This window comes from Puma concolor, chromosome A1, assembly GCF_028749965.1.
Source record: "Puma concolor isolate L17-30 chromosome A1, mPumCon1.1.hap2, whole genome shotgun sequence".
NCBI lineage: Eukaryota > Metazoa > Chordata > Mammalia > Carnivora > Felidae > Puma > Puma concolor.
In genome coordinates, this window is record NC_141667.1 from 61,754,144 (window position 1) to 62,330,859 (window position 576,716).

A 576,716-nucleotide genomic window follows, 5' to 3' on the forward strand; every position below is an offset into this window, starting at 1 on the left:
ACACATTCAAAAGGAAAGCCAAATTATAAACAGAACATCACTTCTTGGCGAAAAGCCACGAGAAATGAGGCGGTGGTGTGGGGGGCACCAGGGGCACCCAGCGCTGTGCTGAGGCCTCATGAACTATCCTTTATCCAGCAAGAGACAAATCTTTCCAGTGACCTGAAAACACTTCTGGCAGATTCCAGCCTCTTTCCCTTGGCAGGTCCTGGATGAACACTGCCAGGCTCTTTGTCTGTGAGCTCCCTTTTTCAAGGCTCCAGGCTGACCCTCCCCTCTGGGTAACTCTCATATTCTTCAGAGACTCGTGATCCTACTGCTGCCCTATCAGCTTCCTCAGTTACAACTCCACTGTGGGACCTGTTCCAGGAGACATTGCCCAGGTCCCTTCTATTGGAGTGCGAGGTTTCAAAAAACACTCTGTCAACCTCTTGGATAAGTCTATAGATGATTTCCTTCATTCATTTTCTGTGAAATGTGCTCTGTAACTCTCAAGGGGCTACTTTATTTCTAAATTACTGGGGGAGGGGGGGAGGGGCAGGGGAGCATCCCCTCTGTCAGGTACGGAGAGTTTATCTGCTCAATCAATAAAGATAGCGTTTACAGAGTGAGACCTGTTTTGGCCTCAAGTAGGTATTTTCCATGGCTTACTTACATATAACCACAATAGTTCCAAACACCAGAACCACCCATTGAAAAGCGCAGATGCTACCTGGGCTCGGGTAGATGCGAGTGGCTGGCTTTTCCCCACTAATCTGATCTAGCAGTTCAGTCGAAAGAGGGAGCTGGCATCAGGCACAAACGCCATTAATGATTAATCATCAGAAATAGCAATATTTGGATTCGATTTCCCACCCTCTTCTGGAAATGCAGACATCTGAACTCCCTAGGCACACATCCATTTTGACCAATTATTTTAACAAGTTCAAAACAGATCATCATGGCAAAAACAAGTGTAAGCAATTGCTCTCTGGTCAGAGAAAATGACCATGGGGCCATTTTCCTTATGGTGGGAGTAGAGTTGCCGCATAAAATACAGGACACCAGGTTAGATTTAAATTTTGAAAAAGCATCAACGGATGCAATATTGGGGGCATGCTTATGCCAAAAAAGTATTCATTGCTTAGCTGAAATTCACATTTAATGGATGTCCCATATTTTCATTTGCCAAAGCTGGGAATGCTATATAGGAGCAAAAGAGAAAAGTTTTCATTCGTCCTTCTTAGTGAATTACATATTAAACACAGCTGCAGAGATGCCCCCACAATAGTAGCGAATGCTCCGCACTGAGGCAACAGAGTAGGGAATCCCAGCTATGGGGGGCAAGAATGGTTGCCTCCCTGTTTTGCAAACGTCTCTGACATGAAAGGACAGCAGAGAGAGGGGCAGTGTTATTTGTTATGTTGCCCTCCACTGAAACCCCTGCTAAGATGCTCCATGAAGAAGCCTGCCTTTGGGGTCCCGCCTGGGAACCTTGGGTGGTGAGGGCAACAATACAAGAAGGAAGATACTTTCTTCCCTCCTCCCACCGTCCTGCTGTTCCTTCCTGGGTTCTTGAAGGCTGATCTTGAAGAAGCTGGGAAAACATGGGTGACAAATAGTAGCCTCTGGCCCTGGGAATCAGGTAAGTCAAGTAGAAGATAGTGTTACTTGGCGTGGGAGGTGGGGGGAGGGGTTGCTTGTTTCAGAAAAGAAAATTCCCTAAGCAATTGCATCAGCGCATCCTCATCTATAGGAATCCCAGCCTCCTCCCCTACCCCTGTCCTCAAGAGTTCCCACACTCACTCTGCCATTGACCACAAATGGGATCTGGGGCAATTCACTTACATTTTCAGGGTCTCAGTTTTCCCACCTTTAAAACAAAGGATGATCTTTGATCATTAGAAAACTAGGAGGAAAGGAGGGGATCTTTAGTCTTGAAACCCACAAGAAAAATAAAATTTAATGAAAACGTGTATTAGGACCCTCCTGCTCCAAACTTCTATGGATATATGTCTGCATTTTTGTATTGGCTAGAAAATGTAGGCTCTGTTCTTGTTGGTTATTACATGCTGTCCTTCGCGAGACAAGATGTACGTTCAGTGCTGCCTTATATTTCAGTTATAGGGATGGAAGCTGGTTGAGTCATTTATACTTTCTTACCAGATCTGCAGAGTTGATGAGTGTGGTGGGCAACCACGATTAGTCTGCAGCCCCAGCAATGAGAGTTTCCTCACCTAAACCTTACTGCTGCTTGGAACCAACCATGAGACCCCAGACCTGGAGCTCTTCTCTAATGCATGGACCACATTCCCATGCTATATACACCAAGTGGATGGCTCTCTGATGAATCCTTTGTTGGCTCCCAGTTGTCCATCTGATAAAGTCCAAACTTCTTAGCTTCTCTAAATAAGTACCAGGCCCACCATGTGACATTCCTCTTGTCCCCCACCTGGGTGTTTTCCTGGGACACACTCTCCCCTTCACAACCTCTGGCCTCTTGTACCCACTGTTCCCTCCATCCAGAAGGGCCTTTGCTAGCCATCCTTCAAGAACCAGTTCAGCTGTTACCTCCATGGTGAAGTCTTCCTAGAGTTCCCAGATAGTTCCACCCATTCTCTTCCCTTCTTCCAGCACATTGGGCATCTTTCTCTATGATGATACTTCCCGCCCTGCACAGAGGTTGCTTATAACTTTCTTTCCTCCAGCTGAGTATGAATCCTTGAAGGGACAGACCATGTCATATACATCTTTATCTTCTCAGCACTTAACAGGGGGTTTGGCCCAGAGTAGGTGTTAATAATTATTGGCTGAATCAGAGAATGAAGAAACCAGATATAACTCAAATAGCATCTTTCCTAGCCTATCAGTTAACTGCTGGATAAGGCAATTCATAATCTATGAAGAGCCCTACACACACTATTATCTTAGTAGCTAGAAGAGACAAGAGAGTCATGGCAGAGTTCAAGTGTAGGATGATGTCAACACTACCTCTGTGGGGGCAGGGAACCTGCTTCAATTCTGGGCTCATTCCCAGAGCCCCGGCCTCAGAGTCTTGGTTACAGAATCCATGGTGTTGGAGTCAATCCTAGTGGAAGCACAGGAAAGGGGACTAGACCAGGAGGTTATTTGATTGCCTTAAGCTCTGCCTGAGCCTCAACCTGGCTTCTGAGCAGAGAAGGTAAGGGAGGGTGCCAGCATTGTGTGCGTTCAGGTGGCTGTCCCTACCACATGGCCTTTGGCCAGTCCTTAGTTCAGTCACTTTCCCAAAACCCAGAGATGCCTCTCCAGGCAACATGACTTTTGAGTAAATGGAAAATGGAGTTAATTGCCTTTCCCAAGAGCTGGTCAAACAAGGGCCCCTGAGGGGTAGGCAGATGTGGCCCAAATGGTCACATGGAGCCAGCTGAGGTGGACGAAGATTTACTGCAGCTGACATAGTTAGTGATGGCAGGAATGACAGCCCAGAGAACCACACTGAACAAGACTCAGACTATGCTCCTGAGAAAATACACACACACACACACACACACACACACACACACACACACACCAGCACAGCAGCCCTCTCCTTCACAGAAGCTCTGGGGCTTTCACTTCAGGGTCCTTCCAGATGATTGCCACCAGCTCCCATCTGCCCCTCTGTGGTGGTCCCTTTAGGATAAGTGACCCTAACTGTCCCTACCTCCTGGCTACTTTCGTGAGCTCAGTAACTATTTACAGGTAAAATAATACCAGATAGACACTGAGCAGAGTTCACCTATGGATACATCAGCCCTTTCCCAGAGTCAACATAACCTTCTCCAAACCTTTCCCATTCCCAACTGACATGTCTATTTTTTTTTAATGCTTTATTTATTTTGAGAGAGCACTAGCAGAGGAGGAGCAGAGAGAGGGGGACAGAGGATCTGGGGCAGGCTCTGCAATGTGGGGCTTGAACTCACAAACTGTGGGATCATGACCTGAGCCCAAATTGGACACTCAACCGGCTGAGCCACCCCGGTGCCGTGACTTGTCTATTTTCTATCCAAGACCCATCTGCCTGGTACCCGATGGAGCCTGGAGCCATTTACAGGGTTCTTGGCTATATTTACAACCTTCAGCTACCTCACTCCACCACCTGACAGGACCATTTCCCTCTGGATCTTTCTCCAAGTTCTCTCAGCATGGGGTAGGGAAAAGCCCGGGCTTCGAGGAGGGCTGGGGCATTCTCATGTCAAATCTCACCTTGGCCTGGGAACTGCTGTGTCGGCTTGGGTAAGTTCCTTGAACACTGGGACTGTGAACTCACCTATGAAGTGGGGACAATATCACTTAGTAATGAGGAAGCCTGGCACTTGGGAGACCTTCAGCGCAAATCCCCTTCCATCTTCTGTAAGCAAACAACCTAGCTGCTTTTTGTCTTTCTAATTTCCTGACCCAGGATCCGTGGGAGGAAAGAGTATAGGAGCAGATGGGGAAGGGCACACATGCCTTTAATGACTTGTCTGTCAACGAGAGGTGTCTTGTATTAAAACAATCTACCCCCGGGAAGCAGGGAGGTGCTCGGCCCAGGCCCAGTATCCCGCTTCAGTCTTTAATAGCACTCTCCACCTCTGCTTCTTAACCCCTTCCTCACTCAACTACACCCAGAGGGTGTGAGATACCAACATTCCTCTGGGAGGGGAATGACTCAGAAATACTGCATCCACTCAACAAACTGTGCCAGACGTTGGGCTTGACTCTGGAGATTTAGAGATGACAAGAGGGTCCCCTGACCTCCCAAATTTCCCAATGAGTGGCTTTGTGCATGGGTGGGGATGTATGTGGAGGGGATGGAGGTGCAGGAAAGACGTGTCCGAGTGTCCGACTGTATGTAAATTGTTACAATGCAACGTGATGAATGTGGTCATGGGGATGCATGCAAAGTACCACAAAGAGGGGTGCTTGGGTGGCTCCCTCAATTAAGCTTTGGACTTCAGCTCGGATCATGATCTCACAGTTCATGAGTTCAAGCCCTGCATCAGGCTCTATGTTGATACTTGGAGCCTGGAGTCTGCTTCAGATTCTGTCTCACTCTTCTCTCTGCCTCTCCCTGACTTGCTCTCTCTCTCTGTCTCAAAGTAAATAAACATTAACAAAAAAAAACCCCACAAAGTACCATAAAGGTAGAGTAGGGGGAGCTTCCACAGAAGGGCAGCCGGAGTGTAGAGGGTAACAATTCATCAGGTGGGTTAGGGTGGAGCAGACAAACCCAAGGGGGATGCCTGGGTGGACACACTGTCTTAGAAGTGATTGTCAGTGAGGGCCTCAGTGCCAGAAATGGGGTAGGGCCAGGGGCCGACCCCAAGAGAGGGATGTGGGCCCAGGAAAGGGATGTGGGGAGATACAGGGCACACTGGACCCAGCACAGGATGGCCTGGAATGCTGTCTCAGAGACTCTACTTAGAGCATTGACACCTCAGCCACACACACCAGTCCTTGGGGCCACTTGCACAAAATGTGCTCCCTCAATGTTCATCGAATGAATGAGCAAACGAATGAGTGAACATGCCATCTATAAAATGGGATTGATAATATTTAGTCCAGCTATCCCAGAAGGTTATTGGGAGGGAGAACTGAGGTGACAGAGATGGAAAAGCTTCACAGACTGTAAAATGCTGTCCTGACTTAAGGGTTGCTATGCGGACTGATACAGTTGGCTGCCATTTGAGGACGCAACTGGTGAAGTGTGGTGACTTCTCCCAACTGCAGAAGGCAGCTCTAATTGGAGCTCTTAAGAAAATCACTTCTCTCCATCATCATGTCACCAGGACTATTCTGACAACTATTAGAGAAATCTTCCACGTCGGTGGAACATGGGAACAAGGCAGACTCTAAGTGATAGAAACAGCAGCAGGATCGGGCATATAAATAGTCAGGGTTGCAGGGGAGACCTAAGACCTATCGCGTCTTAGCATTCCACCTGAGAGTTACCGATGACCAAGTCTCAGCCCCTATTATAGAAAAAGGGAATCTGGGGTGCAGAGAGGGTACAGGGTCACAGGGCTCACCTGCACCAAATAATAATAACCGCTCACATTGTTGAATGCAGCCCTATAATTGAGCACCTACGTATATTAGGTCATTTAATCCATACAACAATCCTATGACGTAGATACTATAATTATCTCCATTTTACAGATAACAGACTCAAAATGAGCCAAGCAACTTGTCCAGGTTCACACGGTCACTAAGCAAGGGTTATGACTTGTGTTTCCCTGTTGCCAGGACAACCCGAAGTCCACAGGTAAAGGTATCTTTGTGGGAAGAAATACACTGTTTAATTAATTTGCTGTTTGCTTGTTTGGGGGTGGGGAGATTTGACGGAAATGGAGAACATCGATTTTGGACACAAGAGCGTGGGCAAACCTATAATGATCTCTGTTACTTGGGAGTGAAAACATGTGCCACTTAGCCGTGGCTCAGCTCAAGCCAGGCCCTAGAGAAAGGAGTTCGGTTACAGGCACCCTAATGCCTGAGCCCTCCTGCCCCCTCTCTCTCATTAGCTGACACCATCAATTCAAGGTTAATGCATGCCAGGATTGGGAGCTAATTATTCCACCATTACAGATACAAATTTCCCCTGGAGAACAGCCAGAGAGGGAAGCCAGACAGAAGAGGAAGAGGCTTAGGAAGGAAAGAGGCTGCCTGGATCTCACAAAGGGGAAAATAAAATGGTCTCAGCTGGAATGGGCTTCCCCAGCCATTGGAAGCTGCTCTCCAAAAACCTCAGTGTCGTCCCTGGGTCTTCTCCCTGCTGACCACTCTGCCATGCCCCATGCGTGTGGCTGCAGAGGATTTCCAGCCATCACAGAGCCCCTGCTTTCGTCTGTCAGCATCAGTAGTTCCTAAAAGAGCTTATAGAAAACAGAGCCACAACAACTAATAACACACAGTTCCTTACTTCAAAGAGCTTTCAATAGATAAACATGCATCCAATCAACTCTTGCACTTTGCTACCTTATAGGGGCCAAGTGCTAGGGGACAGAGAGATTCACTCCAACTTGGAGGTTCTTGGAAAGAAGAGGCATTTGAGGTCTTAAAGGATAAGTTAGCTTTCAAGAGGGGGAGACGGGCAAGGAAGGGTATCCCAGGTGAAGGTGGCAGCAAAAGCAGAACGTGGTATGCAGAAAAGGCAGAACATGTTTGGTGTGGCTGGGACACAGGGTACAGCATGTTGAAAGTGAGCTTGTAGTGGGAGTAAGGCTAGGGAAGTCATGTGGGAGAGACCATGGAGGGCCTGAAATGGATTAATACGAAATTTAGAAACTTACTAGAGGTAATAGGGAGCCATTGATAGTTTTTGAGGCAGAGAGTGACATGACCAGAATTGCATTTTAGAAAGAGGGCTGTGGCAGTGTGTAGTAGATGGGAGAAAACGGAGGCAAGAGAATTGGGGGAAGCTCTTGAAAGACTCCAACAGGAAGAGAAGAAGGGATTTGAATTAGTGAGCATGTTGGCAACCTTGTAAAGATGACCGTTCAGGATAAGAGATGTTTTCACCCATTGATCCCAATTCATTTAGTGTTCCTTTTGCCTAAGGAAAGGCTGAGCCAGAATATTTCTGGTAAATCATTTTGCCTGAGCACTTCTGTTTTTGCCTTAAAGTATCTTCTGAAGTGACCTTCCCACTGGCCAGACAGGGCTCTTGGTTGAGAAGTGAGGAACAGGAAATGAACAGCCACAGCTCAGGACAGGCCCTGCTAACAGAGCCATGCCCAGCATGCTACAGAGCATGGAGAAAGAGTGGCTGGCTGCTGTGTGTGTCGGGATGGCACAGAGGGCACTGTGAGTGTGTGAATGTGTGTGGGGAAGGTGGCGTACGTTTGTGTACGTGAGTGGGGGTATTTGGAAGACAATATGGGTGTGTATGTACATAGGGGAAGGAGATTATGGATATCTATGTATCTATTAAGGGTATAGATGTGTGTGTCTATGTGTGAATAGGGTGTGTGGTGTGTATGCATGTGTATCTTTGTGTGTGCATGTGTGTGTATACAGAAGGTGTGTATGTATGCATCTGTGTAGAGAGAGAGAGAGAGAGAGAGAGAGAGAGATTGAGAGAGTGTGTGTGTGTGTATGTGTGTGTGTGTGTGTGTGTGTATGTGTGTGTGTGTGTAGAGGGTCAGCGAGCAGGAAGACCTCCCGGAGAGGCCAGCACTGACTCTGGAAGAATGAGGAGCAGTTCAGTGGGTGGGAGAGCAGGGCAGGTGATCCAGGAAGAGGGAATGGGATGTGTGACGACAGTGAGGCGTGAATGAACGTGGTATGTTTGGGGCATGGTGACAGCAGAACAGAGAAGGGAAGAAGGGGAAAAGATGGAGTCAGTTTGGTACCACAGTAGAGGGTCCTTCCTGGACACCTTGGCACCTCGTTAGCATTCTAGGTTGGTGCCCAGTCTTTTGGTGGAATGGCAGTAGCAAGAGGGTAGTATTTCTTGGGTGGCCCAGGAAGAGGTCTGACAAGGCCACACCTGAACTGGCTGCATGAGTGTTTACAAAACAAACACATGTTGGAGGGGTTAAAAAAACACATTGTGTTCTCAGGCTGAGCTTGGAGTGACACATATATAATATTCAAGGAAAGAGGGTGGGAGCAAGCCGGAGCCTGTGGCAAAAATGGGCTGGATTGATTCCTCTAACCTCAGAGGACTGGTCTCTGAGGCACCTCCAGAATTAGCCGCTCCTTGTAAGCCTCTCCGCTAAATTGCACCCCCTGCCTTCCACCTGCCTCTACTCTCCCCACGACCCTAAGGCAAGTGTCTCTAACATCTACATCCTTGAGCATGAGAAAATTCAGCACAACCCACTACCACGGCCCCAAAGCATCTACTTGTTCCAGGCTTTAACTAGAGCCGATCTCCTTAGCAAAAGGGTATCTTTCTTCAGTCAGGAGGAGGGGGATGTTGAACGGGACCCTGAGAGTTGTCCATGGGGCTGAGGAAGCCCAGTTGAGGAAGGGGCAGTGTGAGCCCGGAGGTGAGACCATCTCACACAGCCCACTTCAGTTTGGGGCTCAGCCAGGCCTGGTGGAGGGGACACAGACTCGGCAGTCAGCCACTCGCTGGCCATGTCCTTGAGCAAGGCATTCCAACTCTTTGGCTCTGAGTTTCCTAAGACAGGAATCCTAAAGGGACAACAGTATTGAGTTACTGGGGCTCATTCAGCAAATCTTTCTTTCTGCTATGTGCCAGGCACTGGACTCCATCAGGGAACAAAACAGATGAAGGCCCCTGCCTAGGGGAGCTTTCTTTCTGTAGTGAAGAGACCAATAGAAAATAAGCAATAAGCATAGTAAACGACTGGGTAATGGAGGGTGGTAGAGGAGATAATATATAGAGAAGAGAGAGGAGCAGGGCAGGGGGAATGGAGAGGCTGGGGAGGTGAACACCATGATATGAAATACAGCTGCCAGGGGGAAGAAGTTAGGCAGAACTTGGCATGCACCAAGCAGGAGACGGTGTGGCTGAGAGCTGGAGTGGGGGTCTGATGACGCCAGGAGATGGCTGTGCCTGCCACTCAGAGGCTTCTCAACCCTTCAGAATGGTGACCAGGCTCCCAGCCTGTCTCAGTGTCTCAGCGATGGGAGGTGGGTCTCACGGGCCTCATTCTACCCTCTGGAAAGTGTTCAGTGTCTTCCAGCCACCCTGTAACCCTCCAGGAGACTGACTGTTGTCCCAGGCATTTTTATTTCTCTGTACTACCCACCAGAATCATGGTGCTCCTCTAACCTGGCTGGCCTGCACTTTTGTCCTCCCTAGTGTCTTGAGCCCCCCGTCCCCATCCCAGGGAAGAAGAATCCTCCCCGGGACCCTGGGCAAAGCAAACAAGCCTTAGAGATCATTTAATTTAACCCCTGTCCTTTTACATCTGAAGGGAAGAGACAGGCCCAGGCCAAACTCTTTAGTTGAGGCCTGCATCAGTGCTCGCCTGCACCACTGCTCTGGTTCCTGAGCTGAGCCCGTTGCCTTTCGTTTCTCCAACCGCAACCTTTCCACCAAACAGCTGCCAGAGTGATTTTTCTACAATACAGATTTGCTCATGTCGCTTCACCGTTCCCATAAAATGAAGCCCAAACTCCGGAGTATGGCATGCCAGGATGGCCACAAGGTGCCCTGCCTACTTCCCCCCCCTGCCCGTGCCACACTGAGCCCTTGTGTCAGCCCCCCTGCTTGCACTCACACTGTTCCCTCCACTTGGAATGTCCTTCCTGCCACTGATACCCACTCACCTTCAAGATTCAGCTGGGGTATCACCTCTTCTATAACCTTCGCTGAAGCCCACTCCTCCTATCTCGGAATCTAGCAGCACTTTTCCCATGTCCCATTACCTTCATTTCTACCACTCAAACTCCAATCTCCATTTTGGCTGGACTGGGTACCATTTTTGTTTTTGTTCATCAAATATACTTTCCTAAGGTTTCAAGTTACTTTGTGGGGTTTTGGGGTTTTTTGTTTGTTTGTTTGTTTTTGAGAGACAGAGCAAGAGCAGGGGGAAGGGCAGAGAGAGGGAGGCACAGAATCCAAAGCAGCTGGGCTGTCAGCACAGAGCCCAATGCGGGGCTCGAACCCACAGACCACAAGATCATGACCTGAGCCAAAGTCAGAAGCTTAACCGACTGAGCCACCCAGGTGCTCCTCGTGTTACTGTTTTGTTAAGGATTTAGGTACTTCTCAGTTCTCATGCGCTGGTGTTTGACAGAATCACAGTTTTTAGACAGCACAGCAATAAAGCAGTGCTAAAATGTAGAACAATCACAGCTGGCAAACCATGTCTTATGGGCCTAATCCTGCCCGCTGCCTCCTTTTTATAAATAGTTTTATTGGAGCATGTGTTTATGTATTGTCCGAGACTTCTTTGAATTACAATAGCAGAGTTGAGTAGTTGTGAGAGACCATGAGGCCCGCACAGGTAGAAATGTTTACTACGTGTCCCTTTTCAGAAGGCATTCACTGGCCTGGAAACTCGTAAGGGCAAGGACTGAGTCTCCCTGGAACATGAGAGGCGCCTGGTAAATACTTTCGAATCGGTGGTGAGTGATGAGTGCTGACAGATGAACAGTGCACATGTCCCATAACACAAGTGGAGCAAGGGAGCCACAGGGTGTGGGTTTTCAGGAAGGAGGATTTGGAGGCACCTACTGTGGGAGGCGGGGGCCGTGGATTAACCCAGGGCTATCTCCTGCCTCTCTCTTGAGCGAAGAGTGGTTGCCTGGCCTCAGAAAGGCACTGGAATCTGAGGCCTGTGAAGAATGGGAACTCCCTCCCACCCAAACCGGTTTGGGTTTGCAGTGGACCTTGGGCAGGCCAGCTTTGAGAGAACCCAGAGATGAGCTCCAGCTGCCCCCGGTTAGGACCCCACTACTGCAGTAACTCCGGCAGGAAGTCCTGAGGGCCCTTGCAAGGAGTTGTCCGCGGAATAGGGCAGTGACAACCTGACATTCTGCCTCCTCAAGGAGGCAGGCAGATGGTAAAGGAAAGAAATAAGGAAGGTTGATTGGAAGATCTCAGGGAATAGGTCTAATGGAAATTTTCATTTTTTATTAAAAAAAAATTTTTTTAGGGCGCCTGGGTGGCTCAGTTGGTTAAGGGTCCGACTTCAGCTCAGGACATGATCTCAGGGTTAATGAGTTTGAGGCCCACATCGGGCTCTGCACTGTCAGTGCAGAGCCTGCTTGGGATTCTCTCTCTCTCCCTCTTTCTCTGCCCCTCCCCCACTTGTTCTCGCTCTCTCGCAAAAATAAATAAACTTAAATTTTTTTTTGAGAGAGAGACAGCAAGAGAGACAGAGTGCAAGTAGGGGAGGGCCAGAGAGAGAGGGAGACACAGAATCCGAAGAAGGCTCCAGGCTCTGAGCTGTCAGCACAGAGCGCGACCCGGGTCTCAAACTCAAGAACCACGAGACCATGACCTGAGCTGAAGTCGGTCACTTAACTGACTGAGCCACCCAGGAACCCTGGAAATTTATATTAAAGAAAAAGTTAGAATGAGGGAACAGGTGCTGATTTGGTGGGGGAAGTTACAGAAATGAGTTCAGTTTTCCAAACGTTTCATTCCAAAGGGGCCCAATCTCCACACAAGGGCAGTGCTCTTGACACATGCTCTAGTTCATGAGTCATCAACAGTATAAAGCAGAGGTCAGCAAACTCCAGGCCGTGGGCCAATCCTGACCAATGCCTGTCTTTGTAAATAAGGTTTCATTAAGACATCGCCTCATCCATTCAGGTACATATTCCCTATGGCTGCCTCTGCTCTACACCATCAGGACCGAGTAGTTGCAGTGTGGCCAGAGAGCCTTAAACACACACCATCTGGCCCTTTACCAACACATTTGCCGACTCTGATTTGGGCCTAGCAAAGGGCCCAACCCAATAAATATGTGTCAAATGGCTGAAAGTGTGCATGAATACATGGTCTCTCATTGAGAGAATAACCAGGCAGTCTGATCACCATGTTCAAGGCAAAGTAGTGACTTAAGCAAACATCAGGTCAGAGTATTTAAGTTCCTAAAGTTCAAGCTAGTAGAAGGTAAAACAGGGCCATGTTTTTAAGATGGTGGCCAAGGAATCCCCAAAGCCACGTATGGTCTTTAGTCAGTGTGGTCAATGCAGATGACTTTTGGGGATCTGGGGTCATAGTGATATGGACAGTTCCACTGCCTGCCTCTGTCTTCAGGCCTGGGGTGGCCTCTAGGCCAGCTCCACCTGGTTCAGCAAATGCCTCCTAGTTTAAAATGGCCTTGGTTCTAGACAACCAGGATCCACAACCCATCTCAAATTGGGGATCCCAGAGGAGATCTGGGTCATCAGGAAAAAGGTCTGGGTCAGCTGGGAGGAGGTGGAGCATGGCTACAGATGTGCAGGTCTGGGCCCCAGACCCACAACTGGAGACACCGGCCTGCAGAGGTGAGTCAAGAAAGGAGACAGCATGAAACAGGAAAACACGGGGACAACAGTGGAAAGGACTCCTGAGCAGATAGTGGGGAGAAAAAGGACATTTCTTGGGATAAAGAGACTGGATGTAGTTTTCATGCTACATGAAACATGCCATGCTGGAAAGGGCTCACTGAAATGGTGGAGAATGAATAGAATGGATTCTTTTCCTTATTCATTAATTCATTCAGTGCCTACAAAGTGTCCAGTTCTATTCTGGGTGTTAAAAATGGATGCAAATAATTTATCTAGGAGCTTATCACATGGTGTAGGGGCAGGGAGGATACAGACCACGTCCTCTGTGGTCTCTGGTGGACTGGACCCTGGGACTGGAGGTGCTATGGTGTAGCGGTCAGCATAGAGGAAGTGGGGAAACCTGGTGGGGACAAGATGGACTCCAAGGGACCTGTTGAGATTGGCCCAATGGATACTAAGAAGAGGACAAAGGATGTTCCTGGCATGGAACAGCATGTGCAAAGCTGGGTGAGAGAGGAGGAGGAGGTAGAGAAGAGAGAAAGGGAGAGACAGAGAGAGACTTGGAGAACTGTAAGTGGTTCTGTGTGGATTGATAATTGCAGAGTGAAGCAGAGGTGGAAGGTGAGTATCTTTGTGGCCAGACCCTGAAGGTTTTGAATGCCATGTCCAAAGGGCTTTACTTAGGAAAAAGGCCACTGAAGGATCATTAAGCAGGGAAGTCACCTGATGGGAGGAGAATTTCAGAAAGACTATTGACAGGGAATAGGGCTAGAGGAGAGAAGCCAGGATGGGACAGCATATCCCTTCCTTTGGCCCTCCCTCTAATGTCACCTCCTCAGACAGGCCTCCCATGACCACCCCATCTGAAATAGAACCCCTACCATTCCCCATGGCTTTAGCTTTATAGTTCTTCATAATGCTTATCTCTACCTGACTCAGCACCTATGTGATATGCATTTATTTATTTTGTTTGTCTCTCCTTACTAGAATGTATATTTCTGGAAAGCAGAAACTCTGCCTGTTTTGTTCACAGCTGTGTCCCCAACACCTAGAAAAGCATCTGACACATGGTAGGCTCTCAAATTCTATCCTAACTTTTTTTTACGTTTACTTATTTTTGAGAGACAGAGAGAGCAGGGGAGGGGCAGAGAGAGACGGAGAGAGAGAGAATCCCAAGCAGGCCCTGCACCAGCCGTGCAGGGCTCGATGCAGGGTTCGAACCCCCAAACCGTGAAATCATGACCTGAGCCGAAACCAAGAGTCAGACGCTTAACCACCCAGGTGCCCCTATGTGAACTTTCTAAGAAATAGAAAACTTAGCTGTGACAGTAGGCAGCTCACACTTGGGTTCGCCCTGAAGTGACGATGAGCCACTTTGAAGGTCAGTGAAGTGAACCCACACCTGTGCTAGTCTGTATTCCAGGGCTCTGGAGCTCCCCTGGCAGGCTAATGGCTCTGCAGACCCTGACAGCCAGGTACTGCAAAGATCCCTTTGTGTCAGCTGTCCCTGAGGCCTAGGGGCTGGCAGCTTTCTGGTGCCAGGGTGTCATGTCAGCAGCTTATAACACAAAACAATGCCAGGGAGCATGCAACTAGCCACTGAAGGCCCTGGGTGTGAAATCACAGATAGAAAATATTTATTGAGCACCACTTGTGTGTCAGGCATAATGCAAGGTATACTCCCTATGCTGGTGCCACAGAGTAGGTATTATTATCCCCATTATACAGATGAAAAGCTGAAGTTTAAGATGATTAGGTGATTTACCAAGATCACAGAGTAGGAATTATCAGAGCCAAGGTATCAGATCCCAGTTTTGACTCCAATGCTTCTGCTGTGTTCTGCTCAGGCATGTAAACTGAAATTGCTGATCCCAAACCAGCCCCAGCACCCCGGGCTCCGATGGCCTCACCAGCGTCTTCTCGTGTCTCCCTGTGCTAAACAGACCCTCAGCGCCTCTCATCCAGAGAGACTCCTCTTGACTTCTGAGGAAGATGCCAGGAATCCCAGGTGGGCAGGGACAACTTGGTAAATGAAAAGGAGCTGCTGGGGAGAAAGAACTTTTCCTGTATCCTCTTCTGAAGGTGTTTGGGGCCAGGGAATTAAACAGACAAAAGACAGATTAGCAAGAGAAAAGACAGGCTTTTATTTACATATATATGGGGGTTCACAAAGAAATGTGACTAAAAGAGGCAGTTAGAATTGGGGCTTATATGCCATCTTAATAAGGGAAGGAGTGAGGAGAAGGACACTTACAGAAAAAAAAGTGGCCCCTTAGAAGTGGGGGGAGGGGAGAGAGAACATTTACCAGAAAAACAAATGACTTTTAGGAAACATAAATGAGGCCTGAGGAGAATAGATGGGAGATATGACAGTTTTGTGACCATGCTTGTTTAGGTATGAAGTGCTTATCTGGGGTGGTAAGAATCAATATTTCCTAGCTGTTCTGGGGGAAGGGCTTCGTGACAATTTTGAATTCCTTATGAAGCAATGCTTTCAGGCAGATAAGAGGTTTCAGGAGCTCAGTTGCCTTCCCTTCACAATAATTTTTATTCCGCTGGACCTCTTTGAAGCAGTGAGAGGTCACGCTGGGCTCAGAAACATAGGCCACCTTCAAGGACCCCTGGAAACTAACCAGTGAAACATTTTGGCAAATTAAGGTAATGTCTATAGCCTTACTCTGTGGCAGTGACATAAGGGTTTGTTTTAGGTTGGGTTCTGTGTTTTGAGCACAGGGAATATGGTAAGGCTGGATGTGCCCAGCACGATCTTTTATAGGAAAGTGATGGCAGAGGTTTGGTGAGACGCTTGCCCTCTCCTGGCTTTGCTGAAGCTCTGTCGCTGGCATAGGACATGGCAACAAATCTTTCCTCCAGCCACCTTCCTGAGAACGGGTGCACAGGGTACACAGAAGGGGTGTGAATGGTCTGCCCTCATAAAACATTGCTTCCCTGTAGTCCAGCCCACCTTTCTCCACCTGCCCGATGACCAACAGTGCCAGTGATTGTGTTTATGGCTTGGGAGTGAGTTCTGAGGTCTTGAATGCTTCAATACAGCTCTGGCAGTCTTCTAAAGGTACCAGTGACAGCAGCTCAAAAGAAGAGGTTGAGAGAAAAAGAACAAAGCAGCCAGGGTTGGAGAGAATGAGTGAAACCTCCCTGGCTTTTGGATCGCAGACTGTGGGAGTCTGGCTGAACCCCAGGAGACGTGAAGGGTCAAAGTCTAAGCCAGGGTTTATGTTACTGGCTTACTAACCCTAAGCCAGGGTTTATGTTACTGTAGACATTACAGTTTCTCCGTGTTTGAGAGGGGAAAGCTCCTGGAGAGGCACAAGTCCAGCCCTCAGCTTCTTCTCCCCATCAGGACTCCTTTTCCTACGTTTATTTCTTTTTTTTTGGGACAGAGAGAGACAGAGCATGAACGGGGGAGGGGCAGAGAGAGAGGGAGACACAGAATTGGAAACAGGCTCCAGGCTCTGAGCCGTCAGCCCAGAGCCCGACGCGGGGCTCGAACTCACGGACCGCGAGATCGTGACCTGGCTGAAGTCGGATGCTCAACCGACTGCGCCACCCAGGCGCCCCCAGGACTCCTTTTCCTAAACCAGGTGGCTCACCCACAGGTGTCCCCCAGCCCCCTCCTACCTCCCTTGCCTTCCTGACACATGGCCAACTCCTTCTCATCCTCTGGGGATAGGCTTCAATTTCCCGTTTCAAAGGGACATTCTACGGTCACTCTAAGTTGCCCAGCCCTCTCCATAATCCCTGTTGTGATAGTCTGTTCGTTTCCTTAAGAGCTCTTTTTAAAATGTTTATTTCTTTTTGAGGGGGGTGGGGGGGAGGCAGAGAGAGGGACAGTTTTGAGGGACAGAGAGAGGTGGGGACAGAGGATCTGAAGCAGGCTCCAAGCTGACAGCAGAGAGCCCCAGCTCTAACTCATGAACCATGCATGAGATCATGACCCGAACCGAAGTCAGACCCTTAACCGACTGAGCTACCCAGCTGCCCCAAGAGCTCTTATCACAAGTTGTACTTAAATATGTTTCTTATTTATTGTCTGTCTGCACTTCTAAACTAAGAGCTTCAAAAAAAAGGAAGGACCAGGTGTGAACCAGCCGTGTTCCTCCAGCACTTAGCACTGTGCCCGGCATGGAAGGGGTAGGTATTCAGTACTGCGGATTCACTGCATCACTGAGTGAATGAAATGCGAGCTCTGCCTTACAGCAGCAGTCCTCACATTTTAGAACCAGGAAGAATTACCTGGGGATCTTATTAAAATTCAGATTCCCAGGCCATACTTCTTGAGATTCCAATTCAGTAGGTCAGGAGAGGGGCCCAGGAATGTGCATTTTTTAAAATTTTTCTTCTAGAGAGAGATAGAGAGCACAAATTGGGGGAGGAGCAGAGGGAGAGGGAGAGAGAGAGAATCCCAAGCAGGCTCCACATGCAGCGCAGAGCCCAACACAGGGCTTGATCCCACAACCCTGGGATCATGACCTGAACCGAAATCAAGAGTTGGACACTCAAACAACTGAGCCACCCAGGCGCCCCAGGAATGTGCATCTTTAATAGGTACTCCTGGTGAAGCTGACACGGGCACATCTAGGCAGACCCGCTGCATGGTTTTGTCTCCACTGCAGAGACATGGCTGAGAAAGAAACTTTCACCACTTGCCATTTCTTTTACTTCCTGTCTGTTAAGCACATAAAGTCCAAAAGTGCATGCACTGGAGCTGAGGGAGCTGCAGAGAGAGGGCGGAGAGGTGAAATGAGAAGGCATGTGCTTATTATTATTATTAGAAATTAGAAGCAAACACTAGAGTTAATAATGTACTGCTGTTACCCAGCATACAGGTAGCCATTGTTTACATGCTTTCATTAGCTCAGCAGACTCACCCACCAGTGACCTAGGCGCTGACCTTGGTATTGGGGATGCACTGATTAATAAGACAAAGGACCTGACCTCAGGGAGCATCCAGCTTGGTAGTGGAGGCAGGCAGATCAGTGATGTGTTGAGAACAGTAAAACCCACTAAGAGTAAGAGCAACATGTTCGGGCAGCTCTGGGAAGGGCAAGTCAAGTTGCTCCACAGAGGAGGATGCATTAGAACCAGACTTGTTCAGCTGGGGCTTACTTGGCCAGGAAGACGGACTAGTATAGGGCCAAGATCAGCACCAATTAGCAATGACCACAGTGTAGACTCCATTTGGGAGCAAGCAGAGAGAGATCTGTCTGAAGAGATGGAGAGCATTTTCCAAGGTCAGCCTTGACCTCCTTAGGGGTTTTCAGAAGCCAGCCCACAACTTCCATCCAGGCCAGGGCAGGGTTTTCTCGTGTCTGTCCAAGGTTTAGAATTTTTAAATTGGAATATTTTAAGGCAAAGAATGCTCCTGCTTGCTGCTGCTTTCACCATGCCTTACATTCAGCCCTCTTCTTACATCAAGTCAGCGGCCCTTAGGAGGCACTTAGGGCTGCCACTCTTTCTAGGAGAGGGGGTTCAACAGAAAGCAGAAATCAGAGTAGGAATGTGGTCCCCTGTGCGGTTTTATGAAAATCAGTCTGGTGATATGTGGTAGACAAAATATAATTGGAAGATGAAAGAACAGCCAGGAACTTCCTCAATGGCCTGGCCCAACTTTCCCCATATTTTCTTGACTCTGTACCCTCAATATACATAGAAATCACATACGTGTCTCATGTCCTAATACAGTATGGGTGCAAGTAATGATTCTGTACCCACCTCCAACGTGTGGGATTTTTCCCCACACCAACAAGCAATTCTCCAACATCAGCTGGATATCCTCTAATCCAACTCAATTCTGAGACTATCTACACAGAGAAAGCATTAGATCCAACAGGTTAAGGGCTCAGTCCCACCAGACTGCTCCACCCTCAACTTCAGATGCCAATCACAAGTGCAGGTGGCCCGTCACCTGTGCTTCTGACCAACCAGCATGTAGATCAGAGGCTCTAGTGACCTTGGTTCTAACGACCTTGGGTTCGATTAATTTGCTCACAAAACTCAGAAATATTTTACTTACTAGATTACCGGTTTATTATGAGGGATATAGCTCAGGAACAGCCGGATACAAGTGATGCACAAGGCAAGATACAGGGAAGGGCACAGAGCTCCCATGCCCTCTCCGTGCCCACCACTTTCCTGGTACCTCCATGTGTTCACCAAGGCAGAAACTTTCTGAACCCTGTCTTGTTGAGATTTTATGGAGGCTTCATTACTTAAACATAATTGATCGAGTCATTAGCCTATGGTGGTTGATTCAACCTCCAGCCCCTCTGCCCTCCCTGGAAATAGCGGGTGGGACTATAAGTTCCAATCCTCGAATCACCTGGTGGCCTCCTCTGGCAACCAGCCCCCACCCTTAGGTGACCCAGGGGCATTCCAAAAGTGACCGCATTAACATAACAAAAGACATAGTTATTACTCTCATCACCGGGAAAAATCACAAGAATTTTACCTCCGGGCCAGTAAGCAGGACAAAGACGAAATATGTATTTCATATTATAAATCACAATACCATAGTTAAGTCATAGAAAGAAGAATTTAAATGAATGAGCTAAGGATAAAATAACACTTCTTTTAAGGCTTTTATTTTGTTAATAATACAAAAAAACCTTTTCACTGAAAGGAATTATTACGAATGCTGATGTTTTTAGTGAGTGCTATGTGGTTGATATGTTTTATTATGTTTGTGCTATCTTCATATTAACATTTTGCAGTTCAGTATTTAGAAGATCCGGTTTTAAGTGCAAATTACTTTGATGCTTGATTCTTATAGCTTTCAGAATTGAAAAAAGATACCACAGTAAGGTACAGACATCCAAATGAAAAAAGTGCTTCACTGGCTGTGCTTACTAAAATATTAATGTTTCAGTCTTCCTCACCAATTATACAAAGGCTTTTGTTTAAATCCAGCTGGCAAATTTCCATTTTTTCTTGATGTCCATCAGTTGTTCTTGTGTATTTTATATTTTTAACCAGAAGGTTTGAAAACCACCCGAACTCTTCATATGGAAGATGTTTAATTAAGCTGGGCATTAGGTAGGCCAAACATCAACACTACCAATTTCTTGCTGTTTGCCTCTGTTTGCATTATTAATGCTATCTTCTCAAAGTAGTTTCCTCTGGCGGGACTCATTTTTAAGCATGTATCTATTTCTTCAGGGTTTATTTAGTGAAAACAAATCATAAATTCATTTAACTTGGCCCACCTGCCCTGCAGAAGGTCAAGTTACACAGAAAGCAAAGGAGTGGGTGCCAAGCCCTCCAAGTTTAGAGCCCCTGCTCTATCCCAGGCCAGTGTTTCCAGGCTGATTGGTATGTGATTTTGGCATGTGACCTCGGATGGCCTGACTGACAGAGCAGTGAGTGGCCAGTACCCATCACATAGTAAATACTAGAAAATGCAAGGTCCTTCCCATTGTTTGAAGTTCTAGAAATTCTAATATTTTCTGCCCACACTTCAGAGGCTCATCTTGCACAGGGCCTGGTGCCTGCAGGTCTCTTTTAGGAGACCTCAGTCTCCAAGGTGAGGAGATACAGATGAGATAAACGAGACAGTATCTGGAGTGGGGATCAGTTGATGGGGGGGCAGGGAATAAGGAGATCCAGGATGTCTAGAGTTTCCAGCGGGGTTGGCAGGGTTGTGGGGTGTTCATTCTGACAGACAGCATTTCCTGGGATCACAGGTGCTTGGTGGCCTTGTTCCAGCATGGCCTCCCAGGCCAGAGGAAGATCCAAAGGCTGGCTCTGTCCTCTGCTTCACTTGAACTCTATTCCTCTGTTCTCCCCAGCCCCCACCCCAAATCACTGAATGGACATGTGAGGCAAGCAGCGGACCCAAAATCCTAAGACCTGGGTTCCAGTCCATACTTAGTAGCTGTGTGACTCTGGGCACAGCTTTGTCATCCACAAAATGAAAATGAAGGAACGAACCCTGCTTGCTTCACAGGATTTTAATGCGGCTCAAGTAAGACAAGGCACAGGCACGTGTGAAGGCTCTGAAAACTACAAAGCACCATATAAACGGATGGCATTATTATGATTTAATAGTATCTTGTGTGCATGGTGATTGATGCACCAGGCAAGGCATACTCCCTCGCTCCGGCTTTTGTTTTTCTGGGACACATTCTAGGAGGGTGTGCAGCTATGTGGTGTAGGAGGCAGCCACCGGCATGAGTAACCCATGGGCAGTGTGTCTGCATAGCTGAACATCCTAAAATACCACTGACCTCAGGCATCCTGAGACTAGAGGTCACACTTGGAAGCTAGGTGGCTTGGATGGTATAGAGGCTGCTGGGGGTTCTGGAGCCAAGGAGCAAGGCCAAGACCACTGGAAGCAGGACTTGGCTTCCATGGAAACTCCCTACTCTGGGCATTTATTCCTTCAGTTGTTGTGAAAGAAATCTAAGAAGCTGGCACGAGATTCAAGCATTGTTTGAAACTGGGAGATAAAACCCCCTATCGTACCTACTTTGGTAATTTGAGTTTTGCCTTGCCCTGACCCCAAGTATAGTCAGTCTATTAACATATTTACCGGATGCCCACACAGAAGGATAGTACAGACCCACACAATGAGAGCACTACAATCTGATTGGGAAGATTGAATACGGGATAAATGGATAATAGATAGATAATAGATGACAAATTAATGATAGTGATGAGAAATATGATAAATTCATGATAGATATAGACAGATACTGGATGGAGGATTGGACAGAGAAGTATAAACATGAAACGATACTAACATCAGAATAAAAAGAACAATTTAGGGAGTACCTACAATGTGCCAGGTGTGACATGCCAGGTAGCTTCAGATATGCCCTACAGCTGTCCTTGAATTCTTTTTTTTTTTAATTTTTTTAACATTTATTTATTTTTGAGAGACAGAGTGTGAGTGCAGGAGGGGCAGAGAGAGAGAGAGGGAGACACAGAATCCAAAGCAGACTCCAGGCTCTGAGCTGTCAGCACAGAGCCCAACGTGGGGCTTAAACCTGCAAACCGTGAGATCATGACCTGAGCCGAAGTCAGACACTCAACTGACTGAGCCACCCAGGAGCCCCTGTCATTGCTGAATTCTTCAGCAACACTGCAAGAAACCATCATCTCTGTTTGTCAGAAAAGGAAACCGAGGTCCAAAGAGGCTTAAGTAACCTGCCAAAAGCCACCCAGCCGGCCCGTGTTCTTTCATCTAAGTCTCACTGTTTCTGAGTCATAGGACACCCCACTCCCACCCCAGCCCCAGCTCTGAATTGTCTTTGTTACTTGTGAGCCTTTGTTTTATGTGAGAACATCTTGGAAACTCTGAGAAAAGCCACAAACCACTTTCCATTCAAGGAGAACCTGAAAACCAGCTCCTCAACCAGGCCTGTTTCAGCCACCTTCAAGGTTCCCAGGTGAAAGCAAGGCCTCTCCGGAGAAACCAAAGAGCTTTCTCTTCGGGCGCACAGAAATGTTCACAAGGCAGGCCAGGCTCTGGGGCGCACTAAGGAAACTGACTTGGAGCCAGAGGCTTCTATGGGGCACCGCACGCCGATGCCCACCCGTTCAGTCCTACCTCCTTTTACTCCTAGCAGCTTCATTTGCTCCCTCTCCTACCTCTCTCCTGTCTCACCCCCTTCTCACCTCCAAGACCAGCTGGGGCAGGGCAGGAGCTTGGCCACCATGTCAGGAGGGCAGGAGGGCCTCAGGGCTTCCTGCCACAGCCTATGCTCTCTCCATCAGACAGACTCCTGGCTCCTGGCTCTCTCAGGGTGCAAAGCCAAGCCTCCGGGAAATCACTTGTGCCTTCCTATGGGGCTGGAGCCAGGAGTGAGTTTCAGGGCCACTGGTTATGGTGACAGGGAGAATTCAGGAGTGCATGCACACTGTTGAAGAAATTCTGTTAGGAGGTTCGATGGAGTATGGAGGACGGATGCTCCTAGAGGGACTTCACAGCGAGTTGAAGAATCCTCTGTGTGAGGGACAGAGATGGTGAAAGAGGAGACAGGGACAAATCTAGCCAGTCCCTCCCACCTCTTTCTGCGTTGGCTAGCTCAGCCTCTGTCCTCCATTCCCTTGGCCCCGATATCTCTTTTTGAAACTTTCCAGCCTGGAAAGCAGGATGTTCTCAGATCTGCAAGTGTCCTTTTACATAGACTAGGCTTTCTGATGGTTTCAAAGGTGCTCTTAAAATGCACAACAAGGAATCAGAATTTTAGAAATGATTAAGTTCTATCTTCAGAATGGGAGGCTGAGAACTAAGGAGGTAAAGTGGCTTGTCCAAGGTCATACGTGCTGCTAACTCCTGCTCCATGATACCAGGATAGAGGTGTCGTCAAAATTTAGAACCTCCCTCTGAAAGGGACTCCTCTTCCAGGCGTGGTGGGTGCGGTCACCCACTGTATTTGACTTCCATGGGTCTTTGATCTTTGCTGGCTGTGGTCCAGGAGCTCAGCTGAGACACCAACTCAGAATCAAACTCCTGGCAGCCAATAGCCATAGCAGGAGCTGAGTGATTCCCACAGACACCCAGGACCAGGTCAGAGCTCCACCCAGGGGAGGAGCTGCGGGAAGCCCCGCCCACTAGCCTGCCTAGCCGGTCCTGCAGCTCTGTCTACCCCATGGAGAGAGCCACTCCATCAGAGAGTGGCCTGTGCCTGCATCCAAGGAGTCAGGGCTGAGGATGAGGAGACTCTTGGGGACCCAGAAGATCATGTCCTGCCTGAATGCCCAGCCTGAAAGCCTGAAGGGCCTGCCCTAACAGGGCCTCAGCAGCTGCCTGGTAAGAGAATCCCTGGCCCCTCTGGTACTTGGAGGGAGGAGAGGGAAGGAGATTCAGATACAAGCTGTGCTGGGAGTGAGGGGAGGGGCCCTCGCCTAGAATTTGCTAAGCACCTATCCACTGCTGTCTGAAGAACTATTGATTACTCTCCCATTTCATAGTGGAGGAAACTAAACCTCAGGGAGAAGTAATATAGTCTCCGAGTCAGTGGCAGAGCCGAGATGACAGCTCCTCTTGCCTGACCTTCCTTTCTGTGCTGCAGACCAGGCCCCCACCACACAACTTCACCTGCTGTGATTTTCTTAGGGAGGGCCCAAGGCAATAATCCCTTTCCTCACCTCAACCTAATTTGGGCTCCACTCCTGCTTCCCAACAAATGATTCTGTCTGTGCTGAAGTGACAGAAGTCAGGGGAGCTGTGCCTGTGTGAGAAGGAGGCTGGGCATGACGCTTTTGGGGCTCACTGTCTATGTGATGGGGATTCTGGGAATGCGGCAGAAACCTGCATGTACTGCAATTACCTCTGCTTCTCAGAGCCAATCCAGAGAAAGCTGCCATCTGCCACATAGGTGACCCTGAAGTCCTGTGTGTGACCCCGTCCTTCTGGAGGTAATGCCAAAATGAGTGCCCTCAAGAGGATGCGGTAGTCAGCTCATACCGTGGGTGGTAGCATGGGGTATAGAAAGAGATTGAGCTTTGGTTCTCATGGTCATGGTGGGATCAATGAAGTCCCCACAGAGGCAGAAAGGAGAGGAGAATGAAAATTAATATTTATTGAGTGTTTTCTCCTCCCGTTTTTCGGATAGGAAAGCCCAGACTCTGAAAGGTTAAATGACTCAGGTGTATCAACCCAAAGCTCAAGCTCTCTTCTAGAAGTAGAGGAGAGATCCTGGCAGAAAGCTCCTCAGAGCAGGGGAAGAGTTCATAGGCCGCCCCTACTCAGGAGCCTCCAGGAACATCGTGAGTCCCATGTTCCCCGCAGGTGCGCAGGGTAGATGCAGCTGGACTCTCCAGGTCCCCTGTAGCTGTGGCGACAACCCTCAGGGCACTGCCCTCTGGTGGCTCAGTGGGTGACTCTGCTAAATGCCATTCCCATCATCTGTATCAGCACTGGTGGCTGGAGCCTTCATTCAGGAGGGTGGATACACAAATCGTCACTTGATGGTTGGCTCTATCGCCACATGAGAGGAAAACACACCAGTGCAGTTGCCATTTGGGACATACTGGAGATACAGCACTCTACCCCAGAGATGGATTTGGTGAAAGAAGGACCAGAGTCAAGTGTAATCTAGTTCACTTTGGGAGCTGGGGTCGTCTTCCCAAATGCAGCACAAAGAACAGGGTTTTGGAAGAAGACCTAGATTCAAATCATGGCACTTAACTTCTACGTGGCCTTGGCCAAATCCCTTCACCAATCTGAGATCCAACTCCAGAAATTAACACCTACTAGGCCAGATGTTCATGAGAATTAAATGCGATTAAGCACCAAACACAGCACCTATAGCACCTGCGAGCATCTAGAGGGCTTTCTCTCCCTCTCTTTTCCTCCTTAATAAAATGAGACATGCTCAGCAACCTGACAAGATAAGCAGGGACAAATGGGATCACATTTCCAGGTCTCGTGTGGGCAAAGCTTTTTAGGACAAGAGATTCCTTGGGGCAGATTCAGAGGCCCAAGGCCCAAACATTCTCACTTCCTAACATAGGGCTGGGCATGGGGAAAACACGATTCAATAGGGGTCTTAGAGCTGAAGCTAGATTGTTCCCCAACTTGCCTGATAAAGTTCAATTTCACATAGGAAGAGAAAGAATTTAGGAATATCCCAAAATGAGAAAGAAGCTAATTCAGACCAGACTAGGGAGAAGTTACAGATGGCCATGGGCTAGAAGGCAGAGACTGAGCATAAGTGGGTAGGAGAGTGTTGGTGGGCAAGCCTCCATATCTTTGCCCAGCATCTGGAGGGCTCCACCTTTCTTTGTTCACCTGGAAAAAATGCAAACACATTCTTCAAGAATCTAATGACCTTCTCTATGACTTCCATTCTGGCACTGTCCCACCCTCCACCAATGGAACTGATCACTCACTTCCTTTGCACACCATGAATCCTTTGCCTCAGCCCCTGTTACAGGACAGCCACAGGAACACTGTGTCACTTCACTGTTTACACTCCCTCTCTCTCACTAGATGGGAGCTCTGGTGGATACCTCATACATGTCTGATTCCCAGAAGGAGCTTGTAAAGCCTTTGGAAAATTGAATGAAGGAATGGAGGAAATGATGCTGGGGACGGGTGAATGGACAGAGACTGGGAAGATGAACTAAAGGAAGAAAGTTTGAATATGATCATTGGTGGACTGATAATGTTGATTTATCAAAAGATGAGTGAGAAGGAAAGGGCTGAGGTAGAGGAATATGAAGAAGTGCAGAGTTCTAGAACCTTACACACATGCAAAGATGTTCATTACTGATTTTGTAACAGTAAAACATGTGGAAATAACTTAGTACCATAAGCAGGACATGTGTTATATAAATGTTGCTTTGCTGATCTTACGACATACTTTGAACCATTAGGAGGAATGAAGCAGATCTGTAGGAACTGACATGGAGAGGTCTCTGACATTGGAAAAGAGCATTGTGTCATGGTGTAGTGGTTAAAAGTGATTGGGTCAGCTTGCCTGGATTCAGTCTGCCCCTCACTTGCCATAGAACCTTGGGACTGCTTCTTATTCTCTCTAAGCCTCAGCTGTTTCATTTGGGAAAATGAGGAGAATGGTAGTCATGACTTTAATGAGTCACAAGGATTTCCAAGATTCTTAGCAGAGTGCAAACATGCATTAAATATATAATAAATGTTTGCTATCATTATTAAGCAAAACAAGTAAGTAGCAAAAAAATGCATGCTATAACACCAATTTTACTTTTTAATTGTTTTCTTCATATTTATATACATGTATATATGCGTAGATAAAACAACTGTTGACAGTTGATTGTCTCTGAGGTACAAGACTAGAGGGAAGTGAGGAAGAGCCTTTATTTTTTAGAGAAATTTTGGGTTCATAATAAAATTGTGCCCCCCACCCACCCCACACACAACCTTCCCCACTATCACATCCCCCACCAGAGTGGTACATTTGTTAAGCTGATGAACCTACAGGACACATCATTGGGACTTCTACTTTCAATTTTCTACATTTCTGTCTTCTTTTTCACTTCCACAATGAGCATGTATCCATTTTGTAGGTAAAATTATATTAGTTAATTAATTGTTGAATCATATCCTAAGCCCCAGAATGGTTAGCCTCTTGAAAGTAGCCTGGTTGACACAGGTTGCCACAGAGGAAGGGGACGAGCCACTCTGGGACTGCCTGCCTAGGTACAAGGCCAGAGCCACACCCGAGAACCCCCACTCTGCTGTCACCATCATGACAGGTCACAGGCTCACCTGCCTGGCTGCTGGCTACTCTCTCAGAGGAACATCTGACAGTAGCTCCCAAGCCTGAGGAGGCCAGGCCCCGGGGCCATGCCTTCCCTGACTGTCCTCATGCTCACCTAACCAGCTGAACGGCTTTAGAGTGCCCAGGGAGCAGATTTGGGAGGTTGGGAGAGCAGCCGATATCACTGGTGTGAGGCTGCCAGCCCTGGACTCAAAGTCTCCTCTGACATTCACTAGCACAGTGACCTTTCTGTGAGCCTCTGTTTGCTCATCCCAGTTAGGGATTAACCTACCCCACCTCACAACGGCACTGGGACATGGAGTGAGAAGATCCGTGGGAAAGTATCTAATGTATTCCTTGCACATGGATGGTTCTTGGAAAGTCTACTTGTGTGTTTGTTTATTATTGGGAAGTTTTCATTTCCTGTCTACATGACCTGCTTAATAGACTTAGACCCTTGGATAAATGGCATGGTCAGGGTGAGTGCCTAGTTGGGGATGTCCTTCCTGGCAAAGTCAAGGTAAGGAGAGGGTAAGGACAGTCCTGGGGTTTCCAAAATACACAGTCCAGGATGGACTGGCTGCATTTCTGGGGCTGGTGAACTACTCTCTAAACAAGGTGTCAGCCTTTATTTGGGTTGGATTTAACATGATGATCCTCCAAAATGGAGTCATTCCTGGATGGCATGCAGGGAATGGGAGGGATAACCAAATGGTATAGAAAGAGGCTGCTCTCCACACATGTTGAAAAACTGCTGCGGCTGATGACCCACAGGACGGAGCTGGGCTTGGCAGAGGTGAGCCCTTTGGGTCACCTCTCCTGCCTTGCCCATCTGTTTTCCCAGGTGATTGCTACTTTGGCCCCTCTCTGCGTGAGCGCCTTGTCAACATGAAATACATTCTCCATTTGACCTTTGTGTGTCTGAGTCTCTTGACTCCAAGGTGAGTTTGCTGCCCTATAATGACCTTGGTCTGAATTGCTTTGAGTATGTGGTTGAAGTAGGAAGGGTGGCAGGTCTTTAGTAAGAAACTAATGGCAAGACAAAGCCTAGTCTGTCCACCTCCTTGAAACACCCAGACAACACAACTCCCTGCCATTTATTCAAGCTTCCAAAATGGTCATACATGGGTGAACCATTGCGGGTTTTTTTAAATGTTTATTTACTTTGAGAGAGAGAGAGAGAGAGAGCAAGCATGTGCTCATGAGAGATGGAGGAGGAAGAGAGAGAGAGAATCCAAAGCAGGTGCTGCGATGTTAGTGCAGAGCCCACTGTGGGGGCTTGATTCCATGAACTGTGAGATCATGACCTAAGCCAACATCAAGAGTTGGGCACTTAACCAACTAACCCACCCAGGCGCCCCCACTTGTGTTTTTTCTAAAGACACTTGGAGGGGTTCCCAAATTACCTCAGCATTCTGAGGTATGGCAAATGGGTAATAAAATGGAATGGGATAATGACATATTAATTCAGCAGCTTAAAATTAGAGATTTCTCTCTGGGAAAGTCACCACTGGTACATGGGCACAACACACAGACATACATGCAAACATAAGCTCAAGTTTGTGTGTGTACATGCTTATTCACAGATAAGCAACACTCATCTTCTTTTCCAGGATGTGCATCCAGGGGAATCACTTCAACATTGAGGTCAGCAGAAGTGACAAGCTCTCCCTGCCTGGCTTTGAGAATCTCACAGCAGGATATAATAAATTTCTCAGGCCCAATTTTGGTGGTAGGTCATCCTTTCTGTCCAGTACGACAATTCAAAAGAAGGAGAACAGAGACAATATGCAGAGGAGGGTTTCAGGAGATTTCAGTTGACTCCTTTTTCTGATCTACAACCTGTTAAGGATTAGCAATAATGGATGAGGACAGCAAGTGATTTTCACACTATTTTGAAGAACGTGCTTTGCTTCTCAACCTGCAGGATGAAGAAATCCTCTTCCCAGCTGAGGAGGTGACTAGAGCCTCTAACAACCTCCTACACACTGTCTTCCTTCTACCCCCACTTCCAGTGTCATTATTTAAGGACCATGCCACCTAGTCTTCCTGCCTCCAGCCTGGTCACTCAAGGCTAACCCCCAACAGTGCCACCTAGATGACCTGCCTGGGTCCTTTTCCTGCTCAAAATACCTGCCTATGTCCCAGCATCCTCAGCATAGAGTCCAGAGCCCTTTGCATGGCACACCAGGGCCTTCCTAGGCCAGCCTCTATCTCTGCCAGTCTCATCTGCCCCAACTCCTCCCGCTATGCCCGGCCAGGAGTGTGCCCCAAACACTCCCTGACCTCCTTGGCTTCCCTGGTCTCCTGCCTTTGCTGAGACTGTTTATCTGCTGAGAACAGCTTCTTTCAAATTCCCTCCCTGGCAAAATGCCAATTTTTCTTCACGGCTCTAATCGAAGGCTTCCTCCTGTGAGAAGCCAGCCCTGATTCCTCTAGGCCCTATCCCCATTCTTCACACTTTACTTTGAACATACTTCCAAATCCTAGCCACTACCTGGCAATACCATCGTTGCCACTGGTTTTACATCTGTCTCAGCTTTAGGCTACAGTCTCTTGGGGGAGTCTTGCTTTATTTACCTCAGTAAAGTTACCTCACTAACCCTAGCAGCAGCTCAGTGCTTGGCATACAGCAAGTGGTCAATTAGTATTTATTGATGGCATGAGGGAAAGAGGGAGGGATGAAACCAATAATATACCTCCTCACAGAGTCTCAGTCTCTCTGTGTCTCTAATGTCTCCTTACGCAGAGCATAAAGTGGTTGAAAGAGGTTTGGAGTTGAACAAACCTCCATTTGGCTCCTGGCTCTACTGCTTGCCCAGCACCTTAGCTTTCTAAGTCACCTCTCTATAAAGTGGGGATATATCTTCTGCCTCACAGAGAGGACTGATTGAAATGAAGTGTGTGAATAAGAACCATGGCACCTGCCATATCATCAGGATGCAGTCTATTCTAATCCCTTTTCCTTCCTGCTCCTCCCCTCACATGACAAAATTCTCTGGTAAAATCTAGGATTAGTGGGTTAGTCCACTGGAGAGCCAACACAAAAGGGAATTATCCATGCAAGATATTCACTGGGGCAATATCTATGACAGAATGTGGGGTGGGAAGAGAGGGAAGCTGACCCCGGGGGAAGCAGAGAGGGAGGGAAGGAAGGTTGGGCAGAGGTGTCATAGACTACACTACGGTTCTATGTGTGTGTGGAAGGGCCCCAGAGAATCCTGGAGCCAAATTTGCCATCAGAGGAATCTCCTATCTCTGCCTCCCAGGAACAGTGTGCCTTCATATCCTCGCCACACTCAGTCACTGGTGGGGTGCAGCCTTCGGGAAGCATGGCCTCAGAGCAAGTGCACAAATAGATTTCAGAGCACAGACCATTTTCATGGCCACACAATTAAGATTTGAGCTCCTTACGTTAACAAACCTAGGAAGGCTTCAACCTCCCCTAGTCTTCCCAGGCCCAGCAGGACACTAATGACAAGCATGTGAGTCTGTACACCCTGGTTAGATCCAATTCCTCTGCCTCCCAAACCCCAAACAATAGGCCAGGATACTGCCCTTCTTGTTGCCTGTTCATAGGTTGACAAGAGGCAAGATTCTTGGGCAATGAACCTGGGGTGGACCCAAGGAGGGTGAGGCGCAGATCCACCTGAGGTGAGAAGGGGGTAAGCGGTCCTTAGTCAAAAAGAAGGTGAGCCCCAACACCTTGGCAATCTGTCTCCTAAAGGAACTACATTTACTTGGTGGCCGGGAGTTCCGTGGAGCAGCCATGTTTTCTGTACTGCCTGTCCACCCAGGTTTTAGGTCCCTGGGGTCCTTAAGAGAAAAGACCTCCATAGGGTTTTTCAGGGAACAAGGTACACAGAGCACAGATTTATAAACAAGCCCTAAGAACACTGTCCAGGAACTGGCTTTGACCTCTTTCCTAGGAGGAAGCTGCCCTCTGGTGGCACAGCTTACTTTGATAACTCAAGGGGAAGAAAGCAAGTTCTGGTCCCTAAAGAAGCCAACTGAAGCAAGGCCCAGACTGGACTAATTAGATACAAAGTAAACAGAAAGCACAGTGGGATGGAACTTTTGTGTGTTTTCTGTTCTCCATGTTCCTCAGGGAGAGCAAATAACACTCAGCCACTGCCCACTGTGCTCCAGGCACTTAAAATAGATCTTGTAACTTTCCCAACCCAACCCATAATACCAGGCACTAGTAGCTCTATTTTATAGGTGAGAAATTGTAGTTTAGCAATTTGCTCAAGGTCACACAGCTATGAAGTGGTGGGCATAGGATTCAAACACTCTGGCTCCAAGCTCCTTTTCTCAATTTCTGCCTTGGGGGGCAGAAAGCCACCTAGCACCATACTCCTTCAGCACCTTCCACAGTCTGTCCTCAAAGATCTCCCACTTTTCCACCAAGTATTAACACAAAGCATTTACTTCGTTACTTTTAATTGCATTGGTTCTAAAACTTCACTTCCAAATTCCCACCTATATTCTATGGCTTAGTTTCCTTCTGTGAATAAGTAGGTCGCTTTGTCTGATTCCTACCAATTAGATGGTTTTAAGCTTCCTTTGAATTTCACCTCCCCTCTTCCTGGTTAATGCAGTGTCACAGTCCCCTGACACACCCCTAGTTCTTTATTACAAGAGAATGTTGTTGCAGCTATTAACCTGGTGAGTAAAGTTGTTCTTTTTCCAGAATGAGCTAGGATTGAGGAGGAGAAGAGGGGTAAGCAAATGCCACTTACTGAGCCTCTGTTATTATGTGACAGACACAATCCTGGGAGCTTTGTACAGATAACTATTCGTGAGCACCTCCTACACGTCTGGCTGGGCAGGCACTTCACACGTATCCCTCTTGCCACCATCCTGCAGAGAAGCTGCCACATGCGAATCTCCTTTAGCCCTCTCCATGACCCTATGGTGTCATTAGCATTATCCCCACTTGTAGGTGAGAAGTCTGCAGTTCCGAAAGACTTGGTAACTCTTCCCAGTTGTAAGCCAACATCTTTCTCACTCCTGGGCTTTTCTTCTGCATCTCCAGTCTGAGGAGGAATACACTGCCCTGGCCTGGCTTTTGAGAATGGTGGCCCGAAGGCCTCTGTCTCCAGAGCTGAGGCGGGCGCTCTCAGAAGTTCAGCTTGAGGCCCAGTATCTATATACCAGATCTCATGGGGAAGGTTCTGGAATTCTAAATAGTTTAGGCTTTTGGGAGAGTAAAGGAAGAGTAGCAAAGCATCAGGAGGTGAGCAGCTCAACCAGGAGCAGTCTTGAATGCCATCTTGTGGTAAATTTACTTAGTTGAGGGGAAAAAAAAATGAAGATCTCTGTGCAAAATCCCAAATCCCCTACTATGTTTCTAAATAATCTGTCCGTTGCAAAGCACCACAGGAAAAATCCTCCAAGTAAGAAATAGCAAATACAACTACATCCTTTAAAATCTGCACTAATGAATGTAGTGTGGTCTCTCTTACACATTAAGCTTTTTACATATTTGTGCATTTTTTATACAAACATTTTTCATACATTTTTTCCCATTCTACACAATGGTTCCTCCTGACAGGGGTGGGTAGAAATCCACCTTTTGCTTTATATACTTCTAGAGTGGTTAAAATTTTCCAATAGGTGAATGTTGCTTTCGTAATTTTATAATTTTTAAAACATTGTGCTAATGTAGTGTGTTTGTGTTTCTATATAAGTCCTTCCGTTTTTTTCTTCATTCTTAGGAGAACCAGTTCAGATAGCACTGACTCTGGACATTGCAAGTATTTCTAGTATTTCAGAGAGTAACATGGTAAGTGTGGCCCCTTCATCTTCCACCTGAGGAGACCTTCTCCTTGTGTTTTATGGGGATACACCTTCTAGCTACTCAAAAAACAGAACAGAGACTCACAGCCCCCATGCTCTTGGAATGGCAGAGGCTGGAAACCTATCCCAAAACTCAAGAGAGTGGAAGATTCTTATAAAACAGATCTTCTGAAAAGGAAGGAAAGTGGATTCAAAGTCCAGGAGGGAAGAAATGAGGGAGGGGAGCGGGTGCAATTGGTAAGGGATGAAAACCGGGGAGAGACTCAAAGGGCAGTGGGGAAGACTGAATATCACATGGATCCTCCCAGGGCGGAAGCTAAGCTAAGCTAATGAAAACCAACACTCGCATGACTTCTTTCCACCATCCTCTCACTTAAGAACACCCAGTACAGGGGCGCCTGGGTGGATCAGTCGGTTAAGCGGCCAACTTCGGCTCAGGTCATGATCTCGCGGTCAGTGAGTTCAAGCCCCGCATCGGGCTCTGTGCTGACAGCTCAGAGCCTGGAGCCTGTTTCAGATTCTGTGTCTCCCTCTCTCTGACCCTCCCCTGTTCATGCTCTGTCTCTCTCTGTCTCGAAAATAAATAAACCTTAAAAAAATTAAAAAAAAAAAAAAAGAACACCCAGTACAGATAAGCTGACACAAAAAGCAGGTTGCCAAGGGGCCCACTGTGCAGTCTGGGTACAATCCTGGACAACCTAAGAACTTAGCTCACCAAAACCTTCAACGGTTTGGAGGGGCTTTTGTGATAGAAGGTAAGTAAGTTAAGGCGCTAAACATGCTCCTACAGGGCTCCCTTTTGGCAGTGAGAGTTACTCTCTAGAACAGATAAGGTGCTTTCTTCTCTTATTGCTAACAGGCTGCTCCCCCAAGAATAAGACTTTGTTCACCAGTGTCTATTATAGTACGTACTCTTGACCTAAGTGGAGGTGGGGAAGGGAATAAGACTTGACCCCTTCCCTTCCGTTTTCAAAGTCTTTCTCCCCCCAATCCATTTCCACTACTTGGCTTCCCCCTCAGGACTATACAGCCACCATATACCTCAGACAGCGCTGGACGGACCAGCGGCTGGTATTTGAAGGCAACAAGAGCTTCACTCTGGATGCGCGCCTTGTGGAGTTCCTCTGGGTGCCAGACACTTACATTGTGGAGTCCAAGAAGTCCTTCCTCCATGAAGTCACTGTGGGCAACAGGCTCATCCGCCTCTTCTCCAACGGCACAGTCCTGTATGCTCTCAGGTGACTGGGTGGCTGCAACCGCAGGGCTGGAGTGGAGATGGCTGGAGAAAAGGCATAAATAAATCCTGGATAGTTCTGACCAGCTGTCAGATAAGCACCCCAACGTCCCACCCTTGTCATGCCCCTGCCTTCTTAGATTCCTGTCCCTACAATTGAAGGGCCCTTCCTCAGTTCAGTTTGGCTCAATAAGCAGCTACTAAATGCCTGCTCTGGGCCAGGCCCCACTCTGGACACCGAGAATACAGAGCTGAATGAGACATTGTCCTGACACAGATGAATAACAAAAGGAAGTTCAGAATCCTAGGGAGTTGGGGAGTACGTTAGAGACAGAACTCTGAGCTGAGTCTTAAAGAGTAAAAGGAAGTTAGCAAGAGAAGACGGGGAACAGCAGGAGGAAATGTAAAAATTTTTCCTTTCATGGGACTTAGTGGAGCTAGAGTTGCTGCAGAATGCATCTCTACTCGTCTGAGCCATTTTTGTACAGAGAATCAAAGCGCAGTGCCCCAAGGCCTCTGTCATCTGCAACCACGGCCTCCCTTTGTCTCTTCTCCAAATCCCTGAGGCCAAAAGTTCCTTCCACCCAGTGGAAGTTTATCAAGAGGCTGGTTGGCTAGAATAGGGAAGGTGTTCCCTAGGTGCTGCAAGAGGCAACCCACAGGCAGAGGTTCAGGGCTGTTTGCACAAGGGATGTGCAAGGACCGGGCAAACCATATGCTCCAACAGTCCTTAGGTAGAAAGCTGAGAACCTAATACTCTTAAATCCCAAGTACGAGGCTGCTGTTAGGAAACAAAGACTGAGCTAACCAATAAACTGAATTTTTGGATTGCTCATCTGACATTCCTCAGCCACACTGAATTATGCAAAAACCAGCCCAAACCCCAACCCTTCTTTCAAGAAGCTAAACGAGACCTCTCCCATGACACCCAGCTCCAATCAACACTAACTCTTCCCATGTGTGTACGTGTGTGTGCATGGATGTGTCTGTCTGTATTTTGCACATAACATAATCTCTTTTGTACAAGGATTACAAATTATAGATGACATTTAACAGCCTCACTCTAGAATTAGACATATTTGGGGGTGAGTCCCTGTTCTGTCCCTACTCTGTGACCTTAGGCAAGTTGCTAGACTCTCTGAACCTCGGTTTCCTCAGCAGCAAAAGCAGAATGATTTTTCCTACCTCGTAAAGCTGTTGTATAAATTCAAAGGGATAATGCATGTGAAGCACTTTCCCTGGGGATTGGCTCAGAGTAAGCGCTCAGTAAATAGTAGCTGTTGTTACTCTGTCTCCCTTAAGGGAGCTTCCTCAAGGTGGGCACCATGAACACAACATTTCACTTTCCCCAAGAACCCAGCACAGTGCTTAATGACGGCACTTAATAAAAATGTATGACACTGAAGGAAAAGGGAGATAAAGGTGGGCCAGTTGAAATCTCCACTGTGAGGGCTTTATTGAGGTTTAATTGAATGTCCCTGAATGTTGGTCCCTAAGAGCCACAGTGCCTGGGACCCTCCAACATCCTCCACTTCCTCTGCGAATGCTGATCCCCTCCAGGAGGCAGGGTCCTGGAGAACTGCACAGCCAGCAGACCTGGGATCCAGCCCCAGCTCTGCCACTAAGAGCTGTGTGAGCCAAGGCAAGCCGGAATCTGTTGTCAAATGGTGACAGCAGTGTTGGGATCTCTGTTCTAGCTCCTCGTGCATTTGTCATGAAGATTAAATTTTAAAACTGGATGCAAACGCATCTCAAGCCAATGAGTGATTCTGTTCTGCAATATGTTGCACATTTGCCTCTTCATTGCCAACATTCTTGCTTCCTCCATCCTGGGCCCCAGCTTTTACCACATCTCAAAGATGTCACTTAGCACAGAAAAGCTCAGGAATGTTTTGCGTGTAGGCTCCAAGTCACACGTTCACTGTAAGGGCCAAGGTGAAAGTCTTCTTGGAGTTGCCCTTAACAGGGAATGTGTACTTTCCTTTTGAACCCATTTGTACACTCCTTTTGAACCCATTTTTCCTTTCTTAGAATCACAACGACTGTTGCATGTAACATGGACCTGTCTAAATACCCCATGGACACACAGACATGCAAGTTGCAACTGGAAAGCTGTGAGTATATATCCTGCAGCCCCTGAGATGATTTTCCCGGGTGACTTAGATCAGTGTATTCATGGAGAGAGACCTATACACAATGGCCTTTCTTTTCTCGGTGTTGATTCCAATTGATTCAGCCCTTCTGAGTGTTTAGGCAGAGAGATTTAGAGACCTCTCAGCAACAAACCTTCCAATATGACATCTTTTGGGGAAGGCCGCTGTGCACCAACACTAAATATTTCCACCTAAGAGTAGACAGGACAGTGAAGGAAATGGGGGTCAATTGGATGAGGAGTGGGACTCAGAATCTGAGAAGGCACCAGAAGCCAGAAAGAACACAGCAGGGGTTAAAAATGGTAACGTGCAAAGCAATCATTGGCATTCATTGCATCTGCTTCTAACTTTGAAGAGAAGTTGTTTGGAGTGTGTGTGTGTGTGTACTTTAATACAGTGATGCCAGTAATGGGAATTCAAACTACAGTCTGGGGATTTATGATGAAGAATGAGCATTTATTCTAAGTTGATGTGTGTCAAATGGCATTGTTGAGTAATATCCATTGTTCTGAAATGCCCACCAAACTTGGGAAAGTGTACCTGTGACCGGTGTCCTAGGAAAACAATGGCTCAGAGAGGAGTTATCAAGGCATCAAGGGATGGCTTGTGTCAGGAGGAAAAACCATAGTCAAGCACTGGACATCAGTAGGCACGTCTTACATGAGGACACACATGGTCAACATCCAAGAAGCACAACCATTATGAGGCAGTAGTCATTTTTCAGAAGTAGACATTTAATTAAAGACTCAGACAGGCAGATTAATTACCTTATTGATTAAATACATGAAAAACCTACTTAAAGCAATACAGCTATTTGGGGGCAGAATAAAACTTGAGGGTATCAAAAAGAGAACTCATTTTCAACCCCACATGGAAAAAGTAATTGCCCTCCATGTATGGCTGTGCTCATCTCAAATCCCAGGAGTGAGATTCTCCTGGAAACTCCAGCACTCTGCTTGCACAAATACCATCCCCAGTGAACAGGGGAAGCATTCACTGAGTGTTTCTTAGCAGTTATTTGGGTACAGAAACCTCACTGAGGGTGTTTTTTCCTGAACACCATCCCTAGAAAAGAATTGCTACCATCCCACCAGAGCAATGATAATGCCATGATTGTGAGCATTTTAATACTTGTAAAAGTACGGTGTCTAGGTAGAAGCTTATATGACTCACATTTTTTAGCTATTTTTGTATTTCTCTGGGCTTCTAGGCATATTTGCACAGCTAACATCAGTACATTTGGGGGTGGTTCTGAGAGAAAACCCACAGACAATTTTTACCTGGAAATCCTCTAAGAACCCATGACCACTTCTCTGCCCTATGGAGGGAAGATAACCACTGTTCAACAGTGGATACTACAAGCTAAGACTTAACAAAATGTTAGTCCCAACACTGGCATCCCTCTTCCCAGTAACCTGGGAAAATGAAGGCAATACACTTCCATGGTTAAGATCGCAGGTACCAAAATCACTGGGTTTTTCCTGTCACTAGCTATGACTCTGGGTGAGTAGAACTAACCTCTCCTGACCCCAGTTTCCTCACTTGTGAAGAAGGAAAAATAATACTGTCTGACTTAGAGAGTTATTTTTTAACAGCTTTATTGAGGTAAAATGTACATACCACAAAATTCAGCCCTTTTAAGTGTGAAGTTCAAAGATTTTGGGCAAATCTGCCCAGTTATGCAACCACTGCCACATTTCATTGTTAGAACATTTCCATCAACCAAAAAGATCCCTTGTGCACATTTGCAGTCTCTTCCATTGCCGCCACCCCACCCCCACGCCCAGTTAACCACTAATCTACTTTCTGTCTCTATGGATTTGCTTTTTCTGGATATTTCATATAAATGGAATCAATGCACCATGTGGTCTTTTGCATCTGGCTTCCTTCACTTAGCGTGTTTTTGAGGCTCATACATGTTGGAGCGTGGATCAGTACGTCGTTCCTTTCTATTGCTTTATTTCTCGTTATTCCATATGAAAGAGCACAAGTAATACAAGTCCTTTTGGCTTGGTTCCACCCTGCAGTTATTAAGAATAATGCCACTGAGAACATTTGTGTACAAGCCTTTTGTGGACATGATTTGATTTCTCTTGGGCAGATGCTTAGGAGTGGAATGCTGGATCAAATAGTAAATTTATGTTCAACCTTTCAAGAAGCTGCCAAACTGTTTTCCAAAATGGTTGCACCATTTTACGGTCCCACCAGGGATGTTCCAGTTTCTCCGCATTCTCATCATTGGTTATTGTCTGTCTTTTTCATGACAGCCATTCTTACGGGTGTGAAGTGGTATCTTCCTGTGATTTTGATTTGCTTTCCCCTAATGGTTAATGATGTCGAACATCTTTTCATGTGCTTATTAACCACTCATCTGTCTTCTCAAAGAGCTATTCTGAGGATTAAATGAGATGATAATATTGTAAAGCACTTAGAAATGCCATCGCTTACTAAATGATAGATATTATCATCACCATCATTGTCCATGGGTTTTGGGTTTAGACTTTCCTGAGGTACAATCCTGGCTTTGTTATTAACTTGCCCTGCTATCCTGAGAAAGTTGAGCAATCTCTCTGAATCTGAGAATTTTCATGTATAAAATGGGCAAGACATTACAATTCCTTGATTCTAAGGTACAGCATTTATTGAATAACATTTTAGGAAAAAATGTAAGCTCTACTTTATATATATGTATGTATGTATCAACTCTAAGATCCATCCCAATTTCAAAAAATGTAAAAAAATTTTTTTACTGAAGAAATATATAAATGTCTACCTTGCAAGTCTGTGAGCATATTAGAGATATAAGGTGTAAAAGACTCACCATAAATGTTTCATAAAAGGTAGCTATTATTACTATTATGGACTATATTAGTAAAACTGCTTTGAGATTTACCAAATGCCTATGTTAACAGACATCAATAAAGTGGCTAGTGGTAGGTTTCTTGTCTTCTGTTTTTGCATTTTAGCCAATATGGAAATAAGAACAGACCGATTGTGAAGTCTCTGAGAACATATTCAGAGCTGCTAGATTGTCCTGAAGGGCACCATGTAACATAGAGCTGTGTGTGTGCACAGACAGGAGCTCAATAAATATCATTTCAATAATGAGGATGGCCACTTCCAGAGGCCTATCATCCACCAAGTGTAAATAATGCTTAGCATAGAACCGGTTTTCAATTGATGGCAAATAGCCTAGCAGCTCATCCTATTCTAAGCAGATGCAGCAACTGCACGTGAGAAATCATGCCAAGTTTTGCATGGGATCATCCTTGGACTTAGCACCATCGAGGCAGATCTCCTGTTGCCCCCATATTGTAGCATTTTCCAGACGAGTTCAATCTGCTGCCTCCCTGCATTGACTTGCACTGTTTGACTTACCAGGGGGTTACGATGGGAACGATGTGGAGTTCAGCTGGCTGAGAGGGAACGACTCGGTGCGTGGGCTGGAAAACCTGCGTCTTGCTCAGTACACCATACAACGGTATTTCACCTTAGTCACCAGATCACAGCAGGAAACAGGTAACTTGGGAGACACTTTGTACAAAAGCAAAATAACTGCGTTGCATTTTGAGTCAAAAATACGATTTCTTCTCTAGTTTATCTCTTTTTTTTTTTAACGTTTATTTATTATTTTTGAGACAAAGAGAGACAGAGCATGAACGGGGGAGCGGCAGAGAGAGAGAGAGACACAGAATCGGAAGCAGGCTCCAGGCTCTGAGCCATCAGCCCAGAGCCCGATGCGGGGCTCGAACTCACGGACCGTGAGATCGTGTGACCTGAGCTGAAGTCGGACGCTTAACCGACTGAGCCACCCAGGCGCCCCTAGTTTATCTCTTTGTGGACAGGAACACCTCCGCAGTGTGGTAGGGCCATAGGGTTTGGGCTGAGCACTAATACCTGCTTCATGCCCAGTATTGACATGGCCCCCAAAGGGCTCCCAGTCTAGTGAGGTAGATGTCAAGGAAGCCAGCAGGTATAATGCTACAGGAATACTATGATGGAGAAAGGCACAAGAAAAGGATCACGGGTGGGAGTACCAGTACCCCTATAAATCCCATTCTATACAACAGCAATTTCTTTCATTGAAACTGTAATGACAGTTCATGCTTAATTAGGTTTTGGTGTATAACAGATAGCTTAATGTGAATATAGCTAAGTTAAACATCCTGAAGGGAAACCACTCTGCTATGTGAGCAGACATTATTTCCTATCTCTTATTTACCCTATCAGGAAATTATACACGACTGGTCTTGCAATTTGAGCTTCGGAGGAATGTCCTGTATTTTATTTTGGAAACCTATGTTCCTTCCACTTTCCTGGTGGTGTTATCCTGGGTTTCATTTTGGATTTCCCTTGATTCAGTTCCTGCAAGAACCTGTATCGGTAAGCAGCTCCAACAGGAGATTTCTAAGAACTGGCCTAACAGGTCCTTTTTGGTTTCTTTTCACCTTCTACCAGGTTTGGTTTTTTTTTTTTTTTTCACTGATATTCACAGGGCAGTTCCAGGAGTTGGTTTCTTGAAAGATTCTTTCACAGAGAGAAAGAGAGAGACAGAGAGACAGAGACAGAAACAGAGACAGAGACAGAGAGTGAGGTACTACATTTTTAAACATGTTTTACAGTGATAAGGGAGAATTGTGATTGGATGTCTATTGCCAGTTATCGTACATACTGAACACCCCCCTCTAATGGGAAGACAGAAGATGCAACACTTAGAAAACAATATCACTCATATCCATTCAAAATGGACAAATCAACCCTGCTCTAGAAGACTGCAGATTTTTCAAAATGAGCTGTTCCATTTCTGAGTCCTGTCCCCCTTGCCAAGTTCTGAATGGTGATGGTCTGCCGGGTAAAGGTGAAAGGTTCACTGGCCACTGATGTGGGAACATTGCCTACCTGTTTTCCCAGGAGTGACCACCGTACTGTCAATGACAACACTGATGATCGGGTCCCGCACTTCTCTTCCTAACACCAACTGTTTCATAAAGGCCATCGATGTGTACCTGGGAATCTGCTTTAGCTTCGTGTTTGGGGCCCTATTGGAATACGCAGTTGCCCACTACAGCTCTTTACAGCAGATGGCAGCCAAAGACAGGGTAAGAATTTTGAGGGCCCTGTATATATGATTCATCACTTGCCATGTGCTGGTCTGTAGAGAGGACCCCGACTGGTTCCTATCCCCAGTGATTCTCATCCCTGTTCAGGGGGAGGCATCTGGAAGTCATGACACCTTTTGAAAAAGACTGCTCTTTTTGTCAAGTACAATGGGATATTAACATGTTTAATTTTCTAGCAGCAAATCACTGTTATCTGTATGCAACATGAAATCACAAGCATCCATGAAAAACCCAATATCAAACCAAACGTGATCAGCTGCTTACAAGTTTCATATTAATATGCAATTACTATTTAATTATTTTGTTACATTTTTGTTTTCTTAAATTATACAAGTAATGGTTTACTGAAAATGTATGAAAAAAATTAAATTGTGGCAAATTTCTCAATTAGCCTATATTTCTGCTAACAGGGAAAGACTGCCATTATCTGAATTAGCAGTGAAACACTGTGGTCCAGCTCTCAGAATAATAACAATCATTATTATCAATTGAACATTTACATGTGCCAGACGGTCATAAGCCCTTTGCAAATATTAGATCATTTAAAATACTCCTAACAACCCAGGAAGGGTATCGGAAAGGGATCCGAACAGCCCAAAGACCCAGTTGCCTGCTCCCTTATGTTTGACTCGTGAGCAACGTTTCACACAGTCGTATTACCCTAGTACCAAAGGCAAATGATTCTATGTGCCAGCCAAAGAAGAATATGGATTTCACTCATTTTGCTCTCTATAGGCTTCCTTAAGGGAACAATGGTTAATAACAACAACAACAACAAAAATCTGAATTTGGTAGATTGGCAAAAAGGGGTATGGAGAATTACTAACATCCTTCATGGAAGACACCAGAAAGCCCTTATTTGGCTGTGTGTATAAGAATAGCTTCACTACAAAGTAGTGGCTATGTGCTGAACATCTCATTTAGTCCACCCAACAGCCTATCAGATGGCCACCACTGTTATTCCAAATTTACTGTTGAGTAATCTGCTGCTCAGAGAAGTGAGATCTAAGACCTCACAGCTAGTCAGTAGCCTGGCCAAGGATCCAAACTCCACTCTCTCTGACTTCACTACACTCCCCACATGCTATGCCATTCCAGGCATGTTGGAGAATGACAATTCCCTGGAATTGTAGGCAGCATCACTATTTCTGTTTGTGTGGCAGAGACTTTTAGACACTGCTGATTTCTGTCATCTCTCATAATTAATCCCTCCTCACTGAGACAGAATGGGACTCATCAAACACCTACTAAATGCTTTACATAATTTATACCATCTTCCCATCCGTCTCATGAGGTAAATATTAATATTAATATCATCACCATTTTGTAGGCAAGGAAACTGAGTTTTAAAGGGATTAAGGTGACTGAAATTTCATAGTAGCAAGAGGCAGAATGGAATTTGAACCCAGATCAGCTAACTTCAAAGGCTGAGCATTCAGCACACAGCTCTGCATATCAATAGAAGGCAATGGTTATTCTTCCCCTTATACAAGCTGAGGACCTAGGGAGAGGTGCCTATAAGCAGGATAACAGGACTGCCAAGTCTGGCTCACTAGCCAATTACTGAGGCACTCAATGCCACTTTCTATTAAACCTAATTATTCAATACTTAGGCTTCTAATTATATAAATACCTGCTTATTTATTTTGCTAAGTCGAATCTTTCAAGCTGACCGCGTTGTCTATGATCTAGGGGACGGCGAAGGAAGTGGAAGAAGTCAATATTACTAACATTATCAACAGCTCCATCTCCAGCTTTAAACGGAAGATCAGCTTTGCCAGCATTGAAATTTCCGGTGATAATGTTGACTATAGTGACCTGACCATGAAAACCAGTGACAAGTTCAAGTTTGTCTTCCGAGATAAGATGGGCAGGATTGTTGATTATTTCACAATTCAAAACCCCAGTAATGTTGATCGCTATTCCAAATTACTATTTCCTTTGATTTTTATGCTAGCCAATGTATTTTACTGGGCATACTACATGTATTTTTGAGAGTATGCTGAATTGTTTGCATGCCATGGTTCTTCAAAAGAACAAAGTAATGATGCAAGCAGTTTTCGAAGCCAAGTGTGCGTGCTAAACAAGTGAGTAGATAGCATCTGAGCATTTCTCCTCAAAGAATATTCCCCTACCCGTTATTTAAGCTGTGTAGAAGTCCTAGCATTACAGAGTCTTATAATAGAAATAACAAGTCATTCCTTTTTTATCTTTACCAAAGACATCCCCATGGAGCCTAAGATTACAAACCTACTCAGGGTTGACTATTTGCTCAGTGACTCCCTGGTCTGCATTTACCTCATATAAAAAAATGAGAAGGAAACTATTATATGTATTGAGTAACCCTCAAGTGCCAGGGGTTGTTTCTAAATTAATCATATGTGCTATTTACTAAATCTCTGCAGTGCTTATAAAATGTATTGTTACCTATTTAGGGAGTAACACTTTCTAGTTTTTGTTTTTGATTAAAATGAAATGTGGGCCTAAGTCAATTCACTGAAAGTCACTGCACTAACTCAATACCAAGATGAGTCTTTAATACAGGATTTCATACTACAGCAGAACAGTCCCCAAACTCCAATAAGTTCTATGACTAAAAAATCACATGTAAATGAAGAAAACATTAATAGATCAACAATCTCAAATGCAAATTTGTTTCTAAGATATAATGGATTCCCCTGAATCCAAACTGAAAGGGCTCTGGGGCTTTATTCTCCCATTTGATATGTCTTATCATTTTACTATTATACATACACCAGTCCTCAACAATGCTGAAGCCCTTTCCCCACATCAGGGATAGAAATGGAAGATTGTTTAAAAAACTTATTCTAAGGAGTCTTACTAAGAGCTGCGGCCAACAATACATGCAGAATTGAGTCCATTTCTATCTGCTACTCTGACACTGAGCACCACGTTCCAAGCAGCAGATCTCCTGCATCCTTCCAAGAGGAGCTCTTAACCCTATACTCTAATGACTAGGAGGGATGCTTATCAGATAATGAGCTGCATTACCAAGAAACAAGTGGCTTACAACAAGCTTGGTCTTGCTCAGAACCCCAGTCCTTCTAGCTGGACTACTCTGAGTAGCTTTTCCTGCATGAGTAGGAGAATGTTGGCCTAGAGTCCTGAACTTTCTGAGTAACAATGGGACTTGTTCCAGAATATACGTGCAGGCTGCAGATGAGCTATCTTTTCCCAGTCCAGCCACTCTCACTCTGACACAAGAAGCACATTATGTGCATCCTTGCTCCTTGGTCAAGCTCAGCCAACAGCATTATAAGTGGAGACTTGTCAGCGTGCCATGAGGGAGGCGCCAAGATGGTGGAACAGCATGGAAAGTTTTTTTTGCATTGCTCACCCCTGAGATGTCAGTTCAGCCTCAAGCTGCATAAAAAGAATCCTGCCATCTTTAATTCTCTAACTTCTTTTGTTGTGCCTTTACCTTTTCTTTCAGAAAATGTATGCCTTTACCTTTTCTTTCAGAAAGAAACCATGGCTTCTCTCTTCTATAACCTCCTGTACCATAGGCTCTCATTCTTTTTCTCCTTTTGATAATTCTCACAATTCAGTGTCTAGTGAGCTTTTAACATAATGTTCTAATGCAAAGGAATTAAACGAGGTGGAACGTGGTTGCATGGCCCAATCATATTTGTGATTTAAAAAAAAAAAAAGTTTAAAAGGAAATATCTGCTCTGAAACCCTGTTCAGGCATTATATGTATTTTTAAAAAGCTGTATAGTGTGCAACTGTGAAATAAACATACCATATTAGCTACCCACCAAATCAAGTGGTCATCTGTAGAATAAGTATTGTAAAATCCCCTTTGGAAAAGGTATACATCATAGTGCAAATTCAGTGGGGTCGCACTCTTAACATCTTCATGTTCCTCTCACTGCAGACAGCACACAGATACATTCACACATGCATATACACACATACATACATATACCCCTACTACTTCCTACCAAGGAAGATAAACAGTGGGGGCACAGTGGACATTTCTTTGAGATCGCTCCACCACAACACTTGCCTTATAGTTAAATAGCTGAGCCTGGTGATACTGAAAGATTCAATTCTCAGAAAATGCCAGATTCCCTTCCAAGCCTTCTTCATGGCTTTGGAATTCACTTTTCCTTTTCTGTTGAATAGTATCTTTAAAGTTTGAGAATATATTTGGGGGAAAATTCTTGAATTGTGTACCACTCTGAAACTTAGGTAGGCTACAGCATCAGAGTTCTCATAAAAAAAAAACTCCTAAAATTTTAGATCTGCTCCATGTATCCTACCTACCCAGATCACTCCCAAGACCCACTTTATTCAAAATATTTCTTGGGTGAAAATACCAAGACTAACCATATCAAATTTTCAAATACATGAAACTATGTAAGGATGAGAAAATTCTAAGTCATGGAAATAAGGTTTTTAATTACCTTGATGTGGGGAATATCAATATTCTCAATATATAAAATATATATATGTTAGTATATGGTATTCAATAGCAAATGACAGGTTAATTTCCAATGAAAGACAAGGAGAGATGGAGAAATGAGCATAGCACAAAAGAGCTGGAGATTACAACAGAGTACAAGCTGACAACGATTAGACAATACAGGGGGGGTACCATTAGGAGAAAAAGTATAGTAGGGCTTTTGGTGCCAGGAATGTTTAGGGACAACCTATAGTTAGGGACAGTTAGACAACCAGGATTGAGATGTGTTCCTTCCTCCATGCTTTACATTATATTAATGCTCTTATAGAGCATTCTTCTCAGCTGCTGGCCCACAACTAATTTTGATCAGTCCATAATTCATTACTGCCAACGATCCTTGCTTCTTAGTATACATTTTTTAAGTTGAGTCATACAGGGAATTATATGCCATTATATGGTCACTGTACTTTATGTGTTGTACCAATGACTTTAAAGAAGGACAGAACATTTGAAAACATGTTTCATGTTTTTTTGAATAATTTAGAAATATATAGTATAATTTCCAATAACTTTTGTAGAAAATTTATGTGTATGTGTATATATATGTATATGTACATATATGTACATGTACATGTGTATGTATATGATGGCCAAAATTTGGCCATCATACCTTTACAAAGGTTGTAGAGAAATGGAAAAAGTCAAAGAAAAATGGCAGAAGTGATTAAAATCACAAAAAAACAGGTCCAAGAAGAAAGAGCTTTTGCATCTTGAAAAGCAATGCTGGGGGCACCTGGATGGCTCAGTTGGTTAAGCGTCCGACTTTGGCTCAAGTCATGATCTCACAGCTCGTGGGTTCAAGCTTTGGGCTCTGTGCTGACAACTTGCTAAGAGCCTGAAGTCTGCTTTGGATTCTGTGTCTCCTTCTCTCTCTACCCCTCCCCCACTCACTCTCTATCTCTCTCTGTCTCTCAAAAATAAATAAATTTAAAAAAATTTTTTTTTTAAAGAAAAGCAATGCTGAATAATGATTGTCATTATTAGGTTCAAAAGGGGCTTTGTACAAGGTACATGCTGTTCTACTATTCACCTTAATAAGAGAACTGAATAAAAAGTAAATAGAAATGAACTTAAAAGAAAGTCTAATTGTGTAGAAGGAAGAAAGTGTGCAAGTTAAATAATGAAATGCTCAGGTAAACTTCTAGTCTCCATCTGGAAGTTTCCCATGAGAATAAACAATCATCTCCTTTCTTTGAATTTTGCCATCAATGGGTCTGAAAGCAGACGGCTCTATTCTGCCAGGTAATCTTAGGAGGTTGTAGATGCAGGGAGATGCCTCTGGCCACAGAAAATTAAAATGTCATATCACGTATTACTAACAAAGAACGTATGCCTAAGAATATTCCTGGGTGACCCACAAATATTCCTGGTGGCCCACGGGGCTGAGTTCCAAAATTACCGTTTCTTTTTGGAGATCTGCGGGGGGCAGGGGGGGAGCATATGACTCACAGCTTTCGGTGACTTGGATGTGAAAACGGCTTTTTGATTATCCAGTCTCATTATTTATATTGTATCTTTCCAAAAATTAAAGAAACAGTCCCATTTGGAAAAGTGGAAAGGGGGGAAGAACAGAAAAGGTGAGTGAGCGCCTAGGTGCATGTTGACCCATTGTCTCTGTGTTCTATCTCTTCTTCTCTAAGCCAGACTAGAGCCAAGAGCCAAGTGGACTTGGAGAGTCCCAGTGGTTCATATCCTGCATGTATGGCCTGCTTCCCATGGCATGAATTTTATTAAAATCCTTAAGGAATAGGATTTCATACGTCATCACCTGGATCTCCATTTTCTTCTGGATGTTACTCCTCCTACTCAATACAGAAACTTGGCTAACAGGGGCACCTGGGTGGCACAGTTTGTTAAGCATCTGACTCTTGATCTCAGCTCAGGTCACGGTCTCACAGTTTGTGAGTTCGAGCCCTACATCTAGCATCTGCACTGATGGCACTGAGCTTGCTTGGGATTCTGTCTCTCCTTCTCTCTGCCCCTCCCCCCACTTGTGCTCTCTCTCAAAATAAATAAACGAACTTAAAAAAAGAAAGAAAGAAAGAAACTTGGCTAACATATTGTATAGGAAAGGTTAACATACCAGAGCTGAGACTGTTATCTTTAAAAAGGTCTTTTTGCAAGGTTGGTCCTTAGCTGGCATATGGGAATTTGGATTTGGGGAGAGTTCCCATTTTTCTCTGATTGGTAATGGTGGCTCACTGTGCCTAAACTGTACAAACCATGTGGTTTATGCTGAACCCCTGCTTCCCTTCTGGAAGTTTGGAATTTTGTATCATGCTAAGCAGAGGTTGCCAATGTCCCCAATAAAAATCTTGGACACTGAGTCTCTAATGAGCTTTTTGGTAGAGAACATTCCATACATTTGCCACAATTCCATGCCAGAGGAATTGGGTACATCCTGGGTGACTACATAGGGAGAAGTCTCTTAGAAGCTCATGCCTGATTTTTCTCAGATTTTGCCCCATGCACATTTTCCCTTTGCTGATTATAATAAATCCCAGCTATGAGTAGTCCCATAAGTCCTAGAGAATCAGTGAATCTGTGTTTGGTCTTGGGGGGACTCCTGACACACATGCTTTGGAACCTGGCTGAGTATAAGATTCACCAGTGGAACTTTATAGACGACAGATTTCAGAATCGCCCCAGACCTATTGACTCAAGATCTGTATTTTTCAAAGCTCTCCAGATGTTTTTGATATGAAATCAGAAGCGAAGACAGATGCCAAATGCCTTGGTGGAAAATACAACAGCTGCATGAAAGCTATATTTTCTAGGAAAAAAAGAAGTAATACAGTGTGCCTGCCACATGGAAGGAGAGTCCAACTCACTATGATGACTGTAAATGAATATTCTACACAGCAGATAGAGAGCAAAATTTTTCCATGACACTTCTATGTTAGAGCCAAGAAGGAACAGGACAGCTTCCATTTTTGACATGGCCACAACACGGCAAAGAGGCACCCAATGATAAGTATGTGGTTGAAGGTGGGTGGGGATACAGCATTTCTTCACTGCAACTCGCACTTTTCAAGACAGTAAACCTTAACACTCATGCAAATGAACTAAAACTCTTCATAGGAAAGTAAAAACTTAGACTACATGCAACCAAACACCCTGGCTTCTGCAATAAGCAGGCAGGGGCAGCTGGCTTGAATGACACCCTGTAGGTAGCTATCAGGGAGGTTAGGGGTGTTACCCCAAATTTTCACTAAGAACTCTCAGAGTGACAAAGGGAGAGGACTTGACTAAGAAGCAGGAGATCATCAAAGCTGTGACATAAAACAGCATCTGCAAACTCAATTTCCTTTCTCATTCTTGGGCTCTTTCAGTCTGGCCCGCCATCTTATTCTTCATCTACACCAAAGGCCTTCCGAGTGTAGCCAGAATCTGAATTACATTGTGATTATCTCATGGATGAAGATACTTGTTTAATTTCCAAATTTTAGAAGCAGTCTTGAAGCTGGATCTTCAGGTTGAATACTTTTATGGGCATATTTAGCAAATGAAAAAAATGGGGATATTTCCTCATAATATACAGAAGTGGGGCATGACTGATGAATAAATGGTTGATCTCAACAAGAGATTTCTTTTTAGGGGGAGTAGGCAAATACATCCCTGATGGATTTGCTTTTCAATAACAAGTTATTGAACCAATTCACCAAGATATATCTTGAAGAATCAAAATGCTTTCATTCATAAATCAAACTGTATCTATGGAACCAAAGGAAATGGGAGAGGATGACAGTGGAAAGTGATAACTACAAATATCACTAATAAAAGTTAGACTAAGATGCCGTGGCATTTAAAGCCACAAACCTTAGAATGTAATAATAAAGTGAATTTTCAGAATGTAAAGTAATCTCAGGAGAAATTATCCATTTAAAAGAATATGAGATGTACCTTTTCTGGGTCTGTGTATTTCTTAAATCATAACAAAACATTCTAATCTGTTTCACAGAGGGAATCAAAAGCAAATTCTCAACAAGGGAAATAGAACTGTGCCTTATCTACTCTGTTAGTACTTTAAATAACTTATTCAGTTATCTTTTTCCACAAAGAATCCAACTGCATACCCTTTCACACATATCCCAAAAGACTAATCCAGTTTAATTTAGCGTAGGAGCCCAGGAATGAGAGTCAAGAGATCTGGGCTCTGTCATTATTAACTTAATCTCTATTTGCCTAACTTACCAATATGTTAAATGAAACAAAAATATTTGTCCTTCCTACTTCACAGGTTTGTGATAGGGTTAAACATGAGATTATAAATGTAAAAGTATTTTGGAAATGTGTAATAGAAGCAGGTCCTAATTAATTTGATACATGATTGCACACATACTATCTATCCCTAGAAAATTAGAACTGGGATGTAGCTGGAACATCATGATGTCCAAACAGCTTACATGACATATTAGTGGATAAGGGTCAGGGGCATGACAGGGTGCATCTGAGATCAAGCATGGGACATGGCCAGAACTAGAAGCCGTGTCTTGTAAGTGCAGCCTGCTTTTTGCTGATTCCATTATCTTCTCGAGGTACCTGGGTGGCTCAGTCAGTTGAGTGTCTGACTTTGACTCTTCATGATTTCATGCTCGTGAGTTGGAGCCCCACGTCGGCCTCTGTGCTGAGATTTCAGAGCCTGGAGCCAGCTTTGGATTCTGTGTGTGTCTCTCTCTCTCTGCCTCTCTCCTGCTCATGCTCTCTCTCTCTCCCTCAAAAATAAATAAACACTAAAACAATTTTTAAAAATTTTTAAATAAAAAAAATCTTCTCAAATGATTCTGTGCACACAGTTTCATGCTCTGTCTGTGCAGAAGCAGCACTGAAAGATTACAACATCTCTAACAAAAAGTTACAAAACCTCATCAAGATTTAATGGCATTATCTGTGGCCGAAGTCTTGAAGATCTCCTTCAACTTCCCAGGACTGTTCCACCCCCAGAAATTTGAGGCAGAGGTATCTCTAGAATCTTTGCTACCCAGTCAGATCATTTTTTCCCCAAGAAGGACTTTGGAAATAATGTTTTTAGCCTACAGCACCCAGCTTTCACCCCTTCCTTCTAAAAGCCCCTGCAGAAGAGATCACAAAAACTGACATCCTGCCCACAAGATGCACTGCTGACCTGGCTAGCTGCTCCTGGAAAGCAGTTAGCAAGAAAATCCTATTTCATTTCTGTAAAGGTGAAAGATCTCGGATCATGAATCCTCTCTGCACTGTGAATTGTTTTACAAATGCATTTGTATGTATAAGCAATGCCTTCCATTACAATGAATCTTTTGCATTTTTAAAGGTAAGGTGTATGTTCTGACACTATAAATGGTAGTAAAGGTATTTCAAATTATCTACCATTTGCTTACTGTATTAACCAAGAGAGTACATAAAGGGCAATAAAGTTATATCTTTATCAGAAAAGCATACAGTGCTTTGGTAAGCACTGTGCTATCGCAGCCCTGTTGTCTGTTCAAAGTTTTATAATGTTTTCCAAATAGAACATAGGCATAAAATAACTTTTATTCAGTCTTCTGGGGGGGAATATTAAGAATAATCATCACAATGTAATCCATCAGGGGTTTTCTCATTTTGCTTCCTCCCAGGTATTTTAGATAGACTTGCCATTACGAGTCCCATAAAAGGATAGGAGTCCATGGTGTGTAAATGCAAGTCAATAGGTATAATTTATTGTGCCAATCATTTACTAAGCATTTAACCCTACTCTGGCTCTCATCCTGCCAATAATCCTGTAAGATAAATCCTATTAACCCATTTTGCAGGTAAGAAAAACAATGATTAATGAAATTGACTGGCTGGCTCAAGGTTCTACAGTTGGTCAGTGGCAGACCTAAGGTTTGAACCCAGGTCTATTTGGTCTCAAGACCCATGCTTCATCCACTAAACTATATTTCCTTCCTCTTATAGCAAGTTGTTAGAAGTCTCTAGGATCTGGATATGAGTTAGACTATAATAGGGATGAAACAAATGAAAATGATAATGAGAACATTTCTCCTTCACCTTCCTACTTTAGAAATATCCACGGAACTTTCCATCTCCAAAGGCAGTAACTCACAAGAGTGATGGGAAGAAGCAAACAGACTCTGTGGAAAATCCAAGCAGTACCCAGGAGAGGTTAGCAGCTGTGGCCTTGACCTGAGTCAGCTTGGGTTTGAGCCCTGGCTCTGCCTGTTCCTAGTTAGTTGTTTGACCCCGTTTAACCTCCTTGAGTCTTATTTCCCTCTCTGTAAAACAGGAAAAACATCCTCTTAGGCTTGAATAATATGAAATGTATGATATACTTAACACAGCACCTAGCAGATTGTTGCATGCTCCATAAATGCTATCTATTTTTTATTGGAACTTTTGCTGTTAGGTTGCTGTATAAAATATAAAGGCACATTATTAGTTTAAAAAAACAACAACTCACAGTTTCTGGTTTAACTGGTTTCTGTTGGCACCTAATAGCTTTACACATCTTGATTTAAGAGAGGCTAAAAAACAAAGAATGGATGTCAATGGATGTTTCTACTGTCAAGAACAGATGCTCTTGTTTGGGCTCAGCTAACACTGAAGTCTAGTCGGCAGCCCCAAATACACCCATTTGATTTCCCCTGCCGGTGTAAGTAGGAAATTGATGCTGCTGAGAGTGTGAAATTTGAGTCTTTAGAATTTGTAATTAATATGTCAGTCCCTGACATGCACATCCTATCCTTTCTTATTTCTTATGTAAGTTTTGGTTCTCATTCCCACCATTCCCAAACTCTTACTTAAAAAAATAATAAAGTTATACATAGGGATTCCTGAAAATAAAGTAGCAGCCTGGTTACATGCAGAGCTGAAATGAGGACCATCTCTTGATAGGTCTCTTGTCCAAGGAAATCTTTTCTATTAGATCTTAGTCTTTTCGCTTATGGCTTTAATCTAACCAAAAATGTAGATGTCCCTCTGGAAAGGTAACACCTTGAAACATTTACCCAGAATCCTTTTTGTGAGTAAAATATATTAGAGTATCTCATGGATACTCTGTGGAACACACTTTGGGAAATGCTGAATTAGACTCCTTAGTAGCAAAATAGCAAGAAACAAAATTGGGACTGGATATTTTTCAATATTATAGGTATTGAATAAATACTGATGATAACAATAAAGTAACTCTTTATTAAAATGTGGTTAGTGAGACATACATGGAAAAAAGATGTAGCCTTAAACTTTTAGATCCCAACATTGTACCTGGACCAGGAAAAGAGATACCGGGAGCATCTGAGAACGGAGTCTGCAGCTGTTGCCAGATGCAGCTTGAAGAAGAGTTCAGTTACAGGAAAAGGTAGACCTTCCCACTTAAAGTTTTGTGCTTTGAAAAGAAGAACAGTGTGCATGGTGATATGCAGTTAGGAACCAGACTCTACCCCTTTTCTCCTCTACCCCTCCTCTACCCGCCCCACCCCCACCCCCACCCAGAGACTTCAGCAGATGTATTCCTTTGCTTAGGGCTGCCATAACAAAGTGCCACAGACTGGGTAGCTTACACAACAACATTTCTTTTCTCACAGTTCTGGAGGTTAGAAGCCCAAGATCGAGGTGATCTCAGGGTTGGCTTCTTCTGAGGCCTGTCTTCTCAGCTTTTAGGTGGTGTCTTCTCCCTGAGTCCCCATGTGGTCTTCCCTCTGTATGTGTCTGTGTTCATCTCCTCTTCTTGTAAGGACACCAGCCATATTGGATTGGGAGCCACCCAGATGCCCTCATTTTAACTTCATCATCTCTTTAAAGTAACTGTATCCACTCTGAGGTACTGGGGATTAGGACCTCAACATATGAATTTAGGGCAGAGACACAATTCATCCCATAACACAGGCATAACTCCTCTCACTGGCCCCTTAAAGACACTTTAAAGATGGATGCCGGGTTACTATGTGCCCTGCTCAATTTCCTGCAGTACAAATACAAAAAAGAAAACTGTTTAAGCTCTCTGCTAAATTATCTATCACTCCTGTTTCTTACTCAATTTTTCTCCAACTATTTTAGCTCTTACTCTGTCTCCCTCGAGCCAAGAGAGCCTCTGTGACTCGGGCCCTTTTGTACCCTCCAGTGTCCCTTTGAATAGAGCTGTAAAGACATGCTGTTAACTGGCTGATCCCCAGAGCCCACCCTTAAAGAGTTTTTGTACCACCCTACCCACTCATCTTTGCCAGACCTGATAGCTTCCTCAGCTGCCAAGGATCTCCAATCACATCACAAAAATTTAAAACCCACAGACTCTGGAAGAGATGCCTCGGTGGTGTTAAAATGAAGGTAGCATTCTTTCCCACCAGGGAAAACACTCATGATTTGTTGATTTGTTGACAGTTTGCAGGTCTGGGAAGAGTACTAAGTCAGCAGAGGGCTCAATACCTAACACAGGAAAGACCATTGTCCTGCAATAGTGAAGAATGGACTTCACCAGTTCACCTCAGAGCTGGGACCTGGCTGGAGGGGATGGCAAAGTGTTGGGTTTCTGTAATGGAAGGCAGACTTTTTTTTTTTTTTCTTTTTAATTACCCTGTTATGTGATAGAAGTCATAAGGTAAAAGAAAAGTATGGAAAGCTGATTTCTTTAATATATGACCTTCTGATAGCCTATATGTTTTAGGGACAAACTTCCTAATGAGACTTTTTATAATAAAGCTTTCATTGCTTTGAAAAATATTAACTTTTCCAGTTCTTCCGGGTAGATCAAACAGAGCCTGCAGTTATAGTTACAATATCCTAAAGATTTAGCTTCTCAGTAATAATGGGTAAGAGCCTTAGCATTGCCACAGGCCAAAACTATATTATTTGAAATGAAACCTCTCATAAATATCCAACTATGAAGTCACTATCTATCAACTGCTGTTATATAAACAGGACAGAGCTAAATCTCCCATCTGCCAATATCAGAGCTGCCACAAAGAATGATTTTGTGTCCAGATATCACAAATTAAACAGGCTCTTGCTCTGTCAGCCAATTCTAGGAAGCCAAGTGTGGTTTGGGTAGTCACCATGTAGTCCAAGAAAGGAGGTCTGGAAGGTCTGAATTCTTCTTTCTCTTTTGCCAAGAGCTTGGACCACCCTCAGGCTTAGGAGCTGTCTGCTGGGTAGTAGAAAAGATGTGACTGATTTTTTAGAAAGAACACTGTAGCTACCAGTGTCCCACTTCTTAACTCTTCTTTTCTACAACTTTCTCCATACCTTTGTGACAGTTAACTTTAGACTTCTGCCCTCACTCTGCTTTGAGCACCTATTTATCTAGTTTACTGCAGTCTTGACCAGCACCAGAAATGCTAATGGAAGGTCTGTGGACCAAGCTTTGAGAAACACTGCACAAAACAATAAGAAGCCATCAATAGAATGTACTTCTGCATTAACCTTTTCACATCTTCTGTTCCAGGGCCTAGAACATGGCAGTCACATAATATGCATGTGGTAATCTAAACTGAAGCCAAGATTCTTTTTTTCTAGCCTAAGATTTCTTTGAGTCTAAGATTTTTAAGTAGGGAAGTAACATGATTTAGGTTTTAGAGAGTAAATAGGAGGAGCTTAGAAGCTGGAGAAAAGAAAACAGAGATCAGAGTTAAGGGGACCAATTGTGCCTCCTCTCATTAAAATTAAAGAACACATTATAATAATGGTATAATAATAATAACCAACATTGACATAATTCTTACGATATACCAGGCCCTATCATAAAAGCTTTTCTTAAATTAACTCGTTAAATTCTCATAACAACCTAATAGGTAGGGACTATCATTATCCTCATTTGAAGACCCAGAAATGGAGATCCACAGAGAGTAAGGTGCTTACCCAGAGTGACATAGTCAATTAGTGGCATAGGTATGATTTCAACAGGCCATCTAGCTTCCAAGTTCAGCATGCAAATCACTTCTATATGAATTGTCTCAAGTAGTCCTTACTTCCCATCCACCCAGCTTCCCAGTAAGGCAGTGGCCAGTGTGCTGGCTTCTCCTGCTGGCCTGTCTTACCTAACTTCACTAGGTATGGCCTACTTCCTTGCTTACCATGATCAAAAGTTAATTGACCTTCTCTTATTCCCCAGGGCCCTGGGTCAATTTACTGATTGTAGTAGCTTACTATGTCATAAGTCATGCCAAGATGACTCATTATTCTTTCAACAAATATATATTGAGCACTCACTATGTGCTAGGCACTGCACTAGGTGCATACAAAGGATTTACAGTGAATGTACCATCAAAGAAATAGACATGTAAACAAATACAATAATTATAAATCCTGATTAGTGCCCTTAAGAAAATAAAAATGATTGCATCTAATGGGATAATGACCCAAAGAAATGCTTCTTTGGTGATGAGAATTTCAGATGCTATGACAAATCACATAGGAAATCACATATTTTGGGATACTGGTGGCCTTTCTATTGGGCCCTTAAATATACCAACTTCTTAGTAAAAAAAAAAAAAAAAAAAAAAAAAATGAAACTATCTCCACCATCCTCCAGCCTAGAATCTTTTAGTGGTTCTTCTCAGCCTTCAGGATATAAAATTCAAACCCCTCGATATGATTCACATGCCCTCCCAGGTTAGCCTTCTGCCCACCTTCCAGACTCAACATCATGTTAGTCCCTTCCCCACCCCTTTCACATTTAACTTCTACCATACTCAAGACTAATAATCACATAACGCCCTATATACCTAGGTTGCCTATCCCCCTTCCCCACACTTCACCTGAAGAGCCCCTATTTATCTTTCAACACTCAGACTAGAGTTACCTTTCAATAAGCCCTCTCTACCCAAAGCTGGGCTTAGTACTGCCCCTTGGGGATCCTTTAGTGTTCCAGGTTGAATTGTGTCCTCCACCCCCAATTTATATGTTGAAACTCCTAGTACTTCAAAATGGGATGGTGTTTGGGTATGGGAGTCTTTAAAGAGGTAATTAAGTTAAAATGAGGTCTTTTGCATGGGCCCTAGTCCAATAGAGCTGGTGTCCTTATAAGCAGAGGAGATTGGGACATAGATATACACACAGAGAAGACTATGTGAAGACGCAGGGAGAAGGTGGCCATCTGCAAGCCAAGGAGACAGGTCTCTCTCTCCTCGAGGTAACCAAGCCTGTGGTCACCTCCATCTTGGACGGCTAGTCTCCAGAACCACAAGAAAATAAGTTTCTCTTGTTTAAGCCATCCAGTCTATGGAAATTTGTTATGGCAGCTCTAGCAAACCAACAAACTTAGCATCCTGTCTAAACCATAGTGATACATCTGCTTCCTGGACCTAAGTAAAAAAAAACCTCATCTTTTTAAACTTTCACCCCCCCCCCCCCCAGTGTTGACCTCAGGGCTGGACATGTGGTAACCTCTCAGTTAGTGTTTGCTGAGTGAGTGAAGGAATGAATGAACCGCTTATTTCACTTATGTGGAGGGCATATCAATGCAGCATTACTTCTGAACACTGGAGAGCAGTCTGGAATAGTGTAATCATCTGAGAGAAAGGTTGGCTCCCTCTCAGAATAAAGGGAACCAGCACTACAGTTCCCACTGCAGCAATCAGGATTTGGAAAAACAGAAGGTTACAGAGGCAACCCCTGAGGCACAGATCCGTGGTATTTCCCAGGTCTTTCAAACACATTTAATTGTGCACATGGAAAAGAATGGCATCATTATTTAATCCAAAATACAATAACAACAATAGATTGCTCATGTAGGCGCACAAGTCCCCTGCAGAGAATTTAATGTGTGTGTTGCCTTTACCCACATATACAGCCAAGGCAGTGGGAATGGGGGCCAGCCCATTCTTGTGGCCTGGGAAGAGAGAACATGGATGCCTATGGTTGTTATAACAGCAAAAGGGGGGAAAACAAAAGAAAGCCCAAGGGTAGAGCTACGACTTCACTTAAGACGAATGTATATCTTTATTTTTGTCCTCAGCAATAACCCAAAGAAATATCTGATGCTACTGAAAGACTGCTGTCATCCCTGGTAGATACTCATCAATTATTATTAAGTATTGCACAGTTCAGGTCAAGATATAATATGTCTGAGAAAAACCGTGGCACCTCCTTTTAATCTTGCGTAGAAAACAATTAAAGTATATAAAGCACATTATTAAAATATGTAAAATTTATAATTTAATTATAAGATTGCATAGCTTTATGATCTAATAGTTCTGCTGTATTTTGCATATTAGTGAACAATTGCTTTCTTAAAGCACACAGTAGAATCATTTACTTGATGCTGGAGAATAAGTTAATTATGGATTCCCTGTATATGACTAATGGATTTAATAATCACTTTACTGTAGAATTAACTTATACTTCCCTGTGCTTATAGCACTAATGATGATATTCATAAAAGTTATATTTTTTTAAAAATGTAAGATTGGCACAAAAAGAGAAACCCATGTACAACTTGGTTTTAGAGCCAGCAGTTCTAAATAGATAGTTCAGAGCCATCAAGGCCCTCTCCTTACTCCATAATAAATCATACACACCCTCCTCCCCACCCCCACCCCCGCTACCAACCCTGCCTCCATTGGCTTTATTAAGGGAATTTATTTTATTTAAGGGAAGACGAAATGCTTGCCAGATACATTTAGTGAAGCTTCTGATTTTTTTTAACCTCAGTTGTAGGTCACAATGAGGATTATTCGCTTACACCTATTCCGTGGCACTCTGGGAAGCCCCATATGTACTAAGAGCACACTGGGTTGCCCAAGTCCCTCTTTTTGTCCTCAGCTACATTCTCTTGAAGCCACTCATTTTTCTCCTTCATCCAGAGCAAATAACATTGGTGGAAGAAGTAGCAGGAATGTAATTTGCTTAAGGAGGGAGTCCGCGGTGCTGCCTTTCTGAACTTACATCCATTCTTACCACCAGCACCACCACCATGATGACCATTATCATCATAACCACCATCATCATCACCACCATCACCTGGATTCTTCTTCCTCATGGAATTAAGCAATGGAAGATCTGGATTTTTATTTTCAGCTCTGCCAGTTTACCAGTGGGGATGACCTTGAGGGGGTCATGAGACCTCTTCAAACCTGTTTGCATAGTTCTAAGATGTGAAAACTGACTCTGAATGCGCTTTGTCACTGTCAAGTCCTAAATACAATCAGTGTATTATTTTAATGACCCCTCCAACCCAGATGTGCATCATCCCCTCCTCCGTGAATTATTCTGCCAATTCTGGCATGGAGATTAAATATTCTGGAAAAGAAAGAACTACAGCTTACACTTTGTATTACTGCACGGAGTTGTTCACAAAGTATGTGCTCACTAAATATCTATTGATGAATTGATCTGAAAGAGTATAAATCTTAAGGACTGGAGGGATTATAATTTCCTTTACATCAGAGACCCACAGCTTTAGTTGTGAATCCATGAATCTCTGTATCCCTGCCTCACGCTTTCACCAATCTCTTCCAGTATAATGCTCTACTGAGAGTTCAGTCATAAATGGTAATGACAAGCTGACAGGAGATTTGACCTAGCCCCTAGCAGGGACTCAGGAGACCTAAAGGTACCATTCCCTGCTCCACTGCTGGTTCTTCATAAGGTGCCAGATACCCCAGATATCCTTTCCCTCCACCTCAGCACACTACAGGAGTAAACTCAACTTCTTTATAAAATATTGAATTGCTCTGACAAGTGAGAAATCCACCAAGTTTTGCCTTTGTTTCATGCAACATATAATGTTATTCGAGGAAAGATCTTAAACTAAATTTTCAAGATTTCACTTATGTCCTCCTTGGCTAATTAAAATGTAATTGATTAAGGTAGGCTGAATTAAATTTTCCTACCCCTTTTAATCCCTAAACCTTTTGTTTGTTTATTGACCCTTATTTACGACATAACTTCCCTCCACACCCCACTCCCCAGCCACAGTCAAATCACTTCTGTGGCCACTGGAGTGATTTGTTCATACTGATTGGTCATACAAAATACTCAGGATACTCTCTGAAATTCATTTTTCTCATTAGAAGATATAATGCATAAACTCCTTGCCCAAATTTATGCCCTTTCTCTTCATTCACAGTCTTTAGCTTTTGGCCGAAAGCAATGCTTCTGAGACTGCAATGTGCAGACCCATGACCTGGGGTCATGGTGAAATGGAGCCCAGGACTCAGTGAGGCTCAGATTCTGCATTTCCTACAAATTCCCAGGGGAAGCAGGTTAGCTGTTGGTCCCAACCAACACTTTGAGTAGCGAAGACCGAAACTTTTTGTGGATCAGCCTTGTAATAATACCTCTTTAATTTTATACCCAGAACATTCATATTATGTATTTTTTTCATGTAAGAGACAAATGTTTAAACATCAAAATTTCTTCTACTCAGAAATAAGTTTATTCTTATTTTTCTTTGAAACACTAAAACTCACTACCTTTCATCTCTGTCTCCACTTCATCTCCATTTCAGTCTCATATTCCTTTCTCTTTTTTCAACTGGCTCCACAAACTAAAATATGTTGAGCATTACATGAGCATAACTACCTCTCTGGTTTTCAGATGCCTTTTGCCTTTCAGATGTTAAATAACATCTAAAATGTCTTGGATTTATATAATACTTTATGCCTTACAAAGGGCTTGCGTGCACTTATTTCATAAAAATAAGTTCACGTCTGGGGAGAGAGAGAATGATAAAGTGAAAAAAGTAGATGGACTTTGGAGATTCACCTGGGTACAAATCCTGGTTCTGTAAATATTCAATCTTGGGCAAAATTTTTAACCTCTTTGCTTAAATTTTCTCATTTGTCAAAGGGGAGGGTGTAAATAGCTGTATCGTGAACTAGTTATTTGGGTTAAGGTTGGGGTGGTGTGGTTTCAAAGGAACCTGACTAGCCAAGACTTGGAACACAGGGGATACTTCATGTGCATCCCTTTCAAATTCATATCCAGCTGCCCCTCTAATCCTACTTCCTGTTTAGGCAGCTCTCAACGTCCTCTGTCCTGCATGGCTGTCCTCCAGGATGGCAACTGGCATGAGACAGTATCTGCTCCTTTTCTCTCCAAACCTTTCACGCTTCCTCCATAAAACCTGCTGCTGCTTTTGTGAGGCATGTAGCTCGTATTTGACACCTAGATTTCAAGTGATCAAACAAGACATGATGACAAATCTAAGAAAAATGACACCAGCCTTTTGAAAGAAACCAAAATCAATTCCCTCCCTTCCTTTCCTTGAGGTTCCCTCCTTTCCAGCTGTTATCTTACCTCATCTATCATACTTAGAAATCCATACGTCTAGTTTAAATCACTGTTTCTCAGGCAACAGCCAGGCCATTTAGCAAGAGTCTAAAGAGAGCCAATATAATATTCTGCCTAGAGTGATATTCGGTCAAAGGTTACTGTGCCAGAGTAGGTTAATTATTCTAAAAGGACCTACTTTTACTATAATTATTGATTGCCATGAACTAATGAAAAAAAAAAGCTGCTATTTATTAAGTGCCTCTGTATTCCCTAGAAACACGTACATGTGTATCTCATTTTGTCCTCATCACGACTCTGCAAAAGGTTTTCCAATTTTAGGAAAAGTTTAAGATCAAGTTGGTCCAACTCACAAGCTGGACCAGCTTGGTAGGCAGAGCCAAGATTCAACCAACTCATAAGTGATTAACTGATTGTGTTATGTTTTAATTTAAAATTTATGTTTAGCCCCAGGGAATATGTGTATATAACAATAGAGTTCCACCAGACTTAGAGCAAATAACAGCAGTCCCTCCCCACCTGTAATTCCCATTCCATTCCCCAGAGGAAACCTCTTTTGACAACTTTTTCTGCTATTTACTTTTATTCTTTTTTTTAATGTTTATTTATTTATTTTGAGAGAGAGAGGAGGGGAAAGTGAAGAGGGGAGAGGCAGAAGAGAGGGAGAGAGAATCCCAAGCAGGCTCTGCACTGTCAGTGCAGTGAGACCTACAAACCGAACCATGAAATCATGACCTGAGCTGAAATCAATAGTCGGATGGTTAACTGACTGAGCCACCCATGCACCCCTACTTTTATATTTCTTTTAAAGTATGATTAGTTGCTATTTCTTAATTTTTCAACTTCTGAGTTATAATTGACTTACTACTATGAATGATGAAAATTTAACTCTCAACCACCATGTCCCCCAACAATTCCCCTTTTCTCTCCTCCTAATAGAGTAAGAATTGTTTTTAACTCAATAGTCAACGCCTATATTGATTTGGACATAGAAATGTTATTCACGGCTGAACAACAGTAGTAGTACTGTTTGATAACTTTTCTTATGTGACGGTTTTTCTTGGAATTAATAATTGTGTCACCACTCCACTTCTTTAGTATTTTCTGTTTCTGTTACTAATTCATCCCCCGCTCTTTGCCAGAACCAGAACCATAAAACTCTCAGTATGGTCAAATGCACCAAGTGATTTATGGTTTTCCAGTGTGTGCATGTTTTGTTTTGTTTTTCCCGAACACTCATCCTACAGCCCTAAACTACCAGTCCACACTGAATGCTCAAAGTTTGCTTTATTCATTGTGTTGGGCTCTTATTTGGCTCTTTCCACCTATAGATACACATCATTCATGTTTCCTGTGTGGTTTCTTTGATAATTCCCCTCCTTTTGATAGTATCTCTGTTCTCTGTATCTGAAGTCCTACTAGTTAGATGTTTGACTTCTAAAAAAGATCCTCTGTTTCTTCTTTTCTTGCCTATCTTTTTTGCCTATTTAGTGTAGATTTCAGGTGATTTCTTCAACTTTTCCTTCCAACTAATGGTTTATTTATTCAGTATTTTATTTTTCACTTCCAAGGTCATTTCCTCTTCTCTGAATGTTTCTTTATTATGGTATCCTGTGCTTGTTCCAGGAATGCAATATTTTCTTTTCTCTAAGGATATGGATATTAATTATAGGTTTTTTAAAGTTATAATTTTGGTTGTATGTTTGTTTCCTTCAAAATTTGTTTTTAAATTCTAGTTAGTTAACATACAGTGTAATATTGTTTTCAGAAGTAGAATTTAGTGATTCATCCCTTACATATAACACCTGGTGCTCAACAGGACAAGTGCCCTCCTTAATACCCATCACCTATTTAGCCCATCCTCCACCCACCTCCCTCCATCAACCCTCAGTTTATTCTCTGTAGTTAAGAGTCTCTTATGGTTTGTTTCCCTCTCTTTTTTTTCCATTTCCCATATGTTCATGTTTTGTTTCTTAAACTCCACATACGAGTGAAATCATATGGCATTTGCCTTTCTCTGACTTATTTTGCTTAGCATAATACACTCTTGCTCCATCCATGTCATTGCAAATGGCAAGATTTCATTCCTTTTGATGGCTGAGCAATATTCCATCATATATATACATATATATATATATATATATATATATATATATATATATATATATCCATCCATCACACATACACACACACACACACACACACACACACACACACATCACATCACATCTTCTTTATCCATTCATCAGTTGATGGAAATTTGGGCTCTTTCCATACTTTGGCTATTGTTGACAATGCTGCTATAAATATCGGGGTACATGTACCCCTTCAAACCTGTATTTTTGTATCCTTTGGATAAATACCTGGTAGTGCATTGCTGGATCATAGGGTAGTTCTTTTTTTTTTTTCTTTTTTTGAATGCTTATTTATTTATTTTAAGAGACAGAGAGACTGACCAAGTGGGGGAGGGAGGGAGGGAGGGAGGGAGAGAGAGAGAGAGAGAGAGAGAGAGAATCCCAATCCCTCCATGCTGTCAGTGCAGAGCTCGACATAGAGCTTGATCTCATGAACCACGAGATCATGACCTGAGCTGAAATCAAGAGTCCCACACTTTGCTGACTGAGCCACCCAGGCACCCCCAGGCAGTTCTATTTTTAACTTTTTGAAGAACCTCCATACTGTTTTCCAGAGTGGAATGCACCAGTTTGCATTCCCACCAACAGTGTGCAAGAAGGTTCCCCTTCCTCCCCATCCTCATTGATACTTGTTTTTTCTTGTGTTGTTTTTAGCCATTCTGACAGGTGTGAGGTGGTATCTCATTGTGGTTTTGATTTGTCAAATTATAGTTATTTTTTTTAAGTTTTCTTCTCCCTGATCCTCCTATTTCTTCAAGTAGATTTCTTCTACGTGCTTATTTGTCTCTCATCTTTCATATTAGAGGCTCTCCTCTTGCCTGTATCACTCTGAGGTACTCTTAAATATAACACAGGAAGCTCTTCATGGACACAGCATCCAACTAGTGAACTTTTAAGAGAGTGATAAAAGGGTGATGAGGTGGTGGGTCAGCTTGTTCACTGTTATCCAAAGTGACTATATTTCCCAAGGACATCAATTTCTTTCTTGGAAGATATAAACCTGGCTGCCAGCATCCCTGGGGCCCAGAGAGAAAATGGGCATGTAGTCTAGCAGGTCAGTAAGCTGACTTCACTAAATCTCCTAGTCCAGCCCTTTACCCTTGGCCACAGCTGAGCAAACCTTGCAAGAAATTGAACTCCAAGTTGTTGCTGTTTTTCAACCAGCTACCAGAGAATGGATCTTACTGTTCTATACGCTAACTTTCAAAACCTGTTTTCAGCCCCACTCCACAACTTTGTCTCCAGAGGTTCCTGTTGCTGTCATATCTTGACATTGTGGGGTTCTGCAGTGTGATGTGGCTGGCTTCCTGTCAGCTTCTCCTGCTCCTACTGCAGGTGTCTAGGTTGCTACTCTCTCTGCCGTGCTAAATCAGTAACTGCCTACTTATTTGCTTCCAGTTTCCAACATTGTGTTGATTTCCCCATTTGCTATGATACTCTCTCCTGTTCTTTGTCTTCATTAATGTGTGTTGTTCAAACTCCTCACTACCGGGGCGCCTGGGTGGCGCAGTCGGTTAGGCGTCCGACTTCAGCCAGGTCACGATCTCGCGGTCCGTGAGTTTGAGCCCCACGTCAGGCTCTGGGCTGATGGCTCGGAGCCTGGAGCCTGTTTCCGATTCTGTGTCTCCCTCTCTCTCTGCCCCTCCCCCGTTCATGCTCTGTCTCTCTCTGTCCCAAAAAATAAATAAAAAACGTTGAAAAAAAAAAAAATTAAAAAAAAAAATAAAAATAAAAATAAAAATAAATAAAAGCATTAAAAAAAAAAAAAACCTTTAAAAAAAAAAAAACAAACTCCTCACTACCATTTTAGCGAGATGTGAGGAGGGGACAGAAATATACATAAGAACTCATTTACCATGTTTAACCAGAAGTCCAATGCTTTATTCTTGTTTAGCAGTGATTTTAGAATCACAGCGTATTAAATAATGGCCTAAAACCTCACTTGACTCTCAAATAAACAGAGGACAATTAGGTTGCACCATAGATATGTTCTATTATTTCATAAAATAGTAACCTAGGTGTACTGAACATGTTAGTATAACTTTTTTTTATTTTATTTAAGTTTTTTATTTTGAGAGAGAGAGAGAGAGAGAGAGAGAGCAGAGTTGGAGCAGAGAGAGAAGGAGAGAGAGAATCCCAAGCAGGATCCATGCTGCCAGTGCAGAGCCCAACACAGGGCTCGAGCTCATGAAATGTGAGATCCTGACCTGAGCTGAAACCAAGAGTCGGACCCTTAACAGACTGAGCCGCCCAGGCGCCTCCTTGTTAGTCTAACTTTTATGACTAGAACAGAAGGAAGAAAAAGAGGGAGAGAGGAAGGAAGAAGAGGAAAAAAAAGAAATAATGGAGAGTCGCTAAATGTTTAAAAATCATACATGATAGTAAATAAACTTTACACTTTACATAAGTTTTCTTCATTAATATTTCTTGGGCTTCACTATTAGGTGATATAAAACAATTTTATTCTCATACAATAATTGCCTTGAGATTTGGCTTCCTGAACTAACAGGAGGCAAAAAGTATACTTTTATTGCCAAGAGCATAGTTTGTTTTAAACTCAAAAGCTGTCCCTATAAAATTGCAGCCCAGAAGAGGATTTGTGGATTTTAAAATATCCTGTATATCTTCTGTAGACTTGGAATGTGATGTCAATATTGGCTTGAAATCATTTGTGGCAGATTTGTGATTTGTTTTTGTTGCTATTTTGGAGGAAAAGAGTAAAAGAATAAAAGGAAGAAATGAGTAACTTTGGTTTTATTCTTGGCTCAAAACCAGATATTCAAGGCTCATGTTCACTGCCTTTGAATGAATGAAGCCTCTGGTAAGTGTAGTGATCTTTGCAGCCCTGCAACATGGTTTGTAGTCCCCCAGTTTGCATCATGGGGGCTGGCTGAGATTATTCAGGGGAAGAGATGACAAAGGAAAATGTGATTTAAAACTCTGCTTCCAGCCTGCAAACTGCCTGTCTGGGACTGTGTCGGATCAATATGGCCACTGCTTAGGATGTGGGAATGTGGAAGGTAAGCTCTGTGACGTGGACAGAAAAGTCACTTCTGTGGTCAGTGTGGGCACCACCTGATATGTGTCCTGGATGCAGAGGAGCTGATGGATGGTAAACCCCCTGAGCCATGAGGCATCTATGTGAACCAAGAAAGTGTCTATGGGCCTGAAGGAAAGACCTATAAAAATGTCTGCCAGTTCAGGTCGCTAACCTCTCAGAAGAGCACCAATATTAGCAGGAAGCACAAAAGATCTCATGAATCAGGTAATACAGAATCCCTATACCATTCACTTGATTTTTAAGTTTATTTATTTATTTTGAGAGAGAGAGAGTGTGTGCACATGCGAGTGAGGGTGGGACAGAGAGAGAGAGAGAGAGAGAAAGAGAGAATCCCAAGTAGGCTCCTAGCTGTCAGCATGGAGTCTGATGCAAGGCTGGATCCCACAAACCACGAGATCATGACCTGAGAGGAAATCAAGAGTCAGACACTTAACCGACTGAGCCACCCAGGCACCCCCCCCCATTCCCTTGAAATTTTAAAGAATAAAAATATAGGGGAGCACCTGGGTGGCTCAGTCATTTAAACATCCAACTTTGGCTCAGGTCATTATTTCATGGTTCATGAGTTGGCTTTCTGCTGTCAGCATAGAGTCCCCTTTGGATCTTCTGTCTCCTCACTCTCTCTGCCCTCCCCCACTTGTGCTCTCTGTCTCTCAACAATAAACTTTTTTTTAAAAAAAGAATAAAGAATATATGTCTCTCTGTATGTTATCTATTTCTAACATTGACTGTGTGTGCTGAAATGATGAAAGAGCCTGATATTTTTTTGTGGTTACAATCTGACTTAATTTCCAGGTTATCTGATCTCCAGCAGTCCTAAAATATTCAGGTATAAGGAATTTGTTGTCTAGCACTTGATTTAGTGCTCCATAGATAAAATTATACAAGAAAAAAAAATTAACTGTACTAGGGCTCAACTCTGATTTTATTGAATAATAGGAAACGTTATTGAGTAAATGTTTTTTACATTTCATAACATTAACAGAATTCTCTTTATCTCTTCTACAGTTATCATGTAAAATCAACTACATTTTAATTTAGTGATATCTAGATGGAATTAAAAATAATAAGAAGCAATACATTGATAAATATGAATTATATCTGTATGGGAACTAATACCTTTTTAAAAGTGTGGATATGGCACATAACCAATTGGATGAAATTTCATTTTGGTGTGAGAGTCAAAACTTAAATCATTTGAAAGAACCACATGAAATAGATTGTAAATCTACATTACTTAATAAGTAAGTAGAAAAGACTTCCTATGTCATTTGCATTTATTTGGGGGCACTTAAGAGCTATAACAAGATAAAATAAAGTTCTTATAAGGCTGCATTTTTCTTGACAGGATAAAGAAGCCAATGTAAACATAAAACTACTATACTCATTGGCGAAGATGAAGAAAAATAAAGCAACTTTCACAGAGATAGTTTTACAGCCCCATATTAATGTAATTCATTCTTCAAAAATGAGTCATTCTAATTTCTTATAGATTTTCAAATGCCTTAATGCATGCTCTCTAGAGTTCTATATTGCTCTTTAAACACTTCAAAATATAGTATCTGGAGATAGCCATTAATAGAACAGGGCAAGTTCAACAGTTATATCCGTATCTAGAACCTACTGTGTGTTATCACATGCTCACATTCTAAACACATGTGTTTCAGAATATGATCATTCCACTTAGTTTTCAAATGTCCATAGGTGCAATTTACCCTACTACATTTGTTTCTAACAAGTAAAAATATAAGATCTCAAGAAGCAGATTCCCAGAATGAAATAAGGCTTCACCAGCAATGTCCCCACTCTAATAATGTCAACCCATTCTAATACACTATTAGAATTGCAAATACAGATACACAGTTCGCAGAGCATTGCAGTACTGGATGTTCTGAAAGTCAAAACCCTGGAGAATTACATAGTTTAGCAAAGACATTTTTGCCTAAGATCCCGTGTGTTCAAAATAATCTCTCCAATCAGTAATAACCTATTATTGTGAATATATTCTGTTGTAGATGAGGGACAACAGTCATTTTCTCCAGAATGATAGAAAGATGGTGACAGGTGAAGTCTAGTGATCCTGATATCATTATATTTATCACTAATGAGTATTCTAAGACTAAGCTTTCCATTGTCCATCTTCTGGGGTTTTTTTTGCTTTTATTTTTGTTTTTAATTTTTAAATGAGAGTAGCTTTTCTAGAATCACTTTTAGGGCCACCAAAACTAGTGTCAGAAATCTTCAAAATCATTTGTATCATTGAGTCACAACTTCTCAGTGAAATTTGTGAGTTCCTAGAGCTGAGAAGGTAAGTATAAAAGAGCTGGTGATGTCAACAATTTGGGAATACAAAATCCTACCATTTTTTATTTGGCTACCCCCTCCATACTCTAATTTCTAATTTCTACATGGATAATAATGCTACTTGAAGTTAAAGTATAAGGTGGGGCACCTGGGTGGTTTAGTCGGTTAAACGTCTGACTTTGGCTTAGGTCCTGATCTCATGGTTTGTGAGTTTGAGCCCCACATCATGCTCTCTGCTGTCATCACAGAGCCTACTTTGGATATTCTGTCTCCCTCTCTCTCTGCCCCTCCCCTGCTCACACTCTCCCTCTCTCTCTCAAAAATAACTAAACATTTAAGTTAAAGTGTAAGAAAATGAATTCAGAGAGGAGAATTCTTTCAGAATCTTGTAACAAGCCTCTAAAAATTCACTGCATTTACAAAAACATATTTAACCATTTTTCTGTTAATTTATGTTAATACATTCCTATGATGGTTTGAATTCATGTGCTTTGCAAAATGACCAATTTGCCAACATAATTATGATTTTTCTACATTCATAAGAAACAATTTGCAGTTATTTTAACATAGTGATGTATACACATCAGCAACAGGCTAAAATCCTTTAAAATGTTTTCAAGGCTGCATTTCACATAACTCTGACACAATGTTCTTATGCTAAATAATACAAACCTAATGTGGTTTAACAGTCCATTGGGTATGATTTTCTTTGGGGTTTTGGCAGGTAATATGATAGATTGAGTTTGAACGTTGATCATGCTAGGGCTACAGAAGTCTGTGAGACCTTTTGCAGAGAAGACAGGTAGATTTATCATCAGTTATATTAGCACAGGTTATTGTGAGTATATTAAGTTTGTAAAACACAAGAAAATTAAAGTGCCAGCTTTGCCGATTAATATGTGACATTAGGTGAACAATGAAGTCATACCAGAGTTTTCTGTAGTCAAGCATAAAGTAATTGATTTGTGGGCAATTCAGAGTTAAAACTAAATGGGTTTGATTCATTTAAGTCCAAGAGAAGGTTACTGTTGTCAGCAATCAAAAAGTACTCCCCAAAGAGGAAAAACAAAAAAGAAAAGTATTGCCAAATATTAGGAGCTTTTAACACAAGATAGGACAAAAAAATTTGGTGGTTAGGAGACCTAAGCTAAACCATCCATTCTTTATGAGTTTCTTGATATAAAACGTACTCCCTAATGTTGAGAAGCAACAATTTAACACCAGTCCACTTTTTGTTTTATTTCTTATCCCATTTATTTTTGATTGGATGTTCACAACTTAATACTTCCAAGGGCCACACAGAGTAGCTTTGCCCTAGAAAAGGGGGATTTATGTGATTGCTAGCTTTTTTATTTGGTGCCCTTGGCATTGGCATTCCTGCTTTCTTGGGACAAAAAAGAAAAATTACTTTAATGTTAAGTTGACTGATGGCCCACTCTGATTTCCTGAGATTACTACTAATGAAAAAATACTTAATATTAAGAAATAGAAGCTATGGAATATAAACTTTATAAATGCTATCTGCCTTTATAGGGCCATATCAACAATTAAATAATTGTACAATATCAGCTGATACCAATTGCTATGTAGGCCGCAACAAAGAGTTAAATAAATGGGGAAGAAAATTCTTATAGCTAGATTTAAAGGTGGCTTTATTTATTTATTTATTTTTTACTCTGGGCCATAACAAAGTCAATTTCTGAGATGTTGTATCACTTAAGATAAAACTGAGCTATGCAACAATGATACTGCTGTTGTTTCTCAGAAAGAACTTTTAGTAAACATAATTAAATATTAATTAAATATGTGTATATGCATATAGTTTGAATTTTATCCTCTAACAGGTAAAAGTGTCCTCTGTAGCAACTTGTAGGAGTTTAGGATATTTTTTATTAATTTTTTTTTTTAAACAAAAATAACACTGAAATAGAATTTACCATATTCTTAGTTGCTATTTCATTTCTAGGAAAAGGGTCTGTTTTAGATTTAGCTCCATTATTGAAATAAAATTATAAAGCTAGTTATGGTGTATTGGGAAAAATGAGATGTATGGGAAAACATTATCAGAAATGTAATGGGGAAAATATTCACTTCATAGACAGACACACCTTATTTAAATCTTGGCTCTGCCACTTAATGATGTGACTGACCTTGGGTAAGGTGCTTAACTTCATTAAAGTTACCTGTGAAATAAGAAAATGCCTACCTTGCCACTTGGTAGTATTAAATAAGAATTGAACATAGCTTGGTACACATACGTTCAAAGATGTTTCCTTTTCTCCCATCCGCAAGAGAAAATCAGATCCTAGAGTAAGGACTATTATTATTATCCCTTATTTTATGTCACAAGGAACAGCTTTTATATTTTTTGATCCGGTCCATTTTTTGGTTAACAGTTTTGTTGAGATCTATTTCACATACCATACAATTCACCCACTTAAAGTATACAATGTAATGGTTTTTAATATATTCACAGAACTGTGCAACAATTCATGGCCACAATCAATTTTATTCACCACAATCAATTTTATATTTTCATTAGTCTAAACAAGAAACCTCACTCTCCTTAGTCATCACCCTCCAATCCTCCCATGTTGTCCAGCCCTAGACAATCACTAATCTACTTTCTGTCTCTATAGACTTTCCTATACTGAATGTTTCATATAAGTGGAATCATACATTATGTGGTCAATTGTGACTGACTTCTTCCGTTAACATGAGGTTTTCAAAGTTCATGCGTGCTGTAAAATGTGCCAGTATGTTCCTTATTATTCTTTTTTATTGGAATAATATTCCATTGTGTGTGTATGCCATGTTTTATTTATCATTCTTCAGTTGATGGATATTTGGGTTGTTTCCACTTTTTGGTTTTTAGGAATGATGTTACCATGAACATGTATGTACAAGTTTTTGTGCAGACAGGTTTTCATTTCTCTTGGGTATATGCCAACAGGTAGAACTGCTGTATTATGTAGTAACTCTCTGTTTAACCATTTGCTAAACTTTCCAACACATCTGCGCCATTTTACATCTCCACCAGCAGTGTATTATGGTTCCAGTTCTCTACACTATTGCCAACGTCTGTTATTATATCTTTTGCTCTGTTTCTTTTTTTTAAATTATAGTTTTCCTAGCGTGTGTGACATGGTGTCTCAGTATGCTTTTCATTTGCCTTTCCTAATGGTTCATGATGTTGAGTCTCTTTTCATGTGCTTACTGGCCATCTGTATATCTTCTTCCTGGGAATGTCAACTCAGATCTTTTGTCCATTGTTAGCTGAGTCATTTGTCTTTTTCTTACTGAATCATAATAGTTCTTTATATATTCTAGATGCAAGCCCCTTATCACATACGTGGTTCCTTTTTTTTTCACCTCAGCATTCTCCCCCAACTTAGTACAGCATCTTCACAGCTTTATTCTTACTAAGTCTCTTAGAATTTCTAACAAAATGTTTTCCCATCCTAAATAATCCATATATTCAATTAGGTGACAGACACCTCTGAATAAGTTTATAATGCAAGGTTTCTTTGTCACTAGGATTCCCCTTTCATGCTGCTTAAATACTATGCATATTTTGTGGCAATTTTGGGTAAAAGTCTCCTGACTATTTGAGTAGGAAAAAAAAGCCCTCAATTATTAGTGCCAATTGAATTTATACATGCACAAATTATTTACAAAAAAAAAAATTTCTTTACACACCGGAGCCATTTTTTGACACAAATTTCTCACTTAATTTTTTTCTTATGGCTTCTGTTTTTGCTTCGCCTCCTCAAAATACAGAGAACTTCACTCAAAATAATGACACTTTTGGTTGAAAAGTTTCAGCCTATCCAATACCATATTGATAGTGGAAGAAAAAGGGAGACAACTGTTCCTTCCTGATGGTGATAGGCATATTTCAGTGCAGGTATGGGAGTTATTTGCACAGTCCACACAGTCAATATATTTGTTGACAGTGCTAATGAATTCTTTCTTCCAGATCACATTTTATAATTTAAGTTTGAAATATTAAAATGTTTCCACTGTTATGTTAGGTAACATAAAAATTTGCGTATTCAAGGTATTAGATTTACAAAATCATTTCATATGTATAATCTCATCAATATGACTTAGAAGTCTGCACATGGTGTTAGAGAAAAACGATGCAAGGGGTAATGTAGTGTTTCTCAAAGTGTGGCTCAGAGATCACAGTCACAGGATCATCTTGACACCCTGGTGAAATGACCAACTGGAGGACCCAACTGTAACCAAAAAGGATCCAGGATATAAGCAGTGTGCCTCACAAATCTGCCTTTTAAAACAATTGTTCAAGATGACCCCAATTTACCCTAAAGTTTGACAGCCACTGATATAGTTAAACAAGCAAATAAATAAATAAATAGCATAATACATTTCAGAATGAAAAAGACTGTGAGCAAATTACTTCACCTCTTTGACCCTGTTGTCTCACCTTCTCAGGAACATCTCAGGACTGTTTAATAATGAATGCATGTCAATCACCTAGTGCATTGCCATGCCCAGAGTAGGCAGTCAATAAATAGTAGTTATCAGTTTTTTAAACCATACCTCTAGGGCATTCTTCTCAGAATAATGGGTGGAGAGAGCATTTAAGTGGAAGAAACACTGTATGCAAAGCAGGGGGGACAATCATGTTATGCAAATCACTCACTATAACAGTGCAGAGGGAGTGAGCGGGAGTAGTAATAGGTAAATCTGGAAGAGAAGGATTGGGCTAGATAAAAGGACCCTAAATTCAGAGTACAGTGTTGAGGTTTCTCACAATAAGCCATGAAGTCATTGAAGGGTTATTGATTTTTATTGTAAGAATTTTCTAGCATCATCAAAAGTAGGGAGAATAGTATAATAAAGCTGTATATACACATTACCCAGATTCAATAATTACCAACATTTCACCACATTGACTTGTCCATCTCTTTTTTATTTTTCTTTTTTCTTTGCTGAAATATCTAAAAGCTATCCCAGCTTTCGTGTCATTTCACCCCAGTATGAATCTATAGAATATATGACACTTTCATACATAATCACAGTGCCTTTATCATACCTAAAAAAGTTAATGATATTTCTTTGGTATCATCTACCATCCAGTCCATAGCCACATTTCCCCAAATGTCTTCAAAAATGTCCTTTTATAATTAGTTGCTAAAAATTAGGTTCCAAAAAATTAAATAAATAAAAATAAAAATGAGGCTCCAAACACAGTCTACACATTACAGTTGGTTATTTGGTCTCTCAAATCTCTCTAATCTAGAAAAGTACTCTCACCCATCCTTATTTTTTATGTCATTGGCTTATTGCAGAAACCAGGTGATTTGTTTATATAAAATACTACGTGTATGGATTTGTCTATGGGCTTCCCTGGGAGTGGGGGTGGACACTTAACTTTTTTCTGTTCTTCTGTATTTCATATAAGAGGATGTTTTCTCTGGAGACTTATTTAGATTCAGGTTCGGCATTTTGGGCAAGAGCCCTCCAGAGGGGTGCTGTGGACAGCCTCTCACATCACAGTAGAAGGCACACCAGGTCTGGTCACCCTATAGTCAATAAGGCTAATACTGGTCAATTGTTTCAGGAGGCAAAAGCCTGATCCCACTGTGATAAAGCTCTCCATCATCTTTCAACTAATAATCTCAACCAACTGAAGATTAGTGCCTGAATCAATTCTTTGTTAGGGGTTACACAATGGTGATGTTCTAATTCTAGCATTCATTCTATGTTTGTAGACTGGAATTTGTAAAGAATTATTCTGGAAGAAAAAGGCAGCAATACAATAATAGTAGGGGACTTGGATACCCCACTTTCAATAATGAATAGATCATCCAGACAGAAAATCAACAAGGAAATATTGGACTTAAACTACACGTTAGACTGGATGGACCTAACCAACACATACAGAACATTCCATCCAACAGCAGCAGAATACACATTCTTCTTAAGCAAGTATGGAACATTCTCCAGGATATACTATACATTAGGTCACAAAACACATCTTAATAAATTTGAGAAGACTGAAATCATATCAGGCATCTTTTCTGACCACAATGCTATGAAAGTGGAAATTAATTATAAGAAGAAAACTGGAAATTTCACAAATACATGGAGATTAAATAACACACTCCTGAACAACCAATGGGTCAAAGAGGAAATGAAAAAATAATTTAAAAACATCTTGAGACAAATGAAAATGGAAACACAACATACCCAAATTTACAGGTAGCAAAAGGAGTTCTAAGATGGAAGTTTATAGCAATAAATGCCTACATTATGGAAAAAAGAAATATCTCAATAAACAAACTAATTTTACACTTCAAGGAACTAAAAAAAAGAACAAACTATGCCCAAAGTTAGTATAAAGAAGGAAATAATAAAGACAAGAAATAGAGACTAAAAAAACAATAGAAAATATCAATGAAACTGAGAGGTAGTTTTTTTGAAAAGATAAGCAAAATTAACAAATCTTTAGCTAGACTAGCTAAGAAAGAAAGAGAGAGAGAGAGAGAGAGAAGACCAAATAATTAAAATCAGAAATAAAAGAGAAGACCTTTCAACTGATAGCATAGAAATAAAAAGGATCATAAGAAACTACTGTGAATAACTGTATGTCAATAAGTTAGATAATCTTTAAAGATTAAAGGCTAAATTCCTAGAAACATACAACCTTCCAAGAATGAATCATGAAGACATAGAAAATCTGAACAGACTATTCACTAGTAAGGAGATTGAATCAGTAACCAAAAATGCCCCAACAAAGAAAAGCCCAGGACCAGATCACTTCACTGGTGAAATATAATAAACATTTAAAGAAGAATTAATGCCAATCCATCTCAGACTCTTCCAAAAACTAAAAGAGGAAGGAACACTTTCAAAGTCCTTTTATGAGATCAGCATTACCCTGATGCTATAGCCAGACAAACATGCCACAAGAAAGGAAAATTACAGGCCAGTATCTCTAATGAACATAGATGCAAAACTCCTTAACAAAATATCAGCAATCTGAATTCAACAACACATTACAAGAATCAAACATGAGCAAGTGGGATTTATTCCAGGAATGCAAGGATGGTTCAATATATGCAAATCCATAAATAGAATATACCATATTAACAAAATGAATGATAGAAATTACATGATCACCTCAGTAGATGCAGGTAAAGCATTTGACAAAATTTAGCATCCTTTCATTATAGAAAATCCCATAAACTAGGGATAGAGAGAATGTACCTCAACATAACAAAGGCCATATATGACAAGCCTACAGCTAACATCATACTCAATGGTGAAAAGCTGAAAGCTTCAGGAATAAGGATGGCCATTTTCATCACTTTTCTTCCACATGGTACAGGAAGTCCTAGCCAGAGCAATTAGGCAAGAAAGAGAAATAAAAGGCATCCAAATCAGAAAGGAAGAAGTAATACTCTCTATTTGCAGATGACATGATATTATATATAGAAAACCCTAAACACTCCACCAAAAAACTATTCGAACTAATAAATGAATTCAGTAAAGTTTCAGGATTCAAAATTAATATACAAAGATCAGTTCTATTCCTATACACTAACAACAGATTATCAGAAAAAAAGTTAAGAAAATAATCCCCTTTATAGTAGCATCAGACACAATAAATTAGTAATAAATTTAACCAGGGAGTTGAAAGATCTGACTTTCATCACAGTGGCACTTGTGGCGATTACAGGCCACTTATTTTAGAGAATGGCTCTAAATTTGAGTTTGTCTAATGTTTCCTCACAATTAGACTCAGGGTATGCACCGTCTGCAAAACTATTACAAAGATGGTATTGTGTTCGTCCTATTACATTCTGTCAAATGGCACATGATTTAGATTTATCTCATTACTAGTGATATCCACATTAATCACTCAATTAAAGGTGGTGGATGAAAGACTTCTGGGCTGAAAAGTTACTCTTTTTTACTTTGTAATTAATTAGTGTTTTGTGAGGAAATACCATGAGATTATGTAAACTTTCAATTTATTCATTTATTTGCTTATATTAATATGGACTAATATTAGTATATTATTAAAGTTTTCTTATTTTATTCAATGAGCTATAATCTATTACTATTATCATTTATTTCTGATGCCTGAATTGTTCTATATTTGGCAAATGGAAGCCCCTTTAAGTTGGCTCTGTGTCCTTTTGACGTGCCCCCTTCATTCTTTGAGGATTTCCTTACTTTCTGGCACCACAAAATGTTCCAGATTTATCTTGTACTTACATGCCTTAATATGGAATCAGCCATTTCTCCAAGGAGCCCTGGTTCCTGTAAGTGGAAAATAGTACTTAGAAGCCAAATACTGTTGGATGTTATTGTGTGCCCATTGCTATTCGAGTGTTACTGATCTCAGGTATTCTCAGTAGGGATATATGTGGGACACACACACACACACACACATCTAAATTTATTTCTAGATTTATCTCTATATATTGAAAACCATGGATTGTCACTGATAGTTCCAATCCAACACCACAGGGCTCAATCTAGTTATCCCCCTTTCCGTATTTGCAACTCTCTTTTCCACAGCGAGAAATTTGGCTTCCACTATTCTTTTTTGTTTTATTTTTATTTATTTATTTGAGAGAGAGAGCATGTTCATGCGCACATGAGGATTGGGGTTAAGGGGCAGAGGGAGAGAAAGAGAGAGACAGAGACAGAGAGAGAAAATGCCAGGCTCCAATGCAGGGCTTGATATCAGGACTCTGAGGTCAGGACTTGAGCCTAAATCAAGAGTCAGATGCTTAACAGACTGAGGCACCCTGGTGCCCCCACTATTCTTAATATATTTATTTATCAATTCCCTAATGTAACCAGTTTCCCAACTCCATTGCCCACTCCTCCCCTGGGTAGATATCTTTTTCCCCTATTTGGGCTCTGACACATGCTATCAGGGCACCACTCTACAAGAAAACCCTCCTCACCTGCTTAGGCTCTGACTCCCCACACCTAGCTAGCCTCTCCCCGACCCCTGCATGGATGCTTGTCTTAGATCTGTTAAACTCTAAAGTTCTCCAACCCTGCAATGTATGGATACCCTCTTCATACCAGTTGGGCTCCAAAACTCTACAACTCTACAATAAAACTCCGCATGGACACCTTCCTCCCCTGCTCAGTCTCTGACACCCTAACAAGGACCAGAGTACCCTCATGCATAGTCACTCTCTTCACACCATTCAGGGTCTGATACCCTTATCAACCAGCCCTCCTACACAAAAGTCCCTTTCACCTTGCTTGTCCCATAGTGGCTCCCCCAACCTTCTTTTGTAATAGCAGGTGTGGACCTTGCTCCACACTATTAGCTGGTGTTAAGACTAGCCCAGAGTATGCATTAATACTCTCAAAAGTGTTCTGGGTGGGGGCGCTTGGGTGGCTCAGTCAGTTAAGCACCTGATTCTTGGTTTCAGCCCAGGCCATGATCTCATGGTTTGTGAGTTCTGTTTGTGAGTTTGAGCCCTGCATCAGGCTCTGCATTGACAGTGCAGAATCTGCTTGGGATTCTCTCTCTCTCTCTTTCTCTCTGCCCCTTCCCTGCTTGTGCACACTCTCTCTCCCTCAAAATAAATAAATCAACTCTATAAAAAAATATGTTCTGGATGAACAGTAAACTATGTGGTCAACTTCTGTATATAAGCCAACCTGGGAAAGCTTTTTTAGGAATGGTATTTTATATGCCCCAAGAACAAACTTTTATCTTTTCTACCTCTCCTAGTTATAGAGAATACTGATAATTCATTTCACATTGCTACTATATGCTTTGTTTTTAATAGTGAAAAAGAGTAGACAAACCTAAATTTCTCTCAGTAGAGGAATGATTAAATAAATGATGACATTTACATACATTGAAATATTAAGGAGTTCTTAAAAAGAAATGAGGTAGATCTATAATACTGACATGAAAGATGTCTAAAATACATCATTAAGCAGAAAAATCAAGGTACAAACTGGCATTATACATAGCATGATCTCATTTGTATGAAAGAAAAAAATTTTTGCCCATATATGTATGTGCAGAGACAGAGGCATGGAAGGACATGTTACATTAAGATAGTTTATTTTTCAGCAGTTGCCATTCTTGGCAACTTCCCTTGTGATTGTATGCAATTATGTACCACTAAATATTATACAAAAATCCTGGATTTCTTTTATAATCAGGAAAAAAATGATAGAGATACCCCTTTAAAATAAGTTGTTACAATTGGAAAGGACTAAATGTGGGAGTCAGTATTGACTGATCTTCCCTAAACCCCTCAGCATGGCATAACCTAATCTTGGGAATGGCATGAATGTGTGTTGGGGCCGGGGAGATGTGAGGCAGAAGAGAGGAGAAAGAAAAGTTGACCACTTGGTTTTCCTTGAGCTATTCTTAGGCTCTTTCATTTTTCCGTATAGTAAGAGATTTGCCTCGTCAGCTGGGTATCCTCATGGTAAATTTAAAACATAACTCTTGGCAAAAGGAAAATGTTGACCCTTAATGAAAGGACTTAGGGTTTCAAGAGATGGTATAGCTTTTGCCCACTCAAAGTAATATTAGTATGTGAGGGATCTAATTTTATATTTTAGTCCAAATTAATTTCACTCTAAAAACAATTAAACAGGATTGCTTTCACTGATAAGGACAAAATGTATTTTATAGAAACCTTTTAGAAGAAAGCACTGGAAATGGGGAAATGTCTATTTTTGAGAAGTAGCCATGTGCATAAAATGGGCTACGGCCAGTGATAGCTCTTTTTTTCCTATTCTTCTAGAGTCTACACATCTTATATTCTCCATTTCAATTTAAGACTGCATTATTTTTAAAAATTGCACTCCCCCCCCCCCCCCCATTTTCCCTTAATACTGAAAAGGCAATAGAGCCTGTCTGGTCAAACTCACCTTTTCGAAATGGCCTTTTACCCACATATACAGCTCCCACAAACACTTCTTTAATAAGTGCTTCTTTAGTGAGCATTAACAGTAATCTGTTTAGGTCTGATTTTTCCTTACGTCATAAGTTTTTCTCTGGTTATAAAAGTGAATAATGTGCATTTTAGAAAATCTTGAAAATACAGAAACATGAAAAAAAATCACCTGTTAATTCCACCATTCATAAGACAGCACTGTTCACATTTGTTTGTGCTGTGTTCCATTACTTTTTTCTATGCCTTTTTTCATTTGATTGAAATGACGTACCATTCCATTTTGCCTTTCACACTTAACCTCTTAACATAGCATTTTCCATGTTTTTACAAAACTCTCCATAAACATAATCTTCAATGACTGTATAGGATTCTGCCACATGCTATACCATAATTTACTTAATGTTTTCAGCTTTTCCCTATTATAAATCATGCTTTAATAAGTACCTTCACTTATAAAACTTTTGTGTGTGCATGCACAGTTTAGGTTATTTTCTTAGAATCCCTTTCTACAAGTTGGGGGAAGATGACAAACATTTTCAAGATTCTTGATATATGTTGCAAATTGCTTTCCAGAATGGGCATACTACTTTATTTATCCAATAGCACTACATGTCAGGTGACATTTTACTGTGATCCTGCTGGGGGGTAACTTTAGGGATACAGAGTTAACATAATATTGCTATCTTCTTGATGTAATCAATGCTTTAAAGTATTTATTTTTATGTGGAAGAACTAATATGCAACATAAGGCAATATACAAAATGAGAAATATTAGTTTTTATTTGTCAAAATAACAGCATTATTAATACATAGCAGTGTACTTTTATTATTGCCAGTATGTTAAAAGTGTAAAACAATTTGAGAAAAAATGTGTATAGTTTTTAGTATATATATAATAATAAATATTGTACAATAACTCACTTATTTCACCAGAGGAGAAGAAACGTTTTTTGTTTCTCTGGTTTCATACTGAATATTTAAATAAATGGGAGTTTAAGGTTAAATGAGTTGAGAAAATAAAAATATAGTTTAAATCAACCAATATGAAAAATATATATACAATATACATATTTTATACAGCTGTTGTGTTTTGGAGGGGTTTTAGATAAATTTGAATTTTTTAGATGCATTCTCCTGTTTCTCTCATCTGTCTACCTTTTGCTGGATTCCCAAAACTTACTGAGGTATTAAATATCTTATTAAGTGTGTTTAATAAAATTACATTTGTAGAATAAGTTAAGGGAAGTGTGTACTATTGTTTCTTATTTTTTGTTTATATGTGCTACTAAAGCAAATAATTGATCATAGGTTTTACATTTTAAGTATAGATAAAGTAAGAATTTTAGTTAGATATTTTGAAGTTTCAGTCTCATAGTTTAGTCCCACATAAGTCCTGTTATGGAAACAGGAAATAGAAATGCTGTTTTTATTTTATTTATATTTTATTTTATTTTATTTTACTTTACTTTATTTTATTTTATTTCATTTTATTTTATTTTATTTTATTTTTAATGTTCATTTATTTTTGAGAGAGTGAAAGTGGGGGAGGAGCAGAGGATCCTAAGCAGGCTCTGTGCAGACAGCAGTGAGCCAGGCGTGGGGCTGGGACTCATGAATGGTGAGGTCATGACCTGAGCCAAAGTTGGAAGCTCAACCAACAGAGCTACCAAGGTGCCCCAAAATGCTGTTAATGGAGGTAATGTCACAGCCTTTCAATATCCTCCAGGATAGAAAAGCTTGGTAGAGCAGGGGAGACAATGAGGACGTATTTAGCTTAATTGTAAATTAATAAACTAAAATATTTTGGAATAACTTAATCTGTTTGATTAAAATTATAATCCATTTCATTAAGAATATCATTTTAAATATGACATTCAGAGAAAGATATGGATTTATTTGATAATAATACTTAGTATTTTTATAGCACTTGTTATCTGCCAAGCACTAAGTACTTCATATATGTTAATTCATTTAATCATCACAGCAACCTATGAAATAGATATGGTTAGTCTCCGTTTTACAGATGAGGAAACATAGGTGTAGAGAGGTTAAGTGACTTCACCAAGTTTACCAGCTAGTAAGTGAAACAGCTGGCTTCCAAACCTAGGTTGTTTGGTTCCAGTGTCTGTTTTCCTAACCACTGTGCTCTACTGTTTCACCTCAACGTTACTTCTTTCTTTCTTTTTTTTTTTTTTTAATGTTTATTTATTTTTGAGAGAACACAGTGAGAGCCAGGGAGGGGCAGAGAGAAAGGGGGAGACACAGAATACGAAACAGGCTCCAGGCTCTGAGATGTCAGCACAGAGCCCAATGTAGGGCTCAAACTCACAAACTGTGAAATTGTGACCTGAGCAGAAGTCAGATGCTTAACCGACTGAGCCACCCAGGCACCCCATCTCAATGTTACTTCTTACAAAATCTTTGAATTACAGACTTACTGTTATCTTCATCTTAGAAATAATAAATCAAAACTCGGAGATGTTAGGTGAATTTTCTAAGATGCCAGAATTACAAATGTTAATTGAATTTCCTGAAAAGATATAAAGATCAAAGATCCATCTGTTTTTGTTTTTTTTTTTTAGAAGCTAGTTGCCACAGAGGAAGATACTTTTTTAATTTCTAAGAGCTCTAAGTGTTCCTCTTTTGAGTTTTGTGATATAAATGAATTATATGACATCCTAGAGGAGCATCTTTTGTGCTAGTTTTGGTAGCTGTCGTGACACAATTCTATCTTAAATTTTATTAATGGATTAAAATATATGAAGTTATATGCAAATTTTGTTGACAGAAAAACACAGAAGGGAGAGTTTGTTATAAACAGAAATCTTAAGTGGTCACTCAAATTTAAAGGGAAAAAATAATTGGCTTTTCATTTTCAGAGTTACCTAGTAAATCCACAGAATAGTCAGCTGCTGTTCTTATCACAATTTTATATTTGTGCCAAGGATATTCTGTTATGGGGGGGATAAAAAGCCAAATGATCAAATCTCAAGTAATTGTTCCTCCCCTAAATTTAAAATTGAGGTAACAGAAATACTACTTTAAAACAATAGCTTAAAAATGTGGTTGGGATCCAGAAGTTAGACAAAGGCAATAGGCAGTTAAAATAATGGAGTATTGTACGGCTGATGCTGCAATAGGCAGGTCAGAAATCAACACTGGTGCTAGCGATGTGGGAGTCACAAATGGGACTCGTATATCAAAAGTCTTAAAGCATGGAAATAGAAGTTATAATATAGGAATCAAAAACTTTGGGATATAAGAGTCAAAAATGGCAGGATGAGGGTATCAAACATTTTCAAGTTTAGGAGTTGGTCTATGGGATGAGGACTCATGCACTGTGAATGAACTATGAAAATCTAGGGTGAAAAATGGAAGATGCAAAAAGTCTGGTCATAATGGAGTAGTTTATATTGAATTAGACCTCCCACTTAGATCAATTATAAAAACAGGACAAATATATATATGTATATGTATATACACACATACACATACATTTAACAACTATGTTAATATATTACATATATAACAACTACATATAAATTTGACAATAATTTAATGTGTATTAACAACTATACACCCACATACACACACGTAACTACTGCTTGAAGGCACTAGAGAACAACCAATAAACTTAAACCCTTGAGAGCCTGAAAGCGCTAATGGGCAAAATCCACATTCAGGTCAGTTCCCACCCCCAGGGCAGTTTGAATTGGTGCAGGAGTAAAAGAGCTAAACAGACAGTAGCAGTCTCAGTAGGCTAGAAGCAGAGATGAGAGTTTAGGAACAAAAGCAGGTGGGATTTGAAGAGCACAATTCTAGAGAGGAGAAAATTACAGAGATGTGAGCCCCAAAATCTGTGTACAAATTCCCCTTAAATCATCAGTAAATTCTTAAGAGGCACATGCACACGAAAGACTTTAAGAAACTGAGCACAACAGAAGCACCTAAAGAGTTGAACACTTTACAGTGTTGGGAAAATGGGGATTAGAGTTCGAGCCCCAGGAGGTGAAGGGGTCTTGGCAAACATTCAGGCCTGTAAGATATAGTAAGATCTAGTAAGAACCATGACCTAGGAATAAGGGCAAGACTGAAATAAAGTTGAATTTAAAAGCCTAAAACAGGGGCGCCTGGGTGGCTCAGTGGGTTAAGCATCTGATTCTTGATTTCAGCTCACGTCATGATCTCAAGGTTCATGAGTTTGAGCCCCATATCTTGCTCTGTGCTGGCAAGGCAGAGCCTGCTTGGGATTCTCTCCCTACCTCTCTCTCTCTACCCCTCCCTCACTCAAGCTCACATGCTCTCTCTCTCAAAATAAATAAACAATTTTATTAAAAATAAATAAATAAAATCCTAAAACCAAGTCTCAATAGGATTAAAGTGATCCACTTGTATTCTATCTACAATAAGAAAACTTAATCCTCTTTAGAGAAAGCTGCTATCATCCACAGCCTCTACAATTTTTCTTCCACATTGTCTGACATTCAATAAGAAATTGTAAGGCATGCTTTAAAAATAGGACCAAATACCAAAAGCCAGGAGGACCCATAGGTGATTCAGATATTGGAGTTATCTGATAGGGGCTTTAAATAATATGATTATAATGTTCAAGAAAACAGAGGAAAGATAAAGAATTTCACCAGAGCCTTAGAATCTGTTTAAAGAATGGAAGGGGGGAATTCAAATGAAAATTTTGGAATTGAAAATATTATAACTCAAATTAAGAATTCAATAGAGGGGTGTGTAGCAGCAGAACACAGTTTCTCCTAAATGGGTGACAGGTCAATAAAAACATGCAGATTAAAGCACAATGAGGGGCGCCTCTATGGCTCAGTTGGTTAAGCATCTGACTCTCGATTTCTGCTCAGGTCATGATCTCACAGTTTGTGAGATTGAGCCCCATGTCAGACACTGTGCTGACAGTATGGAGACTGCCTGGGATTCTCTCTCTCAAAATAAACATTTTTTTAAAAAGCACAATGAGAAAAAAATACAAAAAATACAGAAAAGAGTATAAGAGATATGGAATACTCAAAAAAGTCTAATATACCTGTCACTGGAGTTCCAGAAGGAGAAGAGAAAGGAACAGAAGCAATATTTAAGGAAAAACCGAGAATTTTCAAACACTGATAAAAAATATCAGAATTCATATTTAAGAAATCTTATGAATCCCAAACAGGATAATATAAACACATACAGTTAACATTATACTCAAACTGCTGAAGACCAAACAGAAAGAAAAAAGTTAAAGCAGCTAGGGGTGAAAGAAGGACATGCATTACCTACAAAGGAACAACAATCAGACTAATGGCTAACTTCTCAACAGAAACAACAGCAACCAGAAATCAAGGGAAAGACATTTTTTTTTAATGCTGAGAACATTTTTTTAAAGACAAAATGGAATTCTATACCCAGCAAAACTATCCTATAAAAAATATAGGTGAAATAAAGACAGATTCATGTTAAGAAAAGATGAACTTGTCACTAGTAAACCTGAACTATAAGAAGTATTAATTTTTCACACTAAAGTACAATGCCCCCAATGTCAATCTTCAAGAAGAAATGAAGAGCACCAGAAAGGAGGGACTATGATCTAGTTTTGTTCAAATAAATTCTCACTCTAATGTAATCATTTGGTGTAAAATACAAGTCCATATTCAATGAAATATAGACAAGAAGTAGTAAGAGGTGAGCTAGAATTTTTTGACTTAACACCATGTAGACCCGTTTAATTTTAAGCCAAGTGAAGTTAAAAAGTAAATGGAAGTTGGGCTTTGGAAGTCAGGGGTCAAGGACTGCAGTTGACATGAAGGAGTCAAAGTAATGGCTGATTGTGTCATGGCAAGTGGATGTTAGGGGACAAGAACAGTTGTGGAGATGGGAGCATCTGAAGCCATGGGCAATAATTGTGCTGTAGGGTTTAAGGATCCATAAAGTTTGTGGGAGATGTAAGAGAGCCAGGGGTCCCGGCTGACAGTTAGGTTGCCATGGTTGTGTCAAAGGAAAGATGTCAGAGGTCGTGACCCACCTGAGGTGGCAGCAGCGGTTGAAACTTCCGTGTGGGGGGCAGTTGAGATTCCCAGCTTCCCCAGGCAGGCCCTGCCCCCTCCGGACCGCCCCCCGCGCTGTCTCCGTCGCCCCTCCCCGCCCCGCCAGGCCCCGCCCCGTCCAGCGCTTCAAACGCAGGGGCCGCGAGGCGGAGGCGACAACGTGCGAGCAAACCAGCGGCGCAGGGACCCCGCGGGCGGCTGGGGTTTCCGCGGCGCCCGCCTCTGCTCCCTCCCCTCGGGCGCTCGGGGCGGCCGGCCGGCGCCGCCTCCCGGGAAGATGGCGCTGCACTTCCAGGTCAGTGCGCTCTGCACCGCGGGTCCCCGCTCCGCCGCCTCGGGAACCCGGCGGCGCGCTGCGGTCTGGAGACTGAGGGCCGAGAACCGTGGCGGAGGCCGCGGGGCCGCTGACGGGGCTTCGTAGCCCCAGCCCCCGCCCCGGTTGGAGACTCGGGCACTGGCCTGGGCTGCACACTCCGGGCCCGGGCCCGAGGAGGGGACGGCCCGAGCTCTGGGGTGGCGGGTGGAGGGGCAGGGCCAGGTTCGGAGCTCGCCCTTCGGGGGAGGTTCGGATGCTGAGGACCTGCGGCGCGGGAGCCCGGACTCGTTGCTCGGGGCGCGGCGCGAAGGGCGGCTCTGGCGGCGCCCAGGCAGGTGGGGAGCCCGGCCGGGCCGGGCCAGCCTTCCCACCGCGTCGCTGGCCACCGCTCAATCGCCTGACTTCACACGGTTGGGACGCAGCTCGCGAAGGGGCTGGGGTTCGCCGCGGGAGCGGCGGCAGCGGTTGGATTTTAATTGGCTAGAGCGGGCAGGAGCTGTATCTGTAGGGAGTTGCGAAGGAGTGCTTCGCGGGAGCCTTATTGGAGGAGGAAACGGGGGCTGCGTGCCCGAGGAGCGTGGAGATGATAAGGACGGGACGCGTGCTTGAGTAGGAAGGCTCCCGTATTCTCGGGCTGCACTGGCATATGCATCCAGTTATTCATTCAACAAACATAGAGCTTCCCAACCGTGTCTCCAAGCACTGTGCACAGTTCTGGGATAAAGCATCTTACCATCCCTGCCCTCATAGAATTTACAGATAATTACTGTACATGTGAAAATGGTATGGTAAGACTAACCACAGGATACCACGGGAACATTGAAGATGGGTCGTCAACCCGGTGTGTGTGTGTGTAGAGAAGTAGTGAGGCAGAGCTGTTCTCAGAGGGGATGCTTTGAGTTTCTTTGAGCTTCCATTCTTCCACTTATTTATTGAGTTGCTGCTTTGCTAGGCACTGAAGACAGCTCTAGCAAAACTGTGATTTCTACTCTCAGGGAACTTGCAATCGAGTGGGTCTTGAAATAATTGTAAGAGCTAGCCCGGTGAAGAGGAAGGGCAGAGTATAGAGGCAAAATGACCATGTGAATGATGGCAAAGAATTGTGGAAGAACATGGCACAATGCAAGAAATTTGGTCTGGCTGGAGCATAAAGTTCATATAAAAGGAAAGCGAGAAGGGGAGGCTGTGGATGGCAGCAATGTCCTTGGAGGGGTAGTCAGCTTCATAATGTGGTGACAGTGTCTGTATGTGACACGTTCCTTTTGTAGACTTCATTGGACCGCCTGTGGTCATACTGGCTCATTTCTTATTTATTGATTTCTTCCAAAGGATCTTTTCTTTCCAACCAGCCACTCTCCTGTCAGGTAATTGACAGCTCTAGGATTTATAGACCAGGAAGTAGTGAGCCCCACACATTACCTTTTGACTCCTTGCGGCTTCTAAGGGCATCCAGGTCAACATAATGTTATTTATTTCCATTTTGGTAAACATGCCCTCTGGGAAATTTTCATGGGAAAAATCTTGCAGGGAGGACTTAGGGGTTATAAAAAGGTAATCAGGTGTTCATAGTTCAGGTGTAAATCTTGAGGGTAAATTAAAGACTGTGGTGGAAGTTTGGAAGTTTTCAGACGTAGAAGATGATGCATAATAGTAAATCACTCAGTCCCGGAAGACTTCTTCAGATTCAGGTAGAGTGTTGGAAAAATTAGCTGCTAATGCCAAAACTACCTATATTGGTTTTCCAGGAATGTATTTCACAGCAGCTTGAAAGTATAGATGGACAATTAAAGATCACAGTTTTGGGAGCCAGAAAAAAACTCTGAAACTTCTCAGTTTGAAGCATTGCCAGCATATGAGACCATATTGTTCTCCAGTTAACTCCAGGAGCATTTATTAATAATGATAACTGGTACCTAGCATTTTAAATTTTCACATGCTTATTGTAGATTTTGAGCCCCACAACTAATTTGAGAGGTGTGCATATATACATACATATATATATATATATATATATATATACACTTACATGTATACATATACATGTTTTATTCTTGAACACACTGAATCTTAGAACCGTTGTGACTTGCCCAAGGCTATAGAGTTAGAATAGACATAATAACTCATAATTCTGTATTCTTTCATGTCGATATCTTACTGTCACCTCCCTGGTCCAAAATTATGCCATTAGGGCGATGAGTAAAGATGTGGACTTGTGTAAGGTGAGGTTAGGGCGCTTCTCCACAATCTTTTTCACATCATGGCATACATAAAAAATGGTAATGGTCTGGTTCATTGACATAAATTGCTCATAGCCAAAAACCTGGCAGCCTGGAGGGCAAGGGGATCAATAGCCCAGGCATACCATTCAAGGTACATGCATCCTGGTTAGGAAGCTGTAAGTGAGTTAGGGTACCCTGTCCCAAAGGAAGCAATGGATCTGGGTTACCATCTGAGAAGAGACAGTCCAGATTGGGAGGAGGAAGGCAGAATGAGGAAAGATAGAGCTGGGAGCAGAGTGAGGAAGATAGAACAGAGGGATTGAGGAGTGCCTGGGCGGCTCAGTTAAGTGTCCGACTCTTGATTTTGGCTCAGGTCGTAATCTCACAGTTCGTGGGATCAAGCCCTGCGTCGGTTTCCACGGTAATAGCATGAAGCTTGCTTGGGATTCTCTCTCTACCCCTCCCCTGTTTGCCTTCTCTCTCTCAAATAAATAAATAAATAAATAAATAAATAAACAAACATAAAAAAAATAGAACAGAGGGATTGAGATGAGAATCAAGAAGTGACATGAAGAAAAATTTAGGGTACCCAGTTTGTCAATCTTTTTGCTTTCAGAATTGTTCCAGAAGCAGGGACTATGGCCATGCTTCTTAATATGCAGCCAGGCTGCCTGATTTAATCTAAATGAGATTGTGAACTATTGTAAATGTCCTGGTAACATGATGGAAAAGAGGTTTGGGAAAGATCATCCTGGCAATATGGACTTGAATGGGAGAAACTGTAGATGCAAGTCCAAGATAGTGTTGTATAATTTATCAGTAACTGAAGGGATTATTTACAATTTATTGTGAATCTGTTGTGTGCCAGGCATTGGGTTAAGCTTTTTGTGTTTGGTCTTACTCTTCACAATTATTTTGGAAGGTGGATCTTACTACCTGCGGTTTCAAATGCAAGGTGTTGAAGGATTAAATAATTTGCTTAGGGTCGGTAAGTAGGTGGCAGATTCCAAAGCTGCCACTGTCATTCCCAAAGAAGCTGCTGAAGACATCCAGGGCACTGAAGGCCACAGTTAGAAAATACTGTTCTATTGCTATGTTGTCTATGAATATCCTGTAGAGGTGAGTCTGAGTCTGTAGTTAAAAAGAATTGTTAAGATTTTATAACAAACTAGTATATCCTGGAAATAAGCTACACTGCAAGCTTAAAGGATATAGTTTGCAAGACTGCCCTCACTTCTTTCTGACACCGACTGCATATTGAGAGTTTCCTAGAACTACCCTCAGATTTGATAGTTTATCAAAACGACTCAGAATTCACTGAAGGCTGTCATATGCATGCAGTTTATTACTGGGCAAGTACACAGATTGAAATTGATTAAAAGAAGGGATGCAAGGGGCAGAGTCTGGGAGGGTTGCAAAACAAAACTTGTACTGTCCCTAAAAGTAAAACTTTTACTTTTAACTGGGACATGTTACGCTCCCAGCCTGTATGTGTGACAGTATGCTTTGAGTATTGCAAACCAGGGAACTTTTTATTGGGGCTTCATCACATGGTCACGATGGACTTTTCATTGCCCATGTGATTGACCTCAGTCTTTAGGCTAGTACCATGTGATCCAAAGCTCCTACCCTTAAACACACAGTTGGTCTTTCTGATGTGGCCAGCCCCCAATGTAAGACTGTGGACTGTGCACCCTCCAGCCCCTTGCACCTGAACAAAAATAGGCCTATCAGATATAATATAGGTTACCTCCTAGAATCTGAGGGTAAAGCCCAGACTTTTCTTTGGGTAAGGCCAAACTCTTTAACTCTACAGGAGGGACTAAGGAGGAAGAAGCGACAAAGTTAACGTCAAGGTTATGAATCTAGATCCTAGTCTAGACCTTTGAAACCACTGAAAACAGACACTTGAAATGGAAGTCTGTGGGAAGTATGTTCAATTCAGTTTCTGACATTTTGGGGTTATTTTCAGCATCTTTCTGAATTTTCCAAGAGGGAGAAATTGGTAGATATAAAAATGATGAGCAGACAGAGTTGAAAGTAGGGAGTAGGACATCGTCTGCTTATCTCCTTGCAGGCCAAAGTAAAGGGTGGCAAGGTGCCAGGATGGTAAGGAGAAAACATGTTCTTGAGGCATATAGACTTGTATTTATTTGGCTTAAAATTGACCATTTACGCCATACTTGATCTTGAGCAACTTACATATATTTGATCTCTCGGCCTTGGTTTTTTTGTCTTAAAATGGGTGGGCTAAAAATATGTACTTTGTAGGAGCCCGTTTGTCAGGATGGGTTGAAAAATAAAAGAATGGGAATACTTTTGTAAACTATAAAGCTCTAAAGACAGATACTACCCAATATATTGTAGAAGGAAGAGTTTCTAGAGACCCTGGAATAAGCTTTCAGGTATGCTCAGGAAAAGGTAGTAAAGGGAAGAAGAAACAAAGATTTGTGGGAAAGGAAAGTATTTTCTGTTAATGGTAATCAAGAAGCTTAATTCCAGATAGCAGGAAAGATACAGAGAAGTAATTGAGTTTTAAATTCAATTGGGGTAGAATTTTTCTGGTTCATTCTTTTTCCCTCCCCCCCACCCCCCCAGCTTATAGTACGACATAATTGGAAAATAATAAACTACACATATTTAAGTTGTGCAGGAGTTTTGACTTCTGTATACACTTGTGAAATCATCACTGAAATCAAGATAATGAACATGTCAATCACCCCCAAAAGTTTCTTTTTATTCCTTTGTAATCCCTCTTACTGTTCCCCTATCCTGTTCTGCTCTCCCTCCCTCCCTGGCCAGAAACCTGTCATCTGCTTTTTGTTCCTATAATGCCTTCCAGTATATACTCTTTTTGTCTGGTTTTGTTTTTGTTTTTCTCACTATCTACCCATTGATAGATACATGTGTGGGAATAGAAGAAGTCACATCACTTAGGGGTTAATTATATGTCAAGCACAAAGGCCAGGGATGAGGTCATAATGATGTAGAAGATCCTTATTTAGATTATAGGCAGAATTATGTTATTGTTTCTTAGGCTATGGAAGTTGGATGCTGTTTGTATTTGATAGTTATTGTTTGGGAGTTAAGTGATGTCCAATTCTACTTGTTCTGCCTATTAGTTATTTTTATGGGCTTCTAATATTGCTATTAAGCCTTGTAGGAGCTTTGATAACTCAAACCTGATTTGTCAGCAAATCAAGAAAGGATCCATTTATCTGAGGCATTCTAATGTTAACTGTATGTGTAGACATCACTGTTTTTAAAAAAATTTTAAAGCTTATTTATTTTTGAGAGAGAGAGAGAGAGAGAGAGAGAGAGATAGCATGAGCAGGGGAGGGACAGAGAGAGAGGGAGAGAGAGAATCCCAAGCAGGCTCTGCGCCGTCAGCACAGAGCCCAATGCAGGGCTTGGACCCATGAAACTGTGAGATCATGACCTGAGCTGAAACCAAGAGTTGGATACTTAACTGACTGAGCCACTCAGGTGCAAATTTATTAATTCATTGTGGAAAAGTCTCTCTTTATAAATTCTCTGGAAAGTCAAATGCTAACCAGAAGATTATTTGGTCAGTCAGCATTCACCACATTGTGAGTGTTTTAAATGTTTAGATAATGCCTTTCCACCAGGGTAAGGATCTTTAGGTATGTATCCTTTTCTCTAAAAAGATTTGATATGCCTGCCATGTGTTTCATTATTATCATTACAGTGAAAGAATGACTCAATATTTTTGCCCCTTTGTTTTAGCCTTTTGTAAGAGAAAGTTTAAGCCTCTCCCATTTTATCTTGCACAGCCTTTCAGTTAATACTCAGAAATACCTTTGGAAAGAAAGGGGTAATTTGTAGTATTGTTGATTTAAATGAATACTATTTAAATATGCTCCAGACTTACTTTGTGTTGAAGTTCTCTAAATCAGTATAGCAAAACAGACAAAATAATTTCCAGAACTTTCTGGAATCTTTCCAGATATATTTACTTAGGTCCCATTGATTTGATCAATATTGTATTTGTATTAGTTTCCTAGTACTGTGGTGACAAATGACCACAAACGGGGCGGGTTAAAACAACAGAAATTTATTGTCTTAGACTTATGAAGGTCAGAAGTCTGAAACTAATGTGCCAGTAGTATTGGTTCCTTCTGGAGGCCTTGAGGGAGAAACTGCCCTATGCCTTTTTCCTACTCTGTGATGGCTGCTGGCAATCCTTGGCGTTCTTTGGCATGTAGATTCATCATTCCAGCCTCTGCCTCCTTCTTCACATGACCTTCTCCCTGGTGTCTCTCTGTGTCTTTGCATCTCACACGTACCTCTCCTTTCTTTTATGAGTCATTAGACTTAGGGCCCTCCCTAAATCCAGGATGGTGGATTTGCAGTGACCTTTATTTCCAAATAAGGGTACATTCAAAGATACTAGGGGTTAGGAATTAGACCTTTTTTTTTTTTTTTTTTTTTTTTTTTAACATTTATTTATCATTGAGAGGCAGAGAGAAACAGAGCATGAGCATGGGAGGGGCAGAGACAGGAGGAGACACAGAATCCGAAGCAGGCTCCAGGCTCTGCGCTGTCAGCACAGAGCCTGATGTGGAGGCTTGAACTCACAAACCTTGAGATCATGACCTGAGCCGGAGTCAGAAGCTTAACTGACTGAGCCACCCAGGTGCCCCTAGACCTATCTTTTAGAAGGATACAGTTCCACCCAGTACAATATTATTATTAAGTCATATTAATAAACAACTAGCCTTCATAAGGAGTACTATGTGCCAGAAGTTATGTGACCCTTACTCATTTCATCTTCCAGACAAATCTGTAAGATCGGTTTGAGTCTCACTTATTTTGCTGCCTTTTGTTTTTAAACAGTTAGGTCACTATTTCTTGCCCAGTTGTTTTTGAATCCAAAGTCTACTTCTTCAAAGACTCTTAGACCTAGATGAATGCATGACAGCAGGATCAGTTTGTCATTAAATTTTCTGGCTATTACCAGCTCTAAAATTCAGCCTTTCAAATTTATTAGATGAAGGGAAAGACTTCTAAGGTTGATCATGAGCCAAGAGAGAGAAAAAGGTAGCTCTTTCTGTTTTTGTATTTCTTACCCTTGGAGAAAATATGGATATTTGTATGTATTCATGAACCATAAATTTTCTATACATTTTAATATTATGATCATTATGGGGCAGTACTCTGAGGGCTTGCTGGGCCAGCCTAGTTGGGGGAAATGTGGAAAATGTGGCGCATTGGAGGTCCTTTATCGTCATTTATTCATTTGAAACCTTTCTTTTTTACTTTCAATCTAGCAGAAAATTCTCAAGTCTGGGATGTTGGGCTCTGACCTGGATAGGAAGTGGAAAATGCCATAAATGAGCTAAGAAGGAGAGAGAAGGAAAAAGAATAAAAGGGCTAGAGGAAGTCTCATTTCAGTGTTTTGCCTGTATTCCTGTTAGCCAAAGATATATGTATTTGAGAGAATGTTTGGACTAGTGTAGCTGTAAGGCCGCCACATAAAAATTCAGGCCAGAAAGGATAAAAAGTGGCATTTCTTTAGGAATATCCTATTACCTTCATATGACTACTGATACTGAAATCTGTGCCTTTTATTTGTCCTCCAAAGAATTAATTCTATTTCAAGTTCAAAGTGAAGTAGTTTTGGGGCACCTGGGTGGCTGAGTCAGTTAAGCGTCTGACTTTGGCCTAAGTCATGATCTTGCCGTTCCCAGGTTCAAACCCCGTGTCAGGCTCTGTGCTGACAGCTCAGAGCCTGGAGCCTATTTCAGATTCTGTGTCTCCCTCTCTCTCTGCCCCTCCCCCACTCGCACACACTCTCCCTCTCTCTCTCAAAAATAAATAAACGTTAAAAAAATTAAAAAAAAAGAAGTAGTTTTTGTCAAGTGCCTTTAACAAAAATTGTTTTAAGCTGGAAGGAATGCTGATTTCATTTTCCTCTAGATTTTATCCATGTGTTTTATATCTTCAGATGAAATTATATTTCTAAGCAGAATGAATTATTCTTTGCGCCTATAAAGTAGTAGGCTACAACATGATAACTAGTTATTACACTGCTAGAAAAAACATGGGGTTAGGTCATAGTTCCTGAAAATCATGACAGTTTGCCTGCAGCACTATGAGTCATTAGTTCAGAAGCCCCAGATCAGTGTATATTTATAATTATCTTTGCTTTTTTATGGATGGATCCATTGAAGTTCTTGCAGTTTGAGAAATAATGTAATTGGCATGGCATCTGCCACTTGCACCTGATAATCCCCGCCTGCCTATGTCTTTAGCTTCCTTTGGCATCTCCTCCTTGCTGTCTACCAGTGACATTGACCTTTTAATGCCTTGAAATGATTACGCTCTGTTCTGGGCCCTGGTAAATAGTCCAGGCTATTTCTTGGCCTGGACTGCTGTCTAGTCTTTTTTTGCTTGGCTTACCCTTTTAGGATAAATGTTACTACTTTAGGCAGTAACATTTGGAAGTTGTTACTACTTTCATACTCCTTCAATTAGGCAAGTCCTTGTCTTTCTATACTGTTACTTTTCCACCATAGCACTATCAATTTATAAATAAGTAATTTGGAGTTAGGAGATTTTTTGTTCACCACTGTGACCCCTAGTTGGTAGCCGTAGCCCCATAAACATTTATTGAATTGATGAATACAGGCATGGTATTCACATCCCTCAGGTCCTGTGATTAATACATTTACCTTGTTTTTGTTTTTCACTCAAGTAAAATGTTAATTTCTTTTTTCTTCTCAAGAGTTTGGCTGAATTGGAAGTGTTATGTACTCACCTCTACATAGGGACTGATCTTACGCAAAGAATAGAGGCTGAGAAAGCACTCCTGGAACTTATTGACAGCCCAGAATGTCTCAGCAAGTGTCAACTTTTATTAGAACAAGGAACAGTAAGTATTTGATAACAGCGATTAACCATGAAAGACCAGGAGATATATGTCAGTGTTAATGAGCTTGTGTAGTTGAGCAATGATAATTGATAGATAGTGCTGCATGTCCTTTTAATGTAGTTTATTTCACTGTCAAAGAGATTAATCATAGAAAGAATTGGAAAGCCTGGAAAGCAAACTTAGGGAAGAGGCCAAGAGGTGGAAATAGGCATGAATTGAAATAATTTCTTGATTCTTCTTGGCCCTTTTTGATGTCTCATAACAGTAGTGGGCATTTTTAGAAAGTTGATTAGGAGCTTTTTAAAAAAAAAAATTCCAGGTGAGAGAGGCAGATTGTAATTAACTGTGAAACATGAAGGAATGATTCATAGGAATGCTAACTCTTGCCTGCTTCTAGAGATTCTTAGCCATTCACTCGGCAGGCATGGAGCAAATACTTAAATGTAAAACGAGGCCTAGTACTACCTACTTGTTTTAGGCACACGCACCAAAGTAACTTCTAGTTTAGTCGGAGAGACATAAATGTGTAAATAAAAAGCTAAAGAACGATATGGTAGTGCTACAGTAGGAGACTGTATGAACTAGAACAGAGGTCAGCAAACTTTTTCTGTAAAGGGCCAGATTGTAAATATTGTGGGTTTTGCAGGCCAAGAGGCTAAATCAAGGATATTTTGTAAGTACATGTATAAGAAGAGAGAAAACAGATTTCCACAAAATTTTATTGTTGAAACTGACAGTATAATAATTGAGTGCAGTATTTTGTAATACACATCTACTCAGAAGAATTAAATTGTTCTTTCGGGGATAATACAATTGACCTAATTGGGGTTCAAAGTTAGTATTTCTGTCATCAAGTTGATTGCTGATGTTCATGTGTTACTACAGATCTGTAATGAAATTTTTTATATTCTGTCTTTGAAAATGTCTTTTCACACAGATAAGTACTGCCAAGTATTGATATCAGTCCATAAACATGGTTTTAATTAAGCACATTCATCACTTAGAAGGCATTTATAGAACTCTGTTCAAACTGCTCTTGATGTTTGCCTTTCAGAATGTCATTATGTTGCAGATTTGTCCCTTCCAATTGAAAGTTAGGTGGAAGCTCCTCAATTGCTCAGTTAAATGGATTTTAAAATATGGAAATTTCCTTTGCACTTGCATCAGGGTCTGAAAAATGCTGCTGGAACTATAGTTGGCGCTCAGAAAACATACCCAAGAATAGAGATCTTGCCACTTTTAACTTTGATGGTGTGGAAAGTATATAAAGCAGCTTAATACTAGTTGTGATTGAAACAGTGTTTAGTTATTATGAAATGGCTTTGCTGCATTATAAGTTTTATAATATAAGTACTAAGCACTGTTTGCCTTTTAGGCAAGTTTGTAACTTTAGGGTGAATTCATTAAATTACATTATCAAGTTTGCTGCAAAAGCTAATTTTCAAAGCCACTTCACATTCAACAGTGGTGGTTTAAAATGGTTCTTCTCTTCAGAAAATGTCAGTCTCAGCCCTGAGCTAAACAAAGTTGCAGTAAAACTTTACCTCTGCTAAGCTATTTAACTACTGTGTGTGTGGTGGGTAGGGGGTGGGTGGGCAAGTCAGGACTTTCAGCTCCTATTTCTGACAGAAATTCACAGAACTGAATGAAGATAAGTTCACCAAAGTGAATTGAAACCTACTGTTTACACCACCTATTCATTAACACAGGATAGACTCAAATAATTTACTACAAAGTATCTACTGAAGAATAATACAATGAAGAACCATAGGTTTTAGACTCTTACATTTTTGTAAGCTTTTTAAGTTTGTACAACTAAGCCCTTTTCTGCTCCATGTATTTTTACCACCACTCGTGACACATCTTAGCAGATACCACTTCAGGTTGCACACAATTAGTGTTTTCTCAGTTTCTTTGAAAATATTTCTGGCCTGTAGTTCCACACAGACTCTTCATGGAGGTCTTTAGTCATTTCAAACTTAGCATTGACTTCTGGAATAAGTGGATAGTATTGGTAGCAGTATGAGCAGAATTAGTAAGGTCTGTCAGCTCGTCAGGAACTAAAGAGAACTTCCAAATCATTTGCTTTCTTTAAAATGGACTTTCCATGTTGCTCTCACGTCTTCAATTGCTTGAGCATTGTTCTCATTGAAAGGGTAGTAGTCTGAGGTTTATTTTTTCTGCAGATATAACTTCAGCTGCTACAATAAAATAATGGTGATTTAATTAATTCTCCATTGGTAAATGACTTTTCTTGCTTGGCTAACAAATGAGTCACTTCAAAACTTTGGTCTCAGCCCCATTTTCTTTTCGTGAGGAAATTCCACTGTGAGGAGATACGCTGTTTTAATTTTCTTCTTTTTTTGGACTTTTGATTTCCTGTGAGTTAGGAATACTGGCATGAATACTTAGTCTGATACTGTCAATACATAGTCTTCTAGGACAGCTATAGTGCCATGAAGAGCACATTGCTCTGCCATCTAATTCAGTAACAAAATTATCCAAACTCTACTGTGCCTTAGAAGTTAGATATTTGAAATCTGCTTTTATCTTTTCTTGTTTTGACATGATGGTTATGTACTCGTAATAATCAAAGGTACATGTCATGGGGATACCTATGACACTCTAGCCGCTATGGAATTATAACTATATTAGTGCAATTTATAATGCATTGAGCAGCAGTAGGTGGCAATGAGTGCCACATACAGTCTGTCTCAGCTATTCCACTGTGCCGTTATAGCATGAAAGCAGCTATAGGTAGTATACAAATGGGTGAGCGTGGCTGTGTTCTAATAAACTTTATTTATGGACACTGAAATCTGGGCTTCATATACTTTTCACATGTCACAAAATATTATTATTATTTTTATTTCTTCCCCAACTGTTTAAAATAGTAAAAACCATGCATAACCCACAGACCTTGCAAAAACAGATGGCATTTGATCCACGGGCCTTAGTTTGCTGACCTCTGGTAAAGAGAAAAAAAAGAAACAAGAAACTGCTGGAGGTATAGTGAATAACTGAACCAAATTTTGAAGGATTGAGGACACTGTTAAGATAATTGGTGGCCAAAGAGTACAATACAGTAAGACATGGATCTGATGGGGTGGGGAGGTCAGGGTGGGAAAGACACTGAAAGGATCTGAAAGGCTTTTGTGGTTAGAGGATGGTGAAGAGTGCAACCAGGTGAATTTGAAGAGCTAATCAGAGGCCAGAACGTACAGTACTGTGTAGACATGGTAGGAGTATTTTATTTGAACTTGATCAAAATAATTTTTTTACTGTTGATTATTTGCTGCTGTTTGGAAAAGAGACCTATACCTTCCTCAACTACTGAACTCTTATGAGAGATTGTACACATATATGTGTATTTACATATATATTTTATTCATTGTAAATCTTGCCAGTTTGGAAAGCCAGAAGAATTTCCCTTATTGCTTAGGAAAAGTTCTATCATAGTGTTTTGATGATTTCATTTGTGGTAATAATAAATACAATTTATTATTCCTTACAGACATCCTATGCTCAGCTCCTTGCAGCAACATGTCTTTCAAAACTTGTTAGCCGAGTCAGTCCTTTGCCAGTTGAACAGAGGGTAGATATCAGTAAGTGGTTTATTATACTTTTTATGAAATTGTACTTTATTCTTTTAATGTATAGTTGACACACAATGTTACGTTATATAAAATTACACGTTAAAATAATGTTTTCCTTTTCAATATGTTAAACTGTTAATAGGCATGCAAGTTATTTAAAATTCTGTTATTTTAAAGATGAGTTGTCAAGTCTCCTTTATCCATCTAGTGGTGCACAATGATGTATTATACAACAATGTGTAATCAAAAAAGCATTTGCTTAGTTTAATAATAAATCATAACAAGCGTTTTATTGTGTGTACTCTTTGATAAGATAAGATTTGTACTATCTCATTTTATCCACCAATCTTATGGAGTGGGCACTATGGTTATCCTCATTTTTTCACACATGTGTGTGCATGTGTGTGTGTGAGGGGGGAGGGGCAGAGAGAGCGGGAGAGAGAGAGAATGCCAAGCGGGCTCCACACTGTACTGTAGTGCAGAGCCCTACATGGGGCTCCACCCCACAGACTGTGAGATCATGACCTGAGCCAAGATCAAGAGCTGGATGCTTAACCAACTGAGACCCCCAGGCACCTCTATCTGACTTATTGTATACACACACCCACACATTTTAAATAAATTTTATTTTTTTTAGAACAGTTTTAGGTTTACAACAAAACTGAGCAAAAATTAGAGTTCTCCTGTCCTCTGTTCCGCACACATGTATAGCCTTTTCCAGTCTTAGCATCCTGCACCAGAGGTGCATTAGTTATTGATGAAACTGCACTGACACATGATCATTACCCAAAGACCATAGTTTATGTTAGGATTCACTCCTGGTGTTGTGCATTCTGTGGGTTTGCATAAATGTATAATGACATATCCCCCCATTCTACAGAATAGTTTCACTGCCCCCCAAAAATCCTCCATGTTCCTCCCCCCCTCTAACTCCTGATCACCACTGATCTTTTTACTGTTTTCATAGTTTTGCCTTTTCCAGAATGTCACGTAGTTGGAATCATACATTGTAGCCTTTTCAGATTGGCTTCTTTTACTTAGTAATATGCACTTAACATTCTCCCATGTCTTTTCATGTCTTGGTAGCTCATTTCTTGTTAGCACTAAATGATATGCCATTGTCTGGATGTACTACAATTTATTCATTCACCTGCTGATGAACATCTTGATTGCTTCCAAGTTTTGGCAATTAAGAACAAAGCTTAAAGCAGGTTTTTGTGTGGACATAGGTTTTCAGCTCATTTGGGTAAATGCTAAGGAGAGTGATCGCTAGATTGTATGGTAACAGTATGTTTAATTTTGTAAAGAAGTGTCATACTGTCTTCCAAAGTGGCTGTACCATTTTGCATTCTCACCTGCAGTGAATGAGAGTTCCTGTTGCCCTACTTTCCTGCCAACATTTGATGTTTTAAGTGTTTGAGATTTGGGCTGTTCTAGTAGGTGTGTTTTAATTTGCAGTCCCCTGATGACATATGATTGAACATCTTTTCATAGGTTTATTTACCATCTGTCTATTTTTTTGATGAGGTGTCTAAGTCTTTTGCTCATTTTGAAATCAGGTTGTTTTCTTATTGTTGAGTTTTAAGAGTTTCTGTAAATTTAGATAGCAGTCCTTTATCAGTTAAGTCTCTTGCAAAGATTTTCTTCCAGTCTGTGGCTTGCCTTCTCACTCTCTTCACGTTGTCTCTCGCAGAGCAGAAGTTTTAAATTTTAACTGTGTCCAGCTTATCACAAATTATGCCTTTGTTGTTAGGTGTAAAAAGTCATTGCAAACCCAAGATGATGTAGGTTTTTTTCCTATGTTGTCCTCAAAGAGTTTTTTTTTATAGTTTTACACTTTACATTTAGGGCTGTGATCCTTTCGAGTTGATTTTTGTGAAGAGTGTAAAGTGTGTGTCTAGATTCATGTTTTTGCATGTGGATGTCCAGTTGTTTTGGCACCATTTGTTGAAAAGGCTGTTTTCACTCCATTCTTTTTTGCCTCTGTTCCTTTGTCAAAGATTTATTGACTGTATTCACGTGTGTCTCTATTCTCTTCTCTTGAGCTTTTCTTTCACCAGTACCACGCTGTCTTGATTGCTGTAGTTTTATAATAAATCTTGAAGTTGGGTAGTGTCAGACCGCCAACTTTGTTCTTCCTCAGTATCGTGGTGGCTATTCTAGGTTGTTTGCCTCTCTGTGTAAACTTTAAAATCAGTTTTATAAATACCCACAAAATAATTTGTTGGGATTTTGATTTGGATTGCATTCAATCTACAGATCAGTTTGGGAAGAACTCAGAGTTTGACAATATTGAGCCTTCTTACCCATGAACGTGGAATCTCTCTCCATTTATTCTTCTTTGATTTATCTATCAGCTTCAGGGTTTTTTTGTATGTTCTTTTTCAAGTTGAGAAAGTTCCCCTCTGTTCCCAGTTTGCTGAGAGTTTTTGTTATAAATGGCTGTTGGGTTTTGTTAAATGCTTTTTGTACATCTAATAATATGATCATGTGATTTTTCTTCTTTACTCTCTTGATTATGTTAATTGATTTTTCAAATGTTGAACCAGACTTGCATAACCTGGGAGAAATCCCACTTGGTTGTGGTTCATAATTCTTTTTATGCATTGTTAGATTCGATTTGCTAATAATTTTGTTGAGGATTTTTCTTTATGTTGATGAGAGATATTGGTCTCTAATTTATAACATCTTTGTCTGGTTTTGTTATTAGGGTAGTGCTGGCCTCATAGAATGAGTTAGGAGGAATTCTCTTGCTTCTGTCTTCTGGAAGAGTTTGAAGATAATTGATACAATTTCTTTCTTAAATGTTTGGTAGAATCCACCAGTGAACCCATTAGGGCCTGATGCAGAAGAATTCACTGATTCAATTTATTTAAAAGCTACAGGCCTATTGCCAGATTGTCTATTTGACTTATATTTTTTATAAGTATTTAAAATAAATACTTAACTAAAAAGAGGAATACTCATTAAAAGAAATTTGGAAAAAAGAGAAAAGTAGAAACTTACAGCACAAACAACAAATGATGTGTTCCCTTTATGAGTTCCATTGGTTTGACTTACTGCTCTTATTTCTGCATGTTGATTAGAATGTTTGACATGACGTGTCTGACATGTGTCAGTAGAATAATTGGCGTGCAGTTAAAGCGGAAAATGTGAAGAATTGCCTCAACAGTCACATTGCCTTTACATCATCTCAAAAATGCTATTTTTTATGATATGGTCCCAGACTATATATCTCATTACTTTCCAACATTAACTCTGTTGCCAGTTCTCTGTATTCATCACACTGTTTTTAACTATCAGTTAAATACCATTTCCACAGCTTAGTACTGAAGTCCCTTTATGAGCTTTTAATTAATGGACGATTCTCGTAGCCATGTGTCTTCATTGGTACTAGCCTGATAGTTGTGCCAGAAGGTCTTCACCTTGTGCCATGTGATTTTTGCTTTTGTGCCTTTCTTATGTTGTTTCTCTAGTCTGGAAGTGGTCCTTTTCATCTTCTGTTCAAATTAAAGTGTAGCTTAAGTTTAATTACCTATATGAAATAGTCCTCTCTTCTTCCTTCCTTCCCTTCAAACAGCTTTATTGAGTTGTAATTTATATATCATAAAGTTCACTTGTTCTAAGTGTATAATGAATGATTTTTAGTAAATTTATAGTGTTGGGTGAACATCATCACAGCTCAGTATTGGAACATTTCTGTCATCCCCAAAACATCCCTCATGCTCGTTTAGTCTTGCTCTTATACCCCCAACCACTAAGATGATTTCTGCCTCTATAGATTCACCTTTTGTGGACATTTCATGTAAATAAAATCATACCATATGCATTTGACTTCTTTCACTTAGCAAAATGTTTTTGAGATTTACCCATGTTGTAGCATATATCAATATTTTTTTTCCTTTTTATTGTAGGGTAGTATTCCATTGCACGGATATTTGAACTTTTGTTGCCCATTCACTACTTGATGGACATTGGGGTTGTTTCTGCTTTTTGGCTACAACGAATAATGCTGTTGTAAACATTGACATACAAATCTTTGTGTGGACATATGTTTTCCTTTCTTTTGAGTAGATACTTAGGAGTGGAATTGCTGGGTCATAAGTAAGTTTATGCTTAACTTTTGTTTTTTAATTAAAAAAATTATTTTATTTTTGGAGAGAGAGAGAGAGAGTACACATGCAAGTAGGGGAGAGGGGCAGAGGGAGAGAGAGAGAATCTCAAGCAGACTCCATGCTCAGTGTGGAGCCTAATGCGGGGCTCAATCCCATGACTGCGAGATCATGACCTGAGCCGAAATCAGGAGTCAGACCCTCAACTGACTGAGCTTCCAGGCATCATAGTTTATGCTTAACTTTTCTTTTCTTTTTTCTTTTTAATGTTCATTTATTTTTGAGAGAGAGAGAGTGTGAGCAGGAGAAAAGCAGAGAGAGAGGGGGACAGAGGATCCGGAGCCGGCTTTGCATGGATACCAGTGGGCCGGATGGGGGCTCAGACTCATGAACTGTGAGATCATCACCTGAGCCAAAGTTGGATGCTCAACCTACTGAGCCAACCATGAGCCCCAGTTTATGCTTACCCTTTTTTTTTTGAAGCTTATTTATTTTCAGAGAGAGGAGGGTGCGTGCACATGTGCCAGTGGGGGAGAGGCAGAGAGAGAGAGAGAGAGAATCTCAAGCAGGTTCTGCGTTGTCAGCACAGAGCCCGACATAGGGCTTGAAACCACAAACTGTTAAGATCATGACCTGAGCCGAAGTCAGGAGTCACGTGTTTAACCAACTGAGCCACCCAGGCGCCCCATGCTTCACTTTTAAAGAAATTGTTAAACTGTGTTCCAAAGTGCCCGTACCATTTTGCATTCTCACCAGCGGTGTGTGAAGGCTCCAGTTTTTCCACATCTTCACCTCATAAGTTTTATCTTGATCTTCTTATGGTAGTTTCTTTTTGTGTCATGTAGTCTCTCCAAATATTTCCTTAGCTGACTCTCTAGGCACAGCTTATAGATTTTTGTGTTCTTAGAATTTGGAGTTATTTTCATCAAGAATTTTTTGGTTAAATATTGAGGTATTTACCCTCTCTTTTTACTTTTTTCTAAAATACGTTGCTAGCCTTAGGGACCAAAGGAGAGATCAAATCTTTCCCCTTTTCCTTTAGATTCTTTTTATATGCTTTTTGATAGACTTTGTGGCATTTTCTTTTTTACTCGAGTTCAGTTAGGCAGTCAAAAAGTAGTATTTCATATTAAATTCCCATAATGTGTAATACCAAAAACATCAGTCTAATGATAGTAAACTCCAAAGACTGTTTGCAAGTTTGGACTTACAGTTTTGAGTTACTCATTACTAGTAATATATATGGTTTGGTCAGTATTTGGAAGCAATAAACACACAAAAACTTAAACCCAAACAGCCTGACTTAGTCCCAGTTTGGCCACTGTGACAAGTTATTTCACCTCTCTGACCTTCATATCTTTTACCTAAGAAACAAGATAATAGTAATAATAGCATAATAGCAGTATCTTCACATTGCTATGAGAGCCACATAAGGAGTTTGCCTGGAAGCCCTTCTGACATGCATCAAAATTGCTAAATGGTGCTGTTACACAGTATTTGACACTCAAAGAGCCTCCAGTAGAGAGCTTTCCAACTCTCTATTAACTTTTGTTTGGGAGGTTTTTTTAGCTGTTTTATTTCATTCTCCTGGGTATATTCTTGAAGATTTCATGTTCTTCTTGGTATGGCTTTTCCCTGTTAATCTGGGGCTGGTGATGATGAGATTGGTGTTGTTTTACTTGGTCGTTATCGTCGACACTTACGAAACTGGAGCACTGTTAAAGGTTATGTAAAAAGCATAACATGCGGATATTTGTAAAGCATTCAGCTAAAATAACAAAAATGTGGTCTATTACATTTTTTTCTGTCTTAGATAATAAACATGTTAGCCAGTGCCTTTACTTGGGAGTTCTGGGAGGGTGTGTTTATTGGTGCATGTGGAAGGTGGTTTGTCTCCTATTTGGTTGTTCTATTATTTTAAGATTATCTTTCTAGTGGTTGCCGTTAGCCACATATGGATTCCTTACATCCCCTCCAGGTTAAACATTTTCAAGATAATAAAAATAATTGGAACTGAATAAACCAGATTAGTTTTTAATATTCTGGAAGCAGCATCATCTTCTTAAGCTTCATTACTTGAAATAAATATTTCAAGTAATGAAGCTTAGGATATCTATATTACTTGAATCCGTAGGAAAAACCTTTTCCTGATTTATCTTAATTCTGGGAAAATCTGGAGGCACTCAGGTGGCTCAGTTAAGTGTCTGTCTTGGGCTCAGGTCATGATCTCATGGGTCGTGAGTTTGAGCCTCGCATCAGGCTCTGTGCTGACAGCTTGGAGCCTGCTTCGGATTCTGTGTCTCCCTCTCTCTCTGCCCCTCTCCTGCTTACACACACACACACACACTCTCTCTCTCTCTCTCTTTCTCAATAAATAAGCACTAAAAAAAAAAAAATGATTCTCTCTTCCCCTCTGTCCCTCCCTAGCTCACACACACATATGCCCTCTCCAAAAAAACAAAACAAAACCTAACAAAGCAAAAAACAAAGAAAAACATCTGAAAATTCTAGGAAAATCTGTGCTTTAAAAAAAAAATAATGTCTAATTTTTTTATTTGTATAATTATATAATCTTGATGTTAATAAAAATTAAGGTTGAAATATGGTAGTCATGAGAATTTTTTTTTTAGTGTCAAGAATCTCACTACAGCTGTCAAGAGTAACTATTGAAAGTGTTCTCAGGGGTGCCTGGGTGGCGCAGTCGGTTAAGCGTCCGACTTCAGCCAGGTCACGATCTCGCGGTCTGTGAGTTCGAGCCCCGCGTCAGGCTCTGGGCTGATGGCTCAGAGCCTGGAGCCTGTTTCCTATTCTGTGTCTCCCTCTCTCTCTGCCCCTCCCCCGTTCATGCTCTGTCTCTCTCTGTCCCCCCAAAAAATAAATAAACGTTGAAAAAAAAATTAAAAAAAAAAAAAATAAATAAAAGAAAGTGTTCTTAGATTTTGAAGTTGTTTCCATTAAAGCTATTTTTAGTTAAATATTGGGGTATTTACCTTTTCATCACTCTTTTCTCCAGTGGCCTGCTGGCCTTTGAGGCCAAAGTAGAAATGGAATCTTTTGTTTTTAAAAAATTTTTTTCTTGTGTTTTTCTGTTAGACTTTTAGTATATTTGTTACCTAAGCCCAACTGCTCAATCCACTAGGAAGCTCAGAGCTGACTTTGCTACCCACTTCTAGTGATTTTGATATATTAACTTTGTTCCAAGCATTAATTCACTATTCTATTCATACTTCCCTTAACTTACATACTTATTTTATCATACCATACTATTCGTATTTTTTTATGCCACACAAACAGGATAGCATACAGTTTTTCTATAGCAAGACATATGCATTCTTAGCCATCATCTTAGCCATGCATTCTATGCCATCATCATGCAATAAAGCCACAGAGCTCATGAGAGAAGTGGGATATGGAAATAAAACTCAAGCACTTTGTCAGTGATACGTTAAAAGAAAAGAAATCTAATAAAAGGGTAGTAGAGTTTTACACATGTTAAATGGTTGAGAAATACTTAAATAATATCATAAACAAGCATTTTATCTTGAAGACCTGAATCTTGTTTGTGGATATGGACTTCAGAAGGGTTGTGAGCAATAATGAAGTAGGGAAGGAAGGTGATCTGAAATAAGATGGAAAAGTATCAAAGCAGAGAAGGATGCATGAGGCTGATAACACATGAGGTGAGCTGACCTAGCTACTAGATGTTTGAAGTGTGCAGTTCGTGTGGTTTGCTTCATTAGGCCTGGTTGCCGTTTTCATATTCACCTGGCAGTTTTTTCTACCTGAAAGCATGTAAAAACAAAAGTGGCATTCTCATTATACTCAAATTATCCCCTAATACGTAAACCGAATTGGAGCAACTATCCTTTTTTCACTGTCAGCATTATAGCAGAAATAAGTGTATAAATAAGAATGTATCTTGGAGAAAGGGATTGGCTTTTTGTCAAAAACCAGCTGTTTTTCTTCACATGATTCATATTATGTTACTGAGAAGTCCAAACGATCACAGAATATTTTCTTACAGGAAACTACATTCTTAATTATGTGGCATCACAACCCAAGCTGGTGCCCTTTGTTATCCAAGCTCTAATTCAAGTCATTGCTAAAATCACCAAATTGGGATGGTTTGAGGTTCAGAAAGACCAGTTTGTCTTCAGAGAAATTATTGCTGATGTGAAGAAGTTCCTTCAGGTAAGAAAGCCTAATTACATTATTAGAACATTGCAAGTTGCTTTTTTGGTTTAGAAAACTTCTTTTCTTAAAGCTGTATGGTTTGTTCTGTGGCTACCAGTACCATATTAATTATGATTTATTGCTTATCCTCTGGGCCCTTTATTTTTTTATTGCCAGTAAATGAGGATCATGCCATTATAACATTTCCAAACCAGAAGAATGCAAATTATACTAGAAACCATCAGAAAATTAGAAAATACACAAAAGTTAGAAAATTTCAAAAAGACATGTTGTGTCATTTCTAACATGCTAGTCTGTGTGCTATATATACATGAAACATAATATTTTTTATGTATTACATGATGTAATGCTCATTACATCTCTGTGAAGTGGGTTTCATTTGCAGTGAGAAAACTGAAGCTTAGGAAAGTTAAGTAAATTGCATAAGGTTGCACAGTGACCTAGTAAAGCATAGAGCTAGCGCTTTAACAAGTTTTCTGACTTAAGAGATATATTTAACGTTTACATCATACCACATTGGCTATATTAGTTTCTCAAGAATATTTTTAGCTTAAATGATTCAACTTATAGGCACATTTAACTTATGCGAATTCAGATACTTGGACTGCAAAAAATAAAATAAAAATAAGCCAGAGGACACTAATCTAAATTGTGCTGGTGATTCCACTTGCCTTTCCACAGAGTATCACATGTCCTGAGGTGTGATAGGGGAAATACAAATCTGCTCTTTCCAGTCTCCGCATACCTCTTAGGATGACCGTCCTGCCTTGCTCAGGATGATTCAGATATTTAAAGATACGTATTTTTTCATCCAAACGGTATCCCTAATTGCGAGAAATGTACTTTAGCTGCTGCTCTGCTGCAGAAGCGGTGATCTGTTACAGTTCTTGAGGAAAAACTGGCGGTTTGGATTGAGAGATGGTTCAGTATTGGTTTATTGGCAATTAGGGGCAATTTGGGCTTTCTGAGATTTTACTTCTTACGCAGTATATCCCTGCGTAAGCTGTAACTCTACCATATAGTGCAATTCTAGAAACCTCAGAATATGAAACACTAGACTCTGCTGCTTCTCTTTTATTCGTATTGTTTAAAAACCCTGGTTAGCAAATATTTGATCATCTAAACCTTCAGAGAAATAAATGTACTTTTAGCCCTGCGGAGAGCAGCCCTGGGGCAGAGAGATAGTTTATTCAGGGACAAATGAGTTTCTCAGTGTTGAGTTGTGCTCGTAATTTTGGCTAACAAAATAGCAGCTCTCTCTTGTCATTTACTAAGATCACACACAGCTATCAAGAATCATTGACATAGAGAAGAAAAGACTTCTGAGTTATTGTTTTATTTTTTTTTATATGTATAAAAATTAAGGCTGAAAACTGAATAGAATGAAGTCATTCTTGTTGGCTAACATTTCTCGAACCCTCTTTCCAGTGGCTGGTAACTTGAACTTAAGTTGAGCTTTAGTGTGCTTTTGTCAATTTTGGAAAACCAGAAGAAGCAAAATGTTTTGTCTTCCAAGTTTATTAAAGTATCACACACACAAAAAAAAAAGCACTTGCTTTCTGGGTAGGACTTAATCTAACCTTGAGTCATGAGAAAGGCAATTGACTTTAATGTTTAAGTATTCAAATATAGTGCCACATGGTTCCTTTGGGTATTAACAGCTTCTGTGAATTTTGTACTAAAAGTTATTTTAAATTTGCTAAATCTTTAATGGCCTCAAGTTTTGTACATCTTCTTTCTGTTATTGCAGCCTTATTGCTGCCACATTGCAAACATTTATGGCCTTCCTTTCTATATACATACCCAGGAGAGCCTACTGTCCTCTGTGGCAGTCTGTTCACACTGCTGATTCACAAGATAAGGAGCAGAATGTAAATCAACATGATACCTCCTTCACTGAGAAAGACTTGCTATGAAAAATATGCCAACTAAACTAAGCAGTGTACTTATTAGGTACTTAGCTGTTTTATATTCTTGTGCAAACTCTTTTATCTGGTCATGAACCAGTACCTAGCCATTCTCGGATTAGAATGGAATTTGCAGACGACCAGCTGGTGGTCAGGGAACAGCACTTTGAGGAGCGTTGACCTGGTGTACACAGAAGATGGATGATTCACTAACAGGAAATCTGTGATTCAGTTCAAAAGGTGCAGATTGTCGTGAAGGACCGTAAAGAATTAAAATGCAACAATTATGGGATGTTTCTTTTGTTTTTTTATCCTGAGATAATAGGTAGAAGGAATGGCCAACTATAAAACTAAGACTTGAAAAATTTGTCATCTGTGGTAATGCTTTTTTATGATTACCCTATAATTAGATGTTACACTTTTTACGTTTATGCTTCTCGTGTGATTTTACAATAAGGTGATTTGTTAGTAATGGTGCATGTAGAATCTGAATTTTGATTTGAAGGAAGTTTTTGAGCTTAAAACGGAAGCTGATTAAATTAAAACCTTTATAGAGGCCATGAAACTGTATTCCATATTGATAGTCATGTATTTACCCCAGTGCGTTGGGCACTTTAGATGCCTTCATTATAGATATCATAATAAATGCATATACATGCACTGTTAAATAATATGAAAAGGGCCTAAGTGATCTTATCTGATATTAGATTAAGGGATTTAAATTAATTTCTAAGCTATTTATTAATTATATATTGAGTGCAGCTATCTCAGTAGCCTTTAAGCAAATTTATAGAACTAAAAAACATTTTTTGTTCATGCTCATTCACAGTCTTATGGAAAGTATTAAGCTAAAGTCTTGTATTTTAAGGTTTAGTTTAATATAAGTCCTAGGTGCTGAAAACATTTTGTTGAGTATTGTACAGTTCTAAGGTGGGTGAACATTCTTCCTTAATCAACTCTGTATACCTAAATTTATCCTTGAAAAAATGAACCTGAAATTATTTTTGTGAACCTCATAGCAGTTTTTCTACATATTTCAATAGATATAATATTAAGAAAATGTGATATTTCAGTGTTTAATTATTTGTTTACAGTTACTTAGGGTACACTTGGTTATTTTTCTCCATAGGGTACTGTGGAGCACTGCATAATAGGAGTAATTATCCTTTCAGAGCTGACTCAGGAAATGAACCTGGTAAGCCTTCCATCTAATAGTGACATGAAATTTGCTAAGTAATGCTGGTGCTTTCATATAAAATGTTTGTGTGGCATAAAACTCTGAATAATGGTCTTTCTTTTATTTATTTTGTTGGTGGGATAATTGGGTATTGGAACATTTTTATTGTTATTGAAAGTAACAGCCATAGTGTAAAGTACTGCAAAGAAAAGGGAATTAGACACGGTCCTTGCTCCATGGCAGTTGGTGAATTGTCCTTGTAGCCTCTGTATATAATAATATACTAACCATAAGAAATAAATTGTATAAAGAGAAACAGGCCCTTATTTGCTTACAAATAAAAGATAGTTTGGTGAATTGATTCTTGACAATGAGTACACAGCAGGACTCCTCAAAGAATAGGCCTCTTGGCACTTTGCCACTCGCTAGCATGGATTTTCACCCTGTACCAAGGAGAGTTTGTGGAAGCTATGCCTCCCCCCAATGGTGCCTTTATGAGCTCAGCAGCTGAGTACATCGTCACCTGTTTCTGTTCACTTTTGTACTTAGTTCTAAACAGAACAAAAGCAGAAGTTGGGTTCTTTGTGGGATAATGTCAAAATAAGGGGGAATGAAGGTAGTATTTATATTTTAAAACTGTTGTCATGTTGAACAGTCTGTGTTTGTGTATATGCATGTGTGTGTGAGTGTGCGTATGTGTATAAATAGGAAAAGCTTACATATCCAGGACCACTTGCCAACTCTCTTTGGAGTGTTCGTATGGTTCCTGTGCATAAAAAAAAATCACCCAAAATAACTATTTTCAACTTCAGTCCAGAATTAGAAAGTGTTTCTAGCTTTACTGGATGGATATCTTAAATTTAAAGTGCTCTCTTTGTTTATCACAGAACTTAACTCCTTGACTCCTCTGCCCTAGTGTATGTAAAGATTTCTGGCCTTAACGGGTGTATGCCAGTAGCTATGTATGTATCTCCAGGGCAGATAACAATAGTACCTGGAACGAGTTATTGTGTTAACAGGGATGTTATGACAAGGACTTTGGCTAATCCTATTAGGCTCTATAAATATGTCTAAAGAACTGTAGCTTTCTTTTTTAAAAATACGTTTAAAAATAATTTTAGTATGAATATTTTATCTCATAAGAATGTAGAGAATAGTACAGCAACCCCATGTACGCATCATGTAGCTTACACAACCATCAGCTTTTTGCTAATCTTAAAACCAGAATTTTTTTTTTTTCATTTCCTACTTCATAGCATGATAGGGCTACAGACTGCTCTCGTAGTAAGGGTTTACGGTGTTTAGATGATTACTGAGACAAGTCCGGGTGATATAGAATTCTAATAAAAGTGTGATTCAAAGAGCAACCAAGTTTTGTTTTTTTTTTTTAATTATCTCAAACTTACGGAAGAATTGTGAGTATAATACATAGAAAATTTTTCTCAGCCATTTGATACTAAGTTTCCAACGTGATCCCTGAATACTTGAGTGTATTTCCTAAATACAAGGACATTCTCCTATGTAATTATAATAAGACCATGAAAATCAGAAAGCTAACACTGGCCTATTACTATCATCCTCGTATTCTATTTGAGTTTCACCATTTGTCCAAGAAAGGAACCAGTTTGGGATCGTGCGCCTTATTTGTTTGACATGTTCCTCATCAGTCTGGAAAAATTCCTCACTTTTTCCCTCACTTTCATGACCTTGACACTTGTGAAAATTACAGACCAGTTGTTTTGTGAAATGTCCCTCAATTTGGGATTGCCTGATGTTTCTTTATTATTAGATTCAGATTATGCGCATTGGTCAGGAATATCACAGAAATGATAGTGTGTGATCTTCTCATTGCCTCCAGTCAGGAAGCACATGATTTGATTTGTTACATTACTAATGATGTTTACTTTGGTTACTTGATTAAGATGGTTTCTACTAGGCTTTTCCAATTGTAGGTTTATTTTTGTTCTTTGCAAATAATAAGTATTTTAAGACTCTGAAAATACCCATTCCTCACCAGACTTTTAATTTATTCACTTATTTATATCAGTATGGATTCTTGTTTTCCTATTTTATGTAATAGGTTATAATTTGTTACTAACATTATAGTTTGATGCTCAAATTTTGCCAGATTTGGCCAGGAGGAACCCTTTCAAGCTAGCTTCTATGTCTAATGACATTTACTCACCATTTTTGAATATTTTCTTACTTTCTGACACAGGATGTTCCAAGCTTATCTTGTATAGAACCAAGTGCCTTTTGAAAAAAGCTTCAAGGTCTGAAGTGTGATTTGGGCTTTGTATTGTGGAAAGTATATGGCTTTTGTGGACACATTTTACTTAGCCTAATTTTATGGCATTTATCATTTCAGCGAGCATTTGGTAGGTACAGTACTTCTGAATTAGGCAGCAGGGAGATCTGCAATGCATGAATTAAGTCAATGTTATCATTGTTAAATGTGAGCCAGGTAAATTCATAGTGTTAATAACAAGATGGAATTTTTAAAGAAAAACATCTAAACTTGAGGTTTCCTAAAAGAGGATTATATACTGTCTTGTGTTTTTAGAAGCCAGTCTACTGTTCCTACTGTTCCTGGAGGTTATTCAACAAGAAGTAAAATATCCTTTGCCTACATTGTAGAGGCGTAGATGGTAGAAAATAGATGTACAATCCCTCTTCTCAAAAAAATGGATATCTACATGATTAACTCAAATAAAATAAGCTTATAGGCCTTGAAGATAATTGAAATAAGACTGGATTTGTGTTTTAGCTCTGTTGCTTACTACTTTGGACAAATTTCTGAACATCTTTGAGCTTACATATATATATCACTATCTGGAAAGTGAGAATGACACCTTCCATGGATCTTGTTAAGATTAGATAAACTTCTCGCTCTACGGCCTGGTAAATACAAGTGCTCTATAAACCCAAGGTCGTTCTGTTCCTGTTACAGATACGGTGGTAATGAGAGGTTGGTCTAAGACAATGTGCCTATAAACTTTAATTTTCATGTGTATACAGAGGATAATACATATTTCACAGGTTACTTTGAGAATTAAGTGAAATAATATGTGAAGAGGACTTCACAAATTACAATACTGTATGCTACTATTAATTTGTATTAACGAAAGGGTTTTTTATATTGAGGGAAATATTTTAGGAGAGACAAACTGATTGAAATTTGGTTGAAAAGTGGGGAATAATGCTGGAAATGCTAATTTGAACCTTGCATATTGACTACAGATTCCAGTAGCTATTTTCTGGAATCATTTTGTACTTCTGTTACATTTCATGTTTCTGTAAGTAAATGTGGCATTTAAGTATAGCCTAAATTGTATGATGGAGCTTAGCAAGTATCAGATAATTATCAGTTTTGAGATCACTGCTTTTTTTTAAATCTATAAGCATTAGTAAAAGAAAATGGTTTATTTTCTTCTATCACATAGCAAAAAGAATGCTATAGTGACTGTAGCCCATGGTGTTAATGATCACGTGGGTATCAGACTTCAACTTTGTTTGCTGTTTGCTCTTGATAAATGGAAGATTTAATGGCATTAAATAGTATAGTTTTGACCATATATTTATTTTTTATTAACTTTTTTTTAATGTTTAATTTTTAAGGAGAGACAGAGTATGAGTGGGGCAGGGGCAGAGAGAGAGGGAGATACAGAATCGGAAGCAGGCTCCAGGCTCTGAGTTGTCAGCACAGAGCCCAATGTGGGGTCTAACTCACAAACCATGAGATCATGACCAGAGTGGAAGTCAGATGCTTAACTGAGCCACCCAGGCACCCCTGCCTTGGTTTCTTTATAAAACACCAAGGATATATGAACCAATGACATTTCTAGTGTATAAGAGGAATACTATTTTTGTATGAAGAATTTTTCTATGATTGTTAACTGAATCACAGAAAGTTAGAATTTGAAGATTATTTTAGAGATTTGTCATTTTACATATGGAATCTGAGGAATAGGGAAGTTGTTACTCGCCTCTTGTGAAATGGTACATGGTTCAGGAGTTGATAGTCATAGTATCTGTTATTTAAAAAAATTTTTATGTTTTATTTTTGAGAGAGAGACAAGACCGAGCGTGAGTGGGGAAGGGGCAGAGAGAGAGGGAGACACAGAATCCGAAGCAGACTCCAAACTCTGAGCTGTCAGCACAGACCCAGACAAGGGGCTCGAACCCATGAACTACGAGATCATGACCTGAGCTGAAGTTGGACATTCAACTGACTGAGCCACCCAGATGCCCCACTACCTATTTTTTAATAATCTGTGTTCATATTGCCTCTGAAAGTATGGTCAGTTCTGGTTTTTAATTTGGGGATTGGTAGGGTTTGTAGAAAGAGCACGGAATTGAAACAGTCCAGAAACTTGGGTTCTAACTGTGGGTCTGCCATGAACTTTTTGAGTAACGTTAGGCAAGGCACTTATCTCAGTAGGTTCTTAAAAGCTCTTTTAACTCTGTATGCTTCTTTAATCATTATTTCCATTCCTTTTCTTGTAAAGTTTTGCTTTCCTGTTTGGTAAGTCTGATTAAATCATCTTGATCTTTTTAGGTTGATTATTCTAGACCTTCAGCAAAACACAGAAAAATAGCTACCTCATTTCGTGACACTTCTCTCAAAGACATTTTAGTGCTAGCATGCTCTCTTTTAAAAGAGGTAAGTTATTCAATAATTCAATATCCTACTTAGGGTATTTAGGAGATTTAAGTTCCAAAAGAATTTCAAATGAATCCCTCTTCCCCAACCCCCATTCTGTCTTTGGAAGAGTTGCTGTGAACAATCTTAATTTCAGTATAGTAGATTTCTACAGATCTGTAAGAGGTTTCCAAAAAATTCACTTTTATTTAATAGGGATATAATAAAACAAAATCCAAAGGGAATTTAGTAACCCATCTTTAGGTAGTAGTTTCTTTGCCTTCCTACTAATAGAGTATTTATTGCAGAAGCTGATTGAGACTTAGTTTATTTTAGTTGCTTGTATTTTAATGGGATGCAGATGAACAATGAAATGAGAGTAAGTTTTCCTAATTCATCAACTATTGATATTTATTCATAGGTGAGCCAAGACAGTTAACTTTAATAATTTCTTTGGGAAATAATATTTTTTCCATTTGCTACTTGGTGCTCTGTTCGAGCATTAGGGATAGTACAATTCATAATTACATTGTGTTTGCTTATAATATAGGGATTCCACCATGCTATTCAAGCTTTTTAATTGGTGTTGTATAGCATTTCCCAAAGTATGTTCCAGTTAGCAGCAGTTGCTAATTATTTCAGTTCTGTGGTATAGTAACATGATAACTTCTGGAGTTAGCCGGACGGAAAGACCCTTTATTATTTTTTCAATTAAATTTTTAAAAATGTTTATTTATTTTTGAGAGAGAAAGCATGAGTGGGGGAGGGGCAGAGAACAAGGGGGACAGAGGAGCTGAAGGGACTGTGTACTGACAGCTCAAGCTAATGTGGGGCTCGAAGTCACAAACCATGAGATCATGACCTGAGCTGAAGTCTCAACCCACTGAGCCATCCAGGCTCCCCGACCTTCTATTATTTCAAAATTTTTCTTTTTGTATGGAAAATTTTAACATATACAAAAGAAAGTGGAAGAGTATTATGAACTCCCTTGGACCAATCAACCAATTAAGCAGTAACAACTCATGACTAGTCTTGTTTCATCTCTGTACTTTTCTAACAACTTTCCTTTTTTGTGTGTTATTCTTTAAGCAGAATCCTAACCTTCATATCATTTCCTCCACAAATATTTCACAGTGTGTCTTTAGTAGATATATCTATTTGGTTGTGTCAGAATGGATATTTGGGGTTGGGGGTTCAGGAAGTGGGGTATGGTCAGGATTATTCTCCAGAAGTTTGTTGAGTGTCTTTCATTCAGACAGCTTGACAACCTTTGTTAGCTGAATGTGGATCATTTATATGTGAAGTTCCCCCACTTGAAGAATAGTATATTTTCAGCTGTTCTAAGCAACCTTTGAGCTAATAAATCCCATAGATTTATACATTTGTGCTGTGTAAAGTATTTGTCCTCGAGTTACTTTTTATAACTTTAGAAGATGACCTACAGTTTGCAGTTAAGTGTAAAAAGTCTTATTCTCATTTGAGAAAATAAAACCTGAAAATAGTCTATTGTAGATTTTTGTTGATAGTGATTTTACAACTTTTTCTACTATATACAACAACATATCTTTGCAAACTTTTTTTCCTAATTCTAATTTGGCATTGAAGAGTTACTTACATTAGTGAACTGAGAATTTGTTTATTGACATGTTTCCTAATGTTTTACTTGACTTTCAACTTTTTTCAGGTGTTGGCCAAACCTTTAAATCTTCAGGATCAAGGTCAACAAAATCTAGTAATGCAGGTCTTGAAACTGGTCCTCAACTGCCTTAACTTTGACTTCATTGGCAGTTCAGCAGACGAATCTGCCGATGATCTTTGCACAGTGCAGATTCCAACAACCTGGAGAACAAGTAAGAAGAAAGTTTAGTGTGAGGCATGGCAGAGTAAAAGGCACAGAATTAAGAAGTAGAGTTGCCACATGTGCAGTTATCTCTAGTTTTTGTTAGACGATCAAAAAATTCAGAAAGATTTGTAACACAAGACAGCTGCTGATACCCAGCAGTGAAATGTTTTCCCTAATTCATATTAAAGGAATTTCCATATTTTGATATTGAAAAATAGGAAAGATAGTCCTAGAGTTAGGGGGAAACAGGTTTGGGAAGGAAAATGAAGAGTTCTGTTTTGAAATGTTCAGATAAAGTGGGAAAGGCTATAACACTCGGCAAGAGAAAACATAGTTTTCAGTGTTAGGAAGAGAATGAAATTAGAGTAACTGACTTAGCAGAGCAGAATTGCAACTTCCTCTCTTACAGAGAAGGATACCAAGAAAAAGCAAGGTGATCTGCCCTCACACATTGTAGAAAGATGATTGCACTAGGGTATTCCTGAAGTCAGAAGTGAAGAACAGGGCTGAAAGGGCTTGGTAAAAAGTCTGTATTCTGCACAAAGTCCCCAGGATCTCCTCTACCACCTGTGCAATGAGGTGACCACCTTTTCCTTTTTCTTCCCGTGTGCACTTCCCTCTTATTTCCCAAGAGCAGACCTTTTTTCCTTGAGAAATTAAACTGGATATTCAGGGATTTAGATACAGTAGAGAAACACTACAGATTTCGTGAAAACTTCTAATATGGAAGTTCTGTTTTGAACTGTTTTAATCAAAACAAACACTTAAAAGAGACCTGGTATCCTTGGTATCATGGTGAATACATGAACTAACAAATGTAATAAAATTGCACAGACTACACACACACACACACACACACACACACACACACACCCATACATACATACATGAGTACATGTAAAAATGGGAAATATGAATAAGATTGATGAATTGTATCAATGTGATTTCCTGGTTGTAATACTGTACTGTAGTTTTGCAAGAACTTGCCTTTGGAGGAAGCTGAATAAAGTGCTCATGGAGTCTCTCTGTATTGTTTCTTGCAAATGCAGATGCATCTATAATTACCCCAAAAAGTTTTTGTTATTTTTTTCAAAAGGAGAGTTTAGTAGAAACAAAGTAAAGAGTAAGAGTGAACTTCAGAAAAGTATAGTTAATATCCCCAGGGAGATAAGAAAAGGGAACACATCCCTGAAACAAAAATAGGATATTGTTTTAAAAAGGCAAGTTCAGAAAATGTCCCAAGTATAAAAGACAGCTGCCAAAATAAAACATTTAGTAAAAGAGTTGGAAGGTAAAGTTAAGGAAATATCGCAGAAAGTAGAGCAAAAAAGAAAACAGAGATTTGATACGAGAAAAGAAAAATACAAGAATATTAGAGCATGAAACTAGGAGATCTGGCATCTGTTAGGAGTTTAAGAAAGAGGATAGGGGGGAAAAAACTCAGAAGAAAATTTGCAAACAGATAATATCAAAAAAAGTTCTCAGCACTGAGACATAAATTTTCAGATTGACAGGTCCCATCAAGTACCTATCATCATGAATGAAAAAAATAAATGCTAAACTTCACAATTATAATCATATGGGAATAATGATGATAAAAAGATCCTAAAATCTAACAGAGATGAAAAATAAGTTACTTACAAAGGATTGGGGTTAAGAATGATAATAGACTCACTATTAGCACTGGAAGCTAGAAGACAATGGAGTAATCTCCCCAGACTTCTGAAGGGAAATAATTTTCAAACTAGACTGAAATGTAGAACTAAGACATTTTCAGACATGCACATCCTCCTGGAATTTATCCCTTATGTATATGCTCTCTGAAAGTTACTTGATATACAAACCAAGAATGTGGAAGGTAAGGGGTTTGTGAAAAAGGAGCTTTAACACAAGATGACAATGAACAGACATAAAAAGAAGATAATTGTTTAACAAATTTAGAAACAACCAGTCCCAAGTTGAAGGCTTTAGGAGGTAGGGTAGGGGTGGGAATGGAAATTATAGGTTATTTGATGGTATTGATCATGTGGAAAATAGCATAAAGAACATTTTACAAATCGGTTGAGCATTTGGAAGGAATTAGTGACAGATCTACAACTAATCGCAGAAAAGATGCTATGATTAAATCCAGAGAGTGTTAGAAATATAATTATAGGGTACTCCTTGGCTCAGTTGCTAACATTATATAGCCATAATAAATGTAAACACTTAGAATTGATTTAATCCCAAATAGTTAATAATACTGGATGGTTGTTGAGAGAGTACAGATTGTGGTATGGGCTAAAGCCTCATCAGTTGTAACAGAAATTTATTTGATAGTTTAAGTAAAACAAATAAATATTCATATAGCATGTTATTTGGAAATATGTATGTAAGTGTAGATAAGAGTTGAAAGGTACTTGGAATGGGGTGAGGTATAGCTGTTTTTTATTATACACTTTTTAATATTCTTTTTGATACTGTTTGCATTTTTAAACATTTATATTACTTTAATACAAATGAAAATAGTGAGAAGATTCTCCCAGTAAGAACTGTAGATGCTTCATAAAAATAAGCAGCATTTTAGCTAATTGGTTTCTATCTCTGTATTATGTCATCTTTCAAAGGAAAATAGCTAGGAATTAAAAGGAATTAAAAAGGTATTAAGCCTAACTGGAAAGAGTGGCCACATGCAGAGGTCTTGGAGTTCTCATTTGTGTGACAAAGGCTTACTGATTACGTTAAGAATTGAAGTAATGCTATAAGAAAATAATTTTTTTTCAGTTTTCCTGGAACCAGAAACATTGGATCTTTTCTTCAATTTGTATCATTCACTTCCACCACTACTATCTCAATTAGTAAGTAAAACTCACTCATTATTTCATTAAAAAGTATCTATGATCTTTATCGAATGGTAGTATATATTTGTTGTAAAAATTTACATTCTTGATTGGGTTTACCTCTCAAGAAATTCTTATGTCTCCTGGGATTTATATTACTTAAGCTGTTTGTCTAATTCTGTGTAAGTCACCAGTGCATTCCATTTGATGGGTGAACCCAGAACCTCTGACTCTTGATTTAGCTCCTGCCCAGAGCCAAGAAAACCTGTCAGCCTCTAAGTGTACCTTACTTTCTACCCAGTCCCCGTCCCTTCTTCTGGGCCTCAGTCCAGTCGTTGGCCATACCATCTGTTACCTTCCCTATTCCTCCCCTGTCTCTAACTCTTCTTCAACCGTCCATGCCCTAGGCTTGCCAGGCAGCCCCCATCAGTTATCTCTGAGTGAGAAACAAAGGGGATCTGCTCATGTGATTTTGTGTCCATCATTCCAGTTCATTTATTTTTTGAATTAAATTCTATCATGTACTTTAAAAATCTTAAAACTCTTTGGTTATAGAGTAACTTTGAGACTGTGAACCTGTCTTTGTGGAATCTACAACAGAGACCAGGCAAGACTGAAAAAAAAAAAAAAAAAAGGAAAAAGTTGTCAGTTTAATATCTAAGCTTATAGATGTAAAGTTGGGGGATTCTGAAATTGCCATTTCATGAATAAAGATACTACAGACTTAAAGTACAAATCAGTGGTGTATTTGTTTAAATCTGTTATTGCCTAGAAGGGAGGAATAGACTTACAAAAATACTCTGCCTCTTTTTTTTTTTTTTTTAAACATGTCTGCTCTCCCATCTAGAGTTTAAAGATTGTGGTTTTTAAACTGGGTTCCACAGGACACTCATGTTTCCAGATGGTGCCACAGAGTTTCAGGCTTCTGTCTTTTAACCAGAATAGTTTTGTTTTTAGTTGTTTAAAAACCATGGTTTCATGTATAATTATGTTTTGGAATAAAACAAACAAGCTACTGGTGCGTAAAAAATTAAGTGGGGAACAACTGCTTTAAGAGAAAGTAACTAGCATTTATTGGGCATGACCTACTATAAGGTGCTTATCTCACCTCATCCTCAGAGGGGCCCTGCAGGGTAAGTGTTATTATCCTCACAATGTTGACAAGGAAACAGACCCATACTGACTTAAAGGAATTTCTTTAGGGCAGCAAACTAAATAATGAAGCTGAGATTCAAACCCAGGTGTTTTTGGCCCCCAGACCCTGAGTATTGTTTTGTTTTTTGTTTTGTTTTGTTTTGAGAGAGAGAGAGAGAGAGAGAGAGAGAGAGAGAGAGAGAGAGAGGCAGAGAGAGAGAGGAAGGGAGAGAATCTTAAGTAGGCTCCATGCCCAACATGGAGCCCAACGCAAGGCCTGATCCCACGACTATGAGATCGTGACCTAAGCTGAAAACAAGAGTAGTACGCTCAACTGACTGAACAACCCAGGAGCCCCACCCTGGATATTTTTGATACACTAGTGGTTCCCAAACCTTCTACACATCAAAATTGCCTGAGGAGTTTTTGGTTTTTCATTTGTTTAAAACAGTAAGGACTGTGGCCAACTAGAGAACATCTAAAAAGGCTGTCCTCTGATTCTTGTCCATGTTCTCACCTTTGTTAGGAGAGCCAGACATTATGTAAAGTCTCTTAATTGAAATATTTAAATATTTAGCCACTAATTCTATTTTTTGTTTGTTTGTTTTATAAAGTGGACAAACAAACATATGTGGACCAAAACAAAACTTATGAGGGCCGTTTGGCCTGAAAAGTTGCCAGTTTTGGGCCACTCACTTAATGATCAAACAGGCTTAAAATGGTCTTCAGTAGTAGAATTAAGAACCCAAGTAGTAAAGTCCTCTGGTAAAGTATTAACTTTTGGAAGATAACTAGACCATTGATATTTTTTTGGAATTTTTGTAGAATATCTGATATTTCCAGCAGTATTTTCCAAATTGTGTCTCAAGATATTAATGGATGGTATGGGTAAGATGTACCATCACCAAATAAATTTGGGATATGCTGGATTAAGTAAAGTTACACCAAGTTACACTGAAGTAAAGTTCCCCCACTTACAGGATACCACAGTACAGAATGTACAGTATTTCTTAAACATACTCTACCACAAAACCATATTTTCATTTTGGTAGAACACCTGTTTTATTGGTTCATGAACAGAGGTGGGCATAAGAAGCAACTGGGAGCCTTTTGAGTATGTCCAAGTTGCTCTGGCATACATATATGACAATATATTAAAAGAGAACACACACAAATAGACATTTTAGTGGTGGAGTTAAAGGGTTATGGGTAGTGATGGTGATTGATGATGTGTAGCTTTCAGGGTTCCTAGATTCTATAATGCTTTTGTATCACAAAAATTAAAAAATATTTTTTATGTAAAGACTCGTGCTCCTTACATGTGGCCATAGTTACTTTTAAAATTGAAATGAATTTTGTTGTTCCTATTTTTAGGCACTTTCATGTTTAGTTCAGTTTGCTTCTACAAGAAGGTCCTTATTTAGCAGTCCTGAACGTGCCAAGTACCTTGGTAATTTAATTAAGGGAGTAAAAAGGATACTTGAAAACCCTCAGGTATTTATGAAGTAATTTAATTAATACTTAGTATATAGAAATACAGTTTTTCTGCTGAAAGGTGTGTAATAAACTCATGATTTGATTATGATTCTGGAAGAAACATGAACTGTCATATCCATCTTCCCTTGATCTCATTTATAGTAGAAATGGACAGTTTTTAAAAATGGATGCTTTCCTGATACACTTCTGTGTTCTTCCTTTTTTATTTTTTTCCATTTTTTTTTAGGTGAATAAGAATAGAAGGTATATATCTTATTATGCTTCTGCTTTACACCATTGTACTGCATTTCTTTGCTTGCTTGTACTTCTTAAATTACTAAAGTAATTAATTCGGAGTTATATCTACCTTCTGAAGACTTAATATAAATCTGAATGTTAATATTGGAGTAAGTGGCTTTAAATTTTGAAATTATGTCTTTTTGCCCTCTTGTGGACAAATAAGAGTTTGTAGATTTAAAAACCTTTCCTATACATTAACTGCAATGTTCATTTCAGAGAATTGCAAAGCCATTATTAATTAGTGATTTTGACTGCCTCGATAACATGTTTTGTTTTGCTTTTTATTTTGTCTTTGGTTTAACATATGGATTTTAAAATGTTAAATGATTTAAGGAGATTTATCTGTCTCTTAGTTACTAATAACTTTTGAGAGGACATATAGTATCTGTACATAAAGAAAATTTGCTTGCTAGCTAAGGAGCAATTGATTTTGTATGTCATTCTCAGGAGTATTTTAGTATTTTAGGTGTTATGCTATTATTTTATTTTTTCAATGATAGCGGAATTAAGAAATTTACATGTTTTGTTGATAAATGGGATTTTACTAATGTATGTCAAAATTTTTAGTTGTTTAACTCACTGTCATCAATTAGTATGTGAAAGATAATATGGTAATATCAGATAATTGTTTTAATTGGTTTTCCAGCCTCCTCATGTTCATGTTTCATGTCTGTAAAAGTTGGCTTGAGTATTATATTATTTTAGAATTACAATCATGTAGTAAAAGATCTATTAGTATGAAGTATCTTTTTGTAATTTGTCCTTAATAATTAGATACTGTTTTATATTTTCTTGGAGCTCATATGAATGAAATTTCTTAGAAACTCTTTGAGTATTAAACATATACTCTTTGAAGTCTCTGTCATGCCAGCTACAATGCAAACAAAATGTTCAAACTTTTATAAAGATAACACTGGTGTCCTATCTTCAAGGAGCTCTCACAGACAACTGGGGGGCCTCTTTCTTGGTCTTCCTTTTTAACCTTTCCTTCTCTGAGGTTACCTCTGTGTCTTATAGTACTTCTGTTAGACTTTCTGCCCTACGTTGTAATAATTGTTTTGAATGACTTTACTTAGGGACAAGGAGTTGCTTGAGGGCTCAATGCCTATAGGTACTCAATAAATATTTATTGAATTAAAAGAAATTTCTGTTGTGTGTGCACAAATACCATTTAAGTTCATCAGTTGGTATTGCTCTTTTCCAGGGTTTCAAGAACCCATTCTTAATTTTCATCTTAAATATTTTTCAAGTCTTCTACTGACTTGTGTTTAAGCCACAGTACACATACACGTGCACACACACAGACATGTACGCACACATGCACATTTTTTCTGTAATACACTGGGTTCCTAAACATGATTTAGTCATCACAGAGGAAAGCTTTTTCCAGATCCTCTACTTTGGATTCCTTATTTTAGTCATTGATGCCAACATTAAATCCAACAGGAATCATTTGTTTTCTTTCATTAATGATGTACTCAGGTGACACAAAGTACCATATGTACCCATGAAAACCGGAAAACTTAATAAAATACTCTTGGAATTTTAGTGATAAGTCATTAGCTTGGTTTGTTTTTAAGTATTTTAAAAAGCCTTTCTTTTTGTCTCATAATTTAGGGTTTGTCTGATCCAGGTAATTATCATGAATTTTGCCGATTTTTGGCTCGTTTAAAGACAAATTATCAGCTGGGAGAATTAGTTATGGTGAAGGAATATCCTGAAGTTATCAGATTGATTGCTAACTTTACCATTACTAGCCTGCAGGTAAATAAAAACATATAATTGATGTTAAACAGTAGATACTTTTTAGGACAATTTCTTGGTAAGATTTGGTGGGGACTTTCAACATTTGTTAGAGTGCTTTGCTAAAAATACTTATTCCAGGGTTTTAGGTGAAAGTTCATTGTAACATTTTATAATAAACATTTAGAGGCTGAGTATCTACTAAAGAATGAGTTGAGAAGCTATAGTAAAATTTATGTGAAGAAATAAAAGCCGTTTTTTAAAGATTTTTTTTTTAGAAAATTCTTTTTATAAGTTGGGGGGAAGCTTTAAAACCACATTTTCCACATGATATGAACTCAGAAATATTCATGGAAAGATTAGACGGAAGCACACCAACTTTTAATAGCGATCACCCTTGGGTGGTAGAATGAGAGATTATTGGTTTCTTCTTTATGCTTTTTTGCATTTATTTACAAAATTTGCTATGTTAATGATGATTGGTTATATGATCAGAATAGAAGTTAATTTTAAAGTCTGTGTTTAGTAATTTTGTTTAGAAAATCTGTGTTTAGTAATTCTGTCTTATTAATTCTTAATTCTAAGAAGATATGTCATTTTAAATAACGTTTGCTTTATTTCTTTGTAGCATTGGGAATTTGCTCCCAACAGTGTTCATTATTTATTAACTCTGTGGCAAAGGATGGTAGCATCAGTTCCTTTTGTGAAATCAACTGAGCCCCACTTATTAGACACTTATGCACCAGAAATCACGAAGGCCTTTATCACTTCTCGCTTGGAATCTGTTGCCATAGTTGTGAGGTATTGAAAACTAAATGTTTCTGTTGTATTTTTATCTTTTGCATCTTAGAATTTAAAAAATTTGAGGTATAATTTACCTAGTGTAAAATCACCCTTTTTAGTGAATAGGTCTATGAGTTCTGACACATGCATATAGTTGTATAACTACCATTACAGTCAAGATAGAGACTAGTTTCATCACACCAGAAAGTTCTTCTGTGTCCCTTATAGTCAGTCCTTTCTCCACCCTCAGACTCTGGCACTTACTTATTTGTTCTGTTTTCCTATAGTTTTTGCCTTTTTAGAATGTTGTATAGATATAATATATAGCCTTTTAGTTCAGCTTCTTTCACTTGACATAATGTATTTGAGATTCCTCCATGTTGCATCAGGAGTTCTTAAAATTTATTGCTGAATGGTATTTCATTTCCTGGATATATCAGTTTGTTTATCCATTCACTCGTTGATGGACATTTGGGTTGTTTCCATTTTTGTCAATTATGAATAAAACAGCTGTAAACATTGCTGTGCAGGTTTTTGTGTGAACATAAGTTTTTATTTCTCTTGGGTAAATGTGTAGGTGGCAGATTTCTGGGTTGCATGGTGAGTGTGTGTTTTACTTTATAAGAAACTGCCAAACTGTTTTGCAAAGTGGCATTCCCACCAGCAATGTATGAGAGACCTAATTGCCCTTTATTCTCATCGGCACTTGATATTGTCAATTTTTTTTTTAAATTTTAGTCATTCTAATAGGTGTGTAGTGGTACCTCATTTGGGGTTTAATTTGCATTCTCTTAATGACCAATATTATTTACCATTTGTATATATTATTTGGTAAAGCACCTGTTAAATTTGTTGCCCTTTTTTAAAATTGGGTTGTTTATTATATTGAGATTTAAGAGGTCTATATATGAGATCACAAATCTTTTTATTGTATGTGTTTTGTAAATATTATCTTTTAATCCATAGCTTGCCTTTTCATTTCCTTCACAGTCTTTCAAAGAAGTTTTAGAGTTAAGTGAAGTTCAATTCATCTTTTATTTTTTCTTTTACAAGTTTTATAGTTTTAGAATTTACATTTACTTCTGTGATCCATTTCGAGTTAATTTTTATATGAGATAGCTTGAAGTTATTTTTTGTTTTTTTGTTTTTTTTATGGGTGACCAATTATCCCAGCATCATTTGTGGAGAAGACTATCTCTTCTCCATTGTATTGCCTTTATACTGTTTTCAAAAATTAATTGACCACACGTGTGCTTTCTGGACTCTGTTCTCATTAATCTATATATTTTTCCTTCTGCCAATACCCTGTCTTGAATACAGTAGCCCTATAAGCTTTGAAATCAGGTAGTGTGAGTCTTTTACCTTGGTTTCCCTTTTTCAGTTGTTTTGGTTTTTTTACTTCCTTTGCTTTCCCATGTAAACTTTAGGATTCTCTTGTATCTATAAAAAATCTTGCTGAGATTTTGATTAGGATTGCTTTAAATTTGTAGATTAACCTGGGGGAAGAATTGATACCTCGGCAGTATCAGGTCTTTCAGTCAATAATCATGTTTATCTTTTAATTTATTTAGCTCTTTTGTGATTTCTTTGCTTAGTGTTGTGTTGTATTAAGCCTTCAGATTTTATATATGTTTAATTAGGTTTAATGAATTAGATTTTTTTCTGATTTCTTTGGAACATGCAGTTTTTTAAATGTCAAGTTCCAATTGTTCATTGCTAGTAATTAGTAATGTGGTTGAGTTTTGTATATTGACCCTGTTATGCTAGGACCTTGGTAAACTCATCTGTAAGTAATTGTAGCTTTTTTTATGGTTTCTTTGGGATTTTTCATGTGTACAATCATGTCGTCTTCGAACATAGGTATTTTATCTCTTACTTTCCAATCCATTTGTCTTCTTTTTCTTTATCCATGATGGAATTTTTGTTTAACATAAAGTTTATTTGTAGTGAATAGAAGCTTATCACATTTAAAAAATGTATATCATATCCTAATGTTGGCTGTGAACCTGTTCTTATATATTTGCAGAGATAATTTAGATGATCCACTGGATGACACTGCTACTGTGTTTCAGCAGCTCGAACAGTTGTGCACTGTCAGCAGATGTGAATATGAAAAGACGTGCACTCTTCTTGTACAGTTGTTTGACCAAAATGCGCAGAATTACCAAAAGCTTCTTCATTCAGCTTCTGGGATAACTGTGGACATGGCAATTCAGGAAGGTCAGTAAACTTTGTATGACTATATATGGTATTATGTTGAATTTTAAGTAGCTTCATTAATCACTTTAATACTTTTACTGCAAATTATTTTTATGTATTTCCCCCAATTCCTCGTCCTCTAATAAGCCATTAATTTTGTTAGCCTTCTGGGTATTTTGGTTGCCTGGTGGTTAATTTTCAGTTCTCATTTATAAGATACATGGGAAGTATTTCTCTGGAATCGGTATCAAGGAAAGCTGATAATGGTATTTGAGTAGAGTTCATTAACTTGTAACTATCTTTTAACTAATCATGTTTTCTTCTTTGCTATAGTTGACTGCAAATTCAAAGCCCAATTTCATCCAATAAAAAATTGTGTAAGACCTCATTATGGTTTTGCATTTGTGTATTATCCTTCACTATGGCTTTAGTTTACTATTACATTTGAATCCTCACTTTCCTCATTATTTTTCTTTAATGCTTTATTGAAGGAGGGTTTATTTATTTCTGAATGTCCCTTTAAATCCTTTCAGGAACATTGCAGGGAATAAAATTAAATAAATATATTTTTCACATTTTTAAAAAATGAAATGAATATGAGAATGGAACTGACTTTATCCATTTCTAAAAGAAGACACTTTAATTATGGTTCCAGAATGTTTTTCTTTTATGTTTTTTTTCCTTTTATTGTTTCGGGAAGTGAGTGGTAAGGGATGATAGACTCCGTGATTTCCTATCTAAACTCTTTTCAAAACATTGTTTAAAAGATTATCTTTTACTTTTATATAATGTCTTAAAATGTCTTTTATTATCTGTTTTTGTTTTTGTGTTTGGAGTCACACATTAAAAAACTGCTGACGGGCTACATAGTGGAGTAGTTAACCTCTACTTCAAATAATCTCTCTTATTAAGATCTCATTATTTATAAATTAAATTAAGGAGCAATATTTTTGCAGCATTTTAGTCTTTTCATGGTTGATTTCTTCCTTCAGAGTTTTCAAAATTATTAAATATTAAATACGTACAAAAGGCTGTGTATACATATTGAGACATGGTGCATAGCAATAACAAACAGCATCACACAGCGTAAAGAATAGGTCAGTATCCGTATCTTTGTTGTTCCCATTGTTTCTCTGTCCAAATCTGTCCTTTCTTCCAGCAGAAAATACTTGGAATCTTGAATTTTGCATTTATCAATTAGTGCCTTTTGTTACTCATAGTAGTACTGTGTGTGTGTGTGTGTGTGTGTGTGTGTGTATGGGTGTATACAGACACATATGTGTGTGTGTGTGTATATATATATATATATATATATATTCTGGAAATAATTCATGGTTTTGCAAATTTCTGAACCTTATACAACTGTATACAATGAAACTGCATTCTACAACTTACTTTATTTTTTTTCCTCAGTATTGCATTTATGAGGATTTGTATTGATGCTATGGCTGTAGTTCCTTGATTTGCACTGCCACTGTTCTGTTGTTTGAATATACCAAATTTATTTATGCATCTTCTTGTCAGTGGATATTTGTATTTTTTCTGCTTTTTGCTAATGGAATGAGTGCAGCTGTGTAAAGATTGTTACGTATATCCATTACATAGTTTCAGTAGAATGATGCCAAACTCGTTTACAGAGTGATTTTCTACTTTACTTCCCACCCACCCTCACATAGATCTTTGCCAACACCTCATAATGTTAGACTTAAAATTTTTACCAGACTAGTTCAGGTAATATACCTCATGGGTATTTTAGTTTTTTTCTCATAATTAATGAAGTTTAGTATTGTTTTATGTTTGTTGACTGGTATTTGTGTCATTATCAATGACACATATTTATGATTTTTGTTCATTTTTCTACTCACCATTTGGATTATTAGTTTATCTTTTACTGATTGAATTCTTTTTGCGTTTTTGATGCTAACCCTTTAGTGATTTGAATTGTAAATATTGTCCCCAAGTTTGTGATCTGCCTTTACATATCACTTTAATGTATCTGTTCTCTTAGTTATTTTTCATATCAAACTTTATTTTAATTAAATCACCTAATCTTTTTAAAGAGGTAATATGTCCCCATTATCCAGAAAAAATAAATTAAAATGTGTTTCTGTTTCAGTTCTATGATCTGTCCTCTTGTTCTTCACTCTATGTAGCAATTTTTACTAGTTTTGTGTATATTTTCAAAGTTTCTGCATGCATATACAAACAACTATGAATTTATAAATCTTATCCCTCTTTATTTACTTAGGATGTGGTATACACCCTTAGTGTTCTACTCTTGCTTTTTCTTTCATTTAACAGTATACTTTATAGCTATTTTCAAATTTAGAGAATGCTTATTTTTTATAGATGCATAATATTTTATTCTTACTGTATCATTATTTAATCATTCTTTCTACCATTGAAAGTCATTAGAATTATTTTTCATCTCCAGCTATTAAAATTAATGCCATATAGATTAACCATGTATATATATCATTTTATGTGTAAACAAGTATATATAGAAGATAAATTCCCAGAGTAGAATTACTATTGGCTAAAAGGGTAAATATTTACAACTTTTATAGATATTGCCAAATTACTTTTGGAAAGGACTATGTCAATTTACTTGTCCACCAGCTAGCTATCTATGGGAGTGTTTCCATATTGCCTTCACAGGATAATTTTACCAGGCTTTTGAATTCTTAGCAATTCTATAGGTGAAAAATGGTTTCTTAGTATAATTTAATATTCTCATGTCAGTTGGGCATTAAGTTTATTTAAGACTATTTAGTCTTGTTTTTCTGTAATGACATGTTAATTTCTTTGCTGTTTTTTGGGTGTTGGTCCTTACTTTTCTTATTGATTTTTTTTTTTTATAAGAGCTCTTTGTATTTTAGAAAAATGAGCTCCTTGTCTATGGTAAGAGTTGCAAATCTCTTTTTCTTTTCTTTTCTTTTCTTTCTTTCTTTCTTTCTTTCTTTCTTTCTTTCTTTCTTTCTTTTTGAGTGTACAGTTTGATGAATTTAACAGTTATTCATAGCCATGTAACTATCACCACATTCAAAATAGAATTTCCTGCACTCCAAATAATTTCCTCATGCTCTTTGATCCCTTTCCCTGACTCTTGACATGGGAACCACTGGTTTCTGTAATTGTGGTTTGTCTCTTTTAAATTTTTGCATAAATGGAATCATACAGTAAGTAGTCTTTTGTGGTTGACTTTGCATAGCATAATGTTTTTGACATTCAAATATATTGTGTATATTAATATTTTGTTTCTTTTTATTGCTGCATAGTATTCCATAGTATAGTTCTATCTATAAAACTATAGTCTATCCACTGTGTGATGGACATTTGAGTTCCACTTTCAATTGGGAGGCTATTATGAATAATGGTGGTATGAACATTTGCAGACAAGTCTTTGTGTGTTTTTAAATTTTTATTTCTCTTGGGTAAATACCTAAGACAGATTGCTGGGTCATATGAGAAATGTATGTTTAATTATAGGATACTACTGGGGCGCCTGGGTGACTCAGTCGGTTGAGTGTCCGACTTTGGCTCAGGTCATGATCTCGCAGTTCGTGAGTTCAAGCCCCACATCGGGCTCTGTGCTGACAACTCAGAGCCTGGAACCTACTTCAGATTCTGTGTCTCCCTCTCTCTGCCCCTTCCCTGCTCATGCTATATCTGTCAAAAATGAATAAATGTTAAAAAATATATATATAGGATACTACTATATTGTTGTACAAAGTACCATTTTCCATTCTCATTATTTTCTCTACATCTGCATCATGATTTGATAGTGTCTTCTTAACCTTAGCCATTCTACTGGGTATCTAAAAGTGTATCATTATGGTTATAATTTGCATGTCCCTAATACTTAACAGTGGTGTGCTTTTTGGCCATTCATATATCTTCTCTTGTGCACTATTTGCTCACCTTTTTTGTCTATTTTTAAATTAGATTGTTCTTTTATATGTATTCTTATTGGAATTGTAGGACTGTTTTACATATTCTGTATATAATTTCTTTTTCACATAAATGTTTGCAAGTATTTTTCTCTCTGTTGTTTCTCTTCAACTGTTTTTCAAAGAGCAGAAGTTTTAAATGTTGATGATCTACCTTTTCAATTGTTTCTTTCTGGCTTATGCTTCTTGTATTTACGAAATCCTGTGCAGTGCAAGTCACAGAGATGTTCTTCTGTATTTTCTTCTAGAGGTTTAATAGTTTTAGCTATTATGTTTAAATTCGTGAACTTCCTGGCATTAACTTTTGTGAATAGTGTGAGTTGGGGGTAAGGCCCCATCCCCAGCCCATACAATTATATAGTTGTTCTAGCACCATTTGCTGTAACAACTATCTTTTCCCCCACTGAATTATTGTAACACCTTTGTCAAAAATCCATTGGTTATAAAAGGCTAGGGTTTATTACTGGACTCTATTCTCTACCATTGATCAGTATGTCTGTCCTTATGTCAGTGTTATACTGTCTCGGTTACTGTAATTTTGTAAGTCTTGAAATCAGGTAATCTAACTGTCTCATTATTCTGTCTCAAAATAGTTGTGTCTGTTCTCGATCTTTTGCCTTTCTTTATTAATTTTAGCATCAGCTTGTTAATTTCTTTAAAAAGTCTCACTAGAATTTGATTGGGATTGCCTCAGTCTATGCATCAGTTGGGCCATCTTCACAATATTGAGTCTTCCAGTTTGTGGACATGGTCTGTTGCTCCACTTACATAGGTATCCCTTAATTTTCTTTGCAATGTTTGATTGCTTTCAGCACACAGGTATTAAAAATGTTTCACTAAATTTATTCCTATATATTTTTGATGTGGTTGTAAATCTTATAATCATTCTCTGCTATTCTATACAACCAGAATTGATTTTTCTCTTTGTGTCCTATGACTTTGCTAAATTTACTTATTCCGATAGCTTTTTTGTAGATTCTTTTGGATTGTTATATAAGATCATGTCATCTGCAAATAAAGATAGTTTTATATCTTGTCTTCAAGCTTTTTATTTCTTTTTCTTGCCTTATTCCACTGGTTAGGACCTCTGGTACAATGTTGAATAAAAAGGGAAGAGTGGGTAGTCTGGCCTTGTTTCTGTTTGTACATCTAAAGCATTGAGTCTTTCACCATTGAGTACGCTGTTATCTGTAGGTTTTAAAAAAGATGTTCATAATAATTTTGAGGAATTTCCCTTCTGTTCCTCTGGCTATTTATACTGAGTGGTGCATTGATTTTTTTTTTAATGCTTTTTATCCACCTATTCAAATGACCCATTTTTTTTCGCTTTTTTACTAATATAGTGAATTACATTGATTGATTTTTCTGTGTTAAGCCAGCTTTACATTCCCAAGGTAAATCCTACTTTGTTATTATATAATATAATGTTCCTTTATATAATGCTAGATTCCATTTGTAAAAAATTTCTTATTTTACATTGATGTTCATGAACGATATTTATCTGTAGTTTTCTTTTCTTGTGATGACTTTGCCTGGTTTTGGTAACAGGGTAATACTAGCCTCATAAAATGAGTCAAGGAGCATTTCCTCTTCTTTCTTTATCTTCTGAAAGAGTTTGTGTACCATTAATATTATTTCTTTGTTAAAAGTGTGATAGAATTCACCAGCAAAGTCAGTGGGCCTAGAGGGTTTAGAATTACAAATTCAAATTTTTTAATTGATATAGGACTATTCAAATTTTCTAAGTGCCTAACTTAGTCATTTGTATCTTTCAAAGACTTTATCGTATTTTAAAATTTATTGTAATAAAGTTACTTTTTATATTCTGTTACTTTTTTTAACTTTATTAAAAAAGAGAGAGAGAGAGAGAGAACGAACGAATGTGAGTGGGGAACTGGCAGACGGGGAGAGAGAGAATCCCAAGCCGGCTCCATGCTATCAGCGTGGAGCCCAACATGGGCTCAGACTCATAAACCATGAGATTATGACCTGGGTGAAATCAAGAGCAGGTCACTTAACAGACTGAGCCACCCAGGCACCCCTGTTATTATTCTTTTACTGTCTGTAGGATCTGAAATGATTTTCCCTTCATTCTTTCTCTTTTAACGGAAGTATACTTAACATGCAGTGTTACTATTTTCAGGTGTACAACATAATGATTTGGTATTTGTACATAATGTGACATGATCATCATAGTAAGTCTTAGTTAACATCTGTCACCATACATAGTTACAAAATTATTTTCTTTTTGTGATGAAAACTTTTAAGATCTGCCCTCTTAGCAGCTTCCCGATATGCAGTACAGTATTAACCATAGTCAACATGTTGTACATTGCATCCCGATGACTTAGTTTATAACTGGAATTTTTTATTTTTTGACCTTGTTTACCCATTTTACCCACCCATCTCTCATTTTTGATAATGACAGTTGTTGCCTATTTTTCTTTCTCCCTTAGATATTTATCAATTTTGTTAATCTTTTCAAAGAACCAACTTTTAGTTTCGTTGATTTTCTTTATTGTTTGTTCAGTTTTTATTTCATAAGCTGTTTTAGTTTTATTATTGTCTGTTTTATACATTTGATTTTGTTTGGTCTCTCTCCACCCGCCCCCCCCCCCACCCATTTTTAGATAAAGGTTTCACATCTTTGAGTTTTAGATTTTTGTATTTTTCTTTTTTTTTTTAATGTTTATTTATTTTTGAGACAGAGAGAGACACAGCATGAACAGGGGAGGGTCAGAGAGAGAGGGAGACACAGAATCTGAAACAGGCTCCGGGCTCTGAGCTGTCAGCACAGAGCCCGATGCGGGGCTCGAACCCACGGACCATGAGATCATGGTGAGATCATGACCTGGGCTGAAGTCGGACGCTCAACCGACTGAGCCACCCAGGCGCCTCTAGATTTTTGTATTTTTCTAATAAAAACATTTAAAGTTATAAATGTCACTGTTAAGCATTGTTTTAGCTGCATCTCATGAATTTTGATGCTTTATTTTTGTAATCATTTAGTTAAAAATATTTTCCAATCTGTATTTCTTTATTAATGCATGGATTATTTGACAAGTGTATGCCTTTTATTTCCAAATATTTGGGGTTTTCTTAGTTGTCTTATTGTTACTGATTTCTAATTTAATTCTACCTTGGTCAAATACTATTTTCTGGGATTTCAAACCATTTAAATTTATTGAGACTTTTTTTATGACCTAGCCTATAGTGTGTCCTGGTAAACATACCATGTACCCTTGAAAATAAGATGTATTTTACCATTTGGGATATCAATTTGTAAATAGAAATTAAGTCAAGATGGTTTCTAGTGTTGTTCAGATATTCTTTGTCTTTACTGATTTTTTGTTTTGTTTTGATCTGTTTCTATTATTTACAGAGAGAGGTGGTATAATCTCCAAATATGATTGTGGAATTTGCTATACTACTTTTGTCAATTTTTGCTTCTATAGAAGTAAGACATCTATAAATATAGACATCTAGAATTGTTTTGTCTTTTCTGTTAATTGATTCTTTAATCTTGAAATGTGTCTTATCAGATATTACCATAGCCAGTGCCTTCTTATGCTTTCCATTTACACGGTATATCCTTCTCCATCCATTTACTTTCAATCTGTCTGTGTCTTGATATTTAAAGTACATCTCTCAGACAGTATATCGTTCTTCCTTTTTAAAAAACCTATTCTGACCATCTTGTCTTATAACTGGAGTGTTTAGTCCATTAACTAAATGGGGTGGAGGGGGTCTACCAACTCAACACCATGTGAACTAGTTCCTTAGAATGAGGTTCTTTATATCATACTGGTAGTCTAGTAAGGCTGCAAATCATGCGAGGTCTGACTTGAGAGTTTTTTCCTCCTCTCTACCTCATGTTAAAGTCAGGTCAGAAAAGTTTCTCTATTGTCTTTCTCTGTGAAGGGCAGGTTTTTTCCCCCTCCAGTTCCTTTTTTTTTTTTTTTTTTTTCACTAAGAGTGAGTTTCTTGTTGGACTCCTCACATTGGGCATACCCTAGGCTTTCCATTGGCCTTCAGGGAAAAATTCAAGTTCTCTAGTTGTTTCCATGCTTATGTCTCTAAATTTTAGCCCTCACATTTTTTGGCCTTTGAGTATTAATTTTACTTCATCAGCTGAGAAGTACATTTGGTGCCTTTGTGCAAATTAGACAAATACAGATGTAACATAGAGTGCACAGAATGGTGAGTAGCGCACAGGCTAAATTTTCATCCCTCCTTGTCTTTTTAGTTACGTATCTTTTTATAGCTGTGGTTGCCCTTTAAGCCTGTGTTGTAGTATTTTTAAAACTTTGTTTTTGTCCAATGACTCAATGCTATCCCATGTAGTATCTTTTCAGATTTGTTTTCTTTTTTTTTTTTTTTTTTTTTTTTAATTTTTTTTTTTTTTTTTAACATTTATTTATTTTTGGGACAGAGAGAGACAGAGCATGAACGGGGGAGGGGCAGAGAGAGAGGGAGACACAGAATCGGAAACAGGCTCCAGGCTCTGAGCCATCAGCCCAGAGCCTGACGCGGGGCTCGAACTCACGGACCGCGAGATCGTGACCTGGCTGAAGTCGGACGCTTAACCGACTGCGCCACCCAGGCGCCCCTCAGATTTGTTTTCTACATTAATTCAGATTATGTTATGTTATAATTTGGTTTGTGTTTGGCCAGCTACCAATAAAATCATATTTTTCTTTTTAGTTTATATCCCAAATAGTGTTTGCTTCTTTAATAGTAAAGAATTAGTAGTTTTCACTTCATTGTGGTCAGCTTGATGCTCTGAAAGGCTTTTCAGCTGCAAAACAGCTCCTGGATAAACTTTTTAATGCATTGCTGGACTTGAAATAAGTTCATGAAGTTTTTGACGTTCCTTCTCCTCCCCTGTGCTGCTCTACACTCCTCTGTCCCCCCACCTCTTCTCATTATTTCTCTCTCTCAAAAAAAAAAAAAAAAAAAGAACTTTAACCAGAATGGAACTAGTCAATAGCAAACAAGGGCAAAAGGCAGTATTGCTTTCAAAGGCAAATTATCAACAGCAGTGATTAAATTGGTGGCAAAGCCTTAGGCCAGTAGCAAGGTAGGTGTACTGAACTTAAGATTCTTCTATTAAGTTGGACGCTTCAAAGGGGATAAAGTGGTCCCAAATTATTAGAGCCCGTTGGCTTCCAGCAAAATAGTAAATTAAAATCTTCTCTGACAAATAGCAACCATAATTTAGGGCCTCGAGAATCCTGCAGATTAAGATCAACCAAATGAGTGTTCATAATTTAAAAAATAGTGAGCACACAAATAATGAAACAAGACATCATGAATGAGCATTGAGAGAAACAATAAATTGTATATTCGATTTGGACCTCCCAGAGGACTTAAGATATTATAATTGGATAGGAATGTAAAATAATTCTGCATGAAATGTGTAAAGAAATAAAAAAAAATAGAATCACAATGAGCAAAAAAGAATATGAAAAATGACCAGACGGACTGAAGAAAACTCAAGTAAAATCTTTATTATTGAAGACAAATTTTTGTGACCTGAAATTTAATGAATGTATTGAACAGTAAGTTAGATCTAGCTGAGAAAAGAACTCTCAAATTGGCAGTTAGGTTTGAAGAAATTTTCAAGAAAGTGGAGAAACCAGGAAAGTGAGAAAATTAAAAGAGAAATTAAAGGGTGGGATGAAAGTTCAGGATATCAAATTCAGTCCCAGAAAAACAGAATAGAGAAGATGGAACAGAGGCAATAACTGAAGATACTCTGAGAGTTTTTCTGAATGAAGACATGAATCCACCAGTATAGCAAACCCAACGTTTATCAGCCAAAACCAAAAAACAGCATTTTAGTCAGACTACATAGTCCCAAAGACAGAAAATCTCAAAAGCTGCTTGAAAAGTATGAAATAGACTGATAAACTCACTTCTCAACAGTAAAAATGTAAGCCAGAAGATGGTAGAATAATATTTTTTAAAAATTGTGCCAAAATAACAACAATCCTATAATTACATGTTAGCTGAAGTATCTTTCAAGAACAAGGATGAACAAAAGACATTTTCTACCAGTAGAAAACCAGAAATGTTTTCTACCAGTAAATCTTTGCTGAAGTACTTCATTAAAAGTTTTCATCAGCAAAATGAAAAAGTAACCTACACAATGGGAGAAAGTGTTTGCAAACATGTATCTGATGAAAGGTTAATATCCAAAATATGTAAAGAACTAATATAACTCAGCAACAACAGGTACATCAAAAGGTATTCAACATCACTAAACATCAGGGAAAAGCAAATCAATGAGAGGCCACCTCACACCTGTTAGAATGGCTTTTATCCAAAAGACAAGAGAAAACAAGTGTTGACAAAGATGTAAAGAAAAGGCAACCATTGTACACTGTCAGTGGGAATGTAAATTGGTGCAGCCGCTATGGAAAACAGATGGTAGTTCTCAAAAAATTAAAGATCAAGCTACGATATGATCCAGCAGTTCTACTTCTGTGTATTTACTCAAAGAAAACAAAAACACTAACTTGAAAAGATAATCTACACCGCTGTGTCTATTGCAGCTTTGTTTATGGTAGCCAGGACATGAAAGCAATCTAAATGTCCATTGATGGATGAATGGAGAAAAACTGTGGTGTGTGTGTGTGTGTGTGTGTGTGTGTGTGTGTGTGTGTGTGTGTGTGTGTGTGTATAAAATGGAATATTATTCAGCCATAAAAAGGAAAGAAATCTTGTCATTTGTGACAGCAAAGATGGATCTTGAGGGCATTATGCTAAATGAAATAAGTCAGAGAAAGATTAATAACCATATGATGGCACTTATACATAGAATCTGGAAGTAAAACAACAAAAAACTGAACTTATAGATACAGAGAACAGAGTGGTGATTGTCAGAGGAGGGAGTGGGGAGTGGGCAAAATGGGTAAAGGTGGTCAAAAGATAGAAACTTGCAGTTAAAAAATAAATGTCATGGGGATGTAATGGACAGCATGATGACTATAGTTAACAGTGCTGTATAGTTAATAGTACTTGCAAGTTTTGGAGCCAGTAAATCTTTAAAGTCCTCACCATAAAAAAAAGTTGGTGACTATGTGAGGTGATGGATGTTAACTAGACTTACTGTGGTAATCATTTCCTAATATATATAAATATCAAATCATATGTTTTATACTTGTAACTGATATGTCAATTGTATCTCAGTTTTTAAAAGTTGAGCAGGTTATTTGTATATAAAGCAAGTCTTAACAAATTTCAGTCACATAGCATCAGAGTCCACATTGTTACTAACTTGCAATTAAAACTAATGGTGAAAATAATAATAAACGAACTCTATACACTTGGGTATCTTCTAAGGCACATGAGATACCATGTTACTCCCAGTAAATTGGCAAAAGTAGCAAATCATATAGGAGAATGTAGATCAAAGGGAATTCTTATATACTTGTGATAGGAGTATAAAATAAATCAATCGGAAATGGAATGGAAATCAATTTGGTGTTATTTTGCTAAGTGGAACATTTGAATCCCTGCTGACCTGGCCCTTCCACTCTTAGGTATGTCCTCTAGAAAATCTCTTCTACACAAGAGGACATGTGTGAAAATATTCATAGTCTAATTGTTCCTAAGGACACAAAGTGGAAACAGCTCAAATACCCATAACCATTAAAATGAATAAACAGATCATAATGGTTACACAATAGAGTAACATATAACAGTAAAATGGAATGAAGTACAGGTATACTTATGATGAATTTCAGAGATAAGATAGGTGGTGAAATAAAGCAATTTTCAGGAAACTGTATATAGTATGAGACACTTAATAAAGCCCCAAACAAGTGAGACTAAAAATATATTGTTTTAGGAATATATGCCTAAGTGGTAAAATGAGAAAAAAAATTCAAGAGAATAATAAGCACCAAATACAGGATCATGGTTACCTCTCGGGTGGCAGGTAAGGGGATAAGCTAGGGGAGGAGTATGAAGGTGTGTGACTGTATTGGTAAAGCCTTGGTTCTTAAGTTGGATAGGGAGTTCACTGGTGTTTATTTTATTATACTTCATATCCATTACATATAGCTTCAGATATAGCAAATATTATATTACAATGTAAAAAAATTCAGATGTAAAATCAAATACCTGTTTTCCTACAAAAGGATACCAAATGAAAATATAGCTGTTCTGAGATATATGAATGGAATTAATGTCAATGTAATAATTTATTGATATTAAATAGGGGTATCTAGTGAATGAAGTCAGACCTGATTCTTGATTAATATAAATTCAGAGTTTTTATCATAAGATATACTATGTGTTTTTAATAATAATTCAGTGTCTAATGCTCAATACATAGAAAATTGTTAACATTTGTTTCCTTGCTGCTTTTTTTTTTTTTTTTTTTTTTTTTTTTTTTTTTTTTTTTTGGTAAAAAGACAGTGGGGTGGGGCACCTGGGTGGCTCAGTCAGTTAAGCAGGGTTCCAGCCCCGCGTTGGGCTCTGCACTGACAGCTCAGAGCCTGGAGCCTGCTTCAGATTCTCCGTCTCCTGTCTCTGCCCCTTCCCCACGGACACTCTGTCTCTCTCTCTGTCTCTAGAAAATAAATGGTAAAAAAATAAATAAATAAATAAAAACAAAAAGTCAGTGGGAAGGAATCTACTTTCAAAGATATCTCTGGTCTACTTAAAAATAATTGTTTTGTATTACAAAAAAAATGCCTAATGTGGCTCTAGTTTATACTGTTGTATGTAGCGGTATTCAATTTCTTTTGTGCAGACTAAACACTTCAGTTAGTGTTGAACAAAGAAAATTATATGCTCTCGTTATGTGTGCTTTAATTTAGATGCTTAATGGCTTTTAATGTTACAAAATAAGTTTATTATTATATTATGATCTCATTTGTATTATATTGTCTTGCTCTTCCATATTTGTGGTGATATGGTCATGGTTTACAAAAACAATAATCCCTAAGAAATAGGTCATTAACAGTAGTTAACGATTACTTGTGATCTATGGTAATGACTGATTTCTTTGGGATTATTGCAGTTATAAACCATAATTACAGATTATTACAGCAATAATTATTTTGTTAAAGGAAAAAATGTTCTTTGCTTGAACAGCTGCTAAAACAAGTGCCCTGAACATTTCAGAATAAATAGAAAAATGGAAAATTATAATGGAAATTTAGTCTCATTATAAAGATGATATTCAAAACAAATGTGTAGATATGAAACTTGTTTATTGGATATTTAAATTTCTAAATGTAATTTCGATTTACGGATTTACATGGTTCTTTAAACTTTGTGGACAGAATTCTGTAACCAAAGTACCATTTATTATTTTGAATACTGTCAGTCTAAAATTGTTGAGGTTTAGGGAAAGGATGTGTATGAGAAATACTACTTCTCAGTCAGTTAAATATGAAAATTATGTTTGATAGCTTAAAAATAATGCCTTTATATTCCGTTGTTGATTTCTAACACCAATCCTAATTTATTCAGGCAGTGGTTAAGTTTCTAAGGTTAAGAAATGCCTGCTTTGTTGTTTGTTGTATATAATAGAAGTCACTGTTTCCAAAAACAAGGAGAGGAAATAAACATTTTATTTTTCCTCTGAATAAACAAACCTCCATTCAGAATTTACCATAATTTCAGAAAAAAAAATACTCACAATTGATCTCATGCTATTTCTGCATAGCATGTTTTGATATACAAGCCTTAATTTCAAAGTCACAGAATAAAAGGAATTAAAAAATAAAAAACTTAAATTTGAGAAATTCATGTCCTGTATTTAGTATCTTTTATTTTTCTATTATTGGACAGTGATACTCATCAGCTGCACTGAAGAAATCATTTTTCCCCGTTATCTGTCTCTCACTAGGTTCAATCCTTTGGGCATGGATTCTCTTCCTTTTCAGCCTACCCCAGACACACACCTGTTTAGTTATATCCCTATAGCAGAACGTGCCACATAGGAAAGTACATGAATGTGTTTTACTTGGAATATTTTTTTTTTTTTTTTACTTTACAGTTTTTTTGTGTTTGTTTTACAAATGGCATTAAGAAAGTATATATGGCTAATGGTAACTAGCTTTAATTGCAATAAGCCTCTTTGGCAGAGAGGAAAAGCTCTTAAAAATTGTGTGACTTAATTTTCTTGAGCAGCTTCTAAAGTAAAACTCAGAAGAACATATAAATGTAGCATTGGTATGTTTTGGTTTTTGTAGGTTTGATACAGAAGAACTAAAAAGGGGATGGCTATTTTTATAAACATAATAATAGTAATAACAGCCAGTATGTACTGAGCATTTATAGTGAATATTATTATGACCACTTTTTATGAAAAATATTATTTAGTGTTTGTCACAAGCCTGAGAGCCAGGTGTAAGTATCACCCTCATATTTATAGATGAGGGCATTAAATCCAAGTGAAATTAAGTAACTACCTTATTGATAGTAGAGGCAGGATTTTAACTCAGCCTGTGCTCTTGGTAGCTAAAATGTACTGCTTCATTTTTTAGTGTTGATATTTCAACAGAGAGATATGAAAATTACATGCATGAGGAATTCTTTGACTATTTTCAAGTAGGCTTGTTTTTATCAAGAGCTAATAAGCAGATGTTTCTGAGTTTACATTAGTGATAAGCCTCCAAAATAAGTTTGCTTATTTTAAGTTTAACTATTCAACACATACTTATTTCATGTGTCACATATACTTGGTTTTATTGCAGGCAGTTTGGGAATCAAAGGAAGTATGAAAGACCCTAGACATGATCCCAAAAGCAGATGCAGTCTCATCTGTGATTAAAATTTGGAGACAGAAAAAATTCAGGATTAGGAATTAAAATGTGTTAAATAAAAACTCGAGAGATTCTTGGCTCGTAAGATATTATTGGATCATTGTGGTCCAGCTAATTGTCAATGGTGGTGTTTGAGTATTCCCTTTCATCGATCTTGAGAGGAAGTAGTATCTCCTAATGGTATGAGAATGAACTCTTGGAACTCCATTGTCTGTATGGGAATCATAGCTCCGCAGTACTTAATAGGAATATTTGTGACATTAAATGGATATAAATATAGGTAATAGATAATGTTTAAAATATTGCCTAGTGCATGGAAAATACCATGTAAATGTTTGCTATTATTTTTAGTAATAGTCAAGCTTGCTTTAAGAAAAACCAGTATCTAGGGACGCCTGGGTGGCTCAGTCGGTTGAGTCTCCGACTTCGGCTCAGGTCATGATCTTGTGGTTTGTGGGTTTGAGCCCCGCATTGGGCTCTGCGCTGACAGCTTAGAGCCTGGAGCCTGCTTCAGTTTGTGTCTCCCTCTCTCTGCCCCACCCCCACTCATACTCTCTTTCTCTCTCAGAAAATGAATAAACATTTAAAAAAAGAAAAAAAAAAAGAAAAACAAGTATCTGTGGGGTGCCTGGTTGGCTCAGTCGGTTGAGTGTCTGACTCTTGATTTCGGCTCAGATAATGATCCCAGGGTCGTAAGATTGAGTCCTGTGTCAGACTCTGCACTGAGCCCCACTCTGCCTCTCTCCTGTTCGTGCTTTCTCTCTCAAATAAAAAACAAATAAATAAAAATGAATAAATAAATGAAAAACCAGTCTCTGAATATCTAAATTGATAAAACATATAAAGAAGGTTATTATTTATACTTAAATAATATTTTTCATTTTGAAAAAATTTGCAGTAGGATATTTTTTAAATAATGACTCCCATTGGGTAGGTAAATTATTGCACTGTACTCACCAAAAATTATGCTTGCAGTGTTTCAGATTCACATCCATTACTCAAAATGTGTATGTCCCATGCACAGTTGCAGCATAATCTATTAATAATGACCTCTGTAAGATTCTGAGAAAGATAGTCAAATCTCCTTATTTGGAATTTATGATCTATAACATTGCTATTAACACTGAATTAGCAAATATTAAACTATTGTTTCTAGGGTAGAGGTTCCTGCAGCCCCTGGTCACAACATTTTCATTGGCTGATGAACATATAACCTTGTTTTATATGTGTTCCTGTTTTAAAACACCTTGTTTAATGTATATTGTTGATTCACTAACATTGTACTCATAGCCATAGCGCTCATGCCTGAATGAAGCTTATCTAACACATATATTTTCTCTATGAGGCACATAACAGACTTTTTTCACATAGGACCACCATGTGGCACTTCACTATTCTTGGGCAGTATTTTAAATAGTAAAATCACCAACAGAAAGCACAAATTTGAGTATAAAAAAATTGGGCACCGGGGCGCCTGGGTGGCGCAGTCGGTTAAGCGTCCGACTTCAGCCAGGTCACGATCTCGCGGTCCGTGAGTTCGAGCCCCGCGTCAGGCTCTGGGCTGATGGCTCGGAGCCTGGAGCCTGTTTCCGATTCTGTGTCTCCCTCTCTCTCTGCCCCTCCCCCGTTCATGCTCTGTCTCTCTCTGTCCCAAAAATAAATAAAAAACGTTGAAAAAAAAATTAAAAAAAAAAAAAAAATTGGGCACCAAAAAGACCATGAAAGATTACTTACTTGTTTATAGTATGAAAGATGAAACAAGAAAGCAGAGTGTTGCTTTGTTTTACCTAAGCTTGGAATGTACACATTGGGCAGCTTAGATTTTGTTGTTGTCCACTTACACATGAATGGTCACAGGTATTTTTGGAGTTACAAATAAACTTTACCAAGTTGACAAATTTTTAGATAAGAGAATCTGCAAATGAAGAAGATAGACTTTATTACATCTTGGATTGAGTATGCTTTGAGAAGAAATTGCTTTTGTCTTATTTAAGCAATAAAAATATAATTACCATTAACATTCATTTTTAGTAAGGACTCTACATTTTAATGTTTACTAAATTGATAATAAAATGTTAACTTGTTCTTGCCTGTTTCATGCTATCTTTTCTATGTAATGATTTCTTTTTCTTTTTCTTTTTTTTTTTTTTATGTAATTTCTTAATTCAGTAACCCATGTCTGTTGATAACTTACAATGTGCCAGCACTGCTTTAGGCTCTGGAAGTGCAATAGACAAAAAAATAAATAAATAAAAATTAAAAAAAAATCACAGTTATGCAGTTGATATTCTGTTGGAATAGACAGGTAACAAAGCAAGATAAATACCTAAGATATATTAGAAAGTGATAAGTACTGAAAATAAAACCAATGAAGCAGAGAAGAAGGGTATGAAATGTTGGCAGATTATGTTCTGGTTATCACTTACCAAAACTTAGTAGTTTATCAAATAATGGTCATTTTGTTATTATCTCTCAGTGTTCTCTGGTATTCATAAGTCTTAGCTGGATGATTCTCATTTGGGATCTTCAGGCATTGTAATCAGATGACAGCTGGCATTGTAGTCACATGAATGATTCTTTATTCACAAGTCTGGTATCTGGGCTGGAATGTTTGGTGAATAGTCTCTCATTGGCATTTTTCTCTCTGCATTGCTAGCTTGGGCCTCTTAATAGTATGATGTTTTCAGGGTATGTGGTCTTTTTACATGGTGATTAGCTTCCCCAGTGTGAACATTCCCTAAGAGACTAGAAGAAGCTGTTGGTTCTTGTAAAGACTAATCCCAGCACTGGAATAATGTCACTTCCACCATTTTCTTTTGGTCAAAGCAGTCATAATCCAGCATACACTTATAAAGAATTGGAAGAATAAACTCCACTTTTTGATGGCTTGTGCATACATGGAGAGAAGGAATTGATGATGGTTGTCTGGAAGGTGTGCTACTTACAGTAGGTATTAAAAGTTGATAGGGTGGCTACGGAAGGCCTTACTGAGAAGGTGACTTCAAAGTGAGGCTGGTCAACATGATTGTATCTTTCTCTAGTTATATTAAGCTGTGTAAGTATAGGCAAAGACTAGGTAGGGAATTGGATTTAAACAGTCATGGGTTTGTAAGATGAGTGTGTCAGAGCCAGAGAGGAATTGAAGTGGTATAAGGCATAGATTATAACAATTGAGCATAGAACTGAAGCTAAGTAAGCAGGGTAGAGAAGACATGAAGTTTGTAAGAGACTGAATAAATGGAAGATCCCAAAAAACTAGTACAACTAGTAAGAGATTAGCAAAGTTGCAGGATATAAGATCAGTAAACAAAAGTCAATAACATGTCTATATATTACCAATTAATCAAGAATGAAGATAAGTTCAGGTAAAATAGCATCAAAAAAGAATAAATTACATAGGCATAAGTTTAAAAAAAAGGGTTAGACTTATATACCAACCACTATAAAGCATTGTTGAAAGAAATTAAAGATCTGACTATGTGGAAAGACACCTGTGGTCATGGATCACAAGACTTGATATTGGTAAGATGGCAGTACTCCCCAAATTGACCTATAGATTCAGCACAATCTTTGTTAAAATCCCAGCAGGCCTCAGCGCAAGAATTGACATGCTGATCCTTAAATTCATAAGGGAATCCAGAAGACCCAGAATATTCAAAATTAGCTTGAAAAAGAATGAAGTATAAGGACTTACACATCTTGATTTCAAAATTTATTAAAAAGGAAATGTAAAAAAAAAAAAAAAAAAAAAAAGGTTAGAGTGGGAGAGAGCCAAAGCATAAGAGACTGTTGAGAACTGAGAACAAACTAAGGGTTGATGGGGGGTGGGAGGGAGGAGAGGGTGGGTGATGGGTATTGAGGAGGGCACCTTTTGGGATGAGCACTGGGTGTTGTATGGAAACCAATTTGACAATAAATTTCATATATAAATAAAAAAAAAAAAGAAAAAGGAAATGTAGTCAAGACAGTGTGGAATTGGCATAAAGATAGACACTAGAATAGTGAAATATAATTGAGAGTCCAGGTATAAATCCTTCAATGTATAATGAATTGCTCTTTGACAAGAGTGGCAAATTCAATTCAATGACAAAAGAATAGTTTATTTGACAAATGGTGCTGGGACAATTGGATACTACATGCAAAGAATAAGACCAATATCTCCCACCATATACAAGAATTAAGTAAAAATAAATCATAGACCTAAATGTAAGAGTTAAAACTATGAAACTCAGAAGAAAACATAGGAGTAAATCTTCATGACTTTGGGTTGGGCAGTGGTTTCTTAAATGTGACACCAAAAGCTGAAGTGACAAAAGAAAAATTCAAAATTTTGACATCAGAATTAAAAATCTCAGAATGTTTCAAAGGATACCATCAAGAAAGTGAAAACACAACCCAGAGAATGGGAGGAAATATTTGCAAATTTCATATCTGATGAGGGACTTGTATCTATAATATATAAAGAACCCTTACAGCTCAATAATAAAAAAAGATAAACAGCTCAATTTAAAAATGAGCAAAGGATTTAAACAGACCTTTCTCCAAAGAAGACCTGCAAATGGCTGGTAAGCATATGTGAGGATGGTCAAAATCATTAGTCATCAGGAAAGGATATATTAAAATTACAAGATACCATTTCACACTCACTAGGATGGGTATAATCAAAAAGATGATAACAAGTGTTGATAGGATTTGGACCTTCATATATTGCTCGTGGTAATGCTGGTTTAGAAAGCAGTTTGGCCATTCCTTAAAATGTTAAAAATATATGTATCATATGACTCAGTAATTCCATTTCTAGGTATACCCAAGAGAAATTATCCACATACAAGCTGTGCACAAATATTCAAAGCAGCATTATTTTTTTAAGTATTTAAACTCTAGTTAGATGATATACAGTGTAATTTTAGTTTCAGGTATACAATACAGTGTTTCCACATTTACATACAACATCCGGTGCTCATCACAGCAAGTGTATTCATTCCTTAATCCCATCACCTGTTTCACCCACCGCCCACCCACCTCTCCTCTAGTAAATATCAGTTCTCTATAGTTGAGTCTGTTTCTTGGTTTGCCTGTCTTTTTTCCCCCCTTTTGTTCATTTGTTTCTTAAATTCCACATGAGTGAAATCGTGGTATTTGACTGACTTATATTTTACTTAGCATAATACTCTGTAGCTCCATTCATGTCCCTGCAAATGTCAACATTTCATTTTTTATGGCTGAGTAATACTCCATTGTGTGTGTGTGTGTGTGTGTGTGTGTGTGTGTGTGTGTGTGTGTGTATGATATATATACAGATCTATCTATATATATAGATATCTCTATATCTATCTATATATATATATCATGGACAAGACACTGGGCTGTTTCTGTAAATAGCAGCATTATTTTTAAAGTCAAAAGGTAGAAACAGTCCAAATGCCCATCAGCTGGTGTATAGATGAATAAAATGTGCTATGTCCAACAATGGAATTTTTTAAAAATATGGTTGATACACAGTGTTACATTAGTTCCAGGTATACAACATAGTGATTCACCTTTTCTATACATTATGGATTCCTTACCACAAGTGTAGTTACCATCTGTCACCATACAATACTATGGTAGTATCATTGACTGTAATCCCTATGTTGTGCCTTTTATTTCCATGACTTATTCATTTCATAACTGGAAGCTTCTATTTCTCCCTCCCATTCACCCATCTTGCTTGTCCTTCAACACCCGCCACCCCACCCCACCAGCAACCATAAGTTCAAACAATGGAATGTTGTTTGGCTATAAAAAATGAAGTACCAATACAAACTACAACATGGATGATCTTTGAACACATTATGCTAAGTGAAAAAGACAGTTACAAAAGCTACATGTTATATGATTTGTTGACATGAAATGTCCAGAATGGGAAAAATCTGAGGAGACATAAAAGTAGATTAGTAGTTGCTTGGGGATGGGGGTGAATTGAGGGGTATGGAGTGGAATTTCTTTGGTGAGAGATGAAATGTTCTAAAATTAGGTTGTGGTGGTGGTTGTACAACCCTGTGAATTTACTTAAAAACAATGACTTTTATAAGTGGATGAATTGTATGGTATGTGAATTATATATTTCAGTAAAGTTGTTAAAGAAAGTGATAGGTTCATCTGTTGGAGATTCCCAGTAGAATGAAGGATTGTTAGTGTTGGAAGATTCATCTTTGTATATGTTGAAGCCACTACTGATTATAATAGAAGTCTTATTGGAAAGAGTGACAACAAGCCAGGAATGAACACCTTCAAAAAGTAAGGGAAAGTAACCTGAGGGAGAGTAGATCATTGCAGCCAGAAAGGATATTTGGTAGTATAGTTTGATGACATAAGATGTCAGCTGAGTGCTTTTGATGGAGGGAGAATGTTTTGGAAATAGACATCAGGAACGTCAAGAACACCTCCATGTTGTAGGCCTGAGATACAAGAAGTGTGGAAGAGAGATCACTTGAGAGGACCCACAGAAGTAGGGTCATCAGGGGATAGCATGTGTTACTAATAGACTTTTATGTTAATCATAAAACAATTTTGAGTACATAGGCAACTTTCTTAGTACCTTCAGCTTCCTAGATGGGCTTTTTGTTCTGTTAGTTTTTAAAAATTAATTGTGTGTATCTTGAGGCTTGAGTCTGTTTTATGAATTACTTGATCAAATTAGTGTTTTTGTCTCCTATTGAATCTGTTTCACATTGTTTATGTCCCAGCCTGCATAATTGGGTCTATTCTGATTTATTCATTGTCGTTTTATAATACAATAGGGGATGTGGATATTTGCCAGGCTATATTTCTAACTTACAGGAAGTTTGTCACCTCAATAGGCTGATGTCTCTCTTTGAAGTTAGAGGGAATTGATCAGTTATAGAGTAATGATGGCTAGTATTCACAGAAATATAGAAAGAATGTGCTCTTTTTCTACATGAATTTATCCTTCCTAAGTCTTCCAACAGGCAAAGACATCCATAAGACTATTCAAGTTAATACCCTTGAACTTTAGTTCACTTGAGAAGGTTTCTCAATACAGGAACATAATTGATTTGTTTCTCAATACAGGAACATAATTGATTTTGGTATTGTGCAATAACCTGGTCAACTTTGAAGAATCAGTCCCTAAGAATAGCACAAAATTTCTTTTTAGCAAGATAACTGGTATGTTGTTAATTGTTCATAAAGGTCTTGAAAATTTTGGAGAATCTGACACATGGATCAGTGCTTCTAAGTTGTAAAATGATATATGCCTTATAAAAATCATTCAATAAGTACCTCCATTTCTGAATTACTCAGTTTTGTGAAAACTGTAGATGCCATGCATGCCACTGTTATAGTTAGTTAAGCCCTTGCTAGTATTGCCCGTGAAGTTAATTTTGTTGTCAGACTATGTGATTTGAATGGTGACAATCTTGGATTTTAAAAAGTTATGCATAAAATACAACAGTCTTGTATTTTAAAAAGTTATGCACAGGGGCACCTGGGTGGCGCAGTCGGTTAAGCGTCCGACTTCAGCCAGGTCACGATCTCACGGTCCGTGAGTTCGAGCCCCGCGTCGGGCTCTGGGCTGATGGCTCGGAGCCTGGAGCCTGTTTCCGATTCTGTGTCTCCCTCTCTCTCTGCCCCTCCCTCGTTCATGCTCTGTCTCTCTCTGTCCCAAAAATAAATAAACGTTGAAAAAAATTAAAAAAAAAAAAAAGTTATGCACAAAATACAAAGGCGATAAATTTATTACCATCTATTAGGTTCAAACAGGGACAATACTAAAAATGATCAGGCTGGTATTATCATAACATTGACCATGTTTGGTCAGTGACCAGAAAAGATGCTGGTCTGTGGATTATATTAGTACTTACTTACAGCCCTGGTTCTACACATTACTTTAGGTGTTTTGTTAGTCCAATTTAATTTTAATTGTAAGTCTTCATGGTAGACATTATTTTCTCCATTTTTCAAATGAAAACCCTAATGTGTAAAGGGGTAAGTAACTTATGCAAGATCACATAAATTGTTCGAGCTGGGATTTGGAACATAACTTTAACTCTGTAAAATCTGTAATTTTTACTGTTATGCTGCGTTGATAAACTTAAAACTCACTCCACTCTCTGTCAAGGACTGAGTTCACAGTAGTTTATCATTTGTTTGGAAGAATAGATCACTTTGCCAATTTCAGAATTTTCTGCAATATAAACATTGTTTCTATAAATACCTCCTAAACATTTCTCTTTCCTGTTATGTTTTAGGACGTCTTGCATGGCTGGTATACTTAGTTGGGACAGTTGTTGGAGGAAGGTTAACCTATACCAGTACAGATGAACATGATGCTATGGATGGAGAATTATCCTGTCGGTAAGTGCTGGCCATAAAACTTACAGAAATTTACTAAGTAGTTAAGAAATTTAGTTATTATTGAACTGGAATTATAAGATAAAACATTTTGTACTTGGCCATTTGAGGAAGGTATTATTTTCTTTTTTACTGGTGAGAAAACTAATAGAGGTTAGAGGTTAAGTGATTTGTAGAAGTCAAATCTCTAATAAGTGTTATAGTCAAATATACTTTAAACTTGCGTCTAAATAGTGTTTAGACTTGCGTCTAAATGAAGGTTTAAGTTGCTTTTTATTTCTTAGGATCTGACAAAGCTTGCTAAATTGGTGTGTATTGGGTGGTGGCAAAATTGGGGTGATATACGTGTGGTCAAAAAGCAGTGGATAGTCAGTTACCCAATACAAGCTTTGTGATTGTTGACTAGATTTTCCACCTCATGACTATAGCCTTAATAAGAAGCAATGAATTACTTGCCTTAACACTGAGGAAAATTCCTACATGTGAATAATACACGTGAGTTGGTTTTCTATATATTTTAATTTATTTTTTAATAAAATTTTTCTTTATAACAAAGTCGTATGTGTTTTTATTGGACACTTAAATATTTCAAATAAAAAGAAAAGTCATAGATTAATTTGAAGGTAACTATTACTGTCATTTTGCTAAAGACCTTTGAATTTTTTAAATTAATGCTTGAGGGTATATGTACATTTCATGTGTCTTTTCCAACATTTTTTAAACAAAAATTATACTAGAATACTGTTTTGTAAACTAAAATGGGGACAGTAATACCTAATTCATTTTGGGCTATTATAAGGATTAAATGAGTTAATATTTTTAAGATGCTGAGAACAATGTCTGGCAAATGGTAAGTGCTATATTACCAAATGCCATCTGCTCCACCCCCGCCCCACAAACACTTCTCTTTTTAAAAAATCAAGCATAATATTGTGATTTTACCTAGACATTAAATATTCTAAGCTGTTCCTTAATTTAAACATACCCTGGTCTTGGGAATTTTAAGTTGTTTCCCAATTTTTCTTCAATGTAAACTGCTTTGAGGTGAATATTCTTTTAGATCAAAATAATTTCATTAGAGTTAATTCCTAAAGGCTGTAGAGTTGGTGGAATGGTCTACAGCATGTTAAAGAGTTTCAATACTAGTTTATTCTCTGAACTCAAAGGCTTTGAGAGTTAACCATATTTTCTGCAGTTGAACCCTAGATAATAGGATTATCTTTCCCAGATAACAGCAAATATCTTGTGTTAATTTTGTATTGCTTTGGTTACAAGTGATGTCAAACATTCTTTTCCATTCCTATTTTTCCCAATTGTATTTTCTCTGTGATTTTTAAATATGTATAGATTGTACCATTTAGCTAGTTTTCTTTTGTGATTATCTTTCCTAATTTGTTTATAAGAACCCAGTATATATCAAAGATCTTAATATTTTGCTATTTAGTTTGAAAATGTTTTCTCCATGTTTTTAATTTGTTTTAGAAATTTCTTTCTTACTGGATTTAAATATTTATATGTTCAGATCTATGAAATTTTCCCTTCATATTTTCTCCATTGGTCATGCTTAGAAAAGTTGTTCCACACCTGGATAATAAAAATACTCACCTATGTTTTCTTCTAGTTTTTTTATGGTTTCAGTTTTTTATATTTAATTCTTAATATATTTGACATTTGTCTTATATACTTTTTCCAGAGTTTACATAGTGTTAACCAATTAATGTGAACCTCATCCTTCACACATTTGAAATGCTGCTTATATCTTTACATGAAGATTTTAGGTCTTTTTCTAGGCTTTTCATTCTTTTCCACTGATCTTGGAAGTCTGTTTTCCTCAGTGTAGAATAGAAATATAAGGCAAGTAATTCATTGCTTCTTACTAAGGCTACGGTCATGAGGTGAAAAATCTTGTCAACAATCATAAACAAAGCTTCTGTTGGACAATTGACTGTCCATCGCTTTTTGCCCAGATGTATGTCACCCCAGTTTTGCCACCACCCAGTGGCAAAGTTCTTAAAATTATTATACCTGGTTGTGGCATTCTCCTTACTTACTAATCTTAAATATATTCCTAAGTGTTTAATAAATTTGTTGCCATTTTGAATAGAAAATTTCTCTTCATTCCGTATTCTTTTCTACCTTTAAACTAGCCCTTTGCAGTGAAACTGGAGTCTGAATGGAACACAAATATTTTCAGCTTTTCTAAGATTCATTATTTCCAATATAGAATAACTTTAAAATATGAATTGGGGCATTCTTAAAATGCTTTGGTTAATTTTAAACAAAGTGAATAATTTGCCTCCGTGCTATCTTTTAATATAACATTACATGTTTAATAAAGTGGAAAGTAAGTATACTTTTTGCTCTAGTTTGATTTTTTAAAAGTTTTCATCATCAAGCAGAGAAGTACCCACTGGCATTATTTTCCTGAGAAATATATAACAGGAAATGAACAAAAGCAGGTATATTTGCCAAGGAAATAAACAAAAGCAGGTGTATATTTGCCAAGTAGAAAATTTTAATTTTTTCTTTAAGCAACAAATATATTTAACTTTAATATTTGATTTGCGTTTTAGCCGTTCCCTAGAAAACAAAGCATTAGGTGAAGATTATGGTCTAAGGTTTTATTGAAGAGTGGGGAGAAAGGTGCATTTTCAAGGAAGGAAAAATGAAGGAAAAGAAAAATTGAGAGAACAGGGGAAAACAAATACCGTCAATAATCCTCATCCACAGATTCCAGTTTTGCAAATTTGTGTACTTGCTGAAGTTTATTTGTAACCCCCAAACCAACGCTTCTGGTGCTACTGCAGGCATTTTTGGATATGTATGTGCATGGAAATTTGAGTTGCCTGATTCCCATTTTCCCAGCTTTGCCTTCTCGTTTCATACTCTAATACTGTAAATAAGTGTCCTTTACATTGTCTGTTTAGTGCCATATTTCTCACGTTTTTGTGCTTTTTGTTGGTGGTTTTACTATTTACAGTGGTCCCCAATGTAGTGCTGAAGTGCTGTCTGATGTTCCTAAGCACAACAAAAAAGCTGTAAAGTACCTTACAGAAAAAATACGTACATTAAGTAAGCCTCATTCAGGTCCAAGTTGTGCTATTAGCTGTGAGTTCAATGTTAATGATCAACAATACATATTAATAAATAAGATGTCTTTAAAGAGAAACACACATAAAACAAGGTTATTTGTTAGATTGGTTAATGAAAACATTGTCACCAGTGTTCCTCAGGAACCTAACCCTGTATTTCCTCTGGGAGCACAGTGGTTCAGTATTGACTAATACAGTTTTCATAATGCCTTTTGAGAACATAACTACCATGAATAATGAGAATCAAGTGTATAAGATGGTACATTACAGACCTTGTTGCTTGCTGTTACAGGAGTTTTTCCCAGAGGCCACATGGACCAATGTGTTTCAAAACAGTTCATGGTGGTGGCAGGATGGGGGACTAAGGGCAAGGCATTTTTCTGTCTGCTTATTTCTGTGTCCCGTTTCTTACTAGTTAGTGTCTACTCCCGGGGTGCTCAACCTTTTCATACTTCATAGTTGTGTTCCCTGGCCTCTTTGAGGTATCGCTGGGGAAGCCAGAGCTTCTATTGGTCCTGTTGGGGTGGGAGGTAGGGGCTAGAGCTGTTCTAGGCCTTACCTCTTCCCCGGGTAAAGATTTACAACTGCAGGAAGTGTGTGAATCTTACTGGAGCCAAAAGACAAGTGGTTGAGGCCAGGGATGGGGTGAGAGGTAGTGGTGAGGTTGGTGTGTATGTAAACAGGGCTAAGCAGATTCAAGATCAAGGTGGGGCATAGAAAAAATATAAATATCTGTTGTGAAATGTTGAGATTTTAAATTAAATAAGAATACGGTTTTATGTAGAATTTTAAAATATCAATTTCATATGAAGAAGTTCCAAGTAACTGGAACCGTAATACTGTTGCCTTCTGTGTATTGTTACATGATACCTTTTTAACTCCTGGGGGAACAATACCAAATTAGAAGACCATGAAGCTTCTGCCAGAAACCTATATGCTATTTTATCAGGAAAAGGTTAATATTCATAAAAGCTCCCAATATTGTGATAATTATAATTAAAACATGTTACTTTAACATATTTAAATATGCTACTTTAACTTGGCAAATAAATATATTTGTGCTCAGGCCATGCAATTCTAATTAAATAAAGATAATTTTATAGTCATTTCCGTTTCATTCCTCATTACCAGAATGTAACCCTCTTGAGTGATTACCCAGAGACTGTGTTTTATTCATCCTGTGTCTTCTCAGTTTGCTCGTGCTAATAGAGCGACTGCTGCTTTTAGGCTTATTCTTCTCAGTTACCCCCCCCCCCCCCCCCCCCCCCCCCCCCCCCCCGGTCTCTCCTCACTTCTCTGGCCTGTTCTTCTCCAAGTCATCCTTCATTACTCATGAAACCTCTGGCAGCTAGCTCGGAGTCTTGTTCTCTCTCTCAGACTCTGCTGTCGTATGGATGACTTCAACTTCTTTCCCATTAGATCGTGGTGCTCTACTCTGTTCATAAGCTTCCAGTGGCTTCCTGTCACACACGTGACAGATTCCAGAGTCCTTGCCAGGGCTCAGAGCCTCTTGTACTACTTCTCTGACTTCATTTCCTCCTCTTTCTCATTCAGCCCAACCACAAGGGCCTCCTTGCTATTTGAGTATTACCAATATGTTCTCACTTTAGGGCCTCTGCACTTCTCTGCTAGGAATGCTTTCTTCCAGATGTTTATAGGGTACTCCTTCACTTCAGTCAAGTAGGTCTATATGCAGCTGTCTCTTCCTCTGATTTCCCAGTCTATAATAACACCCTATCTTAGTTTAGTTTCTTCCTAGTCTTTATTACCCCTTATGTTTATTTGCTCATTCCACTAGTGTAAGGAAAGGAATAAGCTTTATCTGCTTTGTTCACCGTTGTATTTTTACCTCAACTGCCTGGCAAAACCTTAACCCTGAAGGAATTCAGAGTTTTCTCTAACCTGTTAAGTGATAACAAAAGAATTGCATACCTCTATACAGGTACCATTTGTCAATCAGAATGCCAGTTTTCACCTCAGCTGAGCCCTCAGCATTGCTCAGTGATTCTGTGTTGCAGTCATTGTTATCTTCTAACTTCCAGATACCTGTTGAACTGTTTCACTTGCATGTTCTGTTTCATATTTGTCTTCAATTCAGTGGCTAACATTAAACTTCTCTCTTCTATCCACTCCCAGCCCTGACCTCTTCGCGTGTCTCCTTGCCATCCGCTCGATTGCCTAAGTCTGAATCCTGGAAGTTATTCTTAACTTTTCCTTTTTTCTCTCTCACCAGCATCCATGTAGTCTTCATTTTCAAATACTGTCAGCTCTACCTTCTAGTTATGCCTTTTAGTCCAGTTGTTTCTAGCCCTTGTTGTTGTAGTTCCTATCATCTTTCAACTGGATTCATGCTACAGTTTTAAGTGGACACCTTGCTTCCTCTCTGGCTTCCTGAATCTGAAGTACAGATCTGATTAGGTCGGTGCTTTGCTCAAACTCTGAGCCAAGTACTTTCCATTGCTACTGGGTTTAAAATCAACATGGCTCATCAGGTTCATAATCTGGCTCCTGCCTGTCTGATTAGCTTCATCTGACTGCTTTGCAGCCATATTGAACTTTCCTTAGCTCTGAACTGAGCCATGCCTTTTCTTCCCTGCATAGTTCTCTGGATAGTTACACATGTTTTCTCCTTTCTCTCCACACACTCTTTCTTTGCCGTTTTCCATCCTAGAATGTTAAGAATCTTCCCCAATTTTTTTTTACTGTTTATGATAGTACTTGTCATTCTTTAATTCCTTATTTTATGTCTTTCCCTGTATAGACGATAGGTTTCTGGAGGACTGAGAATATATATGTCTTGTTCACTTATATTCTGAACTCCTGATACACACCTGCCACATAGTAGGCCCTCAGATATTTGTTGACTAAATGAATACTTATTTATTTGGATACCTAGGGGAATATAAACAACTGATTATCCAAAATTCATCTCTTTGAATTTGAAATGCTGTGCTTTATACTTGGATTGAAATTATTTAATGATATACTTGTCTTTTTATTCCCCCCATGCTCTTTACCAGAAATAATTTGACATAAATGAAACAGTATGTGTAGGACAATAAAGTGAAACTGGAAGTGAATATTATATATATAATGCAAGTTTTATTCTTAAGCACTTTTAGAGGTAGCCACAGATCTTTGAAGGGCACTGTGGCAGAGGTTACTAGCTGTCCAGCATTTCTTCTTCCTTTCTTCTGCAGTAATAGAATACCTGATTCTTACGGTGGGTATGTGGCCACCTGAATAAAGACCAGATTTATTAGACTCTCTTGCAGCTAGGTATGGTTAAGTGATTGTGTTCTAGGCAGTCAGATGTAAGTGAATGTGGTATGTGCCAGATGTGTGGACCTGTTGGGTGGAGCTGAAGAAGCCATCTTAGGCCACAAAGTGATTGTGTGAATGGAGGCAAATGTAACAACAAGATGTGAGGAACCTGAATCCCTGATGCACTGTGGAGGGCTAACTAGTCCTGGAGGACTGCCTTGGATATTTGCTTGAGTGAGAAATAAATACCCATATTGTGTAAGCCGTGGTTATTTGGACCTTAGGCTTTTGCAACTGAACTTCTGGTACAACTACCAAAACTTCTTTGACAAATGGATCCTGTACCCTGCTGGGAACTCTTTCCTGCTTTCCTGCTGGGATGCCATTGCCTTTTAGGCAAATGCAAATCACCAGCTTAATATGAGTTGTAAAGACATCCCAACAAACTGTCTTTTGGTTTCACATCTTCCTAGGATTTTGGAATGTATGCTATAAAAAGGAAATAAAAGTAAACAAGAGAAAGTACATAGAACCAACAGAGAGCTAGAGTAGGAAAAGGGAGGTCCCACTCGATAAAGAATTCAGAAACAAGATATGCCTGTTTAAGTCACTTGAAAACTCACCTGGATCTAGACACAGTTTGCTGAATATATCTATTTATTTAAAAATTACTCCAACAATCTGCTAATTAAAAAATACCCAGACTAAAAGCTTTGTCACTCCTCTAAACATTACAGAACAAATACATCTTCTTAGGAAAAAAAAACCAAACAACCGGTTATAGTAACCTAATTCTTAAATGTAATCTTCAGTAACTTTACCTTCATAAATTTTAATGGTATTGAAAATATTTGGTAGGTGAAAGTTACTTTTAAATAATATAAATATAGGAAATAATAACCATAAAATGGTATTCATCATATTATTTCATAACACTTTGGCAAAAAGTACCAACTTTTTAATTTGTTTAAGTTTATATATTTATTTTGGAGGGGGAGGGGCTGAGAGAGAGTGGGAGAGAGAGAATCCCAAGCAGGCTCAATGCTGGCAGCGTGGAGCCTGACATGGGCCTTGAACCTATGAACCGTGAGATCAAAGTCAGATGCTTAAATGACTGAGCCACCCAGGTGCCCCAGTACTAACTTTTTAAAAGAACTTCATATGCTATAACTTAGATACTTTGTAGAATTCTTTGGAAGTAGTTATATTTCCCTGAAATAGGAATTTATCATCAAAATGAGATGGTTAGATATTGACATAGTCTTAATATTATACATCTATTAAAAATAATGTTTGGAAAAGTTAAATAATATGAAAAAAATAATTGATCAAGATATATTTAGTTAGGTGCTAGAACAGAATAAAAGGTCCAGTAAAGTAACCTGAATGCATACATGAACCTAGTCTATATGATAAGGGATATAATTGAAATGGTGAGCAAAAGATAGACTATACAAGACAGAAATGGTGTTGAAACATCTGGGTAGCCATCTGGGAAAAAATAATGTTGATCCATATCTCACAAGATGTGTTCAAGATAAGTTCAAATGTATCAGAGAGGTAAATGTAAAAAAAGAAAAAAAAAAGAAACATAAAAATACCTTATATTCAGGAAGAAGACCTTTTTATTATGTAAAATCATAAAAGAAAAAGCTGATAAAAAATTTTGCATAATAAAAACCTAACAAAAACTTCTGTATGGCATTAATCACATTACATAGGCAAAGGACTCAGTTTTCTAATATATGTGTGTGTGTGTGTGTGTGTGTGTGTGTGTGTGTGTGTGTGTAAAGAATTTCTAGAAATCAGCAAAGAAAAGAGAGCCCAATAGAAAGAATTGGCAAAGGATATGAACAAACAGGTCACAGGAAAGGACATATATACGGCTTAAAAACACGGAAAAATTTTAACCTCATGTACGTGACAGAAATACAAAATAAAACTGTACTGAGATGCATTTTTCAGATATTAATAAATTTTAAATTTTCATATCATCCGAATTATCTTATATGAGTGTATACAGACACTCTCCTAGACTGATGATAGATAAATTGTTTCAGTTTCTGTGGAGAACAATATGCTAATAATCATCAACGTTATAAAAGTTTATATTCTTTAAACTAGTTGTTTCACTGTTAGAAGCATATATTGTAGCTGTACATGTGTGAAATGATTGTATAAGATGGCTAATTGCAGCAATTTTGCAACAGCAAAAAATTCTTAACTTCAGTGCCCATGTGTAGGGGAATGTTTGAAAATATTATGGTATATTTCTACAATGAAATGTTAAACAGCTGCAAGAGAGAATGAAGAAACTCTTGATGTCTGACATGGAAAGATCTTAAGATCAGTTATTAAATGGAACAAGCTAGGTTTGGAAACATAAGTATAGTGTATGTTCCATATGTTTAAAAGAGTTGAGAGGAGAATATTTAGTCATATTTGCCTGTGTATACAGTTAAAAAAATCTCCGGAAGGACACATAAACTATTAACAGTGTTCCTGTGTGCATGCATGGAAGGAAGTGTGTGGGTTGGCTAGGCACCAATGCCTTTGTGCAGTTAGAAAAAGGAGACAAAGGTGCTGTTCCTCAACAACTTGTACTCTTAGCTCTTAGAAAGATTATTAAAATAAACAGATTTTCTTAATACTAGGCACTTAGCCGTCCACTGGAAATTTTTTTTTAAGTTTTTAATGTTTACTTATTTATTTTTTTGAGAGAGACAGAGACAGAATGAGAGTGGGTTAGGGGCAGAGAGAGAGGGAGACACAGAATCCGAAGCAGGCTCCAGGCTCCGAGCTGTCAGCACAGAGCCTGACGCGGAGCTTGAACTCACGGACCGTGAGATCATGACCTGAGCCGAAGTCGGACGCTCAACTGACTGAGCCACCCAGGCGCCCCTAGAAATTTTTAATGAAAATAGATAATAGAAGGATTTCTCTTTTGAAAATTCTAGACTAAGCTTTTCATTATATTGAGTTAAACTTTTTCTCTAGGAAATTTAACTTAACCTTTAGTTCATTTATGATTATCTGATAATAATAGTTGCATACCTGTATTAAAAATATTTGATTTTAGGGCTCCTGGGTGGCAGTTGAGCATCCGACTCTTGATCTCAGTTCAGGTCTTGATCTCAGAGTTGTGAGTTCAGGTCCCAAAGTGAGCTCTATGCTGGGCATGGAGCCAACTTAAAAAAAATACTTGATTTTATTAAGATCATCTTGTAAGTTATTTCAGGTAAAATTTTTATTATTCATTGAAAAAGTGATATAACTTGATTGGTGTATCTCTTGATTGTTTTAATATTTGAGTCATGTGACTCCCAAATACATAATTATATAAAAACACAAGGTTTAATAAAAAGGTAAAATACAAAACTACACATTCAATATCATTTTTCCTTTACTAAAATTTTATATGGATATAGATATTAATTTGTATTTATGCATGCATATATATCTATAGGTGTTTATTTATATCTGTATATACATATTATATATTTATATGTGTATGTTATATGCATTCTATATAAAGTTTTAGTAAAATAATAAGTGTATGTCCTTATAGCTTTCTATGCATATATATGTAGGTATGTGTTTTAGGAAAAAGACTAGAAGCAATTAGACCAAATTGTAGTATATCTTAGAAGTAGAATTTCACATGGTTTTAAATTATCTTCTTTATAAGCTTTTGTATTTTTCCATTTTTTACAGTGATTATGTATTACATTGCATTGACAATAAATGTTTTAATGTTGTTTCTCCAAGAATTTTTACTGAAGCCTTTTTTTCTCCTTCATGAAAAGAGTTTTTCAGCTTATATCTTTAATGGATACCGGATTACCTCAGTGTTCTAATGAGAAAATAGAGCTTGCAATTCTGTGGTTCTTGGATCAGTTTCGTAAAACATATGTTGGTGATCAACTTCAAAGAACCTCAAAGGTAGGTTTTTACTAGAGATTTTTTAAAAAAAATGTTACTGAAAATGAATAAAGATGCTCACATACAATAGCTTTAAGCTGAATGGTATATTTGGGTAATTTCTACCTAAGAAATTTAATTGATCAATTGAAATTGATTGATTAATTGGTATTGAAAACACTGTGAGATTAATTTGCTTGTTTTATGCCTAGATTTACCATTTTCTTCAAAGGTTGGGAGAGTTAGTGAATATTATTTTTATGTGGCTAGTCATTAAATAGTTAAGATTATTTAAAACACTTTAATAGATTTTGCCTTATTATATTTATTTCAAGGTTTGAAACAAAAGATTTATTCTTTTTGTAGTTCTGGGATTTTTTGGACATTTACTTCTTTATGTGGTTTCCAGTATATTTTTTGCTCATTGCTCAGCATTTTTACGTAAGTGATGGGGACCAGGAGAGCTAGACATGTCTTTGAGAGGCCACAGTTAAATCACACTCATAGTATGATAATTGAAGTTTTAGCTTCAGCAAATTTAGATGAATTGATCCTAAGGCATAATGAGGGATTATTGAGGTCATTTATGTGAACCCTAACCAGATACTTAGTAGTACTTGTGACACTGAGTTTTCTTCTTCTGTAATAGTAACTCTTTCCAAACCTTGTCTGCAAGAGAAGTCCTACGGATAGTCTTGCCTCCTTTGGATTTATAGTTTTTATTAGTAATGTTGAAGGATTTCTAATTTGAAATATTTAGAGTAAGCTTTTTATATAGAACTAAGCTTCTTATCCCCTGGGAAATTTGGCTTAACCTTCAGTACATTTATGGTTTTCTGTTCACAATAGTTGTATAATGGGAAATTTTTGTTTGATTTTGTTAATATTACCCTTTGGTTTATTTCAGGTTTGTTTAACTTGCTTTTTAAGAAAGTGATGTAGCTTGATGCTTCCTTAGTCAAATATATTGTGATATTTTCTTGCCAATTAGGATTAATTTCAGTAAAAATTTCTTAGAATTTAGCTGCTATTGAATGAGACCATTAGGGAGAACTAGAAATAAATGTTTTAGTTGGATAGTAAAACAAATTAGAATCAGACAAAAATTACATGGTATGAAATTTATACAGGGTGCCTCTTTTAAAATCCCAGATGTGTTACTTGAAGGTTGAGAGTAAATCAAATTATGATAAATTGTCTTATTTTAAATGTACCCAGAGAGTTTGCCGTTTTGCTTTCACAAAAATGAATACAAATACTCTTCAGACATTGCTAACCCAGTATTTGGTCTGGATCTTAAATCAGAATAGTGTAATATGGAGTAGAAAAGCCTTCAAATTAATTGTGTTTAAAATACTTGGAAAGAAATATGTAAGATGAGATTAGTTGTTTACAGCAATGGGATTTAGGAGTTTTTCCCCCCAATTTTTATTTGTTGCATTAAAATATATATGTATATTTTATATATATATGTGAGAATTCTAGATACCAACAAACAGTCACAGAAAAAGACAGATATATTTATATATCCTTTAATACAAGGTAATATGAAAAAAGTGAATTATGGAAGGTCAACTTTTCTTTTTTGAAAGAGCTTACATATTAGGAAAAAATAAACACATCATCAGACTGGTCATTGTAATTTAACATTTTTGGTGTATGCATCTTTCCTTACCAAAAAGTGTTTAGTCCGACAGCAATCTTATTTTTAAGGCATTCCTACTGCATAACCCTAAAGGGAAACCAGAGCTTTCTGCTTTCTTTTTCTCTGGCTTGTCTGCCAATCTGCCTTAATAGGAAGTTTGAGGAGGTTTTGGAGAGTCTTTAATATGTGCCCTGGCACTCTTTTTAGGATCTCTTCACACTCCTCTAGTCCTTAACAGTAATCCTGCAGAGTTGGTATTGTTTTGTTTGTTTTTTTCAAACTTGGTGTTATTGTTCCCATTTCACAAATGAAACAGACCACCTAACACATTTGTAAGTTCTCTACATACTAGTTTTCTGGCAACCAACCAAGGAAGACCAGATGGAAAAAATATATATATATATATTTTTTGGTGAGTATATTGTCACATTCCAAATTGTGGCAAAAAAGGGGAAAGTGTTAATTAAGAGTTAGATTGCACTAAAGTAATATTTAGTGGGTACTTATTTTGTATTAGGAGCTGTCCTAGACCCTCTTAAGCATTAGCTCATTTAATTGGATCATATGGAATGTGACTTACAAAGTTCTTCCCAGTCTCTTTTCTATGTATGTCACCAGTTTCATGCCTCAGTCCTCCATACTTGTACTACATACTTTATGTGTACTAAACTTTTTTCAGCTTCGTCAACAGTCTGTGTTCTCTGTAGATTCTAGGCCTTTGGGCAAAATGTTTCCTCTACCTAGAAGACTATTTCTTTTGAATCAAACTTTCACTTTTCTGCCTTACTCTGCTGACTCCTACTTTATCTTTCACATCAGATACCCCATCCTTTTTTTTTTTTTTTTTTTTTTTTTTTTTTTTAATTTTTTTTTTCAACGTTTATTTTTGGGACAGAGAGAGACAGAGCATGAACGGGGGAGGGGCAGAGAGAGAGGGAGACACAGAATCGGAAACAGGCTCCAGGCTCCGAGCCATCAGCCCAGAGCCCGACGCGGGGCTCGAACTCACGGACCGTGAGATCATGACCTGGCTGAAGTCGGACGCTTAACCGACTGCGCCACCCAGGCGCCCCAGATACCCCATCCTTTAAGATGACCTTCTTAAATTCTGGGAGAATTCCCTTTTTTTTTTTTTTTTAATTTTTTTTTTTTCAACGTTTTTATTTATTTTTGGGACAGAGAGAGACAGAGCATGAACAGGGGAGGGGCAGAGAGAGAGGGAGACCCAGAATCGGAAACAGGCTCCAGGCTCCGAGCCATCAGCCCAGAGCCTGACGCGGGGCTCGAACTCACGGACCGTGAGATCGTGACCTGGTTGAAGCCGGATGCTTAACCGACTGCGCCACCCAGGCGCCCCTGGGAGAATTCCTTTTATGTGTTCTATAGCAACCTGTAATTCCCCCCCTTTTTTTAGCGTTATTACACTGCATTGTAATCATTTGTTAGCAAAACATATTTTGACTCTAATTTGGGTTAGGACTGTCTCCACCTTTTTTATTATCACTTCCAAGTGCATGGCATATTACTTATGTATTTTCTACTAGATAGTGGTTGAATGTATATATTTAGTAGAATTCCACGGATTTGAGTCTAAATCTCCCACTTGATAAACTTTCATGTGATAAAAGGTATGTTCTTGAGTTGGAAAATGATGCTGACTTTAGTGAAATTGTTCAGCAAGTTTAAATAAGGTGTACTGTTATCTATCTTGAATTTCTTACATATGCATCAAGTAAGTACAAAGAGTCCTAAGTGATGCACAGAATAGAAGTATGTGCTATATATGAGAAGCAAGAGCCACAAATGATAGCTGTAGGCATTTATTGAAGCAGTAGTCTGCCAAAGACTTCACGTAGCACTTGACAGGCATCTAATTTCATCTCACAAAAGTTCCATGGGAATAGCTGTTTTTTATTAACACTTCCCCATCCCTTTTTACAGACTTGGAAACTGAGGTCTGGAATAATTAGTGATGTATTTAAGTGGTTGAATCTGGATTTGAACTAGGACACCTGATAACAGAGCCTATGCTGCTGATCACTTTGCTGTATTGCTTCCTGTTGGATCTTTACTTCCCTATTTTGAGGAAGAATGACTGTGAACTCAAAATGTCCCCTTTGTTCTTACTTCTTATATCTGATCTGTCACCTAATCATGTTGATTTTATTCTCTAAATATCTCTGTTTCATTCTTCTCAGTCCCCTTCATTTTTATCCTCATTGTTACTGCTTGTCATTTCTCACTGGATTTCAGATCTTATTGTCCTCTTTGTTTCCTTCTTGCATTTTCCCCACTCCAATCCATTTTCCATACTGCCACCAAAGTAATATTTTCTTCAGTAGAGAACCAGGGAAAATAATCTAATGGACACTCACACCCATCTTTGTCAAATCTGAATACCTTGCCCTATTTGCTTCATATCTGTATATTTTTAAATTAAACATTAATGGCCTGTTGCTGCTCTGATTCTGTTCTTCTTGTGCCAAAGTAACCACTGTCCTAAATTTCATGTTATTTTCATGCATGATTGTGTTCTGGTCCCACATTTTGTTCTTATAAACAAAACCTAGTACTGTTAACTCTATAGAAAATTAGTATGCAGGAACTTGCTGGTTTTGATCCACATTGTTTTTGAGATTTATCCATGGTGATACGTATAGTTCTAATTTAATTACTGAATGGTATTACAGTATATTCTTGTGCCATTATGTATTCATTTTTCTGTTAATATACACTAGGTTGTTTCCAATTTTATTTTATTTTTTTTATTTTTTTTCAGTCCAATTTTAAAGTTTATAAAAAATACTCCAGTAAACATTCAAATACCTATTTCCTCATGCATGTGTATGAGTATCTTGAAGGTAAATACTGGGAGTAGAATTGCTGGGCTGTAGACGGTACATCACTTCAGCTTTACAAGATATTACCAAGTTGCTCTCTTAAATGTTAGAATAGCCTGTTTTCCCTCTCCCAGCAGATTATATGTTGCTGTATGTTGTCTTAATACTTGCTTTTGTCAGACTTTAAAATTTACAGACTTTCTCTGCTTAAAATTCTTACTGGTTTCTCATTATATAAATAAGTTCCTTATGGTTAGACTTTGTGTACCTTTGCAGCCTTTTCTTTTGACACTTTTTTCTGTTCTGTGACATGCTTTGTATGTGCTACACTTTTTGTCCTGTCACCTATTCCTACTTACTGTCTGATGAATATTAATAAGTAACTACTATATAGTAAGACCAGGATACAATGGCAAATAGAATGGTCTATCTGTCCTCTAAGTTTTTAATTAAAGAGGAAGATGGGCAAATAAATAAAAAATTATAAAACCTACTTCCCCACTTAAACATTGAAATAGTACAGGAAGAGGCAGACTATTAAATAAAGGATGCTGGACATTTGGTTATATCTATTTAAAGTTTTGAATTATTACTTCACAGTATATAAAAAATCAAATCTAAGTTGGTGACTCTTAGTGTGAAAGGCAGGGGACTATGATTTAAGGACAGGAAAGATTTTTTTTTAATGTTTATTTTTGAGAGAGAGGGCGAGCAGGACAGAGGCAGAGAGAGGGGGAGACCAAATCCCTAAACAGGCTCTCCACTAACAGCTTAATTGACTGAGCCACCCAGGCACCCGAGGAAGGATTTCTTTTTAAGGCATGAAAAGCCCAAACTATAAACCCAAAGGTTGATAAATTCTGCCCATATTAAAAATAAAAATTTCTGCAGCTCAAAATACACAGTAAACAAAGTAAAAAGACAAGCTAGAGACAGGGTTAAGACCCAATAGATGTAACTTAAAGAGAATCAATATCCAGTTATATAAACAATTTCTATGAATCAATAAGAGAAGAACAACCTAGTGAAAAAAAAAAAGTGTGCCAAAGATATGAGTAAACAATTTATAGAAAAAGAAATCACGGTTTATAATCAACATGAAAAAATGTTCATCCTTTCATGGACTAAGGGAAATGCAAATTAAAGCTATAGTGCAATAATCATATCATACCTATTAGCTGGAGATAGTTAAAAAGTTTGATGAAAGCATGTATTTGTGATGAAGTAAAATAGCTAACACTCCTATACACTGCTAGTGGAATCCAAACCAGTAAAACATTTTTGGAAAACAGCAATATCTAACAAAGTCGAAAATGTATAAAATTCTTGGACTGGGTGAAAACTCTAAAACATCGTTGAGAGAAATTAAGTGAGGCCTAAATAAATAGATATATATCATGTTTATGAATTGGAAGACTCAATATTGTTAAAATTAGTGAAGTAAGTGAAGTAAGGTATGATAACAATGTGTCATCAAATAGAGAATTTAAATAAAGAGATGGAAATTATTAAAAATAGAAACAAATAGGGGCGCCTGGGTGGCGCAGTCGGTTGAGCGTCCGACTTCAGCCAGGTCACGATCTCGCGGTCCGTGAGTTCGAGCCCCGCGTCGGGCTCTGGGCTGATGGCTCAGAGCCTGGAGCCTGTTTCCGATTCTGTGTCTCCCTCTCTCTCTGCCCCTCCCCCGTTCATGCTCTGTCTCTCTCTGTCCCAAAAATAAATAAACGTTGAAAAAAAAAAAAAATTAAAAAAAAAAAAAATAGAAACAAATAGAAATTCTGTAGCTGGAAAGTACAGTAAATGAAAATGAGATGTTGAGGCACAGAGAGAAAAAAGACTGAAGAAAAGTGAACAGAGTCTCAGAGAACTGTAGGTCACCAGTAAATACACCAAAATATCATGGAGTACCTGGTAGAAGAATACCAGAAAAGGAAGTGAGACAGGATCAGAAAAAAACACTTAAAGCAATATTGGCTTAAAACTTAACCATATTTGGTGAAAAGCATTACACATCAAAGAAGTGCAATAAAGACCCACACTAAGAACACATCATAGTAAAAATGCTGAAAGACAAAGAGAAAAATTTTAGCAGCAAGGGAAAAACTACTCATCACAGTTACCAGAAGGGAGGTGGGTGGGGGGATGAGTTAAACAGGTGATGTTGATTAGGGTACTTGTTGTGTTGAGCACCCAGTGACATATGGAAGTGTTGAATAAAAACAAAAAAGAAAAAAAGATAAGAGAAAAACTCATTACACGTGAGGGGTACCAGTAAGATTAATAGCTGACTAGTCTTGAGAAACAGGAGAGGCCAGAAGATCCTTCAATGACATAGAGTGCTGAACTAGTAACCAAGAATTCCATATCCAGCAAAACTATCTTTAAAAATGAAAGGAGGGTCTCCTGGGTGGCTCAGTTGGTTGAGCATCTGTCTTCAACTCAGGTCATGATCAGGTCTGTGGGTTTGAGCCCCGTGTCAGGCTCTGTGCTGACAGCTCAGAGCCTGGAGCCTGCTTCCGATCCTGTGTCTTCCTCTCTTTCTGCCTCTTCCCCACTCTCACTTTGTCTCACTCTGTCTCTCAAAAATAAATAAATGTGAGGACTCTAGGAAGATGGCGGCGTAGGACGACACTGGGCTCACCGCGTCCTGCTGATCACTTAGATTCCACCCACACTTGCCTAAATAACCCAGAAAACCACCAGAAGACTAGCAGAACAGATTCTCTGGAGCCAAGTGCAGACTAGAGGCCCACGGAAGAGGGTAGGAAGGGCGGAGAGGTAGTGCGCACTACACGGACTGGCGGGAGGGAGCCGGGTCGGAGGGGCAGCCCGCCAGCAAAGCAGAGCCCCCAAGTCTGGCTTGCAAAAGCGGAGGGGCCGGATGTAGTGTGTTCAGACAGCAAGCGGGACTTTACATCTGGAAGGTTATAAGCTAACAGCTCTGCTCGGAGAGCAGGAGGGCTGGAGGACAACGGGAAGGAGAGTTGTTGAGCCCCGGACTACAGAGCTCAGCTTGGCGGGGAACAAAGGCGCTCGCCAGCGCCATCTCCCTCGCCCATCCCCCAGCCAAGATCCCAAAGGGATCCAGTTCCTGCCAGGGAACTTGCTTGCACCACGCAAACACCCAATGCTGTGCTTCTGCGGATCCATCCCTCCTGCGGCGGGTCTGACTCCCTCCCGGTGCCACAGGGCCCCTCCCGAAGCAGATCACGAAGGATAAGTGAGCTGAGCCTACCCCTCCCGCCCCTGTGTACCTTGGCGATCCACCCCAGCTAATAGGCCAGATCCCCAGCACCACAAGCCTGGCAGTGTGCAAGTAGCCCAGGTGGGCCATGCCACCCCACAGTGAATCCTGCCCCTAGGAGAGGGGAAGAGAAGGTACACACCAGTCTGACTGTGGCCTCAGCGGTGGGCTGAGGGCAGACATCAGGTCTGACTTCGGCCCCGCCCACCAACGCAAGTTATTCAAGACAACACAGGGGAAGTGCCCTGCAATTCCGCACCATACCAGGGACTATCCAAAATGACCAAATGGAAGAATTCCCCTCAAAAGAATCTCCAGGAAATAACGACAGCTAACGAACTGATCAAAAAGGATTTAAACAATATAACAGAAAGTGAATTTAGATTAATAGTCATAAAATTAATCGCTGGGCTTGAAAACAGTATAGAGGACAGCAGAGAATCTATTGCTACAGAGATCAAGGGACTAAGAAACAGCCAGGAGGTGCTAAAAAATGCTATAAATGAGCTGCAAAATAAAATGGAGACAGCCACAGCTCGGATTGAGGCAGAGGAGAGAATAGGTGAACTAGAAGATAAAATTATGGAAAAAGAAGAAGCTGAGAAAAAGAGAGATAAAAAAAATCCAGGAGTATGAGGGGAAAATTAGAGAACTAAGTGATGCACTAAAGAGAAATAATATACGCATAATTGGTATTCCAGAGGAGGAAGACAGAGGGAAAGGTGCCAAAGGTGTAAGTGAAGAAATAATAGCTGAGAACTTCCCTAGTCTGGGGAAGGAAAAAGGCATTGAAATCCAAGAGGCACAGAGAACTCCCTTCAGACGTAACTTGAATCGATCTTCTGCATGACATATCGTAGTGAAACTGGCAAAATACAAGGATAAAGAGAAAATTCTGAAAGCAGCTAGGGATAAAAGTGCTCTAACATATAAAGGGAGACCGATAAGACTCGTGACGGATCTCTCTACTGAAACTTGGCAGGCCAGAAAGGAATGGCAGGAAATCTTCAACGTGATGAACAGAAAAAATATGCAGCTGAGGATCCTTTATCCAGCAAATCTGTCATTTAGAATAGAAGGAGAGATAAAGGTCTTCCCAAACAAACAAAAACTGAAGGAAATTCATCACCACTAAACCAGCCCTACAAGAGATCCTAAGGGGGATCCTGTTAGACAAAGTACCAGAGACATCACTACAAGCATGAAACCTATAGATATCACAATGACTCTAAACTCATATCTTTCTATAATAACACTGAATGTAAATGGACTAAATGTGCCAGCCAAAAGACATAGGGTATCAGAATGGATAAAAAAAACAAGGCCCATCTATTTGCTGTCTACAAGAGACTCATTTTAGACCTGAGGACACCTTCAGATTGAAAGTGAGGGGATGGAGAACTATTTATCATGCTACTGGAAGCCAAAAGAGAGCTGGAGTAGCCATACTTATATCAGACAAACTAGACTTTAAATTAAAGGCTGTAACGAGATGAAGAAGGGCATTATATAATAATTACAGGTTGTATCCATCAGGAAGAGCTAATAATTACAAACGTCTATACGCCGAATACGGGAGCCCCCAAATATATAAAACAATTACTCACAAATATAAGCAACTTTATTGATGAGTTGATAAGTTTATTGATAAGAATGTGGTAATTGCAGGGGACTTTAACACCCCACTTACAACAATGGATAGATCATCCAGACACACGGTCAATAAAGAAAACAAGGGCCCTGAATGATACATTGGATCAGATGGACTTGACAGATATATTTAGAACTCTGCATCCCAAAGCAATAGAATATACTTTCTTCTCAAGTGCACATGGAACATTCTCCAAGATAGATTACATACTGGGTCACAAAACAGCCCTTCATAAGTATACAAGAATTGAGATCATACCATGCATACTTTCGGACCACAATGCTATGAAGCTTGAAATCAACCACAGGAAAAAGTCTGGAAAACCTCCAAAAGCATGGAGGTTAAAGAACATCCTACTAAAGAATGAATGGGTCAACCAGGCAATTAGAGAAGAAATTAAAAAATATATGGAAACAAACGAAAATGAAAATACAACAATCCAAACGCTTTGGGATGCAGCGAAGGCAGTCCTGAGAGGAAAATACATTGCAATCCAGACCTATCGCCAGAAACAAGAAAAATCCCAAATACAAAATCTAACAGCACACCTAAAGGAAATAGAAGCAGAGAAGCTAAGACACCCTAAACCCAGCAGAAGAAGAGAAATAATAAAGATCAGAGCAGAAATAAACAATATAGAATCTAAAAAAAAAAAAAAACTTTAGAGCAGATCAATGAAACCAAGAGTTGGTTTTTTGAAAAAATAAACAAAATTGATAAACCTCTAGCCAGGCTTCTCAAAAAGAAAAGGGAGATGACCCAAATAGATAAAATCATGAATGAAAATGGAATTATTACAACCAATCCCTCAGAAATACAAGCAATTATAAGGGAATACTATGAAAAACTATATGCCAACAAACTGGACAACCTGGAAGAAATGGACAAATTCCTAAGCACCCACACACTTCCAAAACTCAATCAGGAGGAAATAGAAAGCTTGAACAGACCCATAACCAGCGAAGAAATTCAATCGGTTATCAAAAATCTCCCAACAAATAAGAGTCCAGGACCAGATGGCTTCCCAGGGGATTTCTACCAGACGTTTAAAGCAGAGATAATACCTATCCTCCTCAAACTATTCCAAAAAATAGAAAGGGAAGGAAAACTTCCAGACTCATTCTATGAAGCCAGTATTACTTTGATTCCTAAACCAGACAGAGACCCAGTAAAAAAAGAGAACTACAGGCCAATATCCCTGATGAATATGGATGCAAAAATTCTCAATAAGATAGTAGCAAATCGAATTCAACAGCATATAAAAAGAATTATTCACCATGATCAAGTGGATTCATTCCTGGGCTGCAGGGCTGGTTCAACATTCACAAATCAATCAATGTGATACATCACATTAATAAAAGAAAAGATAAGAACCATATGATCCTGTCAATTGATGAAGAAAAAACATTTGACAAAATTCAGCATCCTTGCTTAATAAAAACCCTCGAGAAAGTCGGGATAGAAGGAACATACTTAAACATCATAAAAGCCATTTATGAAAAGCTCACAGCTAACATCATCCTCAATGGGGAAGAACTGAGAGCTTTTTCCCTGAGATCAGGAACACGACAGGGATGTCCACTCTCACCGCTGTTGTTTAACATAGTGTTGGAAGTTCTAGCATCAGCAATCAGACAACAAAAGGAAATCAAAGGCATCAAAATTGGCAAAGATGAAGTTAAGCTTTCACTTTTTGCAGATGACATGATATTATACACGGAAAATCCGATAGACTCCACCCAAAGTCTGGGTGAATTCACACATGAATTCAGCAAAGTTGCAGGATACAAAATCAATGTACAGAAATCAGTTGCATTCTTATACACTAATAATTAAGCAACAGAAAGACAAAGAAACTGATCCCATTCACAATTGCACCAAGAAGCATAAAATACTGAGGAATAAATCTAACCAAAGATGTAAAAGATCTGTATGCTGAAAACTATAGAAAGCTTATGAAGGAAATTGAAGAAGATATAAAGAAATGGAAAAATATTCCATGCTCATGGGTTGGAAGAATAAATATTGTCAAAATGTCAATACTACCCAAAGCTATCTACACATTCAATGCAATCCCAATCAAAATTGCACCAGCATTCTTCTCGAAGCTAGAACAAGCAATTCTAAAATTCATATGGAACCACAAAAGGCCCCAAATAGCCAAAGTGATTTTGAAGAAGAAGACTAAAGCAGGAGGCATCACAATCCCAGACTTTAGCCTCTACTACAAAGCTGTCATCATCAAGACAGCATGGTATTGGCACAAAAACAGACACATAGACCAATGGAATAGAATAGACACCCCAGAACTAGACCCACAAAATTATGGCCAACTAATCTTTGACAAAGTAGGAAAGAACATCCAATGGAAAAAAGACAGTCTCTTTAACAAATGGTGCTGGGAGAACTGGACAGCAACATGCAGAAAGTTGAAACTAGACCACTTTCTCACACCATTCACAAAAATAAACTCAAAATAGATAAAGGACCTGAATGTGAGACAGGAAACCATCAAAGCCCTAGAGGAGAAAACAGGAAAAGACCTCTCTGACCTCAGCCATAGCAATTTCTTACTTGACACATCCCCAAAGGCAAGGGAATTAAAAGCAAAAATGAACTATTGAGACCTCATGAAGATAAAAAGCTTCTGCACAGCAAAGGAAACAATCAGCAAAACTAAAAGGCAACCAATGGAATGGGAAAAGATATTTGCAAATGACATATCGGACAAAGGGCTAGTATCCAAAATAATAAAGAGCTCACCAAACTCCACACCCAAAAAACAAATAATCCAGTGAAGAAATGGGCAGAAAACATGAATAGACACTTCTCTAAAGAAGACATCCAGATGGCCAACAGGCACATGAAAAGATGTTCAATGTCGCTCCTCATCAGGGAAATACAAATCAAAACCACACTCAGATATCACCTCACACGAGAGTGGCCAAAATGAACAAATCAGGAGACTATAGATGCTGGAGAGGATGTGGAGAAACAGGAACCCTCTTGCACTGTTGGTGGGAATGCAAACTGGTGTGGCCACTCTGGAAAACTGTGGAGGTTCCTCAAAAAATTAAAGATAGACCTGCCCTATGACCCAGCAGTAGCACTGCTAGGAATTTACCCAAGGGATACAGGAGTACTGATGCATAGGGGCACTTGTACCCCAATGTTTATAGCAGCACTCTCAACAATAGCCAAGTTATGGAAAGAGCCTAAATGTCCATCAACTGATGAATGGATAAAGAAATTGTGGTTTATATACACAATGGAGTACTATGTGGCAATGAGAAAGAATGAAATATGGCCCTTTGTAGCAACGTGCATGGAACTGGAGAGTGTTATGCTAAGTGAAATAAGCCATACAGAGAAAGACAGATACCGTATGTTTTCACTCTTATGTGAATCCTGAGAAACTTAACAGGAACCCATGGGGGAGGGGAAGGAAAAAAAAAAAAGAGAGGTTAGAGTGGGAGAGAGCGAAAGCATAAGAGACTCTTAAAAACTGAGAACAAACTGTGGGCTGATGGGGGGTGGGTGATGGGTATTGAGGAGGACATCTTTTGGGATGAGCACTGGGTGTTGTATAGAAACCAATTTGACAATAAATTTCATATATTTAAAAAATAAATAAATGTAAAAAAAATTTTATAAAAAAACACTAATAATAAAAATGAAAGGAAAAGTAAAGATATTACCAGGGAAACAAAAACAGAGAATTCATTGCTTTCAGAGTTGCCTTATAAGAAATACTAAAGGGGGACCCTGGGTGGCTCAGTCGGCTGAGCGTCAGACTTCAGCTAAGGTCATGACCTCACAGCTCTTGAGTTCAAGCCCCATGTCGGGCTCTGTGCTGACAGCTCGGAGCCTGGAGCCTGCTTTAGATTCTGTGTCTCCCTCTCTCTGCCCCTCCCCCACTCATGCCATGTCTGTGTCTCTCAAAAATAAATAATCATTAAAAAAAATTAAAAAAAAAAAAAGAAAGAAATACTAAAGGGGTACTTTAGGCCGAAAGCAAGTGACCTCAGATAAATCCACACAATAAAACAAAGAACACTAGTGAAGGTAATTAAGCAATTATAAAATATAGTACATTTTTCTCTTAACTGATTTTAAAAACAATTATATAAAACAATTATGTATTTTATATACATACACACTGAATTGATGACATATATATAATATGTAATATATTTGCCAATAACAGCACAAGGAAGATAGGTAGGAGCAACGTTTGGGGCTAAGGAAATGACACAAGATGGCAACTCAAATCCACAGGAACCAATAAAAAACCAAAAATGGTAAATAAGAATGTTAATATAACAAACACTTCAAACATACATTTTTGCTCTCTTTCTCTCAACTTCATTAAAAGATATAAAGTTAAATGAAGAAATAAGTATCATGATTTATTGCTGGGTGTATAATATATAAAGGTGTAATAGTTTTATCATGTAGTAATAATATGACAAAAAGGGAAAAAAAGAATAGAGCCATATAGGAATAACATTTCTTTATCTCATTGGAACTAAGTATCAATCTGAGGTAGATTCTGGTAAAATGTATATGGTGAGCCCCTAGGGAAACTCTACAGAAAATTACTAAAAAATGTATAGTAAAAAATTATTGAAAGTAAAGTTATTAAAATGTTACACTAGAAAATATTTAATGTAAAAGAAAGCAGTATAGGAAGGCTAGAGGAAAAGAAACACGACAAAAATGTCAGATATAGATCTTACAGTATCAATAATAACATTAAATTTAGAATGGGTTATGCAAGCCAACGAGTAGCAGAGATTATTAGACTGGAGTTTTAAAAAAATAATGTTGCACATGCTATCTGTAGAACACACATTTTAAAGTCAAGGATACAAATAGGTCAAAAGTACAAGGATGGCAAAGCATATATCATATAGACAGCAACCATATAAAAAAGATGGAGTGGCTATACCAATACCAGATAAAATAGACTTTAAAACAAAAAAAATGTCACTAGGAATAAAGAGGAACACTTTGTAATAATAGAAGGGTCAACTCATGACAAAGATGTAGCAATTATAAACATATACGTACATAACAACAGAAGCCCCAAACACATGAAACAAAAGCTGACAGAAATAATAATAATAGTTGAAGACTTTAATGACCTGGTTTTAATAATGGATAGAACAACTATGTAGAAGGTCTGTAACAATGCTATAAACCAACTAGACTTGAACAATGCTATAGACTTGAACAATGCTATAGACTTGAACAATGCTATAAACCAACTAGACCACAGACGGCTATAGAACACTACACCCAGCAACAGCAGAATATACATTCTTATCAAGTATGTACAGAATATTGCCCAAGATAGACCATATGCTCAATCAAAAAACAAGACTCAATAAATTTTAAAGAATTGAAATAGTACAAAGTATGTTCTCTAATCAAAATGGAGTACATAGAAATCAATAACAGAAAGAAATGTGGATAACTCAGAGTATGTGGAAATTGAACCATTGTATTGTATTGTATTGTATTGTATTGTATTGTATTGTATTCTATTCTATTCTATTCTATTCTAATTTTATTCTATTCTATTCTATTCTATTCTATCTATTTAAATCCAAGTTAGTTAACATATAGTATAATAATAATTTCCGGAATAGAATTTAGTGATTCATCACTTACATATAGCACCCAGTGCTCATTCCAACAAGTGCCCTCCTTAATGCCCATCGCCCATTTAGCCCATCCCCCCACCCAACACCCCACCAACAACCCTCAGTTTGTTCTCTGTATTTAAGAGTCTCTTATGTTTTGTCTCCGTCTCTGTTTTTATATTATTTTTGCTTCCCTTTTCCTCTGTTAATCTGTTTTGTTTCTTAAATTCCATATATGAGTGAAATCATAGGATATTTGTCTTTCTCTGACTGACTTACTTCACTGAACATAATACAGTCTAGTTCCATCCATGTGTTGCTGATGGCAAGATTTCATCCTTTTTTGCTCACAAATTCTATCGTATATATATATATACCACATCTTCTTTATCCATTCATCAGTCAATGGACATTTGGGCCCTTTCCATACTTTGGCTATTGACGATAGAGTGGCTATAAACATTGGGATGCATGTGCCTCTTCGAATCAGCATTTTAATATCCTTTGGGTCATACCTAGTAGCGCAATTGCTGGGTCGTAGGGTAGTTCTATTTTTAATTTTTTGAGGAGCCTCCATACTCTTTTCCAGAGTGGCTGCACCAATTTGCATTCCCACCAGCAGTGCAAAAGGGGTTCCCCTTTGTTTTCATCCTTGCCAACATCTGTTGTTGCCTGAGTTGTTAATTTTTGCCATTCTGACAGGTGTGAGGTGGTTTTGATTTGTATTTCTCTGATGATGAATGGTGTTGAGCATCATTTCATGTGTCTGTTAGCCATCTGGATATTTTCTTTGGAGAAGTGTCTGTTCATGTCTTTTGTCCATTTCTTCACTGGGAAATTTGTTTTTTGGGTGATGAGTTTGATAAGTTCTTTATAGGTTTTGGATACTAACCCTTTATCTGACATATCATTTGCAAATATCTTCTCCCATTCCATCGGTTACCTTTTAGTTTTGCTGATTGTTTCCTTCGCTGTGCAGAAGCTTTTTATCTTGATGAGGTCCCAGTAGTTCATTTTGGCTTTTGTTTCCCTTGTCTCCAAAGACATGTCAAGTAAGAAGTTGCTGTGGCCGAGGTCAAAGAGGTTGTTGCCTATTCTCTCCTCTAGGATTTTGATTGCTTTCTGTCTTACATTTAGGTGTTTCATCCATTTTTGAGTTAATTTTTGTGTATGGTGTGAAAAAGTGGCCCAGGTTCATTTTTCTGCATGTTGCTGTCCAGTTTTCCCAGCACCATTTGCTGAAGAGACTGTCTTTTTTCCACTGGATGTTCTTTCCTGCTTTATCAAAGATTAGTTGGCCATCCGTTTGTGGGTCCATATCTGGGTTCTCTGTTCTGTTCCATTGGTCTGTGTGTCTGTTTTTGTGCTAGTACCATACTGTCTTGATGATTACAGCTTTGTAATACAGCTTGAAGTCTGGAATTGTGATGCCTCCAGCTTTGGTTTTCTTTTTCAACATTACTTTGGCTATTCAGGGTCTTTTCTGGTTCCATACAAATTTTAGAATTGTTCTAGCTGTGTGAAGAATGCTAGTGTTATTTTGATAGGGATTGAATTGAATATGTAGATGGCTTTGGATAGTATTGACATTTTAACAATATTTATTCTTCCAATCCATGAGAATGGAATGTTTTTCCATTTCTTTGTGTCTTCTTCAGTTTCTTTCATAAGCTTTCTATAGTTTTCAGTGTATAGATCTTTCACCTCTGTGGTTAGGTTTATTCCTAAGTATTTTATGCCTTTTGGTGCAATTGTAAATGGGATTGATTCCTTGATTTCTCTATCTGCTGCTTCATTATTTGTGTATAGAAATGCAACCGATCTCTGTACATTGATATTATATCCTGTGACTTTGCTGAATTCATATATCAGTTCCAGCAGTTTTTTGGTGGAGTCTTAGGTCTTCCATATAGAGTATCATGTCATCTGCAAAGAGCGAAAGTTTGACCTCCTCCTTTCCGGTTTGGATGCCTTTCGTTTTTTTTGTTGTTGTTGTCTGATTGCTGAGACTAGGACTTCCAACACAATTCTAAATGACTAATGAGTCAAAGAAGAAAAATCACAAGGGAATTAAGAAATACTTTCAGGTGAAAGAAAATGAAGACACATACCAGAACTTACAAAATTAGCTAAAGCAGTATTTAGGAGTAAATTTATATTTATAAAGACCTTAATTAAAATCGAAAAATATCTTAGATAAGTGGCCCAACCTTTCACCTTAACACACTGGAAGAATAAAAAGAAACTAAACCTAAAGCAAGCAGAAGAAAGGATATAATAAAGATTAGAGTAGAAATTAATGAAATAGAAATTTAAAACAATAGCAAAAGTCAGTGAAATCCAAACTTGGTTCTTTATAAATACTAAATTGACATACCTTTAGCTAGATTGACAAAAAAAGAGAAAAGTCTCAAAAGTACTAAAATCAGGAATGAAACAGAAGACATTACTATTGACCTTCCAGAAATAAAAATGATTATAATGGAATATTATGAACATTTGAATGCCATTAAGTTAGATAACTTAGAAGGAATGGTTACATTTCCAAAAAGACATAAACTACTTAAACTTATTCAAGAAAATACAGAAATCTGAATAAAAGTGTAACGGCTAAAGAGATTGAATTCTAATGGGACTGCCCACAAAGAAGAGTCCAGGCCCAGATGGACTTCCTAGTGATTTCTACCAGACATTCAAAGAATTAATACCAATTATCAATTATTTTAATTATTTATTAAAATTTATTAAATTATATTATTTATTATATAATAATTATAATATAATATAAATTATATTATTTATTAAAATTATTTTTAATTAATTTATTTTAATTATTAATCATTAATACCAATTCTTTATAAATGCTTCCAAAAAGTAGAAGAGGAGGGGATACTTCCCAGCTCATTCAATGAGGCCATTTTACCCTGGTACCAGGACCATAGAAATAGAAAAAAAGTACTCACCAATATTTCTTACGAATATAGATGAAAAAAAAAAAAAACAAAAGAAACAAATTAACTAAACTAAAGAAATACAGGCTGACTGAATCTAACAACACAAATACTTTCCTCTGTGATCAAGAGCAAGAGAAGGATGTCTCGTTACTTACGTTAAACATTGTACTAGAGGTTCTGGTCAGGGAAAGTGGGCAATAAAATGAAATAAAGGCACCCCATTTGGAAGAGAAGAAGTAAAACGTAAAACTGTATCTCTTCACAGATGGCATGACTTGAATATAGAAAATTTTAATCAGCAGAAATACTATTAGACTAATTTTAGAAAGCAGTAAGTGTGCAGAATAGACAACACAATTGATTTTTATATACTTGCAGTAAACAACCTGTAATTTAAATGAACAAAACATTTCATTCACAATAGCATGAAAATAATTAAATGCTTAAGAATAAGTTTAACAAAAGAAGTGCAAAACTTATCAACTAGAAACTACAAAACATTGTTGGAATAAATGAAAGAAAACCTAACAAATGAAAAGATATTCTATTCCATGGTCATGAACCAGAAGACTTACTGTTAAGATGGCAATATTCCACAGATTGATCTATAGCTTCAACACAATCTTTATCAAAATCTTAGCTATCTTAGCTTACAGGAGTTGGCAAGCTTATCCTAAAATTCATATGGGAATTCAAAGGACCAAGAACAGCCAAAACAATCTTGAAAATAGGAACACTCCCTTCCCCATTTTACAACTTAATACCAAGTAACAACAATCAGGACAGTGTAGTACTTTCATAAGGACAGACATATAGGTCAGTGAAATAGAGTTGAGAATCTAGTTATAAACCCTCATGTTTGCAGTCAGTTTATTTTTGACAAGGATGCCAAGACAATCTAGTGGTGAAAGAGTAGTCTTTTCAACAAATGGTGCTGGGACAACTGGATATCCACATGCAAAAGAATGAGGTTGGACCACTGTCTCCCACCATACATAAAAATTAAGTCAAAATGAATCAGATTTAAATGTAAGAGTTAAAACTGAAACTCTTAGAAAAAAACAGAAGTAAATGTTTACGACTTTGAATTGAGTAATGGTTTCTTAGATACAACACTGAAAGCACAAGCAGCCAGACAAAAATAGATAAATTGGACTTCATCAAAATTAAAAACTGTTTTGCTCTAAATGACACCATCAAGAAAATGAAAACACAAACCACAGAATGGTAGAAAATATGTGCAAATTGTTTAGCTAATAAGGGACTTATATCAACATTTATAAAGAGCTCTTACATCTCTATAATAAAAAGGTATATAACCCAATTTAAAAATGGACAAAAAATTTGAATAGATGTTTCTCCAAAGAAGACACACAAATGGCCAGTGGGTACTTGAAAAGGCGTTTAACACCACTATAGTAATGAGAAATTAAGTTGCTGTAATTCAGGGAAATTCATGTCATTACTACAATGAGATACCACTTTACAACCCCTAGGATGGATATAATTATGAAGACAGATAATAACAGTATTGGTGAGGATGTGGAGAAATTGGACCTTCATTCACTTTTGGTGGGAATGTAAAATGGTACAACCAGTTTGGAAAGCAGTCTGGAAGTTCTTCAAAAAGTTAAACAGAGAGTTACCATGTGATCCGATAACTCCAATCCCACGTATATACCCACAAGAAATGAAAACACACATCCACATGAAAACTTTACATAACTGTTCACAGAAACATTATTCCTAATACCAGAAAAAATCCAGATGTCCATCAACTGAAGAATAAAGAAAAAGTGGTATATCCCAAAGTGAAATATTACTCAGTAGTAAAAAGGAATGAAATATTTATACATGCTACAACGTAGGTGATTTTTTTTTTTTTTTGAGAGAGAGTGAGAGAGAGGGTGCGAGTGAGGGGCAGAGAGAGGGAGAGAGAGAGAGAGAAGTGGAGCTTGTGTTCACCTGAAGCAGGGCTCAAGCTCACCCGAAGTGGGGCTTGAGCTCACACTATGTAGGACTACAAGTCACAAACCTTGATCATGACCTGAACTGAAGTCAGATGCTTAACAACTGAGCCACCCAGGCGCCCCAGCCTAGGTGATTCTAAAAAGCATTATGCCAGGTGAAGGAAGCCATGCACCGAAGGACAAATATTATGTGATTTCATTTATATGAAATTTCCAAAATAGGCAAATCTGTAGAAACACAAGTAGATTATTGGTTTCCTTATAAGGATTTCTTGTTGTGGTATTGCAAATATTCTAAAATTGATTGTAATGGTGGTTGAAAATATCAGTGAATATACTAAAAACCATTGAATCACACTTTAAATGTGTGATTTTTATAGTAGGTGAGTGTCTTATCTACAAAAGACAAAGCTCATTTTTAAAATGGGGAAAAGATTTAAACACGCTCATCAAAAGATATCTAAATGGCTAATAATCACAAAAAGATGCTTAACATTGCTAATTAGCAGAAAATATTAATTAAAACTCAGGTGAAATACTATTACACACCTGGCATAATGGCTAAAAGTGAAGAGTGATAAAACCAAGCCTTGATGATAAAGTGGAGTACATGAAACTATCATACATTGCTTGTGGGAGTGTACATAACCATGTTGGAAAACTCTTTGGTGATATTTGCTAAAGCTGAACATAACCTACCCCACAATGATCAGTTTCACACTTAGGTAAAGAAATGAGTTTAGGGGCGCCTGGGTGGCGCAGTCGGTTAAGCGTCCGACTTCAGCCAGGTCACGATCTCGCGGTCCGTGAGTTCGAGCCCCGTGTCGGGCTCTGGGCTGATGGCTCAGAGCCTGGAGCCTGTTTCCGATTCTGTGTCTCCCTCTCTCTCTGCCCCTCCCCCGTTCATGCTCTGTCTCTCTCTGTCCCAAAAATAAATAAACATTGAAAAAAAATTAAAAAAAAAAAAAAAGAAATGAGTTTATATATTACAGGAATGTCACAGCAGCTTCATTTATAACATCTAAGAACTGGAAACTCATGTTCCCCCGCAGTTGAATGGATAAATTAGTGTATAGTGTAATAAATATCATACTACACGGAAATGCTCTGCTTCCCAATGAATGTGCATTCCCTACTCAACGTAAAGTCTTCTACTAACTCAAGAGCCCAAGGAATGCCAACTACTCCACAGAAATCTTATTACCAGACTGGTAGCATTTTCTAACCAAAAGACTTGGGGGGTAAGGAGACAGGGAGGGAAAAGGAAGCCATGCATACTGAGCTACCGGTTTTTCAGTTATGGTGATGAAAGTCAGAATGGTGGTTCCCTTTGGGGAGAGAAAGTATATTCCCTGGAAAGGTGAGCAGGAGAGCCTTTGGGGGGCTGGAGATATTTTTATCTTTTGGGGAGTTCTGTGAGAGTATACACATGTAAAAATTCACCGAGCTTATAATTAGGATTTATGCACCTTATGTATGTTATTCTTTAATACAATTTTCTTTACAAAAGATTATTCATAGAAGCCTGGTGTGTAATTATGAAAATAAAAAGGAAACTTGCCCATCAGCAGGAGAATGGCTAAATAAATTTTTGTGTAGTCTTTCAATGGGATTCTGTACAGCAATCAAAATGAATAATTTAAACTGCATTCATTTTTGGCTAAATCCAACAAAGCTGCCATATTTTTGTATGAAAAAAGTTGTTGAATGAAATATATAATATGATACTCCTTCTATCAAATATGTTAAGAATAACAAATGTTCATGAATTCGTTTTTTTAATGTTTACTTTTGCGAGAGAGAGTACAAGTGGGAGAGGGGCAGAGAGAGAGAGAGACAGAGGATCCGAATGTTAAGAATAATAAATGTTCATGAATTCTTTTTTTTTAATGTTTATTTGTTTTTGAGAGAGAGAGAGAGCACAAGTGGGAGAGGGGCAGACAGAGGGAGACAGAGGATCCAAAGCAGGCTCTGTGCTGATAGCAGCAAGCCTGATGCAGGGCTCGAACTCATAAGCCAAACTGACGAACTGAACTCATGAACTGTGAGATCATGACCTGAGCCAAAGTCAGATGCTTAACCAACTGAGCCATCCAGGCACCCCTATGAATTCTTTTATATAGTAAAAATCTAAAGGTGTACATGGGATTGGTTAAAAAGTGAATTCAGGATAATGGTTATCTCTGGTTGAGCAAAAGCATGGAAATAGAGAAGATACAAAGACTTCACTTATATCTGTACTGTTTTATTTGTTAGTCTGCATGGTGGGTTTCATGGATGTTTATTATCATTATATTTTATTCCTTTTACTATATTTGGAATTTTTTAATCTACAAAACAAATAATTATAGGCACTCTACTTAAACATAGCAAATTGAATATTCACACTTACCTGCCTCCATGCCTTGAAAGCTTACTATAATGACAATAAAGAAATTAAAAAAACAAAAACAAACCAGTATACTTACAAGGAAAAAAAATGGGAGAGATGCTAGACCATGAAATACTTGAAGTTAGCAACCAGATATATAGGTTGTATTTGGCTTAATATAATTGAGAGAACTGAACCTTAAATGCTTGCAGTGGAGGGAGCCAATAATTAGGCAGATAATTTGCATGAAGAACCCTGAAAAGGCTCAGAAGGAGATGCTAGATACTTTGAAGACTAGGGTTCAAGGTGTGACTGAAAATAGGAGAACTGATTTGAAATATGTGTTTGGATTAGGTGGATTCTGATGGCTCTTACCTACTCCAGCACAACTAGAGACTCCTCTCCAGTTCTTACAGGACAAAGGACTTTTTCCTTTCATGCAAGTTTGGATAGCTGGTGATGCAAATGAGATGCTGGCCTGAAAATATGCCCAGACATTTCCCAGCTGTTGCTATCATAACACTGTTAGCTGGGCTTGAAACTCCAAAGTAGGAGATTGGTGAAATGCTTTTAGGAGTAAGAAATATATTTAAGAGAGAGTCCTATAAATACAGGTATGTGAGGTCCCCAGTTTAAAGATCAACCTACTTTATGAACCTACAGTGATAAGCCCTTTTGTGAACACAGTCTTGAGTCACTCACTCTAAGAAGTGAACAGACAGTTGACAACTGCCAGCCTTTTGAAGAAGACCTCTTATATGAAAATCAGAGAGAAAAATAAACAGAAAATAAGAAATTGGAACAAAGCAAAATAATATTGCAACCATGAAATAAGAACAGGATTCTATAAAGAGGATAATTCAGAGAGGTAAGAACTCTTTGAAATTTAAGATACGAGAACATAAAATCTTGGTAGACGATTTAGAAGATAAAGTAGCAAATATCGCGCAAAAAGTTAAAGTAAAAATGGGCAATAGAAGACAGAAAGAAGAAAATTGGACAATCAGTCCGACAGTGGATTAATAAGAGTTCTAATAAGAGGATATGAATGAGTACTAGAAAACTTTTTGTAATAGAAGCGGTTCCATATTGGAATGAGAGATAAGATATTGTATATTAAAAAAGGACTATGCAGGGGTCCAACAAAGGGAGTGAATGAAGATCTATATTCAGGCACATCATTGTAAACTCACACCATCAAGGAGGATAAAAGAGAAGAAAGCTTTCAGAGAGATGAAACAGGTCACATTCAATGGATTAGGAATGGAAATTATATTGTCTTTCCCATTTGCAACACTAGAAATGGAAGACAGTGGAACAACATTCTCATTTTTGAGGGGGAAAAATGAATTCCAACTTGAAGTTTTATATTCAGAGTTAAACAGGTGTGAAGTTAGAATAAAGACATCTTCAGACAGACAAAGCCTCAAACTTTACTCCTCTTACATGCTTTACCAGGAAGCTGCTGGAGGCTGTGTTCCATCAAATTAAGAGAGTAAATCCAGAAAGAGGAAGGAAAGCATGGGACCTGAGAATCAGGAATTCAACACAGGAAAGAGGCAAGGAAGGAAGCTCTAGGATGGCATCTATTGCCTCCAGCACAGATAGTTCAGACTGGTGCTGGTGGGAAGTCATTGGGGTTTTTTTCCTTTTTTTTTTTTTTTTTTAAGTAACTGATAGATTGATTGCCTAATTGACGTGTTGGATCACATTGAGAGGAGTAGAGGAGTTTTACAGATTTGGATTCATGGTACATAGAAACATAGAAAACTTAAGCAAATAAAAAGTGAGTCAGACTAAATGTTTGTACAGGAAAGGAAATCCAGTCGTAGTACTATGTAGCCTTTTTGTGAATAATGGGTCCGCGGTCATAAATATGTTAGGGAGTCAAAGGATAATATTTGAAGTTCAAAAATAGCTGTTCAAGAAATAGCTGTATTGTCATGTTATTTATAAGAATGCATGAAAATAGTAAAAGAAATAGCTACAAATGTTGAAAGTGGGTTTTACCATGTATTGGAATCAGGAGTGGAGAGGAGTTATGTCAGAGGATGGCAGCTTTTCATTATTACTATTTGATTTTTTTAACGATGTGTAGGTATAATTTTAATGAAATACAAATTAATTTGGAAAATATAGTATCATACTGTAGTGTGTTGTGATAATGGTAAGCATAAGGTGTCATAAGAGCACAGAGCACAGGGTATCAGCCCAGATAATGAGAATCAAAGAAGGCTTCTGGCAGAGGGAATTCCTGAATGGAATTCACAAGAATTCGTAGAAGCCACGGGAAAGGAAGGAAAGCGAGATGCACATTCTAGGAAGCAGGAGCAAAGCCTCAAGGGTTCCACGCTGGAAGAAACCCAAATCAATCAGGTTAACTGGGGTTCACTGCCTCCTCGGTAACCATTACAGAGCCTAACATTAGTAAATTCTTAGTAAATATTTGTTGAATTAATGAACACATAGTCGATGTATGGAAGGGGCTTGTTAAGAGTGAGACGTCTGGAGGGGCGCCTGGGTGGCGCAGTTGGTTAAGCGTCCGACTTCAGCCAGGTCACAATCTCGCTGTCCGTGAGTTCGAGCCCCGTGTCGGGCTCTGGGCTGATGGCTCGGAGCCTGGAGCCTGTTTCCGATTCTGTGTCTTCCTCTCTCTCTGCCCCTCCCCCGTTCATGCTCTGTCTCTCTCTGTCCCAAAAATAAATAAACGTTGAAAAAAAAAGATGTTTAAAAAAAAAAAAGAGTGAGACGTCTGGGAAAGGAGATGCATGACAGTAGGCAGCCTACCTTGTATCTAGAGCAGCACGAGTCCAGTCAGGGAGATCTAGCAAACTCAGGTTGACCAGTTTGTCGTCCAGCGATGTGGACTGTTTCTGAGATACGTAAATATTCTGGAGTTCAGTAACAGTATAATCACAGTAATCCAGCATAAGCATGCTCTTGGAATAAAATGTACCAATTAAAAGTATAGTTAATAGTTTAACTGTGTATGTAAATAGACCACCCATTTAAAACATTAGGATATAATTTAAAACATTAAAACTCTTTGAAATATAATAGAGTCTATCTTAGAGTATGTCAGAATTTTTGCTGTATTTTTAATTTTTGTATACATCAGTTCTGTGGTAAATATTACATGCTTCCTTTGTTTTGTTTTGTTTTTAATTTTTTTTTTTATTCATTGTTTAGAGAGAGAGACAGAGTGTGAGTGGGGGAGGGGCAGGGAGAGAGGGAGACACAGAATCCGAAGCAGGCTCCAGGCTCTGAGCTGTCAGCACAGAGCCTGATGCGGGGCTAGAACCCATGGACCGTGAGATCACAACCTGAGCCAAAGTCGGATGCTTAACCGACTGAACCACCCAGGTGCCCCAAATGTTACATTTACATTTTTAAACTTGATAACCTGTTCATTTATTAGGAAGAGTCTATTTTAATTTTTAATCCAATTAAAATTAGATAAGGAAACCCCCCCTTTTTTTTAAGTTTATTTATTTATTTTGAGAGAGAGAGACAGAGAGTGAGCAGGGGAGAGGCAGAGAGAGAAGGAGAGAGAGAGAGAATCCCAAGCAGGCTCCACACTGTCAGCGTGGAGCTTGATGCGGGAGGGCTCAAACTCCAACTGTGAGATTGTGACCTGAGCTGAAATGAGCTGGATGCTTAACTGACTGAGCAACCCAGGTGCCTCAGGAAGAACCCTTTTTAAATACACACACACACACACACACACACACACACACACACACACACACACACATATTTACCAAAGGTTGGAAGTTTTAAACTTTGTTCTTAAATCCCTTTATTCACTCCAGCCAACCCTATCATAAACATCAGTTTTGCTTTGGCTGGTTACAGAATCTCACTAATAAGTGAAATGCCAAATGTTAGTTAACTTGTGGTTGTTTAGATCTTGGAATGTATTTTCCTTTGAAAATAGATTCACAAAGAGGTATTAATCAATGACACTGATAAGCCATAATATTAATAGAACTTGCCTGAATTTACCAGAAATTGAGGAAAAAGCAAGTTTCTTTCCCCCGTTAGGATTTAAAATTTGAAAGTCTTAAAATTGTGCTCTTCCTTTCTTTACTCCTGGTTTTGACATTCTTGTTTTTCTTTCTCAAGATTGCTTTGGCTATTTGGACTCTTATGTTTCCATACAAATTTTAGCATTATTTGTAGTTCTATGAAAAAAGCTGTTGGTATTTTAATAAAGATTGCATTGAATCTGTAGATTGCTTTGGGTAGTATTGACATTTTAACAGTATTAATTCTTCCAGTCCATGAGCATGGGATTTTTTTTCCATTTGTTTGTGTCATCTTCAGTTTCTTTCGTCAGTGTTTTGTAGATTTCAGAGTGCAATTCTTTCACCTCCTTAGTTAACTTTATTCCTAAGTATTTTATTCTTTTTGGTGCAGTTATAAATGGAATTTTCTTAATTTCTCTTTCTGCTACTTTGGTCTAAGTATACAGGAATGCTACCAATTTCTAGGTGTTAATTAATATCCTGCAACTTTACCAAATTAATTTATTATTTCTAGTAGTTTTTTGATGGAGTCTTTAGGATTTTCTATATATAGTGTATCATCTGCAAGTAGTAACAGCTTAACTTCTTCTTTACCAGTATGGATGCCTCTTATTTCTTTTTCTTGTGTGATTGATGTGGATAGGACTTGCAGTACTATGTTGAATAAAAGTGACAAAAGTGAACATCTATGTCTTATTTCTGATCTTAGAGGAAAAGCTCAGTTTTCTAGCATTGAGTATGATGTTAGCTGTGGGTTTTAAATACGTGGTCTTTATTATGTTGAGGTATGTTTCCTGTAAACCCATTTTTTGAGAGTTTTTATCATGAACAGATGTTGTATTTTGTCAAATGCTTTTTCTGCATCTAGTCAGAAGATCGTATGATTTTTATCCTTCATTTTGTTGACATGTATCATGTTGATTGATTTGAGAATATTGAACCATCCTTGCATCCCTGAAATAAATCCCACTTGATTGTAGTGAATGATCTTTTTAATGGATTGTTGAATGTTGTTTGCTAATATTTTGTTGAGGATTTTGGTATCAGTATTCATCAGGAATATTGGTGTATAGTTTTCTTCTTTTATGGTGTCTCTGCCTGGGTTTGGTATCTGTTATGCTGGCACGTTGAATGTATTTGGAAGCTTGATCTGGTCAGTCACCACCTGGGGGATTTCCTCCTATCAAATGGTCTGTATCTCTCTTTTCTCCATCACCACACTGCACACTGCAACACACACACATAAACACAAATTTTCTTTATTTCCAAACACCTAGCATATGCCATATGTCAAAAAGAAAGAATTCATTAACGTATGGAATGAATTCTAGAAAGGATTTGCCTTTCTAAAAATGTTTATTAGTGCCAAACAATTCCAAATGGTATAACAAAGTTGAGTGAGTAAAAAATCAGCTGTGTTGAAGTAGCTACCTAGATCTGGGTACCATATGGTTGGGAGTGCACTCCCATGTTGTTTTTCCCCACCCCCACCCCCCAATTTTTTCTCTTCTCTATCCTCCTGAATCTAGCTATTTCCTAAAAGTTTCCAAATTGCTTTTTAGGAAGGTTCTTGAGACATTGGGAAGGTTATTAAGACAGAGGGAGTGAAGGCATCATAGTAATTTATAAATAGGATGACCATACATCCAGATTTGCCTAGGATAGTCCCGGTTCACATTTGTCCTGGCATAATATGATAGTTGATTGCCCCACTTTAAATTCTCAGAAGTGTCCCTGTTTAGATGACAAGTTATATGGTCACCTTGTGTATAAGTCACATGTTTACAAATAGGATATTGTAGTATTTCACAAGTGAGAAATAACTTGTTAAGCCCAGGCAAATGATCTTTTGCTTTTGGCTCTCTACCTGAGTAAGAGCTATGTTTAAGCATAATGAACTAGTGACATATAAGCACACCGTATCCTTATAATTCTGTGGAATAACTTAGAATTTGCATTAAGACAGTAAGTGCCCATCGATGAATTTTCAAGTTATCAAAGATAGAAATGGGAATATTTCAACTTTTACGTGTCAGCTTTGTATATGCATTTCTAAATTGTTTTATGTAATTAATCTACCTGTTATCTAGCTTATTTCTTCCTGTTGAGTACACACATGAAGCAGCAGATGGCATTCTCTCCCTACAATTGTTAGATCCTCCTGCATAGAATGTTACCAACAGTTACTGGTAAATTGAGTAGGAAAGCGCTTGAATAAGGAAACAAAAAAACACATTGTAACAGTAACTTCAATGGACTGCTGTAAATGCAATCCAAGGTTGAAATAATCTACTTGCTGCTTTTCCAGCTACTTGGATATATTTCAGTTGTTGTCAAAATATATGTATTTGTATTTGATAACACTAAATTTTAGGGGAAAAGCATTTAAGAAATTCAATCACAAGAAAACTTTGGTGCATAGAATTTTTACTTTGGTGAAAAATAAGTAGCAGCTTTAAAACATTTTAAACAATAAACATTTAGACATTTAAAAATATTTTAGCGTAACAAGTGTGTCATGCAGTTTATAGGGAAAAAGTACCTTCGGAAGTTAAGATTTCTTTTGAAGTTTGAATGTTAGAAAATAATGATAAGATGATTTTGGGGATTTTCTATTAAATGTTTTAAGTTTTTTAAAACTTCAGTTCTGGGTAGCTTCCACATTTACTCTGTAAATGTACTATGTAAATGTCTTTGTGATAGTGTCATTAGAGTTAGATTTTCCTTCTTAGAGAATGGTTTTAGGCCATGTTGGTGTTTATCTACCTGGATTGTTTTATTGCTTAGAGATTTATGCTTTTAATTGTCATGTAATACATCTAATACATATGTATTGCATATAATACATCAGTATTCAGATAGGTCTTTTTTAAAGGTAATTTCTCTGCACTATTCCCCACTTAATTCATCTTACATAATAATATTTATTAACTATTAAGAAATCCAACACCTCATGCTCTGTCTCTCTCTGTCCCAAAAATAAATAAACGTTGAAAAAAAAATTAAAAAAAAAATCCAACACCTTCTGTGCCCCTGCTAAATAGAAAATTGAACAAAGCAGACTAAAGATCTAATGCAGACTAAAGGTGTAATTATTTTCTTTTAAAACTGTTTTGGCTTTGTAAATGGATTTGCCAAGTTACCACTTTTAAGTATGAACTCCCTAAGTGGATTTAAGTGTTGATTCAAGAGCATGAGGTATGAGACAAGGAAGTTTGGAGCAGGAAAACATAAAGTTAAAATTTTAGCAGCCACTAATAATTGAAATTATGGTGTAAATTGGAGAAATACAGGATTTACATTGGAGAACTGTGGGTTTAGATTTTTTAACTGGTTTGTATATTTTTAACTGACTTATTGTTTGTCACATCAAATATACCATTGTTTGGTTTCAAATCTTATGTGAATTATCTGTAATTCAGTAATTCTTTGTACATTTGTTGAACACTTAACTATCTCTCTTGTGCCAAACACTATGCTAGACCCTGGAAGAATAAAAAAAATAATGGTTCTTTGTGATTACTTGATAAAGTGCATACTAATTTACAGAGTATTTTTAACCTATATTTTTCTTTTTTCCATTTATTTTTATGATTATAAATTCCAAAGCACTTACAGAATTTGACATCTGTGGACAAAATGCAAAGTAATGCTCCATGTGCATTCATAGATTATGAATGACATTTTTTGGATTGTTCTCTTCATTAATTTTTAAAAAGTAAGGTAGAAGTTAATGATTTCTTCTGGTGGTGATTTCATAAGTTTTCTGCCTCAGGTATATATTTATCTGGCTTATCTTCGAATGTTTGAAATTTTCCTAATGATTCTAAGAAACTGCTGTAATAATAATAAATGAAGTAGGTGATAGGGATTAAGGAGGGAACTTGTTATAACGAGCACAGGGTGAGGTATGGAATTGTTGAATCACTATATTGTACACCTGAAACTAACATAACTCTGTATGTTAGCTGTACTAGAATTAAAATAAAAACTTAAAAAAACGATAAGTGAAGTGTCATGTGGTATGTGACTAAGGTGTCTTCTTGAAAAATTTTCAGCCCTGAAAAAACACTCAATTTAAAGAGGTTGTAGTTTTTAAGTTTTACAGAAATCAATTTTCTCCCCTCTTTGGTCTGTAGTTTTTTTTTTAATGGTCATTGTATCTTGTACAAATTACGCACAGGACAATCATCCCCCACGAATCAAAACATGAGGCATACAAAATAATCATTTTCTATCATTTGAATTATGTCCACAGTTCTTGATTTATACATATGTACACAGTGACTACATTTCTTTGGTAGATCTTGCTACTGGGATCATGATGGTCATTTTTAAAAATTCAGATAATCTGCCAAATACATCATTGGCCAGTTTGTGAAGTGGAGATAGGGAACTTAGTTCCTGGAGTCTTGGGGTAGAATAGGCTATCTTAAAAATATTTGAGTTGCTTAAAAGAAGCTTGTATGTGAAAATATTTCACTGACTTTGGCATCTCAATGTTAGAGGCATATGCAAATCTTCTGAAATGTGTTCACCTGTGATGCTAGTGCTAAAATTGGTTTTATTTAGTGTCAAAATAGTTATTGATGAGAACCTCCTTTTGTATTCCTAAAAGTATTTTCTTTCTTCTGTTCATAACTGCTTTAAGTAGCTTGCTTGAAGAGAATTCAGGTGAGATAGGATCCATCCTACTTTTGCCATAGAAACCCCAGTATTTGTAAATAATCCAACTCTTTGTTTCTTTTTTGCTTCAATGTGTATATAACACCTATTATATATTATGATGATCAACTGGAATGATCAGAACAATCTTTTTAGCTAGAATGTGAATAAAGATGGTTGAAATATTTCCAGGAGTTTAAGACTTTAAGATATAGTTATCCTATAGCATTAAATGTTTCCTGAAGAACTGAATGAGAAATATTATGGATCATTTCATTTTTCATTATTTACTTAAATAACTCTTTAAAAGTTTTTTATATTAATTAATCCTTTATGTACTAACACATTATACTTTTTTTGGTAGGATAAGTATGAGAAAGTAAACATGGGATATTATTTCCAAGGCACATTAGTATTTGAAGAATAGAGGTGTTTAGCCTGAGAGCAAGCCTAGTACTAAGTAGCTAAACATTTTACTAATATATTTATGTGCGTATTTATATTTTTCTTTTCCAAATATATACTGTGCGTTGCTAATTGATGTTCTAATCTAATAACTATGAAGAAAATTAATCAGGTAGGCTTACTGAAAAATATACATGAATGGTTAGCCAGAATTGTAGGCTATTTATTAACTTACACAAACATGTATGATTATAATGATGTAAAACAATAAAAACGAAGATAATAGGGAAAAGACAAAAGAAATGTAATAAAATACTAATTTGCTGTCTTTAATGTTAAAACGACAGGCAGTATTTTCTTCATGGTTCTTTAAGATATTTTTTGGTTTTCCCTGTTGGTTATGTTATATATATTTGGGAAATCCAGTAAAGTCTATTAAAAGTGCTTAACTATGTTTGTCTAAGTCTGAATGGCTCTGCCCAAGTTCAAAAGCTTAATGCTTAGCATAGTAGGCAGTTTATTGAATGAATTTGTTTAAATGTGTTGTCAAAAATTATTCTCCAATTATATTCTAAGTCTTATAAATTTAGGTTCTACTACACATAGATGAATGCAATCTGCATTTATTAGACTTCTACTGATTTCAGAGAATATTGTGTGCTTATTATATTTCTGCTTATTTTATCAAACGAGCTAGCTTCAGGTTATGTAATGTTAAGCTTCTTACCACCATGTGGCAGTAAACCAGATAAATAGAAACTTTAGTAGCATAGATTATAGTAGTTAATGTTTATATTCCATCTGGTACATTTATTATTTTCTTTCTTGTGAAAAGGCCAAAAAAAACCATTTTGTTTTAGCTTAAACAAAGGATAAATGAGCAATCTGAATAAGGTTCCTTTACTGTCCTAATGATTAATGATCACTGAACACTTTTGAAAGATTAGCATTTTTCAGAGCTGCTAAAAAAATATACTGTTTTATTTAATTACAAGAAAGTAAAGGCTCTTCACACTGACAGGTGGTGGAAATTAGCAGGCAGTTTTGAAATTGTGCTGTGCACAAGAAATTAGATCTCATTTTAATTCTGCTTTTCTCAACTAGCAAATGAGGTTAATGCCATACATATTCAGCTGATATGGATGAAGAAATTGATATAAAGTAGATCAACATAGCTACAGGGCTAGATTAATTTATAGGTAAAGAGGCAGTGATAAATGAAAGTAATGTAGTAGTGGTCACTAAACTCCTCTGCCATGAGGGATTCAATAGCGTTAGTTGCTCATTAAAGGCATTGTCGGGGTGCATCAAATAGAAATTTGAAAAGGAATAGCCAACTAACCCCTAATTATCAAAATACAGAAAATACTAATTATACCTTAATTAGCTTTTCTTTTAATGTACTGAAATTTGTTACTTTTTGTGTGGCACAAATGGATAGTTATATCAACAATAAATAGGTTGTTTTAATAACTTTCTTTTACCTCTGGGAAAACTACACTCCAATTTTTAATATGCAATAATGCTTCTCTCTAGCCTGTAGGAGATGAAAATTATTAAGTAGCTTTATTTTTTTGAAGATTTTACAGCAGCTTTGGGAAGAATTATTTCACCATGCATCAATTACTTTTAATTGAACTGAATATTTTTCAGATTGTACCAAATGCCTCTCATTTAAGTTTAGCAGTTAGAGTTTAAGAAAGCATCATAATGAGAACTGCATATAACTTCTGTCATGTGTTGTAAGCAGATAAGGATGATTATTTATTTTGAATTTTTAAAAAGCAATCCAAGGTAGAACTCATAAAGGTAGTCATCTTTTTGGGGGGGGGGGCAGGCAATGTTAGAGAAATAGAAGATGCATATTTTAGAAACTTGGCTTGTGAATTTTTTTTCTTCCCTCAAATAAGGTTGTTATCAAACAATCCAGTTAAGCAAAAATTCATTTATTTAGATGCAGTGTTGTAATGGAAAGTAGCTTGGGCTTTTGATCCAGTAGATCTCAAGCCTGTTCTGTGGTCCTCCTTCTATCTCTTATTACCCTTGGCAAGTCCGTTAACTTTTCTGAGTATCAGTTTCCTCGCCCATCAACAGGGGAGATGCTTTTTTACAGATAATTGTGAGGATTAAGTAAAATATATAACAAGTGCCTAGCATAGAATTTAATACAGTGTAGATACTTTTAAAAAAAGCTGCTGTTATCGATAAGAATAACAAGATTGGACTAATTGTTTTAAAAAAATTATCTCTCTATGAATTTAATGTAATGGTAAAGTTCTCCTTGAAAGAATTTCATGTATAATATCTATGTAGATGTAGAATATCTAATGTAATTCCTGATCTATTTTGGAAACCAGTGGATATCACAGATTGATGTGTGTGTGTGTGTGTGTGTGTGTGTGTGTGTGTGTGTGTGTGTGTGTGTAGAATTTGCAAGCATTTTCTCTTTGGAGCAGATATTTACAGTGATTGTAGTATCAGCACATAATCTAAGTTCATATGGCCAGGCAGAACTGGGAATTAAAACTAGACAGTCTGAATATGACGCCTCTCTAGAAAAAGACAAAAGTGGTGACTTATGACCTAATCAAATCTATAATTGGTTCAAAATCTCTATTTTTCTGTCCATAAGCTTTTGATGCTTATGTTGAATTTGTGTGTCCTCTCTGGCTATTACACTGGCTATTAACTTGGTCTGTGACATTAAACCTCTCTAACTTTGCTTTCTTTGTCAGTAAAATAAAAACCATAATATTCATAAAATGCTTTTTTTGTTAGTAAACTGTATCAGCATGTTATACCAACATCAGATATGTTGTATATTTTATCAAAAAAATCCAATAATTCAAATAGAAAAAAAAAGAATGGGTCACCAGAAAAGAGCAGGAGAAACATTTTATAATTTATCAAGATATGAATACTAGTACTACCTTAAAACATAAACACAACCAGAATACTTATTAGAATTATGAATACTAACTAAATAAATATATGTGAAAGTAAGTTGTAAGCTTCATAATTACAGGAAAATTAGAATACTACCTCTTAACTGCTTACAAACTAATTACAAAGAACAGTTAAAAACAGTGATTCTGAAGAGGAGTTAAAACAGGTTTTTTTCCTCGGAGGGTAAAGGAGAGTAGGAAAAAATGTCAGAACAGAAGACAGGAGGTAAGATTTTTATGTTCATCAGAAGAGATTGGTACTATATTTTAAAGGTTAGAAATACTGAATTACAGATGGGTCTCCAACTGAGGCCCTAAATCAGCAACATTAGTCTACTTGGAAACTTGTTGGAAATGCAAATTCTAGAGCCCTAGTGTACCTGACCTGCCAAATCCAAAGCTCTGGGGGCAGACCCAGCAGTCTGTACTGTAACAAAGTCTTCAGGTGATTCTGATGCTCCCTTAAGTTTGAGAACCACTGAATGATTGCTTGAAGACAGATGCTGTGCCCTATTTTTTTTTTTTTAATCATCGTAAGGAACTAGGTTTGTTTGTAACTCCTCCCACCTTCTTTTAAGCCTAAAGGCCTGCTCCTTTCTTGCTTGTATTTTAACCTAAGATGTAGAGAAGAGCAGGAGGAAAATGACCACTTGTTCGCTATATATTAAACATTGTGCTAAAATACTCTAGGGGTGCCTGGGTGGCCCAGTCGGTTAAGCATCCGACTTGGGCTCAGGTCAAAATCTCGCAGTTCATGAGGTTAAGCCCTGCGTTGGGCTCTGTGCTGACAGCTGAGACCTGGAGCCTCCTTCAGATTCTGTGTCTCCCTCTTTCTTTGCCCCTCCTCCACTCACATTCTGTCTCTCTCTGAAAAAGTAAACAAACATTAAAAAAATTTTTTTACATACTCTAACGGAATGTGTAAGTCAATAGAGAATCTGTGTTCTTCTTTCCCAAGATCTAAAATATATGTAGTTATAAGGGTACATGTGTAATAAACTATGGGTTATCCTCATCTTATTCCTAATTTTTCAACATTTATTTTAACATTATAAGTAAGGCTAAAATGAACAGTTTTTTTCTTAAAGGAATTTTCTAAATCAGATTTCAATTAATGTATTGATTTTTTTTAAAGAAAACTGCAGTCTGAACTAATGCTTGAGTGGTCCTCAAATGTTGTGATTCTTCCCTATTTTTAGCTTTTTATGTGTGTTATGTTGCTGGTGATCTGCGGATCCATTAACTTTTTTTTTTTTTTTAAGTAACACAGGGTGGAGCCCAACACAGGGCTTGAACTCCCGACTCGGAGATCAAGACCTGAGCTGAGATCAGGAGTTGGATGTTTAACCAACTGAGCCACCCAGGAACCCCTAGACCCATTAACTTTTAAAAGTTAATACTTTCTAAGAAAAGTCCTTCAAACATTGTAGCAAGTTTAGGTCAGAAGTTACACTTCTGCTAGAATTAGATTGATTGAATTTAATGCCCAGTTCTCTGTTACTTGCCTTGTGATTTTTGGCAAATATATAATCTCTCTGCGTCATTCTTTCTCATTTCTGGCAAATGAGAATAATAGTACCTACCTCTTAGGAAAGCTTTGAGATTAAATGAGAGTGCATATGAAATAATGGGCAGAGTGCCTGACTCATGGTGCTCAATAAATGTTAACTGCTGTGATAATGATGATGACGTTGACGATGATGACAACAATGTGGCTGTCACTTTCCTACTTCAATTTACCCAATACAGTGTTTTTAGAGGTATAAAACGTTAGAGCCTGGAAGAGACCAGATTAAATGAGCATCTTCCAAGTTGTTTTCTACAGATCATGAGGCTCTTGAAAACAGAATTTAACAGGTTAATAGTACTTTTGGAAAAGGTTTATTGTTTTTGTTGTTTGCCAAATTTGGAAACTTGGAAGAGCCCATATACCATATTTCTCTCAGAAATTTTTTTTTAATTTTTTTTAACGTTTATTTATTTTTGAGACAGAGACAGAGCATGAACGGGGGAGGGTCAGAGAGAGAGAGGGAGACACAGAATCCGAAGCAGGCTCCAGGCTCTGAGCTGTCAGCACAGAGCCCGACGTGGGGCTCGAACTCAACAGACCGCGAGATCATGACCTGAGCCGAAGTCAGATGCTCAAACGACTGAGCTACCCAGGCGCCCCTTCTCTCAGAAATTTTTAATGCATATTGGCATATGCATTATGCCAATGTGGTTTTAAGAAGGCCCTGTCTTAAACAATCCTTAGCCTTTATCAAAATTACTTCGCCATAGAAATCTTTTCTCTGCGGAATACCTACTTACACTTTACAAAATACAGTCTGGGAAATGCTGTCTAGGCCAACCACTTTTGTAGGTAAAGAAGTATCTGTCTCCCCAACCCTGTTCCGTAGAAATTGATGACTTACCTAAGGTCACACAGCTGTGGACTCAGTTTGGAACCCAAGCTCTTCTTAGTCATGTTCACTTGTTTTTCTAATTAATTCTGGATTCAGAAAGGAAAATGTTTTGAGTAGAAACTTGAAGAGGATTCTATAATATAGGATGGAAAGGAAAGAGGATTTGGAGGTAATTCTAGTGCCATGGGTCTCATGTTTGCCTGATTGTAAGGGAGTCCAAGATAGTGTAAAAATATAGCTTCTCATACTTTTGGAAATTTTTATTGAAAGGTGTGTGGTGCGTTATCATTGCTAGGTCATCTATGATTAGATCTAGGATTTCCAGTAATAAATCTTTATGAAATTGTAAGACTCTTTTGATTCTGAGTGACTAGAGAGAATTGGTGTTGTCTTTGGAATTGGCAGAATTGGAAGAAAAATGATTGAAAATAGACCAGATTCTATGACAAGAAGTGCGAATAAACTTCACTTCCTCTACACTCACATCTTCAAGTTATGTATGTGTGAGGAAGAATGGTACTGACTTATTTGTTGCTTTCCCTTTAAGTACTTTCTAGTAGCTGTTACCTAAAGCAGTTACAGAAATCTGTCTTTAGGACAGCTCTGGGGTCATTCAAAGCTATACATTTTTATCAGCCTAACAGATTATCCTCAAGCTTTATTAAATTCTCTGTTCATAAATTTGTGATTCATTAAATTCACTTTTTACTTTTTGACTACAACTCTGTCGGATTCACCTGAAAGGAACAGGATGCCTATAATTTAATCTTAAATCTAGGTCTCCTTATGTCAGAAAACATTTAAGAGTTTCTACATGAAAATTTTTGGAAAAATACGGATAATAATTGGAGCAAATAGCATAGTGTTTATAGCTGATACCTATTTAAGTCCTATAAAGACAGTAAGAATTCTCAATGAAATAAAAATCAGTTCTGGGATATTTTAAAAGATCTGCTTTCCAATAAATACTCGTAGTATATCAGTCAGTTTCAGGAAGTCAGACATTATTTGGGAGAAATAAATAATATATAAACTATATATTGTTATAAATAAAGACCTTTATGACTTTATGTGGGGATTCTGTGTTACAGGGAAAATGTTTCTGATATTTAATATATGCATATCTTTTCTTTAAGACCTTGAAATTTGTGACCAAGCTACATACACATTTTCGCATTTAGCATTTTTATTACAGTTAGAATCTCTGGGTATTAAATTGAAGATACATTTGTTACATTTTAATTTTCAAAATAGTATTACTGTTTATCTTTAGTTCTCCAACTTATTTTTGTATCCCACTTTTTCTTCACATTTTGCTTCAGAGAAACCAAACCAAATTACAGTATCATTATAATATCAAGGTCCTTAAAAATGTTCACCTTTGTTAACCCAGTATCTGGAAGTATAGCCTGAGGAAATAATCAAAAATTCAAGCAAAGCTTGGTGTACCAAAGAATATTTAAAAGAGTAGAAGATTGAGTAAGAAGGTTATGATATAGACATATGGGGAAATATCAGGCACACAATGGAATTTGTGTAGACTGAATGTAAGAAGTTTTTGTTCTTTACCCCCTTGTATTCCCTCTTGCTAGACATAACCATTGTTTTATTCCATACTTATTTATTTATAATCATTATATATATATGTATGTGTATTACGTGTGTGTGTGTGTGTGTGTGTGTGTGTGTGTGTGTGTGTGTGTGTGTTATGTGTGTATAATTTTTTTCAGGAATAGAGTTTAGTGATTCATCACTTACATATAATGCTCACGGCTCATCCCAACTGGTGTTCTCCTTAATGCCTCAAACCCCTGTAGCCCTTACCCCCCACCTAACACCCCACCAGCAGCCCTCAGTTTGTTCTCTGTATTTAAGAGTCTTATGGTTTTTCTCCTTCTCTGTTTTTATATTATTTTTGCTTCCTTTCCCTTATGTTCATGTGTTTTGTATCTTAAATTACACATCTGAGTGAAATCATATATTTGTCTTCCTCTGACTTATTTTGCTTACCATAATACACTCTGGTTCCATCCATGTTGTTGCAAATGGAAAGATTTCATTCCTTTTGATTGCTGAGTAATATTCCATTGAGTACGTATACCATTTCTTCTCTATGCACTTGTCAGTTGAGGGGCATTTGGGCTCTTTCCATATTTTGGCTATTGTTGGTAGTACTGGTATAAACACTGGGGTGCATGTGCCCCTTCCATGCTTTTTTAAATGAAAGTTTTATTGTCACAGTATGAAGCTTTTGATATAATGTTATATTTTTTTAAAATATTAGTTGAAGCTCTTTTCCCCTGAAAGACAAGGCAGTGAATGAAAAGATAAGGATACAGTGGTGTCAGTGAAATAAAAGGTAGGAGTGGAGAGATTGTTCATGGAAATGTAGGTCGGATGGAATGATTGTAATACCTTAAATGGATTTCAGAGGAAGCAAAAGTGATTTTTGTGAGATTGGTTATTTTAGTCATTTGAAATTGGGAATTTATTTCATTCTTGTTCTGCTAAACAGCGGCTCTTCAATCACTATACTAGGTGAATATAAGGAAAGATTTCTTGATAGCATAGTTATAACATGCCAAAAGCAGTCACGGATAAAAAGAGGTGAAGACAGAATTCAAATGTAGGTTGGTCAGACTTCAGAGCACTTGTTCTATAGATGCATCATGTGTAGGATTCTAACTTCTACCTACCACATACTGTCTGATCATAGAAATAAAAGATGTATCTCAAGATATGTTGTCATCATTACTACTTTCCTTATTTGAAAGGGATAATTTATCTTTTTATAGCTTTACTAAAGAGAGGAAGATTTCTCTGTGTTCCTATTTGTTATGCAGTGGTTTCTTAAAAATTGAAAAGTGAATTGCTAGTCAAAAGAAAAAAAATCAACTTCAGTTAAGTCCCAGAAGCTTTATTATAACTCCAAATCCCCAATGTGATGTTTCTGGAAACTGGCTTCTCAGACTGTGGTATACGTAATAATCTTGTGCAGGGCTGGAGTCTAATAAACGAAGATTCTTGTACTTGTCGGAGATTCTGATAGATAGATCTGGGCCAGGACCAAGAAATCTATATTTTAATGAGTACTCCTAATAATTTTGATGTAGGTGATCCCTGAACTACACTTCAAGAAACAGTCATTCAGAAGTTATACCTACTAGTTTATATACTGGATATATGACCAAGGAGTGAAGGGTGACTTTATAAATCCTCTCACAGAAGTGTAGATTGATATTTCCCTGTTTGGTTTAGTGAAGTCCTACATACCCAGTCTTGTTAAATAAATAAATACTGGTTGACTAAATAGTTATTTGATACCCATGTCTTTAGGCCTTTTATTTTACACTGTTAGAAAACCACATAGTAATCCAATGTTCTTGTTAAGCTATTTGCAGAACATATTAGGAGCCATAAAAATGTGTAAAACCCTTTGATTTGGTAATGCCGTATCTGGAAATCTATTATTAGGAAGTTGTCAGTCCTCATTGCTTTGGTGTTTGTACGTAGTAAATTTAGTATGAAGAAACTCATCTGTTAGCATGAAATTTGAAATCACTTGAAAAAATGCTGCTTTTCTAATGTTAATAGAAAATAGTACATAGTATTAAATACAGAAAAGATACAACTATGTGAAAAAAGGAGGAACAAAAAGACTGTAAGGGAAGGAACCAAATATTCATTTTCTTTATTTCTCATGACAGTTAAAGAGAATTTAAAAAAAAATTTTTTTTAATGTTTATTCTTGAGGGAGAGAGAGACAGAGCATGAGCAGGAGAGGGGCAGAGAGAGAGGGAGTCACAGAATCAGAAGCAGGCTCCAGGCTCTGAGCTGTCAGCACAGAGCCCGACATGGGCTCGAACTCAGGAGCCACAAGATCATGACCTGAGCTGAAGTCAGATGCTTAGCCGACTGAGCCACCCAGGCTCCCCAGTTAAAGAGAATTTTTAAATACATGTTTATTTTTCTATATATTTCCAGTATTATTTCTTATTAAAAGAAACACATTAATATAAATAAAATAATCATTTTTTATGACTTCACAGTTAACTTGATTGTATAGACGAAAGAAAGTCTAAGGATTTTCACATTACCTTCTATCATACTTAGTTTCACAGCATGCTATGAAGTCTGCCAAATGCATGTAAATTTGCTGTTTCATATCTTCCGTTTATCATTTCTTAGTTTGTCATCGACTGGAGAATTTTGTTGTCATCTGCATACCTTGTTTAATATGGTATTTTAAACATAATTGTCAGGTTGGAGCAGTTGCCATTTCAAATAATTAGGAACACTCCAGCCACTGTGGGGTGGAACTGTTTGTTAGAAGACATAAATAGAAGCCTGTTTATAAATCTTGGGTATTTTGCTTTTTAAAAAATTATTCCATCCCTAGGCATATCCATGTAAAATTACCTAAATGATTTTGGTGAGCCTTTGCATTGTTATGGTATTTAAATGTTGTATGTATTGTATATATGCACATAAAAATAACATTAGTACTAAAGTAGTAGAGAACTTTGATAGCAGTCTTAATACAGTGTTAAGCTCTTCTCATTCAACAGTTTAATAGTCTTGTTAAGGTCTTTAAGACGTTTTAACCATGGCTAATTAAAAATAGAACGACTGGTCTGTTTTATTGTGCTTTTACTTGTGTCTCGGATGTCTATCCAGATGCTTTTGCTGATGGGGAGTTAAATCATCTGTTACAGTTTTAATGAAAAGAAAATACCGGAAGGATACAGGTCTTGGGGCCGTTGGTTTTAATTTTTATAAAGTATTTTATATTTTGGACTAGAAATTCCAGGATTTTTTTTGTTATTTGTCATTTATGAGTATTTTTTCTAGATCTAGGAATGTTCATGAACCTAGATAGTATATCACATTTTAGGATAATTTACTTTCAAAGTTTTATTTTGTATTTGTATACTATATAATAATATTGTAAAGTCTAGAACTAGAAAGGATCATGACATATCATGTGCTACCTTGAGGCAGTTAGAAATGTTTTAACCCTATTTTAATAGTAAGGCACTGGTGAGAGAGTAAGTGACTTGCCTAAGGTCTCATGGCTAGTAAGTGTAGAGAAAGCTAGGATCACGTCCTTTATTTTCCTAATGTAATTATTTTATCTCATTTTTTTCTTGGATCATTATGTTAATGAATTTTTCACAAATACAGCTTATGTCAGTGTTTGCCATAATTAAGTTTTTAAGTATATTTCTATAATTGTAGGTAAAATGCTAGCATTTATTACAGGTTTTCTTTTTACCATTTGATAATATTTTTACAATAAAAATTAAGCAATTATAAAAATAAATAGCCTATTTTTTCAATTGGTGTAAGCTGGCTTTAGTTTATACTGCTAATAAAGGCACATTATGTTCAAGCATTGCAATTATCACTGAAATGCTCGTCCATTAACTGAAACATTAGGCTGAGTATATAATTACTGTCTAGAGCCAATATCTTCATGAAGCTGCATCTACAATGCTATTAAGCTATAAGCAATATTTGTAAACTAATATTTAAATGATTCAGAATTGATACCATCTTTTGTAAAGTTAAAAATAAATATATATTCAGTTTGATTGGTTTTTCCTGTGCTTAGAAAAATGTAATGGGAATTCTCAAAGATGATTGAAATGTGTTACTTGAGATAGATGAATTTTAATACAGTTGCTTTAACCTTATACATGTAATCTTACTGAAGTCTTCTTTTTATCGTTTTTTTTTATTTTGGTAAGATACACAACATATATTTACTGTCTTAGCCATTTTTAAACATACAATGTTATTAAGTACATTCATATTGTTGTGCAACCATCACGACCATCTATCTACAGAACTTTTTTCAGCTTGCAAAACTGCAACTCTAAACCCATTAAATAGTAACAACTTTTCATTCTCCTCTACCCATAGCCCTAGCAGCTACCCTTCTACTTTCTGTCTCCATGATTCTGTTTCATGTAAGTGGAATCATACAGTATTTGTGTTTTTGTGGGTATCTTATTTGACTTAGCTAATGTCCTCCAGGTTGACCTGTGTTGTAGCCTGTGTCAGAATTCACTTCCTTTTTAAGACTGAATAATATTCCATTGTATGTATATATACACCACATTGTGTTTATCCACTCATCTGTTGATGGACACTCGGATTGCTTCCACATTTCAACTATTATGAATAAAGCTGCTTGGAAGTACTTGTATCAAATAACCTGGCTGAGTTATAACTTCTGGACAAAGTAGTTTTTAAAAACCCACTAGTTTAAGATTCTGGGAAGTGACCAAAAGTAGGTAGAAACCAGAGAGTCCATGCTCCTTGAGTAAAAAGAACAAAACTTGCTGAGATGCACATTTATCTAACTTTTCCCTTGAAGAAACTCAGAAGTTCATGCAGTGCACAGGATGCCAGCTCAAGCAAAAATCAGCCATCTTTTTTGATGAGTTAAAGGTTGAAAATCAGGGCTTTCAGAGCAGCTGAAAATGAGAGGGATACTGTAAAGGAGGAAGGCATATGGTAGAGAACCCCAGAAACTGTATACAAACTTATCCCAAGTCCTTACAGGTCAAGATTTCAGGAACTGGGGTGGAACTTCAACTCTAAACTCTGTCTTCAGCAACTGCGGACATCATTCTGAGCTCTTTTAAGGTTTCTGACTGAGGAAATACAAATCTTAATAAAATTTTTTGCAGAAGAGCACTTTGGACCAACAATGAACTGTGGAGCGATGGATAAAATGACAGAAACAGCAAACTTTAAGTTCACAAGATTATTCTATAATTGTCAATTCTTCATTACAGTGTTGTTGCCCGCCTTCATTTAGCTGGTCTTTTATGTAAGAAATAAGTTAATTTTAAATACCCTTCCAAGTAAGAGCCTACAGTTATTTTTAAATTCACAATCTCTTTAGTTGATATCTGTTTCCTAGATTTCAAATATTATAGTTATTGTTTTATATTTTCCTAGGATATTTTTGAGAAAGCTATTTTTGATGAGGATTCCAACTCTTTACCAAGGGGGGAGAAGCATTTGGGCAAGGCTCTTTTGAGAAGTCAAGGTGGAAATTGTGAAATAAGTAAAAGCAGAAATTGTTAAATAGTCAATTGAAAATTTTTCAGTGTTCAAACCCAAAGAGAAAGGGTTAAGATTATATTGTCTTGTTTAAATTGCTATTTGCAGTTCTACTTTCATTTGCCTCGTGATTTTCATGGTAGTTTAGTATACTGAAATAATCACTTTCTAACTTTGACTTTCTCCACAAACTAAGTAATTTCACTTAGATTCTAAATTTAAAGAATACTTTTAAAAACATCAGTGTATATGCTTACTACAGATACAATCAAATCACAGAATAGTTATATTTTAATTAACTTCCATCATGTTAAGATATCTTGGATAGCTTCATCTTTCATCTGTCAGCTTTTCAGTTAACCCAAACAAGCAAGCAGTCCAGTTTTGAAAGATGTGTGGAAGCTTTGACTATTTTGATTCTAGAGTTGCAGTTCAGAAGATGTATTCCATTAGGTTTATGTGCCTATTCATTTTGGAACTGCCTTAAAATGATGTAGTAATACTCCTGAACAATCATTTAGTGAATACTGCTTGCAGTTCCTTATGAACTTGTTTGAAGCAGCTTCCAGAACTCAAAGATGATTCCAACATCCAGCTTATTTTCAGCATCCACCATATGCAGGCAAACTCGGGTATGACCTTCTACTAGCAGGTCAGACCCCAGCCGCAGTGGAACACCAAACTGAAGCAGAACCCTGAACTGTTGGGTTTTGAACCACAATCCAACCAACTTCCCTACCGAGAAAGCACACTGCTCCCCTGTTGGTTACTTCCACATTTTTTATTCTCTCATAACCACATTTTGTCGAAGTGGTATCTAAACTGCTCGTTGCCATGCCCTGATCACCTGTTCATTTCTCAGTCTATTCAAATTTGTTCTTTTCAGCCTTTTCTAGTTCATTCCCTTTCACATTTAAAAAAAAATCAACCTTATTGAGATATACTTTATATACACAGTATACAATTTGGTGAGTCATGGCAGGTGCATATATATTGAGAATGCACTTACAGTGATTGCCACATTCAGGATATAAAATATTTCCATTGCTGCAAAAGTTTCCCTGTACCCCTATACATACATACACACACACACACACACACACACACACACACACACACACACGCATATATACACACATATATATGCATATATATACATATATATGTATATGCATATATACTCCTATATATATACATACACACATATACATAAGTATATATACATAATTAGAATATATACAGTATATATATAGTATATGTATAGTGCATATATGGAGTATATATACTATATTATACTATAGTATATAGTATATAATATACTATAATATAGTATAACATATATATGATAAAGATATATGGTATATATATATATAAATGGAATCACATAATATATACTCTTTGATGTCTGGCTTCAGTATCTCAGCAGACTGTTTTTGAAATTGATCCATGTAACCGTGTATCTGTTCCTTTCACTGCTGAGTAGTATTCCATTGTCTGCATGTCCCACGGTGTATTTATATTCACTTACTGAGGGACTTTTTTTGGTACTTTTTCCTCTTTGTTATCATGAAAAAAGCTTCTGTGAACATTATCTGCAAGTCTTTGTGAGGGCATATATTTTCATTTCGAGTTTTCACTGTTCTTGAAAGTGAAATTGACAAGTGATAGGATAGGAGATGTTAACTGTCGAAATGTTTTTCAAAGTGATTGTACCATTTTATATTCTCACCCACAATTTATTTTTTATAGTTTATTCTACAAAGTTGCCAACATTTTCAGTATGGTATTGTTAAGTCTTTTTAATTTTAGCCATTATAGTGAGTATAGTGAAATTTCACTGTAGTGTTAATTTGCAGTTTCCTGATGACTAATGATATGGAGCATCTTTTCATGGATTTACTGGCTTTTCATATTTTTCCCCTTGTAAAATGTCTGTTCCCCTCTTTTGCCTATTTCTTATTGTGATACTTGTTTTTTTTTATTATAGTGTTTCTTATAAATTCTGTATACTAATTCTTTGTCAGACATATGTATTATGAGTATTTTCTCTACGTCTGTGATTTGCTGTTTGTTTTCTTTAATGGTACCTTTTTTTTTTAATGTTTATTTTTGAGAGAGAGACAAAGTGTGAGCGGGGCAGGGACAGGGAGAAAGGGAGACACAGAATCTGAAGCAAGCTCCAGACTCTGAGCTGTCAGCACAGAGCCTGCCATGGGCTCGAACTCACGAACCACAAGATCATGACCTGAGCTAAAGTCAGAGGCTTAACCAGCTGAGCCACCTAGGCACCCCAATTGGTGTCTTTTGAAGAGCAGACATTTGTAATTTTGATGAAGTCCAGTTTATCAATTTTCTTTTCTTTTTTGCTTTTGTGTCCTAAGAAATTTTTACCTACTGCAAGGTTACAACTCATTTCTCCTATGGTTTATTCTAGAAGTATTTTTAGCTTTTACATTTTTTTCCTGTGATTTATTTCAAGTTAATTTTTGTCTATAACGTGAGATAGGAGTTGGGGTTTGTTCCCCCCTGCCTTATGAGTGTTAGATAGTTTCAGAACACCTTGTTGAAAAGATGATCCTTCTTCCATTGAATTATCTTGTGTTCTTATAAGTAGAAAACTAATTCATTATGTATGTATACATCTAGTTCTGAAGTCTCTAGTCTGTCTCACTGATCTATTAGCCTACTTCATGCATGCTAATATCATACTGTTTGAATTACTGTAGCTTTTAGTAAGTCTTGAGATCAGGTAGTGTAAGTCCTCTATGATACTCATTTAAAAAATAATTTTGGTTGTTCCAGGTTTTTGCCTCTTGTACAAATTTTACAATCAGTGTATCACTCACCGTCTATTGGAGTTGCATTAAATGTATAGATCTGTTCAAGGAGAACTGACATTTTAAGAATATGGAGGTTTTCTATATTCTTTCTGGTGTTCTGACTACTCAGTTTTGTTAATTATTGAGAGAGAAGTATTGAAATCTCAGACTATAATTTTGCAGTGTTTATTTCTTCTTTCAGTTCTATCTGTTTTGGCTTCATACATTTTGAAGTTCTGTTGTTAAATCTATGAGCTTTAAGAATTATCACGTCCTCTTGATGAATTGATCACTTTATCATTGTGAAGTGACCCTGTTTATTCATGGTAATATTCTTTGCTCTGAAATCTACTTTGTTTCATATTAATGTAGCTACTATCACTTTCTTTTGATTCTGTTACCATTCTTTTACTTTTAATGTATTTACGTCTTTGTATATAAATGGAAACATAGGGAGCATGTGGTTCAAACTTATGTTTTTTAACTATAGAAGATAATTGCTACCATTTAATTGAGCTGTTTAGACCACTTACATTAATGTAATTATTAATATGGTTGGATTTAATCCGTTTTCTATTTGCTTCAACTGATTTTCTCCCCCATTTACCTTTTCTTCCTTTCTTTCTTTCTTTCTTTCTTTCTTTCTTTCTTTCTTTCTTTCTTTCTTTCTTTCCTTCCTTCCTTCCTTCCTTCCTTCCTTCTTCCTTCCTTCCTTCTTTCTTTTCTTCTTTTGGATTTTTAAATTCTGTATTATCTCCATTTTTGACTTATTAGCTATAACTTCTGTTAGTTTAGCAGTTATTCTTTAGGATTTATAGTACCCATCGTTAGCTCATCATGGCTCCATTTCAAGTTATACTGCCTCACAACAGTATACTTCATTTCTCTCCTTCTGGCCTTATGCCATTGTTGTCATACATTTTACCTCTACATACATATATTATAAATCCCATAACACCTTGATATTACTTTTAATTTTAACTGTCACTTATCTTTTAAAGAGACTTAAACAATAAAAAAAAGCTTTTTATGTTTATCCATGTAGTTACTATTTCCGGTGATTTTCATTCCTTTGTGTAGATCCAGATTTCCATGTGGCATAATTTTCTCCCTGTCTGAAGGTTTCTCATAAAATTTCACATTGTGCAGAAATCCTGATGACCGTTCTTCCAGCTTTTGTATGTCAGGAAAGCATTTGTTTGCCTTCTTTTTGAAAGATATTTCCTCTCTCTATATATATATCACTCTAGGTTAGCATTTTTTTTTTCCCTTTCAATACGTTAAAAAAATTTTGCCAGTGCATCCTCACTTGTAGTGTTTACAATGACAGGTCTACTATAAACCTTTTCTCTGTTTCTGAGTATGTAGTTTGCACCTTATCTCTGCTGCCGTTTAAGATTTTATCTTTATCACTGGTTTCAAACAGTTTGATTGTCATGTGCCTTGGTGTCCTTTTCTTCATGTTTCTTGTGTTTGAGATTGTTGGGCTTCTTAAATCTGTGAAGTTTTAGTTTTAAAACGTTGGGAAAAGTGTTTTTTATTTCTTTAGAATTTTTTTTCTATTCCTCCCCCCTTTTGGAAACTCCAGTTTTACATGTATTTGGGGCACTTAGAGTGGTTCAGTGGCTTACTGGCATCTTTTCTCTCTCTCTCTCTCTCTCTCTCTCTCTCTCTCTCTCTGTATTTGATTTTGGATTATTTTATTTGCCATCTTCAAGTTCACTAACAGTTTCTTTCATGATATCTGATTTGTGGTTAATCACATGCAGTGTATTTTTCAATTCAGATGTTGTAGTTTTCTTTTCTAAAGGTCCAGTTTGGGGGTTTTTGTTTTTGTTTTGGTTTTTTTTGTATCCTTTCTGTCTCTACTTAACATCTTTCCTCTAACCTTTTGAACATTTCGAGCACATACTTTATTGTAATACTTTCTTGTCCTTGTATACTAATTCTGTCATTTATAGAATTTTCTTTTTTGCGTGCCTAATAATTTTTTTTTATTGAATGGCAGACAAATTTTTGTATTCCTATAAATAATCTTGGGTTCTGTTGGGAAGCAATTAAATTGCTTGGAAACAGTGTGATCCTTTGAGATCTTGCTTTTAAACTTTGTTTGCAGAAACAGAAAAAGCATGTAGTTTAGGATTAATTTCGCCTCAGTGCTAAAGCAGAACCTTTCCCAGTCTTTTACAGACTTGGATTTCTACTCGACACACATGAATTATAAGATTTTCTACAGTGTTTGTTGGGTACAGGAACTACTTTTGGCCCTCTAGGAACCCCTCATGCTAATCTCTCTTGTCCTTTTGGTGGTGGTGGTGGTGGTGTTTTCTCTGACATTGGGTAGTTTCTTCACACATATGGATTGATAAATACTCCACCAACATCTCTGAAGTTCTCTCTTTGTAGAGCACTCTCTTTTCCAGTACTCTTTCCTGCAAACTACAGCCACCTTGGTCCTCTGAACTTCCCATTTCCTGAACTTGGGAGATGCGCTGGGCTTTACCACGTTCGCATCTTCACCGTTCCCCGGCTCACCTGTTTGCCAGAGATCCCTTTTGTTGTTGTTGTTGTTGGACTCTAATGTTTTGGAAATTGTTGTTCTATGTATTGTCTGGATCTTTAGGTCTTTCAGGCAGGTGGGTAAATATAGTTAGTCCTTATTACTTCAATATCGATGGAAGGTTTTATTTTTTCTGTCCTTTTACTGTTAACCTATTTCTTTTTATCTGAAGTGGCTTTCACATAGACACTATCCTGCCTCCCAATCACTGCATTATAACGGAAACATTTGGACTAGATATCAGCAAACCTTTTCTGTGAAAGGCCAGATAGTGAATATTTTAGGCCTTGCCATCAGTCTGTATCACAGCTGCTCAACTCTGTAATTCTAGTGCAGAAGTAGCCATAGACAGTATGTAAATCATCTGGCTTGGTACTGTTCCAGTAAAGCTATATTTACAGATATGGAAATTTGAATTTCAGAATTTTTCATGTGTCATGAAATATTATTCTTAAAAATTCTTTTTTTAACCATTTATAAATGTAAACGCCATTCTGGGCTCATAGGCCATAAAGAAATAGTGACAGGCTAGATTTGGCCCATGGTCTATAGTTTGCACACTACTGGTTTAGACTGTTTCTCTTTAATAGAATTATTAAGATGACTGTTATCTTGCTATTTGTCTTCTCTTTGTCCTATCTGTCTTTTGTTTCTTTTTTTTTTTCCATTTCATGCCAGTTTTGGATTAATTGAGCAGTTTTTATTATTCTGCTTTATCTGCACTATAGGTTTATTAGCTATACCTGTTTGTTTTATTTTTAACAGTTTATCTATGGCTTATAGTATGCATTTTAACACATCTACCCTGAAATAATATTAGAGCATTTCACATACAGTGTAAGAACTTTGTAACAATGTGTTTCCATTTAAACCCTTCCATTCTTTATGCTCTTATTCTCGTAGATGTTACTTCTACATTTATAAAGCTCTCAATACATTATTTTTTTTTCAATTATTTCTTATTTTCTAGACAAATTGAAGACGGAAGGGGAAAGAAAGTTTTTATATATACCCACATATGTGCTATCTGACAGTTCATTTTTTATGTAGTTCTAAATTTCTACATGGTATCTATTTTCCACTTGAAAAACTTTCTTTAACAATTCTTATAGTTCACATTTGATGGAAGCATTCTCTCAGCTTTTTCTCTTTTGGCTAAAAAATCCTTTAGTTAGCCTTTACCTTTGAAAGATGAGAATTCTAGTTTGACATATTCTTTTCTCCAACTATTTGAAAATGTGTTTCATTGTTCTGGCTTTTGTAGTTTCTGACAAGAAGTCTGTGAACATTCTCTGAAACCCTGATGTAAGAGAACTGTACCACTTGTTGCTTGAACTGAGATCACTGATGACTGAAGTATTTATAAAGCCGCTATATACTTTCCTACCCTTATCTTAATGAATTCTGGCAGCATTCAACATAAACAACTACTTCCTCTTTGAAAGTTTCTTTCTTTCTTTAGCTTCTCTGACATCATGCTCTCTTGATTTTTTTCCTGATCTCTCTGACAGTTGCTTCTCAGCTTCTTTATATACTAATTTTCGTAAATCTGACCTAGAGTTTCTTAGGGCAAGGCTTAGATCTTCGTGTCTGTCTTCCCTGGTTTCTCCCTAGTCTCACATGCCCCTGTGTCTTCAGTTCCCATCTATTTACTGATGACTCCATATATGGATCTCTAGCCAAGCCTGCCTTCTGAACTTTTGACTTACGTAACCAATTGTCTACTTGACTTCTACTTGTAAATTCAAGAGGCTCTAAAGAGATTTCATGACATCCCCTGTAAAAGCTGCTTTCTCTTTAGATTTCTCTATTCATTTAAAGACATCTGATGTTCATTTCAGTAACCTAAAACATACTGTTGTAGCCACTAAGACCTTTCATTGTTCCTCCTAAGTATTTGGTTTTGTATAATTTTATCTCTATTAGTACATTCCTAGCCCAGGCCACCTCTCTATGCGCTGTGTGGCAGCTTCCTTCCTGTTCTGCCCTTATCCATTCTTGCATCTCTCCAAGTGGTTCATCAGATGCCATAGCCAAAGATTAAAATGAAAATCAGTAGATTTCCACTGCTGTTAGGATAAAGACCAAAATCTTGTATATGACTTCTAGAATCTACTGTAGAAACTGTTTATTCTCTTCCTTTTTAGCCTTATCCTGTACCGTTTTCCATTGTTTTCTCTTTTCTGTAGGTGCTCTGGCATGTTTTCAGTGCCTAAAATCTCCAAATACTTTTACCAGGGCCTTTGCATGTATTGTTTCTTCTGCCTGCAGTGATTGTTCTCTTTCCTTTGCCTAGCTAATTCCTATCCTGTTTTCTCCAGGAAGCCTTCTCTCACCCTGCCTTCCCATCTTAGGGCCTCTAGTTACATGGAGTCATATTTTTATGGTCTTTACTTTTCAAAGCACTTGTCACACTGTGATTAATTCCAACTAGAATTATTGTGATTATTTGTCTGCCTTCCTCACAAAACTATAAACTCCATAAGGGAAGGAGCTCTGTCTGTTTTGTTCACCATTGCATCCCCAGCACCAAGCATATTTTCTGGCAGTAAATATTTGTGAAATGAAATAATTAATGAGTATATTATATGTTTTAATTATCACAAAGACCCTGTAATTTATCATTTCTCTTTGGGAGGCTTTTGATTTCCTTGGGAGAAAAATTTAGTAAAGAATAATGATAACAGCTGCCATTTACTAGGCAACTTCCATATGCTTGCTGTTCACTGTAACTACATGCACAATCTTAGTTTGACCCTCACGACAACCCTACAGTGTAGTTAGCCTTACCTCCATGGTTGTGTGGGAAAACTGGGGCTCAGAGAGGTTCCTCCACTTGCTCAATGTTGCACAGTTAGTAAGTGGGAGAACCACGATTCAAACCCAACTGGTCTTCCTCCAGAGGTTCTGTGCTTTTATTCTTTCTTTGTGCTGCAGCCTCCTAACCGTATTATTACTGGGGGAAATTACTGCCATTTCTGTCTTTACCACAGGCATCCAACTACTTTTCCTCTTTTACTCTCCATTTACCCAAAGGACTGAAAGATATAGTATCTATATATACTAGCTCATATATTCACTAATAGTTAATATTTACATAATGATTGTAGAAATATTTCTTAGTTTGACAAACATCTGTGAAGTCACAGAGAAACACTGAAATTTACTAATTTAGCTTAGATCTTTGAAGACATGATCTAGAATAGCTAAGCAAAAATCACACCCAGGTGACAAATGATCTTAGTCCATTTGACATTCAATTTTTTTCTTGTCATTAACAGTTTTGAGAAACTGTTATTGAGTTTTATGTTTATGCAGTTCTCAGAACTATACTGAGAAACTGATCACAAATTTAAATTAAGTAATGGAAAGTTTCACATTTTCTCTACCTTAGAACATGTAGTAAAACTTGAATGGATCTTTAAGAGTCCCTTTCTTAAATGAAGTTATCATATAAGGCAAGGTGCCGCTTTGGGAAACCACAGGTTAGCTCTTTCTGCTATTACTGCATGGTTTAGGAGTCTTAAAGATTCACCTACGTCTGTAATAAATTAGTGTCATCAAGAATTCATTTTTGTCTTTTCATTCGGCATTGGCAAAGTCATTTTAACCATGGAACATCTTATCTATTTACAATGCTCATGAAGTATAAATAGAATTCCCCATGATATTTTGGTAAAGCCAAACACTTTGACTCTTCTCCTATTTTTGAGCTTTGTAGAGACTATTTTAGCTCTTTTTTGGAATTTTTTTGTACTTTACAACTTGCCCTCAAAAAAACTCCTCTTATATGTGCAAAATGAGTCCATTAAGCATAATATTACAATTAATAATAATACTGTTGTCAGGCCTTGCTTTCTAATAATTTCCTTTCACACTTAAGCTTAAGTACTGAATTCTGTAGCCTTAGATAATGATTTTCATTACAGAGATCAACTTTATTATTTGCCTCTTGTCTATGTAGAACATAGACTACAGGTCTCACTAGTTCCTAATTTTGTAGAATGGGAGGTGAGAACTAGAATTGAGGAATGGATTTTGATTTCATATAATTTTGTCAGCTATTAATTAGTTGGTCTATTAGATTTTTATAATAACTATTGAACTTTTGCAACCAGTCTTATTCCTAGTACTTTATTAAGGCATCATTGATTAGCTTCTGTATCATCTCATCATATCATCTCATGTGAAATGGAGTTTTTCGCCTATTGACTTTTTAAAAATAAAAATTAAGTGACACCCATACGTACAGAACACTGAAACTCCAGACTTGCACATGAAGGAGAATAGTTAATATTGGAATTGATGAGGCACTGGGAAAAAAACAAAAAAACAACTAAATAAATTTTTTAATTAAAAAAAAATTGTATTTAGGAGGGCAAAATAGACATTGTGAAATCCTAGAGTTTACTAATTATCTAAAAGAAAATTGTGCATATCTATAAGAAAGGCTGACAAGATGGTTTTAAATATAGATTCTAAAGCTGAAAGAAGGAAATCATCAATTTTGTAGGAAGCAAACCACAATTTTTAAAGAATTCTTGTGTGAAAACTTCAAGATGTTTTATATCTATGGAAAACCTGATTGGAACATGTTAGAGACATATCAAATAGTGGCCTTTGGAATGCCAGATAATTTGAACCCCGGAAAGATATATCCTTTTAAATTCACCATTATCATAGCTATAATATCTGAAAATAAGTCAGTTGGATTGACACTGGATTGTTGACATCTTCCATATCCAAACGTAAGCATTTTTAGCAATATTCTAGGGCTAATTACTTTGCCCATGAAAGCAAACTTTTGATTATTGATTTTCCCAAAATTAAATTTTAAGGAGCCACGAAAATAATCAGTTATAATTAGCATCTTTATTCCTGTAATCTCCATTCCAGAGTGATTTAGACTTTTGATACCTTTGTCTCTCTCAACTTTTCCAGAGACTTTCTTTGCCTTGTGTACAGAAAAGAGGTAGCTAATGGAGAATATGCATACCTGACTTTTTTCCTCTCCTAAGAAAGGAGAATTCATCCACTGCCACTGTACCTTTTTTTCTTTTCTTTTTTGTCTTGCACAGAAGACTGACATCTTCCTGTGAAGGGCTTGTGGCAAACCTATCCAACTCGGGTCTCTTCCTCCTTGAGAACGATCTGATCCATCATCATCTGAACCAGGGATCACACTCTAAGGGTCCAGGTGAGGGCAAGTCAGTCTATACGTTAAGCCAATTTCTTTTCTGGTCAGGTAAGTTACACTCAGGCATGATCTCACTCAGCATCAGCCAGCCTTAGTTTTGTAAAGCTTCCTGGTCCCCAGAGAGAGACACAACTCATCTGTCCACTAATTCTCCAACTCACCTAAAAGATTAATGATAAACCACATCTTTACAAATTCTCTTTCCTGTGTAATACAATCACTTTTGGGATACCTACTCATTTTTAATTCCAGAAATCGTAAAAGGATTATGTGTACGTAGCAAGAAAGAAAGACATAAACTGAAACAAATAGGGTTTCCTAGTTGCAGTTTTAGTGCTGATCCTTGTCTCCAGTTTGACTGAGTTTGTAAGACGTTAGACTTGTAAGACAAAGCCTGGCACCATTGTAAGCCTGGCACCGTTGTAACAGCCGTTTACTGTGTGTGTTGATGTCTTGAAACCAGAGGTAGATTCAGAATACTAGAGCTAATAACATCGACAAACATGGTCATCATGAAGGCCTTTGTTGGTTTGCCATGGATTCTTTCATTTAATATCAGAATGATTAAGGGCAGAGACAAGAATTTCCCTGTTCTGTATGCTTCCATATGCTAGCTATAAGAAGAAATTTATAATTTGCTCCTCAGGAAAGTGATCTTAGCTAATTGAAGTTTGGCTTTGCACCTTGATGCTGTCTTTTAAGTTGTGAGGTGAATTAGCTTTGTGACTGTGAGGCTATTTTTAAGAGAACTTATTTTTCAAAAACTTTTTTCTTTTAGAGGAAAAAAAATCTGCTTTGCATTCTGATACTGATAGTCTATCCTTAAAAATGCACTTGTACATTATATGTAATTTGCTTTATAGGTGACCGTTATATACAGTAATAAATTGGTTGTCAATCTTATAAAATATTAATTTATTTCATCATGATAATAACATTGTATGCTTTTAATTATGAGGAAAACAAAAGTAGTTCTACCCTGATACACCTTGTCTCTTTTGCCGATATGTAGATAGGAATAAATTGGACTTATATTTCCCTCTATTAGCTAATTCTCCAAATGACTTCTAAGTTATGAACTGAAGTTAATACACTAAAATGAGTTTGCTGTAGTAAAGAGTGACTCCTGCTCACTGGGAAGAAGAGATTGTCTTCCTCTGTGAAATTTTGCCAGCCATGAAGCTAGATAGTTGTTTTACCCTTTATTATTGGCTTTTTGAGATGCATTGTTTTGTGTTTAAGAAGTTCTCTTTTTTTATTTAATGTTTGTTTATTTTTGAGAGCATGAGAGAGAGCACGCATGAGTGGGGGAGGGGCAGAGAGAGAGAGAGGGAGACAAAGAATCCGAAGCAGGCTTCAGGCTCTGAGCTGTCAGCACAGAGCCCAATGCGGGGCTTGAACTCATGAACCGTGAGATCATGACCTGAGCCCAAGTCAGACGCTTAACTGACTGAGCCACCTAGGTGCCTCTGTTTTGTGTTTATTATTCAAAAATGTCAGTACAAGTTATGAGTAAGAAAAAAATTTTGGCTAAAAAAACAACAAGCGTTCATTATTCAGAACTGCCTAATATTTTACCATTGGGACCTAAATAAAATAGTTATTTACTTGATTCTGTATCAGTGCAATTAAGGCAGTATGGACTTAGATACAATTTGTTGGATACAAATCCCATTTTTATGCTCTTATGTTTGGCATAATATGTGGAAAAGAAGAGAAAATATTCATTCGGTATTAAAAATACTTCATGATTTCTCAAACAGGAGAGATATTTACTTAACTCTGCTTCTGATTCTAATAGAAAGTTATTTCCCACTAGATCATAACTATTTTAATATAATTAGATTCCTATATGTATATTATATGAGTATGTGAAGATATTCTAACCCAATCATATAAATACATAAAGTAACAAATATTTAGAAATATGAATTACATTACTTAACCAGGAACATTGTATACATTAAAATGTTAAATATTAGAATCTTCATTGTGATGAATTCAGTGGCCATGTTTCAAAGGCTTAGGAAGCCTTTTTCACACTGTTCTTGGACTAGGCTAATCAGCACCATTATTGAAGAATTGTAATTTGGAAGAAATTAGCAAACTCTGAATGAAATTTGAGTATTGTATTGGCTGGCTTTGGAAATACTTGTATATCTAAAGAGTGTACATTTTAAAATGACCTTTTATTCTTCTGATACTTGTACTTTTGTAACCAGTAGTATTTTTGTATAGAAGTATGTGTGGACTTTAGACACTTACATATTTACATCAGTGAAGTCATTGCAACATCAATTTCAATAAATGAGTGAACTATAACACAGAGACTTAAAACATCAGTTTTTAGTCCTTACAACATCATAATGGGATCAGCTCTTAATATCTGCACAGAGATTTCTAGGCTTTAAATATCTAAATTTAGATTGCCTGTGATAACATTTCCATTCTATAGCAGTTAACGCATTTCAGAGATGCCTGGTATGTGTAATAAGGGACATGCTAGCTCATTTGTGACTTTGGGACTCTTCTGTGCATTGATAGTGTTGATCTGCCCTTTCTAAGACAGAGGCAATGCTGCTGACCCACCATAAGCTTTGAGTTATGTTTTAAGTAAAATATATTAGATTTGGAATAAAGCACAGTGTAGGTCTAGGCGTTATAGAGGTTATGTGCTGAAATTGGGGCTTCCTTTCCATATTCTCCCTTCCCAGTTAGGATTTGGCTGCATTACACTAATAAGCTTCAATCTTAAAATCACGCTTTGTGTCTCTTCATGCCATTTTCTGTGTCCTCTGTAGGGCAAAACCCCAGAGCAACCAGTGAATGTCATTCTTCTAAGAAGCTCTTTTTAATGCATCCAAGATGCCAGAAACAATCCTTGCATACCTCCTGAATAGTGGCAGCAAGCAATTGTATAGGAATACTCTACCTAGCTTTCTTTTTGGTGATCCCTTGCCATTAACTCATAGAAATGTGTACCATACCTTCAAGTAATTGCTTAGATTGCCCGATGTCTACTAATGTCTCAAGTTAATAACCATAGAATGTTTCAAAAAGGTGGCGCCTGCTTCATCAAATGTATCTGTTTTGGCTTGAAACAACTAAATTTAGTAGACTCTAAAATTGTATATTGTTAGAATATGATACTTCAAACAAACAAACAATGATTTACTTTCAGTTCTGAAAATATTCAGAAGGATTTGTTATCTCTTGCAGACCTTTCTGCAAACTACTAATGGGATGAACACAATATATCACTTTTATAATAGTGAGCTATTAAAGGCAAGCATAAAGCAGTCTGAAGCCCATAAGTGCTGCCAACAGCTCCTGCTTTAATGAATTCCCTTTTAGATGTCCATTAAATGCTCGTGGCAAATGTACTCATAATGGAAATGGCAAATCTAAATGGGTAGATATGAATAATCCATGGAGTTTAAATTCTGTTTATGATCATCTTCACATTTAGTTTTCAAGACAACGCAGTTTAGTTTTCATTACAGTTTGGAATAAAGAGGACAGGGAGTAATTGATTGCTTCAAGCAGATTAAAATCAATGGTTTTCTTTTCAAAGAACCAGTTCAGTGCAGTAATTCCAACTTTAAACATTGATTTAGGGTACTCAACACAAAATGTTTTGTGCTGTGTGAACTTTTATATAGAAAGACTGGTATTAATTTTATTTCCCTATATATCTATATAGTGAAATATAGAGGTTGTTAGTAGCATGTGCATGACTTAATAGTGATCTATATTAAGTCATTTTGATATTATTGCAGTCATATAATGAATCAATGAGATTCCCGTCATCACTGTAATACTGTTTGTAACCCATTAGCACAGAGAAATTACAGCCCATCATACATCATTACTGTGATTGAGGCTTTATTACCATATTCTCAAATTGCTTGCTTGCTATAAAACTAAATAGACACAAGACAACTATAGGTGGAGTATAGACTATGCATTATTGTGCTACAGTAATGAGGGATTATTGTACCATAATGGGGTGAAACTTATGAGGAAAATAAACTTAGCAGTAATAGAAAACTGGAGACTCTTTCTACATTTGTTTTTATTACTTTAAAGGTCAAATATATTTGTTATGCTCAGGTTATTGTTTATGCATTTCATGAATCACAGCCTCTTGATATTTTGTAAAGATTTTTCCCCCCAAATACATCTCTTCAAAGTCTGTAGTTTAATGCATGGGGCTGGCCTTGGAATCTGCATTTTGCCACTAGAGAAAGTAGACATTTTACTGCTGCTAAGCCTTACATTTTTGTGGGTAGGTAATACCCTTTAAACTTTAGGCTATTTTTCAGTACTCTGTATAGTATATTAACAGTGTGAATAGGTCAGTAGTCTTCTGGCTCTTCAGTCGAAATAATAAATGTATGAATGCAACAATATTCTAAGCAATGAAGAGAGGTAAAATATGGAACAGTTGCCTGGGGCCTGATTGTAAAAGACTTTTGATGTCTCAAAGAGGGAAATGGAAGAAATATATTGCCTCTATATTAAAGAAAAAAAAAATCCCATGATACTAAAACTTGTTAGTTAAATTGTGCGTATGTTCATTCTATCCCTGTTGAGTCTTGTTTATGAGTTATAACATTGAGAGCATTATTTAGAACAGCAAAAAGCCCAGTGCACTGACTTGTGAGCTAAGATCATCGTCTGGATTTGAAGTTCTCCTTAATGCAGAGTGACTTTCTAATCTCAGCCTCATTGTGACTTGGCACCATGACAATTTAAATAGTAAATAACAATATAAAATTAAAAAACAGGGCACCTGGGTGGCTCAGTCAGTTGAGCATCCAACTTCTGCTCAGGTCATGATCTCGCAGTCTGTGAGTTCGAGCCCCGCATCGGGCCCTGTGCTGACAGCTCAGAGTCTGGAGCCTGCTTTGAATTCGGTGTCTCTCTCTCTCTCTGCCCCTCCCCCACTCATGCTCTGTCTGTCTCTCTCTCTCTCTCTCTCTCTCACTCTGTCAAAAATAAATAAACATTAAAAAAATTAAAAAAACACAGAAGCTGGCATTAAATATATTTATGATTATAAAGCACTTCACATATAAATTCTTAGCTGAAGCAGCTAATAACTAGTAATAACCAACTGCAAAGTTAGAAATGGCAGCATATTCTCCAAAAGCGGTAACTTTATTCTCAGTCTATAATATCCTTACAAGTCACATAGGCATTACTCTTAGGCTTATCATGATATAATTACCACCCCCTTTGTAAATTGTGGGGTTTTTTTTAATGTTTATTTTTGAGAGAGAGAGAGAGAGTGCGTACGCGTGCGCACAAGCAGGGGAGGGGCAGAGAGAGAGGGAGACATAGAATCAGAAGGAGGCTCCAGGCTCTGAGCTGTTAGCACAGAGCCCAATGCAGGGCTCGAACCTGCAAACCCCTTGAGATCATGACCTGAGCTGAAGTTGAAACCTTAACCACCTGAGTCACCCAGGTGCCTTGTAAATTGTGTTTTTTTTTTTAATTTATAACACGTATGATGGTTGCAGTGGTATGAAACCTGAACACTTGTCAAAGTATGTTGACAACATAGAGAGGTGCTGCATAAAAGGAGAGTTCATAGTTGGCCAAGGGGACATAGACCTAAACTAGTCCTCAGCCACCTCCCAACTAGTATCTTCTCAAAAATGTAAGAAACTATAAAACCTCCTACCTAACCATCTGTATTCCATAATTGCCAGAGTGCACAGCCATTTTTAGCCATATGAATATTTTTGTGACTTTCTCTTAATTCATTTCATCACTTCTTGGGAGCACTTTCTATGCTAAAAACAAGCAAAGGGAACAATGCAGAAGCAAAATGCCAGGAATAATAGAGCTACGTTTAGAGACTTTATAACGATATTATTTTGAATGTTTAAAATCATTTGTGAGTCATATTACACTTAATATAATTTCAAGTAGGATTTGAAGCTGTATTAAACTTGTTACCTGCCTCAAAATCTTTTGGGGAACAGGAGAGAAAAATAATAGAATAAATTGTTGTTGTTTTTAATAGTCTAGTTGGAGAAATAGTATAAATAAAAATAATAACAAAAAAGAAGCAATAAGTGCTAAGAAGAAAATAAAATAGGATATTGGGGATAGGGAGTACTGGGTGGGATTGTTTCTTTTTAAGGTTTATTTTATATTTGAGAGAGACAGAGTGAGTGTGGGAGGGGCAGAGAGAAAGGGAGGCACAGATTCTGAAGCAGGCACCAGGCTCTGAGCTGTCAGCACGAGTCTGACGTGGGCCTCAAACCCATGAACTGTGAGATCATGACCTGAGCTGAGGTCGACGCTCAACTAAGCCACCCAGGTGCCCCTGGGTGGGATTGTTTTATATAAGATATTTATAGGAGACCTTTCTAATGAGATGACATTTTAACAAAAATCTGAATAAAGTCCATAACAAGCCATGATGGTGTCTGTGGTTTAAAAAAAAAAAAAAAACACCCAGAAACTGAATACAAAGGTTCTGACACAGGAGCTTGTTCAGTGCATTTGCAAAACAGCAAGGGTACTGTAGCCCAGCAAAGTAAATAAGAGGGAGGAAAGGAAATTTAAAATAATGACTTAATAATTTTTAAAATTTATAATGAGTTCAATACCATTAAATATTTTTTTTATTTGGTGAGTTTTTTGCTAGGAGAGAGGTCATTCAAACTCAGATGATCCGATGGCTTTCTTTATTTACTAGAAATGACCTAATTTTTAACTATGTAAGTATACTTTTAATATATTCACTTACTGTGGATATCTTTTTGTGGGACTCCAGATTCTTATTTTTGATAAATTATGGCAGAAAGTCCCAGAGTGTAAGCCATGGACTTTCCTGTATATTTTTAGAACTTTCTAATTGGAAAATGTTTGTACTTTAACTGCTGATGTAGATAGGTTTTCAGTCTATTTCTAGTACTCAGTGAAAACAAACATTTTTTCCTTTGATGGCCCCTACAAAAGCAGGCTATAGGTCCATGAAAGCTTGAGAAGTCTGCTATTCTATTGATTTGAGTTACAAATGCAAATAAATGAGACCTAGAGTTTGGGGGAATCTCTCATTCTGTCAAAGAGGTCCTTGAATTGAAAAAAGTTTTCAGAACTAGTTGCCTTCTCCTAAGGCAGAAGGGAGAAACAGAGGAACCAAACATGGGAAAACAGAGGTATAAAAAAGACCTGAAGAGATGTCTGTGGTACCAAGAGAGAGAAGAAGCTAAAAATGTTTAGAAGTTAAGTTTTGACAGAGAAGAGGAAGCTGCTGAAAAGGGAGTTCTTCTTAGTTGCATCGTACATTAGTTATGTGTTGCTATGTAACAAATTACTCTCAAATTTAGGAACAGACGTATTTTATTTCACATGGTTCCTGAGGGACAGGAATTTGAGGGCAGCTTAGCTGAGTGGTTGTGGCTTAGGATCTTCATGAAGTTGAGTCAGGATGTTTAGTTGGGGCCACGGTCTCTGCAAACTTGCCTGGGGTTGGAGGATCAGCTTGCAGAATGACTTGCTCATTTGACTGTTGGTTGGAGGCCTTATCAATTCCTTGCTGGTTATTGACGGTAGGCCTTACTTCCTTGCCACAGGAGGCTCTCCAGAGGGCTGCTTGATTGTCTTTATGACATGGCAGCTAACTTCCCCAAAGTGAGTGATCTAAGAAGAGAGAGCAGGGAGGAAGCCACTATACTTTTTATGACCTCCTCTTGGAAGTGACACACTGTCATTTCTGCTATATTCTGTTGGTTGGAAGTGAGTCACGAAGTTCAGCCCACACTCAAGGGAGTGGAATTAAACTCCACCTCTTGAAAAGAGGGATATCAAAGAATGTATGGACATATTTTAAAACCCTCACACTTACCCATACCAACATCAGCCCAACTGGTCTATATAGAGGCTGTAACCTAGTGCTCTAGAACCAGTATTCTAGAATTAAGAGGAAATGTAGACAGTCCTCCTTAAATCTTCTTAGTTCTCCTTCCCCCAATCCTGTATGTGAGTTTTCTTAGATTTTTATTTCCCCAGCCTTGTCACTATTGAGCAGTAGAATCTCATGGGGTCTGACTGAAAGGAGCCTTAGGCCTAAGTAGGAGACTTTGCAGTCCACCTATAGTCTAGCCTGCTTTATTATGACTCTAATGCAGATTTATGCCCAAAGCTCTTTAAAGGGTGATAATGTCTGGCTATGTACTTTGCATTTTCTCCCGTGAAATTTGCAATCACAGTGCTGATCAGAGTTTTGAGGTTCAGGAGTCCATCTCACAGGGACCATACCCATTTAACAAATAAAAACTTTTATGAATCCAGCAGAGTAAAAGCACCATCTAACTGTTGGCTTAATGGATGGATAGAAGGATGGCAAGATATGTCATAATGCAAAATACAGCAGATTTAATTATAAAATCTGGATGATGGATATATGGCTGTTCATTGTGCAGTTCTTTCAACTTTTCTGTATGTTGAAAAGTCTCAAAATGTTGGGGGAATAAAACTTTTATTCTTAACGATACTAATTCTGTCTATTGCTCTTCAAATGAGTACCTCCCTATAGTGTCAAAGAATTGATAGCTTTTCCTCTCCAACCTGAACAACATATACAAGTTATTGTTAATAACTGCCATTGTAATGGGCACCTGGGTGGCTCAGTTGGTTAAGCGTCTGACTTCAGCTCAGGTCATGACCTCACTGTTCATGGGTTTGAGCCCTGCGTCAGGCTCTGTGCTGACAGCTCAGAGCCTGGAACCTGCTTCGGATTCTCTCTGCTCCTCCCCCATTCATGCTCTGTCTTTCTCTCTCTCTCAAAAACAAATAAAATTAAAAAAAATTTTTTTAATAAAAAAAAAAATAACTGGCATCTTAGCAAGCCTAGTAACATCTGGCTCTTTCTGTCTATATAATGTGCTTCCTGTGATAGGGAAGCAGTGATTACAATTCTGGCATCCTCCTGTATATCAAAGGGCCTGAAACATAGCATATCACAAAACATATTTGAACAGAATATCCATTATATAATAGCAGCTACCAGTTACTTAGTGGCTACTATTGTCCCAGGCACTGTGCTAAATCCATATAAAAATCCAGAATTGTAGGTAAGTACAGATAGGGAAACGATGCTTCAGTACTTTTGCTTCTTAGTGTGGTCCTTGTAAAAAGTCTCTTTAGTATCAAAAATTACTATAAGTAATTTTGGATTCTAGTATGTGATTAGTATCCCTTAGCATAGTCTATGCAAAATGCATATTTGCAGTGGCCTATCGTAGCATCTTATAGTTTCTTGTACCTCCCATGGCTCATGTGTACTTGAACCGATTGTGTAGTTGAAAGAGCCATGTCACTTGGAGTCAGAAAGCTGTTTTAGGTCCTAGCCACAGCTTTAAAAAAAATTTTTTTAAATGTTTATTTATTTTTGAGGGAGAAAGAGCGTAAGCGGGGGAGGGGCAGAGAAAGAGAGGAGACCATCCAAAGCAGGCTCCAGGCTCTGAGCTGTCAGCACAGAGCCCAATGCAGGGCTGGAACTCACGGACTGTACTGCGAGATCATGACCCAAGCTGAAGTCGGCCATTTAACCTACTGAGCCACCCAGGTGCCCTTAGGTCCTAGCCACATCTTTTAAAAGCTTTGTGACCACACAGGAAATGTGAGTGAAGGAATTCTTTGCAACAATTTTTTCCAGTTACTCTTTAACTCTAAAGTAATTTTAGATAAAGCAGAAAATAATTAGCTTTGTCACATCTCTGAGCATTAGTATACTGTTTTTGAAAGTAAGGAGATCTATACCTAGTAATAATACCAAAAGAACATTGAAAGCCTGAAATGAGACTTACACATATCTCATATAACTTTCAGCCCTGTGATAAATACTTAATAATGTTCATGCAGAGTTAACTGCACAATCTATGTTCATTGAGGATGGCAATATGATCTTGTAAGAAGATCCTTAATTTGGGGACCTGGATAACTAGATTCATATCTTGATTCTCCCACTGGATGGCATCAATTCCTTGACTACATTTTGTCTTGCCTCAGGTTTTCTTACAATGGTATGAAATAATGGTAAATATTCAATATCTGAAGGTATTTAAGCTATCCCCTACAAAGCTACTATAAAAATTCGGGGTTTTAGTATGTAGTATTTATTTAGTAAGCAGTGAGCCATTTCAGTAATTGGTATCACCCATTTGCTTCATTTATATAGTACAGTCCATAGGTTTTTTTGGACCATCACTGGGCACAGAGCAACATAACTCCCAAAGCAAATAAAGAAGACTAACTTCCACCACCCTCTTCACAATCTAACTTGTGACAAAATACGAAAATCTGTTCTTATTTGTTGAAGGAAGTCCTGGATATGCCAATTGAAATGATTTTTTTGAAATACATCATTATAGGCAGATGCTATACTTCAGTGTTATTGTTTTCAGTGTTAATGAAATATTTGTGGTGAAGGAGATGATTAATTAATGCTGATGAGTTGTTTGGATCAAGGAGGAGCTCTCCCTTTGCTCATATCTTGAGGATGATCAGGAACATCATAAATGATTTTATTTACTACAGTAGCACTCACATTGGAATCATCTTTGGATTAGAAGATTCAAACTACTGTCCTTTTTGCATTGCTTTTCTTAATTATAACTCTAAATCAAAAACAGGTAAAATTACAGAGAGCTAAATGTTTTCTAAGAACCATTTAATGATTGTCATAACCCACTCTAGAGGGGGACATCATCTTTTTGTCAGGGAAACCAAAATCACAGAAAGGCCCCTGCTCTGAAATTTGTGCTTTGTATGAAGGGAGTGTATATTTACAGATGTTTCGGAAAACGGTAGCAAAAAGTCCTTTCTGCAGTATTTCAAGAGGATATGGTAATTTGTTTAAAATAAATTAATAATAAGAATGTACTTAATGGGCACAAAAGTAGATGAATATGGGACTTCAGAAGAAGAGATATAGCTGATGTTACATATTGACCATGGATTGCTTTCCTGTACTTAAACAGTTTGTACCATGCAAATATCGACCCTCTATCAAACAACTGACTACAGTATCTTCATGCAGATGTTCCTGTAATTACTTTGTAAAGAGTAAACCTTTTCAAGGCAAATATGTTAAAATGAAGTATTCTTCTTTACATAAAAACCCTAAAATCACCTTTTTCTTACTTAAAATATTTTACTCTGAAGATTCCAGGAATATACATATGATAGGATAGTGGTTTCAGACCTGCTTGCAATCAACTGTTTTTTAAGTGAAAAACTGTTCAGAAGCAAATGGCTCGGACTGAAATGAAGATGCAGGAGTTTCAGGGCGCCAGATGTTCCCATGGCTCTCTTCTTACTCTCTCTTTCTGGCACCCTGACGTGTCTCTGTGGCATCCTAAACCTCTGAGGAGTACGTTTTGAGAACTGTACATATGTAGGAATTTGTAATTCATAGGCCAGATGCTATTCTTTGGGCTGTTGGATGACTCTGCCTTGGTGTCTGTTGCATCACATAGGCTACCAGCAGCAGCTAGAGTTGCTCAACAGAAATATGTTTATTGAATGTACAGGCTATTGTTAGCATATTTGTCTAATCAGTACTGATAATTAGCTATGTGTTATGGGCTTAGACACGTTCTTTTTATGTATACAATGAGAGAGAATTGGATTAGGTCAAATCAGGAGCTCCTCCCAAGCACCTACCATTCTGTCATTCAAGGGAGAACCAGAACTTTCCTTTTATGAGGTAGAAAACAAGTCTTAGCCATAGTCCATAACTCTGAAGGATTTAAACTCAGATTGGCCAGATAAAATTGGTCAATGTAAAACAATTAGAGACAACCTATTAACGTATTAACAAGTTGTTTTGGACTTTGACAGCCAAAATCATAAAGAAACAAGTATATATAGAAAGGATCTATTTTAAAACCCTTAGATTAAAAAAGTCCCTGTTTGAGACTTCTAATTTAGGTAAACTAACAAAGTTATATGCATTTTCTACTAAAAACTAGAAAGCAGTCCTTTTGCTCTATTATGATCTTAAATATGGTCTTCCAAGCAGGTGTTGGGAGGTGTTAGTTATTTTTCTTCTCATGCTGTCTGTAAATAAATAGTGATAATATGACATTTTTATTTTGATGCCTCCTATGAAATCTGTATTTTTAGAAATTTAACGAGCCACACTATGGTTTTAACAACTCAAATAAATTCACTTGGCTTGAACATTAAGGTTAAAGTGACAAACTTTTCCTAATTTTTTATGAGTACAAATTAATATTTTCTTAGGTCCATTTTTCAAATGAATTTTTAATGTAACTTTATGGTCATATACATAGTATGTTTTAGCATATTAGAGAAATAGTAATTATTTTTATGTTAAAATTATACCTTAACGATGCTAATTCATTAAGGCTTATTTTCCTTTTGTAATAATAAACCAAACCCTTATAAACATTTGAAGAGAATTTTATATTTATTTGATATTTGACTATAATACCTGAATTGGTTTTGCTTTGCTCACAAAGGTAAGGAGAAATCCAAATTTGCTCATAATAAAAGTATTAGAGAAACTGTCAATAAATTTACTGTTATAATTGAATCATATGATATCTAAATTGTTGATAATATGATCTGCTCGTTAAACAATAGTGTCTGGAGAAAATGATGGATTAATTGACTGATGGCTAAAGTTTCCCTCAAATATAATGGTTTACCCAGTTTGATTTGATTTGTGTAAAATAACTTTCTCTAATAAACAATTTGCTCAGAGGCAATAGAAGAAATGAATGGTTATCAAACCAAACTTAATTAGTCTATCCTAGATTGATATTACTTGGGGAGTCTTCGTTTTAATTGTGGAGGGCTGGATACAAAGAGTTTGGTTCATTATTTTTTCCTGTATAAACACTATTGTGTAACTACCTATGGAATAATAACATGTGAATTCATTTTAATAAATGCTTGTAAAGTGAATTAGCTAATTATGCCAGGCTAAAAATGATTCCTTTAATTATTTTGGATATTTAACTGGTACTTCAATTTTATTATTGTTAGTCTGTAAATGTGATTTGTATTAGCTCTGCCAAACTAATTATAATGTATAACTTAACAAACAATTTGAACAGTTTTGTAATGCTTATAATGTTCTCTCCTGCAAGGGAAAAACCTTATTTCTAGTTTACATGAAGATAAAAGTTTAACACAAATTTAGATCAAAAGAATGGCAATTTGTGTGTAAATGGAGAATGAAAAACCCTCAAAATCCAATGTAGTGACCACCATCATTATATGTATGAGGAAAATGAACAAATTTTATTCAGGAGAAGATGAAACCAGTGACTCATTAGTTCATCTTTAGATGGTATTTAGTTGGCATCTGAAGACAGGGTGTAGCATAGCAGATTTGATTAGTTCTTATTTTATGAGCTAGAAGCATTTTCTTTACGCCCTTAGTATAGAGAGAAGAACTCTGTCTACATTCTCAAACAGAAAGATTTATATTAATAACTCATTGTCGATTGCAGAAACAACAATGCTTTTTAATCACTTTCACATAGTAGATTAATTCTAATTGTTTTTGAAGCAGAAATGAATGAGAACAAAGACTTTGATACTAAATAGAAATGTAGCATTCTAATAGAGTCTTTCTGGAAAAATAGCAAAATAACCTCCACAAGTATATGCAATCTAAAACATTCTTCTGTTTAAAATTAACACACAGTAAAATTCATTTATTAATTTTTGAGGGTATACAGTCCTATGAATTTTAACCCGAGTATAGATTCGTGTAACTGCTACTACAATCAGGATACGGAATAGTTCCTTCACCAAAAAACAAAACAAAACAAACTTCCCTCACCTTCTCCCATCCCTTACCCCTAGCAACCACCGATCTGTTCTTACTGTCTATAGTTTTGCTTTTTTTCTGGAATATTATATAAATGGAGTCATATTGTTCTTGACCTTCTGAAATTGTCTTCTTTCACTTAGCATAATGCCTTTGAAATTAATCCATGTTTTTATAACGTCAGTAATTTGTTTCCTGTCTACCCTTCCCCAAACTGAGTATAACAACACCAGTATTGGTTTGCCCAGTTAATATAAATGATCTTCCCATAGGGAAACGTACTTTCTCCTTCAGTGTATCCCCATCGTAACTAGAACTCGATTTTTGCTCTTACTCACATATATAGTTCTGCCTTTTTAATGTCTGCCTTGTAATTTTATGGCTGCTCTGTACTTTGTTTAACCCATCTTCAACATGGATGCTTAGATTTTTTAAAAAAATATTGCATTTAATGCTGCTGTATATATTCTTGTGCATATCTTTGCTGCACATATATTTTTCAGTAACTCCTAGAAATGAAATTGTTGGGTAAAAAAATACAGAAACTTACATGGATTGAAATTTGCCTTCCAAAATGTTGAACCAATTTGTATATATTCTTACTTTGCCACCATTATTCTCTGTATTCTTTGCAAGTCTAGTAACTGAAAATATCTTACTTTTATTTTAAGTTGTATTCATTAAATATTAATGCAATTGAATACAGTATTAAGGTGTCAGTTGCCTCCAATTTGATCTATATACTTTATAGATTTAGATACAGGTCCTTTGTTAGATCTATGATTAACAAAGATTTTCTTTCATTATATAGCTTGTCTTTTATTTTTCTTAAGAGTGTCCAATAAAGAGAGGCTCCTGGGTGACTCAGTCAGTTAAGCATTGGACTTTGGCTGAGGCCATGATCTCACAATTCGTGAGTTTGAGCCCCCCGTTGGGCTCTGTGCTGACAGCTCAGAGCCTGGAGCCTGTTTCAGATTCTGTGTCTCCCTCTCTCTCTGCCCTCCCCCACTTGTACTCTGTCTCTCTCTCTCTCAAAAATAAATAAATATTAGAAAAAAAATTGTTTTAAAAGAGTGTCCAGTAAAGAGCAAAAGTTTTTAATTGTGATGAAATCTAATTTGCCACTTTTTTGTTAATGGATCATGATTTGAATGGGTAATATATGAGAACTCTTTGTTGCTTAATTGCAGGACATAAAGATAGTCTTTCAAATTGTATAGTTTTGTATATTTCTTTGGGATTTCTTTTATCCTTTTGCTTTAAATATAAATGTATCTTTACATTTAATGTGGTTTTTTGGTACACAACACATCATTTGGTCACGTGTTTTTATCCATTTTCACAATCTCTGTTTCTTAATAGGTATATTTAAGCCATTTGCATTTAATCATTACTGATATTTGGACTTACATCTGTCCTTTTCTTGTTTCTGTTTGTGCCCTTTTAATTTGTTTCTTCTTTCCTGCCTTCTTTTAGTTACTTAAGTATTTGTAGTACTCCATTTTATTTGCTTATTGAGTTTTTGACCATATCTCTTCAATTTTTTCTCATGGTTGCTGTAGGAATTATAATATACATATTTAACTTAACACAATCTATTTAGCATTCATATTTTATCACTTCAAGTGGAACATAGGTCCTTTTATCCTTCACTCCTTATGTTGTAGTTGCATTAGGCATTACATCAATTTACATTGAAAACCCCTCAGATAATGTTAAAACTTTTGCTCTGAGTCATACATATTTTGTAGAAATTAAGAGAGAAATGATAACTCTATCCAGATATGTATTCTTTCTGTTTTTCTTTTCTCATTCCTAATGTTCCAAGGTTTTCTCTCATATCATTTCCCTTCTGTCTGAAGACTTCCCTTAACATTTCTGACAGAGCGGATCTATTGACAACGAATTCTTAGTTTTCTATCATGTGGCAATGTCATTATTTTACCTTTATTCATGAAGGAATTCTTTTGTGTGTATATAGAATTCTGGGTTGAAAGTTCTGACAGTTTTTTCAGCACTTTAAAAACATCCTACTTTCATCTGACTGCATGGTTTCCACAGTCATTTGAATTATTATCCCCCACTATGTTATGGGCTTTCTCTGGCTGCTTTCAAGATTTTTTTTTTTTTTTTTGCCTTTAGTTTTCATCAGTTTGGTTATAATTGTAGGGCATGGATTACTTTATGTTTATTCTTCAGGAATCCGTAGTTCCATGTTTTTTGCCAAATTCCAGAAATTATCAATAATTATTCCCTTTCTTCCTTCTTTTTTAATTCCCTTCCTTCCTTCCTTGAGATAAAAATCGCATGACACACAAATAAATATTTTTAAGTGTACCATTCAGTGGCATTTAGTGCCATCGCAATGTTGTTCAAACACCACCTCTGTAGTTTCAGATATTTTTGATCACCTCAGAACAATGTACTCATTAATTAATCATCTCCATTCTCTCCTCTCCCATCCCCTTGGGAATAACACTCATTTGCTTTCTGTCTCTGGACTTGTATAAAAAGAATCATGCAGGGGCGCCTGGGTGGCTCAGTCAGTTAAGTGTCCAACTTCAGCTCAGGTCATGGTCTCGTGGTCTGTGAGTTCGAGCTCCACGTCGGGCTCTGTGCTGACAGCTCGGAGCCTGGAGCCTGTTTTGGATTCTGTGTCTCCCTCTCTCTGTGACCCTCCCCCGTTCATGCTCTGTCTATCTCTGTCTCAAAAATAAATAAATGTTAAAAAAAAAAAAAAAGAATCATGCAGGATGTGACCTTTTGTGGTTGGCCTCTTTCACTTAGCATAATGTTTTCAAAGTTCATCCAAGTTATAGGATGTATCAGTACTTAATTCTTTTTTATGGCTGAATAATATTTCATTTTATGGATATACCATATTTTGTTTATCTCTTCATCAGTTGATGGGCATTTGGGTGGTTTCCCACTTTTGCCTATTATGAATAACATTGCTATAAACATTCTTCTACAAGTTTTTGTGTGCACATACATATTTATTTCTCTTTGGTACATATATAGGAGTCGAGTTGCCAAGTCATATGGTAATTCTATGTTTAACTTTTTTCCACAATGGCTACACCATTGTACATTGTCACCAACAGTGTACATGGCTTTCTGTTTCTCCACATTCTCATCAACACTTTTTATTCTCTGGTTGTTTGTGTGTATGTTTGTGTGTGTGTGTGTGTGTGTGTGTGTCTAGTTACATATAAATATGTAACTATATATAGTGTGTGTGTGAAGTGATATCTCATTGTGGTTCTAATTTGCATTTCCTTAATGGCAAATGATGTTGAATGTATTTTCATGTGCTTTGGAGAAGTATCTATTCAAATCTTATGCCCATTTTTAAAAATTGGATTGTTTGTCCTTTTCTTATTGAGTTGTAAGAATTCTTTATATATAGTCTTGATACTAAACCCTTATCAGATATATGATTTGCAGATATCTTCTCCTTTTTGGGGGTTGTCTTTTCACTTTCTTGATGATGTCCTTGAAGCACAAACTTAATTTTGTTGTTTACAATTTTTCTATTTGTTCTTTTGTTGCTCATGCTTTTGTGTGAAATCTGGTAACACATTGCCAAATCTGACATCATAAATATTTACTCCTATGTTTTCTTCTAATAATTTAATAGTTTTAGCTCTTATATTTAGCCTGCAGATCCATTTGACTTAGTTTTTATATGGTATGAGATAAGGGGTCCACTTTCATACCTTTGCATTGGTTGGAACTGATCTCAGTACCGTTTGTTGCAGATACTATTCTTTCTCCCTTGAATGGTTTTAGCACCCTTATCAAAAGTCAGCTCTCTGTAGATTTGGGGTTTATTTCTGACTCTGGTCTGTGCTATCATCTGAATTTTGTGTCTTCCAGAATTCATATATTGAAATCCTAATTCCCAAAGGTGACAATATTAGTAAGTGGAGCCTTTGGAAAATACTTGAGTTATGATGGTAGAGCCATCATGAATGAGGTTAGTGCTGCAGAGAGGTTGCAGAGAGATCCTTAACCCCTTCTGCCATATGAAGATACAGCAGTCTGGAAGAGAGCCCTCAACCAACCATGTTGGCACCCTAATCCTGGACTCCCAGCCTCCAGAACTGTGAGAAATGACTTTCCATTGTTTATAAATTACCCAGTCTATAGTATTTTTTAATAGAAGCCTAATGGACTAAGACAGTCTATATATCTACTCTAATGCCAGTATTATGCTATTTTGATTACTATAGTTTTGTAGTAAATTTTGAAATCAGAAAGTGTGACTCCTCCAGCTTTTTTCAGTATTATTCTGGCTATTCAGAGCCCTTTGCAATCCCATATGACTTTACAGATCATCTTTTCCATTTCTGAAAAAAAATAAAGGTAATTGGATTTCAATGAAGATTTTTTTTAATGTTTATTTATTTTTGAGAGAGAGAGAGACAGAGCACAAGCAATGGAGGGAGAGCAGAGAGAGAGAGAGAGAGAGAGAGGGAGAGAGAGAACAGAATCTGAAACTGACTCCAGGCTCTGCACCGTCAGCACAGAGCCTGATGTGGGACTCAGACCCACAAACCGTGAGATCATGACCTGAGCCAAAGTCAGACGCTTAACTGACCGAGCCATCCAGATGCCCCATGATTTTGATAGAGATTTGAATCTGTAGATAATTTTTGGGAGTATTGCCATCTTAACAGTATAAAATCTCCTAATCCATTAGCATGGAATGTCTTTCCATTTAATTAGGTTTTTAATTTCTTTCATCATTGTCTTTAGTGTACATATATTTCACCTCTTTGATTAAACTGATTCCTAGATGTTTTATTCCGTGGGATGGTGTTGTAAATAGAATTGTTTTCTTTATTTTCTTTGATTATTCATTGCTAATTTATAGAAACTTAACTGATTTTTGTTGTTGATTGTGTATCCTGCAACTTTGCTGAATTCCTTCATTAGCTTTAGTAGATGTTCTGTGGATTTTGGAAGATTTTTTGTATATAGAATTATGTCATCTGTAAATAGATACAGTTTTATTTTTTCCTTTGCAATTTAGATGGCTTTTTATTTCTTTTTCTCACCTAATTGCTCTAGGTAGGACGTCTAGTACCATGTTGAATGGCAGTGGTGAAATGGGCATCCTTGTTTTGTTCCTGATCTTAGGGAGAATGCTTTCAGTCTTTCACCATTGAGCATATTAACTATTTTCTGCTTTGATTCTGTTAGTGTTTGCTTCATATATGTTAGAGCTGTCATTTATGTATATATGTTTGTGATCTTCTTGTTGATTTTACCCTTTAATCAATATATAATGTTTTTCTTTGTCTCTGGTAACAACTTTTAAAAAAAGTATTTATTTATTTTTGAGAGAGTGAGAAAGAGAGAGAACACAAGCAGGGGAGGAGCAAAGAGAGAGAAGGGGGAGTGAATCCCAAGTGGGTTACATGCTCAGCATAGAGCCTGATGCAAGGCTCGATTTCACGAAACATGAAGTCATGACCTGAGGTGAAATCAAGAGTCCAACGCTTAACCGACTGAGCCACCCAATTGCCCCTGTCTCTTGTAACAACTTTTTATTTAAAAGCTGTTTTGTATGATATTAATATAGCCACTGCAGCTGTATTTTAGTTATTGTTTGTATGGATAATCTTTTTCCATCCTTTCACTGTCAACCTATTTGTGTCTTTGGTATAAAGCAAATTTTCCATAAGCAGTGTGTAATTGAATCATTTTTAATCTATTCTGCTAAATTTTTTTAATTGATGAGCTTCATCTATTTACATTTAAATTTATTACTAACACTGAAAGATTTAGTTCTGCTATTTTGCTGTTTTTTACATATCTTTTATCTTTTTTGTTTCTCAGTTTCTCCCATACTGCCTTCTTGTGTGTTTGATTTTTTTTTTCTACTGCCAATTTTTTAGTTATTTTCTTAGTGATTACCCTGAGGATTACAGTTAGCCTCCTGAATTTATAATAGTTTGCAGTGATACCAAGTTAACTTCAATAGCATGCATGAACTCTGTTTCTGACTCCTGCACTCTATGTTATTATTTTTACAGATTATATGAAATCAGTAGACTGTGTGCCCATTCCTGTGGATTTATAATTATTTTTGTAGGCATTGTTTTTTAAGTCGTATAGGAAATGAAGAGTTACAAACTGAAAATACAATAATACTAGCTTTTATATGCCTATGTAATTACCTTTACCAGACATCTCTATTTCTTCATAGAGCTCTTAGTTGCGGTCTAATATCTTCTCATTTCAGCCTGAAGGAATTCCTTCAGTATTTTTTGTAGGGTAGTTATGACTTCTTTAGCTTTTTATTTTTTTTAAACTGGAGTGTCTTAACTTCTTCATTTTATAAGGACAGTTTTGCTGGATATAGAATTTTTGGTTGGCACCTTTTTTCTTTTGAGCATTTAAAATATGATTTCCACTGCCTCTGGCTTCTATGGTTCCTGATGAGAAATCATATGTTGATCTTATTGAAGCTCCCTTGTATGTGATGAGTCATTTTGTCTTACTGCTTTCAAGTTTCCTTTTGTCTTTTGACAGGTTCGTTATAAAGTGTCTTAGTGTAGTTCTCTGTTAGTTTATCCTGCTTTAAGTTCATTGAACTTTTTGGATATTTGATTTCGTGTCTTTCATCCAATGTTAGAAGTTTTTGGCCATTGTTTCGTCCAATATTTTTTCTGCTTTTTTTTTTTCCTTCTCAGACTCCTATAATGTATGTTGATATATGTGACAGTTTCTTATAGGTCCCTTAGGTGCTATTGATTTCTCTTCTTTTTCTTTGTGCTTCTCATACTGAGTACTTTCAGTGCCTTGTTCTCAACTTTACCACATCTTTTTTTTTTCTTCTTAGATCTGCTGTTAAGCCAACCCCTCTAGTGAATTTTTTATTTCAGCATTGTACTTCTCAGCTCCAGAATTTTTATTTGGCTCTTTTATAATTTACAATTTTTAAACTAGTAGTTCTGCTTTTTACATAGCATTCTTCTGATTCTTTCAGGTTTTTTTTATTATTATTCATTCTTTCCTTTAGCTCTTTGAGCGTATTTGAGACACCTACTTTAAATCTTTATCTAGTAAGTCCAATGAATGGACTTCTCTCCAGGATTGTGTCTGTCAACTAATGTTTTTCTGTAATTGGGCCATTTCCTGTTTCTTTTATGCTTTGTAATTTTTTTATTAAGAACTGAACATTGTGAATATTGTAATGTGCTAACTCTGGAAATCAGATTCTCTTTCCTTCACCAGAGGTTGCTGTTGTTGCTTGTTGAAGGCTGCAGTTCTCCAATTGTTTAGTGACTTTTTCAAATTATTTTTGCAAAGACTATTTCTTGTGTGTGGTCACTGAAGTCTCTGTTCTGTTATCTCCACGGCCAGCCAGTGACCTGTCAGATTTGCTTGAATACTTGGATCTAGTAAAATAAAAAGTGGGAAGTAGGTGTTTCATTCCTCTAAATTCATTCAACAGAGGCCATCCAAGAATTTGCTTCTAACTAAAGAGGTTGAAATAGTGGCTAGACTTGTGCTAGCCCCTCAGATTGTAAACATAAAATCCCAATTTCTAGTAGACAGGGTCCTTATTGCCTACCAGCAAAACAGCAAGTTGCACTAGGAATGTGACCTCTGTCCCCTGACTGCCTGCCATAGGTCTGGGGATGTGATGTGGTAGATGTGGTCGAAAGAGCAAAATGCTAAAAGTTACCAGTTTCTCTTTTGTCAGAAACTTCCCTGAATTCTAAAAGTATTCACCTAGACTCCAGAGTTCTGTAATAGTTGAATCTGATAGTTCTTGACAGCTCAATAGTTGTTTCAGTGGAGGGACCAATTCCTGGAGCTGTCTACTCCTACCATTTTCTGTGACATCACTCAACCATGTTTCTTAAAGTATCTTTTCTGCATCACACTCTTTGTTTTCTCCTCTTAAACTCCAGTGAGCCGCAGGGGCCTATGTGACCTTTTGTTATTTTCCCATAGGTCCTTGAGGTTCTGTTTATTGTATTTTTTTCCTGTTCTATTCAAGTTGGATAATTTGTATTTAATCTGTCTTCACATTTCACTGAACCTTTCTGCAAGTCACTTCTGCTATTGAACCCATCAATGAATTTTTAATTTCTTGGAAATTTCCACTTCTAAATTTTCCATTTGATATTTTGTGTCTTCTGTTGTTTCAATGAGAATTTCTTTCAGTTTATTTTTGTATTTATTAAAAAAATTTGTTTAAGTTTATTTACTTTGAGAGTGAGAAAGAGAGAGAGAGAGAAAGAGTGAGACAGAGAGAGAGCATGCACGCATGAGCAGGGGTGGGGCAGAAAGAGAGGTAGAGAAAGAAGGAATCCCAAGCAGACTCTGCATTGTCCGTGCAGAGTTTGACATGGGGTTGAACTCGCAAACTGCGAGATCATGACCTGAGCCAAAACCAAGAGTCAGACACTTAACCTACTGAGCCACCCAGGCATCTCTGTCTTTCACTTTATTTTAAGAATATTCTCCCTTACTTTTTAGAGCATGGTTGTAATAGCTAATTTATTTTTTTAACTAAAACTTTTATTCATTAAAGTACACTGATAAAAAATGAATACGCAAACCAGATGGAGATAAAATACTCATAAACATATATTTCACAAAGAACCAGTATGCAGAACATACAAAGATCACTTCCAACGTAACAGTAAAAACAGAAATCTGTAAATATCCACCAGTACATGTAAAAGAGCTCAACATCAGTAGTCACTAGGGAAATGAAAACTAAAACCAAAATATGTTACCACCATACCTACCAAAATTCAAAAATGAAAAGACTGTTAACACCAAATGTTAAAATGTGGAACAGTTGAAACTTTCATACCATATTGGTGTGAATTTAAAATGGTACAACCATTTTGGAAAAAGACCTAATAGCTTCTCATACAACTAACATATACCTATCTCATGACCCGACAGTTCTACCCTTAGGTATTTACCCAAGCAATATGAAAGCACATATGCACAAAAAGACTTATAAAAGAATACTCTTAACAGCTTCACTCGACACAGTCCAAGTATCCATCAATAGAGAATGGATAAACAAATGTTGATATATTTATATAATGAAATACTCAAAAACTAAAAACTTTTTATAAACACAACAGTATTAATGGATCCCAAAAGCAATATTCTGAGTGAAAGAAGCCTTACAAAGAATACCCACTGAAGTATTCCATATGGAGTTCTAGAACAGGTAGAATTAATGTACAATGAAAAAAACCATTATAGTGTAGTTGCCACTATGGATGTTGGTGTAGGGACTGAGGAAAGGGGCAAGAGGGAAACTTTGAGGATTGTATCTTGATAGGGGTTTCGTTGTAATAGCTACCTTAAAGTCAGGATAATGCAACATCTGTGTCGTCTTAGGGTTGTTGTCACTGATTTTCTTTTCACTTGAGATTTGAGATGTTCCTGTCTCTTTATATGAGAGGCAATTCCAGATTAGATCCTGGACATTTTGAATATTACGCGATAAAATTCTGGGTCTTGTTTAAAACCTCGGGAGAGTGTTACTTTTTTTTATTTTAACAGACATTTACTTTAACAAGACATTTGACCTTGTTAGATTGAGAACAGACTTCTAACACTTCTTTTGTGGACTGTGGTTCCAATGCCAGTTTAATTTTCAAAGGCTTTGCAGTGCCATTAAGATCTGTCCTGTGTTGGGGCACCTGGGTGGTTCAGTTGGTTAAGCATCCAACTCTCGGTTTCAGCTCAAGTCATGATATCACGGTTCTTGAGTTAGAGCCCCACAGCAGGCTCTCTGCTGACAGTGCAGAGCCTGCTTGGAATTCTCTCTCTCTCCCTCTCTGCCCCTCCCCCACTCACTCACTCTCTTTCAAAATAAATATACTTAAAAAAAAAAAAATCTGTCCTGTGTCTATGCTACCCAATGGTATATTTACCCTTTTGGTCAGTGGTCAAGCCCAGTAGAGTTCTCAAAGCTTTTGGTATGCTATGCAGTATTAGATTTAAACATGTGCAGATTTAAAATGTTTTTTTTCTTTCTTTGTTTCTCTCTCTCTCTTTCTTCCTTTCTCTTCCTTCCCCCCTCTCTGTCTTCCTTCCCCTCTCTTTCTTCCTTCCTCTCCTTCCTTCCTTCCTTCCTTCCTTCCTTCCTTCCTTCCTCCTTCCCTTCCCTTCCCTTCCCTTCCCTTCCCTTCCCTTCCCTTCCCTTCCCCTTCCCCTTCCCCTTCCCCTTCCCCTTCCCCTTCCCCTTTCCCTTCCCCTTCCTTTTTCTTTTTTATTGAGAGAGAGAGTATGAGCCCGGGAGAGGGGCAGCAGGAGAAAGAGTATCATAAGCAGGCTTGACGCTCAGTGCGGAGCCCAAGATGGGCTTCGATCCCATGACCCTGGGATCGTGACCTGAGCCAAAATCAAGAGTCAGATGTTCAACCGACTGAACCACCCGGGTGCCTCTACACATGTACAAATGATCATTGAGCAGGTGTTCACATATCACTTTATGGGATAGCTTTTTGAACTCCCTCCTTTTTTGCAATATGCTAGGTACTTTAGCCTTCTTTGGGGCTTCTTTTTAATAGTTCTCTGGCCTGAAAGGGCTTTTGTTTTTCTGCTCTGCCACATTCCTGTAGCTGTGTCTGAATCCAGAGCCAAGTTCAGGAGAACAAGGGAGAAAAAAGTAATGGGAATTTGCCCTGCCCTCTTAAGACAGCAGCTCTTCTAGTCAGAGAGGACTTCTAGGTTTCCACCCAGCCTCCATGCTGCTGCACCACCATGGGATTTTCTGGGTACAGAGGCAGAGAGAATGAATAAAAGAACTACAGGGGGCATATTAGGGAGGACACTTGTTGTGATAAACACTGGATGTTGTATGTAAGTGAGGAATCACTAAATTCTACTCCTGAAACCAATATTGCACTGTATGTTAACTAAAATTTAAATTAAAAATTACTTTGGCTATTTGGGGTCTTTTGTGGTTCCATACAAATTTTAGGATTGCTTGTTTTAGCTTCGAGAAGAATGCTCGTGCAATTTTGATTGGGATTGCAATGAATGTGTAGATAGCTTTGGGTAGCATTGACATTTTTTTTTTTAATTTATATATGAAATTTATTGTCAAATTGGTTTCCATACAACACCCAGTGCTCATCCCAAAAGGTGCCCTCCTCAATACCCATCACCCACCCTCTCCTCCCTCCCACCCCCCATCAACCCTCAGTTTGCTCTCAGTTCTCAACAGTCTCTTATGCTTTGGCTCTCTCCCACTCTAACCTCTTTTTTTTTTTTTTTTTTTTCTTCCCCTCCCCCATGGGTTCCTGTTAAGTTTCTCAGGATCCACATAAGAGTGAAACCATATGGTATCTGTCTTTCTCTGTATGGCTTATTTCACTTAGTATCACACTCTCCAGTTCCATCCACGTTGCTACAAAAGGCCATATTTCATTTTTTCTCATTGCCACGTAGTATTCCATAGTGTATATAAACCACAATTTCTTTATCCATTCATCAGTTGATGGACATTTAGGCTCTTTCCATAATTTGGCTATTGTTGAGAGTGCTGCTATGAACATTGGGGTACAAGTGCCCCTATGCATCAGTACTCCTGTGTCCCTTGGATAAATTCCTAGCAGTGCTATTGCTGGGTCATAGGGTAGGTCTATTTTTAATTTTCTGAGGAACCTCCACACCGCTTTCCAGAGCGGCTGCACCAATTTGCATTCCCACCAACAGTGCAAGAGGGTTCCCGTTTCTCCACATCCTCTCCAGCATCTATAGTCTCCTGATTTGTTCATTTTGGCCACTCTGACTGGCGTGAGGTGATACCTGAGTGTGGTTTTGATTTGTATTTCCCTGATAAGGAGCGACGCTGAACATCTTTTCATGTGCCTGTTGGCCATCCGGATGTCTTCTTTAGAGAAGTGTCTATTCATGTTTTCTGCCCATTTCTTCACTGGGTTATTTGCTTTTCGGGTGTGGAGTTTGGTGAGCTCTTTATAGATTTTGGATACTAGCCCTTTGTCTGATATGTCATTGGCAAATATCTTTTCCCATTCCGTTGGTTGCCTTTTAGTTTTGTTGGTTGTTTCCTTTGCTGTGCAGAAGCTTTTTATCTTCATAAGGTCCCAGTAATTCACTTTTGCTTTTAATTCCCTTGCCTTTGGGGATGTGTCGAGTAAGAGATTGCTACGGCTGAGGTCAGAGAGGTCTTTTCCTGCTTTCTCCTCTAAGGTTTTGATGGTTTCCTGTCTCACATTCAGGTCCTTTATCCATTTTGAGTTTATTTTTGTGAATGGTGTGAGAAAGTGGTCTAGTTTCAACCTTCTGCATGTTGCTGTCCAGTTCTCCCAGCACCATTTGTTAAAGAGACTGTCTTTTTTCCATTGGATGTTCTTTCCTGCTTTGTCAAAGATGAGTTGGCCATACGTTTGTGGGTCTAGTTCTGGGGTTTCTATTCTATTCCATTGGTCTATGTGTCTGTTTTTGTGCCAATACCATGCTGTCTTGATGATGACAGCTTTGTAGTAGAGGCTAAAGTCTGGGATTGTGATGCCTCCTGCTTTGGTCTTCTTCTTCAAAATTACTTTGGCTATTCGGGGCCTTTTGTGGTTCCATATGAATTTTAGGATTGCTTGTTCTAGTTTCGAGAAGAATGCTGGTGCAATTTTGATTGGGATTGCATTGAATGTGTAGATAGCTTTGGGTAGTATTGACATTTTGACAATATTTATTCTTCCAATCCATGAGCAGGGAATGTCTTTCCATTTCTTTAAATCTTCTTCAATTACCTTCATAAGCTTTCTATAATTTTCAGCATACAGATCCTTTACATCTTTGGTTAGATTTATTCCTAGGTATTTTATGCTTCTTGGTGCAATTGTGAATGGGATCAGTTTCTTTATTTGTCTTTCTGTTGCTTCATTGTTAGTGTATAAGAATGCAACTGATTTCTGTACATTGATTTTGTATCCTGCAACTTTGCTGAATTCCTGTATCAGTTCTAGCAGACTTTTGGTGGAGTCTATCGGATTTTCCATGTATAATATCATGTCATCTGCAAAAAGCGAAAGCTTGACTTCATCTTTGCCAATTTTGATGCCTTTGATTTCCTTTTGTTGTCTGATTGCTGATGCTAGAACTTCCAGCACTATGTTAAACAACAGCGGTGAGAGTGGGCATCCCTGTCGTGTTCCTGATCTCAGGGAAAAAGCTCTCAGTTTTTCCCCGTTGAGGATGATGTTAGCTGTGGGCTTTTCATAAATGGCTTTTATGATCTTTAAGTATGTTCCTTCTATCCCGACTTTCTCAAGGGTTTTTATTAAGAAAGGGTGCTGGATTTTGTCAAAGGCCTTTTCTGCATCGATTGACAGGATCATATGGTTCTTCTCTTTTTTTTTGTTAATGTGATGTATCACGTTGATTGATTTGCGAATGTTGAACCAGCCCTGCATCCCAGGAATGAATCCCACTTGATCATGGTGAATAATTCTTTTTATATGCTGTTGAATTCGATTTGCTAGTATCTTATTGAGAATTTTTGCATCCATATTCATCAGGGATATTGGCCTGTAGTTCTCTTTTTTTACTGGGTCTCTGTCTGGTTTAGGAATCAAAGTAATACTGGCTTCATAGAATGAGTCTGGAAGTTTTCCTTCCCTTTCTATTTCTTGGAATAGCTTGAGAAGGATAGGTATTATCTCTGCTTTAAACGTCTGGTAGAACTCCCCTGGGAAGCCATCTGGTCCTGGACTCTTATTTGTTGGGAGATTTTTGATAACCGATTCAATTTCTTCGCTGGTGATGGGTCTGTTCAAGCTTCCTATTTCCTCCTGATTGAGTTTTGGAAGAGTGTGGGTGTTCAGGAATTTGTCCATTTCTTCCAGGTTGTCCAATTTGTTGGCATATAATTTTTCATAGTATTCCCTGATAATTGTTTGTATCTCTGAGGGATTGGTTGTAATAATTCCATTTTCCTTCATGATTTTATCTATTTGGGTCATCTCCCTTTTCTTTTTGAGAAGCCTGGCTAGAGGTTTGTCAATTTTGTTTATTTTTTCAAAAAACCAACTCTTGGTTTCGTTGATCTGCTCTACAGTTTTTTTAGATTCTATATTGTTTATTTCTGCTCTGATCTTTATTATTTCTCTTCTTCTGCTGGGTTTAGGCTGCCTTTGCTGTTCTGCTTCTATTTCCTTTAGGTGTGCTGTTAGATTTTGTATTTGGGATTTTTCTTGTTTCTTGAGATAGGCCTGGATTGCAATGTATTTTCCTCTCAGGACTGCCTTCGCTGCGTCCCAAAGCGTTTGGATTGTTGTATTTTCATTTTCGTTTGTTTCCATATATTTTTTAATTTCTTCTCTAATTGCCTGGTTGACCCACTCATTCGTTAGTAGGGTGTTCTTTAACCTCCATGCTTTTGGAGGTTTTCCAGACTTTTTTCTGTGGTTGATTTCAAGCTTCATAGCATTGTGGTCTGAAAGTATGCATGGTATGATTTCAATTCTTGTAAACTTATGAAGGGCTGTTTTGTGACCCAGTATATGATCTATCTTGGAGAATGTTCCATGTGCACTCGAGAAGAAAGTATATTCTGTTGCTTTGGGATGCAGAGTTCTAAATATATCTGTCAAGTCCATCTGATCCAATGTCTCATTCAGGGCCCTTGTTTCTTTATTGACCGTGCGTCTAGATGATCTATCCATTTCTGTAAGTGGGGTGTTAAAGTCCCCTGCAATTACCACATTCTTATCAATAAGGTTGCTTATGTTTATGAGTAATTGTTTTATATATTTGGGCGCTCCGGTATTCGGCGCATAGACATTTATAATTGTTAGCTCTTCCTGATGGATAGACCCTGTCACTATTATATAATGTCCTTCTTCATCTCTTGTTACAGCCTTTAATTTAAAGTCTAGTTTGTCTGATATAAGTATGGCTACTCCAGCTTTCTTTTGGCTTCCAGTAGCATGATAAATAGTTCTCCATCCCCTCACTCTCAATCTAAAGGTGTCCTCAGGTCTAAAATGAGTCTCTTGTAGACAGCAAATAGATGGGTCTTGTTTTTTTATCCATTCTGATACCCTATGTCTTTTGGTTGGCGCATTTAATCCATTTACATTCAGTGTTATTATAGAAAGATATGGGTTTAGAGTCATTGTGATGTCTGTATGTTTTATGCTTGTAGTGATGTCTCTGGTACTTTGTCTCACAGGGTCCCCCTTAGGATCTCTTGTAAGGCTGGTTTAGTGGTGACAAATTCCTTCAGTTTTTGTTTGTTTGGGAAGACCTTTATCTCTCCTTCTATTCTAAATGACAGACTTGCTGGATAAAGGATTCTCGGCTGCATATTTTTTCTGTCTAGCACACTGAAAATCTCGTGCCAATTCTTTCTGGCCTGCCAAGTTTCAAAAGAGAGATCAGTCACGAGTCTTATAGGTCTCCCTTTATATGTGAGGGCACGTTTACCCCTTGCTGCTTTCAGAATTTTCTCTTTATCCTTGTATTTTGCCAGTTTCACTATGATATGTCGTGCAGAAGATCGATTCAAGTTACGTCTGAAGGGAGTTCTCTGTGCCTCTTGGATTTCAATGCCTTTTTCCTTCCCCAGTTCAGGGAAGTTCTCAGCTATTATTTCTTCAAGTACCCCTTCAGCACCTTTCCCTCTCTCTTCCTCCTCTGGGATACCAATTATGCGTAGATTATTTCTTTTTAGTGTATCACTTAGTTCTCTAATTTTCCCCTCATACTCCTGGATTTTTTTATCTCTCTTTTTCTCAGCTTCCTCTTTTTCCATAACTTTATCTTCTAGTTCACCTATTCTCTCCTCTGCCTCTTCAATCCGAGCCGTGGTGGTTTCCATTTTGTTATGCATTTCGTTTAAAGCGTTTTTCAGCTCCTCGTGACTGTTCCTTAGTCCCTTGATCTCTGTAGCAAGAGATTCTCTGCTGTCAGCTATACTGTTTTCAAGCCCAGCGATTAATTTTATGACTATTATTCTAAATTCACTTTCTGTTATATTATTTAAATCCTTTTTGATCAGCTCATTAGCTGTTGTTATTTCCTGGAGATTCTTCTGAGGGGAATTCTTCCGCTTGGTCATTTTGGATAGTCCCTGGCGTGGTGAGGACCTGCAGGGCACTTCCCCTGTGCTGTGGTGTATAACTGGAGTTGGTGGGCGGAGCCGCAGTCAGACCTGATGTCTGCCCCCAGCCCACCGCTGGGGCCACAGTCAGACTGGTGTGTGCCTTCTCTTCCCCTCTCCTAGGGGCGGGATTCACTGTGGGGTGGGGTGGCCTGTCTGGGCTACTTGCACACTGCCAGGCTTGTGATGCTGGGGATCTGGCGTCTTAGCTGGGGTGGGTAGGCAAGGTGCACAGGGGCAGGAGGGGCAGGCTTAGCTTGCTTCTCCTTAGGTGATCCACTTCAGGAGGGGCCCTGTGGCAGCAGGAGGGAGTCAGATCCGCTGCCGGAGGTTTGGCTCCGCAGAAGCGCAGAGTTGGGTGTTTGCGCATGGAGCGAGCAAGTTCCCTGGCAGGAACTGGTTCTCTTTGGGATTTTGGCTGGGGGATGGGCGGGGGAGATGGCGCTGGCGAGCGCCTTTGTTCCCCACCAAACTGAGCTCTGTTGTCAGGGGGCTCAGCAGCTCTCCTTCCCTTTGTCCTCCAGCCTTCCTGCTTTCTGAGCAGAGCTGTTAACTTACGACCTCCCAGACGCTAAGTCGCGCTTGCTGTCGGAACACAGTCCGTCAGGCCCCTCCGCTTTTTGCAAGCCAGACTCGGGGGCTCTGCTTGGCCGGCGAGCCGCCCCTCCGCCCCGGCTCCCTCCCGCCAATCCGTGGAGCGCGCACCGCCTCGCCGCCCTTCCTACCCTCTTCCGTGGGCCTCTCGTCTGCGCTTGGCTCCGGCGACTCCGTTCTGCTAATCCTCTGGCGGTTTTCTGGGTTATTTAGGCAGGTGTAGGTGGAATCTAAGTGATCAGCAGGACGCGCGGTGAGCCCAGCGTCCTCCTACGCCGCCATCTTCCCTCTCTCTAGCATTGACATTTTAACAACATTTATTCTTCCAACCCATGAGCATGGAATGTTTTTCCATTTCTTTATATCTTCTTCACTTTCCTTCATAAGCTTTCTACAGTTTTCAGCATACAGATCTTTTACATTTTTGGTTAGGTTTATTCCTAGGTATTTTATGGTTCTTGGTGCAGTTGTGAATGGGATCAGTTTCTTTATTTGTCTTTCTGTTGCTTCATTGTTAGTGTATAAGAATGAAACTGATTTCTGTACATTGATTTTGTATCCTGTGACTTTGCTGAATTCATGTATGAGTTCTAGCAGACTTTGGGTGGAGTCTATCGGGTTTTCCATGTATAATATCATGTCATCTGCAAAAAGTGAAAGCTTGACTTCATCTTTGCAAACTTTGATGCCTTTGATTTCCTTTTGTTGTCTGATTGCTGATGCTAGCACTTCCAACACCATGTTAAACAGCAGCAGTGAGAGTGGACATCCCTGTCGTGTTCCTGAGAGCTTTCCCCATTGAGTCAGAGTGGTTAAAATGAACAAATCAGGAGACTATAGATGCTGGCGAGGATGTGGAGAGACGGGAACCCTCTTGCACTGCTGTTGGGAATGCAAACCAGTGCAGCCGCTCTGGAAAACAGTGTGGAGGTTCCTCAAAAAATTAAAAATAGATCTACCCTATAACCCAGCAATAGCACTGCTAGGAATTTACCCAAGGGATACAGGAGCGCTGATACATAGGGGCACTTGTACCCCAATGTTTATAGCAGCACTCTCAACAATAGTCAAATTATGGAAAAAACCTAAATGTCCATCAACTGATGAATGGATAAAGAAATTGTGGTTTATATACACAATGGAATGCTATATGGCAATGAGAAAGAATGAAATATGGCCTTTTGTAGCAACGTGGATGGAACTGGAGAGTGTTATGCTAAGTGAAATAAGTCATACAGAGAAAGACAGATACCATATGTTTTCCCTCTTATGTGGATCCTGAGAAACTGAACAGAAGACCATGGGGGAGGGGAAGGGGAAAAAAAGGTTAGAGAGGGAGGGAGCCAAAACATAAGAGACTCTTAAAAAACTGAGAACAAACTGAGGGTTGATGGGGGGTGGGAGGGAGCGGAGGGTGGGTGAGGGGTATCGAGGAGGACACCTGTTGGGATGAGCACTGGGTGTTGTATGGAAACCAATTTGACAATAAATTTCATATATCATTTGAATAAACACTTTAAAAGTTCTGTTTGAGTGCTCATTCTGTTAAGGAAATTATGTATACAGGGCACCTGGGTGGCTCAGTCGGTTAAGCATCCAGCTTCGGCTCAGGTCATGGTCTCGCGGTTTGGTTCATGAGTTCAAGCCCTGCATTGGGCTCTGTACTGATAGTTCAGTGCAGCCTGCTTTGGATTCTGTATCTCCCTCTCTGTCCCTCCCCCACTCACTCAGTCTCTCTCGCTCTCAAAAATAAATAGACATTAAAAAAAATTTTTTTAAAGAAATTATGCATACATATTGGGACAGAAAATAAGAAAAATATCTTGTGACTATAAAGGACAAGGTGATTTTTTGTGTGAATCATAGAAGTGTTTATCCAATAGGAATATAAGTACAACTTATAAATTGATACTAAAAGTTCATTAAATTACAAATTTAGTTATTAATGGCCACAAGGAAAAACTTAGAAAAAAGTAGAAGCTTTGGAATCAGAAAGGAATTCTCTAGTGTTTGCTTAAAAATGAGACAAGTTTTGGGGCGCCTGGGTGGCGCAGTCGGTTAAGCGTCCGACTTCAGCCAGGTCACGATCTCGCGGTCCGGGAGTTCGAGCCCCGCGTCAGGCTCTGGGCTGATGGCTCAGAGCCTGGAGCCTGTTTCCGATTCTGTGTCTCCCTCTCTCTCTGCCCCTCCCCCGTTCATGCTCTGTCTCTCTCTGTCCCCAAAATAAATAAACGTTGAAAAAAAAAAAAAAAATTTAAAAAAAAAAAAAAAAAAATGAGACAAGTTTTTATACAGTTCAATATTCTAAAAAGTTTTATAAATTTCAAGATTATCTCCAATCTTAAAATTAGTTCAATCAGTTTGTATGTGTAATCATGCTGAAATGATTCATATAGTCACAGAAACTTGAGATGGAATCTTCCTTGAAACTCTCCTAGGATCCAGTACTAAACCAGAGGTCTTCCCTTAGACTGAAGTCCTATTAATGTTTGAATTTAGTATTTCAGTGTTCTAAGTGATGATGTTTCTTCAGCTTCTCCAGATGGCTCTTTGTAATTCAGCATATTTTCCTGGAATCTAAGCTTTCTAAGCTTTAATAAGTCAACTTCTGGTTATTTATAAAACAGACTTATTTAGCCTTGTTATCTTCTCTGGCTTCTGAATTACTATTGAAATGTTTCAGTTTCTTAGCACATCATTATAGGTACAGTTCAAACTACTTGGTTCCATTGGTCAGTTTGGTTGAACTCATTCTGTATTTTGCCAAGTCCCATGTTCCAGATACCAGTGAAATAGGGAATAAAATTTCAGACCAGATTCTGAAAACTCTGGTTAATATATGAGACAAACACTCAAATAGTTATAAATATACCATACAACACATACAGTGCCATTAAGACCAGATGTTGTACAGAAGAGATGATTTATTCTGTCTGGGTCAGGGATAGGGAATGGGCTTGTAAGTTAAATTATGAAAAGCCACAGAAGAAAATGGAAATAAAACCAAGCACAAAGTAATTTTGATAAAAGTATAGTGATAGAGTCGTAAGATCGAAAAAAGAGATAAGAATAGGTAAATTTTCTATGATGCTGCTGAAGCTTATACATCTAAAAGGGTCTACCATGGGGCACCTGGGTGGCTCGTTCAGTCAGGCGGCCGACCTCAGCTCAGGTCATGATCTCACAGTTTGTGGGTTTGAGCCCTATATGGGGCTCTGTGCTGACAGCTCACAGTCTGGAGCCTGTTTTGGATTCTGTGTCTCTGTCTCTGTCTCTCCACTCCTCCCCATCTTGGGCTCGCTCTCTCCCAAAAATAAATAAACATTTAAAAATAAAAGTAGGAATGCCTGAGTGGCTCAGTCGGTTAAGCGTCCGACTTCAACTCAGGTCATGATCTCGCTGTTCATGAGTTCAAGCCCCGCGTCTGGCTCTGTGCTGACAGCTCAGAGCCTGGAACCTGCTTTGGATTGTGTCTTCCTCTCTCTACCCCTCCCCCGCTCCCCCTCTGTCTCTCTCTGTATCTCAAAAATGAATAAACGTTAAAAAAAAAATTTTTTTTAATAAAAGTAAAAAGCGTCTACTAAACTGGATCTGGATCTCCTTATAAAAGATGTGAAAGAGGTGCACCTGGGTGGCTTAGTCGGTTGAGCGTCTGACTTCAGCCCAGATCATGATCTCACAGCTCGTGAGTGTGAGCCCCGTGTTGGGCTCTGTGCTGACAGCTCGGAGACTGGAGCCTGCCTTGGATTCTGTGTCCCCCTCTCTCTCTGCCCCTCCTCCTTCTCTCTCTCTCTCAAAAATAAACATTAAGGGGCGCCTGGGTGGCGCAGTTGGTTAAGCGTCCTACTTCAGCCAGGTCATGATCTCGCGGTCCGGGAGTTCGAGCCCCGCGTCAGGCTCTGGGCTGATGGCCCGGAGCCTGGAGCCTGTTTCCGATTCTGTGTCTCCCTCTCTCTCTGCCTCTCCCCCGTTCACGCTCTGTCTCTCTCTGTCCCAAAAATAAATAAACGTTGAAAAAAAAAAATTTAAAAAATAAAAAATAAAAAATAAACATTAAAAAAAAAGATGTGAAAGATAATTACGTAAGGAATATAAAATAAAAGAGGGGAGCCTAGGTGGCTCAGTTGGTTAAGCATTCCACTCTTGGTTGCGGCTCAGATCATGATCTCAGTTTCATGAGTTTGAGCCCCACATTGGGGCAGCGCAGAGCTTGCTTAGGATTCTCTCTTCTCCTCTTTTTGCCTCTCTCCCACTTGCACTGTCTCTGTCTCTCTCAAATAAACAAACTTAAAAAAAAAAAAGAATATAAAACAAAGGGAAAATCTTGCAATTTAAGACAGGTAAAATTTTTAAAAGTTGACTTTGAAAGTGGTATTACTCCTTTGTGTCTTTACCAAAAATTTTAACCCTTCTGTAGGTCAAAGCAAGCAAATTCTATTTATTTGAAACCCAGATTTGAAAAGGACAAACTATCTTAGATTGTTTTTTGTAGGGGACTTTAAATGAAATCAGATTAGTTCATTCTCCTTATTTTACAGGTGAAGATCCAACAAGATTAATTAACCAGAAAGAAAACAAATCTCCTGATTGCCTTTTTTTCTCTTTTTTAGTATATTCAGCAGCCCTTTCTCTTGAGTATTTCTCATGAAACTTTTAAGGCAAAATATATTCTCTTGCTTGAAATTACCTCTGCTGCTTGTTTCTATTGGTAGCCTAATAAATACAGTGTTAAATCCTGAAAAAGTCATAGAGATCAGCCGTTCTTAAATGTTTTAGGATCAGAGATCACTTTGAAAGTTGGGTAAAATCCATTCCCAATGCCCCTTCCATAGACCCTGACCCAGGTGAGTAAATAATTCCTCACACAGATGGAGAAAGCCAAGGCCCAGAAACAGAGAGAGGGTGATTTTTCAAGATCCAAAAGTGAACAACAATAGTAGAAGAAATTAGAATGGTTTATTTATGTGTTACCCTGATAGTTAAATTCTTCAAATTATAATAAATTAATAAAATAGTTTTCTGTTACTTCCTTTCTTCCCCTACCTCCAGAGTTAAACATAGCAACGCTAATATCATGGCTTTCTCCTATATGGAGATTCAGTTTCTTTTTCAGAATGTCCCTATCATAATTAGAACTTGATTTTTACTTTTATTGACATATACAGTCCTGTCTTTTTAATGGTTGTATTCCATTTTATGGATGCATCATACAGGTTAATCTGTCTTTAGTATATAGATTTAGTATGCTTAGATTTTTTAAAATATTGCATTCTGTGTTAAACATTCTTATACATATATGTTCTATAAGTATATCCCCAATAATTCCTAGAAATAAAATTACTGAATGAAAGAATAAATGCAAAAAAATGTTTGTATGGATTGCATTTTCTTTCCGTAAAGATTGAACCAGTTTATACCTCACCAGTACCATACACAAAAACGTTAGTGTTTCTCTATGATTTTTCCATGTTTATACTTCTTTGCAATCTTTGCAAGTCTAATAATTGAAGATATCTTACTTTTAATTTATATTTTATTAATTACTAGTACATTTGATCCAAATATTGTTAAGATGTCACTTCACCCCAATGTGACATTTAGACTCAGTGCAGTCATGTTCAAAATCCCAACAGGGTTTTTTGCAGTTACTGATAAGCTGATTCTAAAATTTATGAGGAAATGCAGATGGACCAGGAGAGTTAAATTTCAAAAAAAAATGAAATTATGAAAGCAAAAAACAAAGTTGAGAATAATGCTGCCCAATTTCAAGACTAACTATGAAGCAACTGATGTCAAGCCAGTGTGGTACTAGCCAAGGGTAAATGCACAGTTTAATGAGACAGCATAGAGAACCCAGAAACTAACCCACATAAATATCATCAACTGATTTTTGGCAGAAGTTAAAAAAAAGAAATTTAATAGAGAAAGGTTAGTCTTTTCAGTAAATTCTGCTAGAACAATTGGACATTCATATGCAAAAAGAACTTTGACATGTACCTCACACCTTATACAAAAATAAATTCAGAATGGATCATAAATATAAAATGTAAAATACAGGGGTGCCTGGAAGACTCAGTGGGTTGAGCATCCTATTCTTGATTTCAGTTCAGGTCATGATCCCAGGGTAGTGGGATTGAACCCTGTGTTGGGCTTTGTGCAGAGTATGGAGCTGCTTTGGATTCTGTCTCTCTCTCTCTCTCTCTCTCTCTCTCACTCTCACTGCTCTGTCCCTTCCACCTGCTTGTTCATGCTCTCTCTCTAAAATCAAAAAACTTAAAAAATTAAAATGTAAAACTTCTAGAAGAAACCGTAGGAGAAAATATGTGTGGGGTGCCTGGGTGGTTTGGTCAGTTAAGCGTCTGACTTTGGCTCAGGTCATGATCTCACGGTTCCTGAGCTAGAGCCCCGTATCAGGCTCTGTGCTGACAGCTCAGACCCTGAAGCCTGCTTTGGATTCTTTGTCTCCCTCTCTCTCTGCCGCACCCCCACTTGCACTCTCTCTCTCTGTCTCTCAAAAATGAATAAATGTTAAAAAAATAAAATAAAATAAAGATGGAATGATGATGCATAAGAAATTAGACCAAACTTGTATGGGAACGTCTGAATCCAATGTTGCTGGTTTTGTAAATGGCAGGGATGGGGGATAGGGGAAAATGGGGAAGGGGAGGAAGGATTATGAGCCAAGGATCACAAATGGTTCTTGTAATCTAGAAAAGGCAAAGAAACAAATTTTTCCCTAGAACATCCAGAAAGGAATGTAGCTTTGCTGACTCCTTGATTTTAGCCTAGCATGTCCTGTGTTGTGCTTCGAATTTACAGAACTGTAAGATGGTAAATTTGTGTTTTAAGTCATTAAGCTTGTGACAACTTATTACAGCAACAGTAGAAAACTAATATGTTAAAAAAAAAATAGGCAAACAATTAAAAAAGCAAGGGCAACAAATCTGAAAAGGTAATTCACCAAAGAAGATATATAGATGGCAAATAGTGATATGAAAAAAATCAAAATCATTTATTATTTGAGAATGCAAATTAAGGCCATAATGAGGTACCACTACACACTTGTTAGAATTGTTAAACACAAACAAAAAATTTGACAATTAAATATTGGCAAGGGTCTGGAGCAACAGGAACTCTTACTTCAGCTCAGAGCCCGCTTCGGATTCTGTCTCCGTCTCTCTCTGCCCCTCCCCTGCTCGCACACTCTCTCAAAAATAAAATAAAAACATTAAAAAGTAAGTAAATAAATAGGTAAAAATTTTAAATTTATGGCTTGCTCTAGTTTCTTTCTTTCCAATGTAGTAAGTTGCCTTTTCTGCAGTATGGTAGGAAAACCTCAGAAAAATTATTTTTGACTGTTTAAAATCAAATGACATGTATTTATTTACAAAATGTAAAACCAAAACCCATATCTTTTTTTCTACTTGTAAATCTGGCTGTTTGGTTAAAGAACTTATATTAGGAAAAACTAAAAACTAGATTCGGCAAATGAACAGATTATTTATCTTCTCTGAAAATCCACTGTAGTTTTTAACTTCTCCTTGGGAAGCAAAGTAATAAAACATATGCCACTGGATTTTGAGGAATTTGAATTTAATAACAGTATGATCATTAGTTGCAGTTTGTTGAATTTTAGGAAAGACAGTACATAATGCCTCTAAGTTTGGACTTAGATTTTGTGACTGTAATCATACTTAATCACTTTAAGTAAAGCCACTTTTTAAGACATTTTCTTTGCAAAATGGCAGTTTAGTGTAGTTTTCAGAACCAGCTGTTGGTTTGAGTCCCAGCTCTGCTTCTTATTCATTTTTGTTACTTTAATCTCCATGTGTATAAAATACAACTATCTCATTCTTGTAAGTTACAATAGTATATTTGCATAAGCTACCTTATTGAAAATATAACATAAATCCTCTTATGGTTCCTTGTCTGGGACTCTAAGATAAAAAGACTTTCAATCTCAGCAGGTTGTAACATAGTGAAATAATCTCTAAGAATCTCTTCTTCGTGCCTAAATTCTATTTCCATCTAATAAAATAGTGTTTACCACTGAAGACCCATAGTCTAAGAGAGGAGCTTCATAAGAATATGCTCATACATTATTATCAACTAAATATTGATCACATTTCTTTTAAGTTAAAGAAATTAACATCAGAGTATCTAATACAGAGGTTATTAGTTCAGTATTTTCTTACTTTGCAAAAACTTTGCAAAAAAAAAACACCTGCAAAAACTAACGGTCTTACCACTTAAATATCTTCCTGTGGATAAAGTATAAAAACTACCACTCAAGGCCTTGAATTTCTAGCGCTGGAATACCAAAGAATTCATGAAGTGCTGCTGGACAACTTGGAGGAGATGGGGAAAGCTTTAAGAAATTACACTTAATTTGCATCTTCAAGGACCAGTTTGCCAAAAGAACCAGGGAAGGAGAGGATTTTGACCTAGTATTTCTCAGTCTTTTTAAATCCATGACCCTCCTATGGTATAAAAATTTCATGGCTACCTTCCACATTATTTTAAAATTTCAACTTAAGTGAAATATGGCTAAAAGTAAATCCAAACAAGGGACCAAGTCCTGTTTTGTTTTCAGACTGTAAATTCATTTCCCCACTCCCTACCCTTCCGTCCCCCATCTCTCTCTCTCAAAATAAATAAATAAATAAACATTTTAAAAATGTAAAAAAAAAAAAAAAGATAACACATACCATAGAATTCACCCATTTGAAGTATACAGTTCATTGACTTTTGGCTTTTAATATATTCATAGAATTGTACATCTATCACCACAATCAATTGTAGAATAGTTTTCATCACTTAAAAAGAAACACCACTCTCCTTAGCTGTCACGTTAAGCTTCCATGCCCCCAGCCCTACACAACTGATAATCTACTTTCTGTCTCTGTATTTTTGCCTATTTGGGATATTTCATATAAATGAACTCTACATAATATGTGATTCTTTGTGACTGACTTATTTCATCTAGCATAATTGTTTTCAAGGTTCATCTGTGTTGTAACATGTATCAGTGCGTCCTTTTTATCGTTGAATAATATTTCTTTCTATGAATATACCACATTTTATTTATACATTCATCAGTTGATGGTCATTAGGGTTGTTTCCATTCTTTGGCTATTATGAATACTGCTGCTTTGGGGGGTGGGCAGAAGGGTTTGTGGGGAAAAAACGAATAATGCTGCTGTGAACATTCACATGCAAGTTTTTGTGTAGATATATATTTTCACTTCCCTTGGGAATATATCTAGGAGTTAAATTGCTGCATCATATTACAACTCTGTTTAAAATTTTGAAAAACTGCCAGTCTGTTTTCCAAAGTGGCTGCACCTGAGCAGCAGTGTATGAGGATTCTTACTTGTCCAAAACCTTGCCAAAATGTGTTCTTACCTGTCCTTTTTAGTCTATCCATCCTTTGAGTGTGAAGTGGTATCTTACTGTGGGCTTTGATGGCTGATGATATTGAACATCTTGTCATAGGCTCATTGTACATTTTTATATCTTGTTTAGATAGATATGCATTCAGATCTTTGCGCATCTTTAATTGGGTTATTTATTTTTTTATTATTGGGTTGTAACTGTTCTTTATATATTCCAGATACAAGTCTTTAGACAGATACATGATTGCAGGTACTTTTCATTCTTGGATTGTCTTTTTTCTTTCTTGATGGTATCTTTGAAGCATAAAAGGTTTTAATTTTGGTGATGTCCAGTTTTATCTCATTTTTTCTTTTGTTGCTTGAGCTTTTAATATCTAAGAAGTGACTACTTAATGTACGGTCATGAAAATATACTCTCGTGTTTTCTTCTAAGAGTTTTATAGTTTTAGCTCTTACATTTAGGCCTTTGATTTATTTTTGTATATAGTGTGAAGCAAAGGTTCAGTTTTATTCATTTGCATTTCTTCTGTGCTAGGATACACAGTTGTCCCAGAACCATTTGTTGAAAAGAGTGCTTTCCCCCTGTCACTCTTCTTGAAAATCAGTTGACTGCAGATTGAATTTGGAAGTTTTCCTTCCTCGTGTATTTTTTGGAATAGTTTGAGAACAATAGGTATTAATTCTCTTTTAAATGTTTTGTAGAATTCACCTGTGAAGCCATCTGGTCCTGCAGTTTTTTTGTTGGGAGTTTTTGATTACCAGTTCAGTTACATTACTAGTAATCGATCTGTTGAAATTTTCTGTTTCTTCCTGATTTAGTTTTGGAAAATTTTTGGTTTCTAGTAGTTTATCCATTTCTTCTAGGTTGTCCAATTTGTTAGCATATAACTTTTCGTAGTGTTCTCTTTTAATTTTTTTCTATGGTGTTGGTTCTTATTTTTATTCTTTCATTTCTGATTTTATTTAAGTCCTTTCTCTTTGTTTCTTGGTGAGTATGGATAAAGTTTTATCAGTTTTGTTTATCTTTCCAAAGAGCCAGCTCTTGATTTCACTGATCTTTTCTATTGTTTTTTTTCTTCTATTTCATTTATTTCTGTTCTAATCTTGATTATTTCCTTCCTTCTTCTAGCTTTGGACTTTGTTCTAATTTTTCTAGTTCCTTTACGTATAAGATTAAGTTGTTTATTTCAGATTTTTCTTATTTCTTGAGAAATAAGCCTATGTCACTATAAACTTACTTCTTAGAATTGCCTTTACTGTGTCCCAAGGATTTTGGACTGTTGTGTTTTTATTTTCGTTTGTCTTCATGTATCTTTTGATTTCCCCACGGGTTGTTTAGTAGCACGTTTTTTTGGCCTCCATGTATTTGTGCAGTTTTTTTCAGGTTTTCTTCTTGTAACTGATTTCTAGTTTCATACTATTGTGGTTGGAAAAGATGCTTGATATGATTTCAGTCTTGAAATTATTTACTCTTGTTCTAAAGCCTAGAAAATGTTCCATGTGCACTTGAAAAGAATGTGTTTTCTGATGTTTTGGGATGGAATGTTCTATATATATCTGTTAGATCCATCTGCTTTAATATGTCATTCAAAGCCACCTTTTCCTTGTTGATTTTCTGTGTGGTCTATCCATTAATTTAAGTGATACGTTAAAGTCCCTTACTATTACTGTATTACTGTCATTTTTTCTCCTTTATGTCTGTTAATATTTGCTCTTGGTACTTAGGTACTCCTATGTTGGATGCATAGACAATATACAATTGTTATATCCTCTTGTTGGATTGAACCCTTTATTTTAAAAAATATTTTATTATTTATTTTTGAGAGAGAGAGAGGGAGAGAGAGAGCACGAACGGGAGGAGCAGAGAGAGAGAGAGCGCGCGCAAGCAGGGGAGGGTTGCGGGTGGGGGGGACAGAGGAAGCGGGCTCCACACTGGCAGCAGTGAGCCCAGTGCAGGGCTCAAGCTCAAGAACCTGCTAGATCATGACCTGAGCCAAAGTCAGACATTCAACCTACTGAGCCACCCAGGTGCCCCAGATTGATCCCTTTGTCATTATGTGGTGCTTTTCTTTGTCTCTTACTACAGTCTTTGTTTTAAAGTCTGTTTTGTCTGATATAAGTATTTACCTTGGCCTTTTTTTTCTCTTCCATCTGCATGGAAAATCTTTTTTCACCACGTCACTTTCAGTCTGTATGTATCTTTGGATTTGACTGTGAATGTGAGGATTTATTTATATACTCTAAGTTCTGTTCCATGGACCTGTATGTCTGTCCTGATACCAGTATCACATGGTCCTGATTACTGTAACTTTGTTGTACACTTTGAAATTGAGAAGGAATTGTTCTTTTTTGAGATTCTTTTAGCTGTTCTGGATTCCTTGGATTTTCATGTGATTTTTAGAATCAGCTTGTCAATTTCTGCAAAGAAGCTGGGATTTTGACAGGGAGCATACTGAATCTATAGATTAATTTGGGGAGTATTGTCACCTTAACAGTATTGTCCTCCAGTCTGTGAACATAGGATGTCTTTCTCTTTATTTAGGTCTTCTTTAGTTTCTTTCAATAATATTCTGTAGTACGCAGATAAAAGTTTTACACTTCTTTTGTTAAATTTATTTCTGAGTATTTTGTTCTTTTTGATGCTATTGTAAATGGATTTTTTTTCTTAATTTCATTTGTGTTTTACTCTTTTCTGTAAAAATAAAATTGACCTTTTTTTCACTTTGACCTTTATTCTGTAACTATGCTGAACTCATTTATTAGTTCTAATAGTTTTTAGTGGGTTCTTTTTCTAGGTACAAGATCATGTCATCAGCATGAAACAATTTCATCTTGGTGTTAGCAGTGTCTATCAGTAGTAGTCAAGGATAGCTTTATCCCTTAAACCCTTCTCCTTTGTGTTTTCCAATTCTTTTTTCTCCTTATAGTACTTTCTGCCTTCTTTCTTTGTAGCTCCTCGGTCCATCTCCTTTCTGCATATGAGCTCTTGTCCACTTACCTGAATCTGTGTTTACTTTCCTCCTTGGTGTTCTCTCTGCTGGAGTCTCCCGCCTTATGGCTTTTCCTTTTTTTTCTTTTTCTTGCACTTTCTTCTTCTCTACTGTCTATCATTGCCTGTCTGATGCACACTTTTCTGTCAGGAGAAGTGGCTGGAGTCATTTCCAAGTTGTAGACTGTGTTTGTCAGTTACCTTCTTACAGATGTGGTTGTAGCAACCATTTTAAACTTTGAGGTATAAGTTACTTACAATAAAATGAACAGATTTGATGCATTTTGACAAATGTATGCATAAGGGTAACCACTACCCAAGAAAATTTCCTCATTTCTCTTTCCAGTCAATGTCCCTCTCCCCCAGCCCACAAGGTGAACACTTTCTAATTTTTATTACTATAGATTAGTGTTACCTGTTTTTAGACTTTATATAAATGGAAACAAAATATGTGCTCTTTTAAATCTCATACTTCTTCAGTCAACATAAGGTTTTTGGATTCTTTTACATTGACAAGCAAACAGTCGCTTATTCTTTCCTTTTAATTATGAGGTGGTATTCTCTTGTATGAATATACCACAATTTGTATATCCATTCTTCTGTTGATGGACATTTCATTGTTTTCACTGGTTTTATTTTTACAAATAATAGTAATAATTTTAAAATCATTTTGAAAAAGACAAAGGGAAAAAATGAAAAGTAAACTAATTCCCTCCCACTAGAATATCCTCAATTATATTCCTTTTATTCATATGTATATGCAAGTATTTGTGTATGTCTTTGTTATTATTTTCATACAAATGGAATCACATATGTATAAAATCCTACAAATTTTTTTCCCACATGATATTTCTTGAACATCATTCTGTATTAGTACATGTGGATTACATCACCGATATTTTTAATTGTCAAATAGTATCTGTGTACTATACTTCTGTTGTACACATGTACAGTAAATTATTTATCCAGTTTAATTACTGGATAATCAAGGTGCTTCCTTTTTCTTTTATAAATATTTCTACAGTGAACATCCTTATAGTTATATATTTACATATTTGTGCTATTTGCTCAATACATAAATGCTGTAAGATGACTCTTATGTAAGAGGAATTGCTAGGTCAAAGAATATATACATTTAAAATTTTGATAGTAATTGCCAATTGCTCTCCAAAAGTATTGTGCTAAATCAAACCATCTTTGCCTTTTCTATACCTGCTATCATATTTATGAATTGTTTTCCTATATGCGATTAGGGAATTTTTCATTTATTTATAATTAATCATTTAATAATTATTGAAGACCACCAATAGTGTCTGACAGTTTTTGTTCATATACAGCTTGACAGATATTAGGTCATGTTCATCTCTGCCAATCTTACAAGTAAAAAATGTTATCTCACTGATGTTTTCAGAGCATTTCTATAATAATGAATTTTTTCATATATTTATTTTCCATGTGTCATGTGTAAACTACCTAGTTATATTCTTTGTCCATTTTTCTATCTGATTTTTGTCTTTCTTTCATACCAATTTACAAGAGCTCTTTGTCATTTGTCACTAGTTTTTCCTAGTTAGTTGTTTGTGTAATGACTTTGTTTACAGTCATTTCTTAAAAAAAAAAAAAAGTCCTCTTTTTCCTCAGTGGTATTTACATTTTTAAAATAAAGTGTTGTTTAACCCAAGAGAATAACTGTTTAAGGGAAATTAAAGCCGCCCTAACATCTGAGTAGGAAAACTGTTGTGGTTGACGGAAGAGATATCAAGACATCTTCTGGGATTTTAATCTCTCAAAATGAACTCTTCTTTCAAATTCCTGTCCCTACAAAAAAAGGGATATGTGATATACCATCAGTTTTTGTGCTGTGAGGACAAAATTTGTCTTTACTTTAGTTCTAAATATATAACAATATGTTATATATAAATTTAGTATATATACGTTTTTCCTATAATGGTGCAGTTGGTTATTTCGTCATTCGTGGTTCTGTGGACCTGGCATTCCTCTCTGTGTACTTTATTCTTTGTATGGGTAATGACCTCAGAGAATTGTACTATCTTAGAGCCGTAGCATTTGAAAGGCTCTTGTCATGGATTTCAGGAGAACTAAGAAGTTATGTGTATTTAGTCATCAAAGCATGTAAGTTGAGACTTTTGCTTAATTGATAAGTAGAATACTTACTCGAGTATTGTGAATGCTTCATTTTCTTCTCTTGAATATTTCCTGAGACTCTGGCTAAGAGTTTATCTGAAGGAGTATGGAAATGAAAAACGTGGCAGACTTAACTAGGGACCTGCTTCATGGGTATTCCTTGCATAATAGATATGACACTTGAGATATGACACTTGCAAGTATCACCACGTCTTCTATTTAGTCTAGTTCTACATGGAAAGTGAGTACTTTCTATGAGTTAGATACAAAACTAGGTGCTTTACCTATGCATTTAGTCTCTGTAATGTTGGTTCTATCATCCTTATTTTAAAGATAAAGAATCTGAGGATCCAAGAAGTAAAATATCTTGCCCAAAGTCAGTACTAACTACTAGCTAAAATTTCCCGTTAGTTCATCAGAGAATAAACTTGTTTATAGTTATTGTTATCATCATTGTTATCAAGTAAATCCCATGCTATCTCAGTCCATGGGAAACTGACCCCATTTCCTGGCCTCAGCAATGCAGACATGACATGGGCCCGGCCAGTCAGATCTACTCTCCTGGCCACAATTACTGGTTTAATATGAGTATGTGAACTACTCCAAGTTCAGGTAAATGAAGTTTAAATTCTGAGACCTGTTGAAACTGTTTGGCTAAGGCAACTTTCTTTCCACCGAATTTGTAGCTGGCTAACTCAAAGTCTTGAGCTGTTAAGGGCTACAGTGTTCAGAAAGCCAGCTTGCGAGTGAATAAAAGGAGTGAAGAGAAACACTAAGAGATGGAGAGAGACCAGATCCTGATACTGTTTCTTTCACCTCCCGATCCAGTGATCCAACCATGCCTACAGGAAGATCTTAGCAATGGTTATTTCACATACTGAGCAAACACTCTCTCCACTCATGCTCCCTGCTGTAAAACAAAAGACCATGCTGAACTTGTATAAACAAATAGCTGCTAATGATTTGAAGTGACCACACACACACACACACACACACACACACACACACGACTTAAGTCCAACATGGCCACCAATTCCAAAATAGGAAATGACAGTGAAGATGCCAGGAAGAAGGGTGTAGTTTTCTGACCTGTTGCCAAGCCTTTTTTTCCTTCTTCTTTACATCTACACTGCACCTATATTCTGTAATGGTCACTGCAACTCTTTTTTTGTGAACTGTTTACATGTCTGACTTCTTGTTTGGATTTTACTTGGTGATTTGATATGAATTTTTAATGTGAAAGCACTTAGCATTAGGAGTTTGACATTTTGTCTGACCTTAATCACCAGGAGGATCATGAGAGGTTTATTCAGTGGGAAGAGAACTGTTACAGCTCTGACAGAAATGATGGGAAATAAGTAAACAGCCTTTTAAATCTTCACCAGAAATCAATAGGGTTTAAAGATGATGGACGTTGGTGTTTTTTGCTGCTTAAGGACTTCAACCTTTTACGGGAAAATATCTTCTCAACGTGTCAGCAATTTTTTCCATGCACACAATGAATCACTGCTGCAAATAGAACATTCTGCATAGAACACTCTTCATCATTATTATAAGGAAGAAATTGTCTATGACTGCCCGTGGTAATATAGAGCCTTTTGGGGCATTTTCGTATGAAAAAAAGACGGCCATTTCTCACCATTTTGTTTTTGTCTTATGTGCAGTTGAGATGCCAAACTTTTCCTCAACACAGTAATAGCAGTTGTTATTTATTGAGCACCTCCGTCTTCCTGAGCGTTGGCTGTTTGCTATGTTGAGGTAGCTCATATGACTCCATTTTATAGATGACGAAATTGAGGCCTAAGGTCATCTAACTCATGACATAACTGGTATTTAAAACCCTAGTCCATAGAATCTGAAGCTTCTGCTTTTTCCACTCTTCCAACTGCATCTGGGAGGACAGGCACTCAATAGGTGTGCTCACCTTTGACTCTATTTCTTTAGTAGTGGAATCTCTTATTTTCTTTCTTTCCTCTTTTCCCTCCGTCAGTAAAACTGACTTAAGTGACAGATTTCCACATCATTTAATAAGAGGATAAGAGCTACACCATGGTCATTGAATAAAGGGATATGGGTTGAGAACTGCTTCCCAATATACTCTGCAGATTTGTTTTTCATGAATGATTTATAAGATATTAGATTGATATAGCATTTAGCAGTATATTCACAAAAAGCTCAATCTGATGCAAGTGTTCAAATATTAACCAAGCATGTCGTGCAGTGTCCTTTGTTTCAAGGTATAGAATTGTGGATTTTATTGTAAAAACTACTTCTATTCTAAATACTACTTTAAAACATGGAACTGTTACCATTATGCAATAGCTGACTTTCCAGGTATGCAATTGATGTATACATATCATCATGCAGCTGTTATCTTGGCGAAAGTAACATAATTTGGAAAAATTCTTCCTAATTCAAACTAAGAATACCAGCTTAATTTTTGTTTTTGTTTTTTTCCAAAACAGTAGTCATCATGAAACATACTGGTAAATAAAAATTTTCACACAAAACCTCCTGATTTGTTATGAATTTGGATTTAAGGACACATTACTTCAGTTAATCAATTGGAATTTTTAAAAGAAAACAGATCTTTACCAGCTTATTGTAATACATATTAGATACATTGAATGCAAATACTATCAGATAAAGGGTGTGGTCCCTGGTTTTGGAAAACACTCACTGAGCTTTTGTAGTCCTCCATGCCTTATTTAGAAACTGAAACAGGGGCACCTGAGCAGCTCTGTTGGGCGTCTGACTTTGGCCCAGGTCATGGTCTCACAGTCCTTGCGTTCGAGCCCCGCATGGGGCTCTGTGCTGACAGCTGGCAGCCTGGAGCCTGCTTCGGATTCTGTGTCTCCCTCTCTCTCTGTCCCTCCCCCATTTGTGTTCTGCCTCTCTCTGTCTCAAAAATGAATAAACGTTAAGAAAGAAAGAAAGAAAGAAAGAAAGAAAGAAAGAAAGAAAGAAAGAAAGAAAGAGAAATTGAAATAAACTAAATGCCCTGAGGTTCCTGCTAACCCCAAAGCTCTCTACGGCTCCTTAGGCATAGAATTTGGACTTGAGGTAATTTTTTCTGTCATGTACTTTTAACTCACAAAACAATCTTTAAAGTAATTTTTGCTGTAGCATTTTTAAATGTTCCTTCCTCCAAAGCAAGTCTTTTTCTAGGATCTAGTGGTCTTGTCTGCATTGGTGATACTTTCTGCTCACCTGACTTGTGCTCACCTCAAGTAGAGTGATGTAACCTTTGTTTCTCATATGAGAAAACATAAAACATTGTTACTCCAGGTATTCTAGAGGTGGGACTCAAGGAATGACCGATCAGCCATTTTTTTTGTGTTCTCTTTGAGCCTGACGTTTTCAGGCACATGGTGATTAATTCCGTATTTGATAAAGGAGTAAATCGATCAGTTTGATTGGGTAACCAATTCCTGAGTTGGTAGGAAAGAGTTGAAAGATGATACAAGGCTGGTTCCCAAGCTCAGTATAGGAAAATTGTAAGAAACACCTGAACTTGAGGATCAAAAGTTGCAGTCTTCTTTCCCCCTTACTCAAATTTACACTGACTTGGGACCTCTAAAATGAGAGTGTAGTAGAACTCAGGACTCCTTTGAGGGGCTCCTGGGTAGCTTAGTCAGTTAAGCTTCCGACTTCCCCTCAGGTCATGATCTTGTGTTTCATGGGTTTGAACCCCATGAGCATCGGGCTCTGGGCTGACAGTTCAGAGCCTGGAGCCTGCTTTGGATTCTGTGTCTCCATCTCTCTCTGCCTCACTCTCTCTCTCAAAAATAAATAAACGCTAAAAAGAAAGGAAGGAAGGAAAAGAAAGAGAGAGAAAGAAAAAGAAAGAAGAAAGAAAGAAAGAAAGAAGGAAGGAAAGAAAGAAAGAAAGAAAGAAAGAAAGAAAGAAAGAAAGAAAAAGAAAGAAAGAAAAGAAAGAGAGAGAGAGAGAGAGAGAGAGAAAGAAAGAAATCAGGACTCCTTCATTCTAGTCTGATTCTTCCCCCTAATTTTCTGGTCATGTAAATCAGAAGGTCACATATCCTCTTGAGGCCCCAGGTTTCTCATCTGCAGATTGGGGATACTAGCACATACCACACAGGATTATTGTGAGAATTATTTGAGATAACATACGAAAGCCTTTGAACTCCTAAATAATTACTTTGGCAGACAGTAATTTATTTAGGTATCTTGCCAATACAAGTTTTTGTTACTTGAGTTGGATGTATAACCTCAAATCCTTACACTGTGACCTTTGGGGTATGCCCAAGTATATAACTTGTAAGGGAAATAAGTACTGCTGAGTTTATTTATTCAATCACTGTTGCACAGTTTTCATCCTTGCCCCTGTTATCAAACAAACATGTCCGTTTTCAAAGACACTAGTCTCCCCAGCATGACAGTGATCAATGAGTAAACAAGCGAAGAGAGGTCTTTTCAGTACATAGTGTTGTTTAGTCCAGTTCCTTTTCTTATGTATCTTTGAACTTTCAGTCCTCTTGTTCAATACGAAGTTATTTCCTAGTTACTTTGCTTTTATATTTTGCGTTGGTTACTATAGGCTTTTATGTTTAAATATTTTATTTTGGTGAGGTGATCTTTAATGGTTCATTTTGTTAACATCTGTTTTGGGAACCAGAAATCTTGACCAAGAACATGTTTTAAACCTGTTGAAGTCAGTGGGAAAATATGACTTGGTACCCAAAAAATTACAGTAACCAACACACACACACACACACACACACACACACACACACATACAAATTTTTTGCTGCAAAATTGTACTTAACATTAAGTACTGGTAAATTGTGATTCTGTCTGTGTTGGTCTTACCTATATACATTTGTTCCTTTTAAAGAAAACATAAATTTACTCTTTTCTTGGCAAAGTCTAAATTTGAATATTTCATTGTTAAGTTATGTAAAATTATTTTCATGCCTTATGAAATGATTTAATAACAGCAATTTCTACCAAAACAGGAGTTATTTTCCCCAAAATTGGTATTGCTTTCTTCTTTTTTCATGGCTCCTTGTACATTCTTTTATTGCAGCAATTATATTACACACTTACAAGACTGGCCTGCACACCATCAGGAACTTCTTAAGTTCTGAGATTTCTCAGAGTAAATACTTTGATCTCTGGTCTGTAAGCTCTACATTTGGCATTTAGTGAACTCCCCAATAATATATTGAGTGAATCTTCAAATTATGTCGAAGATCTAAAAATACTCAGCCAAATTGATCTATGACTACATAGACAAATTCTACTGAAGTGACTCCTAAAACAAAAATGTTCCCAATTTGTGACTGATGGTCTATAATGTCGTGTTTACTTCCATAATAAATAGTCACCTTTTATAATAGTGTCATCATCATAAACTAAGATAAAAGAGATTTGCCAAGACTTCTCTCCCAGCCATTAGGATTAACCAGGTATAAGGCTCTACCTCCAATTAGCTGTGGGACCGTACTCTGTTATTTATAAAATGAGGGTTTGTACTGGATTATTGCTAAGGTTCTGTCTAGCTGGAAAAATTCTCAGCCAGAAGAGCTGCCACCTACATTTATTTTTGCAAAGAGACATTTTTGACATGATGATTTTGAAGTTCACTCAGCTTCTTAAAAAACCTAGGAAGCCCAGCTTGTTCTCCAGCCCCACAGTGGCAGTGCTTGAGGATTCTGAAGTGTACCCTACCAGGAGCTTCTTATGCCCTAAGAAGAATTGTTATTCACCTTTGACCTCTAGTCCTTAAACTCAGTGCTTGGCATTTAGTGGACACCTGCTGATACTTAGTTTGGTTTGGGTTTTGTGTAATGGAAAGTACTCATTTGTGTGTAAAGTCTCTACTTGTGTCTTTGAATTTGTGGGAAGACCGGCATATTGTTTTTTTTTTTTTAATTTTTTTTAACATTTATTTATTTTTGAGACAGAGAGAGAGCATGAACAGGGGAGGGTCAGAGAAAGAGGGAGACACAGAATCTGAAACAGGCTCCAGGCTCTGAGCTGTCAGCACAGAGCCAGACCAGTATATTGTAAAGTCAACTTCCTGCCACCCCTTTTTTCTGCCATCTTCTAAGTCCTTGCAGCTGTGATTTAGTCCTCCAAATAGGTTACATAACAGATAGAAATACATTATTCTGCATATCGTGGAAAGTCAAGATAGGTTTATATATGGCCTTGACCCTTGTGGACTATCAGCTACTTGAGGTTATAAGCTCTACTTTATTAATTTGTTATCTCTTCCAGTATTTATTACAGTTTAGCACATATTAGACAGCTACTTATGTTTACTAAGTTGATAATTATACCAAATCACACACACGATGTCATAGCTGAATTGTTACTGGAAAAGAAATCACTGCCTTTGTAATGCCTTGGAATGATTCCTCCCTACAAAAATTAACACCAAGAACCCAGTTGTGTGGGATAGCTTATGTAAGAGGTGAACTTCTGGAGAAGCGCCTGCTGATTGTCACTTTCTAATATATCATTTTGGTGTCAAAGGACAAATATAGTCACAATGGCTGCGTAATTTTCATGAACCCAAAACAGTTCTGTATTTTTTAAATGGCTATAGAAATTTATTAGTTATTTTCACTTTACTTCTTATGCAGCCTAGCAATCTAATCAGATGAAATGTGTGTCATGCCCTGTTTCACTTGCAGCAATAATCCCTCTCTGCAGCAGTCTAATTTAGTGCTTTCAGCAGTAAAGTAGTACAGACTAAATCAAAGCTGAGCTTGAGCCAGGATGATAAGTTGGAAAAATCCCTGGTTTTATAATCATAGAGACGTGGATCTCTGCTATTAGAGGTAATATACATAACATACTACACACAGTCCTGGGTCATGGTAAGTTGCTCCATAAATGGTAGCTGATGTTATTTTAGTTTAAAAAGTATATTGTGAAAAGTAGTCATTAGGTGTGAAAAACTGTTTTAAAGGTGTAAAGTCCATTGCCTTGAAAGAAAGTGCAGTTTACCAGCATATGAGATATCTTAGCATGTGTTAGCTATGCAGTAGGTTCCAAAACAGACCAAGGAATGAAAGAACCAGCTAACTCTATTGCAAGGCCTTGTTCTTTTTTATTTAATGGAAGATAATAGTCATCAGATCCCAATCTAGATGGTGGCAGCCAGCACTCATATGGTTTTTAATTGTATGTTAGGTGATGAGAGATTTTGGCCTCAGGCAAGTCACTGAATGAACTAGATAAACTCAACTGTGTTACATTTTGTCTAGTGAAAATCAGGCCAGTAATGCCTGTGTTGCAAAGTTATTATGAGGACTGGTGATTATGCCTGAAAAATAACTGTCCAAGTGGCTAGCACTCTGTAATTGTTCTATAAATTGAATCTTTTGTTTTTAATGTTCTCATTATTATCATCATCGTCATCATTGTCATGTTTATATAATGATCTCTGAGTTTAAGGTGGGTTTGTACCTTTGTGGATCCTCCCAATGTTTCTCTCTTCCTTAGAAACAGATCCTTTGAATGAATAACCATAGAACTTCTCTAGGCATCTGAAAGCAAAATGCTTCATCAGATTCTTTAGGCTGTTAACTTTATATTGATCTCATCTAAGCCTGACATCCAACACTAATTCTTCTGATCTTTCAGAACTATGCCCTCTTTACATAGAAGAATTTGTGGATGTTTGCTATCTTGCTGATCTTGGTATATGTTGCTATCTTCAGTATACCCAAGAGGAGTATAGTCACTTCGTACACTATCAGATTGTTGATTCTACTTTACTCGCATTGACAAATTTTCTGTATTCTGTCCCTACTTTTCTTTTCCTGGTGACCATTTCACTTTACTTTCCTTTATTTTTTCAGAATCTGTTGACCCCTCAGCTTTGTGAATTCCAAGTCCGTTCTTACTAAATAGTTCATAATGCCATGGAGGTTTGTTATTTTACTCCATTTTGTTTTCTTAACTCTCTATCCCCTTGATGTACTTGTTATGATGAGTTTAATCATGTTTAGAATGGTTCATGGAGAAAAGAAGGTTATGGTTGGAGCTGACATGGACCATATAGACTTTATTTATATGGTTGTGTGAGTCTTTCTGTTTTTATCATCTTAAAGTTGAACTTCTCTGAGACATTACTGGCTATAAATAAAAAGAAAGTCCAGTATCCTTTCCATGTGGTATTAGGTTTATAGCCCCTACCAAAGGAAATCCATTGTTGATGCTGATAAAGAAATGCATGGAAATTCAAAAAGGGTTTTGGTAGTCCAATTATCCTTTGTAGGTCATAAGCTTTCTGAGTCTTAGTTTTCTCCAGTCTAAAATAGACATGTTAACTGCCTTTTCTATTTCAGTGGACTGAATGAAGATCAGATAAAATCATGTGAAATGCATGTAAAAGGAATTTGCCGATCATGAATGAAAAGTGTTATGTTCTTTATGATTATACAGTATTAGTGGCCTTTTATCCTTTGAGGAAAGAGACTTAAGTGTTGATATATCATATTTATTAACTTGTTTTTGCCTGTCTTCTACCAAAACTGATTTGAAGCAGAGGTCACTAATGAAGTCATTGAACTGAAGGTGTTATTTTTGGCAAGGGGTGTGAAGTAAGAAAAAACCTGAGGAGGAAAATATCTTGTAAGGATGCTGAATTATTTTGTTGTATAGGCAATAAGTATTTAGGAGGCCCAACCTTACAGGTAGAATAAAATGTGCAAATTAGATTGTTGTTGGCAGATAGGAGTATTTTTTTTTTTACTATTTATTTATTTTGGGAGAGAGAGAGAGAGGCATGCGCCCAAGCAGGGGAAGGACAGAGAGACAGGGAGAGAGAATCCCAAGCAGGCTCCGCACTTTCATCACAGAGCTCAGTGTGGGGCTGGATCTCATGAACCGTGAGATCATAACCTGAGCTGAACGAAATCAAGAGCTAGACGCTTAATTGACTGAGTCACCCAGGCGCCCCTAAAGAGAAGTAATACACCACAGATGAGGAGAGAGATTTTCTATAAAAAGGTAAAATCTTTTTTTTTTTTTTTTTTAATTTTTTTTTTTTTCAACGTTTATTTATTTTTGGGACAGAGAGAGACAGAGCATGAACGGGGGAGGGGCAGAGAGAGAGGGAGACACAGAATCGGAAACAGGCTCCAGGCTCTGAGCCATCAGCCCAGAGCCCGACGCGGGGCTCGAACTCACGGACCGCGAGATCGTGACCTGGCTGAAGTCGGACGCTTAACCGACTGCGCCACCCAGGCGCCCCTATAAAAAGGTAAAATCTTAAAAAGAACAGGTACAGGTTTGATAGGATAAGAAATTATAAATTTCACTCTGAGTACTTGGAGGAAATGTTGCAATTTATAAAGAAAGAATAATTTTAGGTAAATAATAATGACACCAGGATAGGGCCTAAATTTTGCATCTGAAAGGAGGGGCTAAATTCTTCACTGTCTTCCTTAAAGGCTAGCTTATCAACAAAAGAATGGAGGGTAGAAGAAGAGCGGTTGTGATGACTTATTTCTGAGACACTAGTGAAAATTCTCAGTATGTTTTAGAACTTTTAGAGATTCATATCCTAGTACAAAAGCAGTTATGATGGTTTTAGATTACATTATGCAATAGATTATATTATATAAACTGTGGCCATTCAATTAAGGTTTGTGATTCTTGACTTCATATCTCATTTTGCAAACTGATGTTTTATCAAAGACTTTATTACCTTGTGCTTCAAGGAGCTTCTGAAGAAGTTTGTTTTAGAGATTTTCTGCATCCAGTGTTGAAATTGGGATAGCCAGTAACCAGTGTAGTAACCAGTGGAAAGAAATCTGAATCATGTTAGTTCCTTTTTTTGTTTCTCTCTCTCTACTGCTTTCCTCCCGAACTGTGTTAGACAAACCAAGTCCCTTTACTGCTACTTACTAGTTCTTTTTCTTTAGGCAAGTTCCTTGGCTCTCTAAACTTCAGTTTCATCACAGAGTGTAGATAATACCTAGTTTATAGCGCTGCTATGAGGATTGAGATAATATGCTTAGCATGATAACTGACACACAGAAAGTGCTCCTTAAGAGTTAGTTGCTTCTGTCATTGTTGATGTTGTTATTGCAATTATTATTACAACTGTTCTTATTATCATCTTTGAATACAGTCATTTCTTTTTCCCAGTGGTCCATTAAATCAAAGAAAAATCATTGGGGAATAATCCCAGGGGATGTGTTCATATAAGTGGTGGGCATGTATTATATATTATGGGTTAATAAGCTTTGCTTCTTAGCATGTTGTGAGTATCTTTAAAACTTTCAGGAAGGAAAGAAAGGTGTTCTCTACTTGAAAATGTTCCTCTGTTTTAGATCTTTGAGTAGCAAAAACCTGTATATTTTAGGATCATTCAGTCTGGATATTAGTCTGATACAGACACCAAGGTTCTCAGCAGCAGGCTATTCTGAGGTTGGGAGTGTTGTTGGGGAAAAAAATGTATACACTCTTACATTTCTCTGTATTTTCTCTATTGAACAATCACCCCTTCTCCTTGGCCTTTAGGCAGTCAATTGAGGTGCAGCCGCCAGAGGCAAATTGTTTAGGAAATTGAGTGACCAAACCCTTGAGCATATTTCGTTGGATTCCTAGATGAAGTAAGCGACAGACCCTCATTTTTGGAAACTCAAGCATTCGCATTTTGAATGCCTCTCATGGACCAGACGTGTTGTGAAATCATTACCCTTTAACAATCCTGGTTTTCATGATGAGACGGACAGGATAAAGCTGTGACTGAGGTAAACACAGGCTGCAACAGCCTGTAGGAGAGGCACCTCCCTTGGGCTTGAGGGGAGCAGGACAGACGACACTGAGAGACCGTGGGCTTCACCATGGTGGTATGTGTTCTGGGTTTTGAGGCCAAATGGGAGATGGCTGGGTAGGTATGAGGTGAGGGTCAAGAGGGGGTAAATTCTTCCAGGATGAAGGAGCGACATTTAGGAAACTATTAAGATAGGAGAGTGAAGATAAAAATACTGGGCATGAAGGAAGAAATGAGCTTTTTTATTGTGGCCTCGGATATCTGATGAGAGAATGAGTCAGTTCAAAGGAGAAAAATGATTGAAATGGTATTCATGAACTATTTTATTCTACTAGCTTTATCAGTCCATTTCAGTAAAAATACTTAAGCCTAATAATCCATTTGGGCATGGGTTTTTTTATGTTGTTACTCTTTTGTAATTTGTAATTTGTAATATTTTCAAAATTCTCATGTGGTTCTCAATACTGGCTGTACCATATACTCACATAGGGAATTTTTTTTCTAATGCCAGTGTGGATATGCTGTAAAATACTCCAACAGAAATTGTTAAATGTTGGCAGATTGGGGAACAGATGATACAAGACTGACAAAATATTGATAATCATTGAAGCTTGGTAATGGGTATCTGGGGTTCATTAAAGTATTCCTATTATGTTTGTATGTTTTTGAACATTTCCATAGTAAACAGTTTAAAATGTAACATTAGAAGTTTTTCTGAATGACAGTGCCCCACAAATATCCATGCCTGGGTCTCCCATCCTAAACCAGTTATATCAGAATTTCTGAGGGCAGGATCCAGGTATCTTCTGTTGTTTTGTTTTGTTTAAGTTCAGTGTGGTGCTGGTGTCCAGCCATGGTTGAAAACCTGTGCTTCATGAGACAAACCAAGCAGGAATCATTGTTCTTATTTCACAGGTAGAGAACTGAGACCAGAAAGGCTAAATGTTTTGTTAAAAGGCCACCCAGGTAGTAAAGAACACAGCCATTATTTTGTCAGCCTCGTATTCCAGTGCTCATTTTGTTACATCACTCTGCTTCGCTCTTGCCCAGATCAAAGGAACGATTTTCTTGCTAGTTACTATCACATGATCTGTTCAGAAATTATGCTGTATTGAAGATATCTTAGTCCTACAATTCTGGTTGAGAACACACCTGTTCCTCTTCTTGCTCTGACAGGCAGTGAGTTTGGGTGCAAGCCATGCAAGTCGCTAAATTGGTTTTATTTGTGAGTAGATGCTTATAATTCAGCTTGCCATTTCCTTTTCTTGGCCTATAAGTAAGGGAGCAGTGTAAGTGCTGCTTGGAAGGAAAAGATGCTGATATTTTTCTAATGCCCTGTGCACTGGGCAGTAAATCTACATGCAAATTAAAGATTTTGGTGACAAATGATAACTCTCATCATCAGTCCAATCTCCTCTTAACTTTCCTGGGTATTGTTAATTCATAACATAGTTTGAATTGACTTACCATTATTGATTTTTGTATTCATTAGAATGAAGAGGGAAATCTTGCCTTTGCAAGGGCAATACAGTTATAAGACACTTTCTTTCTCATAAAATAAAAGGACCTGGCAGGATATAAACTGTGAGAATGACAGTGAAATTGACGCGGTGAAGGTTAATGCTTGCTTGTTACATTGATGTTGGAGGTTCCAATCACTTGTCAGTATGCCCCTATAATATGTGCAGTACATCTTCATCAGGAAGGCTTACTGCAATCAGTTTCAGGTTTCCGGATGAGCCTGTGGCCAGACCATAATTAACCTTTTGAACCTGGAATTGTAACAGAATGTACTATTGGCTTAGGTTATCAATTATGGTCAGAGTCAATTGATACTTTACTCAAAGAAGGCTTATTGGTGATGGATATTACAATTTACTCATCTTTCCATTATGTGATTAAAAATAAAGTTGACGTGGCAAAGTATTCTATTTTTTATTTTTGGAGAGAGAAATTTTTGTAAGCCAGATTACTTGCCAAAGTAACTGGCGAGGGGGGGCGGTGGTGAAAGGGAGTTGTCTGATTTGGGGGGTGGTCCCAATTTTCAGTATTATTTTCGATTTCTTAAGTATGAAGTAGTGCAACTACCAAGGGTGCTTTGAGAATTACATAATATGTCAAATTGTAATAGAAAAGAGTCATACACAGCATATCAACATACTTTACACATAAGGTTAAAAGATGGAAGTTCAGGTGTATTGACGTAGCTGTTAAATGTCTTGTATCTTATACTTCTTTCTCTAATATTTTACTCAAATAATATCAGAAAAATGGCTGGCAGAATTTCACTTACTTTGGGAAAAAATAATGGTATGTACGTTAATGAAATAAAAATGAAAATATTATCAGTCCAAATCAAAGGAACAGTATGATTTTAATGCATTTCAAATTATCTATTACAATATAAAGATAATGGCTCAAATTAAGAAGCTATTTGCCTTTTTGCTATATTTTTTGTTTATCATTGTATTAGATTTTAAAATAATTTTCTATTAAAGTTAAATGTGAATCTATGTTAGAAGTTGTTTCTACAAAAAAGTTGCACTTATGTGTTATTTATAATTTTTATCCACTGCTATTTGACTATGCATATTATTTTGAGATCATCAGAGATGTTTTTTGCAATATTTTTACAATAGTGAGAAATGGAGAACAACATGAATGTCTGACACCAAGTCATCTGTTAGGTATATTAATGGTTTGAAGAAATACTATAGCCATTAAGGTAATGATGGGATAGAAATTTTAATACCTTGAGGAAATAGTTATGTTATCTTAAATTTCAAAACTAGGCTAAAACCTTTCCTATTCAAGGGTAAGAGGAAGGTCATTGAAAGAAATGGAAGAAAATACGCTAAGATATGAACAGTAGTTGCCTTAAGATATTATATGTCTTATTTACATATTTTATTACATAAAATATTATAGCATTTATATAAATTATATTTAGAAGTAAATTATGTTTTTATAAACAGAATTGTTTCTGAATATTATTACTCTTATTATCAGAAAAAGTAGTTTAAAAACTAATTACATGTCTCTAAAAATCATTTTTTTCCTATCTGTTCATCAGTAGCACAACATGGTCTATAAGGCCTAATGACTGCCTGGTTCAAATTCCAGTTTTGTTACTTCCCAGCTGTGTGACTTTGCACAGACAGATGTTTATTGTCTTTGTACTTCAATTTCCTCATCTGTAAAGTGGGGGTAATTATGTATATATAGATACATAATAAGGTATATATGTATGGTGTTGGTAGGAAGCTTAAATTAGTTAATATATATTTGAAGCTGAAATAAGTGAACACGTAATTACGTAATGCCATGAGTGCTGTAATCTTGTCCTCCCGCCTCAGGGCACAGACCCCGTAGTGCTCTGGCACAGCACACAGCCTGCTGCTGTATTATTGGCCATACGCTAGCCCTTTAACTTCATGTCTGTCTTCCATCTGTGGATCGCCGCTTGTACATCTCGTGGGTTCTTTCAAATGCATCATTTCTGAAATGTAAACGTTTACCTTCTCCCCAAACATCTCCTATTCCTGCTGTCATTATCACTTTCATCACAATGTGAATCATATAGAAGTCATTTGGATGACTTTTCTATCTTCCTACTTCCTCTGGAATGTCTCTGCTTTTTAGACAAAGTTGCTAGGGCAGTATGAGTCTCCAGGAACTCCCCATGCTTACAAGGTGAAATCCAGACCCTTAAGGACCTAGCCCCTTCTGTGCTGTACTCTCCTCATTCTACGTGACACTGGCTTCACTGAGTTATTTGCCATTCTTTGAGCATGCTGTGTTCCTTCAGTACTTCTAGGCCCTTGTACGTGTTCTCCTTTCTCTGGAATGCTGTCACCTTCTGTGACAACTGTGTGCATTAGATATTCCTCCAGATTGGCTTAGCTCAAGGCACAAAGCCATAAAAGCATTTATCATATGTTGTGGTAATTGTCCTTATCCGTGGCCTTCTTTAGGATGTGAGCCCCTTATATTTAGGGACCATGCCTTATTCATCTCTGTACATCTAGTCCCTAGAAAAATGACAGGCACCCAGCAAACACTGAATGAAAGAGTGAACTTGTTGGAAACATAACAGGTTATATAGGTGACGAATAATGTTTCTTATAAAATAATACCTATGACTGTCTGTTCTCCTGTTTTTTACTATATATAATTGAGCCATTGTCCCTTCCATCACAACCATCATTATTCTCCTAATAACTTGTCTTTAAAAATAATCATTCTTGGGGCTCCTGGGTCAGCTCAGTCAGTTAAGCATCCAGCTTCGGCTCAGGTCATGATCTCATGGTTTGTGAGTTCAAGCCCTGTGTCAGGCTCTGTGCTGACAGCTCAGAGCCTGGAGCCTGCTTCAGATTCTGTCTCTGTCTTTTCTGGCCCTCCACCATTAGCACTCCGTCTCTCTCTCTCTCTCTCTCTCTCTCTCTCTCTCTCTCAAAACTAAAATAAAAACATTAAACAAATTTTAATTAAAAAAATCATTCTTGCCTCTTTGTTCATAATTGTGAGCCATGGTGGATACACTGAGTCAGAAAGGTTACTAATGTAATACTTGCTGAGCAGGAATAATGGTGGTCCTCAAAGAATCCCTCTTCTCTAAAACAAAGTTAAAGGCAAAGTCATGTCTTATACTTCTTTCTGTTCCTTCACCAAATCTGTCATTCTGTGTTTTTTCATTAGTCTCATGGCACTACATAAACCGCCTTCTAAAGAATTCTGAAAAACTATTGGCTCTCATTGGTGATGATGACCTGCTGTGCTGCATGACTTTCTATGTTTCCATGATGTGGTTTTGCCTTTTTTTAAGAAGCCATTTCCTTTGGATTAGATCCAATCTTCCATCTTCATTCTGTAGACATTCATTGAAGATACATAGTGTGCAAGGAATTAGAACTCTGGAGAAATGTTTGGAGACATTGCAAGAAATAGTAGGAAAAACATGTTAGCTGTATAACCACAAGTAAAGTTATATAACTTACTTGAATCTTAGTTTCCCCTTTGTGTCTTGGGAATAAAAATCCCTACTTCTCAAAATAGTGGCTAGTATAAAGTGGACACTTAATAAAAGTGGTTTTCCTTTCTTCCTTCCCACTGCCCCACATGGCATATGAGTAAAGAGGCCCAACCAAACTGCAGGTTGCAAATAGATCTGTAGACATTATCACTAAACAATCCTCTCTTCACTTAAGCTATCACTACCACATTGTCTCCCCTTCATGTGATCACATATTTTTCCTAGGCTACTAAACTACCAATGGTTAATTGTTTAGATTTGGACGTTCTTGGCAGTCATTACCCATCCTGGTGCTATTTCAAAGTAGAGAGGGATTGTGTTACTGTTGAAATCTGAATACACTCATTGTATATATATGGATAGTTACTCATTAATTTATTCACTAATACTTGAGCACCTCATATGCTCCAGACATGTTTCAGATTGTGCTAGACATTAGCATTATGTTAGTAAAATGACTGGCCTCAGCAAATTTTAAATGACAAGATCCTCGTACCTCTCATACCCAGAGAAGTTAAGTGATATCACCAAATTTGCATAGCTAATAAGAATAGGATCTGGTATTCAGACCCAGCGACATTGAATCTAGAACCTGTGGTTTTAACCTCCATACTAACAGATCTCAAAGTATGGTTCAGGGACTCCTGGAGATCCTAAGACTTTTCAGGAAGTCACTGAGGTCAAAACTGTTTTCAAAATGATCCTGGGAAAATATTAACCTTTTTATTTTCATACGCTAATAATGTACAGTAGAATTTTCTAGAGGGTATATGCCATGTGAAGTTACAACAGATTGAATGCACAAGCAGATATAAAAATTCAGCTGCTTCTGTTTCTATTAAGCCATATATTAAAGAGGTTTATAAAAATAAAAACAGTACCACTTTTCTTAGTATAATTTTTGTTTTACAAAATACAGCTTTTTCATAAAATTTGTTAATTATACAGGCATGTAATAGATCTATTTTTCTAATATATTAATATTTTAAGTTATGTTTTATTTCTAATATGGTAAATATCAATAGATCTTCATGTAATAGATCTATTTTTTAATAAATTAATATTTTAAATTATGTTTCTTAAATTATGTTTTATTTCTAATATGGTAAATGTCAATAGATCTAGCCCACATAAACAAAAAGTTTTTTGAGTTTCTTCTTTAATAGTTTTTAAAAGGGTAAAAGGGGGGCGCCTGGGTGGCTCAGTTGGTTAAGTGTCCGACTTCAGCTCAGGTCATGATCTCGCGGTCCGCGGGTTGGAGCCCCACGTCGGGCTCTGGGCTGATGGCTCAGAGCCTGGAGCCTGCTTCCGATTCTGTGCCTCCCTCTCTCTCTACCCCTCCCCCGTTCATGCTCTGTCTCTCTCTGTCTCAAAAATAAATAAATGTTAAAAAATAATAATAATAATAATAAAAATAAATAAATAAAAGGGTAAAAGGGTCCAGAAACCAAAAAGTTTGAGAACCACTGCTCAAAACTGTTATCCCATATTTCAGAACCTTCTTTGTAGTACAACTGAGTCTTTTAAGTTGCCTTCTCAATTTCAAAGAATCCTACAATTTTGTTCAAGAACAATACTTTCTTGGGGTGCCTGGGTGGCCCAGTCGGTTAAGTGTCCGACTTCAGCTCAGGTCATGATCTCGCAGTTCGTGGGTTCGAGCCCTGCTGACAGCTCAGAGCCTGGCGCCTGCTTCAGAGTCTGTCTCCTTCTCTCTCTGCCCCTCCCCCGTTCATACTCTGTCTCTATTTCTCCAATATAAACAAACATTTAAAAAATTATTAAAAAAAAAATACAAGTTGGCAAAATTGTCAGCAGTGATACATGAGAAAAATAAAACATAAAGTAAGAAACAGAATCAGACTATAAATACAGAGAATGGACTGATGATTACCGGAGGGAAGGAAGCAGGGGAGATAGGCCAAATGGGTGACTAGGAGAGGGAGATACAGGCTCCCAGTTACAGAATGAATAAGTCATGGGAATAAAAGGTACAGCATAGGGACTGTAGTCAATGATATTGTAATAGCCTTATGTGGTGATAGATTGTAGCTACACTTGTGAGCAGAGCATAACATATAGAGATGTTAAAACACTACATTGTACACCTGAAACTAATGTAAGACTATGTATCAGCTATATTCAAATTAAAAAAATTTTTTTAAATACTTGAGACTCATATATTCTTTGATCCAATTTGTCTTTTCAAATTGCTCGTGGTACAAAACATCAGGATGTCATGATTCTAGTATACTTGAGTCAGATTTACAAAGTTAATTTACAAAGTTAATTTTATGAAATACATGAAAAGAATTATATCATAATTAAGGCAGATTGTGTTTAAACATTATATTTTAGTAAATGACTGATATTGTGAGTATATCACCACCTCCAAAAGTTTATCCAGTCACAAGAAGAGAATATTCTGTTTTCCTTCTTATATAATGAAATGAATGGCTGAATGTTCTAAATAGGATTTATCTATTGTATGTTTTTCAGCATTTCAGAAGCATAGTATAATACGGACACACTAATGGTTTCAAAAGGAACTGTGTATTTCTTTCATTTAACAGTTGTTAAGCATATACCAGATTCTGTGTTTAAGTACTAACTAGTAACCAGTACTAACTAGTACTAACCAACTAGTCTTGGTTACATTAGATGAGGGAGATAGAAAAGAAAGTGGGGGTGCCTGGGTGTCTCACTTGGTTGAGCATTTGACTTTGGCTCTGGTCATGATCTCATAGTGCCTGAGTTTGAGCCCTACATTGGGCTCTGTGCTGACAGCTTGGAGCCTAGAGCCTGTTTCGGATTCTGTGTCTGCCTTTCTCTCTACCCCTCCCTGGCTCATGCTCTGTCTCTCCCTCTCTCTCAAAAACAAACAAACATTAAATAAATTTTTTTATATAATAAAATGGAAGGTATTTTTGCCAAACTAGTATAAAATTTCTCAGAAATAACATCTTTTTTAAATTTTTTATGAATGATTTTGCCATTGATTTTATGTGAATAAAACGTCATAGCCTATTTTATGAGTATAATTTAATTAGTAATAACGTCTTATTTCCACTATGAAATAGAGTTTAGTGAGATCTAGGGGCGCCTGGGTGGTTCAGTCGGTTAAGCGTCCGACTTCAGCTCAGGTCACGATCTCGCGCTCCGTGAGTTTGAGCCCTGCGTCGGGCTCTGGGCTGATGGCTCAGAGCCTGGAGCCTGCTTCCGATTCTGTGTCTCCCTCTCTCTCTGCCCCTCCCCCGTTCATGCGCTGTCTCTCTCTGTCTCAAAAAATAAATAAACGTTAAAAAAAAATTAAAAAAAAAAAGAAATAGAGTTTAGTGAGATCTAATTAATGCTAAAATATTTTTTAAAATAATGACTACATGTTCTTTATCTAATCTCCCTCAACATAAAATGAGATGATATTGTCTGCTTTATGTAAATAATAGACCCAGGAAAATGTTCACTGTAAGACAAAATTGATTTCCAAGTTGACTTGTACATTTGATCATCAAAAGAGAACAATGTTCTAAATTTATCAGAAGGTTGAAGAACATACAGGTGTAGATTTTACCTATCCATCTTTACAGTGACTTACCCCATTTATGCTGGGAGAAGAGGTTTTAGTTTTAATTTTTGCAGCTAAGAGTGTTTTATAGGTCTACCTTACTTATATACTTGTGCTCAACCTAATAGTATTCCAACAAGCATCACTAGCATTTCATGGTCAAAGGGCTTTGGGACTCCTCTATGGTGAATACCATTAGCCTGGACATAGGTGACTGCCCAGGAACAAAACTTAAAATCTTTTAAGACCTTCTAGTTGTTACTGCTATAAATTTTATTCTAATGAAATAAGAGCTTGTAGGACCTAAGACTGACTAACATCTTTTGGGGTGCATAGTATGAAGCTAACAACTAGGACAGCATTTGAACCCTAGTGTTATCATTCAGGTTATATAGAGTTTGGGGGCACAGTAAAAATGGACATGAACAAAGGAGGTATATTTTGATGAAATCATGACTTTAATATGAATGTTTAAATGCCATGTGGATTGATAGTTTTACTAACTTCCTATAGAGAGAATTAAGGACAAATAAAGTTAACATTCATGGCTTTGTGTTATTGTTAAGGGAGGAAGGAGATATATAGTTAGAAAAGTATTCAATATCATATTGCTAATTTGGCTCCCATACTGTTAAGGGAGGAAGGAGATACATAGTTAGAAAAGTATTCTATATCATATTGCTAATTTAAAAAAAATTGGTTTCCATAACACCACTTACTACTGAAAGAAAGCTCCATACAATACTGGCTAATGAAGATACTGTGACTTTTTTTCCCCCTCTATAGGAAGAGCAAGACCCTCCTTCTTCTTCCTATGAAGAGAGATTTAGTGAGTGTCTGGGGTGACTAGAGAACTTTATGTTTATCAAAACGGTGTTGGAGGGTAGAAGGAGAGGGAGGAGTGTGACAAGCATGAGAATGATAAGGTTGAAAACATTGGAATCTACACAGAGTGCATTTCAGTCATGAACACTATCACTAAGTAGCCTGTGAATTTCAAGAAAAAAAGTTTGAACGTGAATTTCAGTGTTGAAAATTCTGCCCTCTAAATTCATAAAACACAATGAATATCATTTTTGCTAATTTATGATTTCAACAGATAATGTTATAGTCTTTAATTAATTAATTTGGCCCTCCTTAAGAGATTTTATAACCTAGTTTGAAGAGATTAGATTCCTACACTAGTGGATGAAGTCCTCAAGAACAGGTGTCTCTGTTTGTCTGTCTCTATCCGTTTTCTCCAGCACAGCCTGTCCTGTGTCCTAGAGGTTTGTGGATTGTTTGTTTGTCTGTTTTTTTAAGTCATTGACCACATGATAATGGAAAAGTGGGAAGAGGGGGTATTAGGTAGTAAAATGTAAAGCTACAAGCCTAGCACTCCTTGTTTCTGAAAATCAGTCAAAACAAGAATGAAATTTTATCCATCTCACCTTTGAAATTATAATGTATGTCCATAGGAATCAATTACAGCATTCTATTGCCACACATTTTGCTACAAAAAAATGAAACAAAGCTCTGCCTGTGCCTGGATCAGATGGTGTTTCAGGTAGCCGGCTCAAAGTTAAGGAAAGCTATGTGGGCTTTAACTTTAGAAGAGAGTTTTTTCTTCCTTCAACTCCTCCTCCCTGTGCCCCATACCTTCCCTCAACCTCTGAGTTACTTCAGTCCAGTGCTGGAGTCTAGCCCATAGCGCTATCTCTATCTCGGAGTCAGGAGAAGTGGGAGAGCACTCCCCAGAGCTCACTGCTTCAGTGTCTCCAGACCTCTTCTTCCCACTTCCAAAGATGTCTTATAGTGGTGAGTTAGCCAGTAACCACCAGAGCTGCTTTTTTTCAGGTAACAGTTCTGTAAAATTATATCAGAGAAACAAATTGAGTGTGATAGAGAGTTTTCTTCCCATGGCGATCTAAGAAAGCAAGTGCATACACACAACAGAAAATGGTATTAGACAATGAATAGTATCACACAAGCTTTGTCCCAGACTGACCTGGGTTCAAAGCCACCCTTTTGGGCTTGTAGGTTTTTTTCCCATTATAATATGTAAAGTGCTTAGGACACACTAGAAATGAGTTATATTATTCTGTTTCAGAATCATATGGGTAAAATTAGATGGAACCAGAAAAAAGATCAAATTCTACAAAAATAATGAAACTGTTTTATGCAGCATAAGAAAATGAATACTAAGCAGATCTATTTGGGATAGGACTCTGCTTTTTAAAAGAGAAACCATAGGCTAGGTTGTATACCTAAATCAGGAAAGGGCTTAAATTCACATTTATAAGTTATTCAGGTCACAACCTAGTAGATAGAACTATATAATCATCAAAGTAAAACTGACTGAGGTTTAAACATGTAATTAAGTTGTACTTTGCACAAGAGCATTAAAACAGTTCTTGTAATGTTCTCCTCCTCCATCACTTACCTCCCACCAAGACACAAGAAGCCAGTGAGAAATATGATTCCTTTCCTGGAATAAGCACAGGAGAACCTTTAAACAGATTATAAGAAAATATCATTCATCATTTTCATTTTCTTTGGAAATTGTGCTTTTCTTACTGAATATACCACAGTATTTTTTCTTTTCCTTAAATTTTTTATACTCAATCAAAATACTTTAAAAATACTTTTTGTCTTTATGTAAAAACACTATTTTACTTCTTAAATATATCTTGTGCTTTTTAGTAAGAGCCAGTTTGGGAATAATAGATATATCATACGCATCTGTTACCTTGGCACAATTGTATTACAAAGTGTGTTGTGACAATGAAAAGCTAGTTTCTCTTCTAGCTGTTTCTTTTGGTGAATGGAAATTGGCAGTTTGATTCCATTTTATTTACACTGGACTTACAGTATACATGTTTTTATTCATATAGTTTTTTTGAGAAATCTGTCATGTTTTATATGTTCCTAGACTTTAATATCCAAAGTCGTTTTGCTGACTCTACCAGTGATAAAGGGCATGCAGGTTGCAAGAAACTTGGGTTCAGACATGGTTGTACCACTAGGGGCCTTTGGGCAAGTTTCTCAAACTCAGAGATCCTCAGGTTTCTTGTCTCTAATGCTAGAATAACAATAATTAACTCACAAGACTATTGTAAGGATTAAAAGAGATTATATGTAATAAACTCTCAAAATATTAGATCTTTGTCCCTATAAAATAAAAAATGTCCCTAAAACATGTTAAGATTAGGTCTTTTTTTATCTTGACCATCTTCGTGCACTTTGCCCACCCTCCACTTCTCCCCACCCTACAAGCTCCTGTTTATTCTCTGTATCTAGGAGTTAAAGTGGTTTTTTTTTAATTTTAGATTCCACATATGTGAAATCATACAGTATTTGTCTTTTTTCTGTCTGACTTATTCGCTCAGCATAATGCCTTCAAGGTCCATCCATCATGTTGTAGAAAATGTCAGGATTTCCTTCTTTTTTGGTGGCTGAATAATATTCCATTATCTATCTATCTATCTATCTATCTATCTATCTATCTATATATCACATTATATACATACCACATCTTATTTTTACATATAAATGTATACGTATGTACACCACATTATACACGCACACACACTACATTTTCTTGGTCATTCATTTGTCAATGGACAAAATCAAGTTTTAGCTATTGTAAATGTTTTAGCTATTGTAAATACTACTGCTATGAACACAGGGGTGCAGGGATCTTTTCAAGATAATGATTTTGTTTTCTTCAGATAAATACCTAGAAATCGAATTCTTGGATTATGTGGTAGTGCTATTTTTAATTTTTTGAGGAGCCTCCATATTATTTTCTGTAGTGGCTGCACCAGTTTACTTTTACACCAACAGTGCACAACAATGGACCTTTTTTCCACATCCTTGCTGACACTTTTTATTTTCTTATCTTTTTGACAATAGCCATTCTAAGAGATGTGAGGTGATATCTCATTGTGGTTTTCGCTTGCATTTCCCCAATGATTAGTGATATCGAGCACCTTTTTTATGAACCTGTTGGACATTTGTATGTCGTCTTTAGAAAAATGTCTAATCAGATCCTCTGCCCATTTTTAAGTCAGAATGTTTGTTGTTGTTGTTGTTGTTGTTTCTGTTGAGTTGTATGGGTTCTTTATATATTTTGGATATTAATGTCTTATCAGATATATGATTTGCATGTATTTTCTCCCATTCCGTAGGGTGCCTTTTCTTTTTGTTGGTGGTTTTCTTAAATGTTCCTAGGCATTGCAAGTAGTTATAATTTGTATCTGCTACTATTGTTTTCCAGATCCAGGAATAGCTTCCAAATAATGATACTTCTTTCAATGAAATGATGCTAATTTATCTAGCTCACTGCTACTATATTATAGCTTGGGAAAATGTGCTGTTTTTGCAGTCTGTTGGTTCAAATGGTTTATGAATTAAAAGCAGAGTCCTATCATGTTCTAAGATCCTGTAGTTCATTATTGCAAAATAAAGTATCCATTTATTAGGCAAGGATTGTCTACAGTGTCTGCGAGAGTAAACAGACCCACTCATAAGAATAAGTGTTGCCTTCAAATTTGTACTGGAGTATGCTGAAAAACATGTATACTATAGCTGTGATAATGAGCAGTACAGTAGAGAGAGGTGATTTATGATACCTGTTTCTGACAGCTATAGTGCTGAGATTCCCAGGGTATCTGATCATGGCATTAGCATGCTGACAGCTCAGCATTTAGAACATTATGGTAATTTATCCTGCCTATGCTGTCACCTGCACTGTCAGAGTTTCTTTTTAATGATGGTATAACTATTTTGTTTGTTTGTACTGCATTCTTTTCATTTGGCTAATGCTTTCTCATTAGATTGAACCTAGTAAATGAGAGTAATTAAGTGCTTCCTATAGCTCAGATGCAATGATTAAGTTGCAGAGCTGCTACTGATTATGTTTTGTCATTTATCTCTATTAATCTGAGAATAATCCAGATGATAAACACATGTAATTTTTTGCTAATGTTCAATCGATTAAATTTATAGTTCCTCAGTGGAGCCAAGCAGTAAATGTATATTCATATATATGTATATTCATATGTGTGTGTGTGTGTGTATATATATATATATATATGTGTGTGTGTGTGTGTATACACACATATATATAGTAAGTTGTTATCTGTGAACTTGCTTTAAATAAGCATGCAAGTTACTACCGGTGTTAATAAAAAGTGAAAGAGACTTTTGTCCTAATGAATTTACTCCTTCTTGAAATGTCCTTTATACCAAAAAAGAAACAAGGCTTAAAACCTTGTTACAGAGCAGTTTCTCTCAGTTTACCTTTCTTTGAGTTCTGTGCAGGGACAAGATTAAAATTTGTTATAGTATGTATATTTGATGTTCTTTTGATCACTTGATTCTGATAGCTTTTCTGATTTTCTAAACTGTAGTAATTCATAATGATTCTAGAAGAAAATGTTTCAACAAAATTATTTATTAAATAACTCATGGAATTAATTAGTTTTTGCCTATTAATAACCTAAGTTAAAATGTGGAACTAATATATATATAATAATACATGTATTGAAAGAGAATATAGAATTACACATGTATTTTCTTTAAAACTGGCAATATTTGCTATAAAGAGATACACAGTTTTCCTAGCTCTGATTGCTGTCAATATTATAGTTAATTATTCCTGCCAGCTTTTTTAAGTTAGCCAAACCAATTGATACATTTTATTTGCAATTAGAGATAGTCCAAATTCAAGCATTTCAATGTAGTCATTTTGTAAAGATTTATGTCTCTTTACAGTATATTTAGAGAATGATAGTTCCAACAAACTTTCAAATGCACTAAGAGAAAATAGAGGACTGTTTTTAGGAATTTACATTTTGTGATGCTATTTTAATAAGTGCTTCAAAAGATCACAATATTGCTCAGTCTGTGAATATCTGTGTATATAGGCTACTCCAGGTTTTCAGTTCACATACAGATGGTAGGAAAATGGACAGAAACCCAGTTATTTTGCATTAATAGTTTGTGCTTCAGTGTATGACCAGGAGCCCGGTTAGTGTGGCTCATCAAACATTGGAATAAGAACATTAACAGTTACTTTGTTAAAAAAAAAAAAAAAAACATTGTTGCACTTGAGCTTTTAGCTGTTTTCTGTGCATTTCAGTCCTTTAAGAATTGCTCTTCTGTTTCATTTAAGAAAAGGATCTTTTAAGCATCTACACATGTAATGCCTTTATTTGCACATTTAGACCATTTGGAGAATTTTGTTCTCTAAACAGATGGTATCGCCTAAAATTAAATGCTGGAAACACTGATGTTAGGCCTACATCAGTCCGTTAATTTTAAGGGAATATTGTTTTTTGAAAATGAAGATCTTGCATAAATTTTAAATGGGATTTGATATTTTAAATGATTATTCATTTTCTTTGGATTCCTTTCTAAAAGAATAAATGATTTTTAAAAGGGTGGATTTAGGCTACACAGAGAACTCTTCCTCTCCTTTAAGTACACGGATGTCTTCCATGCAGACTAATTGGAAATTGAGGCTCTCATAAATATTGGGGGGGTTATCAAGTTCTCTGGCATTCTCTTCAAATGGTTTTTGCTGTAATTTTAGAAGATTTAGTATTTAGCCTAATAGAGGTGGTCACTTTTCTTAGCGATCAACTTTTTCAGTCCTATACTTAAGGCTAGATTGAAGAAATGTGTTGTTGAGTTGATCAGATTATATGTGAAGTGATGGTTTGTTAACGGTAGCATAATAGAAGAATCTGGGTTTTTGAAATTGTGGAAAATGTCTCTGATAGGCAATTATCAGCTAAGTAAGGGACCAGACACTTTTGAAAACCCTAAGTTCTAACTTGGATATTCTTCCACAGTAGTTATTTCATTAGATAATCTTTCTCTTTCTTCGGCACACTAAGGTATTAGAATGAGTAATGGTGAGCATTAAGCCAATTTAATGCTCTTTTAATGTTAAATTCTAAAATAGGAAACCCAGAAAGGAATCGATTTTAACAGTCATGGCAATTTTCCTATCATTGTGTACTGTTTAAAAAAGAAAAAATTGGGTAATATTTTAGGATGGAATGTTTACTAATCTAGAAGATATTTCCAGTAAAAGAAAGGAACAATGGTTTTGTGGAAGAATCTCTTCAATTTTGAGTATCTATTTCCTGTTTCTGTATTCCTGCATAGTTGATTCGTCAGTGTCCTTTCTTTCTTAAGATTCTGGTTTCAAAAACTAGTTTTTAATTTCCCGCCACCTCCACCACTTGTCCTAAAAACAAAGAAGCAAGTTTATTTGAGTTGTTAATGTTGAAACTACAAGTTGTAACTGTTCCTTTGTCCTTGGTTAAAAAATAATTATAAAAATAGGGTAAGGAGAAAATTCTTTCTTCCCTTGTTGGTCAGTTCTATAGAAGTAATTTAAAATACCGTATATTGAATTCTTTGATCATTTCTCCTGGGTGGATTGGGAAAGAAGTCAAAGCTGAGGCAATCGCTTCTGGGCTCTCTTTCTGTGTGCCTGGTAAATGAAACACAAGGAACCTCACCAAACTACATGACTAATGGCAACCTCCAGTGCCGCCTGCAATCAAAGATTAATTTGCTTTATCAAGTTTAAAGAATACTGGGTGATAAATCATGTCAAAAAGAAATAATCAGTCAAAGGCTGATGTTCTTTTCTACATGTGAGGACAGGTGCTATGAGGCATGTGTTTGCCATATAGAGTTAATTTTGTTTTTATGCATTTATGTTTATCTTAATTTCTATTTGGCTGATTCTTGAATCAAATAATTTCTGTCATTAAGATCAACTAGCATTTCAACTGAAAGGCTGCAGGATTATGGATCCAAAGTAACATTCTTTCCCTTTAACTTATATAAGTGTTTTCTCATATGAGCATTATTAATAAATGTTTACTTTTTTCAAACATGAGTTAGCTAATGGGAAATGAAATTCTTTTCTCCCTGTCAAGATGCCCAAGAATATTAACTGGGTGTTCATACTTGTATGTAGCTCTCTGTGTATAATAGACCTACATATTTATATAAAATTTTCATTTTACTCAAGTCTCCCCACCTGGTTGTTTTTTTTTTTTCTTTTTCTTTTTTTTTTTTTAATTTTTTTTCAACGTTTTTTTATTTATTTTTGGGACAGAGAGAGACAGAGCATGAACGGGGGGGGGGGGGCAGAGAGAGAGGGAGACACAGAATCGGAAACGGGCTCCAGGCTCCGAGCCATCAGCCCAGAGCCTGACGCGGGGCTCGAACTCACGGACACGCGAGATCGTGACCTGGCTGAAGTCGGACGCTTAACCGACTGCGCCACCCAGGCGCCCCAATCTTTTTCATTTTTTAAAGAGAGAGAGAGAGAGCACATAAGCTGGAATCTCTCTCTAATTCTGTCCCCTGGGTCCATAATGCAGGATCCATTTGAGGTAAGATTATATTATAAAGAGGTGGTCTTTCCAGCACTTTCAGCAGACACACTTTGAACAGTATCCAAAACCAATCTTGTATTTTTTCAGACTGTCAGGACTCTACTTAAAGTGAGACTAGGAGTGTCTTTTTATTTCTAGTCATAGTCACATTCAAATGGAGTTTCAATTTTTTTCTTACATATAGATATGTATGACTTCCTATGTAGGTCTTTTCTAGGTCATTCTCCTTCAGTGGTTAATTACAAATTTGGAAATTATTAATTTTCCATTTGATGTATAAATTAAATAAAAAGTCAGCATAGACTTGAAACTTGGAGCTGTTAAGATGTATAGTTTGAGCAGTTGTAGAGTGAGCGACTCTTTGTTTCCTTTTGCGTCATGTTTTCTCCTGGTTTTCTGTCTAGATTTGGACCCTTTTCACTCCAGCAAATTGTTGGCAGTACAGAGGGCTTATGGCCGCCTTTTGTTTTCCTTTTCATATGTTTCTGATTGCCATGAATTATTTAAAAATATTTATAAAGTTCTATTGACATCACTATCATCCTAAAGACAAAAAATCTTGTCAGCTCAACTGGATTTTCAAAGACTTCCTTTTGAACTGAGTAGAAGTTTAACTTGCCTGTACTTAACATTTTTCACAAATTATCTATGATGATCAATTTTATATCTAAAATTAGATGATAGGACAAACTGATGAGAATCCTTCCAATTTGAAAGAATTGTAACCTAGGCTATACCTATTTTGACATTAACTGAGTCACTAGTGATCATTAGTAGTTTGCTATACTATAAACTGCATAGTGGAGTAAAAATAGTTTTAAATATGAAGACTGAACACATGTATCCACGCTGTAATTCCAACATTTGTATATGATAATTGTATTTGCTTCAGGAGTGCTGTTGGGAGAGTATGATCCCATCATATTTCTTAGTGGTCCCTAGATGAAACCTAAAAGGAGAGAATACTTTTAAAATTTAGCGCTAGGATATGCTTTTGTTTGCTCAAGAAATGCATATATATTCCTCTAATTAGATAGCAAAAACTATAAAATAGCCTTTTCTTTTTCACTTTGGACATCTGAAAATTTGGCATCAACTTACGGCTCACCTGTTCCATTGTGTGAAACCTGATAATCTTCTTTTACAAATTTTGATAATTCTCCCCTTTTCCTTTCTTATCTACACTCTTATTCAACTTTATATTTTACCTGGTCCTCATGATCCATTTTAATTACTCTTTTAGTTTTTTAATGTCTGGATTTCTTATATGTCACTCCAACTACTATATATAAGGAGTCACTGTGTAAATATGTAAAATTGCCCAGGCTCTGTCACTAAGTATCCAAAGAAGTCCTTTCTTTTCTTTTAGAGTTTTGGTATTCTCATTTGTAAAATAAATTAATGAACTAGGTTGCTTTGGAGACCTTTTCAACTCAAATTCTAGGACTGAAAAACAACAGAAGCCTTCCAGTTTCTGTTTGGAGCTATAGAAAGCTAGAAGGAGCTACACTTGCATTTTTAAAACAACAAAAAAGCTGGACAAACTTCAAGTTTATGACATTTCATGAGCCTGTCAAAAAGCTGCGATTGCAGGGGTGCCTGGGTGGCTCAGACGGTTAAATGTCTGACTTCAGCTCAGGTCATGGTCTTGAGGTTCATGAGTTCAAGCCCCACATCAGGCTCTGTGCTGACAGTGCAGAGCCTGGAGCCTGCTTAGGATTCTGTGTCTCCCTCTCTGTCTGCCCCTCCCCAGCTTCCACTATGTCTCTCTCAAAAATAAATAAACATTAAAAAAAAATTTAAAAAGCTGAGATTGCAAAGTAACCATATAATCTGAAATTTAAGAAGAGGGAGGTACCTACCAGGAGAGAAGGAATACAAGCACTTTTTTTACCTGAGGCAGCCACAGCAAACACCATTAAGAATGATGGGGCTGTATGGTGTAGGAAAGGGGTCCAGTTTCATTCTTCTTCATGTTGCTGTCCAGTTTTCCCAACACCCTTTGTTGAAGAGACTTTTTCCCATTTGGTATTCTTTTCTGTTTTGTTGAAAATTAGTTAATCATCTCAAAATGGATGAAAGATCTAAATGTGAGACAGGAAACCATCACAGTCCTAGAGGAGAAAATAGGCAACAACCTCTTTGACTTCTGCCATAGCCACTTCTTACTAGACACGTCTCTGGAAGCAAGGGAAACAAGCAAAAATGAACTATTGGGACTTTCATCAAGATAAAAACCTTCTGCACAGAGAAGGAAACAATCAACAAAACTAAAAGGCAGTCTATGGAATGGGAGAAGATATTTGCAAATGACATATCAAATAAAGGGTCAGTATTCAAAATCTATAAAGAACTTATCAAGCTCAACACCAAAAAAATAAATAATCCAGTTAAAAAATGGGCAGAAGACATGAACAGACATTTTTTTCCAAAGAAGATATACAGATGGCCAGTAGACACATGAAAAGATGCTTCAACATCACTCATCATCAGGGAAATACAAATTAAAACCACAATGAGATACTACATCACACCTTTCATTCAGAATGGCTAAAATTAACAACACAGGAAACAACAGATGTTGGCGAGGACACAGAGGGGAACACTTTTACAGTGTCAGTGGGAATGGAAACTGGTGCAGCCAGTTTTTTCCACTCTAGAAAACAGTTTGGATGTTCCTCAAAAAGTTAAAAATAGAACCACCCGACAGCCCAGCAATTGCACCACTAGGTATTTACCCAAAAGACACAAAAATATAGATTCAAAGGGGCACATGCACCCCAATTTTTTTAGCAGCATCATCAACAATAGCCAAGCTATAGAGAGAGCCCAAATGTCTATTGACTGCTGAATGGATAAAGGAGATGTGGTGTATATACAATGGAATATTTCTCAGCCATCAAAAAGAATGAAATCTTCCCATGTGCAACAACGTGCATGGAGCTAGAGTGTATTATGCTAAACGAAATAAGTCAGAGAAAGACAAGTACCAATATGATTTTACACATATGTGGAATTTAAGAAACAAAACAGATGCATATATGGGAAGGAAACAAAAAAGATAAGGAAGCAAATCACAAGAGACTCTTAACTGTAGAAAATAAACTGAGGGTTGATGGAGGGAAGAGGGTGGGCTTAAATGGGTGGTGAGTATTAAGGAGGGCACTTGTTGTGATGAGCACTGGGTGTTAAATGTAAGTGATGAATCATGAAATTCTACATCTGAAACCAATTTTACCATATACATATACGTTAACTAGAATTTTAATAAAAACTTGAAAAACAACAAAGTAGGCATAAACCTGAAGAAAAAAAAAAGAATGATGGGTCTACAATAGTTGAGTTGATGGAGGCTGAGGGTGGGCTGGCCAAAGAAAGTGGAGCTCCTGTTGGCCTCAGATACATGAAGATTTTGTACGTCCTTGCAGACTCTTCTCCGCATACCCCACTGTACTGTCCCTTCTACCCCAAAAAGATATTGGAAGGAGTCCAGAGAAAGCATCCTTCAAGGTTCAGGCCTGGATGAGGAGAACAGCAGTGAAAGGGACACAAAACTCCACCTAAACCCCTCTCTCCTATCTCCCCTACTGAAAAATAGGTATTAATTTACATATTTTAAAAAGAAACCAATGAACCTATTGCAGCCCAGGTAAGGGAACAAGGTGGGGGTTGGAGGGGGAACAGGGGGAACAGGGGCAGGAACTTATGCTGTGCCCGGAACAACAGCTACTGAAGAGGCAGGAACACTGAGAAGGCCATACCCTCAAGACCAAAGACACAATGCCTGCCTGAGGCTGAGACCTAATCAAAACTACAGAGAACATTCTCTCTCATTTCCTATCACCAGACTAACCAATATCAGGTGACAAGTAATAATGGATTACTGCTGGAGAATTGAAGGAACAGTAGGACAGATCCTGTCTAAGGCACAGCACAAAGGGAAGACCTCATGCTAAGGGTAGATCGTTACTGAGACAATCCCTCTTGAGAATCAACCCCCACTCTAAATAAAAGATATCACTAGAATAATTTGAAGCCTATGGTATACTGTGGGTAACCATACAACAGAAAATCTCAGACTTGACCCAACTCCTAACTATTCATTTAAACCCTCATATGAAAGACATGCCCATTACTAGGAGCAAAAACCACAAAAAGTCTGGCTTTCAACAAAAAATTTATAAGGAGACAAAAGAAGCAGCCAACTGCCAAGAGACTAACAAAACCAAACTCAACTATGACAACATGTTAGAAGTGTATGACAAGAAAATTAAGATACGTATGATTGATATGTTAAAGATTCTAATAGTAAAGATGGACAACATGCAAGATCAGATGGATGTTTTCATCAGAGTTGAAGATTATAAGAATTAAATAGAAATGCTAAAAATGGAAAACTCTTTAATAGAGATAATGAATGCTTTTGAAGGCCTTATTAGTATGCTTGACACAGTTGAGGAAATAATCCCTGAACTCTAAGGTAGGTCAAGAGAGATTACCCAAACTGAAACTGAAACAAATAGAAAAAGAATGGAAAAAAAAAAAAAAAGAAAAGAACAGGCCATCCAAATGCCATGGGACAGTATAATATATGCATAAGAAATGGAAATGCATACGGAAAACTTCAGTAACTCCATCAAACAACTTGACCTAACTGATATTTAAAGAACACTTCATCTAACATATATATGCACATGATATATTCACCAAGATAGACCATCTTTGGGGCCATAAAACAAATGTTAGCAAATTTAAAAGAATAGAAATCTTATAAAGTATGTTTTCATATCATAAAAAAATTAAACTTGAAATCAATAGTGGGAAGATATTTGGAAAATCACCAAATGTTTAGTAATGACACAACCATTTCTAAGTAGTTCATGGATAAAAGAGGAAGTCTTCAGGTAAATAAGAAATACTTTGAGCTGAATGAAAATGAAAATATAATCTAAAATATCATAATTTGTGGAATGCTTCTAAAAAATTGCTTGGAGTGCATTTATAGCATTAAATGATCATATTAGAAAAAGAAAAAGGGGCTCAAATCAGTATCTAGAATAGGGCTTGGCACTTTTTCTGTCAAGGTCCAGATAGTAAATATTTTAGGCTTTGCAGGTCACATATGGCCTCTGATATATGTTGTTCTTTTCTGGTCTTGTTTTGTTTTTACAACTTTTTAAAAATGTGAGAACCACTCTTAGTTCACGGGTCATCAAAAAAAGATCATGGGCCAGATTTTGGCCTGTGAACCATAGGTTGCCGACCCGTGAATTAAAAAAAGCAAAATTAAGTTCAAAGCAAAAGGAAGGGAGGAAATAATAAAGATAAGGGCATAAGTTAATGAAAGTGAAAACAAAAACAGTAGAGAAAATCCTTGAAACCAAAATCCAGAAGAAAAGATAGATAAAATTATTAAATACCTAGCTTAACAGGCCAAGAAAAAAATAACACAAATTAACACCAAGAATGAGAAGTATGGATACCAATACAGATCCCACAGATATTTAAGGAATAATAAAGTAATACAATTTGACAACTTGGATTAAGTGGATCATTTCTGTGAAAGACATAAACTACCGAAATTTATTCAAGAAGAAATAGATAACCGGAACAGTCCTATATCCATTAAAGAAACTGAATTCATAGTTAAAAACCTCCCAATAAGGGAAACTCTAGACCTGGATTGTTTCACCAGAGAATTTACCAAACATGTAAAGAAGAAATAATCTTAATTCTACCCAGTCTCTTCCAGAAAATAAGAGAAGGAAACACTTCCCAACTCATCTTACGAAGCCATCAGTACCCCAATTCCAAAATTGGACAAAGATATTACAAAAAGAAAATTAAAGGTCAAAATCCCTCATCATAGACTCAAAAATTCTCAACAAAATATTTGTAAATCAAATCCAACAATAATCTAAAAAGGTTAATACAGCACAATGGAATAGAATCATCCCAGTAGTGCATAGCTAGTTCAACATTTAAAAATCAGTCATTGTAACTTCACCTTATTAACAAGCTAAAGAAGAAAAAAACATTATGATCACCTTAATAGATGCAGAAAAAGTTTTTAGCACTATTACTTAGTAAAAATTCAATAAACCAGGAATAGAAGGAACCTTCCTTAATCTGGTGAACACTGCCTGTGAAAACCTAACATCATACTTAATACTGAAAGACTGAATGCTTTCCCTCTAAAATCAGTAATAATGCAGTGATGTGCTTTCTCACCACTCCTATTTGGCGTCATACCAGAATCCTATCTGGTTCAGTGAGACAGAAATTCTTTAATGTCTGAATTAGAAAGGAAGAAGTAAAACTCTATTACCAGATGACATGAGTATTTAGAAAATGCCAAGAAATTTACAAAAAAGATTCTGGGTCTAATAAATGAATTTAGCAAGGTTTTAGGATACAAGGTCTATAAACAAAACTCATTGCATTTCTATGTACTAGCAATGAAAAATTACAATTTGATTGTTTTAAGTACCATGTAAATTAATACCCCCCCCCCAAATACTTTGGTGCAAAATTAACAAAATACATGTAGGATCCATATGCTAAAACTATAAAACACTGATGAAAGAAGTCAAAGACCTAAGTAAAGGGAGACTTACAGTGTTCATAAGATTCAGTGTAGTTAAGATGTTAATTCTTCAGACACATGACAAGATGCTCAGTCGCTAATCATCAGGGAAATACAAATCAAAATCACAAGTAGCTATCACTTTACACAAGTCAGAATGGTTAATATCAAAAAGAAAAGAAATAACAAGTGTTGGCAAGGACATGGAAAAAAAGGAACTGTTGTGCACTGTTGGTGTGTATGTAAATTGGTGCAGCCACAGTGGAAAACAGCATAGGGGTTCCTCAAAAAAATTAAAAACAGACATACCGTATATGATCCAGGAATTCCACTTCTGGGTATTTACCCAAAGAAAACAAAAACACTAATTCAAAAAACTATATACAGGGGCACCTGAGTGGCTCAGTCGGTTGAGCATCTGACTTCGGCTCAGGTCATGATCTCGCGGTCTGTGAGTTCGAGCCCCGCGTCAGGCTCTGTGCTGACAGCTCAGAGCCTGGAGCCTGTTTCGGAATCTGTGTCTCCCTCTCTCTCTGCCCCTCCCCCGCTCATGCTCTGTCTCTCTCTCTCTCTCTCTCTCTCGTCAAAAATAAATAAACATTAAAAAAAAATTTTTTAAAGATATATATATCCCTATGTTTATTGCAGCATTATTTACAATGCCTAAGATATAGAAACAAACGATGGATAAAGGAGACTTGGTAAATATGTATACAATAGGCTATTACTCAGCCATGAAAAGAATGACATTTTGCCATTTGCAACAACGGGGATGAACCTAGAGGAATTCTGCAGAGTAAAATAAGTCATGCAGAGAAAGACAAATACCATATGATTTCACCTATATGTGGAATCTAAAAAAAACAAATTAACAAAAAAAGCAGAAAGAGACCCATAAATCCGAAGAACAAACTGGCGGTTGCCAGAGCAGGGGAGAGTGGGAGATACAGATTTCCAGTTATGGAATGAGAAAGCCATGGGGATGAAAGGTACATACAGCACAGGGAATATAGTCAATGGTATTGTAATAGCGTATGGTGACAGATGGTGGCTACACTTGTGGTGAGCATAGCGTAACACATAGAGGTGCCAAATCACTATATTGTACACCTGAAGCTAATGTAGCATTGTGTTTCAACTGTACTTCAATAAAAAAATAAAATATAAACTATTGGTTTCTCATGAAAAAAGAACAGTCAAAACAACAAGTAGAGGGGAAAAAACACAAGTAGAAGGCGCACACATCCAATTTCAAGACTTACCATAGAGCTACAGTAACCAGGAGGTTAGATTATGGTACTGGCAAAAATTTAGACATACAGATTAATGGAGCATAATAGAAAATAAAAAATAGACTCATACAAATACACTTTCTGATTTTTACAAAGATGTAAAGGAAATTCGTGGAGAATGGGTAGCCTTTCTGAACAAATGGTTCTAGGTCATTTGAATATCCATATGCAAAAATATGAATTTCTCTCCATCTCTCACAGCTTATGCAAAAATTGTCCCAAAATGGACTTAAAGGCAGGTAACATATTGGGAAAAATATTTGGAAATTACATTTCTGAAAAAGAATTTATATCTAAAATATGTAAAGAAGTCTTTCATTGAAACTCAGCTGTAAGGAACACCACATCAAGTAAGTGGACAAAAGAGTCAGACATCTCAGTGAAGAAGGTATACAAATGGTAAATAAGCATAGGAAAAGCTCAAAATCATTATCATTAGTAAAATGCAAATTAAAATCATAATGAGATACTACAATTCCACTAGGATAGCTTATATTTGAAAAAACTTATAATACCAAATCTTATAAGTAATAAGAGGTTTCTCACTATTGAGAAAAAAAGTTACTAAAAAAGTTACTGATAAGGAAAGGGGAAGGCTAGAATGAATTCAGGTACTGAATCAGAATTAGAGATATCAGTATTTCTTACACATACAGATAGATACAAAAATATAGATGTAAGGATAGATGTCTGTGGATAGATTAGTGTATACATACACAAATGCGCACACACACACACACACGTTACCATATTTAATATTTCCTTTGGCAGTGAAAGAGCTGAGAATCAGTGAAACCCTGATAGCAATGAATATACTTAGATCTCAAATCTTGATATCTAAATATCATTTTCTATTTTAAAAAATCACTTCTTGGATAAAAGGTTGATTTCAAGACTGAGTCTGGGAAAATACCAGATGAGTCTGGAGCACCTTGTAGTGCCAACAAGTAAAGAGATGCTTTAAAAGGTACAGGAATAAAAAGGATGTAGACATGCCAAAAGGAGCCACCAGGAAAGAATTCCTAATCCTCAAAACTGAAATAATTTTGAGCAACAAAATGAATGATAGTATTGGATTATAACTCTCAGAACAAGGGGTGTCTGGGTGGCTCAGTTGGTTGAGCGTCCAACTTTGGCTCAGGTCGTGATCTCACGGTTCGTGAGTTCTAGCCCGTGTTGGGCTCTGTGCTGACAGCTCGGAGCCTGGAGCCTGCTTTGGATTCTGTGTCTCCCTCTCTCTCTGCCCCTCCCCCACTCATGCTCTGTCTCTCTCTGTCTCTCAAAAATGAATAAAAGTTAAAAAAAATTTAAAAAAATAATTTGCAGAACAAGATGAATGAATATCCATGAGTTAATACTGATATGCATATATAATTGAACAAATGGGAGAAATAGGAAGTTCTTCCTTTTGGGTGATTTCCAATTAGTAAATTAGAAGGAATAAAGGAAATATAAAATCACTATTAGCATACCCCAGTAGTAATTGTTGCAGGCAAGAGCCACCAATGGATGCTAAAATTAGTCGGCGTTAAGTTTAAGGATGAACAGATTCTTTTCCTGGTCTTTCACAAGGAAATTAGTATCTTCCACAAAATAATTATTAATGACAAGAGGAAAAGTAGTCACTGTACAGTGGAAAAACCTGGCAGGAGTTCAAGGTTGACATTACAAGTAATAATATCTGTTGACATGCATTCCCCTCTGGTATTCTTGCAAAAAAAAAAAAATGTATAACCTCAATCTATTCATGAGGAAACATCAGACAATTCCAAATATAAATAATTGCCCAGTATTTTTCAGATTTACCTCAAGGTCCTGAAAGTCAAGGAAAGACTGAGGAACTTTCACATGACAACTAAATGCAATGTGGAATCCTAGGGTGGATCCTGGGACAGAGAAAAAAGGACCTTGGTGGAAACACGGGTGAAATCCAAATAAAGTGTGTAGCTTAGTTAATAATATTACACCAAGATTTATTTCTGATAAATATGTCATGGTAATATAAGGTGTTAATATTAGGGGAAAGTGGGTAAAGGGTATACAAAAATGTGCTTAGTTGGCAACTTTGCTGTGATTCTAAAATTATTTTGAAATAGAAAATTTTTTTTTAAATTTTTTTTTTCAACGTTTTTTATTTATTTTTGGGACAGAGAGAAACAGAGCATGAACGGGGGAGGGGCAGAGAGAGAGGGAGACACAGCATCGGAAACAGGCTCCAGGCTCCGAGCCATCAGCCCAGAGCCTGACGCGGGGCTCGAACTCACGGACCGCGAGATCGTGACCTGGCTGAAGTCGGACGCTTAACCAACTGCGCCACCCAGGCACCCCAGAAAATTTTTTAAATAGACAGCAACCAATTCCCCCTTTTTGAGAGGCAGCATTTCTTAGAAGTAGACATAGTAACCTCTTTTTGAAGATTAAGACACGAAAAGTTAAATTCTTATGAAAAGAATTTTGTGTAGTTACCAACTCGAGAAAGTCTTCTGTAGCCATCTCTTCCCCCTCTCCCTTACCTTTGGCTTGGGCATCCTTTCTGTCTGTGCTTACTCTTGTCATGGTTCTCCTCCCTTTGTATGAGACCTCGTATGCTTATCTTGAATGGGAATTCTCAGTGCCCTTTCCATGAGAGACACCCAATAATATTTCTTGAAATAAACCTAATCTTCTTCCACTGCTACTCCCCTTGGTGAATGGCACCATTCTGGCATAAGCCAGAAACTTGGGAATCATTTTTATTTCATTTCTTCCTCACTCACCCTCCCCAAATTCTAGTATTTTATACCTCATAAGTCTCTCACCACTCTATCCATTCCTCAACAGCCCTAGTCCAAGTTACCATCTTTTTTACTTGAGATATTACATTACCCTCCCAACTTGAATCTTCACTCTGTTCTTGTGTTCCCACCCCATGCTTTCAGCTTATTTTATACCTTGTAGCCAAAGTAATTTTTTCAGAAATATAAATCTAACTCTTTCTACCCAGTGCTTCCCATTGTTTTTAGGATGTTGCTACACTGCCCTTACTCATCTTACACCTACCTACTCTTCAACTTCACATAGCCCCCACTTTCCTAGCCAGACCCCGGGCCTTCTTTAAGACCCTCAGAATCACCATACTCTCATATAACTCTAAGCCTTCATACATGTCAGTTTTTTTGTCTGGAATCCTCTTTTCCATCTCTCCCAACCCTCCCTTTTCACCCAGTTAATGTCTACTCACCCCTCAGCTCTCAGCTTAATTATCACTTCATCGTAGTAGCCCTCCTTCATCTTCCAGACCAAGTTATATTACCTTTTTGTATACTGTCAGAACATCTTATATTTCCATTATACCATCTGTCACAGCTTGTAGTAATGTTTACCTTGTGTGATTATTTGATTAACATCTGTCTCTCTCACTAGAACTGTAACCTCTATGAGGATGGGAGTCATGTTTGATTTTGTTCATACTAGCATCTGGCATGGCATGACACATTTTGGAGTATTTATCAAGTTCAAACTTACCAAATTCAATTGAACATTTATTAATGCATAAAAGAATAAGCTATACTATGGTACGTGGAGGAACTGGAACTGCAGCTGAGTACATTTGCCCACTGTTAGATTAGCCATGTCTTCTGCAAGCAGAATGTGGCTTAGAAAGAGCAGATAACATATCATGCCCTAGTTTAAGAAACGCGAATCCAAACCCCTTTTGATGGTCAGTCTTCTGTTTCCCTGTTTGATACAAGTCCTGTTGGACTCGAGGATCTCTAAGTACAGGGATAGAGGTGAGGCTGACTACAAGGAAACTTTTTGGAGTGATAGTAATAATCAATATGGATATGTTGATATATATCTTGATTATGGTTACACAACCATGTGCATTCTTCAAAATTCATAGAACTGTATACTTTTGAAAAAGGGTGAATTTTATTCTATGTAAATTATACCCAGCTTAAACTCTTGAGTACTTTGAGGTAGGCATCTGCTCTGTACCCAAGAATATTATCCTTACCTTACTGTGGAAATGCACTCATGTGTCATGAAGATATGAAAAACTATTCAGGTCTAGAGTATTCCTAACTACCTAGGTCTTCTCCCTGCCCTCTATCCCAATTGAACCAAGGAATGAAAAACAGTAATTATTGTAGGCTACTTGATCATATTAGGACAGCTCTGGGGCCATTCTGTTCTCATGATAGGCTGCCTTTACTCATTTCCACCTCATTCTTCCCTGTACCATTCATTTAAGAAACATTTGCAAAGATCTCAAAAGTGTTTCTTTTCTTTCCCTCATCTTTTCTCTACTGGCATAGCTGCTTACTGGAAATGAATGTGTCAAAGAAGACCTTTCACTATAATGTGCTCCCCTAAGTGACAAGAAGTATCTTTCCCATTGAGAAGAAAATATATTCTGACACAGGAATTCAACTAAGGAAGGCTATGTTTAATGTTGACTTATCAAGGATGAAGCCAAAAAATGCAAAATACATACTTTAATCTAACAAAAAAACCTGAATTGGAGAATTAGTTAGTTTAGAGAAGACTAAAATCAAAATGATTATTTTGCAAAACTAACTTACGAGAGTATCTATCCTAACTTTTGCTACTGCCAGCCCTGAGTCCAGTCACTGTTTTGTTTTTTTTTAAGGTTGTATGCTTATTGAAGAATTCATTTTTAAAATGATGGCCTAATAATGAGGGCACCTGGGTGACTCAGTCGGTTGAGCGTCTGACCCTTGATTTTGGCTCAGGTCATGATCCCAGGGTGTTAGGATCAAGCCCCACATTGGGCTTCACACTGAGTATGGAGCCTGCTTGGGATTCTCTCTCTCTCTCTCTCTCTCTCTCTCTCTCTCTCTCTCTCTCTCTCTCTCCCCCCCCTCTCTTTCTCTCCCTCTCTCATCCCTCTGTCCCCCCCCCTCTCACCCCTCTGTCCCTCTTTCCCACTCATGCTGTCTATCAAATAAAATTTTTTTTTAAAGTTTAAAAAAAATGATTACCTACTGCTGAATACTACCTGTGTCATAGAATTGTTGGCATATTCATTACGGGCTTTGTATACTTCTATTTTTATCTGTTTGGTTGCTTTTCTGCCTGTTTAGTATATATCTTGTAAAAATATATGATATACATCGCTTCAGAGTAAAATCAAAGCTAGGAAAGTCAAATATACCAATAGATATAAATTGTTTGAAATATACAAGATCCTATCATTAGTTCAGTGTTCTTCCTATATATTAATATTGGAAATACAGGTGTTAAATTACCTGCTATGCTCATCTGTTTGCTTCTGGTTTGTAATGATAAGAAAGCTTCTATTTTTGGTTTCTGTGCTCTGTATCTGTATTAGAATGATTCTTGAAAGCAAGTCTGGTTTCTTGTCATGTAATTTTTTTGTTGAAAAGTAGTTTCAGTTCAAGTTGTAATTGAGAAAAAAAAATTGTTAGTGTGCCCAGATGTACAGTACCATGTCACTAACTGGATATCTACTAAATACATGCTCCTGCTGTGTGGTGAGGCCTTGGAGCCCTACCTGTGATCATTGGTGGTGATGGAATCTGAACCAAATATTCTACCTCCACTTTATAGATAAAGATAATATTTTATACTTATTATTTATATATGGAATTATTCCAGATTTGCTTTTTCAGTTAATGTAAATACTGGGAATAGTCAAACATAGTATTTTAATAGCAATAAGTTACCAGTGGTAAGATGAGTGGTTGGGTTATCTATGACCAAACAAATTACCTTTTTTCTTAGCTTGTCTCTTTTAGTTCATTAGTATTCATTAGGGAATAAAATACAGACTGTTTCAAAGGCCTACCATGTGCCAGTCAGTCTTGTAGAGAATTAATTCACTTTAGTTCTTCTAGCAATGATGTGAAGCAAGTATTGTATCAGTTTTAGAAATGAGGAAATTAAGGCTCAAAATAAATGATCATCACTGATAACTAATGACTCAAAGAGCAGTATTTCAGACCTAGAGCTAACAGCTAACTACAAAGGCACAAGAAGACTGAATTTTTTATAGGTGTTTAAAGGCCCAATCTCTTAAAAGATTATTAAACAGTTTATTTTCTATTTAAAAATGTTTTGATCATTTTCAACATTTTGTTTTTAAAATTAGGATTGTCCCGGGGCGCCTGGGTGGCGCAGTCGGTTAAGCGTCCGACTTCAGCCAGGTCACGATCTCGCGGTCCGTGAGTTCGAGCCCTGCGTCAGGCTCTGGGCTGATGGCTCAGAGCCTGGAGCCTGTTTCCGATTCTGTGTCTCCCTCTCTCTCTGCCCCTCCCCCGTTCATGCTCTGTCTCTCTCTGTCCCCAAAATAAATAAAAACGTTGAAAAAAAAAATAATAATAAAATAAAATTAGGATTGTCCCAAACAACCTGATTTTGCCTGGTAAGCTAGTAGGATAAATGGCTCCCTAATTACTCAGTTGTGTAGCACAGTTAGTAAATCCAGATTTGATATATCTACAGAATAATCCACGGTGGGAGAATATGGTTTCAAATTGAGGGTTTTGTTCCTAAAACACAATAGAACAATGGAATTCTTCCACTTAACAGTCCTTGTACATGCTTCTTTGAAACACTGAATAACATCATAGAATTATAGAATATTAGAAGTGGAAGAGATCATGAAATATGCAGCCCCGTAGTTTTCCAGCTTGCCCTGTGGTTGGGGGCAATGGGAGGAGCTTGGCAGGTCGTACTCCACCTCCATGAAACACAGCACTTGACTTTTATCTGTCTTAGTAGGCTTCCAAGTTAACTCTTATTTGAAAGAATGGTTTCACATCTTTAAAACATTTTTTCACCATATCCTAATTTTATAGATGGCAATTTAAGGCCCAGAGAAGCAAATTACCTTTCTAAAGTAATCTCAGTTGCTGGAGTAGGATTTTCATTGCAGTAGTCCTTATTCATTCCTTAAATAAATAAATAAATACATACATACATACATACTTACATACATACATACATACACACATACACACATACACACATACACACATACATAATAGCTGTTGTGTCCCAGTTACAATGCTTAGAGCTCACAGACTCGTGGAAGAGACAGATGGATGAGTAAATAATTGACAGATGAGTATGACAAAAGGAAGTTTATAAGTGTCATATGAAGAAGTCAAGAGAAGCATCCCATGAGTAATTACATTGGAACTAAACCTTAAAGGTGAGATGATTTTGCCAGGTTGTAAAAGGGAGGATAACTGTTCCCAGCAGAGGCAACAGAGGGTACAAGCCATGGAGATGTGAAAGCATGACACAGTCATCCTATGTGTCAGGATAAAATTTAGGGCAATAGAGTGGGAGTTAGGGGAAAGGTTATCACTGTAGTTGGGAAAGGGCCAGATCAAGAGGGGCTCTGCACAGCAAGTTCAGGAGCAACGTTTTTATCCTGTGGGAAATAGAGTGCCACTGAAGACTTTTAATTAATTAAGAAGAGTTATTGATAGTGTACATATTTCAGAAAAGTTATTCTGGTGGCAGTGTCTTAATTTTAGAGGGAAAAAAATACAAATTATACATTGCCCTTTAGCCATTTGAGTCCCTTCCACTTGCTGGCTTCCCTGGTACATGCCCCCAGCCTCTTGCCCAAAGGCAACAAGTGTCTATTACATGTTGTGTTAAAGGTGTTTTGTCCTTGAGAATATCTGTCTGCAACAACACAGCATAGATCAGATTTGGAGGACCTGTTGAAACTGAGTGTTTGACTCTCTGTGAAATCCCTTTTCGTGTTTTGCTTCACTTGAAATGACATTATGACTTACTGTGAGACAGGATAATTTGTAGTTTCTTTTGTCATCATCTTCTTTGGATGTCACAGACCATGGAGTGCTCTGCATTGGTTCTAAGGAACTGAGAATGGGAAGGACACATGATTTTTATATTATTATTTCTCTTGAGCGTTCTTGCTTGTGATAGATTTTGGCTCCAGGCGTAAAGAGGTATGGAGAAGCAGCCTGTTGGGAGAGTATTTTATGTTTCACTTGGCTTTTTTGTGACTAAATACAGTATTAAATGATTTGTATGATACTTGCATGATATTAAGTTGAAAGAGCTATTGTTTTATCAAGAGATGCTTTAGCATATACTATGAAGGCTAGACATTAAATACCAAGGTTTCTATGTGTAAAGAAGAGTCAGCCCAGATTTTTTAGCTTGAATGATTTTAGTTAGTAACCTTAGCAATGGCTCTTAAGAAACATAAGGCTTTCTTTTATCATTAGAAGCCCCAAACAGTTTGTCTTTGCGGGCCATTTTTCTTGGCATTATACTCTGGAGTCAGCCAACATTTTAGGTTAGCTTTCGTCTTACCATCCTCTGTCTCCAAGCCTGTATTTATCTCTTTGACCACCTATGTTTTAAAATAAAAATCTGTGTTTCACCCAGTGCTAAGCCACAGTCCTTTGTCTTTCTCTAATAAAACACAGAAGTGGAGCAGAAACTTTTCTTTGGTGTGAATTCCTAGGGACAATTCATATCCTAAAAGCTCCCAGAGTTGACTTGCCCTATTTCTGTCTCAGATTCCTTTGTTCCCTGGCCCTTTAAACTTCTCAGCAACTTTTTGGGAATTTCTAAATGTTGTTTTTATTTTTTATTATTATTTTTTAATGTTTATTTATTTTGACAGAGACAGAGAGAGACAGAGCATGAGTGGGGGAAGGGGGAGAGAGCAAGAGGGAGACTTAGACTCCAAAGGGGGACCCAGGATCTGAGCTGTCAGCACAGAGCCCGACTTGGGGCTCAAACTCACGAACTGTGAGATCGTGACTTGAGCCGAAGTCAGTCACTCAACCAACTGAGACACCCAGGCGCCCCCTAAATGTTTTGATAGTATCAAAAATAAAGAGATGCCTTTTTTTATCAGAGTTACAGAGAAAGAATGGGTAAAATAACAAGCAAAAACCAATTACATAGCTTCAGGAAATCTCACCAAAAATTACCCATGACAGTAATGAAGCTGCAAATGGGAACAGGCCCAAAGTACATGTCATGTTGATTCTCTTGAAAGTCACATGGTGGCCTCTATACTTTTATTCCCTAAAAATAGTGTTTCCATGAGGTTGTGTAATGCTTTACTTCTCCTTTAAAAACTGACCTCCCCCCTCCCCCCAAAAAAGGCAGAGAAAAGCATTACTTTAGTTATTAAGGTTTGATTTTAGGTACTCAAAGGACAATGTTTCAGAAGAAATCCCATATTGTGTCTAATAGACCCCAGAGGGAAGAATGAACACTTATTAATCACCTAAAATGTACAATGCCAAACATTTTGCACAAATTTTCTCTGTTCCTTGCAGCAATCTCATGCGATTTTACCTCTAATATTGGTAAGGAGGTACGTCCAAGGAGATCTCCTTTCATCCTGGGCATTGTGGTGAAATGAGCACATAGTCGTAACAAGGCTAAAGACCAAATTTGTATGACATGCATGGAAGAGATGAAGAGAAACATAGATGATGAGCAGCAGAAATCTGGAACATATTGGAAAGTGGATGAGGCTTTCTTTGGTAGAAAGAACAGAACAAGAAAATAGAATTATCAAAAAGAGGATTGCCATTTACTGTATAGCTTCTAGGTGCCAGTGCTAGGTGAGGTACTCAACACCGATAATAATTTAAGCCTCACGACAGTCATGTAGGGTAAGTACAATTATGCAAAATATTGTACATGTACGTTTTTCTGAGAGATGGTCAGTATCTTTAAAGAAGTTCATGACCCCTGAAAAGTTAAGAATTTCTATATCATGCCACCTTAAGATGAGAGGAACAAGTCAAGGAAATTGGAGCTGTGTGAACCTTGTTTTATATTCCTTTTTAAAACTTTCCTCCAGGTAATAGTAGTAAGTTAAACCGGGGAAAAAAACTATCTTTCACAATCCTTTAGGGCTGGGAAACCTAATTTATTTTATTAGAGAAGTAGTATAGTATACTCAGGAAGAGAATAGGTTCTGAAGTCAAATTGCTTCAACTTAAACCCAAACTCGACCACGTATTTGTTCTCCTGCCTCAGAGAATACACCTAATTGCTTCATCTCAATTTCTTCATTGTAAAACTAGAATAGTAACAGCACCTACCTCATGGTAAATGTGAGCATTAAATGAGGAAATATGCATAAAGTGCTTAACACCGTGGTTCTCTCCACGGGTGATTTTTACCTCCCAGAGAACATTTGACAATATTTAAAGACATTTTTGGTTGTCACAATTTGGGGGAGGGGTGCTACTGGCATCTAGTGGATAGAAGCCCGGGATGCTGCTAAACATCCTGGGCTAAACTGCCCCCCCCCCGCCCCCCACCAACAAAAAAGTATCCAACTCAAAATGTCAGTAGTGCTAAAGACTGAGAAGCCCTACTTCAGCACCGCGATGGGCATATACAGCAGTAAATATTGGCAATTACTGCATGTTAATGTCTAAGGAAAATGGAAGAACAAGCAAAATTATGATTCACTTATCTTTTCTGAACAACTAAAGTAAAAAAATTAAATACCAGATAATAAACTACTTAATGTAATTGATGGAACTTCATTGTCATATGGAAAAGCCCATTTAATGAATGTGATTTTTTTCATAGTATAACTGATTATGAACCCATGTCTGAGGCTATTATATGTGCTTTATAAAAAGTTTTATAGCTTAATCCTGTTTGGTATTGTTGTAACTATTATGTTTTCTTAGAGCATTTCATGGTCATATATAAAAGGCAGTTGGTTAAGAGTGTGGTCTTTGGAATTATTCTTAATTGGGTTCAGATCCTAGTTCTGTCACTACCAACCATGCGACTCAATAGACACATCATAGAACTTCTCTGAACCTCAGTTTCTTTAATGGTAAAACTGTGATATTCAGGCCCACCTGCTTCATAGAGTTATATTGATTAGATGAGATAAGGCATGTAAAGTACCTAGCATAGTACCCTGCACATAATAAACACTCAGTAAATGATAGCTGTTTATATTATTTTCATTATTGTTTCATCATCCCTGTTCCTGGAACTCCAGTACCCCACAGGTGGTGAGGTGAAAGCCAGAGAGGGGCCAACTAGCAGGCTGAGTGTTAGCAAAGTAAACCTAACCGTGGATTCTGCAGCTAGCGTGTATGAGTCTTCTCACTTGTTATGCTACCTTTGCCAATTTCATAAAATCATTTCAACTTCCTCTACGATTTTTCTTTCCTAGTTTGGTATCTACCAACATCCACTCTCAGCCTCCCTGACCCCTTTTGGTGATATTCTGGACCTTTTCCACTATTCCTATTTATTGTCTGAGTTATGCTTATTTTTCGCGAGTGTCCCATTATGGGATTTTCCAAAATCCCTTTTTACACCAATAAGGGAATCTGAGAGGGAAGACTGTTCCTATCCATGTCACCTCACTATGGAGCTGTTAATTTTATTCTCTTAATTTACTGTGTTTTCAGCCTTTTTCTAAGTTATATCATAGTCTCCTTCGAAGTTCCTAGCTTAGTTTGTTCAAAGACAAAGAGAGTGTGATATTTTATGCGAAGTAATGTGTAGTTTGGTTAAGATGCTGTGACTGCTTTCTATTTCTAGATGCTTATTTATGGCAATTTCTTCTTTTATTATATTTGGGATGTAGAAAGTATAATCTGCAAACATGGTTTAAGATTTGAGTTAGTTTGCATCTATCTCTATTAATGTGTTCCATAAACGAGGCATTAATATCCCTTTATTGTGTTATTGTTAAAATAATTATCTTAAATGTAAAGACTCTGCCTTAATTTTGAAGAAAGATCATTCTTCCACCTAAGATTAAAATTGTGAGAGAAACCTGCAAAGAAAAGGGAGTTCCATTTTTAAATAACAGATCTCAGTAGGCTCTTGATTTGCAAGTTGTTCCTCTTCATCCTCTGCGTCAGTTGAACGTGTCACATGAGCACCAGTGAGCAGATGTGGGGGGGACACAAGCGGGATGTGGAAGCAGGAACCAGCAGCGTTGGCAAACTGGCAAATGCTTCTGTTTTGCTAAGACCTGCTTTTCTGTATTCAGGCTGTCCGAACCATCTGCTTTTATATCCTCTTTACCTACTGTCAGCCATTTTGGAGTTTTTAAAAAAGCTTTAAAAATGATTGGGAATTTTTCACAGTAAGCCAGGAATCCTTACCGCTGTTTAAAAACCTTGTGCTTTTAGCATATTGCCATTTAATGCTCCAGAGAATGGTTACTTTTTAATTTGGGTGCCGTGTGTTATATGTTACATAGTGAAAATGTCTTTCTTCCTTTCACTCACTCTCAGACATCAAAATTTAAATTTAAATAGATACCTGGCCATGGTGTATACATTAACAACAGATGCATAGTAATTGAATGTAAATGATGGTTTACTTATCCCTTCTTATTGAAAAAAAAAAAGAAAGAAAAGCATTGCACAATTTAATGAAAGTTCCTAATTCTTTGTAAGCTTAGTTATTTTCTAGATACGCAACTGACGTTCTCAATAAAAATAGTAATTATAAAATACCGTTTGTGCACCAAGTACTGTGCTAGGCATTGTGTCCAAATTATTGCTAATCCTCTCTACAACCTTACAAGGTAGGTATTATCTTCATTTCATGGATGAAGAAATTGATTCTTAGAGAAGTGGAGAAAATTGTTCAGGTCACACTTGAGGCTAGGGATCTGAACTCCAGTTTCTCTGGCTCTTCTCCACTGCTTTTCCAAAATGTTGTAGTAAGGAGATGATTCGCTAGTGATAGAAGGTTTCCGGATAAGGAGTCAGGGATGGCACATTTTATTTAGTTTCAGGTAAGCACACTTCATTTGGTTTGTGAAGTTCCTCTCTCTAGGCTTTGGTCATATATAGGCATTTTATTTTCTTCTCTAGTCATTGAGAAATACTGTTGGCATTTGGTCCTCTGCTTCTGCTTTTTCCAAGGTTTTTAAGAATGCTTTCACTTGAAAAGAAAAACAATTGTGGCCTGTTTCTAATAATTTACAGTAGCTGGTTTGTTTTTTCCTCAAACTGTTGTCTGTCAACATTAAGACCTCTAGTAGCCTTTCAAGATTATAGTCAGAATTAAACGGTTATGTTGTTACATGTTTTTGGACCTTTGTCACTACCCAAAAATGTGGTCTATGCAAAACAGACTCCAAAGATTCAGTGGCTCGAGTGATTTAAAAGCACAATGTTAATAGATAGAATCTATTTTCACTTTTTTTTTTTTTATAGCACAGCTCACTTATACACTATAAATTCAATAGTATGAAAGTCTTAGGTCTCTTCCTTAACACTTAAGAGGGAAGGTCAAGTTGTGGGTTTTGTTTTTTTTTTTTAAATCAGGGTCTTGGTAGGACTTGAAAATTTCTTAAGTATTTAAATTCGGGAGTCACCTTAGAAAAAATAAGAGGAAGTTTTACTTTCTATGATTGATGATAAAATTTATAGAACTTACTTTTAAGTGCCACAAACTGAAAATACATTGAATATCCATGAGTGAAAGATTATGAACTAGTTACTAAGGAAAAATAGAAATATCTGGACTACATCTCCAACCTTTTGGGTTAATGGTCATAGTTGGAGGGTAGGTCATTGGAATTATAATCAGAAACTTACTGTTACTGGACCCAAATGAGCCTTTGAGCTGATATGTTGTATTATTATATAATTAACATAGGCAGGAGTAATCTCTTTTGAGACCTACCTTAGACCTTCCTCTTATTCAAAGAAATGGAGCCAAATTGTCATAACTTGGCCACGTTGGCATTTCTTTTCAATTCCCAACCCTTCTGCTTCTCTTCAGTAATACAGTAGAGGCAGAGAGGGATTTCTTTTCCACATTCAGTACTTACTTTTAGAGCTATGGATTTAGAGTTATTTTGGAACATATTTAAAAAAAATTTTTTTTAATGTTTATTTTTGAAAGATAGGGAGAGAGAGAGAGCATGAACAGGGGAAGGGCAGAGAAGGAGAGAGACACAGAATCTGAAGCAAGTACCAGGCTCTGACCTGTCAGCACAGAGCTCTATGTGGGGCTCAACATGCGGCTCGAACTCATGAACTGCGAGCTCATGACCTGAGCTGAAACCAAGAGTTAGACGCTTAATCGACTGAGCCACCCAGGCGCCCCATATTTTGGTACATATTTAATTAAAATCTTATATAAACAGATAAGCCTCCCCCGAGAAACTGGGTGTATGAGGATGGAGGGAAAACACTGTCAGTTGAAGGATGTGGAGAACAGAAATTTCTAACTGAAAATAAAGAATTAGGAAAATGAAAAACTAAAGAGTAGTGTATAAATAAAAGCTGGGGGGTGCCTGGGTGGCGCAGTCGGTTAAGCGTCCGACTTCAGCCAGGTCACGATCTCGCGGTCCGTGAGTTCGAGCCCCGCGTCAGGCTCTGGGCTGGTGGCTCAGAGCCTGGAGCCTGTTTCCGATTCTGTGTCTCCCTCTCTCTCTGCCCCTCCCCCGTTCATGCTCTGTCTCTCTCTGTCCCGAAAATAAATAAACGTTGAAAAAAAAAAAAATTAAGTAAAAGCTGGAATATCAAAGAGAGGGAATGCATGGTATTAGAGACAACAAAGGGTCCAAGAAGGGTAAAGCCTTGACCTGTCTGGCTGTGGTCCATCATACTTACTGTAGTTGGACAAATCTTAAACACCACTTTCATCAGAGGCCTCCTCCCACTCAAAAGACTCTTTGCCCACATCAAGCCATCACTCCTTGGCTTCTAAGATCCTCCATCATCTAGCCCCATCTACTAGCCAATTTTAGCTCCAATAGCTCCACTCTATCAGGCTGACTCTCACCATCTTTATCTTAAATTGTTTTGTTCTCTTTTTCCTTCTTCCCCACCCCTCCCCCTCCCCAACCCCATCACCATTCTTCAGTGTTCTTGCCTCCCCCCACCCCATTCTTCAATGTTCTATTCAAGTATCATTCTTGCAGTTCTTAATACCTGGGTCATATTCATTAAAACTTAGTTAAATAATAATAATGACAATGTTAACAGTCATTTATTGTTTGTTATCTGCCAGGCGCTGTGATGATAAGCTTTTACATGCAATACATCTTATAAACCTCAAACTAATCTTATGATGAACTAGGGTTCTTAACCCTAGTTCTACCATGAAATAACTTGGCTAAGAATACAGTGGTAGGAAGTTACATGTACAAGATTTGACCTTTAGGTCTGATTAACTCTAAATCTATTAAATGATGAACTGTAATTCCCAATCTTGCTTCTTTGTTTTGTGCTTTATGTTTAAAATCTTGAAGGCAGAGTCAATGTCGTCTATATATCTTATATTTGTCAATACAATTAAGACAGTGCTAGATCATCAACTATTTTCTTATTGATTGATTGTGGATTAGATAAGGTGAGATCGTCAAATTTCATTGCAACGAAAGCAGAGAAATTTTATTCTGATCCTAGTTATTTTTCTGAAGTAAATGTTGTTAATGAGAGCAGTGTTTTATTTAGGATATAGTGGACTGAAACCAGACAATGTTCAGTTTTTAAGGATTGTAAAAAAGGAAAGGATTTTTCTAGTAGCTGTAACAATGTTATTTGGGGCTGAATCAGTGCCACTCTTGTATTCTTTCATTCATTAATCAAATACTTACAATTTGATTTATAATCAAATTGGTTTATAATAAGAAATATATGTTTGGTCTTTGTCCCCTTTTCAGGCACAGAGCTCCTCAAACCGTTGGAATTTCCTAAGTGATAAGAGCCAGTAAAGGTGTCTTGATATTCTTAACAAACCCCTTTTACCAACATGTGAGTTTATGTTAAAGAGGTGACTTTAGAAAAGCATCTAAGGATGGGGGCTGCTTGCCAGGGGGACTCAACCATGTGATTAGAGCGTTGGTACTTTCAGTCCCACTCCCAGGACTCTGGGAAAAGGAGAAAGGGTGGAGTTTGAGTTCAGTCACCAAGGGCCGGTGACTTAATCACCCATGCCTAGGTAACGAAGCCTCCGTAAAAAGCCAAAGGGATGTGGTTCAGAAAGCTTCTGAGTTGGTGAACATAGAGATTTGAGGATAGTGGCTCAGAGAACATGGAAACTCCGCACCCCTTCCCCCGTACCTTGCCCCAAGTATCTCTTCCATCTGGATGCTCCTGAGGTACATCCTTTTATAATAAACCAATAAGCAAGTAAAATGTTTCTCTGAGTTCTATGGCCTACTCTAGCAAATTAATCAAACCCGAAGAGGGGGTCATTAGAACCTTCAATCTGTAGCTACCCAGTCAGAAGCACAGATGACAATCTGGACTTTCAGTTGGTGTCTGAGTTAGGGGCAGTTTTGTGGGACTGAGTCCTTAACCTGTGAGATCTGATACTATTTGAAAGTAGATAGTGTCAGAATGGAGTTAAATTTTGGAGACATCCAATCAGTTCCCACTGAGAATTGGAGAACTGCTTGGTGTTGGAAAAAAACACACTGGAATTACAAATACAGTTAACCCTTGAACAACAGGGTATTAAGGGTGCCAACCCCTTTACACTGTCAAAAACTCAGGTTTAACTTTCAACGTTTATTTATTTTTGGGACAGAGAGAGACAGAGCATGAACGGGGAAGGGGCAGAGAGAGAGGGAGACACAGAATCGGAAACAGGCTCCAGGCTCCGAGCCATCAGCCCAGAGCCTGACGCGGGGCTCGAACTCACGGACCGCGAGATCGTGACCTGGCTGAAGTCGGACGCTTAACCGACTGCGCCACCCAGGCGCCCCTCAAGTTTAACTTTCAAGTCCCCCATAATTTTACTGCTAATAACCTACTTTTGACCAGAAGCCTTACCAGTAACATAAACAGTAGATTCACACATATTTTGAATTTTATATGTATTGTAAGTAAATCTAGAGAAAAGAAAATATTCTTAAGAAAATCGTAATTAGAGAAAATATATTTATAGTACCATACTGTAAAAAATCCGCTTGTAAGTGGACCTGTGCAGTTCAAACCCTTGTTGTTGGAGGGTCAAGTGTATGTGTAATTGCCTACTACGTGCTAAACATCAGAACACAATATGACTAGGGACAGATAGCCCTGCCCTCACAGGCTGGCGGAGGACACAGACAAAGCTGACAGGCAATCATTATTCGGTATGATGAGGCCCATGACTGATATGCCCAAGAACAGTGGGAACATAAAGGAAGTCACCTAATATCATCTTGGACAAGTCCTGGAAGGATTTCTGGGCAATACTCAAGGCTCCTTTTAGCATCATTCAGTTCTGTGTATGACATAAACAGGTAAGTAAAATACAACTGGTTACATATTGGTGCAAAGAGATGCCAGAAAAGTCCAGCTTTATGTTTCCCACTTTCCCACTCAAGATTGCAAAACAAGACCAAGAAATGTAAATATCAATACACTTCAGATTGTTTGCCAAATCAAGGAGGTTGATGTCAAAGTAAATGCTGCATGCTTCTAAGAAGGTGATAGTAAAACAAATGAATTCCCTTCCCCTCTCTGTCGGCACCAAGAACTACCCACTAGTTCTACTCTGTCATATCGGTGCCAGAGGTAAGTCAGGATTATCTTACATATGTTGAAATAGCACTCGATAGAAAGTTGAATTTGGATTTACCAGAATAAATGTCTGTGAATACATATTTTTCCCAATAGCTAGGGAGCAGTGTTGTCAAATAGTGAGACCTGTGAATAAGAGGTCATTTTACTGTGTAATCTTGAGCTGTCTCCTGACGCTATTTGATTTTCCCCATGTAAAAAAATGGGGTTCATGATACCTGTCCTTTGAATGCACGTTCTTAATGATCCAAGAGAGACAATACAATGAATGAGCCTTCTCTTGGCCAAAAAGAAGATAATCCAAGTAATTAAATATTTAAAATAAATTCTGTTAATGAGATAAGGGAAGAAGATGAGGGCCATAGAGAAAGTAGTTGTTTTATCACCTATTTTTCTTGGTTGCTAATTGAGAATTTTACCATTTTAAATCAGCTACAGTATGGATAAAGGTCATGATTTCAAAACAGGAGTATTTACTATGAAAAAGGAGCGAAAGATAAATTGGGAAATATACTAGGATTCTCTGCATGTATAGATACATGGTTTGCAGAATATCATCACGATGGTAATAATTCCCCTTTAAAAAAATCTGTGAAGGTGAAAAAAAATTATTTCATTGAACTCTTCAAAAACGGTATACCTCCCACATATTCCTGATTGTTTATCATCATAATCAAGCTAATTTCCAAAGCAAGGTGGGGGAAGTAGATCTGAATGGAGTGCTACAGAATACAGAATTTTTATTCATTTGTACAGTAGACTATTATCTCAAAGTAAATATGAAAAGGAACAAAGTTGTTTGTGCTTTGGAAATTGAAGCATTGTTCATCATGCATAATTGAACAAAGTTGAAATTTGTAGGTATGAAACCAAAAAAAGCCACAGCTATGATAGCTATTACAGGAAATGGAGGAAATTAATAATAAAAGACAGTACACTACCTCATAAATACATGTTCATCATGAGAGTGGAGGATGCGAGCATTAAGCAAATACCCTGATTAATTTAACAATTTAATCCTAGAATTGGAGTACAGATATTTCAGGATTCATTTGTTCATAGATAAGACAGAAAGACCAAATAAACAGCTTACTTTGATAAAGTAAGGCTTTTAGTTAGTGCTTGTAGATATGTGAAGATAATACTGTTTTAAAAGAAAGGTTATAACTAAGCAAGACATCTTTGATACGAACATTTATTAAATAAATAAATAACCAAGTTTTGTGTCTTAAAAATACAAAATATGTCAAGGAATAGATTTGGGGCATTTTTGCCTTACATCCTATGATCTTGCTTTTTATAATTTATTCTAACAATGATCTTGCTTTTTATAATTTATTCTAAGTAACTGCTAGGAGCTATGATTTTTAAAAGACTGCATGATACTAGGAAAATAAATCAGGGGGAAAAAAGTACTTTAGGTCTCACTGTTCACTGAGTAAAGTTTAAATTAACCCTGATTAGAACACCTTTGAATATTTTTTGATGCATAAAATGATTTATCAAAGCATGTGTTTCAGTAAATTTTGGAAGATTTTTCGGAAGTGCAGGTAGTGTAAGAGTAGTTTACTGGAAAGGCTTTTTATTTTATATCGTGTCGGCATACGTGAATCACTTTGCCTTTTTCTCTACCAGCTATTTGGTAAAAGTCCGCAATTTGCCAAAATGGTTAATAGGACACAAATATAGACATTTCATGTGGTGTACCATGTAAATGTAAACCTTTGTAGTTACATGTTTCTGTAGCAAGAGAATTGTTTTAAAAGGCATGTAATTTATTAGCTATCGGTAGCTTCTTTATTGCCTTGCCGCGCTGCAGTAATAAATAAAAGAAAGTGAACTGATTTTACAAATGGCACACAAGGTGCACATTTTGTGGAAAAAAAGTCTTTTTTTAAAGAATTGGCATTAAATCCTTTTTTTGTGATGACAAAGAGGCTAAGAGTGCAAACTGTATTTTCTGTTTATCGAAAACAGTCTTTTTTTCTCGGGGGCATTTTTTCCTATGATCATCAAGGGATTTCAAAAGCAATAAAGTGTGGAATCATTGTTCGACTTGAACAGTATTAAAACTTAGGTTTTAATTTCAGTGAAGTAATAAGATTTGAACCTGTCTCACATTACAGCACTGTAAGGCATTTAGCAATTGTATTTTAAAAGAGGTTTTTAAGATGCAGCTCACTTGTAAGCTAACTGTCTGTCAGTAATTAATAGTTTTTCTTCAGCATAGGCTGTTGTGATCAGACCAAGAAATATCTGTGTTTTTAGGAACACATTATGATAATTGTGAGTGCTTATTCCTAATTAGTCTAAATGTCTAAAATTTTCAGCTTGCTTCTCTGGCTGCTTAATAGAAAAAAAGAGAGTAGCATGTAAAACTACAGTGTGTCTTTGGGCTTTTAAAAATATGAATGTACACGCACATGTATATTTCAGTAAGCTTAACACCTAGCAAGATTGTATGTCAGTTGACTCCTTCATTAACCAAGTGTTTTATCCTGCAGTATCATTTCCTGCTTTTCAGATATCACATCATTTGTATATGTAAAAACTGTTGGCAGATACGGTACTATATGTACAGCTAAACCCAGACTGGCAATCTGTATTCTTCAATACCCAACATTGAACCTATCTTTACTTTTTCAAAAAAAGCTTTAAAATATGAGCGTTTCCATTAGACTGGGGTGGCAACATACTTGCTGATGAAAGATTGTATTTACCATTTTGAATTGCTATTGAAAATAATTGCCTCTACAAAAGGAAACATCTGTATGATAGCACATGGTTAAAGCTGCCATCAATTTTTAACATTTGAGGGTTGAGCTATGACCTTTTATGATGACTGTGAACAGTAACTGCCTCCATTAGCCATAAGTTTTGTTTCTTTATTTTAGTAGATGGCCCAGACTGTAAATATTAGAGAATCTAAAATAAATCAACATATTATCCTAAGGATACAAAATGTAAGAGCTATTTGTGGTTGGGAACCTTTGACAGATAGTGTGGATGAAGCAGATGATTGCCTGCCTAGCGTATCTGGTCTCCATTGCTATGCCTGCAGGCAGTTTAGTGCTATGGTTGTATATTGATGTCAGGGTTAGTACTGAGTGGCTAGCAGTGACAGATGTCTATAATTACAGGCAATGCTTCCAGTATTTCTGAAAAGCCAGCCTATGTTGAACAATTATCTTATTTCTGCCTTGCCAAAGAGCATGTTCCAATTGCTAGTATTAGCAATGGTGAATATAGTGCTTCATCTGCTGCCTTGGGACAAATGTGGGAAAAGCACTTGGTTATAAAACATAAATGCAAAATATTTTCTCAACATTTTGAATTAGTTAAGTTCAGTGTTTTCCTAATTTTTATCTCCCCATAATGTCTCTGTTGAAGGAATCTTGAAATATAAAACACATTTGGCATACTTATTGAGATTTTGTTTTCCCCTAGGCCTGCATGGCTCCCCAGTGCCACTATCCTTTGCTTTACTGAATAGATGTGTTTAAGCAAAGTTGGCTTTGAAACAACTTTCTTCAGTGTGAATTACATTTTCTGATCAACTTCCGTTACAAAATTGGAAATGCGTTTCTGTGGACAATCTCTCCCACACCATTTGATGAGGAAAATTGCAAAACGATAGACAATGCTGAAATGTGCAGAACACCTTAGTACACTAGTGTCTTTACATTTGCTGAGAATTGCAATTCTCAACTTTTATTTTAACCCTTTCTTTTCAGCCTTCAACCACTTATTGTCCTTTCCTGTCTCTAAGTGTTCCCGACCACTTCCTTCCACACTCCCTTTTGGCCCGCTTTCCTGAGTCATTAGAAATCTTTTCTTGCTTGATGGTCTGAGTTCTCAACTGTGCTTTTTTTTCTGACCATTTGCATGTGTGAGACATGGGCTGTACTACCACACTCCCCAGCAGGTGTAGCTGCCTTAATACTTTCCAACCCTACCATTCTTAAAATTGCTGAAGTTCTAGGCACTGGGTATTAAAACATTGTCCATGCTATAGGTTACAAATTCTGTATTTTTAGGTAATGTAGAATGAGAAATGCCTAGGAAATACCATTTGAGAATATGTTTTATCTTCAACCTTTCTCTAACCTGTGTTGGGTTTCTACTTCTGTGCTTAACCACTTTGTGGAGTTATTCATTACATTTTCTCATCTAGTCTTCTCAGCAATGTCCTATTTAGTAGGTATAATTATCTTCATTTCACAGAATATGAAAGAGATTTCAGGAAGGTTAAAAACTTGTTCAGTGAGATACCCTGGCTTTGACCAAATCATCTTACTCTAAACCCAAGTTTGCTTTCCACTGTATCACATTGCCTATGTATGTGTCTAGAGGCATGCATCCAGGCATGATCAGTTTTAAGTGTAATGATGATTGACAAAACAAACATCACAAATTCCATCCCCATCTTTGCTGTTTTATTTCCCAAGGGAAAAAACTCATCTCTGCAACCACAGATTAGACCTTTGGTACTGGATAGCCATCAGTCACAAGAGAACTAAGCAAGTTCTAGATCCTAGATACTTGATATAATCCATCCTATTATATAAGAAGCAATTCACCCCATAGTCTAGTGTCAGAGACCAATATTATATTCATGTATGAAAGCAGCCCCTTTCAGTTCTTACTGAGCCTGCCACACAAAGACTCTTGATAATTTAAAACTCTAACGATGGTGTTCTGGAACCTTTTCTCTCTGTGCATCAATTTATCAAGCAAAACTTGGAGAATTGGATGGACTCACTGATCTGAATTGGGAAAACTCTGATAATTTATTGGCCCCAGGGGTGTAAATCATCTCTACTTATCCAGTGAGTTGGGAATTTAGCCCAGAAATAGGAAACAAGAACTTGGGATGACTCAGAAAAGGAAGATGAGGGATTTGAAATCCAGAACTGAGGTGAACTCTGTTGCCACAGAGCATTCTGTTTTCCTCCTCTCTCCTTTCCCTCTGCTTTTCCTGTTCCTCCTCCCAGAAGATAGAAGATAGAAGTGTAGGAGTTAAGCTGCCTTCCATTAGGGCTCTCTCCCCTCTGATCACTCTGTAACCATTACTAAGGCTACACACATACCAACTTGGAACATGTATCTACTTTGCAGCATCTAATCCAGATAAAGCACAAAGAAAAGGGACTGTCCTCTTGTTGCATGCCTCATAGTCTTAATGTCAGACTAATATTTGTCTATATATTATTTAATAATAGTGAGCATTTACTGACCACCTGTTCTTTTTAAAATTTTTTTCAATGTTTATTTGAGAGAGAGAGAGAGAGAGAGAGAGAGAGACAAAGCTTGAGCAGGGGACTGGCAGTGAGAGGGAGACACAGAATCCAAAGCAGGCTCCAGGCTCTGAGCTGTCAGCACAGAGCCCAAAACGAGGCTCAAACCCACAAGCAGAGCAGGAAGATCATGACTCGAGCCAAAGTTGGACACTTATGAGCCACCCAGGGACCCCTACTGACCACCGGTTCTAAGGGCTAATAGCTAGTGTTTATTTGGTGCTTACTATATGCTAAAAACTTTCCAAGTGTTTCTGACATTGTGCTGGCAGTGCTATATATATCATATAGCATGATATGACAATAATAATAACAGTTAACACTCATGGAAATTTTATTCTGTGCCAGGACTGTTCGAAGTACTTTGCATGAATTAACTACTCAAATCCTCTAAAAATTTTCATAAATTAGACCTACTATCATCCTCATTTTATATTTGAGAAAACGGAAATTTGGAGGGTAAGGAATTTGATCAAAATCACCTAGTAAATGGCCAGCCCAATGGCTAACCTTGGGCTTCAGACTAGGTCCTAATCATTTCACTAGACTGCCTCTTAATTCATGATATTATTCGTTGTGTTATTATTTTTTCCACTTTACAGCTGAAGAAGCTGAGACTCTGAGAGGCTAAATAATTTAACTAGGATTATTGGGTTGATTCATTAAATGAAAATATTTATTGAATACCTGTTATCTCCCAGGTACTGTGCTAGGCTAGCAAGTAGCAGAACCTCACCCAGAACCCTGTGTGTATTACACTGCACAAATATTCTGTTTCCTCCAAGGTGACGTCACTGAAAATACATACACAGTTAACTTGCCCATTTCCTGTCGTCTTACTGAGAAAAAGATATACTTCCTGGGCAACTGCCAATTGTCTTGGTCCACCGGTTGAGGTGTTGCATATGTTTTAGCTGATGGTCAACATGGAGAAGTGTTCAATAGGAAAACTAAAATGGGAGCAGGACTTATCCTATTGCCCCAGGCATTGCCTGCCCAGAGAAACCAGAAATTAGAGTTTGAAGGCATTAACAGGCCACCAGAAGGTGAACTCTGATTGCTTGCATTTGGGGTAGGTTCAAGTTTTCACTAACGAGGCTAGTATGAGGGACAGAAATTGAAAGGCAAAAAAGATTGTAGGAACATTTTTGAGTAAAATTTGAGAATATAATGAAAAGTGAAAATAGCTGATTTGACAGAGCAATAAAAATATACATATGACACCCCCTTTTTCATTCCATGGGCCATTATTCCTCTACTCTTTATGTCAGGTCACTCTTCCCAGAGAGTTGAGTATCTCTTAGGAGGAAGGTACAGAAGTTGTTTTGGATGCAGAAAGTGGGACAGGTTTCAGAGAGGCAGTGTGGAGGCAGAAATGAAATATGAATAGGTAACACGTGTGAATGAAAATAAAGATGTTAGAAGTGGAGATGAGGACCTGGTAAAGTCTTACTTAATACCTACTATAACTATAATAAGTTGTGTTTTTAGAGGATTTGGGGGAGAGTGTGTGCAAGAACTAGATTAAGTGGTAGAAGCCTGTATGATTTACTTACCCTTTGAATGACTATAGAAATGAGTTCCATTTATTAAAAATATACTTTTACCTATGAAAAGGTGACTTGGCCTACTTAAATCATTAGCCCCAGTTGCCACACTTGCATAATGAGAGTGCCTCATGAGAAACAACACTACTAAGAGATTCTTGAAAATAGTTCTGTCAGGTATTATTTATAATTTGTTCTTTTCTAGGGCTATCCTTTAATAACTGGTTTTTTGAATTATTCCATGGAAGCAAACCCATGGTGTAATCCATATAACCACATCCAGACTCTGAACAGCACTTCACCATTGTCTTTGCTCAAGGCTTCCAGGATAAAATCAAAGTCCCAGGAATATTTTAAGTGACAGCCACAAAGATCCTGAACCACATTTTCACTCTCTATCTGAAGTCGGGAGGGCCTCCTGCTCTTCCCTAATCCCTAACGTCAGGTGCCAGGTCCCTAAACTCTGTGCTTTTTAGGTTGTACGCCTGAGGAGTGATGTGTCCCGAGTTCCAGAGAAGGCTTGGAAATTAGTGAAGGTGAGTTGAGTTGCTGGTTGTTGTGGTGGATCACCAGTCTTTATGCTTGTCTCACCACAGCCTCAGGCTCTTATTCCTAAAACAGGTACATGCTCACAGTGATAAGTGTAGAGGTGCCTTCTTGGCTCCCTGTTTATGCACTATGTAACCCTATAGTATGCATGGTCTATAACCAAATGTTCAGTAGTCAGCCAGTAAGCAGGATCAACTGCAAAGACTCAGTTTAGTGTGATTGCACAGTGTGGAAGCAGCCTAGGTTTCTTGATTACAACATTTCTGAAGTGGCCAATTCTAACCAATCATTCATACCTGAAAGGAGAAAGTTTTCTTAGGGCTCCCTTGAATAGCATCTGTTACTGAACGGTATCTATAGTACATGTATCCCTTACGCCAGAATATGTTTCTGGTGGACATCTTTGAGAGATATAGGGGATTATGGTAAAAAAAAATCTTTTATTTCCCAGTTCCCCACTTCCACCATCACCCTTGCACAGAACTACATCCAGCATCAACTTCTTTGCTCCAAGGTCTAATCATGGTACAAATTTGCTATTGCACAGAATTACAAACAAAATGCCTGAAATACATGGTCTCAAAACCTTCCACCAGAATCAATCAAGCTGCCTTCTAGTAGCCTTGTGCCCTAGCCATGGTTAGCTTCTTATTGTATGAGCTTGGGAAGATAATATATTTACCCCGTGCTTTACCATGGTTTTAGCCACAGAAGACTAGTCTAACAGAAGCTTGGCCGCAGACATGGAGTGAGCTGGCAGCCAGCAGGAGCAAAGCTGTGTCAGGACAAATGTACACTCCCCATCTTCTCTAGTTGGCTTTCAGCTGGTTGCACCGCAGGAGTCTTTCTATGGGCTGTGTATCCTGTGACCAATAACTGGTGCACTCGACCCGGGTCCCTCTTGGCTAGTGAAGGCCTGTCGGGAGACATTAGGTTCATGCTGGTGGAGATCCTTAGTCAGTGGCTCCCTGAAGGAAAGTGAGGCAAACAGCCAGCTTCTGTTGAACAGGTGGTAGTTAGACCTTAGATCTGGTTGGGGAGGGGGAGGGAAAGAATCTCTCCAAAATTAACCAGTATTGCTGGTCTTCACACTGTACCTGTACTCCTCTTTCAAATAAATGATTGTTTAGAAACCAATCCAAAAATATCTCTGGCAGCATCTGGAGCCCTTCCTTCGCAGTCTGGATTTGGGCCCAAGTTAGGAATGGATACCCCACTGGGGTGCAAGCAAAAGAGGAAGCATGTTCTTAGCCATGCATCAGTGGAGGCCCCTACTGGGAGAGGGGATTATCACAAGGCAGCAGGCAGCCCAGCACCCCAGCCTGCTGAGTTCATGCTTTGTGCCACAGGATGTGGAGCGAAGGAAATGTGAGGCCAAAGTGGTCGCTCCAAGTTTTCTTATACAATAGCTTATTCAAGCAGATTGGGAATGCCTCTTAAGAGATTTGTTAGGTACGTGTCCCCTTAGCAAGATGGCCACCACAGATGGTGGGTTCAGATATTCTAATTGAAATAAACACTTAACATTTCATATTTATTTTGTACTTCCATAGCCAGCTTTTATCAGTTGCCATTCTGTATTCCACTGAATGAGGCAAGCAGAATTCTAACCTTTTACCACTTGGTTTCCAACATAAGTTATGATTTTAAAATTAAATTCTGGCAAAAGATTTTTTTCACCTAATTTTGGTCCTTATTTTGTGGTGCAATTTTAAATGATATGAGGGAAAAATTAGTCCACCGAGATTAGCGTGGATCTATTCAGTAGCACTAAGTTTGTATGTTTAACATGAAGCAATGATATTTGTACCATTAAATCTCTTCATGTGTCATGTTAATTGTGATGATCATGGTTGTTTTTTTTTTTTTTTTCTGCCTTAAGCATTCATGAAAGACCTCAGTATCTTTAGTTCCAAACGGTTTAGATCCAAGTCATTAAATCCTCTATTCCCTCTCATACCTCGCCTTCTCCTCCCTCTCCCACCTTGCACTCCAACGGGTCTGTTTTGTAGAAAGTACTGCATTGATGTCAGGGACACTTGAAGACTAAGACAAAAATACGAAAATTGGTTTCTCATGCACAATAAGTGAGTTCACATTAAGTTCCAGAACTCTTTTCCTAAGGGGTGTTAATGTTTTCACTATATTGGATCCTTTCTGGTGACAGATTTTGTTTTACTAAATTACAACTGGTTAAAAATCTTGATGAATCATTTCAGCACATTGAAACAATACTTTAGAATTTACAACAATTATCAGGGTTTTTAAAAATTTCATGGTATCAATTTTGTATTAGTAAATGAATTTGGGGGGAATAAATTGGTTCAGGAAAGTATATTATCTGATGGCAGAATACTTTATTGTTGATTTCCACAGCACTGCTAATTTTCTGCATTGAGCCTGCTTACAAAAGCTCTTTGAGAAGTTATAACATCTTAAACATTTATGGAAGGCCTAGGGGTATTAACTTACTGTAATTTTCTGAAGATTCATTATCCAAAATCTTAATTCATTATAACAACTGTTATGAAAACCTATAGAACCAGTGTTTTCTCTTATTTTCTTATTTGCACAGAATGAGAGATTCATTGTTCTTTTTAATTTGTTTCATGTGGTGCTTTTGAGTACATTTCATAGAGGGCTGTTATTGAATTTCTGTGACTGTCATTATATATCCATACAACCTTTAGGAACTAATATTCTGGGTTTCCCAGTTCTGTAATCTACTTCAAATTTAAGGATTGACATAATTAGTTTCTTCAAAGTTATAACCAGAATGTTAAGAGACAACACTGCACATACCCAAGACTAAGAATGAGGATTGGAAAAAGAAAGCAATTTAAAAAATTATCACAGCCCATGCTTTTATTCTTTATTAAATTAAATTTACAACTCAAAATCTTACTGTTATTTGTATGCTTATTCCTTGTCTGGTTTTCTTATCTTGTCTGGCTTCCCTTTTAAAAAGCCAGATATAAGATCACTTAAGCTACCTGCATGTGCACAGGCAATATTTGTCATTTGGTTAGTTGAGGAGTTAGAGAATGTATGGATTGTCGAAGCGTTGTGTACATACCTAAATGCTCTTTTCTGAAGTTGAAAAGAACCTTCATAGTAAAATAAACAGAGATGAGAAAACAAACATATCAAAACAGTTTTTTAGGAGCATGTCTTCTCAAATCCATAATAGTGATAATTCCTTACATTTCTAACAACCTCCTGTATTTCAAGAGCTAGAGAGATGGATGAGTGGTTAAAATAGGTAATTTTTCTGGCTTGTAAGATAACAACTATGTGGAAGTAGGGAAAAAAATCCGTTTTGTAGCATGAAATTTTGAAGCTTTATGCCTTTAATGAATGCCATTTCTGACCATGATGAGAGTGTGTTAATTGAATATAAAGATTTCAACACTGATATAAATTTAAGGTTTTGTTTGCTTTAACTTTATCTGTGCAGTGTGAAAATCTTCAAGATAAACACCTTCTTACTTTCCTGTTGTTTTTTCTGTAACGAGCCTTTTCTTGAACAGATATTAGCTGACAGTTTTTAGCACCTACTATGAGAAAAGGTCCATAAGAAGGAGTAGAAAGAGAAGCAGCATTTGATGAGTAACTACTAAATACCAAGCTCTGTATTAGGGATCATCTTTAATCTTCCCAAAAGCCATAAAGTAGGTTTTATTATTGTTATTATTATTATTATTATTATTATTATTCCCGTTTTACAGATAGAAAATCAAGATCCAGAGACTTTAAGTTACACCTAGTTAGTGGCAAATCCAGAATTCAAATCCAGATATGTTTGGGACCAAAGCCCATATTTTTTCTACATTGCTAAGTTTGCCAAGGCAGTATCCTAATTACTTCTGGAGATGGTAGAAGAAAGAAGTATCTTCCCTGCCCTCAGGCAGCACGTGCTTGAAATAGTGGAGGAAACACATATGCACACGGAAAATTAATACTACACCAAGATCATATTCTATTGTGTCATCTGAGAAGTGCCACTGACAGGCTGGCAATGGTGGTTGCTCACAGTATCACCGGAGGAGAGCTCTTCTCACTGCAGGGAGAGCTTCTTCCAGAAACATTATTTAAGCATTAACACCACGCTTTTTTAAATAACGATATTTAACCAGGGTTACTTCTGGTGAGTGGAATTTGGGGTATATTATTTTTAAAGAGAAAAAGTTCTGTGCAAAAGCCATGCCTCTTATGGGTTGTTTTGATTTTGTTAAAAAAAAAAAATTGTGAATGAAATGGAGTCCGCCAATATGTGCACTTTATCATTATGCTCTTTTTATTCATTTAACAAACGTTTGTCAAACATTAAGCATGGGAGATAAAAGAACATCATTTCTGTCCTCAGGGAGCTTATCGTCTAATAGAGAAATACAAGCATATTAAAAAAGAAGGAGCAGAAGGAAGGCACAGGTGGCCAGGCAAAAACAAGGTTATAATGTGTGCATGTCTGGGTATGTGAAACCAGCATAACCAAAAGCATAGCCATTTTCAACTTCATTGTAACCCTCAGAGAAGGATGGACAACACACATGGGCTTCATCTCTTGTTTCTTAGATTTCTGCTTATTTTTCATTATGATCTAATTACCTTAATTGATCCTGAAATTTTAAAAAGTTGGGAATCTGTGAACTTCAAGGGAGGACTTTTTCCCTTCCTGCACTCCTATGCCAGCTTCAGTATCCTTCCTTAAAATGAGTATTGTGATGTAGGTTCTTCTTGCTGTGAATGAAAATTTTTTTGGCGAAGTGATAGAAGTTTTAGAAAATGTTGAAAATCCCTAAATATTGTGTTAGAATGTTTTCTGTAGAAAGCCTTCATTGATTTGTGCTTTGTCATAAACATTCTCAAAGATGTTTCCTCACTGGACAGACTGTTTCCCACTCCCAAATTGTATATGTCTGTGGTATAATTGAATTCAAATGTTTAAAGACATTTTCATATTATCTGCATGCTCTCTGAATGGTAAGGTGCCTTGGAAAATGTGAGACAGTCTTTTAAAAGAAATGCAGTAATCATACATTGATTTTAAATGACCCTGTCACACGTGAAAACAAATCAGATTGTTGCTCTTAATGAGCTTTTCAATTTACTATTCAGTAGATCAGATAAGTGGATTTAAGAGGTAATGATCCTGTTTAGTACTCAAGCTTGACTGTCAGATCCTAGGAGTGGAGAGAAATCCCTAGGGACAGAAGCGTTGACACAGTTCTAGATGGGATAATGGGAATCAAAGCTAATGGATGATAAAAGGAATGGTGCAAGTTACAAGGATAATTGTGGATTAAAGCACTGCCATGTGTCAATGTTGACTGTTTTTTCTAGTATCTTATTGGGTCAAATCTGATACTCGGAGAAGCTGTTTTGACAGCAGAACACAACAGACCTGCCTGCCCAGCTTCCCCCTTCCTTGAATGCCAGGGACACCACAGAAACTTCCCTGTAAGAAGGACCAATTGGAAAAAAAAAAAAAAAAAAAAAAAAAGATTTTTAAACAGTCTTAAAGGTTTAAAATCACATTTTAGTTATTATGTTTTTATTATTCAATGTTGCATGGATAAAATCAAAATTAGATTAATTTTCAGCTATGCCATAAAAAACATAGCACTTATAAAGTCTTGAAAATGTAAAACCTTGATTTTACAAAAATACAATACAATGTAGTGGGGAAAATGGACACCCGAACAATTACAGGCGTGAAAAACACCACGAGAGAGGAATGGACCAGACACTGTGGGAGCATAAAGGAGAGTGATCTCCCTGGGACAGCAGAGAAGAATGCAGAGGAGATGACTTTTGAATGGGAATCAAGGGGAGAGGAAAAAGAAAGCTAATTCAGGCAGAATGAGCAGTACACGAACTCCTAGAAATCTGAAATTGCGTGAGAAGCCTCGGTGATCCATCAGTATTTCATTGTGGCTTCAGATGGAGGGAAATAGTAGAAGATGAGGTATGTTGGGGCCAAGTTGTGAAGGGCCTTGTGTGCCATTAATCATGTCAATACAGGTTTTCTAAGGGACCCAATTTACTTCCATCCATAAGAGAGGGTTAGGATCATGCTGAGATAAGGGAAACTTCCCTTTCTACATACCATTCTTCCTTTGAGCCTTCTCTGTGCGTAAACATTTCTGATCTTTGAGGACTGGTGGTGACTAACTTCCCTGGGAGTTTTTCTCCCTAGCTCCCTCTTCCCCCTAAACATCTTACAAACACAGTGATAGCTTCAATCCTATAAGAGATGAAGGCCTCCTCTCATGAGCAAAATCATAGATACAGTAATTGAAATGCTTTTCTGTAGGGCTCAGAAATTAGCAGAAGGGGCTACAGGAATGTGAATCTCAGTTTTCCTTTTTCTCTCCCCCACCTTTTCCCCTCTACCCTTCTTTCCTTCTCTTGCCCTCTCCACTTGCCCCCCACCTTTTCCTCTCTCTCCCACTGGCCTGAGCAGCTTCTGGTTATAGGGCTTAGGATGAAAGCCCAGAACACAAGCTTCTGCTTTGAATGGTGTTTAAAATCCAGATACGAGATCTCTGCAGTGAACAGCCTTCCTCCCTTGTATAACCCTGTAATTCACCTTCATGACCTGTGGTAGTGTATGAAGCTGGTGTTCACATGTGAAAAGCAAAAGGCATAGGGAGTGAAAGCTAAGTTGCCATGCCATACCATAAGAAATAGGCGGAGCGGGAGAAAGTGAGAGAACACAATCACAGGGGATCAAATCACAGAAGAGAAATCCCATACAGCTGGTGTCTGGCAGGGATAACCTGGAATCACACCAGAGCATCAGGGAGTATGGAGGTGTCAACCCACCTCTCAGCTTTGCCAGGCTATTAGGGAATATTCCATTGGCTGCTGGTGGCATTTTCCCACTTGAAGTGGGATATGTTTATAAGCTCAATGTGGCTTAGGTTGGGACTGAAATGTTGCACCCCAAACTCTGCCACCAACACTCCCTAATTGGGAGCTTAATGGATTCCCCAGGCCCTGATGTATTCAACAGAGAATCTCTGAGCCTGGGATTTCCGTTTCAGCATGGAAAGTAAGACCTATCTCTGTATTGGGGGGAGCTTAATTGAAAGATTTTTGAGGAGAATGTTTATAAATTCTTTAACTTCCTCTTATTTTTGAAATCCTTATTTTTATAACTGCCTGACATAATCCTGAATTGTTTGATGGTTTGCTGATACCTGGCATAGATGGAAATTTTTTAAATGTTTTGTTTATTGAGACACTCCACTTCTCAGCCCTTTGTATACATAACGCCCATCTTTGAGAAAGGGTTGGTTTACCAGTTTGAGAAAGAAAATTATGTGGTGTGCTGGGAATAAAATGAGTCTGTGAGTGTGGGTGTGTGTGGGTGGGTATGTATTTCAAAATGAGAGAGGTACTTCCTGGAAGAAAAAGAGAGTAAATTTTTAAAGTATAATTTTTTTCTCTAAATCCTTCATTTGCTCTCCCTACCGACACCCTACTTCACTGTGGATGCAGCAATGCTTTAAATCTTCCATTTGTTCAGTTTGAATAGTCTTTTGAAAATCTATGTTAATGATAAAGCTTTTAACAATGAAATGTTTTCATCCAGGTATATGCCCGTATGTCAGAAGTTTTAGGAATAACAGATGACAACCATGTTCTAGAAACATTCATGACGAAAATGTGAGTTCTTGGATTTTTCTTTTGTTGTGGTTGCTTTGAATGTAATGGATACTTTTGCTGTGTTTAAATCTCTTAATAAGTATTAATCTTTAATAAAAGACTTAAAAATTATGTGTTAATTCTTAGAATGGTAGCATTGTTCTTAATTGAAACTTAATTTCACATATTTAAAATTCACCACCCTAAAGACATTCTTATTTGTCAAGGAATCCATACCACTGCAGTATGCCCCATCAAAACGTGGTTTTAAGATGTTTATAGACTTTGACTCTTCAAGACAATTGGGCAGCATTTTTGCTTTTAATTAGAAAGAAAATACCCAATTTCAAAGAGCATCTGAAGAGATTATTGCAAACTGGAATCATTGGGAGGGGTTTGATTGCCTTAAGACAGGGCATTCATTGATTCCAGCAGGAACTTAATGGCTCTCAAAAACCTACTCATGGAAAATTCCCTTAAATCATCCTTATAATTTGTTAGCAGAATTAACGAGTTTCTAGTCATAGACAGAATTTTGTACATTTAGTCTCAACTTGTATGCCTCCAGTTGGCAACCCACTACATCTGTGTAACAGATAGATAGCACTGTGTTGCTTGCAGAGAACAAAGCTACACAAACAATCATGATCATAAGAAGTGAGCTTTGGAGCCACAAGTTTGATGGTTCATTTCTTGGCAGTAACTGTGAGCCTCTATTTGACTTCCTTTGTAACTCCTGCTGTCATTCCCTAATATGCTTGTTTTACATACAAACTTGATACTTCTTCTGTGAAACACTTAGACAGTTTTTTCAATGTACAAAACTAACTGTATGGAATTATGTACCATTTGGGGAGCAGTGTTCATTGTATATTGATAGGATATAATTTTGATTATGCCATTAAAAAAAGTAGAATAGAAAATGTTCTAGTGGTATTTAAACCTGTTTTTCAACTTCGTGAGATATTTCGGGTTTAGGTCATGTAACTTAACATACATATATGTGTATTTTCATGTTCTCCCTGTACAACCAAATACCTTACTTACAACTAAAAACTTTGTTTTCATATTTAGCGTTACAAATCTTAAATACTGGGGAAGATGTGAGCCTGTGATTTCAAGGACTCTTCAGTTCCTAAATGATCTTTCTGTTGGATATCCTTTTTACTGTATATCTAGTAATGTATAGAAACACCCCAACAGGTACATTCTATTGGCCAGGTGTTTTCCTTGCTTATAATGTTGCAGGTTTGTTTTGTTTTTTTTTAATAAAAAACCTTTCATTTAGCCTTATATTTAAATGTGTGTTTTTGACAGATTTATATTAGCTACCTACTATCAAGTATTTATTCAGTCACAATTGAATTTATATGGATATATAGATTCCTAACTAGTTAAAGTTATGTTTATACCCATCCAGGTTAATAAGTGGATACATAAGAAAGTATACAACCGCATGTGTCTTAGTCTGTGATTTTTCATAATTTTCAGGGAGTTCTTATTTTAAAAGAAAGCATGTAACTAATTTTAAGAAGGTCGAAATGTTCTAAAAATATTACCTTATAAAAATTGAATTCCTGAGAGTAAATACTATAGCTTCAGTATTCTTCAATTGAAAAGAATATTATTTTGATTAGTTAAGAGGCACAAAGGAGGAATAGGAAGAAAATTATATAAGTGTTTTTACCACTTCTTGGATTATTGCCGCCAACAAATCAACATCTTATTTACTCCAAAATAAGATTTCCCATTATGCATTAAATGTTTGGGTTTCTATCTTTAGCAGATTTCTTAAATCTAACTAGAATCATCCTTTCTCATTAGATTATAGTTGATACTATTGTCCTGTTTCTACCAATGAGAGAGAAGCGTGTAGATTGTCTTTTGTATGTTAGCTATCAAACATACAGGACTTGTGAAAAATAAGTGTTGGTTTAGTTAACCACCAATATTAGCTGAAATTTAAATATGAGGACAGCATTCTGAAAATCAGTGGCATTGGGTAGAAATCTTTAATGTAGGCTCACTGCAGGAATATGTTTGTATTAGTTAAGTTTAAAATTGTGTTCCTTGGGAAACCATAAAAGATTTCCAAAGTATTAGACACCCACTTTTGTGCTGGAATTTAATATGCAACTTTTTATTGGAAAATAATCGTCCTTGTCTGGCAAAATCCACCATGCAATATTTCTGTTAGTAGGTATAATGCAATAAAGACAGGGAGGGCTATTTATCACTACAAATTTTGAGGATTTCAGGATTCTTTTTATTATTTTAATATATTTCTTTGATATTAAATCAGAAAAATGATAAATTACACCTGTCCAGGCTGTTTTTCCTTTTTACTGGAAAGTGATGTACAACCCAATTCCAGTGGTCATTTTGGCTTTTTAAGATATGTATTTTTTCTTATTAAAAAAAAAAACTCAACCTGTATTTTTTTTTTTTAATAATAATGCTGAAATACTCTTTATTTCTAACATATGAAGTGGTTTATAAGTACTTCCTAGTCTTGCAAACTCTGGCCTTTTCACAATGAATTACTTTGAGAGCACGTTATCTGAAAAGAAGCCTGTGTTATTTTACAGCACGTATCTATTGTTTAGATTTACCCTGTTTTTTAGGTTGGAATTGAAATCTAATATAAAATTAATTTGATTTGTATTCTTTTTGGTATAATGTGCATAATGCCTAATTTATTTCTATCCAATATTTAAGTAAGATGCTTTTCCTATCACCTTATATCTCTTATATATTCTTTAATTCTAAAATTATAACCTTTTGTTTCATAAGATGTTTATTGCTTTTGAACACTTCTCGAAGTTAATAAAAAATCATATTTTCAGAAAACTTATTAGATAAAACTTAAAAGCTATAACATTTAAACCAAGGGATGCAAATGATTTCAACTTGGGTACATTGATTTATATTTTTTAACAATTATTTCAGGTTTCCATATTTAGAAATATATATTAGTTCAATTTGATTTCAGTGCTCAGTTATTTGAATTATAAATCATTATGTCCCTTCTAGCTGATCAGTCATGAAATATCTTTGAATTCATTTACATAATGGAATATGTGAGTGCTATATCTATTTCAGTGCAGTTGCTGGTTACCTAATGCATGTTTTGTTGTTTCCAATCGGTTTCTTTATTATAATATGTTTTTAAGTCCTGATTTTAAAGCAGTACATTATATTTGTGTTAAAAATCAGCTGGCACTCTTCAGCACTAGAAACACTTATCCAAGATAAAAATCATCACCAACGGGCCTCTATTAATGGAAACCTATTTATATATTAATATTCAAAATATCTGTGTTTAAAATACTAGTACGGAATAACGGAAAAGCATCTTACTATGAAGTTTTTAAATGTTCCTGATTATTTTCTAATGGCATGTCTTTAGATATTTTTTTGTTTTGTTTTTTCTGTTTTTATCATCTTCAGAGTGAATGCTACTCAGTGTTTGTTTATGGTTCACAAGGCCAGTCTATGAACTTTAGTATTCTTGTATCTGACTGCTTGCTTGGAAATTTAAATCACAAAAGATCCTCATTTTTAGGAAGTGTAAACAGGCTCATGTTTACTTGCCTCAAGGCAGTAGTCTCAAACTTTAGGGATGATCAGAATCGCTAGAGTTCTTGTTAGAATACAAATTGCCGGACCCCACCCCTAGAGTGTATGTTTTAGGAGGTGTTAGGCCTGAGAATTTGCATTTTCAGCAAGTTTCCAGTGATGCTGGTGGCTTAGGAACCATGCTATGAGAACTTGTGCTTTAAGATAATTGGAAACTTGAACTGCATGTCCCAAATAAGAAAGTCAGGTATTTCTCTACAGGACTCTGTCTTCACTAGGGAAAGTCAGACTTGACATTTTTAGAGATAGGCTAGTTCCTTAAATAATAATGTATATGAGGAGACAATTTCATTAAGTCCCCGGATTTTAACTGGAGAGTCTGTTGCATTTTACCCCAAAGTTTCTGTTTGCCAAATTTGAAGCTTTCCAAATTAGTAAAACTACTGTAATTTTAAAATCAGTGGCCCTTTTGAGGGAAAATTTGTGTTTTCCTATCCGATTCGTTACATGAGGCATATATATTACACTCAGCAAATATATCCGAGTAACTTTTTAATATATTCTTTAACTTTCCAAGACTAAATTTCAAGAAATTCCAGATTCTAAATAGCTTTATTTAACATGCACAGAGTTGAAATGGCTCTGTCCTAGGGCAGTCTTCCACATCCAGGTCTCATACTTATGGATCCTTTTTCCTCTTTAAAATACTTTCCAGTCATGGGGCACCTGGGTGGCTCAGTAGGTTAAGCATCCGGCTTTAGTTCAGGTCATGATCTCACAGTTCATGATCTTGTGGTTCATGAGTTCGAGCCCCGTGTAGGGCTCTGTGATGACAGCTCAGAGCCTGGAGCCTGCTTTGAATTCTGTGTCTCCCTCTCCCTGCCCCTCCTGTGCTCGCGCTCTGTCTCTCTCCCTCAAAAATAAATAAACATGAAAAAAAAATAAAAAAGTAAAATAAAATACCTTCCAGTCATAAATTCTAGTTTCCAACCGGGGAAGGGATAAGATTTTTCAAGTGATTAGGACAAGGAAGTGGCTGGGAAGACTGGGGAGAGAAGGGTCATACAAAGCCATGAAATAAACTTATTTTAAATGCTGAGAAAGACGGAGGAAAGTGTTAAATTTCATCTAAAATTCTGTTTATTAATCAGTATTTCAAGTTTTTCTTCCCTTGAAGAATAATTGATCAATATTTCTACTTCAATTCATTGTTCACTCAAATTTATAGCAGTGACATGTCTCACTTTGGGTTTCAGGTAGATAATAATGAGAAAGGAAATTTCATTTTCTATTAGGCCCTCTATTGGTAGTTGCCCTTACTACATCATCTTCAAAGAAAACCCAAAATATCTTTAGCTTTTGAAAAACAGGCACCATAACAGGGTCCTACATTAATTCATGAATTTATCCAAATTCATTTTACCCTGTTGATACTGTTAACTACAATTCTTAGGACGAATAACTTCTCTGTACTATTGCAAAACCATCTTCATAATTCACAGGGCCCCACACAAAATGAAAATGTGGGGTGCCTTGTTCCTAAGCTGTTAAGAATTTCAGGGCACCTGGCTGCCTCAGTGCGGGAGCACGTGACTCTTGATCTTAGGGTTGTAAATTCGAGCCCCATGTTAGGTGTAGAGATTTTTTAAAAATAAAATCTTAAAAAAACTTTTTTTTCAAGACCTCACCAACACAGCATTGAAGCAAACACTGGCCCTTCTAAGCATAGAACACTGTGTAAATGCATAGCATGGACATCCGCGAAGCTGGCCCGGGTTATTTGGTAAAGAAATAATTCCCTCCATTTGGCTTCAGACTAACCCTCTAACACTTTGAGACTATCTCCTTAGTTCCTGTACACCAGGATTTGGTGAACATAATTCCTATCTACATGCATCCTACATGTGTTTATCTATCGGTAGCTTAGTTTATCTATAGGTAGCTTATCTCCATTGTTTTCGTGTTTACAAGCCAAAGAATCTCTTTCCTGTTCAGGCTACTTGATCCCTGTGATGATTTTCTTTTTCAGCCCCTCACCTCTTCTAGCTTCCTTTGTCTTTTCTTGCTTGTTTTTCATGGTGGTGGTGGTGGTGGTAGTTTTAGTGTAACACCCAGAACTGCATCCTTAATTTAGATTTAACGCTGAGTAAGAATAAAATAATGATTTTTAAACTTAATTCTATACTCATCCTAATGATTTATTTTATATTACTGGCCTCTTTTTTTGGGGGGGGGGGGGAGAGAGAAAGAAAGAGCCCAAGTAGGGGAGGGGCAGAGAGAGGGGGAATCCCAAGCAGGCTCTACGCTAATGCTGCAGAGCCTCAGGCAGGGCTTGAACTCACGAACCATGAGAACATGACCTGAACTGAAATCAAGAGTTGGTTCCTTCTCCCCGCCCCCCCCCCCCCCCACCAAGCAACCCAGGAGCCACTTACTGGCCTCTCTCGTTTAGCAAATATTAATTAAGCATTTGCTAAGTACAGGGCAAAAGGACAAATGAGACACAGATCCTGCCCTCCCAGATTTTAAATTCTAATAGAATCGATCCTGATTCCAGACTGCCTTTCGCATATTTTTCCTAAGAGCTCAAAGTCCATTGTTTTATTAACATAGTTTCTTTTCCTTTTAAAATTTAACTCAAATAAATTACATACTAATTTTCTGAAAATTTATTCATCAAAAATAATATGGGCATGTGACATTTTGATATGGTGGCTTTGAGGGAGTGCTTTTTATTCAAGGTCATTTAGATATAGCTTATATACAAGCCATTAAATATACAACTAATGTGCAAACCATACATCCTTACCCTGTCACTGATCTTCCCTCCACCGGGGTACGAATCCTGAATGAGGTGGGGGTCAGGAAAGAGTAGAGGGTGAGAGATGAAACAAAGGTGTAGAACGAAATAAGGGTGAAGGATGGAAGTACAATTGGGTATGTCTGTTACAGGAAATATTTAGTAACAAACAGTAGTAATTCTGCTTTGTGAAACAGTATTAAAATGTATTGCTTTATTTCAGTGAATACCACCATCTCCAGATGGTTTTGAGAATGTTAAATAAAACTAGTTTCAGCATATATCCCTCAGGCGTACTTCTATTAACATTTCTCATCAAAAGAAATGTTGATTTATTTCTTTGTTTTCTGTCTCTATTATCCATGGAAAAGTCATCCCATAATTTATCTGCTCCATTTGTTTTTATACTAGAATCAAGTGTGAGAATCCTCTCTACTCCTTTTCTGTAACCCGCTTATTCAGACCTTCACACAATTCTTTAGATTCCTGCTTCACAAGATTACCTTCCTCGAGTATTATTGTGATCTGATCATTTCTCTTCCCAAAAGCCCAGAATCACTTCCCCTTGCTTCTCGGGTCAAAGTAAAATTATTGATTAGAACATGAGTCCTTTAACAGTACTTGACTTACTGAGTTCTCGTAACTAATTTTCTGATCCACCTCTCAACCACTATTTGTACTTTATGCTCAGGCAAAGGAAATTTATTTTACCTTCCCCTTGACACCCTTAATTATCTTTACTGAGTCACCACACATGCTGTTCTTTTCATTTGACCCATTGCAACTCAGTTAGGTCTCTTAAATTTTCAAGTCTTGCTGAAGACTTGTTGAAGCTGTATTGAAACAGTTATGACCCTTTGTCATTGTATTAACTGAAAGAACATGAGTCATTTAATTTCTCTGAGGCTCAGTTACTTCATCTGTAGAAAGGGAATATTATCTATCTCTTGGGATTTTGTAAGGATTAAATAAAGTAATAAATATGTAACAATGTATCTTTGCTCAAGGAGCCATGCTGATCTTCCTACCGGTTTTAGTACATGTGCTGCCAGAAGAGAGCACTGTAACAATATATCTATGTTATCTAAGAAAATATGACACCTAATACTACTGATCCTGTCACACAGTAGGTGCTCACTGAATATTAATTCCTTTCATTTCCATTCCTATCATCTTTATTTTTCTTGATGTTCCTGAACACCCAGTTCTTATCTGTATGTCCGAAGATGAGTATCACATAGCTTTGTATTGGCTAGTCGTCTCAGCTATCAGGCTGGAAGGTATTAGAGATTAGGAGTCTTTTTTTTTTTTCTTTCTCCTCTTCTATAGTTCACAATTTCACGTAGTGGGCATGTGAACCTAATGTTACCCTTTAGTTAGTTGACAAAGCCTTAACTCCTGTTCCTTATAAGTAATTAATAGTATTCTTTAAGATGCTTCATTTTGGTTATACGTATTTGGATTTTTTTTTAGTTTAGTAGTTTATTAACATAATCTCACTTTTGAAATAACGAAATTGATATTTCAGTCATTATACTTTGTACCTGTCATCTACCGATAGCAATTTCCAACATGTCTTTTTCTTATCTGTGAACTTTCTTCTATCATTAGGATAATGTGTTTTTAACTCTGTCTGCAAAACCTATTTGTAAACATGTATGGCTTTTAAATAATTGCCTAGATCAGTGTATCATCTACCCTCTAGTGCTCAGCGAATGTCTTACACCTAATACACCAACTGCTTCTTTGATTTTAAAACAGAAATTGCTTCACACATTAACACTTCTGTAATAACATATATAAACACCACAATTGGTGACATTTTAAAACACCCTTTCTTTCTCAGCACATAAAATGATGATGTTTTTTCTAACCAGTGGCATTTTAGGTGTGATGAAATGTAGATACTCCGTGAAGTCTGGCTACCATGAATTGAAGTCCTACTTGGTGTTGCCGTGCCCATCAGCTGCTATAGGGTGTAGTACTCCAGGAACTGAAAAAACCAGTTCATTCTCAGCTTGGTTTTCCTCTTCTTCAGAGGTACAGATTTTCAAAATTTCCAACCATCCGTAGGATATACCATTTCTTTTGACTTTTTCCTTCCTTTCTTTGTCATCCTAGCTGTCAGTAAGACCTTGTTCCCCTTCCTCAGTGTTTTCATAAGTCTATATGGAAACAAACGGAAATTTTCTAGGAATGTGTTTAGTGAGTTGATATCAGCCAGGCTGTGGAGTCTGCTCAGTCCTGGATGTGATGAAGGTTCTTTAATAAATTGGTCCCTCCTAAAAGAACAGTTCCCCTGTTTTTTTCTGGGACCTACTTCCAGTTTCCTTTGTATCTCAAGAAGCTAGTGATCTCTCTCAAATCACTGGCCTCTTTAAAATCAAATGGATATGATGTAACCTGATGAAAGCTTTTGGTTTAGAGTCACATGTGTTCCATGTGTGACCTTCACGAAATTCTCTGACCCACTACTGTAGACTCCTCCTATTGGTCCTGTTACTGTCAGCCACCATTACTATGTTCACGGTCACGAGCTGTGTCCAGCAAGCCTCAGAAATCTAACCTAGTACTGCCACGGCACTAAAATGCTCCCACCCAGCTAAAGAGGTACAACTTATAAGAACCCTAGTCTCGTAGAGAACAAGATGAAAGTAAAAAGATCGTAAAGATGATGTATCCATTTGCCCTTTAAAAGAAAAAAAAAACATTACAGACTCTCTTAAGGGGTATAACTAGCTTTGAGTTGAATTCCTATAGAGGAATATAAATATTCAGATGAATTCTCATTTTTTTCTTAATTGAAAAAAAGTAAAAATTTATTCTTAATCATTTTTTTTTTTTTTTTGCTTTTGAATGTAATTAAGAGGCAGTGAGGCTGGCCTTGATGCAAAGTGCACAGATGCAATTTTGTAGAAAATGTGTCTTTGGCAGATGAGATACTTCCTGTGAGTGTTCTGTTTATTGCTACCATAAATATTCCATTGTCAAAACACGACTTGCTGTTTATTAGTAGCACTGACAGGAAGATTCCTATTAATGGCAGCATTCTTATTACCCATAGACCCTGTCACTTTTAACTTTACAATTCCAAGAGAATTGTATTTGGTAATTACTTAAGATATTTCCTAGTTTATTGATCCCCACCCCTGTTTAACTGAGTAAAGTTTGAATGGCAGTTCTTCTGCTCACAGATTCACGCAGGAAAAATCATCAAATCTCACCTTTTTTTTTTTTTAAGTTTATTTAGAGAGAAAGCCAGCATGAGTGGGGGAGGGGCAGAGAGAGAGGGAGAAGAGAGAGAATCCCAAGCAGGCTGTGCACCATCAGCACAAAGTCCAACGTGGGGTTGGAACTCATGAAACTGTCAGATCATGACCTGAGCCAAAACTGCAGAGTCGAACATTTAACCAACTGAGCCACCCAGGCACCCCTCAAATTTCATTTTTATATGCAGAGAAAAATCTTTCTAGTTGTATTCTGATCTTCTTCATCTAAAGCAGAATTTCCTTAGATTTCTACTAACTGGTCTCATCGTTTCATAGAATTCAATAATTTTCTCTTCCTGGTTAGTCTCTTATGGGTCAGTCCTGATCTTGTTCCCCTTCAGCCTGCCAGGAAAACAGTGCATTGAGCACCCACTTTATAGCAGTGCGCTGAGGAAAACGCATAGGCGCAGCCCCTGCCCTTAGAAAGTTTACCGTCTGACATGGAGGTGAACCAAATATACATGCTTACTATGCAGCTGGGATGGTTGCTGTGGAGTCAGAGGGACTTGAATCTAAATTATACTGTTTGTCTTTTGGAAAGTTCTATTTAATCTTTTTGAATCTGTTTCCTCATCAGGAAAATAGAAGTGATGCTACCTACCTCATGGGATTGTGAGAGTCAGCCCTGCAGGTAGCAAACATTCTGTACACGTTCGTTCTCTGCATCTTTGTGTCTTCCTTCCTGATTTATAATTGCCAAAGACATTTGCATCATATGATCCTCACGACAGGCCTGTGGGATAGCTTGGGTGATAGGTTTTACCCTTGCTTGTTGGAGAGAGAAACTAAGGCTCAGAGTGGCCGAGTACAGTACTCAGACTCAGAACCAGCTGGTTGGATGGGGTAGTCAAGCCAGAAGCCCAGCCTTCCTGACTCATTTTCAATGTCTTCTCTACTCTTACACCCACACCTGAGGGACTAAGTAAGAGAAGAGGGTGTTTGTATACTAAATAGACGTTCTTAGAACCACATCAGCCCTTCTTTGATGGCAGCATTAACCAGAATTATTTAGACCTTGTGATAATGTTTATGGTTTTTCCACTTTCTTCTCGTGCTGAGCTGAACTGTTCAGGTGAAAATGTGGTACAGTAGAAGGAACGTGGCCTCTGTAGTCAAACCTCAGTTCAAATCTCAGCACTGTCAATCTATAGCTGTGTAATCTTGGGCAAGTAACTTAATTTCTCTGAACTTCTGTTTTCTTATCTATGAGTTAGAAATAAATAATATTGGACAGTGTAATTGTGAAGCTAGGTGAATTAATAAATATAAGGTGTCTTACACCTACTAGAAATGTCGGGCTTGTCCTTCAATACTTGGTGACATGCATCAGCTACATCTTTCTAAGCATTCTCATCTTCATCTAAAGCAGAATTTCCTTAGATTTCTACTAACTGGGCTCATTGTTTCTTAGAATTGAATAATTTTCTCTTTCTGGGTAGTCTATTATAGGTCTTTAATAATTATTTTTTATGAAATAATATTAAGTGAAGAGAAGTTCTCAAGTTATATCCAAAATGTAGAAAGGGTCAGTTTTAATTTTCTACTATCAAGGCTTTAATAGTAAAGAAGTTTTTGTCTTAATTATAAAATTCATTTTTCCTTTCCATAACTAGAATATGTATAAGATAGGAAAAGTAATTGCACTGGTTAATAATGGATTATCATTCTTAACAGAATGAAAGACATTTCTGTAGGAATGCTCTTTAGAAATAATACTGATTCTTCGTAAATAGAAATTGATGCCATTATAGTGTTATTTTGTGATTGATTATCTATTGATAAAGCAATTATATTTCCCCAGATTCCTTAACTCCTATTACCTATATCCTTTTAAAAAAACTTGTGAAGATAGATGCTGTGAAATTCATGCTAAAAAACCACACGGTAAGTTTTACTTCCTTTAATTAATGACTAGAAATTTCTGGGTAGTTTAGGTAAAGCATTAATAACTTTGGATACTCTTTTGCTTTCATTAGAGTGAACACTTCCCCTTCCTTGGCATCAGTGACAGTTACAGTCTCAGTGACTTCAGGTGCCGAACAACCTTCTACACGGCCCTCACTCGCCTTCTGATGGTAGACCTAGGTAAGGTCAAGAATTTAAGCCTGATTAATAAGGGCTCGATGACATACTTGGGCGAACAAAGGAGAATACTAGTGAGCACCACATTTAAGTTACTAGAATTTATCATCTTTGACAGTTTTCTACAACTCTCCATGATTTGAGCATCAAAAGACAAATCTTTGTATTTCAAGTGGTATTTTTCACTTCAAATAGGACCTGCATTAATTCTTTACTTCACAGTGTATTTTCTGGGTATGTTTTGATCCATTACTTGTACTACTGTGAATCTAGGTAATAGTCTTAAATATGGAAGAGCGTTACACCAGAGATTTTCTTTGTAATGACACTTAATCTAGAAAAAAAAAATGGAAACAATGCAAATATCCAATAGTAGGGAATTGTAAAATTATTGCACATCTACTTACTTGATGGAATAGTCTGTAGTCTTAAAATTGGGATTTGAAGATAATGCAATACATGAAATTTTATAACATTAAGTGAAAAAACCAGGTGTTAAACTGTGTAAATGATATGAGCATGCCTAGGGTGGGTGGGGAATGCATCCAAAAAAGACTTAAATTCTTTTAAAATGTTAAATATTGTTTTGGGCTAACTATAGGTAGCTTTTTCTCATTCCAGATTATTTGACATTTTCTTTAAGGTATCACTTTTGTAATGGGAAAAAATATAACTTACTTAAAAATTTTTTTCATTGGAAAGCTGAAGTTAGCTAAATGTATCCACAGGTAGATAGTACCTTAGGATGGGTACTTAAGCCTCTGTGGTGACCATGTTACTCTGGATTCCCATCCCCACCGTCCCCCAGCCGTGTTTGAATACTGCAGGTTAAATTAATCAGTTTATAGATACATGAAAGAGTTCAGTCAATGACAGTATCATCCTTAAGATGATTACTGATCCTTAAGATCATCCTTAAGATATTACTGATAAGATATTACTGATGATATTTTTTTCATTCTTTCTCTTGCAATATATTGATTGATCCATCAACTTAAATATGAATTTTTTTAAATACGATCTTACAAAAGGTGAAAGGATAAATAATTTTATTTTGCACATAAAAGACATTGCACCTTGTCGTAGAAAGGTGACTAAACCCTTCTCTGTTCCACATCTGCATTATTTCCATGCATTTCAACAGAATAAATTACCAGAGAGACAAACAGCCAAAAGTTGAGAGAAATGCATCTAGAATGATTAAGGAGCTTGATGCGATTGATTTCTAAAGAAAGATTAAAAGAACCATGTATGTATAACTTGGCTAAGTGACAACTAGGGCTTGAGGCAAAGAGAACTGTCTATAAATATTTGAAGAGTGTAAACCAGGCATGCAAAACCCAATCATCTGCTACCTTAGGCAAGTGGGAGAGCTGAGTGACAGCTTTGCATACTGCACACTGGCCTGGGTTACCTCTTGGCTGCTGCATTGGAGCAAAGAGGAGCAGCCCAACTCTGTCATTGTTCTCAATGATCCTTTAGAGAGCACACTGTGCTGAGCTCTCAGGGCAAAACAGAGACCAGCCAGGTGTACAGGCCCCTGCCCTCAAGGAGCTTGCCCCCTTGCTTTCCTCCCAGTTGTCCCAGCATTAAAGAAGACTTTAAAACCCTTGTCTAGACTTAATCTATTTCCTAAAGACTTAAAAATGCTCCTTTAATGACCCTGTCTGACAGTGAAAGAGGTGGGGAGACAAAAGCTAAAGAGAACGAGGTAGAGGAGATTTCCTGGAAATAGGTTCATGTCACGCACATTTTCAAGACCTAGAAATGGAGTAGGTCAAGATCCTTTCTCACATAGTCAATGTAGACAAAAGAACCTTCCATAAATCCACAGTAGCTTAAATAGCAGGATGGCACTGCTGACATTCACCACCCCTCCCCCCACTTATCACTGCATTGATAATTGAGAGTCATGATGATGCCCAGAAAGACCCAGTGTTGCAGGCTGCCATCTTGAAGCCTACTTTTATTTAGTATCTCTCAGTGTAAGCTGTGAGGTATGAGAAGCTGAAGTAAAATATCTAAACTTGAATAACTAAAAGAGGATTTTAGGGGCGCCTGGGTGGCGCAGTCGGTTGAGCGTCCGACTTCAACCAGGTCACGATCTCGCGGTCCGTGAGTTCGAGCCCCACGTCGAACTCTGGGCTGATGGCTCAGAGCCTGGAGCCTGTTTCCGATTCTGTGTCTCCCTCTCTCTCTGCCCCTCGCCCGTTCATGCTCTGTCTCTCTCTGTCCTAAAAATAAATAAACGTTGAAAAAAAAATTAAAAAAAAAAAAATAAAAATAAAAATAAAAGAGGATTTTGTTAGGTTTCTCAGGATTAGATTCCTTTGCATTATCTAACTCATAACAATATAAAGTATAAATTGATATTTTCTTAGCTCGAAGTGTTTTTTAAAAGTAAATATCCTTTTAGATTGCAAGCACTTTTTAGACCTCAGGGGAAATAGAGACAGACTATGTGGAAGGGCCTGGTACGTGGTAGGTGTTCCATACAAGTAAACTGAATCTGGCTATAAACAAAGTTAAAAACAATGGCAGCTACAGTCATGGGACTTTTACATTGTTTGAAAAGAAAGTCTTTGTTAGTGGTTTTCACTTTTTAAAATAATTGAAGGTATATTATAAGCATCAAGGGATGATTTGTGGTATATATTACCAGAGCTTCTGTTCCTTGTTAGGAATCAGAGTTGCTCTTCTTCCCAAAATACATATTGAGCTCCTTCAGGGCATGGGCTTTGCCATTTTCACGTTTTCTAGTACCAGTCTCCTATTGCTACATTGTAGGTGTTCAGTAAATATTTAGTGAATGAATGACACAAAAGTGTACCATAACCAAGATGCCATCATCATAGTTCCTGGAATCAGCAATTCCTGCCAGGTTCTGTCTGGGAGTAGCTTTGATCATTGGCCTCTCCACAACAAAACAATTCAAGTGGCTGATTACTTTCACAAGTGATCAACTACACTTGACCGCTCTTGTGCTTGATTAGTCACTTGTTGCTCTCTTTTTTTAAGTGTTACTACTTTATAGATGATCTTTTGATGAGTGTTGCTGAGCACAGTTTTGTTATTTTTTATTTTTTTATTTTATTTTATAATTTATTATTTGAAGCCGTGTCTCACAAACTAGGTTGACTGGAATGTTGCTCCCAGACTTCCTATATATGTGGCTTCCTAGTTGTCTGTTGTATTCAATGTCACGGAAACAAAGAAAACAGAGGTGGTGCATTTGTCAAAAGAAGCACAGATCCATGTATTAAATGAAGTAAGTGAAAATATTAGGTAATGAGAATTCTTCTCAAATTAAACAAAAAGTAGGGAAGGACTTTTTATACCACTGACTTTTTTTTTTTTTTTTTTTTTTGGTAAGAATCAAATTAACAAAAAAACAAAAAAAAACAAAACAAAAAAAAAACACCTAACCAGCCTGCTTGCAAAGCAAGGGATGTAATTCTCAGACTGCAATGTAAAGCATATTCTTTCTAATTGAATCTTACAAACTAAGCTGAGTATGTTGTGTACGAGCCATGCACATTGGAGCGATTAGGAAAGGGGAAAGAAATTGGGTGTCACATTAATTGGTGTTTACTTTGAAATGCATTTTGGTTTCTATTCAATAATTTGCACTTTGTATGAATTTAATTAGATGCTATGTGCCCCAGGTTGTATTTCAGATGAAAATGGGGGGGTTTTTTGGCAATAAACAGTTGTATCATTTTATCAAATTGCTCCTTGGCTACACTAGACAAAACGTTCACTTGTATAAAGAACAGAACTGAAAGCATTTCATCATCAGAACGATGATCTTTCATGTTGGCAATGTATTTCTGTATTCTAAGAAATTATAAAAATTAATGCAAAACCTCCCTTCACAAGATAGCATACATACAGAAGAAAATGGGTGACCGGCCATATGTGCACACATGTTAGCCCTTCCAAGAATCACTTAAAGTTCCCTAGGTTATTTTTAAATTAACTTTGTCAATCTAATAAACTAAAGGAAAGATAATATTACCCAAGCCAGTAAATGGAGAACCTCCAGGGAGCTGTTCAGTATAAAATACTTGAATAAATAAAACCTTCTATTTTGTTTAATTTGAATAGAGGTGAATTCAGTTGACAAATATTGGCGAGGGGAAGTGTGAAAAAGAACTACAACAAGGCTCTTTGTTCTGTGGAGAACTAAATAGTATTCATTGCAAATTAAGTTTTTACCAACCACAAACTTAGAATTAGTGCCACTAAAATCGTGTTTCCTTGGTGTCACTTACAGTTGCTTTTCCTCGGACGTTTTGTGATTGGACCTTATCTTGAACTACCCAGATGAGAAGCTTGTTAATAGGATCCGAGTGAGAAATGCTTTCCTCAGACACTCAAACTCTAAGAAGCGGTCATATTTTGTAGTGATCAAGGAATGCTAATATTAAAATGTTATTTATAGACATTATGAGATATTCTCCCTTTAGGGAGGAGCATCCCATACTATTCATCTACCTTTGTGACCTTTAATAGATAATCAGCACCTGAAGATATTTCTAGCTTAAATTTGAGAAATCTTGAAAAGTAAATGACTTGAATAAAAAGGGAAGAGTACTCTAGAAATAACTACTAATCATAAAAGTAAAATACACGGAGGAAGGAAACTTTCCTTTTCCTTATTAATAACTAACATTTGTTTACAAATTTATAGTCTGCAGACCACTCTCATATACATTATCCTACTTGATCCTCACAAGAGCCCACGTGAAATAGGTATTATTGCACTGTTTATCTGTTAGAAAGTGGAGGTTCAGAAAGATTAAATGGCTTGCCCAAGGTCAGTCACAGTCCTATAACTTCTAGCCCTGTGACCACACATTCTCATTCAATTCGCTATTACTTCGCCTTTCATATTCTCAATCAATTAGGAAAGATAACTTTTTCTCTTTCCTTTTTATTTGAACTGTTTGGACTGAATGATTGATTTGAGGCTTGAGGGCAGTGAGAAGGGAGAAGGGATTACTTTCCGAGCTTCAATCAAATAAATAGATAAATGCACGTTTATTATTTGCCCTGTATAGGTATGTTACAGTTCTCTGGTCAGTGAAAGTCAAATGTAGTTTTTAAGATTTGTTCTCATGTCTAATATTTGGCCAAAGCATGTTTATTCTCATGGATAAGAGAACACAGAGGTAGATGTCCCAGAAGGGTTTAGCAAGTGAGAAGCTTGATCAGAAATAACTAATGTTCTGATAGATAGGAAGAATACATCAATATATCACCTGTGTCCAGGACTTGGCAGAGACTATCTGGAAAACAGACATGGGGGGGGGGGGGGCGGGGACTGGGCAATAAGGGGTAAAGAAGCAGCTGGAAATACTTAGAATCTATAATGAGATAATTAAGACTAATTAGCCGGCCCTGTAGGCAGAAAGCAGCCCATTAAGTCCAGATCCAGTTTTAATAACTTACCTGGTTTTGAGGGTAGAGAGTCCAGAGCCCCCCAGGGAATGAGATGCTTCAGGGATGCAACTTTTAGGTTAGGTTTCCTAGAAAAAGGAGTACAAGGGTCTGCATATTGGGCAGTGTATTTTTCTTCTGAGAACTAAAATAAACATTCTGGTTCCCTAGGGAGAGGAATCAAAGGGAGCCTCAGTTTTCTCATCTATGAAATGGAGGTATCTATCTTAAAGAATTGTAATGTGCTTTGAATAAGACGAAGATGTGGGAAAAGGCCTGAAACAATTGCTGTCACAAAACAAGCACTCAGTATATATTAATTAAATAGAAATATTTATTGAATGTACAATTGGGGGCACTGACTGACACTGGAGCCTCAAAATGAGGTAAGTTCAGTCCCTCTAATACAGCTGCCTACTCCGCCTTCGGCACTTGGGCTGTTATCTTCCGACGGAAGCAAGAGCCGATGACACTTGCTGACAGATACTCTAACATCCCGCCCTACCTGAAGCCATAGTCCCAACAGAGACAGGTACAACTCCTAGGCTGTGTAGGGGGAAACTGAAATGAAAACTAAATTCTGGCCCAAGTTCGATCTAGCTAAGCACAATTCTCAAGGCTTATTCTAATAGAACTTGAGAGGTACTGTCCTAATGAAGCACTGGGGAACAGCACATGATGCAGGCCTAGGCCTGCAGAAGTCACTGGCTCTTTATATGCGACCTGTCAGTACTTGGTTTCAAATATATTGTTTTCTTCACCCAACTGCCTCTGCATCTCCTTGTTTGTCTCCCTCTTAATTCTCTGTAGTTTGGAATAGAGCTTCATAACATTAGATCTGACCTTTACTAGCTATATTAGTTTCCGGTGACTCCTGTAACAAGTTACTGCAAATTTAACAGCATAAATATTACAGATTTATCATTTTACAACTCTGGAAGTCAGAAGTCCAAAATGGGTCTCAGTGGGCTAACATCAAGGTGTCAGCAGGGCAGTGTTCTTTTCTGGGGCTCTGGGGAAGAATCTGTTTCCTTGCCTTTTGCAGCTTAGAAGCCACCTGCTTTCCTTGGCTCATGACCCCCTTTCCCCAGCAACATCAGGTCAAGTCCTTCTCATGCTGCATCTCTCTGGTTTTCCTCATCTGCTTTTCTCTAACACTTTCAAGGACCTTTGTGATTACCTTGGACTCCTGGATGATCTTCTATTTTAAAGGCAATTGATGAGCAACCTTAATTCCCCTTTGTTTATAACCTAACATATTCACAGATTCCAAGAATTAGGACATGGGCATCTTTGGAGTCCATTATTCCACTTACCATACTAAGCTATCACTAATACGGAAGCATTTCACACAATAGTTATCATATAATAAATCCTTAGTAACTTAGTAACCACCATTTATTATTACCATAATTATTTTATTTGTACTATTTGCTTCTCCTTGGCTACTCTCCCAAGTCCCCAGTAATGCAGCTGCTATTTGCATTTGAATTTGAGGAAATGAGAAGATTCACTGTTCTGCATACATTTAACGGTGGGGGAAATTTTGTTGGTGGTGGTTTTTTTGTTGTTTTGGGATTTTTTCTTTTTTCTGAGATTCGCCTACCACAAAATGCACCCTGTTAAAGTATACATACAGTTCAGTGGTATTTAGTATATTCATAATATTCACAAGGTTGTATAACCATCACCGTTAGCTAATTTTAGAATATTTTCATCACCCCAGAAAGAAGTCCTATATCTTAAAGTAGTCATCAGTTACTGCCCTTGGCCCCAGCCCCTGGTAACCACTAATCTACTTTCTGCCTCTATGGATTTGCCCATTCTAAAAATTTAATATAAATGGAATCACATAATATGTAGCCCTCTGTGTGTCTTCTTCCATGGAGCATAATGTTTTCAAGGCTCATTGATAGTTTAGCATGTTTCCATACTCCATTCCTTTTTATGACTGACTGATATTCCATTGTATGGCTAGACTACAATTTGTTTATCCATTTATCAGTTGATTAACAGTTAGTTGGATTTTCACCTTTTGACTATTACAGTAATGCTAGTATGAACATTTGTGTATAAGTTTTTGTGTGAGCGTATGCTTGGAATTTGCTTGAGTGTATACCCAGGAGTAAAATTGCGGAGTCAAATGGCAATTCTGTGTTTAACTTTTTTAGTAACTACAGTGGCTGCATCATCTTATATTGGCTGTACCATTTTACATTCCCACCAAGCAAGGTCTTAAGTTATATAAAATAACAAATGAAGTGTCTTATAAATAAAATATCTGAGAGCCAACATACTAAAAAAGGTTACTGTTTATATTTTAATGTGACTTCTCTGAAAGAAAAAAAAAAAACTTGAAACTCATAAAATGTTTTTCTGAGGAATCAGATCCCCAGAAATCCAGTAGAGGGGATTAGCTTTGGGTTTTACCAGAAAGCTGAACAACTTATCATTTTTATCTATGCATGACTGAGAACTTAAACAGTGTTCTGTTACTATTGACTTTTCCCGATGCCAGTGAAAATATTAGTCTGCAAATTGGCACTTCACCTTCAAATCATACTGATTTCTGGGCCCCGGTCGGAAAGAAAGAGGAGCAACTTCAATTATTACTCATAAAACAATCACCTATACATTGGGCATGCTAAATATATGACTACATACTTGAACATGAAGTTGTGTATGAGAGTGAACTCATGTTTTTTCCTTTCATATCAGAAGCAGCAACTGATACCTCTAAGGGTAATACAAATGAGGGAAAAAACCTCTAATGTTGTATGGAGTTGTTTGCACGACATAAAAATTCCAGCTTCGATGATACAGTATATCACCTTGTGGTAAGAGAGCAACAGTGCTATAACTGAAACAAATATTTCTGTAGAAGTCACGCACCAGTGTGTTCTAGTTGCCCACCTTAAGCTCAAAGGATTGCTGACGAATTCCTTTCTCCCCACCAGAACCCAGCTGATTGTTCTTCACCCTCTTCTAACCGTCATGCAGCTCTAAACTCAAGATTCTGTGCCCCTGACTTCACTGCCCACCTCTGGTATCTTCCACCCCGCTGGAGACAGGGGGAAGAACATGAGATTGGAAGTAAAGCTGACCTAATTGTGGCTTGTAGCCCACTGACATTTAGCAGCCCGAAGATGTTGGGCAAACCACTTAACTCCTTTGAGCCTCTCTGTTCACTTGCAAAATGAAGGAAGTCATCTTACAACTCCGTAGGATTGTTGGGACCATTCATGACTTGCAGCAGTGCTTTGAACCTAGGGACAGCTCCATGGGTGTTCAGTAAATCAAGTATCAAACTCATTGCCTTCACATAGTAAGCACTCAGGAAATAACTATTGTTAGCCAGTCACTACATGACTATTTCTTGAATGCCAGACACTATTCTAGGCACTGGGATATAGTCATGATCAAAACAGATGAAGTTCCCTCACCAAGGAGCTTACGTTGTCATAGGGAAGATCATGAATTAACATATGTGAATATACGGCCCAGTCACAGGAAGTCCCATAAGAACAATAAAGTAGGTTATGGGAGTGGAAAGTGGTTGGGGGTCTGGGGCAAGTTTTGCGGTAACGTTTTAGGCAGAGTGGTCAGGGAGGGCCTCTCTGAGGACATGACATTTAACTAGAATTTCTGTTCCCATCCCTGTCTTCAGTATTTGCTCTTTGACTTCTCCCTGCACATTTTGGTGGCTTGTCTTCTATGCTCTTGATTTCCCTATAGCCTCAAACTTTGATTGAGAAAAGAGAGGAGTCAGGAAGGTTTTTGATCTGTGGCTCCATGTATTAAGTGAAGGGCTGAATAGTAAAGTCCTGAATTTGTCTTTGTGCTGATTAAATATCTATACCTTGGGAAAGCTTTGCTCCCTAAAGAAGGGTATTGGGGGGACAACCTGGTGATCACACTTTATTTGATTCCTGCAATTGCCTAAGTCCATATAAAACTCAGAACAGCAAAAATATTAACGGCTGTCATTTATCCAAAACCAGAGTGCTAACAAGTAGCAGAGCCAAGATTCAAGCTTAGAACCTTCAAACATCCACTCTTTCCTGTACCCTTCTCTGCCTGCAGTGATCATCATCACTGTTGTTATTAGTAATTCCACATTTAGAAAATACTTTATCTTAGAAGAGTGAGATTACATAGTTCAAATATAATGTGTATTTAAATATACATAAATATATATTACACTATACATAAATAATAACATTATTAAATATAATGTATATTTAAATTCACCTTTATTGAGCAACTACTTTTCATTCAGATACAGCATTTCCCTCATATATGCCAGGCACTGTTCTAGGTGCTAATACTATAATCCTAGCGCTACCACTACTATTTATTGAGCATCTTCTATTTTTTTCTGTGTTAGAACTTGTAATATTCACAACGATATGTATTTTAGCCGTATTTTGTAGATGGGAAACCTGAGACTCAGAGTGATTAGTGAATATCCAAAGTTCAACAGTAAGTGGTGGAGGCAGATGCTGGGTCTGTTTATTGCTGAGCCTTAATGCCTGCATTGTTCTCCTTCAGCGAGAAATGCAAAGGTGCACAGTCTCAGCTCTCCAGAAGCAAAGCCAAAGATGCTACCAGTGTAGGCTGACAGATCTAATAATTTACATACACACGTTATAGGTTGTATTTCCTTTCATCCCCACAGTACCCCTCATCAAATGGCAGTAGTGGTGGCATGATGTCAGGTGGTAGTATTAGTGTTACTAGCTAGACCAGAATACCTGCAGTCAGGGGCAGACTGATCACGGCTACTTGTTGTCAGGAGTCAGCCAAAATGCTGTGGGAACCCAGTGGGCGACGTGGGAATGCTTGAGGTGGGGCCTGAGAGAGTACTTGGAGGTGAGCTTCGCTCAGATTGGGAAAGCTTCTTTTTGAGCTGGGCTCTGAAAAGTAAGACTGCCTGGAAAGGTCTCTAATGTGATCACCAGTTACCAGAGGATGTAGTTAAGGGAAACAGCTTGGTCACATAGCCAGTTGACAGAGCAGGGATCATCATTTGGTCAGCCTTACCCTTCAGCTCGAAACCTGACCCTTGTTTAGAATAGCATACCAGGAAAGTCTCATTGGCCTTTCAGTATCCCTTTGTGAACAAAGTTAAGTCTGTGATTCTTTTGGGTTCTGGAGACAAAGTGCATAAGGTTCATGGGGAAAAGAAGTAACAAAAGATCAGGGTCAGCCAGATCAGCCACTCCTTGAGAGTCAAAAGATCCTGGTTGTGCCATGGACCTTCTGTGTTATGTGGCCTTGGACCTCAGTTTCCTTATCTGTAGAATGATGTATATAGGCCAGTGTTTCTCAAATATCTGCATGCATCTGAATCACCTGGAAGGCTTCTTAAAACCAATTGCTAGACCCCCCACCCCCAGAGTCTCTGATTCAGTAGATCTGGGGTGGGACCCAGGAATTTATAACTGATAAATTCCCAAGTGGTTCTGATGCTGCTACGCCAGGGACCAAACTGGAGAACCAGTTCAAATATAATGGGAATCTCTGAGCTCTCATTACCTCTGTGAGCCTCTGTTTAAAAAGTGATAGCAACAAAGTCAGGAGGTCTGGACCATAGAGTTCCACCTCCGACTAGGTATACTACTTTGAGCAAGGCACTTAACCTTTCTCTGCCTGTGTCTGTATCAGTAAAGTGGGAGACTCACAATTCTCAGTGGCATAGGAGAGAGGAGAGAATCAACTCTCTCATTTAAGAGCAACCCGTTATGAAAAGAATACTATATAAATTGTCAGTTATGTAGCCAAGATACGGAGGCAACCTAAATGTCCATCGATACCCAAATGGATAAGGAAGATGTGGTGCACGTACACACACACACACACACACACACACACACACACACACACACACACTGAAATATTACGTAGCCACAAAAGAGGATGAGATCTTGCCATTTGCAACAACATAGATGGACCTAGAAGGTGTTAAGCCAAGTGAAATAAGTCAGAGAAAGACAAACACCATATAATTTTATTCATAGGTAGAATGTAAAAAAAAAAAAAAAAATGAATACACAAGCAAAAAGCAGAATCAGACTGTAAATACAGAGCAACAAACTAATGGTTACCAGAGGGAAGGGAGGTGAGGGAATGGCAAAACAGGTGAAGGGGAGAGGGAGATACAGGCTTCCAATTATGGAATAAGTCGTGGGAATAAAAGGCACAGCATAGAGAATATAGTCAATGGTATTGGAATAGGGCTGTATGGTGACAGATTGTAGCTACACTTGTGGTGAGCAGAGCATAACTAGAGGTTGAATCACTATGTTGTATACCTGAAACTAATGTAACATTGTGTCAACTACACTCACATATAAGTGTTTTCAATAAAAAATAGTCATTTGTGCATATCCCATGTTTGAAGTAAAGATTCTGCTCTGATAGAATATTTGAGGTAACTGGGTCTACCTTCCAAGTGAAAGAAACAACAGAAAATGTCTCCTTTTCATGAAGAAAAGGAAGCTTAGTGCAAGAGGAAGTGTGCCCATGGAGAATGTACTTAAAATCCAAATGACCCATGAGGGACCCCATCTTATTTGGCAGATAAAAGTTTCCCTGCTATCTATTTAACAAATTAATAAAAAAGAACATAAATAAAAGGGAATAATAACTTAGAGCTATCTGGGCACCTGAGTCTGTGAGCCCTTTAGGGCCTTGGCACCTAAAGAGGAGGGGAAAAAAAGATCCTTGTCTCTGAGGCTTTGAAAGTGCCTTTCCTTGAGGCATTGGGGAAGCTCTGGGGGCACTAAGAACTGAAGGGCTGAGTGCCTGGGGCATGAGACTGTTTGATCCAATAAAGAGCCAGGAAAAAAAAAAATGGCTGGTAAGTAATTTTGCTATTTCACTTTGCTGCAAAAGAGAAGGCAAAACACCAGAATATTCAATGAGCCAAACAAAGTACAAATGTGCCATGAGTATGAATGCAGGCTGCCCCCTTCCCAGGGAACGTTTCTAAGCCCGAACGAAGCACTCACCGCTGAGGCTAATGTACAATAGCATGCATTTTAAACCATGGTGACCCTTTTGTTTTTCTGATAGGCGAAGATGAAGACGAATTTGAGAATTTCATGCTGCCTCTTACAGTCTCTTTTGAAACGGTATTACAAATATTCAACAACAACTTTAAACAAGAAGATGTAAAGGTGGGTTTGTTCCCAAACATGATGAGAGATGATTTTGCTCATTCTAGGATATCCAGATCCACAAAAAGGTTCTGCGTTACTTGTATGTGCTCCGTGCCTCATCGGTCTTGCTTTCTCAGGCGCCGTGTGTCTTTGAGTTGTACTTTTCCTACCAGTACTCTTTTATTTTCTTCCACAAACTGACTTTGAGGCCAGTGAGTGATTTTGGACACTTGATGATTGGATGATTTCTCCCTCATGGCGGTTAGTATCTTTAAAAGAACGCTGCTTGTGGGTACCCCACTTTAAACGCCCCTATTCCAGCACCTACCCTGCACTGTATGTTCCAGCATATTTATATGGAGGAATGCGCAAACATGCACATGCTAAAACACTACATCTCTAAATATGTTTTTAAACAAGAATTTATATAAATCAAGACTTTATTAAATGGCTAGGCATATATGTATAAATAGGAGCTGGTCTTGAAGTATTGCGTTCTTAAACTGAGCAAAGTGATTAGGATAACTGATAGCTAAATAAGGTTTTTATGCGCCTGTGGGAGCCGTATTAGGATTGATTTGACAAGTCTGTTCAGCTGTGGCAGCAGTCACACTATCCAAGACAACATTATGTTTTATTAGTAAAATCCTTAAGTGTAGCAAGCGATTTGTGACAAAACAGCCCCAGATTTTAATGTGGGGGGTGGGGAACACAAGATCTGCAAAACAGGAATAGCATCGTCTAAAACCATAATGCATCTGGGCTCTATTAAACAGATTGACACTGATTATTATTTTTAAAAGACTAATAAGTGTACTCCAGAGAAGGTGGGCACCTCTGTTAGTGATGCTTGAGTCCTATTTTATTGTTATTTGAAATAAGTTGAAAACATTAACCATCATTTTGCTTGGTTTCTCTTCTCTCTACCAAAAAAAAAAAAAAAAAAAAAAAAAAAACTTAGTTCTGAGAAGCCAGATAGTAAAACAATAGCCTTTGATGGTTATTTTACTGTAATTCTTCTACCAAAAAAATAATTAGCCAAATGCTATACCTCTTAATTTGAAATAGACTTTTTTGAAATGAATGTTTATCAACATGCAATAGTCACAGAATTTTAAAACCAAAAAGGATCCTAGAGATTTTCTTTGTGTTCATAATCTTGCTAAAATTCTTCACCAGACTTTCTATTCAGGTTAGCTATGTTTTTGAGATGTCTTCCAAATATGTTTAAGGGCCAACAGAATCTTTGCAGCTTTGAGGTGGCTCTGGGTGCCCTTTATATCAGACAGAAGCAGTGAGGTTGAAAAACACCATCTTTCTAAAAATTACATTTGTCTCATTTGAAGATTTCATTATACTCCAAGCCCATTTTGATGTAATCCCATCTAGTTTGATAGAAACCATCTTCCTAGAGTCATTTTTAATGGAGTTCCAGTGATATATCCCTAAACCAGCAAGTTCTTAACGACCCTGGAAAGTGACTGCTTGATTACACTTTAACGGTATTTGCAAATAAAATCACAAGTAATTAAGGGGAAATCTCCAGGCTTTTGAGCAAGTTTGATGCATGATAACTGCCTGATTCAGCTTCATCTAGAGTAATGCTGTGTAGGCAACAGCTACTGAGATCAATAGCAACGTAATGATAGTGGCAGAATTAAGTGAGTAACCTGAGAACTGTGCCTCAGAATGCATGCAGCTGCCACGAACCAGGGCCACACAGTGCACTCCGTGCTTCCGTCCTAAATGTTCATCAAAAGACGCCCTGCAGGAAAATGGAGTTAGATGCTCTTTATTGCTGATCGTGTCTCTTGCCACATTTATCAGGGAAATTGGATTAGCAGTTGGCAGCTGCAGGTAGACAAGATTCTGCAGTGATTAAATATGCAGCTTGGCTGCATTTGTTGTGACAGACCTTTAGTAAATTCTACTGTAAGCACCATCTGTCTAATTTGTATAAAGAAAACTTGGTGCTGTAAGCTACCGATAAAGAACTAAATCTGTTGCTTTATCATAAACAAAACTTTTGCACTAAATGCTTTTAAATGTAATTTATTAGGTTAAGGCTATTTTTCTATCACGATGAATAAATAATACATGCAAAAGTGCTTTCAGGTACTTCATTTTGCAAGTACTAGAGATAAAAACAGTTCTGTTTTGTTCTTCAATAAAGTATTTAGTATTCCAATCCACAGGAGGTGATGCTGTTAAAATATCTCTATGAAAATGCCGCAGGACTGCCAAATTCATTTAATTTGCAACCCTTACCAGGATTTTCTAACTCCCTATTTATAGATATTTTTCATATGCGGATTTCAGGATGAATGTAAACAGTGAGGACCTGTGTTGCCAAATTGAAAAATGGTTGCAAGGGGTAGAAATGCTGCAAAACTCTTAAATTTATAGCTTTGTGTTCTTACTTAGTCCTAATAAAATTGAAGAGGACATTGAATTTTTTGTCTTGGGTTTTTCTCTTCACAGCAAAGGGAAAAAAGAAAGAAAATGCTGTGACAAATCCTGGCTCCGAAGCATTAGTTCGAAATATATGTCCCCCCCCCCATAATTGTATCCATAGTAAAATATAGTCCAGTACTCCCTTGACTCATGCATCATTTTTGATTTGGCCATGACGTCATCGATTTTAAGGAAAAATGAATGAAAACTTCTCGGAGGAAGAGGAGCAGTTAAATAGGAACCTGCTATCTTTAGTCCCTTCGTAAAAACTCCACAATGTTAAATTATTTAAAATCCTTGATTTTCAGCATGCGCACATTAAAAGTTTTCGCACTAAGTGCCAAATGTTGCAAACAGCACTTTAACAGAATGATTTTGCTTTGATCCCTGTAGCAGTTCCTGAATAATTTATCACAGGTTATTGCCTTAATTCTGGAGAGGGATAGAGCAATAAAGGCAGATGAAAACACTCCAGTTGAAACACCTTGGGGCCTGCTCATTCCTCTGACACGGCTCTTTTGTTGGAACTATTTAGAGGTTATTAAGATGTGTCTCCAGAATTAAGAGTATGCTGTAAGGATGAAGACAGCCATCTTAATTCTAAAGACAAAGCACAATGACCCTTCACCTTCTTTTTCTTTGTTGTTATTATATAGTAGAATTATGAGGATAATATTATAGCTGCCCCCAGTAGTGCCACTACAGTAAAGGGTCTGTCAGACTTTCCATTAGAAACCCTGTTTTGGGGGTCAGGGTGGAAGGAGCCGCGTTTCAGCCGTTTCCCAGCCCATTCGTCTCACGCTTGGTACACAGACAACTGTTCGCCATGCAGCCCGCTGAAGCACGGAGCGGCTTCTCCTGGAGCTACCCGCAGGGAATCCTTGGGATTACATACCCCAGACCTCCCCACCTCCCCAAAACAGCCTCACTGAAAATATAGGGAGCCTCTCACTTTTCAGATCAATCAAGTGTTGACCAACGGCAGCTGTCCTGTAGGACAAAGGCAACTTTTGAAATAAACCCCTTTGTACTCTTTTAAATGAGATGGTGAATTGTGGCTCCTCCTTCCCTAAATTTCAATCAGACCGCCTCTTGTTCTCTGAGATCGGTCAGCAGTCTGGTTGAACTTCTGGGGAGCGGTTGTCCTGTCTAATACCAGCGCTGGCTATGTTTTGGCTACCAAGAAAGTACTCCTGTAGTGTTGTTTGAGTATCTGTATAGGTTGTTTCAGTACTCTTGCTGCCTTAAGATAAAAGAGGTTGTTTGAGCCGAAGCATCTGTTTCTTACTCACATTAACACTGTATTTTCCTGTCCAGTTGCATCCACTGAAAAGATACATTTACTTGTTATGTTGTCATGTGCTTCCTCTGCTCTGTAGTACATTTTCTAAAATTAAACCTTGATATCATTTCATAGATTCAGGTCACTTAGAGCACTTTTATTAACTTGGCATCTTTTAAGGAAGAAAAAGCTGTGATAGAATAGAATGTCAACCTTTTTTGTGTAATGAAGATAGTCTAAGATATTTTAAGAGTCCCTTGCACTAAGCATGAAGAAAGTAAAACTCATGATTCCTGTCGACTAATTTAGAGCTGAATGGTGGGTGCCTTACGTACATGTGGAAACAATATTATTTGAAGAGTAGCCCGTAACCTCTAAGTATACATAAAAATATACCGAAAGCCCACTGTCACAGAAAGACTGCAGAGCTATAAATACTCAAAATAGAATTGTTCAAAGAAGCTGTCTTAGAAGACGTATTTTGTTCTTGAGGTTGTGAGAAACGTGGAAAGCTGCAAAAGAGGGGAACAAGTTCCAGGTGGTGAAAAAAGGTTACATAAAAGGCAAAATGGCTTTTTTAGAAAAATAGCAGGTCACATGAGAGAACTATAAGGTGTGAGCGGATTCTAGAATAAAAGGACTAGTGACATTACGAGAGGGAAAAGAATGAGTCATTTAAAGAAGCAGAAACAAATACAGGGTTTACCGATTCAGAAAATTCAGATTACCATCATTCTATAAACCGTTAGACAGTTAGAAACTAAATATTTTATGAACAACTTCCAGTTATATGGAGTCACCTTTTGGGTACAGGAGTCGGGAGACTATCAGAAATTACAGATACTTCTGACAGATAAACTCTTCTTTGCTACTTTGAGGTGTTATTTAGCCATTAAGATGAGGCTTAGGATTCACTTCCCAGTGCTTGATGATAATTTAAATGCCTTCCTATTACAAGATTTTCGCTTATTACCAAAGTGTGAGGAAAACAAAAATCAGGTAAAAGGGAAAGTTCAGAGCCCATTTCCTGGCAGAATATTTCTACTGAAACCTTCAGAAATCACAGTTGCATATCTCAATTATCCCACCCCCTTGTTTTGCAATTATGTTTATTTGTGCTCTTTGTTCTGACATTCCAGCATCTGTTCGTGGGTTTTCTTTTTCTCTTCCCAAGCATCATCCTAAGGACAGCTTAATTAAGAGTCCAGAGTACAAGTCAGATCTCTTTTATTTAAGAGTCAAGGTGTTTTTTTTTTCCTCCTGTCTCTGAAACTATATATTTATGGAACATACAGTACATGTCAGGCTCGTGTTAGACATTTTTTATGTAAGTTTATTAAATTGATTCCTCACAATGCCCCTGTGAAAGAGGCAATATTAGCCCCTTTTATAGATGAGAAAGCTGAGACTGGTAAATTGCCTTGCCTGAAGTCTTACAGTAAAGCAGTGGAGCTGGGATTCAGATTCAAGTCTTCTGATAACCAATACAGATCTCTTTCCTTACATCTTTTCCTTGCTTGGGGAGCGCGAGTGCCATTCTCGGTATGTCATGGGAGCAATAGGTCACCTGGACAGTTTTACTTTGTCCTAAGTTACTAGAGATATTCTTTAGGGATCTTTAAATAAATGCCAGTGTGCTTCCAGGATAGACTCCAGATTGCATAGTGGGACTGATTCATGCAAGCCGATGTGGTTAAGATTTGCCATTATTAAATAATGTCTAGACCCTGTGCATTTTCTGTTCTGTGGAATTATCAATCCTCATCTCTTGGTTTGTTTTTTTTTTTTTTCTAATTTGGCATGATTTGGAAACAAAGTATATTAAGAATCTAAATGTTCCTAAACTACTGGAATTATGACTTAGCTCAATTTATAAGAAGCAGAGTAGAGTTGGTCAGCAGATTTGATGGTCTGTTTGTTTAAAAGGGTCTACGGTTTTCTATAGAAAGGGATCTGAGCGAGACATTTTAGCTAATGAATCAAAATCAGATATGTGGTCATTATTGCCTGATTATTACTCCATCTGCTCTGTGCTAACGTGAAAATCAATTACTGTGTCTCTTTCCCACTGACAGCGTATGTTGATCGGGCTGGCAAGAGATCTTCGAGGGATTGCCTTTGCACTGAACACAAAGACCAGCTACACCATGCTGTTTGACTGGATGTATCCTTATTACACTGTGACAATACCAGCTCTGTGCACAGAGGGATGCCAGGCCCCTCGCTTTCGTTTAATAGTATGGCACAGTAGGGAAGAGGAAACAAAGCTAAATGAACTAATGTGTAATCAGCTAAAAATTACAGCACAGTGGCAGCAGTGCAGATAACTGAGCACAGCATTTGGAGACCCAGCTCAGAGAGGTCACTTTTTGGTGCCATTAAATATTGACAACTTAAAAATCACGTTCCCAAATGATTGTTTATGTAGGGATTGCGGGATAATCAGGCTAACGTCTTTAACTCAGGATCAATGAATCTTACCATTTGGCATTTTCGAGGAGATTTGAATTTCTGCTTCCATCTCAATTAGCAGGGTTGAGCAGGCTACTGTGCCTCTTTGAGGCTCAATTCATCATGCTACAGCTTTTCACCATCGTGAAAATATTAATGGAGATGAAAAGGGGGGAAATAAATGGTCAGGAGTTTTCATTTAGTATAAATTCTGAATTTACCTTTGCCAAGGCTTAGTACTAATAGCAACATAAATAAACAAAGAAACAAACATCCCTGGCAGAAATGCCTCATCATGTAAGAGTGAGACAAACGTGGACTCTGGTATCAGAGTAGGATTGAAATCCAGCTCTCCACCTTGGCAAGTTATTTCTCTTCTCTGAGTCGTGGTTTTCTCATCTAAAAAAAGAGACATCCAGTATCAGGGCTCACTGGGACCATTAAAATATAGGTAACACACTTTGTGTAATGTCTGGAACATATTTGGGAGTCCTAAGTGGTTGCTATTAATATTGTTTTAGTAGTATTGTATGTATCCTCTTTGATCCTAACAGGAAGTGACAATTTATAAAGTCATGTAAGTGTAATATGTTTTCATGCCTTTATACATAAAACTATCAGAGCACTTAAGAAAAATTCTGTAGCCTTAAAGCAATTGTATGTTTTAAGTTACACTGTTTCTCAGTTGCTCTTTTCAAACCCTCCTTATCCAAATTGCAAAAGAAACTTCTTTTTTTTTATTTATTATTTGAGAGAGAGAAAGGATCCCAAGCAGGCTCTGCATTATGAGTATGAAGCCTGACATAGGACTCGATCCCACGGCTGCAAGTTCATGACCTGAGCCCAGATCGAGTCGGACACTTAACTGAGCCACCCAGTCACCCACACTACAAAAGAAACTTCTTGAAAGCAATCTTTCACCACGGATCCCCAGTTAGGCCAAAAATATACCTAACAGGGGATCTGGGCATGGTTTAGGGAGAACTCTATGCATTAAAAAAAAAAACTTTTCTAACATTAATTGAATACCGACTTACATTTTTAGTTACTATTAAAACCTACTTCATCAGATATATGTGTTCATAGAAAGGTTAGAGGTAAGTGTTTTCCATGTCATTGAAGAACCATGTATGTCTTTATATCAGCATACCAAGTACATGTACAGAGGCTGTAGGTTTTAACACAGCAAGTCCTACAGTTGTTTTAACTGTGAAGAATAAACTGAGATTGCATATTACTTTTTTATTTATCTAAAAACAAACAGAAGCTTATAACGTGAAAACTTTCATTTATTTGAAAAAAAATCGTAGAAGCCTAGTTTTGGCACTCTGGAATGGATGGTGATCTTGACAGCAAGCTGCAACTCTACGATGTCCATCAGTTAACGTTTCCTGTGTCCCTCCTCAGCGGTCCCAACCAAGAGTCAAGTCCAGAACCTCTCCCCTCAGTGTCAAAGAATATAAATATCTGCCATGATCGATACCGCCTAAAATTCATAGAACATATTTTAAGTCTTTGGTTAAGTCTGTTTTCCATGTATTTCCTCACTAAGCTCCTTCTTTTTGGCACCTGTCTGAAGTGAAACTTTTGTCCAGCAGATGGCAGACAATAGCAAATGGAAGGCCTTGGGACTTCATGTTTTGTTTTGAACTGGAAACTATTGTCTTCTCCATGTGACCATAGATGTTGATGTTATTAGGGTCAGTGGCAGAGGGCGAAGTGTCAGTTATGCAGGGAGCTGTGTTAGATTGCCAAACAGGATGGCTTGGTACCGGCTTTGCTTATAATAATTGAGTTTCAGTAGCAAATCAGCTTCCTTGGGAAAAGGCCAAAGGCTTTTCATAATTGTATTGACAACAAAATGAATATGATAAATGGTGTTCATTCAGTTGAGACAAGATTTATAGTTTTCCTTTGGGCAAGGGATGAAGAGCAAATATTTATAATAATAGTAAAATTTGTTTAAAAGTTACATTATTTGATCATTCAAAAAGCTTTATTAAAATATTTTGAAATACTTTAAGCAGTTTCAGGTGATAAAGTACAGATTCTTTTCAAAGTATTCTAATAATGTAAAAATGAATAAGGATATGATAAAAAAAAAACATGGATATGAAAGTCATTTATTCTTCCTGAAATATTGATATGTCAAACCGTCAGTGATGATTCCTACATTACTGCCAGGGAAAGTTTATTTTTGCCTTTTATCCACATAAATGTGTGTTCTTTAATTTGTTATACAGTCCTTAGCATGCAGAAGAAATGTCCTACAAGAGCACATGTCATCTTAAAGTCAAGATGCATTTTATTTATGGTGATTATTTGATAAAGTGCTATTTTAGTGGTTAGCTCTTTAATTCAAAAACATTTCTGTAAACACTGACTGCATTAACTGCTACACGAACTGCATTGCTTATCACTGTCCTTCCAAAACTAAATTGCCTGAAACTACATAGCAAACATGTTGATAAATTGTTCTACTCCTGGAGAATTGAAGAATCCCTAATACACTTCTTTGCCCATATAGTGAGAACACAATATAAAAGCACCTTACCTTGTAGCGCATTTAGTCACCTTGTTTAGAGTCTTCCCAGATCATGCTTAGACTGAAGTATCAAAAATCCAGGCAGCAATTGGGGGCGAGAAAAAAAGGAATGCGTATGATGCTATTTCCTTCTGCTCAGTCCTTTCACTTGTCATAATCTGATCTCTGAATCCACTGTTTTTCAGTCAGGTAATTGAAATACTGAATATGCATCAACACATTATACAAAGACAAGTCAAGACCATATGTAGATGTGTAGAAGAGCACAGACTTGAAAACAAAACAGTCTTGGATTCCAGTCCTGGTTTTGCCACTTAACCCGAGGCTCAAAAAACAAACACAAAAACCTGTGGGCTCTTGGATAAGTTACTTAATGTATCAGAATCACAGTTTTCTCTTCCACAAAACAGAGCTAATCATACCTGTCCAACAAGTATAGCATAAGAAATGAGTAAATGGACATATATAACGGCCTAATCCAATGTCTGGCACAAAGTGGATACTCCACTAACTGTTGTTAGTTCTTTTCTCTAATATGAAATGAGACAAAGGAATCCCATTTGCTCACTTATTCAGCAAATTTGGCTAAGGACTGTGCTAGGTTTCATGAGGGATGTAGATTACTTAGACTCAAATCTTACCCCAAAATGAGCTTCTAATTAAATAGAACCTGTTAGATACATACAAAAATGACTGTAATAAAATATAGAAGGTGATAAGTGCCGTAACAGCAGATACAAATAGAGTGATTGCATTTAGCTGGGGAATCAGGAAGGTTTCTGTGAAAGTACAGATATTTCTCTGGATCTTACCAAATGCATAGGATTAGAGTGTTGGAACTCTGAAATAAGAGGTTTTCGGTTGGCCTAAGCACAGGGTTTGGAAGGGGGTAGTGGAGAAGATGTTTTGTTGTAGATACCACTTATTTTGTGCTTGGAAATGCAGGTTGTCTGGGACCCTTGAATATCAGGCTAAGGAATTTAGACCCTATCCCATAGATAGCATGGAGCAGTTGTTGTGACTGCCTAACCAAATCAGAATTGTACCTCAAGAAGAAAGTAATTGGCATTATGTTGGACAGACTGAAATAGGGAAGAAAGTAAACCTGAAAAAAAAAATCACTGTTCGGCAAGCACACAGTGCTGTGTGCTAGGCCTGAGGAAAGAGTGAAAGGATTGCTTCTCACAAGAACGAATAAAATGGATCACTCTTTAGAAGGCCACCATCTCGTAGATATGACATACAACTAATGAACAGTCAATGGGTTGTCACAAAGATGGCATGCAAAAGACCATATGAACACGTAAGAGGAAGAGATTGGCTTTTGGGCAAAAACAAAACAAAACAAAACAAAACAAAACAAAAACGTCGGCTTCCCAGGGAAGTGAAAGTTGGGCGAGGTGTTGAAAAATAGACATTTGCTAGACAGGAGAGAAAGACTTCCAACAGCATTTGCTTTTGTGAAAAAAAAGTACACCTGTTTCACATTCATGGAGTACCTTTAAAATAATCTCTGAACTGGCCGGCTGTTTCTGTTCTGGAACCACATCCTCATACCCCTATCTCTGAACGGTTTTAACAAAAACTCTTTTGTTGCTTTCTAGGATGTTACTGTGCTTTCCCTACTGTGAGATCCCAGAGGGAAAGAATTATGTGTTTTCCCATTTCTGTTTCCTTGGGGTCCAGTCATACTGACTGCTGGTTGTGTGGATGGATGGGTGGTCATCGTCAAGAAGGAAACCTCATGCTTTTCATTTTTTTATATTTGGCATCTGATAAGGCTATGTCATATTATTAACACTTCTGATCTTCCATTCATCTGATGTAGACGTTAGGAATTCATCGAGAAGGTTGGGTGAAAGCGGTTAGGTCTGTGCCTCTTCTACCTAAGGGCTCCCTCCCACTGTCTTCCTTCTTTCCATAAATAGGCAGTCCTCACAGGCCACTGGAAAATTAAACTCGTAGAGTGGGTTCTGATTCTCACCCTGTAATCTGAGTCTGGCACTCTCACTCTGAAGCCCTTTTAACCTCTCAGCTTGGTAGACCTCTACTCTGCTTTCCAGTAATCACTCATTTTCTCTGTGGCAGTCACCTCTGTCAGAAGCATATTAGAATCGGCACTACTCTCATTCCACACAGAAAAGGGAGCATCCCCTCATGTCCCGCGGCTTTCTCCCGTAGCGAATGCAGTGTGCTCTGAAAAATATGATGGTTCTAATGCCTGTAGAATGCCTTGCAAAGGAGCTTGTGTGTGCTTCTCATCCTCTTTGATTCTGAGATTTGGGTCTTGTCAGTTTCCTGGCTAGCCTTCCAGATGCTTTCCCACTAAAGATCACTGAGTCTGTGCTCAGGAGGTCTCCTGGTGGAATATGTTCTCACCTGTGCTTCTCTGGCATTGCTTTTGGTACTCAGAGAATCTCTGTTATGTGTCAGCCATGCAGACTTGAGAATGAATTCCCTAAGAATAAAAGCTTTGTCTTACTTATCTCTGGATCCCCGGCCCCTAGCACAGTAAATACCACATAGTGTCTATGATCTATCAAAAATAGCAGATTTTCTGCTACATAGAAAAAACAGTAAGTTATCTGACAATAGCCAAAACAGAGTTAATAATTAAGTTCACTGATTTCAGTTTTTTCATTTTTATCCAACTGAAACCTTATATATACACACACACTTCCTTCTTATCTCCCTTCTCCGCTTCATTTCCCTTTGTAGTACTCTCTTAACATATTATGTATGTCTTTTATTTATTTTCTGTCTTTTCTTATTAGAATATAAAGTCCATGAGGACAGGAATTTTTTAATGTTTGGCTCACTGGTGGCTCCAGAGAGTCTAAAACAATGAATAGACATATACAGAATAGGACTTCAGTAAATACTTCTTAGGTAAATTCTTTGTGTGTGTGTGTGTGTGTGTGTGTATACACACACACACACACAAATGCAAAGCCTTAACAAAGGGAGACAAAAGTATTGCTTTGTGAAATTTTAGGGAGCTTGTGGTTCTTAAAGAATTGGAAGGCTTATTTTCGTTGAAAGTTACGTGAATTATTTCCTGAAGCTTCAAAGTGAAATGCACAGTTAAAAGGGAAGAAATAGGTAGTTCTAATCAAATATGCTCTACTTGATTTTTAGGTTGACAGGTTGACAGCAACAAATATTTATCGAAATCTGCTTTGTGCCAGGTCCATGCATACAAGTGCCTGGGTCCTGCCCTCAAAAAGTATTTAATAGGAGAGATTGAGTAGTTAGAAGGCACTGGCACACAGTACCACAGCTAGACAAAGGAAACACACCTAACCAAGTCTTGGGGGACGGGAAGGCCAGGGAGGCTTCTTGGACTAGTTGGCATCTATGTTGAAATCTGAAGGACAGATAGCAATAGCAGGGGTATGATAGGGAAGCACAGTCTTTGCCCTTTAGAAACTCACTAATGGGGCAGGCAGATAACAAAAGCAATCAATCTTAATATAAGTTTGTTGCAAGAGATACGGGGTCAGAGTGCTCATTGAACGTAGATGAGGAAGAGATGGATTCCTTTTGACAAAACAGAGAAAGTTTCACCATCCCAGGGGAAGCGCAACTTGAACTAGGTGTTGAAAGACAGGAATGAGGGGCGCCTGGGTGGCGCAGTCGGTTAAGCGGCCGACTTCAACCAGGTCACGATCTCAAGGTCTGTGAGTTCGAGCCCCGCGTCGGGCTCTGGGCTGATGGCTCAGAGCCTGGAGCCTGTTTCTGATTCTGTGTCTCCCTCTCTCTGCCCCTCCCCCGTTCATGCTCTGTCTCTCTCTGTCCCAAAAATAAATAAACGTTGAAAAAATAAAAAAATTTAAAAAAATAAAAAAAAAAAAAAAAAAAAAAGACAGGAATGAGTTAGGCAGAAGAAGCCACGTGTAGAGGAATGGAGACAAGAGAGTTGGCAACCATGGATTTGCAGGGAATTGAGAGTGGCTGAACCGTGGATGGGGCAGGAATACTGAAAGAGGAGTCTGAAGGTCCACAGGGACCATATCTTAAAGGGCCTTGTATGCCATCCTAAAGAATTTGAAATGTATTCTAAAGAGCAAGGAAGAAAATTGTGGTCTTTTCCACCATGGAAATCTCTACCCATACACACAGGAAAGGAACACCACTAAGTAATTCAGTTCTTTCAGCACTTTCATCTGAAACAAAAAGACAAGTATACTGGAAAACATCAGAAACAGAGAAACTTAGAAAATAGGAAAAGAAGAAATGAAGGAGTAGAATAGCAAGGTGTTTTGTGTGTGTGTGTGTGCTGCAGCTTAAGCTTCAATTTTATATTTATGTGTCCATTTAGCAAGGAGGAGGCCCCAGTTAAGGGTTAAAGGACCAGTGGAAGTGAGTCAGAGTTTTCTAGGTTCTGGTGGTCTCAGCCGTTGACTTATCAGAGGCATACAATTCTTACTATTGAGGAAGATGTTTGAGAATTTCTCCTTGGGTATACATAGGACTACCTTTTAGCTGACCCTGAGTAGATTAAAAGTTATGCAAAGCTTTTCTTCAAGCTAACATCTCCAGTATTCCTTGGAGCTACAGTGGGACCAAGCAGAGCAAATCAGCAACTTAAAAAAACGAAAAGAGATAATTTCTAAGCTGGAAGATAGATAGATAGATAGATAGATAGATAGATAGATAGATAGATAGATAGGGATTATTATTACTATTTCCCTCTCCTTCTATGTATTTTTAAATTTTCACAAGAAATGACACTTTTTCTTAAGTTGTTTGATGCCCAAGAAACTGATATTAACAATTCAACTATGTTTTTATCCTCATTAAATTTATTTCCTTTCCTACAGTATGCAGCACATTTCTTTAAATGTGTTACTTATATGATACTTTAAAAGTGTCTTTTGTTTATAGAGTATACCAAGAACAAAAGAATATAATGTATGGGATATGTTACAAATCAGAGCACATCATTTTACAATCCCCAGCAAACATACAGCTGTGCAGGTTAGGGAGCAATTTATAAAATTTCCATTGCTTATTAAACATAGAAGAAATGTGGATTCTCTTTTTGCTTTTGAGGTGCCGCTAATTTTCAGGAACAATATTTCTTTTGACCCTTAAGTTCTTTAACAGGCTTTATAAAAGGTACCCAACGTATCTTCCCATTCTTCAGAGGACTATCGAACGGTGGTATGGAGAGCCAGCATGCACAACTCCCATTCTGAAACTTATGGCAGAACTGATGCAAAACAGGTAAGAAGTGCAATGGGGGAGAAAAAAATCTGCTATCTGGCAGCAGTCTCTAGAGGTCAGATTTTCCTGTTTGGTATGTATATAGTCAAGGCTTAGCAAGAACTCAGGACCCAGAATTTTTAAGATAACTGGTGAAAGCAGTAGAATTAGAGACATAAGGTTGAGACCTTTTGGAAAAAGAATATAGTATATTTAGGTGTATAAGGGGACTAAGGGAACTGGAAAAAAATTGGAAGGTACCGCCACCGTTATTTAAAATATTCAAAGGCAAATGGAGGAAGGGCTTCTGTTTTAACTGTTTCACTGCTTAACTGCAATTCCATGTAATTTGAGAGCAGGGAAGTTTAGAGGTCTCTGAGTTGAGATGGTTCCTTCTTCAAGAAGGGAACTGAGTCCCAGAGCAGTTCATGGACACATAGTTTGTCTCAGGAGCCCCAGGGATTGTCCCTGCTTTGACAACTAAGTTATCCTTTTCCTCTTTGCCAAGATGCATGTATGTGGATGATTTATGCATTCAAAATTTTCGTTTAAATAGCAACTACAGTAAACAGGGGTGTATAGATCTTTTCAAATTAGTGTTTTCATTTGGGGGTGGAGGGGAAGTACCCAGTAGTGGAACTACTGGGTCATATGGTAGTTCCATTTTTAAGTTTTTAAGGACCCTCCATACTGCTTTCTACGGTGGCTGCACAGATTTGCATTCCCACCAACAGCGTGTTGGGGCTCCTTTTTCTCCACATTCATTAAAAAATTTTTAAGAGTGAAAAATAAACAGCAACTACAACTTCTTAAAGATTGCCCAGTTGACCTTATAATTTGCACAGACCAGCAGAGATTGAAATACTCTGCATATAAATATTAACAAAGATGTAGCTAGAGGACAAAAGCTGCAAGAAGGTAATTGGTTTTACGTCTTTAAAATATGTCATTGTGAATATGGCTTAGCACCAAATTACCTGTCACTTAGCCATCGTGTTTCCTCAGTTCCTCTTGTAAACTATGTGTTGGAAGGGAGATATCCACACAGGGAAGGAGGATGGACTGTAGCTGTAATTTTATCTCTGGTGCTAGGTCTTTCACAGTAATAATTTAAAATTTATTAAATAAGAGGTGGAAAAAGACCTGGCAAATGAAGAAATGTATTATTCTTTTAAAAGCCGTTTTTTAAAACCATTCTCCTATGTACCTTAGATACTGTAGGAAGGGTGGCTATGTTTGTGTTTGATTAAATTATGGTTTTTCAACCAGATAATTGATATTATATATTACTGATACAGCATTTAATACTAAGGGAGAAAGTTACTGCATCGTATATTGTAGAGTATTTTATACCTGCCATAAGCAAATGATTCGTATCTATCTAACACAGTTGTCCTTAGGAGTACCTAGTGAAAATCTGTAATCTCAGAAAATATGTTATCTTGTGTGTATTTCTCTAGAGTCTAATGTGAAGTATGTATGTACGTTTCTCTTTAGTCAATAATTGTATGCCAGCAATCAAAAGTTCACAATCTTTCTAGTAAGTTAGAACTGCACCTTATTCTGAAGCATTCTGAGAAAGCATGAAGACGCAACAATTCATCATTCCTGGCAAAGGGACTTTAGCAAGTGTCTTTGCTTTTTTGGTATTGCTTTGCTATGACCTATCTGCATATTTTTGGCTAGTCCTTTAAAAAGCATGCCATTATTTCTTGAAAGCACAGAGACCAGGCATATCAGAGCCAACTGAAACCAAACTGATGTTAAAAAGCAAGTATTATGTCAGGATGGCATATGTCAATCCTTTATCCTGTTCCTACTGTTCCCCTACCTGTCAGAAACCAGGGAAGCAGAATCATTCTTATTTAGAATTCCTAGGATTTGTTTCTCTTTATTTGAGCCATGTGCAATGGAAACTCTAGTCTGAATGTAATTTCGTGTATGATTAATTATACATATGAGCAGTATTAAAAAATACCTACATCTCCTATCTGTCACTTTAGAATTTGTTTTAAAAATGTTTATCGGGCACGACAGGAGATCACAAACGTAAACCTCTATACAGGTATTTATATAAACTTACAGATACACACCCTGGGGTATTTTATTAGTATCTATCAGCCACTTTGCATGAAAAGAGAAGAGAGTAAGTCTACGATTTGGGATGTCAGGATATTTTTTTGACAGATACAACTGAAATCTTTGAATCAGTCAGTGAATGAAATTAACTCTTCCTGACTGTCCTAGTATCTTTTACATATTTTATCGACACTTGTTTAATGGAGTGGCATTTTTTAAAAGGGATCATTATACTGCTGCTACTTCTAATAAATGAAAATGCTAGGCACTTTAAATCTACATTTGGTTTCTTTATCTACACGTATAGTCTGGTTTTTTGCTGTATTTCTTAGATCCCAGCGTTTGAATTTTGACGTATCATCTCCTAATGGAATTCTTCTCTTCAGAGAAGCTAGTAAAATGATTTGCACTTATGGTGAGTATCTTTTTCCATATTTGTCTCTGCAATATAACTTTATCTCTTTGGGGGAAAGAAAGATGTTAGTTATTTTGTTCTTTTGAACCTTCCTATCTGTATGAATTTGTGAAGTAGGTAATAGTGCAGAAAGCCAGGTAGCTATCATATTGGCATCGGGAGAAGTAAGTAAGCAGTGTGCCTTTGACTACAAATCATGCCTGACCAACTTGATGAATTTCTTTTGGATAAAATTGCAGTGTCAGTAGGCAAAGGGAATACAACTAGATAGAATATTGAAAAGTTGTAGCGTATTCAAAATTGCGAAAAGTTACATCAGGGAATTTGCTATCATGGATCAAGGAATGCTTAGACCACTATGTCACCAGCACTGAATTTTGGAAAAATATCCTGCTAAAGGGCAGTAAACATTTTATTACAGGGAGCTTTTGGGCATTGCACTCTTAGAATCAGAGTTCTATGGTAAAGATAGTCCTATTCAATTATTGTCACAAAATTTGTTTCGCAGTTAGAATCGAGCCTTAGAACTACCATAAACCCTAATACTTGCCAATTCTGACAGCTTCATCAATGAAATTCTCAACTCACTGAGACCTTTATGTATCCTGGGGATGGGGGTAGGATGGGTAAGAATCCTGTTCCAGTTTGCCGTGCACTAGCTGGCCTCTGCACAGTACTCTTCTTGAGAGATGGTTTCCTGTGTCCTCTTATTCTCTGTTTTCTTTTTGGCCTGTCGGTTCTTGCTGTTCCAAATCAGTAGCCAACTCTGAGTACATTCAGTCTCAAAAATTGCCCATGATTATCGTATTTCTTTTTGAGAACCTTCCAACAGATTTTACAAAATTTTTCAAAGCCTCTTTAAGACCGTGTGTATTTGTGCATATCTGTAGGAACAACCACTAGAAATGTATTACTTCTTTAAAAGTAAAAGCCTATTTAAAAACAAAAAAAAAAAAGGAGAAAAACAATTGTTTTAAATTGTTTTCACTTTCAAAACCCATTCTGGGACAGGAAGCTGTGTGCCTTGTAGGCCTCTGTTAAAAATGCATAGTTTTAATTGTGCGTTTGATTTTTAGAGTTTCAGATTCTAAGTGTGTGAAAACTACAGGAAGCACCTATTTGAGTCCGTAAACTTGCACTCTCCTATGTTCATCTGTACCAACAACTACATTGTCACCATTTTTGATCTGTTGAAAGTAGACACATTAGAATCATACAAAGTAGAAATGTTTTGCCTCTTAAAGGTAAAAATGAACCCCTTTTCAAATATTCTCAATGCAGTTTGCTTTACTTCCAGTGTATATCTAGCTCCTTCCATTGTCTTAGCATACAAAGATAACATGTCTAGACCATTTTCTAAAATGGTATCTTAGAGAAAGCATAGTTTTTGGAGATTAAAAGATCTGAGTACCAATTGTAGTACCAGCCCTTATCAACTCCATGACCCTCAGCCAAGACACTGTGTTTCTTTGTGCCTAGTTTTCTCACACACAAAAATAGGAACAATGACTCCCTACTGACCTACTTAGAATTCGAGATGGTTAGGTGAGCTACTCCAGGTAAAGGGCTTGGCACAGGGTATGACATGGAATAGACATTTAACCAACATGTGTCTCCTTAATCCAGAGCCATTCTCTTATACTCATAGAACCAGCCTTCTTTGGACAGGGGTTCACTGACCACATCACTTTTTTGTTCAGCTCCTGCTTGGACCACGCTGTCCTGCTTCCTTCTGCCTGTAATAAGTGCTTAGCTTCCATTTACTCACTTTATTTTTTTAATGTTTACTTATTTTTGAGAGGGAGCCAGAGCATGAGCAGGGGAGGGGCAGAGAGAGAGAAGGATACAGAGAATCCAAAGCGGATTCCAGGCTCCGAGCTGTCAGCACAGAGCCCAACGTAGGGCTCGAACTCACAAACCACAAGATCGTGACCTGAGCCAAAGTCGGACACTCAACTGACTGAGCTACCCAGGCGCCCCCTATTTCCTCACTTTTTAAAAGAAAATAATATTTCTCATATGGAACAATGTATGTATATGTAAGAATTTCTTAGTAGTTGATAGAGCTTTAACTCTACACATGTTAGATTTCTGTTACCAATCACAGTTGTATTTTCCTTCTGCTTTTTCTCACTCCAGTTTCTTTCACTGTGTGTAATTTTTCCTTTGGGACTTACTCACTATTGTGGTAGGACCAATCAGAGCAGTGCTTTCTCCGCCAGTGTTACTGGACCCCTAGAGCAGAATATATGTCCAGCCAAGTGACACCAAAAAGAATCTCAGAACAATGCCAAATCTGTAGGCTTCAAAAGCTACCTAGTCCTCTGTCCAGTTGTTTGACATAAGCAAAGAAAGGCATTGTAACAAAAGCTGAGGAAGTTAACTAAGTGAGGATCACATTGGAGGAAGAAGAAGAGGAGGAGGAGACAGAGGTAGAGAAAGGGAAGGAAGACAAGAAACAAGATGAAGAAAAGAGAAAAGAAGAAAAGGAGTAAAGAGGGAAAAAAAACCTTCAAAGCATTCTTGAGAAGGAAAGCTAGTAAGCTTTCTTACTCTAAAGAGAAACTAAGGGATTAAAGTAAGGTATTGCACCTTGGCTTGAAATAATAATAAGGTAGCTTTTATTTTTTAATCAGCTATTATGTGGCTATTCCTATACTAGACCATTTATCATACATTAGCCTATCAGATCCTCAAGGTAGTAGTGTTATCGGCCACTCACTACTCATTTGGCCTTGGCTAAGTTGCTTAGCCTTTCTTGCTTCAGTTTCTTGTTAAACAGAGAAAAGAACACCTACTTCATAAGGTGGTTATGAGGATTCAGTTCAGTTGTGCATAGAAAGCTCTTAGACCAGTTAGCTTCTGTGAACACTATTATGAAGAAATTGAAGCTCATAGAGATTAAGAAACTTGCCAAATATTGCATAGCTAGTAAGTCGCTGAATTGGAATTTCATTCAAAGTCTATATAAATTCAAACGATAGTCTCTCCATATTCCTTATTGCCACTTGGGAGCTGCCACAGGAAGATTGTCCTTGAATATTTATGATGAAGCACTGTTCTTTAACGTATGGTGATTTCTGTCCTAAAACTTAAGGGAAATCAAAGGCTCAGTGGCAAAATGTCCTTCAACTTCAAGTCAGCAGTGACTTGGACACGTGCACTTTGCATAGAATAATAGAAACATGTTTATCACCCTTCCCTGATTCCCGTGCTGTCCCCCCCCCCCCCCCATCAGCCAAACTGATTTGATCTGTCTTCACCCTCTGTAATGCCTTGTTGCCCCTTCTTTTACCTCTGGAGTCTTTAATATGCTCATGGAGGGTGATCATGTGGTCTGCCATCCAGGAGGTTGGAAGGTGAGGGAAAGAGTGGGAGGGCACAGAAGAGCAGCAGTGTTTATTTTTTTGGTAAGCCAAGCAGAAGGGAAGGGAAGCCCTCGGAAGAAAGAGGCCAGAACATTCTGCGATCCCTTCTGTCCCCATCCCTCGCTGGGTTTCTTCTCTGCTCACCTCTCATGGGCAGTATTTGGGTAGTCAGTGATCGGGGCCGTGTAGAGTGGGGAGGACTCTTTCCCACATGCACTGATTTGTTGCATATTTTGTGGAACACGTCTACCTCGCTGCTCAGTGAGACTGGCAGAAAAATAATACTTTTGATATGCTGTTTTATTTATCTACATTCTGTCATGATATACTTTGATGTAAGTTTTTAATTTTGCTTCAGCTCTCAGCTGCTCTCGCCGTTACAGCTCAGGGTCAGCAATGAGGTTAGCCACAGTAGCACAAAACAATTTCCTGTTTGTACAGCCCAGGTAACATTTGGATGAGGATTAAATTTTACCACATTTTCTACTAGCCCAAGCCTATTATTTCTAATGAGTTTTAAATTGCTTCAAGAACGTGTATTTCAAAACTTAGTGCTGTGATCCATTCAGCCTGAGCAACTTAATAAAGGAAATTTTTTTCTTGAATTTTTGGTTAAAATGTTGCATGCAGTGTAATAAATGTTATTACTTTGGAAACCTACTTCTCAGTTTTAAGAACTGGATGTTTTTTATGCTCAATTTCCATTTGTCTAATCTTTTCTTCCTTTAGCCCCTGGGTCCTGGTATCTTTAGTGACATCTATTGGTTGAAGAGTGCACAGAAGGGAGAAATCGTGATAATTTTCATAAGACTAGGCAAAACAGAACTGCTTTTATTCCCTCCTTGGATACCTGATTTAAGAAAGTTCAGTGTGTGAAAATCTAAACTTTAAAAATGGATGGAACAGCCATGAGTATTCACTATATGTAAGAATTTACATCAGGGCTCTTTAAAGCAGTATGTGCTCCAGGTGCATTTAAGGTATGACTTAATCACATGCTTAAATTGGATTGGTAAAGCAATGTACAAGCCACTGTTATTTATCGTGACCTAGAAAACAGACCATGGTTTTCTAACTGGCTTTTGCAGAGCCCTGGAGATCTGGAAAGGACCATAGTGGGCCTCCAGATAGCAGGGAGGAGGACACCCTACTGCCACTTTGACCAGAACCACCCTGCTGTATAGTTGCACCAGATTTGTTTGTAAAAGTGAGTCACTTTTTTGACCACTTGTGGGGTTTTTTGTAAAAAAGCTTGAAAATTACTGGCATGTGCTATTAGAAGCATTGTGAGAACGAAGGATTATGATTATATATTTATGTTTGATTACCAAAGAAAAGCTGAAGAACGCATTGGTCCTGAGATAACTAAAGTCTTAATAAATGTCTCCAGGAAATAACAGTTCTGGAAAACAAACTATCCAGGAACCATGTATGTGGCCTTAGATCTTACTGGAAACTTGGATGGGGACATAGAGTGTCAAAGTAGTATTAAAGTAAAGCTCATGATAGAATGACCGACACCTTGAGGATACCAGCACCAGGATCAGGTGGCTTACAAAAGCAAGACCTTGGGGAACATGTTCCACAGTAGATCCACACATACCAGACGTGCCCCCTTTTGCAAACAAGCAAATAATACTACATAAGCTATTAAATAAGGAAGAGTGATGTCCAACCAGTCGCTTAGGGTTCAGTGGATTCTTTCATCCATGCAGCTGACAGTTACTGAGCATTTACTATGTGTCTGATATTGTGAGAGTTACAATGGATAGGATAAGAAATAAGACACACAAAAAAGAATCTTACTGATTCTTCTCTTGAGGAACTTGAGTTCTTCAGGGGATTCAGTCAAGTAAATGAAGACTTATGATGCACTGCGCTCACTTTTATACTTGAGAAGCATACAGAGTGCTATGGTAGCCCAGAAGTTTCTAACTCAAACTGAGGAGTCAAACAAGGAAGAACTTTTTTTTAAGTTTATTTATTTTAAGAGAGAGAGAGAGAAAGAGAGCGAGCATGGGCAGGGGAGGGGCAGAGAAAGAGAGTGAATCCAATGCAGGCTCCTCACTGTCAGCATGGAGCCTGATGCAGAGCTCAAACTCACCAACCACGAGATCATGACCTGAGCCGAAACCAAGAGTCAATTGCTTTACCAACTGAGCCACCCAGGCATCCCAAGGGACAGTTTTTTAAAGGAATAGAATAGGGCCCAGAAGTTTGAAGAGGGCATTTCAAGCAGACAGTAGCTGCTTTTACAAAATTATATAAATATAAAAAGTAGCATGCTCTGTTAGCAAACTGCAGAATTTCAGAATTGCTATAGAGAATAGAAAGTGAAAATCCTGATTATCTCATCATTCAAAGATAACCGTCATTATCAGTTTAGTGTGTGCTTTAAGTGATTTTTAAGTTTATTTAAGTAATCTCTACACCCAACGTAAGGCTTGAACTCAAAACCTCAAGATCAAGAGTCGTATGCTCTCTCGAATGAGCTAGCCAGGTGCCCTTACCATATTTGTGGTCATATTATAATTTATTTAATCATTCACCTTTTGATAAATGTAATTTTTTTATACACATATAATTTTTCACCGTTACATACTTTGTTTCAGTAAGCAACTTTGACATGCAGTTTCATGAGCTTCATTTGTTCAACAAATGTACCCTGGGAACAGCAGGCACTGTTATTGACTCTTTGGATACATCAGTGAGCAAAACTGAAAAAGGCATTATTTAGCATGTTAATAACTGGAATTTTAAAAAAAGAAAGAGAAATTCAGGAGAAGGAACAATAGAAGTACTAGGGATTGGGAAAGGTGTTGTAGTAACTTAAGTAAAGGTGACATTTGAGCAAAGACTTGCAGTAAATGAGGGAGTTAGTCATGTGAATATCTCTGGGCAGAGTATTCCAGGCTGAGAGAAGACCAAGTTTTAGGGTCCTGAGGCACCAGTGTATCTGGCATGTCTGCAGAGCAGCAAAGAGATTAGTAGCTGGAGCAAAGTAAACAAAAGGGAAAGTTATAACAAGAGTAATGTCATATAGTGTCATTCTTGTAGACAGCAATCAGGACTTTAGCTCAAGTGAAATAGAGGGACTTTAGAATGTTTTGAGCAGATGAATAACATTTGCTACTGGCTTTGACCAAGGTGATAGTGGGAGTGGTGAGAAATAGTTCGATTCTGGATATACTTTGAAGGTAAAGCAAATCAGATTTCTTGATGGATTGGAAATATGGCATGAGAGAAATAATGTAGTCAAGGAATTTTGGCATGAACAACTGGAAGGATGAAGTCACCATTAACTGAGATGCATGTGAAAGGGATCAAAAGTTCCATTTTGGTCCTGTTCAGTTTGAGATGTTAATTAGATATCCCAGTAGGAATATTGAATATAGACTTGGCTATCTGAGTCTGAGGTTTGGAAGTTAGGTCTGATCTAGAGAAAAAATGTGGAAGTCATTGACTCTTAGATGGTATTTAAAGCTGTAAAACCAAGGTAAAATCCCCTAGGTGATGGGTGAATATGCATCTAGAAGACTTAGGTTTGAGTCCTGGGGCACTTCAGTGTCAGGGGTAAAGGAGAAGAGGAGCAACCAGCAAAGGAAAGTGAGAAGGAGCAAGAACTGAAGAGAAGATCGGGGTATGTGCCTTGGAAGACAAGGAAGAAGAGGTAGTTAACTGTGTCAAAAGCTGGCAGTGAATCAAGTAAGATAAGGACTAAGAGTTAACCATTACATTTAGCAACAAGGCGGTCATTGGGAACCTTGAAAAAGAGCGTTCTCAGTGGAGTGGGCATAAAAGAGAATGAGAGGAGGGGTGCCTGCGTGGCTCAGTCAGTTACGCGTCCTACTCTTGATTTCGGTTCAGATCATGATCTCATGGTTCGTGGATTCAAGCCCCGCATTGGACTCACACAGAGCCTTCTTGGGATTCTCTGTCTCCCTCTCTCTGCTTCTCACCCGCTCACTCTCGCTCTCTCCCTTTCTCTCTCTCAAAATAAATATTTTTTTTTAAAAAAAGAGAAAGAATGAAAGGAGACGAAGACAATGAAAACAGTTCTTTGGAAGAGTTTTATTACAAAGGGGAGTACTATCTAGCAGAGAGGTAGGGCCAAGAGAAGGTGTTTTTTGTTTTTTGTTTTAAAATGGAAGATATAATAGCATAGCCTGTATTTCAATGAGTTGATCTAATAGGGAAACAAGATTGCATACGAGAAAAAGGAGAAATTTATTGGTGCTTTGTCCTTAAGCACATAAGAGGAGATGGCATATGTTGAACATATTGGAGGGTTGGCTTTTACAGGAGACAGTGTAACTGCAGATGCTGGTAGATAGGTAGATATTGTAATGAACTTTTAGAATTAGAATATGTGTCCAGAAGTGGATTTACACATTTTTTATATTTTTAATAAATATGACCAAATTGCCCTCTAGAATGATTACACTAATTTATGTTCCCAACAACTTGCTTATTTTCCTGCCCCCTCATCAACACTGCATTGTTTAATCTCTTTCAATCTGAAACGGAAATACTATATTCCTTTCCACTCTTCATAGCTTCAATTCTGTCCCAAACCATTTATGTCCAGGGGCCTCGAAAGACAGAGTAGGTTGAGTGACCTAAAGTAAAGGAATGTCGGCAAGCTTGTGGTTCTCTTCCCATAACTGTTCTGATGATGAATGAAGACATTCAACCTATAGAGCTGTCAGCTAAATATCACCTTAAAATTTTAGAGATTAAGAGGGAAAAAGAAAACGTAAATCAATGTAAGGGATTGCTTTATAAGCCAGGAAATAACATTGTTCGTACTAACGGTTCTTCCTGGTACAAGATACTACTATAGTATTTTATCCCCTCAGCGTTCTTTTTTTAAGTATTCTTCTGAGGACACAGCGAACTGGTAGACTATAGAGCAAAGAACCACACTGTGACCCCATACAGCCAATTCTCTATTGAAGGAACAGAGGGAAGATATTCCAAGACATAGCATTGACCTTACTTTGAATCGCATATTAGAAGGAAGTGTATTATGCTACACAGCCAGCTTCAGCTCCCCCTCTTTTCCCGGCCATAGCCCCCCATGTGTGAACTTACAGGCTACTAGACTTGAGAAAGAAATGAACCCACAGGAGTATGCATTGTCATATTTACATTTACTGAGCGAGCGCTGTGCCAGTTACTATGGTAAGCGCTTTACATATGCTGTCTCCTTTACTCCACATAAGAGCCTGTGTGTTTTACGTACTTTAATTATCCTTATTTTATAAATGAGGAAACTGACTTACAGAGATTAACAATCTGCTCAGACACCGAGGTAGTAAGGAAAGAGGTAGGCTTCAACCCCAATCAGTATGAGTCAGAAGCCCACCCGGTTCATTACTCCCTTATGCACTGTATTTCTGTCTTCTGTTAGAATACTGTCTTTTATATAGTTCTCCACCGGAGACCTGTGAAAGAAGATCACTCTTCTTTGGGTGTAGGAAGCCTGTTTTGAAGGAGACATTATAGAGTCAGTCACTCAGGGAAGAGGTGGGGTCTCAGAAGGAAGAAGAGTTAAAAAAAAAAAAAAAAAAAAAAAAAGACCTGAAAGTAGATCTCAGGTAAACAGAAGTGGAGATTTTGCGTTTTTTAATGTATATCCTTCTCTGAATCTAGATCTTGAGGATTGTCCAGAAGGGTACTTCTGAGTGCTGGAAGCTAACCCCAAAACAAAAACAAAAAGGTTTCTCCAAAAGGGACAGAGAATAGAGGTTAAGAAAAGAGAACCCAAGCAATTAATATAAGCAAATGATAAGCTGAATTACCAGTATCTGGAGTCCTCTGTGCTTATTGTTCAGGTTTTTTTTTTCCCCTTATCATTTCGTGAGATTTCCTGCTGCAGCATGCACAAGAGTAAGAATGGCAGTGCTGTGGCACCTGTGCCTCCCACTGGAAGTTCCCCCCACTATTGCCCTCGGCCAGGTTATCCATCAATTCCCAGCATTCTTGTCCGGAGCCCCAGAGGAGCCTCCATACCCCTCTCTCCCAGGCCTAACGTTAAGAATGTACGGTATCTCATTCCCCTGCCCCCAATTATGGCATTTTAAGCTTGTTTTGGGGAGGGGGGGTGCAATCCAATTTCAGTAAGTACTGTTCAGTGACACATACTGAATAAAGCTGAGTCGGAGTGAGTAAATGACTTGGCCAAGCCTTCTCTTCCAGAGTCTTTCATAGCCACCATGGAATGCTGAGGTACCTGAGCACAGTGAGGTACAACTTTCTATTTCAAAAGTATTACTCGTTCTCCTTTTCAAAGGTCACAAGGCTACACTAATTAACTTGTTTAATTAAAATAAATTAACACAGATGTGTCTGACACAGGCCAAAAGACATGTATTTTAGGTTGCAACTTCAACACAGAGATGAAAGTTGTGATTCTAAATAAGTAATCCTTCTTGATGATAGGTTATCCAATCTCTAAATCAAAATTTTTGTACCATCACTGTTCTTGGTCTGCCCATTCCATCTTTGCTGTAGAATATAAGACCTTTACTTCTCCCATAAGGACATGAGCATAAAAAGACCCCAAAAGATGATCCAGTTTTCTCCCGTTGACCTGGGCCTTTCCAACAAACCCAAAATGTGTAGTCCACACATAACCCCCAGATTATCCTAGCTCCTTTCATCACATGTAAGCAGTGCTTTCCTTTTCCGAGGACAGAGAGGACAGGGGAATGTCTACCTTGGTTTATACTGAATTTGAGGCAAAGGTAAAAAGGCAGTGGTTGAGAACTGTCTTCTCCTGCAGCATCCTGCTTTTGCGGACCTCCATACCTGTGCGCATAATCTACCTAGCACACACTCCTCCCCCTCCAAGTCTTCCTGGAAAACCGGGCTTGATCCTTGAGAAATAGCCTATTCTGTGAAGCCTTTCCCCACTGACCTCCTGGCCAAGCAGAGTCAGTCTCTTCTTCTGTTCCCCTAACATTTTAACCCAATCTCTCTGTGTTTGTCACATTGTATGAAATCATTGATTTATAAATCTATTTCTCCCACCAGACTGAACTTCTTCAGAATAGAGATTTTATTTCCTTTGTTTATCCCAGCACCTCACACATAATAGCTGTTAAGTAAATGCTGTCATATTGAGTTGAATCTTTATGGAACTTACTCTCTAAATTAGGATGAGGTCATGAGAGAGGGTACGGGATTTGGTGTGGAGTAAATTCCAGGGTCTGTCTCACCCCTCTTACAGTACACACGTGGTTACTGTAATATACATATCAGTCAGGATTCAAACGGAAAAAACAAGCACTATGACACTGACAGAACAGGGAACTTGTTTTATGAATCAGACTTTGTACAGTCTTGGGCAAAGATGGGAAAATAGGTCAAAGGGGGGAATTGAAAATTCAGAAGAAAAACCACTAATCAGCCCTCCTGAAACAATGGCCTGGGTGGACAAGTTGGAGCTTGCAGGGAATTCTAGCAGCTGGAAGTGTCACTTCCAGCTGCTAGAATGGAACCATGAAAGGATGTGGGGTCAGAGGGAACTGGTGTAGGGTAGAAGTCAATGGAGAACGGCTGCCTTTGCATAGCTGCCAGCCTGGAAGTCTGCTGCAGAGTAGTTGGTGATGGGCTTGGAGTCATTCGTCAGCAGGACTGGTGGTTCTAGACACAGAGGAGGAAAGAACACGGACAAACTGAAACCCAGCGGCATTTCTACTGTTTTTTCTCACTCTGGTCACAGTGACCTTCACAAAAGCGTGGCTGCTACTTCACTTCCACCTTACAAATCTCACACAAATTTCTCTCTTGCCCAATTCTAGCCCACAACCATAAAGGGAAATGCATTCTGGGAAAGTTAGTTCTTGTGTAGCCAAATTGGCACAGTACAAAGCCACAACAATGCACCTCTACATTTTGTAAGTTGAATTTAGTTTCAATTTTAGCAGTACTCACTTAAATAGGAAAACACAGAGCTAAGAAACATGTAGGACTTTATAGTTTTTTTAAAGGCATTCTTGGGTATTGCCTAAAAACATGCCTTACTAGCACACATTTCAGAAACAAATTGTTGGTTATAAATGCTAACCGGTATTAAAATTTTTAAGGTGATTATATAAACATTTCTTTATCTTTTGATGGACAACATAGAATTTAAGTACAGTTTTAAAAATCATCTCTTGAGATCTTCTGAAAAATGACGGAAGGAAAAAGGAAGTAACATTTGTTATGTACTGTGCCGAGGATTTCTTGTGCGTCTTATTTCATTTAATTCATATACCAAACCTGCGAGGCTCCTAAAAGTGAAGTAACTCAAGATCAAATTCATGTAAAACTGCTGGAACTTCATCCCAGAATTTAGCGTAACTTATATCTCAGCCTAGGCTTTTTCTCTTGACTTAGTTGGTTGTTTACTCCTACGTTTCTAATGTCTTGTTGAAGAGGAGATAACACATATATTAAAATATGTAAAGTGAACTAATCTTAAGAGTGCAACTCAATGAATTTTTCCATATCTACCTGCATATTCGTATAATCACCACCTAGATAAAAACATAAAACTTTGCCAGTACCCTTGATTGGTTTTCCTTGGGCCGTTTGTGTTTCCCAGGTAAACTGCCTTAAATATTTGCATTTTTCGTTACACGGATGGTGTAATTCTTGGAACAATGCTAGGAGGAGGTGAACATTAGCGGTGAAGTGAAAATGTTAAATAATGTGCCTTGAATTACATCTACTTATATCACTTTCTCTGTCTGCTTTTACCCTAAAACAGGTAATCAGATCCTGTCCCTTGGGAGCCTCTCAAAAGATCAGATTTATCCAATGAAACTCAAGGGCATCTCCATCTGCTATTCAGCTCTGAAATCTGCCTTGTGTGGAAATTATGTCAGCTTTGGCGTCTTCAAGTTGTATGGGGACAACCATTTTGACAATGTACTCCAGGCCTTTGTCAAAATGCTGCTGTCAGTGTCCCACAGTGACTTGCTAGTAAGCAATCGTGCATCACGGGAGTCTTTGTGTGAAATGTGAAGTAACACCACCACAGGCTTGGAATGGTTACAGTGAAGCCCAGGGAGTTAGAATAGCACCAGAACATTGTTATGTTTTAGGACAGCATCTTGATTTAACTCGCAGAATTTGAACAACTATAGTGGCTGTGTTTCTATAATTAAATGTGCAGTTTTGAAAACTGCAGCTACCACCGTCTGATGGATCGGTCCTCCAGAGTGCTCCAGGTTCTGCATCTAGAGAAAATGTCATCAGCAATTTCAACTGATTGCTTACAACTATACTCATAATTCAAAACAGGTCTGTCTCTTGGAGCAGAAATGCAGGATCGGCTGCAGGATCTTCTCCTTCCTTCTTCCTTCCTCCTCCTATGCCCTCTACTTCCCCTACTGTTTGGCTTTCCTTTGCATGAAAATTCTGGTGTGGCGGAAGGAGTGCTGAAATCAAAGTTGAGCGTGTGGGTGCATAGTCTCAACTCTGCCACTCACTAGTCATTTACCTTGAATAAATCACCTTCTCTATTTCTCCAGGCTTTAATTTCCTCACCTTTAAAATGAGTAAATTAAACAAAGTGATCTCCAGGTCCCTTTTCAACTCTACCGTCTAGTTTCTATGATCTATGTCAGTGGTTTTCAAACTTTGAGGCCCATCAGAATCACCTAGGGTGCTTGTTGGAAATTTAAATTTCCAGGCTCCTCCACTGAGCTGTGTCATTATCACACTTTTTTTTAAACATCTCTGCTTGATTGCACAAAAGCTAATATATGCCCAATGTGGCTGCAGTAATTACTTCAATAACAGCCAAATTCATGCTCAGGTGTAGTTCAGGCTTTACCACCTGCTCCCTGCCAAAGTTGCAGCTAAGATCTAGGGGGCCTTTGGTCAGCCTGAGTCATCCTGGACAAGAATGGGCTAGTGGCACCCTCTTCCACTGTTCTAAGTCTTTATGGAACCACATCTCCAGCTAAAGTGGTTAAGCCTCAGTAGTAGAACAGAATGCTCATTGAAGGCTGCCTGTGTGACAGAAATTACAGACTAGAAACTTGACTCAGATCAACCATGCATTAACAGACACCTCACTGAGAAGACACTTCACTATAGTTGAGGTCCACCAAAAAAACTGATTGTAGCTCCAGGAATTTCTCTCATCTTTTTTCTAACAGGCAATCAAATCTCTAATTCACTAATTCTCAAAATTGAGGATGCATAGGATTCCCTTTATGTATGTAAAATGCATGTTTTAGGACCTCATTCCAGAGCTTTTCATTTAGTGAGTCTGGAGTGGGGATCAGGAAACTGCATTTTTAGCAAGCACCCCATGTGACCTCATGGAGGCGGCCTTAATCTCACTTTAATAAATACTACTCTGGTTTATTTCTCTTATGAGTGTTGTGCTTCTTTGGTATTGGCTTGAGTTTCATTTGAAGTTTTCCAGGGATCTTTCTCATGCACTTATCTTTTGCTCATAGTATATAGCAAATATTAAGCCATTGACCAAATTATGATTTAATTAGATGGAAAGGCACTCTGTAAGTACAACAGACCATGATGCCAAATCCTATTATAACAGCAAAAGCTTTGTGTTAAAAAAAAAAAAAAAGGCTGCCTTACCGCTAGTAATAACTGTTCAGAGTTACAATATCTCCATCCAGAAAATAATTGTCTTTTTTTTTTTTTTCAATTTAAATTTCAGTTAACATGAAGTGCAGTATTGGTTTCAGGAGTAGAATTCAGTGATTCATCACTTACATACAACAGCCAGTGCTCATCACTACAAATGCCCTCCTTAATACCCATCACCCATTTAACCCATCCCCCCCACCCACCTCCCTCCATCAACCCTCAGTTTTTTCTGTCTCTCTTGTGGTTTGTTTCCCTCCCTTGTCTTTTTCCTCCACTTCCCATAGATTTATCTGCTTCGTTTCTTAAATTCCACATATGAGTGAAATCCTATGGTATTTGTCTTTCTCTGATGGACTTATTTCACTTAGCATGATACATTCTAGCTCCATCTACGCCGTTGCAATTGGCAAGCTCTTACTCTTTTTGATGACTGAATAATATTCCTGTGTGTGTGTGTGTGTGTGTGTGTGTGTGTGTGTGTGTGTGTCTCCGTACCACATCTTTATCCATTCATCAGTCAGTGGACATTTGGGCTCTCTCCATAGTTTTGCTATTGTTGATAATGCTTCTATAAACATTGAAGTGCATGTACCCCTTCCAATCTGTATCTTTGTATCCTTTGGGTAAATACCGTATAGTGCAATTGCTGGATCATAGGGTAACTCTATTTTTAGTTGTTTTTTTTTCATATGAAATTTATTGTTAAATTAGTTTCCATACAACACCTAGTGTTCATCCCAACGGGTGCCCTCCTCAGTCCCGATCACCCACTTTACCCTCCCTCCCACCCCCCATCAACCCTCAGTTTATTCTCAATGTTTAAGAGTCTCTAATGGTTTGGCTCCCTCCCTCTCTAACTTTTTTTTTTTTTTGAGGAAGAATTCAGTCTTCTAAATTCCATACTACAGAATTTTATTTGCATTTAAGTGTTATCCATGTAAGGTAAAATTGAGGATACTTTCTGTGCTATATCTTCAAATTAGGATTTCTAGAGATCAAGAGATTCCTATTAGAACCCCCTTAAATACCGAATTGAGAATCATGTGTTTGTCATTTGTTCCATGTATTTATTTTATATATTTATATTTAGGTAGGTTTATATTTTCTAATATTATAAATGGCAGTTTCCACTAGCCCTTAACATGTCTTTTGCTTCCCAGTGGCTTGACACTTGGTATCTCTGTGTTTTAGCAATATCGGAAACTGAGCCAGTCTTACTATCCACTCCTGGAGTGTCTCACCCAGGACCACATGAGCTTCATCACCAACTTAGAGCCTCCTGTACTGCTGTATGTTCTCACATCTATCTCCGAGGGACTCACTACTCTTGGTAAGTATTGTGGAGAACATGATTTCCAGAGGAAAAACTTGATTGTGGTCTCTTAATGTATGTGCTTACTAAGATGATCATCCTACAGATAGGAAAAAATTATGTACCCAAACTAAGAGATTATTTCATAATTATTGCTTGCAAGTGAGAAAATGCCTTTTTGTATTTTGATGTACAGCTTAATTTTTAATCCGCTTAAAGGTATAATTTATACACATTGATTTTAAGTGAACAGTTAGTTGTTCAGTGACTATAACAAATATATATACACAGTCATGAACCATCACAACTGAGATATGGAACATTTTCTTCACCACAGAAAGCGCTCTAGTGTCCCCTTCTAATCAGTCCCTTCCCCCTCACCCCAGCCCCAAGGAACCACTGTCTACTTTCTTTCACTATAGTTTACCTTTTCCAGAATTTCATCTAAGCGGAATCCTGTGATGTATATACCTTTCTCTTTCGTTTAGCATAACGCCTTTGAGATTCTTCCATGCTGTTTTGAAAGTCAGTTTTTTCCTTTCTGTTGCTGAGTATTATTCCATTGTGTGGAATACTACAACTTATCTATTTATATATTCACCAGCTGATGGACTTTTGAGTTGTTTCCATTACTTGGTTGTTTTGTACAATGCTACTGTGAATGTACAAGTCTTTCTGTGGACAGGTAGTATTTCTCTTGGGGAAATAGCTAAGAGTGGGATTTTTGAGTTGTATGCTAAGTGTATTTTTAACATTATAAAAAAATTGTGACACTGTTTCCCAAAATGACTGTACCATTCTGCTCTCCCAGCAACGTTTGAGGGTTCCAGTTTCCCAGTAACCTCCCTAACACTTGGTATTGTCAGTCTTTTTAATCTTAGCCATCCTAGTGGGAGTTAAGACGAATCTCATGATGTTTTTAATATTTCTTTCACTACTGAATAGTGATTTGAACATCTTTTCATGCTTATGGGCCATTCACGTATCTTCTTAGTGAAGTATTTGTTTGAATCCTTTACCCATTTTTTTAAACTGGGTTATTTATCTTGTAAACATTTATTAAATATTCTGGATGCAGATCCTTTATCAGATATGTGTTTTGAAAATATTTTTTCAGGCTTGGCTTGTATTTTTATTTTCTAACAGTCTCATCTTATAAGAGCAAAGTTTTTTTAATCTTGAGGCAGTCCAATTTACTTATTTTTTCTCTTATGGTTCATGTCTTTTGGGTCCTATCCTAAGGAATCTTTGCTTAACCCAAGGCCAGACAGGTGGTTTTTATGTTTTCTTCAGAAGTTTTATAGTTTTTGATCTTATGTTTAGGTCTGTGAACCATTTCAACTAAACTTTTTATATATAATATTATGTATGAGACAAAAGCTGTTTTTTAGCATACAGTTATTCAATTGTTCTAGCACCTTTTGTTGAAGAATGTTCTTTCCTTATTGAATTACTTTGTGCCAATTCTATACTGTTCTGATTCTTAACTTTTGTCCTAACTTTCTGGTACATCTTGAAATCAGAGAGTATAGCCCTCTAATTTTGTTTTTCTCTATTTTTTTTAATGTTTATTTATATTGAGAGAGAGAGAGAGAGAGAGAACGGGAGAGAGAGAGCCAAAGAGAAAATCACAAGTAGGCACTCGGCTGTCAGTGCAGAGCCTGACATGGGACTAAATCCCACAGATTGTGAGATCATGACCTGAACTGAAATAAAGAGTCAGACACTTAACTGACTGAGCCACCCAGGTGCCTCTGTTTTTCTCTTTTAAAGTGGTCTTGACTATTCTGGGTCCTTTGTCTTTTTATATACACCTTAGTGTCAATTTGTCAGTTTCTCGTTAGAAAAAATAAATGAATAGGGGAATTTTCGTGGGGATTGCATTGAATCTCTAGCCCAATTTGGGGGCAGTTAACATATTAGCAATATTGAACTTTCAATTCCTGAAAATGGCATATCTGTCCATTTATTTAGGTCTTCCTTAATTTTTCTCAACAGCATTTTTGTAGCTTTAAATGTATGACTCTTGTACTTATTTTGTTATATTTATAACTACGTATTTTATATTTTTATGCTATTATACATGGTATTGAATTTTAATTTCCCATTGTTTTTGGCTACTGTGCAGAATTGCAGTTGATTTTTTTTGTATGTTCACCATATATCCTTCAACCTTACTAAACCCACCTATTAATTCTGGTAGTTTTTGTAGATGTCTTAAGATTTTCTGCATAGATGTACCTACAAATAAAGACAGTTTCATCTCTTCCTTTCCAGTCTGTATGGCTTTTTTTCCTTGCCTTATCACACTGGCTAGGGTCCACAAGACAATGTTGAGTAGAAGTAATGATAGCAAACATTTTTTTCCTTGTCTCCAAGGAAATGTCTCCATTCATTCTTTCACCATTCAGTTTAAAGTTAGCCATAGGTTTTTATATAGATGCTCTTTTATCTTGTTGAAAAAATTCCCTTATTTGTGGTTTTCTGAGAGTATTATCGTGAATTAATATTGAATTTTATCAAATTATTTATCTACATCTACTGAGATGATTATATGGCTTTGCTTTTTTAATACATTACATAATGTTAATCATCACATTGATGGGTATTTGAATGTAAAACCATCCTTGCATTCCACACTAGGTTGTAACACATCCTTCTTATATGGTATTGAAATCAACTTTCTAAAATTTTGATACAGATTTTTTACATCTATGTTCGTGACAGATATTGATGTGTTCTCAGTAGTTTTTCTATAGTTCTTCTTCCATATCTTGTACTCTTTGTTCTTCTGTGTCTTTGCCTTGTTTTAGTGTCAGTCTAATGCCATCATAAAATGACTTGAGGATTGTTTCCACCTCTCCTATTTTCTTAAAAAGTTTGTGGAGAATTGTTACTAGTTCTTACTTAAATGGTTATTAGATCTCCTTTAGTGAGGCCTTTAAGCCTAGATTTTTTATTGTTGTTAGTAAGTTTTTTTAACTACAAATTAAATTTTTTCATGGATACAGGACTATTCCACTTACTTATTAGATCTGGCATAGCATTTGGTAGTTTGTATCTTCAAAAGAATTTCTCCATTTCATCTGAAGTTCATCTGACATTGACATAAAATTGTTCATAATATCCCATTGTTATACAATATGATTTGAGCAAGGTCTGTAGTGATTCCCCTCTTCCATCCCTGAAATTGGCAATTTGTATCTTCTCTCTCTTTTTTTTCTCATTCTGGCTCTAGATTGATCAGTTTTATTGCACAGAACCAGCTTTCAGTTTTCATTGAATTCTCTTTTATTTTTCATCTTTTATTTCATTAATTTCATATATGGCCTTTATTATTTCCTTCCTTTAGTTTACTTTGCTTTTTCTTTTCTTAATTTTGTCAAGTAGATACTTAGATAACTGATTTTAGACCTTTCCTCTTTGCTAATATACACATTTAATGCTTTCATCTAAGCACTGCTATAGCTATTCCTCACAAAAATTTTATATATTTTGAGATTTTTTTTCTATTCAGTTCAAAAATATTTTCTAATTGTCCTGCTGAATTCTTCTTTTATCAGTGGATTGTTACTTAGAGGCACAGGGTTTTTAATTTCTGTATATTCACAGGTGTTCCTGATATCTGTTACTGATTCTAGTTTAATTCCATTGTGGTCATAGGAAATACTCAGTAATTTTTATAATCTTTATATTTATTGCATCCTTTTTATGTTCAAAATACGATGAATGTGCCATGGGCACTTGAAATGACTGTGCATTCCACTGTTGTTGGGAAGAATGTTCTATGGTGGTCTAATTGTTCAGATATTCTATATTGTTACCGGTTGTTTGTTTTCTACTTATTCTATGAACCACCAAGAGAGAAGTGCTGAAGTCTGACTATATAGATTTTTCCATTTCTCCTTTCAGTTCTATCAGTTTTTATATAAAGTATTTCAAAGCTTTGTTACTAGATACATAAATATTTAGGATTGTTATGTTCCTTTGGTCAATTTTCCCCTTTATCATTATGAAATGACCTTCTTTATCTCTTGCAATACTCTTTCTTTTTTTTTTTAATACTCTTTCTTCTGAAATCTACTTTGTCTGATATTACTAGCCTCTCCAGCTTTCTTTTGATTAGGTTGCCTCTTTTTCTATCATTTCCCTTTTAATCTTTCTGTGTCTTTATATTTAAAGTTGGTTTCTTGTAGACAGCAGGTATTTTCTATTGCTATTATAGCAAATTTGTACAAGCTTGGTGGCTTAAACTAATGTACATTTATTATCTTATGGTTCTTTAGATCATAAATGTGACATGGGTCTCACTGGGCTATAAAATGAAAGTGTCAGCAGAGCTGTGTTCCTTTCTAGGACCAAATCCATTTCCTTGCCTGTTCCAGTTTCTAGAGACCACCTAAATTCCTTGGCTCATGGCCCCCCTTCATCTTCAACACCAGCAAGATCGCATCTGTAACCATTCTTCTATAGATACATCTCCCTCTAAGTCTGACCTCTCCTGCTTCTCTCTTTTACTTTTAAGGACCTTTGGGATTACATTGGGCCTACCCAGATAATCCAAAATAATCTCCCTATGTTTCGCTCAACTAATTAGCAATCTTAGTCCACCTGCAGTCTTATTTATTCTTTGCTGTATAATCTAACACATTCACAGGTTCTGGGAATTAGCACATGAACGTATTTGCCAAACACACAGCTTATAGGTGGGTCATATTTTTATATCAAATCTCACTGTCTCTGCCTTCTAATTAGTGTTTCAACCATTTATATTTAATGTAACTACCAGTGTATTTGAGTTTAAATCTATAATATTGCTACTTGTTTTCTTTTTATTTTGTCTGAACTTTGTTTCTTTTTTCTTTTTTTCCTGCCTTCTTTTGGTTAGGATTAATTACATCTTTCTTATGAATCCATTTTATATCCCCTATGAGTTTATTAGCCAGACTTTTTTATTTTTAGTGGTACTCTAGGGTTTATAATCTACACCTTCAAATAATATCAGCACAGTTTGCCTTCAAATAATCACAGTCTACCTCTTTCCCTCTATCTCCATTCCTTCTGGAACTACACATGTGTTATATATCTCTGTTATTATTCGAAGACTGGATGGGAAGGACTCCTTTACAGATCTCCAGAACTGTCTCTTTGTATAGCTCCCACTCCCTGAAACTCTGTCCCATGAGTTCTAGCTGCCTCAGTCTCCCCAAATTCAAACTGTTTCTCTTCAACTCAGTGAGACTGCTTAGCTCCGTTTGGGTTCCCCCTTCCTGGTCTGTAGCCTGGAAACTACTTGGGGCAATAAGCTTGAGCAATCACATCATTTGTTTCCCTCCTCTCTGGTTTAATAGCCCTGTACTGCTTGTTGTGCAATAATTGAAAAATGTTGTTTCATATTTTTGTCCTGTTTTCTAGTTGTTTATGGCAGAAGGAAAAATTCTCATAGCAGTTAATCCTTCAAGGACAGAAACTGAAGCCTTGTCTTTTCTTATTACAGTTTGGCTTGACAGTCTTTTAACTCAACATCATAGTAATACTTGAAGATTTTAAATTAGTTGCAGGCGGCTATATTGCTCTCAAAGTGTGGTCTCAGGCCTGGAATCTGCATTTCAACAAGGCTCTCAAGGGAGTCTTGATGAAGTGGCATTAGGGAGGGAGTACTGAGCTTGGATGTAAGTCCTGGTGCTACCACTTATTAAGTGTATGTTTATGGACATGTACTCTGTGCCTGATGCTGTCATAGGTGTTTTCAGGTGGGTACTTCAGCCTTGTCATTCTCAGAACCACTGTGCCTACCAAAACTGGGTTACATACTCTGTGTGTCCTTATTTCCTACCTGATTGCAGTTTTCTGAAGCACAGAAACAGTGTCTTGAGGCACCACTTTATTCCCAGTGCCTAGCATATAGTAAGTGCTCAGTAAATATTTATTGATTAAGTTAATTGAGTAATGTTATTTTCATTATATTTCATTATACAGATGAGTAAGCTGTGGCTCAGGGAGGTCAAACAACTTGCAGAAGGTCACACAACCAATAAGTGCCTGATCTAGGAGTCTTTCTGACTCGAAAACCCATTCCTCTTCGCCTCACCACCCTGCCCTAGATCTATCTAATCTTCAAGAAAAAGGACTATCAAAAGTACCCACTTGGGTTTCTCCTTTGCCAACAATAATAGATCTGCAAAGAGGCATTTATAGTTATCGTTTGGGTTACAAGCAGGCTTCAGTTCTACTTTAGCCTCTGGAAAAACTGAGACGGAAGCACAAAAAAAAAATTGAATCAGTGATAGGGTAGTAACTCACCTAATATACTTAACATGATATTAACAATTTTTGGTTATCCTCATTCATCAGCATTTTTAGTTTCAGGCAAGCTGTAATGTGGGGAAAGAGAAAGGTGAATGAGAAAAGTGACTATATTTTCTTTTTATTTTTTTTTTAAGTTTATTTTAAGAGAGACAGAGACGGCGTGAGTAAGGGAGAGGGAGAGAGAGAAGAAGCCTGACCCAGGGCTCACACTCACAAAACTGTGAGATCATGACCTGAGCTGAAACCAAGAGTCAGATGCTTAACCAAATGAGCCACCCAGGTGCCCCTATTTTCTATCTTTTTATTACCCAGCCACCATCACCCCCCACCACACTCTTACATATAGAAACCATTCTCTTACATATAGAGACCAAGTGCAGAACTTACAAAAAGCTGCTCTTAATAATAGTGACACTCAAGTCATTCATTCAGTAAGTACCAATCATGCACATACTATGTACTTGGCAGTACTAAAGGGAACAAAACAGAGAAGGTCCCTGCTGATGTGAAGCTTTTACTCTAGAGGGAAAAGATAATAAATAAATGACCACACACACACACACACACACACACACACACACACAAACACGCACGCGCACACACACACACACAAGAAAAAGTCAAGTCATTGCAAGTGCTAAACAAAGACTTAAAATGGGATAATGACTAGAGAATGATCAAGTGTGGCTTCTTTAGAAGTGATCAGCGAAGGCCTCTGAAGATTAGCTGGGGCAGCAGTGATGGTCATTCCAGGAAGTAAAAGATAGCACAAAAGGCAAAAACAAATTGTGAGGGCAAGTGAAAATTTGAACCAACTGGAAGCCACCAGACCTTTCCTCATCAAGGCCACTATTAATAAAATGTTCATTATGAATAGAATATGTTGTTATTTTGAACACATTCTTGAATTAGATTAAGTGGTATGAATATAACATGGAAATAAGACATTCAGGAAATATTTAGAAACTTAGAGACCTTGTACACTAGTTTCTCCCACCAAAAACATGCCAAAAGTAGAAGACAGCTAGCTATGAGTTTGCCAAACAAAATGATGGGCTTTGTATTTAAGAGACTGAAACCGCCAGGAAAACAGATGGAAAGTGAAAAGGGGGAAGCCTACTGTGTGTTGAGCACTATGTTAATCTTTACACACTTTACTAATTTCTCACAAGACCTTGCAAAGTAGGTGGTATTGAGCACATTTTACAGAGTTGCAAATTAAAGCTCCATGAAGTTAAACATCTAGAAAGTACAGATTCAAATCCAGAGCCACCTATTTCCAAAACTGTGCACCACCCAGACAGGCCTTTCGTTTCTGAAATTGCCTTTCACACTGAATTTTTCTAAGACCTCCTTCCTCTCTTCTGCCATGGTGAGAAATTTTGAGCCAAAGCCAAATTTTAGCTCAGCCCCATTATTATTCTCCTGACTCAGTCAAGCAACTCTTTCCTATACAGTTAACTTTTCAGAACAGTTTTCCATGATGGGTCCTAGTGAACAGGAGGCTTATTAATGATGCACGTGCTTCCTGTGGAGACCGGTTGCAGGAGAAAAGGAGCATTTGGTTTTAATGCCAAACAACAAGTTGCTAGAGAGAACAAAGTGACCATTCGACTTAAATATTGTGTCTAAAATTGTCTACATTGCAGTCCGACTTCAGCTCAGGTCATGATCTCAGGGCTCATGAGTTCAAGCCCCACGTCAGGCTCTGTGCTGACAGCTCAGAGCCTGGAGCCTGCTTCGTATTCTGGGTCTCCCTCCCTCTCTCTCTCTCTCTGCCCCTCTCCTGCTCATGCTGTCTCTCTCTGTCTCTCAAAAATAAATAAACATTAAAAAAAATTTTTTTTAATTGTCTACATTGCAGATAAATCCTTTTTTTTTTTTTGGTCATTTTTTTTTAATGTTTACTTATTTTTGAGAGAGAGAGAGAGCGCGCGCGTGCGCGCGCGCGCGAGCAAGCGGGGGAGGGGCAAAGAGAGATGGAGACACAATCCCAAGCAAGCTCCAGGCTCTGAGCTGTCAGCACAGAGCCTGATGTGGCGCTCGAACCCATGAACCATGAGATCATGACCTCAGCCGAAGTCAGATGTTCAACAGGCTGAGCCATTCAGGTGCCCCGAATGAATCCTTTTTTAAAAGATTCTGAATACTGGGACTCCTGGGTGGCTAATTCGGTTAAGTGTCAGACTTCGGCTCAGGTCCTGATCTTGCGGTTTGTGAGTTCAAGCCCTCCATCAGGCTTGCTGCTGTCAGGGCAGAGCCTACTTCAGATCCTCTGCCCCCCTCTCTCTCACGCCCCGACTTGTGCTCTCTCAAAAAAATAAATAAAACATTTTAAAAAATTTAACAATTCTGAATACCAAGAACCAGGACAAAATATGAAAATTCATGACTTCTGCCCATCCTTTTATGTCAGGAGAGTTTCATTATTTGAATCTTACATAATAGTTTGAGCTGCAAATAAAGAAAACCAATAATAATACATAGTCCTTAGCACTATTCATTCTGTTTTTGATCAAACGGCCCTTGATCCTTATGATTCTACACCTTTCAATCTACCCTAAAATAACATTTATCCATTTCAAAGTCCCCAACCATAAATCAGCCATAATGGAATCTCTTCTTCTTGCTTTTATTGCAAGGATATATGTTCCAACCTTCATGTCTAAAGTGTTTACCTGGCTTTTTCATAGCTGACTCAGTAGAGTGGAACCTTTTAATGCAACCTGCATGGCATGCGGTCACCAAATCTATGTGAAGTCTTTATAATTTTTGTATGATTGATAGCATATTGCTCTTTACTGGTGAGGGAAACCATATCTATTTCCTGCTCGCTTCCTTTTGTAGATATTAAGTTACTTAATCCATTTACTTTCATGATTGGGACTTCAAAAGTAGAAATGTGAAGGAAAAGAGAAAAGCAACCGAGCTCAACCAGTCTGTACCTGATTCTTAGGCCTAGATCTTTTCCACTACATTATACTACCTCCTGGAATTATAAAATCTAATCTTCCTTTTCTGCACAGCAACCCAGATAGTGGGGAGAGATAAACGATTAATCCATCAATCAAATGCCCTGATTTTGGGAGAAAAAGAGCCCCTTTCTTAAGAGGAAAATATAGTGCCACAATTTGCTTGTATATATAGCTTCCATAGCGCTATGGTTTCCCTAAACTATTGTCCGTTCCCATCTTGTAGACCTTCATTCAACCCCTACTGATCCTGCACCAACTACTATTATCCTCTATTTTATTTTTTCATTTTTTTATTTACTTTTAAAGTTTATTAATTTACTTTGAGAAAGAGACAGGGAGGGAGGGGCAGAAAGAGAGGGAGAGAGAGAATCCCAAGCAGGCTCTATGCTGACAGCACAGGGCCTGACACAGGACTAAATCTCATAAACCTGTGAGATCATGACCTGAGCCAAAATCAAGAGTTGGACACTTAACTGACTGAGCCACCCAGGCGCCCCTGTTATCCTCTGTTTTAAATGCATTTATCTATCTGTATGTCAGAACTTTCCACCAAGCCTACCTCTTTCTATTTCTTATGCCATTTCTCTACAAAACAATTTGTATGAAAGAGTTTGTAAACTGTGGTGTTCTATTGTTCTAGGTATTATTACTAAATACAACTCAAGACCTATAAAACCTTCCTCAGACTTGCTTTGCCTACTAACATTGCACCTCTAATCTAGGAAAGGCACGTGTGTCTCAAAACCTCAAGAGATTCATAAAATGAGTAAGAAATTAATGACTGCCTTAGGAAGTTTATAATCTGCTGGTTCCCAGCCCTACTCTCCCTGTCTGCTTTCCTCATCTGCATTTACCATTTTTGCCATTTTTGAATGTTTTTAACTGTTCCTCTTGTCACTTCTGTTACTGATCATAAGCTCCCCCAGGATCGTGTCCGTACATTATTACCTTTGGCCAAAAAATCTGGGCAGTGTCATTCTATGAATCAGAACCATGAACTTTGTTGGATAAGCTCTTTATCTCCGAAATTCATTTTTCTTACTGAAAAATGCAAATAACAACACCTACTATATACAAAGTAATTGTTAGAAGTAAGTGAATAATAACCCTAATGTACAAAGTAGATAGTCAATAAATGGTTGCTACATCATGTCACTTGCTTGCTTTAAAAAAGAAGCCTTTAATAACACCTCTGTTGTCTTTCAAATTAAATGTACTGTCCCAGCTCACTATTGGATGCCCTCAAGGAAGACACCAACCTACTTTGTCAGCCTTCTCTCTTATGACTCCCTATATATTCTTTCACTCATCCCAAAAGTCCTACTCCCTGAATACACCCTCCTCTTTTCAACACGAGGGCATACTGGTAGTAATTGTCATCTTTTGAATCCATTGTGTTTTAAGAAAGTGTTTGATGGTTACATGTATTTTTGCTTAAAACCTGATTTTGTTTAATGCATATTAATTTTCATGGTTAAAAGTATAAATCTAGAACCTCAGCTCCTTGTTTATTTTCAGACAGTGGCTCCACAGTCATCCGGCCGTGTGGCATTGGACATGTCATTTAATCCCTCACTATTCTTGCCTGTAAATGGAGATAATAACAGTTACCATCACAGAGCTATTGTGAGGATGCACAATAATTTGTGTAACTAACACAGTAAACTGTCAGTAAATATCAGCTGTTTTTATTCTGAGACTTTCTAGTTGTTTTCTTCTCATTCAACTCTGCAAGTTATTTTACAAATGCTGAGAAAGGTTAACTGGTTCTTTCAGAGTAACAACATAGCAAGTCATTAGAAAAGATGAGATTTGAAACCAGAGCTGTCTGACTCCAAAATCCCTAACTTCCCACCACACTGTGCACATTGTGTGAATCTCTCTACCTGAAAAATGTCCTTCCTTATTTCTAACTGAAATAACTTTCCCAAGCCTGTCTTAGGTTCTGTCTCCTTCGTAAAGTCTTTTTGATCCCCATCCAAATGTGATGTCTTCCTCAAAATCCGCCCAGCAGTGTGTCGCTCATTTTTGGCTAGCACTGAGCAGCAGTGACTTATGTACTGAATCACGAGCTCTTTGACCAGGGTAGAGGTTTCCCCTGAAAGAGAGCATTTTGCACCAGGTCCACACCCTGTTTCCTCTGCAGCAGAGCACTTTGCACCAACAGATGTTTAATAAAGTCACTTGAGTTGAACAGACGATCGTTGAGGTCACAAATGGAAAATTCTGTCCAATTCAATCCAGGAGTCAGTTACTTAACTAACACGTCTCTATACCAGGTCTTGTAGTAGACACTGGGTTCAAAGAGATAAGCAAGGTAAAATCCCTGCCCTCAAGGAGTTTTACAATTTGATAAAAGTGCTTTGAAACCAGAAAGTGGTTTTTTTAATCGGAGGCATTATAATTAATCAGATGAAAACTCACTTAGTAATGCGAAGGAATTCTCATTTATTGTTCGTACAGATACAGTTGTCTCCTCCAGCTGCTGTACCAGTTTAGACTACATCGTCACCTACCTCTTCAAGCACATAGCAAAAGAGGGCAAGAAGCCACTTCGATGCAGAGAGGCCACCCAGGCCGGTCAGAGACTCTTACATTTTATGCAGCAAAATCCAGATGTCCTACAGCAGGTAACTGGTGGTCGGTCACCTGACTTAAGAAACAGTTTCCCAGAAACCTAGACCCTGAATATCTCTTAGAACAAATGGTCCTAGCCAAGACCCTTTACCAGTTACTCTCTAGGAGTATTTTCCCGCAAGGTAGGGTAGCACACTAGCTCACCCTCAAGAAATCTCTCTACGTCTTTCATCTTACCCCAGCGAAGCTAGGATGCAAAAAAAGGATAGCTCTTTCAGAGGCCTGAGAGCAATAAAAAGCAAAGCCAGAACTAGAAACAGTCAACCTCTGCTTTCTTTCCTGGAGCCTCTAAGTCTTCTAAAGTTTGCCTGTGAGTACTCTGTATGCCAGGCAACTTGGTGAGAACTTTCGGTTCATCATACTACAGTTGGTATCCTTCTTATTTAAGATAAGAAAAGTTCAGGTAGGTCATATTCCCAAGAGCATTTAAGTAAAAGGAATAAAGCCACAAGTTCTTTATTTTCCGATGTGTTTTCTGACTGGCTACTATGAGTTAGGTCCAAGTTTAATACTGTTTTTTGAAAACTCACTTCTGCAAATCACAGTAACAACATGCATAAAAATAAATAACACGTGCCAGAAATATTTCAAAGAGAATGATGCCATTTTTCTATGGAGATACCATCACTCTGATGTTCTCCCGTTCTACTGACTTTGGAAATGATGCTGTATACCGCTTCCACTTGTTTCATTTTGCCAAATTATCTTCATAATAGTTTGTGGTTTGCAAATGTAAACACTTTAACAAGGTTACTAGCCTTGTTAAACAAGGCTCGTGCCACCAACGGAAAGCGTCACTCTGAGTGAAGAAATGATGAACATAGAATGGGCTGGCCATGGAAGAGGTTTTCTTCCTGGCTGTCATTTTTTTACTAATATGCAAATTAAGTTATATAAACTTACTTTTGGTGATGTCTCAGTAACCTGTTATTTTCCTTGTGGGGAGGTGTGTAATTAAGATTTTGTGTAACTAAACAAAGTGCTGTATGCCTGTAAATACTTGGTTATGATCCTGGAATTGTTACGACATGTCGGTGATATGATAAAGAGAAGAGGAAGGTAGCACACGTAGTGAGGACTTTCTGTGTACAAGGTACAAGAGCCACTGAGATTCATAAGACATAATTTCTTTCCTTAAAAAGTTTCTGTCACGTGGGACAGAGATGATGGGTTAGTTACTAGGTAACAAATTATATGAATAATCAAATTATATGAATAATTTGATTAATATAGTGGTGACAGAGATTGACACACGAGGAGAGGACTTTCAGAGAACTCTTCTCATTTACACCCCCACAACAACCCTGGAATGTAGATATCGTCATCCCCGTTTTACAGATGAACAAATTGAGATGCAGAGAGATCAACTGGAAAGTGGAATTGAAACAAGGTTCGTCTGGGTCGAAAGCCTTATCACTTATACCATTGATTCTCAAGGGCCTAGTGGTGAGGATAAGATCTCATGTTCATCAGGAATGCCATTACAAGATACACATTTTTTTTTAATTAACTTATTTATTTTGAGAGAGAGAGTGTCCTCGTGCACATGCAACCAAGGGAGGGGCAGAAAGAGAGGGGGAGAGAGAGAATCCTCAGCAGGCTCCACACCATCAGTGCAGAGCCCAGTGTGGGGCTCCAGTCACCCACCACGCGATCATGACTGGAGCCAAAACCAAGAGTCAGACACTTAACCAACTGAGCCATATATATATATATATATATTTATATATACACACACACACACACACACACACACACACACACACACACACACATATATACACACGAGGTGCCCCTCAAAATATACTTTCTATCAACAATGTACCTCTCCTTCTCCCTTCCCCACCTTCCCCGCTGCAGTAACCTGTGGTACCGTTGAGGGTGTCCTGGCCCTCCAGTTTTTGCAAGGAGAAGGTTGAGAACCACAGACTGAGAGCATGCCGCCAGTGGAGAAAATAAATACCCATGAACTGGCCAGGAATCAGACCCAGCCCCCCACCCCACCATGGCAAATGACAAGTCCACCACCAAATCCCTCCTGCCAGCACTGAGCCTGATCACAATATTGTCTCATAAACTTTGGCAGAAACTTTTAAGTTGGCAGAAAATTTTACCAAAATCAATAGGCTGTGATTCCAGACAAATACCATCAGACTGTGCAGAGCAAGTGATGTGGTTGTACAGGACACCATCAAGTTTGTCTTTACTCAGAATTACCATGCATTTGTTGGTTTAAGTAATTTCTGTGTGTTAATAATACTTGGTAATCCTTTATTTTATAGCATATGACTAAGTAGTGATATATCTTTATTAACAGCAGAATACATTCTATTTATTTGGAATGCAGGCTTTCAGATAGCATTTTAAATATTAATGACTGGTCTCTGGTAGTCAGCATAAATATGATTTGCATTAGCACTAGGTTATATCATCTTGAGTGCCTCTGATGTCAACTATTGGGTATAGTAATATCTGACATCACCTCCTTAGGTCACTGACAACTTTGACCTCTATTCTTATGCACAATTTCTGTCGTCTCAAAAGCTCTTTTGAATTGATTTGAAATTTTGACTCTGCCCTTTATGAGGCAGTAAAATTGATAATTATTCAGATGGGAACTGAGCACTGAGTGAAAAATCAATTCTACCCGCTCTCTGCTGCGTATAAAATTACTTCTGAGTCGGCTGGACTGAACGGATGGCCGGAGTAAAAGCAGCAGGCAGGAGTAGTGGGAAGAATTAGCCGGACAGAGCTAATAGCCTGAAGGGATGGACTTGGAAAAGAGGGAGTGGGCCAGTTGGGGGTTGTTATGAGCAAGGATGGGTCCCATTGATCATCTGTTTACATCAGCTTTCCAAGACCTTATAAATCAGCCCTGAAGAGCAGCAGAACTCGAGATTTCAGCATCTTACCAGAGGGACTTTGTATTAGATTATTCTCATTTTCACACTCAGATGAAAAGTGAGCCATTGATTATTCATTGGTTGCCCATTAAATGCTGTTTTTGTAGATGATTTGCCTATCACTGAAGGTAATGAACAAGGTGGCTGCTTTATAACTCGAGGTTTCAGTTTTCAAGGCATCTGTGTCGGTTAAGTAATGCCTAACCCTATTAAAAGGAATGGGTTACAAATTGCTTAACAGTGCTGAAAAACTAGACCCTAATGACTAATTGTGCTTGGAGTTTAGAGAGGGCTTGTCAGCTCTTTAAACTAAACTGATGCAATGATACTGCAATTATTTACCAGTTTGAACTGTTTTCCCCCCAACCTGGATGTATATTGCTGGAAGCATAACTGCACGATGAGTGTCCATTCCAAATTGTAAAAGTTATCTCCTCAAGCTTCCATAGCAAATGAAGCAGGAACCCACATAAATGGTTTTCCAATATCCTCATAGACCTTTCGATTTGTGCCTACCAGCCTAGGAAGCACATTGTAAATGCCTTGCACCTGGAAATGTGCTTATCGTGATCTGTTATGTGACTGTAGAGCCTCAGTGTCCTTATTTTTTAATTTAAAAAAAAAATTTAATGTTTATTTACATTTTCTGAGAGAGAGAGACACAGAGCATGAATGGGGGAGGGGCAGAGTAAGGGAGACACAGAATCTGAAGCAGGCTCCAGGCTCTGAGCTGTCCGCACTAGAGCTTGATGCGGGGCTCGAAATCACAAACTGCGAGCTCATGACCAGAGTGGAAGTCAGATGCTTAACCGACTGAGCCACCCAGGTATATTACTATTATATACTATTATATTACTATAATATCACTAAATGCAGCCTGCCTTGGTTTCTTTATAAAACACCAAGGGTATATGAACCAATGACGTTTCTAGTGTATAAGAGGAATACTATTTTCATATGAAGAATTTTTCTATGATTGTTAACTGATTCACAGAAAGTTAGAATTTGAAGATTATTTTAGAAGAGTTCTCATTTTACATATGGAATCTGAGGAATAGGGAAGTTGTTATGCCTCTTGTGAGATGGTACATGGTTCAGGAGCTGATAGTTTTAGTATCTATTATTTGAAAAAAATTTTTTTATGTTTTATTAATTTTTGAGAGAGAGAGACAAAGACAGACCTTGAGTGGGGGAGGGGCAGAGAGCGAGAAAGAGGCAGACACAGAATCAGAAGCAGGCTCCAGGCTCTGAGCTGTCAGCACAGAACCCAACACAGGGCTCAAACCCACGAATCGTGAGATCATGACCTGAGCCGAAGTTGGACGTTTAACTGACTGAGCCACCCAGGCGCCCCAAAAAATTTTAATTTTTTATCTTAGAGTGAGAGAGAGTGAGAGAGGAGCAGAGAGAGAGGGAGAGAGAGAACCTTAGGCAGGCTCCACACTGAGAGCAGAGCCCCGATGCAGGGCTCGATCTCACCATCATGAGATCATGACTTGAGCTGAAATTAAAAGCCTGACACTTAACCGAGTCACCCAGGCACCCTCTCAATGTTTTTAAAAATATTCTCCAAATAAGCTATTGTCCATAATCTGTAAACAAATCTAACTTTGCTAGCATTAAATTTAGTCCACTTGAGGATCCACTGTAATTAAGTGAATCTATTTCAAATAAGATTACTGTCTCACCAGCATTCCTTGGACTTAACAACTGAGGGAACCCCAGTTCACATTATTAAGGAAAAAACTCCCCATGTATTTTTATGCCATTAGCACAATAAACTACGGGCGCCTGGGTGGTTCAGTTGGTTGAATGTCCAACACTTGATTTTGGCCCAGGTCATGATCCCAGGTTGGAGGGATAGAGCCCCACGTTGGGCTCTGCTCTAAGCATGGAGCCTGCATGGGATTCTTTCTCTCTCCTTCTGCCTCTCCCCAGTGCGCATATCTCTTTCAAATAAAATATCTCTCTTTCAAATAAAGATAAAAATATCTCTCTTTCAATAAAATATCTCTCTTTCAAATAAAAAAATAAAAATAAAAAAGAAAGAAAACTTTAAGGACAGGTCAATAGTAACAGTGATTAGGCACAGATCTGCTACAATATTTGGAAGATTAAATTTGTGTGTGAAATGTTTTTAGTGTTATCTCTGGGCGTGTTAAGTGTTTGCATACGTAAGCCGAAGATCAGCACTCGTTCAGTTATATCACAGAGTGAAAGATTTGCCCAGATCACTAAATGCAGGAGCATGTTTTGTAGAATTAGAGGGCAGTTCAGAAGTGTGACTGATTCTTTTTCAAATTATAAGACTAGGACACTGATGATGAGTGCTTCTCTACATCAGAATTTCAGTTAAAACTAATTGTTCTAGAAAGAGTAGCGCCTTCCACAGAAGTAGAACAAGAACTATGTGGCCATGTGGTTGTCAGCATCACTGATTAGATCATGCAGCTAACTCATTAACAGGGTATTTTTAACAATTATATTCTGTAAAATCTAAATACATTGAAAGGAACAATTAGAACATTTAGATTTGAATTTATTTCACCCTTATCTATGTAACTATTTGGCACAAGTCAGCTATAATAAAAACCCAAAAAGAGTTCTAATTATGATTTTATCTCTCTTCTTCTCCTGCGCACCCCCCCCCCCCCCCGCCCCACACACACACACACACACACCCCGACCGCAACCTGGCATTTAACTACAAACTGTGAACAGCTGTCAGGAGCTATAAGAATCATACTTCAGTAGGGATGTACGCTGAAAGAACATTCACCCTTTTCCTCAATCAGTCAGTCAATCAATGAAAATTGCTTTTGTATAGTGCTCTTCATGACATGCATCCCAAAGTGAATTACAGCAAAAGGGAAATCATCTGCTCTTTTTTCATTTTTGTGTTTAGATTGAAATGCTACTCTGCTCAACATTTTGACATACTGTACAAGACATCTTTCATACTTAAGGTTCCATTCCCTAAGACTAAGGAGGAGAAAGTGTAGCCACATATTTAACTCATGAGATTTTGGCCTGTGGAACCTGAGCAACACCCTCACAGTGGGAAACGCCTAAGTAGATGAAGTACGTTCATGTCTCTCAGCCTCTCAAAAAACAATTAGCCCGGTTTTCTAATGTTATCAAAGACATTTCTAGTGAACCCTAAATAGAAAGGGTGCCCTCCACATGACCCATTAACTCAGTCTGGTTGATTTGCAACTTTATTATCAAAAATATGGCAGTAGATTGAAACTAAAACCCCATGCTGAAGGGACATTCACCACTGGACCAGAGGACAACGTGGCTATAAAGCACTTAAAGGAAGCCAGACATAGGTCAGTAGACACCAAAAGTATAAAACAGGAACTCACATTTCAGGACAGAATTGTTTTTTGCACATGCTGCCACGATCTTGGTCTTCTTCACAGCGTTCTGTGCATGGCCTGTGTATTTATTTTTAGGAAAAAATACTACTGGCAAAATATAAGTGCTTACCGTGTGCAGGAAATAGCTCAAGCTGCTTACATACACACGTAATCTGATTTAATCATCACATTTCTCTGTGAAGTGCTAGTATTACGATCACCACTTTGTAAATATAGAAACTGAGGTACAAAAAGATTAGGTACTTTTCCCAATGTGACACATAGTAAGTGGAAAAGCTAAAACTTGGGGCTATTGAACTCCAGAGTTGACATGCTTAACCACAAAGCTATAGTTTGTTGGCAGCGACTAATCAGAGGTAGCATATATTTTTTCAGCACTTACACTCAGGCAAGTTGAGCTTCCAGTAAGTCCCACCGGGGCCATCCCTAAGGTAGAGTGATTTAGAGCAGTCATCCTATACCCCAACTTTGTGCTGCAGCCGGGATGAAACAGATGGGCAGTGACCCAAAGAGGCAGTGGGCAAGAGAGAGGGAGGTGGCTTTGCCAGCTGGTACAGAAGAGCCTTGTGCTTCCCAGCATCACAGCAGAGTGAACAGACCTTCCTCTAACTTACTCTATACCTGTACCCTATCGTTAATTCTATAGCCAGATCCCAAGAGTATAAAATGGAGTAGGACAGATATCCTTGAGAAGGTCAGAGTCTAACAGTATAACTGTCTCATGACGTTCCTCTGTGTGTTTTCTCTAATGTCTTGGAGGTAGCTCTTGAGGTTCATTCTAACCTGATTTTTCTAGGACAGACTCAATATGGCAGCTGTGAAATGAAGGTGGGGAAGCAACAAGTGCTTTATATCCGTCCCCCATCCCCGATGCATCTCTAGGCTTCATCCTGACTCTCACTACTGACTCATCAGCATAGAGTGCCAGTTTTCATCCCTTTCTGGTTACAAACAGCTTCTCTTTTCCAAAGGAAGCTTCTACTACTATGACTGGGTACCGTTAGCTCTATTGAAGGCTGTTCTTAAGGGCTTCTTACATTGGTGAGTCTCAAACCAATACCTTTGAGCATCCCTCTCCCTATCCTTTCCATTCTACAGAGTTTCACAAACTAAGGTCCTACAGAGCCACACAGAGAACTTGAATGAGGTAGACAGGAAAGAAACCAAAGTTGTGTACACATTCCTGTCTAACAGGGGCAGCCTCCACATAGTCCCAGCTTATTCTTGCCCTTTAAGAAAGTAGGACCCAGTGTTGCCAGCTATATAGAGATTACCCACCCCCACCCAAAGAGAACCAGAAATCCAGGGTTTTTTTCATGTTGGCCACTGATTGAAATTTTTTTTTAATTTTTTTTTTAACGTTTTATTTATTTTTGAGACAGAGAGAGACAGAGCATGAACGGGGGAGGGGCAGAGAGAGAGGGAGACACAGAATCAGAAGCAGCCTCCAGGCTCTGAGCCATCAGCCCAGAACCCGACGCAGGGCTCAAACTCACAGAGCAAGATCGTGACCTGAGCTGAAGTCAGACGCTTAACCGACTGAGCCACCCAGGCGCCCCTGATTGAAAATTTTTAAAAAAACAAGAAAATAAAAACACTCTGCAGGCCAGCACTGGATGTCTGGTTACCGGTTTTCCACCAATGTTTTATGTAATCCTAGAGAATTTTGGAACGGAGATCGTGCAAAGCATGATTCCCGGTCTTTCTCACAGTCATCCCATGTGGCACTGCTGATGTTTTGATAATTTTTGGAGCACACTTTTTTGAGTAGTTGTTTAAAAAGGATGCTGTTATTTTGCTCATATATTTGATTCTGTACGTAAGTCTCTACTCAGACTTATAGAGGGCATTTATTTACTTTTAGGTTGTGTCTTTGCATACAGAACGGATGCAATAAACAGCCAATGAAACTCAGTTAACATCTCCCAAACATTTTTTTTTATTTTCATAATAACCATATTTGTCTGAGGCAAGAATTAAAGTTCAGTTTGGTCAAGTATATGTGTGTGTGTGTGTGTGTGTGTGTGTGTGTGTGTGTGTGTGCACGCGCGCATGCACGCACGCTTGTGTGTACACACGCAGTCTAATTACTAAGGATCAAATAGAAATATCTGAGAGGACCAGGACTGGACAAAAGTGTCTAGATAACAGCCATATAATAAAAGTCCACAAGGAAAAAAATAAAATAAAATAAAAGCCCACAAGGGAGTAAAACTCTTAAGAGTGATGAATTTGTGACCACAACTCCTAAAGATCAGTTTAGAAAATTAAAGTACAGGGGCGCCTGGGTGGCTCAATCAGTTGAGCATCTGACTTCGGCTCAGGTCATGATCTCACAGCTCATGAGTTCGAGCCCCGTGTCGGGCTCTGTGCTGACAGCTCAGAGCCTGGAGCTGGCTTCTGATTCTATGTCTCCCTCTCTCTCTGCCCCTCCCCCATTCATGCTGTGTCTCTCTCTGTCTCAGAAATAAACAAAAAACATTTAAAAAAAGAAATTTAAAGTACATAATTTTAAAAATAGAAAAACATTAGTTTTTTTTAAATGGCATCTGTGATATAAAATTATGTATCCATCTTTAGAAGGATGATTCTAGTCCACATTTTTTGCCATATACCCTGTCTTTGCCATTTTGCTATAATTTTTGTTATGGAAATATTTGTCAAATGACAATTTCAACTATAACCCCCCAAATAGTATTTTAAGACCAAAAAATCAGTTCATATAAAAACCTATTCTTGATTTACGAATCATCAAATTATGATCAGACTGTCATACCTGTCTTTAACAGAGTACCTTTTCTTCCCCAGAGATCACATCCAGCTTGATGCATGTCTCAGCATCTAGCAGAGCCTGACCCTTGTGACAGTCAATGAACATCTGCAAAACCAACCCCCAAAAGTTAATTTTCAGAATTACAATCTGCAGGCGGTGACTTTATGTTTCAAATCCAGCATAGTCATAGATCACTACATAAACAAAATGGTAGGGCTGAGATAAGAGTATACCATTATATACTGTATAATAATCCTGCTGGAATGCCACAAGAAAATTTCATTCTACACATGGGTGAAGAAAGGAATAAGCACTTCACATATTGTTCCGAACAGCTAACGGAACAGAGAAGGGTTGGGTTTGCTTTTTTTTTTTTTTTTCACTAGGACATGTGTTTTTTTTTTACCTCTAAGCACAGTTTAAAGATGTAATCCATTGATAGCATAACTTGCCTTATTAATTGAAAGGGATGGAATCCACCAGATGTAGCCCAAACCAGCAGAGAGTTGGGTGACTAAGCAACAGCAAAGACACCATATTGAGTGAGCCAGAATTCAGTCTCCAAGTCATTTATTTCAACCAGTGACAATACATTTAAACTCCTGTGCCTCAGCAGTGATTGATGGTTTAATATCATATATAATTTTTTTAATGAAGGAAAAACCATTTAAATATGTTACCATTTGCACTGGTATTCTCCTATGTACATAACTGCATTTAATCATTATGGGGATTGTTTTTATACTTGTGTAATTTGTATCCAAGAAATAACTGTCAAAGCCATCTCACGCTGTTGCTGGAAATGGTACAGTGTGCTTCATACTTGAATAGATTCATTCTTCCCTGCACATAATTAAGAGTGTTGGAGCTTTTTCCCTGCCACCACATAGGAATTCCATGTTTACATTTCTGAGAATGAAAAATTAGCCACAATGTGCTTTTTCAAGTTCCCATTTTCTGGAGCTATGATATTTAAGTACCTTAGTTCTGTACCAGTGTATGATTTGAAGAGTTTGATTTTAAGACTTTTAATATTAAAATACATAATAAAATTTTATTATCTAATTACAAGAGGGTTTAGCCTCTTATTAAAGTTGCTAAATCAGGCCTAGATTAGCATCATAATAACACAGTTTGACATGGAATACTCAAAAGTCAAGTTCGAAGGAAGGGACGGGTTTTTTTGTTGTTGTTGTTTTAGGGGGTTTTCTCCTGCACCCATCCCTTGCACAATATAACAAGGATGAAATGCATGTATGGAAACAAACAAGGAGCAATTTGGGACGCTGGAGAAGGAGTGGAGGTGTCAGCCTAGGACGGTACCCTTAGGCAAGGCAGCTGGTATATGTAGCCTTTTGTTTATCTGCTACTGGTTTATGTAGCCTTTAGGCCGGCACCAGAAACAATCACTCCTACAGGGTCAGCTGCTGGTCAGAAGCAAAGTAAGAAAAGATTTTGCGTTCAAACGCGCAGCCATAATTTCTGTACAGCTGGCACCTGCTACTGGTGCACAGCATGAAGGTGAAAGGTCAAAGAGGCAGTTGTTCAAAACTCAAGAATGGCTTAAAGGGACTTGTAGATTAATCTGCTTTATTAACTTCTGTATATTAGATAACTATTGCTGTGAATGACAGTACATCTTTTTTAATAAGTCGCATCTCTTTCTCTTTTAAATTAGCTTTTGAGTAATGAATATTAAATAGAAAGCATTTCAGGGGTAATTAAATGAAAACAGAATGATGTCATTTTACAATTATATTTGTATGTTTATAGAATAGGGAAAGTATAATGTTTTCCAAAGAGCTAAAAAAAAAAGAAAAAGAAAAAGAGCCAGCTCTTCATAAAGAAGAACTTGAAATAAATAAGTCACATGCCCATTAGCCTTTGTGTTTAAACTAAAATATATGATGTAGTTTGTGACTTAGCATGAAGTCACTGGGTGCTGGTGGCTTGATTTGGCATTCCCAGGGGCTCCAAGTATTTTCTTTATGAATTAAAGTGACTGCAATCTGTCACCGTTCTTTTATCTACAGTTTAGCACAGTCAGTTTTGCTATTAGTCTACAGCAAACGTTCTCAGAATAGCAAAGGAGTTGTACAAGATGAACAACGGCCATACCTTTTCCTTCACACTCATGTAAAACAGATAGAAAACATTTTATATGGGGAAAAAATGCAGTTTTACACACATTGAGCCCAATAATAATCAGGCATGCTTTATAACAGTCTCTCACCCAATATGGTAAATGGCAAGCAAGATGGTTTTTAGCCTCTCTGTTAATGATGATCGGCATAATTGGCTATCGTTGTAAATTAAGAATAAAAGTTCACTAAATGTATCCTTTTTTAAAGCCTCTGCAAGGAATATTACTAATGTACAGATTAAATACTGACACCACCTCTGGGGAAGTGTCTCACAATGTGTGTTCTAAAGAGATGATTTTGTCTCCTCTCAGAAGTTCTGTAGATGAAACCTCCTCCCTTTTTATGTGAACACAGCCCAAGTAGCAGCATTTACCCATATTTCACACACTCAAGTCATTTAGGAATAGCACTCCCAAGTCGTAACACAAGTCAGTCTTTATACACTAAGCCATGTTTCTGTGACATGTGAAATGACACTGAGACAATCTTCCTGTGTCACACCCAAGCCAGCCCGGGGCTCACCAGAAGGATCCTAAACTTGTATGATATCACAAAGAAGCTGATGATCTTGACCAGAAAAGATTTGAGTTGGAAGTGTTTCCTTACCATACCATTCCAAAGTGAAAGAATTTCCACACCTCCTTCTTAAAGATCTAGATTTTTTCCCCCATCCTATAATAGAAGGCTTATTTCCTGCAGGGTCACTAGGACCTAAGAGGTCACTAGGGAAGAGCGACCTCAGACTCAGATGATGATGATGAATGACTATGATGAAAAAGAAGTAGAAATAATTATCATATGCTGGACTCTGTGCTAAGTACTTAAATATATATAAATATATTTATATGTTTATATAATTTGTATTTATATTTATAAAGTTTCACTACTTTGTGAGGTAGATACTCTTTTCTACATTTTATAATCAAAGTATTTTAATTGCAGCTTTAAGAAGTCAGGTAGCTTACTTGGTATCATACAGCTAATAAGTAGCAGAACCTTGTGCTCTTAACAACATTACTTTTAAATGACCTAGAGACAGGATTGGTGGAGCTGGAGGGTGCAAAGGCGGGCTGGGGTGGGGTGGGGGGGCACAACATTCATTCAGCTATAAATCCCTAAGCCAAGGGTCCTTCCTTTGAAAATTGATGAGGTAAGAAGCAAGCACTTGACCCAGGTTGGCTCAGTGAGTCCTCTTCCCCAGACTTAGAAACTCCCGTGGATTTAGAGGATGTTGGTCAGCCTCTGGTCTTCACTTGACGTGAAGACTTGAAAAACCAAGAGCCATTCTCTGCTATGTGCTCAGAGAAGTAGCCAGTTCACAGCAAGAGAAAAAAGCAGCAACATGCTGGGAGGATCTCGAAGGAGATCAGCAGCCCCAGAGAGAGGCTAAGAAAGATTGCACCAGCCTTCCCGGCTGTGGTTCCCAGCTGTTGAGAGGCCTGCCCGCAGTGTCTAGTCTGGGGGTCCTCAGGCCACCCCTTTTAGGTCTGAGTTTTGTCTATAGTAGTTGCTGTCCTCACAGCCAAAAGATTCTTGACTCACGGAAGTGTGAGGACAAAGTGAACCAATGAGTATAGACTCACCTAACACAGAGAAGGTATTCAATAAATAGGGAAAATTTGAAAAACAATATACAGGTACCAGTTAACTTTTTTATCTCCCTAAGGAGAACATATACCTGCTGTTCATGTATACAAATGTGAAAAACATCCTTTCCAGGAAATCCCAAGGCCGTGACTTCAGCCAGATTACCTGGGTCTTTCTGGTCCCACACTCATGTTCTGCCTGTCTTAGAGTTTGTGTGACACACATTCTCAAGATCACAAACCCTCACTGGCCTGGGTGGGGGCACGGTGTGAATGTGGATCTGATTCTTGGCCCCAAACAGACTTTTCCTCACTTACTCTTCCTGTGTACTCCAGGCATCGTCTTGCAACAGCAGGAATGAAAAGAAACTCCAGGACCCTTTCCATTTATATGTCTTCACACCTAAAGCCTCTTCTGAATCTCACAGCAACTCTGGTGGGAGGGTAGGGCCAATATGGTTTATTTTCTTAACTTGGGGAAACGAGTACATCAACAAGTGAAATCCACAGTGCCCATATGGGACAGGAATGCAGAGGTTCAGAGAGGCGAAATAATTTGCCCAACATCACCCAGCCAGTAAATAGCAATACCTAGAATGTAATAACTAAGGCTTTGTTGTCTCTGGATCTGACAGTTTTTATGTTATCAGGGCCTCCCAGGGCCTTCACCTACTCTTCTTTCCTGGCATTTCTCCCACCTGTATTTCCCCAAGTGGCATTGTGAATGGTATGAGAAGCTCTTTGAGTTTCTTGAAGGAACGGCACTGTATAAAGTGAGGGTCAGCTTGATGATGGTGTGATTTATTCATTTTACAGTTATTACTGGTTTTTCACCTACTTGAATGGTTAATAATGTGTGTGCTAGAGATGTGAACTGAACTTTAGTATTCATTTTCTGTCTTAACTGTTGGAAAGTTTTTAACTAGCAGCAACCACTTGGTGAGGCTATGAGCTCATGTAGTATGTTAAAGAAAGCTTCTTATTTGATTACAATCTGATTTCTGCTGGCAGAACAAGGTAAAAGTTCCCTAATCCTCTGACCTGTCATGAGTTACTGCTACTTTGTCTGCTTTGCAACCAAAAAGAACTTTTGCATGTTAATTCTTTATCCCTTGTCATGCTTAGGAAGATACAGACTGAGTGCTTTCACACTTGACGAAATGCTGTCTTCCTTCAGAGCTGTCTAATTGCACATTCTGTATTCGTTGAGGATTTTCTGCTTTATGGCAATCAGAGCAGACAGACTGTGCAGTCAGTGTACCTGGCTTTGAATACCAGTGATGCTACTTGGCAAAGTTACCTCACCTCTTCAGAGATACCAGCAACTCAGCCAGGGCAATTCTGCACCTTGCTGGAGCTGGCCCCCAGGATCAGGTAGTTGAACTAGTCCCTCCTGTGGTCTCATGCCCAGACTCCCCAAGACTGTAGCCAAGACTCCTTGCCTTAGCTCTTTCCCATTCTGTCACTCCTCAGCCTACCCATAACTTGGAACATCACTACTGTGGAAAAGAGGAACATTCAGTGCATGCTTAGTTGAGGTCGTGTGAATACGGCATGTAAAGTAAACTGCTAAGAAGGAGTGATGGGAAGTGCGAGGCCTGGAGGGAACTCTCTTAGGCCCCAGAGAGAACCACCAGAAAGAAAATCCTACGCAAGAGCTGTGTTAATGCCCATCCTTAATGTGGCATCTAGTTTTAGACAGGACAAAGAAGTTCACTCGGGAAACTAAAAGCGTCAGTTAGAGTTAAGTGCATGATGACCCTTTCTCAGAGACCCTTGAAGATTGGAAGGAAACAACTTGATGGGTGGGCAATAAGAGATTGATAAATACTTAGGCTCCATGAGTTTCTTAAGGCCATAAGGACCACATTTCAATTCTGTGCCACCGTGCTGTGCCTGGCACATAGTAGGAGCTCAGTAATTCTTTGAGCATTCATCGAATAAGCATGAGAAATGAAGAGGGAGAGAAGAAGGAAGGAGAAGCCCCTAGCAGGGCACCTGACACATAGTAGGCACTTAACACACGTGTCGCCTGTGTGCGCCCAGCACGTAATGAGAGCTGCTAGTAGAATATTAGTGACTTGAAACGTGTGCAGACGAGAGAAAGCTAGTAGACATCAAGTGGGGCTCATGGCCCTCCAGAGGCCTGGCCTGTTTTGGAGTTTGCACTTTAAGGAAGAAGGTCTGCCCTCAGCAAATGTTGGGTTCTTATCCCTCAGAAGGAGCAAACCCTCCCTCCCCAACCCCGTCTCTTTCCCGAGCCCCCTGTGTTACAGAAGGGCTGGAAACAAATTGACAGAAACCTGGAGGAAAGAACTCAAGTGATTTAGGAGAATGGAAGGGCTGGCTTATGGGGCCAGATTAAAGAAGCTAAATATGTATAGCCTGCCTAAGTGACAACTAAATGGGGCATTTGATAAGTCTATAAATACTTGGAAGATGTAAATGCCAAGGAGGAAAGGGAATTACTTAGCATGGCACAATGGAGTATTGGCATAATGGGATATTATTAAGAAAGGGAAAATGAAGGTTGAACATCAATAAAAAGCTTCCTGACAAAGAGAACCGTTCCTGACAAGGGACACTATTAAGTTATGTGCTGTGGGCCAAGGGAAGTAATGGCAACGCCATTTCTCAGGGTACTGGCAACAGAGCCAGCAAAGAAGGAGCCAGGCTCTGTCCTGACTGAGGTGCAGAACCCAAGCAGGTAACCTTCCGTGTCTGTGCTCTCCCAATCCCAGGATAGGAACAGAGATGCATTTTATTGGGGGAAGTCGGATGGCCCAGGCCTCCTACGGGTTCAGACCATCCGGAGAACAGCTACACCAGCTTTGCCCTTCTCCTGTGTCACTGACAGATTCATTCAACTTCAATGGCACCCCATTTCCTGCAAGATAAGACCCATGTGCTCTAGCACACATTACTAGGCCCTTCACAAGATCTGGCCCCGGCTATCTGATCATCCTCCTCTGCCACCACCAGCCCCCTCACACCCTCTCCAGTCCCACAGAACTGCTCGCCATCCCCCGAAATACTTCTCCAGACTTTTGTACCTGCTCGCCCTTCTGCCAACCTGACTGCCTGTCAGACTTTGCTTATTCTCTACGACAGCTCCCTCCGCACGTCACCTGTGCAGCCTTCCTTGCCTGTCCCCCACCCCGAGGCAGAGTAAGTCAGCCTCCTCTGGTCTCTTAGAGCCTCCCGTGCAAGCTTCTGTGGCACTTGCTATGCTGTGTTATCATGCTGTGTGTCTCGTTCCCTACTTGATTGTGAGCTCTTCGAGGGCTGGGACTGTGCCTTGTTCATCTGTATGTCCGCAGGGTGTGACACAGAGCCTGGCACAAAGTAGGTGGTTGGTAGATGTCTGAATAAATTAAGGAACGAGGTGCTATTCCTATCATTCTTTAGGCTTCCTATGTAATTATTAGGACAAAAGAGCTTCCAAATCTCAGTAACATCTTTGAATCATCCCCTTGGCCTCCCGGCCAGCACTCTATGCCATTTAGATGACTATAAATAAAAACCCTCAAATCTGAAAGGCAGCATGCTGTCCTCTGTGGTTTCAACATAAACTCTAGACTAATCTTTAATGGAAAATGCTTCTGAGGGCCCTGTGAATGTGCCACAAAAATACTTTTTTTTTTTCTCTCCACACAAAGTCATTTGAACATAATAAGTAAAATAATCCTCCACTGTTGGTTATGAAGATTTTTAGGTCCATCTAACTAAATCCCTTCAGGAAATCAGGGAGAATGTAGTGACAGATGAGAGGCAGTGAAACATGGAAACTCCTACTGTAAGGATAATATATTTATTATGAAATACAATATTCATTGCACTCTGCTTTGATGACTGCATGAGATGCCCTCGTGCCATTAGGCCTTATGTTGCTCTGTTTTGAAATACAAGATTCATCGGGAAATGTTGTGATGACCGTTCATGCTGTTTCCCACTCCCTTCCCTGATTTTGAATGGCCTCAGTTAGAGTTTACTTTATCGCCAAATACTTAATATAAACGTGTGTTTGTACTTTTCTCTGTCGTGCGTGTTTATGTACTCTGGTTGGGGTTCATTCCACTGCTCCTTACTTCCCGAGTTCATTGCCAGGCCGTTGGGCTGTGGGACAGCGGCAGCCCCTCCACTGCATTTAGCACTACAGGGACAGTCTAGCCCCCAGGCCCTTCTCCCCACCGGTGGGTCTTGCATTTGAGGCCACGCTCTTAAAGCTCTCACTTTATCTACAGCTCCAGTGGCAGGTTGTGTTTCTTGGAAAGCTGTCATTGCCTGGGAAGAAAATGGGATATGCAGTCCAGGGTTCTGACCACTTCTCTCTCTCTCTGCTACCAGCCTTGCTGGGGCCCTTACCATTTCTCCCGACCCATCGTTGCCACGCCTCAGTCTCCCATTGGTCATTGTTCTAGATCCCAGAGCTCAGCGTTCTTCGGAAATCCTTTGAAGGCTACCCTTTAGGTACTGGCCCAAACTCACTTCTGCATTTAGCGTGACAGCAAAGGCCTTTTAGAGCCTGGATTCGGCCCAGCCTTCAGCTCCCTGCCCTTGGCTCTGATCCTTTCCATTCAAAAAAGGTCTCTCAGAAGCTTCCCTTGCAGGGGCTGACTGTCCCCTCAAAACATCCCAAGCCCTGTGTGCTTTGTCTTTTCTCCTTCTATGTCCTCTTTCTAATACATTCTTCTTCTCTGGTGATGCTTATATGCATCTTTTTTTTTTTTTAATGATGTGGGGGGGGGGTTAATTTATTTTTTAATGTTTATTCATTTTTGAGAGAGACAGACAGAGAGTGAGCAGGGGAGGGGCAGAGAGAGAGAGAGGGAGACACAGAATCCGAAACAGGCTCCAGGCTCTGAGCTGTCAGCACCGAGCCCAACACGGGGCTCGAACTCAAATCGTGAGATCGTGACCTGAGCCGAAGTCAGACACTTAACCAACCGAGCCACCGGGCACCGCATCTTTTAAAAATTCAAAATTCATTTTAAAATACGCATCTTTTAAAATTCAAGTTAAATATCACCCATCCTATGAAGATTGACTGGTCTTTTGGGGCAGAACAGCACGTGTGCCTTTGGGAGTCTCTTTTGAGCTTGTACATGTTTGCTAATTTAGGGGCCACCAGAAGCCAGTATAGGCCATTAGAGGTTCAAGAATCTGGCTGTGTGGCAGTCACTCGGGAATAAAAATCATAAGAAAATGGCTTCGGAGTTGAAGGCTATCCTCTATGTACAGATTTTCCCAACATCCCCACCCAGAGTAACACAGATGATGTTTTTGACAAGTGATGCTTAATTTTTACATCAGATGGAGAAGTGTTCTGTCTGATGCTGGCAAGAGAAGAGTGAGAGTTTCCCAAATAATGCTGAGTGGCAAACCCTACAGCCTTCCAGTGCCCCAGGTTTTCTGGTTTTATTTTAATGCAGCAAGCAGCTTTATGAGATCTGCAGCCACTTGAAATATGATTTACTACTCGTAAAAAGTTTCAAATGGATAATGAAGATTCAAGAATGAGACTCACAGTGTAGTGTAGTCAATTTTGTTGCTCTTGCTCTCCAGTACGTCTCTGCCATTGAAATGAATTATTTATTATAATTTATTTCAACCATGGAAAATAAAACTGTTTTCATTGTGATGTGCTCTGTAACGTTCGGAGTAGACACATTACATGCAGTACTCTCAATTAATTAATCCTGAAGTTTCGTTCCAACTTTATCTTCTTTCTTATAAGGCAGGAGACTGGCAGGTAATTCTTTCCCGAATAAACTATGATTAAAATGAATGTTTGGAGAACTAGGGGTAATGTTGGTAATGGAGAAAATTGAAACCACAGCAAAACCAGGTTGTGTATTTCCTTAGATTTTACAATGGATGGAAGAGTTTTTCTAATATTCTAGGCCATTTATCACTTGGAGAAAAAAGCGTCTTGTAACTTTGTGTAAAGGAGGGGGTAGAGGCAGAGAGTGCTGTTAGTTTAGATGTGGAAATATGCGCTGCTAATCTGTGACCAAAACCAGCTGAATTAATCAGTCCTGTGGTTCCTTTATTGGTAAAAAGATTTTTTTGCTTTTTTTTTTTTTTTTTTTAAACTTTGAGCAAAGCTAGCATTGTGAAAAGGCCAAATCGGCAGGACTCCCAAATGAGTTTCCAGAGGAGACTGGGTCACCCATAATTGATTACAATCTTGTTTCTTTAAAAAAGAGGCTCACTGCATCTTGCATTTTGCTTGATTTTTTTTTTTTCATTTAACGTGTTGAATACTTCCTACTATTATGAGGCTGTAAAGACACAAGAACTTAGGAAAGTGTTTAATATGTACAGGTATTTAACATAACCTAGATGGTGCAGCGTAGTTAATCCAGGCAGGAGAAGATATACTTATTTGTCCATTGCTTTCATTTTTTATAACATTCCATTGCTATCACATTGGTAGACAGCAGACGGATAGAACAATTGATTCCTTTTCCCTAAAGATGACTAGTATCTAATTTGAGGAGGATCACATTTCAATATCTGCTGTGCACGTGGCCTCAGGAACAGCACTTGGTAATGACAGCAACTCCCTTACTTCCACAAGCACTGAAAACCTGGAAGCTTTTCCTTCTTCGGCAGTGTTCAGCTCCTCCCAGACTCTGGCTCTCCATTCTGGGCACGGGACTCCGGAAAAATTGCTGTGAAGATGGGTGGGAGGTTTTTCTGCTCTTTTGGATCCTGTTGCACTATCCAGGAAGTCCTGGTTTTGCTTTGTATTTTTGTGTCAGTGTTTTTAGCTAGGGCCAACCTTCCCCCTCCTGTCTCACCGGCCTTCTGAAAGGCCAATTTCGTGTACCAAGAGCTTCCTGAGACTCAGAAGCAGCTCTTCGGTTTGTTATTATGGGTTGTTCCTCAGACATCACCAACTCATTGCATCAAAATCAAGAACAATCTAGCTTGGCCAGGGGTACGGGTAATTTTGTATTCTACTCCTCTTCCCATTAAGGCCCCTAACCTAACAGATTAAGTCACCTCTTAGGCACTGCTCTGACCATCCTTGCTTTGTCTTCCTCCCCCACCCCATTTAGATCAGGGCACAGGGAGGCTTCATCTTTGGCCTCCCACCTGTCCTCTGGCTGTCCTTCCTTTGTCAAACCAAAGCCTCGTTCTCAGGCCCTCTTTGCACCACCTTTCAGACAGGACAGATTACTCTTGTGCCATCCCCATTTTCCATTTCCCTGATCAAGAGGCAGCAAAGTCACAGTATAACGAAAATGTGTGTGACCCTGAGAAAAGAGGCTGCGATAGAGAGGGAAGAGCTGGACCTCCCTAACTATATTGAGGATTTGATCCCCGCAGTATCAGGGTTCATAGCGTTACTCGGGTTCAGTTTTTGTCTCTCTGATACAGGTGGGGAGCAATAGGCAGGGTTAGAATGTTTTATCTATTTCTTAGAACTCTGTGGAATAGTGTTTAGTTGTATTATTCAGTAGGCTCTAAGAACATGAACAGTGAAAAGTGTTCACCTTGTAGGGAACATTGTAACTCAAAAGAAATTAGCTTAATTTACTAATGTTTTCAATGATGTTAACGTAAATTACCATGTACATGGTACTTTTGGTGGGAGGGAAATGGTTATTTTTAGAAAAACGTTCAATGGAGCATTTTCCAGAGACAATCTATTAATTATGTCTAGTGTTGTTCATCTTGAGAGTCTGCAAATATGTTAACCACATTTATAAAAGCTGTAGGTAGGAGGCAGGAAGATCTGCAGACTCTCCAGGAATTGCTGCCCTAGATCCTCATTGTGGGGATTCCAGCAGCTGCCTGACTCTTCAGCAGGTGGCAGGGTGGCTGAACAGAGGAGATGCGTGCGGGCAGCCTGTCCGGGAGGCTCGCTGATGGTGCCAGACTGAGCCATGCCCAGAAGCGAGCCTCTCCTCCCACACCGTCCGTTCCCTGGCAGTCTGCAGCAGGGGCCAGACACAGTGCCCCCGCCACCACTGCTGGCGGTCTTGGTCCTCACACGCAGCCCCAGAGTGGCAGGCGGCAGGCTGGCGTGGTGGTGATGAAGGCACGGCCTCTGGACTTGGGCAGACCTGTGCACGTATCTCAGTTCTGCCTCACCTCCTGATAGCTGGTGGCCTGATGCCTTGAGCAAGTTACTTACTCACTCAGGACCTCAGATCCTTAGTCTATGAAGTGAGGATAATGCCTACTTCAAGGTTACCTGAGGGGTAGAGACAGCGTATACACGTGCTGAACAGAGTGCTGAGCTCTCCGTAAACGGTAACTGTTAGTACCTTTGGGCAGTGAGAAGACTCATCCGGCACAGCTTCTTGGGTGCAAGTGCTTGTTGGTAAAGAAGACGGTGGGTCAGCCTTCAGCCTTTGTAACCCGGAAGCCCCCCCACTGAGGGCTTTCCCTGGGAGCTGCTGGCTGGAGGGACACCAGGGACTTAGAAGAGTTCTCAGGCTCTGAGCACAAAGGCCAGATCCCTGGAAATGAACAGTGTATTCGTTTAGATATTTATCCATTTCAGATTTTAGCCAGAGATTGAGGCCAGAACTCTGTGTTTTATACAATCCTCTTTCGGTTCTTTAGCTCCTTATAGGCTCTTGATAGTTGATTTCATCCTTTCTCATTCATTTATTCGCATATTCATTCTTTCATTCAGTAGCTATTTCCTAAGCCTCTGGTGTGTGCTAGATGCCATGCTGGTCACCGGGGACACAGAGAACAGCCCCCGCCACCGCCCCATGGTCCCTGCACCCAGGAGTTTACAGACAAGTCTCACTACCAGTCATAACCCCGCACTCACTCCGGCCATGTGACCCCAGCCATCCCACTCTACCAGCTTCTAGATCCACTGGGCCTCCAATTTCTTTAGAGTACATACTCACCATCTAGCAGCAAAGCATTCAACACAAACCACATCTTTGCTTATTCTGCATCAGCAGGAGACAGAACAGGAAGCATCTGAAGTGAGAGCATGTAGTTACCACCTTGTGGTAGGGAGAATGCGACCCAGCATTTTCGGGTTGCAAAGTCCACTTGGCTTGGGGCTTGTGCCCAAAGCATCTTAGGGTGGGAACATAGGAGAGTTGCTGAGGAGTGAACAGAGATCCAGATGACACAACATTACTTTGGGTTTTTTTCGTTTGTTTTTAATTTGTTTTAATGTTTTGGTTTTTTTGTTTGTTTTTGTTGTTGTTTTATTTTGTTTTTTTGAGACAGAGACAGAGAGAAGCGGGAGAGGGGCAGAGAGAGAGAGGGAGACAGAATCCAAAGCAGGCTCCAGGCTCTGAGTTGTTAGCACAGAGCCCAACATGGGGCTCAAACCCACGAACTGTGAGATCACGACCTGAGCTGAAGTCGGACGTTTAACTGACTGAGCCACTCAGGCACCCCAACATTAGTTTGTTTTTTCTTTCCAGGTCAGATATTTGTAGTAGCTTTGTATTTTTTGGAAGATTACAAGTTTTCGGAACAGCAGAAACACTGTCATTCAAACTCCATGCTAATACATGTGCCAGACCAAATAGGGCTGCTTTTTGGACTATTTCCTGTGGTAGGTTATTTTTTTATTGCAACTCTTAGTAAATTTAGATAATTGCGAGGAGACTGTAATCTCATGGATCTGGACATAATCAAGACATGAAATGGGGTTCTTCCTTGAACCGTGAAATTCCACTGGATCACACCAAAGAGGGAAACCATAGTTGCAGTAAAGGAATACTGGTAATTATTGAGTGCCTACTATGTGGCAAACACAGAACAAAATGTTTGATATAGACGAAGGAAATCAGTCCTCAAAGCAGCCCTTCAGAGTAGTTGCTGTAATCCCTCATTTTATAGGTAAGGAAATAAAGGCTCAGAGAAGTGAAATGACTTGCCCAACATCCTAGGTTAGGTAAGGAGCAGGGCCAGATTTGGCCTCATTTCTGACTGGCTCCAAAGCCTGTCCCTACCATACGATATTGGTTTTGTTTCATTGAGAGAAATTTCCTACAAGCTCACGTCAATGCCTGTGGGAAGACAGAAGGGGAAGGAGTAAGTGCCGAGGCAATGGGGAGCATGGTTTTTCTAAGTGGACCAAGCCACACAGCTCCCCTTCCCAAATGGCTGCTCCCTCGGTTGGGTGTATTAGCTGCTTGGGATAATACAGTGGATAATGTATGTGTTGGACACAGGCCCTGAAAAATGCAGCCTTGGTTGGACATATCTAAAATGGCCATTCCAGCCATCCTGTAACAGTATGGGAAGTGAGCAGAAGTTGGGGTAGTAGAGACCCCGCTCACAGCACCACTAAATCCTGTGGTGCTTTGTGACTCTGCGCAGGCTGAGGTGGGCTGGGGCAGAGTTGCCAAGGGCTGTCTCCTTTCGGTCTTCGTCTGTTCGTGTCATTAACCAGAGAGCCTTCCACGAGAGATTTTGCAGTACCTGGATCAGGATTCTGTACTTAAGCATTTTACCCAGTATTCTCCCATATGGGGAGAGGGAGAGCTTATCCAAAGGAATTTGCCACATTGCTTGAGCTGTGTCCCCTGTACCCTCTAGGATTATTGGAAAGAAGAAAAAAAAAAAGAATTCTGGAAACGAGCTGCCATGTCAATACCACTTGAGCAGATTTGCTCACTAATTCCCATTTTTCTGGAAGAGTAAAACAGTTTTTTCAAAAATCAGACACTTTAGCCAACTTTATTTTTAGAAAAGTATTTTATTCAAACATCTCCTTACTTATTACAGACATAAATACATGCATTCAGACAAATGAATCCACAGGAGAACCGTATAAAGTAATTGGCACATCGCTTCAGGATGCTTTGTCAGTTACTAGAGGAGTTTGGTGCTTCTAACTTTAATCTTTTCCATTAAAATATCCATTCTGCCTTCAGATTCTGAAGCCCATAATATTTTAGACTGTCTCCATAGATCTGTTAGTTTTGCTTGTCAATTTAATTTGTGGCTGTATGACTTTGGGTCGCTTGTTAGATTGTACATGAAAACGTAATCTGCAAACGATGTTCACCATGTCGGGCTTTAAGACCTGCCTCTCCCCAGAGAGACTGGACATACAATAAATATGGAATTGGCAGATTTCATTTGCAACCAGCCTGTTAGGATGATGATGATATATGGGGGAGCAAATGTTTAGAGCTACAAAGATGCTCATTACCGTTGTTATCACATACCTTAAATGTTTATGGCACTTTCTACTCTTTGCAACACTTTCTATTTCTACCATCTCATTTGATTCTCAGAACTTTCTTGTGCTGGATTATTATTTCCCTCTTTATGGCTAATGCAAGTGACACAGAGAGAGGGAGAGGTTCCATAACTGGCCTGAGATCACAGGGCAAATTGGATTGCAGCAGTGCAGCAACGAAAGCAGACGTCACCGAAGCCCAGTCAAGGGTCACGTGGGTGGTAGCCTTTGCCACGTAATTGCCATTTCCCCCTGTGTTCTTTGTGGGACAGGGGCTCTGAAGCTGCAGAAACAGAAGGACTAGAGGTGGGCGGTAAAGAGTCCAAGGCAAGGAAAGTGTGCCATCAGCTCCACATAGGTGAACGCAGCTTGCTTCACGGCCACTTGCCCAGACTATTGCGGCAGCCCCATCCCCGGGCTTCCTTCTGTCGTGTCACCTGCAAAAGTACACGTTCTGCATGTCCCCAGAGGGATCTTGCTTAAGTGCAAATCTGAGCGTGTCTCTCCTTTGCCGCAAACCCACCACTGGCTCCCACTTCATCCGGATGAAGTCCAGGCTCCTCAGCATGGTCTGCCAGCCTGACCCTGGGGTCTTGCTTCTGGCCCCCGTCTCTTTTCTCCTGCCACACTCAGTTCACTCCCAGCCTCCTCTTTTGCTGCCCTCTCTGCCTAGAATGCATTTATGATGCGCCCCCTAAACTGTACCTTCTCTGTGGAACATTCCCTGACTTCTCAGAGACCCAGAAGCATCCGTCCCTCTGCTGGTAGCCCATTGCACTTGGCCGAGCCCGATTTCTGGCTATCTCTCTGCTCTGTGCTCTGCCCCAGGAAGCGTCTAACTCCTCAGGGCAGAGGTTGCGGTAGATGCCTGTTCTCTTTAGGTGTCTTGCAGACTTTGAACTTAAGAGGATGGATGGGTATGTACATGTAAAAGTGAAGGGAGTAAGTGAATTAGTGAAGACCAAATGAGCCTGAGCCAGTAGGAAACGGGACATTCCGAGGTCACATGGAATGTATCCCATTTCTCCCTCCCTCTGAGAGATGTTGCCCCTTCATAACTTGACCTGTGGTGAAATGAGAGGCAGAAAGGAGGGTGAGCTGGGCTTTTATCTGGCGATTTACGTGGAGGACAGCATACCAGGGTTGGGAGGCAGAGACTGATCCTCTTAGCCTCGTAACCTCTGACTTCTGCCCACCCAGAAGGTTCTCACCAAAGCTTTTGGTGGTGGGAACTCTTATCAAGGAGCTGGCCAAGAGTTCCTACATGCAGCATTATAGGCTCACAGAGTCAAAGCTCTTGGTCCAGGAAGAGCCCTCATGGCTGTTGGCAAAATGTAGGGGTAGAAGGTAAGCACAAAAAAGACCTGGGACTGGGGGGACCTCTGGGCCAGGGTCTTCATATGACTGTGTCTTCTAGATGATGTCTGTCCTCATGAACACCATTGTCTTTGAAGACTGTCGGAACCAGTGGTCAGTATCCAGGCCTCTCCTGGGGCTCATCCTGCTAAACGAGAAGGTGAGTGTGATCGCAGGAAGGTCCATGGGAGGGGTTCACTGTGGGGAGGGAGTAGCTGTGCGCCAGGCCAAGCTGTGACAAGAACAGAAGGAGCAACGGAGCTTGAGCTGGGACCTCAAGCCCCCCCCCCGGGCAAGGCCATGTTCCCCCAGCAGGCCCTTCCCCAAAGATCTTCGTCAGGTAAGTGGAGGCCTCAAGACCAGCTCTCCTGGAACCCAGCACTCCCCACGCATTGGCAGGTGGTTTGCTCAGTATTTTTCAAGCTCAGCCTCACTCCCCTCTTCTGTTTCCAGGGGAATTCTGAGCTACGACTCTCCTGCTTCTTGCTTGGCTCCCTCTTATATTTGGGATCCCCAGTGCCCTGTACTGTAGTGGCCCTCAGGGACTCACCGCAGAGCCAGCACCCTTCACCTGGGAGCACGAGTCTCCAGCTTGTTAAATGCACTCACCAACCTGGGCTGCTTCCCAGGCCCTCCAGCTTCCTCTCAAACCCACCCCTGTCTCCCCAGCAGTCGGTAGGAACAGTACATTACTGCTCAGGAGAATGAATTGTCTATACAATAAGATAGTACTGGGGAGAAAGACAGTGAGATTAGAGGCAGCCGCATACATTAAAATTCAAACTGAAATCCCAGCCTTGGAAGGAAACTAATAGAAGAAGAAAATATATCAAAAAGAGAAGAGCTGTCTCATCATTCACCTGTGCCGAAGTATCCAATTTTAGCCACATTCAATAGCACTGTCATTCATCTTCCCTTGGTGTTATTGTGATTTAAATCCAAGCTCTATAAAAGAGAGCAGTTCTTTTAAAATGATTGAGAGGGAATAAGGGCAAATTCAGTGTTTAGAAAAAGCTTATGACATCACAATATTATACTTTACTGATGGAGGCAATATTTCACGGTTTGGGATGAAAAACTAATAATTTTCTATTTGGTGTGAGTCACTGCATCATTATAAAAGGGAAAAATAAGTAGTTTTGTGCATTCCCAATCTTGTTCAAGAAGACATTGTGGTTTAAGTGTAATGCCTCTGATATATAGTATTTAAGTATTAGTCTGACTACATATTAATTACCCGTGTTTTTGATGTGGGCCGTTTTAATGTATGATGGAAATTAAATACCCTGCTGTTTGGGCTTGGAAGGATAAACACATGACTGACAAAATGTTGTCTTTGTGCCAAAATTAAGCTGTTTCCAATGATTAGAATCTGTGTGTGAGCACGAGAGCTTGTGTTTGTGTAAAAGCCAGCGGACCCCAGCAGAGGAGAAGGGGTTGTGTAGTTCTTTGTGACCAGGTATGACAGGTGGATTTCCTAGTTCAGGAACGCGCTCCCAGAGCTACGCAAGCCCCTTTAGCACCCCGCCTCAACAGAGCAGATCCAGCCTAACCCAGGGGACAGGGACTTGGGACAAAGTCTGGGGTTGTTTGAGAAGTGATTCACTAAAGCCCAGATGCGGATGCAGCCTGAGGGGGGATACCTGGGCCTTTTCCTCCAGTCACCCCAAGTTCTCCCTGTTAAGTTCTTTGCCTCAGCCTGAAAGGCCCTTCCTCTTTCCTTTCAGCCTTTCTGTGATGAGTGGAGAGGAGAGTCAGGAAGACCTTCACATGCTCGGTCCCCCACAGAGGACCTAAATTGTTCAGTAACCATAGAATAATTATAGCAAGAAATTTTTATGAGAAGGGACAATACAGTTTATACCTAGCAATGTGTATCTACTGCCTTGGTTTTCTCTGAAGGCTTAAAGTTCAAAGTGGGGCCTGGACCAGAGCTTCCCTGAGCGTCAGGAGCACTAAGCAGATGGAGCAGGTAGAACTCCTCCCCCACAGCTCTCTCGGGGCCCAGGTTTGAAGTCAGGGCCCTGAGGTTGTTCCGTCTCCCCACAGTATTTCAGCGAACTGAGGGCAAGCCTGATCAACAGCCAGCCTCTCCCCAAGCAGGAGGTCCTGGCCCAGTGCTTCAGGAACCTGATGGAAGGCGTGGAACAGAGCCTGTCCACCAAGAACAGAGACAGGTAAGCACTGTGCAGTAAGCCCAACATCTCTGGCTTGTGGAAATGAACTGGGGTTGTGCTTAACACAGCTCACATATAGATGTGACTTTTCTGTTACACCTCGTAACCCTAAACACGGTTTATTTCCATCCAGTAAGTATTACTAGGTATTTGCTTTTTTATTTTTATTTTTTTTTTTTTTTTTTTTTTTAAATTTTTTTTTTCAACGTTTATTTATTTTTGCGACAGAGAGAGACAGAGCATGAACGGGGGAGGGGCAGAGAGAGAGGGAGACACAGAATCGGAAACAGGCTCCAGGCTCTGAGCCATCAGCCCAGAGCCTGACGCGGGGCTCGAACTCACGGACCGCGAGATCGTGACCTGGCTGAAGTCGGACGCTTAACCGACTGCGCCACCCAGGCGCCCCCGTATTTGCTTTTTTAAAAGCACCATGCTAGGCACTATTTAGGGATGCAGAGATGAACAAAATGTAGCCCGTGCCCTTATGCACTTTATAATCCAGCACAAGGTAGGGAAAATAACTCACTGAGAAGGTCAAAAGAAGGAAAGCTCAGATCTGCCATGAGGGACAAGGAAAGCTTCCTGGCATTTGAACAGGCACAAGCTTTGAGGTCAGATAAACTCCAATTTAAATTTTATCCCTGCCCTCTATAGGCTGTGTGGCAGCGAATAAGGCATCAACTGCTCTGATCCTCCGTTTTCTCATCCACAAAATTGGTTGTGATGTTTAAATGACAGAATGTAGTAAAGCATGGTACCTAGGACATAGGAGCCACGGTAAACATTAGTTCCTTCTTCTGCCTGACCTTTAAGAGTGCCTAGTTTTACAGTTGCCAATGAGATCTAAATGAAAGAAACCGAGACTTATCAGGTATGCCTCCATTGTTCATTTTTTTAGAGCACAAAATTTTACTGAACATCTATTATGTGCTAGGCATTGAAGATACCAGTGGTGAACTAACTGTTCAAGGTTTTTGCCTCATAGAGCTTCTAGTGGGGGAAACAGATAATAATGAACAATAGAGAAAGAAAATGGTTTTGGGGGGGGGAGGGGGGGGGCGGGCAGAACTGCCTGCACCACCCTTTTATAAAAGTGGCAACATTCAAATGTTTCACCATTTGAAATGCAAATCATCAGTCATTCCAGCAACCACTGCAGCCAGCCTGTGGTGGAGTCCCCAGCCTGGGCTCTGACAATACAAAGCCAAGTGTGACAGACTCTGCAAACACATACCCTTGACTGCTTGTTCCACGCCACAATCCTCTGTCAGGCAGGAGGGCAACCTCTGAGGCCAGCAGAAGAGACTTAATGAATGGGGACACCCCAGGTGCCTCAGGTGGGGGAAGATTGCTTGACCTGAGGCTTGGGAATTAGAGTATCAATTGATTGTTGAAAATAATGTCAGACAGCCCTCCTGTTCAAGAGAGCACTAGCCAACAAGGACTAGATGCTTTCCATGTACCATGCACTGTGTTGAGTGCTTACAGGCATTGTCTCAACTGACTCGGTAAATTCTCACTTCACACAATCCCATGAGGTAGCTACTCAAGTTGAGCACCAAGACAAGAGGTTAAATGTTCATCCAAGATCACCCAGTTAAGAAGTGGTGGAGCCAGGATTTGAACTCAGGTAATCTAGCCCAGTGCCCCCTCTTTTTGAACCACTAAGCCCGGTTTTCTCATCCACAAAATGAGGATACAAATACCTACCTTTGGGAAGACTTGTGATACTTAAGTGAATCTATACGTAAACTCAACCCAGTGCCTGGCACAAAAGGTTTGATTCTTTCCTTTATATTCCTTACCATCTCTGTGTAATTTGATTTTTTTTTTTCATTTTAAATAGTACACCCACAAAATGTACCCCTCAAATGGGTCTGGATATATATGGTGGTAACCCTTGTTTTCCGGCAGGGGAAGGTGGAGAGGGGGGTGTTGGTGGCCAAAAGTAATGGCTGCAGTGGAGGCGGGAGGCAGGAGCTCAGCCAGGACCTGGAGCTCTCTCCAAGGTTCTGAGCTCCACAGTGGCTTTATCCTCCAGAGGCTCATATAACTTCCGCCTTGCCACTGCCCTTGGCCTTTCTTCCTCTTTCCACAGGTTCACCCAGAACCTGTCCGTCTTCAGAAGAGATGTGGCAGAGGCCCTGCGGACTGATGGCAGCACTGAGCCGTGCAGTCTGGATATGATGAGCTGACCGCCTTCCCTGACCATGTGCCGAGCAGCCTTTACCAAGAGACTCTTGTGGGTCCGGGTCCCAGGACAGCAATGTCGGCTAGCCCAGGAGAATCTATTTTTCAAAACAAACAACAACAAAAGCCCTACCTTTTTATAAGTCTGGCCTAATTATAAGAATTTATAACAGTGCACAATGTAAATTCAGTCTTTACATTGAAAAAAAGCAAAAGATGTGTTTTCATTCTTTCTAAAAAATAGCATTATCTTTGTTCTTATAAATGCTCCAAAAGGGTGTAGAAACAATATTTAACCAAAGAACTTAATAAACCAGGTTTGAACTTAAGTGTGTGCTAGTTAATGGAACTCTGTTGTAATCAAGGTTGTGAATGTGCTGGAGATGCAACCTTCAACATGGATCCTGAGTTGAGACAAATACCATTTGAACCCATTAAGTTAGTCGTTTCTTATGAGTCTGAAAGCAGCAGCGTTGGGGTCTCGGAGCTGTGGGTATTTAGAACGAGCCTGGGAGCGCTCCGAAGCATCCCACAGGACTGCGCGCAGCCCTCTTGGCCTCAGCAGCATCTGATAAAGTTGAGAGACAGTAACACAATTAAATGACTTACAAATAACGTTTGCTTTTCACTGGCATAAATCTGAAGTGGTTCGGTCTAGAAGAATTAAGCTGTGCAATTACTGCCTGCAGAGATATTCCTTCAGGAGTCAGGCAGCCCCTGCAAGAAGTTCTGGGTGGTGCCGACACCCGGTCTTTCTGCCTCCACTTAACTTGTAGGACAAGCTGAAGGTGTCTAATTAAAATACATATCCAAGGGGCGCCTGGGTGGCTCAGTCGGTTGAGTGTCCGACTTCGGCTCAGATCACGATCTCACGGTCTGTGAGTTCAAGCCCCGCATCGGGCTCTGCACTGACAGCTCAGAGCCTGGAGCCTGCTTCGGATTCTGTGTCTCCCTCTCTCTCTGCCCCTCCCCCTCTCATGCTTGCTCTCTCTCTGTCAAAAATAAATAAACATTAAAAAAAATTTTTTTTAATATATATCCAAGACAGCTTTGCCTTCTTGAGACACCCAAAACAGTTCTGGATTTTCAGAGGATCAGGTTTCCATCCGTCCACAAAACCTCTTATTACTGTAGGGATTGCAGCTTAACCCAAACCCAGGACATGAAGGAGGCCTTCCCAGTTTGTGATAGACTGTAACTAGGCTATTAATTTGAGCTTGCCACTGTCTTACGGCTTTTGTATGTCATTGCTCTGTCTACACGGTTCAGGCTTGTAATAAATATCGTGCCCTTTATTTCTAATAAGACATGAAAGGTTGGCCTTACTGGTGAAGAAGAAGTAAATCCACAGGCTCCTGTGATAATCACGTTTCCCAGACTAGTGTTTCTTGAAACCTTTCTTGGTACTTGAGTTTAGCAACAGGCTTGTCACATAAAAGCAAAATCACCCAAGGTTATCTCAAAATGTTTTCCTTCTCTATGTGAACCCAGGAAATCAGGGAAATGTGTGTTACAGATAGGGTTACTTCTGGTATTTAATGAGTAAGTAGGCCTTAGCCTTATGCTATATTTCTTTAGCACTGGGAAATGTAATTTTCCCTGAGAAGGCAAACTCTAAACTTTATGAAACATCAACTATCTGTGCAAGTCCGACTTGAGGATGTCTGTTTCTCAGGGGCTTATTACTGCATATTCGTCTCACAAAAGTGCTTCATAGAAGGTCTGTCCCACTCTGACACTTCTTTCTTTTATTTTTTTTATGTTTGTTTATATTTGAGAGAGAAAGAGTGTGAGCAGGGGAAGGGCAGAGAGAGAGGAAGACACAGAATCCAAAACAGGCTCCAGGCTCTGAGTTGTCAGCACAGAGCCAGACGTGGGGCTTGAACCCACGAACCATGAGATCATGACCTGAGCGGAAGTCAGATGTGTAAACGACTGAGCCGCCCAGGCACCCCCCCCCCCGACACTTCTTTACAAAAGTTGGACCTGAAAGCACCACACCATCTGCACTGAAATGCTCCCAAGAAAATAACAATGCACACTTGCTTTTCTTGGCCGCACTGCCAAAGGTCACCTGGTGGTTTCACATCAGCCAGGGAAGGCACCATCAGCCTTGGCCTTGGAGAGCCGCTCCCACAGGAGGACTTGTCAGGCCTGCCCCGACGGCCAACCTCAGCCTGCTCTTGGTGGGGATTTACAGCGCGCCTCGAGGTGGCACACAGGCTGAGAACAGACATAGCAAATACTTAACAGAACATCTGCCATGCCCCTTCCATGTGTGATCGCCCTTGGTCCTCACAAGCCCTGTGAAGGCAGACGGCATTACCCTCACCCTTCAGATAAGGAAAGTTCGGCTCATAGGTGGTACGTAGCTTACACAGGTCACACAGGCGAGATCTGAACCCATCTCTCTCACCTCAAAGCAATTCCTGCTTTCTTCCAAGAAGACCTGGATTTAAGAATGATGAGCTGAGGGGCACCTGGGTGGCTCAGTCGGTTGAGCATCCAACTCTTGATTTCCGCTCAGGTCATGATCTCACAGTTCGTGGGATCCAGCCCCACACTGGGCTCTGTGTTGACAGCATGGAGCCTGCTTGGGATTCTCTCTCTCCCTCTGCCCCTCCCTACCTCTCTCCTTCTCTCTCTTCCTCCCTCCCAAATAAACAAAAATAAATACTTTTTTAAAAAAAAAAAGAATGGTGAGTTGAAACCAGTTAATCTTTACATCCACTTTCATGTGTGTTTCTGAACTCTGTTGCTACAGAACAAATTACCCCAAACTGTATTGGCTTAGAACAACAGTGGTTATCTCACAGTTTCTGGGGGTCAGAAATCTGTATGTAGCTGGATCCTCCGCTTAAGGGTCCCTCACAGACTGCCATCCACATTGTTGGGCTGTGGTCATCCCAGGACTCAACTGGGGAAGGATCTGCTTCCACACTCACTCATGGTGAGGAGTCAGTTCCTCGCAGATTGGTGATCTGAGAGCCTCAGTGCCTTGCCGAATGGGCCTCTCCATAGGGCTGCGTGCAGCATGGCGTCTCGGCTTCATCAAGAGCAAGCAGAAGAGCGAAGAGACGTTGCCGCAGTCTGGAAGTCCAGCCTCTTAGCTCATCTCAGAAGGGGCATCCCATCACTTTTGCTGTATTCCCTTGGAAGGAAATCGCTAGGCCAAGCCTGCACCCAAGGGGAGGGGTTACCCAAGGGCCTGAATACCAGGAGGCAGGGATCTACGGACGCCATTTTCAAAGCTGCTTGCCACAGCTCTCTTAACCAGCCTTTACTGGAGAGGTTAATTAAGTGTGGCTACAGGTTTCTCCCTTGAAACCTGGAAAGGAATCTTGATTTTCTTTGGAGGGTGAATGAAGTTCCATTCTGTGCCCTAAGGAAGAAAAGATGGTAGGGAAGCTGGCATGTTTCTGGAGCACATTATACTGCGCACTCACCCCACTACTGAAGCTGTTTGGGAACTGTGCCCCCACCCACAGCCTGCCCTGAAGACTCCTGGGGAAACAGTTCTCTGGAGGGACACCTTATGCCGGCGATAAATCAAGCGTTCAAGGGCACACCCACACTTGTGGAATCTACACAAAGGAGAACTAGTTGGATCTGTTATGTACTCGAATGAGGTCACAGGAGTATGTAACTCACATTCAGCAACAGGAAGAAATAAACGGTGCAGGCAGGTCTCCGGGGTCAGAGTGAGGGTGAAGTGGGAGGTGCAGGCCAGTGCTGGCTCACCTCATTCTCCCGGGGAGGCCACTGTGCAGACAAGCATCGTTCGTGCAGTGGCATCGGGGCGGGGTCTACATCTAGCCAACTGCTCCAGTTGATAACTCAAGCAAGAAACGGTGTGAAGCTGTTTTGACTTTGCTCGATGGTTGCCTTCCACACTGACTTAAGAACCTGACCCTGAGAAAGCTGTATCCTGCTTATATTCCAGATGTTTCCATTTTTCTGTGTTTGCCACTCAGGCTTCTCTAGGATGCGGGGGCGGGGGGATGAGAGCGCATGAGTCCCTGTGCCATGTGATGATCCCAGCTGCCCAGAAGAGCCCTCTTGGCCCCCCAGACTCGCTTCCACTGGCCCTGCCAACCTAGAAGCGCCACTAGATTGCGGTACTGAAGGTCTCTTTCAGCATGCAAAACAGGCCTGGCATGTAGCCATCAGCTGAGACCCTTGAGGATTAGTTACCCACCAACAGAGAGCTGGGCATGAGAACAAGGAATAGGATAGTCTGGATGAGAGAAACTGGGGAAAGTGAAAAATCTGGCAGATGGGAACCCTATCTAGATGGAGGTCAGTCCAGCAGTTTGGCGGTGGTAGCCTCTGGGAGAACTCAGCTCCTTACAGTGAGGTGGGAGAGAGCACCTGGAGGGGAGAGCAAGGTGAGTAGAAAGGGAGAAAGTAACAGTTTCAAGGCAAAAATTAATGACAAGGACATTTATTATTGAGCAGCCACTGAGCGTTGCAAATACCTATCCCATTTAAATTAATGTTTCCCAATAAGAATATCAAGTAAGTAATATTATCCCCATTTTAGAGATGAGAAAACTGAGACTAAATGACTGCCCCAGGCCACATAGCTAACAAGTGGACAAACCAGGTCAAAATCAGGTCAGCCTGGGGCGCCTGGGCTGTTAAGTCAGTTAAGTGTCCGACTTGATTTCAGCTCAGATCACAAACCCAGACCCTTGGGATTGAGCCTGCTTAAGCTTCTTCTATCTCTCCCTCTCCCCGATTCACATTCTCTCTTGATAAAAAATCAGATCAGCCTGACTCCAGAACTCATGTCTCTTATCCTTTATAATCCCTTAAACTGGGTGCTTCACCCCCGGACTTCAGGGCCAGTGGATGGGGAGGTGGGCCTGGAACCCTCCAGGAGCCCCAAATGGAGCTGGACACTCTCAAAGAAAGACCAGTCCAACACCTGGCTGGGTTCCTTGTATGCTGCGTCCATGGGTTCCGCCACCGATTCACCCTCCTCCCTGAACTTTATAAAATCGTTCTTGAGACTTTTTAATGTTTTATTGAGGTGCAAGTTTACGATGACAGCAAACCTTTCAAACTACAGCAAGAGTAACCTGCCTCCTTGGCATATTAAAAAATAATGGTAGTGTCGGTTTTTACGTCCCATAGTTTGGATTGCTGATAAGAGCGCTTCCTTGACAAGATTCTTTTTGAGGTTTACAGAAAGCGTAATAAAATATGTAAGTTACATTTCCACAAACAAAAGCTATAACATAAGTTATTTATAAGCGTGAGATACAACAGTATCACGATAAATAAACCATAAAGGGTACCTGCAACATCCATCTTAATGTAATTTGCCCAACCAAAGTGTTGAAACGAAGTCAAATTTAGTACAGAAATCTGTCAGGAAGAGAGGAAAGTTGTAGAACACAAAATGGAGAAAACGGCTGATGGGTGGTGGAGGGAACCGAGGACATGGGATCAGTTTAGGGGGTATCCAGATGGCCCTCACATGTGGCTGCCCTCAGTGCCTAATCTCACTCTCCTGCGCCCGTGTGCACTGACCAGTCCCTCTCTCCTTGCACTCGGCCATCTGCACCTGGTCCCTGCTCACACACCCCTCCGCATCCACCCAGCCCTCTCCCTTCCTGTCTCACACCCTCTGTCTTAACCCCCAGCCCCATGGCCAGCTTCTTGATGTGGCTGCCAGCCTCCCTGCCGCAAGGCCAGGGCCCCGGTGGGACTCGGCACAAAGATCCTGGAAATCATTCATTCACTCATTCATTCGCCTACCACAGATAAAACAAAGTATGAGACAAAGTCCCTGCCTTCAGAGAGCTGGCGAACAGGATAAATAAGATGGGTTTCAAAGGCAACGAATGTAAGGATGAAAATAAACAGGGATGGGGCGCCTGGGTGGCTCAGTCGGCTGAGCGACCGACTTCAGCTCAGGTCATGATCTCACGGTTTGTGAGTTTGAGCCCCGCAACGGGCTCTGCGCTGACAGCTCAGAGCCTGAAGCCTGCTTCAGATTCTGTGTCTCCCTCTCTCTCTGCCTCTCCCCCAATCATGCTCTGTCTCTCTGTGTCTCAAAAATAAATAAACATTAAAAAGTTTAATAAAAAAAAAAAAAGAAACAGGGATAGAGAGTGACAGGGGAGAGGGGGCTACTTTGGAGGATGGGCAGAGAGCCATAACTGACCTGCATTTTCAAAGATGGAAAGGCACCAGCCTCGGGCAGAGCTGGGGGAAGTGAATGCTGAACCCGCGTATGCGCACAATCCCAGATGCACTTGGATCCCTTTTCCCATCCCTTCATCTGACCTTGCTGTGTGCTCCTCAGGTTAGTACCACAAACTTCTGATGCGGATCCTCCAGCGGGCCCAGCCCCAACACATGGAATAAAATGCTGTCGATATTGTTGTGTCCCGAAGGAGCTCTCCGACTAGCAGAAGGGACAGAAAGGAGCCCCACCATGGCCAGTCCTCATGCCTCTGCTTCCGGGCACCTTCACCCAGCTCCTCCACTAATCTTCCCTGCCCCCTCAGTCCTTACTACCTGCTCCCAGAGTAGAAATGGGAGAATGAGGTAAAGGGAAAAACATGGGCTCTGGGGTCAAGATAGTCCTGGGTTCAAATCCCAACTCCAGCCTTCTCAGCTGCATACCCCTGGGCGAGAGATTCACATCCCTCAACCAACTGTCCTTTGAGTCTCATGACTGGTGCTGGGGGGCACAAAGACCACACAGTACCAGGTGGCCTTTGCCTTCCTCCAGCTGGCAGAGTCGAGAAGGCCTTGCAGGCTTCCTCAGGGAGGCCCCTCCCTAGTCTCCCATCATGGGGAGGCAGCAACAAAGAGTTCAAACTGCCTTACTCCCACTAACAGATGGGCAAACTGAGCCCCAAAGTTGGGACATGGTCCAGAAAATTTGAACAGGTGCTCAGTACCTATGTGTTGAATAGATGAATGAATGAGCGAATCAATTTGGGCAGGCGTCTTTAGAGCCTTCCATCCCGAGAACGGCAAGGGCCCCCAGAGACTTCCAACTCGGGTGTGCGAACAAAGAGTGGAAGGTGGACAGGTAAGCAACCTGTGACATGGTTATGTGTGCCAAATTGTGTGCGTGTGTGTCTTTGTCTATGGAAGTAGTCCATAACATTTTCATCGACCTTTCAAATAGGATTGCTGACCCAAATATATTTAAGAGCCCTGATTCAATCTCTACCCCCATTTCATAGATAGGGAAATTGAGTCCAATTCACCCAAGCAATAAGCGGCAGAACGAGACTGGACTAACTTGGCCTCCTGAACATGGGCAGTTGGGAATCCCAACATCCTGTCCTCCAGCCCTGAAGCCACCCCTCTCTCCTGGATGTCTCCCAGCAAGGCCCCCACCAGTCCACCGGTCCTCCCAACTTCTCCAAGGGGAAGAAGAGACAGTGCATTGCACTCAGAAATCTTTCTGGCCCCCACAACCCCAGTTCTTAGAATTTTCATCGTCTAATCTCTCTTCTTGGGCATGTGCATATGTGTCTGTCATTGTTCAACTGATAGCAGGCAAGAAGGGACAGCATAAATTTATAATCTCAGGAACACCAACTACGCATCAAAACATATTTGGGCAAAAGGTGCTTAGAGGTAAATTTATGACCTTTTATATATTTCTTAAAAAAAAAAAACAAGAAACGTTGATAAAAAAACATTAACTAGGGGCGCCTGGGTGGTGCAGTCGGTTGAGCGTCCGACTTCAGCCAGGTCATGATCTCGCGGTCCGTGAGTTCGAGCCCCGCGTCGGGCTCTGGGCTGATGGCTCAGAGCCTGGAGCCTGTTTCCGATTCTGTGTCTCCCTCTCTCTCTGCCCCTCCCCCATTCATGCTCTGTCTCTCTCTGTCCCAAAAATAAAATAAACGTTGAAAAAAAAAATTAAAAATAAAAAAAAAAACATTAACTAGATTTTCACCTCAACAAAGAAGAAAAAGTTAATGAAAATAAATCAAAACATTCCTCAAAGACATGACATAAAAAAGAAGATAAGGAAATAAAAGGCTTCTCTTTAAGACCAGTAAAATAGACAAACCTTTGGCAAATATGATAAGAGAAGACACAACTGAGAAACACTGAGAGTGGAGAGCAGAGGATGTTAGCTCAGATTCACATGAGAGTTTCCAATTATGGAAGAATCTTCCCACAACATTGTTACAACGAATTTGAGAACTTGGATGAAATGGACAATATTCTGGGCACTGGCTTCCGAATGTGAGTATGCATCAGAATCACCTGGAGGGCTTGTTAAAGCAGATTGCCTAGCCCTACCCTGGAGTTTCCGATTCAGGAGGTCTGGGCTGGGGTCCAAGAATCTGCAATTCTAACAAATTCCCAGGTGCTGCTGCTGCTTCTGGTCCAGGCGCACATTTTGAGAACCCCTGTCCCAGGGACTGCTATCTGCCCCATTTACTCCCCTTCCTGAGCTGGCTAACCTCTCTGCTCTGTCTGGACTGGGAAAGAGGGGGGTTGCTATCAGTGGCCTACTGCTGGATGACCACGAAACTAGGCACCTCAGAAAGCTGGGACCCAGGTGGCGAGGCAGAATTCTGCCCCTGCCTTGCACTGCTGTTTTCACCTGGATGGGCTCTTTGAATCCCATGACATCGGTACTGTTGCTTTACTAGATGAGGAACTGACATGCAAAAAGGGTGAATTCCCCAAGCCCACAGCTGGCAAACAGAGGTTCTTAAGCACTGGGCCAGTCACCATGCCCTGGGGGCAGTGTGGGCCACATCACCCACTTCTCTTTAATTCTTTTTTTTTTTTTTAACTTTTTTTAATGTTTATTTATTTTTGAGACAGAGTGCAAGCAGGGAAGAGCAGAGAGAGAGGGAGACACAAAATCGGAAGCAGGCTCCAGGATCCAAGCTGTCAGCACAGAGCCCAACACGGGCTCGAACCCACGAACGAACGGGGAGATCATGACCCCAGCGGAAGTCGAACGCTTAGCCAGTGAGCCACCCAGGCGCCCCTAATTCTATGCCCACATACCTGTGTGGGGTGGGCCTTGTTATCCCAATTTAACAAAGCCAGGAAGTGGGGAGGACAGGCCTGCAACCCTGGGCTTTGGATGCCAGAAGGGAAATGGAGCAGGCGAGGTGACTCCCTAGCCCTGGAGAAGGGGGGCTGTGAGCTGCATGAACTCTCTGACCTGAAGTTCCCTCATCAGGTAAAAAATGGGATCAATAACAGCCTTCCCTCACAGGGTGGTTGGGAGAAATAAGTAAATGCCCACCCCCTGCCCGGCACACACTACGTTCTCCACCTACAGCAGCTCTACTGTTGTCGTTAAAGTTATTATTATATAATCCAGTTCCTCACAGGCATGTCCACAGACCTTATCTCATTTACTTCTCACGGCCACCCTGGGGGTAGCTATTACCCTTCCTATTTTACAAATAAGGAAAATGAGGCTCCAGGAGGGGCAATGAGGGGCCAAACAGTCCCCAAACCACTGGTGGCAGAGCCTGAAATAGAAGCAGGAGGCCCCCAGTATGGAGTCAGTGTTCCATTTGAAGATTCTTGGATTTCCAAGGAAAGAGGGCTTGTCCTGCCCCAGGCACCCTGCCCTCCTCACCGGTGCCTCACTTGCCAGTGGCCTCATTCTCTCCACCCAGCAAGAGCCAGCGACTAGCCCAAGGTCACTCAGCGGGTGGTGAGCTGACTCAGGAACCCAGGCCTTAAGACTGCAGATCTTGAAACCTCTGAGCTACTGGGGGTAGATTATTAGGAAGAACCCCCAACATGCTGCCTCCCACCTTTCCTGGTCCTCTAAGACTGACCCTGCGGATAGACAAATAACATTTTTCTGTTCAAGATACTGAGCCTCTGCAAATAACCTAAAACTGCAGATAAACAAGAACCATCAGAATAATACGTCAACCATCACGTTGGGGGTGGGAATGGGAGGTAGCCACAGCCCCTCAGTGCCTACTATGTGCCAGGCCCTAAGCCCTACCTACCTTCTCTCAATATCTCACGCAAGACTTAGGACAATCCCGCAATGCACGCGTGGCCCATTTTATAAACGAGAAAACCAAGCCCAAAGATATGAAGTCACTTGCCCAAGGTCACTGAACTAGAAAGTGACTGACCCAATGTGAACACTCTTCTGGCCAACGGCCTCTCAGAGCTCGCACCACGTCCGCAAGACAGGGAGAACGAGAGGGGCCTGGCCAGGGGTGCAGCAGTCAGTTTGCACCTAACGATTTTAGAATTCGCGAGTAGAAAACGATTCTGTATGTCTCCTCCAGGGGAGACAGCTGAGGCTGGCGCTGGGGGTGACCTCCCGGCGTACGGTCCTGTCCTGTCCACGGTGCCCCTCGACCCGCCTTGACAGTCCCCCGAGAGCGTGAGCGGAGCAGGGAGGGAGCGGTTCAACGCTCAGGCTGGCCGGGAGCGGGAGGGGCTCGCAGCCCCCGTTACCCAAAGAAGTCCCGCTCTTTACTCTAAAGATGAACAGCCTCTGCGCCTTGCCTCTCGGGCACCCCAGATCCCCACACCTGCCGTGCCACGGGCGGGTCCCCACGCGCGACCATAGTCCCGTCCATCCTGCAACGAATTTCGAGGGGCTGGATCCCCGCTCCCCACCGGGGGACCCTGGGTCCCTAGACCAGCTGGGCCAGGCACGCGTGGGCTTAGGGGAGTCACACCTCGGTTCGCCTGGCGGGAGCCGGCGACAGTCTCCAAAGTGGCCCGAGCGGGGGCGAATTCTCCCCACGCGGGTCGGCGTCCTCGGGAGCGCGGAACACGCGGCGGGCTCCCCTCACGCGGCGCGCTGGGAGCGCGGAGCTCGTGCGGGGTAGTGCGCTCCTTTCGTTGCTCCCGCGGCGGTGGAGAGTCCAAGACGCTTCCGCGGATTCCACAGGGTCATTCCGGACTTGCCACTCCATTGCAATGGAGAGGATTCGCACGGTTTGGTTTTTGCCCAGATGACAAAATTTGGAAGAAAACGAAACCCCCCTCAGCAAGAGGCAATTTCACCGGCAGAGCGCCCTGGCCCGCCCCGCGCTGCGGCCGGGGAAGCGGCCCCGGCCGGGAGGAGCGGGGAGCGTCTGCTAATTGCAGCTTCGTTAGATTTCGGGTTTGGGAGGCTGCGGTTCGGGCGCTAATATCCGCCGCCCATTATCCCGGCTAATAAATTTGACCTATTGTTCGTTTGTTAAAATGATGTCACCTTGGAACAGTCCCTAAGCTCCTATTTCCATGAATTAGGCCTTTATTGAAAGCCGGGAGCCAATGGGAGGAGAGAGGCTTGTTGATCGCAGCCAATGGCTGCGGCGGGAGAGGAATTAGCAGCGGAAACTCCAGGTTCGGTTCAAGAAAGATGACACAGAGCCTGTCGGGCCCGCGCACTCTTGGCAAAGTTTCAGTGCAACGAGAGGCGCCGGGCGCTCCATGGCCGCGCCGTAACAGGGACCCAGCCGCCTCCCCGCCCAGCCCAGCCCAGCCCTTCCGCCCGCCCAGGATGGAGGCGCCCGCCAGCGCGCAGACCCCGCACCCGCACGAGCCCATCAGCTTCGGCATCGACCAGATCCTCAACAGCCCGGACCAGGACAGCGCACCGGCCCCGCGGGGCCCCGACGGCGCCAGCTACCTGGGAGGGCCCCCCGGGGGCCGTCCGGGCGCCACATACCCGTCTCTGCCCGCCTCCTTTGCCGGCCTCGGCGCGCCCTTCGAGGACCCGGGATCTTACAGTGTCAACCTGAGCCTGGCGCCCGCCGGAGTGATCCGAGTGCCAGCGCACAGGCCGCTGCCCGGGGCCGTGCCACCGCCTCTGCCTAGCGCGCTGCCCGCCATGCCCTCCGTGCCCACGGTCTCCAGCCTGGGCGGCCTCAATTTTCCCTGGATGGAGAGCAGCCGCCGCTTCGTGAAAGACCGATTCACAGGTGAGCAGGGCGAGCGAACAAGCGCCGGGCCTTGGCCCTCCCGGGGCCAGAGGCGCCGCGCCCTAGGTGCTCCACTCCGGGAAACGATTCCGGAGGCCCAAGCGCGACGGAGGCCTCAGCGCCCGGGGCCCCGAGCTACCGTAGGGGGAGGAAAATCAGGGAGTTTCGGGGAAATAAGCCTACGCCCAGGGGAAGAGGGGAGTATCTCCCAACCGGCTTGGTGCCGCTGGGGACGCGGGGGGACCAACGAAATAGCGGAGCACCCTGCGCCCAACCGGGCGGCACGGGGTCCGCGTGGGGCCTGAACGGCAGTCGAGCCGGGCTGGGCTTAATGGGGACTCGTGTGTCTCCGCAGCGGCGGCGGCGCTCACGCCCTTCACCGTGACCCGGCGCATCGGCCACCCCTACCAGAACAGGACACCGCCCAAGCGTAAGAAGCCGCGCACGTCCTTTTCTCGGGTGCAGATCTGCGAGCTGGAAAAGCGCTTCCACCGCCAGAAGTACCTGGCCTCCGCCGAGAGGGCGGCGCTCGCCAAGTCCCTCAAAATGACGGACGCGCAGGTCAAGACCTGGTTCCAAAACCGGAGGACCAAATGGCGGTGAGAGAGGCCCGGCTCAGCCCGTCTTGCACCCGCCCTTCACCTTGCCCCGCGCCGCAGCCTCGCGCTCTCCCCATTCTGTGCTACCCGCTACCCGCCCTCCCAGGGCTGCGCCTTCCCACTCCTTCCCAAATTTTATCTCCCTTGTCTCCTTCCCGCCGGCCTGTGTTTCTCTCCCCACTCTCTCGCGCCTCGGCTTCTCCTCCATTCCCATCCCTGTATCGCTCTCGTGCGCCTCTCCAACTCTCCGTGTTTTCTTCCGCTTCTGCAGCCGCTCAGTTTCCTCTCACCTGCACCTTCACCAGCATCCACCCCACCCCCCACCCTGGGGTCTCTCGCACTCTCCATCTCCCTCCCTCCAGCCCTCTCGGATCTCCGACAGTCCGCGCGGGCTCCGTGTTCCCCCTGTGGCTCCCCATCCTGACTCCGGAGCCCCGTTTTTATCCGATCCCTATTTCCATACAACCCGTGAACTGCGAAGCGATCGCGTTTTGGAAGAGAGGTTCGAGAAGGGCCTGGGAGAACTGGATGAGGCTGACCTGGCCCAGGGACACCGCGCGGGCAGTGCAGAGCCAGCCCTCCCACCCGCGAACCCTAGCGTCCCGACTGCCCGCAGGGCTGAGTCAGTTACACGCATGCCCTGCCCTTGTTGTCCCGCAAAAGAAACATCTTTGTTGTTGGCGAAGCCACAATACGCGGACGTGCAGGTGGGCGGCGGGCGGAGTCCCCTCCCCACGACCGCCCGGCACACAACAAAAACAAACGATGCCAACCCACTCCCCGGACGCGCGGGCCTCGGGCGCACAGCGCCAGCAGGGGTGCAGACGGGTCCTGCGCCTCGAGGCTCCCGGCTGGCCTCCGCTCCCGGGAGGGCTGGGGCCCCGCCGGCGGCCCCGCAGTGCCGGGTGCATGACGGTGCTGTCCCTCTCCCTCCCCCGGTGCAGGCGGCAGACGGCGGAGGAGCGGGAGGCGGAGCGGCAGCAGGCGAGCCGGCTCATGCTGCAGCTGCAACACGACGCCTTCCAAAAGAGCCTCAACGACTCCATCCAGCCCGACCCTCTCTGTCTGCACAACTCGTCGCTGTTTGCTCTGCAGAATCTGCAGCCCTGGGAGGAGGACAGCTCCAAGGTCCCCGCCGTCACTTCTCTGGTGTGAGCCACGGATCACCAAGGATCGCCAAGGATCGCCGCCTCCACCCGGCGGGGCGCCCCGGGCCCCCAGCCGGGCTGGGGGGACCCGAGGCCGAGAGGGACAGGGGCCTCCGAGCTCCAGTAGGCCCCGGGGCGCGGCCGCATCCCCGCCGGCCGCCGAGGGGGGCTGGGCCCGGGCTCCGCGCGGCTGCACAATCCGAGCCCCCGCCCCGCGCCCAGTCCCGCCCCAGGCCCGGGCCTGACAAAGAAAGCGCCTTACGTTTCTCCGCCCCTCGCCCGCACCCCCCCGGGCCGGGCGCCTGTATTATACTTTGTACTTTTGCCCAAACGTGTAAATAATAAAAGTTTTGGCTTTTTTCTTTAGAAACCGGCCACCTGCTTCCCCCGCGGGGGCCGCTAGAGGAGGGGCGGCCGACCAGGTGGCTGGGGGGAGCGCCAGGGCTGGGGCACCCTGCGTTTAGGCTGGGTCCACTCCTCTCCTTTTCCGTTCCTTTTATTTAAGTCGTTTTATTTAATAAAAAAGTTAGCTATTTCACTTAACGCCGCTTTTATTTCGTTTTCGTTCCAATAATGCTCGGCGAGGCCGGCCCTGCGCCCCACCCCTTCGGCGGTAGAGGCCGAGCCACAGTGTGCGGGGGCGCATCCACATCTCCAAGCTTCGTCGGTTTTCGCCTCAGCTCCGACCCCGGCCCCGGGCCCCGCGGAGGATCCGCGGTGCAGGTCAGTGCGTGCCGGCCGCCGGCAGTTTGGGTGCCGGCGGTGTAGGGCGGACGTGGGAAGGGCCCAGAGGCCCAGAGGTCGCAGGCCCGCGCCAGGCAGGGTTGGGGATGACAGGCCCCGGGTGGGCCAACAGTTAGGGCGTCAGTGGCCGGAGGTGAGAGGCCCCGCGACCTCGAACTTCTAAGAACTCGAAACCCTCACCCCCGTGCCCACTGTCCTCTTTTTCCAGTGAGGCCTCGGGTCTTGGGCGGACCCAAGGACTGGCTATGGGGGATCTGGGCGCACTGTGGGCGGGCCGTGGGCACAGAATCCGCGCGCTTCCTGGTCTCCAAACGCTCGGCGTCTGAGGAGTAAGCGCGGGGCACAAATTCAGAACACCTGCACCCTTTTGGGTTGCGTGGGACCACAGGTGGAGCGTGGCGTCATGTGACGTCACCGCACCCGGGCGGTGTCACTGCACACGAGAGGGGCGGGGCGTCCAGAACGCCGGGAACACCAAGCCCAGGTGTGAAAGCAGCCAGGCCCAGTTCACCCAGCTTTACCTCCGGTCGGAAGCTGGGAATTTCTGGATCACGCGCTGGGCGTTAGGTGGTCCCTTGCAACAAGACACACGGTCGAAGCGTTCGTGAACATTTCCTCTTGCTCCCTGATTTTTTTTCCTCCCTTTTATTAGGTCTTTTAAATTTTTTCTTATGTCTGGCCTCTCCACTTCTTTCTCTACGATGTTCTCTGTTTTCTATTCTATTCATTACTCTTGGTCTCTGTGTTCCTAGGACTTTTGCTTTTCCTTTACAGTTTTTTGCTTCCCTGTATAATTCGTTTACTGTTGCTTTTAGTTTTTCCAACTCTTTCTTTGTCGTCTCTTCCCCCCCTCTCCATTTCAGACTCTCCCGTCCATCCTCTCCCCCCCCCCCCCCCCGGTTTCTTTTTCACCTGTCTTCCTCCTTCCCTCTTCGTGTCCTTTTTGCTTTCTCCTTCTGGTCTCAGAATCTCTTTGCTTCTGTCTTTCTCTCGGTCACTGGCTCCTCGTCTCCTTCGTGCCCTCCTCCCGGCCCAGCTCCCATTAGCTTCCTGAGGCTAACCAGTTCTGGGGCTGTCCCTCCGGCGCTGTGACAGCCTCACCCGCTTCATCACGCCGCTTCCCTCCGGACCAAGCGCCGCCCCGCGGGGCTCGCGTGTTTGGGCGCCTTCGCAGGACGCGGGCTGCGGGATTCTGTACACTGGCGGGGCTCGAGAAAGGGGTGCGGGTAGTCTGAGAAACACCTCTGCGGCTCCCATCATTGCTGCCTTCGCCTCCACCTCCAAGCCTTGCCCGGAATCCGGGTCGCTGGTGACTTACAGACACCCCCAGAAAGAGACTAGAGGGACTCAGACCTTCAGGTCCCTTCCCTTGGTGTTTCCCTGAAATGCTTCTAAGATTTTTCTCCGCTAAAAAGCATGATGGATGCCCCCATCGGGATGGGAACGTGGGCTATCCGGCCGGGGACTTGAGCATCTAAGAACGACCTTCTTTGCCTCTGCCGGCCAAGCGGCCCCTTCCTCAGAGACTGGCGTCGCCTTCCGGTTTCCCTCACTTTTAATCTTTTTCTTTATAATAAGGCTTAGTGGTTTTGTTTCTCTAAAGTATTTTTGTTTTGCCAGGCTAACCCTTGAATCTTGGGCCTTTTCGGGGCACACACACACGTCTTTTTCTTTCCCTCTGGTACCTTGCTTTGAGCAAAAGGTCTCTGACCCAGAGGCTCACCTGGGGTCGGCGTTCAGACAAGCCCCAGGGATGGGCACCTAGTCTTGCTTCGGCTCTCAGGGACATCAGTTTTTTCCTCTCCGTGTGCTTCTGGGGCTTGCGTCCTCTCTGAGCGCTTGCCCCCAACCAAACCTTCCCCAGCCAGAGACTGACTGACTAGGAGTCCCTCTGAGTTAGGGTGCTGAGCCCACTGGTGTGGGGCTGGTTGGGGACTGTGGCTCGCTCACGCCCACCCAGAGCAGTGTGGGCACCCCCAAAGGGAAGGATAGATTGCTAAGCTGGCAAGGGTGTTTAGTGCCTAACCCCCTCCTACGGACGTGCAAAGCCTGGAGGTTATTTCCACTGTGGCTGCGCGGGACTGGAGCCCCTTGACGCCCTGTTAAGAGCTCCCACTCCTCACGGCCCTCCCGGGCAGAGTCTGGGTGCACACATATCCAGATCAGTCAGGCGCCCTTAAGGTTGAGTGTAAGGGAAAGAGAATCCGGAGTAGGCTGAGAAGCCCACATGAACGGTTCCTTGGCGATCTGCTCCCAAATTTAAGACCCACCTGTGCCCAAGGAAGCAACAGAGGCTCCAAAGGCAGCGGGTGCCTGTGGATGTCCAGCCCCACCGCGGAGGGAATTAAGGACGAGAAGCAGCAGGCCTCTGCGTGAATGCTGAGGACTTGGACTCGCTGCCCTTCCCCGTGCTCGGTACAAGTCTCTAAAGCCACACCCATTTTACAGATGCCGCACTGGGAGGCACGAGGCAGCTCGTCGGCCTGCGCAGACTGTTAGCGCGCGCGCGCGCTCTCCTCGTGCTCTGGTTTCGCGGGGCACACCCGCAGGCAGGGATGCCTGTGCCCCAAGCCAAGAGGGGCGAGGCTGCCGGTCCAGAGGCTAGGAGTTAGGCTGTGCTCAACTATCCCCGGGAGTCCCCAAAGCCAGTAGAGACTGGGGGGGACATGGCCGATCACAAGAACAGACAGACACTAGCTCTGGGGGTACCCTCTCGCGTCCCTCAAGTGGAAACGATTCCCCTGCAGCAAAAACCTGTACAGCACCGGCCAGGGACAGCAAGCTTTGCATGCAGTGTGATTTACCATGACCCACACATTTCTGCGGGGTGTGGATGCCCCGCATTACTTTGCCGTTGGAAAAACGAAGCCTCAAAGAAGTTCAGAAATTAGTTCTGGGGCGCGCGGCTGCCGCGGACCCCTCGCTCTCTTTTCCCCAAACCAAGCACTCTAATACTTGAGAGGAAAGGGAGACTTAGCCTAGTGAAGGCTGGGGAGGCGGCCTACGGGACACCTGCAGCCACCCGGACACGAGGCCGGGGGTTATCAGTGGAGCTAAAAGGACCTTCCGCCCGGGCTGGACTGGGCGCGTTCCAAGGGCGCCCAGCGCCTCTGGCCTCCCCAGGCTTGTGCATATTTGCCCTCCCAGCAGGAGCGGAAAGACTTAGCTTCGGCCGCTCCCAGCTCCGCGGTGAGACCCCGGAGGCCCCACTGCGCCCCTGGGCCGGGCAACTTTTCGTGGCCTGCCGGGGCCTGCGGCGCTTCTCGAAAACCTGCGGCCGAAGAACGCGGCCTTGCGCAGGCCGGGCCGACCGCCAGCTGCGCCTTTTCGGCGGCCGAGGCCGGTGCTGCAGCGGGGCGGCGAGCGTCTGTTGTGCCGCGGTCTGGCGAGGCGCTCCGGGTTAGGGGCCTCAGAACAGGGCCTCCGATCTTCCGCCGAGACCGCTAGACCCCAGATCCGGCCTAGGTTGCTACCGCACTGAAGGTTCCTGGGAACCTTGGCCGGAATCTCAACCTCGGCCTCCGCTAGTGAAACGCAGAGCGGCGGCGTGGTGCAGGCGCCTGCACTCTGTAGTGAAGGTTTCTTAACCCCCAAGGCGGGTTTCCTAATGCGAAACCCGCCGGTAGCGGCGAGGCCGCACATTTCCAAGCATCCGCTCGGGTTTGAGCATCTCCTCTCAGCGATGCCGTCCCAGTCGCACAATTTCTTGTGGGTCAGAAACTTGCAAATTCCTCGCGGAATTTCGACAGTGATCGGTGCCTTCCCCCATGCCACCCAACGGGTAGCTGGATGAAGTTCTTCACTCAGCTCCGCCACTCCCTTTCTGTGTGGCCCTGAGCGAGTGGCTTTGTGTCTCGGCGCTTTGGTTTCCGCATGTGTAAAATTAGGGCTATCTAGTCATTAAGGACTCTTCCAGGGGAAATAAAAACCCGTGGCTTATGGTACAGCTGATTATCAGCTTATTATGAGAATAAAAACATTTTAAAATGTATTTATAGGTCAGAAATCTAATTAAACGCCTCCTAAAAAATGTAGGTGTTTAATCGGAGGTGTCACCCTTTGAGAAGAAAGGGCAGAATAGGGTAGTGTCCCCAGTGAGGCCATTCCTCCTGCCATCACTAAATGTGGAGTCGTTGTTAGAGAAGTCATTCCCGAATTGGGGCCTGGCTTGATCGGGTTAGATGCGTCAGTATCCTCGTGTTACCTTGAGATCAGTGGCCATATCTGACGCTCACTTTAGTTGAAATGATCCAATAAAGTTATTCTCTTAAGTGTCAGACCGGCTGCCAATTAATGAGTTAGTTATTAGACCCCTCTGATATGCTCCCAGTTGGTGTGGAGAGGAGGTGGGGTGGAAGAAGAAAAAAACGTGTTTGAACAGAATATTTGATCGGAGGTTTTTACACCTTCCAACAACCCATTCATTGAGCCCCCAGAACAGTCCTGTGTTCCCATCCTACAAATAAGGAAATTGGGGAGCAGAAAAGTCAGGAGACTCGCCCAGGTTCACCTCGCGCTGGAACTCGGCTCTGGACTGAAACGCCTGGCTGCCTGCGGGACTGGCTGTATCTCGCCACTGGCCACACATGGCATTTCAACCCGCCACGGGGTCATTAGAGAGACTTGTGCTGACCCAGACTCCCCTGATGTTAAAGAAGCCGGACCCAGCTCTGGCCCGCTACCTGGAATGTATTGGCTTCGCTATCAAGCCTTCTTGATCGATGGATTTATCCACGACGCGCTGAAACTCCGGAAGGCCCGGAACCTGCGACAGCCAGCCGAGCGTTCTTTGCCTCCTTCATCCCCAACCCAGGAACAATTCACTCCTTCCTCCTAGCAGAGATGCAGCCTGCAGGAAAATACGGAGTGCTCCAGAAAAAGATCCAATCCTCTCGCTAAGGTCTGCCTTCCTGGGTACTAATAGGACCCGCTGAGCCCCTGGGGCTGGAGAAGGAGGTGTGGGCTCAGAGGGGCACCCTCGAATATCCAGTGTGCTAAACAGCGCGCGTTCGCATATGCTGTCTCGGTTGCCACAGCCGGCACACTTTTGTTCCTAGGAAGTAATGGGACTGGGGGCGGGGGGGGGGGGGGCGGGTAGGGAGAGCAGAGAGGAAACCCAACTCCAGGAAGAATCAGGGAGACGGCTCTGGGAGGGGTCGCCTTTATTAATGACTATAGTTTCAAGTTCATTGTCAGAGGGGGCGGCTCGGGACACTCTGAGCAGGGATGGGGCCCTACACCTAGTCCCCAACTCATGGAGTCCCCTCAGAGCTACAGCCATCTGTACTCTCCCATGGTGGATCCCAAGCCCAGGCTGAGAGGGCCTAGCAGCTTCCATCTGATGGAACATCCGCACAATCTCTGGAGTCTATCCCCATCTACCTCCAGAAGGCACTTCTTTATAAAGACCCTAGGAGATAGGTACTACTGTAATCCCCATTTTACAGATGAGGAAACTGAGACTGTGTGGAGTAACACAGCATCCCTAAGTCCCATGATGCCAGGACTTTAACCCTTGTGGACTGAGTCCAGCTCATTGGCTTTTACCCAAAAACGTCCCTCAAACCTCCTTGTTATTAAAGCCAATGTCTTCATGACTGCCAGAGGGAATTCTGACCGACTTGAAAATCATCATCCCTAAACAACTTCAGATACAAACCAGAATATTCTGGGTTGTGTTTGCAAGAGGACTGTAAACTGCTATTGCTGTTTTGAGCCACCTAAAGGTGGTTGAAAGATACTGAAGGGAAGACCCTTCCACCTTAAGGAATCCCTAAGGGATTCAGGCATCTTCCATTGCCCTCTCCCCAAGCCCAGGCTAACTAACAGTTTCTAATGAACCCCCCATGGGTGCTAATGAGCCATGATGTAGCCCTCAGCTGCTAGACCCTGAGGACTTCTGGTCAAGGAAGAGAGGTAGCATGTGCAGGAGACAAACCACACGTGTGCCTGTACCGAATCTACCAAAGTGCCCACAGCATGAATGGAGCTTTAACTGGACTGGGTTAAAGTCCCAGTTTTACCACTCACCAGCTGTGTGGCCTTGGACAAGTAACCTTGCCTCTCTGAGCTTCAGTGTCCTAGTTAGTCTGTACTTGGTAAGGATAGATCTTCCTCGCAAAGTTGTTTGAGGATTAAGTGACATAATCCATCGAGCATTTCACCAGGAGCCTGATGCATGATAGGCACTGTGGTACATTTACTATACTTATTATCAGTGGTAGATGAATTTTCACAAGATAAATTGTTCTTGCTCTCCTCCCAGAGAGAAAGCGAACTCAGAGAAGACAAGTCGCTTGCTCAGGGTCAGACATTAAGTGATGGAGCTAGAATTCAAACCCAGTTATGTTTGAGTGTAGAGCCCTGACTCACCCAGTCTGTGCAATATCTCCCCAATGCAGAATCTTCTAGACGGTTGAAAATCTAGATTATTCTAAGTAAGAGTAACCAGCTTCTCTGCTGTATTCTGGGGTTTCTGTTTACTTGGGTTGCTGATGTTGGGCACACTGTGACTGCTCAGCCCATGTTTATTAAATAACAACGTTAAGTAGCATTTCCAGAACATCTACTGTGGGCCAGGCTGTGGACTAAGCATTTTACACAAGTGATCTCATTTAACTGTTAAAACAAACCTAGAACATAGATCCCATTTTGATGACAAGAAATTTGAGTTTGGGGGTGTTGAATAACTTACCAATGTCCAACAGAAGGTGGATTGGAATCCAGATGTTCAGCCTCCACAGAGGGGAGAAACCCAATATGTGCTGAGTGCCTACCGTGTGTTAAGCACCGTGCTCAATACATCACATGTATTTTCTTTTTTTTTTTTTTAATTTTTTTTTTCAACGTTTATTTATTTTTGGGACAGAGAGAGACAGAGCATGAACGGGGGAGGGGCAGAGAGAGAGGGAGACACAGAATCGGAAACAGGCTCCAGGCTCTGAGCCATCAGCCCAGAGCCTGATGCGGGGCTCGAACTCACGGACCGCGAGATCGTGACCTGGCTGAAGTCGGAGCTTAACCAACTGCGCCACCCAGGCGCCCCCATCACATGTATTTTCTTACTTGATCCTCACAATAATCTTATAAAACAGTTTTGAAACCCCATTTTACAGATGAGAAAACTAAGGCTCAGTGACTTTAACATGCATTTGTCCAAGGTCACATAGCTCTCTGACTATAGCGGTTCTCTATCTACTAGCCCAGGATGCTCTACTCTGTTTCAGAAGCTGAAGTTTTCGGCCAAAGTTGGAATGCTCTATGGAGATGGGACAGCCATGGTTATGGAAGGTGTAGTTTTCACACGAAACATGAAAAGCCTCGTGGCTTTTCCCACAAAGCGGCCAGGCAAACTTGCTGTTTCCTGGGCTCTCTCTGAGGGAGGGAGTGTCAGTGATATATTGTGAGCAGACAGTGATGAAGCATCTGGAGGTAAGATGAACATAAATAGATAAGCTGGGGTTGGGGTGGACAAAAGGCCTGCAGGCCTGCTCTCTGCCTGCAACTACACAGCAAAGAGCCTTGCTGGGAGCTGCCCTCATTGCCTTCATCTTCTCCTCTCCCCTCTCTTTGCTTCCTTCCCCGCTGCATTATTGAAGTCTACCCCCACCTACTCCAGAAGGAGCTGCTTCTGAGGAAGACCCTAGGCCCCTTTATAACTTCCTGTTCAAAAGCAGGGAAGAGGGCATCTGTGTTCCTCGATATGGCATCCAAGAATTAAAGATCAAGCAAGGTGGATTGTTTTGTTTTTTCCTCAAATTCATCAGGTGACAAGCAGAAGACCTTCAGCCTAGAGTTACTAGGTCCTGAAGGTCAAAGTCTGGGCTGACGTCTTAGATTTGTTTCTTCCACGTCAGCCAGGTTTTGCCCACCTTGCCATGCACCGTCCCAGACAAGCTTCTCCTGGGCCCCATAAGGCTCAGTACGCCGGGCACTTAGTAGGTGGTTCAGTGAGTCCTGGCGACCTTCCCACCCACAGCTTGAGCTGCTCGGCTTGAGCTGAGTGGCAGCCAGCAGCCCCACCCTGTCGGGCTGTGCTTGGTAAGCAGAGGTCAGAGTCTGAGGCTTCTCTGCAGGAAGGGCACCATGAAGAGAAAGTTGAACCTGCACTTTATATGGTTTAAAAATGATTTGTCAATGGCAACAATTTACAAAAATATATTTCTGTTGCAGCATCTCCCAATCGCTGGGATTTATGGCTTCATCTCGTGGATCTGAAAGCACACCACATGCTTTGGCAAATGGGAAAATGTATGAACAATTTGTTGGCTTTTTTTTTTTATCAAGTTTCCCCAAATATGTAAACTCTGAGAGCGCCTTATCCTTTTTAAATGATCATTCATTTGTCTCCAGACTCTATCTTTTGGCACAATTTATTACTCTCTATTTCAAAAAACTTAAATGCATTTTGCATATTAGCACGTAACTCTTGTTCCTGTCTCCTCAGTTGTGGAAAGGGCTGGATTGCTTTTATAAAGAAAAAAATGGCTAATAAAATTGGCCTCAGCACCATTGCTCTGCAATTCTTATGAACAGTAAAGTGGTACTTACCGTCATTGATGTTAAAAGCTATTTCTAAATTATGGTGCCATTTATTATCTCTAGTGTCCAAAGTAAGTTTAAATGATGCTTATAATTCATGTTTTACCAAATTTCCTTTTCCCCCCGAGGATACCTCTGATTAACTTATGCACATTAAAGCGCTTTTTAAATTCTTCTTTTATTGCCATTATGCTCTGAAAATCTCAGCGATTCTCAAAAATGGGTAATAAACTTGAGATAAAATGCTGCAGTTTTAGATCAATGCTGACATATCACTGTGGTGATTTCTACAGAGCTAAAGTGATAATGCTTCATATTTACGGAATATATACTAGGTTATTACTACAGTATTACCATTTTGTTCTAAGATGAAATGAGTAATTTACCAATTTATTAAACTGTTACATTTAAGTATTGCTTAGGACATTACCACCCCAATCTGTTTACTTAGCTTGAAGAGTTACCATTAAGATACCCTGTTTATTTAGGTAAAATTTGTAATCATCATGCCTTCCATTAACCAACTTATTTTTCTGCAAGGCTAATTGTCTGGAAATGAGTTTCTTCTTATTTACTGTGCTACATTCTGCTTAGCTGGCTAAAAACGTCACCCCAGCAAGAAGTGCTAGGGAAATTAATAATACATACAGAGAACAGTTTTAATTAGTATAATACCAAATGTTAATAAAAGATTTATGACGCCGTTAAAAAGTTCTAACAGAAAAGATCTTAACAGCTTCGGGCTAGATTTGTCAGGAGAGGACGACCCTCTTGTGGGAGGCCAGGTTTGGGTGATTTCTCAGGCGCTGCGGGGCTGGGCTCCCGGGAGCTCTGGCTGGAGGTGAGAGGCTTTGCCTTTAGAAGACGTTTGCGGGGAGCGGAATAAAATGAGCGTTGAACGCCAGTTCTAACTTGAAAGACACCAAGTTTTCTGCAAAGTAGGAGAGGAGTAAGGGCCAGCCCGGAGCCCTCCAGAGACATTTCCTGGGGCACCATTGTCTTTGGTGAACTGGGACTAGGACAGTGAGAGAGGGGGAAGCTGTTAGCTCAAAAGCTATGGGGAAGATGGATCAAGGTGGAACTAGGAAAAGGATGAATGTTATTCACCGAGTATTATGTGCCATGTGCTTATAGACATCTACACTTGGCAGAAGACAGCTGGCCCGTTCCTCATTTTTCGCAGGAAGTGAAGCCTTTCTAAGGGTAAGGCCCTCGCCCCAGGTTATGCAGCTGGGGAGCAGAGCCAAATTTGAACCCAGGTCAGTGGAAACTTCACAGCGCTGACTCCTGCCGGGCGAAGCAAACAACCCCATTATTCCTCTGCACCTTTGTGCACCTGATGTCAGTCAAATGGGCATCCAGACAAGCAAGTGGATACTCCCATTTTCATCTGGGTGAGCTGGTGCCTGCTCATCCTTGCTCTGTCCTCTTGGCCCCAGAGGGACGACACTCTTTCTTTCCATGTCCATCGTCCCTACCGTGACACGACAGCAGGGGCCATTCCTTACCTTCTTTACATCCTCCGTGCCTGGCATAAAATAAGCTTTTTAAAAAGATTTAGGGGCGCCTGGGTAGCTCAGTCAGTTAAGCGTTCGGCTTCGGCTCAGGTCATGATCTCTCGGTTCATGACTTCAAACCCTGCATCAGACTCTGTGCCTACAGCTTGGGACCTGGATCCTGCTTGGATTCTGTCTCCCTCTCTTTCTGTTCCTCCCCTGCTCTCATTCTCTCTCTCTCTCAAAAATAAAGAATAAAAAAATTTTTTTTTTTTTAAGATTTAAGGGACCAGCAAAAAAATGAAGTGAGAAGCCATTTGTAGTGTTCAGGAGAAATACTGACCCTAGATAAATATATTTTGTTGGATTGTAGGAAGTCACCCCCCCTCCCCGCCACCAACCCCACACAACCCTGGCTGGAGTGTCAGAGGCTATTATCAGTGCCCTCTTTTCCAGCCCCTGAGGGCCTGGTCTAGGAGAAGTGGGAATCCCTTGTAGGGTTCTTTCCTAGCGTGCATAATAAAAAGTTGATCCAGCCTGTTACTTTCCTAACATTCTTTCCAATTTGAGAACTCCACCATGATAAGGCACTTGCAGGCCAATGATTCTTTTATCTTACTCTTGGATAAAAGAGAAGAACAAAAAACAAAACTAACAAAAGTTCTTGGACACAAGTTCTCCGGGATCTGTTAAAAGACAGCCTAGGCTCCTTCAAGAAAAAGACACAACGTCTGAGACCAGTGCCAATGTCTGAGGCTCCCCTGAATCCCTGGTTCTTCCCAGCTGTTCCCTCTGCGATGGGGTTTTTGTCCTTCAGTGGATGAATGGATAAACAACTTGTGGTCTGTGCTCACAATGGAATATTATCCAGCTGATTAAAAGGAAGGAAGTATCCATACATCCGACAACCCAGATGAACCTCCAAAACATTCTGCTAAGTGAAAGAAGTCAGGCAAAAGGTCTGATATTGTATGATTCTATTTATATGAAATGTCCAGACAAGGTAAATCCATAGAGACAGAAGAGAGATGGGTGGTTGTCAGGGGCAGGGGGAGGGGAGAATTATCAGTGATTACTTAGTGGGTTCGGAGTGTCTCTCTGGGGGGATGAAAAAGTTCCAAAACTAGAGAGGTGGTGGTTTCACCACATTACGAATACAATACACTCAACGCCACAGTGAATTGTACACATTAAAAGAGTTAATTAAATGTCATGTGAATTTCACCTCAAATTTTTTTAAAAAGACATTTTAGGAATACTAGCATAAATGTCCAAAGCTACATGTACCTGCTTGTTCATCACAGCAGTGGCTGTGAGAAAGGAAACCCTGGAATAACCATATGTCCATCGTGTAGAGATCGGTCACATAAAATAAAATCATTCATACTATGGAATGAAAGGCAACCATCAAAAGAACGGGAGAGAGGGGCTCCTGGGTGGCGCAGTCGGTTAAGCGTCCGACTTCAGCCAGGTCACGATCTCGCGGTCCGTGAGTTCGAGCCCCGCGTCAGGCTCTGGGCTGATGGCTCGGAGCCTGGAGCCTGCTTCCGATTCTGTGTCTCCCTCTCTCTCTGCCCCTCCCCTGTTCATGCTATGCCTCTCTCTGTCCCAAAAATAAATAAAAAACGTTGAAAAAAAAATAAAAAAAAAAAAAAAAAGAATGGGAGAGAGATTGGTAACTACTGACATGGAAAGATGTCCGCAATGCATTATTAAGTAAAACTATCTAGTTGCAAAATCATATGTATATGACACCCCATTAAAAAAACATGCTTGCAGGTGTACCTTATATGGGCACATTACCAAAGGCTGAAAGGATTTGCTCAGGTTATTGCTGAGAAAAGAATGCTGGAGTGGGGGAGGCTTTCACTTTTTACGGTATCACATGGTCATTTGCAAAAACTTAAAGATAAATATGTTTTGAATTCATTCAAAAGTTATGATAATGTCTAAGATGTGGAAAAGTAGTGAGAGTAAAAAAAAAAAAAATGACCCAGAGTGCTGCCACCAAAGCCTTTTTTTTTTTTAGTTTATATGGCTCCAAGTTATTTTTATTTTTTGTAAACACATAGGACACCAAGATTTAAAAAAAACAAAAAAATGACGAAACATGAAAAAGGTAAGGCATCAAAAGATGAACCGTGAGACTAAGCAGGGCCTGACTTAGCCTTTGTCTTAAGCTGGGTATCATGCCTTGAAAATTATAAGAACTCACTAAGGTCTCAAACCCCAATTTTTTTTAAGATTTAAAAATTGCCTGCATTTTCCTACAATTTTCAGAATCCAGCATGGATACATTGAACCTAAAACATTCATAAGATAAAATGACTATTACATGTGCAAAGTGTGAGAACACTTTTTAACTAAGCAACTTTGGAGGATGAATGCCCAGGGAAACCTTCTTATCTCAATTACTGGGATGCTTCAGAAGGTATTTTTACCCTAAATGATTTGGATAATTATCTCTAATCTTTCACTTTGTTTTGACTAGCTCTGCAGACTGATTTGAGGTCAGAGGGGTATCAGTTACTTCAACTAAATATTCTTTGAAATCCATTATGCCAGCTCATGACAATTCTTTTTCCAATGGCTTTTCTCAAACAGCCAATATTTAAATTTCTGCTGTTTTATCCCTTTTCAAAACATAGCATTCTTAGAATCTGGAGAATAGAATCAAAATGGTGGGTGGACCTCAGTGTTTGTGTGTTTCTGCCTCTGTGTGTGTGTGGGGGTGTGTGTGGTATACATGTACTATACCCCCATGTCAAATTGGAGACAAAAGACAGAGCTAATTTTTCTCTCTTATTTTCGGTGTATTATTTTCTGTGGGCTCTAAATAATTGATAAGGAGGTCCCTTTCCATAATTAAAATGGATGCCCCTACACATCAACACCAATAGCTTTTCCAGTAATGAGTGAATTTAGATACATGTTAGGTCTGGGCTACGTTTACTCCCCCAGGATGAGTTGCATTGCGGAGCGTGCAGGGTGGGGACAGGGCACTGGTGGGAAACACAAGGCCAGTTTCAGTGCAGATGACAAGAAGGCACAAAGGATAGAAGCCTTGGAGATTACCTGCAGAGAAATCCCTGCCTGGCCCCAAGGTCACCTTGGACAAGTAGGTGAGTCAGGCGCAGAAAGGCAAACGTTAGGGCAGGAAGTTTGAAAATGTACTTGGTGTCAGTTGTAATCTGTTTGGTTTTCTTTGTCTTTTTTCCAACCCCTAATGCCCTCCCCATCTTTCACCTTGTTTGTGATGTCTCCGTGTTAGTCCTATTTCTTGATCAAAACCTGCTGCTGAAATCTTCCCTGGCAAGGGAGGGGGTCAGTAGAACCCTTCCACGTGTGGTTACCATCTTACAAATATCAAAGTCGGTTTCTTCACCTCTGGGTTCGACAGACTCCTCCCTCCTCCCCCACTAAGGACCCTACCCTGTGGCCGGTGCTAAAGACATTACAATAAGAGGCTGCCTGTCCCGGAGGAACTCACACAGGGGGTGGGCAGACAGATGTCTACCAATGGGGCGGGGGGGGGGGGTAGGTGTGAGGACTTGGCACAGAGGGACATGGAGGAGAAACGCGGAAGGGGTCTGTCTCCAGGGTTTGGGTTAACTGTGCAGGTGAGGCTGACTCAGTGGGAAAGCTGCGCAAGAATAGGGGGTGAACAAGGTGGCAGGACAGCACATGAAAAATGTGGAGACAACTGCGAGTGGAAGGGACCACGCACGGGGGCTGAATTCCTCGTCTAGGAGCTGGGACAGCAATATGTGTGTGCGGAGGCATGGAAGGACTTTATGCAAAGGTGTGTGTGGTGGCGGTGGGGTGTTGAACTTCAGGGAAGTCCCTCTGGTGGTCAAGGGGGATGTGGGCCTGGAGGGGGGGGGGCTAGAAGCAGGACTAAAGGTTCAGGCTGTGAAAGAGGGGCTCCCAGAAGGATGAGGGTAGACGGCCCTGGGCTCCAGAAACCTCCTCCAAAGGGAGACAGCTCTGAGGAGCGAGAGTAGAGGTGTGGCAGGCCTAAGTGACAGAGACCAGGGGACTGCAGAGGATGATTTGCAGTCCAGACCTCCCTGTGACGCTCCAGTCACCTGTGACAGGGAGGCAGGGGTGGGAACGAGGCCAGGCACGTACAAATCCCAGCATCCTGCCTGGTAGCTCTGTGGCCTGGGGCAAGTTACTTCCCCACTCTGCAGCACAGTGGGCTGATTATCTTCTGGAGGTGGAATCGGCCATTCTGCAAATACTCTTGTAGAGAAGCCCACCCACAGGCACACTGACACAGAGCCCTGAGTGCAAGAGCTGAGGGTGGCCTGGGTCCGGGTGGGGTGGGGGGGGTGCAGTTCATCGCCAAGCTCTCCTCATTAAGAACTTTGAACAAGGAAAGAGAAAGCCGGTCTGCACACTCATTTCCAAGCAGACTCTTGACAAGCAGAAAAAAAAAAAGGCGGCAGCGTGTCGGTTCTGGCAGAAATTCCCGAGACCACAGATGCATTTGCCCGCCTGCCCCGCTGTTCTCTCTGTCTGTCTCCCTCTGGCCTCCTTCATACGGTCTTGGCTCTGATACCGCCAGCTGACTCCAGAGAGGCGACAGGCAACTCAGAGCTGATAGCCATCAGGGAAGGAGCCCATAGATAACTCCGGAAAAGAACTTGAATGGTCCCAAGTTCTCAGCTCCTAGAACAAACAGGGCTGATGCCGATCCAAACTTTGAAAAGACTTTTTTAAAAACAGCCTTGCCGACATGTTCGAGTTGCATGACTGCTTACTTGATTCATTTAAAAAATGCTCAGTGATCAAAGGTCCCTTGGAAGATTTTTCCAATGGAAACAAAGCGATCACCATTGAAATAGAATTTCAGCATCCAATCCTTCCTTTAAGGACAAAGACAAAGAATCTCTCGCCTCCGCCAAAAGTGGGCCTTTGGGGAACTGCAGGAGCTCTGGCGGATGACACGGTTCTCCCAAATGAGCCTGCAGGTACCGAGGAGGGGATGGAAAGGCTGTCATTAAGGGTGGATTAGTCACGGAGAGGTCAGTTGACTAGCTCTCGGAAACAGGAGCGTTGAGTTAGTGGGAGACCGCAAGCGTTGTCTCAACAGAGAAACTGTTAGAAGGGGGAGAGTCCTCACTGTGTGTAATATATGGCCAACTTGCAAACTGTTGCACGAGCGATCTGGCAAAGACGCCAGGCTGCTCCTTCCTTCCTCGCTCCTGTGTATGGCTGCCCCCCCAGCCCCCGCCCCAGCACAGGCGTCCACCACCTTCGGCCAGCAGCCAGCACATCCCGAGTCTTCCATTCATAAGGCAGCTCAGACTGTGTTTGCCACAAACTTACTTTCAGGAGCCAACCGAGCAAGAGGATGCTTACCCTGATGACTACGACACATCACTTCTGTCCTGTGTATCACTGCTGATGTGAAGGCTGCCACCGTGTGAGCTCATCTGTACCTATGGTGGCTGACTTGTAGTGGCTGCCGTTGCGGGCACAGGGAGGTGAGTACTGAGGGCACTGGATGTGGGCACGAGGACACCAACAGCTCTGTTACATCACCCTTCTCCTTGTGGTCCACAGCTGTGCCTCGCAGCCTGTGGGCTTTTACCCTGGCCGTGGGAGCATGAGCTCAGTTGCCCCCGGAAGCGGTGAGGTACTGCTTATTGCCTTCCGCCAATAATGGGCAGGGCACTGACGGATTAGGGCGCTGGCCCTGGCTTGAGAGGTGTATTCTCTGATCTTCTAGAGGTCCCCAGTGACACCGAACTCCACTTGCCACGGTGGGAACTAGCGTGGAAAAACACCTTTCATTGGCTGACTTCCCTTCCTGTCTCACCTCCCTACTCTCTTGCCATCGTCTCCTGGGACGACCGCCAAACAATTACTTGTACCCCTATCCTTGTCTCATAGTCTACTTTCAGGGGATCCTGAACATAGCAACATGGGGTTCCCTACACAGAACCCTATGAAACTACCACCTCTAACCAGAGCAAGTTCATAGGATGTAACTAATAATTCTTGGTGTGTAGGCTGTATCTCCTGAGATGCCAAAACAACACGTGTCTGATCTGATGTCTGTTAACATAAGCATAGCCACGTCTGTGAAGCTCTAGGTTGTGCCCAAGAGCAGTTTGATATTTCCTTTTTCATTTTTGATTTACTGCTCTGATGGACCTCTCGGGCTTGTCACTATTAATGATTTCTTGGCATCCCGTTGTTCTCTTTTTCCCTGTTGGCAGAGCCAGCTTCATTGGGCTTGCAAGCTGTGCAGTTGCCCCGCACTTGGGAGAGACCCCCACTTGGTTCCGTGCTTGACTGGTGCCATCTTGGAATTCTCAATTTTTCAACAGGAGGCTCCACATTTTCATTGTGCAGTGGACCCACACTTGATGTAACCAGTCCTGTCTATATAATTTAGATGATCCTGACCGTCGAGCATCCCTCCACCTAATTTTCCTCCTCGATAAATGGCCGGTGCCAAAAATCAAGAAAAACAATATTATCCAATTGGCTGAGGCAAAAAATGTTGATGATCTGCTATGTTGGCAAGAGTAGGGGAAACAGGCACTCTCGTACACTGCTGGCAAGAGTGTTAATTGTTCAACCTTTCTGCAGTCCCATTTGACAATGTCTTTACTAATGTCAAATGCCTGTTCCTTTAACTGGATGCTTCCACAAAGAGGTCTTTATCCAATAGATAACACTTCTATGTTTCAAAAAAGTACACGTGAGGTAATTCCATTGCAGCACCATTTAAAAAAGCAATCGATTGTAAATAATCTAAATAAATATCAATAGGGAACAGACTCAATAGCATCAAGAATGATGACATCATTGAATACTCTGCAACCATTAAAAAAATGGGCTGGTAGGTAACTATCTCCAGATAGATTGCTGAGTGAAAAAGCAAGTACAGAATGAGGTGCGTGCTAACTTACATTTGTGTAAAAAAAAAAAAAAAAAAAAAAAAAAAAAAAGATGAGAAAGGCTAAATATTCTTCACACAGGCCTAGACTGACCCTGGAAGGAAGGAGGGGGCTAGGTACCAGACTGCTGTGGAAAAGGCAGCTGGGAACGGGACACAGGGAAGGAGGGTGACAGAATGTTCACTACTTGTACTCTTTCTTGGTGTTTTAATTTTCTTTTCTTTTCCCCTGTATTTTTTAAATCAATTCCAAATATTTACTACTTTAAAATGTTAAAAAAAAAAAAAAAAAAAAAAAAAAAAAGGTTGGGGGAGGTGAGGAGAGAAAGCAAGCAAGGAAGCTAGTCAATAGGATGCCAAGCCAGCCCAGCAACCTTTCTGCTCTGATTTCAAACTTGTGGTCTGGAGGGACCAGGACTACAGAAAAGCCTGCAGCTCATTCCTGGATGCCCTGATGTCAACTTCTTCATCTCTCCCCTGGGGCTGCCATTGTAAGGTCCCAAGTGACAAGTCTTTTGAAATTCAGAGGAAAAGAAAGCCCTTTTATTACTCTTGATGAGTTTGTACATTTTCTCTGCTTTGAAAACAAGTGTGTAAAGTGACTGTGTCTCCTTTTTATATTTTCCCTTTGGCTGCCAGGAAGCTCAAAGGCAAATTCTAAGCTCAATTATAGGTTAGCCACATGAGTGGTAGGTTAAATGATTTTTCCCTCTGGACTTGATTTTCTACCTCTATTTCATGTTCTTTGTCCCTGATTCTCTGTTTATATTTTATGATGGCTTTTATTGCATATGGGCAAAAATAGTATTTTGGATTTTCAACTGATCTTTTTTCTTTTCTGTATTTCCTTGGACCCCTGCTCTCCCCACCCCTTCCCTCATTCAGTCGAGAGCAGAATAAGACCAGGTGGCATCTTTGCCTGAGGGAAGGGATATCACAGTAGGATGAGAAAAATCTTTTGTGTTTTAAAGCCTAAGCTCTGTGGGACTGTGGGCCTGAGCAGTGGATTTGAGAGGGGAGATAATGAGTCCACAGAGCAAAGCTGGCTGAAGTTTCTAGGCTGAAGGAGGAGTGAGCAAAAGGAAGTTGAGACTTAAGGGAACAGCAGAAAACCCAGAACGCTGTGAGAAATCTGTCCCAGGGGAAGCCTGGGCCCTGCTTCCCTCTCAACGTGCAAAGAAAGTACATTCATGGCAGAAATGGCTGTGAAGTTAGACAGATGGGCCTGCGACCCCCTCCCAGAGTGGCCTGCACCTCAGAGGGCACAGGGACGATGTAAAACGACACCCGGATTCCCCAGGTGGGGGCAGTCTGGAAGAGAATGACAGTATGGCAGCATCCATCACAAACGCCGGACCGAGGTTGGATCCTGGTCATCACCTGAGTGCCAGCAGGCAGGACAGTGGCTGAGGACAACTGTCGGGCTTGCCTTGTTGCCCTGTAGCCCCCAGAACTGAGAGCAACCCAGGGAAACAGTGACCTGACTGAGATAATCTTTCCACCGCATGGCCGAACGGTGTGCTCATGAGAGAAGCAGAGTTGCCTTGGTTATATGGCAACTAGAGAAACGGTTATATGTCTCATAAACCCGAGTTTGCAAAATGGTGAAACCTTGAGCCCCTCAAAGGATTGCAAAGGAACAACAAATGAAGAAAGCAGACAAGAGCCTTATCCTAAAATTAATCCGTTCCAGACCCTTCTATAAGAGGAAACCCCAGGACAGACTGCCCCCTTAGGAGCCCTGGGATGGTCCCTCTGATAAAGATAGAATTTCCATGCTTGGGACACAACTAGATCCATCTCCCACATTTTGATGGGCCAGGAAGCGATCTGACTCATTTCCTAGTCTTCCTTGGTAACAAATGCTTTCTGAATAAACGGGGCTGCCGCTGAGCACGGTTAATGGCCTGGAAGCTTCCCAGGTGCTCCAGGAAAGAAGAGGCCTTTTAACCATGGTTTTTGGCCTTCATAACTAATGTCAGCCTTAAATGCTATTTGGAATAACAAATGAATGCTTGTCTGACTCTGAAAGCCTTGGCTAACTACGCTTCCAAGCTTTATTATTTCGCTGATGGAGACTGCTTTTGTCATCTGTAACAGTCTGACCGTTAGTTTACCTGTCTTTCAAATGAGCATAAGAATAATTTCTTCGTGGGGGACTGATGCTGAGCAGATGTTCACAAAGCCCCTTAGGATCACTGGGACAGGTCTCTCCGTAGAATTGAGGTTGTTGTTATGTAATAATTTTCCCTTCTAGTTTTGATTAAAAAAATGATACATGTGCATTTATGTACACAAACCTGTCGATGCTAATGGGGACATGCGCACTGGAGACACCTCCATGCAGATCAGAGCATAAGCAGTGTGTCCCCACTGAAAGGCTCTCCCACAGCACAGAGAAAACAGAATAATCGGCCGTGGGGCGGGGGTGGGGTAGGGTGGGGGGTCTTTTTTTTTTTTTTTTTTTTAGTGGAGATGCTCCTGACCTTGGTGTCGCACAATTGTGGTGAGGGTGGTGAGAGACAGCCTTAGTCCCCGTGCGGTAGACTCTAGTGCCCTCTGCTGTCATTTGGGAAACAAACGCTTCTTTAGGGAGTCCTCAATGTCAACCGCAAGGAAGGAGAACCAACTACTTCCGAACCAACGAAGTCTCCACCTGAATTTGGCCCTGTTTCGAGTCATTTGGGTTGGAGGCCAGATATCCGCCATGGAGCTTGGGGGTCCTGTTACACTGGTCTCAGTGTTCACCCCACAGATGGAACTGAGGTGTCTTGGAACAGAAAAGCAAACGGGCTGAATACCAAGACTCCCGGGGACTGAAACAGAGCGCCAGCGTATTTGGGAGAGATCATTTAAAAGAGCAGTCTTGGCTGGATTCAATACAGCCCCGAGATGTTGTGTTCTGAGGGCTATGTATCCATTTTGAAATTTGCTTTAATTTTATTTTCTGTCCATCAAGCAAGGAAAGGACGCTAATGTGGCCCGTCGTGTGGCGTTCTTTGTTGGATGTGCCCCCTTCGCCCTGCGCCTGTCGGTAACACCTGGGTATGGCCCAAAGATGGAGTGTTCATTTACTCTGTAAGTGAACGGGATATTTGCCCATTAATTTCAACTCCAGTGCTCGAAGCCCCATATAAGGCACAGTTAATATAATCTCACTTTAGATGACACTCGGAGGAGCGGGAAGACAATTTGTGGGGGGAAAGGAATAAGAGGCAGTGTGCATTTAACGGGAATGTTAATGTTTACTCGTTGCCACACTTGGTATCTGGGAGGCTGCACAGTCACTAAGTGGGGGTTACATCTTCAATTAAGTAGCAGTAGCGGGGGAGTTAGTGATGTTTCACAGAGGGAAACTGCCGAAATCATACTTTAAGGAGAATAATTTTTTTAAAAGCTACAAAAAAATTGAAATAAAAGCCCGAGGGGAAAAAATAGAGGGAACATTTCTGTTTAGGGAATCCTAATATTTTGGCTGAACACATTATGTAAAATTAAATACTATTTTAAACCAAGGAGATATAATATCTAATTAAGTTTTTGTGGTTGATGGGCTTAGAGAGGATTGTGAATGTTGCATCCATTGAACTGGAAGAAGTAGAAAAATTAAATAACACTGTTCTATAGTGACTTTCACCCAGACATACAAGCAGACTTCCATATTCCGCTTTGACTCTGCCCCCTACCTAGGACTCACTGAAGGCATGAAAAAGAAAATGAGAATGTGCACAATGAGCTCATTAAGCCTTGTAACTACCCCAAGGAGTAGGAATCAAGAGTTGTTAGCCTCATTTCCAAGCTGTGACCATGGGTTCCGTGGAGCCAAGGGATTCTCATCCAGGGTCATCTTGTGATTCCGGGGGTGGAGAAAGAACAGAACCACTGTCCTCCAACTGTACCTGGGACTTCTGTTCCAGAATGTTCTCTGCTCTACAGTAAGAAGAATGGCAAACTTTGGGATGTGGAGCCTTCTGTTACTGATCAGCATTACCAAGAAACGCTAAGATTTTTAAGGCTCTTTGGGGTTTTAGAGGAATCTCGATGTAAAGTGGGGAGAAACCAAAGACAAAAGATTAGTTTTTAAAGGAAGTTGACCTCTGGGACTAATTATTACATGAAGTCATTTTCAAATACTTTATAAAATGGCTTTTAAACATATGGAATATATGTGATCTTTCAATGGGCATTTTTCAAAACTTAGATTGAATTTCAAAACTTTCTTAAACTGAATTGAAATACCTACAAAAGACTGAAAAACAACGTAGACAGCTCCATGTGCAAAGACCAAATATTTCAATCACATTTCATTAGCTTTTCCCTTAAATTTACCAACACAGATGTACAATTAAAGAATTACCTACCATTTTTAAAAGTTTAAGCTCTGGCGAAACCTATTTTGTATATAGTTCCTAAGATAAATTAAGCAGGGTCATGTTTAAATATTTGGGAGGAAAAAAAGAACTCTCAGGACATCTTCATACCAGGTTAAAAGAAATTTGGTCAGAAGGCTATCTGAAAGTAGAATATTCAAATTACAATTTGGCGATAAAGTAGTTTAAATAATTGAAAATGAGGAATGAGCTTTGAGAAGTCGCTCTTTGGTGGTCGTTTTTGTTTCAATTGCCACAAGCGAGAAGTAGGTTTTAAAAATAGATCACCAGGGCAGAGCAAGTGTCTCTGACAGGCACTTGCAGGCAGGATTCTAGAAATTCCAATCATTTAACAAATTGCACCATTAAAAGTCATAATAGGTCTAAAAGCCATTCTTAAAAGAACTTACTAAGTAATTTGACCTACAGAATCATCTTGTTAAATTCATTTGATATCATGAGACAGTTAGTGAAATATGCATAGTACATTATATTAAAGAGAAAAGTACCCTTCAATTGGTATCTGATGTGCACTTTGCAATCGCAGCTATTAGTTGTCTATAAAACTCCTAGACATGATTTGATTTGATTTTATTACTGTTAGATCATTTTACTTTGTAACATATAGGGGTGGAGATTACAGGTCGGCTATTGCTTACTAGGAAATATTTAACGAAGGATGTTTTATTTATTAGCATAAAGAGACACAGTGGATTATTGGGTGATTAAAGCGATGATGTGGCTGCCATACTTGTCAAAAGTATAGCTCGAATTCAATAGCAAGGCGACAGTCAGTCTCTGAGTTGATCTATGCCTCAGCAAACTGGCTCTGAAAGCAGGACATCGCCCACTTAAAAGGATCTTTGTAAATTTCTATAATTGCACATTATCAAAAGCAAATAGCAACAACAACAAACCCACAGAGTGATTTCTCAGTTGTAAGTTTACTTTCTATCTGCCATGAGCCCCTGCATTTTATCTTTTGCATTCCTAACATCCCAAATCAATAACAGAGAATGATATTTAATGTTACTAATCTATGTGGGAAACACAATATTTTTATAAGAAGTAAATTGAGAAGAGAATTCAATAAAGGGAACAAAGGAAGAAAAGAACTAGCATTTATTGACTGCCTATGTTGTGCTAGGCTCTGTGCTAAGTGTTTTACAAAGACTAGCAGGCTATCTCATTTAATCCTACTGAAAGCTGCAAAGTGAATGAAGAGATATTTATTTGTAAATTTTGAATTGCACACGTATTTACTACTTTTTCCCTTTGTTTTTCTTTGGTTTAATGTCATTTACATCCACATAGAATATGTATCATCAGAAGTACTTCACACCTGGCTAGGGAAGGAGGGAAAAGTTGCTAATATCACTTGTCAATGAACACATTTACTGCAATTAGTATCTGTATTTTATCTATTCGTAACTCTTGTTTAAAGAATACTTCACCAGAATTTTACTCTGCCTATAATTAGGCATAAATACATCCTTCCTGAAACACTAACACTTTGCTACTCATTGTAAGTTTAAAGAAAGCTTGTAAATCATAAACTGTATCACTTAAGTCATCCATTTGTTATTATTTGTTAATTGCATTATTTGTATTGCAGGACAAATTTAGTGCTATTTCAAGGTAGAATATTACAGAGTCTGGATTTGTTTTAGGTTACAAGTTAAGATATGGTACAGACTCTTTCTTAATTATTTTAATATGCTAAAAGCTGAAATTGACCTTGTGCATCATAATCCTTCGTTGGGACTTAGGAGCAGTTTAGTTTCACAGCGCCCTCTGCTGTACTCTGTAAGGCTAGCACTCTTCCGACAACACAGCTGAACTCAGCGAAGAGACAACCCAACAGTCATGGCAGGTCTGGTTCAGGTCTTCAGCTGGTAGGGTTACAACCTGAATATTGACTGTGAACCCAGATCCCAGTAGGCTTAGGAAACCAGTGTGCCTGACAGAACTCCCAGGAATTCTCTTTCCATCCCCATCCTCTCCCGCAAGCTACGGGGCTCCTGCATTCATCTGCCTCCACATCTAAAGGGCATTTTAGGGGAGCCTGGGTGGCTCAGTTGGTTAAGCATCGGACTCTTGATTTTGGCTCAGGTCACGATCTCATGGTTCGTGAGTTCGAGCTGGGCTCTGCACTGTGTCAGTGTGAGGGCTGCTTGGAATTCTCTTTCTTTCTCTCTCTCTCTCTGCCCCTACCCCAGTTGTGCTCTCTCTCTCAAAATAAATAAATAAGCTTAAAAGTAAAGAAAGAAAGGGCATTTTACACTTTGTACCTCCAAGGTAGACCTCTTGTTTCACCACTCCCAGCCCAAGCATGCCTTACCTCCAGGTCTTCTCACCTCTGTTCATGGGTCATTCACTCAGCTCCAAAACCTAGGAACTGTCTGATTTCTCTTTTTGTCTCACCTGGCCCCAGGGTAGGCCCTTCACACACATGTGTGGAATGAACAAGGAAACAGATACAGGAGGCATAATTTCAGTGTATTGACTTACCTTGAAAAACAGAAAAGCATCTATGAAAGCAGGAATAATGTCACCATGTAATTTCCAGGTAGGTAGACCTACATGGGGAGAGAAGAACACCACTTTACATTTTCCTGTCCATCTTTTATCTGAGTATGATAGGATCCCCTTTGATTCCCACAGCCTCCATCAGGCAAGGCAGGAAACAAGGGATCTGGTTTTAGGTTTCTAAGTGATAAGCACATTCCTTCTTTGTTCTCTGAAATTGTATGCTGGTTATAGTTTCTTGGAGCGGGACAGGATTGCCACCAAGCCCACCAGTCTGTTTATGGGCCACCTCGTGATATATTTCAGGTAACTCCTGTAGCTCATCTGTGCCCTGATGTGCGGGTCTTTCTACTGGCACTTGCTGAGGGTAATTTTCCCGTGTTCTGAGAGACCTACGAGGCCCCTTTGACCACCAGCGCTTACCAGTCAAACTTGTCCATCAAAATTTGGCATACTTGCAAATCAAGGTATCTTCTAAATCATCTCAGCTAGTTCCATTTAAACCCATTGGGGCGCCTGGGTGGCTCAGTCGGTTGAGCATCCAACTTCGGCTCAGGTCATGATCTCACAGTTTGTAGGTTCGACCCCCATGTCAGGCTCTGTGCTGACAGCTCAGAGCCTGGAGCCTGCTTCAGATTCTGTGTCTCCCTCGCTCTGTTTCTCTGCCCCTCCCCTGCTCTCACTCTGTCTCTCTCTCTCTCAAAAATAAACATAAAAATTTTTTTTAAATAAACATTACAAATAAATAAGTAAACAGAATCCATTAACACATAAACTCATAATACACATTTTGATAACATGTAGACAACTCCAAAAATAAACAGCAGGCTAATCCTACCACCCACAGATAACTTCTGTTAACATTTGGATGCATATTTTTAAATAGAGGTTTGGTTTTTTTTTTTTTAGAGAAGTTTTAGGGTTACAACAAAATGAAGTGGGAGATACAGGGATTTCCCATATCATCCCTGCCCTCTCAACCTCCAGCCTCCCCCATTATCAACCTCCTCCACCACAGTGGGACATTTTTTACAACCAGTGAACTTACACGGACACGTCAATGTCAACCACAGTACATAGTTTACATTAAGGTTTATTCTTGGTGTTGTAAAAGTCCATGGGTTTGACAAATGTGTAATGTCATGTATCTACCACAGTAATATCATACAGAATAGTTTGATAAATGAAAATAGCCCTGAAAATCCACTGTGCTCCATCTATTCTCTCCCTCCTTCCTAACTCCTAGCAACCTCTGATCTTTTCATCTTCATGTATGTTTTAGTTTCTTTTCTATGTATGTGTGTGTATGTTAATATCTCTATAAAAGTGAGCACATACTATGCATGCAATTTATCTTCTGTTTTGTTTTCCTTTTGAACTTTTAAAACTTCATATGATGGAAATTCTTAAGCACACACAAAAAGAAGAAAATTGTAACGAATCTCCATCTGCCCAACACCTGGCTTCAATAATTATCAACATTTTGTCAATTGTATTTCATTTCCCTCTACTGGCATGCTTTTTTTTTTTTTTTTTTTTTTTTTTTTTTTGCTAAAGTAGCTTGAAACAAATCCAAAGCATCATGTCATTTTTTCCCACAATGCTGAAATATGTGTGTGTGTGCCTTTTTCACTTTACATAATATCATGAATATTTTCCATGTCATTCACTATGGTTTAAAACATTATTTTTAACAATTGCCAAATATTGTCACTGTATGTGCCACAAAACTTTGAGTGCATCTGATTATTCCCTTAGGAAACGTCCCTAGATGTAAATTACAGGATCAAAGGATACTGGTTTGAACGGCACAAAAACCATGATTGTATCAACTTACATTCCAATCAGTGGGATGTGAAAGGGCCTGTGCCCTTGAACCCTCAAGGGTCATGGTCTGGGACAAAGTGCTGTTGCAGATAACAATATATTCAGGAAATTAAGGTTTATTACTAGTGATTATGAAAGCATTAGAAGATTTCGAAGAGTGTACTGAGCTCTCAGGAATGAATTACAGAACCACAGTGCAGAACTGGCTCACCAAAGGAGCCACCTCTGCCCTCTTTGGGAAGCTTGGAATAAGCAACTTGTCATCACAATTGCACACTCGAGGTTTGTAGTGTCTTTCTCATGATTTATACTATTAAAATGGATGCCTCTCCACCCCCACAAACTGGAATTAGACCCTGGGTCTTCTACCACAAACGCCCCGTAAAGTCCAAATGCCTCTATGATCTTACTTGCTAGCAGAAGCAGAAGAATCATGGTTTGTGTCTCCTAATACTAATTCTTATTGTCCAGATTTCATACAGGCACACTGCTGGATTGAAGGTAGGCCATCTAAAAACTTCCAGCTGTATGAGTATCTGGGAAATGTAGCCTCTTGCTTTCCAGTTTTAGGAGGCAGGAAGCCATGACACAAAGTGGCCGAATGGAACTGAATGAGCTCATCTGTAGTATCTGCTTCATTCCATCCATTTGGCAACACAGCATCTGTATATAGTCTTCTGTCAATAAATCTTCCAAACAAAAATAATGGCCAAAACGAACATACTTAAAAAAAATTTTTTTTTTAACATTTGTATTTATATTTGAGAGTCAGAGAGAGACAGAGCACAAGCAGGGGAGGGACAGAGAGAGAGGGAGGCACAGAAGCCAAAGCAGGCTCCAGGCTCTGAGCTGTCAGCACAGAGCCTGTCATGGGGCTCGAACCCATGAACCGTGAGATCGTGACCTGAGCCCAAGTCAGATGCTTGACTGACTGAGCCACCAGGTGCTCTCAAAGCAACATACTTTCTTAATGGACTCATACCTCATACAAACAAAAATGAGCTTATCCCAGAAAAGAAACCCAAACTTCACTGCATCTATCTCAAATCAAGGTTCATTCCTCTTCCAGTGTAACCACATATTAATACCCTGTAATCTAAGTGCTAAATGATAAAGTTTATTGCCACTCTGTATTAAATACTTGAACTTACTTTGTGTAATGTAGTAAGTGAAGGGGGGGGGAATAGGATATCATACATAGGGATCATGGGTATCATTTCTTCAACCAGTCATGTCATATCCAATACCACTCAATATTCAAAGATGTATTATAACTGGTGTATTTGATTCAGAATGCAAGCAAGGCCCATGTGGCTGTGTGGGCTCATGAGTTTCTTTTATTTAACACAAGCCCCGTCTTTCTTCTTTGTGCTTTGATTTGTTGAAGAAACTAGGTTATTATTTTTTTTAAGTATGGAACTTTTTTTTTAATGTTTATTTTTGAGAGAGAGAGAGAGAGAGAGAGAGAGAAAGAAAGGAAGGGGCAGAGAGAGAGAGGAAGACACAGAATCCGAAGCAGGTTCCAGGCTCTGAGTTGTCAGCACAGAGCCTGTAGTGGGACTCGAACTTACAAACAGTGAGATCATGACCTGAGCCTAAGTTGGCCACTTAACCAACTGAGCCGCCCTGGCGCCCCTAATGGTGGAACGTTTTACATTACATGTTTGATTGATTGGTTTTTCTTTTCTCTTTTATTATTTTTTAAATGTTTTATTTATTTTTGAAAGAGAGAGCACGAGCAGGAGAAGGGCAGAGGGGTGGTGGGGGGTGGGGGTTGTGTACAGAGGATCCCAAGCGGGCTCTGCACTGACAGCAATGAGCCCAGTGCACGACTCCAACCCATGAACCGCGATATCATGATCTGAACCCAAGTCTGACGCTCAACTGACTGAGCCACCCAGGCACCCTGGTTGATTGCTTTTTCTTGATATCATCTAACTTGTGCTTCTATTATTCCCTATATTTCCTGAAAACTGGTATCTATTCTAAAGACCTGCTTAGACTGTTTTGTTGTTGTTGTTGTTGTTGACCATGGGGGCTCATGAACACCCTTGTGTACTTTCTATTGCATCACATTGTCTGTTACCCTTATTTCAGAGAATCTAAGATTGCTCAGTGGGTTCACTATAAAGATTCTCATCAACATTTCTCCTAATGATATGAATGTTCCTTGGGATCATAAACTGGATCTATTATTTCATTAAGGATCAAAACTGATGATTTGTCTAATTCTACCAGTTAGCTACTGCCCATGAATCATTACAGATCTGTACCCCTGGCCATTTCTTTTTTTAAGCAGAATGAAAGACCAAATATATATATAAAATCCTATATATACTAGCAGATATCACTGTCTGTTATTCCTCATTTAAGACTGCCAGATTTAGCAAATAAAAATATAGGACATGCAGTTACATATGAATTTCACAAAACGTTTTTAAATGTAAGTGTGTTTAAAATATTAAAAAATATGGGGCACATGGGTGGCTCAGTCGGTTGGGAGTCTGACTTCGGCTCAGGTCATGATCTCACAGTTCAAGCCCCGCGTTGGACTCTGTGCTGACAGCTCAGAGCCTGGAACCTGCTTTGGATTCTGTGTCTCCCTCTCTCTCTGCCCCTCCCCTGCTCACACTCTGTCTCTCTCTCTCTCAAAAATAAAATAAACATTAAAAAAATTTTTTTTAATATTAAAAAATAAGAGTATTTGGCTCAGTTGCTGGAGCATGCAACCCTTGGTCTTGGGCTGATAGTTCAAGCTCTATGTTGGGCGTATAGTTACTTAAAAAATAAAATAAAATAAAATATTTGAAAATAAATTGAAGTGTATTAAAATTTTTTAAGAGTTTATTTGAGCAAAAAATCTATTCAAGCTGGGCAGCATCCAATATAGCAGATAGAAGGGAGCTCTGAGGAGCTGTACAAAATGAAGGACTTTTATAGGCAGAAGGCAGCAGGAACAAGGAAGTTATATTAGGCAAAAAAGTGGGTTGGCTATTACAAGGTTCCTTTCCTTTAGGGGATGGCAGGGTCTATCAGGCAGATTACCTAACTAGTGCCGATCAGGCAGTTCCCGATTGGCTGGTTTATAAAGATTCCGTTTCTAGGAGAACTGAAACTATAATTAAGTTAAATCTTAGTTTGAAGATGTGGGCTTAGCATAAGTCACTCTATTTTGTATCGTTGTCTTGTTTTTAACAGAAATTTTCAAGGTCAGTGTCAGGGTCAGTTTAGGGTTAGTTGGAGCAGTAGAAGTCTGGAACAGGATGGTTAGAGGAACAGAGAGGAGTCATTAGCCAGGGACCGCAAAGGACAGCCAGTGAAGAAGCCTATGGAAATCTTTGTGTCACACAGGTCAACAGGGCTATAGAAGTGAGAAATGAAAACCGAAGGGAAGCAGAAGAGAATGGGGATACACTGGAACCCAGGAAGACATATTGAAACCCTCATCCGTTTCTTAGAACCTCCAACCTTAATGCCAAACATAATCTGCAGAAGAAGCTGGTGCCCTTTGCCATGTACCTGGCCCAGGACACAGAGGAACTGAAGGAGAAAATGCAGAGGAGGACGAGGTAAGAGCAGAGGGGGGCCAGCAGATGGGGGACAAGGTAAGAGCATTGAAGCAGCACCTGGAGCCCCGCTATATTGATCTTTAGGCCCTAATGCCTACGATTTCACTCTCATCTTCCAAATTTCATGCATACTTTTGTTTTTGTTTTTGTGGCCAACCTTAACCTGAAACTTAAGGGAAGGGAATTACAGGTAACATAGTTCCAGTTTAGCCAGGTTGGCACCTACAACACTCTTCTATCTCTAGTAACCATATTTATCTTCCAAATAAAGACAACAGCAAAATCATGCTTCTGGCTAACATGTTGCAAAGTGTCCCTCCCACAATAAAAAGCACGCCAATCCTCTCTCAAAAACAGGATATAAAGGCATATCTATCTATCTATCTATCTATCTATCTATCTATCTATTTATCTATCTATCATCTATCTATATTTATATATATATAATTTTTTTTTTTACAAAGGATTACTTCTTCTAGCTGAGTCATACTCCACCTTTAATACCTTGTGATTTAAATACTGAGTTATGGAGTTGTAGTCGTTTTTCATTTAGTTTTATCAGTAGGACACAGAACTAAGATGCATCACAGGAAAATGACTGTATTCCATACATAGTCCTCCTTACTCACATTGTGTACTAGTGATCCAAATTCCCTCTAATAGGTCAAGATCACTCACTCTGGTCAGTACAAAAACTCCCGAGCATTATTCTAGCCCAACAAGATGTTACCATTTAGCTGAGAATGAAACTGAATCTTCACAAGGCCATCCCACCATTCAATGAGGCCAGATGATGACAAACATGGAACCAGAGAGTTCCATGAGCATTGATCCACTGCCTCGCTTCATTTGATAGGAAGTTCTTTGGTCAGAAGAATGCCTTATGGAACACCATGATAGTGCAAAAGTCTGTTGAGTCCTTGGATGTTGGTTTTGGCAACATTGTGGACAGGACAAACAAGTCTATATACAAAGTAAAGTGTCTATTCCAGTGCAAACAATGTGCTATCCCTTCCAATATGGAAGTGATTCAATGAAAACAATCTAACATCATATGACTGGCTGATCCCTCTGGGGAATGGGGCCACACTGCAATTGTGAATTGTTGATCTTTGCTATTGTATTAGCAGGTAGGGCTGTAAAAGTCTATGTTTCCATGACCATGCATAACCTCCATTTCTGCCACTTCAGGCTTTTTTTTTTTTTTTTAAAGCTTATTTAGGGGAGCCTGGGTGGCTCAATCAGTTGAGCGTCTGATTTTGGCTCAGGTCATGATCTCACAGTCTGTGGGTTCGAGCCCCACGTCGGGCTCTGTGCTGACAGCTCAGAGCCTGGAGTCTGCTTTGGATTCTGTGTCTCCCTCTCTCTCTCCCCCTCCCCTGTTCATGCTCTGTCTCTCTCTCTCTCTCTCTCTCTCTGTCAAAAATAAATAAACATTACAAAGAAAAAACTCGAAAAAAAAAAACAAGCTTATTTATTTATTTTGAGAGAAAGCTGCAGGGAGAGGGGAAGAGAGAGAGAGAGAGAGAGAGGGAGAGAAAGAGAGAGAGAGAATCCCAAGCAGGCTCCACACTGATGTGGGACTGGATGCCACAAACCATGAGATCATGACTTGAGCCAAAATCAAGAGTTGGACACTCAACTGAATGAGCCACCCAGCACCCCTCTTTTTTTTTTTCCTTAAGCTTTTTGAGCAGGGACGGGGTCATGGGAGAAGAAGGCTGACTGATGTTAGAACAGGACATCTTGCCCATATGATGACTGAGATTCTTCTCTGCTGAGGTTGTTCTTTGGTAAGTATTCACATAAAATACAAATATCTTCATATCCTGTGCTCATTTGGAAAGGTCTGTCCATATACCTGTTCCCCAAATCTCCTTGGCACTGATTTTCTAATGCTCCTTTCCAGTTTCTGACCATCCAGTCAAACAATTAGTCAGACAATTACCCATGAATCATTGGAGATCTGTCTCCCTGGCCATCTGTTTTTCTAGGCAGGATGAATGATCAGGTGCACTGCTTAGAGTTCTGCCTAATAAGAGGATGTCTCTTCTTCATGATCCTTCAGGGCCATACATGGGTGTTATGTATGTATCAGTTATTTATCGTGATGTAGTTAACTACTCCAAAACTTTGTGGCTTAAAATGACAACAATAACTTATTTTGCTCATGAATCAACCTTCAGAACAGCTGGCTCATCTCTGAAAACTGAATAGTCAGTTTTTCAAACCTAACTGGGGAGCGCCTGGGTGGTTCAGTCGGTTAAATTCCAACTTCAGCTCTGGTCATGATCTCACGGTTCGTAGGTTCAAGCCCTGTGTCGGGCTCTGTGCTGACAGCTCAGGGCCTGGATCCTACTTCAGATTCTGTGTCTCCTTCTCCCCTGCTTTCTCTCTCTCTCTCTCTCTCTCAGAAATAAGTAAACATCAAAAAATATTTATATAAAAAAAACTGGGTCTGCAGGATGGACTTTCAATTTGGTTCATTCACACAGTTAGCCAGTTGGTGCTGGTTGTTGGCTAAGGTGTAGTCAGGACTGTGGACTAGGCCTCTGTACCTCTCCATGTAGGCACCTCCACAGGTTGCCTGGGCTTGCTCATAGTATGGTGGCTAGGTTCCAAGAGTGAGTATCCCAAGAGTGGTGGGAGTTACATAACATCACTTCTGCCTTAATTCTATTGGTTAAGGCATATGTTCAAGGGGAGGGTACATAGACTCCACTTCGTGAAGGAGTGGTGTCAAGGTTCTAGAAGAGTATGTGCAACAAGACATATTATTGTGGCCTTCTTTGGAAATGTTGTCTGCCATAATGCAGACTGAGAAAAGGAGCAATGAAGTGAGCAGAGTGAGCATAGGCACCTGGGGCTCTTGCTCATGACATTTACATGGGTCCTCTGGATTTATCTGGGCCTGATCTCATATATACCACTTCCACCTGAAAATTAAGTGTGCTGTGCATGTCTAACTTTATGATTGGATGAGTGAGACAACACTTGGCTTATGATGGGTCACACGGTAACTTGGTGACCCATAGTCAAATGTTTGGTTGCCACTAGTGCCCAGAGCAAGCCATTCTCAAAAGAATAGTTATCTGTAGAGGATGACATAACTTTGCCTGTAAATCCTAAGTATCTGAGGATGAGTCATCTATGGGGGCTTGCCAAAGTCTCCACATAGCATCCCTACGTTCCGCAGACACTTTGAGCACCATTGGATCTTCTGGGTCATGTTGCCCAAACGGTGGAGCAGCATCACAGCCTGGACTTCCTGTAGAGTTTTCACTTGTTCTGGGCCCTACTGAAACCTGGGAGCTTTCAGGTCACTCAGTAAATATGGTAGAACAGCATAGCCAAATGAGATATATGCTGCCTGCCAAATCCAAAGAGGCTCACTCAGTATTGTGCTTCTTTCTTGGTGATAAAGGGGACAGATACAGAAATCTGTCCTTCATGCTGGAAGGGATGCTTGAGATGTCCCAGAGCACTGGACTCCTCGAATCTCACCCAGTTGGTAGACCCCTGAAATTTTGTGGAATTTGTTTCCTATGCTCTAGTATGCAAGTGTCTTACCAAGATAACTAGGGTAGTTGCTACTTCCTGTGCACCAGCTCCAAGCAGCATGATATAATCAATGTATGCATCAGCTTAATGTCCTACAGAAAGGCAACCAAGGTGTTTCCAGACTAGATCATGACAGAAAGCCTGAGGGTTGGTATAGCCCTGGGAGAGTTCGTTGAAGACTACTACTATGAGACTATGTCTGATGATCTTAATTAACAGGTATAAGTGGGGGATGGGGGAGCATTCTCCAAGCCAATAGCTTAATAGAAGTTCCTGGAGGTGTGTTCATTCACTCCAGAAATGAAATTGTATCTGAAACAGCAATGCAATAGAAGTTACTACCTGATTATACTAATGATAACCTATTCTCATTCTCAAAGATCCATTCAACCAGCTACCTGGTGGTGATTTGGTAATATTAGACCCCTTCTACTCTGGAAAGAACACTGACTCATCCTGCCAAAATCAGTAAGCCTTTGACTTACTGACACAAGATCCCATACAATATCAGCTTGGACCGAGAGGTGTTCTTTGTGGTACTGGAGGAGTATTGATAGACATGTAACTATAGGATCTATATATCAGAATATATCACATCACCCAAAGTTCTAGACTAACAGAACATTGGAATGGCCTTTACAAGATGCAGCTAAGTGTGAAGATAGCTCTGTAGGGCTGGGGTACTGACCTTCAGATGTGATATATACAAATTGCCATTATATGGAGTCGTTTTCCCATTAGATAGAATACATAGGTCCATGAGCCAAGGAAAAGTAGTTAAGAGTGGCCCTTTGTCCATCATTTTCAGTGACCTTCTGAGGGACTCTGTACTTCTCATCTCTGCAACTTTAGGTTAGGTGCATCTAGAGGTCATGGCCTGTGATGGGAGGGTAAGGTATGTGGAGAGACCTTTTATTTACTGTCCATCGGGGGACAATAAGTGTTCTACTGAACTTAAAACTCTGGCTACTACTTGGCCACTTTGGCTTTCTCATGACAGAAGATCAGCCGAAAAAGAAAAAAGTTATATTATAGTCGGGAGTAATTGGCCTTTTTCCTTCTACAGAGATGTAGAGTTACTTTGACCTAACAGGGAAAGGGAGAAACATGTCTGTAACTCAAGGAATCCATTGGGCATCTCTTGAGGCTGTCATGCCTGGTTTTAACTGTGAACAGACAATTCAGGAACTGTGAGCCTGATAAGCTCACAGTAAACAGAAGCTCAAGCCACTTGGCATGAAGGTCTAGAACGCCCCACAGGCAAGCAATTCTTTTTTTTTTTTTTCATTGTGAATTTTACTTTATTGGGTAATGAACATTGTTATATATTTTTTCAATATATGAAATTTATTGTCAAATTGGTTTCCATACAACACCCAGTGCTCATCCCAAAAGGTGCCCTCCTCAAACCCATCACCCACCCTCCCCTCCCTCCCACCCCCCATCAACCCTCAGTTTGTTCTCAGTTTTTAAGAGTCTCTTATGCTTTGGCTCTCTCCCACTCTAACCTCTTTTTTTTTTTTTTTTCTTTTTCCTTCCCCTCCTCCATGGGTTTCTGTTAAGTTTCTCAGGATCCACATATGAGTGAAAACATATGGTATCTGTCTTTCTCTGCCTGACTTATTTCACTTAGCATAACACTCTCCAGTTCCATCCACGTTGCTACAAAAGGCCATATTTCATTCTTTCTCATTGCCATGTAGTACTCCATTGTGTATATAAACCACAATTTCTTTATCCATTCATCAGTTGATGGACATTTAGGCTCTTTGCATCATTTGGCTATTGTTGAGAGTGCTGCTATAAACATTGGGGTACAAGTGCCCCTATGCATCAGTACTCCTGTATCCCTTGGGTAAATTCCTAGCAGTGCTATTGCTGGGTCATAGGGTAGGTCTATTTTTAATTTTCTGAGGAACCTCCACACTGCTTTCCAGAGCGGTTGCACCAATTTGCATTCCCACCAACAGTGCAAGAGGGTTCCTGTTTCTTCACATCCTCTCCAGCATCTATAGTCTCCTGATTTGTTCATTTTGGCCACTCTGACTGGCGTGAGGTGATATCTGAGTGTGGTTTTGATTTGTATTTCCCTGATAAGGAGCGACATTGAACATCTTTTCATGTGCCTGTTGGCCATCCGGATGTCTTCTTTAGAGAAGTGTCTATTCATGTTTTCTGCCCATTTCTTCACTGGGTTATTTGTTTTTCGGGTGTGGAGTTTGGTGAGCTCTTTATAGATTTTGGATACTAGCCCTTTGTCCGATATGTCATTTGCAAATATCTTTTCCCATTCCGTTGGTTGCCTTTTAGTTTTGTTGGTTGTTTCCTTTGCTGTGCAGAAGATTTTTATCTTCATAAGGTCCCAGTATTTCATTTTTGCTTTTATTTCCCTTGCCTTTGGGGATGTGTCGAGTAAGAGATTGCTACGGCTGAGGTCAGAGAGGTCTTTTCCTGCTTTCTCCTCTAGGGTTTTGATGGTTTCCTATCTCACATTCAGGTCCTTTATCCATTTTGAGTTTATTTTTGGGAATGGTGTGAGAAAGTGGTCTAGTTTCAACCTTCTCCATGTTGCTGTCCAGTTCTCCCAGCACCATTTGTTAAAGAGACTGTCTTTTTTCCATTGGATGTTCTTTCCTGCTTTGTCAAAGATGAGTTGGCCATACGTTTGTGGGTCTAGTTCTGGGGTTTCTATTCTATTTCATTGGTCTATGTGTCTGTTTTTGTGCCAATACCATGCTGTCTTGATGATTACAGCTTTGTAGTAGAGGCTAAAGTCTGGGATTGTGATGCCTCCTGCTTTGGTCTTCTTCTTCATAATTACTTTGGCTATTCGGGGCCTTTTGTGGAGACAAATAAAGAAACTGATCCCTGGGGCGCCTGGGTGGCGCAGTCGGTTAAGCGTCCGACTTCAGCCAGGTCACGATCTCGCGGTCCGTGAGTTCGAGCCCCGCATCGGGCTCTGGGCTGATGGCTCAGAGCCTGGAGCCTGTTTCCGATTCTGTGTCTCCCTCTCTCTCTGCCCCTCGCCCATTCATGCTCTGTCTCTCTCTGTCCCAAAAATAAATAAACGTTGAAAAAAAAAAATTAAAAAAAAAAAAAAGAAACTGATCCCATTCACAATTGCACCAAGAAGCATAAAATACCTAGGAATAAATTTAACCAAAGATGTAAAAGATCTGTATGCTGAAAACTATAGAAAGCTTATGAAGGTAATTGAAGAAGATATAAAGAAATGGAAAGACATTCCCTGCTCATGGATTGGAAGAATAAATATTGTCAAAATGTCAATACTACCCAAAGCTATCTACACGTTCAATGCAATCCCAATCAAAATTGCACCAGCATTCTTCTCGAAACTAGAACAAGCCATCCTAAAATTCACAAGCAATTCTGATTAACAAGAGTGCTAGCTGAGGTGAGGGGGAATTTAGAGCATGTAGGTAGCACAAGAAGGAGATGATAACTATCAACTATAGCCTCAGGACCAGCTACAGAAGCAGGAGCTGAAACTCGTTCCACTATCTTCTTATACATCTCTTTGGCTAGAAGATGTAGTGATCCACTCTCCTGAAGAATCACTGGTTTAGATTTAATGTGAAGCATTAAATTAAGAATTTAAATTTGCACTATTAAGAATAGCGCAACTTATTCATATTCTCCCCATATCCTCAGTTTCCTTTATAATTTTGGAGCACCCCAGCTCCCATATGCCTTCCAACAGGCAGCACCTGAATCTTTTTGTCCAAGGGGTGCCCTCAAGCTACTGGTACCACTGTGCCTTGGGCACAGAGGGCCAAAAGTGCTTGAGAATTTACAATTCCCACTCCTCTCCCCCAACCCCAATGCACATACACCAGCCCATAACCCATCACTGAAGGGCACAGAGATATAAATACTCTAGCTCCCTTTTTCCCTGTCAGGACATTGTAAGTCTTGTCTACACTGTCAAGAGCTCTCTTGTGGAATTGACCAAAGTTACCCACCATGGCACTTCACTAGATATCACACCCTGGCGTGGCTTCATTCCCTTCCCAACCCACTTCCCCACATCACTGCCAGCTTATCCTGGGAGAACTTTCTAATTCACTTTACATGAATCCTTGTCTCAGTGTCTGCTCCCAAGATCATCCTCTACTATTAGGAGGTTGAAGTAGGGATGTAAAAGCTGGTCTGCAATATTTTCTACCCTCATTATCTGTATTGATTTCTTGTGGTTCCTAAACTTTAGTGACTAATCCTTATTACCTACTGAATAATTTCTAATAAAAAGTGTAAAGATAAATTTCTAAGTATGCTATCATTCTTCCTGCTCATGAATTCTACTTACACCACCCTCTTTAAAAATTACTATTACTGGGGCGCCTGGGTGGCGCAGTCGGTTAAGCGGCCGACTTCAGCCAGGTCACGATCTCGCGGTCCGTGAGTTCGAGCCCCGCGTCGGGCTCCGGGCTGATGGCTCGGAGCCTGGAGCCTGTTTCCGATTCTGTGTCTCCCTCTCTCTCTGCCCCTCCCCCGTTCATGCTCTGTCTCTCTCTGTCCCAAAAATAAATAAACGTTGAAAAAAAAAAATTTTTTTAAAAAAAATTACTATTACTATTTTTATAGTAATTTTTACAGTAATTTTTAAAGAGGCAATATTCTTTTTTTTTTTTTTTTTTTTTTTTTTGAGAGACAGAGCAGGGGAGAGTCAGAGAGAGAGAAAGAGAGAGAATCCCAAGCAGGCTCTGTGTTGACTGGAGCCTGACATGAGGATCTCACAGTTTGTGAGATCAAGACCCGAGCCCAAATCAAGAGTCGGACACTTAACTGACTGAGCCACCCAGACACCCAGAGGCAATATTCTTAAAGAGGGGTTAGCCAGTGGATGGTATCATTGACCCTTCTAGTTATTGTCATATGGTAGGCAAAAAAAAAAAAAAAAAAAAACCAAGAAAAAATTATCAGACCTAGAAAACAGATGAAGAATTCAAATAGCATGAGATGCCTTAGTATAATCCTAATGTAGAGGCATTAATATTTTTCCTGGCTTTTCCTCCCTCTCCTCCTCCCTTCCTTCCAGTCTATGGATTAGGGGAGCATGCAAAAGTGACATTAGTTCCTTACCCTTAAAAACTCACTGTGAGAAAAGATAGTTCTGTAGATACAGTAAAACATGCTGAAGTTTATTATTGGAAGTCAATGGAAGGAATGTCCATTCCTTCTTCTAACTAGCTTAAACCTCACTGCAGCAAAATTTCTCCATCTTGAAAGAGGCTGTTTGGGGAAATCTTGAAATCCACATAGTACATCTTGGCCACTTGATTGTCATCTTCACCCATGGTGGTCCTTACATCTTCTCTTATTGAACTCTGCCTTCCCTCTCTACAGCTGGAAGTCTCAAGCAAGGACATTATGAAAAAATAGATCTAAAATATGTGATAATAGAAGAGTAGAGAGGAAGATGGAAGTTCAGGCTCATCCCTTGATCTAGCCTCCAATTTTATATTGCATAGTCTTGGCATGGTGTCTTTTTCAATTAAATACAGTCCAAAAAATCTCTTTATTAAATCTCTTCAAATAATGCCGATATCTGAAATAGTTAATAGTGAAATAGTGGGTAGTACATTTCTTAGTTCAAAGAAAAGTTTTTCAAAATCTGCTTTGGGTGGGTAGACTGAAAATACAGGAGGATGATGGGGAAGATATCAAAATGCATTGATATAAAATTATTTTTATTTCTATAGGTTAACATAAGAAAGAAGTCCTGAGTTAAATGGTTTTGCTTCTTTTGTAGAAAGCATAGTCTATTGGGTAATGATTATCTGCAGCCCAATAGCCTTAGGAGGCAAGCAGAGGTCTGTCTCTCTCTTTTATTAGCTATGGGTTTGGGAAAGATAGTTAACCTGTTTAATACCATTTTCACATCTGCAAAATGGGTGGGATTGTGTCTTCATATGTTGAAGTCTTAGCCCCCAGTTCTTCAGAATGTGACCTTATTTGAGAATAGGGTTGTTGCTGATATAATTAGTTAAGTTAAAATGAGGTCATATTGGAGCAGGGTGGATCCCTAATCCAACACAATGGAAGTCCTTATTAAAAAGGGATATTTGGAGGGCGCCTGGGTGGCTCAGTTGGTTGAGCACTGAACTCTTGATTTCGGCTCAGGTCATGATCTTGCAGTTCATGGATTGGAGCCCTGTGTCTGGCTCTGTGCTGACGGCAGAATCTTCTTGGGATTCTCTGTCTCCCTGTCACTCTCTGCCCCTTTCCTGCTTGAGCACACACACACTCTCTCTCTCAAAAATAAATAAACTCTTTAAAAAAAGGGATGTTTGGACACATGCACACACATACACAGGATGACACATGAAGATGAAGGCAGAGATCAAGATGATGTTTCTAAAAGCTGAGGTACCATCCCTGCCAAGGTGTCAATCTCAGACTTCCTGCCTCCAGAACCACGAGACAGTAACTTTCCTTTCTTTGAAGCCACCCAGTCTTCATTATACTTCTTTATAGCAACCTTTGCAAACTAATACAGAGATTAAAATAGTTCCAGCCCCACAGAGTTGTAATGAGGATTAAATGAGGTGATGTTCAGGAAGTATTTAATACAGCGACTGGCACATAGAAAGTACTCAAAAACTGATTGTTATTATTACCATTTATAGTAGGTTAATAAATTCAACCAACAACAGACAAAACACATCCTGAAGTTGCCTCTTCAATGTCCACTCGATGACCTAGAGGATCCTGAATTTTCTAGCCATGGGGCTTGGATAGAACTGAGCCTTTCCTCAATTCCTAGATGTGTTCTAGGTGGCCTCAACCTTTCACTGTAATCCTCCTTCCACTCCCACAGGGACTGGATGACATGAACAGGGAGCCTGGGCCTGAGCCAATCATCGCATAGCATTTCTCAGGCCATAGATGGGGGTAAGGGGGAACGTGTGACCTAAGAATTAAATCAGAGAGAATCCCTAGACTTTTCCTTGACAGTTCAAAGAAGGATGTCTCTACTCTCTCAACCTCCAGCCCCAGAATTAATAGAAAGTTTGTCCGTGTTGGTCTTATGAGGGAATTCAAATCACGTACATAGCTGCCGAGGGTGGAGCAGAGAAACTTTAAGTCACAGTGACCTTGATGGCACCTTATGCCACTGTATATCAAATCCCACCTGAATGCTGCTTTATCTCTTTTTTCCCTGGCTGGCTTGAGTTGGCTTCTTTTGTGAATGTTGCATATTTAGCCAGCAGGACTTGGTAGGAGAGAAGCAGGAAACAGCTTTATTCTTTCTCACCACTACTCTTTAAACCTACTTGGTCAATTCCCTTTTTCCATCTGTGTAGTGTGCTGAGCAGACCACTTAGATTTTCTGTCACTATCGGGTACCGTAAAACCTGGATTGTGAGTAACTTGTTCTGCAAGTGTTCTGCAAGATGAGCAAACATTCTAATAAATTTTAACTTGATAAATGAGTGATGTCTTGCAATATGAGTAGTACGTGATGCCAGACATCACATGATGACAACTGAGCCAGTGGTTCTCTCTCTCTCTCTCTCACTCTCTCGCTGAGGGATTGTGCGTGATCGTCTCCCATGCCCAGATGCTCAGTCTCAGGCCGTGGTGTTTGGCAGAAATCAGTGATTTTTTAGAACGTTGGAAGGTGCCCACAACTGGCACTTAGTGTATTTTTTGTCACTTCAAAGCACATGGACAGTCCTTTGCTTTTCCATACAAGAGTAAACTTAGGAATGCTTTGCTCCATTCTAGGTCAGGCTGCCTGCAGATATAGACCCTTTCCTCTGCTGCCTTATTGCCAGTTACATTAAATACGTAAATGACAAAGAATTTGTTAATACTGTACTGTAGTCAGCATCTGTGAGAGCTGATCTGCAATATTTTCTACCCTCATTATCCATATTGAATTCTTGTGGCTCCTAAACTTTAGTGACCTAATCCTTATTACCTATATACAATAGCCGCCATGCAGGAGAAGATTCCATTGAGCCAATAAACAGCAGTGATTCTGTTAGTGGTAGTGAAAGTCATCCTACACAATAACCCTCCTCTCACACCAGCCACGAAGGTTTTCAAAGGTAAGTGCAGGTTAACTTGTTTATTTTTCTTTATCTTTTGTATTTTCTTTATTATTTTGTATTATGTTACAATACTGTAATCATTTTTATATGAATATTTTTGGGTTGTGGAATGAATCATCTGAGTTTCCATTATTTCTTACGGGGAAATTCGCTTTGATATACAAGTGCTGTGGATTCCAAGCATGTTTCTGGAATGAATTATGCTTGCAAACCAAGGTTTTACTGTATTAGAATACTCTCATTTTCAGGTGCCAAAAATCCAGTGGATTTAAGTCAGAGCTTCAATTCCTGGTGCAGATGAAATTTTCTGAGACCCATGTAGGCTCGAAACTTGTAGGAGTAAAGGAAAAACGTGGTCTTCTTTTTTTTTTTCTATTTCTTGACCATGGTCACTCCTAAGCTTCCTGCTGTTTCTGGGTGCCCCAGAGTCAGGACGGAAAGGAGGGATGGGGAGAAAAAAGCAAGGTCTGCTTTGATGGTGGTGGTTTAGTCTGGCATCACTGTCCTCCTGCAGCAGGTGCTGCAAATGCTGGCTTGGGGCTTGTGGAATGCTTTCATGACTTCTTCACAAACAGCCCCTGATGTGGCCCAATTCCTGGGCTAAACATTGTACCCTCTGGTTGACCTTTGATAGGTCATTCCCCCCAGAATCTCTGAATCCTCTATGAACTGACACAGAGCAACTCTTAGGATGAAAAAGAGCAACGTGTAAAGAGTGCCCATAGTAGGCTACCTTTTGTGTAATGAGGAGAGGGGAAAATAAGAAACTATGCATCTATCTGCTCAACCAGGCCCTGTGAGCCATAGTGGAGCTTAAGCAAAAGGAAAAATATACACCATTTGCTCTAATGGAAGCAAACTCATAAATATTTTCAAAATCCACTTCTTTGCTTATATTGTTTTCACATGAGGGAATTGCCATGTTTGATCATTTATTTTATTTTATTATTATTTTAATACAGAGCTTAAACTCACAACTCCAAGATCAAGAGTCACATACTCTGGACTGGGCCAGCCAGAGGTCCCTTGATCATTTCTTTTGACCAAGTGGCAACCTTAAATAATTTTTAATTAACTTAAGCTGAAGTAAAACTATAGTAAGGTCTGTTTTGGTATAAATAAAATATTTAAATTAAAAATAATGTGAGGAGAGTCGGTGACACAAGATGGCAGCCACTATGGACTGGGACAGTTTATGAAAACTGAATTTACAGCCTTAAAATGGGGACCTAAATACCCAGAAGCACCCCCCTTTACAATATTTGTAACAAAAATTAATATGAATGGAGTTAATAGTTCTAATGCAATGGTGGACCCAAGAGCCCTACCAGTGCTAGCAAAATGGCAGAATTCATATAGCATCAGAGTTGTCCTGCAAGAGCTTTGATGCCTCATGATGTCTAAAAAAAACCCATGAAATTCCCTCAGCTGCCTGAAGGACAGTGTTATAGCAATTAATCAAAAAGAAAAACCACAGGCCATCCCGCCTTGACCCGCCCATTCAATTTAAGCAGTCTTCATTTTCCACAGTAGCAAATTTTCTAGATTTGTCTTGTAAACCTCAAAGTACTGAAAAGGAGGTTCCCATTCAAAGGCAATTTATCTTAAGATACTGTAAAAGATACTGACTTTTTATCCATTTGAAGTATATAAGTTGTGCTATAAAAATAAATAAAATAAAATAATGTTGTATTAATCTACCTACTTTTAAATTTTTCAGTATTTTTTCATCTGCCTTAATGTTCTTAGGGAAAATTAGCCATTAGCAACCTCTTAAAAACATATACATAAAGGCACACGTTTTTCCTTTTGCCTCAGATTCCAATATGGCTCAGCTCTATGGTCATATTTATTCAAAAATTTGATATTTTGTCATCACAGATTTTTTGCATTAATTTTTATTTTAAAAATACTGCACTAAAATATTACTTTTTTGACTGCAGTTTCCTCCCCCCTTAACTTTGTGCCCAAAGTGAGTTCCTCGCATACTTCACCCTAATGGTCTCTGCATCTCAACTGGGCAAAAAGAAACACAGAAAGAATCACCAAAAACTAATGAGATTGGTTATTCATAGGCAGTGGATGGCAATAGGGTAGAAAGGGTAAGGACTCCTCTCTGAGCAATCCTTTTCATATATTTCTCACATTTAGAGCCATGCAACTGTTTCACATGCTAAAAGTATGAATAAAATATAATCAACAAGGATGAGCTATAGCCCCAAATGGAATATACACGAAAACCTAACTGTATTGAACAACATAACCATACTGGGGTAGCAGCAGAAAAGAACTAGCCTAAGTAACTTTGGAAAATAACATTTTGACTCTATACATACTAATATCCTCTAAGATCAAAGGGAAAAAATTGAACACAAATACTTTTTTAGCAGTTTGTTTTTGTCACAGATATGGATTAGCACTCTGAAACTACTTTATGTATACTGAAGACAATAAGTAAATATATTATGGATAGTGAGAGCCAAGTTTCTCACTGTCAGAAAAAGCAGTTAAAATAAAAAAAAGGGGGGGAAGACTGAATGAAAGCTATGATGTAGGTTTGGAATTGGAGATATGAACTCATGTGTGTGTGTGTGTGTGTACATACAATACATGCACACATATACATATGCACATTTACAGACAGATGACATCCTACTACCAATGAGCACATCTAGCACCTAGCTGTTAATTTCTAAATACCATTATCCGGGGATAGGATAATTTTGCTTACTGTAACCTCGGGCACAAGAATGACTTGGCCGATCCCTTACAAGTCCTATCTATGTTCCCTTCATTTATTTGCTCATTTTCTTTTCCTTGCCTAGAACATGGCTCCCCGTGCTCCTCATTGATGCTTTAGGAATCAGTTCAAATCCCACCTCTTTTGAAAGGATTCTTTATTCCCCTGATTTGGATGTGAACTGTTTTCTTCCTTAAAAAATGTTTATTTATTTATTTTGAGAGAGAGAGAAGGCGGGGAGAGATTGTGAGTAGGCAGGGGGCAGAGAGAGGGAGAGAGAGAACCCCAAGCAGGCTCTGTGCTGTCACTGCAAAGCCCAATGTGGGCTTGAACTCACAAACCATGAGACCATGACTTGAGCCAAAATCAAGAGTCAGACACTTAATTGACTGAGCCACCCAGACGCTCCAGACATGAACTGTTTCTGAACCCAAGGCATGCCATCTAGTTTGTACGCTCTTGAAACATGCAAGTTTACTGATATCATCAGGTACACTTCAATAAAGCAATAAGTAAAAAAGAAATGACAGTAGCAACTGCTGGCAAGGAGGAGGAGCCAACTCGTACTCTCAAACACTGATTGTGGAAATGTAAATTTCTACAGCCACTTAGAAAAGCAGTTTGGCCTTTTCTTATAAAGTTAAACATGTTATTACCACATGCTCCAGCAATCCCATTCCCGAGCAGTTACCCAATTTTTAACTAACATGTATATTGACATAGATATCAGTATAAGAATGTGGATAGTGGCTTTATTTGTAAATGCTAAAAACCGGAAAACACTAATAAATCCTTCATTGATAAGTAGATGAACTATCGTACATGTAGTACAGAATGCTGCTTAGCAGTAAAATAATAAACAATGAATGTATGGATGAACCCCAAATTCATTATGCTAAGTGAAAGAAGCCAGACTCAAAAACCGATGTACTGTGTGGTTCCATTTATATGACAATTTAGAAAAGGCAAAAACAGGGAGAGAAAACAGATTAGTGATTGTCAGAAGCTGGAGGTGGTGGGGAGAGGCTGACTGCAAAAATACCAGGGGATTTTGGGGTGATGAAACTGCTCTCTATATTGATTGGACTAATAGTTGTACAACTCCATGTACTTGTCAAAACCTGTAGAGCCTCACCCTAAAAAGGTGAATTTTACTGTGTATTGTGTATCTCTTAAACAAACAAAAACAAAGCTGTGGCATTGCCTGAAGACTTAACTTTCAGGAATACATGTATGTTTAAGGATGTTCATCATTTTATAGTCCACAGCATTGAAAAACCAAAAATAACCCAGATGTCTAACAATAGAGAGGTTAAATAAAATAGGGTATGATGTCTAACAATAGAGAGGTTAAATAAAATAGGGTATGAGACAAGTGCAAATTAAATCCACAACAGATTATATTACTTATCTATACGATTGGCAAAAATCTAAAAGTTTCACAACATACTCTGTAGATGATACTGTGAGGACACAGGCTGGTGGGAGTACAACATTTTACATCTCATGTAAAGGGGGATGGGCAACATCTAGCCAAAGTCAGTTGCGGTGTGGGAGCTGCAAGGCTGCCGTCCTCATGTCTGATCTGCAGCTTGAAGTCTGCAGGGCAGACAGTCAGGAGGCATAGATGGATATACAGTGAGAGAGCACAGGACAAGCCATTGGTGAACGTGAGCTGAAACCCATGAGGACAGACCACAACCGATGCCAGTTCTCACTGCCCCCAATCTTGAGGGATTGGGTATCTCGCAGGAGGTGGTGTCTTTGTCCCTGAACTAGGCACCCACGAGGCCTAGGAGTCAGGAAACTGAATGAGGATGCAAGGGGAGGTGGAGCAGGGGTAGGCCTGCATTCTGCCCTATGCCAAACCGGTGAGGCGGTATATAAGCCACTGTGTGCATTAGCCACAGCAGAAGTACCTGCCCCAACCTTCTGTGCATGAAACCCAGCATGGCTGCTGCTTCTCCTCTGCCCACCAAATTTCTTGTGAAAATATTATTGTCAACCACCCTAACTATAAACCACCCTAGCCAAGTTGGCCCATCGTAATGCCACCAAAACCTGGTACAACCACAAACTGATGCATGTTCAAGGGTATTCATTGCTGTGCTGATTGCAATAGCACACAACTGGAAACAACCCAAATGCCCACTGATAGGAAACTGGATATGTAAACTGGAGTACAGCCACACTGTGCAGCTCTAAAATGGGATGTGAAAAAAAGCAACCGACAAACCTTTACATGCTGTGCCATGGAGTGATGTCCATGCTAAGTGAGGGGAAAAAAAAAAAGAAAATGCAAAACAATGAGGATAGTATAATGCCTTTTATGTATGCACTGTCCATTGAAAAGTCCTAGAAACATAACCAACTCAATAGCAAAAAACACCTTTCACAACTAAAATGTGATCTCTAATATCATTCCCATTAAAGGGATCAGGATCCAGGGGTGCCTGGGTGGTTCAGTTGGTTAAATGTCTGACTCTAGATTTTGGCTTAGGTCATGATCTCATGGTTTGTAAGATCGAGCCCTGAGTCAGGCTCTGGTCTGACAGCACAGAGCCAGCTTGGGATTCTCTCTCTCCCCCTCTCTCTGCCCCTCCCATGCTCATGGGAGTGCAAAAGCTCTCTCTAAATAAATAAATAAATAAATAAATAAATAAATAAATAAATAAATAAACATTTATAAAAAAATAAAGGGATCAGGATCCTTAAAGAAATGGCCGAATCCAGTTCAGGGGCAGGAAATGTATAAAGTGAGCCTGGGATGTTCTATCATACTAGAAAGTAATGTTCACAAAGATATTAAAGCCAACTTGAAAGGGATCTCACTGCCCAAATGGGTCATTGTGAGCAAGAAAAAACATTTCTTAAAATACATTTGAATACTAGCTATGTCAAAATTCATGTATACACGAAGGTAATAAAAAAATGTAGTCATCTTTGTAGACAGCTAGAGTTCTACCTGTTATTCTGAAAACAAGTAAATAAAAGGAAAGATACAATCACTTATGGACTATTTTTCAGGGTAACCAAATAGTTGATAAGGAAAAGTTCTCCTTTATAGAAGAATTCTCTTGTTAATAAATGCAGAGGGAGTGGTAAAATTAGAAATAATAAAAGAGGCAGTGATCAGTCAACACTTAGGTGAATGGAGAACTTCATAAAGGAAGAATCGGGCTGATAATAGCTGAACATAACACCATAAAAAGAGAGACAACCAGGCATCGTGTGTCTCTTGTCAAAACAGGAAGTATTCTTGCCACTTATGAAGTGTTCTTGTCAAGACAGTGAACATGAGTCTGGTGAAGCCGCTACATCAGAGCTGTCCAACAGAATTTTCTGCAGTGATGGAAATGGTTTTGTGTGCTATCCAATACATGGCTATTGAGCACTTGGCTAGTGAGACTGAGGAACTGACTTACACATTTTAGTTAATTTAAGTAGCCACATGTAGTTCGTGGCAACCACTAACCATTTGACACAGCAGCTCTAACTGCTAACTTTTACAAAATACAGAGGATAAAGGGACATGTTAAGTGACAACACGTCTCACTGTGTAATGTGTAGACCTTGTTTGCGTCCTTATTCAAACAAACCAATTGTGAGAAATTGGGGAAATCTGAACTGGATAATTCATGATATTAGTAATTATTTAAAATTTTGATTTGTATCATAATGGTATTATGTTTAGGTTTGAAGGAATTGTTGTCTCTTAAAAATACATGCTGAAGTATTTATAGATGAAAATATACGGTCTGGGATTTTCTTTAATTAATCCAGCAGAGGGTGAGGGAGAAGGATAGTGGGAGGGTGTATATGAAACGAGATTAGTTAGATGTTGATCACTGTTGAAACTGAGTGATGGGTACGTAGGTTTTGATTACAGTATTCTATTTTTGCGATGTTTGAAAATTTCCATCACAAAATGTGTTAACAAATGAAAGAATATAAAAACCTGGAATTGAAACAATAGCATATACGTATCCTGTGGACCATTAGACAACTCCTAAAAAGGAAGCAGTGGGCCTCTACATATTATATCATGGAAGGCTAGCTAAATTACACAAAATCAAGAAGGGAAGTTGAGGAACAGTGTTATGATCTGAATGCCTGTGTCCCCACAAAATTCCTATGTTGAAATCCTACCCCCAATGATGACGATATTAATAGGTAGGGCTTCTGGGAGGTGATTAGGTCAGGAAAATGGAGCCCTCATGAATGGGATTAGTGTGCTTATAAAAGGGATCCTACAGAGCTCCCTTGCCCCTTCCACCATGTGAAGACAGAACAGGAAGTCTGTTATCTGGAGAGGACCCTTACCTGACCACAGTGACACCCTGATCCTGAACATCCAGCCTCCAGAAATGTTGAGAAAGAAATTTCTGTTGTTTATAAGATACACATTATGTACTGTATTTTTCTACAACAGCCCAAACAGGCTAAGACAATATATAAAGTATGACTCTATGTAAACAATAAAAAGATGCATTATGTGTGTATATGTTTGTAAACACATACCTGCCCTTTTACTGTACAAGTCCATTACTTAGAATATATTTACGAAACTACGTTTAGACATCCATAAGGATACATGTACAAACATTCTTACCATATCAGTGTGATCAGGCTGCCATAACAAAATACCATAGATTAGTGGCTTAAACAATATAAATTTATTTCTTAGTTTTGGAGGCTGGGTTAAGGTGCCTATTGATTCAGTTCCTGGAAAGGGCTCTCTTCTGGCTTTGTAGATGGCTGCCTTTGTCTTTTCCTCTTCATTTTTAAAGTTTATTTTTATTTTCATTTTTTAAAATGTGTATTTATTTATCCTGGGAGAGAGAGAAAGAACATGAAGGGGGGAGGGGCAGAGAGAGAGGGAGAGAGAATCCCAAGCAGGCTCCATGTTGTCATCACACAGCGCTGTGCAGGGCTGAAACCCACGAACCTCGAGATCATGACCTGAGCAGAAATCAAGAGTTCGCTGCTTAACTGACTGAGCCCCCCAGGTGCCCCTGTTCCTCTTCTTATGAGGGTACCAGCATTATTGAATTGGGGCTCATCTTTATGACCTCACTTAATCCCTGGGAATAGGAATGGGACTATGGAAAGAAGGGCACTTTTACTTTCCCACTTTGAATAGGCCTAAATAATTTTACTGTATTTTAAAAAGTGAGCATTCATTGGGGTGCCTGGGTGGCTCAGTCAGTTAAGCATCTGACTTCGGCTCAGGGCATGATCTCATGTTTCATGGGTTTGAGCCCCACATTGGGCTCTGTGCTGACAGCTCAGAGCCTGGAGCCTGCTTTGGATTCTGTGTCTCCCCTCTCTGCTCCTCCCCTGCTCACACTCTCTCCCTCTCAAAAATAAATAAACATTAAAAAAAACTTTTTTAAAAAGTGAGCATTCATTACATTTGTAAATCTGAAAAAAAATGCTGTATTTTTTTTAACTGCCTGATTCCATGAGATAATACCTAGACTAGGTGCTGAAGATATTTAAAAAACAAATGTATTTCTTTATGTAACACGAGATATAGTGCTCACATCACTCAGGCTCTGTGCAAAGCTGTGTTTGAATAATCATGGTCCAGAATCCAGAAAGAAATTACAAAGCAGTCCCAACTGATACTGGCATGGGCTCAAAGACAACTAACCTCTCGTCCTCCACTCTCCTATAGTTCCTCTTGAGACTTTCTCATTCTTTCTCATGCCTAAATCTTTTTTTTTTTTTTAAGATTTTATTTTTAAGTAATCTCAAATTCTTAGCTATAGTCTGGTTGCAGATTTTTTTTTTTTACCTCAATACCTGGGATTCATTGTCTTACCGCTTTGAACAATGAAGAGGTGAACACAAAGTGAGCAGCAGGCAAAAGTTTATTAGAGTGTAAGATGAGAAAGGAAAAATAGTATGAAAGCTCTTTTAACAGAGGGGGAAGTGGGGGCATTCTAAAGTGAATGCCGGTGACAATAGGCAAGGGTCTTTGTTTTATAAGGTTTTGGCTGCCCCCCCCTTCCCTTCCACCTTGTTTCTTCTCACGTCCTACCCTTATTGGCTTGATAGCTCTAGGTGCGGGGCTGCCCATTACTGATTGGCTTGTTTCCATTGTAGGTGGTCTATGGCCATACAGTTCCATGTGGGTCATTTGTTTTATGGTCTACTTATATTTAGTCAGGTCTTTAGTCAAATTCCTGAAGGGAACCTGAGGGGAAGTAGGTGGTGTCCATTAATTCTTAAGAGGGACCTTATGCCTGAGGGGGTTTGCTGTGGTCTGACACTCCCAGCATTGTTCCAAAATAGGTGTTTTTCTCCACTCAGGGACCTCAGTTCCCAATCTTTCCCTCTCGGCCTACTGAATCCTATCTTTTCCTATCATAGTCCTCCCTGCCTTTTCTCAGTTCTTTACAAATATTTCCTTCTAAGTGTCAAGATTTCTAGCAATTGGTCATACTCTGAGTCTCAAAAGATCCAAGAACCAGACTGGTGAAGATTCTTCTTCAGTTGAGGGTGGGGAACAGCTTGGTGGCATTCACATATCAGTTACACTGATTTCTCCAAATTTAGAATTATGATACTGTTAATTAATAGTTGATTCACATTTATTATAGTTTATCATCCCAACTAGATTGTATTTGGAGAATAGGGGGTGGGGCACTGCTGTCACTATTTTTATTCCTTCCAGTATTAAATTTTTTAACCTGTTGATGTGAACAAGATAATTAGGGGATTCCTTAAAAAAATGCACCAATGCCCAGGGGATGGGGGGGGGGCATCCTCAGTTTGTCCAGGTGTAGCTTGTTTAGAATGCTAATTTTCAGGCTCACTCCCAAAGAATCTTAATTGAGATCTATGTATTTAAGTCATATGGTTTCTTCACAGGTCAGAACATTCTTAGCAACGTTAAAGATTAGGAACTGCACTGCCTCAGAGACTGGACTCACACATAACCCTCCACACTCGTTTAGAGGGCTGTTAACACTGGACTTCGAGCTAGAGAACCCTGCCTTACCACTTCTTCCATTTGGGCACCTTGCTTCATCTCTTCTGGACTGTTGTCTGGTCTCCAAAGTGGGGGTAGTCACATCTGCCACACAGGATCTTACGTGGGGGCACACTGTGGATATAAAGCCCTTATAAAATCTTGTGTATCTGGAGCAATCAGGCCCGGTTCCTGCCCAGCTCGTATGGAAGAGGTTCACTCAATCCCCAAATGGCCCCCAAATGGCCCCCAAATGACAAAGAGTGATTTCAACTTCAGAGATGTTTTCTCAGAAAGGAAAGAGCTATAAAAGCGGTTGAGTAAGTCTGGACAGCAACTACATCCTTTCTCCCCAACAAAGAAAAATCAGTAATCTACAGTTTCTGGCACCTGAAGCTTAAACTTTGGGGAAACAATGAACTCTGAGCCCAAGCCTTCAGGCAAGTAAAAATCCCGAGGTGGTTATGCCTGTCTGGAGGTCTGCGAGGCACGAAGTGATGGAGAAAGGTGAACCCAGCTGCTCTCTGGGTCACTTGCAACCGGTTCGCTCTCCATACCTAGTACAGCCAAGGACTGCCGTCGCCATTTTACAGGGTGGGCAGCGCAGCCTTCTGGCGCTAGGCCGGCCCGCCAGAACCGGGGAGGACGTGGAAGGGTTGGAGGAGGGTAGCGCGCGCTACCAGGAGAAAGCACGCGTGCGCACAGGCGGCGCCGGCGGAGGGGTGGGGCCCGGGTACGAGTGCGCCTGCTCGGTGGGAGCCCGCGAAGTACCTGGAGGAGGTGGGGGGCGAGGTAGAAAGGAGTGGGGTTGAAGAGCGCTTGCGCGGGAGGGCGACCGTCCAGGGAGGGGGGGGCTCCCGAGCACGCGCGCGGAGACGGGACTTGGGAAGCTCTCGCGAGATCTTCACGGTGCTATATATGTGCGCAGGGAGCCCGCGTCCTTTCCCTGGTGTGATTCCGTCCTGCGCGGCTGTTCTGTGGAACAGTAGTCGTTTCTCTCCGTCCGCCTTCTCTCCCACCTAAGTGCGTGCCACCACCTCATGGAAGATTCGATGGACATGGACATGAGCCCCCTGAGGCCCCAGAACTATCTTTTCGGTAAGTGCTGGGGGGTTGGGGCGAGGCCGAGCGGGGCCTGGTGGCTTTGAGGTGGGGGGGCGGGAAACCCACTGAGGCCTGGGCTGGTAGAGAAACCTGGGCTGGTAGAGGGAGGGAAGCGGGCCGCTGGGGCCTTGCAGCCTAAGGGATGGGAGGCCGGGAGAGGAGAACTGAAGCATGAAGCGGTGGAAGGAGGGGCGGCCTGAAGCCTGGGGCGTGAGCGATCCGAGGCCCAGGGCCTGAGGTAACGTAGAACCGGCCTGCCGAGGGGTCGGCTTTGCTTGGAGCACACGGTAGGGCCACGGGCATTATTTTCCCTTGGAGTGTGTGATTTCGTAGGCTTGTGATTCTTGGCTGGGGTTATTGATGCCGGGTCCCGGCGTCCGGCTGGAGGTTGTGGGGGTCCGTGGTGTGCGGCAGTGGCTGCTTTTCTGGGGGAAAGGATACTTAGAGCCCGGCGTTGGCCTCAGGCCTGAGGAGTCTGGAGCCCTACAGCGGAGAATTCAGTCCCGGTGCCTCGGCCGCTTACGGGGGGAGGGGAGGCGCGGCCGGGCGTGAGGAGGCCGCAACCGCTGGGAGCACGTGGTTGCCACGTGGTTGGGGGAAGGAGGGGGGTGTGGGCACTACATCCGGGGCTCCCTGGTGTCTTGTCACTCCGGAGCCTGGGATCCTGGGGCTTAATTGAAACTGTTAGGCGGGAAATGTTGGGTGAAGTGGCGAGTAGAGCCAAGATTCTGGAAGTCTTTGTTCGGTGCTTAACATCTACGATGGCAGATCTCAATTACAGAGTACTTTTCCTATCTCATATTGGTAAATGGAAATTAGCCCACTTTGCAGGTGACGATGCTCGTGCTCAGAACTGAAGTGACTCAATGAAGGTTGTACTTGTAGTTAGAGACTAGATAGATCTAAAGCAAGACCCTTGTCTCTATGCGTTATTTGTAAGTATATGTATGTTCTTTTTTTTTGGAGGGAAGCTGGTGGAAACAGCCTTCTGTGCGGCATTGAGCAAACAGCCTTTTTGAGAAGATAGGAGATGTGTGTAGGTTTCAGCCTTTTTGAAAAGATAGGAGATGTGTGTAGGTTTCAGTTTGGGTCCATAAGATCTGATACAATTTTGGAATCTTGACCTCCCTTCCCTCCAGAACTCCAGTACCATAGTAGAAAGCGACCAGCTTTGGTTTTTGAATCTTAAGTGAAATTGATTGTCGTGGCCGTATCTTTGTCAGTCAGGCTGTGAAATAGTGCAAATTTGGTTACACATTTTTTTTTTTTAATAGACCATGCTGAGATGTGTTAATTGACATAACATTTAGGCATTTATGTACCCGTAACTGTTAGATGACAATTAAATGGAATCCTATAGGGGCGCCTGGGTGGCGCAGTCGGTTAAGCGTCCGACTTCAGCCAGGTCACGATCTCGCGGTCTGTGAGTTCGAGCCCCGCGTCGGGCTCTGGGCTGATGGCTCAGAGCCTGGAGCCTGTTTCCGATTCTGTGTCTCCCTCTCTCTCTGCCCCTCCCCCGTTCATGCTCTGTCTCTCTCTGTCCCAAAAAAATAAATAAACGTTAAAAAAAAAATTAAAAAAAAATAAATGGAATCCTATAATTAAAATGTTATTCTGTCGATACTTGAAACAACTTGCCTATTGATGGAATGGGAGTAGATAACTCCTACATTAAGTAAGGCTCTTTTGACTAGCTGGGGTTTCTGGTCAGTATACGGTTTAATCCTTTCTATTGGAAATATCCTTATGATATAGCTAATCTTAAACATAATTTGAGCATAATTTAATGCATATCATTTCTGTTAACTTCAAGGATAGGATATTGATCCCTGTGCCAAGTTTTGATCCATGTTTGTAGTTTTTCCCTTGTAAATACAAATTCACGTAGGTGTTTGTGTAACCATTCATTTCTAAATTTGCCACTTGTCCTATACTTAGGTAGGTAATTTTTTTTTAAACAGTGCGATTTTATCAACCTTGTATGTTAGACTTAGTTTCAGATACTGGTTTCAGTTTTTACTAAACTTTTGGGCCTGTTTCTACCTAAGAATGTAATAGTGTAGCTGAAAATGAGATAGTATAGTGGGGAAGTAGAATTTATAAAGCCCTGTATGGATGTTATTTGATATTTATAGACACTTGTGTTTAAGAAACCCAGGAAGAGATACTTCTGCCTTGCCATCTGGTAGCTAGAATAGTGGAAAATCTGTTCGCAAATTAACTGGTTTTTTTTTGGTTACCCTCACTTAAGTTTCAGAGCTAATTCTTTTTTGTTGTTGCTGTTTTCCCCTTTTCAGGTTGTGAACTAAAGGCTGACAAAGATTATCACTTTAAAGTGGATAATGATGAAAACGAGCACCAGTTATCTTTAAGAACGGTAAGTTAAACTTTTCAAGATAAACTAACCTTTCTTGATTTCAGTCTATTCCTGTTTGAGTGACTTAATAACTTTGTAATAGTATTTTTTATAACTGAGTAGTGTATGTATTTGCTTACGTACCTGTGGTGTAAAACTTGGCCTCTTTACCTCTCATTTAGTAATCACGCAAAGTTCTGTCACACTACTGTTTGGCTGCCCATATTTATGTACTTTGCTTCTTTGGCTGCATTGTAAAGCCCTTTAAGGCAGTGATAAATGTTTTTGTCCTCTATAGTGACTAGCCTGTAGCCTTTCTGCCTAGCTTGCAGTCAGTGGTCAGTAAACGTTAGGTGATCCATACTGTGGGTAGATGATAACCTATAACAATGCCATCAAATTTTTAAGCGTTTCAAATTTGAGTATGAGAAATGATTGCCAAGGCCCCATAAAACTTGAGACAACGTTGTGCACAAATTAGTTTTCCATCAGTGGTGATAATGGGTTTATAATTCTGGTTTTTCTTTTTTGCAGACAAATTTTGGGGGAATTTTAAAGTAGAACAACTAAAGTTGAAGTAACTTTTTGTTCACAGGTCAGTTTAGGAGCTGGTGCAAAGGATGAATTGCACATTGTTGAAGCAGAGGCAATGAATTATGAAGGCAGTCCAATTAAAGTCACACTGGCAACTTTGAAAATGTCTGTACAGCCAACGGTAAGGGCACTTAACTGCTGGATTTTATGTTAAGGTCTAATTCTGTTGTGTTACGGTAGGTGCCCTTTAGGTTACTACACCAAGGGCATTGAAGAAGGAATTTTCTTTGGTACTTCTGGTAACTGGCTGTGTCTTATGTCACTGTGGGGTTGAATGGTCAACTCTTGAACATAGTGGTTTGCTACCTGTTAGAGGTGAGAAACAGGTTCACTGGTTTGTTCATTTGGTTTATGAGTTTGCCTATTTACATTTTTGTAAGTCTGTTATGAACAGGTATTTATACCAAATACTTTTGTTTTCACAATATTTAGTGATTTTTAAAAGTTTTTCCTTTTCAGGTTTCCCTTGGGGGCTTTGAAATAACACCACCTGTGGTCTTACGGTTGAAATGCGGTTCAGGGCCTGTGCATATTAGTGGACAGCACTTAGTAGGTATGTTATGTATTGTGCTGTTTATTCTCTCTTAATGCAGTTAACTTTGTTCCCAATTTGGACTTTGTAAAGCATGCTTAGTTTTAGTACTGCTGTCTTTATTAATAGGTTGAAGTGGAAATAGAGTAACTTAAACTGGAAAAGCCTGTTTTTTTGTTTTTGTTTTCATTTAAAGCCTAGTAGAGTGCTGGCCTTCAAAGTTGCTTTTTAAAAAAATTTTCGGTTCCCTATTTGCTGTTTTCATAGTTCTTTTTTAATGTTCATTTAAAATTTTTAAATGCTCCTTACTGTATGTTATGCTCTTTTTTCTGAGTTCTTGCTTGTTGGTTGAGTTTTATTCGTAGCTAATAAATAATTTTTTATTTTAGCTGTGGAGGAAGATGCAGAGTCAGAAGATGAAGAGGAAGAGGATGTGAAACTCCTTAGTATATCTGGAAAGCGTTCTGCCCCTGGAAGTGGTAGCAAGGTTCCACAGGTATAGGTGTAAAGATCTCTTATTTTGGTCTTTGGCTTGGTGATTAAGATCAGCACTTGTATACGAGTATGTGTGTATATATTTACGTATATATATGTATTATTTTTTAAGAAAAAAGTAAAACTTGCTGCCGATGAAGATGATGATGAAGATGACGATGATGACGATGATGATGAAGAGTAAGTGTGTTCTAGAAACTTGATGTAGCTGTATGGGGAGTAGTTTATGAAAGTTATTTACCACAGTCCTCCATGAAATTAAGTAAGAGTTTAATTAAAGAAAGGGTAAATGATCAGTGGTTGTCACTGCATTACATTAGCTGAGTTGAAGCATACTATTGGGATTAAGAACCTTTAAAATGCAGCGTGGGAGTGCTTCTGTCAGTTAAATGTCCTACTTCCAGCTCAGGTCTTGATCTCACGGTTGGTTCGAGCCCTGCGTCAGGCCCTGTGCTGACAGCTCAGAGCCTGGAGGCTGCTTCAGATTGTGTCTCCCCCTTTCTGCCCCTCCCCTGCTGTTGGCTCTTTTTCTCAGAAACGTTAACGAAAAGTTGCAGTGTGTTGCAAATTTTCAAGAGTATGCAGGATTTCCCAAACGTGTCCGACCAGATAACTTTTTTTTTCTGAGGAAGATTTAGTGAACATGTGATTAGGTAGGTCTTCCACTGAACAGTTTATGATGAATGGTTTGGGTGAAAAGAGAATCTGAATAGCTCCAGCAACATTTGTTTTGTGCGTTGTTATTTAACGAATTCCCCCCCCCAAAGGATTTTGGCCCTTGGTTCTCTGATTGTTACTGAGAAAATTTTTCTAAAAGAGATTAAGATTTTCTTGGAAAGGATTTGATAGGTTTATTAAATTTGGTTAGGCTAAGTAAACCGTTACATGCCCACTAAAGAATAAAATGGTATTTATAATTGGTCTTTCCTATTTCCAGTAATGTCAGTAATTTGTAATAAGTTGAACTTTTAATTGACAGCTTTGTTTCTGAGTTCCCAGGTTGGTCCATATGTATTTATTGAAAACGTAATTCGAATAGAATATAGGAAAGACTGATCAAACATGCACTAGTTAATGATCATATCTGGGAGTTAGGTTTTCAGTAACCTCAAGTAGCCAACCTGGTAGTTCTTTAAAAAGCCCTTTGGGCAGGACAGTGAAGGCAGAAAGTAGGAAAAGGCTGAGTTGAATGCTTAACAAAATTCAAAATTACTTGCATATCAAATTTAAAACAATATAGTTGGTACTTTGTTGTTAACTGCTTTTGAGTATAGTTACCAGTAAGAATTAAAGTGATACACCAAGAGAAATAGGGGAAATGGGCTTAAAACAAATGAGAAATATGGATGGTGTATATGGATGGTGTATGGTGCTTAGTTATATTTGAGTTTATTTAGTCCTTGAATTCAGGTTACCTTTGTCTAGGTATACTGTCTATGCACAGTAGCATATTCACTGAGGAGAAAATCTCTTCTAGGAAGAAAGGCTTTCGAGTAGGGACCTGATTGTTACCTTCAATCTGCTTGGGTTTTGAAAGATTTCCTGTCTTTAAAATGGGGATTTTTCCTGATACAACCACAACATAGTCTCTGTTCTTCCATGTTCCAAGTTGCCTTTAGGTTTGGTAGTGTGGGAAGAATGAAGTGTGTGTGTATTTGTTAAGGCCCAAGTTAGTTTTCATGGAAGGGAAGAAGGGGTAAAGGGGTGGGTAGTCAGATAACGTATGTATAGGGTAGAGATGGTTAAATAAAACCGCTTATGACAGTGGTTTTATAGAAATCATTGTCATTCTTGTTTCTAGTGTGGGGAGGCACATAAAGGGATTGGGTTCTAAAGCCAAAATTGACAGAATCACTGTTTTTTTTTTTTTTTTTATTAAATTTTTTTTTTTTTTTCAACGTTTATTTATTTTTGGGACAGAGAGAGACAGAGCATGAACGGGGGAGGGGCAGAGAGAGAGGGAGACACAGAATCAGAAACAGGCTCCAGGCTCTGAGCCATCAGCCCAGAGCCTGACGCGGGGCTCGAACTCACAGACCGCGAGATCGTGACCTGGCTGAAGTCGGACGCTTAACCGACTGCGCCACCCAGGCGCCCCCAGAATCACTGTTTAAAGGACTGTATCTATGGCTTTGTATGTATCACATGATATTTGACCATTTTAACCCAATTCTGAAAAGATGGGTGTTTCCTTTGGTTGCACATAGATGAAGCTGCTCCTGAGAAGGAAAGGAAACTTAAAAAAAAATTTTTTTTGAATGTTTATTATTTTTGAGGGAAAGAGAGACAGAGCGTGAGCAGGGGAGGAGCAGACAGAAAGGGAGACACAGGATCGGATCCAAAGCAGGTTCCAGGCTCTGAGCTGTCAGCACAGAGCCTGACGGGGCTCGCACTCACGAACCGTGAGATCATGACCTGATCGAAGTCAGACGCTTAACCGACTGAGCCACCCAGGCGCCTTGAAGAATAACTTTTTGACTACTATATAATGTTGTTATGTCGTCCGAAATCATTCTATAATCACTTCCTTCACCTGGCTCTACTCAACCACTGTTTCTCATTTTTAATAAAATCAGTTATTTTGCATATTTAATGTAAATGGAATCATACAATACGTGATTTATGACTGGGTTTTAAAAGAACCATTTACTTTGGGGCACCTCGGTGGCTCAGTTGGTTAAGTATCCAACTCTTGATTTTGGTTGAGGTCATAGTCTCATGGTTTGTGGGATCACGCCCTACTTGGGATTCTTTCTCTCTGCCCCTCTCCTCGCGTGTGCATGGTGTCTCTCAAAAAGAAATACACAACTTAAAAAAATTATTTATGTTGAAGCATTCCTAGTACAGTAAAATCTTGGTTTGCAGGCATAATTTATTCCAGAAACATGTTTGCACTCATAGATCAGTGAATTTCCTCATAAGAAATAGTGGAAACTCAGATGATTCACCCCACAATGCAAAAATATTCATATGAAAATGATTGTAATACTGGAATATAATACAAAAATAATAAAGAATACAAAACATAAAGAGAATTTAACCTGCACTTGGAAAACCTTCATAGCTGGTGTGAGGGAGACGAGAGGAGGGTTATTGTGTAGGATGACTTTCACTACCAGTAATGGCATCACTGCTATCTATTGGCTCAGTGGAATCTTTTTTACAGTACAGTATTAATAAACTTGTCATCTATTGTATTTAGTGTAACTGGCAATAAAGCAGCAGAGGAAAGGGTCTGTATCTGCCGGCAGCCTGACCTAGAATGAAACAAAGGAGCAAAGGATTGTCCATAGGCGCTTTGAAGTGACAAAAAATACCCTAGTGCTAGTTGTGGGCACCTTCCAACATTTTGAAAAATCACTGATTTCTACCAAACACTGCGGCCTGAGACCAATCATCCGAGCATAGGAGACAATCACCCCCAATCCTACAGAGCGAACCATTGGTTTAGTTGTGAGATAGGATGTTTGGTGTCACGTACTATTCTTAAACTACAGACGTCACTGGTTTATCAAGTTAATTTATTATAGACATGTTTGCTCATCTTGTGGAACGCTCACAGAACAAGTTACTCACAATCCAAGGTTTGTGTCTTGATTTTTTTCTAGATTACTGAGTTAAGAGGGGTTTTTTTTTGTTTATTTCTGAGAGAGCGTGGGCATGCTGGGGAGGGGCTGAGGGAGAGAGAACACATCTCAGGCAGGTTCCCAGCTGTCAGCACAGAGTCCCATGTGGGGCTGAAACTCACAGAACTGTGGGATCATGATCTGAGCTGAACTGACTGAGCCACTTAGGTATCCCAGTGTTAGTTTTCTTTTAATGTTTTGGGACAAGTCCCTTATCAGATACATACAATTCATAAATATTTTCTTCCATTCTTTCCACTCTTCAGTGGTATCCTTTGCACAAAAATTTTTTTTTTTCTTTTTTTCTTTTTTCTTTTTTTTTTTTTTTATTGAAGCATAGTTGACAACACAGTGTTATATTAGCTTACATTTTTTTTTAAGGTTTTATGAAGTCCAGTTTGTTAGCTTGTGCTTTTGGTGTCAAACCTAAAAATTTAGACCCTTGGTCCATTTTGAATCAGTTTTTGTACATGGTGTGAGGTAGAGGACTAACTAAAATTCTGCATGTGGATTTCTAGTTTTCCCAGCACTATTTATTAGCCTTTCAACTCTTGAATTTTACTGATATAGGTCTATCCTTCTGCTAAAACAATTGTCCTGGTTTGTAGTTCTTGTGGGTTTCTTTTGAAAATACTGAATCCTAACTTTGTTCTTTCTCAAGTTTGTTGTTGGCTGCTCTCGGTTCCTTGAATTTTGATGCAAATTTTAGGATCAGTTTCTATAGAGAAGCCAGCAGGGACTCAAGGATTTTGATGAACCTGTAGATTAATAGAGTTGCCACCTCAGTAAAATATTTCTACTGATCTGTGAACGTTAGATGTGTTTATTTTAATTTCTTTAAACTATAATCTCCACTTTGTAAAATTTTTATGCCTTTTAATTGTAAAAACATAATTCTCATTTTAACCATGTTTTTTTTTAAAGTGTACAGTTCAGGAATGTTATCCATATTCACATTGTTTGACAGGTCTCAAACTCTTGTAGTAATACTGAAAATCTCATGAAAACCACTCATTTCTATCTTCAGCCCCTGGCAACCACCATTCTACCTTTGGTTCTATAAAGAGTATAAAGATTACTTTTGATGTGTTAAGTGGGATTGTACAGTATGTTTCTTTTTGTGACTGTCTTTTTTCAGTTAATGTCCTCAAGATTTATTCATCTTCAGCATGTGACAGGAATTCATTAAAACAGAATATTCCAAGAATGTAAATTGTGATAACTGTCAAAAAACCTCAAATATTCCATTAAATATATAGAACATTTTAAAAATCTGTTTGACTGTTAATGGATATGTGAGTTGCTTCTACCTCTTGGAAATTGTGAATAATGCTATAATGATGATGAATGGACAAATATCTCTTAAGATCCTGCTTTCAGTTCTTTTTGTCAATTCCAGAAAGTTCAAAATTTCTTAACACCTTGATTTGATTGTCTAAACTTATTGATTCATCGGCTCTTCTATGAAATTGGTTCGTAGCCAGTTTCTACATAAGCTTCTTGGTTTATGAGTGCGTTGAATCAGTAATAATGACTCATTTCATTTGTAGTGATGATGATGATGATTTTGATGATGAGGAAGCTGAAGAAAAGGCTCCAGTAAAAAAAGTAAGTAGGATACAATGGTACAGGGTTGCCAGAAGTTGCTAGTAACAAATGATGATAGATAAATTTTTGTGCTCTTCACTTGTAGTTAATGAAAGCTGGCTTGGGAGGAGTTAATGATCTAATACTTTAAAAATTAGCCCATGGGGCGCCTGGGTGGCGCAGTCGGTTAAGCGTCCGACTTCAGCCAGGTCACGATCTCGCGGTCCGGGAGTTCGAGCCCCGCGTCGGGCTCTGGGCTGATGGCTCAGAGCCTGGAGCCTGTTTCCGATTCTGTGTCTCCCTCTCTCTCTGCCCCTCCCCCGTTCATGCTCTGTCTCTCTCTATCCCAAAAATAAACGTTGAAAAAAAAAATTTAAAAATTAGCCCTGAGTTGGGGTAGTCTTAAGATTTCCTAGTAGTGGACAGTGATCTACTTTTTTTACCCATGTGGCCTCTTCCACTTTAAAACTTTGGTCAGAATTTTTTTTTTTTTTTTTTTTTTTTGGTTTTAGCAAACTACTACTACTTTTATATGATTTGGGGCAGTTACGTAGGAGGGCATTGATTAAGATTAATTTATAATTGCAGTCTATACGAGATACTCCAGCCAAAAATGCACAAAAATCTAACCAGAATGGAAAAGACTCAAAACCATCAACACCAAGATCAAAAGTGAGTGGCATCATATACCTAAACACAGCCTTTGTTGAAGTAGTTAGGAAAGTTAAAAGTTCTGTGGAAGAAGGTAGTCTGAAATTTGATAGTGCTTGGAGAACACTTGTAATTGATGTCTTAAAGCACTAAAATATGCTTGTTGGTAATCATTATCCTGTATGTATCATTTCTGGCATTCTAGTGGAAGAGAAAGCCAGCACAAAGATTTTATTGTGTTAGAGTTGTCTCCTGTAAGGAATCTTATTTGTTGAAAGATATTATTTATGGCATAGCAGAGTTTCTCAACCCTGGCTGCATGTTAGAACCTAATAGCAGCTTAAAGGAACCACAATACCTGGTCTTGGAGGTTACTATTTAAAAGCTATGGGAATGGGTATCAGGCATCTAGCTGCATTGACTTGCTTAATTCTTGGAGCCTCAATTTTGATGGTATCCTTTTTAAGTGTGAACTAATCTGATGTGAAATATAAAAGCAAACTCAAACTATTCTATTTTTTAAGGAACGATTTTAAAAATATAATTGTTCAGTCATGAATTAATTTATGATACCTGAATTCTGGTTGTATACATTTTACAAGGAAGGATTGTATGTAAATAATGCTTTTCTTGAGAACATGTATGTAGGATGGGTTTTAACAGTATATGTAAGTGTATACACTTACAACCTTTCGAAATTCAACTTGTTTTTCAGGGTCAAGAATCTTTCAAAAAACAGGAAAAGACTCCCAAAACACCGAAAGGACCTAGTTCTGTAGAAGACATTAAAGCAAAAATGCAAGCAAGTATAGAAAAAGTGAGTAAAATGATCTTTCCTGAAGAAACTTGATAAAGGTATATTTCCCCCTCTCTTAAACACCATTGTGAAGGCTTGGAACAAGATTGTTCCTTATTGTTTTTCCTTGATGTATCTATCTGTCCCTTATGTGCTCTTGGTTTTCAGAAGTGTATTACTTGTTATTTACATTCATTTCTAGTCTCAGTGATTTTTTTTTTTTTTTTTTTTTTTTTTTTTTTTGCGTATTTGAAGTTACATATATATTCTTTCATAAAAGAAATACAAGTAAGTTGATTTTAAGATTTGTCTCTGACTTCGGATGTTAAAGATTCAATGAGAACGTTTTTTCTTTTTGTAAGATGCTACAGAACCAGCAGAGGGCGTATGAGTCTTATAAAATTGCAAGCTGCTGGTTGCTTGGTATAGTTAAAAAAAAAACCTCCTAATTTGAGTCCTTTTATTTGCCTTTTACACCAAGGTATTACCAGTCAATATATGTGGATCTTTGACCAATACGCTTACATTTAGTTGCCTTTTGTCTTAAATAGTGGAAACAAGAAATTTGCTCTCATCCTGCTGCTTACTTGACTGGAGAACTAAACTTCTTAAACTAGTGAATTTGGACTTGTAGAAAATGGAATGGAATAATCAATTTAAATGTATTCAAACATTTGAGAAAAGCTAGAATTCTGAGAGATATAATATTAGACCCCAGTTTTTGAGAATAAACGTGGGATGGTGAGGAAAAGTTGCTCCTTTGCCCATGTTTTTCCTGTGTTTTCTAGGTTCTACCTGGCTTCAGTAGATTTCCTTGTGTAGTGAAGAGTCAGTTGGAAAAATAACATTTAGAAGCAGAATGTATTACGTATTGTTTTTGCTTTAGTAATACTGTAAACCTTTCTAGTCTTCTGGTGTCACTGCTTTATATTTATCCCTTTCACACAGTGCTAAAATGACCTTTTTAGATAACCCTCCCCCCCCATTTTAATATGGACCTATCTCCTTGGTTTAATTACAGGCGAATTGAACAGTCCTGGGCACTACTGGTAAATTAAGCCCCAAGCTGGGGAGAGAGGAAAAGGAGAGAGAAATGTAGTCCATACTGAGTGTCATCAACAATCCAGACTGAAGTCTTCTATTTTAATCTCAAATCTCCTTTCCTGATTTGCCACCCACCCACGCCCCCTTCCAGGCTGGAAGCAATCTCATTCTTAGTCTCCTAAAGCACTTTCTTTTGGCTGCTGTGATTCAGTGAACATTATACCTTCTATGATTTGTGCATTTGCCTCACCTCTTTGACCATGTTTTAATCACCTTTGTTTGTATCTCCTTAGCTGCTCAATAAATATTTGAATGAATCAAATAAGAATGTATGTGGCAAATAATTTGAAAATGGAAATGACAGGTTTATTTTCTAGGTTATAGAGGCAATTTAAGAATCCCATACCATATTTCTGATCAGTTATTTTGTGCTATGATTCCTTTGGCATTCTGAAACCTTGGTCTTTTTAAAACGCATAGATGTTTCAGGTTATAAGAAAAAGTAAAATTTAGTTACCAAAATAAGGAACAGAGACGATATACTTAGTATGTTAAATAAGATAATTCAAAAGTAGAAATGACTGTAAACCGCAAGATATTTGCAGTAATTGCAGTCTTTGAAAATATTTGATGAAATATTTTGAAAATAACTTGGTGTTAGTACTGTTGTGATTCATCCCCTATGTCTATAACTGAAGGAGGTGCCAAGTTTTAGAGATCAGTGAGTGAAATGTAGGACTAATTTTTCTCCCGTTTGGACTTCATATACCTCTTGAACTGACTTCCAGGTTAGCGTGCTGGACTTAGGTTCTTAGTATGTATTAAGTGATGTTCAGTTTTGATCTCTTTGCAGTACTCAAGGGGTATACATTTGCTTTACATTTAGTTTGGGGTAGTATATAATAGAGTAGGCAGTCAAGCTGACACATTTGAGTGCCTGAGAATCTGTTGTAGCTCATATTTTATATTTTTAGGGTGGTTGGAGAGAATTTGAAATTTTGACAAACCTATCAATATAGGAGTACTATGAAAGACTCATGTTCTAAATATTGTTGCCTAATAGGTCTTTCTGGGCCTAAAAACTCAGTATTATTAAAATGAAAGAGTTGAAGGGGCAAGGAACCAATGGTCCATGTAAGAGTATGCAGATCTGTGAGGAATTTCATAATATCTCAAAAACAGTGTTCCTATACTTAAACGCAATAATGCTTTTGTCTCCTAGGGTGGTTCTCTTCCCAAAGTGGAAGCCAAGTTCATCAATTATGTGAAGAATTGCTTCCGGATGACTGACCAAGAGGTAACTGAATTTTCAGGAGACCTGACCAGATCCAAATTTTTTATTGTGATTTATTTATGATTATTTTCTTTAAGTGTTGGCTTCTTTTAAAAGGTTCCTAACCACAGACTATTACACTTCAGATTACGTACATGGAAACTCTTAAGAATTTAGTTGGCAGAGATTGAGAAGATAACTTAGTACATTTTTCTCAGTTTTTATATAGTTGGTAAATTATCTCTTCGTTACTGAGCGCAGTTTTACTCTGTTGGCTAAAGAAATGTGCTGTGGTTTCCTTGCTCCATTTGACTATTTGAGGTAGTCTGGTCTTTTGCTTTTTTGTGTGCTTGGGAAACACATTTTGCTGAAATCGACCTAATGTGTAAAATCAGGAAGCAAGAAGTCAAATTGTAGTTAATACTCAATGTAGTAGCTTGAATCAACTGTTAATTTGTGTTATATATTATTTTGTTAGTAGAAATTGATGCATTTATTTTTATTGTCTTATGGTTGCTGACTCAAATGTAAGGAAAATGTAAAAACAGGTAAGGGTGCTAGGTATCTTGTATATACAGAACATATGCTGTGTTAAATGGTTTTTGTCAGGAATCAATCCCTAAGCCTCCTGTGTCCAACTTTTTTCAGTAAATGAAATGTGTCCTTTTGAGGTCATTTTCTGCAGCAGTAGGTAGCACTTAAATCATTTACATGGCAGCACTATTTTTCTCCAATTTGAAACCCTTTTCAGTGTTTCAACACTGTTTACTATTACTTTGGAAGTTAGCCTTGATTGATAAGGCTGTGAGATGAAATTCAAGTTTTTACTCTTTTGGTTGCTGTTCTGTTTATTTATACTTGAACCCCAAAATGCAAGTGAATTCTGTGAGTTTTCTGAATACTGGACATTTGTTAAAAGTCTGTGAAACTGCAGTATACAATTGTCCAGTATTGCAAATAGTGGAAAGATGCATGCACTAACAAGGAAGCCTAAGACGTGATTTCTCCCGCTAGTACCAAAGAAAGTGGTGAAATAAAGTGTGTGATTAAGAAAAATTCAGAGAAGATAAAATAATAACCAAAGTTGTAAAGGCCTTCCACAAATGGTATAGTATCAGTCTTGGAGCTAAAGTAACTGAATTCACAGTTACCAGAAGTATTTTCTGACTCTAAAACTGGAAGCATACTGGGCAGGTGCCTGGGTGGCTCAGCCTCTGTTTGAGCATCGGACTCTTGATTTTTGGCTCAGGTCATGATCCAGGGTTGTTGGATAGAGCCCCATGTGGACCTGAGTGTGGAGCCTGCCCTGGATTCCTTCTTTCTTTCTCTGCCCCTCTCCCCTCATACACATGTGCTCTCTTCTCTTTCTAAAATTAAAATAAAAAACACAACTGGAAGCATATTTTGAAGTGCCAGGATGAAATTTCTACAGTATTAAAAAGTAGTTTCATTTATTGTTGTAGAGATTATCAAAGTTTAAATGATTCACGTTTTTATGGCATGCCTACATATACAAGTAATCACAATGTATAAAATACTGCCATTGCTTGTATAGTTTTCCTTGTGAAAAAGTTGCTTATGAGGATTTGGCTAGTAAAATCCCTTCCAGATGGGACTTGAGAAATACTAGTAAGTCTTTGTATAAGCTCTTGAATTAAGAGCTAATGAAAACAACTGTAGTTTTTTTGTGGAGAAACCACAGATCAAAGTTTGGTAAATGTTTATTTAAAGGTATTGTTTACTCAAAACTGATTGTACAAAATTCTGAGTGACCAGGAAGATTTTATGAGACTCTCAACATTTGATATTCATTTCCCTTGCATTTGAAACCCAGTGGCTGTTGAAAAACAGTAGTTGAGAGAATCAATCCTATGTATTTGAAGCACTAAAATCATATTTTGGGAGAAGAGGCTGTAAATGTTCTTAGTGACATTTTTTAAATAGTACATCAAATAAAGGTTACTTTCTTAGTTTTAAATGACTGTTTAGCAGGATTATGTAAATTCAGAGATATTCAAAGAACTCACTGACCTGTATTTTATTGTTTTAAAGGAATTTGTTGAATCCTGTAAAGAATTGACAAACATCAAGACTATTTTTTATCTATTTACTTTTTAAAAGGTTTTATTTTGGAGTAATCTCTCTACCCAATGCAGGGTTTGAACCCACAACCTTGAGATCGAGTCACATGCTACACTGACTGAGCCAGCCAGGCACCCCGGGACTTAAAAGAACATTATTTATGGATAGGAAATGAAATGCGAACTTGAAGTGTATAACAACTATACTTAATCATGACTCATTTGAAGAATAATTCTTTCGCATGGATGTTCATACTAGTATGAGAACAAGTATAGATTTCATGTATTGAAGTAAGGCGTAGAAGTGGAGGGATGCTTTTTTTTTTTTTGTCAGTAGACAACATTTAAATCCTTACATTTAAGGAATGGAAAAGCAGGTGATGCCTTAGAATAGAAGACGGGTGTTTTAAGTGCTTTAACAAATCAGATAAGAACAAGGGCTGAGTAGTTAATCTAGTGTATTTCAAGTACACATAATATTTTCATATGTGTTCTACAGGCTTAGAACTAAGTATATGTAACTGTGTTAACAGAAATCTTATTTAACTGCATTTTCTGTATTTTTATGTGCTAAGTCTGGCAGCCCTGAGCAGAGGACATAGGCAGCATTGGCCAAACTGGCCTCTCTGCTCTTTCATTTCATTTATGTAAGCTGTTAAATGCCTACTAGTACCATTGACTTTGTTTACAAAGATTCACATGACTTTGTCTTTTTTGAAGTATTTGAAAGTAAATCATGTCTGAGTATAAATTCCCTTGCAATCAGTTCTTAATTATCTAGAGTTGAACCTTTTTGGTGGTAGGATGAAAAATAATAGGTATGTTGAACTGTACAAAGAAACATGGTTTAATTTATTGGTGTCTGTGAAGTGTTGTGGTTCTTTTAACCACATTTCTTTTTTTGTTTTCCAGGCTATTCAAGATCTCTGGCAGTGGAGGAAGTCTCTTTAAGAAAATAGTTTAAACAGTTTGTTAAAATTTTCCGTCTTATTTCATTTCTGTAACAGTTGATATCTGGCTGTCCTTTTTATAATGCAGAGTGAGAACTTTCCCTACCGTGTCTGATAAATGTTGTCCAGGTTCCATTGCCAAGAATGTGTTGTCCAAAATGCCTGTTTAGTTTTTAAAGATGGAGCTCCACCCTTTGCTTGGTTTTAAGTATGTATGGAATGTTATGATAGGACATAGTAGTAGTGGTGGTCAGACAAATGGAAATGGTGGGGAGACAAAAATATACATGTGAAATAAACTCAGTATTTTAATAAAGTAGCACTGTTTCTCTTTCTATTATTTACCCTTAAACTTTGTCAAAGAACTAGCTGTACATAGTTAAAAGTATCAGATAACACCTAAAAATCCCCTGAGAAACAGTCCTTGCCCTAAACCCTTTAAATTGTTCCTGCTTCTTAATTTTTCATCGTGAGCATTTAATGCTGCTTCTTTCCTACCTCCTGATAATGGTTGATAATTGTGGTCATGCAGGCGTGTTTCCAGATGTTCAGTCAGGCCACCTATCCACATACCCAGCCTTTTCACTGGTAAAATCTGGCATGTTAAACAGCTTGTAGCAGGCTTTCTTAACTTGGGTTCTTCATCTAAACCAGAACAGAAAATGAATTCTGTTGACCTTTTTCTCAGTTTGCCCAAAATAGCACATAATTTACACATTTTTAGATCCTTGGGAGAAAAGTTAATTTATTGCATGTGGTGGTTACATGAGGACATTCAGAGGCTAATCCTTGGGATCTGTATTTTACCATGTGCCAGTTGCATGATGGTGTCATGGTTAGATTACTGTTCTTTTGTTTTGTTGTGGTGTATCCAGTAGTTTGCTAATCTATGGAGGAGGTATTTTCTGAGTACATGTAATCTGAAAAGTCACTTTTTAACAAAGTTCAGTGCCGCTAAATCTTAGAATTTTAATTGTGCCGTTTTTGTCCTCCTCCTGATGTTTTCATGTGTTCTTTTGTATATGACCAGTTTTTCTGAGAATTCATTAAGATTGTTGTTGGTTTTCTAAAGTTTTATGTCTTATTCTGGGCCCTGGGTAAACTGGGTCTGTCCTCCAGAGACTTTTCCAGTTTGGGGCCATTTTCTTGGGAGATTTCAGTCTCTTGCTTAACTTCTATCCGTTCTTAGGCCTTCTGTTTGGTTCTCTTGGATGTTTTTCCTCATTCCTTTCTGTTTAAACTTTAGGAGAAGAGACTATTTTATGTCATCAGAATTGTGTTTTATTTTTTTAACTTCCAAATGCTCTTCCTTGGTGTTTGGGGACATAGTATCTGAAGTCTGAAGAAACTCTTCACCCCATGCATTGTTTACTCATTTTTTTTCACCTCTCAGTCTTTTTTATATTGATTAGGAGGATTGCTCTTGCTCATGAGGCTGCAGTTGCAGATATTTTGATGGGATGAACAGATAACACCAGCCTTTTAATTTCTTGAGTGTTTTTGGTACAGTAACCTTATTTTGGGAGGTGGGGAAAAGGTTGGTGCTGTACTGTCTTTCTAATCCCAGTTTCCAGGGGTTAGGTGCTTCTTCTAGTCGTTTACTTCAGGTTTTGTTTTTCTTCATTGAGTGTTCCATTTCCTCGCTCCAGGAGGTCTATCCTTGTAGTTTCTCATTTTATACCATTGTTAATGGAGACTCCAATGGAAATGGTGAATGTTCATTGTTCTTCATTTCACTGAACAGTGCCTTTGGCTTAAAGGATGTTTATATTAATGTTTAAAAGATCATGAAGTTGATAGAATTCCAAAACAAGCTACACGTGATTTTTTAAAACTTACTGGTGTAAAATAGTGCTACCATGAGTTAAATACATTAGAGTTGTCGTTTCTTTCCTAGGTAGTGATTTACATTGCAGAATGTGATATGGGAGTATATTAGGTAATTAGTTACTTAAAATGTTCAAAAGTAGAAGTGTACTTTTGCATTATGTCTCCAAAACGTAGGTCTGATTTGTTTATTTGAGTAGCTTTGTGTAGAAGTTAACACTTGGGTTTATTATTTCATGGGTACGAATGTAGCAGGAAAATCAAAAGCACTACTCCCCACTCTTAGGTTGGCCTTACTGGTGACCCTGTACCCTGTTCTTGCTCCTAAGATAAAACTAATCAGATCCATCTTCAGTAAAGATTCCAGGTATGTCATGTGCCTCAAAAGTCACTAATAGTGCTTGGTTCTAGACCTCAGCCAACTAAATACGGTAAGGCTTATGACTAGAAATTCCTCCTTTTCAAGGAGTGCAAATTATTAAGTGACATTGGCCGTACTTAGATCAATATTGGTTTAATTGCTAAAAACAAATGAGGTACTTTGGGAAAACTAAAGTTTTAAAGCATATTTAGCTTTTAAAAAATAGTGAGTTTTATGTTAGAGCACCAGCCGGGCAGAGAGGCAGAGGGGGAGAGAGAATCTCAAGCAGACTCCATGTCCAGCATGCAGCCCAACATATGGGGCTCAGTCATGACCTGAGATGAAATCACGAGGTGCTTAACTCAGGCACCCCACATTTTTAGTTTTCTAAGATAAATACGAAAAAAACAATTATTTTCCTTTGTCCCTAATACTAATCTTTTTTGATTCATAGTAGAGGGACCTGTAAGAGAAGCTGCTTTGTTCTTAATTTTGAGAACTTCTGGATTTGCCAGGAGTAATACTTTTTATATTTAGTACTTTTTGATGGAATAATTCTATTTCTCTTCCTTAAGCCAGTCTGCTGAATATGAATGTTTAATGGCTTAGTTCTTAGCAGTACCATTCACTGTTCAGCAGACATTTCTTTTAAAATCCCCACTTTAATTGTTTCCCTTTGTACCTGACTTTGAAAAATATATTTTAATGTTTTATTCTTTTCACTTACCAGTTTTCAGGATGGGTTGATGTTCTGGTAACCTCTGGAAGTGTATTGAGTTTTAAGTATCCTGAAATCCTGTATTGGTATTTCACTGTAACTTTTTTGGCTGACAACCACTAGCTTAATGAGGGGAGAGAAAATGTCTAGGTTGTGGGGCTTTTTGAAATTGTCCAAGAAAAGTTGAGGGTCACGTGCACTGATGCTCTGAATCAAAGGTAGTGGTCTGGGCTCTGGAGATAAAGGGGTTAAAATTTTTTATTTTGTTGAGTTTTTTAATTCCAGTATAGTTAACAGTAAAGGGTTAATGTTATTTCAGAAAGTCTAAGGCTACCTTCCAGCCAGTTCTTGCCAAAGAGCCAGTTGCTGCTCCCTGACTCATGAATTTGGCAGTTAGAGGTCCTGTTTAATGCTGTGAAAGTTCTAAGTGCTGGTTTTGAGAAAATTGTTGAGGCTCATCTGTGTTAAGGGTCTGCTCTTAACCAAACTACTTGATGCTGTTGAAGGCTTGAGGCTCTGTCCTGGATTCTTAGGCTGGAGGTTCTCCCATCTGTCTCCAAAATACTTTATTTTACAGTCTTACGTTGGGGAGAAGTGGGAAAAAAGATGTCAGATGTTAATTTACTTTCACTCTTGAAAAAGAGATGGGAGGAATCTAAAATAATTAAATGTATACTGTGTCCCAAAGTTCTAAGTGTTTAGGATTAGTAAGTAAGCAAAACAGTTAACTGTCCTGTTGGACTTAACATCCCATTGTACTAGCAGTCAATACACATTCTCAACTCCCTTTAAATTTTCAGTTCTGCGGAAGACAACAAGGGGGTATTACTGGCTTATTACAGCTGGGAACTGAATTAGCACACAGGCATGTAGCCCAAACTGTAGTGGCCTGCATTGGCCTCCCTCACTGCCACAATTGGAACATTCCAACTCATTATTATCTACAGTAACCTTTTGAAAAAATGGATTTTGACCCTTAGTTTCAAAGCCTTTGACAGACTAATTGCATGTCCACACTGGTGAGTACTACTTGGCAATAAGAATGAACAACTGATCAACAATGGAGGAGGATGAATCTCAACATGAGAGCAAGAGGCCAGACACAAAATCGCACATAATACATGGTTCAGTTTATGTTACACTAGAATCTAGTGCCAACAAATGTTTTATTGGGACCAGTGATGGGTGTGGGGAGCCTATGCCTCAGGTTTTTGTTGTTTATATTTTGAGAGGAGGGACAGGGAGGGGGAATCCCAGCAGGCTTCACACAGTCCGGCACAGAACTGGATGCAGGGGCGGGGCTTGAACTCAAGAACCTTGAGACCATGTGACCTGAAGTAAAATCGAGGTGCTTGACCGATGCTTAACTGACAGCCACACAGGTACCCCCAGAAAGGTGTTGACATACATACAAACATTTCCCAAACTCACACTTAAAACATACGCACTTAAGAATTGTACATAAATAGTGGCTTTAAAAAAAAAAAAAGGCTTGGGTACGTATTGGCCTCTGAGAGCCTACAAGTCGTGATTGAGCATTTGCCTGTTTTTACCCTCAACTTGCCACTCACCCCTGGCTTAGTCCTTCCTGTCACCTAGCCTTTTTCTGCTTGCAGGCACTTGACGTCTTTTGCTTGGAATATTCTTTTGCATGGCTGGTTCTCCCCACCTTTGTGTCTTAGCCCAAGTATTACCTAGAAGTGTTTTCTATACCACTGGTTTTCTTCAAAGCCCTGATAACAAGCTAGAATTTCTCTCTTAACTTGCTCATCTTCCCTAGAAGTGAAGTGGCTTTTTATTATTATTTTTTTATTACTTTTAAGTTTATTTTGGGGAAGGGAGCAGAGAAGGAGAGAGAATCCCAGGCAGGCTCTGTGCTGGCAGTGTAGAGCCTGATGCGGACCTTGATCCCACCAACCGTGAGAGCATCACCTGAACCAAAAAATCAGGAGTCAGATGTTTAACAGACTGAGCCACTCCAGTGCCCCCAATGAAGTGGCTTTTTCAGGACAAGAACTTGTCTTTCTTCCCCCATGGGAGGCCCCCATGGCCTCCCCCATATCTCAATAAATGGTGATTGAATGAATTGATAAGTGACTACCAAATTAGTATTACATATTAAGTGCTATATGAACATGTCAAATTGAGATAGGAAAACCTCATATAAGATTCACGTATGGAGTAAGAAAAGTATGAAAACTAGATTTGAGGTGTAAATTTGGGAGTCACGACCTTCTGGTTAGACACCTCTTCAACTGTAAGTTGAGAATGATACTACCTACTTCATGAAATCATAAGTGAAAATCTGAGAATCATAATTACAATTACTAATAACAGCTAAAACCGTTGGAGCTTTCATTATGTGCCAGACTCTGAATGACCTCATTCAGTAACTGGAAACAACTCTTGGGTTGTTACTGTTCTTAGCCATAGTTTGTAGATGAAGCAGAGTCTCAGACTGTTACTTGCTGGAATTTATAAGTAAATGTTGGAGGCAATATTCAAATCCAGGATTTCTGACTTTTGAGTTGATGCTCTTATTCAGGACTGTTCTCTTGACTGGACCTTTTGGGTCAGCCTTAACTTGGGTGATATTTGTGCAGTTGAAAGACACACTTTATCTGAACATTGGAAAAAGTTGCAAGCATTTTACGTAGAACATAGTTATATACGCATTCCATTTAAAAGTAACTAATAATAGTATATATAGCAAGATCAGTCCTTGCAATGAGAATGTCTAAATTGAGTCCAGTGCTTCACACAGGGACCTTTTCCATCACCCAGTACCCAGTTTTCAAAAAGTTTTCTGCTCTTGTGTCCAATGCTGAAATAGAGGCGGCCTGTTTAAGAGCCTCAGCTTTAAAAGGAACTTAAAACAGCTTGGACTGATACTTGGAACAGTTGAAATTTCGTATTCCGTAACTGAGAAATAGCGCTGTTTGACAGCAGCTACTTCAGTTTATGCTCTAGTGAAATGAAGGCTGTCAGCTGCCGCCAAGGACACAGGAGGGATCTAGCCAGATAGCATGGATTTCTGAATTTTGCTTTTTGAGTTTGTTCTTCAGTGTCCTTCCCACTATGACCTCTTTCTCTTAGCATCAGGAAGCCTGCCACTAGAAACTTCACTAGAGAGTGAGGCAGTTGCACATGACAAGAACACCTACAATTCTGAAGTTTGTGGGAAGGACGGGAGTGACGCTTCTGAAGCGGGGAGAGGCGGTGAGAAGAGATGTTCTCCTTGTTGACCTGGTTAAAAAGGGACTAAATTCGCTTAGTGTGCAAACGGAAGCAAGTCTCAGCCAGGTGGCGGGAGGAGGGCCTGGAGTGGTCGCTGACCAGAGTCCTGCTGGTTGCTTCCTGTAGCCCTCTTGGGCGGGATTGCAGCGACGCTTCAGTGCCGCTAGGTGGCAGCCGCGCGTTTCCAAAGCAGGCTTGTCTACCCGGGAGCCCAGCTGGGAGCGGGAGAAGCGACCCGAGAGTCCTGGAAGGGGTTGAGGGGGAGAGAAGTCCTGGAGACCCCTTTCCTGCAGGGGCAAGGACGGAGAGATACGAAGGGGTCTCACTTAAGAGTGCCAGCCATCCGAGTAGGCATCTGGGGCACGCCACGTTCCTGCGTGGACTCACAGGGCGGGTAAAAACGAACCCTCTTAAGCGGTGCCGCCCCGGGGGCTGGGCCTGACCCGCCCCCTCCTGGCTCCCCACTCCTGCGCTAAAGGGTGTGAGTGAGTGCTAGTAGCGAATGTGGGCGAGTGAGGACGCCCCGCACCTAACTGCGTTCTTGGGGACCGCAGCCTTCCCAATTCCGGCAGCATTTGCGCCGCGGCGCGGGTCATTGCGCCCGGGCGCAGAGCTCCGACGGCTTCCAGCGCTCACCAGCTCCAGCCTCGCGGGCTCTGCCCCTCGCCGGTCCTGTCGCCGAGAGTCTGAGCGCCTCCCTCCAACCCGGAGCCGCCAGGAGAAGGCGGAGGCAGTGGAGAGGCCGCGGCAGGCAGGCAAGCAGGCTGGGCCGCCTTTGATGTGGGCGCGGCGCACCCAGCCGAGCTGAGCGCCCGTCCGGCCGCGCCCCGAGGGGGGAGCCCCCGGGCCCCGCATCCTCATTGTGCCGACTCGGGCCCGGGCCCGCCCCCGGCCCCCCGCCCCCTCGCCGCCCGCGCGTAGAAAACGCCCCGGCCGCCGCCAGTGGTGGGAGGCGGCGATGCGCACGGCCGGAGAGACGCGGAGGAGGAGACATGAGCCGGCGGGCGCCCAGACGGTGCGGCCGTGACGCGTTCCTGCTGCAGCCGCGCGCCCCGGCCCTGGAGCGCTGACCTCTGGCCCCGCACCGCCCCGGGCCCCGGCCGGAGAGCGCGCCCCAGCTTCCAGCCCCGCCGCGCATGCTGCCCCCGGAGTGAACCGAGGAGCCAGCCTCCCGCAGACGCCCGGACAGACGGACGGCCAGCAGTGAGCAAGCTTCCCCGCACCAGCCGGGCGCCTCTTGCACAGCGGCGGCCACCCCGTAGCCCCCGCGCCAGCCCGGAGGGCGCAGCGCTCGGGAGGAGCCGCGCGGGGCGCTGATGCCGCAGGGCGCGCCGCGGAGCGCCCCGGAGCAGCAGAGTCTGCAGCAGCAGCAGCCGGCGAGGAGGGAGCAGCAGCAGCGGCGGCGGCGGCGGCGGCGGCGGCGGAGGCGCCCGGTCCCGGCCGCGCGGAGCGGACATGTGCAGGCTGGGCTAGGAGCCGCCGCCTCCCCCCCGCCCAGCGATGTATTCAGCGCCCTCCGCCTGCACTTGCCTGTAAGCGCCCGCGCGCGGGGCTGCCTACCCTGCCTTGCCGTCTGTCCGTGTGCCTGTGACTCTGTCTGCCCGCCCGGCCGTTCGTCTGACTTTCCGACTGCGTATCGGTCTGTCTGTCCGCGCGCCCCCCTCCTTCAAGTCCCACTGACCACCTCTCCATCTTTCTCCCGCAGGTGTTTACACTTCCTGCTGCTGTGCTTCCAGGTACAGGTATGTGGGATCCTGACTCTGACCTCCCCCTGCCCCTGCCTCTCGGTACAGGTCGACCCCCCTTCCCCGGGCCGCGCCCCCTCCTTGTGCCCCACCCCTACTGGGCGCCGAGCCCAGTGCACCTGTTCCCAGGGCGCCAAAGGGCGGCTCCGCGCGCGCCCTGCGCCGGCGGGGGACCAGCCAAGGGCAAGGGGCTGTGCTGCAGGGCTCAGACTGGCGCGGCCCCTGTCGGCCTCGGCTGGGAAGAGATCCCCGGAACCAGCGGACTCACCCGCTGCAATGTGCCCTGCTTCAAGCCCCCCTGCCCACAATCGGCGAGGAGTTTGGACCTGGGCATTTTTCCTGCCAACCGTCCCTTAATATCTCCGCTCGCTCTTCCAAACAAAAAAGCTCCTTTCAGCCGAATGGATTTTGAGTCCAGGGAGAAAGCTTCAGTTGTAAATTACTCTGTGGTTTCAAAGGCGTTTGCAGGAGAGAGAGAGGGAGAGAGAGAGAGAGCACGCGAGCGAGCGCTAGGAGACTCGGTGAGAGGTAGCAGAGACGGGCTATTGGACTGAGGGGCCATTGCCCTTGAAGCCGCTACGGAACTGGCCACGTTCTGCACACCCTTGCCCAAGGTGGTGTGGCCCTCGGCTTGTTCCCCGCCTTGCTCCCCGCTCGCTTGCTCGCTCCCTGTGAATCAGAAGAGGGCTTGGCGCTCAGCCTGGAAAGCACTTGCTAAAATCTGATCTGTTACTTCAGCAGCTTTCAGACTCGGGAAGGTCTTGGCACGCAGACAGTTGGAACGCGCTGGCTTCCAAAGCCCTGGAAATGAAGGAAAAGCGGGGGGGGGGGGGGGGGGGGGCAGAGAAAGAGAAGAGGGAAGGAGGGAGCGACTTCAGCCCCGATTAGAACCAGACCAGGGCTGCCTCAGCATGGTTTGGGGGGGGGGGGGCGGCAAAGGGAAAGGGAATAGGAAGTGCCAGCTGCCCTAGCCCCCCACCCACTTAGAGCTGCAAGGGAGGGGCCCTAGGAGGAGCTGGATAGGGGCCAAAAGAGATTATCTGCCCCTTACCCCCTGGGTTGAAGGCAGGTGTCTGCAGGGTTAGAGAAGATGCTCAGGTTTTAGCTTTTGGGGTTCCAGAGGTGCCCCAAAAGACCCTCGAGCAGGGAAAATGGTGGCTCTCCCAGCTTTACGGCATAAGGGGTGTTGTGAGTGTTGAGTGCTGCTGAGACTCAAGCAGCCTCTCTCAGTGTTTGGTGTGGTGGCGGGTCTGCTTACCTCGCCTTCCACTCCTGGGAAAGGACTCAGCGTCAGGGGCAGCTTGGGGCAGCTAATTGGGGCGGGGGGCTATAAGGATGGATGGATGGATGGGTGGACGGACAGACAGACTGATGGGTTCTCTCCTCCTGTTAGTCAGGCCGGGGTCCCCAGTGACTCCTTGAATCAATATAACTGGAGTCAGTAACTTAAAACTGGCTGTTTGCCAAAGCAGATGTGACCCTATGATGGCGGGGGCAGGGGTGGGAATGGCTGGTGTCAGAGAGCCAGTGCCAGGCATGGCCTGCCTGGTTTACAGCTGAGTCTCCAAGCAGAGGGCGGGTCCCAGGGTCACTCCAGGGGATCTGTTTGTCTTACCTGGATGGGAGCTCTTTTCCCTAAGTGCTGCACCCGGGAATGCGGCCGTGATGAAATGGGCATTGGAGGCAGGGAATGGCTGTGGACTTGGTTGCCCTCCTGGTGCTGGCTGCCCCTTGGTTCTTAAAGCAGGGCCCAGGAGGGTTTGCAGTATGGTCTTCGTATTCTCTGGGGAAGCGTGAGGGAGGGAACCTGGACTCTGCATCCCACCTCCACCTCCTGGCCAGAGCTAGAGCTAGCTTCTTAGGAAAGAGCTGGGTGGGACACCTGGGTTCGGGCTTCAAGCAGGTGATGGCGCCTCCTCTCCCCGCTCTCTTCCCTCTTCCTTTCTTGGCAGCCTTTCCCCATCCGAACTGCCATCAGGCTGATGTAGTTAACCCATGGTCCATGCACCCAGAGAGTATCTAAGGACGGGCTTATGGAGGAGGCAGGCCCCTGAAACGTTGCACCAAAATGGTGCTCAGATGCGCTCACATCTTCGAGAGGACTCTCAGCTCTCCATGGATTTTCAAAAGCACCTATGATTCCCAAACAATAAAGAAACGGCAGGTTTATGTCCCCACTCGTGCTTTAGGGACAAAGGTGGAGTGGCCATGAAAGGTAGAGATGAGGGGTGGGAGTGGTAGTTGCTGGGAGCTGAGGTCCGCTGCCTGCTGAGGCGGTGTTGGGAGAGCAGCTACTTCGCTGGCGGGGTGCACTTAGCAGGGGTGGTGAGAGCTCCCTTGGGGCCAGGGGAGGCCTTCCTGCATGGTGGGAAGGGCTCAGGGCTTTACAATCTGGCAGACTGGACCCGAGTCCCAGCTTCCTCCTTCCTCCTTTGTAGACCCCTGTGAGTGTTAGCTTCATCATTTGGGAGATGGGTGGCTTCGAGGCTGAAGTGATACATGCTAAGTGTGGAGAAGGGTTTGGAAACTCTCACCTACCCGGGAGAGTATGTTGTTCTGCTGGGAAATGGACACACCTATGCCCTTCCCTTCCCCCACCTCTATGTTTTGGGGGACTGCTCCAGTCTTAGCATTAGAGTTTCTGGGCTCCTCCCTTCTCCCCAGCCATCAGTCATCAGCCCCCATCTCTAGCCACATTTTCGAGACAGCACAGTCAATGCCAGACACTGCCCTCCCCCTCGCTCCCCCCCAACCAACCATGTGGTGAGCCCCGCCCTGCCCCCTCCCCCCTGCTGGCCACCCCAGGAAGCGGGAAGCTGGGAATTTAATAAAATCCCTTCTCCATACAACTTGGGACACCACGGATAGCTCAAATCGGAAGAATTTTAAAAATTTCCAAGGGGAGCAGGCGGCGTGACCAGTAAATTGCTTTTCTGCACTTGGCTGAGCGCTGACAATGACACCGGGCTGGGCTTTTCACGCAGCTTGGCCGGCACCTGCCTGACATTGTTCCTACCGCCAGGCTCGGCTAGGTCCTGGCCTTCCCCAGACAGGCCAGGCTTGAGGCAAGCCTGGGAAGGGGGGTTTCTGCCACCCAGCCCTTGTCACTCCCAGAGCTCCACTTCCTCCCTCACCGCATGATGTGTTCAAGTTTTGACGTTTCCTTCCACGCCCCCTCTTGGCCTGACCACCCCCCACACCTGGCTTCCTCAGTGAGGATTTGAACCTTTCTTCTAGTTGGCTACAATAGGAAAGCCAGAGACAGAGTCCTTTGGGATGTGAGGATGATGGGAAGCTATCCTATTGGGTAGCACATTTGATTTCTTAAGGCAGCAACGTCATCCCTCTGTCCATCCGGTCAGGTATTCATTCAACAAACACTTGCTGGAAACCTGCTTCTTGCCAGCCCTGGGAACAACCCAAGTCAGTTTCTGGCCTCAAGATGCACCCAGGCTAGAGGGGAGAGTGCCAGATAAACCTGAGTTCCTTTAATCCTGCCTCCTGAGAAGTGCAGGGAGGCTGGCATATCCAGCCCAGGAAAACTCTAAGGCTCTTGCATCAGGAAGCTTGTTTCCTTCTTCCTACCATTCTTCTTCCTGAAGTAGGAGGGGTAGCATTTCTACTTGACAGTTGGAGAAATTGAGGCAAAGAGTGGGAAGGGGATTTGTTCAAGGCCAATGCCAAGAGTCAAGACTCTGGATTCAAGATTCTGTATGCTTTCCCCAACACCAGACAGACTTTTTCAGAAAGAATACCAAAATTATTCAGAAAGAATACTGGTGGGAAAGGAGAGTTCCAAGAGGCATCTAGGGTTCCTCAGTGAGAGATTCCCCTGGGATTCTCCTGATGGGTCTCCGTTGTACCAGATGGTCAGAGCCCGGGGAGGTGTCTCCGATGGAAGGCATCTGACTCAGAGTCTGCAGACCCTGATTTTCCTGGAATGTTCTGGACTGAAAGGGTCGCTATGTGACAGGCAGGCACTTTCTCACATCACGGAGGCTAAGCCTCACAACCAGCCTGGCACTAGGGAATTCTACAGACAAGGAAGTGCGGCCCAGAAGCATGAAATAACCTGCCTCTGTCCACGCAGGACAGAGGCAGAGCTGGCTTCGACTCTGGGTCACCTGGCTCTGGGCCCCAGCCTTATTAAACGGCAGCCTAAGGGCTCTGGAGTCCGCGAGCCTGGCTCCCTGTTGTCGCACTGCCTTACCTTTGCTGTATGACCTCGGCAAGTTTCTTAACCTCTCAGGTCTCAGCTTTGGCATGTGTAGAATGAGAAGAAAACAACCAACAAAGCGGTCCCTGCTTCCTAAGGGTGAGAGCAGGGGCCAGTGTGGAGCCTGGTCCTCTGTCCAGGGCTCTAGCCCTAATGCCTCTTGTTTGGGGAGGGCTCCCTGGCCCCCACGCCCTTGTCAGGGTGGTAAGCTCCCCTTCCCCAGGGCACTGTCTCCTCCTGGTGGCCAGGAGAGGGGAGATGTGGATTGTTTCCTTTCTGAGGGCGGGGACTTTCTGGTTCACCTCTGTGTGCACCGCATTTCTTACCGGGTCCAGTTGCCCCCACTCGCAGACTGGCAGAACACTGCCAGGGATACAGGGACCCCGTATGCCAGGGATACAGCGGTAGTGCTAAGGGCCTTGTCAGGGTGGCCTGGGCTGGGCGATGGCCACCGGGCCTCAGAAAGGGCAGAGGCCTGCTGTCTCCACTTTGGGCCTGAGTCTGGGGACTTGTTCTGAAACGTTGGTGGGTCAGCGGGCCCCTCAGGCTTTAACCAGGCTTGCTGGTAGGGGCTGGGAGGTGTTTGTTCATTGCTCTGACATCTAAATGGCGTCACGCCCATGGGCCATTTAAAATGCTCCAGTGCCGGGGCACTTGGGTGGCTCAGTCGGTTAAGCGGCCGACTTCAGCTCAGGTCATGATCTCACACTCCGTGAGTTCGAGCCCCACGTCGGGCTCTGTGCTGACTGCTCAGAGCCTGGAGCCTGTTTCAGATTCCATGTCTCCCTCTCTCTGACCCTCCCCTGTTCATGCTCTGTCTCTCTCTGTCTCAAAAATAAATAAACGTTAAAAAAAAAAAAAAATGCTCCAGTGCCGAAGATGGGGCCAAGGACAAGCCTCTCGTGGGCCACAGAGCAGAAACACTCTCAGGACCCCTGGGATCAGTCCTGGATTTGTCACTGGCTCACTGAATGGCCTCCCTCCCTGGGCCTCAGTTTACCCACCTGGGTATCAGTGACGTGAGCTAGATGACTTCCGTGGAGTTTGAACACATGGGCTTTGGCACAGGAGAGACCTCGGTTTGAATCGTGTGCTGCTGGGCAAATTTCTTAACCTTCAACAATTTGCACCTCGGTTTTCCCCATCTGTAAAGCGGGGGCAGTGAGAGATACCTAGTTCTTAAGGGTTATTGTGGGGACTAAATGGGCTAATGCACACAGAGTAGCTAGCTGGCACTCAATAATGTGTAACGGTACTCGTTAAATCAGTTACATGCTCTGTGTGTGCGTTAGGTGGGTACCGTGCTGCAGGGTGCTGGGCAAGGCTAGGAGGGACATACTCCTTGCGTCGGTGACTTCCAGGCTCCTCTTGTCCAAGTTGAGAGCACAGGCTTTGGACTTAGGCCTGCATTTAATCCTCATTGCACCACTCCCAGGCTGTGTGGCCTTGGGCAAGATCCTTAACCTCTCTGAGTCTCTGCCTCCTCATCACACGAGATATAGGGATGATAATACCACTCCCCAAAGGTGTAATTGGAATCATGTCTTGGGCCAAGTATGCAGTAGGTACTCAGTTATGGTGCTGTGCCTCAGTAGCAATCAGCAAACATTTATGGGACATCCGCTGCCTGGGTGGCCTTGGACTGGGTTTTAAAGAGAATGCCAAGAAGGCATCCAAGGCTTCAGTTTTTTCCTCAAAGTGTTCCCTGTGAAGAGACTTTGGGCTGATGCTTTGGGCAGCTTTATTTACCTCCCTCATCCCCATTCCGCCTCTGCCTTGGAACCTCTTTGCACTTTGTCACTGTCACAGGCCCCAGTGTGTTCTCCGTGAGGCTCACAGGGATGCATAGGAGCTCAGGCTCTGGATCTGGCCCACCAGATCACACCCCGCCTTGGCCCCTTGGTAGTCTCAGATTGAGCAAATTGCTCGGCCTCACGGTGGCTCATCTTTGTTGTGGGTGTCAGGGTAGAACCTCCCTCTTGGGGTTGCTGCGAGGGTGAATTGTGATCACCCGGGGGCACAGCACCTGGATCACTGTAAATGTTAAGTAATACGCGCTGCAGCTGGGCATTTGACGTTGGTGCGTCTAGAGGCCTGTTCCTGGAAGTCAAGGGAGGCTGGACCCATCCCGAGGGCCCTACGGCACATCGCACAGACCTGGCATGCAGGATAAATGTTGAGTAAGTGAGTGGAGGGGCCATAGCTTCTCTAGGGCAGGTCCCTTCTGGCACCAGGCATGGGGCAAGGAGACTCAGGACCTATCCCAGCCCTTGGGGACTTGAGAGAAATCAGAGGGGTCTGTGCAGGGGGACATGGGCTCCAGGGTGCCATGGGTACCCTGGTGAAGGGCCATGAAACCAGACTGGGGGAAGAGGATCTGGCCAGAGAAGATGCCCTGTTTGAATCTTAGATTAAGAATAAGGCAGGTGAAGATGGTGTGAACCTGTGTGTACATGTGTGAGTGAATGAGTGTGTGTGTGTGTGTGTGTGTGTGTGTGTGTGTGTGTGTGTGTGTGTGTGTAAAAGCCATTGCAGGCACATGGAATATCTCTAGATGGAAACAGGGAACAGCCTGATATGCTCAGGGGACTCTAAGCCTGTTGGAGCACCAAGTTTAGGAAGAGGGGTGATGGAAAAGGCCATGGTAGGCCTTGAATGCCAGAATAAAGGGCTTGTTTCTGGTCAGTATGCATGACCACTCTCCCCACCCACATGCTTTAAGGGACAGGGAAGTGAAACAGGGTTTGAAGGAGAGGGGAAAATAAATAAAAGAAGGGGATGTGGGTCTTTAGGGGTCCTGCCTCCTTCCCCAAGCTGGCTCCAGGGTTGACCACCAGAGGTACTCGTATTGACGATCTGCATGGAGAAGGTTGATGTGTGGGGAGAGGGGCTTCTAGTCAGCCACCTTGGGTGGCAGCACTTCCCTCCCATGCTGATGGCTCAGCCCTGCCAATCAATACCTTGGTAGCCCTGGGGGCTTAATGGACAGACTGGGGGTGGGGAAGGGCCCTTTACAACATCACCAACATCACCGTTCTGGCTGGGTTGGGTGTAGGGACTGTGACGGGATAGAGGGGGAAAGCCTGGGGCTGAAGGGGGTGGTGGGAGCGTGAACCTGAGCCAAACTCAGATCCAGAGGTGGGCTCCACCTTCCTCCTCCCTTTTCTGCCTACAGATGCCGGCTGGGGAAAATCCATGGGCTCTAGAGCCAGAGATGGATTCAGATCTTGGCTCTGTCGTTTTGTGTACAACGTGGATGAGTCCCTTGGCCCGTCTGTGTCTCCCTTTGTCACAGGGACGGGAATCATTCTGACCAGCCCAGATTGTGTGAGGAGGAAGGAGACCTTGCTTGCAAAGTGCTTAGCTCAGGCCCCGGCACAAAGCAAGTACCTAGCAAGTGGGAGCCAGTGTTAGTTTCTCCCTCACGAATAATAAGAAGCCACAGAGCACTGGGGCTGGCAGCCACTCCTGGGCCTGAGTCCAGGCCCGCTCTCTAGGAAGAGTTTGTGGGGAGCTGCATTTTGGGACGGAGAGCAGGGCTGACTTTACCCGGGACCACTCCTGGAGGGGGGAATTGAGACTTTGGAGAAACTCTGAACGCCCTCAGCAGGGCTGGCAACATTGCTGCTGGAGGAGGAGGCAGGCGGTGGTGGAATGTGGCCGGAAGTCTGTGGGCTGCCCCTCCTGGGACGGGGAGACCCTCCCTTTCTGGGCAGGCTGCCTGGAGACAGGGGCATGGATTGTATGAGGCCTCAAGGATGGGGACCTGGGCGGGAGGGGGCAGTGTGACCCCATCCTCCTCTTGAGTAGGGGGAGTGAGCTCAAGGCCTTGAGCCCTTTCATGTTTAATCCCTGCTCCAATCCCTGCCCCAGCCATGGCTTGTGGCCAGAACCAGTTGCCATCCTGAATAGAGGTAGAGGCGGGGGTGGAGAGAGGAGAGAGTGAAAGCAGGCAAGGGTGAAGGGGTGGAGAGCTTGAGCTCTAGACTGAGATGGATTTGAATCTGGATTCCTTTTCTCAGTAGTGAGTGTCTTTGGACAAGCGATGTAACCTCTCTAAGCCTCAGTTCCCTCATCTGTAAAGTGGGTACGATAATTATAGAACTCATAGGCCCGCCCTGGGAATCACATAAGATAGTTTACCTCAAGTGATTCTTAGCACAGAGGGAAGCACTCAGTAAGTCGTGGCGTGGCTGTTCAGAAAACAAAATACAAGAAAAAAGAAAAAGAAAAAAGTTGTGGCTGTGTTGTCTTTTTCTCTGAGATAGATTTTTTTTAATGTTTATTTTTGAGAGAGAGAAAGAGCATGCACGCAAGCAGGGGAGTGGCAGAGAGAGCGAGAGAGTGAGGAGGGCAGAGGATCTGAAGCAGGCTCTGTGCTGACAGCGGTGAGCCCGATGCGGGGCTCGAACCCAGGAACTGGGAGACCATGACCTGAGCTGAAGTTGGACATTCAACCAACTGAGCCACCCAGGCGCTCCTGAGATAGATATTACGAACAATCCCCATTCTGCTAGTGAGAAAACTGAGGGGTTAAAGAAATCAAACTGGGGCGCCTGGATGGCTCGGTCAGTTAAGCGTCTGACTCTTGGTCGCAGCTCAGGTCGTGACTCACGGTTTGTAAGTTAAAGCCCTGTGTCAGGCTCTGCGGTGAGGAGCCTGCTTGGGATTCTCTCTCTCTCCCTTTCTCTTTGCCCCTTCCCCCGCCAAAAAAATAAACTTAAAAAAAAAAAAAAAAAAGATACCAAACCGAGTGGTGATTCAGGGTGGAGCCAGGTGACCCCAGACGTCAGTTAGTGCGAGTCATTTTGTTGTTGACAACATGTGGTGTGTGCTCACTCGTGCTGCGTGTGTACATAAGTGATGTGTGACCATGTCTGTGGAAGGTGGGGAGATATAGGAAGCCCCCACATGTGTCTTCAGAGCATGAGTGGGTCCATGAGGCCGAGAGCTTCAGCCAGAGGGAGCAGTCGTGGCTGACGGATGCGCCAGAAGGAGGGGACCTGGGTTGATGTCTGGAAGCTGGCACTGAGATCACCCCATGGAAGGTTCACCCCAGGTGCCTGAGAGAGGAGGCTCGGAAGGTAGGAGAGGCTAGACTGTAAAGGCCCCCGAGTGGGTGCTGTGGGCGGTGGGGAGCCAGGCAGAGTGTGGGGTAGGAACCGAACTCGCCTTGTGCGTTAGAGAGCTGGGCTCCACTGCAGGCCAGGCCGAAGGCCGGGGGCTCTGTCCCACCAGACACCTTGTCTGTGCCAGGCCTGGGACCTAGGTGGACACCGGTGCGGGGAGATGTGAACCTGTCAGCCCATTGTTGCCTCTGTGCAATTCCTGGATGGGGGAGTGAATATTTTCACCGGAGCCCCAGCTCTCAGGGCAGGGAAGGGGCTGGCAGGGGGGTGGTAATTGGGAGTCTTGGGCTGCATGGGGACCCCTCTATATGCCATCCTGCTGTGGGAAAAGCTGCTTCGACCCAAAAGGTAATTTGGGGTGGGGGGAAGGCAGAATGACAGAAGGTGCCTTCCTGTGCCTAAGGACACATCCTGTCTGTGCCAGCCCTGCTCGCCTTGTGAGAGCTGTGCCAGTCTGGTTTTGTTCACTGTGCAACTCTTCAACAGCCCAGACGACTGGGCACCTGGAGGGGCGTTAGCCAGCAGACAGCCGCTCTGACTATTCTAGGAAAGGCCTGGAAGGCAGGCCCCCTCTTAGGCACCGGGGCCAAGTGGCCTGCTACCCCATGAGCAGGAGAGGAGGAGGGAGAGATTGGTCCCGAGGCAGACGCAGGAGCCCCGCTTGTCCGCATTCTGGCTCCGTGGCCCTGGAGAGATGCCTCAGAAGTCCAGTGACCTTTGCAAAGCAAGCTCTACCTGGTGCCCACCTCCAAGAGTGGCTGAGGGAATTGTAGGAGGTACCACAGAGGGCTTTGGAGCACAGTGCCTGGAAGGAAGTGCCTAGGAAAGCCTAGCAGCTGATAGCTTTGCAGATGCCCCTTGACACCACTCTGTTGGGCATTCTGCTTGTCTGGGTAGTAAGTGGTGGGGCTGATTTTGGCCTCTAGGTTTCCCTCATCCTCACCACAGTCATTTAGCACACATCGGCCAGGCAACCTCCTGGGGCCAGAGCTGGAGACCCCCGGATGAGCTGGACAGGCTAAACTCTGGGGACACTAAGCCATTACTGTAGTGCCCAGAGGCCCTAACCCAGCTGGAGGATGGGGAGCAGAAAAGGCTTCCAGAGGAGGCACCTGAGGGCAGGTGTCAGCTGGGCAGAGGGGGCAGGGTACCCTGGGCAGAGGGCCTGACCTGTGCAAAGGCCTGGGGCTCCCCAGAGGTCTTGCTCAGGAAGCCCAGGAGCCTCACTGCCTTTTCAGAAGGATGGACTCTGTGTATGTGTCAGAGGCCCACCCCTGCTACCTCCCTTGGGAAGAATGTGACCACAGAACGTGGCTTAAATGGTGGAAGCTGGGCAAGATGGATTGTTCCCCCCACATCCTGGAGAAGGGCCACCGGATAGCCCCTGCTGACCCTGGGTCACCCACACTGCCTCTGTCCAGTGGGCCAGGGAGAAAATCGTTAATGGGAGGCTGGCTTCTGGGGCAGGGCAGCTCCCCTTGGGGACCCAGGGTAAGGAGATTGGTTTGACCTTTGGTCGATAAGGTCTCCTGTGAGCAGGAGGAGAGTTGGAGGACAGGGAAGGAGGCTGGAGGCCTGCCCTTGGGGGAGGGGACAGGGCCGGGCTACCTCAGGAAGTCATACCAGGAAGGTCGAGGGCCGTGGGTGGGGGGGGGTCTTCAGGACATGCGCCCACCAGGTGTGAACCTCAGGGGCCGATGGAGCTCTTCCCTCCCTGAGCATCAGGATATGGAAGGGGGTGGGTCCCAGGCGTCAGAGCCTGGCTGTGAATGGTGACAGCGGCTGGCCACGGAGAATAGAGGAAGTAAAGGGCGTGCACCCTTGGTGGGCCTTGCACCACTGGCCGTGTGGCTCAAAGCCTCAGTTTCTACATCTGTTAAATGGAGGTGGTAAGCATCCCCATGCTGCAGGGGTGTCTGGAAGGACCGGAAGCAATAGCATCTTCCCAAAGTGTGATTTGCGAGGAGAAGTGCCCTGCGTGTAGGGACGAGGAGTGTGATCTGAGGGTGTTTCCGGAGAGGATTCACGGTGAGCCTCTTAATGCCCCTTGGGTTCCCTCACTCACACCTACTGAGAGCATACTCTGTGCTAGGCCCTGTTCTAAGACTTCCATGTTTCATCTGCAGGGCAGCCCGTGACGTGGGTGCCACTGTCATCCCTCTCGTTTTCTACGTGAGGAAACTGAAGTACAGAGGGGTTAGTGACTTGCCTGGGGTCTCTTAGCTAGTGAGTGGCGCACCCCTGGGTTTCGAATCTGGGACCTCCTCCCGATCGTGCCGGAGGGGCAAGTGGGGCCCAGCCAAGTGGGGCTGAACGAAGGGCTTTGGGGCCATAACTGGGGCTTACTCTGCCATTGCCTGTACTGTGTGACCTTGTCAGTTTAGCTTTGGGGCCTCAGTTTCCTCACCTGTAATGTGGGATGATACTTCCACCCCGAGGATGATAGTGAAGGTTAAATACTGTGGTCCTGCTGAATTGCTTGTGGGGCCCAGGCCAGCATCGGAGGACATGTGTAAGTCAGCTTGGGGACAGAGACCCTGGGCCGGGCACGGGGCGTGCGATGAGGAAAACCCAGTTCCTGCCCTTGGGAGCTCACAGTTGAGAGGTGAGACAGTTGCTTGGGCAGCCCTGGTCCCTGGAGCCCTGCCCTGGGCTGAGTGGGGCCATACTGTCATGGGAATGGGGTTCTGCATGCCTAACATCGTGTCAGACCTCATGGGCACACAGAACAAACCGAGAACACTGTCCGGGCTTCAAGAATAATTCAGTTCAGATGGAATGGGGCAGATGTACATTTAGGAAAGGAAAGCATAGGAAAACCTAATTTAATACTAAATGGAATGCCAGAACCCCACATCTTTTCAATGTTCATTTGTTTATTCATCCATGCATTCAATAAATATTTGAGTTTCTACCGTGCTACGTGCTAGGGATATAGCAACAAGCAAGAAAGAGACAGCCCCAGCTTTCATGGTGCTGTCAGCCTAGTCAGGGGGAGCCAGACAAAAACCAGATAAATAGAAGTCATGTCAGGTTGGTCAGTGTTAGAAAGAAAAAACAAAGCATGATAGAGAGATGGAGAGTGACAGAGGAGTGGGGGCTGCTTCAGAGAAACAGTCAAAGAAGGCCTGTCTCAGGATGTGACACTGAGCAGAGACCTTAATGAAGTAAAGGGGCCAGAATGTATAAATCTGGGAAAGAATATTGAAACCAAGGAAAAAGCATGTGCAAAGGCCCCAAGGCAGGTATGTTTTGTGTTTGGAATCCTCAGCAACGTAATAAGGCAGCCAGTGTAACTGGTGGTGAGGGAGTGGTAAAAGATGAAGGCGGGGGGCGGGGGGGGCTCATCATGAAGGACCTTGAGGCCGTGGTGGGGACCTTTGTCGAGATGTGATGGAAGTTCTGGAGAGTGTGAAGAGGGAGGATTATACTAAGTGACTGGGTTTGGTGGAAGACAGACTACCAGGGGGCAAGAATGGGAACAGGAGACTGGCGAGGAGGTGGCTGCAAGTTGTCCAGGTGAGAGGCCATGTTCAGGAAGTGAGACTGGAGAGTTATATGTCGGCATAGCCAGAGGCCGCTTCCTGGAGGATGTGGTCAGACATGAACTAAACCTCTGGGGATACGGGGACTTTTGGTGGGAGGTGCAAAATGAAGTCTTCTCCAAGAGCGGCCAGCGGTGTGGGCAGATGCTGGGCGAGTGTGGGTGAGCATGAGGACTCTCTGGACATGGAGAGGAGAGTCCCCGGCTCCTGGGGACGAGTGACAGTGGATTTTGGCCCATTCCTTCCCAGGGTAACTTGGCACCCTCTGTCCTTCCCGGCCGTGCACCCAAACGACAGTGATATGCCCCCCACGCTTCTCCCATCTCCGTGTCCATGTTGGTATTTTACTCCCCACTTGCTGGCTTTATCCTCATGGCCACCCTGGAATGTGGTCGGGGTCAGGGCTCCGCTCTGCCGTTTTACTGGGAAGGAGTCGGTGTGGCCAAGGTCAAATGCTCCATGTTGCTTCCTTTAACTTGGTGCTGTGGTGGAAAGATGGCAAGTGTTGTTGTCCCGTAGACCTAGGCCTGATTCTTAGCTTTGCCACTTCCTGGCTGGGCCCCCTTGGTCAACTTGCCTCACCTCTCCGAGACTTGGTTGCCTCATCTGTGAAACAGGGGTGGTAACAGGGCAGGTATGAGTCTGGGCCAAGGCCTCATACAGAGCCAGCACACAGGGGCTCTGGCTCTTTGCTGTGAATGCAGCTCCTATCTGCAGGGGACCTAGGACCTCCCAGGTAGATCACTGATGCCCCTTTCCCTGCCCAGGTGCTGGCGGCCGAGGAGAACGTGGACTTCCGCATCCACGTGGAGAACCAGACGCGGGCTCGGGACGATGTGAGCCGTAAGCAGCTGCGGCTGTACCAGCTCTACAGCCGGACCAGTGGGAAGCACATCCAGGTCCTGGGCCGCAGGATCAGTGCCCGCGGCGAGGACGGGGACAAGTATGGTAGGTGCCGGCCCCGCCCCCCCTAACTGGGCCCCTCTGAGACCTCAGGTTCAGATCCCAGCTCTGCCGCGTCCCGGCTGTGTATCTTGCACCTAGCACCGAGCCTTTCTGGCCTTCAGGTTCCTCATCTGTAAAATGGAGCTGCAGTAAGTAGTGTATCCCCTGAGAGCCTTTGTGGGGCACTAACTGAAGCTGTGAATCAAAAGTGCTTTTGCCGGCAAATGCCAGTGGTCGTGGGTAGCTGCTCCCCATGGCCTTGCTTCACCAGCCCCAGGTTCAGGTGCTTGGAGAGCGGGGAGTCTCTAGGGAATGTTATTTGGGTGCTGCCGGTGGTGCTGGAAATAGGCCTGGGGTGAGGGTGGGTGCTCCTGTGTGCAAATGGGTGTGTGTTCTGCGAGCTTGAGCTTGAACACCTGTGAGGAATGGGAGCGCTCGCTCTTAGCACCTTGGGCTATGGTCCCTTTGACCTGCCCTTGACCCCGGAACTGTCCAGCCCTCCTCTGAGATGTTTGGGAACCATCACTCGCCTCATGCTGCCTCTGCAAGGGGGCTGGGAGGAATGAGACACCCTGACCCCCTTCCCTCCCCAGGCCCCCTGCCCACAAAGACCCTCAGCAGTAAGAGAAACAGGACTCTAATTTCCTAGAGCTTGGAGTGGATCTTGGGAGAGGCATTGAGCAAATACTGACCTTGCCCCATGGGTTCTTGCCTTCTTAGGCCAGGATTTGGGTGGGAGGTGTCCCGGGCCCCGGCCTTGGGCAGGGGAGCTGGGGCTGTGGGTGGCCAAGGCATGGGCCTGGGACTGGGGTCCTGTGTATGCACTGTGGGACTGCCAGCCTAGGCTTTTCTGGGATGATGCCCCGCCTGCCCGCCGGCCCCTGCCCATTGCAGTCAAGACGTGACAACAAGACAAATAATTTCTTGGACCTTTTATCTTGGACACCATTTATTTTCCCTCCGCCCCAGGGCAGGACTGACCTCATGGTAGGGCCCAAGTGCGGCAGCTGCACCGTCACTGGGGGCTGGGGCCGGCCAGGCCGGGCAGGGCTGGGCCGGGCCGGGCTCCCCGTCTCCAGGCCAGCTGCCTCCCTTCTCCCTGTGCCGTCACTCTTTACTGCCTCCGTTCCCCTCCCTCCCTCCCTCTTTCCCCTTCTTCCTTTCTCAGTCTTGCTGCTGGTGCTGCTGCTGCTTTCAACCGGCCCCTCTCTCTGAGTCCTTCTCCTATCCTTCTGGGTACTCATCCCTTCCCCTCTTTGTTTCTGTCCACCTCTTCCCCCCACCTCCCCACCATCTCTGCCCTCCCTGCCTCCCTCCCTCAGACCACAGCTCTCCAGTCCCTCCGCCCCACCTCTCTCAGGTCCTCTGCTGGCTGCCTCTCAGGGGCCTCTGTCTCTCTGTGCCCCCCGCTGTGCTGGGCAGACCCAGGTGGTGCTTTTCCCTGGGATCTGCTGTCCTCTTGCTGCCAGGGAAGGGGCAGCTGGCCGGCCGGGCGGGAGGAGGGTGCCCTCCTGGGGAGTCCCCGGAGCTCTCACTGGCCCCTCCAGGCTGGGAAGAGTAGAGGGGGGTCAGACTCTGGTCTGAGCCATCTGTCCACGCCCTGAGACAGGAGGTAGGAGCTCGGGAGGGAGAGGAGCCCAGAAATGGCCACCCCCTCATCCAGAAGTCACTTGCCTCTCGCTTCCTCTGCCTCAGCCAGAGACTTAGGGGATCTCACCTGCTGCGTGACGTCAGGCAAGCCCTTCGCCTCCTCTGGGCCTCAGTTTCCCATCTGTACAATACAAGGGTTGGACCAGAGCAGTGCTTCTTAAACATGAACATGCCTGTGAATCACTCAGGGACCTTTTTAATTTTTTTTTTTTTCAACGTTTATTTATTTTTGGGACAGAGAGAGACAGAGCATGAATGGGCGAGGGGCAGAGAGAGAGGGAGACACAGAATCGGAAACAGGCTCCAGGCTCTGAGCCATCAGCCCAGAGCCCGACGCGGGGCTCGAACTCACAGACCGTGAGATCGTGACCTGGCCGAAGTCGGATGCCTAACCTACTGCGCCACCCAGGCACCCCACTCAGGGACCTTTTTAAATGCTGACACTGATTTGGTGGGTCCGGAGTGGGGCCTGAGCGCTGCATTTCTAACCTGCGCCCAGGTGGTGTGCAGGGACCGCACTTTGAGTATCCAGGAACTAGCCCGTTTTGGCTTCTCCAGCTCCACAAACCCCAGATTTAATCACTCTCTCTCAAGGAATATGTTTATCACTCCTCCACCCCCCTGACACCCAGGGCAGCGTGGGGCTCTGCTGACTGAGGAGGCTGCTTCATTTAAGTGTCGCATTAGAAACGCAGATGAGGCGAAGGGACCCCATCTGTGAGCCCTGGGAGAGGAAGTGAGACAATGGAGCCAATTGAGGCTTCCAATCTAGATAATCAATACAAATATTATTGGGAGGGTGATTTATGTGGCCAAGCCAGCCTGGAGGATGGGGCTGTGTTAGGGGCCTGCCCTGCCTGTGGGGGGATGGGCAGCCAGTAGCCCCCAGCCAGGCTGGTGGCGGTGGGGGGGGGGGCTCCCCGGACAGTCCGAGAGCCTGCTCCCTCCTTCTCGGGACTCTGTGCAGCTGAAAGAATGATGCAGCCCACGGCTTCCATCTACGTGCAATTATAATGCAGTCGGGGACTTGCGGCAAACACCAAGTATAAACAGAATCCCCACGAACACATGGAGTCTGGAACCCCGACAGACACTCATGGCCTCAGATTCAATGGCGTCCAGAGGTGTTAGACTCTGGGCGGGCCCAGGGCACAGGCCCACCTTAGTCTGGGTGCCCTGCCCAGGAGCTCTTGGCCTGCTGTCCCCATGAGCAGTCTTTGGTGAAATCTGCATGGAGGGGAGCACACCCCCACACCATGCTGCTCTGCAAGAGGGTCTCCCCATGACTCCCTAAAGCTTTCCCAGAGCACCTGAGGGCCCTGCGGGTGGGCCAGGCTCTGGCCAAGAATGGGAGCCAGGAAGTTGGAGGTTTAAGTCGTGGGACACCTGGCAGGCCGGTGGCTCAGGACCTGGTCACCCTGCCCACCTGGGGTTCTTACAGCAGCCTCTCCCCTTCCGGCTCTTGGTCCTGGCCCCCTCTGCCTTGTAGGCAGTCACCATGTTGAAGAAACAGCACTAGACCATGCAGCACACCTGGGTTTTGTTGCAGCCGTGCCACTGAGCAGCCCGCGGAGCTTGGGGCAAGCTTGTCTGGCTCCGGGCTCCACTTCTTCCTGTGCCAAGTGAGGGTGAGAAAGCCACACTCCACCTGCCTCTGGGATGGATGCACTTAAGCCCTAGGTGTGGAGGCATTAGATCCTCTTGGCCATGGGAAGCAGGGCTGACAGTGACAGAACTGGCGTTTTAGAAGGGGATGGCTGGGACCAACTGAGTCTGTGCTCAGGGAGCAGGGAGGGACCCTGGCACTGGGGGTGGTGGCGTGGAGGTGACTCTGCTTTGATATGCACTCTATGATTGGATATTCCTGCCGGTTTTCATTTGAAAAAAAGGTTTTTCTACTTGAGGAAAAAAAAAAATGGTAAGCACAAACCCAACATGTTGCAGAAGGCCAGCCTCCCAGGACTGACTGTGCTTGGAACAGCCCCTGGCAGGCCACTGGAGGGACTGTGTTAGCCAGGAAGGTGATCTTTGGAGGAGTCGAGCAGGTAGACTCTGGAGTTGGACAAGATTTGAGTCTAGCTCCCCCACTTGCGAGCTTGAGACCTAGGATCTGAGTTAGCCTTTCTGGTCCTGTTTGCTCTTCTGTGAAGTGGGGTGATGGGAAAGAGAGCATATTTAATGCTCAAAGATTGTATGATTATTAAAGCAAAAATATAAGTAATAACTGCTTGAACTCGGTGCTGTTGTATGGGGCTGGGGGTGCCATCCTGGGCTCTGGTGGAGGTTCCCCTCTCAGGAACTGATTCCTGGGGCTTCCAGAAAGAACCTTGTCTCTCTCACTCATCAGTGGGGCCCTGGCAGGTCAGCTGCAGACTTAAGAGGCTTCTTCAGCACGATTCCAGGCAGCGGGACTGCCTGTTCGGGCTGCTGTCTGGCCAGAGGAAGAAGGGTCTTTGGACCTTCTTGTTGGGTGTGGTCTGCTCTTTTCTTAGTTTGAACTGGGGTCCCTCACTCACTCGGCACAGAATTACTGAGCCCTGGGGACCCGGTGGTAAGACACACCTGGTCCCAGCCTTCAAGCTGCTCCCAGGCCAGAGACCGTGCTCCCTCTCAGCGGTTGACTCTGAGTAGGAAGAGTCTAGTTCTCTAACCTCCAAGTGTGACCTTGGGTCCTCCTCATTCCCTCCCTGAGTCTGGGCTTCTTCACCATGAATGGGGGCTGGGTGCGGGGGGGTGGAGTTAGCAGTCCGATGGCTTCCTCGAGAGCTCAGGCATGGATCAGTCTGTGACTCCAGCTGTGGTATTGCTGTGCGGGATCATGAGGACTCAGCCTGTCCCGGCATAGGCCTGCTGAGCTGGGCCAGCTTCCTGCATCCCTTGCTCAGCCTTGCCCCTCTGAGAACGTGAGCCCCTTGGAAATAGTGACCCTTCTGCATGTCCCCATGTCCAGTACAAGGCCTGGCAGAAAGCAGGTCCCCACTTAAAGGTTGCTGGATGAACTTATAAAGTAACTGTGGGGCGACTCAAAGCATAATCGGGGACTGACTTGTGTGGCTCACATCGAAAGACATGTGGGGTGTTCCAGGGCTTTTGCTGAGCAGATGACAAGAGTCGGGGTGAGGTGGGGTCCTCTGGTCTGCATTTCCTTCGTTCTGGCATCTGCTGGAGGGCTGTGGTGGAGAAACGAGCAGCAGGGACCCCCTACTCTCTGAGTCTGACGCCCATAGCCCCTTCTCCACATAGCAGTCTGAGATGTGAGACTGTGTCACAGCATTGTCAAAGGCGCTTGTCTTACTGAGATTAAAATCCCAGTTCTTGGGTCAGCAGGAAAGCGCAGAATGGCCTGGCTCCTGGCTCCCACTCAAGCCTTGGCTGCACTGCCCCTTCCTTGCCCACACAGCTCCGGCCCCAGCCCCTCCCTGCCATCCCCGGACCATGCCAAGCATGTCCCCGGCTAAGGCCCTTTGCATTTGCTGTTCTCTTGACCTGATGAGGCTCTTCTCCCAGACACCCTCATGGCTTGCTCCCTGACTTCACTCAGGCTTCTGTTCAATTTTCTTCTTATCAGAGACTTCCCGTCTCTGTCTCCTCCTGGGCATATTTTTGTTCCTAGCACTTATTGCTACTAGATATTCTATTATGTATTTGGCTATTTGCTCTCTGTCTCTCCTGTTACAATGCAAGCTCCTTGAGGTAGGAGGCTTTTGTCTATTTTGTCTGCTGCTGTATCACCATGCACAGAGCCAACCACAAGCAGGTGCTCAGTAGACACTTGAGCCCAGTGAATGCATGGACGAGCCATGTGTGCATCTGGGAGTGCTCCCCCTGGGGCAGGTGCCTGACACAGAGCTCAGGCACTCAGAAGATACTTGGCAAATTAGTGCTCCCTGCCTCTCCTCTGCTGTCCTCTCGTCCTCCCTCCCATCCTTCCAGCCTGCCAGCTCTGTGTCGTGCGGTGGGGATACAGCGAGCCACAGACCTGGCTTCCCCTAGGGCTTTTGCAGCTGGGAAGGGGCATTAAAACCCCTGCCCTTTGAGCTCATGTCCCATAACTTCTGTCCCCAGTGAGGAGTGATCCCCCACACCTCGCTGACTCTGCAGCTGAAATGACCATACTAGAGCTATGGCTGGGATTAAATATAGCTCCTGATCAATCCTATTGATTTTTTTTCCCTGTTCCTTTCCAGCAAGCCCACGTGGCCTGCAAACCTCCTTGGGGGACTTTAGGAGAAGGGGACTTTGGGAGAAAGGCTCTCTGTGTGTGTGTGTGTGTGTGTGTGTGTGTGTGTGTGTGTGTGTAGACAGTGATGTGGAGACATCTCCAGAAAGCATCTTTCTCTCCACCCCTTCCTGTCGACCTGGTCCACCTTCAGAAGGGAGGAAGGGAAGACTGATTTGCTATGACCTCCCAGTGCCTTTTGTGGCAAGGACATTTCCTCTCTGGAGGACACCTGGACAGTGGCCAGCATGCAGTCAGCACTGGAACCATAGCGGTGAGCCAGCCGCTGGTCACCTCATGCAAGGTCCAGGTGGCTCCTGGCTCCCGTACTGCTCTTGCAGGTCTTGGGGGGTTTTAGCCTGAGGCTGGGGAAAAAGAAATCCCCATTTCCAGCTTTGTTCTCTCGGGTTTCCTCTCTTTGGTTCCTGTCTCCTGTGTCTCTCTTTGTACTGTGTTTCTCTCTGGTTTCTGGCTGCCTCTCTGTGTCTTTCCCTGCTGTTTCCTACCCTTCAAGCCAAAAGTCTTCCAAGTGAGGCCCTGGATCACATGTTGGGAGGCCCTGCTAGGGAATCACGCTGGAATCAATCAATCAGTCAGTCAACGTCACTTCCCTTTTCTCCACCATGGCTGGTCTGTGTGATGTCTGTCGCATTCTGCCTACCTCTGAATCTCTCGTCTGCCTCAGACTACCTCTGGAGTGACTCTGCCAGTGTCATGGGTGTTTTTTTATAGAAAGGGCTCTGTGGGCATCTCTACCTATAGCCCTCTGCCTCAAGAAAGTGAGGTCAAAGCAAAGAGCTTCCCTGGCTTGGTTTACTCACTCACTGCCCCAGGAAAGGAACGGCTGCAGAGGAAGGGTAAAGCAAGGGGTGGACAGGGCGAGACCAAGATTTGTGAGTTAGCCTGCCTGGGTTGTACCTCCGTCACTGTGTAACCTTGGCACTCAGTTTTCTCACCTGTAATATGGGGATGAGGATAACAGTTCTAACCTCGGGAGATTATTGTAAGGATATTGTAAGTGAGAGGATGCACAGAGGAGAGTTAGAACAGTGGCCACGACATTATAAGCTCCAAATAAATGATACTTTCTAGAAGGGCGGAACTGAAAGCCGGTGACTCGGAGATCACTAGGCCTGGCCCAGAGAGGAAGAGGGTTTTTCCCTTTGTCACACAGCGAGTCTCCTGAGCCTGGGGACGGGTGGGTGGGAGCTCCGGGTTCTAGCGAGAGCAGGAGTAGTACTGGAGGACACCAGTGGGGAGCAGCGTGGCCAAGGGTGTTGACTGTGGCGTTGACTGTTGACTGGCTCCCAGCATCTGCCCCGCTTTGACCAGCTGTGTGCCTTTGGGCAAGTCCCTTCACCTCCCTTCACCTTGCTTTCTTTAACCCTTAAATAGTATTACTCATATCTACTTCACAAAGCCATTTATGCATTTACTAAAATTTACTCGTTGGTCATTTACTACAGGCCAAGTTTGGGCTAGGGGCTAGAAATCACAGTGGTGAATAAGACAGATAAGCCCTTGCTCTGGTGGAGCTTACCTTCCGGTAAATAGAGACAGACAATTGTCTTAGCAACTAAGACAATTTGGAGAAGAGCTCTAAGGAAAATGGAGCAGGGGGTGGGTAGAGCTGGACTGGGGAGGGTGGTATGACATTGGACCGTGTGGCCAGGAAAGGCCTCTCTCAGGGGGTGACATTTGAGTGGCAACCTAAGAGAGGAGAAGCTGCTGTGTGAAGATCCAGGTAGAGGGAACAGCAAGTGCAAAGGCCCTGAGGTGGGAGTGTGCTTGGTATGTCAGAGAGGAATAGCAAGGAGGCTTGCTGACTGGAGGGCTGTGAGTGAGGTTGGGATGTAGGAATGGTCAGCAGGGGCCAGAGCATGTGTCCCATATGGGTCCCCATGAAGAGGCTGGATTTTCAGCGAGTTGGAGATCACTTAGGAGGCCTCTAGCAGGGACGAGAGAGAATTAATTTTATATTTTTAAAGGATCTCTCTGGCAGAGGGAGGAGGCTGTTGAGTTGTGCAGTCTGGAGGGGATGCCTGGAGAGGAGGTCTGATGAGTGGAGCCAGATAAAGTTCCAGACTCCTCCTGCCTGGCCTGGTACAGGCCTCAAGAATGGAACTGAGCCCAGAAGAAGTCTTTAGCTCCTGAGAGCTGCATGTTGGGGGCTTGGGTCATGAGAAGGGGGAGCGTGATGCTGAGGACGAGGTAGGCTCTAGAGCAAACCTGGCCTGGGTGGGTGGGGTCTCTCTCTCCATCTGTCTCTCTTTCTCTCTCTCTTTCTGAGAATTGCTGCCGCTATTACTCCCCACAGACTTTACATAATTCTGGCCCAGCTCCCTCCTCATTATGTCATGCGCTGAGTGGAGTCTAGGTCACTGCAAGGCTTGCTGTGGTTGGGGAGAACAGACTGCTGGCTCCCTGGCATGGCATCTGGAGCAGACCTTCCCCAGGCTGGGGTGGGGGTAGCGAGGTTTGTGGGGGTGGAGGTGCAGCCCAGCTCCAGCCCTAGGCCTTTGGGACAGCTCAGGCAAAGGCCGGGGCTTCCTGTGCTGGGCTGTGGCTTATGAGCACTGGGGGTTGGGGGGCAGGGAACTACATCTCCCCAGAGTTAGGGGCCCTCCCCTGGAGCCCAGGCCCCATCAGAAAGTCAGGTAGACCTGCTGAGTTGCTCCTTCGAACCTCAGTTTCCTAAACTGTAAAATGGGGACAGAGACACCCCAGCTCGTGGTGATGTGTGACTTCAGTGGGCTCACGTGGGAGCAAGAACGGTAGGAAATGTTCTGAGGACGGAGGTCTAGGCACATGCGGGGAGAGGGGCAGACAGAGAGGTCTGGGGTTGCCTTGGGGTTGCCTGGGCTGCGGTCCTGGGGCCTAATCCCCTTCCTACATGCTGCCTCCCATTTCTACCCCTCTTCAAGGCTCTGCCCCAATCTGGGAGAGAATCAGAATAGGCTTGACCCCCCCCCCCACCCCCCACCTTGCACAGGTAAGGAGACTGAGACTCAGAGGGGGCTGTGACTTACTCAGGGTCACACATCCCAGCATGGCAATGATCAGACCCCATAAGTCCCAGCCCAAGGCATTTCCTGATGCACTCACTTCTCAGTGTGAGATGCCTGCTACCCTGGAGGGTGCTGAAGAAGTTCAGGTCAGAGGGCGTGCCTGGGGAGGCAAGTCTGGCTCTATTCTGCCCTTTTACACACATCTGATTTTTTCCCACTATGGTGCACGCGCATGCGTTTGTGTGTGTGTGTGTGTGTGTGTGTGTGTGTGTGTGTGTGTGTGTGTTAGGGGAAAACAGTTTTGTTTTGCAGTTATTAAGAAATGTAAACAATAGTTACTTGCCTTACCTGGCTTCTGCGTACAAGGGACTAAGCCCTTTCTGCCTTCATGTTGTGGAATCCTCACAATAACTTTTGAAGATTAGGGTTGATTATACCCATTTTACAGATGAGGAAACTGAGGCCCAGGGTCATAGAGTTGGCAAGTGGGGCCAGGGATTTATACCCAGCTCTGTCCATTCTAAAGCTCTCGCCTTTCCCTTAACATGTGCTGGCTTCTTTAGAAGCTCCTGGGATTGGAGACCCTCTTGAACCCCCACAACCTCCATCCTGTGTGGGGCAGATGCAGAAAGCAGGCCCCGGGCTGCTCTGATGTTTGACCCTGGGTTCCCAGGGAGAGTTATAGGGAGTTTGAATTAAAGGGGAGCAGGGAGGATGCAGGGCTCATAACCCCCTATCTCACTGTTGCTTAATGTTCTCCATTCAGTGTTTACTAGGGATGGGGGAAGGTGGAGAGAAGAATGTGCCTCCCGCTCCCTCCCTGTTTCTAGAATTACTGAATTCTTGTTAGATCTTTAAATTTTATGTAAATTCTTCTTATTTTCCTTGGAAAGGTGGGGTATCATATTTTAATTAGTAGTGGTGTCAAAGGAGGGCTAGATTAATTATTGGAAATCCTGAGTTCCAGATGGTTTTAATTTTCACAGCAGGGCACCAGGGTATATATTTTTAAATTTTTTTATTAAAATCATACCTAGTGTATTTTAGGGGCACTGAGGTACACTCTTTGTGGCTCCAAAGATGCCGTATTTAGGGCTATGATTTTTGTTATGGAGAAGTAAGTCCCTTGTCACTGAAATTAAAAGTTTGCGGGTGAGGGAGGGGCAGGTGCTGGGAAGCAAAGGCTCAGAGATGGGAGGGTGAGAATTGAGGGGGGGGGGTCATAGGCAAAGAAGGCAGCATGCTGGGAGGAGATGCTGGGGAGGGAATCAGGCACAGGAATTCAAGTCCAGAGAGGAGAGAGAGCTCAGAGAGGGTACATGGCCTACCAAAGTCACACAGCACCTTACTGGTGAGAGAATATGAATTGACAGAGGGACAGAGAGGGGTCTGGACACAGCTTGCCTATTCAAGGGACAGTCACCCTTTGATCATTTGATGTTCTTTCTCAGTCAGGGCTTGGGGCATTAGCTCTGGACACCCCTCTCCTGAGGGAGGCTCTGTGGAGAATGGATGGTTTAGTGTGGGGTCTCCTACTCCAGATCAGGGGATAGATACTGGGTCCTGATTGGGACTTCTGGGCTCCTGGAAGTTAGCCACCTTTCAGCCTTGGTGGCCTTGACTAAAGAAAGTAGAATATCCTGAAGAGAGCCTTCATTTCCCAGGGGCCTTGAACCTCCCCTCCCTGGACCTTCCCCACTTCAAGTGGCAAAAGTGTGGAGTGGGGAGGGTACACTAGCAGGGGTTCTAGATGTTTGCCCTGGGGGAAGGGGCCTTTGACCTAAATTTTGGGGGAGGTAGCTTGATGTCCCCCAAGGCAGTGTGCGTGAGTACCCGTGCAAACTCGCGTGCGTTTGTCTGTCCCCTCGTTCCAGAGACTGCTACTTCTCTGAGGTTATTCATGTGGCTGTCTGTCCTGTTTTGGGGAACAGAGGTGAGGGGCTGGTGACGGTGGGTGATGAGGGGAGAAGGGCACACTGGTGTTTAGCCGCAAGGGGCAGAACAACCCTCCAGCTGGAGCCATCTAGGTGCCGAGTGGCGTCTACAGAGGCTGGGGGTAGAGAACAAATGATGGACAGTCTCATGTGTCCAAGGGGCAGGGCGCTCCAATGAGACCTGTTAGATGCCTCCCTCATGCCTGATGTTGGAGCAGTGAGGGTCCAGGGACAGGGTCAGGGATCTTTACCCCTGGTAAAAAAAATGTGTCTTGTTCTCCTTCTGCCTTTCGAAGCCCAGCTCCTAGTGGAGACAGACACCTTCGGTAGTCAAGTCCGGATCAAGGGCAAGGAGACGGAATTCTACCTGTGTATGAACCGGAAAGGCAAGCTCGTGGGGAAGGTGAGTGATGGTCTGGGATTCCCTGGGTGTTATCTCCCTGGCATCCCTGGGTAGCTGGCACAGGGTGCTGGGGGCCCTGTCAGCCCCAAAGGGAAAACGGCGGGGGGTGGGGGGGAATATGTGTGTGTATGAGATTCCAGCTGTACCCTCTTCCTTTAGCCCCTTCTCTGCCACCGTATCATAGCCTACCAGGCAAAGGTACCCACGGCTATGACTTTGGGGAGCACGTAGGGTCCTGATCCCTCCTGCTGGGTGTAGACTTCGAGGGGTTTTGGGGGCTCCCTGCCTACATGCACCTGCTGTCTAGGAACAGGGATGCGGCCGGCCTTCCCTTCCCTTCACTTCCCTTCCCTTCCCTTCCCTTCCCTTCCCTTCCCTTCCCTTCCCTTCCCTTCCCTTCCCTTCCCTTCCCTCCCCTCCCCTCCCCTCCCCTCCCCTCCCCTCCCCTCCCCTCCCCTTCCTATTCCTTTTCTCTTTTCTTTCCTCTTTCCCCAATTCCTGTAATAACACATAGTTTCGTTTCCCTGAGACCTCCAACTCTTCCCCTCTTCCCCTTCTTCCCCTCCTCCACACCCTAGTGGCTGGGGAGAGTGTCACAGGCCAGAGTATTGTTGCTTATTATTTGTTAATAATAACAGGACCAAAAGCTTCTGTTAATTGAGCACTTACTTTCTGCCAGGCACTGTGCAAAAAATACTCCCAAATAATCCCACGAGGGCCGTACCACTACCATCCTCACTTCGCAGATGAGAAAGCCGAGGCTTGGCCCCCGCCCAGGCACTTGTCCCGGGTCCCACACTACAGCTGGGCGGGGATTCAAAGCCCAGCTTGGAAGGCAGAGGTTCCAGCCGCACTGCCCACACCGACTGAAGCCGCTCGCTCACCGAGCACAATAATAGTAATCGGCCGAGCGCGGCCCCGGGACGCCCGGGAGTGGTTTTAATTAGTGATTCACTTTCCGCGTCCCGGGGCGGCCGGCCGGTCGGCCGGCCGGCGAGGGGATCGGGGCAGGGGCGGGCCGGGCGCCGGGTCCCCTGGCCTGGCCGTGCGTTTCCTGTGGCGGCGCTGCCCGGCCCCGCGTCAGGCGCTTTGTTCTCCTGCCCGCCCGGGCCGCCTCCCAGGCCCAACCTGCCCGCGGCTGGACGCTCGGCTTCCTTTGCTCGCGGCTTCCAGGAGGGGCGCGCGGCAGCCCGCCGTGCCCGGTGCCCGCGCCCCCGCGCCCCCCCCCCCATCCCGTCTGTGCGCTTCCCGGCAGCTTGACCCCAGGAGGGCCGTGCTGGGGTCAAAAGAGCAGCCCCGCTCCCCGCCGCCGGCCGCCCACCGCCCGCCTGCCCGCCCGCCGGCTGGCCGCTGAGTCACCGCTTCCACAGGAGCCGGCTCCGATTTCCTGCCCCCTCGCCCTCTCTCCCGTCATTAATATTGGGGACGGTTCAGCTGGCGCTGGTTCTGCCGGCTCGGCGCAGCCCAGGGAGGGCCCCCTCCTTCCCGCTCCCCGCCTCGCGGCAGCTCCCCCATCCCCGTACAAGCGTCCGTCTTCTGGGCTGGTCCCGAGCATGCCCCCCAAATCCACCTGCCCCAGGATGGCCCTGGGCAGGCCCCCTGTTGGCCTCTGCCTAGCTCAGCTCCCCATACCGCCTCTCGCCCCCTGGGCAAAAAGCCACAGGCTCTTGGGGTGCTGTTCCATCACAGCCTCCTAGGCAGTCAGGGGCCAAGGTCCTGGGGTTACCCCTCCGTCCTTCACTGCTGCCACTGCCTCTGTTCTGACGTCATACTTTGCCCCAGCTGCCCTAGGGCTGCTAGCCTCAGGCTTTTGCCTTTGCTCACTAACCACCGTCCGCTTTCTAAAGCGCACCCCCTGTCCTCCACCCCAACTCCTGTCAAAACCCATCCCTGGGTCCGCACCATCTACCATCTACCAGAGAAAGGCCACACTCTCTGGGGAGACACACAGACACACAAGGCCCTGGGAGGGGGGTCTCCCTGGCCTCACAGCCCTGCCACCCATCCTCACATTCTTAAGCCACAGACACATAACACTGCGAACTGCCACCCCCGTGGACGAGACCTTCCGGCTGTGTACAAGCCGTTCCCTCTGCCCAGGTTGCCCTTCCCTCTGTCTGTCTGCCCCGAGTCCTGCTCAGCCTTCAACAGCTTCTTGCTTCCCTGGCCCCTCGTACAGCACACCCACCCTGGAGCCCACAGTCCCTCACACAGTCCTCCGTCACCTATTGCTAACCTGAGTTGTCATGTTTGTCTGTGTGCCTACACCTCCCAGTTAGATTGAGAGCTCACTGAGGGCTGATTCTGGGTCCAGCCATCCATGCTCTGTGTACCTGGCCTCTCAGAAGCACCCACCAAAGAAGTAGAAAAATAGTTCATGCTTTCCGAGGTTGGTCTTAACCTACCGCCAGAATTATTCACGTCAGGCCGGGGAGTCAAGTGCCCTAACTGCTGAGCCTCAGTGTTCTCCTCTGTAAAATGGCAGTGATCATGCTGGCATTTACTGGCACTTGTTAAATATTCCTTCCCTTTCCCTTTGAAGCCAGGCCATGACGTTACTCCCTCGCCTGTGGGAAGGAGGACCTTTGTGGCCTCAGCTTAGGCTCTGGCTCCTTTGGAGTGGCCTAACAGGATAGCTTTCTTGGGTGGTCTTGGCCGTGGGTGCCAACCTTGCACGTCTTTGGCCCTGGTAGGGCACGTGCGTTGAGCCCCCAACAGAGACCATTCAGATGTTCTGGACCCCGGCTGTAGCTTCTCTGTTGTAACAATCACACACCAAGGCTCTGCGCTGAGCCCCTGCGTGCTCAGGCAGCCCCTTTTCTTCTTGTCACCTTTCTGGACCCCACAACCATCCCACTCCTGGGAAGGAGTACACCCTTTCATTCCATAAACAGTTGCTAAGTATGAAGCACTGTGTGCCAGGCATTCCCCCCACCTCCCCGTCTCTGACTATTCAACCCAATCCCCTGTGTGATCCCTGGTGAACCCTCTTTGGGCTGAGGCAACATACGGCCCCAGACCTTTCAGGGCAGAGGGGTACCCTGCCCACCACCCCATCTTTGTGAGGACTGTTTCATTTGTAGATGACTGAAACCCAACTCAAAAGGCCTTAAGCGAAAAAGGAATTCTTTTGGCTGACAAAACTTAAAATGTCCAGGGGGTAGTTGTAGCTTCAAGTTAGACTGGATCTAGGGGCCAAATGATGTCATCAGGATTCGGTCTTCAGATCAAATAGAAGGAATGGGACTCCGGTTTGGAAAGGAGGAGGTTGGAGGTAGTGGGCAGGGAGAGATGCTCAAATTCTACTTAATCACCCAGGTCCTGGGATGGGATATTCACTCACTCCGCAAATACTGATGATCTACCTTGCCCGAACCAATTGAGTCAGCATTTTTGGGGGTGAAGCCCAAGCACGGGTTTTTGTTTTTGTGTTTGTTTTTAAAAAACCTTTGCAGGCAATAAGCAGGACCTTGGAGGTAGTCGGGAGCAGAGGTGAGGGTCAAGCCCAGGTGCAGCCTGCCATTTAACTTCACATCTGCTATGTCTGAGTTCATGGGGGGAACTTACGACCGTCACTGGCACCATGGCTCCTCCCAAGGAGCTCCTGAGGTCTCGGGTGCTGGGAATTTGGGCTCTCATAAGTAACCCCAAACCTGTACAAGCACATGTGCTAGCTCCTTGCATATCCGAGACCTTGCTTCATGCTGATGGTGGCTGTGTGGGCCCTGGGGAGGTGAGGTGCCTTGATAGTTGGTGCCCGCTCTTCCATACCCTTTCTCCTCACGGACCTCTCCGGAACTGGACAGAGGAGAAATGAGCTGCAGTGGCAAATGCAGGTTAAAAGCTGGCTCTGCCTCTTACAAGCCCCATGACCTTGGGCAAGCCATTTTACCCTTTTCTTCTCGCGGAGAGAGAGTCTACCTCAGCAAGTCGAGAGGATTAAATGAAATAATGCATGTGGAAATGTCTGGCCTATAATTGACAATCGATAAAAGTTGAAGGAATGAGTGAATGAATGAGGAGGGAGACCAAGTAGGTCTGGCCCTCTGCTCGCTGTGTCCCCTTCTCAGTACATCCCCCAGGAGGGCCTCTCACGGCTCATGACTGACTGTCTCTGGGACATTAGTGAGGGGTCTGGGACGCAAAGGCTACTTTCTTTTAGAGGAAAGCCCTTTGGTGAGTCTATCCCAGAACCCTTCATTCGTTCGACCACAAATGCTCTGGGTGCCCGGACCTGTGCTGAGCCCTGCGGGCAGCTGACAAGTGGTCTTGACCTGCTCAAGCTCTTGGGCTAGTGAGGAGGCAGGCAGATATGGAATTGCTCTGTTGGGGCACAGGAGGAGGAATGGGTGCCAAGGGAAGAAGATGGAGTACGTGAATCCACTCAAACTGGATGCTTGAATGGAGTCTTAAAGGAAGAAGAGGAAATGCCCAGGGAGATAGAAGGCAGTGAAGGAAAGCTTCCTGGAGGAAGTGGTTACTGAGCCGAACCTTGGAGGACGAAAGCAGTCTTCCAGGCAGTGGCAGGCATTCTGTGATGGGGAAACAGCACGGTAGAGGCTTTCTTTGCTCAGTTTGCTGTCACTGTTCCATGGAGACTGGCCAAAGGACCTGGGCCCAGGTTGGATAGGCAGCTTCCAGAATTATCCATGGGGGGCCCAGAGACCACTCCCGTCTACCTTGCACATAAGCCCCACTTCCCTCACAAGAGTTCCTCACTGCCCAGCCCCACCCCGTGGTGCTGCCCGACACGCACTGTCTTCTGGGTCCTACATGTCTTCCGGCCCCACCCCCTGCCCGTTCCGCAGCCTCCTCGAAGGATCTCATCCTCCAGACAATGTTTTCTTACCCTGCCTGTCCCTTTCTGCAAAGTTCAGCACTTTGTCTGCAGGGCCTGAGCCTGCCCTCCACTCAAAGGTGAACGTTCCTGGAAGCTCCAGCCTGTTTTCCACTTCAAACAAAAGGCTGGAACTCGCACCTCAGTCTCCACGCACGGCCAGACCGCTGGGCTTCCAACTTGGCGGGGCATCCGTCCGTAACGAGGAGTGGGCCCGGCCTAAATTTGGAGATGTTAGTTGGAAACTCAAGTGCTGCTAATTCAGGCCTTCCAACTCTGTGCACTTCCCACTCCTCTACATGGACCAGTCCGGCCGTCTCGGGGAGGAGGTTCAAAGCCCTGCCTCCCACCATCCTTTGTCCAGAGCCGATCCAGGGAGGGAGGCCAGAACCATCTGAACCACCTGCTTTTCAGAAATAGTTTAGCAAGTTCCTGCTGTGTATGAGGCTCATTTATAAGCGTCATTCCTCACATTTCTGTGACGCAGGGGTCGCCGTCCCAGTTTGGTAAGATGAGGAATCCGAGGTCTAGAGAGTGGAATTAACTAGCCTGAGGTCACGTGAGGAAGCGTTCGAGTCGATTCAACTTCTGACTCCTTTCCTGGCATCCCTTGTCTCCTGGGCAGTTCACACATCTGCTCGGGAGCCTGCAGTCTCAGAACCAAGGGCATAGGCTTCGGCGTTTGGCCATGTAAAAACTCGTATTTTTGGAGGTCCCCACCCCTCTTCACACCAAACACTTAAAATGCACCATATCCCATATTAAATGGAATTGAAATTTAACTATATGGCAGTGGGGTTGAGTGGCAGTGCAGTAGTTGACTTTATATCGGGTTTTGTGCACATCTGCGGGGACTCTTTCTGTTGCAAGTGACAGAACATAATCTCAACTACTTTAAAGGAGATGAGACATTATTGGCCCACATCACAGTGAGGTAATGAGCTGCAGCTGCTGCTTGGTCCAGAGCCCAAAGGATGTGACCAGAACTTGATTTCTCTCATTCTCTTCGTCTTGGCTTCACTTTCTCTGTGTTGGCTTTGTTGTCAGGTGGCGTTTCTCCTCATGGTGGTAAAATGGCTGCCTTTGCTTCAGCCTCACATTTTCCTCATGTTTAAATCAGCCTATGTGTTTGGGGATTGCTTATACAGGGGTCTTTAGGAACATTCTGATTGGATGGCTCATACCACATGCCCAGCTCTGCCCCAGTCACAGGAATGTTTTATTGGCCAGGTCTGGGTCTCATGTACTAGCAGAGTTGAGGTGGGAGCCCTTGGCTGTAGGGTAGAGAGTGGGGAAGGGCTGGATTCCTGAATGACGAGGGAATCTATTACCTAATTGGCTGGCAGGGAAGAAGGCAGGGGCCAACATGACAAGTCCACTCCACAGACCAAGGAAGTGAAGTTGCTCAGGTCAGGCCCTCTCTACGCTATTGCGCCAACCCTCAGTCACCTGTCTGTACCCGGGCCACACAGCCTGCCCCTCACACCCACCCTCCCTGTCTCACCTCCTTCTTCTCTTGCCTCCTCCAGCCCGATGGCACCAGCAAGGAGTGTGTGTTCATTGAGAAGGTCCTGGAGAACAACTACACAGCCCTGATGTCCGCCAAATACTCTGGCTGGTACGTGGGCTTCACCAAGAAGGGGCGGCCACGGAAGGGTCCCAAGACCCGGGAGAACCAGCAGGACGTGCACTTCATGAAGCGCTACCCCAAGGGACAGGCAGAGCTGCAGAAGCCCTTCAAGTACACCACGGTGACCAAGAGGTCCCGGCGGATCCGCCCCACGCACCCAGGCTAGGCTGGCCCCACCGCAGCCCCCCAGGCTGCCCCCAGGCCCACACTCACACTCACAGAGAACTGCATCAGAGGAATATTTTTACATGAAAAATTAGGAAGAAGCTCTATTTTTGTACATTGTGTTTAAAAGAAGACAAAAACTGAACCAAAACTCTTGGGGGGAGGGGGAGCGATAAGGATTTTATTGTTGACTTGAAACCCCCTGTCTATGACAAAAGACTCACGAGAAGGGACTGTTGTCAACGCACAGGTGCTTGTCTCTCTCTAGGAACCGACAACTCTAAACTTGTCCCCAGAGGAGGATTTGAATGAGGAAAACGACACTCTGAGAAACCAAAGTCCTTTTTCCCAAAGGTTCTGAAAGCAAAGAACAAAACAAAAACAAAAACAAAACAAAACAAAACAAAAAAAAAGAAAAAAAAGAAAAAAAGAAAAACAAAGAGAAAGTAGTACCCACCCCCAAACTCCCCTTCTTCTCCAATCCCCTGTCCCTGTCCCAATCTCCAACAAAAATCGCTCTCTGGTTTGCAGTCATTTATTTATTGTCCGCTGCAAGCTGTCCCGAGACACCGCGCAGGGAAGGCGTGCCCCTCGGGAATTCTCGGCGCCTCGACCTCCGACCTCCGACGACAGACGGCCTCGTCCAATCAAGTGACCCTGCATTGCTCGCAGTTCTGGAGGATGCTGCTATCGACCTTCCGTGACTCACGTGACCTAGTACACCAATGATAAGGGAATATTTTAAAACCAGCTATATTATATATATTATATATATATAAGCTATTTATTTCACCTCTCTGTATATTGCAGTTTCATGAACCAAGTATTACTGCCTCAACAATTAAAAACAATCGACAAATTATTTAAAAAACCATGAGGTGAGTGGTGGCAGGTGGGGCGAGGGGAGGCGTGCAGAGCTCAGGCAGGGTGGCCTGTTTGTGTTTCATTCTTCTTGGTGTTTGCGCTGAGAGCTGGGGCCTCACTCATTCATTCATTCACTGATTCACTCCCTGCCCCCCCCCCCGCCCCCACCCCACCAACTCCCCTCTGCTTCCACCCCACCATGCTCCCATGCACTGTTCTAGGCCCTGGGAATGCAGCCTCAGACAAAGAGATCTTTACTTCTGGAAATCCTTGCCTTCAGAGAGATTACATTCCAAGGAGTCACCAGTCATAGGGTCACATACATTTGCTCGGCACCTCCTGTGTTATTCTGTGTACTGGGCATGTATCAAAGAACATACCAGAAAAATTCCAGCCTGCAGGGAACGTCACGTATTCACCGATTCATTGCTTCATTCATTCATTTATTGATGGAACCACTTATTCAACCTATATTTATTAAGGCCTTACCAAGTGCCAGGGACTGTTTTAGGTACTGGCGATTCACCAAAGACCGAAACAGACGAAAAATCATGGAGCTTGCAGTCTAGGGGTTATTGCTTGAGTCATTTGTGCAGCCCATATCTGGATTCTGCCAGAAACAGGCTGAGGAGGGAGCGGGGCCCTGTTCTGCATCTGGTGGCAGTGGGGTCAGAGGGCCCAGGTCCACTCTGAAGACCTTAGATTCTCATGTGCTGGAATGTAAGGAGTCTGTCTGCCTCTAAAACTTTCTTCTAGGTCTTCTTCCCCAGGGCCTGGCCAGGAGGTAGGCAAGAGGCCGGGTTGGTCTTGGGGTAGGAAGCAGATTGGGCAGGAGGTTGACTGAAGAGGAAGATGCCTCCTGTGGGGTCCTGCTGCTGTCACCTGCCTCCCTTGAAACCTTCTCCTGCCAAAACTGTCCAGAAGTCCCCAGTGAGGCCCTACAGAGAGGAAGGAAAGGGGGGGTGGGAGCATCTTGGTAAAGGACTCCTGGCTGGATCGGGGCTTGGCTTCTGAACTGTGTGCTCCCTCGGCAACACACCTCAGAGCTTGGGTCAAGCACATCTCCCGGTCTGTCCTTCCTCCCTGCATTATCAAGGTCCCTCCCCATCCCTGGGCCCTGTCCTGCGTGTCACGGCACATTTCCTTAGGATTTTATGAAGCCCTTTCAGGTACACCATCTCATTGTAACCTCAGGACAACCTGCGAGGAAGATACTATCATTATACCCATTTTTTAGAAACATTTAGCAGCTTCCCCAAGGTCACAGAATAAGAAAGTGCTGGGGCTGGTGTCCAAATCCTACACTCTCCAGGATTGCAGTAGCTGCCACCTGGTGAATGCCTACTGTGTTTCAGATGCCCTGCTGGGTATTTTACATACCCTGCCTGGGCATCCACCATACATCCCGGTGTGGGACATGGGTACTCTTGACTGAGGTCCAGAGAGACCATCAATGTGTCCAAGGACTCAGTGAGTGGGTGACTGAGCCTGAGACACCTGGTGATAATAACCGTGATGGTAGTTGTCATTTATTGAGCACCTACTATGTGTCGGTTCCTTTCACACTGTTATTTAGTTTAAACAATAACCCTATGAGATGGGTGTGCACTGTCTTTTGCACCGGAAGTTCCAGATAAGTGAAATGACCTGCCCAAAGCGATTCAAGGTAGAAAATCGTGGAGTCAGCATTCAATCAATCATTTATTTATTCATCCAAGAAATGTGTTTAGTTTACTCTGTGCCAGATGCTGTTCCAAGGGCTAGAGATAGAGCCCCTGCCCTCATGGAGCTTACATTCCATTGGGGAAAATCGACAATAAACCAAATAGATACAAATATGTCAGATAGAGGTAAATCATAAAATAGGGAACAATAAAATGGGGTGAGGGGATAGAGGGGGATGGGGATGCTATTTTAGATAGAGTGCTCAGGGAAGGCCTCTGGAGTGGGGGGTACAGGCAGACACTGAAGGGAAGAGCATTCTGGGCAGAGGAAAGAGAGTGCTAAGGCCTGGAGGCCTGTCATGAAATAAGGAGGGGCCAGGCGGGTAGGGCATAGTGAATGGGGGAGAAGACAGCGTATTGGAGAGGGCCAGACCACGACTTGGCTTTTTTTTTTTTTTTTTTAAGTTTATTTGAGAGAGAGAGAGAGTGTGTGAGAGAGCATGAGCGGAGGTGGGCAGAGAGAGAGAGGAGAGAGAGGATTCCAAGCAGGCTCTGAGCTGTCAACGCAGAGCCCGAGGCGGGCCTTGAACCCACAAACCGTGAGATCGTGACCTGAGCCCAAATCAAGACTGTGCCTGTCGTTAACATATTTCGCATTGCTCAGGCACTGAGCACTCGGGAGCTCCCTGACACGGGCTTTTATCCAGAGTGAGATGGGGGACCACATGTGGCATACCTTACACTGTGAAGGGACTGCTCCGGCTACTCTGTGAAGGAGGGTGGCAGTTCCCAGGCTGGGCTTGCCTGATGCCCTAACCTGGGCTCTCACCGCTACCCTGGGTCACCTTCTGCTGCTGGTTCTGCCCACCGCCTTACAGGCCGCAGGCGTCTCCCCCACCCAACACCCTGCCTTTGCTCCACCTCCCGGAACAATGGGGCCAGTGGTTCTTTTCTTTTCCTGCCCCTCCAGCGGGGAAGGTGTGGGCCCAGCCTCGCTTTCCTCTAGACGGAGCTTTCTGGATATATCCGGAGCAAATGCGACATATGTTAACGACAGGCACAGTGGACTGGTGGGAAGATTTCCCAACACGGATGAGGTCGGAGGATGTTCACTTGATGGAGGAGCCAAGTGAGTGTTTCCACGGTCCCGCTGAGTAGGGAGCCTTTTCAGAGCACCTATTATGTACCAAGCACAATCTTACTGCATCTACCCAACAGTCTTTGAGGTGGGCATTTTTAGCCTTATTTTATAGAGCAGGGTCAGAGAAGTGGAGTCACTTGCCTGAAGTCACACAGATAGTGCATGATGGAGCTGGGATGTGAACCCAGGTCTGTCTGGTTCCTAGAACTTGGAGCTCCTGGCACCTGTCCAGGGTTTCCATCTTTGCCTGCCTCCCGCCTCCCCACTCCTGTCTCGGTGTCCATCATCTCCCAAACCACCAGAGGGAGGGGGCAGATATACACCACATTCCCAGGCCCCTGATGACAGCTCCTCTCCTACTCCCCTGGACCCTTTCCAGGATGTCAGCGTCACAGAGGGTACAGGGATCTGGGACCTATGGCCCCTGAGTTTATTTTCAGCTTGGCCCTTTGCCAGCTATGTGACCTTGAGTAGTATCCCTCATCAATCCAATTGTTTTCACCTTGCAGGGCCAATGTACTGTTCAAAAGAGACAGCAGAGCAAAGAGTTGTGGATTATTCCTGCCCAGTAAGAGCCAGGAGGCACCCATGCAGGTGTTTCACCCGCAGCCTTCTCTCTCCATTTCCCTTCAACCCCGTTGCTTTAGAGAGGAAGCAATCAGGACACAGGGAGATCGACTTGCTCCAGCACACCCAGCGAGTTCATGACAGAGCCCATTAGATGACTAATGGATAGTGATGGTAGTGATTAATAAACACGATGGAGTATGGCAAAGGGAGATGAGTGGGGGCTCTTCTAGGGAGGTCGAGGGCCAGTTCAGCGGCCAGTCTGGTCCCTCTTACCATCCTTCCCAAATCTGCTTCTCTGACCCAAGGAAGCAGAGGGCGGGGAGGAGAAGGCTGAGGTTTCTTGGTCCCAGACCCTACCCCTCTGTTCTTCACCCCATCGGGGTACCATGTGACCCAAGTGCCAGAAGTGAGGAAAGATGGAGCTTTGCCCTAGCACTTCACAGGGTCAGCATGCAAGCAAAGTGGGACTGGCCCCCAAAAGGGAGAGAAGTGGGTTTGAGAATGAGAGTGCTCTCTCTACCTGCCCCACCTTTGGCCATTGTTTGCATTCAGTCTTCCCCCTCTATGGCCACCCATCCCCCCACTGGCCTAGGAGAGGAAAGTGATGTTTATTGGGCATCTGATCTAGATGGACTCATGATCCTAGCACTCTGCACCCACCCTGTTCGGGATGGTTCCCGGTGCACAGTGAGCTCTTGGTATCCTAGCTATTACTGTGACTTCATTTGACTGGTACAAGAACTTGGCAAGATAAGTGTCAGGAGGCCTATTTCGTAGATGGGGAAACTGAGGCCTATAAAAGAATGTGATTGGCCCCAGGTCCCTGGGTAAAAAGTGACAGAGGTGAGATTTGAACCCAGGTTTCCCTGTTCCCACTTTCCACTTTGCCTTCCTCCCTTCGTTGGGGGTGGAGAGGGCAAAAAAGCCCCAAAACGCGGAGCAAGGGAAATAAAGTGGCCTTCCTGTGTGGATGGGGAGAGCATGACAACCAGGAGAGGCTGTATCTGGGGGTGTTCCTGCCAAACCAGGTGAGCCTGGGCAGGGGGAGGCTGTGAAGCCCCAGGCTGAGTGCAGGAAGTTGGGGTGGAGATGCCCTCCTGGCTGCCTGCACAGCTGGAGCCTAATCAGACCGGGCTGGGATGCCGGGGGCTTGAAAGCCTCATAAACTTGGGCAGAACCCTCCCTCCCCAGGCACAGGATTGGGGCTTCCAAAGAAACAATAGTGAATTAGGTGTGAAAGATGTGACGGCTGCTCCCCAACTATGCAATTAGGTAGTGGGTCTGTTACAAACATTAGGGGGGGAGTTGGGACCAGATGTCGGTGAGGCTCACCCTCGCTGTCCTGTCCCAGAACTGCCTGGCCTCCTGGCTGAGGTTTCCAGCTCTGGCAAGCAGGAAAGGCGGCAGGTAGCCCTGGGGGTGTGGCCCCCTGCAGAGCAGGCCAGTGCTTAATCAGACATTCCTCCCCTCCTTGGGGTAGCTACTTAGACCTAATTAGCACTTGCTAGAATTTCTGCCCACCTCCTCTGCTTGCGGAAGAAGCCACTCTTTCAATGTTCCGGCCTCCCAGGCTGACCACTCTGTAGCTGCCAGGCTGTGGGTCACCCACTGGGTCAGAGGCCCAGGCTGATTTTAAAAGACTGTCACAGACTGAAGTCTCGTTTGCCTGCCCCACGCAGGACTAATTGTCATCTACTGGGCACCAGCTGTGTGCAGGCACTTTACCCCCTCTTACTTCTCACCCCAATTGCCTGAGACAGCTATTTTTATCTGCTTCCTACCAATGAGGAAACGGAGGCTCAGAGAAGGGAAGTCACCTGCTCAAGGCCATCTGACTTCCCAAATCCTGCACGTGACTATTATTATGCCCCAAAGCAGCCCCCTGAGGAGTTAGTGTCACCTTGGTTTACATAAGGATAGAGGATCAGAGAAATGACCTATTCAAAGTCACACGGTTACTAAGTAGTGAAGCCAGGATTTGAAGCTAGGTCTGTTGTTTTCTAGTGTCTTACCTCTCCATTCCTCCCAACCCTCTATTTCTGTCCCTGTGTTATTCTGGATTCTTTTGGTTACGAGTGACAGAAACACATGAAAACTGACTGAAGCCGATAAAAAAATGTATTGGCCTGTGTAACAGAAATGTGTACAGGCATCGGGCTTCAGGCAAAGCTAGATCCAAGCGTGTCCCTCTCTGCCTTCTTCTGGGTTGGTTTCATTCTCAGGAGGGCTTCCCTGTAGTTCCAAGCTCATGTCTTACTGGCTTAATAACTTTAGAGGAAAGAAAACATATCTTTCCCAAAGGCTCCAGTACAAGTCCTGGGGCTGACTCTCATTGGATCAGTTCTCTCTCCTGCATATCTTTGAATCAATCACTGCGATCAGGGGGACAGATTAGTTTAAGTGACCAGGTGTACGTCATGCACCGGCCCCTGGAGCTGGAGTGAGGGAGGCATGGGCCAGTCCACCCAACTAACTATAAGGTCTGTAAGTCAAAGAAGGGGTGGTTTCCCAAAGGAATATGGAAGTGTTCTTACCAGAAGCCAAGGGACAAAAGCGAGACAAATATGTTGCAATGCTTCCCCACTTGGGTGTGCATCAGAGTCCCAAGAGGACTTGCTCACATACAGATTGCTGAGCCTCACCCCTGCAGGTTCTGCTTCAGTAGGTTTGGGGTAGGCTCAAGAATTTGCAAGTTCCCAGGGGATGCTGATGCTGCTGGCCTGGGATTTTTAAGGACCACTGGTTTACCCCTTTCCTTTGCCTTCATTCTCCCCACTGTCACCATATGCTATGTATTCTCATTCGGGAGTTCAGACTGGGGACCCGTACACTCCAGGCTATGCGAGGGCTTTCCAAGAGGTCCATGGGTACAATCATCTTGTGGGAATCAACGTACAGATGTTCAACTTTCCTGAGTGCTTTCCCCCGAATTGTTCTCCTGGAGAATGCTCCTGTGGTCGGCAGGCTCCCCCGCTCACCACCCTTTCTACAAAGTCCCTCCTCTACTTTAGAGTAGAAGGTACATGTCAGTTAAGTGTCTGACTCTTGATCTCAGCTCAGGTCATGATCTCAGGGTTCATGACTTTGAGCCCCGCATCAGGCTCTGTGCTAATGGTACGGAGCTTGGGATTCTGTCTCTCCTTCTCTCTGCCCCTCCCCTGCTTGTGCTCTCTCTCTCTCAAAATAAATAAATAAACTAAAAAAAAAAAAAAGAAAAAGAAAAAGAAAAAGAAAGAAAGAAAGAAAGAAGAAAGAAAGAGAGAAAAGAAAGTGCACGTCTTACCCTGCCTGCATCTCACTGTGGGCATTGCCTGGAGTGTAGGGAAGCCCAGATCATGGAATAAAGGGATGAGAGTGTGGGGAGCTCCCTTTGGTCGTAGTGCCATGAATCTGTGGGAAGTCCTCATGCTCTCCCCTGCCTTAATACTGGTCTATTTTGTAACAGGGCAAATTGTGGATTTCGTTTTGGATCATGGTGGTTTATTCTGAGTTCAGGTATATTGCACAGCAAGATGTATTGGCGATTTTTCTTTAATTACTTTGCCTCCTTTATTCCGCAAATGTTGTTCTGGAATTCACTCACAACTAAGGAGTGTTGGTAATGGAAGTAACTTATTCAGGGGATACAAACTCATAGATAATTTCCATCTGTCCATCTATCTGTCTGTCCGCCTGTCTATCCATTTACCCATCCGTCCACCTATCTGCCTATTTATCTATCTATCTACTGAACCATCTTAGAATGACAACATTCATAATTTGGAAAAAGCAGCCTGGGAAATACAAGTGTAGACCAAGTGCATCCCTACTGTGTTGCCGCTATTCTCAGTGATGAGAAAGAGCCTCGTGCTTCTTATCCATCCTTTCCTTGGTCCATGTCTCTGTGGAGTATTTTTGCCCAACTTCAAATAGGAATAGGTGAAATGTTCCAAACTTACTTCCTACAGGTCATATTTGAGTAAAATATCTTGTCTCAGATGGAAGTTAGTGTTTCATATATTCTTGAACACTTGTTCAGACCGGTAGGAGAAATATTTTCATTTAACTTTTGCGGAAAGATTACTGGCTACTGTAAATCCACGTTTATGTTTTCCTTGGGTGTAAATCTCTTATTTGCTGTCGCTTGTTCATTTGTTCATTCTCAGTGCATTTTTATTAAATGTAGATGAATTTAGTTGTGCGTGGCATGGATTCTACCAAAAAGATCTAGTTTTCAAAATTACTTAAGGGGCTTATGAGTAAAAAAAATGTGGAGACCCCATTCTAGACCAATCCATGCATCTGTACGCTCTGCACCCATGCACAGACAGTGCAGTCTCAATCTGGAAACACTGGCTTGCTTGCCTATTTTCTGCAGCTGTGAGCACAGAGGTGCCACAACATAGTCCCTTGCAGGTGCCCCGAGAGATAGCCCTTGGGGAGCTCCCAGCTGGATGCTGCGAACAGGTGGACTATAACTCAGCAAGACAAGAGCGTATAGGTGGAGGCCCAGATGTCTTGGATGCACAGAGGACGAGGGGATGAACTGGGTAAGGGCAGTTCAATCTGCTCTGACAATCTGAAATGAGGTTTAACTGCAAAACAGGGAAGGGCAGCCCAGCAGAAGGAAGAGCAGTGCAAAGGCAGAGAGGAACAAAAACCCAGCAAAGTGTGGCAGAAGCTGGGAAACGTGAGGCCGCGTGGTGGGAGGTTGCAGCTGGGAGGAGAGAGAAGTAAGTCAAGGCTGTGGCTTTTGTAGGCTCCCATTTTTGAGTGGCCCTCCTGCACGGCACACGTGCATCTGTGTTCACGTGCACCCTGATCTGCACATGTGTGAACAGTCAGTCACACTGCCATGCTCAGCCAAGAGCACACAGCAGCACTAACATAGCGCAAGGTCATGCCTCCCTTCCTCCCTCCTTCTTTCTTGCTACGCTGAGTGCCTACTCTGTACTGGGTTCCTTGGAGATAAAGCAATGAATGTGGCAGGGTCTCTGTCCCCGCAAGTATTATTGAGGGGACAGACCATTAACATTGACCACACACTGTGACAAGTGACACAAACGGACAAGCATAGTGCAAAAGGGGAGTCAGAGAAGAAGAGTCATGGAAGCTGAGACCCGAAGAATGAGAACGTGTTGGCAGGAATAGATGGGGTTGGGAGGAGTAAGCATCGTAGGCGGAAGAAGGAGAAGCAGGTACAAAAACCTGGCTGGAGACAGTATCGCTGCCAGAAAAATACAGAAAGGGGCCAAGAGAGGATTTATGATTTCAATACAGGAGTGGCAACTTGGTCGGCAAAAGCCCAGGGATGTTACTACAAGACTCGCCTTGGGTTTCTGGTTTTTTTTTTAATTTTATTTTGTTTTTTATGTTTTATTTACTTTTGAGAGAGAGAGAGAGAGAGAGAGAGAGAGAGAGAGAGACAGCGTGAGCAGGGGAGGGGCAGAGAAAGAGGGAGACACAGAATCCAAAGACAGGCTCCAGGCTCCTAGCTAGCTATCAGCACAGAGCCCCATGCAGGGCTTAAACCCATGAACCGGGGGCTGAAATCGATTGCTGAACTGACTGAGCCACCAGGCACCCTGGTTTCTGTTTTGATGAGAAGGCCGGGAGCCCAAGCTGATGGACACCGATGATGGATCGCAGTGGGTATCCCGCCTTCCGCAAGTACCCCCAGGGGCTCTAAAGAGTCAGGTGTGGTTCTGTTCCTTCTAGATATCACCTCGTGGTTTTAGCAGCCATTGAGCATCGTGGTCTGCATCAGTGGTTCCCAAGCAGGGGACTGTCTCCCGGGACACTTGGTAATGTGCAGAGACACTTTCGATTGTCACAACCAGGGGTCTGTTACTGGCGTCTAGTGGGTATCTAGAGCCCAAGGGTGCTGTGGCATAAACATCTCACAACATACAGGACAGGGTCCCCCTACAAAGAATTATCTGGCTCCAAATGTCTGTTGTGCTGAGGTTGAGGAAACTTGGTCTAGATTCTCTCTTTCCGGAGGGTGGCAAGATAATGATTTCCTAATTCTCTCATTTCTGCTGTTTATTAAATGGGATTCTTCGATGAACTAAGAACTTTCCTCCATCAACTGTTCAGTTACCCCAGGAGGCAATTCATACGGAAATTCATACAAGTGCTTGATGCTTGATTCTTTCTCTGTATTTACCACTTTTCAGAATAATTAGTTAATTGTTATCCTCCAAAGATAACCGATGCATTTTTTAGTACCACCATGAGAATTATCAAAAGCTTATTTAGGTGGAGCATCATATATATATATATGTATATATATATATATATATATATATATATATATATATATATAAAATGTTTATTTTATTTTTGAGAGAGAGAGCGTGAGCAGAGGATGGGCAGAGAGAGAGAGGAAGACACAGAATTTGAAGCAGGCTCCAGGCTCTAAGCTGACAGCACAGAGCCTGATGTGGGGCTTGAACTCACAAACCATGAGACTGTGACCTGAGTGGAAGTCGGATGCTAAACTGACTGAGCCACCCAGGTGCCCCGATGCATTTTTATAAATTTAACTTTTTAAATTTATTTTTGAGAGAGAGAGAGAAAGAGAGAGAGAGCACGTGCATGTGAGCAGGGAGGTGCAGAGAGAGAGGGAGACAGAGGACCTGAAGCCGGCTCTGCGCTGACAGCAGAGAACCCGATGCTGTGGGGCTCAAACTCAGGAACCTCAAGACCATGACCTGAGCTGAAGTCGGACACTTAACCGACTGGGCCACCCAGGTACCCTAAGTATCTGGCTCTTGGTTTCAACTCAGGTCATGATGTCGCTGTTTGTGAGTTCAAGCCCTGCGTCAGTCTCTGTGCTGATTCTCTCTCTCTCTCTCTGCCTCTTCCCTGCGCGTGCTCACTCTCTAAAAATAAATAAGTAAACGTTAAAAAAACTTATTTAATGCCTTTCGATCTATAGCAGTCATTATTCTTTTTGAAGGTCAAGTTCTTCCACCTTTGGCCAGCGAGGGCTCCTTCTGGTGGCTCTTGTGTTTCTTTTGTCATTGCCCTAGCATTCTGATGGCTTCTTTGCTTCCTGGTGTGACAAGATGTCCCCAGGTCATCTCGTACCTTTCCCACCCCCACCCAGGGATCAGCTATTTCTCTCAGAGCCTGGGTTCATTTTAGTGGAGAATGTCAGGGCTTCCTGAGAGTGAAATGAAATGGTTCCTAGGAAGCCGTTAGCACAGTGCCTGGGACACAGTGGGTGCTCATCTAATGCTGTGGTTTCGAAGACAGATTCTCTGCCAAGTTGCTTCAACTCCCTTCCTCCCTGCAACCTCCAGTACATTCCAGCACTTGCTTTCTGTACCTCCAGACAGTCTGGGGTGGGGCCTGAGTGTAATGAGGGTTCAGGTTACCCAGGGGAGGTTTGCATGTAGAGGCTTTGTTGGGCAGAGGGACCTGCCAGCCAAGAGAGCACGTCCATTAAAAGCCAGGCTAGAGGAAGAAGAGAGGAGCAATTAGCTAATCCAGGAGTCAAGGCTTTGCTTTTGTTTTCACCGTCAATTTTAATCCTGTCCTAACCTTTGACCTAAGCCTTGGGGCAATTAGTGCCCACTAATGAAGTGGTGGTGGGTTTGAGCTTCTGCTTTCCTCCCCAGGCCGAGTCAATACCTTGTATTCCAGCACACGTAATTGAGGGAAAAGGGTTTACTTAAGCTAACAAATGATTACTTCCCACAATAGAATCTCCATCCCAGTTAGTGAATTGGCTCTTCAGGCATCCCCTGCTTTGTCTGCTGCCAAAGCCTGTATTTCATTGACTGCTTTGCCCTCTTCTCTCCTTCCTCCCTGCTTCTCTCTCCCTCTTCCTACCCCTCCTCTGTGCCCTCACCATCGAATTCAGTAAATTCGCTGTAGCTACCGTCCACCCATCCCGAGGCTTTAGGTGGGCCAGGCCCTGAGGTCCCGGTACAATTCTGACCCATCCCAGAAGGATCTCACAGCCTAGGGACAAAGACAGACATATAAACAGATAAATTACGAATCATTCTGCAGTGTGGTAAGGGCAAAGTAATTCAACAAGTCTAAATGAAGGAGCCAGATGGTGTGGAGTGGTCTTTGTGCAGAAGAGTCTAGAGAGGGAGAAGAAACTGGAAACATTTGAACCGTTCAGACTTAAGGCTTCCATGGACCAAAGAGGGTTTTTATCCAAGTGGCCTGAAAGGTGGTTATTGAGAAGAATGTGGCAGACTTCTCACTATAGAATGCCGATTTGGGAACCCCCGTTCCCCTGTGGGGTTATGTACCTCAGAGAAGGCTTGCGTCACCTTCATCCTCAGCGGGGGCGTCTTACCTCATCGGGGCCAATCATATGAATTGCATTTCCTTTCCCAATTGATTGGCTTAGTAAGGGGCATGTGACTATAGCCTGGCCCATGAGCTATGAGGGGAAGCATGTGGGAGGTGGTGGTGGGCCTTGTTTCTAGGGAAGTTTCTTAACTCTTGTAAGCGTACATAATAAGGAAGTCATAGTTCTTTTTTGAGTCTGGATTTTGGTGAGGATGTGGTGGCTGGAGCTGTTGTGGCCATCTTGCAACACGAGGACAGCTAGCTGCTGCACTGAGGACGGAAGAGCAAAGTGATGGAAGAAACTTGGATCCTTGAGGCTGTCGTACAGCTGCTGACATCAGCCACGTGGGGCCTTCCTTGACACTTCTCATTGTCTGAGACAACAAAACGTTCTTGTGTTTGAGGCCCTTTCAGTTGGTTGCTGGAAGCTTCCCAACTGATACAGAAGAGGAGGGAGAATTTGGAGAACGTGTCCTGAAGAGAGGGAAGAGCATTTCAGGAAAGGCATATGGACAAAGGTGCCAAGAAAATAGGAAATGTATGGAAGGCCTAGTTCTCAGAGGTGAGTTCACATAGGGTCTGGCCATGTTAGGCAGCACCCCATGTCCTCCCTCTGGGCCCCTCTTTCCTTCCATTCCCCCTGAGGGGGCTCTCCTCTTCATCCAGTCTCCTTTCCAAATGTACCTGAGAGGGATACCCAGGTAGCAGCCATCTTAGCCGAGGTATAAGATGTGTATTGAGTATTCACTCTGTGCCAGGCCCTGAGCTGGGTGGAAGTAAACAAGATAAGATCCCTGCTGCACAGAGCTCTTGGCCCAGGTCCAGAGATACAAACATACACCTCTGATCCTAAACAAGTGACTGGTGTCCAGGGAAAGAGTTTTAGTTGGGTCATGGACTGACATCACGTGTGAACATTAGTTCATAACTAACTCATAACATTCATAACTCATAACATTCATACCAGTTATGAGTTTATTTTGATGATCAATTTCTATATGTGGCAGAAACGTAAGTTTTCCCTCAGGATGTTTTTAAGAAAAGAAAAAAGAGTTAATTTAAGGAAAACTAGTTAGTAACGTTGTAAGTAGTGTGTTGATATGGTAAAACTTGTGCAGTTAGAATGACATGATGTGTGGGGCGCCTGGGTGGCGCAGTCGGTTAAGCGTCCGACTTCAGCCAGGTCACGATCTCGCGGTCCGTGAGTTCGAGCCCCGCTTCAGGCTCTGGGCCGATGGCTCAGAGCCTGGAGCCTGTTTCCGATTCTGTGTGTCCCTCTCTCTCTGCCCCTCCCGCGTTCATGCTCTGTCTCTCTCTGTCCCAAAAATAAATAAATACGTTGAAAAAAAAAATTAAAAAAAAAAAAAAAGAATGACATGATGTGTGTGTGTGTGTGTGATGTTTGTCTATGTGGTCTTTTTTTCACCATATGAGAACAGACTTCTATTCTTTTAGGAACTACTGTTTCTGTGCTTTATGTGGTTTTTCTGGGAAGTACCACATACTTCCATGATCTTCCCTACTCCCACTGTTTTAAGTCAGGCTTTTCCCAACCATGAGAAGCCCCACTCTAGTGGCAGATGCTATGAAACGTGAGGTTTGGGGGCTGTTGGCCTGTGTCTTGCCCTACCAAGGACACTGACCTGGAGTGACAGAGGCAGGCAAAGAAAAGGGAAAATAGCAGACTCAGTCGATTCTCATTACTCATGGTAGTTACGTTCTAGAAATTGGCCACAAACTGAATTAGTGACCACTGAACCATTGCTCCTAGGGGAAATACAAGGCAAGGTTCCTGTGAGTCCCTGGTCATGACATTTTCATTAACTCATCAATACATAACCTTGTTTTATTTGTGTTTTGGTTTAAAGACACCTTATTTAATATACATTGTTGATCCATTAACATTACACTCATGGCCAGCAGCCAGCAGCTGTATGGCCAGCAGCTATAACTCATGCCTGAGTGAAGCCCAGATAACACACGTGTTTTCTCCACCAGTCACAGCCCAGCCATCTTGCTCATAGGATCGCTAGGCAGCCCTTCAGAGCTACAGTTGGGGACCACTTTCAACGATGAAATCACCACCAAAAAGCACTAAAATGAGAAAAATGTGGCACTAAATAAACAACCACGAAAAGGATACTTGTTCACCTTATGAGAGCTGGGATAAGAACACAGAGTGTCACCTTGTGTGACCTCAGCTGGGAATGTGTGTGTGGGATGACTCAAAATTTTCACCACTCTGCACATGGCCATGAATGACCATGAAAATGCTACAAATATTGATTTGGGGGTTGCCAATACGTTTTAGCAAGTAAGTGAATTCACAAATACAGAATCCATGAAAAATGAGACCTGGCTGGAAGATAGATGGATAGGGATAGAGAAGAGAGGTGGGAGGGGCAGAAAGGGTGTGCTTTCAGCTCTGGTGGGAGTCTGAGTCACTGTCTCTAGCCATTTCTCTGCCCTCCTTATGGTTTGAATATCATATTTCTGTCTGATGGTGTGAGATATTTCAAAGTCCTTTCTACATCCCACCCCCTTTTGTTTTCCTCTAAGAGGATTCAGTTGGAATTCTGTTGCTTACAACCAAAGGAGTTCTGACCTAGTATATAAAACCCTTGGCACATGGTAGGTCCTCTTTGAATGTGGTTCTCTTCCTTCATGGAATGCAGGGTTGGCTAAAGTAACCAATGAATGTATGTCACGAGAGAGGGAGTGGTGAGGAGAAGGAAGTCTTTCCAATGTGAAAAATAGGGGGCAACGTATTTCCAACTTTTCCCTTTACCCTTTGCAGCAGCAACCACTTCTTGCCATGTTCCAGTACAGATGGAAAAGTCACTGAATTACAAACCCGGTTGCAAGCTATTTTTGGTGGAGTTGTGGGGTGTGTGTGTGTGTGTGTGTGTGTGTGTAATGTACGCATTGGGATTCTTGGCCACTGCCTCTGTTTGTATCAGCTGTCAGCAAATCAGAGGCGCCGTACGCGTTTGTCATAATTCATTACATTAATTAACCACGTTTGAGAACTGGGCGCAGGCCAGAGGGGATGCGGGGGAGGGAGGCCTCCACATTGTTGTGTCTGAACCTCCCGGGTCAGAATTTCCACGGTTTGATGGGCTGCCATCGCCTGCACATGTGTCCCCTGACACTTGGACCTTGATGAAATCATCATGTTTACATCTTTGAATATTCCCTGCAGATGATGCCCGTGGCGGGAAGCCAGAGGCAGAGAGCGTCCCAGAACTTGGCTCTGGAGGCCCATCGCTGTACCCAAAAGAGTTTGGAACTACCCTGACGTCCGATACCAAACTGGGCATCCTTCTCTAGCCCATCCCTCTCTGGCCGGTTCCCTGGGCAGGCTGCCTGGCCCAGGCCTTCTGCAGGACAAATGGTGCCGGCTGTACCTCCCCCTACTTGAGACTCAGAGGGGTGAAGCCCATTTCTCTTCATGTCCCCCATTGCAGTGAATGGTGCCATTGCCTACCCAGATGCCGTCTTGGAATGTGCAGGCAACCCTTGACTCTTGCCGCATCCCAGCCTCCATGTCCTGTTGGTTCCCCATTGTTACCATTTCTGAGGTCGTTGCACTCTTCAGTGTTGCTTCACCACCGCCCAGCCTGGGCCTCTGTTGCCTCTTGCCTGGACCATGGCAACAGCCTGATCTCTGGCCTCCTCTTTAACTCTTTCTCTCTTCCATCTTTCCTGCGGGCTGGGACTACAGGGACTTTTCTAAAATGCAAATAGAAGTATGTCACTCTCCAGTTGCTTTGCAGTTGACCTCGGGATTCTTTTTTTTTTTTTTTAATATTTTATTTATTTTTGAGACAGAGAGAGACAGAACATGAGTGGGGGGAGGGGCAGAGAGAGAGAGGGAGACACAGAATACGAAGCAGGCTTCAGGCTCTGAGCTGTCAGCACAGAGCCCGATGCAGGGCTCAAACCCACGTACCGTGAGATCATGACCTGAGCTGAAGTCTGACGCTTAACCGACTGAGCCACCCAGGTGCCCCAACCTTGGGATTCTTTGCTGTGGCTTACAAGGCCCTTCCTGAACTGGCCCTGCCAGTCATTGATTCCTGTGCATTTCTAAGCCTTATTCTCTGACCTATCAGTTCTTCCAATAAATTTCTTTCGCCTAAGTTAATTTCTGCTGTAGGCAACCAAAGACCCTGACTCTTGAATCATCAAAGTTTCTATTTATTCCATATGTGAGATTAAAGGCAATTTTTCTTTTCAACAAAAATGTCCTATATTCTTACTGTGTACTCAGTCACCGGGCCCCAATCAGTATTTGGCCACAGTCTTTCTGCTTAGAAACTAGATCCTTAGTGATATCATTTAAGCTACTTGATGAAACCTTACCTAAAGCCAGCACCAAAAGTTTTCCAGTGTCTTGAGTCAACAGATTCTCTTTATTTTTTAATTAAATTTTCTGTGACTTTCAACTTGACACAGACATTGAATCACAAACTGTTTTGGAACAAGGACAATGCCTGCTTCATCATGACCCTAATAACCTGCTAGGGCGGACTTTTATTTGCATTATCCAGGCCTATTACCAACCTAAGGAAGATCCTCAGTTTCGTGATGAGGGTAACTACTCTCTGCACATTATTTACAATTTATAAAGCACTCTCACACCCATCATCTCATTTAAACCTCTCAACAGTCCTGAGAAGTGTGTGTAATTGGGGCATTTTATAGATGAGAAAACTGAGGTTCAGAGAGGTAACAGGCTGGTGCAAAGTTACATGGCTAGTGAGAAGGAGGGCTAGTGTTTAAATCCTGTCCTCTGATTCAGAACTTGTATATTTTCTCATATTCATGCATTGATTAATTCATTCCAGAATGGCAAAAATGATTAAATGCCTACTATGTTCAGGGATCTTGCTAGGCTTTGGGAAATATATTAGCAAACAAAACAGAATCCCCATTCTTGTTTTTTTTTTTAATTTTTTTAATGTTTATTAATTTTTGACAGAGAGAGAGAGAGACAGAGCACGAGTGGGGGAGGGGCAGATAGAGGGAGACACAGAATCCGAAGCAGGCTCCAGGCTCTGAGCTGTTGGCACAGAGACCGACGATGGGCTCGAACTCACAGACCGTGAGATCATGACCTGAGCCGAAGTCGGATACTCAACTGACTGAGCCACCCAGGTGCCCCGACAGAATCCCCATTCTTAAAGAACTTACTGACTAGCAAGAGACACAGGCAGTAGAGTGATGTGCAATGGGGCATCTCGTCATTTGGAGTCTGAATAGCTGGTCTGCGAGCCACTGCGGGATGAGCCCCCACAGTTCCAGTCTTGGCGTCTCTCTGTGTAAGATTCAAATTCTAGGCTTGGGTGGAGTGGGAAGAGGCAGGTTAGAACAGATACAATAGAACGTGTGCAGGGAAGAACAGGAAATTCTGCAAGAGGAAATTAGGACTCTCTAAAGAGGGGGAAATTGGAACAACAAATGTCTGCTCTGATTCAGGACACGTGAGCCACTTACTGGATGCCGGGGTTTCCACCACGAGTTACAGTCTCTACGCTTCAGCTTTCATGAAGTGGTTTCACAATTTTGGACATTAGATTTTTGTCTCCTCAGTCTTTTCGACTTATTTTGAAACCATATTCTATGAATGTCACTAAACCTTTTAGGGAGAAGGCAGAAGTGGGTGAGGAAGTCCAGTGTACTTTTTCATCTTCTTCTGAAGGACTGTCAATACCTAGGACATACTCTCAACCCAACCCAGGGCCGCATAATGGAGTCTGGCAGTCTTTTCCACTGAGTCTCGATAAAGACCCAGAACTCTCTCTTTTTTTCTTTTAAGTTTATTTATCTAGAGAGAGAGAGAACACATGTGGGAGAAGGGCAGAGAGAGGGAGAGAGAATCCCAAGACGGGTCTGCACCATCAGCACAGAGCCCGACTCGGGGCTCGAACTCCTGAACCGTGAGATCATGACCTGAGCTGTCATCAAGACTTGGACATTCAACCGATGGAGACACCCAGGTGCCCCAAGACGCTGACCACTTATTACAGTCCTCAAGATCACTACCAGTCTCCTAGAGTTGGCACATGAGGTGCAACCTATTTGCCTGCTTTATTTTGGGGACTGTGGGGCCTTGGGAAAATTCCTTCCTTTCTTTGGGTCTCAGTTTCCCCATCTGTTAAATAATGGCCTGAGTGATCTGTAAGGTGCCTTCCAGTTCTGACAGTGTGGGGATGGTGGATCTTGAAGTCACTGGGTGGGAAAGCACTTCCTGGGTCAGAGGCTTTTAGCAGGTGCCTCCTCCCCTTCCAACTCCTCCTGGGGCCTTCAGGACCGGGGAGAGGGTGGGAATCAGATCACGTCCTGTGTCACGGGTGAAATATTTCCCTCATAACCCATGCAGGTAACTGCTGTAGATCAACTGAGGCTCAGGGTTTTGGATTCAAGGAGCAAAATGGTACGGGTGGCCAGCATCTATTAAATGCCTTCTGTGTACGCCTGGCCTTGCCTCTAATCTTCAGCACAACCCTTCAAGTTAGTGTTTTCATTCTTATTTGTAAATAAAAGGAGGGTGCTGCCCTCAGACGGCTGTCCACACACTTACCCTCACCCAGTAGCAGAGTCAGGATTGGGACTCAGAATCCACATTGCTTCCTCAATTCCACCTGCCTCCAGCTAGAGAGGCCCTAAGGGTATGGTCTTTGGTACTAACTGGGATTTGCCAAGCCCTCGTGTCAAGCCAGGTCCCCTTCCTCTGGGGTGCCGCTCTGCCTCTGCAGCCAATGCTGCCATTGCTCTGTCCAGCTTCTCCCACCCAGCCCCTGATTCTGTCCCCTTTTCCTGTCTCTCTGAGCTCCTCCCCTGGCTTCTGTGTTCTCTGTGCCTACTGGCCTGACTGGTGATGCCTCACCCAGATGCTGAGAGATGGTCGTTACCCTAGAGCTTACATTCTCCCTTAACTCTGTACCAGGGCATCCTTGCCCACTGACTGGCTGGTACTGGAGTGCAGAAGCCCGGTTCCCATGCCTTGGTCTGTACAAACTCAGGGATAATGTCTGTTCCGAGTCTCGCTGCGGGATCAGGCTGAGCCTAGGCATTTGCCTCCATTTGTATCCTGGCTTGACTCCTTTCTTTCCCTGTTTTCCTCCTCCCAATCTCTTCTTGAAACCAGTTCTTTAATAAATCACTTGCCCACAGACACTTAGCTTAGAGTCTGTTCTGGGCAAGCTGACCTAAGATACCTTCCTTCCCTTTACTTCCTAGGAAATTACCCAATCATGAGAACTTTGATTTATAGAATTCATCTCAAAGCACTTTTGGATAGATGATCTTGCAGCTCTGTGCACGCAGCTCTCTCTGCCTGAATGCCCTCTCACTGCCTACTTCACTGCTGAACTTGGTTCAATCCTCACTTCCTGTGGGAAGCCTCTCTGCTCAATCAGAGAGGCTCAGTTACTTTCTCCCTTGTCCTCCCCATGGTGGCAGAGGCCTGCCAGCGGAGCATCAATCCTGGCTCCTCAATTCCCAGCCTCCCTTGCAGTTAAGTGGGGCAGTGTGACTGACTCTAGCCAATGGGACATGGGCAAGTGAGGTACATGATTTCTGGGGCCAGGCCATACAACGTTCTATGCGGTCGTCCACGATGCCTCTCTCTTGCTCATTGGCTGACATCCCGTGGAGGATTCCAGTAGAAGACTCCAAGGAGGCCTGGATCTCATAATGATTACATGGAGCAGAAGCATTGCACCCTGCGATATCTTGTTAAGCCATTGAGAGGCTGGGGTTGTTTGTTAAAGCAGCTTACATTGAATGCCCTAATATGCCCTGCATCTTGTAATAAATCTATTATAACAACAATCAAGCTCCATTATTATTGGTTACTTACTGTTTCACTCAATAAGCTGGAAGATCCTTGAGAGCAGGCACAAGCTTTCTCTCTCTATGCCCAGTGCCCAGCACAAGGAAACACTCCATATTCATTCGTTCAATGAATGTGTGAAACACCGTGAGATTCAGTGTGATAGGTCAGTCTTCAGGCTCTGGAGATGAAGTGGCTGGGTAGGAGTCTTTGCTCTTTCCTTTGTTTCTTGATCACCTTTGGCAAGTGACCTACCGTCTCTGAGTTTAGATTCCTAATCTGTAAAATGGCCATAAAACTCTTAGTATTATCATATCTATTATTGTCCCCATTGACACTGAAGTTCAGAGAGAGTATTTGACCCAAGATCACTCAGTAAAGGGCAGAGATGACCCTTGCATTCTAATCTCCCTCTTGCTGCTATGCTTTGAGGAGTAAGTAGAGAGCTTGTCTGTCATCTTGGGCTTTTCCCCTGAAGCTCTGGGTGACAGCCAGTAGCCCCAGCAGGAGTGGTGACCTGAGAGTTTTCAACACCTTCGGGTGCTAAGTTGAGGCAAAGGCCTGAGTGATTTTCCAGGAGAGAGTCACGCAGTTGGTTAAAAGATAGCACAGAGTGGAGACATGGCCTAGAACCAGGGCCCTCACTGGGAGGGGCTGGGCTGCACCCTGGGGGCGTCCCCTGTTGCAAGGGACAGGCATCCACTTATAAACCACAGAGCTGGGAAGCCAGCTTTGCCCACTTTCCAGGCCCTCTTTTCTCCCCCCTCAACTTCTACCTCTCTTCCTCCTCCTTTTGGCAATCTCTGAGCTTGAATTTCAAGACGTGTGGTCTCTGAGGACTGGAGCCCAGAGGAAGATTTTAGCTCTGCAACCCAGACAGCAGGAAGCACTGGGGTTTCCTGAGGGGTGGGGGAGATAGGGGCACTCCAGGGTTTCCCTGGGCTGCATGAGAGAGGCCCAGCTGGTGTCTGACCCCAGTTCCTTGGGAATCAAGGGCCTGGAGCCCTCTGGAGAAAGAAGGTCCATGGGGAATGCCCGTAATTCCACGGGATCTTGGCCTGGTTAGTGTTCAGGGCCCACAGCAGTCCTGGGGGGATACTGATGTGCCCTGCTGGAGCCAAGGTTGGCTTGGTCTGTGGGTGACGAGCTCTGCTCCTTTCTGGCTCCTCTCTCCCTTCTGAAACACACTGTGCCACCTCTCTGCCATCTTCCTGGCCTGCTGTCTCCTCCTCCTTCACTACCCGGTACCCTCCCCTCCCCTTTCCAGAGCCCCCCTTTCTCTCTGAGGCTCTCGCAGCTGACCTGTTGGCCTTCCGCAGTCTCAGGTGGGCTCTCTCTCAGAGATTTTCTGCAGGGGGCATGTCTTAATTCGAGAAGGCTTTGAAGGTAGGGGCTATGGCTCTTCACCTCTGAGCAAATGCATCAGTGAGTGAATGAATGAATGAATGAGCCAGTGAGGAAATGAATGAACAGGAAAGTGGCAGCCTGTGCTAATGAATGAATGAGTCAGTGACGGCTGGAGGGAATGAATGAACTTGCCTGAGTGGGAGTGAGTGGGTGAGCTGGGGGGGTTCTGAGGTGGGCCCCGGGGGCAGAGACAGCAGCAGCAGCAGCACAGAAAGAGGCTGTTTCTGCTGGGTTGGGGAAAGGGGCTGTCTTGGTTCATTACCCGGGGAGGACACCGTGGGCTGCGGGGTCCCTTCCCCCCTGCGCAGAGAGCGCTCTGTCTTCTCTCCTGGCTCCTGTGTCCCCTCAAGCTCCCATCCTTGGCCGCACTCAGAGGAGAACCTTCCTGGCCCCCGCCCTTGGGTTTTCTTGGCAGGATCCTCCTTGGAGGCTGTTTCTCTTGGATGAAGCCTCTCCCTGACCCCTCCTCCCCTCCCCAAGTCCCCATAAAATGTTCAAAGTATTTTCTTTTACTCAATAAAGCAAACAAAGGCAAGGGCAGCCTGGAGGCCTGAATCTGCAGCCCTTGGCCTTGCTCAACTGAGGCTCACAAACCACCTTCACGCTGGAGTCTCTGGGGACCCTTCTATGCGCTCCACTTCGCAAATGGGAAAGCCAGTCTCAGAAGGAGGGAGGTCATTCTGCTAGGAGTGGGAGGCAGAACCTTGACCTTGGGCCTTCTGTTCCAGATGGGGGGAAAACCATCCCCCTCTCGTGGCCCCTCTCTGCCTCACTTTGCTTCCAGTAGGTGACAGCAACAGAGAGGCCTTGGGCTGGGTCCCGGGCAGCCTCAGTGGCAAGGGTCTATGATTCTTCCTGCAAGAGGCTACAGTATAGCTCTGTGCATCCCTGCTGAACACACACTGTGAACAGGCAGGGGAATAGTAGAGCTCGAGGGGAAGGACTTCCCCACTGCTGCGGAGGTCAGGAATCCTCGCCTGGGGCTCCATGGGACCCATGAGACAGGTGGGTGTGCAGGGCAGACGGATGCACAGAGATGAACACGAAGTGAACGAGCCCACTCTCCACTCATTACGACAGCCCCCTGAGGCGGGTACTATTATCACCATTTTATAGATGACGAAAGCAAGGCCCAGAGAGGCGACATGACTTGTTCAAGATCGCACAGGTAGTAAGTGGTGGAGCCAGGATTTGAACCTAGCAGTTGTCAGACTCCAAAGCCCAGGTTCTAACTTGTTCTCCTAGTTGGGTGAGACCTTGAGGGAAGGGGGGCAGGTACAGGCGTGGACTGGTGTCAGGCGTATAATGGGCCTTCAAGTTGCCAGGGGCAGAGTGGTGCTCACCTGGGCTCCTGGCTTCCTACCTTCCTGTGATGGAAGGCTGAGCCTGCCTAGGAAGATGGGGTCTTCCTGTTCTCGCAGGAGTCTGGACTCTCCTTGGTCAATCAGTTCTAGAAGCCTAACCACTTGCTTCATCTTCTGTGGAGATAGATGCTCTCCAGCCCTCAAGTGTGGGCTAGTTTCCCTTCCGCTGCGCTAACCCCACAGCCCTGTGGTGGGCGAAGCAAGCTCCTCAGGGAAGGGGGTTCCCTCTAGACAGCCCCGCCCTCTACCCCCTTTCCCATCACTGGCCCTGGCCAGCCCCCTGGGCCCGGTTTGAGAACAGACACTCACCCCTTTGCCAAGCACGGAGTGGGAAGGGCTGCGGCAGCCCAGCCAGGAGTCCCAGCCAGGGAACAGAATCAAGAGTGGACGGGATAACTGGGGCTGCCGAGAGGCCAGGACCAACCAACAGGGACCTGGGGGGTGGCCTAGAGGTTGAGGGAGGAGCAGAGCGGCTCCCCATCCCCAGCTCTGCCTGGAGGTGTGAAAGTCAGGAGTTTTGCAGCTGCAGCCCATGGGAGCACATGGTGGGAAATGGCCTTACCCATCTCTCTTCTTGACGGGGTCAGACCCTTTATTTATTATTATTATTATTATTTAATGTTTATTTATTTTTGAGATAGAGAGAGAGAGAAAGAGAGAGAGAGAGACAGAGTGCAAGCAGGGGAGGGGCAGAGAGAGAGGGACACACAGAATCCAAAGCAGGCTCCAGATTCTTTGCTGACAGTGGTGAGCCCAATGTGGGGCTCGAACTCACGGACCGCGAGATCATGACCTGAGCAAAGTCGGACGCTCAACCGACTGAGCCACCCAGGCGCCTCAGGGGCAGATCTTTTAAAGGGGCAACTCTTGGGCTGAGCATGGGGGGTGAGAGATCTCAGCCTCTCAGCCCTGGGGTCAGAGCTCAGTGCCTTCCCATAGGCAGAGGGGCCGCCCCCTCACAGAGACGCAGTGGTTTCCTGCCTCCTCACCACAATGGCATCCCATTGGACCTGTTCTCACTTGAGAGGGCCATGGGGTAGGGTCCCTCATCTGCCTTGTCCTGAGTGTCCAGACCTGGGCCAGGCCCAGAGGAGTGCATCAGTAATTACTAAGGAGGAGAGGACTTTGGTGAGGGGTCCGGGTTGGGGCTGTGAATTGGGACCCTAGACACCAACCAGAGGCCTGTCCTGACTCAGTGTCCTTTTGGTCTCCCAGACCCAGCATATCTGGGTGGCCAGAATGGATCCCGGCAGGGATGGGTGTCCCCCAGTTGGGCTGTCTTCTGAGTACTCCCACTCTCAATGTCTTCTCTTCTGGGGACATCACCCCACTCAACCCAAAGTTCCCAAGCCCATAGCACATCTCACATCTACTATCTGTTTTTCATACTTCATAAATGGACATTGTAGCTTGTATTGAAGGGACCAGAGAGGCGGAGTTCAAATCTCCACTCTGCCCATTTCCAGTTGTGTCTCAGCTTTCTTACCTGTAAATGGAGCTATCAGTGACACGATATCAGAAGATTATTATAAGGGTTCCATCAGTGAATGCAGCTAACGTGATTAGAACATGTACAACGGTTGATAGCCCGGATTTGAACTCAGATCCAACTGGTGCCAAAGCCTGCTTTCTTTCTGTCATCATTGCTGGATCCTTCCGTAGCTTGCTCTGGGATTGCACGCACGTTGGGAGCTGGTGCCTGGTGAATGCTGGGGTGGGGGCTAGAACTGGCTTTTTGCCGGGGTCTTGGAGGCCAGTGGCCCTCTCTGGCTGAACAGAGTCTACTCTTGCCTCCCACTAGCCTAATTCCACAGATCCCAAGAATGATGGATAGTTGAGGGCGGTAGAAATACTCCCAGAGCCCTGAAGTCCCTTCCCCTTTCCAGGCCTCAGTCTCCCTGTCTGTGGGCTGGGAAGATCTGACAGAGGCAGTGTGAATCTCAGCTGAGCTATAATGCATGAGAAAGTTTTTAGGACACACAGTGGGCGAGGTCTCTCAGGTTGGAGGACAGGATGGGGGCCCTTTGGAGCGGGGGAAGTGAGCTGGCTGCATCCACAGACTCAGACTTCAGCCTCAGCCGGCAGCTGGGCCTGGACTCCTGCTCATGGCCGCCCCCTCTCATGGGCCTGCTCCAGGCTGACCCCTTCCCTGCTGAGGAGGGTTCTGCTGCCCACGCAGGCACACCCTCCTTGCTGGGCCTGGGTGCTTGTGTGTGTGTGTGTGTGTGTGTGTGTGTGTGTGTGTATGTGTGTGTGTGTTGTGTGTGTGTGTGGGTGGGTGGGGTGCTGAGAGGTGCTGAAGGGTGAGGAGACCCTGAGCACACACTGCGCCCCACACAGAGAGCCCCCATGGAGTCAGCCTGGGCCGCCGGCTCAGCCATCCTTCCCGGAGCCTCCATAGCCCCTCTGGCTGCCGCCACAGGCAGATTCCCGGCGAACGGTGCTCCTGAGACTGCCACGGGCCCAGGCTGCGTCATCCCCGCCCTCCCTGAGCCCTGGGACCAGCTGGGCAGAGCTCCAGCCCTGGGAACTCTGCCTGCTGCTTCTTTTTTCCTTCTCCTTCGAAACTTCACTCTATGATTCAGTGAAATGTCCTCTGCTCCCCACTGCCTGGCTTGGCTAAGCTGACCTTGTAGGGCAGAGAGCACTGGACCTGGAGTCCAGGTTCCAGGCTGCTGCCTTGCATGCCCTGCGTGACCTCATGAGGGTCCCTCGCCCTCTGTGGGCCTCAGTTTCTCCATCTGTAAAACGGAGCATCTAGCAGTAGAAGAAGGAAGAAGGAGAACTGCCTTTGCACTCTCTCATGCCGGCCTCCTAGCTCCGTGCTGGGCACCATTCTTTCTTTGCAGAGATTTCCCAGGGTTCTAACCTGGACCTCTCTACTCTGCCCTCCCTGCCACGCCAGCTCACAGATCACTGGTTCCAGGCCCACCTGTGGTGGCCTTGGGTGGAGACTCATCCCCAGTCCCAAGAAGGTCACCTCTAAGATCTAGGTCACAACTGTCCTCCCTTCACTACTGTCCTACCCGCCCCCCAGCTGAAGGCTGAGACACCCCTCCGTGTGGGGCTCCACCACTAGAGGGCGCCCATCACTCCCCAAAACATGATTAAAAACAAAACCAAAATGCTTACCCCAACTGAATTTAATGATAACAGCCATTTATGGAGTATTTATATGTGTCAGGTGCTATACCAATCCCCACAGCACCACTGAGAGGTACACAGTGCCATCATCCCCACTCAACAGATGATAAACTAAGGTTGGGAGAAGTGAAATTACTTACCCAAGGTCACCCAGCTAGACCGTGACGGGGCTGGAGCCAGCATTCATGAATCAATCTCAGGCCCAGGGCTGAGGGCTCCATGGCTCTCAGAGTCATTCACTGAGGTGGGGGATGATGGCTGGGATGGAAACTGGAGATAGCAGCTAGGACTGAGGTGATCAGAGACCATCAAAGTGAATGGTTGCAAATTTAAAGTATTCCGTAGGGTCTTTTAATAATTATACGAGTAGGTAACATCCTTGAAGTACTTACCATATGCCAGGGACAACATCAAGTGTTCTGAATACGTGAGCTCATCCGATAGTTGAAACTACCCAGTGGGGATATGTTCTGGTGTGATTTCCATTTTACAGGTGGGGAAACTGAGGCTCAACAAGGCCAGCAGCCTTGCCCAAACTTACTCATTTGAACCTATCTTGTCCAGAATCCCAAAATTTAAGAGAGAAAAGCGGGCAGAAGCAGAGGTGGGGACACAGAAGCTTGAGACTACCCAGGCCACTGTTGGAAGACCCTTGATTGGATGCATCTCCTCTCTGGGCCCCAGAGAGGAGCAGAGACTTGGCCAAGGGCCCAGACCTGGTTCGGGGCAAAGCAGGAGACGATCCTAGTTCTCCTGGCCCCCTGCCCACTGCTTGCTCCCTCTATGTGCTGCACTGACTTCCAGACAAGCTAATCCTGTCTCAGTCCGGGCCTCAGTTAACTGAATGGTGAATGTCTTTCCCCTGGAGAGGACACTCCTGGAGATCTGACTGCAGATCTGACTGCAGATCAGCCCTTACTGGAGATCTCTGGGACACACGGGCTGTCGTAGGCAGTGGCAGCCAAGAGGCGGAACTGGCTTGGGGGATGGTGACCTGGGCCCCCGCCATGTCTATCAGTCCTTCCCCCAAAGCACCCCATCAAGCAGCCCCAGTCCCACCTCAGTCCCGCAGCTGCTCCTGGGTATGATGCCAGAGCAGCCTGTGGTCACGTGAGGTGAACTAATGGTCCCATGGCGCTTTGTGCAGGACAGAAGCACTAGGGTGGGATAGGGTCCCTGCCCCATGTGAGGCGCTCTTTTGGCATAACAACTTCCCGATCCCAGGTCTGCCTTGGATCCACCTTGGTCCTTCCCAAGGGCTGAATCTTTGGGATTTTCTGACTTGTGCCGTGACACTGGGGTGACTAAGTTCCGCTGCAGTGTGGACACCAAACCCCCGCAGCTGGGGAGAGTTTGGTGGTTCAGGCGGGGGTTGGGGACACTGGAACCAGTAATGTGTGGGCCGTTGGGAATCAGGCCAGGGCTGAGCAGGGCTGTACTGAATCCTTACAACAACCCTGTGAGGCAGGACCGCCCGTGCTCCCACCCCCTTTATGTAGGTGAGTAACTGGGGCTCACGGTGCAGTCAGAGAGGCAAAGGGAGCTCAGGGACATGCAACGCAAATGGCACCGGGGCCACGGGCCCACGTGGTACAGGGCCAGATGGGCAAGGTGAGTGAGTGAGGGGCTGTGTGTTGGGCCACAGGGAATGGTGTTCCCTATTGTTTGCTGAGCTGCAGAGATACACCTCAGGATGGGGTGAAGGGGGCCCAGTGGCTGGCCACTGAGGTCACTGCCATCAGCCTAGTCACTGGTCTTGAGGGCCCCAAAGCCAGAGCCTCTGGTGTTTAAAGCCAGGTCAGAAATGTTGATATTTGTGTGAACCGTTCCATTTTCCAAGACCTGGAAAACTAATTAAAAGCTTATTTTAAAAATGTGTGTGGGGGGGAGGGGGGAGCGTGAATCAGAAAAGTTAAAGGTTCCAAACAACAATAGTAATAATCTGAGCCGTCCAGACAAACCCACAGACCAACTCCATCCTGATAATGTAAGTGGCCTGTGGGATCCTCGAGGCAGGGCTCCTAACTCAGCCGGGGAGGGTCCTGGGCAAAGAGAAAAACTATCCTGAGGACGAGAAGAGATGAGGGGAGCAATAGAAGAGTTACTCAGGCAGGGGGCGGGGGGCAGCCTGAGCCACGGTGTGCTGGAGGCTTTCCTGAAGGCAGGGGCTCCATGGAGGTGCCCTGACTGTGAAGGTTCCTTCCACGGGACACTGCCCCACAGCGCGAGTTAAGGTATTTTAGGGAAAAGGAGAGGGAGAGAAGGGTCTTCCAAGAAAAATGCCAAGGATTCCTTTTGTTGGGGCAAAGGGCCAACAAACTCTAATAATGCTCTGTCCCTAGTTTTAAATTGAGCTCTGTTCTTGGCGGGAATATTCCTCGGTCACGGCCCAGAGCCCCGTATTCGGGGTGCTTTGGGGAATGGAGGAGAGGGGGCCGTGTCCACTCCTGGGCAAAAGCAGGGTGAAGAGGGGCCAGTGGCTGGCAGCTGGGGTGATTGGAGAGGCGAAGTGACCCAGAGCAGCCGGCAGTGGGCTTTTGGAGGAGACAGAGAGCGACTGGTGGAAGAGAGGCGTGCGCTCCGATGTCCTCAGAAGCCTTTGGGAGGTCACGGGTCTCCTGCAGCCCCGTGTGCAGTGGGGCTGGGGGGGCTGTGTCCGGAGATTAAGGGGAAGGGCGGCCCCAGCTGACTTAGGGTCACACAGGATGGGAGTACGTTTGGCTGAGCAGCCGGGAGGGTTCCAGACACAGTGTGGTGTGACAGAGCCCCACTCCACACCCTGGGTTACTGTCTGCAAGGGAAGGTGGTTTGACCCAGATTGAGATGGCAAGTATTTTCATCTCATGAGTCAGTCCTCGCTGACTGGCCACTGCTCTGCATTAATAAGAATTTCAGGCTGCCTCTGTTCAGTAGGAAGAGTACAGAGAAGGGTTAATGATGCCTGTTAAGGGTACCGATGTGGGGACCATTTCTCTTCCTGGCTCGTCGCTTGCTCTCACCTCCGAAGGAAAAGAATGTCTTGCTTTTGCTCTCAAGCTCTCCTGACCCCCATTCCCCTCCCTC

General features: G+C 40.7%; 5 protein-coding genes, 2 long non-coding RNA genes and 1 pseudogene across 9 annotated transcripts; 6 read left to right on the top strand and 2 right to left on the bottom strand.

Moving 5' to 3' along the window:
* Positions 1-17,429: 17,429 nt before the first annotated feature.
* LOC147584187 (uncharacterized) lies at positions 17,430-85,628 on the bottom strand. The gene is made up of 4 exons (XR_015253909.1): positions 85,557-85,628; positions 76,851-76,895; positions 34,059-34,194; positions 17,430-17,641 (listed from the first exon to the last, which is right to left on the bottom strand). It is a non-coding gene; the product is annotated as an uncharacterized LOC147584187 (long non-coding RNA).
* GABRP (gamma-aminobutyric acid type A receptor subunit pi) lies at positions 23,512-44,835 on the top strand. The gene is made up of 10 exons (XM_025924604.2): positions 23,512-23,680; positions 27,958-28,054; positions 28,727-28,845; positions 32,834-32,901; positions 33,936-34,153; positions 36,181-36,263; positions 39,684-39,821; positions 40,533-40,685; positions 41,214-41,401; positions 43,115-44,835. The coding sequence occupies exons 2-10, from the start codon at positions 28,002-28,004 to the stop codon at positions 43,415-43,417; spliced, it is 1,323 nt and encodes a 440-aa protein (XP_025780389.2). The 5' UTR covers positions 23,512-23,680; positions 27,958-28,001; the 3' UTR covers positions 43,418-44,835.
* Positions 85,629-85,716: 88 nt separating the features above from the next.
* RANBP17 (RAN binding protein 17) lies at positions 85,717-426,026 on the top strand. 3 transcript variants are annotated; one of them, XM_086714573.1, is made up of 29 exons: positions 85,717-85,873; positions 94,862-95,008; positions 98,523-98,613; positions 106,741-106,907; positions 109,947-110,012; positions 114,553-114,657; positions 116,321-116,486; positions 119,243-119,316; positions 121,807-121,926; positions 123,826-123,972; positions 124,580-124,752; positions 126,761-126,954; positions 149,923-150,028; positions 160,188-160,323; positions 320,282-320,341; positions 327,955-328,028; positions 329,082-329,162; positions 339,476-339,539; positions 339,632-339,740; positions 352,257-352,360; positions 358,154-358,242; positions 366,196-366,303; positions 368,694-368,776; positions 380,906-381,120; positions 383,956-384,094; positions 395,824-395,990; positions 421,392-421,490; positions 423,380-423,507; positions 425,606-426,026. In XM_086714573.1, exons 1-29 carry the CDS (start codon positions 85,856-85,858, stop codon positions 425,700-425,702), a joined length of 3,327 nt encoding a protein of 1,108 aa, XP_086570699.1. In that variant the 5' UTR covers positions 85,717-85,855; the 3' UTR covers positions 425,703-426,026. The 3 variants fall into 3 exon arrangements, with proteins under 3 accessions (XP_086570699.1, XP_025779491.1, XP_086570832.1); XM_025923706.2 differs by lacking the exon at positions 320,282-320,341; XM_086714706.1 differs by lacking the exon at positions 121,807-121,926.
* Positions 426,027-436,584: 10,558 nt separating this feature from the next.
* Positions 436,585-439,893, top strand: TLX3 (T cell leukemia homeobox 3). Its single transcript, XM_086714811.1, has 3 exons — positions 436,585-437,603; positions 437,959-438,202; positions 439,147-439,893. The coding sequence occupies exons 1-3, from the start codon at positions 437,042-437,044 to the stop codon at positions 439,355-439,357; spliced, it is 1,017 nt and encodes a 338-aa protein (XP_086570937.1). The 5' UTR covers positions 436,585-437,041; the 3' UTR covers positions 439,358-439,893.
* Positions 439,894-448,794: 8,901 nt separating this feature from the next.
* LOC147584188 (uncharacterized) lies at positions 448,795-491,616 on the bottom strand. Its single transcript, XR_015254095.1, has 4 exons — positions 491,261-491,616; positions 490,734-490,838; positions 463,929-463,996; positions 448,795-449,922 (listed from the first exon to the last, which is right to left on the bottom strand). It is a non-coding gene; the product is annotated as an uncharacterized LOC147584188 (long non-coding RNA).
* On the top strand, positions 469,287-482,442 carry LOC112860517 (ubiquitin-conjugating enzyme E2 variant 1 pseudogene; annotated as a pseudogene).
* On the top strand, positions 491,608-508,127 carry NPM1 (nucleophosmin 1). Its single transcript, XM_086715016.1, is given in 11 exon segments — positions 491,608-491,801; positions 494,105-494,184; positions 494,759-494,878; positions 495,217-495,310; positions 495,679-495,785; positions 495,897-495,964; positions 500,961-501,018; positions 501,586-501,669; positions 502,364-502,465; positions 504,711-504,785; positions 507,755-508,127. Coding segments are annotated over 11 exon segments (945 nt in total). The 5' UTR covers positions 491,608-491,743; the 3' UTR covers positions 507,854-508,127.
* A 153-nt stretch (positions 508,128-508,280) lies between these two features.
* Positions 508,281-548,233, top strand: FGF18 (fibroblast growth factor 18). Its single transcript, XM_086714918.1, has 5 exons — positions 508,281-515,467; positions 515,641-515,677; positions 529,338-529,518; positions 540,623-540,729; positions 547,096-548,233. Exons 1-5 carry the CDS (start codon positions 515,436-515,438, stop codon positions 547,360-547,362), a joined length of 624 nt encoding a protein of 207 aa, XP_086571044.1. The 5' UTR covers positions 508,281-515,435; the 3' UTR covers positions 547,363-548,233.
* The last annotated feature ends 28,483 nt before the right edge of the window (positions 548,234-576,716 follow it).

Coding starts and splice junctions, on each gene's coding strand:
- GABRP (XM_025924604.2), top strand. CDS start 28,002: ATGAAATACATTCTCCATTTGACCTTTGTGTGTCTGAGTCTCTTGACT. Junction 28,846..32,833: donor TCTCAGGCCCAATTTTGGTG/GTAGGTCATCCT, acceptor CTTCATTCTTAG/GAGAACCAGTTCAGATAGCA. Junction 41,402..43,114: donor AGATGGCAGCCAAAGACAGG/GTAAGAATTTTG, acceptor TCTATGATCTAG/GGGACGGCGAAGGAAGTGGA.
- RANBP17 (XM_086714573.1), top strand. Junction 160,324..320,281: donor AACTTCAAAGAACCTCAAAG/GTAGGTTTTTAC, acceptor TGTGCTTTTTAG/GTTGTACGCCTGAGGAGTGA. Junction 358,243..366,195: donor ACCATGCTGTTTGACTGGAT/GTATCCTTATTA, acceptor GCTTTATAAAAG/GTACCCAACGTATCTTCCCA.
- TLX3 (XM_086714811.1), top strand. CDS start 437,042: ATGACACAGAGCCTGTCGGGCCCGCGCACTCTTGGCAAAGTTTCAGTG. Junction 437,604..437,958: donor CGTGAAAGACCGATTCACAG/GTGAGCAGGGCG, acceptor GTGTCTCCGCAG/CGGCGGCGGCGCTCACGCCC. Junction 438,203..439,146: donor AACCGGAGGACCAAATGGCG/GTGAGAGAGGCC, acceptor CCCCCGGTGCAG/GCGGCAGACGGCGGAGGAGC.
- FGF18 (XM_086714918.1), top strand. CDS start 515,436: ATGTATTCAGCGCCCTCCGCCTGCACTTGCCT. Junction 515,468..515,640: donor CCCTCCGCCTGCACTTGCCT/GTAAGCGCCCGC, acceptor TTTCTCCCGCAG/GTGTTTACACTTCCTGCTGC. Junction 515,678..529,337: donor TGCTGTGCTTCCAGGTACAG/GTATGTGGGATC, acceptor TTCCCTGCCCAG/GTGCTGGCGGCCGAGGAGAA.